At 43.1% G+C, this 510,259-nt stretch overlaps 14 protein-coding genes, 2 long non-coding RNA genes, 4 other non-coding genes and 1 pseudogene across 27 annotated transcripts; 8 read left to right on the plus strand and 13 right to left on the minus strand.

The window, feature by feature from the left end:
• Window positions 1–7,026: 7,026 nt before the first annotated feature.
• On the minus strand, window positions 7,027–58,303 carry NME5 (NME/NM23 family member 5). Its single transcript, XM_036848624.1, has 5 exons — window positions 58,175–58,303; window positions 51,058–51,263; window positions 50,281–50,381; window positions 30,829–30,947; window positions 7,027–7,181 (listed from the first exon to the last, which is right to left on the minus strand). Exons 1-5 carry the CDS (start codon window positions 58,301–58,303, stop codon window positions 7,098–7,100), a joined length of 639 nt encoding a protein of 212 aa, XP_036704519.1. The 3' UTR covers window positions 7,027–7,097.
• Window positions 58,304–59,239: 936 nt separating this feature from the next.
• LOC118892533 (bromodomain-containing protein 8-like) lies at window positions 59,240–66,759 on the minus strand. Its single transcript, XM_036847288.1, has 7 exons — window positions 66,481–66,759; window positions 65,360–65,629; window positions 64,581–64,738; window positions 61,718–61,807; window positions 61,551–61,619; window positions 60,139–60,316; window positions 59,240–59,569 (listed from the first exon to the last, which is right to left on the minus strand). The coding sequence occupies exons 1-7, from the start codon at window positions 66,757–66,759 to the stop codon at window positions 59,519–59,521; spliced, it is 1,095 nt and encodes a 364-aa protein (XP_036703183.1). The 3' UTR covers window positions 59,240–59,518.
• A 2,104-nt stretch (window positions 66,760–68,863) lies between these two features.
• Window positions 68,864–88,188, minus strand: LOC118892426 (bromodomain-containing protein 8). 3 transcript variants are annotated; one of them, XM_036847148.1, is made up of 22 exons: window positions 88,072–88,188; window positions 86,901–86,997; window positions 82,287–82,356; window positions 80,908–80,957; window positions 80,555–80,677; window positions 80,361–80,441; window positions 79,876–79,940; window positions 79,088–79,224; window positions 78,329–78,547; window positions 77,797–77,941; window positions 76,741–76,950; window positions 76,070–76,350; window positions 75,265–75,717; window positions 74,861–74,954; window positions 74,612–74,658; window positions 73,627–73,841; window positions 73,340–73,432; window positions 73,075–73,143; window positions 72,525–72,702; window positions 71,398–71,502; window positions 70,875–70,919; window positions 68,864–69,244 (listed from the first exon to the last, which is right to left on the minus strand). In XM_036847148.1, exons 1-22 carry the CDS (start codon window positions 88,088–88,090, stop codon window positions 69,185–69,187), a joined length of 2,856 nt encoding a protein of 951 aa, XP_036703043.1. In that variant the 5' UTR covers window positions 88,091–88,188; the 3' UTR covers window positions 68,864–69,184. The 3 variants fall into 3 exon arrangements, with proteins under 3 accessions (XP_036703043.1, XP_036703044.1, XP_036703045.1); XM_036847149.1 differs by lacking the exon at window positions 78,329–78,547 and having other exon boundaries at window positions 69,157–69,244; XM_036847150.1 differs by lacking the exons at window positions 70,875–70,919; window positions 76,741–76,950 and having other exon boundaries at window positions 69,157–69,244.
• Window positions 88,189–88,424: 236 nt separating this feature from the next.
• KIF20A (kinesin family member 20A) lies at window positions 88,425–96,902 on the plus strand. Its single transcript, XM_036848952.1, has 19 exons — window positions 88,425–88,642; window positions 89,105–89,290; window positions 90,418–90,507; window positions 90,609–90,728; window positions 91,307–91,445; window positions 91,868–92,055; window positions 92,142–92,271; window positions 92,453–92,647; window positions 92,758–92,869; window positions 92,975–93,043; window positions 93,263–93,406; window positions 93,548–93,713; window positions 93,822–93,986; window positions 94,116–94,255; window positions 94,398–94,500; window positions 94,819–95,017; window positions 95,264–95,355; window positions 95,580–95,717; window positions 96,344–96,902. The coding sequence occupies exons 2-19, from the start codon at window positions 89,126–89,128 to the stop codon at window positions 96,659–96,661; spliced, it is 2,673 nt and encodes an 890-aa protein (XP_036704847.1). The 5' UTR covers window positions 88,425–88,642; window positions 89,105–89,125; the 3' UTR covers window positions 96,662–96,902.
• A 620-nt stretch (window positions 96,903–97,522) lies between these two features.
• On the minus strand, window positions 97,523–119,423 carry CDC23 (cell division cycle 23). Its single transcript, XM_036848953.1, has 16 exons — window positions 119,226–119,423; window positions 119,068–119,140; window positions 116,129–116,266; window positions 115,132–115,174; window positions 114,455–114,560; window positions 114,228–114,360; window positions 112,164–112,341; window positions 111,981–112,078; window positions 111,758–111,839; window positions 101,345–101,498; window positions 101,105–101,224; window positions 100,709–100,784; window positions 100,316–100,377; window positions 99,536–99,614; window positions 99,339–99,458; window positions 97,523–98,540 (listed from the first exon to the last, which is right to left on the minus strand). The coding sequence occupies exons 1-16, from the start codon at window positions 119,384–119,386 to the stop codon at window positions 98,370–98,372; spliced, it is 1,794 nt and encodes a 597-aa protein (XP_036704848.1). The 5' UTR covers window positions 119,387–119,423; the 3' UTR covers window positions 97,523–98,369.
• Window positions 115,758–115,879, minus strand: LOC118893736. Its single transcript, XR_005019584.1, has one exon. It is a non-coding gene; the product is annotated as a small nucleolar RNA ACA64 (small nucleolar RNA).
• A 3,919-nt stretch (window positions 119,424–123,342) lies between the features above and the next one.
• On the minus strand, window positions 123,343–124,904 carry LOC118892534 (annotated as a pseudogene).
• Window positions 124,905–134,382: 9,478 nt separating this feature from the next.
• Window positions 134,383–134,454, minus strand: TRNAC-GCA. The gene has a single exon. It is a non-coding gene; the product is annotated as a tRNA-Cys (tRNA).
• Window positions 134,455–147,696: 13,242 nt separating this feature from the next.
• Window positions 147,697–164,352, minus strand: GFRA3 (GDNF family receptor alpha 3). 2 transcript variants are annotated; one of them, XM_036847665.1, is made up of 8 exons: window positions 164,193–164,352; window positions 157,910–158,197; window positions 153,087–153,179; window positions 151,467–151,779; window positions 149,541–149,644; window positions 149,239–149,373; window positions 148,741–148,829; window positions 147,697–148,526 (listed from the first exon to the last, which is right to left on the minus strand). In XM_036847665.1, the coding sequence occupies exons 1-8, from the start codon at window positions 164,266–164,268 to the stop codon at window positions 148,437–148,439; spliced, it is 1,188 nt and encodes a 395-aa protein (XP_036703560.1). In that variant the 5' UTR covers window positions 164,269–164,352; the 3' UTR covers window positions 147,697–148,436. The 2 variants fall into 2 exon arrangements, with proteins under 2 accessions (XP_036703560.1, XP_036703561.1); XM_036847666.1 differs by having other exon boundaries at window positions 147,717–148,526; window positions 148,741–148,795.
• Window positions 164,353–169,958: 5,606 nt separating this feature from the next.
• On the minus strand, window positions 169,959–192,767 carry CDC25C (cell division cycle 25C). Of its 2 annotated transcripts, none has more exons than XM_036847888.1 (15): window positions 192,560–192,767; window positions 191,941–192,150; window positions 191,144–191,238; window positions 190,388–190,433; window positions 188,183–188,216; window positions 187,978–188,067; window positions 186,942–187,010; window positions 184,243–184,401; window positions 175,414–175,566; window positions 174,358–174,459; window positions 173,281–173,343; window positions 171,912–172,010; window positions 171,242–171,375; window positions 170,743–170,854; window positions 169,959–170,542 (listed from the first exon to the last, which is right to left on the minus strand). In XM_036847888.1, the coding sequence occupies exons 2-15, from the start codon at window positions 192,135–192,137 to the stop codon at window positions 170,393–170,395; spliced, it is 1,503 nt and encodes a 500-aa protein (XP_036703783.1). In that variant the 5' UTR covers window positions 192,138–192,150; window positions 192,560–192,767; the 3' UTR covers window positions 169,959–170,392. The 2 variants fall into 2 exon arrangements, with proteins under 2 accessions (XP_036703783.1, XP_036703782.1); XM_036847887.1 differs by having other exon boundaries at window positions 191,941–192,153.
• A 345-nt stretch (window positions 192,768–193,112) lies between these two features.
• On the plus strand, window positions 193,113–196,983 carry LOC118892866 (oocyte-specific histone RNA stem-loop-binding protein 2-like). Of its 2 annotated transcripts, none has more exons than XM_036847891.1 (6): window positions 193,113–193,336; window positions 194,184–194,264; window positions 194,371–194,475; window positions 195,103–195,246; window positions 195,391–195,499; window positions 196,349–196,983. In XM_036847891.1, the coding sequence occupies exons 1-6, from the start codon at window positions 193,293–193,295 to the stop codon at window positions 196,478–196,480; spliced, it is 615 nt and encodes a 204-aa protein (XP_036703786.1). In that variant the 5' UTR covers window positions 193,113–193,292; the 3' UTR covers window positions 196,481–196,983. The 2 variants fall into 2 exon arrangements, with proteins under 2 accessions (XP_036703786.1, XP_036703785.1); XM_036847890.1 differs by having other exon boundaries at window positions 194,169–194,264; window positions 196,349–196,528.
• Window positions 196,984–197,588: 605 nt separating this feature from the next.
• On the plus strand, window positions 197,589–207,517 carry FAM53C (family with sequence similarity 53 member C). The gene is made up of 5 exons (XM_036847889.1): window positions 197,589–197,755; window positions 200,982–201,211; window positions 201,603–201,660; window positions 202,835–203,619; window positions 204,551–207,517. Exons 2-5 carry the CDS (start codon window positions 201,134–201,136, stop codon window positions 204,806–204,808), a joined length of 1,179 nt encoding a protein of 392 aa, XP_036703784.1. The 5' UTR covers window positions 197,589–197,755; window positions 200,982–201,133; the 3' UTR covers window positions 204,809–207,517.
• A 3,007-nt stretch (window positions 207,518–210,524) lies between these two features.
• KDM3B (lysine demethylase 3B) lies at window positions 210,525–271,602 on the plus strand. Of its 2 annotated transcripts, XM_036847151.1 has the most exons (24): window positions 210,525–210,762; window positions 223,743–223,910; window positions 226,696–226,809; window positions 229,279–229,384; window positions 230,957–231,081; window positions 233,865–233,939; window positions 236,627–237,226; window positions 240,787–242,023; window positions 242,918–243,119; window positions 246,973–247,187; window positions 247,964–248,116; window positions 255,695–255,802; window positions 256,984–257,111; window positions 258,193–258,472; window positions 259,217–259,473; window positions 262,655–262,921; window positions 263,733–263,904; window positions 264,302–264,392; window positions 264,535–264,665; window positions 265,626–265,745; window positions 266,753–266,892; window positions 267,171–267,347; window positions 268,192–268,326; window positions 270,173–271,602. In XM_036847151.1, the coding sequence occupies exons 1-24, from the start codon at window positions 210,571–210,573 to the stop codon at window positions 270,251–270,253; spliced, it is 5,274 nt and encodes a 1,757-aa protein (XP_036703046.1). In that variant the 5' UTR covers window positions 210,525–210,570; the 3' UTR covers window positions 270,254–271,602. The 2 variants fall into 2 exon arrangements, with proteins under 2 accessions (XP_036703046.1, XP_036703048.1); XM_036847153.1 differs by lacking the exon at window positions 236,627–237,226 and having other exon boundaries at window positions 210,526–210,762.
• Window positions 271,603–273,288: 1,686 nt separating this feature from the next.
• Window positions 273,289–279,539, plus strand: REEP2 (receptor accessory protein 2). 2 transcript variants are annotated; one of them, XM_036849244.1, is made up of 8 exons: window positions 273,289–273,457; window positions 275,410–275,482; window positions 275,771–275,847; window positions 277,033–277,153; window positions 277,375–277,488; window positions 277,844–277,991; window positions 278,089–278,219; window positions 278,305–279,539. In XM_036849244.1, the coding sequence occupies exons 1-8, from the start codon at window positions 273,426–273,428 to the stop codon at window positions 278,371–278,373; spliced, it is 765 nt and encodes a 254-aa protein (XP_036705139.1). In that variant the 5' UTR covers window positions 273,289–273,425; the 3' UTR covers window positions 278,374–279,539. The 2 variants fall into 2 exon arrangements, with proteins under 2 accessions (XP_036705139.1, XP_036705140.1); XM_036849245.1 differs by having other exon boundaries at window positions 273,426–273,457; window positions 277,850–277,991.
• A 12,108-nt stretch (window positions 279,540–291,647) lies between these two features.
• EGR1 (early growth response 1) lies at window positions 291,648–295,688 on the plus strand. Its single transcript, XM_036848020.1, is given in 3 exon segments — window positions 291,648–292,435; window positions 293,147–293,839; window positions 293,842–295,688. Coding segments are annotated over 3 exon segments (1,617 nt in total). The 5' UTR covers window positions 291,648–292,134; the 3' UTR covers window positions 294,465–295,688.
• Window positions 295,689–311,126: 15,438 nt separating this feature from the next.
• LOC118892870 lies at window positions 311,127–321,151 on the plus strand. Its single transcript, XR_005019356.1, has 4 exons — window positions 311,127–311,226; window positions 312,059–312,278; window positions 319,496–319,599; window positions 320,937–321,151. It is a non-coding gene; the product is annotated as an uncharacterized LOC118892870 (long non-coding RNA).
• Window positions 321,152–321,542: 391 nt separating this feature from the next.
• Window positions 321,543–349,783, minus strand: ETF1 (eukaryotic translation termination factor 1). Its single transcript, XM_036846106.1, has 11 exons — window positions 349,638–349,783; window positions 349,373–349,476; window positions 331,226–331,401; window positions 330,700–330,839; window positions 327,741–327,879; window positions 327,220–327,410; window positions 326,247–326,376; window positions 325,561–325,716; window positions 325,090–325,154; window positions 324,137–324,284; window positions 321,543–323,855 (listed from the first exon to the last, which is right to left on the minus strand). Exons 2-11 carry the CDS (start codon window positions 349,456–349,458, stop codon window positions 323,773–323,775), a joined length of 1,314 nt encoding a protein of 437 aa, XP_036702001.1. The 5' UTR covers window positions 349,459–349,476; window positions 349,638–349,783; the 3' UTR covers window positions 321,543–323,772.
• A 4,335-nt stretch (window positions 349,784–354,118) lies between these two features.
• LOC118891858 lies at window positions 354,119–433,202 on the plus strand. The gene is made up of 3 exons (XR_005019195.1): window positions 354,119–354,223; window positions 382,949–383,053; window positions 433,123–433,202. It is a non-coding gene; the product is annotated as an uncharacterized LOC118891858 (long non-coding RNA).
• HSPA9 (heat shock protein family A (Hsp70) member 9) lies at window positions 361,253–376,459 on the minus strand. Its single transcript, XM_036845651.1, has 17 exons — window positions 375,960–376,459; window positions 374,612–374,670; window positions 374,290–374,377; window positions 373,287–373,468; window positions 372,407–372,531; window positions 371,796–371,869; window positions 371,357–371,463; window positions 370,715–370,877; window positions 369,653–369,745; window positions 366,748–366,957; window positions 365,414–365,641; window positions 364,413–364,517; window positions 363,512–363,629; window positions 362,996–363,090; window positions 362,651–362,743; window positions 362,326–362,466; window positions 361,253–362,019 (listed from the first exon to the last, which is right to left on the minus strand). Exons 1-17 carry the CDS (start codon window positions 376,038–376,040, stop codon window positions 361,942–361,944), a joined length of 2,040 nt encoding a protein of 679 aa, XP_036701546.1. The 5' UTR covers window positions 376,041–376,459; the 3' UTR covers window positions 361,253–361,941.
• Window positions 364,858–364,928, minus strand: LOC118893711. Its single transcript, XR_005019560.1, has one exon. It is a non-coding gene; the product is annotated as a small nucleolar RNA SNORD63 (small nucleolar RNA).
• Window positions 366,286–366,356, minus strand: LOC118893710. The gene has a single exon (XR_005019559.1). It is a non-coding gene; the product is annotated as a small nucleolar RNA SNORD63 (small nucleolar RNA).
• Window positions 433,203–510,259: the final 77,057 nt, after the last annotated feature.

A 510,259-nucleotide genomic window follows, 5' to 3' on the forward strand; every position in this document is an offset into this window, starting at 1 on the left:
TTCAACTTGGGTTCCCCTGACCAACTTGAATAGGAAGAAAACATGTTGGCACACTCTTTTTAACTCTTTAACTCTGTGATGTGCTTCATAATCTCAAAATCTTTTTAAAAATCATATTGCAATATAACTGACATATCAAAATCTTTATAGCAGCTTATGGTCAAGAATACTAAACTCACTGATAAAGATAAAGGGAAACGATCAAGATGAGGACAGGAAAAAAGATGAGGAGACTTTTAAAATAATAGAGCTCTAAAAAGGAAGAAGAGTATTCTAAGAAGATACCAGGGCATGGAATCCAGTGAAAAGTTCAGCTCAGATGGCATAGGAGATCCCAGGGTCAGGCCTCAGACCTAGGTAACTACTGAAGAGCTGAGGACAGGTTGAGGGCACCCAGACCTACAGGAAGCTAGACAAAGTGTCTGGCTTCCTAAATACAAGAGTGTGTTCAGGTTGGACGTACAATATTAGCAACAGAAAGAGGAATATAACAATGTGATTTCACTAATGTGCCTAACAATATTACATTTTGACTTAATTTAGTATATTGTGTTTCTTACCACAAAGATTACAATGGTTTCAAATAATCCATTTTCTCAAACCATCCCTGAGAGGCATGAAGAAACTCATAATGGTTTGCTACTTAACGTGTTGAACTTGTATCTCTGAAAGGTGCAAACAAGTTAGACTAGAACTTGGGGGTCCTAGTAGATATTTTATTTTAATTGAACTTTGAAAGACTGAAGCTTTAAAATCTAAAAATTTTCATCTGGGATGTTTAGTCTGTAGCTAGTAATCAGATGGTTAGAAGTTTGGCATGACTAATTCTTCACAGTCCATTTGCTAAATGACACATTATAAAAGCAAGCACCACTGAAAAGGATGTGCTTGTTTCCAAAGCTTCAACCTCATTGTAGACTGACTGTTTTATGTGGGTCCGTGGCTAACCATTTTATGGTGCAAGAGGCTCTAACCACATATATATGTTAAAGACGCCTTGAAATGTTCTCACATTGGCAAGAACTAGGAACACTAGATAAAGACCAGAGAGGCTGTCATTCTGGCCCCAACATAAAGGCCACCCAGAAGGATCAGGATTTTATAATCCTGATTAAAATAAGATTTACTAACCCCTGAGATGCTTATTCTTAAAAAATAGCTTTACCCTCTCTATCCCAAAATTAGAAAACTTGGGCTGAAAAGTAACTAGATCTTAGTAGAACAGTTGAGAATGCTTACTAAGTAAGTTCAGTAGGGCTGCTTCAAAACTAAAAAGTTGAGCACTGAGAGATCCAAACAATGATGACAGAAAGTTTAAAGAAGGATCCAGAAACTGTAGTTTAGGTTGACACATCGTTGGTAGCTGTGTCTTTAAAGGACTTTGTCTATTTCATCTAATTTGTCAAATTTATAGGCATAAAGTTGTTCCTACTATTCCCTTATTGTCCTTTTACTACTTGTAAGGTCTGTAGTGATTTGACAATATTGGGCTAAGTAGAATTGTTTGAGAAAGAAAAAAAAGGGAGGGAAATTCGAGATTGCTTTATGTGAAGCCATAACTTTTCCAAGGAGCATTCTATCGCCATCTCAGCCAAGAAATGCAGATGAGGCAAGTGGGGGAAGAAAAGGATTTTTTTTTTTATGGTTCTAGTGATGGGCTGTTGGTTGGATTAGCTGCCCATTTGTCTGCAAGCTGCTTTCTCCTCCCATTCCGAGCTCCCTGCCATCACAGTGCAGCTGCTGGCCAGGAAGCCTGAGGAAGGGGCTCCCTCTGGAGCTGATGGCAGTGGCACTTTGGAAAGTGCTGGCAGGGGGTGGGCTATAAAAAACAATTTGGTCTGGGAACAAAAGGCATCAATCACAGCAGTGTCATCAACCCTTGATTTGGATGAGGGGAGAGAACTTTCTGGGTCATCCTGGAAGCAGGAAAGGAACAGACATCATATTTAGTCATCTCCCCTTTCCAATGGACTAAAGTATGTAGTTAATTTAATAGGAAAACTATGCTGGACTGCTCCACAAAGATTTTTTTCTTTAGTCATGTCCTTCAGTGAGGTGGGAGAAAGCTATCTCCCTTACAGTATTTATCTGAAATTGCCAAAAATCATTGGACTCCACCTTTAGAAGTGAACTTCTCTACTAAAGGCTCTCATAAGCCAGGGAGTTTCTGAGATTTAGTTAACTTCTGTAAAATAAATGAAAGGTGCAAAGTTAGTACAGTGAATGTTATTAGTAAGGGGACTGACAAAAATAAAGAACCCAAGATGAGCACCTAAAGTCAAAGAAGTAGCAAACAAAGAAGAATTGAGCCATCTCTGAATGAAAATTCAAAGCTTAATCTAAATAGTTCTTATATAGAGTTAACAACAAGAGAGAAGTGGCAGTATTTCTGAGATGGAAAAGTACTTCTCGAAAGTATCTGTGACACTTTCAAATCAAGCTAATCTGTGGCACCCTTAAGCCAGGGCAGATAAACTATTGCCCTGGGTTCTCCAAATGGGGGGAGGGGGAGCTTCTACATGCCATCCCAGATCTAAACTTCTAAAGAAGTAAAGAAAAATCTAATCTTCTTCTGTTTAGTCCCAAGTCATAAGAGAGCTGCATGCTTGCTTCCTTTTTTCTATGATCTCTTTGAGTCCTAGAAAAAGAAACTAAATGAAGTGGTATATCTTGATTAACCAGAATACCACACTATTATTCAGTGCAAGAGAAATGCATTAAATCACCACTACTTAACAATAACAAATGTGTACACAGGACTTTGATACCACCTGACAGGTTATGTCAGAAGGCAGTCTTCTCATTTTCTTATTCATTCTATGCTGTACTTTCCAGTTCTGGCCCATGAAATAATGACCTCAAATGTGTCCCAAGTTTAAAAATCCTATGGCTAACTACATTGTTTTCCATCTGCATGTATTTTTATCTATTTTTTCTCCAAAATGTATCTCAAGTTAGTCTGTTTTCTCTATTTTTTTCTTCCACTTAAAAAAAAAGACCAAAAACAAATGGCAGGTCTGGCGACTGAAGCTGACTTCCAGTACAGAATTTTTCTGCCATACACAATGCTGCCTCTTTTTTTGCACAAGAGGAGGCTCTTGTGGTGGAAATGACCTCCTGAAGCTGGAATCTCATTGTAAAAACTATTTGCTTTTTCCCATATGCTCTTGACCATTGCTCAAAATATAGCCATCCACTATTTATCTTTGTTTTTAAGATTTTAGTTTGTCTTCCCAACACAATGTTAAAGGTGTTTTGAAATACAGGGGGCACACCAGTCCCAGGAGGAATATGTCCAAAAATTCATATAAACACCATGACTGAGAACTTGTAAAACATCTTGGCTCTAGATAGCTTAAAGATAGTCTATTAATAAGGAAGTGTTGCTAACCCTTTTAATGTTGACAACCATTAAGACATTTGTCTTTTTAAACCCTTAAAAAAATGACAAAAGCAGTAATATGAACACTGTAGAAAAATTAAAATACAGCTAACCAAAAATAAGAAAAAAAAATCAGTGTATTCCCACCATCCAGAGATTATATAATAACATTTGAGTGGGCGCCCTTCTACATCTTATTCCACACATATACACACATATGTATTTCTTTATCAAAGTAAGATCTCACTGGGCTTCCCTGGTGGCACAGTGGTTAAGAATCCACCTGCCAATGCAGGGGACACAGGTTCAAGCCCTGGTCCAGGAAGATCCCACATGCCGCGGAGCAACTAAGCCTGTGCGCCACAACTACTGAGCCTGCACTCTAGAGCCCGTGAGCCACAACTACTGAGCCCATGAGCCACAACTGAAGACTGCGCACCTAGAGCCTGTGCTCCACAACAAGAGAAGCCATGGCAAGGAGAAGCCCGCGCACCGCAGCAAAGAGTAGCCCCCGCTCGCCACAACTAGAGAAAGCCCGCACACAGGAATGAAGACCCAGTGTAGCCAAAAATAAAATAAATAAAATAAATTTATTTTAAAAAAAGTAAGATTTCACTGTACATATTGCTTCGTAACATGTCTTTTCAGTTAACAATCTTTACCTTCCAAGACAACACATTTTCATTGTATCTAATACTCATTCTAGATTCAAATCTTCCCAGTTACCTCAAAAATGTCCTTTGCAGCTTGTCTGCATAAATGAGGGTTCAATCTAGAAACTAGTGTTGATTCTGATTATGTATCTCACATCTCTGTTAATCTAAAAGAGTCCCTTTTCTCATAACACCAATTTGTTGGAAGACCAAGGCAGCTGTCCTACAGAACATCCATCTTGTAAATTTTTGCTTCTTTATGGTATCGTTCAGATGGCCACATTATTTCCTACAACTGTAAGCAGGAAGGTGGGCCTAAAGGCTTGATAATTTTAAGGTACACATGTTTGGCTAAAACACATCATAGATGATTAGTATATATCATTTTTATATCAAATCAAGAGCTATATAGTATCTGAATGTTTCCCTATCAACAATGTGGAAAACTGATCACCAGCTTTTGATAATAACATACAGATCTTTTTTCCCCAACTTCATTTGTGAAGTTTTAAAGCACAGAAAAGTTGAAAGAATAGTACACTAGAGTGCCCACCACCTAGACTGAACAATTGTTAATATTTTGCTAACTTTGCTTTATCTTTACATGTATAAAAATATTTCTTGCTGAACCGTTTGAAAATAAGTTGCAAACATCAAAAAATTTACCCCTAAGAATTTCAGAATGCATCACCTAAACATGATATTCTCCTTTTATGGCCATATCATTTTGACCCTTTGAAATTTAGCAATTATTCCCTAATATCACCTAATATTTAGTCCATATCTAAATCTCCTTAATTGTCCCCCAAAGGTCTTCTGTAGATGTTTTTTTAGTCAAGAGCTACTCATTGCTTTTGGTTAAGGTGTTTCTTTGGTCTTCCCTATTTCTATTTTTTGTTTTATAATGACATTGCCTTTCTGAAGAGATGAGGCCAGTTTAATTATTTACTCTTAATAAAAGTCTTTTACAACTTGGATCTTTTTTTAAGTAAATTAAAATTTCTTTAATAACTGAGAATTTTTCATTTTTTGAAAACTAGAACTTCATCACAAAAACATAATTGAGAAATATTAACCTAAAGACTTTGGTAGAGGGACCAATCATTCCATTTTGTGAAGGATTAAGGGGTCTCACAGGACGCAGGACTTTCAGTGATACAACCAGAAATGAGTTGTCATGCTACTGTCTGGTCACCCTTGTAGGGCACTTATTAATGTTGAGGAAATAGTTATATATGACTGGTTAAAACTATAATTGAGTTCTAACCATTTTCATTTTACTAAATATAGGTAGTCGCCTTTTCTGAATGCTCACTTGATGCCACTTTGTTCTTACAAAAGACCTGCATTCGTATCTGTTTTCACTAACCAAAAGAAATCTGAAGAGGATTTTTGCTTTTATGGTAAAAGGCAAAAAGGGAAAACAGAACTATTTGTTTTGCAATGAGCCAATTCAGAGGCAGCGCGCACACCGAGCAACAAGAGTAGCACCACCAATGTCGTTCCTAGGGAACTACACTCAGCATCTCAGCATCAAGCCGTGATAGCTTTGAACTGTCAGTGAGCATCTGGGCTTTATCCCAATTTATTCTGTGCATCTGCTAGCAACTTGCGAACTAAGGTAACTGATTCTTCACATTACACCCTTTCAGCTTATGAAAGGTTTCATAGGAACACTCTACTATTGGATAGCGGAAAAAAACCCATAATTATTTATATACTTATACTTTTTAAACTCAGCTGTCCGAACTATGCATTAATTATGCATGTAGATATAGAATATAGGCTAGGGAAAATATAACGAAAATTCCACATCTTACTTCTCGAAATTAAAAAATAATAAGCAATATCTTACATCAGCCTTCTATTACTTAATGCTTACATCATTGTTAAAATCATATCCTAAATCGACAGCCATTGTAACACAATGAGCTCCACAGAGACAGCACCAGGGCAAGTGAGAGCCAGATGGGCACTGGATGACTGTGACTCACGGAGGAAAAATAACTAAATATGGGAAAGGATATCCTAAGAGACCAAGAAGCACCATCATATGCATTCTTTGGACAAACTTGCCAGAAGGAGCACAAGAAGTACCCAGTCACCTTCTCAGAGTTTTCCAAATGTCCTCAGAGAGATGGAGGACGATGTCTTGCACTGTAAAGCTGTGCAAAACTTGTTTTTAAACTGTATAGTGTCTTCTGTGTATAGTTAACATACTACCAAATGTGTCTTCAGCTACCCCTGTCCTGGTGGTATTTTCAATAGCTACTAACCTTGCCTAGTACATTATGGGGGTTGTAAATTGGCAGAGAAATTCAAAGTAGGTTCTTGTTGGTGCACAGCAAAAATCAGTTATATATAGAAATGGTATCTTATTATCTTCAGTTGTCTCTGATGCATCCTATATGAATTGTTGTTCTCTTAACTGAATACCACTTTGTAACTGTAAAAATAAAAAGTTGCAGTTGTTTTGTTGACATTCTAAATGCTTCTAATACAATTTTCTTATTAGAAAAAAAATCATACCCTAAACCAGTATTTTATTTTAGATAATGTTATCTGCTGCACGAAATAGTTATTCTTTTAAAATTTATTTTTAAGAAATAATTTAGGGGCTTCCCTGGTGGTCCAGTGGTTAAGAATCCGCCTGCCAATGCAGGGGACACGGGTTCAAACCCTAGTCCGGGAAGATCCCACATGCCGCGGAGCAACTAAGCCCGTGTGCCACAACAACTGAGCCCGCGCTCTAGAGCCCGCGAGCCACAACTACTGAGCCTGTGTGCCTAGAGCCCATGCTCCACAACAAGAGAAGCACCTCAATGAGAAGCCTGCGCACCGCAACGAAGAGTAGCCCCCGCTCCCCGCAACGAGAGAAAAGCCCACGTGCAGCAACGAAGATCCAATGCAGCCAAATATAAAATTAAAAAAAATTTTTTTTTAAAAAGAAATAATTTATTTCACATGTAGTTACTTAAACCCTTAGGAGTTACTTCTTTCTTAAGTAGAAGCATGCCTTTTACAGTGAGATAGCTCGTGATTTGTTCTTTGAGGGCTTTATTTTAATAAGGTTCTTCTGCAATTGGATGATGACAAAGTTTGGGTTTGTTGGGATTATTTTTCAGCAACCAATCAGCCAGCCAAATCTATGGAAAAAGGAAAAAAAAAACCCTTACGTTAATTAACGTTTACATATTTCTTCAATATATACTATTTCCATTTAAAACAGTTTCCAAAATCACTTTAAGAATAATAAGAAAATGACCATTAAAAATTGAAACAGGGGGCTTCCCTGGTGGCACAGTGGGTAAGAATCCACCTGCTAATGCAGGGGACACGGGTTTGAGCCCTCGTCCGGGAAGATCCCACATGCTGCGGAGCAACTACGCCTGTGCGCCACAACTACTGAGCCTGCGCTCTAGAGCCCATGAGCCACAACTACTGAGCCTGTGTGTGACACAACTACTGAAGCCCACGTGCCTAGAGCCTGTGCTCTGCAACAAGAGAAGCCACCGCAATGAGAAGCCCGCCCACCACAAGGAAGAGTAGACCCCACTCGCCACAACTAGAGAAAGCCCACGCACAACAACAAAGAGCCAACGCAGCCAAAAATAAATAAATAAATAAAATAAATTTAAAAAATAAAATTAAAACAATAAGTTTTACATTAGGCAATATTGTCAAGTATAGATCCAAATTGGAAAGGAAGGTAAAATTATGTCCATTCACAGATGACATGACCCTATTATATATAGGCAGATCTCCATCGGTTTATTGCACTTTGCAGATATTGCATTTTTTTTTGTACAAATTGAAGATTTTTGATCACTCTGCATTGAGCAAGATTATTGGCACCATTTTTCCAACAGTATTTGCTCACTTTGTGTCTCCATGTCATATTTTGCTAATTCTCACAATATTTCAAACATTTCCATTATTATTATATTTGTTATGGTGGTCTATGATCAGGAATCTCTAATGTTACTATTGCAAAATAATTATGACTCGCTGAAGGTTCAGATGATGGTTAGCATTTTTTAGCAATAAAGTATTGTTGCACACTTAATTGACTACAGAATAGTGTAACCATAACTTTTATACCCATTGGGAAACCAAAAAATTTGTATGACTTGCTTTACTGAAATACTTGCTTAATTGTGGTGGTCTGGAACCTAACCCACAACATCTCCATGGTATGCCTGTATTTAAAAATCCCAAAGAATCTAAGAAAACTACTAGTGCTAATAAATTAATATGGCAAAGTTGTAGGTTACAAGATCAATACACAAAAATCAGTTGTGTTTCCATATATCAGCAATGAATGATTCAAAAAGGAAATTAGGAAATCACTTTCATTTATAATGGATTTGAAAAAAATATCTAGGAATAAATTTAACCAACTTGTGTCCTGAAAATTATAAAACATTGCCAAAAGAAATTAAAAAACCTAAATAAATGGAAAGACATCCCATGTCCATGGATAGATTTAATAACGTTAAGATGCTAAGATGTCAATATTACTCAAAGTGATCTATAGATTCAACACAATCCCCATCAAATTTCCAAAAGTTGTTTTTGCAGAAAAGGAAAAGAGAATCCTCAAATTCATATGGAATTTCAAGGAGCTCCAAATAGCCAAAACAATCATGAAAATAAAAAATCAAGTTGGAGAATTTGTTCTTCCTAATTTCAAAATCTTCTGTAAAGCTACAGTAATCAAAACAGTGTGGCATATAGATATACATACAGATCAATGGAATAGAATTGAGAGCCAGAAATAAACCCATATATATATGGCCACATGATTTTTGACAATGGTACCAAGTCCATTCAGTGGAGAAGATATAGTTTCTTCAACAGACGGTACTAAGAAACTGGATTTCCACATGCAAAAGAATGAAGTTGGACCCCTATCTCACACCATACACAAAAATTAATTCAACGTTAATCAACAACCTAAATATAAGAGCTAAACCCATTAAAATCTTAGAGGAAAATATAGGAATAAATCTTCACGACCTTGAATTTGGCAGTGGATTTAGATATGACACCAAAAGCAAAGGAATAAAAGAAAAAAGAGATAAATTAGACTTTTGTCAAATATTCAAAAATTCCATGTGTCAAAGGACATCATTAAGAAAGTGAAAGGACAACCTATAGAAGGGGTGCATATATTTGCAAATCATATAAGGGTTTAAAATCTACAACATATAAGAACTCCTACAACTCAACAACAAAAAAACAATTAAAAATAGGAAAGAACATGAACGTGAAGAGACATTTCTCTGAAGAAAATATACAAATAGCCAGTAAACACATGAAAAGAGGGTCAACATTATTTGTCATTAGGGAAATGTAAACCAAAACCACAATGATAGGCCATTTCACGTCTAATAGGACAGTTACAATTATTTAAAAACAAAAAACAAAAAAACCAGAAAAGAACAAGCATTGGCCAGGACATGGAGAAACTGGAACACTCATACATTGCTAGTGGGAATGTAAAATGTTGCAGATGCTGTGAAAAACATTTTAGTGGTTACTCAAAAAGCCAAACTTAGAATTACCATATGACCCAGAAAATCCACTCTTAGGTATATACCCCAAAGAAATTAAAACAGGTACTCAAACAGATACTTATACACCAGTGTTCACTGTAACATTATGTACAATAGCTAGAAGGGAGAAACAACCCAAGTATCCATCAACAGATGAATGGATAAACAAAATATGATATATACATATATAATCAAATATTATTCAACTATAAAAGGGATGAAATTCTGATACATGCTACTACATGAATGAACTTTGAAAGCATTATGCCAAGTGACATAAGCCAGACACACACAAAAACAAATATTATATAATTCCACTTATATGAAATATCTAGAATAGGCAAATTTATGGAGACAGAAAATAGACTACAGGTTACTAAAGGCTGGGGGAAGGAAGTAATGGGGAGTTATTGCTTAATGGTTACAGAGTTTCTGTTTAGGGTGATGAAAAAATTTTGGAAATAGTGATGGTGACTCCACAACATTGTGATTATAATTAATGCCATTGAACTGTACACTTGAAAATGGTTGGGCTTCCCTGGTGGCGCAGTGGCTAAGAACCCACCTGCCAATGCAGGGACACGGGTTTGAGCCCTGGTCCAGGAAGATCCCACATGCCGCAGAGCAACAAAGCCCGTGTGCCACAACTACTGAGCCTGCACTCTAGGGCCTGTCAGCCACAACTACTGCGGCCCGCGTGCCTAGAGCCCGTGCTCCACAACAAGAGAAGCCACCACCATGAGAAGCCCGCGCACTGCAACAAAGAGCAGCCCCCGCTCAACGCAACTAAAGAAAGCCCACGTGCAGCAACAAAGACCCAATGCAGCCAAAAATAAATAAATAAATACATAAATAAACAAAGAAAGAAAATGCTTAAAATGGCAAAGTTTATCTTATTTACATTTATCACCAAAAAACTTGTGAAGTATATACAGAAGTACTGAAAATAACGTTAAAAGCAATTGTTTATTGTGGTACTGTTAGAACATACAGATCCATGTAACAGAATACGTGCCCATGTATAGAATTTAATGTGTGATAAATGAGGCTTCAAAAATCAATGTACAAGGACAACTGGTCAGAAAAAAATCAATTTAGATCTTCATCTTGTAATTTATACAAAAGTAAATTCCAGATGCATAGGAAAGTTAAATATAAAAAAACTAGAAGAATACAATAGTGAATATTTAGCAAAACTTTCAATGGGATAGAACTTCCTAAACTTAAATGGTAAAGTAAAACTCACAATAAGAAAAAAATCAAGGTTTGACTTATTAAATATTATTTAAAAGGCAAAATTAAAATTTAAACAAAAAGGGAAAAAATTTTGCAGCAAGTATGACAAAGGTTGATGTAACTAATATATAAAGAATTCTTACACCTATCCTTCTCAAACTCTTCCAAAAAACTGAAGAGGAAAAAATGCTTCCAATCTCATTCTATGAGGCCAGCATCACGCTGACACCAAAACCAGACAAAAACACCACCAAAAAAAGAAAATTACAGGTCAGTATCACTGATGAATGTAGTGGCAAAAATCCTCAATAAAACGTAGAAAGCTGAATTCAACAATACATTAAAAGAATCATACACCATGATTAAGTGGGATTTATTCCAGGGATGCAAGGATGGTTCAATACCTGCAAATCAATCAACATAATACACCACATTAACAGACTGAAGAATAAAAATCATACAAACATCTCAATAGATGAAGAAAAAGCTTTTGACAAAATTCAACATCCATTTACAATAAAAATTCTCAGCAAAGTGCGTATAGAGGGAACATACCTCAACATAATAAAGGCAATACATGACAAGCCCACAGCTAACATCATAACAGAATTCCTACTTTTGCCACTTTTATTCAGCATAGTATTAAAAGTCCTAGCCACAACAACCAGACAATAAAATAAAATAAAATAAAATAAAATAAAATAAAATAAGGTAATCCAAATAGGAAAGGAAGAAGTAAAACTGTCAGTGTTTGAAGATGACATGATACTCTACAGAGAAAATCCTAAAGATACCACCAAAAAAAAAAAATTAAAACTAATAAATGAACTCAGTGAATTTGCACAATACAAATTTAATACAGAAATCTGTTGTGTTCTATACACTACCAACAAAAAGAGAAATTAAGAAATCAATCACATTTACAACTGCATCAAAAAAAAAAACACCTAAGAATAGATCTAACTAAGGAGTAAAACACCTGTACTCAGAAAACTATAATACACTGATGAAAGAAACTGAAGACACAAATGGAAAGATATGTCATGCTCATGGATTAGAAGAATTATTATTGTTAAAATGACCATACTACCCAAGACAAAATTCAATGCAATCCCTATCAAAATACCCATGGCATTTTTCACAGAACTAGAACAAATAATTCCAAAACTTGTATGGAAACACAAAAGACCTCGAATACTCAAAACAATATTGAGAAAGAAGAACAAAGCTGGAGGTATCACATGCCCTGATTTCAAACTATACTACAAAGCTAGAATAATCAAAACAGTATGGTACTGGGGGCTTCCCTGGCAGTCCAGTGGTTAAGACTCCATGCTTCCACTGCCGGGGGCGCGGGTTTGATCCCACATGCCATGTGGCATGGTCAAAAAAGATAAAATAAAATAAAATAATAAAACGTATGGTATTGGCACAAAAACAGATACATAGATCAATGGAAAAAACAGAGAGCCCAGAAATGAACCCACACTTATATGGTCAATCAACCTATGCCAAAGGAGACAGGAAATACAATGGGGAAAAGACAGTCTCTTCAATAAATGGTTTTGGGAAAACTGAACAGCTACACGCAAAAGAATCAAACTGGACTACTCTCTCACACCATATACAAAAATAAACTAAAAATGGAATAAAGACTTAAACGCAGACAGGAAACCGTAAAATTCCTAGAAGAAAACACAGGCATTATGCACTTTGAAATCAGTCTTAGCAATATATTTTTTAAAAATTTTATTGAACTATAGTTGATTCACAATGTTGTATTATTAGCAATATATTTTTGAATATATCTCCTCAGTCAGGGGAAACAAAAGCAAAAAAACCCAAATGGGACGACATAAAACTAAAAAGCTTCTGCACAGCGAAGGAAACTATCAACAAACTGAAAAGGCAGCCTACTGAATGGGAGAAGGTATTTGCAAACAATATACCTGATAAGAGGTTAATATTCAACATATACAGACGACTCAAACAACTCAAAATCAAAAAAACAAAAACTGAATTTAAAAATGGGCAGAAAACCTGAATAGACATTTTTCCAAGGAAGACAAACAGATGGCCAACAGACACATGCAAAGATGCTCAACATCACTAATCATCAAGGAAATGCAAATCAAAACCACAAGGAGATATTACCTCACATCAATTAGAATGGCTATCATCAAAAGGAACACATAACAAATGTTGGCAAGGATGTGGAGAAAAGGGAACCCTGGTGCACTGTTGGTGGGAATGTAAATAATTGATACAGCCACTATAGAAAGCAATATGGAGGTTCCTCAAAAAATTAAAATCAGAACTACCATATGATCTAGAAATTCCGCTTCTGGGTATTTTTCTGAAGAAAACAAAAACACTAATTGGAAAAGATATATGCACCCCTATGTTCATTGCAGTATTATTTACAATAGTCAAGATAGGGAGGCAACCTAAGTCAACAGATGAACAGATTAAAAAGATGTGACAGAGGGCAGACAGCAGAAGCAAGAAGAACTACAATCCTTCAGCCTGTGGAACAAAAACCACATTCACAGAAATATACACAAGATGAAAAGGCAGAGGGCTATGTACCACATGAAGGAACAAGATAAAACCCCAAAAAAACAACTAAATGAAGTGGAGATAGGCAACCTTCCAGAAAAAGAATTCAGAATAATGATAGTGAAGATGATCCAGGACCTCAGAAAAAGAATGGAGGCAAATATCGAGAAGATGCAAGAAATGTTTAACAAAGACCTAGAAGAATTAAAGTACAAACAAACAGAGATGAACAATACAATAACTGAAATGAAAACTACACTAGAAGGAATCAATAGCAGAATAACTGAGGCAGAAGAACGGATAAGTGACCTGGAAGGCAGAATGGTGGAATTCACTGCTGTGGAACAGAAGAAAGAAGAAAGAATGAAAAGAAATGAAGACAGCCTAAAAGACCTCTGGGACAACATTAAACGCAACAACATTCGCATTATAGGGGTCACAGAAGGAGAAGAGAGAGAGAAAGGTCCCGAGAAAATATTTGAAGACATTATAGTCGAAAACTTTCCTAACACGGGAAATAGCCACCCAAGTCTAGGAACTGCAGAGAGTCCCATACAGGATAAACCCAAGGAGAAACACGCTGAGACACATAGTAATCAAATTGGCAAAAATTAAAGACAATGAAAAATTATTGAAAGCAGCAAGGGAAAAATGACAAATAACATACAAGGGAACTCCCATAAGGTTAACAGCTGATTTCTCAGCAGAAACCCTACAAGCCAGAAGGGAGTGGCATGATATACTTAAAGTGATGAAAGGAAAGAACCTACAACCAAGATTACTCTACCCAGCAAGGATCTCATTGAGATTTGATGGAGAAATCAAAAGCTTTACAGACAAGCAAAAGCTAAGAGAATTCAGCATCACCAAACCAGCTCTACAGCAAACGCTAAAGGAACTTCTCTAAGTGGGAAACACAAGAGAAGGAAAGGACCTACAAAAACAAACCCAAAACAATTAAGAAAATAGTAATAGGAACATACATATCGATAATTACCTTAAACGTGAATGGATTAAATGCTCCAACCAAAAGACACAGGCTTGCTGAATGGATACAAAAACAAGACCCATATATATGCTGTCTACAAGAGACCCACTTCAGACCTAGGGACACATACAGACTGAAAGTGAGGGGATGGAAAGAGATATTCCACGCAAATGGAAATCAAAAGAAAGCTGGAGTAGCAATACTCATATCAGATAAATAGACTTCAAAATAAAGAATGTTACAAGAGACAAGGAAGGACACTATATAATGATCAAGGGATCAATCCAAGAAGAAGATATAACAATTATAAATATATATGCACCCAACATAGGAGCACCTCAATACATAAGGCAATTGCTAACAGCTATAAAAGAGGAAATCGACAGTAACACAATAATAGTGGGGGACTTTAACGCCTCACTGACACCAATGGACAGATCATCCAAACAGAAAATTAATAAGGAAACACAAGCTTTAAATGACACAATAGACCAGATAGATTTAATTGATATTTATAGGACATTCCATCCAAAACAGCAGATTACAATTTCTTCTCAAGTGCACACGGAACATTCTCCAGGATAGATCACATCTTGGGTCACAAATCAAGCCTCAGCAAATTTAAGAAAACTGAAATCATATCAAGCATCTTTTCTGACCACAACGCTATCATAATTAGAAATCAATTACAGGAAAAAAACGTAAAAAACACAAACACATGGAGACTAAACAATACGTTACTAAATAACCAAGAGTTCACTGAAGAAATCAAAGAGGAAATCAAAAAATACCTAGAGACAAATGATAATGAAAACACGATGATCCAAAACCTATGGGATGCAGCAAAAGCAGTTCTAAGAGGGAAGTTTATAGCTATACAAGCCTACCTCAAGAAACAAGAAACATCAAACATCTCAAATAAACAATCTAACCTTACACCTAAAGGAACTAGAGAAAGCAGAATAAACAAAACCCAAAGTTAGCAGAAGGAAAGACATCATAAAGAAAGAGCAGAAATAAATGAAATAGAAACAAAGAAAACAATAGCAAAGATCAATAAAACTAAAAGCTGGTTCTTTGAGAAGATAAACAAAATTGATAAACCATTAGCCAGACTCATCAAGAAAAAGAGGGAGAGGACTCAAATCATTAAAATTAGAAATGAAAAAGGAGAAGTTACAACAGACACCACAGAAATACAAAGCATCCTAAGAGACTACTACAAGCAACTCTATGTCAATAAAATGGACAACCTGGAAGAAATGGACAAATTCTTAGAAAGGTATAACCTTCCAAGACTGAACCAGGAAGAAATAGAAAATATGAACAGACCAATCACAAGTAATGAAATTGAAACTGTGATTAAAAACCTTCCAACAAACAAAAGTCCAGGAACAGATGCCTTCATGGGTGAATTCTATCAAACATTTAGAGAAGAGCTAACACCCATCCTTCTCAAACTCTTCCAAAAAATTGCAGAGGAAGGAACACTCCCAAACTCATTCTATGAGGCCACCATCACCCTGATACCAAAACCAGACAAAGACACTACAAAAAAAGAAAATTACAGACCAATATCACTGATGAATATAGATGCAAAAATCCTCAACAAAATACCAGCAAATGGAATCCAACAACACGTTAAAAGGATCATAGACCATGATCAAGTGGGATTTATCTCAGGGATGCAAGGATTCTTCAATATACGCAAATCAATCAATGTGATACACCATATTAACAAACTGAAGAAGAAATACCATATGATCATCTCAATAGATGCAGAAAAAGCTTTTGACAAAATTCAACACCCATTTATGATAAAAACTCTCCAGAAAGTGGGCATAGAGGGAACCCACCTCAACATAATAAAGGCCATATATGACAAACCCACAGCAAACATCATTCCCAATGCTGAAAAAATGAAAGCATTTCCTCTAAGATCAGGAACCAGACAAAGATGTCCACTCTCACCACTATTATTCAACATAGCTTTGGAAGTCCTAGCCATGGCAATCAGAGAAGAAAAAGAAATAAAAGGAAAACAAATTGGAAAAGAAGAAGTAACACTGTCACTTTTTGCAGATGATGTGATACTACACATAGAGAATCCTAAAGATGCCACCAGAAAACTACTAGAGCTAATCAATGAATCTGGTAAAGTTGCAGGGTACAAAATTAATGCACAGAAATCTCTTGCATTCCTGTATACTAATGATGGAAAATCTGAAGGAGAAATTAAGGAAACACTCCCATTTACCATTGCAACAAAAAGAATAAAATACCTAGGAATAAACCTACCTAGGGAGACAAAAGACCTGTATGCAGAAAACTATAAGACACTGATGAAAGAAATTAAAGATGATACCAACAGATGGAGAGATATACCATGTTCTTGGATTGGAAGAATCAATATTGTGAAAATGACGATACTACCCAAAGCATTCTACAGATTCAATGCAATCCCTATCAAATTACCAATGGCATTTTTCACAGAACTATAACAAAAAATCTTAAAATTTGTATGGAGACACAAAAGACCCTGAATAGCCAAAGCGGTCTTGAGGGAAAAAAGCGGTGCTGGAGGAATCAGACTCCCTGACTTCAGACTATACTACAAAGCTACAGTAATCAAGACAATATGGTACTGGCACAAAAACAGAAACATAGATCAATGGAACAGGATAGAAAGCCCAGAGACAAACCCACGCACTTATGGTCAACTAATCTATGACAAAGGAGGCAAGGATATACAATGGAGAAAAGACAGTCTCTTCAATAAGTGGTGCTGGGAAAAGTGGACAGCTACATGTAAAAGAATGAAATTAGAACACTCCCTAACACCATACACAAAAATAAACTCAAAATGGATTAGAGACCTAAATGTAAGACCGGACACTATAAAACTCTTACAGGAAAACACAGGAAGAACACTCTTTGACATAAATCACAGCAAGACCTTTTTTGATCCACCTCCTAGAGTAATGGAAATAAAAACAAAAATAAACAAATGGGACCTAATGAAACTTCAAAGCTTTTGCACAGCAAAGGAAACCATAAACAAGACGAACAAGGAAAGGTTTTGCACAGCAAAGGAAACCATAAACAAGACGAAAGACAACCCTCAGAATGGGAGAAAATACTTGCAAACGAATCAATGGAAAATACTTGCAAATGAATCAATGGAATCAAATCAATCTCCAAAATATATAAACAGCTCATTCAGCTCAATATTAAAAAAAACAAACAACCCAATCCAAAAATGGGCAGAAGACGTAAATAGACATTTCTCCAAAGAAGACATACAGATGGCCAAGAGGCACATGAAAAGCTGCTCAACATCACTAATTATTAGAGAAATGCAAATCAAAACTACAATGAGGTATCACCTCACACCAGTTAGAATGGGCATCATCAGAAAATCTAGAAACAAGAAATGCTGGAGACGGTGTGGAGAAAAGGGAACCCTCTTGCACTGTTGGTGGGAATGTAAATTGATACAGCCACTATGGAGAACAGTATGGAGGTTCCTTAAAAAACTAAAAATAGAATTACCATATGACTCAGCAATCCCACTACTGGGCATATACCCAGAGAAAACCGTAATTCAAAAAGACACATGCACCCTGATGTTCACTGCAGCACTATTTACAATAGCCGGGTCATGGAAGCAACCTAAATGCCCATTCACAGATGAATGGATAAGGAAGACGTGGTACATACATACAATGGAATAATACTCAGCCATAAAAAGAACAAAATTGGGTCATTTGTTGAGACGTGGATGGATCTAGCAACTGTCATACAGAGTGAAGTAAGTCAGAAAGAGAAAAACAAATATCATATATTAACGCATATATGTGAAACCTAGAAAAATGGTACAGATGAACTGGTTTGCAGGGCAGAAACTGAGACACAGATGTAGAGAACAAACGTATGGATACCAAGGGGGGAAAGCGGCGGGTGGTGGTGGTGGGGGTGTGCTGAATTGGGCGATTGGGATTGACATGTATACACTTATGTGTATAAAACTGATGACTAATAAGAACCTGTCGTATAAAAAAATAAATAAAATTTAAAAATTTAAAAAAAATGATGTGATACATGTACACACACACACACACACACACGCACAGAAATGGAATATTAATCAACCGTAAAAAAAGAAAATTTGCCATTTGCAACAAGATGGATCAACCTAGAAAGTATTATACTAGTGAAATAAATCAGAGAAAGACAAATACCATATGATTTCACTTATGTGTGGAATCTAAAAACCAAAACAAATGAATAAACATAACAAAACAGAAACAGAGTCACAGATAGAGAGAACAAAGAGGTGATTGCCAGAGAGAAGGGGGGTTGGGGATAAGTGAAAGAGGAGAGGGATATTAAGAGATATAAACTTCCAGTTACAAAATAAATGTCACAGGGATGAAATGTACAGCACGGGGAATATAGTCAACAACATTTCAATAACTTTGTATGGTGACAGGTGGTAACTAGACTTAATCATAGTGATCATTCTGTAATGTACAGAAATATCAAATCACTATGTCATGCACCTGGAACTAACATAGTGCTGTAGATTAATTATAATTCAGTAATAAAAAAGGAATTCATACAAAACTCCAACAGATAAGTGGACAAAAGATAAACAGATAATTCACAAAGGAGGATATACAACTAAACAGAGGGGAAAATGTTTAACCTCACCATTGTGTGAGGTTAAAACAATTGAATGGAAGTTAAAACAATTGAATTACCATCTTTAATCTGTTTTTCCTCTTATCAAATCAGTCCCACTCCCACTCGTGTTTTTAACTTATATCTAATACTTATGTGGATGAGGTGAAATGGAAATTATACATTGGTGATCACACTGTAACTTGGGATGGCCCTTTAAGAAAGCAATGTGAGAGTATGTATTGTGACTGAAAATATTCACATTAGAAATAATAATGCAAAACAAAATTAAGAAAATTCTGAAAAAAAGAGTAATTGAAAGGTTTAGAACTATCTGATTTTGAAATATATTACAAACCTATAATACTTAAAACAGTGTGATACTTACAAATGAACAGATGAAATTAACAAACCAAAAAAAAAAAAGAAACCCACTAAATGCATGTAAGAACTTAGTATATATTAACAGTAGATTTTTAAATCGATGAAGAAAATACATACCGTTCAATAAATGGTTTTCATCAATTGAGTAACCAAGTGGAAATAAAATAAAACGTGGCTCTCTACCTCACTCCCTACAGCAAAAAAATATTCCAGATGATCAAAGACATATATGTGGGGGGAGAAAAAGGAAATATTAAAAAGTAGTAGAAGGCAGAATGAGAGAATGTTACTTATAATCTTAAAACAGAAAACCTTCTTCAAATATAACAGAAACCTGGAAGGCATAAAAGAGCTCAACAAATATAGTACAAAAAATTAAAATATATCATGGAAATAGTGATAAACTAAGAAAATCTACTAACGAACAAAATATGTTGGTTAAAATGTTTAATTTCTTAAACATAGAGAGTACCAATACAGTTAGAAAAAGACCTAGACAACCAAGCGCTGGCAAATGGACAAAGGCCTGGGGTAGGAAGTTCACAGAAAAGGAAATGCAAATGGCTTTAAGTAGCATATACTAAAAGATACTCAAACTCACTCATAACAAAAGAAATACAAATTAAGTTACAAGATAACCATTTTTCACCTGTGAGATTGGTAAAAAAAAAAAAACCCCACAAAACTTGAAAAAACATCAGGTACTCTCATTCACTTTTTTTAAATTAATTAATTATTTATTTTTGGCTGCATTGGGTCTTTGTTGCTGCGCGCGGTCTTCTCATTGTGGTGGCTTCTCTTGTTGTGGAGCCTAGGCTCTAGGCACGCGGGCTTCAGTAGTTGTAGCTCACAGGCTCTAGAGTGCAGGCTCATTAGTTGTGGCACCCGGGCCTAGTTGCTCCATGGCATGTGGGATCTTCCTGGACCAGGGCTCGAACCCATGTCCCCTGCATTGGCAGGCCAATTCTCAACCACTGTGCCACCAGGGAAGCCCTCTCATTCATTTTTTTTTTTAATTGGACTGTTAGTTGGTTAGTTAGTTAGTTAGTTAGTTAGTTATGGTTGCGTTGGGTCTTCATTGCTGTGCGCAGGCTTTCTCTAGTTGTGGTGAGCGGGAGCTACTCTTTGTTGCGGTGCGCAAGCTTCTCATTGCGGTGGCTTCTCTTGCTGTGAAGCATGGGCTCTAGGCGTGCAGGCTTCAGTAATTGTGGCACATGGGCTCAGTAGTTGTGGCTCATGGGCTGTAGAGTGCAGGCTCAGTAGTTGTGGCTCTCGGGCTTAGTTGCTCCACAGCATGTGGGATCTTCCTGGACCAGGACTCGAACCTGTGTCCCCTGCATTGGCAGGCGGATTGTTAACCACTGCGCCACCAGGGAAGTCCCCTCTCATTCATTTTTGATCAGAGTATAAAATGGTACAACCACTACAAAAGGTAATTTGGCAATATTTATCCAAATTAAAAATGCACATATCAAAAACATCAAAATAACACTTTTTGACTTAGTATTTTCATTTGTAGGAATTTATTCTACAAATAAATGGTATGCTGACGAATGAAGATATTCACTGTAGCAGTTTGTAATAACAAAAGAGTGGAAACAACCTGAACAACCATCCATATGTGACTAATTAATAAATTGTAGGGAATTCCCTGGCAGTCCAGTGGTTAGGACTCCGCCCTTCCACTGAAGGGGGCATGGGTTTGATCCCTGGTCAGGGAACTAAGATCCCACAAGCCACGTGGCCAAAAAGTAATTTAAAAATTTGTAGAAAATCCATAAAACAGAATGCCATAAGCTGTTCTTTTAAAATGGGGCAATTTTGTTTATGGTGCTATTTAATAATTTATAATACATATTAAGTATATAAGGTAAAAAGCGTCAAATAGTGTGTTTAGTAGCTAGCATTTGTATCTATACGTGTTTTTAAGTACATATAAATAATAAGTATTTTATTTTATGCTTATATATGTATAGAGTTTCTCTGAAAGGATATACTAGAAGCCGGTAACAATAATCAACTCCAAGAAACAACTGGGTAGCTGAGGAAGAGGAATGGAAACGAGAGTTACTTTTCACTATATATCCTTTTGGAACTTTTAAATTTTATACCATATTCTAACATTGCTTATTCAAAAAATTAAACAGCTTAAAAAATAAGTAAGTTCTTTAAGGGATAAAAAGTTTTTAAAAATTTCATGTTTTGAATTATAATTTGACTTTTTGATCTCTTTCCAAATGAAATAATCTCAATGTGTGAAAAGCGTTATACTCAGAGATGTTTATTGTTACAGTATTTATAATAGCAAACAACTCAAACAGCAAAAGAATGGTAAAGGTAACAAAAGAAACATCATGGGGCTTCCCTGGTGGCGCAGTGTTTGAGAGTCTGCCTGCCAATGCAGGGGACACGGGTTCGAACCCTGGTCTGGGAAGATCCCACATGCCACGGAGCAACTGGGCCCGTGAGCTATAACTACTGAGCCTGCGCATCTGGAGCCTGTGCTCTGCAACAAGAGAGGCCGCGACAGTGAGAGGCCCGCGTACCGCGATGAAGAGTGGCCCCCACTCACCACATCTAGAGAAAGCCCTCGCACAGAAACGAAGACCCAACACAGCAAAAAAAAAAAAAAAAAAAAAAAAAAAAAAAAAACCTCCTTACTTGCCCTGCTCAAAGCCATTAAGGGCTTCCCTGGTGGCGCAGTGGTTGAGAATCTGCCTGCCAATGCAGGGGACGCGGGTTCGAGCCCTGGTCTGGGAAGATCCCACATGCCGCGGAGCAACTGGGCCCGTGAGCCACAATTACTGAGCCTGCGCATCTGGAGCCTGTGCTCGGCAAGGAGGGAGGGGCCAGCGATAGTGAGAGGCCCACGCACCGCGATGAGGAGTGGCCCCCACTTGCCACAACTAGAGAAAGCCCTCGCACAGAAACGAAGACCCAACACAGCCATACATACATACATACATACATAAATAAAAAGAATGTAAGCAGACAAGAATAGCATTAAAAAAAAAAAAAAAAAAAGCCATTAAAAAAAAAGAAAGAAACATCATGTAACTATTAAAATAATCTCTATAAAATATATACTTAAATATAGCAATATTTATGGGATATGTGTTTATATGTAGTGATATAAAAAAAATAAAACCTGGGCAAAGAAAAACAAAAAAACAGGACTAGTTTTTTTGAAACTAAACAGGATTAGTTTCATTGGAGATACAGGCTTTAAAAACCAAACCAAAAAAAAAAAAAAAAAAAAACAACAAAAAGAACCAAACCAAAACAAAAACAGTAATAGCAGCAGCTAATGTTTGAGCACTTACGCACCAAGCACTTTAAGAATTTTACATGCACTAATACATTTAATCCTAACAATATCCCTACTAGGTAGGCAGGTGCCAATATACCTATATCTTATTGATGAGAATAAAGAGACTCAGAGAGAGGTTAGGTGTCTGGAGTCAGAGCTGAATCCAAGCAAGATGATTTGGGAGACCATGTTTAGGAAATGGAACCAGGAGTATCTTTTTCTTCTCTTCTTTACATTTTTCAGTAGTTTCAGGTTTCTTACTAAATGAAAATATACTATTTTCACAATGAAAAAAACATATTAAAGAAATAACCTGTCAATCTTTTTCTTTTTGGTAAAAGTGGTAATGTTAGTGGGAAAGATTAAATCTTTTGTCTTCCAAAGGGGATTCCCTTTGAGAATGCTAACAAAGCCTAGAGATATTATTTTGGTACGGCTGGTATTAAAATCACCTTCCTTGATTATCTCAGATGGGTGGGAGTATCTATAAAGAAGGACCCCGGCTGACACTTGGCCCTGGACAATCATCCTAGGTCCTCATACTCAACCGTTCTTCCCCCTGAATGAGCAATGTTGAGGCCTCTAGGTATGTGAATAAATATGTTTTCTATTAAAAACATTTGGATAGCATGAGAAACAAAAATGTTGAACACAATTCAAGTAAATAATTTTATCATTTGATTATATATATTATATACAAAAACAATGCTCATAACCAAGATGGCGGAGTAGAAGGACGTGCTCTCACTCCCTCTTGCGAGAGCACCAGAATCACCACTGGCTGCTGGACAATCATTGACAGGAAGACCCTGGACTTCACCAAGGAGGATACCCCGCGTCCAAGGACAGAGGAGAAACCACAGTGAGACGGTAGGAGGGGCGCAATCAGAGTAAAATCAAATCCCATAACTGCTGGGTGGGTGACTCACAGACTGGCGAACACTTTTACCACAGAATTCCACCCACTGGAGTGAAGGTTCTGAGCCCCACGTCAGGCTTCCCAACCTGGGGGTCCGGCAACGGGAGGAGGAATTCCTAGAGAATCAGACTTTGAAGCCTAGAGGGAATTGATTGCAGGACTTTGACAGGACTGGGGGAAACAGAGACCCCACTCTTGGAGGGCACACACAAAGTAATGTGTGCATCGGGACCCAGGGGAAGGAGCAGTGACCCTGGGGGAGACTGAACCGGACCTACCTGCTGGTGTTGGGGGGTCTCCTGCAGAGGCGAGTGGTGGCTCTGTTTCACTGTGGGGATAAGGACACTGGCAGCAGAGGCTCTGGGAAGTTCTCCTTGGCGTGAGCCCTCCCAGAGTCTGCCATTGACCCCACCAAAGAGCACCGGTAGGCTCCAGTGTTGGGTTGCCTCAGGCAAAACAACCAACAGGGAGGGAACCCAGCCCCACCCATCAACAGTCAAGTGGATAAGGTTTTACTGAGCTCTGACCGCCACAGCAACAGGGAGGGAACCCAGCCCCACCCATCAACAGTCAAGTGGATTAAGGTTTTACTGAGCTCTGACCGCCACAGCAACAGTCAGCTCTACCCACCACCAGAGCCTCCCATCAAGCCTCTTAGATAGCCTCAACCACCAGAGGGCAGACAACAGAAGCAAGAAAAACTACGATCCTGCAGCCTGTGGACCAAAAACCACAGTTACAGAAAGATAGAGAAGATGAAAAGGCAGAGGGCTATGCACCAGATGAAGGAACAAGAAAAAACCCCAGAAAAACAACTAAATGAAGTGGAGATAGGCAACCTTCCAGAAAAAGAATTCAGAATAATGATAGTGAAGATGATCCAGGACCTCGGAATAAGAATGGAGGCAAAGATTGAGAAGATGCAAGAAATGATTAACAAAGACCTAGAAGAATTAAAGAACAAACAAACAGAGATCACCAATACAATAACTGAAATGAAAACTACACTAGAAGGAATCAATAGCAGAATAACTGAGGCAGAAGAACGGATAAGTGACCTGGAAGACAGAATGGTGGAATTCACTGCTGCAGAACAGACTAAAGAAAAAAGAATGAAAAGAAATGAAGACAGCCTAAGAGACCTCTGGGACAACATTAAACGCAACAACATTCGCATTATAGGGGTCCCAGAAGGAGAAGAGAGAGAGAAAGGACCAGAGAAAATATTTGAAGAGATTATAGTCGAAAACTTCCCTAACATGGGAAAGGAAATAGCCACCCAAGTCCAGGAAGCGCAGAGAGTCCCATACAGAATAAACCCAAGGAGAAACACGCCGAGACACATAGTAATCAAAGTGGCAAAAATTAAAGACAAAGAAAAATTATTGAAAGCAGCAAGGGAAAAACGACAAATAACATACAAAGGAACTCCCATAAGGTTAACAGCTGATTTCTCAGCAGAAACTCTGCAAGCCAGAAGGGAGTGGCATGATATACTTAAAGTGATGAAAGGAAGAACCTACAACCAAGATTACTCTACCCGGCAAGGATCTCATTTAGATTTGATGGAGAAATCAAAAGCTTTGCAGACAAGCAAAAGCTAAGAGAATTCAGCACCACCAAACCAGCTCTACAACAAATGCTAAAGGAACTTCTCTAAGTGGGAAACACAAGAGAAGAAAAGGACCTACAAAGACAAACCCAAAACAATTAAGAAAATGGTCATAGGAACATACATATCGATAATTACCTTAAACGTGAATGGATTAAATGCCCCAACCAAAAGACATAGACTGGCTGAATGGATACAAAAACAAGACCCATATATATGCTGTCTACAAGAGACCCACTTTAGACCTAGGGACACATACAGACTGAAAGTGAGGGGATGGAAAAAGATATTCCATGCAAATGGAAATCAAAAGAAAGCTGGAGTAGCTATACTCATATCAGATAAAATAGACTTTAAAATAAAGAATGTTACAAGAGACAAGGAAGGACACTACATAATGATCCAGGGATCAATCCAAGAAGAAGATATAACAATTATAAATATATATGCACCCAACATAGGAGCACCTCAATACATAAGGCAACTGCTAACAGCTATAAAAGAGGAAATCGACAGTAACACAATAATAGTGGGGGGACTTTAACACCTCACTTACACCAATGGACAGATCATCCAAAATGAAAATAAATAAGGAAACAGAAGCTTTAAATGACACAATAGACCAGATAGATTTAATTGATATATATAGGACATTCCATCCAAAAACAGCAGATTACACGTTCTTCTCAAGTGCGCACGGAACATTCTCCAGGATAGATCACATCTTGGGTCACAAATCAAGCCTCAGTAAATTTAAGAAAATTGAAATCATATCAAGCATCTTTTCTGACCACAACGCTATGAGATTAGAAATGAATTACAGGGAAAAAAACGTAAAAAGGACAAACACATGGAGGCTAAACAATACGTTACTAAATAACCAAGAGATCACTGAAGAAATCAAAGAGGAAATCAAAAAATACCTAGAGACAAATGACAATGAAAACACGACGACCCAAAACCTATGGGATGCAGCAAAAGCGGTTCTAAGAGGGAAGTTTATAGCTATACAAGCCTACCTAAAGAAACAAGAAAAATCTCAAGTAAACAATCTAACCTTACACCTAAAGAAACTAGAGAAAGAAGAACAAACAAAACCCAAAGTTAGCAGAAGGAAAGAAATCATAAAGATCAGAGCAGAAATAAATGAAATAGAAACAAGAAAACAATAGCAAAGATCAATAAAACTAAAAGTTGGTTCTTTGAGAAGATAAACAAAATTGATAAGCCATAGCCAGACTCATCAAGAAAAAGAGGGAGAGGACTCAAATCAATAAAATCAGAAATGAAAAAGGAGAAGTTACAACAGACACCACAGAAATACAAAGCATCCTAAGAGACTACTACAAGCAACTTTATGCCAATAAAATGGACAACCTGGAAGAAATGGACAAATTCTTAGAAAGGTATAACCTTCCCAGACTGAATCAGGAAGAAACAGAAAATATGAACAGACCAATCACAAGTAATGAAATTGAAACTGTGATTAAAAATCTTCCAACAAACAAAAGTCCAGGACCAGATGGCTTCACAGGTGAATTCTATCAAACATTTAGAGAAGAGCTAACACCCCATCCTTCTCAAACTCTTCCAAAAAATTGCAGAGGAAGAACACTCCCAAACTCATTCTATGAGGCCACCATCACCCTGATACCAAAACCAGACAAAGACACTACAAAAAAGAAAATTACAGACCAATATCACTGATGAATATAGATGCAAAAATCCTCAACAAAATACTAGCAAACAGAATCCAGCAACACATTAAAAGGATCATACACCACGATCAAGTGGGATTTATCCCAGGGATGCAAGGATTCTTCAATATACGCAAATCAATCAATGTGATACACCATATTAACAAATGAAGAATAAAAACCATATGATCATCTCAATAGATGCAGAAAAAGCTTTTGACAAAATTCAACACCCATTTCTGATAAAAACTCTCCAGAAAGTGGGCATAGAGGGAACCTACCTCAACATAATAAAGGCCATATATGACAAACCCACAGCAAACATCATTCCCAATGGTGAAAAACTGAAAGCATTTCCTCTAAGATCAGGAACGAGACAAGGATGTCCACTCTCACCACTATTATTCAACATAGTTCTGGAAGTCCTAGCTACGGCAATCAGAGAAGAAAAAGAAATAAAAGGAATACAAATTGGAAAAGAAGAAGTAAAACTGTCACTGTTTGCGGATGACATGATACTATACATAGAGAATCCTAAAACTGCCACCAGAAAACTGTTAGAGCTGATTAATGAATATGGTAAAGTTGCAGGATACAAAATTAATGCACAGAAATCTCTTGCATTCCTATACACTAATGATGAAAAATCTGAAAGAGAAATTATGGAAACACTCCCATTTACCATTGCAACAAAAAGAATAAAATACCTAGGAATAAACCTACCTAGGGAGACGAAAGACCTGTATGCAGAAAACTATAAGACACTGATGAAAGAAATTAAAGATGATACCAACAGATGGAGAGATATACCATGTTCTTGGATTGGAAGAATCAACATTGTGAAAATGAGTATACTACCCAAAGCAATCTACAGATTCAATGCAATCCCTATCAAATTACCAATGGCATTTTTTACGGAGCTAGAACAAATCATCTTAAAATTTGTATGGAGACACAAAAGACCCCGAATAGCCAAAGCAGTCTTGAGGGAAAAAAATGGAGCTGAGAGGAATCAGACTCCCAGACTTCAGACTATACTACAAAGCTACAGTAATCAAGACAGTATGGTACTGGCACAAAAACAGAAACATAGATCAATGGAACAAGATAGAAAGCCCAGAGATTAACCCACGCACCTATGGTCAACTAATCTATGACAAAGGAGGCAAAGATATACAATGGAGAAAAGACAGTCTCTTCAATAAGTGGTGCTGGGAAAACTGGACAGCTACATGTAAAAGAATGAAATTAGAATACTCCCTAACACCATACACAAAAATAAACTCAAAATGGATTAGAGACCTAAATATAAGACTGGACACTATAAAACTCTTAGAGGAAAACATAGGAAGAACACTCTTTGACATAAATCACAGCAAGATCTTTTTTGATCCACCTCCTAGAGTAATGGAAATAAAAACAAAAATAAACAAATGGGACCTAATGAAACTTCAAAGCTTTTGCACAGCAAAGGAAACCATAAACAAGACGAAAAGACAACCCTCAGAATGGGAGAAAATATTTGCAAATGAATCAACGGACAAAGGATTAATCTCCAAAATATATAAACAGCTCATTCAGCTCAATATCAAAGAAACAAACACCCCAATCCAAAAATGGGCAGAAGACCTAAATAGACATTTCTCCAAAGAAGACATACAGATGGCCACGAAGCACATGAAAAGATGCTCAACATCACTAATTATTAGAGAAATGCAAATCAAAACTACAATGAGGTATCACCTCACTCCTGTTAGAATGGGCATCATCAGAAAATCTACAAACAACAAATGCTGGAGAGGGTGTGGAGAAAGGGAACCCTCTTGCACTGTTGGTGGGAATGTAAATTGATACAGCCACTATGGAGAACAATATGGAGGTTCCTTAAAAAACTAAAAATAGAATTACCATATGACCCAGCAATCCCACTACTGGGCATATACCCAGAGAAAACCGTAATTCAAAAAGACACATGCACCCGAATGTTCATTGCAGCACTATTTACAATAGCCAGGTCATGGAAGCAACCTAAATGCCCCATAAAACAGACGAATGGATAAAGAAGTTGTGGTACATATATACAATGGAATATTACTCAGCCATAAAAAGGAACGAAATTGAGTCATTTGTTGAGACATGGATGGATCTAGAGACTGTCATACAGAGTGAAGTAAGTCAGAAAGAGAAAAACAAATATCGTATATTAATGCATGTATGCGGAACCTAGAAAAATGGTACAGATGAGCCAGTTTGCAGGGCAGAAGTTGAGACACAAATGTAGAGAATGGTCATATGGACACCAAGGGGGGAAAACTGCGGTGAGGTGGGGATGGTGGTGTGCTGGATTGGGCAATTGGGATTGACATGTATACACTGATGTGTATGAAACTGATGCCTAATAAGAACCTGCAGTATAAAAAAACAAACAAAACAACTAATACTAAACTTTCATTGGGTTATTTGTATGGAAATATGTTAATATAAATGTTTCAGACATTACATGAAATTTCTAAAAATCTTATATTTGTATTTGTATGGAAATATGTATGGAAATATGTTAATATAAATGTTTCAGACATTACATGAAATTTCTAAAAATCTTATATTTGTATTTGTATGGAAATATGTATGGAAATATGTTAATATAAATGTTTCAGACATTACATGAAATTTCTAAAAATCTTATATGTTCTGGATAATGTTATAAGTAATAATCCTAGTTATTACTTTAAAATGTATATCTCAGAAATAACTAATTTTCTTGTCAACTGCATTATTATGAACTTTCATCAAATCTTTAACCGTGGTCATTTTTAAGTCTTTTGTCATTTACAGACAGTCCTGGGTGTACTCTGATGATTTTGCAAATATGTTCCTATAAAAGGGTTTCATCTTCAAGAAATTCATGGAAAAGACTCTGACAAGTACAGGTTTCTGGTAACTGACTGTACTGCTGAACTGAATGAATAAGCATTTTCAGAACTCTAATGAAAAACTGATGAACTCATAAAAGTGCTAACAAAAGATCAAGATGAAAAAAAAATTAATTACATGGGACTGAGTGAACTGATGAGGATGAGTATAATTTTTGTGACTTTCTGTCTGAATTAAAAAAAAAAAAAATCCCACAAGGACTCAGAGGCAAAGAATATACAAATCAATTTTCACTGCAAAGTAAAGGAGCTGTTACAGTGGAGGATTACTGGACTGAATGTCAATATTATGACATAGTATGAGTGTGTTTCATGTTTGGTAATTGCAATCATTGTTGCTTTTGTTGTGGTCATCCATGTACAATGCTTGGTGTCAGTCTATTTATGTCTTGTAAAAATAAAATACAGTGTGTGTGTGTGTGAATAAAAAAAAACAAAAAAACAAAAAACAATGCTCAGCAATGAAAGGATGCAATGATTGAAAACGTACTTAGGAAGAATTTTTTTTTAAGAGTTAAAACACAGCAAGAAAGTAAGTACAACTGACCCTTGAGCAACATAGGTTTGAACTGCGGGGGGTCCACTTACACGCAGATTTTTTTCAATAGTAAATACTACAGTACTACACAATCCATGACTGGCTGAACCCAGGATGCAGAATCACAGATACAGAGGAAATGAGGATACGAGGGTCTACTATAAGTTATGTGCCAGATTTTTGACTGCACAAAGGGTCAGTGCCCCTAACCCCCACTCTCAAGGGTCAACTATAATCAAAAGTTATACAAAATGAAGTATCTAAAATGTATATAAAAAGTTTTTTAAATGACTCTCAATATGTTTCAAAGAATATAATATTTTAACTATGAAAACTATAGACAATATTCTTTAGTATGAATAAAAAAATTTCTTACAAAAGGATCTGCTGGTTTTTGCTTACAAAGCTCTGTAAGTCCTTTAAGCAGAGTTGGCGTTACATACAAATTTAAATAGTCCTTAGCAGCTTGTCCAACTGGAATGGGCTCAACAATCACTGCAAATACAAATGATTAAAGATAATATAAATGAAGAAATATTATACAATCATTAAAAAGGACACCTTCAAATAAATTGTAATGGCATAAGAAATATTTAAGAGTTATTTTTTTTAAAAAGGAAACAGAACGATATACATAGTATAATAGTTTGTTCAAAAACACACAAGCACACACATACAGAAAATAATAAGACTCATAAGACTGGCAAAAAAAAACATCAAAATGTTGATAGTGCTCATAAGATTCTGATTATGTTTTCAACAATCTCCTTTTCTGCATTTACATTTCCATGTTTTTTACAGTAAATACATAATGGACAATGTTATGAAAAAGGAAAAATATGAAGAATGTGTATAATCTAGAGATTAATTCATCACAAACCTTAACTCCTGTTCAACATGGTAGGCACTTGCAAAGTGTTACAGATACAACAGTGAATAATACATGCTTCTTGCTCTCTTACCGACTACTGAATATACACATAAAACCTATTTCTATAATAGTATGAATTGAATATTCCTGCTCTTATTTTTCAGGTTTTAAAATAAATAAAGTAAGATTTAGGGAAATTTTAGTGTTTTCAGCTTTGTTTTGAACACTATGTAGGTGAACCAGACTTGCAGTACAACAAAAAATATATTTCCACCAGAAAGAAATGTGTAAGTCTTCATAGGTCGTTTGAGGTTGATATCCATCAATGTGGTTTTTATTTGGGTAATAAATTTATTTATTTATTTTGGCTGAGCTGGGTTTTCATTGCTGCCACACAGGCCTTTCCAGTTTGGCAAGTGGGACTACTCTTCGTTGAGGTGCACGGGCTTCTCACTGTGGTGGCCTCTCTTGTTGCAGGCCATGGGCTCTAGGCGTGCGGGCTTCAGTAGTTGTCGCTCGCAGGCTCTAGAGCGCAGGCTCAGTAGTTGTGGCTCACAGGCTTAGTTGCTCCATGGCATGTGGGATCTTCCCAGACCAGGGCTTGAACCCATGTCCCCTGCATTGGCAGGCAGATTCTTAACCACTGTGCCACAAAGGAAGTCCCAATGTGCTAATTTTGATAAAGATAAGAAAGCAAAGCTACTAGTCTCATGTGTTCAGATCTAAATCCTCATTGGCCCAAGGCAAAGCAAGGTGGGAGGATAATTTCTGTATGACTGTATGTATATGTGTATAGGCTCAGTCTCAGTGAGACAAAGACTAACAATGGGAGTCATTTGCCAGGATGCCATGAAGAGCTGGGAGAAGTCTCACAGGTATTGGGTAACAGGTTCCCTTCCTATTAGTCTCATGATAGTACCCTTTATTACACTGATTACTGTAATAATTTTGTTTTATTTTGATTATATAAATATTTGTCATCTGTCTCTTCTACTCTGTAAGACCATGTTAAGACCATGTTTATCATGTTCACTGGCCCCAGGTCCTTTTATAGTATTTTAAAAATGAAAATCTGAAAAAAAATAAAAATAAAAATAAATTAAATTAAAAAATAAAAATGAAAATCTGATTAAGTCACTTCCATCCTTAAAATGCTTCACTGATTCTTTCTTTTTCTCAGTTTTTTTTTTATACAGCAGGTTCTTATTAGGTATCCATTTTATACATAGTAGTGTATACATGTCAATCCCAATCGCCCAATTCATCACACCACCTCCCCCGCCACTTTCCCCCCTTGGTGTCCATACATTTGTTCTCTACATCTGTGTCTCAATTTCTGCCCTGCAAACCAGTTCATCTGTACCATTTTTCTAGGTTCCACATATATGCATTAATATATGATATTTGTTTTTCTCTTTCTAACTTACTTCACTCTGTATGACAGTTGCTAGATCCATCCACGTCTCAACAAATGACTCAAATTCGTTCCTTTTTATGGCTGAGTAATATTCCATTGTATATATGTACCACATCTTCCTTACCCATTCATCTGTGAATGGGCATTTAGGTTGCTTCCATGACCTAGCTATTGTAAATAGTGCTGCAGTGAACATTCGGGTGCATGTGTCTTTTTGAATTACGGTTTTCTCTGGGTATATGCCCAGTAGTGGGATTGCTGGGTCATATGGTAATTCTATTTTTAGTTTTTTAAGGAACCTCCATATTGTTCTCCATAGTGGCTGTATCAATTACATTCCCACCAACAGTGCAAGAGGGTTCCCTTTTCTCCACACCCTCTCCAGCATTTGTTGTTTGTAGATTTTCTGATGATGCCCATTCTAACAGGAGTGAGGTGATACCTCATTGTAGTTTTGATTTGCATTTCTCTAATAATTAGTGATGTTGAGCATCTTTTCATGTGCTTCGTGGCCATCTGTATGTATTATTAGAGAAATGTCTATTTAGGTCTTCTGCCCATTTTTGGATTGGGGTGTTTGTTTCTTTGATATTGAGCTGAATGAGCTGTTTATATATTTTGGAGATTAATCCTTTGTCCGTTGATTCATTTGCAAATATTTTCTCCCATTCTGAGGGTTGTCTTTTCGTCTTGTTTATGGTTTCCTTTGCTGTGCAAAAGCTTTGAAGTTTCATTAGGTCCCATTTGTTTATTTTTGTTTTTATTTCCATTACTCTAGGAGGTGGATCAAAAAAGATCTTGCTGTGATTTATGTCAAAGAGTGTTCTTCCTATGTTTTCCTCTAAGAGTTTTATAGTGTCCAGTCTTATATTTAGGTCTCTAATCCATTTTGAGTTTATTTTTGTGTATGGTGTTAGGGAGTATTCTAATTTCATTCTTTTACATGTAGCTGTCCAGTTTTCCCAGCACCACTTATTGAAGAGACTGTCTCTTCTCCATTGTATATCTTTGCCTCCTTTGTCATAGATTAGTTGACCATAGGTGCGTGGGTTAATCTCTGGGCTTTCTATCTTGTTCCATTGATCTATGTTTCTGTTTTTGTGCCAGTACCATACTGTCTTGATTACTGTAGCTTTGTAGTATAGTCTGAAGTCAGGGAGTCTGATTCCTCCAGCTCCATTTTTTTCCCTCAAGACTGCTTGGCTATTCGGGGTCTTTTGTGTCTCCATACAAATTTTAAGATGATTTGTTCTAGCTCCGTAAAAAATGCCATTGGTAATTTGATAGGGATTGCATTGAATCTGTAGATTGCTTTGGGTAGTATACTCATTTTCACAATGTTGATTCTTCCAATCCAAGAACATGGTATATCTCTCCATCTGTTGGTATCATCTTTAATTTCTTTCATCAGTGTCTTATAGTTTCTGCATACAGGTCTTTGGTCTCCCTAGGTAGGTTTATTCCTAGGTATTTATTCTTTTTGTTGCAATGGTAAATGGGAGTGCTTCCTTAATTTCTTTTTCAGATTTTTTAACATTAGTGTATAGGACTGCAAGAGATTTCTGTGCATTAATTTTGTATCCTACAACTTTACCTAATTCATTGATCAGCTCTAGTAGTTTTCTGGTGTCATCTCTAGGATTCTCTTTGTATAGTATCATGTCATCTGTTTTACTTCTTCTTTTCCAATTTGTATTTCTTTTATTTCTTTTTCTTCTCTGAGAGCTGTGGCTAGGACTTCCAAAACTATGTTGAATAATAGTGGTGACAGTGGACATCCTTGTCTTCTTCCTGATCTTAGAGGAAATGCTTTCAGGTTTCAGCATTGAGAATGATGTTTGCTGTGGGTTTGTCGTATATGGCCTTTATTATGTTGAGGTGGGTTCCCTCTATGCCCACTTTCTGGAGAGTTTTTATCATAAATGGGTGTTGAATTTTGTCAAAAGCTTTTTCTGCATCTATTGAGATGATCATATGGTTTTTATTCTTCAATTTGTTAATATGGTGTATCACATTGATTGATTTGCATATCTTGAAGAATCCTTGCATCCCTGAGACAAATCCCACTTGATCGTGGTGTATGATCCTTTTAATGTGTTGTTGGATTCTGTTTGCTAGTATTTTGTTGAGGATTTTTGCATCTATATTCATCAGTGATATTGGTCTGTAATTTTCTTTTTTTGTAGTATCTTTGTCTGGTTTTGGTATCAGAGTGATGGTGGCCTCATAGAATGAGTTTGGGAGTGTTCCTTCCTCTGCAATTTTTTGGAAGAGTTTGAGAGGGATGGGTGTTAGCTCTTCTCTAAATGTTTGATAGAATTCACCTGTGAAGCCATCTGGTCCTGGACTTTTGTTTGTTGGAAGATTTTTAATCACAGTTTCAACTTCATTACTTGTGATTGGTCTGTTCATATTTTCTATTTCTTCCTGGTTCAGTCTTGGAAGGTTATACCTTTCTAAGAATTTGTCCATTTCTTCCAGGTTGCCCATTTTATTGACATAGAGTTGCTTGTAGTAGTCTCTTAGGATGCTTTGTATTTCTGTGGTGTCTGTTGTAACTTCTCCTTTTTCATTTCTAATTTTAATGATTTGAGTCCTCTCCCTCTTTTTCTTGATGAGTCTGGCTAATGGTTTATCAATTTTGTTTATCTTCTCAAAGAACCAGCTTTTAGTTTTATTGATCTTTGCTATTGTTTTCTTTGTTTCTATTTCATTTATTTCTGCTCTTTCTTTTTTTTTTTTTTTTTTTTTATTCACACACACACACACTGTATTTTATTTTTACAAGACATAAATAGACTGACACCAAGCATTGTACATGGATGACCACAACAAAAGCAACAATGATTGCAATTACCAAACATGAAACACACTCATACTATGTCATAATATTGACATTCAGTCCAGTAATCCTCCACTGTAACAGCTCCTTTACTTTGCAGTGAAAATTGATTTGTATATTCTTTGCCTCTGAGTCCTTGTGGGATTTTTTTTTTTTTTAAATTCAGACAGAAAGTCACAAAAATTATACTCATCCTCCTCAGTTCACTCAGTCCCATGTAATTAATTTTTTTTTTTCATCTTGATCTTTTGTTAGCACTTTTATGAGTTCATCAGGTTTTCATTAGAGTTCTGAAAATGCTTATTCATTCAGTTCAGCAGTACAGTCAGTTACCAGAAACCTGTACTTGTCAGAGTCTTTTCCATGAATTTCTTGAAGATGAAACCCTTTTATAGGAACATATTTGCAAAATCATCAGAGTACACCCAGAACTGTCTGTAAATGACAAAAGACTTAAAAATGACCACGGTTAAAGATTTGATGAAAGTTCATAATAATGCAGTTGACAAGAAAATTAGTTATTTCTGAGATATACATTTTAAAGTAATAACTAGGATTATTACTTATAACATTATACCCGAACATATAAGATTTTTAGAAATTTCATGTAATGTCTGAAACATTTATATTAACATATTTCCATACATATTTCCATACAAATACAAATATAAGATTTTTAGAAATTTCATGTAATGTCTGAAACATTTATATTAACATATTTCCATACATATTTCCATACAAATACAAATATAAGATTTTTAGAAATTTCATGTAATGTCTGAAACATTTATATTAACATATTTCCATACAAATAACCCAATGAAAGTTTAGTATTAGTTGTTTTGTTTGTTTTTTATACTGCAGGTTCTTATTAGGCATCAGTTTTATACACATCAGTGTATACATGTCAATCCCAATTGCCCAATTCAGCACACCACCATCCCCACCTCACCGCAGCTTTCCCCCCTTGGTGTCCATATGACCATTCTCTACATTTGTGTCTCAACTTCTGCCCTGCAAACTGGCTCATCTGTACCATTTTTCTAGGTTCCGCATACATGCATTAATATACGATATTTGTTTTTCTCTTTCTGACTTACTTCACTCTGTATGACAGTCTCTAGATCCATCCATGTCTCAACAAATGACTCAATTTCGTTCCTTTTTATGGCTGAGTAATATTCCATTGTATATATGTACCACAACTTCTTTATCCATTCGTCTGTTGATGGGCATTTAGGTTGCTTCCATGACCTGGCTATTGTAAATAGTGCTGCAATGAACATTCGGGTGCATGTGTCTTTTTGAATTACGGTTTTCTCTGGGTATATGCCCAGTAGTGGGATTGCTGGGTCATATGGTAATTCTATTTTAGTTTTTTAAGGAACCTCCATATTGTTCTCCATAGTGGCTGTATCAATTTACATTCCCACCAACAGTGCAAGAGGGTTCCCTTTTCTCCACACCCTCTCCAGCATTTGTTGTTTGTAGATTTTCTGATGATGCCCATTCTAACAGGAGTGAGGTGATACCTCATTGTAGTTTTGATTTGCATTTCTCTAATAATTAGTGATGTTGAGCATCTTTTCATGTGCTTCGTGGCCATCTGTATGTCTTCTTTGGAGAAATGTCTATTTAGGTCTTCTGCCCATTTTTGGATTGGGGTGTTTGTTTCTTTGATATTGAGCTGAATGAGCTGTTTATATATTTTGGAGATTAATCCTTTGTCCGTTGATTCATTTGCAAATATTTTCTCCCATTCTGAGGGTTGTCTTTTCGTCTTGTTTATGGTTTCCTTTGCTGTGCAAAAGCTTTGAAGTTTCATTAGGTCCCATTTGTTTATTTTTGTTTTTATTTCCATTACTCTAGGAGGTGGATCAAAAAAGATCTTGCTGTGATTTATGTCAAAGAGTGTTCTTCCTATGTTTTCCTCTAAGAGTTTTATAGTGTCCAGTCTTATATTTAGGTCTCTAATCCATTTTGAGTTTATTTTTGTGTATGGTGTTAGGGAGTATTCTAATTTCATTCTTTTACATGTAGCTGTCCAGTTTTCCCAGCACCACTTATTGAAGAGACTGTCTCTTCTCCATTGTATATCTTTGCCTCCTTTGTCATAGATTAGTTGACCATAGGTGCGTGGGTTAATCTCTGGGCTTTCTATCTTGTTCCATTGATCTATGTTTCTGTTTTTGTGCCAGTACCATACTGTCTTGATTACTGTAGCTTTGTAGTATAGTCTGAAGTCAGGGAGTCTGATTCCTCCAGCTCCATTTTTTTCCCTCAAGACTGCTTTGGCTATTCGGGGTCTTTTGTGTCTCCATACAAATTTTAAGATGATTTGTTCTAGCTCCGTAAAAAATGCCATTGGTAATTTGATAGGGATTGCATTGAATCTGTAGATTGCTTTGGGTAGTATACTCATTTTCACAATGTTGATTCTTCCAATCCAAGAACATGGTATATCTCTCCATCTGTTGGTATCATCTTTAATTTCTTTCATCAGTGTCTTATAGTTTTCTGCATACAGGTCTTTCGTCTCCCTAGGTAGGTTTATTCCTAGGTATTTTATTCTTTTTGTTGCAATGGTAAATGGGAGTGCTTCCTTAATTTCTTTTTCAGATTTTTTAACATTAGTGTATAGGACTGCAAGAGATTTCTGTGCATTAATTTTGTATCCTACAACTTTACCTAATTCATTGATCAGCTCTAGTAGTTTTCTGGTGTCATCTCTAGGATTCTCTTTGTATAGTATCATGTCATCTGTTTTACTTCTTCTTTTCCAATTTGTATTTCTTTTATTTCTTTTTCTTCTCTGAGAGCTGTGGCTAGGACTTCCAAAACTATGTTGAATAATAGTGGTGACAGTGGACATCCTTGTCTTCTTCCTGATCTTAGAGGAAATGCTTTCAGGTTTTCAGCATTGAGAATGATGTTTGCTGTGGGTTTGTCGTATATGGCCTTTATTATGTTGAGGTGGGTTCCCTCTATGCCCACTTTCTGGAGAGTTTTTATCATAAATGGGTGTTGAATTTTGTCAAAAGCTTTTTCTGCATCTATTGAGATGATCATATGGTTTTTATTCTTCAATTTGTTAATATGGTGTATCACATTGATTGATTTGCATATCTTGAAGAATCCTTGCATCCCTGAGACAAATCCCACTTGATCGTGGTGTATGATCCTTTTAATGTGTTGTTGGATTCTGTTTGCTAGTATTTTGTTGAGGATTTTTGCATCTATATTCATCAGTGATATTGGTCTGTAATTTTCTTTTTTTGTAGTATCTTTGTCTGGTTTTGGTATCAGAGTGATGGTGGCCTCATAGAATGAGTTTGGGAGTGTTCCTTCCTCTGCAATTTTTTGGAAGAGTTTGAGAGGGATGGGTGTTAGCTCTTCTCTAAATGTTTGATAGAATTCACCTGTGAAGCCATCTGGTCCTGGACTTTTGTTTGTTGGAAGATTTTTAATCACAGTTTCAACTTCATTACTTGTGATTGGTCTGTTCATATTTTCTATTTCTTCCTGGTTCAGTCTTGGAAGGTTATACCTTTCTAAGAATTTGTCCATTTCTTCCAGGTTGCCCATTTTATTGACATAGAGTTGCTTGTAGTAGTCTCTTAGGATGCTTTGTATTTCTGTGGTGTCTGTTGTAACTTCTCCTTTTTCATTTCTAATTTTAATGATTTGAGTCCTCTCCCTCTTTTTCTTGATGAGTCTGGCTAATGGTTTATCAATTTTGTTTATCTTCTCAAAGAACCAGCTTTTAGTTTTATTGATCTTTGCTATTGTTTTCTTTGTTTCTATTTCATTTATTTCTGCTCTTTCTTTTTTTTTTTTTTTTTTTTTTTATTCACACACACACACACTGTATTTTATTTTTACAAGACATAAATAGACTGACACCAAGCATTGTACATGGATGACCACAACAAAAGCAACAATGATTGCAATTACCAAACATGAAACACACTCATACTATGTCATAATATTGACATTCAGTCCAGTAATCCTCCACTGTAACAGCTCCTTTACTTTGCAGTGAAAATTGATTTGTATATTCTTTGCCTCTGAGTCCTTGTGGGATTTTTTTTTTTTTAAATTCAGACAGAAAGTCACAAAAATTATACTCATCCTCCTCAGTTCACTCAGTCCCATGTAATTAATTTTTTTTTTTCATCTTGATCTTTTGTTAGCACTTTTATGAGTTCATCAGGTTTTCATTAGAGTTCTGAAAATGCTTATTCATTCAGTTCAGCAGTACAGTCAGTTACCAGAAACCTGTACTTGTCAGAGTCTTTTCCATGAATTTCTTGAAGATGAAACCCTTTTATAGGAACATATTTGCAAAATCATCAGAGTACACCCAGAACTGTCTGTAAATGACAAAAGACTTAAAAATGACCACGGTTAAAGATTTGATGAAAGTTCATAATAATGCAGTTGACAAGAAAATTAGTTATTTCTGAGATATACATTTTAAAGTAATAACTAGGATTATTACTTATAACATTATACCCGAACATATAAGATTTTTAGAAATTTCATGTAATGTCTGAAACATTTATATTAACATATTTCCATACATATTTCCATACAAATACAAATATAAGATTTTTAGAAATTTCATGTAATGTCTGAAACATTTATATTAACATATTTCCATACATATTTCCATACAAATACAAATATAAGATTTTTAGAAATTTCATGTAATGTCTGAAACATTTATATTAACATATTTCCATACAAATAACCCAATGAAAGTTTAGTATTAGTTGTTTTGTTTGTTTTTTTATACTGCAGGTTCTTATTAGGCATCAGTTTTATACACATCAGTGTATACATGTCAATCCCAATTGCCCAATTCAGCACACCACCATCCCCACCTCACCGCAGCTTTCCCCCCTTGGTGTCCATATGACCATTCTCTACATTTGTGTCTCAACTTCTGCCCTGCAAACTGGCTCATCTGTACCATTTTTCTAGGTTCCGCATACATGCATTAATATACGATATTTGTTTTTCTCTTTCTGACTTACTTCACTCTGTATGACAGTCTCTAGATCCATCCATGTCTCAACAAATGACTCAATTTCGTTCCTTTTTATGGCTGAGTAATATTCCATTGTATATATGTACCACAACTTCTTTATCCATTCGTCTGTTGATGGGCATTTAGGTTGCTTCCATGACCTGGCTATTGTAAATAGTGCTGCAATGAACATTCGGGTGCATGTGTCTTTTTGAATTACGGTTTTCTCTGGGTATATGCCCAGTAGTGGGATTGCTGGGTCATATGGTAATTCTATTTTTAGTTTTTTAAGGAACCTCCATATTGTTCTCCATAGTGGCTGTATCAATTTACATTCCCACCAACAGTGCAAGAGGGTTCCCTTTTCTCCACACCCTCTCCAGCATTTGTTGTTTGTAGATTTTCTGATGATGCCCATTCTAACAGGAGTGAGGTGATACCTCATTGTAGTTTTGATTTGCATTTCTCTAATAATTAGTGATGTTGAGCATCTTTTCATGTGCTTCGTGGCCATCTGTATGTCTTCTTTGGAGAAATGTCTATTTAGGTCTTCTGCCCATTTTTGGATTGGGGTGTTTGTTTCTTTGATATTGAGCTGAATGAGCTGTTTATATATTTTGGAGATTAATCCTTTGTCCGTTGATTCATTTGCAAATATTTTCTCCCATTCTGAGGGTTGTCTTTTCGTCTTGTTTATGGTTTCCTTTGCTGTGCAAAAGCTTTGAAGTTTCATTAGGTCCCATTTGTTTATTTTTGTTTTTATTTCCATTACTCTAGGAGGTGGATCAAAAAAGATCTTGCTGTGATTTATGTCAAAGAGTGTTCTTCCTATGTTTTCCTCTAAGAGTTTTATAGTGTCCAGTCTTATATTTAGGTCTCTAATCCATTTTGAGTTTATTTTTGTGTATGGTGTTAGGGAGTATTCTAATTTCATTCTTTTACATGTAGCTGTCCAGTTTTCCCAGCACCACTTATTGAAGAGACTGTCTCTTCTCCATTGTATATCTTTGCCTCCTTTGTCATAGATTAGTTGACCATAGGTGCGTGGGTTAATCTCTGGGCTTTCTATCTTGTTCCATTGATCTATGTTTCTGTTTTTGTGCCAGTACCATACTGTCTTGATTACTGTAGCTTTGTAGTATAGTCTGAAGTCAGGGAGTCTGATTCCTCCAGCTCCATTTTTTTCCCTCAAGACTGCTTTGGCTATTCGGGGTCTTTTGTGTCTCCATACAAATTTTAAGATGATTTGTTCTAGCTCCGTAAAAAATGCCATTGGTAATTTGATAGGGATTGCATTGAATCTGTAGATTGCTTTGGGTAGTATACTCATTTTCACAATGTTGATTCTTCCAATCCAAGAACATGGTATATCTCTCCATCTGTTGGTATCATCTTTAATTTCTTTCATCAGTGTCTTATAGTTTTCTGCATACAGGTCTTTCGTCTCCCTAGGTAGGTTTATTCCTAGGTATTTTATTCTTTTTGTTGCAATGGTAAATGGGAGTGTGTCCATAATTTCTCTTTCAGATTTTTCATCATTAGTGTATAGGAATGCAAGAGATTTCTGTGCATTAATTTTGTATCCTGCAACTTTACCATATTCATTAATTAGCTCTAGCAGTTTTCTGGTGGCAGTTTTAGGATTCTCTATGTATAGTATCATGTCATCCGCAAACAGTGACAGTTTTACTTCTTCTTTTCCAATTTGTATTCCTTTTATTTCTTTTTCTTCTCTGATTGCCGTGGCTAGGACCTCCAGAACTATGTTGAATAATAGTGGTGAGAGTGGACATCCTTGTCTCGTTCCTGATCTTAGAGGAAATGCTTTCAGTTTTTCACCATTGAGAATGATGTTTGCTGTGGGTTTGTCATATATGGCCTTTATTATGTTGAGGTGGGTTCCCTCTATGCCCACTTTCTGGAGAGTTTTTATCAGAAATGGGTGTTGAATTTTGTCAAAAGCTTTTTCTGCATCTATTGAGATGATCATATGGTTTTTATTCTTCAATTTGTTAATATGGTGTATCACATTGATTGATTTGCGTATATTGAAGAATCCTTGCATCCCTGGGATAAATCCCACTTGATCGTGGTGTATGATCCTTTTAATGTGTTGCTGGATTCTGTTTGCTAGTATTTTGTTGAGGATTTTTGCATCTATATTCATCAGTGATATTGGTCTGTAATTTTCTTTTTTTGTAGTGTCTTTGTCTGGCTTTGGTATCAGGGTGATGGTGGCCTCATAGAATGAGTTTGGGAGTGTTCCTTCCTCTGCAATTTTTTGGAAGAGTTTGAGAAGGATGGGTGTTAGCTCTTCTCTAAATGTTTGATAGAATTCACCTGTGAAGCCATCTGGTCCTGGACTTTCGTTTGTTGGAAGATTTTTAATCACAGTTTCAATTTCATTACTTGTGATTGGTCTGTTCATATTTTCTGTTTCTTCCTGATTCAGTCTGGAAAGGTTATACCTGTCTAAGAATTTGTCCATTTCTTCCAGGTTGTCCATTTTATTGGCATAAAGTTGCCTGTAGTAGTCTCTTAGGATGCTTTGTATTTCTGCGGTGTCTGTTGTAACTTCTCCTTTTTCATTTCTGATTTTATTGATTTGAGTCCTCTCCCTCTTTTTCTTGATGAGTCTGGCTAATGGCTTATCAGTTTTGTTTATCTTCTCAAAGAACCAACTTTTAGTTTTATTGATCTTTGCTATTGTTTTCTTTGTTTCTATTTCATTTATTTCTGCTCTTTCTTTATGATGTCTTTCCTTCTGCTAACTTTGGGTTTTGTTTATTCTGCTTTCTCTAGTTCCTTTAGGTGTAAGGTTAGATTGTTTATTTGAGATGTTTGATGTTTCTTGTTTCTTGAGGTAGGCTTGTATAGCTATAAACTTCCCTCTTAGAACTGCTTTTGCTGCATCCCATAGGTTTTGGATCATCGTGTTTTCATTATCATTTGTCTCTAGGTATTTTTTGATTTCCTCTTTGATTTCTTCAGTGAACTCTTGGTTATTTAGTAACGTATTGTTTAGTCTCCATGTGTTTGTGTTTTTTACGTTTTTTTCCTGTAATTGATTTCTAATTACGATAGCGTTGTGGTCAGAAAAGATGCTTGATATGATTTCAGTTTTCTTAAATTTGCTGAGGCTTGATTTGTGACCCAAGATGTGATCTATCCTGGAGAATGTTCCGTGTGCACTTGAGAAGAAATTGTAATCTGCTGTTTTGGATGGAATGTCCTATAAATATCAATTAAATCTATCTGGTCTATTGTGTCATTTAAAGCTTGTGTTTCCTTATTAATTTTCTGTTTGGATGATCTGTCCATTGGTGTCAGTGAGGCGTTAAAGTCCCCCACTATTATTGTGTTACTGTCGATTTCCTCTTTTATAGCTGTTAGCAATTGCCTTATGTATTGAGGTGCTCCTATGTTGGGTGCATATATATTTATAATTGTTATATCTTCTTCTTGGATTGATCCCTTGATCATTATATAGTGTCCTTCCTTGTCTCTTGTAACATTCTTTATTTTAAAGTCTATTTATCTGATATGAGTATTGCTACTCCAGCTTTCTTTTGATTTCCATTTGCGTGGAATATCTCTTTCCATCCCCTCACTTTCAGTCTGTATGTGTCCCTAGGTCTGAAGTGGGTCTCTTGTAGACAGCATATATATGGGTCTTGTTTTTGTATCCATTCAGCAAGCCTGTGTCTTTTGGTTGGAGCATTTAATCCATTCACGTTTAAGGTAATTATCGATATGTATGTTCCTATTACCATTTTCTTAATTGTTTTGGGTTTGTTTTTGTAGGTCCTTTCCTTCTCTTGTGTTTCCCACTTAGAGAAGTTCCTTTAGCGTTTGCTGTAGAGCTGGTTTGGTGATGCTGAATTCTCTTAGCTTTTGCTTGTCTGTAAAGCTTTTGATTTCTCCATCAAATCTCAATGAGATCCTTGCCGGGTAGAGTAATCTTGGTTGTAGGTTCTTTCCTTTCATCACTTTAAGTATATCATGCCACTCCCTTCTGGCTTGTAGGGTTTCTGCTGAGGAATCAGCTGTTAACCTTATGGGAGTTCCCTTGTATGTTATTTGTCGTTTTTCCCTTGCTGTTTTCAATAATTTTTCATTGTCTTTAATTTTTGCCAATTTGATTACTACATGTCTCGGCGTGTTTCTCCTTGGGTTTACCCTGTATGGGACTCTCTGTGGTTCCTAGACTTGGGTGGCTATTTCCCGTGTTAGGGAAGTTTTTGACTATAATGTCTTCAAATATTTTCTTGGGACCTTTCTCTCTCTCTTCTCCTTCTGTGACCCCTATAATGCGAATGTTGTTGCGTTTAATGTTGTCCCAGAGGTCTTTTAGGCTGTCTTCATTTCTTTTCATTCTTTCTTCTTTCTTCTGTTCCGCAGCAGTGAATTCCACCATTCTGCCTTCCAGGTCACTTATCCGTTCTTCTGCCTCAGTTATTCTGCTATTGATTCCTTCTAGTGAAGTTTTCATTTCAGTTATTGTATTGTTCATCTCTGTTTGTTTGTACTTTAATTCTTCTAGGTCTTTGTTAAACATTTCTTGCATCTTCTCGATATTTGCCTCCATTCTTTTTCTGAGGTCCTGGATCATCTTCACTATTATTATTCTGAATTCTTTTTCTGGAAGATTGCCTATCTCCACTTCATTTAGTTGCTTTTCTGGGGTGTTATCTTGTTTCTTCATCTGGTACATAGCCCTCTGCCTTTTCATCTTGTCTTTCTGTGAATGTGGTTTTTGTTCCACAGGCTGCAGGACTGTAGTTCTTCTTGCTTCTTGCCTCATTGATTCCTTACTGCACTTATATTCAAGACAGAATTCCATATATTGGCCCACAGACTACACTATGTGACCTCTATTTACCTCTTCAACCTCATCTTAGTGTGTCTTCCTCCACATCTTTCAGTTTATATATGTGCCATGTGCCATATTCTTTCCTACTCATCACTTGAGCACTTGCTGTTCTTCTGCTAGAATGTTCTTCCCTTTCTCTGGTTAACCACTATTTATCCCTTGGATCTCAACTAAAACGTCACTCCTCTGTCGGGCCTGTCTTGTTACCAGTCTCTCATGATACCCTCTAATTGCTGTATAGTACTTACCACACAAGAACTATGCAACTGTTAGATAATAACTATGCAATTATATAGGTAATTATTGTTTAATGGCTATCTTTTGAACACTAAACAATAAAGTCCATGGGAGCAGAAACCTCATCTATTTTTTTATAATTTTATTTTTTTAAGTTTTATTGAGGTATAATTCCCTTATCATGAAATTCTCCCACTGAAGTATACAACTGATTTAATAAACTTATAATTGTGTGATCCTCACTGCAATCCAGTTTTAGAAAACTTCCATCATCCCAAAAACGTTTCCTTGTATTCATTTGCAATTCCTCACTACCACTCCCACCCCCAGCCCTTGGCAACCACTAAGCTTCTTTCTGTTTCTAAAAACATCTTTTGTGGACATTTCCGATAAATGGATCATATAATATATGGTCTTTTGTGCCTGGATTCTTCTACTTTGCATAATGTTTTGAAGTTCATCCATGTTGTATCATGTATCAGGAGTCTGTTCCTTTTAATTGCTGAGTAGTATCCCATTGTATGGCTGTATGGCTATACTAAATGCTGTTTATCCATTGGTGAACAGTTGGATTGTTTCCAGTTTGGGGCTGTATTAAATAATGCTACCATGAATATTCACATATGTTTTTTAAGTAGAGTTATGTTTTCATTTCTCTTGTGTGGGTAGATGCTGCCAGGAGTGGAACTGCTAGTGGAGTTACATGTTACGTGGATGTTTTAACATTTTAAGAAATCACCAAACTGTTTTCCAAAGTGGCTGTACCGTTTTACAATAACGTATGGAGAATGCCAGTATCTCTATACCCTTGCCATTGATTATAGCCATTCTAGTGGGTATGCAGGTGGTATCTCATTGTTTCAATTTGCATTTCCCCAATGATTAATTATGTTGAGCACTTTTTCATGTGCTTATTAGCCATTCATCTTCTTTTGTGAAATGCCTATTCAATTCTTTTGCCCAGTTTTTAATTCAGTTGTTTGTCTTAGTATTGAATTGTAAAAGTTCTTTATATATTCTGGATACAAGTGCTTTACCGGATATATGATTTGCAAATACTTTCTCCCAGTCTGTCGTTATCTTTTCATACTTTTTTTTTCAAAATAAATTTATTTATTTTTGGCTGCGTTGGGTCTTCGTTGCCGCGCGCGGGCTTTCTTTAGTTGTGGCGAGCAGGGGGCTACTCTTCGCTGTGGTGCGCGGGCTTCTCATTGCAGTGGCTTCTCTTGTTGCGGAGCACGGGCTCTAGGCGTGTGGGCTTCAGTAGTTGCAGCATGTGGGCTCAGTACTTGTGGCTCACGGGCTATAGAGTGCAGGCTCAGTAGTTGTGGTGCACGGGGTTAGTTGCTCCATGGCACGTGGGATCTTCCTGGACCAGGGATAGAACCCATGTCCCCTGCATTGGCAGGTGGATTCTTAACCACTGTGCCACCAGGGAAGTCCCCTTTTCATACTCTTAATGATGGCTTTTGAAGAAGAAAAGCTTTGAATTTTGATGTAGTCCAATTTATCAATATTTTCCTTTATAGATCATACTTGTGATGTCATATGTAAGAGCTCTTTGTCCAACTCAAGGTAATGAAGATTTTCTATATTTTCTTCTAGATGTTTTTAGCTCTTATGTTTAGGTCAATGATCCATGTTGTGTTAAATTTTGTGTGTGGTGTGAACCAAGGGTCTAAGTTGTTTTGTCTGTTTTTGCATGTGGATATCCAGTTGTCTCTGCACCATTTGTTGAAGAGACCACCCTCTCCCCGTCAAATTGTCTAGGTACTTTTATCGAAAATCAATTGTACATAAATGTAGAATCTAATTCTAGATTCTCTATTCTGCTTCACTGATCTTTTTTTTTTTTTTTTTTAATGGCTGTGTTGGGTCTTCGTTTCTGTGCGAGGGCTTTCTCTAGTTGTGGCAAGTGGGGGCCACTCTTCATTGCGGTGCGCGGGCCTCTATCGCGGCCTCTCTTGTTGTGGGGCACCGGCTCCAGACGTGCAGGCTCATTAATTGTGGCTCACGGGCCCAGCTGCTCCGTGGCATGTGGGATCCTCCCAGACCAGGGCCCGAACCCATGTCCCCTGCATTAGCAGGCAGATTCTCAACCACTGCACCACCAGGGAAGCCCTGCTTCACTGATCTTTATGTCTACCCTTATGTCAGGACCATACTGCCTTAATTATTGTGGTTTCATAACAGAGTTTGAAATCAGGTTAGTGGAAGTCCTCCAACTTTGTTCTTTGTTTTCAGAATTGTTTTAGCTCTTCTAGATCCTTTGCAATTCCATATAAATTTTAGAATCAGCTTGTCAATTTCTACATAAAAGCATTCATAGACTTTGATAGGGATTGTATTAAATTTATCAATCAATTTGGAGAGAACTGCCATCTTGACAATATTGACTCTTCCAGTAACAAGGGATGGCTGTTTATTTAGATATTCTTGAATTTCTCTCAGCAACATTTTGTGCTTTTCAGTGCACAAGAATTTCACTTCTTTTGTTAAATTTATTATTAAATATCTTATTTTTGATGCTACTGTGAATAAAACTGTTTCCTTAACTTCATTTTTGGATTGTTTGTTTCTCTGTTTTTGCTGACCTTTTATTATTTGTCTCTGACCACTTACTATTTGGAAGTTGGAGGACTTCCACTAACCTGATTTCAAAACCTATTATGAAACCACAATAATTAAGACTGTATGGTACTGACATAAGGATAGACAATAAAGATCAACGAAGCAGAATTGAGAATCTAGAAGTAGATCCTTACATATATGGCCAACTGATTTTCGACAATAGGGCTGGATGAATTAATGGGAAACTAAAAAGTGTTTTCATGTTTCTTACATAGATAAACTTTCAATATACTTTTAAAAGCTTTTTCATGGCATAATTTATATACTGCATTGTATATTTATTTTTATAGACTTTTAAAATATAGTGTTCTTGAAAAGAGCAGAGACATCTTATTCATCTTTGTATTTCTGGCACGCAGTAGTTAACTCAATAAATTTGTTGAATGAATGGAATATAGCAAAGCTTTGAATCAGCCATCCCTATTAAAAGGAAAGGGAAGAGCACTAGCTTTTTCAAGGATTAGGTATATGTTTTAGAATATCTCTGTAACTTGCTTTAGTGACTCTTCATCATATAGGGTTTTGCATATAGTTCCTGACTGACTGCTAAGCAAGAGGGAGCTCATATCATAAACTCTGAGAACTTTCTCTCAAGAACTTCACATTCTCATAGCAAGAGATCTGCAAGGTAGTAGGTAATTAATCATTTATATTTATCCTACAACTGCTGCTTCTCAAATGTCTAACTGTATCTAGAGGATTAATTAATGGGTAAAAGCAAAGGCAATCTAAAATAACAGTTTAGGGATATAACCTTATGAGTAAGAAGTGCTTCCAAAAATATCTTCTACTTAAGATAAATCAGCTTTTAACTCTATTTTAGTTAAAAGCTAAGGAGGAAAAGTCTAATTCACTAGTAGGACTAAATCTAAAGATCTACCACATTAAAAAAACATCTCATGTTTAAGATGTGCTCCAAAATAATATGGAAGCAGGAAAAGTAGGAGCAGGGGTTATAGATGAAATAAGACTGAACTAAATCAACTATACTTCAATTAGAAAAAAAAAAAGACTGACCAAAATTGTTGAAGCTGGGTGATGGGTTCATTAGGGGTTTATTATACTATGCTATCTACTTTTGTGTAAATATTCCACAATAAACAGTTCCAATGAAAAAGATATCTTAATGGGATGGATAAGACAGAAATTTCTGTCACAGAAATAAAGTATGTAGTAGGCAAATCCTTTTGTGTACAGATATCTTTAAAACAGTTTTTGTTCAAAAATCCGAACTTTTAAATCTCCAAGACAATTTTCAGTTTTCTTTGAATAAATCTTCAGCAGAAAATACTGAGGAACAGGTCTAAATTACTTAGAGAAAAAAAAATGCCAAAAAAAATTCAAAATTGCCCAATGCTTTGACTTTTCTTTATAATAAAAATCACCAAAATTCCTTTCTGCTCTAAAAATATTATTGAAAATAAACTAAAAACCTCAGTGCTGCTCCTTATTATACCCACTTATACAAGGTTTATAACTTTCATAACAGGTTGGAAACAAAAAAAGGGCCTCAGAACTATTAATTTCATAAAACCACGAGTGTTTGTTAGACAAAGAGTAAACTGTTAGAGAAAATGGCAAATCAGTCATAATTTCCAAAGAAGATTCTTTTGTCAAGTGTAACAAATTTGACTGATGCATTTAGGGATAACTAAAAGGAATTACAACACAGAAGAAGAAAAACCCAAGAGAAAAGAAAGAAAAAAAAGTAAACTCTTCTCAAAAGATTCCCTAGAGGTCACAATTTAGTTCTGAGAAAAATGTTTTCTACTCTTGGCTTCAAGTTAAGTAACTACAACTTGAAAATATGACAGAATATACTGGAGAAAATCCCTGTTATCTTCCTTCCCAGCTATATCTCCAAAATAAAAGAGAAAGCAAACAATAAGTAGATACAATTGACTAATTACTCATCTGTAACTCACCTGCAGGAAACATGAATCGCATTTCTCTTTCTGCTGCAGCAAAATCATTACTTCCATGAAGTGCATTCCTTAGCTCATCTGTGCCATAAATTGCCCTTAGACTAAAAGCAAGTTAGAGATGATGACCATCCAATCTGACATACTTTCTTTACTTTTTACATATGCATTCTATTTAGGAATTTTACAGAAGCATCACCACTTCTCACATATGGAGGTTTTAATCTATTTTGAATTTAAGCATAAATCTATCTACATGAGGGTCAAGTATATTTAAATCTGCGGGAGGGATACACTGGAAAAATAAGAGTTATCTGGGTGAAAAAGAGGTGTTGTTTTGTGACAACTGAAAAAGAAATGCATTTTCAAAGTGCAAGAACTCAATGCCCTCTGGTTTCCAGACATTAATGATAATGCTGAAAATCTGAGTTTCTGGTCCTGTGTTACCAATATTCTATAAAATACCATACCAATTTTCCCATGAAAAATCCTACACCAGTGGCAGTTTAATTCAAGGATGAGAGAAAAATAAGGCTAGTGGTTATATTTATGGTTATAAATCAAAATTCTCTGAGACCTTTTGTGGTATTTGATATTAAAATACACATTTAAGTAGTTAAAACACAAAATGGACCTCCCCTACCCAGCCCTCCACCACCACCAAAAAAAATCAGGTTATTTAGGAAAACTTTCAAATTAAAGGAAATTCCTATTACAATGAAATCAGATTTTTTTTTTCATTTTCATAGTTGGATTCCATTTCTCCCCTAGGAAAGTTACCTGTCTGGGTGTGTCTCCTTAGCTACTAAGCTATTACTTGGTCCCATGAGTTCGTTCCAGTAAGAGATGGCTTTATGTCTAGCTAATATCATGGCAACAAGTGGTCCAGAACTCATGTAAGCTGTTAAATTGGGGAAAAACATTTTCCCATACTGTTCCACATAAAAGTTACTACAGTGCTCAGGGCTGAGATGCAGTTTTCTTCTCTAAAAGAGAAACAAAATCAACAAAAGCATTATTGACAGTTCAATAATACCTCATTAAGTCATTAATAACTTGAAATTAGTACCAATCTGACCACAAATTTGAGATTTATTTTTGTATTATGAACAAAGGTCAAGATAAGAAAGTTAAATGTAGGCTGTAAATAAGAATTATTTAACCTACTTAAGAAAAACTATTCCTGTTGGGCAGCCTCTTTCAACATATGGTATGTTAATGACAAATTCATCATACCTCCTTCTTAAAGTAAAAACACGCCAATCATCAATATTCTGTTAATACATACTTTGTATAAAGTAACAAAATTGGACTTTAGAATATTCCAAATTCATCTTTCCCTATTTGTGATATTTTCGTATTCATTGTGAAATTTTCCTACATATTTTAGGGAGCTAGTCTCATTATGGTATTTAGAAATAGTACGCAGTATAATGATGCAGTAAACAAGTTTTTCACTCGAACGTGAAAGTTGTATATTCTTTATTCTGGTTCTGCCATAAATATGTTGATTCACTATGATCTTAAGAATAGTTAGGGCTTCCCTGGTGGCGCAGTGGTTGAGAATCTGCCTGCCAATGCAGGGGACACGGGTTCGAGCCCTGGTCCAGGAAGATCCCACATGCTGCGGAGCAACTAAGCCCGTGAGCCACAATTACTGAGCCTGCGCGTCTGGAGCCTGTGCTCCGCAACAAGAGAGGCCGCGATAGTGAGAGGCCCGCGCACCGCGATGAAGAGTGGTCCCCACTTGCTGCAACTAGAGAAAGCCCTCGCACAGAAACGAAGACCTAACACAGCCATAAATAAATAAATTAATTAATTAAAAAAAAAAAAAAAAAGAATAGTTAGTTAGCATTAACTTTGTTAATTTGAAAGAATATGAAATGTTTGGGACAAATAAATGTTAATTTTGTTCACAAATGAGAAACTATATGAATGAATTATTAAATTTTAAAAACCATAGAAGCTGAGTCAGTCATTCTTCCAATTAGAAAGCATCACATTTTCCCTAAGAGCAACTATTTGAGTACATCTTATTTATTTATTTTTGGCTGCGTTGGGTCTTCATTGCTGCGCGTGGGCTTTTCTCTAGTTGTGGCAAGAGGGGGCTACTCTTCGTCGCCATGCACAGGCTTCTCACTGTGGTGGCTTCTCTTGTTGAGGAGCACAGGCTCTAGGCACATGGGCTTCAGGAGTTGTGGCATGTGGGCTCAGTAGTTGTGGCTCGCGGGCTATAGAGCGCAGGCTCAGTAGTTGTGGCGCACGGGCTTAGTTGCTCCATGGCATGTGGGATCTTCCCGGACCAGGGCTCGAACCCATGTCCCCTGCATCGGCAGGTGGATTCTTAACCACTGCGCCACCAGGGAGGTCCCTTGAGTACATTTTTTAAAAAATCACTCCATTACTACTGTTTACCAATCCATTAAAGGTAGATCATGAGGGAAAGGGCTCAAAATATAATAGAGGGATTCAAAGTAGACATCAAGGAAAACTTCTCACTGGAGTAAGGATGATGAGACATGGAGATAAATTACTAGGTGAAGGCTAAAAATCTCCAAGATTAAGGCAGATATCCATCTTTCTAAAATGGGTTAGAGGGCTTCCCTGGTGGCACAGTGGTTAAGAATCTGCCTGCCGATGCAGGAGACATGGGTTTGAGCCCTGGTCTGGGAAGATCCCACATGCCGCAGAGCAACTAAGCCCGTGTGCCACAACTACTGAGCCTGCGCTCTAGAGCCCAGGAGCCACAGCTACTGAGCCTGTACTCTAGAGTCCATGAGCCACAACTACTGAGCCTGTGTGCCACAACTACTGAAGCCCACACACCTAGAGCCCATGCTCCGCAACAAGAGAAGCCACCGCAATAAGAAGCCCGCGTACTGCAACAAAGAGTAGCCCCTGCTCGCTGCAACTAAAGAATAGCCCAAGCGCAGCAATGAAGACCCAATGCAGCCAAAAATAAATAAATAAATATACCTATTTAACTAAATAAGTAAATAAAATAAAATGGGTTAGATTTTCCTGAGAGTACAGTGTGAATTTTACCAAGTGACCTACCTCTTAAAGTCCCTTCCAAAACTATCATGTGTCTTCAAGTTTCAGAAACTTGATAAAATTGCTTGGTTTGTAGAGAGGGATCTAAACTGCCCAGAGCAAGAATCTTGTAGAGATGCTTACTAGGTAGGTCAGCAATGCTATAAACAGGCTCTACTGGACAAACATAACATTCTCACTAGTCAAGGATCAGTTACAGTACTGTAAAAAAAAAAAACGTGCTGACATCTATTCTCATATTAAAATTCATATAGTCAAGAAATAATAGAAATTTGAGAAGTTATAACAGTGCCTGATTTAGTATAATCCTTGATTCTATTATTTAAAATTAAGATATGCCAGTATTTGTGATTCTTATGCATATTGATTTGAGTGCTTTTTTTGCTGCATTGTTAAGCCCTTATGTGCCATATACCCCTTAACAAGCAAGGGAAGCTATATTCTGCAGGTATGCTAGCTAATGCAGCGTAATTTTAAAAATTAAGGGCTCATCTTAAACTAAAGTTGACACTGAATCAGTGATTCCATCAGTTGCTTTAAAATTAGATCAGATAAACCTTTTTTGGAATTTAGATTAATATTTTCACAAAGAGGGAATTCCCTGGCAGTCCAGTGGTTAGGAGTCTGTGCTTTCACTGCCAAGGGCATGGGTTCAATCCCTGGTAGGGGAACTAAGATCCCACAGACACGGCCAAAAAATAAATAAATAGAAATAAACAACAACAACAAAAAAATATATTTTCACAAAGAGGAGTCATTAGTTTTTAACACAGGAAAGACTGCCACCTACTGAAAGAATACATCATATTTTAGGAGGTTTTTCCTAGATGGAACAAGAAAGCCTCAAGTTCAGTGAACTCCCACCTATAATAGAGCCTATTTTTAAAGCATACAGTACAAAAGACAAATGATTCCACTGACATGAGACACCTGGAATAGCAAAGTCATAGAGACAGAAAGTCTCTCAGAAAGAATAGTGGTTACCAGGGGTAGGGAGAGGGCTAAACAGGGAGTTAGTGTTTAATGGGTACAGAGTTTCAGTTTGAGATGATGAAAAAGTTCTAGAGATGGATAGTGGTGATGGCTGCACAACACTGTGAAGGTACTTAATGCCCCTGAAATGTACTCTTAAAAATGGTTAAAAAGGTAAATTTTATGTTGTGTATATTTTATCACAATTAAAACAAAAAAGAAGCATACACTATAGCAAGGCGTTCTTTGGTTTGAAACTTCTTGCTGACTAGGGCAAGTGTTAAATATTAGCATTTACACTAAGTTTTTTTTTTTAACACTAAGTTTTAATTTATAGTTATCATTAACTCCTTAATTATTAAGTTTTTCACTAATTCTTTTCAAAATATGGACTTAAAAGACAAATTAGAAACTTTATATTACCTGTATACTTTGTTTTTTTTCTCAAATTAATGAGTAATATACTTACAGGGCTAAAAAATTCAAAGCAATATAAAAAGGCTTATATGAAAAATCTTATTCCCATCCCTGTCCTAACCCAGCCTGTTCTTCCTCACCCTCAATATGCAACCATTTTTTAATGGTCAAATACCGGCAAACATGAATATATATTACTTTTTCTCTTTCTATCATAGAAAGTAGCTACACATTGTTCTGCATCTTGCTTTTTTCCATAACAGGACACAGAGAGGTTTATAATTAGTTGCATAGTATTCAATTTGGTGGATCGCCAGGGTCAATTTAACCAATCTTCTAATGCTGGGTTGTTTTCAATCTTTTGCTTGTAAATAAATAATGCTGCAAAAAATAACCTAGATATAGGTCACTTCATATTAATACATGGGTTATAGGAGAGATTCCCAGAAGAGTACTGCTGGGTTTAAGGGTATATGCATCTGTAATACTGATAGATAATTGCCAGATCCCCTTCCATAGGGGTTATGTCATTTACTTTTATATTCTTGCCAGATGGTATCTCAGTGTCATTTTAATTTGCTTTTTTCCTGCTTAGAGATTGAGCATCTTTTCCTATGTTTCAGAAGCATTTGTTTTTCTTTTTCTGTGACCATCCACATGTACTGCCCATTTTCAACTGAATTTTTATCCTGTTCTAGGAGCTTTTTATATACTAGGGAGATTAGCCTTTGTGATATGAATTACAAATCTTCTTCCCCAGTTTGTCATTTGTGTTTTGACTTTGCTTATTACGTTTATTTGGCCATGTGCAAGTTTTTTATATTTATACTTTTATCAATCTTTTCCTTTACGGTACCTAGACTTTTTTTTAAATTATTTTTTTAAAATAAATTTATTTATTTATTTATTTTTGTCTGTGTTGGGTCTTCGTTGCTGCACACGGGCTTTCTCTAGTTGCGGCGAGCGGGGGCTACACTTTGTTGCAGTGCCTGGGTTTCTCATTGCGGTGGCTTCTCTTGTTGTGGGGCACAGGCTCTAAGCACACGGGCTTCAGTAGTTGTGGCACGTGGGCTCAGTAGTTGGGGCTCGCGGGCTCTAGAGCGCAGGCTCAATAGTTGTGTCGCACGGGTTTAGTGGCTCCACGGCACGTGGGATCTTCCCGGACCAGGGCTCAAACCCATGTCCGTTGCATTGGCAGGTGGATTCTTAACCACTGCGCCACCAGGGAAGCCCGAGTTTTCTCCTTTTATTATTTTTAAAAAGATTCAATAGGCAATATGACACTGTATATTTATTAGAGAATAAAAAACTGAAATTTCAAATAAGGATGGTAGAGAAAAAAGGAAGATTAAAAATATTCCATTCTAAAGATGCAGACATAGAGAATGGACTTGAGGACATGGGGAGGGGAAAGGGTAAGCTGGGACGAAGTGAGAGAGTGGCATGGACATATATACACTACCAAATGTAAAATAGATAGCTAGTGGGAAGCAGCCGCATAGCACAGGGAGATCAGCTCGGTGCTTTGTGACCACCTAGAGGGGTGGGATAGGGAGGATGGGAGGAAGATGCAAGAGGGAGGAGATATGGGGATATATGTATATGTATAGCTGAGTCACTTTTTTTTTTTTTTTTTAATTATTTATTTATTTATTTTAATTTATTTATGGCTGTGTTGGGTCTTCGTTTCTGCGCGAGGGCCTTCTCCAGTTGCGGCAAGTGGGGGCCACTCCTCATCACAGCGTGCGGGCCTCTCACTATGGCAGCCTCTCCCGTTGCGGAGCACAGGCTCCAGACGCGCAGGCTCAGTAATTGTGGCTCACGGGCCCAGCTGCTCCGCGGCATGTGGGATCTTCCCGGACCGGGGCTCGAACCCGTGTGCCCTGCATTGGCAGGCAGACTCTCAACCACTGCGCCACCAGGGAAGCCCTAGCTGAGTCACTTTGTTATAAAGCAGAAACTAACACACCATTGTAAAGCAATTATACTCCAATAAAGATGTTTAAAAAAATTCCATTCTATTTGATTTTTTTTAATTTGATAATGTTTAACAACACTCTATATTCATTTTCAAAACTACCAACTGCAGAACAAGTATAAGGCTTAAAACATTAAACGTTCGTAAATAACTGAAAAAAAGAAATAAAACCAACCGAAAAAAACACCCAACAGGGCTCCCCTGGTGGCGCAGTGGTTGAGAATCTGCCTGCTAATGCAGGGGACACGGGTTCGAGCCCTGGTCTGGGAAGATCCCACATGCCGCAGAGCAACTAGGCCCGTGAGCCACAACTACTGAGCCTGCGTGTCTGGAGCCTGTGCTCCGCAACGAGAGGCCATGATAGTGAGAGGCCCGTGCACCACGATGAAGAGTGGCCCCCACTTGCCACAACTAGAGAAAGCCCTCGCACAGAAACTAAGACCCAACACAGCCAAAAATAAAGAAATAAATTAATTAATTAAAAAAAAAAAACAAAACACCCAACAGTCAAGAGAAGACCAAGTAAATAGACCGTGGCTCATCTGTACAGAAGAGTATTACACAGAAGTTAGGAAGAATGAGATAGATTCAGATGTAATGATCTGGAATGCTATCTGAGGGACTTTGTAAAGGGGGTCAAGGGAAGGGGACTGTCCTACTTTATGGGGGAAAAATGTTCGTAAATGCATAAAAGAAATCCTGGAAGAACAGGAAAGTGTTAAGTGGTTGCCTCTCTCTGGAGTTTAGGACTTGAGCTGGGAGAGGAGAGATGGAAGAAAAAGAAATTTTACTTCTCATTTTATATCCTTTTGAAATGTGAAAAAACTTTTGTAATATTATCACATATAACTCTTATACTTACAAGAATAAACCTAAATTTCATGCTAAATACTAAGGATCTAAATGGGCTGACACATTTACATAAACATTTTTAAAAGGTAAAATCAAAGGTAATCTTGGACTTCCCTGGTGGCACAGTGGTTAAGAATCCGCCTGCCAAGGCAGGGGTCAAGGGTTCGAGCCCTGGTCGGGGAAGATCCCACATGCCGCAGAGCAACTGGGCCCGTGTGCCACAACTACTGAGCCTGTGCTCTAGAGCCTATAAGCCACAACTACTGAAGCTTGCGCACCCAGAGCCCGTGCTCTGCAGCAAGAGGAGCCACCGCAATGAGAAGCCCACGCACCGCGACGAAGAGTAGTCCCTGCTCACTGCAACTAGAGAAAGCCCGTGTGCAGCAACGAAGACCCAACGCAGCCAAAAATAAAAATAATAAATAATAAATTAATTAATTAAAAAAAAATAAGGTAATCTAAAATAACAGTTTAGGGATATAACCCTATGCCTAAGAAGAGTTTCCAAATATATCTTCTACTTAAGATAAGTGAATTTTAAATTCTATTTTAGTTAAAAGCTAAGGAGGAAAAGCCTAATTCACTAGAGAGAAAAAAAACATGATCATCCGGCCCAGAAGTTACCTGAACAATGGTGAATCCAGATCTGAGAATAATATCTTGTATCTCCTCCTCTTTGTCAACAATATCTGGTTTGATAATGCCCAGAGTCTTCTCTACATAGATCTGAGGGGGGGGCATTGATAGCTCCATTCTGGCTTTTCAGGGTACAATTTAAGAGATTCTTGACTGGTATCAACTGCAATAACAGGCATTCCCCCCACCCCAAATTTAATGTAATTGTGACTAAACAGCATTAACAGGTGCTTGATTTTATTAATTTATAAAGCTGGAAACTGTCATACCTTTTTCAACAAGCAGCGTCTCAATAATAAGATTTCTACTCTGCGTCTAAGTCCTGCCATGGGTTTTCCTAAGCACTTTCATAGAGGTGGAGAGACCAAGGAGCAAGCCGAAAGCCTAGGACCCCGGGGGCCCAGGAGGAGACTAGGTCTGCAACCCTCCGCGCCGCTCAGCGGCCCGCCCCACCCCCCACCCCCCCGGGAAGCTTAGCGTCAGGCCCGGTTGGAAAGCAGAATCCCTGACCCCCTGTGGGCTGCACCCCCAGATTCCTTCTGAATCTGACCCTCATCTGGACACTCACCTCAGCCCGGGCTCCTTGAGAGTCACCACATGTTGTTGCTAGGAGACCGGAAACCCAGCTTAGAGACGGTGGCTGCAGAGGCCCAATTCCAGCAGAGCGCTTCGCAGCCTTTGGCTAGCTCCTCAAAAAAGGGAACCAGCCACAGGCATTTTTATTCCCCTTGCAAATCTTAAAAGCAAAAGACGTTTTCTAACATTTTCCTCATAATTTATCTTACTTCATCCTCCTAGCCATTCGAAGGACACTTCAATTATCTCCACTTTATAAATGATGAGACAAATCATACACACTTTCCCTCGTCCTACCCCAGCCCCTTCCAGACAGTGTATGTAAGAAAACCCATGTCAAATACCTTCCTTATTTCACCAAATAATGCTATCCCCTCTATTCCCAGCTTCTGTAAACATTAAAAGGCAATCTTCGACTTGTGAAATAACATTTATTTAAAGAGCAGTAAAAGAGGTTTAATCTATTTACCTCTAAATTAAGCCTATGGAACAAAGACATGGGCAACATATATGGCATAACCCCAAATCTCAGCTTTCCGTGTTTTCTTTATATTATGTCCACGGGCACCTTTAATTCTTTGGTTGTAAGTTAAGGCATTATTCTTATTGGAAAATACAACAGAGAAGTGGTAAACAAGTACTGGGATCTTCTCTAGGTCGGAGTCTCAGTGAAAGATCCAAATTCCAGAAAAGTTCAGGGTAGCAGCTCCAAGTTAGCAAAACAGGTTTCCCATCTTCCATGGGGCTGGTTAGTTCTCATTCCAGACTATTTAAGTCTCTTCTTTCGTCTAACCAAATACTCAGCACCTACAGGGTCAAGGCAGACAGCAAGCTATGAATCTTTATGGAGGTTTGAAAGCAGTTTTATTTCTTTCTCCGCAGAGATTCGACTACACTTTTTTTCTTTAAAGTAAGAAGCTGCCCAGAAAAGAAACCCTCAAATGTCTTCTTCTGGCTACCATATCTTATCTCCTATAGATAGGACAATGTGAACATATATTAATACCAACAGGTACAGCAACCAAAAAATGGACAGTGACTCCAGCCTCTGGTTTGCATGTTTAGCCCTCTGACTTGAGGCTCTGGAAGCAGATGCACCCATTATTTATCTATCCCCAGGTCTCTTAAGAGCTCTTCACTGCTGCCTGCCTTCCTAGACTACTTTACTTCACTATCTATTAAAGCTGGTCCCACAGAGGCTCAGAGTTTTCCAAACCAGCAGGTACAATGTCAGTCCTTCAGGTCCTTGAATCACCTCTGAACATAAACTCTGGGAACACAGGGTCACTTCAACATCACCCTTATTCTCACAGACTTTCTAAAATCAGATTCCAGAAACTACATTCTTTTTTCCTGAAGCTCTCTACCTACAGTACCTGAATCTGCTCCAAGACTTCTCGTTGCATCTCCACAGCCATATGGTACACCTGATGATCAGAGTCATTGTACATCACAGCATTCTGGAACATCAGCATCAGGTCCCTCTGGAACTGAGCCACTGTGTGAATCCGTCCCTTAGACAGATTCCTTTTCAGGCTAGTTAAGTCCATGGGTCTACAGGTGGCCAAGAGAAACCAGAGGAAATCAAACCTTCATGTGGAACATGTGGTGACCTATCATGCTCTCCTGAAGAACTAACCAGCTCTTAATGAAAACAGTAGTAAAGATAACAATCCCCATCAGATAATAAAATAGCAACAGCAGCTAACATACAACTGCTTACAATAAGCCAAGTGCTATGCTAGGTACTTTCTATACGAACTCACTTGATCCTCTCAATAAACCTATATGGTAGGTACCATTATCACAATTGGCAATGAGGAAACTGAGATCAAAGAAGTTAGGTACTTGCCCAAAGTCACACAGCTTAGTTTCCAATTCAGAAACAGCCTGACTCCAGAGCCCACAGGCCCAGCCATTTCACTTTACAATTGGAAGTATCAAAGTTATAAAGAGCTCCAATGATCAGTTTGTCACAGGGTAGTTACTGACCGATTGTTTACAATGTGTAGTCATATACTAGGTATTTAATCAACTGTTTTTACTGTATAATCAAAAGCTCAGAGTTTTTTTTTCTTCTTTCATGGAGATGAAAAGAGAATCAAGTGAATATTAAGGTAAATATTATATAATGCGACACAGAGAGTGGGTATATAAGAGAAGGCACAGCAGCGTAGAAAGAGGACTGAACTGGGAGGTAAGACTCTGGGGTTTAGTTCTAGCTCTGCTATTCACTGTTGATCACAGACAAGTCATGACCACCTCTGAGTCTTAGTTTCCTCATCTACAGAATTAAGGAGTCTGTATCCAAAGGTTCTTTTCTGATCTTTTATATACTACTAACACACACTGGTTTATGACAGCATTTTAGATGAACTATGCTATAAAAATCCAAAATACTGCAATCAATCAGTGTTTATAACATCCATTTGGATTACCATCTTTGCCTTAGCATACCTATAACTGCCTGAATGAATACAGTGTTCCTTTTAAAGTTTTGCTCTGAAATAACAATGTCAAAAACTACCAAAGGCTAATGTAAGATTATAATAAATGGATCATATTACTTAAAAGTCAATACTAATAAAAAACTCTTCATCCTTTTGTTCCCTATATTCTCAAATGAGGACTGAGCTTACCGTAACTTTACAAACTTGTTCAGCTGTAAAATATATCTTGAGCTTAAGTAATGTAAATGAAATAAAGAAATAATCTAACAGATGTGAAATAAAGTATGAAAAGACAGAAATAAAAGCAACCAACCTTTCTTGACCCCTTTTCCACTGACCTTTTCACCACATCCTTGTATCCTGGGGCCTGCCTTTCTGACACAGGCTTCAGAAACGGACTGCTGAACCTGTTAAGGGACAAACCCAGAGAGGATGAAGAAACCCTGGAAAGTCACCCTAAATGAGAAGAGTGGCTGTGAATACCAAGAGTGGCTTGGAGTCCTACCTGTGACTGGCTATCATCTTCCAGACTGGCAGGAGAGTCTTCTTAAATAGCAAGTGATCCTGAACAGGGTCACTATGGCCTAGATCAGAACTACAGGATAAAGCAGAGCAGAAAAGAAACAGTAACTTCACAAATGGTATTCTGTTCCCCCTAGATGCTTGATAAGGTTTCCTCAACACATAGTGCTCCTAGTTAACATCTGAAGGAAATAATACCACAGGAATGAAAACATGCTTTCATAAAGGACCCCAGACTCTATAAATATTCTCTTACTGATCAGTATTATCAAATGAAGTGGTTACATTCTTGTAAAGTGTACTAAAAATAGGCAACTGCCTTTGCCTTTTGGAATCTTGCTAATTTGCCCTTTAGCACCTGTGACTCTAAAGAACTGGTCTATAAAAGTAGTCTTTGTTCACTGATGTCTCCCAAGTTCCTGGTACATACTAGGTGCTCAAATAAGTATTTGATAAATGAATCTGGTCCTGTTTTTTATGCAGAAATATGCCACATTAAGAAGTATCTCTCCCATACTTCCAGAGGAAAAAATACTTCGTTTCATATCCCAAGGAATTCTCTTACACTTCATCTGAATGCTATACAATTTAAATATTTTTCCTTTTCACTGTCCTCGTATAGTAATCTTTAAAATACCAAGAAAAATCCATTTCTCCTCATGGTCCTTCCTTCTCTGGGCTAAACTGCCTAATTTATTTAGCTTTTCTTTAGAGATGCAACTGCTCAATGTTTTATTTCATTTTATAATTTTCCCAGTTGGCAAGTTTTCTATTTACCCCAAAGTTAAACATGTTACACTTCACACTTTATTCACGGCATTATTCTCTCTAAATAGGCTCTCTTCACACCTAAGGTTTCACACCCTCGTTTTGCTTTATGTACCACATTGTGTGCATCCATTTGAGCACAACTCATACCGTATCATTCTCCAATTTGAACAGCTCCACATAACTATTCATTTTCATGATGCACTATCTCACCTGTATCTAAATTACACACCACAAAAATCAATTTTTCCTTAAGCCCAGAACCCTACAAGAACAAGGGACTTAAAGCCCAAAGCAAACCTCTTCCTTTGTCTCTGATCAGTCAGAATAAATAGGTCCTTGGTACTGATGCAATTTTGTTCATATAGCCACAAAACAGATATTTATTGTTTCCATTACGTGAAAGGTACTACAATAGGTTTTGTAACTTCATAATCAATCACCTTTGCAATATTTTAAGAAACAATCCCTTGCTTACCTTTATTTCCATCTATTTGGAAATGCATGCCAAGCAACTACAAGTAACAGTGTGGGAGTGGAAAGGATATGCAGACTTAGACTGGTACTCCAAAGGTTCCACTTTACTCCTGAGAGTCAGTACAGACTAAGGAAGAAGCCAGAAAAGAGGGGCCTAGGGAATGTCTATCTTTCAAAGTAGTTTTAAGGTTCCCTAATGATAGCACAAGAACTCAAATGCCTATCTCCCCTTAAGCTATCTAGCCAAGCAGACTCAATTACTAATATCTACTGCTTTCTAATAAAGATTTCATGTTTAAGCTAAATTCTAAGATAAGAGTGTGGTGTTTGCGTTTCAAGATGCTGAAATGTCATGAGATAAAACATCCCAGATTATTAGAGATTTCCCGTTTTGGGGATAGTCATCATATGCCATCTGCTCATACTCACAAACAGAGTTATAGAAAAGCAAAGGAAGCAATTCTTCAACAAGCTAGGTTTTTAGCTGTATTCTATTTGTGTAACAAAAATTTGAAATCTGCTATTTACAAAAATATATATGCATGGTTCAGTTGTATACCTTAAACAAAAGAAGGCTATTTACAAAAATATATATGCATGGTTCAGTTGTATACCTTAAACAAAAGAAGGCTAAAATAATTATTGGTTTGCCTTCCCACAGATAATGTGGGTGGATCTGGGATATAGCAAAGAAAAAAAAAACAGTTCACACTATCTTCTCTCAATACTTAGACACAAGACTAGGCCCAGAAGATGAACTATTTGTTACATAACAAAAATAACTTTGTTTTTCTGATTTAAAAAGAAATTCACTTTACTGAAAAAAATTAAGATTCTAAAATGTGCCCTCTGGCTCCATAGTTACTTATGTTAAAAACAATTATATAGGGGCTTCCCTGGTGGTGCAGTGGTTGAGAATCTGCCTGCCAATGCAGGGGACATGGGTTTGAGCCCTGGTCTGGGAAGATCTCACATGCCGCGGAGCAACTAGGCCCGTGAGCCACAACTACTGAGCCTGCGCGTCTGGAGCTTGTGCTCCGCAACAAGAGAGGCCGCGATAGTGAGAGGCCCACGCACCGTGATGAAGAGTGGCCCCCGCTTGCCGCAACTAGAGAAAGCCCTCGCACAGAAACGAAGACCCGACACAGCCAAAAATTAAAAATTAAAAAAAAAAAAAAAAAAAATTATATAAACAATTTCCCAAGATGTGTGAAAAAGGAACAAGGGTGATAATAACTTAAAAATAATTTTTAATTTCAAGTTAATAGGAGATGTTTTAGTATTTTTAAAAGTATAGTTTGTATAATATTAGACTTGAGTGACAATCTGACTCAGCAACATTTCCTGAATAAATACAGAGAGGATTACTTATGAAAGAGATTCTTAATGTTGATAAAAGTCTTGTTTTATAAGATGAAAGCATATAGACTTCTATTTATACAGTAAAATTATATTTAATTCTATTTCTAGTGTTTTCGAGCTCTAATTCTCTACTTTTCAATTTACAAAAGTAATCAATGTCCGCGGCAACAAATTCAAATAGGCGTAAACAGAAGTAAAAGTATTAATCCTAACAACATGGGATAAAAGTCTATACTTACAGCTTTGAGGAGGTAGCACGGCTGAAAAGGATATCCACCAGAGGAGTCTCCTGGATGCTGAAGCTTTCATCACACTCACCTGAAGAACGCTGGTCTTCCATCTCTGACACATACCCTTCACTCTGGTCCTCCTCTTTGGATTCTTGCTGAACCTCCCCCTGGGAATGCCAGGAATCAAAGGAATGTTTAGAAAGAGATTTACTACCTTCAAGGTAATTTTTCCTGCATGGGGTAAATGAAGGCTGACCTTAAGGTAAGAATAGGCCAGTTATATAAAGTTATAGAATAAGTTGGAGAAAGGTGACTTAACGAGACCTAAGACAAAGAATTCTTAGAGAACTCTGTATCCCAAGAAAAAATGAAAAAAGCAATATACTCTATTCTAGATAGATGCTGTTTTCTTTTAAAACTGTCATTATTACTTGTGGCCCTGGAGCTGACTAGTCTAGCTGGCCAGATAATATTAATGATAATGGTATTCTAAATTTTACTGATTGCTTACTATGAGCCAGGGACTATGCTAAGTGCTGCACGTGAATTATCTCATTTAAAACTCACAGTACACCTATAAGGTAGAGCACTATTATTCCATTTCAGCAAAGAAAACTGAGGTTCTAAAATGTTCACTAACCTGCCTAAGCCTACACAGCTGATGCTAAAACCAGGATTTAGACCCAGGTAACTGAACTCTCTGGAGTTAGCCTATGTGCTCTAACCACACTGCTCTGCCTCTTTGTGCAGAGGACTGATCAGACAGCTGGTTTAAGTTATTCACTTACCTCTTCACTCTCTGTGGGTTGTTCCTGAAGTGCCCAAATATCTGAGGGAGATGGAGCCACCTCTGGCCTTCCATTTTCTCCCAGTAATGACTTCTCAGCTACCAAGGGGTCTACCTTGGCTGAAAGCTCTTCAGGCTCTTTGCAGGGCTCCCCCTCTCCTTCAGTAGCTTCAATTCCCCTCGCCTCTTGTTGTCTGGTGCCAGATGAAGGGCAGCAGCCTTCACCCGATTCTTTGCTGCTAATGCACAATGGCTCCATTAAATAAGCTACCTGCAATCATAGTTTACTGTTACATGTATAAGAACACCAGTGGAAATCATCATCTACATATCAATAATGCCACATCATTACACTGCCACTGTGACTAAGTTTGAGATGGTAAGGGTTAATTGATTCATTCAGTCATTTTAAATTTATCAAATATCTTATATACACAGGTACTGGGCTAATTGGTAGGGACCTAACAGTAAACAAGATAGACATGATTCTTGCCTCAAGGAGCTTATGTTCTAATTTTTCATCTCAAGTGTCAACTCGAATCAACTGGTAACGACTGTCTAAAAAACTGCTGAAAACTTTGTCTGCCACAAACAATGCAGATAGAATTGGCAATATGTGAACAATTGGCAAGACCAGATTCTTGCTGGTCTTGACCTAGATTCTACTGAATGTGTAGAATTGCCACATAAATATAAACTCTGTCCAATTCTCTTTATTTCTGGTCCTCAGCCCTTCACTTGGGAAATATGAACACTGCAAAATATTGCCTGGAAGTCTTAACATTATAAGCTTCAAGGGGAGTTTGGGCAAGTATCACCTCCCATGACTGAAAGAATGAATTGCAAGGATACTCCTAAAGATAGGCCTATATACAGAAATCCCACTTCCTATGATCAGGCTCCTAACGACTGGGATCTTAGAACATTCAGTCAAAAAGTACATATTTGGCACATGTTTTGTATCAGTACCAAGTGCTGGAGACAGAAATGAACTCAGTTCCTGACAATGTGGACCTTATATTTTAGTAAACAATAATGAGAGTGGTAGATGTATGTATGGGTAAACATTCTCTTAGGAAGTTGAGATTCTTCCCACCTTTGGAAATAATGGCTCCCCATTACCTCAGAGAGAAAGTGGAGGAGGTTCTGGCAACTGACATGCTCCGCCTCTTCCTGAGATTCCTCACTGCCTCCGTCCCCCACAAGCAGCTCACGAGGTTCTCTCCCTGGGCTGCTTTCCTCTAGTTCCTCAGCCCCTGGCTCCTCAGTTTCCCTCCAGCTGCCCATATCAAGATCCAAACTGGAGTCCCATGAGCTGAAGAGTGACCTGCAATCGTTGCTCAACTCAGAGTCATTGGGATAGTCTTGTTCAGAATCCAACCAAACCCATTCATGCCCCATCTGTAAATACACAGAAAAAAAATGCATTAAATTCACTCAAATCAATATTCCTAAGGCATTTCCATCTCCCAATTTTGGTAGAAAGATAAGGGGTCAGAAATTTTTTTCGACTCAACATTAGGAAGAGTAAAAACTAGCTGAAGGGGGACATCAGGAGAAAAAGTGATCCGTCATTGGGAATAAAGAAAAAGCCCTATGTCAAATAGTGTAATAGAATTATCACCCAATAATTATTTGTTGTTAGATTTCCCCATACTCTAAAAGAGAAAAAACTGGAGCATTGCTAGCTGAAATGAATTCCTCTATCCCAAACCACCCTTAAACTCAACTGCAAGGCAACAATTTTGATGGACAAGGGATATTTTCCTCAGCATATAGACACTTTTACCCTATCAACCATTAAATCCTCAATGCATACTAAGATACCTGTGGCATCCTTCTGGTCATATCCAGCTCTCACTTCTCAGAAAGAGAACTGCAAATCAAGTTTTAAAAATATCTTTCCTTGCTTTCAGTACACTGCACTCCTGGTTTTCTTATCCCTTTGTCCTCTCCCTTTTACAGCTTTAATACATCCATCTTCTATGTTCTTGTTTGGGCCTCTGCTTCCTTAACACATCCTTAAAAAAATGCAGCTACTTTGAGGTTTCAACTTCGATCTTTATTAAGGTGGCTTCCAAATCTCTCAACCTCTACTTTTTATATGCATTCTGGTCTCATTTCTCCATGTACCCAAAAGTCAACTCCCTTTAGGTGCCCTACCATCTCCTTCAACACTTATAAAACTAAAACCACTTTTCTTTCTGAACATCTCCCAAAAATTTGCTCTCCCGAAATTCCTTATGCCTATCATCAACACTATTTTCTTAGTCCTGTTTTGACTCTTTCTTCTCTTATATTCAGTAAACAAGTCCACTTCCCAATTTTTTCCCAATAATTTTTCTCAATGCCCATCCTTTATATCTGAATAAATATGATAGCCTCCTGGTCAGTTTCTCTATTCTTCATCCAACCTGCTCTGAATAGAGTCTCCCTATTCAATGCTTTACAATAGCTACCACCTCAAATTTCTCAATGTCACTCAAAGCCCTCCATAAATCAAGCTCTATTTTGTCCCCTTAGCCTGGTACCTGTAATTCACTATTCCCTAGTATGATTTCTCATTACATTAGTCTCCTTATTTCCCCCACCTCAGATGCCTATACCTTAATTTAGCTTGCTAAGCTTATAAATCACGTTCTCTACCAACCCAAAATCTATGTCCTTTAATGGACCTCTTCCTCCACAAACTTCTCCAACTTTTAGGGCTCCGTTGCTTATATCACATGCATGTTTGCAGACTGCTTTGGGAATATACTGTAATTATATTTAATTTTCTAACTCCTGGATTGATTGAACTATCACTCACAAAGACGGTATCTTCTACTTCCTTAGGATCCTAGCAAGCTTTCTAGTTTTACTTAAGCCAAAAAGATCCATGACTTCCAATCACAAAGTTCTATATCTTTCTCAAGAAGGCTCAAAATACTAGACAATACCCTATTAATCTCCATCTCTTTTTAATAAAAAGCTCACTAGTTCACTTCACTGATTTAGTTTTTATTTAGTAACAGAAGTTGGAATAAACTCAGGTGATAAACTTGATAACTGAGTTTAGCCTTCCAATAGTAATGTTAAGAATTCTAAAATACACAAGAACCCTACACATAGAAATAGAAAGGAATAATAATATACTATTCAAGAAATACCATGTGCAAAGACAGTATAAGTAGAACAAATGCCAAGGATAAAGATGCTACCTATATCCATGCTTTAATCTTCTTTAAGCAATGCCATGAACAGAGAACTCTGAAAACCTTAAGTTTTACCAAACATTAAAGAAAGGCTGAATAAGGCAGTACTTACGGCACAATGCAGTACTTTTAAACATTATAAACTCAATCTTGGTTACTTACCTTCTCTGACCTGTAGTAGAACAGTTCATATTATAAGACCACTTTCCCCCCAACAATCTCATTCCCACAAATGACAGAAGTTTCCATATAGAAGAAATCACAAGTTTCACACACACATTCACACACTCAAAGAACACACCAAAGGCTAGTTTTCTTTTCTTTCAGAGTTTATTGTGTACACATACACTTCACAGGTTTTTTTTTTTTTTTTTTAAGTCTGTACACTTCACAAGACAGTACAAACTAGCTACAATCTGCTAGCAACACATCAGGACATTAACACATCCCATGATTTTTGCCCTAAAACAGGCAATTGTGCTACTCCAACTCTCTGAGAGAGATTTTTCCAGCTCATGTCATGTGGCCCAGACACCTCCTCTTCTGTAACTTCCACTTCTGGAACTTCCACAAGCCCAAGCTCTATCTTTACTTCTATTTCATGTTCAGCTCAGTGCAGATACTCTGAGGCTTCACTTTTTCATCTTCATATCTGCTTCAATGGCACAGCGGCGCCCCCTGGTTCCCCCATCCTAGATGACAGGCAGACAAAGAAACGGAGCATGAGTGAGTTAGCTATGAGGTAAGAGAAAAGGTGCAACAAGAATGCTGGGGATTTGGTTTTTTGGGGGAAGAGGGGGGAGAATCAGCAGAAAAATCCAGGAAATGAGGGGCATTTATCTGTCTTCCCACAGAGTGGGCTAAAAAGCACCTGGTAGTAGTGTGTGAGAGGAAATGTAGGACAGAGTACCTTGCTTCTGCCCACCATAGAGGTCACTGGAGTTCACCTGGGGTCCCACAGAATGACTATGAGTCATCCCACCCAGGCCCCAAATCATGTGCAAAGGAACAGGAAGAGTAAAAGATGGGTGGGAGAGTCAGAAAGGGCAGTGGATAGTGAGATTCTTGGCTAACATACCTGTCCAGCTGTTGATCCCTATAAGAAAGGCCTTTCCTGCAGACTGACCCTGGCACTAGTTCCCTAGCACCTCCTGAGTTGTTTTCCATGAGATCAGGACAATCAGAAGGCTTCTTTCCATCTGCTGCTCTCTCCCTGCAGCCCAGCTCCTTCCTCTTGTGCAATACTTTGCTGTCTTCAATAGATAAAAGATTCTATTAACCAGCCTTGCAACAACCAGCCAATTGCTTGGGGATCCAGAGTCACTGTTGCAGGCCAGTAGGAAAGAACGGAGATTACAGTGTTCTGTCTGTGGTACGGACTAAGGCCTGTAGGTAAGGTGAGCTAGTGAACAGTTTTGCTGGGCCAGGCCATTTTTACATTTCTAACATGCAAGGACTCTAAAATTCTTAGAGCTCATGAACACAAGTTGCCTTTGAGGCAACAGTAAGTATAAAAATACCACCCTTGTATTTGTATAACACTTCCTTTTTTTTTTCAAGCCATTTTATCCTCACACCATCCCTGTGAGGTACGCTGGACAGGCACCTCATTATATCACCTCCATCACACAGATGAGGAAAACAAAGCTCCAAGAGATAATCCAGAGTTTTAAGATCATGTGGTTTTCTAGGCTGATATCCTTCCATTACATCATGACTTAGAGCCCCATAATGAACAACAAAGAGTCAGAGTATTGTTCAAATCACAGAGGAAAAGAATAGAAGTCTTTAGGCTAGCTTTACTAAGCTTATCTCTAATTCCACCAGCCACTACTGTATGTAGTGGTCACTGTTACTGAGATCTTTATCTTAAATTTTACTGAATGTTTGTGTATCAGTCATCACTCTTGCAACTTAATATTAGGGGAAAAGAAAAAACCCATGTACTGAGTATCTGTAGGTATGAGGAACACTTTTTAAAAGCCAGCTAGCAGTTGCTGCTCTGAGCAATCTTCTGTTTGTAAGAAAAGAACTGTCAAAAGGTGCACTCAAGAAATGAGGAGCAGGTGCATCCTAGATCCTTACCAATAATCCCTCATTTCAGCTCAGTGAAGTCATAAATAGTCCCTACCCAGCCCACACACACACACATGCAGAAAGACAGGAGTGCAGAAGATAGAGTTTCTTATTCGATGACTTGAATAAACAGAAGTTTAAGACATTGCCACAGTCTGCATGTTCGATTTCCCTCTGCCACCCACCCCCAGCAAGAGCTGAGAATCTCTGTGGCAACACCACCCCTTGCAGCCATTCAATACTTACAAAGAGAGAGAGAAGGAAGGCAGGAGAGCCCATGGGGACACTGTCCTGTTAGAGGACAAACAAACACTGATCAGGTTCCACGGAAACTCTCAGCTGCAAGCACCCCAAACCTCAGGACAGAGACACAAGCACCACACACACAAAGACAAAAATTTTAAAACTCAAGAATAAGAGGAAAGAGATCCAAAAGCAATCTGGCCATTATGCCTCTGGAATAGGAACTGATGGTCCCCAAATGCTGCAAGCTAAGTCATTTCTCCCACCTTGTGAGCACTCTCCGAGAGGAGATAATAATTCATGCACTCAGCTCACAATTTCTCCCATGTGACTGGGTCTTCCAGTCACAGCAGGTTTCTTCAGTGTTTGGATGGGAGCAAACAACTACCATTTAAAAATCTTTATGTCTGTATACCATTGGAATGTAGAAGCCTAGAAGTACCAAGTAGTAACATAAGGTTCCTTGGATGCTTCAAACTTCTATCACTGGAACACTGGCACACAGGCTCTTCCTTGGTCTCCTCACCTTCTCTGAAGAATCCTGTTTGCGGGTAGAATCTCTTCCTCGAAGACTTTTAGCACTGATCCCAGACTCAGATGTCTGCATAATCAACTGTGTGGCCAGGAATTGCTGTAGGGAGAAGAAACAGAGTTGGCCCTAGAGACCTGATCCATCAAGGAAAAATGAAGACACCTCAGGCTTTGTAAATAGGAGTACAGTACTGTTCTGCAAACAGCATTCAAATACGTCTTGAATGATTAGGAGTTTTAGCACATTAGGTTTTAATTCTAGTTGTGCATGCTAAGGAATCAGAAAATGCCAAATAGCTCTAATTTTTTGTTGTTGTTATAATATAGCATCAAAATCCCTATGCTCTTACTCTATAGCACAGGGAATTATACTCAGTATCTTGTAATAGCCTATAATGGAAAAGAATCTGAAAAGAATATACATAAAAAATTGCGTTGGCCAAAAAGTTCATTTGGATTTTCTTCTGTAAAATGTTATCTGAAAAACCTGAACAAACTTTTTAGCCAGCCCAATAGATATAAAACTGAATCACTTTGCTGCCCACTTGAGACCAACACAACACTGTAAATTAACTATATTTCAATTTTTAAAAAAACCCTATAAAACAAATCTCTGTGCTCTAAGAATGAGAATGAGAGAGAATAAAACTAGATGAACCAAAGCAATTTAAGTAATCAGTAAGCAATTTAAGTAGTTTGGCAAACTCTGCAGAGATAGACAACATCCCTCCAAGTTCAATATCCCAAAGGGTGCCTGGTAATGTAACTACAGGATAGAAGTAGGTTCCCTGCAATGAAAAGGATCGTCTACCATGTATATAATTCACATCACTTAAAAATATACATTCATAAAAAATATATATATATATACATTCATCATTGTACAAAAATTTTATTAAAAAACTTCAGGAAACAAGATATTTTCCCAAGAAAGGCAGAATATTCTCTCACAACTCTTTTACCAAACCAACATGAGAAAACCAACATGAATCCAGCAAGAACAAAATTGTATCTTCCTGTGTCCCTGATGGCTATTCCAAGCAAAAACCACAACACCCCTTCCTAACATCAATACAAATCCTTCTCTTGAGTATTTTAAAATTCTCAGGATCCTCAAAGTACCTGGATCTGCTCCAAGACATCTCGCTGCATTTCTACTGCCATGTGATAGACATCGTGGTCTGAGCTATTATACATCACAGCATTCTGGAACATCAGCATAATGTCACGCTGAAATTCAGCTGTGCTGCGGATCAGTCCATTTTCAATGTTTTTCTTAATAGTTGACAAATCCATAGGCCTACAAAACAGAGCAGGGGGAAATGGGAGCATAGAGGGGAAAAGGACTCCACTGGATCTCCGAATATATTATTACCGTATGCATTTCCTTATACCTTTAGTCCCAGCTGCCAGGACTCAAACACCAAGCCCTAAAACAAGTACTTAACCCCAAAACCAAATTCAGCCTGTATAATAAGTACTGAGAAAGGTAATAAAGGGGGTTAATTCTTTTAGACTCAGTGATCCAGTCAGTGAAATAATTAGTTTAGCACTTGGTCATACCTACATCAAAAACACCTGCTTTAAACTTTCTGTCTAAAGCAAAAGTCCACCAAGACTGGACAACTTACAATTCAGGCCTAGTCAGCATGCTGAATGGATCATGGCTTACCTCTGTACAATGCTGTGGTAGCCAGGTGCTATGTCATCTGTAACAGGCTGCAGGAAGACATTGGCATACCTGTCCAAAAAGAATGTGGTGCAATTACTGACTTATCCTCCAAGAAGCACAGGTGAAGGAACTTGATCTAAGCGGCTGAAGGTTGTAAGAACCAATGCCATCAGTCCTGTATAAGCGTACTCAGACTTTTTTCTAATTACCAACAATGAGGAGGAGCAGGAGAAAATGTTCCTACTACTTGGTAAAGCCCACTCACCTATGATTAGCTGCAGCTCTCCATACAAGCATGATGGCTTTCTTCCAGATTTTCTGTGCCTGAATAGCTTCCTGATCCTCACTACAGACAGAGCTGAAATAAAAGAAATATGAGAGTCCCACTTGGCATAAGTCCAAAAAAAAAAAAAAAAGAGTCCTCATTATTTTTGTCAGATGTTTGTTCCAGGCCAAGAAACAGAAGATGAAAAAGTAAGACTAAAGAAAAGATCCTCTCCTACTTCTCACCTTCACTGCCTTGACCTCAAAGAAAGAATCGCAGATACTCACAACTGTGAAGAAGCAGGGCTGCTGGGGATGGAGTCTGCCAGTGTGTGGGACTGCAGCGTAGCATTGTGTATGCTAAAGCCATCGTCACTCTCACTCACAGGGGGCTCATTATCCATTTCTGACAAATAGCCTTCTCCTTGATCTTCTTCCTTAGGCTCCTCTAGGCTGGCCGCTTCACTGACTCCATCTTCCTCCTCATCCTCACCTGGGGCATCCTTAGACATAGTGTGCTCCAGTCAACAAATGGAAAGGAGAGCAAAGCTATCCAGCAAAGCATCATTAAACATGATCTGTCTTTTGGGTTAGATCAGTTCTAGAAAATAACCTCACACTGTTTCCTGACTGAGCCCTCTATCACTTATACTACCATCTACTTACAGATACTGACTGATCAAGTAACTTAGAACCTGGACAAAGAATAAGACCCAGGATCTTTTTAAAAGGAAGAAAAAAAAAGCTACTTACTTAAGACTAAGCTAAGAGGCGTTCCTTCTTTCCCCTTGCTCTTGAGAGGAACTCTGACCCTGGGTACAAAGTTATCAAAAATAGTTTTTATTGTGTGTCTCATCTGATGGAGCAAGCTCACATCGCATTAAGTCTGTTTGTTACTACTGCTTTAGTAATTCTAATAAGAAAACTTTGGATGACTTTCTCTGAATAGTATAATAATCTGATTTCTATATGCTCTCCCTGGCTCTGATATCCCTACTCACTCCAAATCTCTCTGGATGTATCAAAGCTTCTTTGTGCATTATATGCAAAGAAAGGTCTGTGTGATATTCACAAACTCTTTCAAATAGGAAGCACCTGTTGCCACAGTACTCCCACTATGCCTAACTGTCCACTGCAGCTTTTCCCCATGCAACTCCTTAACCAGTCTCATCTCAGAGAATAATGATGCGAGTTTACTGAAATTCATTAAAAAGGTAGTGCTATAGGGAAATCTAGTCACACAGCAAGAGGAATAAAGAAAAATCTGAAATACCTTTATCTGGCTTCCAAAAATAGTCCCTGATTCTTCTTTCAATGAGTCTGCAGAGGAGAGAAAGACTACCTGAAGATTTTTCCACCTTAGCCTTCCCCTTCCTATGGACAATAGTCCCCTGCAGCTCTCCTTTCCATGCTGACCTATTCTACCTCCTCTACTTGCCCACAACCCACAAAGCCCTCAGAAGCCAAAGCAAATGATTTAAAGTTAGTTATAGAGTACATATTTCCTGGCTTTATTATTTACCTGACATTTCAAACTTGTGCTGAGTCTCTGACTCTAAAGAATCTTCAATGGGATTTGAGCCATGTGATGGAGACAACATGCTTTCAGGGGATGCCTGAAGACCAAAAAGAACAAATACCTTAAGTCCTGGTAAATCACTACAGCTCATACATTATTCTTCAATGATAATGAGACTATACAAGAAATTCTAAGTCCTCCTACCCATGTAATATGATTCTAATGGTCACCTTAATAGAACAGGGTAAGTATATATAGCACTGATCATACCTATGGGCTTTGGACACATCAACATGTCAGAACTCAGGCATGCAACAGGAACACCAAAGGCCTAAAATGTCACTTCTTACCTAAGATATAACCCTCCACCCCCCGCCCCCATCCCCCAAGCCCCCGATCTTAAATACCTCTGTCTTCACTGTTGTAATTGGAGTTTCATCGCCTCTCCTACTGGAAGCATCTGCTTCAGTAATTTCTCCAGTTGCAGTACTTCTGGGTTCCTCATTTAAGTCCTGACTCCTGAGTTCTGGTGGCTCCATACTCATGGCTGGAACAACTCCAGATACTATTTCAGCCCCTGAAATGCCTTGCTCTGGTTCTGCAGGTTCCATTTTGATCTCAACACTGGGTTCCCTGATGTCCACCAGTTCATGGATTCCTTTGCTTTCTGTTTCTTCAAAGTCCAGCCTCTCCTGCTTGACTGTCATCTCTGGTGCAGGGAGAGGTACTGGCTTGTCCCGTTCCTGCTGGATAGGATGCTCCCAGGGGCCAGGCAGGGATTGGGGATCATCATTCTCTTCACAGAATGACAGTGCTGCTTCCACTGCTGCCACATCCAGCACTTCAGGATGATCATCTACCTGTCCCATAATACATACACTGTTGAAGTCACAAAAAGAAGCCCAAGCCCCTCAATTCATTAGCACCAAACGAGATGGCCTGAATCTGCAGCTTCTCTCTCCATCTTCTCCATGTAGCAGAAGCAAGCAATGGACAGGTACCTGTCTGGTGCAAACCAGTAACATAGGAAAGGCTGGGTAGATGACTAGTATGTCAGCATCAAAGGGCTCTGGGACTACAGAGATGGAGATGGGAAGAAGCAGGAGAGTTGTTTGTTTATGTAATTCTTACTACAAGAAGCAAGGAGAGGCTAAGGAGAGAAGCCTATGTAGGACCCATGAGACATTCTTTGGGGCTTTGCTGAATAGTTACCTTGTCCTCAATGATGGCAATGATGTCCCCAACAGTCTCAAAGTCCAGCTCTTCACCTGTGTAAGACACAGCAATATCCATCTTCTCAGCCAGATCTAAATCTTCCTTCCCATCAATGCTAGGAGCCTTTGATCCTCCAGGGGCCTCTGCTACCCCTGACCGGAAACACTCTTCTTTGATAGAATTGATGATCATGGAGATTTCACTGCTATCCATGGAGACAGTCACAGTATGTGGATCCCCCACAGCCTCCATGGGAACACAGGTGTCAGGCTGACTCACTGAGTAACAGGAAAAGAAAACCATCTCAGAAGCTTATTTGGTACCAACTGCCCACCTGGAGATCACACCAAAGCTGTGGACAGATGTCAAGCACCCATACACTTAAGCTCAGTAAAAGTTATCTTACATCAGTCTGTTTTCTTCTCCTCAGTTTTATCTAGAAAGGTGAAAACACATTCTCAAGCCCATTCATATATGTACACTTAGCCCTTTTGCCCCAACACATAAATGCCCACCCATTTCTTCTCACATCCTTGTTTTTGTAAGAATAAAGACGGCACATGTCCACAGAGAACAGAAGCTGATGCTCTTGGTCACCTTTCTCTAACTGAAGCTCAAAATGAAATTTTGGATCTAGTTGCTGCTCAGGGCGTGGGTCAAGGACGCACCTGGAGCTACACTCTCAGGAGTGGAGACAGCCGGAGCAGAGGATGGTGCTGGCAGCGCAGGCATCATGACAATGGTAGCCTGGGACACAGACTCTACAGGGGGTGGCACAATTTTAACTGGAGGTTCACTGGCAACAGTAGTGAAGGAAGCAAGAGGTGTGGTGAACTGTGTAGGACCAGCTTCTAAAAGCCGGGAAAGAGTGGGAGCACCTAACAGACAAAGAGGTACACAAACGAGGTAAGAAGAAAGCACATGAGCAAGAAGCAAACAATAGCCACTTTAAGACTCAACCAAGAAAATTTTTAGTCTCAAAGGATGAAAGTAACTCCTGTGTGAAATAAGCTCATTATCTATATCCTTATTTTTTCAAACCTTACTTAAGATCTTCTGCCAAGTTAGGAATGACTCAAAGCACTAGAATACACAACTCACATGAAAAATGAGTGGTAATTTTTTAAAAAAAGGTATGAATAAATCTGTCCCTTCTACTGAAGTTAAGCATGCTATAAACCACCCAAATTTAACACCACTCAAATACCAAAATCGAATGTTTGGCATTTTTTAAAACTCTTTTTTCTTTACATTTTCTACCTCATTTAATTCTCACTACATCCTTGTGAAGTATATATATTGCAATTAATAAAAGAGGAAACTGAGGCTCAAGAATTAAGTTACCTATCCAAGGTCACAAAACCAGTGTGTGGCAGGCCTGAGACTCTTTAAGTCTAGCGTTCTAGTTCCAAATCTTGTCTGCCTATGCTATAGTCTCAGGTATCCCTAGCACCCTTCTGTGATTTTTGCACCTTCACCATTAACTTCACTATTCCTCTCAATCAGTATCTATGCTGTGGTCATCCAGGACAATCAGTATTTTGAAGATGAAATGGATTTACAATTTTGAGCACCATGTGGTTTAACAGGTAAAGTAGCTCCAAGGTTGGGCTTTAAATCTAGGATTCACAGTTGCTTAATAACAAAGCCTAGAAACCAAGGGCAGTCAATGCCATGTTCAACATCTCTAAAATAAAGTCGACAACGGAAAAGTAGTGACTTACCTGAGGCAGCTGGGGAGGCTGCAACAGTGTTGGGTGTTTGCTGCATCTCCCCACCATGTATCATGGGAAGGACCCCGCCTACCTCCAGGAGGACACCTGCACTGTTCAGGTGGCCAGAAGCCACAGCCATTTCACTCTCATTGACCTACCAGGGAAGAATAGAGGTGAAGGCTACACTCAAGCTTTCCTTTATTACCACTTCCCAAAAAAGCTCCAGCAGTTGGCCAAACTTCATGAAACTAAAAGTTAATATCCAAAGAAAATGATTTCAGACCCAAGGGAAACTCTGATTTTCAAAACTTATTGACAAGAGTTCTCTGGAGAAGAGAACCAAAATAATTATGTTTCAGATACCTCAGGACCCAAGGATACTATCAACTATTTTGTTTTGTTTTGTTTTTAAATTAACATTTAACTAGGAGAGCTCTTCCTCTTTTGAACTTTTTTTCCATGTTATATTTTAGGTCCCAGGCACTCCCTTCCAAATTACTTAATCACCACAGCTCTCAAACACCCACAGAAGTCTCCATACCAGTCTGGGGCTAGTAGGCAGGAGGCTGCCCTTCTTCAAGAGCTCTGACAGCAGAGGGGAGGGGGGTGGAGTTGCTTTCTGTCCAAGCATCTTTTTCTGGGGTGAATCATCTGTTACTGGGGTCATGGGGGCTTCTAAGGGTGCAGAGCCTGGAGGAAGGGTGTCAGGAATTCCAGGAAACGAGGTGACTGGGGTACTCGGCAAAGTCCCAGGGGTTACCTAAGAGACAACAGAGAACCTTTATCTGACTTCTCAAACTCAGGAAGGTTCCCTACTAATCTGGATGGGTTAGTGTGTCTACCTATTACTTTATTAGTCCTGAGTGGAACTGCCCAGAAACCCTCTACCCGTCTTGCTCTCAACCACACCTTTCTTCCCCACAATTTTTTCTCTTCTACTCACTCAAACCCAAAGCGACTCAACCATTCCACCCAACTTGCCTTTTATAAACTCCTTACCCACTACTAATATTATATTTACATAGACTCACCCTATATTTCAGCAGGAATTTCGTAAGACCAGTACACTTACAAGTAATTCCTTAAGTTAGCCTTTTACTTATCTCTAAAAATGTCAAAAGCCTCAATGTTTTTAGGTCCATTCTTATCTTAGAGCACAGAACATGGTAAATTATGTCTTTAGCATTCAGACCAAGAGAGGAAATTGCCTCTAAGCCAAAAGTGGTTTCCTCATCACTCAGCTCTCTGCTGGCTTACTGCCCCTTTGCTGATCAATTCCTGTGGATGGAAATATACTCACCCCAGAGGTGGCCTCTTCCATAGTGGTTGCAGTCAAGTCAGCAAGTGGATAATCACCTCCTGGGGAGGCAGAATCTATAGGAGAGCGAACCATCACAGTAGGTAACCTCCGAGGGGGTGTTTTTACTGCTTGACGGGCTAGAACATACAAAAGAACAATCTGTCTTCAAGATTAAATAAATAAAGCTAGACTCTGCTATTATATAATAAAGGACAAATAGGGATGTTACATTACTAAGGCAGCATTAAGAATCTGGATTAGAAAGCTTTCTTTACAAGTTTTTAGCCTAATTTTTCCTATGAGCAATTCTCACCCTAAGCAAACTTGTGTACCCTAAAGGTCCTTGGAGTAGGAAAGTAGTTTAAACATCCCTCAATATCCTCTTCAACAACTTAAGATTCTGCTTTCAACAAGAGGGAAAGACCTCAAAGGCTCAAAGCATGTATTCCTAGAATTACAAATGCTTAAGTTCCTCCCCTTATCCAATGACTAAGTTATTCTCAATCTTTTTACAGGCTTTGACTTCTAAAACCTTGTTTATGTTCAATATGTTAATCAGGCTTTTGTGTCTTAAAAGAACACAAGGTCTAGTGAGATCTCAGCAGAGCTCACTTTCTAAGAGTTTCTTCCTGGACATAAAGAGACGTTTTTATTCTGGTAAAAGAGAAGATGACAGAGAAAAGCGTGCAATTGGAATTAGTAGATTCTGTGTTAACAGTCTTCAACTGTCATCGTCATGCAGCAGTGTATAGTCAAATTGTTAAACAGAGTCACTAGGTTCACCTTACCCTGATAAGCCGCATCCGTAGCCTTCCTCTTTACTTCAGCTTCCTCTTCCTCCAATTTCTTTTTCCTAAAGAGGAAAATAAGGGTTAGATCCTAGCCGGCTGTAGCTCCTTCACAGTGCCCTCACAAGGAAATTTTTTTGCCAGGCTAGCACTTTCTAGAGGAAAAATCTAAAAAATAAATCTTTATCAGCAAAATAGGGAGTTTTCAGTATACTGCCTAACTACCAGTTCTTTACCCAGGCAAACTAGAGCCACTTTTAAGTTAGAACTAAGTTATGTTTTCACACTGAAATATTCTATCACATTACCTTCTAGGACTCACTACCCCCTCCCAGCCACCAGGCCACTCTGCAGCTTTCCCTTTCCAGAATCTCTCAAGTCTAAAGGGATGGCAGATGTAGGAAATAAGCCAGATTACTTAAGAAGTAAAGAGGGTAAAAAGAGAAAAAGGAGTACAGATGGAAGAACAGTATAATATAACCCACATCGCAATGTCATTGCAAAGCTCATCCAGTCTGCTGTCCATGTGCCCAGCTTGAATTAGTTCTGCATCTCTTTTCAGCCGTCTGTAGGATGAGAGGTAGGTAGACTGGGTTTTTTAATCTATTTAAAAAATTCTGACTAGTATAAGCCAGCCCGATTTGTCTCTCCCAACCATTTTGCATTCTCTGATAAGTACCTATATTTTTCCTGGGTTTCCTTTATCACTTTCTTTAGTTCCTCAACTCGCTCAGCAGTCAGTTTCCGAACAATGACATCTTCAACAGTTTCCACCACTTCTCCCTTTTCACCCCGTTTCCGTCTATGCAAAAATTTAAAAAACAAAAACAAAAAAAAGACCAGACACACACTTGAATAAGAGAACATTTTTTCCTACTCCCACTTGCTTTCTTTGAGCCTTCTCCACCATCTAACCAGAGATAATTTCTAACTTTTATCACACCATGATATAAACAGATAAAAAAACCAGACTTCCACAGTAAATATTCTCTACTAAAGAGATCTGGCTCAAGTGCCTGGCTTTGTACTCACTTTGGGGTCTCAGTGGTCTCTAGGAGCTCTGAGTACTGGGAAGCACAATGCTATGGAAAAAAGTGAAAATATGATGAGCAAGTCTGAAAAGGAATGACCTTTCAAAGTTCAACATATTAGACTAAGGTTTACACAGGGGAGCTATATTTAAGGTAGGAGTAGCTTCTAGGAGGACAAATTACTTTGCAATCAAATTAGTTCAAAATAATCAATACCATAACACAGAAAAGGAAGTCTTCTGGCCTGGAGTTTGTCTATTTGAGGAAAGACAAGCTAAGAGCCAATATTTATATTTAATATCTACTGAGTAGTTACCGTATGCAAGGCACTGTGCTAAATGCTTTCTAGGTATTACCTCAACTAAATATTTTCAACAATCCTGAATCAACTTTTATCCCTAGTTTACAAATCAGAAAACTGAGGCTCATGGTTCAAAGTTTTCAAGTAGAGTCATATTAAGCCCAGATCCATCTAATGTACAAGACTGGCCTTTTAACTGTTATGCTACACTGACAAGAATAGTTTGTAATAGTGTGGGCATACATGGATGGATTGGCAAATATTGAGAAAAAGGAAAAGTATTTTCAAACTATTCTTCATGGTACAAAAGCCTTGTGATTAAAAGGGCAGGACCTGGTCACACTGGTCAGAATGGCCATCATTAAAAAGTCTACAAATAATAAATGTTGGAGAGGGTGTGGAAAAAAAAGAGAACCCTCTAACACTGTTGGTGGGAATGTAAATTGGTGCAGCCACTGTAGAAAACAGCACAGAGATTCCTCAAAAAACAAAAAATAAAACTACCATATGATCCAACAATCCCACTCCGGAGCATATACCCAGACAAAACTATAATTTGAAAAGATACATGCAATCCTATGTTCATAGCAGCACTATTTACAATAACCAAGCTAAGACATGGAAACAACCTAAATATCCATCGACAAGTGAATGGATAAAGATGATATTCACAGACATAGAGAACAGACTTGTGGTTACCAAGGGGAAGGGGGTGTGGGGGAGGAAAGGATGGGGAGTTTGGGATTAGCAGATGCAAATTATTGTATACAGGATGGATAAACAACAAGGTGCTTTTGTATAGCACAGGGAACAATATTCAATATCCTGTGATAAACCATAATGGAAAAGAATATGAAAAAGAATATATGTATGTATAACTGAATCACTTTGCTGGTCAGAAATTAACACAATATTGTAAGTCAACTATACTTCAATAAAATTTAAAAAAGAAATAAACATAAGAACAAATAAATAAGCAAGATACTTAAAGACCAAAAAAAAAAAAAGGCAGGACCTGGAAGGGAACCCACTTCACATCTCAAAAAGTGCTCTAAAAGAACGCTTACTTGGGAACTTACTTTTTGAGAGAACCAGTCTGGAGGGCGGCCAGGTTCTGCAAAGGGCTTGATTGCTCTGCTAACTGATACCCTACAAAATTAGAAAAGCCTTATCACATACCAAATTGAAAAAAAAAGAGAGAAGGTATACTGAGAGTTCAAGGTTTAGAGTACAAACTTTGGAGTAAAAAATTGTCACTGGGAAATATTCTGGAATATGTGACTATGGAAAATGACACAGCTACTGAAAAGTCATTTTAGAGGGAAAGCGTCATTGCTAAACAGTTTTCCTACATGATGTATTTCCTGAGTGAAGTGAAGCTACTAGGACCTAGTAAAGTATCATTTGTTCATTTGGGAAAATATTTTTATGTTGATCTTGGTTCTTTCAGAAAACATCTGTCATTTGGGAAGCAATCTGTAAAATATTCCAGCCCCCCAAAAGTTATCTTCTGATCTATTAATACAGCTCTTAGGAATATAAGAAAATAACAAAAGAAGCAAGCACCAGGAAGCACGCACCATGTAGACTTGACCAGACTGATGAACAGTTAGGTTTTTCCTAAATGCCTGCAAGAGGATGTTTAACTTATGGCACTTCACCTCTAGAAAATATTAAACAACCCATAAAAATAACTATGAAATATAATATATATGGTGATACGGAATGTATTTATAACATAATATTAACTGAAAAAAGGTGACACAATTTTCTGCTATGATGCACTCATATGACTTTTTAAAAAGTTACAGGTATAAAGACAAAGGAAGAAACAGGCAAAAATGAAAATAGACTGAAATGGCTTGATGCAAGAGTGTGAAGGGGCTTCAACTGTGTCTATTTCTTTAAAAAGATCTGAAGGAAACATGACAAAATATTAAGATTTCTTAAATCCAGGTACCAGATACATGGGCACTCTGTATTATTCTCCCTACTTTTCTATGTGGCTGAAGTATTTCACAATTTTAAAAACAAAGTTTTGAATTTTGTGTTGGGATAATGGTTTCAGAGTTCTTTTCTTTTATAAAAAATTTACTTTAACATTGTTATGTGGATAGCTATCAGTAAAAACTAAAGTTTGATCCATAATTTACACTTTTTTTATACCAAGAAAAGCCCCCAAATCAAAGATTTATATATTTTAAAAAATGTAACCATAAAAGTACTAGAAAAAATCAAAGGAGAATTATTTTATAACCTCAGACTAGGCAAGAACTTTCTAATTATGTCACAAAATCCGAGAAAATTATTAATAAACTACATTTTAAAACTCTTCATGTAAAAATATTACATTAAGCAAAGCCAAATAGCAAAGTGGTTTAAAAAAATGCTCCTCAAAATAGACAAATGGCTAATCTCCCTAATATATAAGGAGCCACCCCCACCCCCCCACCCCCAGTCAAAGAGAAAGACTAATAGTCAAATAGAAAAACAGGAAAAAGCAGTTTACAGAAAAGGAAATACAAGTGGCTCTTCAACACAAGAAGATATTTAACTTCACTCATCATAGGATAGACGCAAATGAAAGATATGAGAACTATTTCAAAGTTTGATCTTATACTGTCAAAGATCAAAAATACATAACACCACATTCTACGAACCAGGCCATAGAAAAACAGGTACTATGACATATTGCCAATGGGAGTATAAATTGAAACAAATCTCTGAGTAGGGCAATTTGAAATACTCACCAAATTTTATAAACGTATATATTCTTTGACTCAATAATTCTACTTTCAGTTTATCTTAGATACAATTCATACATAACCATGCAAGGCTATATTTATATTAGCAAATGTCCATCAACAGAGTTCTAGTTAAATAAATTATGGTACTGCATAAAACAATATCATGCAGCTGTTAAAAAAAAATGAGCTAGATCTTCATATAAAGATATACAAGGATCTATAAGATACAGTACTAAGTTAAAGAAAAAAAAAGCAGCAGTGACAAGGTAAAGAACACTGTGCATAGTAAATAACCAGTTGTGTTTAAAAAAGAGGGGGGAAAAGAAAATATTTATTTGTTCATGTATACAAATTTAATGGCAGAGAAACACACAAGAAACTACTAACCCTGGGAGATACGATACAGTGATGGGAGGAAAACACTGTGTACCATTTTTTTTTTAATTTTTATTTACTTCTTCATTTATTTTTGGCTGCTTTGGGTCTTCATTGCTGCGCGCGGGCTTTCTCTAGCTGCGGCGAGTGGGGGCTACTCTTTGTTGCACTGCGCAGGCTTCTCACTGCGGTGGCTTCTCTTGTTGCGGAGCACGGGCTCTAGGTGCACGGTCTTCGGTAGTTGTGGCACACGGTCTCAGTAGTTGTGGCTCGCGGGCTCTAGAGCGCAGGCTCAGTAGTTGTGGTGCACAGGCTTAGTTGCTCCGCGCCATGTGGGATCTTCCTGGACCAGGGCTCGAACCCATGTCCCCTGCATTGGCAGGCGGATTCTTAACCACTGAGCCACCAGGGAAGTCTCAACCATTTTGAATTTTGAACCTTATGACTTAAGTACCTCCTCAAAATATAAATACAATTTAAAATTTTAAAGTTTTACTTAAGTGTTCTTCTACTATTTTTTTAATAAAAAAATGTAAGAAAATATACAGATTAGATTCTATTTCAATTCAGTTTACTTGGTATTTTGTTTAAAAATGAGTTCAGTTTATATTTGAGTTATATTTAAGTTCAATCTGAGATTTACCAAATTAGTGTGCTTCGTTTTGTCACAGGATTTACCAGCTCGAGAACAGCTGCTACCTGGAAGATCCTGGTTTCATCTTTGAAAACTTCTTTGAAAAATACATAAAATTGTATAAGTGCTAAGTGTGACCAGCAATGCTGCTTTGGTAAACTCATCTGAATGGTTAAAGTAGTAGAGATATACCATACAAATGCAAATTTGTATATTAAGTAATCTGAACACTTAAGACAATTAAAAGGTGTCCTTAGATCCTGAGGGAAAAAAGAGGGGGTAAAAAAAGGACTAATGTTAAAAATGAAAGCTTATGTCCTGGTAGCAAAAAAGACTGGAAACCACACAGAGTCCTATTTTCTGGTACTTAAAAGAAATACTGAGTGCTAAGACAATTCAATAGGGAAAGAATAATCTTTTCAACAAATACTGAGTCCTGGGACAGTTGCATACCTACATGCAAAAGAGACTCCTGCTTTACAACCTACACAAAAATTAACTCAAAATGGATCAAAGACCTAAATGTGGAGAGTCGAAAGCTGTTAGAAGAAAATATAGACGTAAACAGTTTCTTAGCTATGACACCAAAAGCACAAGCAACAGAAGAAAAAATAAACTCGTATCAAAACTAAAAACTTTTGTGCTGTACACAATACCAACAGATATCAACAATACCAAAGAAAGGCAACACACAAAACAGGAGAAATATCTTCAAATCATCTATCTAACAAGGGATTTGTGTCCAGAATATATAAAGAATTCTTAAAACTCAATAATAAAATGAAAAATAATCCAAGGGATCTGAGCAGACATTTTTACAAAAAAGACATACAAATGGCCAATAAGAACATGAAAACATGCTCAACAACACTACTGGTCATCAGGGAAATGCAAATCAAAACCACAATGAGATACCATTTCATACTCACTAGTACAGCTATAACAAAAAAAGACAACAATAAATGTTGTCAAGCATGCAGAAAAATTGGGGCCCTCATTTATTGCTGGTGGGAATGTAAAACAGTGGGGCCACTTTCTAGTTTGGCAGTTCCTCAAAAAGTTAAATAGAGAATTACAATATGATCTAGCGATTCCACTCTTTCAAGACAACTAGAAACATGTCTGCACAAAATCTTGTACACAAATGTTCATAGCAGCATTAATTATAATAGTCAGAAAAATGGAAACAACCCAAATGTTCATCAACTGACAAATGGTAAACAAAATGTGGCATACCCACACAAGGGACTATTATTTAATCAAAACAAGGAATAAAGGGGACTTCTCTGGTGGTCCAGTGGCTAAGAATCTGCCTTCCAGTACAGGGGACAAGGGTTTGATCCCTGGTCAGGGAACTAAGATCCCATGTGCTGTGGGACAACTAAGCCCGCGCGCCACAACGAAAGATCCCGCATGCTGCAACTAAGACCTAATGCAGCCAAATAATATTAAAAAAAACAAAAACAAGGAATAAAGTACTGATACATACTCCAACATGAATGAACCTTGAAAGCACTATGCTAAGTGAAAGAAGCCAGTCACAGACAACCACAAACTATATGATTCCATCTACATGAAACGTCCAAAATAAGTTATCTATAGGGAGACAAAGTAGATGAGTGGTTGGTGGGGAAGGGGTAGGGGAGATGTTAGAGAGGTAAAGAAGAGATTGTAGAATAACTGCTAAGGGATAAGAGGCTTCTTTCAGGGGTATTTAAAATGTTCTAAAATTAGACTCTAGTGATGGTCTTACAATTCCAAATATACTAAATTCTGTGAATATACTGGGTTAATTTTATGGTATGTGAACTATATCTCAATAAAGCTGTTAAAAAACAAATGCTGCTTAAAGGTTAACTATTGGAATCCACCGGTATAAAAAAAAAATACCCGACAGTTTCTAATACCCAAGAAAGCAGACATCCTAGATACCTTACCAATTTTGATCTCCACTCCTCATAACGGAAGACGCTAAACACAGCTTCTCTCGGATGGACCATGGCTCTGTAGGGCCAGTACTCAGCAGCTTATGTTCTGAAAGGAGAGAAGACTTGGAGACAACCACTGAGACACTAATTCTAAGCCCCAAAGGGAGGACTAAAAGCCTAACACAAAACATCCCAACCTGTAAGGACAAAGTGAGCCACTATCACCGAATCTTGATTTTCACCTCTCTAGTAAACACCACCACTAGGGTGATGCCTATTCATTGCATGAGAACTGCACTGAGTATATGGCAAAACATTTTTTCTTCAAATGCCATGGTTACTCTATGTTTTTTTTTTTTTAAAGAGTCATTAATTTAGAGCAGTTCTCCCCAAAGACCCAGTTTTAAGAATGCTTTATTCCAGGTACTTCCCTGGCGGTCCAGTGGTTAAGACTCCGCACTTCCACTGCAGGAGACACGGGCTGGATCCCTGATAGGGGCAACCAAGACCCTGCGTGCCCCGCGGCGTAGCCAAACAAGAATGCTTTATTCCAATTTGGACGCAAGGGCTATTTCCCAGGATTCCGAGGGCTAACGCCCCCCCCGCCCCCGCACTGCCCCACCTCCTTCTTAGCATAAACTTGTTTACTTCTCTCAGGAACACCCACTCCCCTTTAGCTGTTGGGCCTAAAAGACCTTTTCAATCCGTGAAACAGGGGGAAATGGCTGAGATGCACGAAATGCAATTTTCCCCCAGTGGCAGAAAAAGCTCACAGTTAAGATACCCCATTTCTCTTTGAGTACGGGCCTCACAAACGTTCGTCAGAAAACGACTCTTTGAGACGCCGGCCATTCCATATAGCTGTTGTGTGGACAACATGTCTGTCCACACGCCCGAGCCTCTGAGGCACCTTTTTTCCTCTCACTCCGCGGAGCTCCCAAACATACAAGGACTCCCTGAGGTGCTTCTCTCAAAACTCCGCGGCCTTACTGAAACACAAGACTCTACGCTTCTAGGCCCCCAACCGTTGGCCTTCACAACGCCGGTCGAGCGCAGGTCTCTGACGGCCCTGGGCCCTCAGGCAAATCATTGCTCCTACTCTCTAAGAGTGTGAAAGAAATCTGTTGCCTGGCCTTGGCTCTACAAACACCTTCCACACAAGAGCAGCACAATTACTTACTGCCCGTTCCTGTCGCCATCTTGGCCCCGAAGTCTCCAACCCCCGAAGGAAGACCGTCTGGTAGGGCTAAAGCCCGCGGGATTCTGGGAAATCGAGTTCCGGTGTTTGTTCGCGGTGCGTCATGGGAAATGTAGTCCCCCACCCCACCCCGCCCCAACCCCAGGATGAACAAGCGCCCTAAACTAGGTCTCCTGTGAGAGGATGGCGACTGAAGCCTAAGGATTGCCTTTAGGCTTCTTAGAAAAGAAATGCCTAGGGTTCAAGAAAAACTGATAAACCGGATTTCCAGTGAGCCCAACTCCAAACTCCGACAGTTGGTAACCCGTCCTGCATTAGAGCAGAGAGGTCAAGCCGTAGCAGTTTCCCGGTCTCGCCCGCCCCCTTGCGCCGATTGGTAGGTGCAGATTTCGCTATCTGATTGGCCGAACGAAAGCAGCGCGTAATTTAAAACATTGTATCAGTAACAAAGGTGCCCCTCGTGGGCGGAGTTGTGCTCTCAGGCTAGGAAAGTCCAGGTTCGGCCGCGGAGTGAGAGTGAGCCGGTACCGTAGGAGAAGTGTGGCGTCTTCGGGTGAGTGTGCGGCTGTGCTCGAGCCCAGCTGGGGTACTTGCTTTTGCCCTGGCGGATTCGGCTTTCAGAAAGCGGAACTGCCGCCATCCCTTTTTTTCTTAATACCACTGTCCTCACTGTGGGCCTGGGGGGCGAGGTGGGAGCAGGAGCCTAGGGCTACTGACACCGCCTCCACGACACCGTTGAGCGAGGCACCCTACTTGGAGCGTGACCTTATGCTTTCGGAGCCGGATATCTGTTCATTCCTGTTCGCGGTCCGAAATGCTGCCTCAGATTGGATTAAATGATTAACTCTTTTTCTCATTCCTTTCCCCTTTGCTGGTAGTTTAAGGGGAAAAGGAGTAAGAATTCAGGCAGCGAGACTAGATTGTCCTGGGGCCAGGGAATTGTTTCTTACCCAGAATTTGCAGCCCCTTTTATCCCTTAAGGTTCTCCTCTCTACCCACTCTTGTCTCTTTTTAGACCTAAACTGCCCCTGCTGAAATGTCGCAAGGGATCCTTTCTCCACCAACCGGCTTGCTGTCGGATGAGGAGGTCGTAGTCTCCCCCATGTTTGAGTCCACAGCTGCAGATTTGGGATCTGTGGTACGCAAGGACCTGCTGTCGGACTGCTCTGTCATCTCCACCTCCCTGGAAGACAAGCAGCAGGTAAAGGAGTTGAAGAGTGGCTTGGGGACAGAAAGTGATATCCTCAGCCTACTAGTTGTCCATACAGAGTAGCATGAGGTAAAAAATCCAGCAATCCTAGGGTTTGAGAGATCAACTCAAAATTAAGCGCATGACAAGTAAAAAATGTACAGTTGTATGTCCATAAGAAAACTATTAATTGCATTGCATTAATGAAACATCCTCAAATGCATACTCTGTTAATCCTATGAGAGAAGGCAATTGTTGTGTCTCCTTCACCATGAGTCCCAGACATTTTAAATAATTTGCACAAGGTCATATTGCCATTAAGTAGGTGGACTGTACATTCAGGTTTTAATATCGACCACAGCTTCCATTTAAGGAGGTTTCTCAGCTGCAGCATTATTGATGTTTGGGGCCAGATAATTCTTTGTTATAGGGGGCCGTCCTGTGCGTTGTAAGACGTTAAGCAGCATTCCTGGCCTCTACCCACTAGATGTCAGTAGCTGCTTACCATTTGTGACAACCAGGAAACCTGTCCTGACATTACTAAATGTCCCTTGAAAGGGAAATGGCCATGGTTGAGAACAACTCTACTCAGAAGTCTCCCCTTTTGTAGAAGTTTCATGAGAGCAGGAGCCTTGTTAATGTTCTTCACTGTGGACTACCAGAGCTCTTAGAATTTCTGGGCCAGAGTAGACAGATCCCTAAATATCTGTTGAATGAACGTGGTGGGTGCTATTATTAACCCCACTCTACAGATGAGGAAACTGAGGTGAAAAGAATTTAAAGAACTTGTTCAAGATCTCATAGTTATTAAATGATGAAATTGGGACTCAAATTCAGGTATGTCTGCCTCCAACGTGCTTAACTACTGTCTTTTGCTATATCACACACTGATTTTCATACCAGTCAACTAGTTCTGACTCAGATAATCTGTGGTGAAGAGACAAGTGAAGGGTGATTAAGTACTGAAAAACTCCATGTGGGTTGGAATGATTATGGAACCAGAGTAATGGCACAGAGTCATTTGAGGTGGAATAGAGGTAGTGTTAGAATGATTCCCAGGAAATATGCTATATTTGCCCATCTGCTCAGAAGTAACTGTTGAGATTAATCTGTGATACTGGCCTGAACTTCTGCCACAGGTTCCATCTGAAGATAGTACAGAGAAGGTGAAAGTATACCTGAGGGTCAGACCCTTATTATCTTCAGAGTTAGAACGACAGGAGGATCAGGTAAGTTTCGAGGAGGGAGGATTCAAGGTGGAATGATACAATACAGTAGAGGTTCCCAGGAATGTTTGCTTCTGTGACAACTGTGTTTTCCCCCTTCTCAGGGTTGTGTCCGTATTGAGAATATAGAGACCCTTGCCCTACAGGCACCCAAGGACTCTTTTGCCCAGAAGAGCAATGAGCGAGGAATTGGACAGGCCACCCACAGATTCACCTTTTCCCAGGTATGGAGTTACTGACATGTGAACAAGGGACCAACACCTAGGGGCAACTTTATTCCCTCTTTAGAAGGAAAGCTTTTTACTTGACTGTGACTCCTTATATATGCATGTCTACAATCTGGGGGACCCTTGTTATGTGCTAGCCAGTGTGTCAAGTACTTTATGTGCATTAATTCCCAACAACTCTATTGTTATTATTATCATCATTGTCCCTAATTTCCTGGTAAGGATACTGTGGCTCGGTGAGTATAATGTTGCTGAAGCCATGTAGCTAGTCATTGGTGGAGTTAGGACTTGAGTCTAGATCCATCTATCTCTCAAGCCCATGCTTGTGACCATTATGTTGTTCCATTTTGTGTGCAGCATTGGACTTAGTGGATAGCGTTCCATAAGTATTTGTTGATTTGGATGAAAAATGGACTGGCAGAGAGTATTTAGGCAGCAGCTGGCAGCAATGCAGGAAGAAGTTGCTTGAGTAGTCTCCAGAGCCAACCACCCAGGAAGGGATGTATCTGCTGGCTCTGCACAGAGAAAAGTGGGAGACGAAGGATGGGCCTCTGAGAAATTGGGTGTGTCTCTAGATCTTTGGGCCAGAAGTGGGCCAGGAATCTTTCTTCAACCTGACCGTGAAGGAGATGGTCAAGGATGTACTTAAAGGACAGAACTGGCTCATCTATACATATGGAGTCACCAACTCAGGGAAAACCCACACAATTCAAGGTGAGTAATAGGCCTCACAGAACTGCTGACTGTCTTTGCCTTTTTTTTTTTTTTTTTTATAAATTTATTTATTTTATTTTATTTTTGGCTGTGCTGGGTCTTCGTTTCTGTGCGAGGGCTTTCTCTAGTTGTGGCAAGCGGGGGCCACTCCTCATCGCGGTGCGCGGGCCTCTCACTATCGTGGCCTCTCTTGTGGCGGAGCACAGGCTCCAGACGCGCAGGCTCAGTAACTGTGGCTCACGGGCCCAGTTGCTCCGCGGCATGTGGGATCTTCCCAGACCAGGGCTCGAACCCGTGTCCCCTGCATTGGCAGGCAGATTCTCAACCACTGCGCCACCAGGGAAGCCCCTGTCTTTGCCTTTTGATGCTCTGAGTTGGGGAACAGCACTTACTACAGCTGTCCACCTTTCACATGCCTCCAGGTACCATCAAGGATGGTGGGATCCTGCCCCGGTCCCTGGCTCTGATTTTCAATAGTCTCCAAGGCCAACTTTATCCAACACCTGATCTGAAGCCTGTGCTCTCCAATGAGGTAATGTGGCTAGACAGCAAGCAGATCCGGCAGGAGGAATTGAAGAAACTGGCCCTGCTAAATGGAGGCCTCCAAGAGGTAAAGTGTTGGTGCTCACAGAGGCAGGGATGGGGGACAAAATCTCCAGAAAGTTTTGTGCTTATCTTATCCCTGGACCCCTCCAGGAGGAGCTGTCCACCTCCTTGAAGAAGAATGTCTACATTGAAAGTCGGATGGGTACCAGCACCAGCTTTGACAGTGGCATTGCTGGGCTCTCCTCCACCAGTCAGTTTACCAGCAGTAGCCAGCTGGATGGTATGTACCGTGACTGGGCTCTGTGCCAAGTAAGAGTAGGAACCTATTCTCTACTCCCAAAACCTTCCAGGGGTACAGACCAGAGGTTGCAACCTGAGCTCCACCTTCTGAGGCCCCTGCAGGCCAAAGGGGAGATGGACTACTCTTGAGTTGATGCTCTGTACATTGGCTTCTTCCCCAGAAATGAGTCACCAATGGGCACAGCCAGACACTGCCCCAGTAAGTGTCCCTGCAGATATTCGCTTCTCCATCTGGATCTCCTTCTTTGAGATCTACAATGAACTGCTTTATGACCTGTTAGAACCACATAGCCAGCAGCGCAAGAGGCAGACACTGCGGCTGTGTGAGGATCAGAATGGCAATCCCTACGTGAAAGGTATGGGAAAGCAGGGAGGCTGGCATGAACCCTGGAGGGGACCTTGGGAGAGACTAGGAAGAGTTAGGTGCTCCCCTCTTATGTATGCCCTTCTTTCCTTGGCCTCTCAGATCTCAATTGGATTCATGTTCAGGATGCCGAGGAGGCCTGGAAACTCCTGAAAGTGGGTCGTAAAAACCAGAGCTTTGCCAGCACCCACCTGAACCAGAACTCCAGCCGCAGGTTAGTGGGTTATGAGTCAGCCTTTCACTGTGTTCCAGGAAACATTAGTCCTCCACCTGGTCATAGAAGATATGCAGTGACTTTTCTCTCTTTCTTAACTTCCAGTCATAGCATCTTCTCAGTCCGGATCCTGCACCTTCAGGGGGAAGGGGATATAATCCCCAAGATTAGCGAGTAAGTTTTTCCATTTAGAAATTTGGGTTCTTGGCCATAAATGGTAATTGGGGGAGGGGACGAGAGCGGTCCTCTGGGGAATTACTTCCGTTAGATGCATGCTCTCCTTCCTTGGGTACAGAGATTCTTCATGGGTCCTCCCCTCCCTAAAACTATAAAAAGGGCTAGAAAGCTCATAACATGTGGGGTCCTTATGTCAGATCCTGTCCATCATTCAAGGTTATCACTCTGTGATCTGGCTGGCTCGGAGCGCTGCAAAGATCAAAAGAGTGGTGAGCGCCTGAAGGAAGCAGGAAACATTAACACTTCTCTGCACACCTTGGGCCGCTGTATTACTGCCCTGCGTCAAAACCAGCAGAACCGGTAAGCTTTTCACTGCAAGCCAGGATGGCCTGGAGCTCTGCAGTTTGCTAAGAGACTTCCTGGTCATCACTGGGGCTAGTGCTAGGATACCCCCAAGGGCTGGAGTTCTGCTCACAGCTCTATTCTCTGATTCCCTGCCAGGTCAAAGCAGAACCTGGTTCCCTTCCGTGACAGCAAGTTGACTCGAGTGTTCCAAGGCTTCTTCACAGGCCGAGGCCGCTCCTGCATGATTGTCAATGTGAATCCCTGTGCATCTACCTATGATGAGACCCTTCATGTGGCCAAGTTCTCAGCCATTACTAGCCAGGTGAGAAGCTATAGGTGTGATGACTGCTCACTTTGGGCTGGTACCTGTACTTAAGGAAGCTACTAGGGACTAGTAATGGATTCAGTTAAGATTTTTCCCCCTCACTAGCTTGTGCATGCTCCACCTGTGCAACTGGGATTCCCATCGCTACATTCATTCATCAAGGAACACAGTCTGCGGGCATCTCCCAGCTTAGAGACTGGAGCTAAAACAGACCCAGGCCTTGATGATGATATTGAAAATGAAGTTGACATCTCCACATATGGCAAGGAGGTGAGAATGCAAGAAAGCTTTGGTGCAGCAGCTTGATGGCTATACATGTTCCATGCTACCTTCCAGGTGGGCCTGTGCCTTTTTAGGGCATAGGCTTCTAGTGACCTCTGACCTGTGTTTCCCTCCTAGGAGCTTCTACAGGTGGTGGGAGCCATGAAAGCACTGCTTTTGAAAGAACGGCAGGAAAAGTTGAGGCTGGAGATGCAGCTCCGTGATGAAATTTGCAATGAGATGGTGGAGCAGATGCAACAACGGGAACAGTGGTGCAGGTACCAGCTGAGTAACCCCTCTTGTTCTGTCACCTAGACCTGAGGGTGGGAAGCAGAAACTAGGATGGAGTAGTGCCTCAAGATCTGCTCTCCAAGCTCACTCCTCAGCATCTTCACTCACTTCTCTCTTCTCCTCTGACAGTGAACATTTGGACACCCAAAAGGAACTACTAGAGGAAATGTATGAAGAGAAACTAACGATCCTCAAGGAATCACTGACAAGTTTTTACCAAGAAGAACTTCAGGTGAGTTGCCCTGAACCAGTCCCAACTAGCTGCTCAGATTCCCATCGCTAGCTTGCCTGAGATAAACAGATTATATAAACTCTCATAGGGGTAGGAATATGTAATTCACCTTTCTATAGTCTCCTTAGTGCTTTGTACGTGTCAGTCTATGTTTGATTAATTGATTAAGAGTTTGATTGGCCAGGAAATGGTGTAAGTGCTAACAAACAGGATTTTGAGGCCCATGTACCAGGGAAATTTTTGTTCACTGTTCAGTCATCTATTCCTGTAGGATTCGTCTGACTCTGAATGGAATTGTGCTCTCTGCTTCCTTCTTAGGAGCGGGATGAGAAGATTGAAGAGCTAGAAGCTCTCTTGAAGGAAGCCAGACAGCAGCCAGTGGCCCATCAACAATCAGGGTCTGAACTGTCCCTACGGCGGTCACAAAGGTTGGCAGCTTCTGCCTCCACCCAGCAGCTCCAGGAGATTAAAGCTAAACTGGAACAATGCAAAGCAGAGCTAAACTCCACCACTGAAGGTGAGGAAGGAGACAGGGCAGGAAGCATAACGGTTTCAGGGAAGAGCTGTTCTTCAAACTTGGGCCTTCTGGTGCCAGCTCCAACATAATTTCCTCAACTCCAAGCTACATCCCCCTGACCTTTCATCCTAGGATGCACATGGCATCACTTGTTATGTTTGCTGCAAGCTACTGTTAATTCAGTTAAAGAGATAAGTCCAAGGCTAGAAAGCCTACACATGTAAGGTTATTGTTTCCTTCTCTCAGAGCTGCAGAAATATCAGAAAATGTTAGAACCACCACCCTCAGCCAAGCCCTTCATCGTTGATGTGGACAAGAAGTTAGAGGAGGGCCAGAAGGTAATTACCTTTCTCTGTTACCAAAGCTCTCACCTAAGGCAATTTCCAGCACTATATCCCTGGTTCATATGAGGACAAGATGTTTTCTCTGCAGTCCTAGAGAATGGCTACTTCATTCAAATGACTAGCCTTTCTAGTTTTACTTCTCTTCAAATGGTTCTCCGACTCCTCCAGATCACTGGTTGATCTTGGCCACAATTTGGTTCCTACTCCTCCTTTTTCAGAATATAAGGCTGATGCGGACAGAGCTTCAGAAACTTGGTGAGTCTCTCCAGTCAGCAGAAAGAGCCTGTTGCCATAGCACTGGAGCAGGAAAACTTCGCCAAGCCTTGGCCACATGTGATGACATCTTAATCAAACAGGTTAGGGAAGCCTATATACCACTTTCTCCCATCAGCCCACTTCAGAGTATACATGAGAAACAGAAAGGTAAAGATTTTTAGGCTAATCTTATAGTGAGGGGAGTTTCTCTTCCTTGCAAAATAACCATTCACCAAGTACAAGGCATTATGTTAAGTTATTTGTAGGCTTTTTCTGTTATAACAACCCTAGAGAGGTAGATACTATCATATTTCATTCAAGATGCTTAGATTATAAGAAACAATTAATTGTAAGACAAAACACTAACAATTAAGCTATGACACTGTCATCAGTAAATGCATCCTGATTCCAGATTCAAATGTAAAAAAAAAAAAAAACCATCCTAGGCTAATTTGATACCTAGGAACTGAGGCTCTTGGAGGTTAAGTAAAATTATTCAAGCTCATACCACCTGATGTGTTAGAAAAGGTCCTTCTATTCAGTGCTATTTGTTTGGGTCTTAAAGAAAATACCCTCCTATTCAGTTAAAAGCTCTGACCATAAAGAGTTAGTCTTTGTAAAAAGCAGTTTTAGTAACTAGTAGTGGATCGTGTGTATTACCTTGCCCTCCTGTTTCTCTAATAGATTAGACAGAAATGTTTTCTATAACTTTGTTGATCTTCCTTAGGATCAGACCCTGGCTGAGCTGCAGAATAACATGATGCTAGTAAAACTGGACCTTCGGAAGAAGGCAGCATGCATCGCGGAGCAGTATCATACTGTGCTGAAACTCCAAGGCCAGGCTTCTACCAAAAAGCGCCTCGGTGCCAACCAGGAAAACCAGCAACCAAACCAACAGCCCCCAGGGAAGAAACCATTTCTTCGTAACTTACTTCCCCGAACACCCACCTGCCAAAGCTCAACAGACTGCAGCCCTTATGCCCGGATCCTGCGCTCACGGTGCTCCCCTTTACTCAAATCTGGGCCTTTTGGCAAAAAATACTAAAGTTGTGAGAAGGAGAGAGCATTGCCCTGAGGTGGGTCAGCTGCTCAGCTTAAGAAATAGGTCTCTTTAAAGCTTTACTATATATATATATACCTGGAACTCTATCCAGAATGCAATATTCAGACACTAGTTTTTCTCCCTTTTGTAATATAATCACCTATGTAATCTTACACTTTTTTACTTATATGGTTTCTATGCACACAAAAGTTATATTAAAATAAAGATATTGTTCACATTTTAAATTTGAATTCTAAATTTAGCATAATCATTGAAGTAAATTATAAAAGGGGCAGAAAAATTGAAAATCAAATATCATTCGGGCCCCTGGGAACTTTGCACAGGAATGGCAGTGCAGAGCAGCAACTGGTGCACAGGTAACCCAAGAAAGCTTGGTAAGAAATTAATTCAAGGGACATTAGATATTTTAAACCTTCCTTAATATAAAATGAAGTGTCACCAATAAAGATGTTAAAAAAAACAAAAAACAAAAAACAGTTTAATTAACTAAATGATTAAAAGGTTAATAAAAAAGTTATTCATAAAAAAATAAAATAAAATAAAATGAAGTGTCATACATTAGGAGATGAATGGGTAACAAACTTGCTTTGGAACAAAAATAAAGGAAGGCTGGGCCCTGAGCTCAGAATAACCCATAGCATCTACTGTACAAATTCATTACAGCAGGCATTATAGTCATAGCATATTGCCTCCTACTGAATACACAAGCACAGGCCTGAAACTCTCCCAAAAGCATAGCAAGAATGATTACTTTTACCTTGTCTAATAGAAGAAGGCTAGAAAAAAAACATTCTTTTGGAGATGGGGGGGGATGTGGGGGGGGGAGAGACAATTATGGCAAAATATTTATTAAAACAGACCGACTCTAAGAGTTTATTCTTATCTGTACAGTCAGTCACAGAAGTTATCACACCCAAATGTCCATGAAACTCTCTGTAACCCTGCCTCCTTGCTCTGCTTTAGTAGGGGGTATAGCTAACTCTATAGACATCTTTTCCCCTTAGTAGGGGCCATCAGCAGTTCCACACTCAGTGAGAGTCCTTTTGCCCCTTCTTTTGTTCAACTCTAGTAAGTTACTTCCAATTTGAAAGCTTCTAGGAGACGCCTCAAAACCATGTTTTGGCAGAATGTCTCCCCAGTAAGAACAAAAGTATACCTTCACCCCATTTAAGCCTGATCTCTGATATCAGTATAGTCATGCTCAGCAAATCAAAGAATGATGAGTCATGTCTATCCAGTGCCCTGACCTTCCTAGGGTATCCAGTGCCCTACTATCAGCAGAGGGTAGAGTGGCAAGCTTTTCTCCCTTCTTTCTTCCTTGCCTCTCTAAAGAAATCTCCCACTCCCAGCAGCATTTAAACTTTGTCCCTGTAGCCTTGCCTGTGCTAAAGTGCTGTTAAAGGGATGTTTTTGGGGGGCAAAAAGGTCTGGGAAAAAGGCCAAGATCTATAGCCACTCTGAACAAAAGGGAGATAGAAGTGCTTCAAACTGGCAAAGACAGTATCTGTTCCTGCCAGGATTCTTCTGTCAGTCTACTCTGCAGGTGATTCTATAAACTGTCCCCAAGGACCTGTTTCCATGTGTACAAACAAAAACAACTAAGGTCCTTGGAAGAATAGACGTGGCTGTTCTTTACATGGAGGTAAGGCTTAATATGGGTCTGGCAATGTGCTGGCTTGAAAGTGGCCAACTATGGTGTGACTGAAGACAGGTTGAGTGGAGAAACTCTGCGTGTGGGAGTGTTGTTAGCAGACAGTGAAGCAGGGAGGAAAAAGGGAGCAGGCATCTCGGTGGAGGGAGTCTCGCCTTGGTTCCGAAGCTGTAGGATTTGCCGGAGCAAGGCCTTACCTTCTTCCCGGGTCTGAAACAAAGTCAGGCAAATGTGTCAAAATATGTCCAAGGCTTTTCTCAAAAAGTTTCTAAAATACTGACATACAAAGTTCCACAGAACAAGGTAGCCTTTCCACTCACCGTGTTTTCTTTTCTTTTTTAAATCTTTATTGGAGTATAATTGCTTCACAATACTGTGTTAGTTTCTATTGTATACCAAAGTGAGTCAGCCATATGCATACATATGTCCCCATATCCCCTCCCTCTTGAGCCACGGCAATCAAAGAAAAAGAAATAAAAGGAATACAAATTGGAAGAGAAGAAGTAAAACTGTCACTGTTTGCAGATGACATGATACTATACATAGAAAATCCTAAAGGTGCCTCCAGAAAACTACTAGAACTAATCAATTAATTTGGTAAGGTTGCAGGATACAAAATTAATGCACAGAAATCTCTGGCATTCCAATACACCAACAATGAAAAATCAGAAAGAGAAATTAAGGAAACAATCCCATTTGCCATCGCAACAAAAAGAATAAGATACCTAGGAATAAACCTGCCTAAGGAGGCGAAAGACTTGTACTCAGAAAACTATTAAACACTGATGAAAGAAATCAAAGATGACTTAAACAGATGGAGAAATAGACCATGTTCTTGGATTGGAAGAATCAATATTGTGAAAATGACTATACTACCCAAAGCAATCTACAGATTGGATGCAAACCACTTACCCTCTTAACCACCTTCCACTTTCCACCCCCAGATCATAGTAAAGTCATGTGCTCGAACCTAAAATCCAAACCTTTTACTAAAGAACTGATACTCACATCATTGAATGCACAGCACTTTTGGGCACAAGCTGAAGCTTCATCCCACAGCTTGCACTTAAAATAATACTGGGCCAGATAGCGGAAAGCAGTGCTCTCCTCCAAGTGTTCCACTATTTCCTAGATAAGGAAATCAGGAATGACTGAGGTGACAAGAATAAGATCAGCAACCCAATTCTCATGCTCATGACACATACCCCACACGAATAGATATCCTGGATATATTTGATGTAACATTGGGCTGCCTGTTCTGACTCAGTCAACTGTTCATGAAGCCTACAAAAGAAATTGGTCTTTAAGTATAAATCATATCTCAAAGCAAGCTAGTGATAAAAAGTAAAAGCACACAATTAAGATAAAAAAATGATAATACATAGACAAGTACAAATTTTGACATAAATGACACAGTGGGACCCAGAATAGTATTAGTGCCCAGAGGTGGTGGTTACTTCATCAAAGCTTAGAATCATTACTCTGCTACTGGTGATGGAGGGAAAGTTAGTAAACACTTAAGCTGGATAACATACCATTGCAAAAATTCCCTGGTAATACCCTGAGTGAGATTAAAAAAAGATACCAAGCAATTCAGATTTTTTGTAAGAATCCAGAAAAGAACTGGCAGGAATGAAATTGCATTTAAGAACCTCTTTCCTTATCATTTCTGAGTTATTCCTTATTTTCCTGGGCCTTATCAGGAGGAGATTAGTACCTAAAGTAGTTTTCCTAGACTGCTCTGACATAAAAATCTCATTTCTTTCAATTCATTCTTGAATTTTCCAAATAGGAAAACAATTCCTCTTCAAAGAGAAGTAGCATTCTCTTGAGTCAAGATGGCTAAATTTCCAGATCAGTAATCATACACTGTGCTACATCCCCTCATTCATGTAGATGATGGATGGGAAGCTCTAGAATGTGCAGGACCCACCTCACCAGAGAAGCCAACAGAAATATCACTAGCGTGTCACTCTTTCACTCACTTTGCCAGTTTCACCAGAGCCATCTTTTCCACATCTCCCACAGCATAAGCTCTCCAATAGCACTGTCAAAAAAATAAATAAACTGGTCACTTCAACCACTGACCCATGTGCCATGACTAATCACATAGAGACTCAGCTCCTGCAAGCCTCCCAGAATTTCAGACTTGGAGAATACAAAGCATTTTTACTAGATTTGATAGGTCCAGGCTACATACTAACATTCCCACTAATGATGTCAGCCCCACTTTGCCTTATACACCCTATGTGCCTATAAATATTCAGACTTCCCTATGTAGATAGATCCACATGAAGGAAAATTAAGCACAGATAGCTCAACCCCTCATCCAAACAGCAGATTTCCACACAAATTCTCCAGGACCCAATTTCAGATACCTTTTTGGCTTCCACTAGTTGATTGAGTTTCTCATAACATTCTCCTAAAGCGACCAGCATACGAGAATCATTGGGCCTGAGAGGGAAGAGAAATAGGAAATCCAAGCAAAAACTGAAGTCCTCCCTTGAGGAACCACCACCACTATTTCAAAGCTATGAAGGGAATGGGCTTTAATCCAATACTTCATGTAATTATATTATTTTGTGTTCACAATTATACTATTAACACATTAGTAGAATACACTACATAAAAATGACCAAACAACATATGGCATGTTTAAACTTAGGTCTCTAAGAGTCAAAACCATTCACTGTGATTCTTCAATAGCTATCAAAAGAGAAAGAAAAGTGTCAGCCCTTCCCACAACAAACACATCATCAAGTGGCCCGACTTACCGAAGCTGGTGGGCTCGTCTATAATAATAAAGGCAATAAAATGGCATCTTAAGGATTTCATAGGTCTGCCCAAGGCCATACCAGGCTCTGTAGTCCCGCTTATTGACCTCAATAGCATGCCTAAGAAATGGAAGAGAGACTGGTAAGAGAGCAGAATCAAAGTTAGCGACTTGCAGGCTCAGTAGAGACTCCTAAAATCACAACAATCTGCTCCATCTCCCCCTCCAACTAAATGCTCACCTATAAGCCTGAATAGCAGCAGATGTGTTCTTCATTTCCATGTACTCATGTCCCATCAGCGTCCAGGCACCAAGATACCGAGGATTCAATTTCAGTGCTCTCTGGAAATACAAGGCTGCTTTCTCATGCTGAGAACGCAAACTATAATAATTGCCTAATTGAAAAACAAACAAACAGAATATATAAATAACTAGAAAGGCAAAAATAAGTCACTAAAATAGGCAGCATTCCACAGAGTAGGCATGAACCATAACCCATTCCCCCAAAGTCCTTGCAGAAAAGCCAAATTCTACATATGGGCAATATCATCATTCCCTTGGAAAATATTTTTTATCTATCACAAATTTTGTTTTTTTTAAAAAAAAAGGTTTCCTAACACCACAAAGGTTTTCTTCATTTTATTTCCTCTCGATATAGCATTTATACACATATTTCCTTAATAAAGGGTAGGAAATTCCTAGAGTATGCTTTAGATTGGTGGTTTTCCAACTACCTTCCTAGGTTTCTAAGGAGGTACCTAAAGGATTAAAAAGGTAGCACTCTGAACTCCCCTCTTCCACAAGAATCAACGAAGTTCTATTATCATTGGTCTTAAAAAGAAAAGACGGGACTAAAGACACAGACCTACTAGAGAATGGACTTGAGGATATGGGGAGGGGGAAGGGTAAGCTGTGACAAAGTGAGAGAGTGGCATGGACATATATACACTACCAAACGTAAAATAGATAGCTAGTGGGAAGCAACCGCATAGCACAGGGAGATCAGCTCGGTGCTTTGTGACCACCTAGAGGGGTGGGATAGGGAGGGTGGGAGGGAGGGAGATGCAAGAGGGAAGAGATATGGGAACATATGTATATGTATAACTGATTCACTTTGTTATAAAGCAGAAACTAACACACCATTGTAAAGCAATTATACTCCAATAAAGATGTTAAAAAAAATAAAATAAAATAAAAAAAAGGGGGCTTCCCTGGTGGCACAGTGGTTGGGAGTCTGCCTGCCACGCAGGGGACATGGGTTCGAGCCCTGGTCCGGGAAGATCCCACATGCCACGGAGCAACTAGGCCCGTGCGCCACAACTACTGAAGCCCGCGCACCTAGAGCTCGTGTTGTGCAAAAAGAGAAGCCACTGCAATGAGAAGCCTGCGCACCGCAACAAAGAGTGGCCCCCGCTCGCCGCAACTAAAGAAAGCCCACGCACAGCAACGAAGACCCAATGGAGCCAAAAATAAATAAATAAATAAATAAATAAATAAATAAATAAATAATTTATATATATTAAAAAAAGATTATTAAAAAATAAAAGCATTCTTTATCCAATTAAGGAAAATCTAAAAAAAAAAGAATATATGAAAGATTTTAAGATTCTATAAAAAATTTTATTTGAAGAAAGGGAATAAAGGCCATCTTTCTTATACTAACTAGTAAATGGATAAACGAAATGTAGTATATATCCAGACAACGAAATACTTCTCAGCAGTAAAAAGAGAAGAACTACTGACATATGCTGCAACATGGACAAACCTCGAAAAAGAGTTCAGTGAAAAAAGCCAGGCAACAAGACTAAATATTCCAAGATTCCACTTATATGAAATTCCTAGAAAAGGCAAAACTATACAGATAGAAGGCAGATCTGCTGGGGATTGGGAGTAGGACTGACTGCAAATAGACCCAAGGGAACTTTTTGGGATGACGGAGTGTTCTAAACTGGATTATGATTATGGTTACACAACTGTATAAATTAGCAAAAACTCAGTGAACTGTAAACTTAAAATAAGTAAATTTTATGGTATGTAAATTATCCCTCAATAAAGCTATTTTTAATATATACCAATAAAATGGACAACCTAGAAGAAATGGACAAATTCCTAGAAATGTATAATCTCCCAAGATTAAATCAGGAATAAGTAGAAAATATGAACAGACCAATTACCAGTAATTAAATTGACTCAGTAATAAAACAACTCCCAACAAAAAAAGTCCAGAACCAGATGGCTTCACAGGTGAATTTTACCAAACATTTAGAAAAGAGCTAACACATGTCTTTTCCAAATTATTCCAAAAAATTGCAGAGGAAGAAATGTTTCCAAACTCATTCTACAAAGCCAGCATCACCCTGATACCAAAACCAAAGACACCACAAAAAAAGAAAATTACAGGCCAATATCACTAATGAACATAGATGAAAAAATCCTCAATAAAGTATTAGCAAACTGAATCCAACAATACATTAAAAGGATCATACATCATGATCAAGTGGGATTTATCCCAGGGATGCAAGGATGGTTCAATATCTGCAAATCAATCAATGTGATACACCACACTAACAAAATGAAGAATAAAAATTACATGATCATCTCGATACAGAAAAAGCTTTTGACAAAATTCAACATGCATTTATGATAAAAACTCTCCACAAAGTAGGTATAGAGGGAACATCAACATAATAAAGGCCATATATGATAAGCCCACAGCTAACATCATACTCAATGGTGAAAAGCTAAAAACTTTTCCTCTAAGATCAGGAAAAAAATCAAGGATGCCCACTTTTGCCACTTTTTTCAATGTAGTACTGGAAGTCTTAGCCACAGCAATCAGATAAGAAAAAGAAATAAAAGGAATCCAAATTAGAAAGGAAGAAGTAAAACTGCCACTGTTTACAGATGACATGATTCTATACACAGAAAATCCTAAAGATGTCACCAAAAAATTACTAGAGCTCACCAATGAATTCAGTAAAGTTGCACAATACAAAGTTAATACAGAAATCTGTTGCATTTCTACACACTAATGACAAACTATCAGAAAGAGAAATTAATGAAACAATCCCATTTACAATCACATCCAAAAAAATAAAATACCTAGGAGTAAATATAATTAAGGAGTTCAAAGACTTGTACTCAGAAAACTATAATACACTGATGAAAGAAACTGAAGACACAAACAGAAAGATATACCTTGTTTATGGATTTGAACAATTAATATTGTTAAAATGACCATACTACCCAAGACAATCTACAGATTCAATGCAATCCCTAACAAAATACCAACGGTGGGACTTCCCTGGTGGCCAGTGGTGAAGACTCTGTGCTCCCAATGCAGGGGGCCTGGATTTAATTCCTGGTCAGGGAACGAGATCCCACATGCCGCAACTAAAGATCCCACATGCCACAACTAAAGATCCCGCATGCCACAACAAAGATGCCACACGCGGCAATGAATATTCCGTGTGCTGCAACTAAGACCCAGAGCAGCCAAATAAATAAATAAATATTAAAAAAAAATACCAATGGCATTTTTCACAGAACCAAAACAAATAATCCCAAAATTTGTATGGAAACACAAAAGACCTTGAACAGCCAAAACAATCTTGAGAAAGAAGAACAAAACTGGAAGCATCACATTCCCTGACTTCAGACTATACTACTAAGCTACAGTGATCAAAACAGTATGGTACTGGTCCAGAAACTCACTCAGGCACTTATGGTCAATTAATCATGACCAAGGAGGCAAGAATATACAATGGGGAAAAGACAGTCTCCAATAAGTGATGCTGGGAAAACTGGACAGCTACAGGTAAAAGAATGAAATTAGAACATTTTCTCATACCATATAAAAAAATAAACTCAAAATGGATTAAAGATCTAAATGTAAGACCAGAAACCATTAAAACTCCTAGAAGAAAACAGAGGCAAAACACTCTTTGACAGGAATCATAGCAATATTTTTTTGGATCCATCACCTAAGGCAAAGAAAACAAAAGCAAAAATAAACAAATGGGACCTAATTAGACTTAAAAGCTTTTGCACAGCAAACAAAACCATCAACAAAACGAAAAGACAGGGACTTCCCTGGTGGCACAGTGGTTAAGAATCCGCCTGCCAATGCAGGGGACATGGGTTTGATCCTACATGCCGTGGAGCAACTAAACCCATGCACCACAACTACTGAGCCCGCGCTCTAGAGCCCACAGCCACAACTACTGAAGCCTGCATGGCTAGAGCCCGTACTCCGCAACAAGAGAAGCCACCACAATGAGAAGCCTGTGAACCGCAACGAAGAGTAGCCCCTGCTTGTCACAACTAGAGAAAGCCTGTGCACAGCAACAAAAACCCAATGCAGCCAAAAATAAATAAATTAATTAAAACAAAACAAAACAAAACAAAAAGACAACTTACTGAATGGGAAAAAATATTTGCAAATGATATCCAAAATACATAAACAGTTCATACAACTTAATATCAAAAAAACAAACAACCCAGCCAAGAAATGGTCAGAAGACCTGATAGACATTTTTCCAAAGACGTACAGATGGCCAATAGGCACATGAAAAGGTGCTCAATATCATTAATCATCAGAAAAGCAAATCATGGGGCTTCCCTGGTGGTGCAGGGGTTAAGAATCCGCCTGCTGATGCAGGGGACACAGGTTCGAGCCCTGGTCCAGGAAGATTCCGCATGCCATGGAGCAACTAAGCCCATGTGCCACAACTATTGACCCTGTGCTCTAGAGCCCATGAGCCACAACTACTGAAGCCCGCACGCCTAGAGCCCGTGCTCCGCAACAAGAGAAGCCACCGCAATGAGAAGCCCACACACCACAACGAAGAGTAGCCCCCACTCACTGCAACTAAAAGAAAGCCCACGTGCAGCAACAAGGACCCTACGCAGCCAAAAATAAATAAATAAATAATTTTTAAAAAAAAAAAAGAAAAGCAAATCAAAACCACAATGAGATATCACCTCACAACTGTCAGAATGGCTATCATCAAAGAGACCACAAATAACAAATGTTAGTGAAGATGTGGAGAGAAGGGAACATTTGTACACTGTTGGTAGGAATGTTAATTGGTGCAGCCACTAGGGAGAACAGTATGGAGAGTCCTCAAAAAACTGAAAATAGAACTACGATATGATCTAGCAATTCCACTTCTGGGTATATATCCAAAGAAAACAAAAACACAAATTTGAAAAGATACATGCACCCCAATGTTCACAGCAGTATTATTTACAATAGCCAAGATATGGAAGCAACCTAAGTGTCCATCAACAGAGGAATGGATAAAGAAGATGTGGTACACATACATAATGGACTACTACTCAGCCATTAAAAAGAATGAAATTTTGCCATTTGCAACAACATGGATGGATCTGGAAGGTATTATGCTTAGTGAAATGTCAGTTTGAGAAAGACAAACTATCTATTATCACTTATACATGGAATCTAAAAAATAAAACAAACGAATGAATATAACAAAACAGAAACAGACTCACAGATAAAGAGAACAAACTAGTGGTTACCTATGGGGAGAGGGAAGTGGGGAGGGCAAGATAGGCGTAGGGGATTAAGAGGTACAAACTACTATGTGTAAAATAAATAAGCTACAAGGAAATATTGTACAGCACAGGGAATATAGCCAATATTTTATAGAACTTTAAACAGAGTATAATCTATAAAAAACTTGAATCACTATGTTGCACACCTGAAACTAATATTGTAAATCAACTATACCTCAATTTTTAAAAAAAGAAGAGGGCTTCCCTGGTGGCACAGTGGTTAAGAATCCGCCTGCCAATGCAGGGGACAGGGGTTCAAGCCCTGGTCTGGGAAGATCCCACATGTCGTGGAGCAACTAAGCCCGTGCGCCACAACTACTGAGCCTGCGCGCCTAGAGCCCGTGCTCCGCAACGAGAAGCCTGCGCACCGCAACAGAGTAGCCCCCGCTCGCCACAACTAGAGAAAACCTGCACACAGCAGTGAAGACCCAATGCAGCCAAAAATTAAATAAATGAATAAATACATTTAAAAAAAATAAATAAAAAATTAAAAAAGAAGAAAAAACAATTCGAGATATACCAAGACTTTGAGGGATTTTTCATGAGATTGTTGAGTGAGAAAAGTAAAATACAGAGAAATGTGTGTAATATGATCCTATTTTTGTAAGCAAACAGCCCATTAAACCCTGCATATGTGTATGTGTACTTTTCATGTGGTATGGGACATGCTAACACAAGTATTTTAAAGGAGGAAAGGTGCAGTGAGGGAAAAAACCCCTGCACTTTAAAAAAATCTCCTTTATGTATAAATTGCATGTGCATAAACTAGATAAAAAGATGGATTTAAATGTATATATACTAATTTACAGAGATAATGATATACTGTCAAACGGAAAAAGCAAATTGCAGAGAAATTATACGATTCCACTTTGGTAAAAAACAAGTAATAAGATTTCTATATATGTGTTTGTCTTTGCTTTTAATTTGTCTAGATTCAGCTGTCAGTTTGATTCAGGAGAAATTATTTATAACAATTGTCTGTATCACTTAAGATCATTCAAGTTCACATTCACCTGGGAAAAAAGCAAGATGGAGGGCTTTATGTCCTATAAAAGGATACCTTTGCTTCTGCCACTGACTCGGACCCACAGACAGAGGAATAAACAAACTCTAGACAGATTGTCCAAAGGTTAACTTCTGTAATAGAATAGGAGAAGTGAAGTAGTGGTAGCAAGGGTATAAGCTTTAGCTGCTAAAGGAGTCAGGATGACAAAGGAGATGTTAAAGAAGTCAGAACAGGCAAGTTCTGGACAAAGATTAAGTAGATGAGATTTTCTGACCAGTTGGAACAGCTAAAATGTACTGAATGATTACAATGTGCTGGGCAACTTACATTGTTATAAGTGCTTTGTATATGTTAATTTACTTACTCCTCACAACGAATACATGGGAGAAGGTTCTACTGTTATTATCCCTTTATGGATGAGGAAAGTATAGCACATAGAAGTTAAATCCAATGTCACACAGCTAGTTAGTAGCAAAACCAAGATTTAAACTTGTGCAGTTTTGTTCCAGAGTCCAAATCTTAACCATGCTATACTGTAATATATACCTATATAAATACACATACATATATGTATTTGTGTGTGTGTGTGTAAAGCTGCCTCTCAGAGACTGGGACTCCAGAAAAGATGCAGAAGGAAGCATTCAATTCACATCAAGACGTAACTGCAGAAGCAAGGACTAAACAAGTAGGAGATTCTTGCCATCACTCTATTCTTAAGTTGTTTCATTCTCTTTCAGGTCCTCAGTTTCTTCTCTTCTCTCTCCACCCTTTCTCCTTTGTGAAAGCTGAAATATATTTTTTGTCATATCTAATGTTCCTTTTTCTTGATTTTTAAGATAGGTGGGCTGAATTCAACAAACATTTATTGACCGTATGTCAGGAACTTTGCTAAGCATTACAGATACACTGAAGAAAAAACAGTTCATTAAGAAGTTTACCAATCAAATGATTATTTAAAAAACCAGATGGGAATTCCCTGGCAGTCCAGTGGTTAGGACTCCGCACTCTCACTGCCGAGGGCCCGGGTTCAAACCCTGTTCCGGGAACTAAGATCCCGCAAGCCACGAGGCATGGCCAAAAAATAAATAAATACATAAAATAAAAAACCAGAAACTCCTAAAGCATTACTCTTCATATGTACGTATCCTTTGATTTTAACTGGCTTTAAGTTAGTAGGCTAAAAAAAGAACAGTTCATTATTTCCCCTACCTCTGTTTCCTTTCTTCAGGTGAAGGACAGTGTTATCAATCTGGTTACCCATTCACCAATTCCTGTATGTTCTACTTCCTAAATATCTTCTAAATCTAATCGCCTCTCTTCATTCCTCCTGCCGATACCTCAGCTTGGGCTCTCATCATCTCTAGACTGGATTATTGCAAAAGCCTCCTTGTTGGTCTTGCTCTTTTTCTAATCCTCCCAGCACACTGTCTCCAGTTATCATGTGACAATGAAAATCTAAAAACATTTATCATTCTCTGGTTTAAAATCCTTCAGAAGACTTCTCCTGCCTTAAGAATAAAATCCAAACTTCTGGTAAGGCACAAAAGGCTCTTCAAGATCTGGCCCCGTTCATACAGTCCCTCCTCCTACACCATGCTTACCAGGACACTAAACTATTTCAGGATCACTGTCTGTTTCACACTTCAATGCCTCTGCAATACCCTTCCCAAGTCAATCCATCTCCTCCTTTAGTGAACTCTTTCACTCCTGCCCATCCTTCAGGTATCACCTTCTCAAGAAGCCTTCCCTAATCAGACTGGATTAGCTACCTTTCCTATGTACTCTCTTAGCATCCTATGTTTACTTCAATCATAACCCTCAACCCACTATATTATAGTTGTTTCTCACTGGTCTTCCTCAGTAGGTAATGGGGTAGGTACTGCAACACAAACCACCGTATCTGGCACTCAGAAGATGTTCAAAAGATGTTTTCTGAATAAACTGGAGTTCCATCCTCACTTTAACGGACTTTATACTTCATTCACAATGCTCTGATATTGAAAAGATCATTTGTTCCTCTTACCTATGTTCCCATAGGATTTTTCTTTTTTTAATATTTATTTCCCATACTAGACTACAACTTCCTAAAGGGCTGGAAATATTTACTGAACGACTGAATTGAAATTCTATCAGTTTATTAACAACATCCTAACATATAAATGTATGTTCTCAATGCAGTGTCACCAAAGACCCAGGAACAGGGCCTTTCATCTCCAGGAAACTTAGGCTTTCAATCACAACTAACCAAGCTTACTTTTATCCAAGAGTGGCCATTCATCTATTTATGTCAACTGATTATCAGGCCACAGTAGTGTGGCCAAGTACACAGGGCCATGGTTCTCAACCAAGGATGATTCTGACCCCAAGAGGTTATTTGGCTTTATCTGCACAACTGGGGGAAGGAGGTTACTGACATCTAGTGGGTAGAGCTGGGTATACTTCTAACACTGTGCAATGTACAGGACAGACCCCCACAAAAGAAATTATCAGCCAAAAATGTCAACAGAGCCAAGAGTGAGACACCCTGATACAGAAAAAGATACACTCTCATCTCTTTTCATAGGATTGGAAATGCTTACAAACATTTTAGTAATATTAGTAAGTTTAAAATACACACGCTTTGGGACCTCCCTGGTGGTCCAGTGGTAAAGAATCTGCCTTCCAATGCAGGGGACGCGGGTTCAATCCCTGGTCAGGGAACTAAGATCCCACATGACATGGGGCAACTAAGCCACGCACCACAACTACTGAGCCTGTGTGCCGCAAACTAGAGTCCACGCGCTCTGGAGCCCGCGCGCCACAACTACAGAGCCCATGCACTCTGGAGCCCACGCACTCTGGAGCCCACGCACCACAACTAGAGAGAAGTCCGCGTGCCACAACAAAGAGCCCACGCCGCAACAGAAGATCCTGCATGCCTCAACAAAGACCCTGTGTGTCGCAACTAAGACCCGACACAGCCTAAAAATAAATAAATAAAATAATAATTTAAAAATACAGGGACTTCCCTGGTGGCGCAGTGGTTAAGAATCCGCCTGCCAACTCAGGGGACATGGGTTCGAGCCCTGGTCCAGGAAGATCCCACATCCGCGGAGCAACTAAGCCTGTGCGCCACAACTACTGAGCCTGCGCTCTAGAGCCCGCGTGCCACAACTATTGAAGCCCACGTGCCTAGAGCCCGTGCTCTGCAACAAGAGAAGCTACCACAATGAGAAGCCTGTGCACCACAACGAAGAGTAGCCCCCGCTCACCACAACTAGAGAAAGCCCGCGTGCAGCAACGAAGACCCAACGCAGCCAAAAATAAAATAGATAAAATAAATAAATATATATATTTTTAAAAAACACATATATATATAAAAAATACACACATTTTTGATCCAGCCTTTCACTGCAAGGAACTAATTATACAGAAACAGTTGCATAAACATGCAAAAATAAATATATACATACAAAGATGTTTCCTGAAGCAATTTTTATGTTAACAAACACTAGCCACAACTTATACAATAGAAAATGATTAAATAAAAATAATGGCACATCTATATAATAAAACACTAAATAGCCATCAAAAATAATATAATACAACTCTACATGTACTAGCATGAAAAGATGGAAAAGATATATTGTTAGGTTAAAAAAAAGGACATTACAAAGCAGGTGTATAATGATACAGTTTTTGCAAGCAAACCATACACATACACATACACCATTTTTAGTACTCACACACACATACACCATTTATAGTACTCACACAGAAAAATATTCTGGAGTCATATCCACCAATCTTGGGGGTGGGATTACAGTGATCCTTCACATTATATTGTATATAATTTTGTTACCTTTGACACTTATTTTTTTTGGCTGTGCTGTGAGGCATGCAGGAATGCAGGATCCCAGTTCCCCGACCAGGCATCGAACCCGTGCCCCCTGCAGTGGATGCGCGGAGTTCTAACCACTGGACCGCCAGGGAATTCCCTTTTTTTCTTTTGACACTTTTATATTATTGTTATTTTTACATTTGGATTACTTACAATAAAGATAAAAAAAGGAAAAAAGTGGTGACTCTTACCAATTACACAGCATGTTTCTACACGATATTTATCAATCTCACAGAGGTTGTGAGCCAGATAACTCAACTCAGATTTCATGCTCTGAAAGAAAAGAAAGACGATCTAAGCATGAAAAAGGAAGCCCTACATAATTTTTCTCGTAGCTAATGTTACTAGGTGACAATCCAACCCAGGAGATAAAAGCACAAAAGAGCTTAAGTCCAAGCAAAGGAAGGAGCTCACCCTGACATAAAGAAGGTTGGAGAATGTGTCCATATTTTCAATCCTGTAAGGGTCTTGTTTCCTTAGCTCATTAAAAATAGAGAGGGCTTTGTCGATATCTGCAGAAAGAAGACAGAGAGTTCAGAAAACAACACAGCACTACCTTCAGGGTTTGATGGTATTTCGTTGTCCTTATTCACTCACCTCTGATATTGTGATAGGCAACTGCAATTTGGGAAACAATATATGAGCTCTTAGAGAAGCCCACATCAATGAGATTCTGATACTTTTGCAGGGCCTCCTCTATCAACTGCAACTCTGTGTATATATGAGCCAGAAAAAACTCTTTCATCCAGGTGTCTGGCAAAGACAGGAACTTCAGCTGGCAGCAGGAGAGAGAGGAACACACTTAATATACTTTGACCTCTCTCCCAAATGAACATCAAGGAACTATCTTTATTGTCTAAAAGAATTTATCACCAAAATTTTATTAGAGTACCTAATAATGAACACAGGGCAGTTCAATTAAGTGAATAGGACTTACAAGCACAATAGGGAGGAATAGGGAGGAATGGTCTAGCTGGGGACAGCTTCAAAGAAACGATAGGATTTGAGGCGAGCCTTGGAGGATGGGTAGAAACTGAATAGAAAAAGGGAGAGGAAGAGAAAAAAGACAACATTCTAGGTAAGGACAACAAAAATAGAGGAAAAACAATCATGATGAGTGTGGAGGCACTCCACATAGAATGAGGCAACTAGCTCAGTTTGAGGGGAGGCTATGTGTTGGGAAGTAGTGGAAAAATAAGACTGAACTGATAGGGTGGGTCCTATGCTGCAACAGGAAATGGGACGCAACAGGAAACCACTGCAATTTTTGACAGGAGAATGACATGATGACATGGGTGCTTGAAGAATAAGTTTGGAAACAGTATGTCAGATGGCTTGGAATTGGGAGTATAAAAATGGGAAAGCTAGATAGAAAGTATTTATTACTTTTAAGTAATCCAAATTTGAGATGATAACCAAGACAGCAAAGGAAACCAAGAGAAAGAGATGCAGACAAGAAGGTAACCATGGCAATGTCTCGCGACTGACTAGATAAAGGGAAATAAGAGAAAGGGAAGAGACAAAATATGACTCTGAGGCATCAAGACTGGGTGCGTCCTGAGAAACAGAGCTACAACTGAGAGTCCATCAAGTTGGGAGGAAGAAAGAGAATTTGGTAGGCAAGATGAGAAATTTGGTTTTGCATATTCTGAGTTCAGAGATAAAACAAACTTTCAATGAGGGCTTCCCTGGTGGCGCAGTCGTTAAGAATCTGCCTGCCAATGCAGGGGACACGGGTTCGAGCCCTGGTCTGGGAAGATCCCACATGCCGCGGAGCAACTAAGCCCGTGAGCCACAATTACTGAGCCTGCGCGTCTGGAGCCTGTGCTCCGCAACGGGAGAGGCCGCGACAGTGAGAGGCCCGCGCACCACGATGAAGAGTGGCCCCCGCTCGCCGCAACTGGAGAAAGCCCTCGCACAGAAACGAAGACCCAACACAGCCAAAAAAAATAAACATAAATAAATAAATAAATTTTAAAAAAAAAAAACTTTCAATGAAAGTCTAGTAGGCAGTTAGAGATAGGTAAATACAAGTAAGCCAAGATTAAGATTTCAGACACAAATGTAGTAGCATGTATCACTATTGGGGAAAATCAACCAGCCCTTGGTCCTCTAGAGCCAACAAAAGGAAATGTGTTGTTGCTTCTATTAACTATTGAAGAACAGCAAAATAAACTTTGTAGACAATGTTCTCTAACAATGACTAATAAAACAATGCAGTTTATAAAGCAATTTCATATACATTATTTCCTTAATTAACAAATCTCTAAATCTCAACAGAGACCTATGACAGCTCAGAAGAAACATTAAAAATGTTTTTAATTCAATTCTTGATATCAGAGAAATTGTTCCTATAGCATCTTTGGAATTAGGAGAGAAACTATAATAACATTTAGTCTATAAAACAAGTTACAGTAAAACTTGAATATGAAAACATATTCTAAGTCAAATGAATGCAAATGCAACAGCAACTACCAAACAAGATCTAGACGTTAGTCTTTCAAATAAAGACCTAAATCCCAACAGTGAAAGAGACTAGAGAAGGAGCAAAGAGGTAGCTATAATGAAAGGTTTAGCAAAACTTTCTCCCCCTACCCCATTATTAAAGAATTACATAAGACTTGAAGCAGAAGATTTTTCACATAGCTCATCTCAATTTACCATCTCCTTGTCTGTAATCAAGTTACAGAGTTCTAGCCAGGCTCCCCAATGCAAAGGCAAAACATGAGTAGCCTCCACAAACACATCAATGGCCTCTTTCACCAAGTCCAGCTTTCGAAGCACCACACCATACCTAGGAAAGAAGGGAACGATCACAGAAGTTAATAACATCTCCCCTCTACTCAGAAGAATATCTCACATAAGTTCCAAATTACTATAACACTTACAGATAAAGGCCAAATCCATCAAGTTCCCGAGCCTGGTGTTTTTTGCTGAGCTCCACTCTCAATTCTCTAAGAGCCTCATTTTTCACTTGACCTTTCTCCAGGGGGCCTAGGAAAGAAACAAGAGTTTCTTATCTAAGGGTAGACTGATGTTTTTCATTTCATAGACCTAGATATTCCCTTTGGCATCAACCAAAGTTACACCTGGAACTTCCAGCAAACACTCACAAGCAGCCAATGACATCTTACACAGTCCATTTACTTTATTATAGAAACTGCAACCGATAACTGGTCTGCAGTCATATTTTGTTAGGCCCACACAGGTTTTTAAAAATCTGAATTAATTATCAATGTTTAAAAATCAGAAGCCTCTAAAAAGAAAAAAGAAAAAAAGAAGAAATAAAAATCAGAAGCCTCAACTAAAAATCTAAATTTCCAGGTTCAGGTTGCAGGGAACAGGGAAGGACCAGCGGAAGAAAGCCCCTGACAACACCAGGCCCACATTCCCACCGGGCAACCCTCAGAGGAAGCTGGCTGACAACCAGCCAGTTGTGCTCTCCAATTTGCAGACTCCTCCTCAGTCCACTTCCCACGTTTATATTACCTGCCTGGCTCCTACAGGCATTATAGAGTTTGCAGCCTCTGCTTTACTCCAAAAGGTAGGAGAAAGAAATTCATACCTAGGCTATCAACTGTTTCATCATCCTTCTTCTTTTCTCCAGACTGTAAGAGAAAATCAATAAATAGGTCTTTTTTCCGCTTATTCTGAAACCTGTAGCAGCCTGATTCGACCTAAAGGGTACAAGTCCAACCAAAATGACATCTACTATTGGTCAATAATTTTAAACAACTATTCAGGGGCTCCCACTGGCCAAATCTGGAATCATCTGAGTACCAAAATGATAAAGTGAAATAATGAATTATAAACAATTAAAAATACAGGCATTCTTGAGACCATACTGATACTAGAGAAATACATAAATAAGTGGAGAAGGGGAAGACAGGCTCTTGCTTAGAGTAGAATTTACTACTCAAGAGAGTGCTGGAGTAGAAAATCATCATTTTGCAACATTATAATAAAGAATACTTCAGGCAAAAATTAACAATGAATTTCTTGACTAATGGTTATTTAGGTTTTTAATTTTTTTGGCTATTACAAAAAACCCTTCAATGAACAGCCCTGTACATATATATATCCTTGTGCACATATTGAAGTATTTCTATTGGACAAGTTAAGTTTCTTAAAGAAGAATTGTTTGGGCATAGTATTTCAAATTGACATAATCTGCCTGGAGCAGCGGCCCACACATGTCGGGGCCTGGGTTTCATCTCCCCATACCAAGGAGTGGGTGGTGGGCTGAGGCCCCAGTGGTTCTGGGCGCCAAATCTCACCCACAGGCACGCCAACCAAACCAACGCCAAACTACTTTTACTCCTGAAACAGAGGGTCTACTGCCCCATACCTTTGTCAATAATGAATATTACCAATATTTTTATATTTTCTTTCATACCATTATTTTTTTACTTTACTTATGATGTCTTCTTTATTATTGCTAAGTATTTATAAAGTACATTCACCAAGTAGACTTTTGCTAAACTATTTGAAGATTAAACTTTTGCTACTGGGATTCTAAATATGGATGCTGCAGCAGAATGACATCTTAAAATGGCCCTCACCAGATATCTAGAATACATGTACAGGAAATAGGCTTTCTTGCTATTGCAGCCATGCAGGAAATGTGCTGCCCGATCATACTCTTTAACGTCAAAGTAGGCCTTGGCCAGGGTGTAAGCATCCATATCCTGGGCATCCTCCTAAAAAAGAGACAAGTTTATGTAAGTGGTTAGGAACAGGATAACAAAAGTTCAAATCCAAGAATATTCGTTAATTTCAAGATGTAAGACAAAACTATTTTCCTCCTCCCAAAAACCTAATACTTATTTATTAGTTTATGGAGTAAGGTCACAGAACATTTTTTCAAAATAAAAGCTTGGGGAAAAATATTAAAATTAAGAAAACTAAACCAATGCACTCAGAAACTTTTATTGTTTCTGCAAATGTTGTGGGAAATTGCATACGCTTTAGTGTTAGGGACTTGGATTTAAATTCTGACTCCTTGATTTCCTGGTTTCAAGACATTAGTAGGGAACTTACTTAGCTTCTCTGAGTATTCACTTCTTCATCTGTAAAATGGAGCCAGTAATACGGATTTGATATGAGGAAAAAGTGAAAAAGTCATGAAAAATGTCTAGCATTAATATCTGACATTCCTTTCCTTTGGCAGACTTTTAAATTTCCACATAAATGCAACATGCTGTGGAATTATTTATACTTTTTGTACTTCAAGAAAGTTTTGACATGTTAGTATTGTAAAAACCAAAAAAACACAGCTATAATTCTTTATGTAAAAAAAAAAAAAATGAAATAATGCACATTTGAGGTAAAAACATACAATCCCCCCAAATTCTAAGGATAAGTTGATTAAAACTTTAGTAATTTCATTCTCCTCATCCTTCATGTCCAAATATTACCAGCACAAAACTGGAACCAAAATTATGTTCAATATTTTCTTCATTGGATGAACATGTCCTAAATATGGCCATTCAGCTTAGGATTCTGGTGGCCCTTTTCACGTACACTCACCATTTACTTATTTCTTCTCCTGCCTCTCTCACCTGCATTGTATCTTTTGGATTAAGGAACATTCATTGTTTTTAAGTGCGTGTGTGTGTGTGTGTGTGTGATTGGTGGGGGTGGTAATCAAGAAATGGCATCTTCAGGAAAAATAAAATGGATTACGATAAAGATCTTTCAGACGACACAGACTATGTAAACATACATACTATAGATCATACATAAAATGTATTCCTATCTCATTTAATTCTCTCAATATCCCCACAAAGTAAATACTATTATCCACAGATGGGGAAACTGTGGCTCAGGAGGTTAATTAAGTTGCCAAAAGTCACTAGTATGGCTGAGATTTGAACCCAGAGCTATCTGGATCCAAAATCAGTTTTGTGCTGTTGTATTGGGTTGGCCAAAAAGTTCATTTGGTTTTTTCCATTAGATGGCTCTAGTAGTGCTTAGTCGTCTTTAACTTCATTTGAAACAATTTTGTTAGAGTGTAATGTGACAGCAGTCATATCAAGGTTAATTTTTTTAAAAACTTATCAAAACTGGTGAACTTTTGTGTAGCCATTTTAATATTGAAGATGGAAGGAAAAAAGCAACATTTTCCGCATATTATGCTTTATTATTTCAAGAAAGGTAAAAACGCAACTGAAACGCAAAGAAAGATTTGTGCAGTGTATGGAGACAGTGCTGTGACTGATCGAACGTGTCAAAAGTGGTTTGCGAAGTTTCGTGCAGGTTTCTCACTGGATGAGGCTGCATGGTTGGGTAGACCAGTTGAAGTTGACAGTGATCAAATTGAGACATTAATTGAGAACAAGCAACGTTATACCATGCAGGAGATAGCTGACATACTCAAAATATCCAAATCAAGAGTTGAAAATCATTTGCACCAGCTTGGTTATGTGAATTGCTTTGATGTTTGGGTTACATGTAAGTTAAGCGGAAAAAAAACCTTCTCGACCGTTTTTCCGCATGTGTTTTCTCTCTTAAACGCAATGAAAACGTTCCGTTTTTAAAACAATTGTGACGAGCGATGAAAAGCGGATAGATACTGTACAATAATGTGGAACGGAAGAGATCGTGAAGCAAGCGAAATGAACCACCATCAACCACACCAAAGGCCGGTTTTCATCCAAAGAAGGTGATGTTGTGTATATGGTGCGATTGGAAAGGCGTCCTCTATTATGAGCTCCTTCCGGAAAACCAAACAATTAATTCCAACGAGTACTGCTCCCAATTAGACCAACTGAAAGCAGCACTTGACGAAAAGCCTCCAGAATTAGTCAACAGAATACGCATAATCTCCCATCAGGATAATGCACGACTGCATGTTTCTTTGATGACCAGGCAAAAACTGTTACAGCTTGGCTGGGAAGTTCTGATTCAACTGCTGTATTCACCAGACATTGCACCTTTGGATTTCCATTTATTTAGGTCTTTACAAAATTCTCTTAATGGAAAAAATTCCAATTCCCTGGAAGACTGTAAAAGGCACCTGGAACAGTTCTTTGCTCAAAAAGATAAAAAGTTTTGGTAAAATGGAATTATGAAGTTGCCTGAAAAATGTGAGAAGGTAGTGGAACAGTGAATACGTTGTTCAATAAAGTTCTTGGTGAAAATGCAAAATGTGTGATTTGTATTTTTATTTAAAAACCGAAGGAACTTTTTGGCCAACCGAATAAAAACCTTTGACGCTTCTCCTCGTTATGAATACTGTCTAGGTTGAGCTAGAAAACCTAAAAGGCTGAAATCTTAAGCAAGGATTGTTTACTAATCTCTCCAGCTTAAGTAAGAGCACCACTAAGTCTTTCAAAGCTTAGCAAAAACATACAGATAAAATCGCTTAAAACACCCAGCTCTTTGAATGCTTGAATTTCCTCTACAAATATCCCTGCTAAGCAGTATGCTCCCTTCCGGTGACAGGGCACTCAGTATCTCTTCTGATGATGGGGAGCACTCACTGTGAAGACGTGCTTACCTCTGTAATAGGCGGCGGAGGCTGCAGCTCGGACAGAGGCAACGCCGGGAGGGAGAAGGCCAACTCCGCAGACCTGGAACACCCACACAAACTGAATCAGCTCAAGACCCCCAAGGCCGAGGATCCAAGCCCGGTCCCCTCGGACTCCGACATCTTACCATTTGCTACTGTGCAGTAGGCCCCGCTCCCGGGTAAGGCCCGCGATAAGTAGCAGCTGCTTCTTAATTTCCCGCAAATTTGAGAAATCGCCGCTCGATGACAGGGCGGAGACCACAGCAGCCGACACTGCCACCGGGACTACAGAGGAGCTGGCAGCCATTTTCCTGTCTTGGCCACCCCAGCCAATCACCAGCGAAAATACTGGCTGCCCCTCCGCTCCAAAAAAGTCTGTCTGTTATTGGCACGCTCTTGCTCCAGAAAAACCAATCAGAAATCTTCCTTCTCGGAACGTCAGTAAGAGGCGGGGAGGGAAGAGGCAATTACTTCTCCGATTGGCGAAGAACTAGTGGGGCGCGAAAGTTAGAACAAGAAAGAGGGGGGATAGCCACGACTTCTGGGCGGGGCAGAGAGGAATGAGTGATTGGGAAGGTGGCTTGGGAAGCTAGGGTTGGGAATAGGGGCAAGAGAGTGCAGAATGATGTGATTGGACGAAAGATAAGAGTGTAGTTCGTGGGCAGATTCTGTGCCGCTGGATGACATAGTGGTGTATGTGTCTAGCAAGGATGTCTGGTATCCTCTAGATTTTTTCTTAAAGAAGTAAGTTGTATGGCCACAGGTGGAGAATTCTTCCTCTTTACCCACCTTTTTCTTACCCCGGGGGAGGGGGGAGGGTAACTAACATTTATTGAGGGCTTACCTTGTGACAGGTTCTGTACTTTTACATACATAATCTGGTTTAACCATTAAAACAGCTCTATGATATTGTATCATCCCAGTTTTACAGATGAAGAAAACGAAAGGTCAGAGAGTTTGCATCACTCTTCCAAGGAGAGTGTTTAGATTATAACCCAGCTCTGACTCCAAAACTCAGAGTTCTTAAACACTACATGAACATTTTCAACCTTGTTTTGTTTTTAACCTTTTCATAGTAATATATGGTTTTACCAACTCCCTTGGGAATGTTTTGAACCCATTCTTTGGGTGTTATATAGAAGTGATTTTAAGTAAATCATGTTGTTTAGATTAACATGTATTATTAAAGATTGTATTCTAAAGTCAACTTTATCGCAACATACTATACAGTGCATGAAGGCAAAATTCTACTTTTTTCTTGTTTCATAAGTGTTGCACACTTTGTATTTGTTTTAAATTTAAGAAAAAATGATTTGTTAGCAAATACAAAAATTACAGTATATCATACATCTACTCATGTGTATCTATGTACATATATTTGTATATATATACTGAATATAAACTGAATAAATACTGACACATAGAATGAAATGTAACTGTTTATGGCATTATAGATAGATACTGCTTTTATGACTTGTTTAGAATTCTTATATTTGCCCTTTAAAATGTTATTGTTTATTTTTATAATTGTCTATAATTTTATAATGTTTTGTTTTTAAATAACAAGAAAATAGAGATGATTTCAATATGCTTTTGGCAAGCACTTATTTACAAACAATACATTTTTAGTGTAGCCAGTCTTTTGTCCCAATGAATGAAAAGATAAATTGGATATAATTGTCACACAATTTTTTTTTAATAAATAAATTTATTTATTTATTTATTTTTGGCTATATTGGGTCTTTGTTGCTGCACGCAGGATTTTCTCTAATTGCGTCGAGCCGGGGCTACTCTTCGTTGCAGTGCGCGGGCTTCTCATTGTGGTGGCTTCTCTTGTTGCAGAGCACAGGCTCTAGGTGCATGGGCTTCAGTAGTTGTGCGACATGGGCTCAGTAGTTGTGGCTCGCGGGCTCTAGAGCGCAGGCTCAGTAATTGTGGCGCTCGGGCTTAATTGCTCCACAGCATGTGAGATCTTCCCAGACCAGGGATTAAACCCGTGTCCCCTGCCTTGGCAGGCAGATTCTGAACCACTGAGCCACCAGGGAAGCTCATTGTGGGTAAATTTTTAAAGTATATATGACTTAAAATAAAACACTACAACAGTCAAATCCACCACGGAGGCTTCCAGTGTTCAGCTGAGTAATACAGCTGACCCTTGAACAACATGGGTTAGAACTGCACAGATCCACTTATATGCAGATTTTTTCAATAAATACATATACGTGGGCTTCCCTGGTCTGGGAAGATCCCTCATGCCGTGGAGCAACTAAGCCCGTGCGCCACAACTACTGAGCCTGCGCTCTAGAGCCCGTGAGCCACAACTACTGAGCCCATGTGCCACAACTACTGAAGCCCGTGCGCCTAGAGCCCGTGCTCCGCAACAAGAGAAGCCACCGCAGTGTGAAGCCCGCGCACCGCAACGAAAAGTAGCCCCTGCTCTCTGCAACTAGAGAAAGCCCGCGCGCAGCAATGAAGACCCAACGCAGCCAAAAAAAAAAGAAGTTATACTCAGATTTTTGACTGGGGGGCGGGGGCTGGCACTCCTAAATCCCATGTTGTTCAGATGTCCACTGTAAACTGTTTCATGTTCCTCTGATCACCAAGAACCACCTCACATTCATTCTTTCATTCACTCAAGACCCAAACTGTTTCCTTTTATCAGGAGAAAATATTTTAATAATTATCTTATTTGTTAAATGTTTAAAAAATGAAAGCCATAATCACCACCTTTAATGATGTGGACAGCCCCCCCCCAACACCTTTGTGAACTCCTGATCTCTACTTCCTTGCCTTTCCAGCACCACCAATCTCACCCCAGTTCAAAGGTGTTTTATTTCCAAGCTGACATCAGTCCTCCTTTTACATTTCTTCTCTCTCCAGGGGTACAATGGTGGTAATAATGAGTTTTTTACTTGGAGGCAGTTGAGTGGAGAGCTGTAGAATATGGGCCCTAAGCCATATTACCTAGGTTCAAGCCCTAACTCCACCATTACCAGTATTCCCAAGATCTTGAGAATAGCATTTATTCTATGTCCTTTAGGTCATTCAATGATAAAATGAGGATCATAACAATAACTCCTGCTATTCAGTTGGGGTAAGAACTGAATGAGATAATCCATGTAATATATTTAGAGCAATTGTTAACACAATGAGCACTGGATACATGTAAGATATTCTTGAACACTTACTGTCTGCTGGGATCTTTACATATCAGATCACTAATTTGCATGACAACCCTGCAAAGCAGGTATCATTATCCCTATTTTACAGGTATGATACATTTATATCAGATACAGTACATAAGTATGCTTATACATAACATACAGTATATAAGAACAGTTTAAAGAATAATACTAAGGGACTTCCCTGGCGGTCCAGTGGGTAAGACTCTGTGCTCCCAATGCAGAGACCCGAGTTCAATCCCTGGTCAGGGAACTAGATCCCACATGCATGCCACAACTGAGAGTTTGCATGCCCCAACTAAAAGATCCAGCATGCTGCAGTGAAGACCCAGTGCAGCCAAAAAAGAAAGGGAGGGAAGGAAGGAAGGAAGGAAGGAAGGAAGAAAGGAAGGAAGGAAGGAAGAAAGGGAGGGAGGGAGGGAGGAAATTAAAAGAGCACCCATGACCCACTACTTCGATTAAGAATAGAACATTACCAGGTCCTAAGCAACCTAAATGTCCATCGACAGAGGAATGGATAAAGAGGATGTGGTACATATATACAATGGAATAAATTAGTCATAAAAAAGAACAAAATAATGCCATTTGCAGCAACATGGATGGACCTAGAGATTGTCATACTGAGTGAAGTAAGTCAGACACAGAAAGACAAATATCATATGATATCGCTTATATGTGGAATCTAAAAAAAGGGTACAAAAATGAACTGACTTACAAAACAGAAGTAGAGTCACAAATGTAGAAAACAAACTTATGGTCACCAGGGGATATGGGGGGAAGGGATAAATTGGGAGATTGGGATTGACATGTACACACTACTATATATAAAACAGATAGCTACTAATAAGAACCTGCCGTATAGCACAGGGAACTCTACTCAATACTCTGTAATGGCCTATATAGGAAAAGAATCTAAAAAAGTGGATATATGTATATGTATAACTGATTCACTTTGCTGTACACCTAAAACTAACACAACATTGTAAATCAACTATATGCCAATAAAAAAATTTTTTAAAAGAACATTACCAGTTCTTTATTTTTATTTATTTATCAAAAAAATTTTTTTAAACCAGAACACTTAATGCATGACTAACCATTGAAACCCATAAGATGAACTGTATGCTGCAACAGCTGCCCTCTTGGGTTTAGGTGTTGCTCCTTTACAGAATCCATGCCTGAATCCACAGCATACAATTTTTAGGTGCCTCATTCACTGGTCAAGGTGATATTTTGTCTTTTAGCCTTGGCACTCCATTATACTTTCTCTTCCTCTTGGCCAGGTAGCCACATTTGCCACAGGTTGACTTCTGAAGGTGGGAGGCAGCACAATGTGTGCACCTTACTGTGACGCTTTCCCAGTGATGACATCCCCTTCCTCACCTCTTCTGTGGCCAAGACCAAAGAGATTACCAGTTCTTTAGAAGCCCCTCCAGTGACACTTTCTTTCCTCCTCCCCTCCTTTCCCTTTGCTCTTTCTCTTTTCCTTTCCTCCCTCTGTACATTCTTTCTTCCATTCTCCTCCTTTTAAAGAATTCCCTTTTTTTTTCCTTCCGCACTCCGCTATTTCACAGCTATGAAACCTAGAGCAACATACTTAATTCTTATGGACTTCAGTATCCTTATCTATAAAATGGGAATAATAAGAACAATACCTACCTTACAGGCTCGTGGTAAAATTTAATGAGATAGTGTTTGTGTGAGGGTTAAATGAGATAATCTACGTGAAACCTTAGCACAGACCTTGGCATATGGTTGGAAGTCAATAAACAGTTGTTTATATTTTTATTATTATTTTAAAATCATTTCTTCTCTGATGGAAGAATTCTGTGGTATAATGGAAATAGGCCTTTGGAGTCATAGAGACCTGGGTTCAAATTGTGGTTCCATTATATACCAGCAGTGGCTTAATGCAAGTCACTAAACCTCTCCATCTATAAAATGGGGGTGATGATACTAATGGCCAGTAATCGACCACACAGGGTTGTTGTGAGGATCAGAAGAAATGACACATAAAGTACCCAGTAATCAGTTAAAACCTTTCCCTTCCTCTCTCCTTTTCTTCCTCTTTCTTTGATAGAGTAAATTTTCTTCCCAACAGGGGTATTAAAAGCAGCTGTGTGCTTGTGCAGTTTCTCCTAAACTCTGGATTCAGTTTGGCAAGTGTTTAACAAGCACCCACTAGGTGGCTACAAACACCTTCCTGGCTGGTGTGCTGTTATGCCTAGAACACTAACCCCCTTTGAGAAAATGAAGTTCTAGGATCATCTCCATTCCTGGGTCTGGACCCCTGGGATAATTTTTTAAATAATTTCTAAAAAAGAAGAAAGAATAAGAAGTTGCTGAATACAACTCTAGGCCCTAACCCCAAGCTTGTCACACACGACAGCTTCAGTAACAACTTTATCCAGTCATGTGCTGTCCCAACTAACATTCTCCAGCTGCCCTAGGGGTCTGTAATACAGTGAAGGTTGACACACCTGAGGCCTTTCCCAGAAAAAACTCCATTGTCTTCTCCTGCTGTGATCCCAGCTCTGGCCAACAGATAGAGCCATTTCCTCCCTCCCTTCTCTTCAAACTGCCTAAGCAGAAAAGCTGTTGCTCAAAAGCTGTGTGGTCCCGGAATGGGAGAACTGTGGCCATCACCAGACACCAGAGCTAAAGAAGGGTGAGGGCTGACTACTACCAGGAAGAATCTATTACATCTAAACTGGTGAGGACAGAAAGAACAGTCAGTTCCCATCAGGGTTTCAGCCCTATGGATATCTGGGGCCGTTTAGATTTTTGTTGGGGCTGGGAGAGGGCTGTCCTGTGCATTTTAAGATGTTTAACATCCCTAGCTGCTAGCCTCTAGATGCCAGTAGCATTCCCCTCCCCAACCAAAAATGCCTGTGACAACCAAAAATGTCTCAGACATTGCCAAACGTCCCCTGTGGGGCAGAATCACTCCTAGTTGAGAACCACTGGTTTGCAGCCACTAATAGTGTTGGGGCAATGGTCTATATAGAATAGACTCCTGGGGACCTTCAAGGGATGTACTCTGAGGGCCACCTGCCCTGAAAGCCCAGTTTCCAATGCTTGGGAGTTGAGGGAAGGCCCTTAAAACAAGGAAACTAGCCCTCACCTGTTGAGTAAGAAAAGCTAAGAGGGTCACAAAGAGAAGGGAAGAGAGCAAATGTGGAGTTGAAACCCTCATGGTTAGGATTAGACCGTGAGGTGTGGTTTATTTTTTTGTTTTTAATTAATTAATTATTTATTTATTTATTTTTGGCTGCATTGGGTCTTCGTTGCTGCACGCGGGCTTTCTCTAGTTGCGGCGAGCAGGGGCTACTCTTCGTTGTGGTGCACAGGTTTCTCCTTGCGGTGGCTTCTCTTGGTGCGGAGCACGGGCTCTAAGCGTGCAGGCTTCAGTAGTTGTGGCACGTGGGCTCAGTAGTTGTGGCACACGGGCTTAGTTGCTCCATGGCATGTGGGATCTTCCCGGACCAGGGCTTGAACCCATGTCTCCTGCATAGGCAGGCGGATTGTTAATCTCTGCACCACCAGGGAAGTCCCTATTTTTTTTTAATATTTATTTTATTTATTTATTTGGCTGTGCCGGGTCTTAGTTGTGGCAGGCAAACTCCTAGCTGCAGCATGCATGTGGGATCCATTTCCCTGACCAGGGATCGAAACCGGGCCTCCTGCATTGGGAGCCTGGAGTCCCAACCACTGCGCCACCAGGGAAGTCCCCAGGTGTGGTTTATTTTAATCTCTAAAGATAAAGAAACTGAGGCTCAGCGATCAAGCAACTTGCCTAAGGTCAAACACCTAGGAAGTGATAGAACTAGATTTCAAACCCAGGACGATCTCCAAAGCCTTATGCTGCAACTCTGGGACTCCTGGAGCCTTATCTATTCATTCATTCATCCATCTGTTCATTTAACAACTACTTAGTTTCCACTATGTGCCAAGCTCTGGGAATAGAGTGATGAACAAGATAGTCAGTCCCTACATTCATGGACCCTGTTGTCTAGTGGGAGATAAAAATGACAAAGAAACAATCATACAAGGAATTAGTCAACAACAGTTATAAGAGCAGCGAAGGAAACACTTAGGTAACTAGACCTGTGCTAGACTATGGCCAAAGACTATGGCTGTAAGTCCTTCTATCCCTGGATACGTGCCCTTTTGCAAGGTGACTTTTCATCAAGAAGTGAGTCTATTTCTCTGCCGTTGAATTTGTGCTGGCCCTATGACTTTCTTTAACCTATTGGTAAAACAAATGCAGTAGAAGTGACATTATATGACTTCTGGGGACCTTCAAGGGATGTACTCTGAGGGCCACCTGCCCTGAAAGCCCAGTTTCCAATGCTTGAGAGTTGGAGGAAGGCATCAAGGGACCTTACAGCTTCTACTCTCACCCTCTTGCTGCCCTGAAGCCACCATGTAAGGAAGCCCCAGGTTAGCCTCCTAGCTGTCTCGGGCACTCTAGCTGTCCCAGCTGTTTCCACCATTTTGGCTGAGGCTCCTTACAATGAGCAAGGCTACCTAGGAACAGCTAGCAGCCAGTCAACCCAACAACTGACAGCAGCTGCAGAGGTCACCCAGGCAAGACTGAGCCCAGTCAAACTGCAGAATCAGGAGCAAATGGTTAAGGGCAGTTTGTTATCCAAAGACAGAAATCCAGTTGAAGGCCCTAACCTGGTCTGGGGGTGGGGAGTGGGTCAGGGGAGGCTTCCTTGAAGACATAGGTTCAAGCTGAGACCTGGAGAATAAGTGGGAGTCAGCCTGGTAGAGAATGGGGGAAGAGTATCCAGGCAGCAGAGACCACCATTTGAAGGCCTTGAGCTAAAAATGGAACTGTGCTTGTCTGAGGTCCTACGCAGGGAATGGCAGCACAAGATGGTCTAAAGAGAGAGGCAAGCCCAGCATTGCAGGCAATGACCAGTAAGTGAAGTGCTTTACTAACCACCCACCACCCATCTCCATCTCCATCCTGGACCGACTTTTTATCACATTCTGAATACATCCATGGGCTGTGTCAAGCATGTAAATTTCATCCACTGTGTATGTCAAAGAATTAAAAAGTTGAAAATACAGATGCACATTAACCTGCCTCCCAGAAGCTTGCAAAAGGTTGAGTCACAGTCTTCTGGGGATGAATGATATGAAGATGACAAGGCAGCCTGAGCACATGGTAAAAAATGTATTTTTAATAGCTGCGATGACCATCTAAGCTATTATGGCCCCATCTTCACTGATCTCAGCTCATACTTAAATGGAAATTTACTTGAAAAGCCCTTTCTTTGCATAATGGGAAGGCAGGCTTGTCCAATTCCATTTCCCCAAGGTAATAGCTCCAGGATGTAATGGGAGGCCTCGCTACTAGCCCTGCTCATCGGGGCTCAGAGCCTGGGTACCCCCCCTTCTCAGTGTTCTTTATCCCTATGACTCAGTAAGGTCCCCCTAAGGATGCCTCACCTCCAAGGTCAATGCTGAGAACTGTTAGGAGGAGAGAGAATTGACTGGGCTGATATCACTGTGTTGCTCATTCTCTTTGCGATGGGGAAGATGATACAGTGGGAGCTCCTTCTGTAGGGGCAAAGAGCTAAGCCTGATCACAGCAGGCTTCCCATCAGGCAGGCTTCCCTCAGGACAACCACAGGACCCCACACACAGGCTGTTCATTGGTTCCAACCAGCTGAGGGAGGAGGGCAGGAGGGGGGTGGCTCTGTCCTCATCCAACCTAGCAACTCCTGCTTTCTCTCCTATCCCAAGAGGGTCCCACTGTGAAGCACTACCGAAGAGGGGGTCATTCACATTTTTTTCACTACAAAAGTGAATATTTACTTAGGATAATAAAAGAAATCATACAAAATTACACATTAAAAAAAAATGACAGGGATTTCCTTGGCGATCCAGTGGTTTAAGACTCCACGCTGCCATTGCAGGGGGCGCTGGTTCGATCCCAGATTGGGGAACTAAGATCCAAATGCCACGTGGTGAGGTCAAAAAAAAAAAACCTGACAAATCCCATAAGCATTACAAAATCCGAGGGGGGAAAACATGTTTTTATCAATTAACTTCCTGACATACCTCCATAATACATTTTTTCCTACATTTTAGCCTGCAATTTTTTTTTTTTTTTAATTTGAACCCTTTCACTTTACCAACCCTGACTTACAAGAGCTTCCTTTTGTTTTTCTTGTTCTTGTTTTTTTTTGTTAAGGTATAAGATACATACAATAAAATGTGAAAAGTACCCATTTTCACATGTGAAAAGTAATTTGATCTTAAGTGTACAATTCAAGGTTTGTTTTTTTTTTACATATGCACACACTCATAAAACCACCACCCAGATCAAGGTAAAGAACATTTCTGACAGGTGTTTACTCTTAATCCAGTTCTATTACCAATACCTTTTTTTTTTTTAATTGACTGAGGTTCAGGTATTAGGCTATGAGCTTTATGAAACATGATATCATTTGATCCTCACAACAAAGTACCACTATCATCTCCATTTTACAGATGAAGAAACTGAGGCTTCAAGAATTTAAATGCCTTGCGAAAGGTCACCCACAGAAGCAGGTGCCAATGTGGCACTCAAACCCAGATCTGGCAGACTCCAAGGCTCATGTGCCTAACCACTGCTATAGCAGGGGTCATCTACTGGCATCATTTCAAAGTAACCTACTGCCTCCCCCATTTTTGTTTTATTTTACTTATGTTCCCCAGGAACCTCTGGGCTTCCCTTTAAAACTTGGATGGAATAATCTCCACTTTCAGCATACCTCCTCCTGTGAGCTCAATGCCTGGCTCCTGCCCCCTGAGGAAGACATCAGAGGACCCTCTACCAGCCCACTGTTTCTGGCGGCACAGTGGCCACTCCACTGAGCTTGCGGGCCCTCCCTGAGAAAACAGCTCCGTTCTCACACTTCCCCAGCGTCCATGAGTGTAGAAAGCACAGCTCAGACCCGAGAATGCTCTTTATCTGGAGTTGGAATGGAAAAGTCACTCAGTCTTTGGACAAGTCCTGCTTCAGCCACTTCCTAGTCAAGTAACCACGAGCAAGTTGTTTTATCTCATAGAATGAGAGTTTCCTCAACTGGAATAGGAGGGTACTAAGAGAAGCTCTCTCATAAAGTTGTTCTGAGAATGAGATGAGATCATGCCATGCAGACAGTCGTTACACAAAGATTGTTGCATTTCCAACAGGCACGGTGTCCGGTGTCCCTTCACACTTGCCAGATTACCTGCTGGGTCCAGGTCAGGAAAGGATCAATCACAATAAAATTACAGAGCGGTGGCAAATAAAAACAAGAAGTAAGGGAGAAGAAGGGAGCCAGGAAGATGAAAGATCTGGGCAGAGAGAGGGTGAAGTACAAGCTGGGAGTCCTGAGCTGGCACCTCAGACTCAGGAAGGAGCCCTTGCTGGGGCAGCCTGGCACTGAGCATTTAGGCCTTCCCTGTCTTTGGATAGCCTCCCAGACAGCTCACAGCTTGCACCTGCCTACTCCAAGGCCCACCTGGTTGTTGGAGGCTAATGAAATCCCCCTTTCTCCCTTCCTTCCTGCTTTGCCCTCCAAGCTGAGGCTGGTCCCAAGCTGACCCAAGTCCGGTAAACACATCTCCACGGTGTTGACCTCATGCTGAGGAGGCATCTGGCTCAGTCCCAGCTCTTTCTGCCAGGGGACACACAGAGACATGCATCCCATCCTCTAATACCTTCCCCCCGCACCCCCCCACAACACTCGCAACCTGGGCAAGAGAAATGCATCTTCTCTGCTGCTTCTCTAATTTGAGAAGGTAGACAAGAAGGCTAAAACCACTCCCACCTACACTGTCTGAAGAAGACTCATGAGTGCCCATTCGTTGAGCAGCACTAGGGGCCAGGGGACGGGGGTACGCACTTGCCCTAGTGCACTTGCCTTAGTAAGTGCTAACTGCTATGCCTAAGTTTCTCTAACCCGTACAACCCTGGGAGGGAAGTGTTATTTCCTCCTTTTTACCCATGAGGAAACAGGGTCTGAGAAGTTAATAGTGTGGCACAAGGTCAGTGGGTGGCCAAGCCAGAATCCAAACTCAGGTTTATCTCTAAAACTTAGTTGTTTTAACTCATACATTTCGATCTAAATTAACTTTTTGTAGTAAATGCTAATGTTCCCAGCTCAGAGTTGAAAAAACTAAGTCTCATAGAAATTTAGCAACTCGCCTGCAATCACACAATTATTCCTTTGCCCCATAACTCTGCAATTACATGATGATACCTTTGCCCCATTAACTCTCGTTTGCTAATCTCCTGCATCCCTGTTGACTGCCCTCGTCGAGCCTGTCATTTCTTGCCTTAGGTTGGAGATGACTGGGTGAGCATCCTTCCTCCCAGTCTGCAACTCAAGGTGCCTAGTGAGTGCCTAGCTGTTGGCTTCCATGCTTAGTCAGTCCTTGCTACTTGAAATTGATCCCAAATGGCTGCCAGAGCCTCTCCTCAGCCTCTGCCTCTGAGGGTCCCTTGGGCCTAAAGAAGTGTGATGACCTCAGATTGGGCCAAAGGCAATAACAAGGAGCTGCCGGCATCAAGCCTGGGGTAGCAGACAGAAGGCCCCAGAGCAAGTCTGATTTAATCCTGTAATGGAATGTGACTCAGATAAGGCTTTTATCAACCCTTCCTAGGCTGTGGGGGAAAAAGGACCATCCCAGAGTCATGGAGAGATGCTTTCCACTGTCCTAGGGCTGCCCAAGGGTCCCTGAAGGCCTGGCCCCACTGGAAGGACCAGGGGAAAGCAGAGGTATCAAGAGGCACTTGGAGGAATTTGTCTCAAATTTTCAGGACTGAGGGAACAGGAGGGAGAGGAGGAGACTTGGGAATTCAAATGTTCAGGCAGAGAGGATATTAAACCTTAACACTTAAAATAATAACAACCGCTATAATTTATTAGGCATTGTACTAGGCTTTTAAATGCTTATGAAGTAGGTACCATTATCATCCTTATTATAGAAGAGAAAATCAGACTCAGGAAGGTAAGTCACACAGTTGCTAAAATGGGAGAGCTGGGACTTCCACCTAAATCTGCCTGATTCCAATGCCCTCCGGCCTCACCATGACACAGATGGACGGTACACAATCACTCTTACTCACACACTTCTTCATCCCTGGAACATTTGTTTGTCAGCACCACATGCACTTCTCCTCTTCCTGGAAGAATTCCAGGAAGCTCTAAGTAACCACAAGCTGCAGCCTCCCCAACACCGTAAAGGGGAGAAATTACAGGATAAAGCTAGGTGAGCTGACCAATCAGGAGAAGAAAGGCTACACAGCCCCCACCTCTGAACCCCCAGGGGCAGCCATACCAAAGGCAAAGTGGTATCTGGCCTTCTGCCAACTGCTTTCTCTGTCCCTCGCCCCCTCCCCCAGCCCTAAGCTCCCTACGCTCACTTCTCATTTTTTTTCCTAGATCAACTTTACTTTCCAAGCCCCTACTCCACTCATCTTGTTCATTCAGGAACACTTCTAAGTACTCATTGTTAGCAATAGACTAGGGATTCACCTCCCTTGCCAGAGAGAAACACATACAATGCAATATTAATAGCAATAATAGCTAACACTTACTGAGCACTTACTATATGCCCGTCACTTTTGTTTCAATTTGAGCTTGAAAATGCAGGCAGGACAAGCAGTGGCTTTTATGTCAATTACAAGGAGACTAAGTCAGACAAGGGGATGGATCTAATGTTCCAGAAGCTTTCTCTGCATGGAGGCCCAGTACCCTCAGGAGACAGAGGAGCGTGGTAACAAAGATCATGGACTCTGGGCTCAGGCCACCTCGGGTCTGAGGTCAGCTCCATTACTGGCTAGCTATGGATTTGTAGACAAGCTAATTCTCTGAGTCTCAGTTTCTTCCTTGATAAAATGTAAATAATAGTACTTATCTCCTAAGGCTGTTGAGAGGATTAAAGAAATGATGTTTGTAAAGTGTTTAGCAAACTCCCTAACCCACAATAATCAATCAATTTTTAGCAATTATTATTATTTATTAAAATAGTGTTAGGATGAAATAGCTAAATTGCAAACTTTTTTAAAGCTCTTCAGACCTAAGCAGGATTTTTTTTTTTAATTGCATGGTTGTAGTTGATTGGACTTAAAACTACTGTGCTCCTTGGGACTAATAGGTCAAGGGCTTTCCACATCATTCTGCCTGCTGCTTGGAAGCATACTTGGCAGGAGCTGTTGTAACAGAAGTGGTTTGGGGCAAGCACCTATAGATCTAATTATCTGGGCTTAGGCAGAAATTAGCACTGGGAGAGCCGGAGGGGCAGCATTTTTGGATTTGTTTGCTTCATACATTAGTTTGCTAGAGCTGCGTAGCAAACTAATGTGGTAACAAAGTACCACAAAATGGGTGGCTTAACCAACAGAAATTCATTGTATCACAGTTCTGGAGGCTGGATGTCCAAAATCAAGGTTTCAGCAGAGTTGGTTCCCTCTGAGGGCTGTGAGAGAGAATCTGTTCCAGGCCTCTCCCCTAGCTGGTGGTTTGCTGGCCATCTTTGGTGTTCTTGGCTTATAGGATCACCACCTTGATCTCTGCCTTCATCTTCACACGACATTCTCCCTGTGTGCTTGTCTATGTCCAGTTTTTGTCTTTTTATAAGGACACTAGAGGTACTGGATTCGAAGCCCACCCTTCTCCAGTTTGACCTCATCTTTTATTTTTAATTGAGGTGTAGTTGATTTACAATGTTTCTGTAACAGCAAAGTGTACAGCAAAGTGATTCCATAAGTTATTACAAGATATTGAATATAGGTTCCTGTGCTTATCTATTTTATATTATATATAGTAGTGTAGATCTATTAATCCCAAATTCCTAATTTGTCCTTGCCCCCCCCTTTCCCCTTTGGTAACCATAAGTTTGTTTTCCGTGTCTGAGTCTATTTCTGTTTTGTAAATAAGTTCACTTGTATCAGTTTTTTAGATTACACATATAAGTGAGATCATATGATATTTGTCTTTCTCTGTCTGACTTACTTCACTTAGTATGATCATCTCTAGGTCCATCCACGTTGCTGCCAATACCATTATTTCATTCTTTTTTATGGCTGGGTAAAAATCCACTGTGTGTGTATATATATATATATATATATATATACACATATATATATATATACACACACACACACATATATATGTATATATATATGTATATGTATATATATATATATATATATATATATATATATATATAAAAAACACATCTTCTTTAGCCATTCATCTGTAGATGGACATTTAGTTTGCTTCCATGTCTTGGCTATTGTAGTCCTCATCTTAACCATATCTGAAATGGCCCTGTTTCCAACTAAGGTCACATTCTGAGGTACTGGAGGTTAGGATTTCAACATATAAATTTGGGGGGATGGTACAATTCAACCCATATCATGTTAGAATTTCTTGACTAAGCTCATGACTTTAAACTCTGGAAAAAAATTTAAGAATTTGTGGGTGTTCATGTTGACCTTCTAAGTCCATGAACCCCTCCTCTCCACCCTTCTCATCTACCTACTTTTCAATACTTCTACCCCAGAATTAGAATCCTCTTCAAAATCACCATTTTACTTTCCAAAGCTTTCAAACTCCTTTCCAGTCTGTGATGACCATACTGAGGGCTCAGTAATTATTCAAAAATTACTTATCGAATAGGCACTAAGCTCTATGAAAACCACAGCAATCAAGACCCAGTACCTACCCTCACAAAGCTACTGAGTAGATATCAGAGCATTTACTTTAATTTTAATTTTAGAGCATTTTCCTTTTTTAAAAAATAAATTTTATTTATTTATTTATTTATGGCTGCTTTGGGTCTTTGTTGCTGCGCGTGGGCTTTCTGTAGTTGCAGCGAGCGCAGGCTACTCTTCGTTGCGGTGCACAGGCTTCTCATTGCGGTGGCTTCTCTTGTTGTGGAGCACAGGCTCTAGGCACGTGGGCTTCAGTAGTTGTGGCACGTGGGCTCAGTAGTTGTGGCATGCGGGCTTAGTTGCTCCATGGCATGTGGGATCTTCCTGGACCAGGGCTCGAACCCATGTCCCCTGCAGTGGCAGGCAGATTCTTAACCACTGCACCACCAGGGAAGCCCAGAAAAGTAGACAAGGGGGCACCCGGATTTGAACTGGGGACTTCTTGATCTGCAGTCAAATGCTCTACCACTGAGCTATACCCCCTCTCATTTTCCTTTAAAATCTGGCTCCAGCACCAACTTTTGTCACATTTTCATAATCACTGTAGCTAATAAAACATTTATGGATTTTAATCTGTATGCCAGGCAGCAGGCAAAGAATTTGCATGCACTACTTCATTTAATACTTTGATCAATGATATGAAGTGGGTACATTATTATCCCCACTTTACTGATGGGGAGAATAGACATTTATAATTATATACTCTCAGATAGCTTTTCCCTGTTTATTTTTTTTTACAATTTTCTTTTTTTTTTTTTTTTGGCCACACCATGCGGCTTAGTTCCCCGACCAGGGATTGAACCCAGGCCCTCAGCAGTGAAAGTGTGAAGTCCTAACGACTGGACCCTGGACCGCCAGGGAATTGCCTTCCCTGCCCTGTTTCTTTAATTAGCTCACTGTAAGTCCTCTAACCCCACCCATCCTTAGGTCCTCAATATCCCTTTAGAAACTACATGATCATATAATACAATTTTTTTGAGAACTTCCAGGTGCTGTTGCAAATCAAACATTTTGAGCCTTTCCATATAATGACAAAATGTTCAAGAAAACATGAGGGAAAAAAGTTTCTCAACTAGTTTGTTGATACTCTGCTTCATAACTGGTCTTACTGATTTGTGCTTACTAGTTAACTGAGGTATGGGTGTGTTTTGAGTATATAAGCTCATTTGTAAGAAAACCATTCGAGTTTTTAAAGAAGTGTGTTTTACCTTATAAAGGGACAACATTGCCCTTATCCTAGAGTAGTCTCTTTGGGTTGCAAGGAAAAGAGAGGCACTCATGCTAGTGTAAGAAAAGGTGAGTACTAATGGTTGGGTGTGTAGACTGCATAGACTTCAAGGACAGGAAATTAGCATGGCTAGGCCTTATGGAACTGAAAAAATCATCAGGAACAAGTCCATTCCCATCATTTTCACATAGACTAAAGCTAAATGGCTTCTTCTTTGTACACCTCTCTGTACTTCTCCGTATCAGTTTCCTCAGCTCATCCATCAGCTGTACTAGTTCTGGAGTCTACATGACTCCCCTCAATTGACTGCTTCAGTTCCCAAGAGAGGAATCTGATTTGTCTAGCTTAGGTTAAGTGTTCACTCGTGGTCCAACCAACAAATGGCCAAGGGGACAGGATCATATGGCACAAACATGGCTGCCCAGGTCTAATTATTTGGCAAGAACTATGAGTGGGAACAGTTCCTAGAGAAGTGGACCATAGATGACAAACCACAGTATGAATACTAGAGAGTTCTGAAGACTATAATGACCTAGTTGACCAGACTCCCTATTTCCAAAATATTAGTTGGCAGATAAATTTGTGAACAATTCTATCATGGCTACCATTTCTTAAGCTCTCACCTTAGTATCTTATTTAATCTTCACAACCCTTCTAGATAGGCATTATCATTCCTGTCCTACAGATGAGAAATCTGAGGCTCAGAAAGATTAAGTGAGAAGTAGTCACATCACGGTGAGCTAGGATTGGAACCTGGGTCTATTTGACTCCAAATCCTGTGCTCTTAACTTCTAGGAGTAGGAGACTTATGCTATTACAGTAAAAAGCAGTTTTTTAGCTACTGTTCTAGCTTAAAACCATAACCTCAAATATATTTGTAAGGTCTACAAACTTCTTTAAATTGCATTTACATCAATGACTCATATGAGTCCCTAGCAACCTGTGCAGTAGTCAGGGCAAGTTCAAATGAAGGGCCTCGAATTCTTCTTATCACATTGTAGATTCACCTTGCCCATTGGACCAGTGAGTGAGAAGTAGTAATCAGACGGCTGACCTGGCAGCTACAATCCACAGAAGATGTGTACATCGAATGTTAGATCTGAGCAAATGCTTCTAAAGCAATTGGACCTCCCTCGAGACTTGGCTGGCAATGAATGAGAGTGTGAGGTGCTTTTGACACACGCATCCAGCATCTGATTTGAGCGAAAATGTCCAAGGGCACAGGTGGGACTCCCAGCCCCAGGCTCTAGACTGTGGTAGCTGAAGACCTAATCTGCTGTCTGCAACTGGACTGCATCAAGGGCAGTTTCTGGTCTCCTGGTTCTCCCGAGTCATTGGGAGTTGTGTGGGTTAAGAAGCTCCTCTCCCCAACTCCCACCCCCACCTTTAAACACCTTTCTCTAGCAAAGTTTGGCCTCTGTAGCCCCTTTGCCGGTAATAGGAGATGGTACTTTTCCCCAACCCCTCAAGTTCAGAAAGGAAAGCACAACAAGATTTCTTGTTCACTGAGAAAACTACCTCCTTTACATTTGGCTTCTTTTCCATTAAGATCGAAAGTTGCAAATCAATCAGGAGAAAACTGCCCTCGGGACTGTTGAGCAGACATTTTCACTCAAATCAGATGCTGCATGTGTGTGTGTCAAAAGCACCTCACACTCTCATTCATTGCCAGCCAAGTCTTGAGGGAAGTCCAATTGATTTAGAAGCATTCACTCAGATCTAACATTCACTGCACACATCTGTGGACTGTAGCTGCCAGGCCAGCCATCTGATTACTACTTCTCACTCACTGGTCCAATGGGCAAGGTGAATCTACAATGTGATAAGAAGAATTCGAAGGAATGAAAGACAGAGCAGCTGTCCTCCACACTCCAGGATCACCAAGCTGAGAAAACTGAAGGTACTAAAAATTAACCAGGTTTTGAAGCTATCATTGAACATCTACCACATACCAAAGGTTTGGCATACATTAGTTCATTTAATCATCAAAACAACTCTGGTAAGTAGATGTTATTAATATCTTCATTTACAGGTATAAACAATATTTTAGCTATGGAAAGCAGAATTTCTTTAACATAATAAATTATGAATAGGCTTTATGAGTGGATCATCATCTCTAAAACTAATTTCTCTCACAAAAGGGACCTGGGAAGAGCTCTCTGGGCAGGGTGGTTAAATGATTATCACTTTTACTGCTTTGCCCCACTATCATCTTCTGTAAAAAAAAACTTCAAGTGCACTTCTGTAGTCAGACAGATCTGGATTCCAATCACGGCTCTTAAGAGTCATCAGGAAAGGGCTTCCCTTGAGGGGCAGTGGTTGAGAATCTGCCTGCCAGTGCAGGGGACACGGGTTCGAGCCCTGGTCTGGGAAGATCCCACATGCCGCGGAGCAACTGGGCCCGTGAGCCACAATTACTGAGCCTGCGCGTCTGGAGCCTGTGCTCCGCAACAAGGGAGGCCGCGATAGTGAGAGGCCCGCGCACCGCGATGAAGAGTGGCCCCCACTTGCCGCAACTAGAGAAAGCCCTCGCACAGAAATGAAGACCCAACACAGCCATAAATAAATAAATAAATAAATAAATAAATAAATAAAATTTTTTAAAAAAAGAGTAATCAGGAAAATGAATTCACTCTTAGTATTTCAAACAGAGGGAATTTATTTATTTATTTATTTAAAAAAGAAAAAGAACTTTATTATTACCTGTTACATCTCCTATATTCCCCTCCTACTCCATCCAAACAGAGGGAATTTAATACAGAGAATTTAATACTGTGGCCACTCAGGTAATGGAAGAACCAAGAAGCCAAACAGGGGAAAGTGAGGTGACCCAGAGATTAGCAAGAGCAGGAAACCACTACCATCCCTGGTCTGGAGTCCAAAGTAAGGGAGATGGAGCCCAGAAGCTGCTAAGGCTGAGGGTCCCCTGTTTCCTCCTGTCCTCAGCCCCCTAATCTCAAGCCAGTGGCTCCCATTGGCCAAACCCAAACAAAATTCAGCGACAAGGAAGCCTGGGAAATGTTGCCTGCTGGGAGGTGGGTTTGGGGTAGAGGGGTCAGGGGAACCCATTTGCGACACGGAGTATCATAAGGGGAGCAATGGATCTGAGGGCAAACAGGCAAATGATGGGCCCAGTTCTTGCTAGTATCAAATTCCACCTTTATAAAACAATTTCTGTCTTACCGTGTTGTTGTGAGAATTAAAGGAGCAAATCTAAAAGAAGTGCACAGTCCCTGGCACATAGTTTGGAGGCAGCTCTAACTAATTTTCCCCAGACAGGAAAACAAGATTCAGACAGATGAGGTGATTTGCTTAAGGAAAGAGCTTGGGGTTTCTTTGGCGGAAACTGGTGTGATCTTGGGCCTGTCACTTCATTTATTTGAGCCTCAATTTCCTCACTGTACCAACTCACTGGGTTGCTGAGGAGATTCATTCTGTCTGCAAATATTGATATTTACTAAGCACCTACCATGTGCCAGGCTCTGTGAGTGCAGATAAACAAGGCAGACTCCCACAGTCCCTGTCCTCCTGCAGTTTACAGTCTGGTTGGGGAAAAGACATTGATAAGAAAGTTGTACAGACCACCATGAAATGACGCTATGATAAAGGCCAGGAAGAAGTCAGTACTGGAAGGGTGGGTTACATCGTGGCCTGGCCTAGTCTGGGAAGGTCAACTTGGCTTCCTTGTGACTAAAGTCAGTGGGAGGGGGCCTGGCGAGGAGCCAGCCACCGTGCCCCCAGCCTCCCCAGGGTCAGGCCACGAAACTCGCCTGAGAGGACATCCCGCATCCCACGCCCGGCATCCCCCCACCACTCGCAGGGGCTCCGGGCGGCGTAGGCCCTTCCCAGCAAGGCACCGCGTCCCTCGCGGGGCCGCCCAACCTAGGCGCATCAGCTCCCGCGCTCGGCGGCCCCGCGTCCCGGGCAGCCGCTGATAGTGCGCTAATGCGTATCGAATTTTTGTTGAATTCGGCCTGCGGCCCGCGCAGAGAGCGTGGCAGCAGCGCTGCCAGAGCCTCTTAATTCCCTTTGCTTCGATCCCGCCGTTAATGACATAACCTTCTCCTCTAATTAACTGACAACTGCATTAGGCGGCGCGCCTCTTCCGCACGCCGCCTGCGGCTTCCCCACCGCGGAGCCCGCGCCGGGGCAGAACCCGCGCCGGCTACCACTCGAACTAAACCGAGAGACCTGCTATGGGGGTGGGAGGTGGGGTGGATAGTGTTTCAGGATAGGACGCCCCTGCCGCCCTTATCACTCAAAAACGTGTGCTGTTGTTTATGTTGTTGTTTACTGTGTGCTAACATTGGGCCACGCACTTAACATGCTTTAGCTTACTGATTCGCTACCACGACCCAGGAAGCAGATAAATTGGGGTTCGCAGGTGAAGGAACATAGGCAATAACCAAGGATTGTAGCAAGCAAATGAGGGAGGCAGGACTCCCACCCCTCCTACCCAAGCTTTTGCCCTTAACTCCTAGGCTACCTACCCTCCAACATGTAATTTACACTACACTAAATAGGAAATATAGTAAATGCGAAGTGCTGAGCAGACTAGCTGACACATAACAAGCAATCAATCAATTTTAGTGGCAGGATAACTTATTGAAATGCTAATTTCTGTCTCTCCTCTTCTGCCTCCCCTCTCCTGGTTGGCCATTTCAATCAAGCGGTCCCCGCAGCCGAGGAAGCAGAGGCAGCTGCCTGTGGTCTCTCGCCAAACACAGGGGACCCAAACTTTGTACTCTGTATAATTTACAAAGGGTTTCTCCTCCCTCTCCCTCATTCAGGCACATGCATATTATATGCTGGAGCCAGAGCAGGACTTAACTTCAGTTTCATTTGTAAAACAGAAGTGTTACCTTTAGCTCTAAGATACATTTTCCAAGCCCTACTACCTGCAAGCATGATATACTAGGGGTTTTGTGGCAATGGTATTCATCTGGGCAGGACCTGTTCACATGCATTACAGATTACTGAAATGATCCGGCTGTCATTCACTGTTCTCTCTTCACCTTGGTTTCTGTGCCTTTATATTCACTTTGTTGTATTGTGTACTTTTTTTTTCTCTATAAATTTATTTATTTATTCATTTTTGGCTGTGTTGGGTCTTCGTTTTTGTGCAAGGGCCCTCTCCAGCTGCGGCGAGCGGGGGCCACTCTTCATCGCGGTGTGCGGGCCTCTCGCCGTCGCGGCCTCTCCCATTGCGGAGCACAGGCTCCAGGCGCGCAGGCTCAGTAGTTGTGGCGCACGGGCTTAGTTGCTCCGCGGCATGCGGGATCTCCCCAGACCAGGGCTCGAACCCGTGTCCCCTGCATTGGCAGGCAGATTCCCAACCACTGCGCCACCAGGGAAGCCCCTGTATTGTGTAGTTTTATAAGCCACCTGAAATCTCTTCTGGGCTGAAGGAGAATATGAAAAAAATACATTTAAAAATTAAACAGATGGGACTTCCCTGGTGGCGCAGTGGTTAAGAATCCGCCTGCCAATGCAGGGCACACGGGTTCAAACCCTGGTCCAGGAAGATCCCACATGCCACAGAGCAGCTAAGCCCGTGCGCCACAACTGCTGAGCCTGTGCTCTAGAGCCCATGCTCTGCAACAAGACAGGCCACTGCAATGAGAAGCCCGCACACTGCAACGAAGAGTAGCCCCCGCTCGCCACAAGTAGAGAAAGGCCAAGCGCAGCAAAGAAGACCCAATGCAGCCAAAAATAAATAAATAAAATAAATAAATTAAAAAAAAATTAAACAGATGAAATAGCAATGCAAGTGTCTGGCCAATATTCATTAAGTTGAATTGGCATTTGAAAGTGAGGAAACTGAGGCTGGGAAAGGTTCACAGAATTGTTCCAGCATGGCAACAAGAGAAACGTCTCTGTCCATGCTTCATCTAGCACCTCCTCTCTTTCCTTCTGCTTGCTGGGAGTCACCTTCCCACCTCAAGCTCCTGAGATCTCATACTGTCCACTTCCTGCAGGAGAAAACTGGATTTAACAAGTCCCTGACACCCAACACTGAAGTAAATATTAGATCAGTATATCCCCAGACAGCCATTTCTTCTCCCTCTCTGACAAACCTACCAGACACGGCTTTTTGGCAATAGGGCCCATGATTTTTTAGATCAAGAGACTGAAGCTTGGCAAGATAAAGCAATTTGCTTGAATTCATCCAGCTGATAAGTAGTTTTGCTGAGATGCAAAGGCTGAATCCACTTTCCATTGTGCTCTTTTCACTACAACATGCTTCCATTGAACAGCTAGAGAGCTGTGTTCCCTAAGACACTCTTGACATGTAATTCTTGAAGAATTAAGTGTATTTGATTTGGCCTAAGAGGGGGTTCATTTCTGGGCTCCTTCACCACATCTCCCTCTCTTCTCCTATGTGCGGGAGGGAAGTGGAGGGTACGCAACCAGCCTGAATTAGATGGTCTCTTTCAGAAGACACAAGGAGGCTTTGTGATGGAGGCTCTTAAAGGGCACAGGCAGACTCTGCCTGGGGCAAAGTTGGGGAATGAGGCAAGTCTCTTAAATGCCAGGCCCACCACCACTGAGAGGAAGCCATGAGATGTGGAGAAATGAGACTGCCTCTCTTCTGATATCCCACAATACGATACGCTCATCTCTCAGGCTTTCCTCCCTTCCTAAGAAACACTTCTATGCCCATTTCTATCTGTTGAGCTTCTCTTTGTCCCTTGAGGTTTCTACTCAAACACTGCCTCCTCCATGAAGCCCCCCACAGTGAATTAACTGCCTCTTCCTCAAGAGTCTCACAGACCCTAGATCACATGCACTTTCACAACAAGCACAAATCCTGCTTCAAAAACACTTGCCAGTGATTAGCTGTGTGACCTTGGGCAATAATTCATTTCTGGACATCTGTTTCTCCATCTGTAAAATGGGGATAATAGTGTATGCCCTCAGAGGACCGTGAGGAAGTTTAAATTGGATTACTTACGCATGTGAGACAAAGAAAAAATATTAACTATATATATTCATGGTGTAAATCTCTCCTCTGAGGATCATGTTGAGAGAAGAGATTCTGTGGAAATGGCTGCTTTGTGTATACAATACAGGGAGACAGATGGGGAAAGAGGATTTCAAGTTTTGCTGTGTACTTTTTTCAAAGGACTGTGCAATAGTTATTTTAAAATTTTTTTCAAATATTATGGATGCCAGATGATACCATGTGGAGACAAGCCCATGAGGCAACTCAGCTTTAAAAAGGATACACATGCAAAGCTCTCAGTGCAATGTTCAACACATATCAAGTACTCAAAAAATGATGTCTCTATTATTTGTTTGTCTATCTCCACCATAAAACTTGTCTTCATTTCCATGCCAACCTACTGCTGCCATACCCAGTCCACAGTAGGTGCAGCAGGAAGAAGTCTCCACGGGAACCCCAAAGCCAACCAAAGTCTGGGAAGACCGGACTCTTGGAACGAACGCCCTGACACTTCAGTTGACCACAGCAACTGGTAAATCAGCATGGGGGCGGGGAGGGAGGGAGTCGCTATTTGCTGGTATCCCTCTGTGGGGGATAGGCTATCCCTTCCTGCTTGTCACTGTTCCAGGCCAGACACAGACTCACTTCATCCTCTCACCCACACGCTGATCTCTGCACCCTGGGACGTCACCGAGGGGTCCAGAGGCCACGGAGCTCCCCATGGCCAGGGACGCCAAGCATGCCAAGCCAGAATTCTGCACACCAGTTTCCCAGGACTCCTGCCTGATCCACAGGGCCTGGCTTTCACAACAGTAGCTCTGCAGTTGGGTGTGTCCCCAGAGGAGAATCCTCCCCCTGGACAGTGGGGTAGGGAGTTGAGCGACAGGAAGACCTGACAACGCCTCCCCTCAAAGAACTCCAGTCACAACAGACTACTTGTCATCCTCCCAGCACTCCCTGCCCTTTCTAGTCTGCATTTGCCCACTCCGATTTTTGGGATGCCCTTCCCCCAATTTCTGCCTGATAAACCCTACTCATGCCAGGTCCAGTCCAAATACCTTCTCTTCTAGGAAGTCATGCCTGTAGCTTAAAAGATCTCTCTGACCCCACACTCCTCATCACAGCCTCTGTTGAAACTTAGGTAGTGGCATCTCACCCCAACACTGGACAGACGTGACGTAGATCAAAGATTGCGCCTGGGAGTCAGGGAGATTGAGGTTTGATTCCTAGATCAGCCACTTGTTAGCCCTGTAACCTTGGACAAGCTGCTTAGCTTTGTTATATCCCCTTGTAAAACAAGGAAAATAAAAGAGGATACTTCTGAAAAGTAAACGAGACAATGCTCTTTAAGCCATTAGCCTGGTGCTTGGCACACATTAAACTCTTAATAAATGTTAGTTATTATTATTGTCTCCTCCACTCCCACAACTCCCACAGTATGTCAGATAAGCCCTTGACCAGCTCAGCACCTGAGGGTGGAATTTTATTGGACCAAATCTCCCATGTGAATAGGCATCCTCCTGAGAGAAACAAAGATGCTGAAAAGAGACTGGAATTTCTGAGAACCCAAGATTCCATGAGAGGAAATGAGAGTGAGAGCCTATGACTATTGGTAAGATGGGATATAGAGGCAAAGATGGAGGGTTATCAGCCAAGGAAGTGGCAGTGCTTTTGTTGGGGAGAACAAACCTTTTCTTCTACCCTCTTAGGGTCAGTAACTGGAGGCCTGTTAATTAAGCTAACAAAAAACATATTAACAGGGGATAAGGCACAATTTTTATTAATATTTACCTGCATGGGAGTTTACAGAAAAGAAGTAAAACTCATATAGGACTTGGGGTTAGACTAGGGGCCTTATATACCCTTTTAACAAAGGATAGAGGGTTTGGGCCCCAAGGAACAATAAATTGTGCAGAAGTGACTAGGAAATATATGGGGGAAACTAATGGAAGATAAGGGCTATTTTAGTAAGGTCTGTCTATGCAAACTTATCTTGGTGTTGACTCCTCATCTTCATTTATGCCCTTTCAGGCACGTAAGGCAAGGGCACAGAACTCTTCCTGTTGGTTCTTAATTGCCTTCAGGTAAAAATAAACCTTATGCCAAAGTGGCATATTTTGGAGTGGCATATTCTGATCCCCTTCACTTTGCCTTACTCTTCAACTGTTGGGACCAGAAATCTAGCAAGCCCCACAGCAGCAAAGCCTCCTTCTGCAGCCATAAAGAACCTCCATCTAGCTCTCAGGATGGTTCTCAGACCCAAAGGAGCCACAACAGGGCCTATGTTCCTACATTCCTATCCCTGAGGGCATCCAAGAAGGAAGCTCAGAGAAGACACTCCTAGACTAGGAAGGAAGCCACAAAAGAAGCAAAGCTGGACCTTGGGTGATTAAGATCTACCTTAATTCCCTGCCAAGAGTCTATGCTCTTGGAGTCCTGCTGAGACACACTGCCTTCTCTGAGAACTGCCCTCCACTAACAGGCCTGGGGCCCTGTAATTACTTTAGTAGCATGTGGATCTATGTTTCTTTTACCCAGCTGATAAGCCTGGGATGGACCCTTAACCCAGGAAAGCCAATCTAGAACCTGTGCACAAACAATCAGATTTTCCATGAATTTGGAATTGGGATGGGAGGTCATTTAGTTGAAGATGCTGGCCCTGGAAGGTCATGCAAAGGAAGTAGGTCTACAGAGAGAATGAAGTAGATGGCCCAAGATGTCTAGGCCTTCAACAGACAGGGCTCAAGACTGGTTCCTGACTTTCCAGTCCTATTCCCGGCAAGGCCCAGCTGAACTTCCTGGGATTCAGTTGCATGACATTCCCTTTTTACTAAGTAATTCCAATGTTTCTGTTACTTGCAGCCAAAAGACCCTTGGCTAAGACACTGACTGTCTTTGATTCCATGCCTGGTCCAAGGTCCCTCAGAGCCTGAGCTACAGACCCAGAGCTCTGGTTTCCATCCTGGAGTTCAGAGCTTGAATAGCGAGTCTCCCAGACCAGCCCCACCCAGAATTCAGCCCACAATTGGAGGCAGAGCCAGCACCATCACCCACCACTGTTCCAGGGCAGGGAGCAGAATACACAGTATCCACAGATCCCCTCCCAGAAGTAATAATAGTAATAGCTGCCATTTATTGAGTGTTCATCCTGTATCAGGCACTATGTTAAGTGTTGTAATTATTTCCAATCTTCAAACAACCCTGATTGTTTTAAATATTTTTACTGTTATCTAACATAAATATACTTGGAGATCAAAATAAACATACATTCCTCATGCTTATAAGCTTTTATAGAAATAAGCCAAAAAAATTGCCAACCAAAACCATTTAAATTGATATAAACATTAGTTGATATTGCTAATTTGTTTTTTGACTGAAATTAAATTGCTGATGTTGTATTTATTAAAAACAAAAGCAAAACAAAAACTGCAACCTTTTAAGTACTCCTACTGGGATCCCTCTGGAGATGAGGAAATGGTGGCTCAGAGGGATAAAGAATATTTGCCAAGGTCAAACAGCTGAGTGTTCAAATCAACCAGGATAACTGAAAAGTCCCAAGTGCCTAAAGCTGAGGTCTAGCTGCCAAAGTCCTGGGCTGCCCCTTCACCAAAATGGTAGCTCATGAATGCGCAAGGCCAGACCTTGAAAAATACAGCCTGGAACAGAGCATTGCTAAGGTTTGTTGAATGAATACATGATTGAATGGGTGAATTTGAAGATAGTTGTTTAAAAGACAGTCTGCTCCACCCCGGCCATGCAGAGACCTGTAATTCAGCGCTCTCTGCTTATCACTGCTGCCAGCAGCCCTTCCCACCTCATTACCCAGAAACTAGTCTAATGGCATTAACCATCCCGGCCAGCCAGGATACCATTAAAAGCTTCAGTCCAGCCACTGTGTGCCCCCACCCCGAGTCTTGGCTCTGGGCCCTAGGCTGGGAGAGTGGTCTGGTTGTTTACCAGGAATTTGGACCTTCTTCAGAGAAAAGCACAGATGACCTATTAGTCTAATTCAAGCACTTAGCAAGGAATGACTGTACCATTCACCGCCCCCCAGCCCCAGGATAATGGAGCCAAAGCAAATGGAGAGGCCTTGACGGTTCAGAGATCTTCCTGGGAGGGGAGGAAGGGGAAGGTCCACCCAGTGCCACACTGAAGTTTGCAGGACAGCAGGTTGGCTGGGCACTTCCTGGGGCAGGGTGGGGTATGTGGATACAAGAATGTTTAGGGGGTGCTTTCCCTACTCCACCCACCACTCGGGCAGCTCTTTGGCACATCCTACCCCCAGTCACCTCCTCACTGCCTTAAAACTTGGCTCAGAGAAAAACAGGAAGATAACCAAATACCCATCAATACAGAACTGGTTAAATAAACTATGTATGTAGTAATATACCTTCATACAAGTCCATGTTATGCAGCTGATAAAAAGGACAATGTATTTTGAGCTCTACTCATGGACGTTGAAAAGTGTCTGTGACTTACACTTTGATAAGCAGTCTCTGACCTCACTTATATAAAATTATACATACTCATAGATTCTCATGTGCACAGATGTACAGGGAGTAGTTTGGAAGTTTGAGAATGGGATTTTAAAGATTTTAATTTTCTTCTTTATAACTATCTGTATTGTCCAAATTCTCTACAAAAACCATATGCTGTAACTGCTCACTTTTTTGAGTTCTATTTATCAGGCACAATGCTTTCACATGGATTATCTCATTCCTTGTGAGGTAGGTGCTCCACCTTTTCATGTTACAGATGTAGATAGTGAGCCCCAGAGAGGTTAAGCCCAAGGTCACGTAGCTAGTGAAGAATTAAATGAATTATGAATGTATTTGCACATAGTAGGGGCACAGTAGTACTTGGCACACAGTAGGGGCTCAGTAAATGAGGGTTATTATTACAATTATTGTACAGTACTCAGCACACTGCACTGTTCTTATTGACTGTCTTGTCAGTTCCCCTGCTCTGATGTGTAAAAGGCTTGAAAATAGGATCTGCAAATAGGATTACCTTGGAATCTCCCACATCCAGCACAGTGTCTTGGAGAGCCAGCACTCATCAGATGCTTTTGGAAAGAGTGAGTGAATGAATTAACAGACAAATTTCTACAGCCCTATAAATATATTTTCCCAACTACTTTGGATGGGTAGCTGTTTCCTTATCCCAACTGGATTGCACATGAGTTCAAGGACCAGTCTCTCCTTTCCTCCAGCCCCCATTATGGTATGCAGCAGACCGATAACACAAGCAGGTGTTCAAATGCTGCGGTTGACTATGGACCCTCCCCCCTCAGCTCTGTGGCAGATCCCAGGCAGCATCCCCAAAATGGCTGGAGCTGGAACAGGTACCCGGTCCACAGCCTCACATAAGTTATTTTTCTTCCAACTCCATGTCAAGTACACAGAGAGGCTGAGAGACTTGCCTGGGGGTCACATAGCATCTGGTGGCAGGGTTGCTGTGTCTCCTAGATCACCTGGCCTGTGCTCTTGTGTCTGTAACACCCCCAGTTCTATATAAATTCACAGTATGAGACAATGGGAAAAGAGAAAAGTTTTAAGTTAAAATGTTTAATCATGATCCAAGAGGCTAAGGGGACTTTGGGACAGTAGCAGGAAGAAAGCAAGGCCCATATGCTCCAGCTCCTGAGGCTCAAATGTTCTGTAGGATCCCCGGGCAGGCAGTAGGTTCCCATCCCCCATTCAGAGGAGGAGACAAGGGGCCAAGAGTCTTGCTCCAGCTTTCCTCACCATGAGGAATGTCTTTCTAGGTTGCTTCAGAACACCCAGCCCTGCCTACCTGGAGAATGCAAGAAAGCGTGACTGATTTGTTAGAGCCTGGGTGATCCCGGTGGGCAGAAGAAAGGAGTAAGGAGAGAGCCTGGTAGAGCTGGACACCACCAGAAGATATGGCTAAAGTCCTAAGGAGGGGCAGCCTGAGTCAGAAGTGAAGGGAATGACTCTGGCGGTCCAGTGGTTAGGACTCCGAGCTTTCACTGCCCAGGGCCCAGTTCAATCCCTGGTCGGGGAACTAAGATCCCAAAAGCCAAGCGGCATGGCCAAAAACAACAACAACAAAACAAAACAAAACAAAAAAAGAAGTGAAGGGAATGAGAACTAGGCTAGTCAGCTTCTACTGTGGCCTAATCTGGAGTCGACTGGAGGTGTTGGGTGGGGTCAGGGTTGCCATGCTGTGTACCGAACCTCCTTCCTGATGCTGTCCTTTCCTCACCCCTTGCAGGCTGCAGGTCAGCTGGGTGTGGTAGAGGGGAAGAGAGCCCCCAGGGAAGTCCAGCTACCAGAGGCTCAGGAGCAGAATCAAGGTAAGTGTAAAGGAGAAAAGAGAGGGCACCCAGGGCTGTGGCCTCAGAGCAGGGTTTTTGTTCTGTGGAAAAAATAAAATGGAGTCAGCTCCACCCTTTTCACCACCTTAGCCTCAGTCAAGGCCTGTCCTCCTCCCCTGAGGTGTCCGCTAGAGGTCTAAAGGATTCATGACCACAAGGAGTTCAACGCCCCCATCCAACCTCTTGCCTGCCTTGTCTGGGTTTCCCCCAGCTGGTCCAGTAAAGGTAGGAGGGGTGTAACAGAGGAGGCCCTACCTGGCGTTCCATCGGGGAAAAGGTAGAGGCTGTCCAGTCCTGGGAGAAGAGTTGCCTGTGAAAATGCATCTTAGCTGCAATGGCCTCCACTGAGGAGAGGAGAGAAGGAAGACTGAAAGCAGGCAGATGCTGGAGATCTCTCAGGCTCCCAAAGAAGGAAAGGGTATGTCTCAGGGACCCTGGGATATACAAGGGTGGGTGGGTGGCAGCTGGGAATGGGATATTATCTCATTCTGCTTGCTATTCCTTGAGCTGAAGAGTGTCCCTAGGGCCCAGGCAAGTGAAGAGGCAGCTTGGCTGGGGATGGGGGTGGGTCACTCAGAGAATGGGAGAAGGCAGAAAGGCCCAGGCTGGGGAGATGTAAGCCTGTGCTGAGGAGGGGGCTGCTCTGTCTGCAGGAGATGAATGGAACCAGTGGTCCACAGAGCTGACCCTTTCCCTCTCCCTGGGTCAAGCTGAGCCAGCCATGGGGGCTGGGAGCAGGTGGAGAGCACTCACTGAGGCAGGGGTTTCGGGAGAAGGACTCTTCCAGCCGCTCACACTCCTCCTGCAGATTGCCACTGCCTCGGCAGGTGCAGCTTAAGGCAACACTGGCATTGACATTGCTGACAAAGTTGGGAGTCATGGCAGTCCCTATGGGGTGAAAAGAGGATTGTCAGTGCCTAAGCCAACCCTACCTTCAGCTCCCATCCTCTCCCACCTGTCTCAGGACCACTCCATGGGGGTTCAGTCTCCAGAGCATTTTCACGCCCCCAGGCTGGCCAACCTGTAGGTTTCCTAAACATGCCCCCCAGCCTCACCAATCAGCCCCATGTATGCTCGCAGACATTTGGACTGCTCTGTTGCACAGGTCCCTAGGATGTCCATGGGATGGCAGTGGGTCTGAAAATCCGCCAGGCGCGATCTGGAAGAAGGGAAATTTTAAGAGTCCCTGTTGATGGTCTGGCCTGCAGCCTTCACCTTGCCACAGTGTCACCTTGCTGCCCCTTTAGTTGAGATGTCCATCTTCATGCCAAATCTGCCTCTGCCTTTTTCAGAGCCTGGCCCATGGCTTCCTCCTCAGCGAAGCCTGCTCCTGTCACAATTAAATGCACCATCACCCCAGCCTCCACAGCATATCACTTTGAATTTGGGCTCCACAATCCCTAATTATGAAATCTCAGGCAGTTTCTTTAGCCTCAATTTCCTTGACAGTAAATAGAGATGAAAATAACACTACCTTGCGGATTTTTGTGAGGATGAAGTAAGAGAATACATGTATAGCATTTAACACAGTGCCTGGTATACAGTGAGTGTTCAGTAAATGTTAGATATTATTATTTTTAACACTCATACTACAATAGGTAAAGCTGGTTATCTTCAGGGGATGGAATTATGAGTGTATTTTTGTGTGTATATTTGTGCACTTTTCCTTACATTTTGCCTTGTGTTAGATTGGTGGTTTACTTATCTGTCATCCCCACTCAGTTGCAAACTCCTTGAAGGAAGGGAGAGTATCTTAGTCATCTAGCCCATCACTTGTTATGTAACAGTAATAGTAATATTGGGTTGGCCAAAAAGTTCGTTCGGGTTTTTTACATTAAAAACCCAAAAGAACTTTTTGGCCAACCCTTAGCTCCCAGCATAATAACAGGCAGCATAACAGAGCCTTTAGGAGCACAGGCTCTAGGCCACACTTCCTATGAAGGAAATCCAAACCTCATTAACAAACCTGACTTACTACCTAGGTGAATTTGAGCAAGTTATTTAACCTTTCTCTGCTGTGGTTTCTTCATCTGTAAACTGAGGATGATAAAAAAATAGTAATAGGGCTTCCCCGGTGGCACAGTGGTTAAGAATCTGCCTGCCAATGCAGGTGACACAGGTTCGAGCCCTGGTCTGGGAAGATCCCACATGCCGCGGAGCAACTAAGCCCGTGTGCCACAACTACTGAGCCTGCACTCTAGAGCCCGCAAGCCACAGCTATTGAAGCCCACGTGCCACAACTACTGAAGCCTGTGCTTCGAGCCCATGCTCCACAACAAGAGAAGCCAGCACAATGAGAAGCCCGCACAATGCAACAAAGAGTAGCCCCCGCTCGCCGCAACTAGAGAAAGTCCACGTGCAGCAACAAAGACCCAATGCAGCCAAAAATAAATAAATAATTTTTTTAAAAAAAGTAATAATAGCAACTATCTTATAGGGTTCTTGTGAAGCTTAGATAAATTAATAGATGTTAAGTACTTAAAATAGTACTTAGCCCATAGTAAGTAAGTACTCAGTAAGTGTTAGTATTATGATTTTTGAGAGCTCCATGTAATATCTTACAGAAGAGGAAGTGGGACTCAGAGAGGTAAAGTAACTTGCCCAAGGTTACAGAGAAGTAAGTGGTAGAACCAGGTTGCAAAACAAGGTTGGTGTCTGATTTTGTTTACCTGGAGAGAAAAAAGACTGTTAAGAAATGCTCCCCGAATTATGGTAGATTACCTCCAGGTGATGGGTTTTGAGTGATATTTTAACACTGTTTTATATTTCCTGAAGTTTTTACACTCTTTCTATATAATTTTATTTTATTATATTTTATTTTTTTTAGAAAAGAGTTTCAGAAAGTATCCAGGGTAACTACATGGTAAGGTCGGTTCACGGTGCCTTGCGGCAGGGAGGGTGGTTCAGACCCAGCCCTGCCCAGGAAGGAGGCGCGGAAGGAGTGGTGTCCACCCCATCCGCCCGCACCCAGCACCCGGCACCTGCACAGCGGGTCGGACACGCATATGTGCCACAGCTCCAGGCAGCTGGGGGCCTCCGACGGCAGTGAGCAGCTGGGGGCGATGGTGTTGCGCCGGCGCTGCCCGCAACCCTGGTCGGTGGGCGCGCACGGACACAGCAGCAGGCCCTGAGCGTGGGGCTCCGACGCCTTCTCGAAGAAGGAGCGCAGCTGCCTTTGGCAAGTGTGGCGCTGGCAGCGGGACCCGGAGCACGCCTCCCCGTATGCCTTGCGCAGCCGGTCACACTTGTCATTAAGAGTGCACAGCATGGCGAACTTGAGGCAGAGGTCCGAGTCTGGGGGGAGAGGGGCACCAAGTCAGCGGTCCTCTCTGCAGACCTGCAGCCCAGCCTCCCCAGGAATCCCGGCAACCCTCTGATTTCACAAGGACGGTAGTGGGAAGGCACACCTATCAGGGAGGACTGCCCCGAATAAGGCCTTTCCCTCTACCCACAAACAGTATCTGGTATTCGTGAGCCTCTCCCATCCTGCTCCTCTGCTTGCCTAGGTTTAAAAAAAAAAAAAGCCATATACATCTAACCAAACCCTTTCCTCAGTCCTATGCAATGAGTGAGATCCCATGGTGGAAACTGTAACCAAGAGGCCCTACAACATTCTAAAGTACTTTCTGGGGAATTCCCTGGCAGTTCAGTGGTTAGGGCTCCCCACTTTCACTTCTGAAGCGTTCCATCCCTGGTGGGGGAACTAGGATCCTGCAATCCTCCTGGTGCAGAAAAGTACTTTCTGGATTGTCCACAGCAGATGCAACCAAATTCTATTTAGGATTTTGGTTCTGCAACTGTCTATTCTGCCCATCTTTCATTGATTGATGCATGCATAAAACCCCCCATACTCTGAGCCTTGGGAAATTATGGTGATATTTCTATTAACAGAATATTCCAGCAGTCAGAACAATGGAGTAACTGGAATAGGTTACTCCCAGATTCCCTGTAACCTAGAGTTTGTAATACATAAATCTCTATGCTTTTCTCTCAAAATTCTAATACAGTACTGACTGTACAATAAAGCTCACATCTTTCTCAAAAAGAGAGTGCATGTGTGTGTTCCTTTCCAATTAATACAACAGCCTCACTTTCCTGAAAGACATGCATCATGGTCCTTGCCAGACAGATGGCTCCGCACCCTGAGTCACCCCTGAGGAGTCACGCTCTCTCTCACCATTTTCCCTGCCCAACACCTCGCCCATCCCATTAGAATGGTTGAGAACAAGCAATTTCCTAGTCTTCAGGGACAAAAAGCTACTTTCCTGGCTGCCTCGAATTAGGGTAAATACTCCATTTCAGCACTTTTTTTTCTGGGACTGCTGCCACTCCCACCAAACCCTTTGTAGAGATCCACCTTTTGCAACCAGGGAGCTCTAATGGGCTCTCTTGGAATACCTCCCTAATAACTATTGCTCTGTGTTGACTTGTGAGACTAGATCATGCGGCATAGCTCAGACTCTCACCCTGAGAGTGCTTCTTTAGCTACCTGGCAGGCTAGAACTCTCCCCCTTCATTCTCCCAGCTTGTGTTCCCCACCAGCCACCCTTCCCTCAGGGTCCAGGCCCTCCCATATCCCAGCCCCAGCTTGCCTTCCACACCTGGTTTGAGCATGTTCAGTTTGCTGAGATTCATTTTCCAGGGTTTTCTGGTCACTGTGTCTTCATAGGGAGAGACATCCAGCTCATAGTCACCTAGAGACAAGATGGGGAGCACCAGAATCCTGAGGATGGGGCTGGGGGTGGGAGCAGGAGGGATTGAGGCTGCTGAAGAAAAAGAAAAGGCACAGTCTCTACCTAAATAGCTGCACGCTGGGCAGAGGAGAGAAAAAGAACAGGGCCATAAAGGTATAGGCTAGGCTTGACAAACAAACTGGGTTTAATGGTAAGAATAATAAAGCTACTGTTTGTTGAGCACACTGTGTAGTGGGCACTATGGTGCAAGTGGAAAAAAAAAAAATATATATATATACATACAATTTCACTTAGTCTTCATAGAAGTCTTTGGGTAGGTAAAGGGAAACTGAGGATAAGAGAGGTTAATGCACTTGCTCAAGTTCACATAAGCTAGTAAATGGAGCCGGGATTTGAAACCTGGATTACCTGACTTCACAGTCTCTGCTCCTAACTCCTACAAATATTGCCTGTAGGCACATAAGCAGGCAAGGGGACTCTGTCTTGTTTTCTCTTGCTATTGGAGAAGGGGCAGTGGTGGACTCTGTTCCAGGCCTGACCACTTGGCTATGGAGATGCATTGCATGCTGAGGTGATGCAAATGAGACTAGGTCTGGAACTGAACCTGACTGAGAAAAGCAGAGAAGGGAGAGAAATGATCTGAAAGGAAACACATCTCTTTCAAACACCCCATCGGGCTGTGGGCTCCTTAAGACCTTATAAAATCACTAGGTCTTATAAAATCACTGCATACACAACATTGTTAACCAACTATACTTCAATTAAAAAAACAAGATCACTGCATAGCTCATACGCATGGTAGGTGCTCAATAAATGTTGAAGACAGAGGTGAGCTTGCAGGGATGTCACCCAATAGGCCTTTGTGAATATGTCTTTAGGAGGGAAGGGATATAGATGATATCAAGCAAACAGGAAAGGATGGTTTGGATGCTTGTAAAGACCTGGGAGCTCCCAAGGGAAAAGAGGAGGAGACAAGAGGATTCAGGGAGAAGTCTCAGTGGAAGTTCTAAAAGAGAAGTGATTAGGATGAGGAGTGGAAATCAGGGAACAAGGAGAGTTTGTTTCCAATTGCTTGCTGTGGGAGGATTATACAACCTCACCTGTTGCCTTGTGACTTTTAGGTCCCCATGAGAGGACTGTACTTTCCCACGCCACTGTAAGGCTTGGCCATGTGACTTGCTTTGGCCTGTGGATTGTGAGCTAAAGAGGCAAAATCACCTCTAAGTTTCAAGAACTATCATGTGATCCTGCTTGGCTCTTTTCCATCTACCATCCTGGATCCTCAAATGAAGAAGACAGGTGGAGCAAAGACAAAACCAACTCATGGGACTTCCCTGGTGGCGCAGTGGTTAAGAATCTGCCTGCCAATGCAGGGGACACGGGTTCGATCCCTGGTCCAGGAAGATCCCACATGCCGTGGAGCAACTAAGCCCGTGCGCCACAACTACTGAGCCTGCGTTCTAGAGCCCGCGCTCTAGAGCCCGCGAGCCACAACTACTGAAGCCCACATGCCTAGAGCCCGTGCTGCGCAACAAGAGAAGCCAGCACAATGAGAAGCCCGCGCACCGCAACGAAGACCCAACACAGCCAAAAATAAATAAATAAATAAAAACAAAATTGTCCTCCAAAGCCAACTCACGGAAGCCCACAGCAGATGTGTAACATGAACAAAAGATATATTTTTGTTGGTAAAAGCCAGAGATTTGGGGTTGGTTGCATAATGTAGCAAATTCTTATTAAAAACATAATTGGTCATATAATGGAATCTAAAAATATAAAATGGTTCTGATGCACCTAGGGGCAGGACAGGAATAAAGACGCAGACATAGAGAGTGGACTTGAGGACACGGGGAGGAGGAAGGGTAATCTGTGATGCAGTGAGAGAGTAGCATTGACATATATACACTACCAAATGTAAAATAGCTAGCTAGTGGGAAGCAGCTGCATAGCACAGGGAGATCAGCTCAGTGCTTTGTGACCACCTAGAGGGTTGGGACAGGGAGGGTGGGAGGGAGACACAAGAGGGAGGGGATATGGGGATATATGTATACATATAGCTGATTCACTTTGTTATACAGCAGAAACTAACGTAACATTGTAAAGCAATTATACTCCAATAAAGATGTTAAAAAATGTAATTGGTATCTAGAAATGGAGTGCTGAAGTAACAAAAAAAGATCTAAAATAAATGGTATTGGCTTTGGGACTAGGTAGTGGGTGGTGAATAAGCTGTTACTGGGGGCTGGGAAGATGGCAGCCCTCATTATGCAGTGGCAAAGCATTTGGTAAAATCGTTGCCTGCAATAACTTGGAAGGAAGATGATGTACTGAGTGAGCTTGTGCTTTAAGGGGAAGAAGCTGAGAAGCTGAAGATTACTAATATGTCTTGATTGGTGATAGCCACACTTGGCATGGTACTACGAGAAAGATATAAGCTCAGAGAACTGACCAGTTTACACACAGAGAGGAAACAGAAAAGAAAGAATACAGAAATTCTAGGACCTGCAAAATTAAGAAATGCAACTCCTTCTCATATTCAAATGGTAAAAGGTAAAATTGAAAAATTCATTGAGTAATAAGGTCGATTACAACTCAGCCTTGGGGCAAAGACCAATTCAAGTTTGTGGCTATCATGCCCTTTGTGGAGATCTCTCTGTTAAGACAGTATCCAATAAATCCTGCCTGTTGGACAAATGTTCTCAGGGAAAAAAGACTAAGATAGTGGCTCTCCCACAGAAGCTTGATAAGGGCAAGGTACCTCTAATTAGGTCTCAAAAGAGATGTATGTCTTGAAAGGGATTATAGGAAAGGCTACTGGCACATGAGGTGACAGAAATCAGACATAAAACGCAATTATGTTTTGAGAGAGTTGTACTGCTAAGAGACACCAGCCTGGATTAAAAGAGACTCTATTTGAGACTTAAGATGCTCCAACATTCCTCAGGTAGGAAGCAAGTGGAGAATGCTACTCAGTCCCTAAGGAGGTCATAGTCTCCAATGCCCTTTCCAGATGTAGCCCAAGAAAATAATGGAAAACGAAGGACATCCCAGGGGGCTGGGAAACTCCTGGGCTTTTTGCTCCCCAATGAGCAAAAGCAGGGCCTTATTAAAGAGCAATCCCTACTCCCAGAGAAGACAGCCCTTGCAACAATTGTGTGGCAGGACTTCAGAACTGCTGTGAATCAACGTCTGCTGTGTGCTTCCCATTACTCCTCTTTCTGGGAGAGTTTGTTGCGCTTCTCCTGTCCCCATTCCATTACTATATATTGAGTATAGATGGGAAGCAGATGACTTTTTTTTTTTTAATTTATCTATTTATCTGTATTTTTGGCTGTGTTGGGTCTTCATTGCTGTGCGCAGGCTTTCTCTAGTTACAGCGAGCGGGGCTACCCTTCATTGAGGTGCACGGGCTTCTCATTGTCGTGGCTTCTCTTGTTGCAGAGCATGGACTCTAGGCGTGCGGGCTTCAGTAGTTGTGGCACGCGGGCTCTAGAGTGTAGGCTCAGTAGTTGTGGTGCAGGGGCTTAGTTGCTCTGCGGCATGTGGGATCTTCCCGGGCCAGGGCTCGAACCCCTGTCCCCTGCATTGGCAGGTGGATTCTTAACCATTGCGCCACCAGGGAAGCCCAGCAGATGACTTTTTAGTGCATAGGTTTCTAGATTAAGAGAAACCACATCCAGACCTGATATAGAAATTATCACAAGATCCTAGACTTGGAGCCTGATGTCCTGCTTAGATGGAATTCTTAGGCACCTTCCTTAGAAAGTGAGTAGGTATATTTTGCTTGTGAAAGGGAGGGAAATGAATGACCAACTGGTGGACTATGGTAGATTGCATTATTGTTTACAATTATTTTTGTCCTCCCTGTAAGACTATACATCCTCATTTATTGCCATGTGATTTTCAGTGTCCCCTGTGGGAGGAGTATACTTCCCCTTCCCACTGATGTCAGGTTTGACCACGTGATTTGCTTTGTCAATGGAATGTGAGCAGAAGTATTTTATGTAACATCTGAGCAGAAGCTTTTAAAGGCATCAAATGGTTCTGCCATTGCTCATTTCCCTCTGTCATGAGAAGGGAACATCCCAGGTAGAGGCTGTACTGGATCCCAGAATGAAGAGGACACATAACACAGCCAAGACAGAACATGAGCAAGAACTTAACCTTTGTTTTACGAGACCCTGTTGTGTTACTGCAGCGTAGTCTAGTAAAAGCTGACTGATACAGAAAGGGATCTCGAGAGTCAGAGGAAGCTCCTCTCTTTGGCTCTTCCAGTGCCTTCCGTCTTTCACCATCTCGTCTGGTTAATGAATATCCTCTCTGTTAAAGGCTGGACCAGGACACTGCCTCCCAGTCTCTCTGAACCTATGGATTATGTTGTATTTGCAGCCTGTTTATGAGTTAAGACCATTTCCCTCCATTTCCTCTCCATATCCGTCTGTTCCAGGAGCTCCCCATGTTGGGCCTTAGCCTGGTTCAGAGACCTTCCAAGAGGCAGCTACGTGTTTCCAGATTAAAAAAAAGGGGGAAGTAGTGAGAAGGGAGGGCAGTACTGTGGGGCCCAAAAGCATACTGCCAATTCCTCCTTCCATTTTTTACTGACGTCAAATGCAGAGCTTCATTATCATCCCTGTCAGAATCTACCATGTGGCCCATATCCAGCAGGATTAAAAAACAACTCCCAAGAGCCATCTTCCCTAGCTTAGCCCACTCTAGGATAGGGGCCTCACCAAGGCTACGGGCAGGGTGAACGGTCCAGTAGATGTCCAGGCAGGTAGCTTGGTTCTTCATGCGCCGATGGCATGTGCAGCTCATCAGAGAGCTATTCCTGAGCTGTTGTGCTGCCTCCATGCAGTCCTCAGGGACCGAAGGCTCCTCTGCAGGTGATGAGGTGCTTATACTAGAGGCACAGGAATTCAAGTAGTGGTAGGTAGCATTGCAAGTGGGATCGGCCTGGCACTTCCTCCTGGCCTGGATACAGCTGTTCATGAGCCGGCCTTCTGTGGGGAAGTGGTCCCCTATGGAGGGAGAGAGACCAAATGAGGCTCACATAAAGTCAGAGTAGCTGTCTGGGAGAACCTAGTCATAAGGTAGGGTGGGGGGATTCTGGATGAAATGTTTAGCAGGAAAGTCTTGGGGTGGCACAAAGGCCTTTAGTGGGGAGAAAGAAGTCCAGTAGGAGTAGAGGGTCTGCAGCTGTCACAATCTGGACAGAAGAGATCAGGCTCAAGAAGAGGTGGGGGTTTGATGAAGACAAGCTGCTCAGCCTCCTGGGAGGGGGAGGGGGACATTATTTGAAGCTGAGCCTGACGGCCCAGCCAGGCACTGGGAAGAGGGCCCTGAGCAGAGCTATGCCATGGACAGGGCTAGCATCATAACCAGAGAGTTGAGAATGTGCATGGGAGTGCTAAATGACAGTTAGCAACAACTCTGAGTCTTCCATTAAAAGTCACTTAAGGGGAATTCTCTGGCGGTCCAGTGGTTAGGACTCGGCACTTTCACTGCCGGGGCCCAGGTTTGATCCGTGGTCAGGGAATGAAGATCCTACAAGCCGCGCAGCGTGGCAAAAAAAAAAAAAAAAGTCACTTAAAAATACCTTACAGTGGGAACTGGTTGGGGTTGGGGTGGGGGCCTTTTATAGATTCTGTCACTCACTCAGGAATATCAAGGTTGGTTATAGTTCAGCTCTGGAGAAAGGCCCTGCACCCTAGGACTTAGGGTCCCTATCAAGTGGTAATAGCACACCATCATCCCCCAGTTTTTCAAGGCAGAACATCTAGGAGTCATTCTGAATTCTTCTCTTTCCTTCACATTCTATGTTCAATCCATTAAGTCCTGTCAACTCCACTACATATCTGGAATCTGTCCGCTTCTCTCCACATCTATCACCACCTCCTTAGCTCAAGCCACCATCAACTCTTGTCTGAACTAGTTGAGAGTCCTTATTGGTCTCAGTGATTCCACCTTCCAAATTCATTCTACCATACCATTCAGCCATCTTTTTTTGCTTTCCAGCTTTATGGAGATATAATTGACATACGACATTGTTTAAGCTTTAGGTATACAACATGGTGATTTATGCATATATATTGTAAAATGTTACCACAATAAGATTAGATGTGTTAACAATAAGATGTGTTAAGATTAATACATCCTTCACTTCACATAATTACCTTTCTTTTTGTTGTTGCATTCATCTTTTTTAAGAACTTTTTTAGGTTGGAAAACATTTTTATTGGGGTAAAATTCATGCCTGGCGATCATTCTGAAATGTATAGAAATAGTAAATCACTATGTTGTACACCAGGAACATAGTACTGTAGGTCAATTATACTTCAAAAACAAACTCATAGGAAAATAAATCAGATTTGCAGTTACCAGAGGCAGAGGGTGGGGAGGGAGAACTGGATGAAGGTAGTCAAAAGGTACAAACTTTACTTTAAAAAGAAAAAGAGAAAGAAAAAAATTCATGCAACATAAAATTAATTATCTTAAAGGGTACAGTTAAATGGCATTTAGTACATTCACCATGCTATACAACCATCACTTCTAATTCCGATTCATTTTCATCACCCTAATAGGAAGCCCATACCCATTAAACAGTCACTTTCCATTCTCCCTTTCCCCTAGTATCTGGCAACCACTAGCCTGCTTTCTGTCTCTACACATTTACCTATTCTAGTATTTCATGTAAATAGAACCATAAAATATATACTCTTTTGTATGTAGCTTCTTTCACCTAACATGCTGTTTTCAAGGCTCATCCACATTGTGGCATATACCAATATTTCATTCTTTCTTATGAATAATATTTAATTGTATGGATATACCATATTTTGTTTACCTAAACATTAGTTGATGTACATTTGGGTTGTTTCCACCTTTTGGTTATAGTGAACAGTGTTAAGTGAAGAATCATGTACAAGTATTTGCTTGAATACCTGTATTCATTTCTCTTGGGTGTATACGCAGGAGTGGAATTACTGGGTCATACGTAATTCTATGTTTAACTTTTTGATGAACCACCAAATTGTTTTCCACAGTGGCTGCCCCATTTTACATTCCTACTAGCAATGCATGAGGGTGGTTCCAATTGCTCTACTACTTGCCAACTCGTGTTTTCTGTTTTTTGCTCTGTTTTTATAGCCATCCTTGTGGGTGTGAGGTAGTATCTCACTGTGGTTTTCACTTGCATTTCTCTAATAACTAATGATATTGAGCATATTTTCATGTGTTTGTTAGCCATTTGTATATCATGTTTGGTAATAAGTTAATTAAAGTATAACGTACAGAAAAATACATAAATCAAAAGTATATAGTTTAATTTCAAATTATATACACCTGTGTAACCAGATCCCCAGGTAAAGAACCAGAACATACCAGCACCCCAGAAGCCATCTGCCAGTCACCATCTTCCCAACGAAGCAAATATAATACAATATCCTGATTTCTAACATTAGCAATTTGTTTTGCCTGTTTTTCAATCATACAACGTGTGCTTTTGGTGTTTTGGCTTCTTTTGCTCAATATTACGTTTCTGAAATTCACCCACACTGATAAGTATAGTTGTAAATAGCTTATTTTCACTGCTGTATAGCAATCCATTGTGTGAATATAACATAATTCTAATACTGACTAGCATTATATGGGATCATCTCTTAAAAACTGCAAATCAGATGATCTCATTTCTCTGCTTAAATCCCTCCAACAGCTTCCATTGAACTTAGGTTAAGATCTAGTTTACGTGCCTTGGTTTACAAAGCCTTGTAAAGACCTGGTCCCTGCCTACCTCTCTAATCTTACCTCCTAGCTCTCTCTTCCTCTCCCACTTCCCTCCATCTGCACTGGCCTTCTTTCTGTTTTGAATGCTCTTCCACCTGATCTTCACATGGCTGGGCCCTTCCGGTCATTCAGTGTCATCTCACAAAGGCCATCCCCAACCAACCAATGTAAAATAGCCCCCCAGCTACTCTAACACACTGTTGTTCCAATTCTCTGCATAGCACTTATCACCACTTGATATTTTTTTACTTCATTTTTTATTATCTCCCCGGCTAGACTTCCATGTCTATCTTGTCACTACTCTGTTGCCAGTGCCTAGAACAGGGCTTGTTCTTTGTAAGCTCCTACTAATATTTAAAAAATGACCACATAACAGAGACATTTTGTGAGCCACCCTGATAACTTCTCTGGGCCCCTTCTCTTTACTTATAATCAAAGAGTCCCAAAATTAGGAGGGGCCTCTGAGTTTAGGTAGTCCAACCTTCTCTTCCAATCACATAATAATCAATTAGATTACTTATTAAAATGCAGATTTCTGAGCCCTAGCACGAACTACCAAATCAGAACCTCTGGTGATAAAGCCTGGGAATCTGAATTTTAGTAAGTTTACTGGAGAGAATGATGTAACCTAAAGTTTGAGAATTGGTGCCATATCCAATGTGTAAAAAAAGACAGGATCAGTAGTACTGATTTTTCCTTTTGCTTCAGGTTCCAATATGCCTCAGCATGGCATTATTACTCTTTTAATTTAAAAATTTGGTATTTTGTTCATAATCGATTTTTGGTATTAATTTTGATTTTTAAAAAGGGGGTTGGATTAAACCAGAGTTTCTCAATGCACGGGATGGGGAAGAGAGAGGATGGGCCCCTTTTGGGGGTGTATCAGAATTTCCAAAGGGAATGTGTGGTTCAAAAAAGCATATTTACAGACCTACTAGAGAATGGACTTGAGGATACAGGGAGGGAGATGGGTAAGCTGGGACAAAGTGAGAGAGTGGCATGGACATATATACACTACCAAACGTAAAATAGATAGCTAGTGGGAAGCAGCCGCATAGCACAGGGAGATCAGCTCGGTGCTTTGTGACCACCTAGAGGGGTGGGATAGGGAGGGTGGGAGGGAGGGAGACACAAGAGGAAAGAGATATGGGGACATCTGTATATGTATAACTGATGCACTTTGTTATAAAACAGAAACTAACACACCATTGTAAAGCAATTATACTCCAATGAAGATGTTAAAAAAAATCACATAAAAAAATGCATATTTGACAATTTCATATGTGGAAGATGAACAAAAAAACTTTTTTTAATGCAACTAGTTTTTTTATTAAATTTTTTATTTTATATTGGAGTATAGTTGATTAACAATGTGTTAGTTTCAGGTGCACAGCAAAGTGATTCAGTTATACATATACATGTATCTATTCTTTTTCAAATTATTTTCCTATTTGGGCTGTTAAATAATATTGAGCAGAGTTCCCTGTGCTATACAGTAGCACTTGTTGGTTATCCATTTTAAATATAGCAGTGTGCACATGTCAATCCCAAACTCCCTAACTATTCCTCCCTCCAACCCTTCCCACCTGCTAACCATAAGTTCGTTCTCTAAGTCTATGAGTCTGTTTCTGTTCTGTAAGTTCATTTGTATCATTAAAAAAATTCTGAAATTTCAAAATTTATTTAAGGAAGACAGAGTTTTATCTTTATCAAAAAGGGACATGGATTTAAACAGTTTGAGAAATGCTGAATGTTTAAGATGTTACTTCTGGTAGGTACCCAGAAAGTGCTTGCTGAAAGAAGCGTAGCAGGTCCAAGTCTCATTGCTTTAACTGGACTAAACATTGAGTCGTAACAATTTTCAAAAGTAAACCTCTCTCATTTCTAAGCTGATAGTTCACCAAGTCTGAGTAGTAGTAGATTTAAGGGCATTGCAGCTCAACAAAAGAAGGTGGGGGTCATGTTAAGTTTCATCATTAACAGGTGGTAACTTGTTCACTAAATTGGTCATGAGGAAGGTATTTAAAGTTTACCCCTGATCCTGACATACAGCCATACTGTTAGGGTTAGTGAAATTTCCTGGGCAGTCCAATCAGATCGGTGATGTCTTGCTGCTCTGATTTACTAATGAAGTCAGTCTGGACAGACCAATACTTTCCTTCCTTCCTTCCATATCTGTCTCTCAGCCAAGATTGCACTTCTGCAGTCCTACTTTGTGGACTGAGGTCATGTGTAGGATATGTGGTCTCTGACTCACGATTCCCTCCAGGCAGGCTCTGGACAGGAGCCCCACAATGAGATTCCATGCACCCATCCCACTCCCAAAGGCCACATGCATGCTCCTTGGGGGAATGGCATAGTTCTAAAACCCGGCCTTGAACTATGTATTCCACAAAACACCTATTGTGGATTTATAACACGGCAAGGCACTGTGCTGGGCAGCTTGCACGGAAAGGCCATCTTGTCCACTAGTGAGTTTTCTGCTCCAATTAAAATAATAATAAAGTATATCCTGAAGAGGGGGTTTGTTGATGGTGAGCAATATTCTCACCAATATTCACACAACCAAATAATGATGTTGGCAAGTTCTGGGAAGCAGTTTTCAACCTTAATTTGTGACGTCAGTTGTGTTTGTTTGTTTTTTCCGTGCAAGTGCAGAGTGCTAACCACTGGACGGCCAGGGAGTTCCCAATGACAAGTCAGTCCTAACAAAAACTTCTCCAGCTTCACCTGTACCTAGTATCCACTTCCGCAGTCCTTATATGGGGTGGAAGAGGTGAAGCCCACGTGGAGCAAAAGGCAGTCCTACTTCTGACTCTCCCCGCCTCCTAGAGATGCTGTAGTGGTAGTGGCCTGGCTGCTGGCTGTTCTGTGACTGTATAGACGCACCTCAGAAGGGGGAAGAGTGGGAACCAGGAGCGAAGAGATGCTTGGGTGCCCTGGTCATGGCTGGCACTCAATCTACAAGTTCAGTCACTGGACTAGGCGTGGAACCCAGCCCCTTCCTGACACCCTGGGCTTCCTCCTCCAGTTCCCCCGGCTCGGACAGACGGACGCCCCTTACCAGGGAGCAGTGCGGGGCCTGAGACCTCCCTGGGCACTGGTGCCGGGACCCCACCTACACGGTCACCACCACCACTCACCACCACCCCAGCCCCCGCCCCCGCCCCCTCCCCCGCCCCCTCCCGCCCCAGCCGGAGTGGGCTCCGCGGACGCACAGACGACACTCACCCGCTCGGAGCAGCAGCGGCAGCAGCAGCAGCAGGAGCGCAGGCAGCAGCGGTCGTGGGCTCGGGGGGCGTGCCATTGGCGGGGTGCGCACGCCGACTGTCGGCGTCCCAGGGCGCTCTGCCTGCGCCAGACGCGGCGTGCCCTCTCCTCTCGCGCTGGAGCTCTGCGATCGGGGCTCCTCCGCCGGCGCCTCCCACCACCGCCTCCCGCCCCGCCCCGCCTCGCGCGCGCGGCGCCAACACGCTCCCACCCAGGGTCCCGGGCGCCGCCCTCCAACTTCGAAGTGGACGGACGCACCACGCCGACTCTCCTACTGGACCGGCAAGGCGGGGGTGAGGGCGAGCGAGGGCACGCGCCCCGGAGCGGCCGGTCTTTGGCTCTAAAGAGTGCTCCACCCCAGCCGGCCCACATGCTGTCAGCCGCCAACTTCGTTTAGAGGAGGACTTCTACCCAAGACAGTGTGGAAGCTGTCAATGGAAACTCGCCATCTCTGGGGTCCAGATATTTATTTAAAAAAAAAAAAAATCCTGTCTCACTTTCCGGAATCCCCTCTACCACCAAGGAACAACCAACCCAAATGAAATAACAAAACTTGAACAAACGCACAAGGGCACTTGCGTTTCAAGTATATTTTTTCTTTTAGAATTTGCACATCTATGATTTCATTTCGCCTCGTAAATATCTTCAAGGGTGAGATTCGGTTGTTGTTATTAACCCCAAGATTCTGCAAAGATGGGTCCCAGACAGGTGAAATGGCTTTGCTGGGAACAAACCTGAGGCCAGATCCCAGGACCTTTGCCAGACTAGACTCCTCCAAAATTCAGCCCTTTCAGTGTCATGAGGGAGGATGGAAGGATCAAACTTCCCTCAGACTAAATTGTAGAGATTTCCCTGGACAAAAGATCACTGAGAAAGGTGGCTAGAGAGACCATTTAGGAGCCTCATCATTTTCAGATGATGGTTAAGAGACCAAGCTACTCTACCAAGATTAAATACTTAGGAGAACCCAGGACTTCTACTCATAAAGATAAGGGTATTTATTAGACTAATTTATTGAGCTGATTCCCACCTGCTCCCAGGATAAAGACAGAGGCAGAATGACTTGGAAGAATGAGAACTAAATAGTACTTAGAGAAGATGGTAATGAAAGGAATTGGAGGGTTTCCTCCCCTAACCCTCCAGCCAAGCCCTCTCCTACTTCCACAGCCCACCTGGCAGAGGGCCAGGAGGGAGGGTACTGAGAAGTGCAATATAGACCTCTGAGATTTATTGGCTGCTGCTTCTGAATATGGCCATCCTGCTGTGGCCTCTGGGGGGCATTTGCCGATGTAATCAGCCCAGAAAGAGAGTCATTCCAGCCAGAGTGTAAATCACCCTTCACAAAGCTAGGAGAGAGACATGTGGTCCTAGATAAGGAAGGAGACTGATGTGGCCTCTTGTGCCCTTTTCTCCCTTCCCCTGCCCAGGGGGAGCTGATTCCTGAGCTGTAATGCACTTTAAATGGAGTTTATGCTTCATTTTAATCTATATCTGCCCTGCCAGTCTTACAGGAGAGCTGTGAAAGTGAACATCTGGCTCCTCAGCTTTTGTACAGGGCCTGTTTCCCCCTAGTTCCACCCTACCTCTGTGTACCTTTCCCAAGTCCTTCCCTCCAGTAAGATTAGAAAACCTGTGGCTGGGGAGCTGACAGCCCCCACTTTCCACTTCACTCTGGCAATAGTTTCAAAATGGGATTTACAAGGCAAAAGGTAACAATTTCAGGTGGTTGGGATGCTAGGAAAGGGTGCTATGAATCAACAAAGATGTGGGGTGTTCAAGGGGTGTCACTTCTGCTCGCTCTCTCCTTCAGCAACCAAGGCAAATCAAGTTTGGCGTAGGAGGGTAACTTTGGAAAAGGCATTTGCTCAGGGTACCTACTCAGTGGGTCTACTCAGTGCTCTCCCCACAAAATGGACCAGGAAGGCAGGAACAAGGTCAAGCCAATGGGCTGAAAGCAATACCCAATTCCACCTGTAAAAGGCCAGCTTCTTTTTGAGAGTAAATGAGATACTTGGAGCATACTCCGGTCTGGGCACTGCGGTGGAGAGCTTGACATCACTGGGCCCTTAATGAGGATTGGTAACCAAGGCTAGTGGAGGGTTGCGGAAGCCTCTGCAAATACATATGACTCCAAGACTAATATTGACAGATCCTCCAGCACACTGTCTCCCCACCAACCATGTCCTCTGTGACTTGCCAACACCTGCTAGATAAGCAGCATTGTCATTGGGAACCTTGTGGATAATGACAAATGAGCCAATCCTTTCCACAAAGATGTTACTCAGCCATCATTCAATTCAATAATGTCTTTTGAGATTGATTATGGGTTCAGCTTTGTGCCAGGTGCAGAAATGATTAAGAAACAAACTGCCCTGGGAGGGCCTTGCAAACCACTGACTGGGGCTCAAAGGTCCAAAGACTCTGTATCTAACTCCACTTTCATTTGTAATCTTGGTTTTCTGCCTTCTATCAAGCCCTCTCTCACTGTTGAGCTTTAATTCCTGTTGCTATCCTTAGCTAATCCAGGGTGTTAGCAGTTTAGTGAAAAACAGTTAAGAGAACAAGCTTTACAGACTACCTGGTTTCAAATGCCATTTCCAACACATGCTGGGTAATCTCGGGCATGTCACTTAATTTTTCTGTGCTTCAGTTTCTTCATCTGTAAAATGAATAGCAGCATTTACTTCATATAACCATTGTGAGGATTAAACAAGTATACACTTAGTAAAGGGTTTAGCTTAGTGCCTGGCACATAGTGAACACGGAATGATATCACCCCAGGAGGCAGGGAGGAGTTAATTGTTCTATGAACTCAGCCACCCCCTACCACCGGACCTACTGCTTTGGAGCTAAGGCTAGTTCTTCTTCCTTTTGCTGAATATACTAGTGGGCCAGAGTGCTTGTAGGGATGGGAACAAAAAGAATCATTTTCTACCTTGTCAGTTCCTTGAGGGCAGGAACTGTGCCATATTTGAATGCCTGTGGTACTTAGAATTGACATCCCTAGAGAGAAACTGGTGTTTCCCTAACATTTGCCTGAACTGAGTGGGGAAAGAAAATCGTCCACGCCTCCCACTTTATATGCCTGGTAAGGAAAGGGAAACGCTTCCCTCTCTGTAGCAGAGGTCAGCCAGGTCCTGGGGCTGAGAATCAAACAGGAAGCAGTATTCAGACCAAAAGGTTTCCATTCTTTATTACTTGACTTCATGATGAACGAATACCAGTCAGCGCAAGGACACCAGAGCAGAGCTAACCCCCTATATAGCCTCGTGTGGAGGTTCCTGGGCTGGGGTCTTAGTGTCTGCCCTTAGCCTCATTTCTCAAACCCCAGCAACCCTATGGCCCTGACTTCTCAAGAACCGACAATTGAGGCTCTTACACATGTAACACCTAATACAGTGCCAACTTAGAAAGACACATTGTTCATTGATGAGGATTTGATAACAGCAAAATCTATTAACAGTACAGACTCTGGAGCCATCTCGGCCTGGGTTCAAATCCCAATTCTGCCATTCATTAACTGTGGGATTTTAAACAAGTTAGTTGGGCTTCCCTGGTGGCTCAGTGGTTAAGAATCCGCCTGCCAATGCAGGGGACACAGGTTCGAGCCCAGGTCCAGGAAGATCCCACATGCCGCGGAGCAACTAAGCCCGTGCACCACAACTACTGAGCCTGTGCTCTAGAGCCCGCGTGCCACAACTACTGAAGCCTGCGTGCCCAGAGCCCATGCTCCATAACAAGAGAAGCCACCGCAATGAGAAGCCTGCGCACCGCAACGAAGAGTAGCCCCCCCCCCGCTGCAACTAGAGAAAGCCCGCGTGCAGCAACGAAAACCCAATGCAGCCAAAAATAAATAAATAAATAAATAAAATTTAAAAAAAAAAACAAGTTACTCAATCCCTCTGTTCCTCAATTTCTTTATTGGTAAAACATGCATAATAGTGAATACTTGCCTCAGGATTCTTGTGAAAATGAGTTTATATATATAAAATGAGTTCATGAAGTCTTGCATGCAGTAAACAACTGAAAAGTTGTTAGCTACTATTATTGTTCCTGAAAATAACATGAATTAAGTGATACGGTACCTATACAGTGGAAAGATATTACAAGAAACTATATGGGAAAATGTTGCCTTTTAGGCAAATATAATTTTCCACAAAGTAGATAGCTGATTAAGCCCTAGTTTTATGTGTTGCAGCTCAGAATTTCCTTTTAAGATTACTGAAATGTGAACATTTGTGCACCAGTCTCTTCCCAGGTAATGACTTGCTTCTACCTTTTTGGGGAGAATTATCAGGAAATGATCCACTAGGCTAGGCAGTGAGTCAGGGACCCCTCGTCACACTTGGAAGTGGAGGTGCTTCCAGCAGTTTCCTGCTCAGGCAACTAGAAGTTCCTGCTTGGTGGGGGGAAGTGTGTGGAGTGGGACAGGGAAGCAGCATCTTTCCCTCAGCTATCTCCACCTAATGTAGCAGCAGCTTTTCTCTCCTTTTTTTCCCCCCCGGCCCTTCTGAGCTCTGAGCTCAAGGGCTTAGGCAGAAGGTCAGAGAGGGAGCCTCCCTCTGGACAGACAGGCTCCAGCTAGGAGTGGAGGCTGCAGGCTGCAGTGGCTGGCTTAGAGAATACAGCAGTGCCCTCTGCTGTGAGGCAAGCACGCAGCATTCCGGGAGAATAGCACTTGCGAACCTTGCAAAAATCAATCCAGTCACTCTGGCACACTGTTGGGCTGCCCTATGGCTAATGCCCTCCTTCCCTCCCACTCAACTTTTAAAAAGTCTCCCTGCTCCAGAACCTGGGAAGATATCATTTTTGTCTCCATTCTATGTCAGTCTAGGCTTCAGAGCCCTTTGTCCTTTTCTAGTCCTGAGCTATCACTACTACTAGGTTAATGCCAGAGAAGACAATGTTCAATTAATTCCACTGCCACCCAGGCCAAGTAGGGCTGTACCTTACTACACAGACAAAAGCCTACTCACCTTAAAGAGCTCTAAGATAGGAAAGCCTGGGATAATACTGAAGAATGCAATTTAAAATATCTTTCTGAAGTCTAACTGATCTTGCTTGGTACTTTTCTTTTATTCCTATCTTCATATAGCACGGATCTCTACTTCCAACCATCCTAAATCCTAAACTTGTCTCTGTGAGACATGAAGTGGAGTGGAGAAAAAAACTTTGGAAAATGGGAAAAGTCAAAACTCCATTGAGGCTGTAGATAAGGAACCTTTTGAGCCCAACTCAGACCTATCCCTTAGCCTTAGAGAATGGCAATTATTTTGGTTTTCTGAGCCTTGATACCATTGAGTGTTGAGTCTGGGGCACACTTTTAGGCAACTCATACTATGGAATGGTCTAGGAAAGGAAAGCCTGGAACATTGCTAAAGAATGAAATTTAAAAGGTTTTCCTTAATTCCAGAGCTGTGGTTCTCAAGCCTTTCATGTATCAGAATCACCTGAAAAGGAGATTTTTAAAACCCAGATTTCTGGGCCCTAACCTCAGATGTTCTGATTTAGTAGGTCTGGAGTGGGCTGTGAAAATGTGCATTTCAGGCAGGTTCAGATGATGCTGATGGACCAGGGCCCAAACTTTGAGAACCATGGTCTGGAGAAAAGCACCTTGGCCTCAGCTATGAATAGAGATGGCTACATCTTTGTCCAAAGGAGTTTAATGTGGTGATTACTTCCTTATACACATCTTCTAGGAACAGACTGGGCTCACAATAGCATTTCTCATTCTTCAATGTTTATTTTCCCATTTTAAAAAAAAGGTGAGAGAGGGAAACGAAGAAGGAAAATATAGAGAAAGAAGATGGGCAACTCTCTCTTGCATAGCCAGAAGCCCACGGGGAAAAAGATGTGGCTGACCTCTGAGGAGACTCGAGCAGTTAGTAAGAGGAATGCAACAGCTCCCTGAAGCAACACAAATCTCTATGCAACCCAAGGCTCCAGCCTTACAGAGCCAGCTCCAGGACTTCCCACCATCCAGCAGCTCTACTGACACCTAACCAGTCCCCAGGCCTGGGATTTCAGTAGTTTGGCAGCCTGTTGGTTTGCTGACATCTCTTAACATCTTGGGTTTAGCTGAATAGAAGATGGCCTCTTTCTGCTTAGGGTTTCTACAGTGTCTTTTGGTGAGTCCTAGGCAGCCAGTGGGTGAGCTGGTATCATGGGCTCACATCCTTCACCAGTAAGGCAATCTGTTCCTGCAGCTGCCGCTCCCCTTCCCATGCTTTGCTCTGGTTTCGACACCTCAGCAGCTCAGCCTTATGGTCCTGGTGATGCATAGGGCAGTAGCTCTGTGGTTCGCACAGCTCCTGAAAGGCAGGGGACAGAGTAAGGGATCCTCTTGATGCCTGCAGTCTGCCTACTAGGTATAATAGAGATGCTGCAAGTAGTGGCTAAGAAGGAGCAGCAGTTTCTTCTCAGAGGGCTTTGCAGGACCTGGGAGCTGCATGCTAAAGTAGGCTTCCCCGAGTTTGGGCTCCCCGGTTGCCCCATGTGCCCCATCCTTTACCATATATTCTGGAAAGAAGTCTCTGTAGCCCCCTTTGAGGATATACAGCTCTGGGTAGTACAGTGCAGGATACTGGTTCACAGCCCTGTCCTCTTGTCTCAGAGAGCGGTACCTTTAGAGAAAATCCAGGGATGGGTGGGGTGGAAAGAAGCGAGTTCAGGATTCCATGGGCTATTCACTGGGGAAGGGGAGGAAGAATAGACTTTTGCTAACCCTCAAAAGGAGCTCCAGATCTGTTTTTGCAAAACAAGGTCCAAGTGGCACCACTCTTTCTCCTTTGCTCCATTGGTACCTAATTCCCAATCCTTTTTCCTTCACTGCTTCAAACCTTTGAATTGTAGAAACCCCTTTCCTCCACCTCCTTAACATTCTTCAAACTTCAGTGGAAAGCATTCATTGATTCAGTCTCTGTCTGAACTGATCTGGGAAGGTTCCCTGGCTGTAAGTCCCTACTCAAGATCCATTTCCATCACCCACCCTACCCTGTGTAGACACTCACATTCGGGGACCCCTCTCTGAGGAGAATTCACAGTGGAACACAATGATTATTCTTTTCTGAGTATCCAACGGGACAATGGGTTTCTTCAGAAAGAAGTTATATAGTTCTTCTTGACTGTACAAGTTTAAAGCTCCCTGTAAAAGAATTTTATTAAGTATTTCCTTAAGGATCTGTGAACAGGGCCAACACTTAGAAATAACTGGAATACCATCTTGAAATATTTGGTTCAGGAAGGCTAGACTATAAGTACTTTCAGAAAGGCAATCTACCTGTATCTACCCCCAGGGCCTGGCATGGAGCTTGGTATGTAGTAGGTGCTCAATAAATGTTTATAGAATGGAACTGCCTGAAGTGTAGGGATCATTGTGAGGAATGTCTGTAAGCATTAAGTGTTTGCAAAGTGTTTCTCAGTCCTTGGATGAATGTTTTTACTTCCAGGTAGGAGCTCCTGGCTCCTATAGAAAAAAGGGAGATTGGTCTAAGAGGGAAAGGGAAAGTAAATTGCTCAAAGTACACAGAATTAGAACAGGAATGAGGACTAACAGCCTTGATGTGCTCCAAATGTATAATATCTGCCCTGGTTCTAGAGTTCACAGGACCCTTTGTCCAGACTTCTCAATAAAGAGCTATCCCCAGCCCCTTCCCTGCTAAGTCCTCAATGTAAGCTTACCTGGATGTGTCCTCCCAGGTACTCATATGGATAGCGGCAATCGATGATATAAAATTTCTCTATCAGACCCTGGAACTTCCCCAAAAGCAAGGCAGCCACCTGCACAGAAACTATGATTGAATATCCTGCTTCTTCTGAGGGAGAGAAGAGCCAGTCACACAGTTCCTGATTTGCACAGCATTCCACTGTACACCCAGCCTCCAAAGTCCCCCTATGGTTGAAATATGGCAGTGATGCAGCCCCACCCCACATAAGAGGATAAAATAGGAAATGGCCTTTTTGGAGAACCAAAATAGCTGGTATTGCCAGGACATCAGGGAAAACCACACTCAGGCTACTTATTTGGAGGCAGGCATGGCTGCAGTCAGCCTCTGAGAAGATACCCAAGGACTTCTGTAAGGGCACAGGTAGCAGCTAGAGCTCCTGATTTTACAAGAAGAAATGAGAAATGATTCCCCACCCACCGCTGTAAAATTAGAAAGCAAGTTTCCCGAAAGGGATATGGAAGGAAAGGGGTGATATCCAGAAGAGGAAACTTAAGCTTCGTGTAGTTATATCAATTGGTTCAACCTTTCTGGAGGGGACTTTGTAAATACCTATAAAAATAAATGCAATTACACTTTCAACAATTTCTTTTCTAACGTCTTAAGTAAACAGCAAAGTACATAAAGATAGGGCACAATAATATTCATCTCACCATTGTTTCAGATTATCAAAATATTATGAATAACTTAAATACTCAATAAAAGGGGTTTAATTAAATAAATTAGACATTATCAGTATAACAGAATATTACATAGCCATTAAAAGGATAATATAGATATCTTTTTATTGCTATAGAAAGATGTTTACAATGTCTTACTAAGCTAATTGCAAAATTACATGTTTATTATGATCCTATTTTTGTAAAACTTATGCCAGAATAAAATGTGTAAGGCCATAAGGAAAGTATTACTAGTGCTTATTTCTGGTGGTGACGTTATGGGTAGAGTGACCAAATAATTACTGCACAAACTGGGACACTTTTGAGAGTGAAAGAGAACACTATTAATAATTACCCTACACTAATAGGCATAAACGGGATTGTAACATGTAAACCAGGATGTAAGTTCAGCCTAACTGGGTGATTTTTACTTTTTTCCTTTCCCCTTCCTCCTTCCTTCCTTTCTTTCATAACAATTATATATCATTTGTTTAATTAAAAACAAAGGTGCATATAAAAGAGAGTCCTTTAATACAGCTTCAGTTGAATAAAGAGCCTGTATGAGTGAACACAGAAATAAATACAAATGGAAGTGGGGATTTTAGGGACAGAACAGACCAGATGGTAGCTTATGTAACCAGTTACCATCTCCAGAAATCTGCTTACTGTTTCTGGGTTGACGTACTTCAGATCTTGGTGTCTCCCTGACACGGTCGGCAGCGCACATACCTAGAAATACCCAAGAGCTGAAATAACAGCAAGTTCTCTATACCCAAATTTGAGATCATGACCCATATATTGTCCTTTCCAAATGACATTTAAAACCTCAGATGCCTTCAGAAATCAATGGTCTCTATAACGTGTATATGCAGCAATTTCATTTCTAAGAACTGATCCTAAGGAAATAATTACGGATGTGTACAAAGTTTCAGATTTAGCTACAAATATGTCCACCTTGGTAAAGTCCATAAGGAAAAATTGTAGAAGTAAATATCCTACAAAAAAGGATTTATCAAGAAATTATGGGCAGCCAAAAAAGAAAGAAAGAAAGAAGTACTGTGCTGCTATTAAAAGTGATGAAATGATGAAGCAGAACTGTTTATTGACATGAAAAGATGTTCCTGATACATCAAATGAGAGGGAATAAAAACCTCAACAGATCACAAAACAAACATGGAAAAACAAAAAATGTATTTGTGTACATGCATGTGTGTTAGCGAAAATACACAGGAAAAAGTCTGCAGGAATATACACCAAGAAAATATTAAATAAAAGCAATAATACTCTGACAAGATTTAGGGTAGATTTCATTTTCCATCTTTTCTGTAGTGACCAAGTATTATTTACATAATTTTAAAATATATTAAAAGAAAAAAAAAAGTAGAAAGCCTCATACTCGGGACTTCCCTGGCAGTCCAGTGGTTAAGACTCCGTGCTTCCACTGCAGGGGGGACGGGTTCGACCCCTGGTTGGGAAACTAAGATCCTGCATGCTGCACGGTACAGCCCAAAAAAAAAAAAAAAGCCTCTTATTTTCCCCACTGCTCTGGATATTCCCAGAATGAATAAGGAATCCTTTCTCATGAAAGGCTTAGGGCCTAGATCTACCACTACAGGACTTTCAGGTTATCAATGAGTACTTGGTGAAGATGCATGATTAATTAAACCTAGTGTCCTCTGCAAGCAGAGAAGATTCAGATCCAAAATACAGGATGAAATATAGGATTGGTGTAACCAAACTCACCTTGGAGAAATCACCAATCAGAGGCCCCTGGTTAGAATCTTCCTCCAGCATCTGAGTCATATTAATGTCACAGAGGGAGGCCATTTTCTTTATACCTAAGCCCTGAAGACAACAAGATTCCCCCCACCCCCAGTCCTCATGTTAAAGGTTTAAAAACCATGGGATGGAAGGAGTGGAGGGAGACATTAAAAATATGCATACTCTTTGATCTAATAATTCCACTTGTTTTACTAAGAAAATAAAGATATGTACAAAGATTTGGCTGTAAGGATGTTTACAACAGAGAAAAATTACTAATAAATGATCAATAACAGGATCTTGACTAAACAAATCATATCCACACATTATAGATTACTATTAAGGAATAAACAGTATGTTGTAAATTTCATTGACATGAAAATATGACATGATATCATTAAGTAGGTTAGAAAACATGTTCTTTATAATGCCACTTTAATAAAAGAAAAAACATATTTGCATTAAAAAAATGTCTGAAAGACTATACATCAAGTATTAACAGTAATTATCTCTGGCCTGTGGGATTATGGGCATTTTGCAATGGCTTCTTTTTGCTTATCTGCATTTTCCATTTTTCTGTAACATCATACACTTTATTTTATTTTATAAAATAGCCAAATGTATTGAGATTTTTTTAAAGGAGGTATAGGGGATGAGGGCTAAGTTTTTCAGAATTTGCTTTCCACCAAACAAGTGTGCTCTAGGATGCTACTTCTCTCAGAATGCATATAAAACAACAATAAATGTCCTTACCAATCAAAGTTCCCTTGTACTCTCTCAGATCTTAAAAAAGAGGGTTGGGAAGACAATACAATGACATCATTTCCAAAATTATAATATAATATAACATATTTATTATTAAATATTTTATATATGGATGCAGATGTAGAAAAGAAAACAGGAAGATGGAAAGAAGAGATAAAAGTAAAAGTAATGAGGAAGAAGACCAAAAGATATACTAAAGCAATCCCCATACCAGAAAAGTGGAGAAGACGAGATAGAAGATTAAAGAGCCTGTCTTCTTAAAAAGTTTCTTACCTTCCTGAGCTCTTTGTGGCTAGAACAATACTTCTTTTTTACTTTATCTGGTATTGTGTTGTCCTTGAATTTTACCATCTGCTTCAGTCTTGGACTGTTCAAACTGTCTGGCAACGAAGAGGAGCGATACAGGCAGCTCCTGTTCACAGATGCCTGTTTGGAAATATGAAACCCCAAGGTTCTTACTCCTTAAAGTGTGTCTGCAGGCCAGCATTGTGAACATCTCCTGGGAGCTTGTTAGAAATGCAGAATCCCAGATGTTAGGCTTCGCCCCAGACCTGCTAAGTTAAAATTTGCACTCTAACAAGATGCCCAGGTGACTCCTAGGAACACTCAAGTTTGAGAAACAATGCCCCAGGTAAGCAACCTGTCTTCCCCTCCTCATTAACATCTTTCTCCTCAGACTGCATGATGTTCCATCTCTCCTAGATGTTTTAAATCCAGCCAAATTCTCAACCTGACCATCTTATATATAACAATTCTTGTAGAAGAAAGCAAATGCAAGCTTAGTTCCTCCAGTCATATGATAGTTTCTCTATGGGATCCTAAGACCCTGACAATCAAAAAACAATTTTTTTTTTCCAGCTGTGTTGGGTCTTCTTTCTGCACGCGAGCTTTCTCTAATTGTGGTGAGTGTGGGCTACTCTTCGTTGCAGTGTGCAGGCTTCTCATTGCAGTGGCTTCTCTTGTTGCAGAGCACAGGCTCTAGGCGCACGGGCTTCAGTAGTTGCCGCACATGGGTTCAGTACTTGTGGCACGTGGGCCCTGGAGCACACAGGCTTCAGTAGCTGTGGCATGCGAACTCAGTAGTTGCAGCGCACGGGCTTCAGTAGTTGTGGCACGAGGGCTCAGTAGTTGTGGCTCGTGTGCTTTAGAGCACAGGATCAGTAATTGTGGCGCACGGGCTTAATTGCTCTGCAGCATGTGGGATCTTCCTGGAACAGGGATCGAACCCATGTCCCTTCCATTGGCAGGCGGATTCTTAACCACTGTGCCACCAAGGAAGTCCAAGACCCTGATAATCAAGATTTAAGAACCCTGACAAAACTGAAGATGACAAGCCAAAAAAGTTAGCCTGGGTGAAAAAGTACTAAGAAGCAAGAGTATATAGTTGTCCCTTGGTATCTGTGAGAGACTGGTTCCAGGACTACTACAGATACCAAAATCTAGAGGCACTCAAGTCCCTTACTTAAAACTATGTAGTATCTGTATATAATCTACGAACATCCTCCTGTATACTGTATTTTATTTATTTATTTTTTGGCCACGCTGCGCGGCATGTGGGATCTTAGTTCCCTGACCAGGGATCAAAGCCATGCCCCCTGCAGTGGAAGTGTGGAGTCTTAACCACTGAACTGCCAGGGAAGTCCCTCCTGTATATTTTAAATCATCTCTAGATTATAATACAGCTAATACCTATACCTATACCTAATACCTATAATACCTAATACAATGTAAATGTTATGTAAATAGTTTCCTGTGTGGGCAAATTCAAGCTTACTTTTTGGAACTTTCTGGGGAAAAATTTTTTTTTTTTTTAATATTTTCAATCTGTGGAGTGAGAGAGAAAAAATGTCATTCAGCCTTCTAGGAGGGGATGAATGGGGAAGAAATATAGCAAAATAAGCAGCATGCAAGGGAAACGAAAACACTAGAATCTAATATCAGGATGACCATTATAGGATTGAAACTATGAAGCCCATCAGGAAAAAAATAGATTAAATACCATGAAGAACTAGTCTTGGGAGTTGCTGGCCCAGGAATAGACTAAATACAGGAGGATGGACTAATTGTCTCTTTGAAAGGCATGATAGGTGTGTTATATACCCAGAGGCAGGGGGATATATTAAAAGACCTCTGATGGCAAGTTTCAACTAATCCAAGATTCTTATCCTCTGTTTCCTTCTTTATACACTCACCTCACTAATTGCCATGGATTGATTTAGGAGGGTGCTAGACCTCCTAAATAAGAGATAAGAGAGCCAAAATTAGAACACACATTGATAGTAAATGGTTTCTAGGAGAAGAAAATATGAACATCAGTATTTTACTTTACAATAACTATATTTACACGACAGTGTTTGTTACACCCATGGTCCTAAGGAAAACTCCATTGTTCATGGTACCAGTTGAAGGTACAGTTCACATTTGATATACCAACATTCTATAACTACCTTTTCCCTTGGACCCCTGCCAGCCATCTCCCTATGTCTCCACAACCCTACTCCAAGCCACTGGTGACTGGACCATATTGCTGACTGAACACTCCTATTTAGTGGTCAAGAATATGTAAACATAACCTGGGCCAATCAGGTTCCCTCTCTGGGAGTCTAACTTGGAAAATATCAAAATAATTAGGCAGCAGCAGAAGCCAAAGCTTTATTAAAAGGAAGAAGCGGGCTTCCCTGGTGGCGCAGTGGTTGAGAATCTGCCTGCCAATGCAGGGGACACGGGTTCGAGCCCTGGTCTGGGAAGATCCCACATGCCGCGGAGCAACTGGGCCCATGAGCCACAACTACTGAGCCTGAGCGTCTGGAGCCTGTGCTCCACAACAAGAGAGGCCGCGATAGTGAGAGGCCCGCGCACCGCGATGAAGAGTGGCCCCCACTCGCCGCAACTGGAGAAAGCCCTCACACAGAAACGAAGACCCAACACAGCCAAAAATAAAAATAATAAATAAATAATAAATAAAAAATTTTAGAAAATAGAAAAATAAAAAAATAAAGGAAGAAGCCAAGAGATATAGTCAAGGCCATGATGCCAATGATGAATGGATGGATGAACCAAAGGTACGGTGGTAGAGGAAATGTGGTGAAGAACTGAGGAGCAGGCTACCCAGCCTCCATGACAGACTTCCCTTCATGTAACTTCAGTTTTGCCCTGAGAAGAATGCAGGAGGAAGCCAGATCAGAATTTCAAATTTGCTGGCCTTAGTGCAATCTTTGTTTCTTTTAACCAAAAGAGCCTCTCTAGAACACACTGTAATTGTTAAGCTAAGGGTTCATTTTAAAGAGTTCGAATTAATTATCTACTAAGTGAAATGTATCCATTTATTAGCATTACATCTAAGAAATCTTTGCCTAACACAAGGTCACAAACATTTTTCTCCTATGTTTTTTCCTTCAGTTGTTTTACAGTTTTAGGTTTTATATTTAGGCCCATGATCCATTTTGTGCTAATTTCTATATATGGTGTGAAGTATAGATTGAAGTTTTTGTTTTTGTTTTTGTTTTTCAGATGGATTTTCAATTGCTCCAGCACAACTTGTTGAAAAGACTATGCCTTCTCCATTTAATTGCTTTTGTGTCTTGGTTTATTATCAATTGACCATATATGCATGGGTCTATTTCTCGAATCTCTATTCTGTTGCACTGAAGCTTTACGTTTTTGGTAGCTATTATGATGGTGATAACGAAGGTGATAAACATCTCTTTGGGTTTCATATTGTCCAAGGACAAGAAGCCAGAAATAAACGAAAGCAAAAAACTACTTTAACAAACAGAAACAGCCACTACTGTTTTGACAGATACTTTCCAATACATTTATATAAAAACAAATGGCAACTTATTGCAAGGAGTATAAGTGCTAGGTCATAGAGGAATGATGATGATGATACTTTAGATTTGTCTAGCCAGTTAGAAGTTTCCCAGTTACCAGAAGCTGGTGAGGGGAGATCCCAGGACCAGCTGTCTTAGATCTACCAACTAATGGCTTTCATTGTTTAAGGAATCAATGAACACTTTCCAAATCTGGGAGTTTTAGAGCATTGCAAAGGCCAGAAAGAAGAAAAGTTCAATTCTACTTGCAAATTTTATAAAAAGGTCAAATTGGATAATTATTACTTTGTAAACTGAGGAGGCATCATCATTTCCTCATGGCTTGCATGCTCTTCAGCACACATAGTCTTGGCTTCTGTCTGTACCACTCTACTGCTCTTGTCAAGGCTATCAACAATCTTCTTGTTGTCACATCAGACAGTCACTTCTTTAGCCATGTATCATCCTGAAGCTCACAGTGCCTTCCACTGACTTGGCTAATCCCTTATTTAGCTTCAATGGCACAGCCTAGTTTCTTAGTTTAGTTCTAGTATAGACAACTGTTTACTAAAAGAACTGTGATGCTTCTACCTCTCTGTTGCTCCTTCTCAGTCTTCTTTGTCAAGCTTCCTCACCTACCAAACCTCTAACAGATGTTGGATTCAGGGCAAGGACCTGGCCCTTTTTTAATCTCCTCACTCTTGCCATAGGTGATTTTTTTCTACCCATGAATTTAAACTTTCCCTCTATGCTGATGACTCTCAAATTTTTCTCTCAAGACTTCTGCTCTTACTTCCAGACTTCCACATTCACATACCTGTTTGACAATTTTTAAGTACGTACCAGATGACACAGCAGTGAATCAGAGAGTAGAAGAGACAAACAAATAAATATACTCTGTACTTTCATGTTGTGAAAAGTGCTGTAAGCAAAAAATAAAGAAGGATAAAAGATAGGAAAAATATTGGGGTTAGAAGTTTGTCGGGAAAGGCCTTTCTGTTAAGGTGACATATGTGGAGATAAGAGACCGAAATGAGGGAGAAAATCATGTTTGCCCAGGGGAAGAGTGTTTCAGGCTGAAGGAACAACAAATGCCCTGGTGAGAATAGCAAGGCCAGTGATGGCCGCATTTAGTATGGTTCCATTTTTAGAAAGCTCAAAAACTGAAGCAATACTATAAACCAACTAGATCTAACAGACATCTATAGAATACTGTACCCAACAAGAGTAGAATATACATTCTTCTCTAATACACATGGAACATTCTCCAGGATAGACTACATACTAGGACATAAAAAAAAGCCTCAATAAATTTTAAAGGATTGAAGTGATACAAAGTATGTTCTCTGATCACAATCGAATAGTTAGAAATTTATAATAGAAAAAAATCTGGAAAACTCACAAATATGTAGAAATTAACACACTCCTAAATAACCAGTGGGTCAAAAAAGATCACAAAGGAAATCAGAAAATACTTTGAGATGAATGAGAATGAAGATATAACATACAAAAACTTAGGTAAAAATGCAGCTAAACCAGTGCTTAGAAGAAATTTATAGCTGTAAATATCTATAATAAAAAAGAAGGAAGAATTCAAGTCAATGACCTAACCTCCACTAAAGAAGAAAGTAAATCCAAAGCAAGCAGAAGGAAGGAAATAAGACAGATTAGAGCAAAACTCAGTGAAGTAGAGAACAGAAAAACAATAGAGAAAAACAACACAACCAAAAGTTGGTTCTTTGAAAAAATCAACAAAATTGATAAACCTTTAGTTAGACTGACCAAGAAAAAAAGAGAAAATACTCAAATTACTAAAATCACAAATGAAAGAGAAGACATTACAACCAATCATATAGAGTTTTAAAAACATCATAATGGGGACTTCCCTGGTGGTCCAGTAGGTAAGACGCTGTGCTCCCAATGCAGGGCGCGCAGGTTTGATCCCTGGTTGGGGAACTAGATCCTGCACGCATGCCGCAACTAAGAGCCTGCATGCCGCAACTAAAAGATCCCACATGCCTCAACTAAGACCTGGTTCAGCCAAAATAAATAAATTAATTAATTAATTTTAGAAAATCATAATGGTATACTATGAACAATTATATTCTAATGAATGAGAAAACTTAGGTTAAATGGGAAAATTCCTAAAAAGACAAAAACTATTGTCAAGAAAAAAACCAGAAAATCTGACTAGACCTGCAAAAAATAAAGAGATTAAATTAGTAATTTTAAAACTTCTCACAGGGACTTCCCTGGAGGTCCAGTAGTTAAGACTCCATGTTTCCACTGCAGGCAGCATGGGTTCAATCCCTGGTTAGGGAACTAAGATCTCACATGCCACGCGGCGCAGCCAAAAAATAAAATAAAATAATTAAAAACAACAACAATGACAAAAAAAAACTTCTCACAAAGAAAAGCTCAGGGACTTCCCTGGTGGCCCAGTGGTTAAGAATCCTCCTGCCAAATTGAAGGAGAAAAACCATATGATCATCTCAACAGATGCAGAGAAAGCTTTTGACAAAATTCAACACCCATTTATGATAAAAACTCTCCAGAAAGTAGGCATAGAGGGAAACTTCCTCAACATAATAAAGGCCATATATGACAAACCCACAGCCAACATTGTCCTCAATGGTGAAAAACTGAAACCATTTCCACTAAGATCAGGAACAAGACAAGGTTGCCCACTCTCATCACTATTATTCAACATAGTTTTGGAAGTTTTAGCCACAGCAATCAGAGAAGAAAAAGAAATAAAAAGAATCCAAATCGGAAAAGAAGAAGTAAAGCTGTCACTGTTTGCAGATGACATGATACTATACATAGAGGATCCTAAAGATGCTACCAGAAAACTACTAGAGCTAATCAATGAACTTGGTAAAGTAGCAGGATACAAAATTAATGCACAGAAATCTCTTGCATTCCTATACACTAATGATGAAAAATCTGAAAGTGAAATTAAGAAAACACTCTCATTTACCACTGCAACAAAAAGAATAAAATATCTAGGAATAAACCTACCTAAGGAGACAAAAGACCTGTAGGCAGAAAATTATAAGACACTGATGAAAGAAATTAAAGATGATACAAATAGATGGAGAGATATACCATGTTCTTGGATTGGAAGAATCAACATTGTGAAAATGACTATACTACCCAAAGCAATCCACAGATTCAATGCAATCCCTATCAAAGCACCAGTGGCATTTTTCACAGAACTAGAACAAAAAATTTCACAATTTGTATGGAAACACAAAAGACCCCGAATAGCTAAAGCAATCTTGAGAAAGAAAAACGGAGCTGGAGGAATCAGGCTCCCTGACTTCATACTATACTACAAAACTACAGTAATCAAGACAGTATGGTACTGGCACAATAACAGAAATATAGATCAATGGAACAGGATAGAAAGCCCAGAGATAAACCCACACACATATGGTCACCTTATCTTTGATAAAGGAGGCAAGAATATAGAGTGGAGAAAAGACAGTCTCTTCAATAAGTGGTGCTGGGAAAACTGGACAGCTACATGTAAAAGAATGAAATTAGAACACTCCCTAACACCATACACAAAAATAAACTCAAAATGGATTAAAGACCTAAATGTAAGGCCAGACACTATCAAACTCTTAGAGGAAAACATAGGCAGAACACTCTATGACATAAATCACAGAAAGATCCTTTTTGACCCACCTCCTAGAGAAATGGAAATAAAAACAAAAATAAACAAATGGGACCTAATGAAACTTAAAAGCTTTTGTACAGCAAAGAAAACCATTAACAAGACGAAAAGACAACCCTCAGAATGGGAGAAAATATTTGCAAATGAAGCAACAGACAAAGGATTAATCTCCAAAATTTACAAGCAGCTCATGCAGCTCAATATCAAAAAAACAAAAACCCAATCCAAAAATGGGCAGAAGACCTAAATAGACATTTCTCCAAAGAAGATATACAGATTGCCAACAAACACATGAAAGAATGCTCAACATCATTAATCATTAGAGAAATGCAAATCAAAACTACAATGAGATATCATCTCACACCGGTCAGAATGGCCATCATCAAAAAATCTACAAACAATAAATGCTGGAGAGGGTGTGGAGAAAAGGGAACCCTCCTGCACTGTTGGTGGGAATGTAAATTGATACAGCCACTATGGAGAACAGTATGGAGGTTCCTTAAAAAACTAAAAATAGAACTACCATACGACCCAGTAATCCCACTGCTGGGCATATACCCTGAGAAAACCATAATTCAAAAAGAGTCATGTACCAACATGTTCATTGCAGCTCTATTTACAATAGCCAGGACATGGAAGCAACCTAAGTGTCCATCAACAGACGAATGGATAAAGAAGATGTGGCACATATATATACAATGGAATATTACTCAGCCATAAAAAGAAACGAAATTGAGTTATTTGTAGTGAGGTGGATGGATCTAGAGTCTGTCATACAGAGTGAAGTAAGTCAGAAAGAGAAAAACAAATACCGTATGCTAACACATATATATGGAATCTAAAAAAAAAAAAAAAAGAAGGTCATGAAGAACCTAGGGGCAAGACAGGAATAAAGACACAGACCTACTAGAGAATGGACTTGAGGATACGGGGAGGGGCAAGGGTAAGCTGTGACAAAGTGAGAGAGTGGCATGGACATATATACACTACCAAATGTAAAATAGATAGCTAGTGGGAAGCAGCAGCATAGCACAGGGAGATCAGCTCGGTGCTTTGTGACCCCCTAGAGGGGTGGGATAGGGAGGGTGGGAGGGAGGGAGACACAAGAGGGAAGAGATATGGGGACACATGTATATGTATAACTGATTCACTTTGTTATAAAGCAGAAACTAACACACCACTGTAAAGCAATTATACCCCAATAAAGATGTTAAAAAAAAAAAAAAAAAAAGAATCCTCCTGCCAATGCAGGGGACACGGGTTTGAGCTCTGGTCCGTAAGATCCTACATGTCACGGAGCAACTAAGCCCGTGCGCCACAACTACCGAGCCTGCACTCTCGAGCCTGCGAGCCACAACTACTGAGCCTGCGTGCCACAGCTACTGAAGCCCACGCACCTAGAGCCCATGCTCTGCAACAAGAGAAGCCACCCAATGAGAAGCCCAAGCACACAACGAAGAGTAGCCCCCGCTCGCCACAACTAGAGAAAGCTCGCGCACAGGAACGAAGACCCAACGCAGCCACAAACAAACAAACAAACAAATTAATTAATTAATTAAAAAGAATGAAGGAATTTGAAAAATGCAAAAACACCATCAGAGACTACTTTACCTTGGCCTCTTCTTGATCTTCCAGAGAAAACTCCATCAACTCATCTGAAATCTCCTCTGTCTGGTTTTCTCCTAGCTCTGGATTTTTATCTAATTTTGAAACTGTAGTAATGGGACTGTCCAGATGTTTCATTTCACTTTCCACCAAGTTTCCATTGTCCTATGAATTATATTGACAATATTAAAAACTATCCAGGACCCTTACCTTACATCATATACAGATATTAACTCAAAATGAATCAAAGACCTAAATGTAAGAGCTAAAACTATAAAACTCTTAGAAGAAAATAGGAGGAAAGCTTTACAGCCTTGGATTTGGCAATGATTTCTTGGATATTACACAAACCACAAGCAACAAAAGAAAAAAATTATATAAAAAACTGGACTTCATCAAAATTAAAAACTTTTGTGCATTGAAGAATACTACCAAAAAAGTGAAAAGGCAACCCATAGGATAAAATATTTGCAAATCACATGAATACTATCAAAAAAGTGAATAGGATAAAATATTTGCAAATCACATATAAGGGATTAATATTCAGAATATATAAAGAACTCCTACAACTCAACAACAATAGCAACAATAACAACAATAGCAACAATAACAACAGAAGCAAACAGGACTTGAATAGACATTTCTCCACAGATATACAAATGACCATTCAGCACATGAAAAGATACACAACATAACTAGTCATTAGGGAAATGCAAATCAAAACCACAATGAGATACTACTTTGCACCCATTAGGATAGCTACTATTAAACAAACAAACAAACAAAAAACCCCAGAAAATAACAAGTGTTGGCAAGGATATGGAGAAATTGGAACCCTTGTACATTGCTGTGGGAAATGTCAAATGGTGCAGCCGCTATGGATAACGGTATGGTGGTTCCCCAAAAAAATCAAACATAGAATTACCATATATGAGCAGTAATTCCATTTCTTGGTATATACCCCAAAGAATGAAAGCAGGGGTTTGAAGATATTTTTATACGAATGTTCACAGCAGCATTATTCACAATAGCCAAAAGGTGTAAACAACTCAAATGTCCATCAACAGATTAATGAATAAACAAAATGCAGTATATTCATACGATGGAATATTATCCAGCCATAAAAAGGAATGAAATTCTGATGCATGCTACAATATGGATGAACCTTGAAGACATTATGCTAAGTGAGATAAGCCAGAAACAAAAGGACAAATATTATATGATTCTACTTACATGAAGTACCTAGAGTAGTCAAATTCACAAAGACAGAAAAGAGACTAGAGGTTACCAGAGGGAGAAAAGCGCAGTTATTATTTAATGGGTAGACAGCTTCTGTTTTGAAGGATGAAAAAATTCTGAAATGGATAGTGCTGATAGTTGCACAACATTGTGAACATACTTAATGCCACTGGGCTGTACACAAAAATATGGTTTAGATGGTAAATGTTATGTATATTTTACTACATTAAAAAAAAAATCACACACACGTATACAGAAGACTATCTAGTAATTTACCATGCTCCAAGTCTTCCCCTACTCCAAGAAATCAAAAATCTGAAACATGATCAACTTTATCTACTTAGCATGGGATATGTTAAAATGGCTTTCCCAAAGGGTTGAGATTAGAATCCAAATCTCTGGAGTATCTTAAGTCCATAGTCTATTAAAAACAAGTGATGCTGTACACCTGAAACTAACACAACCTTGTAAATCAACTGTACTTCAATTTAAAAAAAAAAGAAAAAAATCACAACAAGTGAGTGCCTGGGTAACTTAAGACTCCAGTAGCAAAATGGACAAAGGACACAATCATTCACTAGAGAAAATATACATGGCTAACAGTCACATGAAATCATTACTAATTATTTTTAACATAAATAAAACATTTTACCCATCTAATTAGCAATTTTTTTAAGTGATAACAAATTATCCAAATGAGCCATGGATTGCTCCTGAAAATGTAAATTCTTAGAACTTTTTTTGGAAAGAAATTTGGCAATATGTATCAAAAATCTTAAAAATATTTAAACCTTTTAATCCAGTAATTATGTGTCTTGGTACTAATCCTAAATAAAAAAATTTTTAACATAGGCAAAAATTTGTGCTCAAGAACTTACATGATAGCATTATTTGTAAAAGCAAAATGTGGATACTCCTAAGTGTCCAACAATCAGGAAGTATTGTACCTAGGTGTTAGAATAAAAGCATCCCTTAAAAAGTAATGTTTACTAAGAGTTTTAATATTAACTTAAAATAACAGGATATGAAGTTATATATATGATATGACCTCAACTTTGTAAAACTGTACACATGGTTAAAAGATTGAAAGAAATTAGGTAAAATGTTAATAGTGGTTTTTCTCTATGAGGTAGCTATTTTCTTTTTTATATTTTACTATATTTTTATACCATTTTCACAAGGGGCACATAGTACTTTTAAAATCAGGGAAGGGGGGGGCGGAAACACTTAAAGAATAAAGGGGAAATTTTTTAAAAGGCCTAAGAATTTTTTCTTCTCCTTAAACTTAAATGAATAAAAAGATCAGAGGAACATCTCCTCCCTTTCCCTCCTCAAAGGTTGCTTCTCCAACCCCTTTTCTCACCCAAGTCAGCTTTGAAAAATTCAAAGGGGCATAAATCCAGATCTATCATCCTCTACCCCACAATACCTCGGTAGACTCTTGAGGAAGATGTCCAGTGACTCACCAGTAGAAAAAGAGGAGACCTCAGGTTCCTGGGTACCCACCACTCCAAGGGCTCTGAAGTGCTGTTTTCCTGCATAAGAAAAACTACATTGGCTGGAGGAAGAGAAGTGTCAGCAGACCCTGCCAAAAACATTTCATCTGATGAAGCCATGAATAATCCTTACGAAACACAGTATATGTAACCAAGGTTGACCACGTACCGTGAAAATACAAATTATGGTTTGGATTTGTTATGGTGTGTAGATCTGCTCTGGAGGGTACTAATTTTATGATCACAAGCCAAAGGAAGGGAGGAAAAAGGGAGCCTGGCAGGGGAAGGAATGATGAGATTTTTAAAAAGTGATTATAAAGGGAGATTAGAAGGACTGTAATCCAAGAAAAAGCTGATTAGAACAGCCAAAAACATGGGCATAACTTAGGCAATGTGAGCAAAGACAAACAGCAGCTATCTTTTATAGATACTGACCTGGGGGAAAGGATGGGAGGCGGGGAAAAGAAAAATGATGGCTAGAAAATGGGATTAGTTGAAGGGATTAGTTAGAGAATTATCTTAGCGATTAGGTAGCTTTGCAGAGGCCAGTTTCAACTTGGAACTGAAGGATGGTCTGAGACTCAGACAAAAAAGGACAATGACTTCCTCAGAATAGGGGCTAAGAAGCTGGGCTAAGGGGGAAATAAGAAGAAATTAAGAAACCTAGACTTATATATGAAGCCATGCAAAGAATATGTGAACAAGTTACGTAAGTTATCCCTATCTGTTTAAAAAAAAAAAAAAGTCCTAAATTCCTTACACTGCAATCAACTGAACGTGAGTAATAATGATGACCTGCTGTGGAAGACTTGGAGCTAGGATCAAACTTTAAAGGGTAAAAACAAAACAAACCATAAAGAATTTTTTTTCCATAGTGATGCAATTTGCTTGTCTAGCATACTGAGGTACAAACAGCTCTAGGTCTCATAATGATACTGATGAGTTAGTTGCTCCACTCAAAGGAAGAAAACTGCTAATGGATCTAGGTTTCCATTAAAACACTCACATTCTCTTTATTTGCGGATGAGCTACATATTGCATCTTTCTTCCTGTGGCCATGGTCCAAAGCATTCGGAGTGCTACAAAGCAGCTGTGCCTACAAGAGATTGTTTTTTGAGAACATTCAGCATCCTTAAGCCACAGGTGAGCTGGAAGCCCTCTGCTTCCCACCTGACAAACAAACTCAGACCCAAGAAAGAGGAGTTACTCACTGGGCTGCATTTTACAAGGTGTTGGTGATAATTCCTGTAGATAAAAAAAACTGCCAGTCAGTTAAACCCCAAATAGGATTTGGTTATTCTTCAGTGGCTTGGGACACCCCACTTTTCCTTTCTTCCATCCTAGGAGACCTGTACTTAGTTGATATGTCTCTTCCAATAACAATATGTAGGGTGTTCTCTGTGGTAAATATCAAGACATTGAGTGACATCCTGGGGATAAGGACCTCATTTCACTGGCATAACCATATATATAGATATGCATCAAAGATGATGAGTTTGTCCTACATCTTATGCAGACATAATTTACAATTTACTAATTTTTCAGCATTGACTATTGGGAGTTAATATTTATTTTTTTTATGAATTTCTATCCTCCTTTTCCAGATTTTATCTAGTTTACCTGGGTTAGGACATATAAACAATTCGGGTTAGGACATATAAACAATTCAAAGAAAATACAGGCAATATAAAGTAAAATTTTCACATGTATTGATTAAAAATACTCATGGAGGGCTTCCCTGGTGGCGCAGTGGTTGAGAATCCGCCTGCCAACGCAGGGGACACGGGTTCGACCCCTGGTCTGGGAAGATCCCACATGCCGCGGAGCGGCTGGGCCCGTGAGCCACAATTGCTGAGCCTGCGCGTCTGGAGCCTGTGCTCCGCAACAAGAGAGGCCGCGATAGCGAGAGGCCCGCGCACCGCGATGAAGAGTGGCCCCCGCTTGCCACAACTGGAGAAAGCCCTCGCACAGAAACGAAGACCCAACACAGCCATAAATAAAATAAATTAAAAAAAAAAAAAAAAGATGACTAGCAGGACATCAGAGCCATTTAAAAAAAAAAAAAAAAAAAACTCATGGAAAGCCTTCCCTAGTGCATGAAAGTGGCACCTAATTCATCTAAACATCGAAGAATAATACTATAAAAAGATTAAAACAGTCAAATGGAAAATTTATGATAAATTTAATAAGTTGAATTAAAATTACTTTTCAGTCCTGAGTACTCTCTGATTGAACATTTAAAGATCTCCAACACGGGACTTCCCTGGTGGCTCAGTGGTTAAGAATCCACCTGCCAATTCAGGGGACACGGGTTCGATCCCTGGTCTGGGAAGATCCCACATGCCACGGAACAACAAAGCCTGTGCGCCACAACTACTGAGCCCGCGTGCCACAGCTACCGAAGCCCATGCGCCTAGAGCCCGTGCTCCACAACAAGAGAAGCCACCGCAATGAGAAGCCCGTGCACCACAACAAAGAGTAGCCCCCACTCGCCGCAACTAGAGAAAGCCCGCGTGCAGCAACAAAGACCCAACGCAGCCAAAAGTTAATTAATTAATTAATAGATTAATTTTAAAAATCTCCAACAAAGAATCTTCAACAGTAATAATAATAAACATTATAAAATGTATGGTATGCATTAGGTACACATTTTCATTTAATCCTCACAGCAGCCATTTATGTAAAGTGCTATTATTATCTCCATTATTATTATTTCTTTATTACAAATAAGAAACTGAGGTCCCTTGAAATTAAGAAACTTGTCAGAGTCAGCTGGTGAAGTAGTAGTAAGCCACTGGAATCCAGACACTCTGATTCCAGAGCCTGCACTCTGCACTTTCAACCACTAAGATATATATACTACGTCTAAATGCAGTATACCATTCTCCTCCATTCTAAAGACAATACTGGGGCTTCCCTGGTGGCGCAGTGGTTGAGAATCTGCCTGCCAATGCAGGGGACATGGGTTCGAGCCCTGGTCTGGGAAGATCCCACATGCCGAGGAGCAACTGGGCCCGTGAGCCACAACTACTGAGCCTGCGCGTCTGGAGCCTGTGCTCCACAACAGGAGAGGCCGCGATAGTGAGAGGCCCGCGCACCGCAATGAAGAGTGACCCCCGCTCGCCGCAACTAGAGAAAGCCCTCGCACAGAAACGAAGACCCAACACAGCTAAAATAAATAAATAAATAAAGACAATACTGATTGTATGTGATGGTTAAAATGAATAGCCTTCATTTTCACAACACAATTTAGATCTTGGAAACTTAAAAACATTTCAAGGGAAGAATCTAGGCCTCCAAGCCCACTTACATCTAAAGTGAAACATTCTCTACTCTACAGAGTCTGCATAGGATAAAATCCCCAGGCCAGTGCTGAAAAGGCTTTAGCAGGGGGTTCATTTCACAAAAGAACTTACATCCCAGCTAACTGTATTTCCTCAGGTCCTGTAGAATCCAAGTGACCTGCAATCAGATGTGAAGAGTTATTCTTGTCCATGCATTTTGTCTTTCCTTCTCATTTTCTTCATTACCAGTGAGCCATATTAATTTCAAAAGCTGGCCTTGTGAACACAAAGGCTCTTGATAGGTACCAGTTTCATGGTACAAGGTACCATGGTATAAGGTACAAGTTCATGGAAACTTAAGAATTTACATGTGTCACTGAAAGAAAAAATTCTGAGAAGCAGTGCATTATGCTAACCTACAGAGATTTTTTCCATGAGTAGAAAGGAAAGCTTATCACTCAGGAAATGTGAAATCAGAACAAATACTAAAATGGTTGACTAGTAAAACACATTCCTTTGGGGTACACACCCTATAAAAACACATAAGAATTAGCTGACAAAGTATTTCTTTATGTTGGTTTCTTTGCCTCTGCTGAGATTAGACTAGGGCATAAAACTTTTCATCTTTAACTACCACTTTCATTCCCACAATCAGTCAACAAAATATTCCTTCTTGTCTAACTTTCTCAATGCAAAGTGACTCCTATTGGGGTCAATTCTCTTCCCATTGGCTGAATCATTCTCCTCAAAAATCCTCTAGGTACTCAAAGAATTCCATCTTCAAGGCTCTCTATTTACTTTTACCACCTTCCATCTCTATCCTACTACTCTGTCCTCACCCCTAACAGTTATTCCTTCCCTTGAGGCTTTTACCTCCCTTTTCCCTACCAGTTTCATCAAGGTCTGAAGAAGTGGTAAACTGAGTGGCAGACATCTCCCCGCTGCTAAGATTCGAAAGATTAAGGCAACGTTTTGGGGTTTCTCTGTTGAGACATAATAATACATCAAGATTCCCATTAGGTTGTAATATCCTTAAAAGGCAAAGATCACATTATCCTCTTCATTTGAAACACCCCTCAATGACTATCACATAATCTGAGCAGTGTCCAAATAAAGCTAATTGTTTTTTGGAAATATTTCAGATTAGGCTGAGAAAAATCTCCCACCTTTTCTCTACTCTAATAATCTGCACCTCATTTTCTCCTCACTAACATATTGAGGCAAGGTAATTTTTAAAAATTGGCTGAGGTGGGTCTTGACCACACATCTTTTGCCCTGAGCAACATAACAACACAGATTTGATTTCTCCCTGGAGTCTCCAGTACTACTCTGATTCTCCAACTTTGTTGGCTAGCTGACACATCAGGGCATGGCATGTCCAGAATTTGAAGTACAGTAACATTAACGTTAACAGTAGTACTAATAAAGTGGAAACTCATATAATGCAATAAAGTTTTCAAAGACTTTTCCCAGACATCACATCATTTGATTCTCACAAGATCCTAGTAAGATAGTAAGATATTATGTCACAGAAAAGAAGCCTGAGACTCAAAACGGTCACATGGCTAGTCAAGGGCAGAGCTAAGACTTAAACCCTGATCTCTGAGCCAGGATAATTTTTAAAAACCCAAAAACTGTTTAGAAGAGCAAAGGAGATAAGGTGTGAAAAGAAAAAGTGGATTTACCCGGACAAGATGCTTAGGTTTGCAGAATCACCAAAAAGTTTCTTCTCCACTGGAGTTCTAGGGAGATCTGAACTGATGGAAAAGGAAGTCTCTCTCTCCAGGAGCAGGTTTAATATCTTCCTCTGATTGGACCTAAAACTAGGTCCTGAGCCAGGGCTTCCCTCCTCTCTTGTAGATGAAAAGAATTCTGCAGACATGGTCTCCGAGTTCCTACTAAGAAAAAAACCTAGCTAAGAGAGGGAGAACGTCATCTACACAGGTACATCACAGATGGTCTAGCTGTCAGAACCTCCTCCACCCTTTCCAGCAGCGACCAAGCGGATCAGTATTGAAGGAGGGGGCATTCCTAAACGGTGAACCACATCTTGGCTTGAAGGTTAAATAGCACTTGCCCGAAGCGGCTTGGCCTTTCCAGCGGAACCTGAACTTACCGAAAGGCAACCTCAGGACCTTAAAAGATGGAATGAAAAGAGGACCTGGACTTGTTAGGGGCCACACAGCTCGTGACTCCTTACAGGAAGGAACTCAGGTCTCCTAACTCGCGATAATGCCTGTTTTGTCCCCCTAACCTCTGTTTGCGAGGCCCGTGATTCCAAGGAGGACACAGCTCTGGGCTTACCTCAGGTTTGAGTCTGAAACTTGCCTTCAGGAGGAAGAGAAGTAGGCGGGGAATCACACACAAGCGAAGACTCTAGCAGAATTCAAGGAAATCTGGTGAAAGGAGGCGATTTAACCAGACGACAGCTATGCCTCTCGACCAGATAGGCCGGAGTCTGGCTTCTCCGCTTCTCTCAGCGGACTGTCGAAGTTACAGCCTCAGAGCAAGATCAACAGCCATAGGCCTTGACCATTCAAACCTTCCGCCCTCCCAATAACCTATCCCGCTCTCCTCTAAGCTGCGCCAGCCAATCCCCGCGCACCCGCCTAGACCATCCCCCGCCCCCCATTCATCGGCCAATCGCTTGCCTCGTACATCACCCGGGGGCGTGAACTGTTCCGGAAGGAGCGAGATTTGCTCCGCCCCGCAGCCCAGCGGGCTGCCGATTGGCCCACCAGGTTTCTGCAAGGCCCGAGTTAAGCCCCGCCCCACAGGGAGTTTGGCGCCTCATTGGCTCTCCCTCTGGCCTATCACCACACCCTTTGTGAGCTCTCCTTTCCTTCAGCCCCTCCAACCCCGAGACATTTAAACTGCACCTTGCTAGCGTCCACCACTCCCTAGGATAATACCTGGTGAAATTAATTTAGGTGGGAGGGTGCTTTAAACGTTTTTTGTTTTTGTTTTTTTCCCTTGCTTCTTTCTCGTATCGTTACGTGGACCTTTCCCTCTTAGTTTTGCTAGCCTTCCCCTGTAGATGGAACATTTGCCGCCCGTGTGGCAGATGTTGCGGCGAGACAGGTGCGTGTATTTATGATGAGTAGCACTGGCCCCTTCCAAGAGCTTTCCTGAGTCGGTGTTCCTTTTAAGCGCGCAGCATCTGAGACGCTAGGTTATATGCGGTAAAGGAAATTCCTTTTCAAGGAAAGTAGGAGAGTTGAATCATCTCTTGGCGTAATCCTTATCACAGTCCAAAGGATCCCAAACTTTGTTTGTTTATGGAAATTTGAACATTGACTAGGTGATACTAAGAATTTATTCTTAATGTTGGGGATTTGCTTTTAAATAATCCTGTGGGAGTGGTAGTGAGTATAGGTGAAACAAGATTGGCCGTGAGTATTGGGTGATGGGTAGCTAGGGGGGTACATGATATCAGTGCTCTCAAAGTTTTATCTGCATACTAATCACCTGCGGATCTTGTTAAAATACATATTCTGATTCAGTAGATCTGGGTAAGAACCCAAGATTCTGAACGTCTAACAAGCTCCCAGCTGATGCTAATGCAGCTGGTACTGGGACCATACTTTGAGTTGCAGGGGATTATGCTATTCGCTTTATATATTTGAAATTTTCCATTAAAATGTTTAAAATAACCTTGGAAGCTCTTTAAAATACATGTTCCCAAAGTGATAATTCAGTAGGTCTAGAGTAGGGCCCAGGAATTATCAAGGCCCCCAGGTGCTACCCAGGCAGATGGCTTGCAGACCACACTTTGAGAAATGAATAAGAAATGCAGCCTTTATCTTTGAGAGACAGTAAGTGAGAAATACAACCTTTATCTGGTGTCAGGATCTTGGTAGTGGTAGCGGCTGAGAGTAGCTGGGTTTTATCCTAATACCCTTTTCATCTGTAGAATCTGCTTCCCCAGAAAGGAGGTACGTGAAGAGTCTTTATCCTCTAGGATAGAGATGGTGAGTGTGGGAGTCAGTACAGAGCCCTGCCATGCCAGGTGAGTTTGACAATCAGGCTGGGGATTAAGGGAATGTGGGAAGAGTTGGTTTCCGCTTTGATGACCATCATCACACTTCATGGGACCACTGTCTACTTCCTCACAGGTGGGAGGTAGAGACAGATGCAATTGTCCTACAGCGGCGGCAAAAGCAGATAGATTATGGCAAGCGCACACCTGGTTACCAGTGCTTTCTGCAGCAGGTCCCCAAGTGAGTGCAGTTGTGGGTAGTCACAACAAGAGTGTCAACCACGTGGCTTTTGTTCACTGTCAGATGATGGAAAGATACTAGAATCTGAATGCTCCCACAAAGTTGTAGCATTACTAAAATAAATTATCCTGCAGTCTAGCCCCCCAGATAAGTTTCCAAGTGTTTTTTCAAATGGAACAAGTTATACATGGGCCATAAGACTTTTTAAAGCTCTATCCATGTTTGCTAATGAAATTTTTTTTTCTTCCATCCATTTTCACCTCATGCCTCCATCTGACTTGGCTAATTACAACATACTTGCCTAATTACATGTAAGCTTACACGCATACATACAAATTAATGTATGAAAAGGTAGAATGTATTTTAAAGACATGTCAAATATTTTCTTTTATATCTATCTTGACTTCTGAGGGAGTTGGAATATCTAATTTACCCTTCCCAGAAGAAAGAATATTAGGGAATTGGGAAGTTTGATGTTTAATCTAATTTAAAGATTTTCTTTGGATTGCGGGCATTGATCTTACTTCATTATCAGAGAATCCCTAATGAGTCTCCTAATTCATCATGATAAGCAGTGAGCTGTGCCCCTTCACCTTGACCTCGGTCTGACATGTATGTTGTTGCCAGGGCACAGCGACAGCCAGGACTTCACCCTCAAACACCAAACAAGAACAGGAGGTACAGCCGTCGCTCCTGGGATGCCCAGATCAGGCAGTGGAGAAGAGCCCTACATTCCTGGGACCCCCCCAGCCAGCCTCTGCAGGCTGAGGGGTGTGTGCACTACTATTCCTTGTTCCTTCCCTGAGTGGTGGCCTAAGCCCTACCTCTCCCCACTTTGCAGAGGTTTAGCTTTCACTGGCTGAAAGGGAGAGTCTGAATGAGCCGCACGTTCCTCTGACTCTGCTGCCTTCCTAGGTGGGGAATGGACAATCTCTTAGAGCCAATGGATTCCTCCCCTTTGGATGACTGGCTCCAGACCCTGGAACCCTCAGAGAATCTGGATGGAGAACAGAAGGGAGCCCAGGTAGTATCCTCTGCTAAAACCCACTGGAGCAGGGTCAGAGATGGGATTTGGCCCAGGAGGTCACCATTATGATGGGGTTCAAGGTAGTAGCCCAAGAACAAAAGAAGGAAAATGGGACAGAAGGAAAAAATTGCAGGACGTGAGTAAAAAACCTTGAACCAAAAGTGGCATAAGGAAATCTAGTTATAGTTAGTAATGCGGGACAGGTTGGGCTGCACTGGGGGCGCTGTTTTATATGTGATGAAATGGGTGTCATCTTCCTTTGAAAGGAGACATGAAACCTGAGTTGCAGGGTTTGGTTGTTTTAAGTGTCTCAGTTTCTTTCAGTGTTTTCCAAATGCGCCAATGCTAACTTAACTTCTTATTCTCAATCACTTAACTTTAGTAAGCATGGTATTTTGTTATTAAATAAAAAAGGGGATCACCAAGTGGTGAAGACCAAGGGCTTTAGAGCCTCAGACTGCTTTTTTTTTTAACTTTTTATTTTATATTGGAGTATAGTTGGTTAACAATGCTGTGAGTCAGATTGCTTTTTAATACTGCTTTTGTCCACCACACGGGCAGTCACTTAACCTCTCCTGCTGTTTAACCCATCAAATAAGGAGATTTTGTCTCATTTGATGATTGTAAACAAAAATGAGAATACATATTTAAAGTATGCAGCACGGTGCCTGGCACATAAGTGCTCCATAGCAGCAATTATTGGAAACCATGTCTCCTACACTTCATGGCCCCTGTCCCTTCTTTTGCCAAGGGGAAATGTGCAGGGCAAACAAATGTGCAGTGTATCTCCCATCCCCCGCCATTTTCTTGATACTACCTCACTTTCCCTCTACTCTTCTTTTCCAGTTTGCAAGTTTGGTGGCTCCTGCCTCCTCCCTTCCCTGGCTCTGTGAGGAAGATCCCCACCACTGGCTCTACCTTCTAGCTGATCACAATTACTTAACTGTCCCAGACTTGAGTGGGACACAAAATATTTAGGGAAAACATGTCTTTCAGGGGACTCGTTGCTGAATGTAATAGTGAAGATTACTTGCACTACTTCTACTTAACAATCGATTAAAAAAGATCTAAAACTCTGTCCTACAGAGAGATAACACGAAGGCATTGTTTAAAACCTCTCCTTTTCCCATATTTTACCCTCTCTCTAAACCTTCTTTGCTGGCTGAGACTCAAATTTACATAAGACCCAGAAACCACCTAGCTATTCCAAAACCTCTTCACCTGCTAACTGCTACATTCAGTCTCTTCAAAAAGGACTTAAACTTTGGCTGAGGTGGGAGGTGGTGGTAGTGATGGAGATTTAATAAAAGGTGGTTTCCTCTTCCTGAAGAGGAAGTATAGCGCCATCAACATCTTTTCCCCAGCTGCTTGTTTCCTCCCTCCCTTTCTGTCTTAAGGAAAGTGGTCCAGCTGTAACCACCGAACTCCCCCCTCCCCCACGCAAGCAACTGAACCGCCTATGATGTCATAATCACAATCCCATTACCTCATCCTGCTGGGGTGGGGGGGCGTAGAGGGAGGAGAAGGAGTGAACCGCCCTGGGCCCTCGTCAAATTTACGGTGTTTTGGGTGACGGCTAATTACAGAACCAAGTGGGAACGGCCCCGCAACCTTTGTAAATCCTGGGTTTATAACGTTCGAGCCCATCCGGCAGCTGGAAGAGGGGCTCCCGGGACTCAGAGCAGGCCCTAATCGGCGCTTGGACTACACTTCCCAGAAACCTTCACGCCGCGGACGGGTCCTCTGCTGGGGGAAGGGGGATTCCTTCAGAGTGGCGGCCTTAGAGGATAAGAGAGCAGGTGAGAGGAACCCTGGCTAATTCTGTTACGCGCCGGAACCGAGTTGGGGGCTGTACAGGGGCCGATGTAGTAACAGAGGGCAGGGGCGATGGCTTTGTTTACCTTCGACGGACACGGCCTCCCCCGGGGGTTTTGAGATTTGCCTCCAACTGGGCCAGTCCACCTTCTGCAATATTTTGCAGGGGGTGACTCGCTAGGGAGGAAACCACCCTCATCGCTAAATCAAAGAGCCGGGCGTCTTCCCGACTGCGCTCTCCAAGAAAGACTTTGCGAGAGAAACGACGCGGGTCTCGAGCCTCCGCGGACGGTTCAGGGGCGTTCTGCGAACCGGAGCGATCTCTCCACTCTCCTCAGTGGCCCGTTGGTTCGGGCCGGCGCCTTTTAAGGGCACCGTGGGGCGAACCGAGCGCTCAGAGCTGCTCCGGCCGCGGCCCTGGGAGCTGGAGGAGCCGCGGTAGGTGGCGGAGGGCAGGTGGCGCTGGGGCCTCGGGGCGGGCACCTAGACCGTCCCTCCCTCCTTCCCTCTTTCCCCTCCCCCAGCCCGTCCACCCTTGAGGCACGGCCTCGCTGGCCGCCTCCGCGGGGAGAGCACGGGACCTGGTGGGGGAGGGGGTGGCGGAGCGCTAAGTCCCAGACCCTCTCCATACCCTGCGTCCTGAGTTCGCTTCCCGCGGCCAGATGATGGAAGCTGATTGAGAAGAGACGAGCGACAGTCCCCCCCAAGCGTGCCCCGGCGCCCCCCGCCCCCCAGGGGCCAGCGGACGCCCCATGCCCCACCCCGCGGGGACAGGCAGGGCAACCAAGGGAGAGGTTGAAGATTGGAGGGGGGGGGAGAGCTAGCCTTTTGCTTCTTCATTGGGGTGGGGGGAGGGGTGCTCCCCACTTGTCACCCCTATCCCCTCAGTGCCATATGGAGGAAGAGGAGTTAGGTCCCCACATACCTGTTCATGTACCTCCATGCCTCCCTCATGTTTTCCTTCAGTCTCCCCCAGAGCTGTGGGACTGGGACCTGGGGGGAAGGTCCCCAGGGGTTTGTGACTCTCCTCTCCCTTGGCCTGACTTGATCCTAGGTTATCGAGGTTTCAGCACAACCTCAGCATCCCTGAAACCGTAATGTCAGGGGTTACTGCCACCCAGTGGGGTGGGGGTCCAGCCTTTATTTGCGGGGGGGTGGTGCTGATGGTGGAGAGAAAGCCTGGATTGAGAGTTGGGCCTGGTGGGGTTTGGGGGAGGGCCTAGCGGCCTGCTGCTCTGTGTAGGGCTGAGCCCCCGTGCCAGTTGTTAAGCTGAGAAGTTTTAACTTGCTTAGTGAACGTTGGGCTCTCTGCCCCTCAGATACACAAAATGGAAGGGGAAGGAAGGCAGCAAGAGAGGGCTTCTTATACTTTTTCCTCTGCCTGCTTGAGAAAGAGGAGGCCCCTCGCGGAGCTGGTTTGCCTTCTTTTGTGTCCTGGTTTGATTCCTTATGGCTTCCGTTCTGTTCCCCCTCTCAGCCTGGCCTGTTTTAGGAAACTCAGACTGAGAGTATCAGTTGCGTGGTGGTAGCTGCATTGTTCCAATTACCGCCGTGTGTGGCCACATCCCAACAATTAAAATGCAGAAAAACACAAAATCACTCTCTTCACTTGATCCCAGAGAGGGCTGGAAGTTTGCTGTTTGGCCAGATGCCTCATGAAAAGCTTGAAAGAGTTTGCTTCACTCCCTGCTCCTCATGGCTGGTCAGCCTGAGGCCTGGGGTCTCTGAGGGTAAAAGCCTGCAGTTAAGTTCCCTCTCTGGTTGATCTTTGAGGGCAGAGTTAAGAAACCAAGAGCAGAAGTGATATAAGCTTTAGCTTCTACAAGAACAGGGGAAGCAGCTGAAGGGAGCACTCGGGAAGCTGGAACTTTGTTCAAGGTGGTAATGATGATTATGCATGAAAATGTTATTTAACTATAGTGATGATTGACTTCTACAGCGTTTTTCCCTAAACTCCAAGTACGCCGAGGTGTATTTCTTTGCTTTTCCTTGTGGTCTGCCTCCCTCTGAGGTGGGAATTGGGTAGAGAGGATTCCCTCTTTTTTTTTTTTTTTTTTTTTTGCCAAGGTAGAAAGTTATCTGCCCTTAAGGTCAAGCCTTTTGGGCTTCTCTTGGTATGCAGGTGAGGGAGGTTGATATCCAGCCAAATAGATCAACGCAATTGCCTTCTTCATCCTAATATTATCACTTGTGGCATTCTGAGGCTTTGTAGAGCAACAAATGGGAGGGGTGAGAAATGGCAGTGTTTGTGAACTCCTGATTTGTACAGGTCATGTGGTATACTTTTTACATTTTGATATTTGTGTTATATTGTCCCAGTGACATATATTTTTTTTAATAAATTTATTTATTTATTATTTATTTTTGGCTGTGTTGGGTCTTTGTTGCTGCGCACGGGCTTTTCTCTAGTTGCGGCGAGTGAGGGCTACTCTTCGTTGCGGTGCGCAGGCTTCTCATTGCGGTGGCTTCTCTTGTTGCGGAGCCCTGGCTCTAGGTGCGCGGGCTTCAGTAGTTGTGGCTCATGGGCTCTAGAGCGCAGGCTCAGTAGTTGTGGTGCACGGGCTTAGTTGCTCCGCGGCATGTGGGATCTTCCCGGACCAGGGCTCGAACCCGTGTCCCCTGCAGGTAGATTCTTAACCACTGCACCACCAGGGAAGCCCCCAGTGACATATTAAGATTATTCTGCCCATTTTTCGTAAGCCTAAACTGAGGCAAAGAAAAGTTTGATGATTTGCCAAGACCATCATACCAAATCGGATCCAGATTTGATTTCTTGATAGTTTGTTCTCTCTGCTAGCAAGTGCTACTTCCACTGTCTGGTGTGCTGTCTGCCTGCTGGTCATTTCTGGGAATAGGCAGAACAGTATGGAAATGTTAGGTTAACTTCCCCTCCTCCCTTGAGCGAGGCCTCTCAGGCAGTTTTGTGGGCTTGAAGCCTGTCCTCTGATAGAATTAGTTTGCTTCTACTGTAATTGACCATGAGAAAGAGTCTTGATTAATTGTATTCATGGTCTTTGAGTCAAATCAGGCTAAAAACTTAGTCAAATGAAGTCAGAGTTGTTGTTGTTAAACTCTATAGAGTTGAAATGTAAATGGAATTACCCCGGTAGCATTTCCTTATCCTCTTATAAGAGAATATGTACAGTATCTGTTGGAGAACAATAATATAATATCAGCTATTCAGGCTAAAGGAGAACATAATACCTTGTTTATTCTGATTGGTTTGAAGCAGAAAGTCATTCCTACAACCACTGTACCGCTCTGTTCCCTATTACTCTTTCTGTAGTTTAGGAAAAGGGTACCTCTCTTTGCTTATGACTGGAAGATAAAGAAAATATTGGACTAATCAGGATGGAAATAACAATTTGGGCATCTGGTGCTAGTATTCTGGGTAGGCAGAGCAGAGCATGAACCAGGTTAGGAGTGGCAAATAGGTTTCAACTTGCTTGCCAACTCCATTTCATTTTACTGGTTATCCGGAGTGCCAGGTTGAGAATGTTTCTGAGGCTATGTTTAGGCTTAGCAGGAAAGAGCTGTGATCAATTAATGATGTCTGCCAGAGGCCTGACATAGGGATGCTGTGGTATGTGTGCCATGCATTTTCCATCTCTGGACTAGGTACATCTCTAATATCACTTGGGGCTGGTCCCTCTGTAATTGGCAGACTCAGCAGGCATGACTGGAGAGGGAAGTCCCCATGGTGCTAGAATGGTGCTGCAGTGGCAGAAGACGGCTCACGAGTGAGGTCTGGAAGAACAACAGGGAAGACATCCATCATTTGCTCCAAAGTGTGCAAGTCAAATTCCGGGGAGAATCATGATAACCCTGATCACTGAGCAGCTACAGAAGCAGACTCTGGATGAGCTGAAATGCACTCGCTTCAGCATCAGTCTGGTAAAAGACCAGTCTTCCTGCTTCTCTACGACCCCCTCCCCCTTTTTTCGGAGGCTGTTTGTTGTTACTACTTCACCCTTGTCCTGTGCTGTGTGAATCATGGTACTTGTACTGGAAGAGCCCACTAAAGGCTCAAAACCCAGCCCAAAAGGAAGGGGGCAGGGATTTTTTTCACTGTTAGAAAAGGGACACCAAAATTTGGGTGGAAAAGGGTTTGAGATACTGGAAGATGTGGATTATTTTACTTACTAACTTTGGGAGGACAAGAAGAAGAGAACACTTAGGAGTTCCTAACATCCCTATAGCCCATGAATTGCAGGGGTGAACTGAAGAGGGCTTCCTGGAACTCTGTCCTGATCCTGAATCATGATGGATATTCTCTGTCTCTTAGCCTTTGCCTGATCATGTAGACATCTCCAACTGTGGGAATCCTTTCCAGCTTGTGTCTGGTAAGACATGATGTGTATATTTGTGTGTATGCCCATGCCTCTATCCACGCATTTCTTTCATTGGTTTTCAGTAACCAGGACTAGCTAGCCTGCCTCCACAATTTTCTTGCCAGGATCACCTTCTGAGATTGGCGCTTGTCTCCATTTTACTGCACCAGCATGGAAGTTACCTGTTTAGTTTGCTCTTATTCTAGTCTTGTAGGAACTTTTATAGTCTAATTTTTTGTATAGGCAATACATTCACATTTCCAAAATTTTTAAACAGCAAAAACGTTATACTGAAAAAAGTCCCCCTTCCTCTCCTCTCTCCTATGCACCCAGCTCCCATCACCTTCCTAAAAGTAACTATTGTTATTAGTTTCTTGTCTATCCAACCATAGTTTCTTTATACAGATAGAAGCAAATATAAATGTAAATTTTTTATTCCCACGCTTTTAACACAAAAGGTTGCATTCTGTATATTTGGCAGTTTTTGTTTTTTTTTAAACTAACCATAATATGGCTAGAAGATCTTTCCCTATAAGTATGTTCCTTGTGGGTGCCCAGACCCAAAGGAACACGAGCAGTCTTAGGGTTTTTCCCAAGCATGGGTTCCATTGTCAAAGGCCTTCCCCACCCTACTTGCCCTCCCTAGAAATACAAATGATATCTTACCTGCTTGATCACCTACCTCCTGTCTTGGTGCTTTGACACATAGGAAAGGGAAAGGCTAAGGACAGAGAGCATATGCCTACTTTTCACAACTCCGGGCTGGGGGGTGCGGGAGCAAAGTAGAGCTCGGTGGAGTAGAGTGAGGGATGAGCATGGCACACACACGTCTGCTTCTTTTGACTCGTTCCACCTTTGAGGGGGAGCAGCAGGCAGTACGTGAGACTATATTTTAAGTTTCAGGTGGTTCCTCGTGCTGGAGGCAATATAGTATGCTGGTTAAAAGGCAGCTTTAGCATCAGACAAATCTGGTTTTGAACCCTGCTTTGGTCATTTGATTCCTACATGACTTTTGGCAAGTTACTGGACTTCTCTCATCTGTGAAATGGGGGTAGTAATAGTACCTAACTCATGAAGTTTTCAGGAAACCTCACATAAAGTGCTCATCACATTGTATGGCACATAGTAAGCTCTTAAAAATATATTAGCTATCATTAATATTATTTTTATTATGAATGCCTTCCAGAAGGTGCTTCCTGGAGGGGCCTGCCCCACTGTTCCTGTGCTGAGTTCCAGGACAGCCTCAATCTCAGCTACCACCCCTCAGGCTTGAGCCTGCACCTCAGACCACCCAGCCCAGGAAATTCCCCACAGGAGCAGCCCCTCTCCCAAGTCCTAAGCCCTGAGCCCCCAGACCCAGAAAAGCTTCCTGTGCCCCCTGCCCCTCCATCTAAGAGGCACTGCCGCTCACTGTCAGTGCCCGTGGACCTGTCTCGCTGGCAGCCGGTGTGGCGGCCCGCCCCCTCCAAGCTGTGGACTCCCATCAAGCACCGGGGCAGTGGTGGAGGGGGTGGGCCGCAGGTGCCTCACCAGAGCCCCCCGAAGCGGGTCTCCAGCCTCAGGTTCCTCCAAGCTCCCAGTGCCTCTTCTCAATGTGCCCCACCCCACAGACCCTACAGCCCCCCTTTCTTCAGCCTGGCCCTGGCCCAAGATTCTTCTCGTCCCTCTGCCACCTCCCCCCAAAGTGGCTCCTGGGAGAGTGATGCTGAGTCCTTGTCACCTTGCCCGCCCCAGCGTCGCTTCTCCCTGTCACCCAGCCTGGGCCCACAGGCAAGCCGCTTCTTGCCCTCTGCCCGGAGCTCCCCCGCATCCTCCCCAGAGCTGCCCTGGCGACCTCGAGGCCTGCGCAATCTTCCCCGAAGCCGCTCACAGCCTTGTGATCTTGATGCCCGCAAAGCTGGGGTCAAGCGGCGCCACGAGGAGGACCCTCGGCGGCTGCGGCCTTCCTTGGACTTTGACAAGATGAATCAGGTGGGACCAGTAGGACTAGGGAAGTTTGGATGGGAGTAGGGGGACTGTTCCATTTTCACCTGTGAGTTGTCCTCTAGCTCCAGGCCCTCCTGGCAGGGCCTCCCTTGGAGCTCCTTTCTGTCTGAGCTTCTGCTAAGAGTGATCTACCATCCCAATCTGCCCAGGATTATTCTGGTTTTACCATTGAAAGTCCCATGTCCTGTGAAATTTCTCAGTCCTGGGGGTTCCAGAGAAACTTGGGGTGAGACCCATGTTAAACCTTCCAACAGAGATCCCAGATTGTTCTGCTAGAGGCACTTTCCCTCCTCTCTGAGAATGCATGAGCCACAAAAGCCCCATCATCAGTGCCCCACCCCTCCTCATGCAAGGCTGGTTTTGTCACTTGCCCTTTACTGCTTCATGTGGGTCTGTAAGGGCTTAAGCAAAACAGGCTGCTGCATCATTCATCTGCTCAGCAAATGTTTTTTGACTTCCCAGTGTGAGTGCAGTTATAGGCAGTTGCCCACTTTTTTCATATTCTTCCTTCCAGACCACTGGGTCATAAAACTTTCTGAGGACTTATTCACTTATTCATAGAGTCATTCATTCAACCAGTCAGCAAACATTGTTGGATACCTACTATGTACCAGGCTCTGACTAGACACTGGCAATACAGGAGTGAGACAAGCAGACAGTATTCCTGTCCACATGAAGTTTATAAACATGCTTCTAATCTTGAATCTGATAGAAACTATGGGCACTTTCCTCAAAGAAATATGCACATACACTAAATTTTCAAAATTTTATCAGGGGGTTCACGATCTCACCCTAACAGATAGGACTCCTGCCTTCAAGGATAACTAAGAGGGGTACTTTGAAATCCAACTTGGGCCAGGGTTCTCTGGGAAATTAGCATCTTTCTTTGCCTTAATTTTGTTTGTTTGTTTGACAGAAACCATACTCAGGAGGTCTCTGTCTCCAAGAAACAGCCCGGGAAGGCAGCAGTATCTCTCCACCATGGTTCATGGCCTGTAGCCCCTCACACCTCTCTGCTTCCTGCAGCCCCATTGGGGATTCCTCCCACGTGCTGAGTGAAAGCGAAGAGGAGGAGGAGGGGTCCGTGCGGTGGGGCCGGCAGGCGCTGAGCAAGCGGACATTGTGCCAGCAGGACTTTGGGGACCTGGACTTGAATCTGATTGAGGAGAACTAAAACTGAGAGGCTACTTCCTGGGGCCACACAGACTGACTCTCTTACGGCTACTAACAAGTGTCGAGGTCCCAAGGCCGGGGGCCCAGCCTGGGAATGGGGGTGAGTGGAGGGCTCCGACTCAGGGCAGCCGGAAATCTTCTCACTCCAGGAAGCTCGACCATGCCGAGAGACTGGCCGGGACAAGATAAACGGAGCTGGTGGCGGGAGGGACAGCCCCAGAGCAGGCCCTTACCATGGCGGCCCTGAGTGTGAGTATCCCTGCCACCGAGAAAGCAATGGGCAGGGAAGGAAGGGGTCTCCTGACCCCAGCTCGGGGAATTTCACTAGCCCCTTTGCTTCAAAGGGCACTTGTGTCTTAGAATTTGGCCAGGGTGGGGGGGTTCATTCAGTCTCCTCCGAGAAATTGTGTGAGAGTGTGTGCGTGCATGAGAGTGCTCGAGGAAAGGTGTGTTTGGGTAGCCTTAGGGAAGGAAGGCAGTTGCTCCTTAACAGCAGAGCACCATGGATCTTGGGTTTTTACGGGACAGCAGGCTTGTTCAAGGAGTCAAGGTTCTAAGGAGCTCTGGAACCAGGCTCGTAATCCATTAGCACCAATGGCTCTGCAGAGGTTTCTGTTTTGGGGTACAGCAGGGTCTTTTAAGTGCTATGACCTCAGCTAATGGTCTTTCCCTCAGGCCCACAGCTCCCCTAGATAGATCTAGTATTGGCTGGAGAGGGCTCTTCACGCTGATTCTGAGCTGGCCTTTTTTCTCATCAGATTGCTTAGTCTGTATACAACCTGCCTCTCTCACTCTCTAAGTAGATGCAGGCATATGTGGGCAACTGAGGCAGGGCTGAAGGGCTCCATCTCTTTCTTTCCCTCCCTACTGATGGGACCTTTTCCCCCTTACTCTCTGCCCTTCGAGGGTCAAGAACAAGGAAGGAAGGCCCTATATCGAGGCTGACCTGCAGCAGAAGTAGTGTTCAGTCCCCAGCAAGCACCCCAGCACTAACTTTAGAGAAACCTGTTGTTATAAGATCCAGGCCCAGCCTCTTTTCTGACCTGCTTGAGAAAGAGGAAGGGGATGTCAGCATATACTAGTTTGCTTGTCTTCCACTCCTGCTAGGAAATGTATATTTGTCTCTAATTGGCCCTTAGAGACCTCAGGGAGGTTGAGGCTCACCGAGGGATTGGCTGAGGATGTGTAAAGCAAAGACTGTGAGAAGCAGCTGGGAGTTTGTTGTTGGATTGAATTTCTTTTTTTGTTTCACACCCACAACTTGAGCCTGGGCAATGGGTCTCAGTGGCCACAGTGGTGGGTTTAAGGACTGCAGAAGCCCTGTAGGGCTGGCTCCAGTGGAGATGCCTACTGAAGCTGCTGCTACAATAGCTTGTGAGGCTTTGTCCAGCTTTGCTTAGACCCTGCAGGACCAAATTGGACCTGCCCTTCCTGTTTATTGGAAGAAGGGCATTTTTCCCAGGTTTTGAAGGAACCAGTTGCTCATGTTAGGGAAGAAGACCAAAGTCTGTGTGTTTTCTTCCTCATGGAATTGAACCTGTCATCTTCTGGGTCTGCCACATGTTGGATAGGAGCATCAATGAGGCCCTAACCTCCTCGCCTCCACTCCAGAGGAGGTGGCTGTTTCTTTTTCAGCCTCCAGCCCTCAGAGGTTCTACCCTTCCAGGGCTCCTTCACTTCTCCTGCTAGTTACCACATGTTACCAGTGAGCTACTAGGTCTGTAGGGGCTTGAGAGAGAGGCTTTCTGGAGAATCCAAGGAAACCATGAGCCCAGGAGTTGCCCATCCTTGGTTTCATCCCTCCCCTGGCTCTTCCTCTTTAGGCCATAATTTCCCTGGTGCCAGCTTCTTTTCCTCCTGGGGCATCCTCATCCCTGGGCTCTCTGCTACAGATGGGCTGTGCCAGCTTACAATAGGCCACTGGTAATGCAAGTGGGGTCTCTGCAGGCCCAAAGCTGAAGAAGTGAGGGCAATAGTTCTGCCTCCACCCTGAGTTCCCCAAAGCTCTAGGGCACCATCCTTAGGGGAGAAGGTCTGTAGATGCCATATTTGAATTCCATTATTTTAAGATCTGGAAAGTTAAACTAGCTGGAGCTATCATCTTGCTTCCCAATCTAAGTACCTGTGGCCCTGCGACAAGCCTTTTCGAGAAGTGGTTTATTCTGCTTTACACAGTAGATCTGTTCCAACAGTTCTGTGTAAACCAAGTGCTGTTTTCCAATGCATTTGGACTGCTGACCATTTAAAAGCAGCCTGTGATTGCTTCTTTTGTAAAGCAAGCGACCTCCCTCTACTTTAGCTGTTTTGACTCTTTGGATTTTCACATATTGGGCTTACCCAGAGTGGAGCACACCTTTGCTGGGCTGTGGTTGACCCTGGGTAGACATCTGCATCTGTGTTGTGTGTGTGGTGTGGCTGACCAGTAGGTGGAGTATTCCTTGCGTGTGTGAGTGAAGCCACTCCCAGGCTGGTGCTCTCCTCCTGTGCCCGGTGACTGCCCAGTGGCAGCTCCAGCTGCCCTTCACTCCCACCTGCTGCCAAAGTCCCTGTGCTAATGGGATTACAAATACAAAAAGTGGAAAAAAATTTTTTCGTAAACTTTGTTTTATATTTTAAAAAAATCCATAAGTCTGTGTACGTTAAACATGAGGTCCTGCCTCTGTGGCTGTGTTTGAAAAATAAAGTTTTATTAGCATAATCCATTTTCCCAGCACCCTGTGTACTACCGTGTCTTCTTCCTCTCTTCACAAAGAAAGGCAAGGAGGAAGCGGGGAGAAGGCCGCCTAACTGTTCCAGCCCCTTCTTCTATGACATGGCTGGCCTTTGCCCCTCGAGGGCAAGTATTGGTCGCTGGGCCCTTTGCGGCCACAGTAGTTACATCCTATGCCCAGCTTCTGTTAAGGCCTTGGTTCTTTCTGGCAGTCTGATTTGATCTCTTGTTTCCCTGGTACTTATACCCATCTCCTCTTCCCTCCTGTCACTCACTTCCAGCAGGGTGAAGTCAAGTATTAATACATTCTTGCTCCCTGAGAAATGCTTGATGGTGCAGTTAGAAACTTGTCTAGATTGGTTTGTAGGCTTTGGGAAGTGGGGAGAAGGCACGATAGGAGCCTTGACCAGGAATGTCTTTTCAGAGTTTTCACATGTTCTGTCCTGGAGAGATGGAGATAAAGTCATCAGAATTCAGATTCCAAAGACCTAGGCAATTTCTCCATCCTGAAAATACTGATTTTGGAAAATTATCCTAGCAGCAGAGCTTCTCTTTTGCTCTAGAAGGTGGTATTTTCCCTAGTGCTTCAATGTGGAATGTTCATTTGCTGAAAGAAGCTGTATGGCTCTCTCTCTCTCTCTTTAGACATTTCTATTCCACCCTTTCTTCTCCCTACGTTAGCATTCTTCCAATGTGTGTGGGTGAAATATAGTTGCTTAGAGAGCCAGGCAGGAGCCTCTTGTCCCTAAGGCATAGCCTTTCTTTACCAGTTGTGGTGCTGACTTGCCAGGCAGCAAGAAGAGTCAAGTTGCTTAGCCTCCAACCCAGTTTCCTGCTTCAAATTGGTGGCACTCATCAATGAATACCAATGAAGTGTGCAAGAGGACAGGATTGGCTTGATTACCTGGAGCAGGAACTTTGAGGGGATGAAAAAAGCACTCTAAAAAGAGTGGGAGTTGTCACCTGCCCTGGAAACAAAGGAAGAAGGGCTTTGAGGGGGTAGGGCAACAGCATGTGGTTAAAGAATCTCAGAATTATAGGTTCGTTCTTTCTTCAGGACTGCTGTTTTGTTTCGCCTACTGTTAGAGCAGGAGTAAAGCCTGAACATCTAAAATTACTTCCCTCTCCATTTTTTCCTTTCTGTTCAGTTTTTTTGTTGGGTTTTTCTACTGTTTATTTTCTGTGAAGGCAAGTGTGATTTTATTTTCCATTCCTGAAGTATAGGAAAGAATATAAACTTCATGAGGGCAAAGGTTTTGTTTTATTCAGTGTTGTGTCCCAACACTTTGAAAAGTTACTGGCATATGAAAAGTATCTGCCATATTTGTTGAATTAATTTTTTTACCTTTGCCTTCCCATCCCTGGGCTTAGGCACATTTCTGTGTCAGTGCTGTGAGAAGCCAGCTTTGGACAGTGAGACAGTAATTAGAGCTCCATATGGGAGAAAATCCCAGCAGTGAATTTTAATGGAAAAGCTGCAAGGCAGCTAGATCATGTATGGATTCACCCCTGTTTCCCTCCTACCAACTACAATTTTTGGGCCGTGTGCTTTAAGAGGTGTCTCTTGGCGCAGAAAAACATTGAGTCAGTCCTCAGGTTGGCTATGGGGAATGGAAGTTATAATGAATAGAGAAAAAAAGTCCAAGGAAATGTTTCCTTGGTGCTCCACAGGGTTAGTTCTAGAGTGACTTCCCTGGATGTTGTACTTTGACTGAAGTCAATAATTGGTACCTCCCTATTGCCCCCAACTTTTGCTAGAAGACAAGTAGGTCAAGGGTAAAGAAGGCTATGGACAAATTTCTGGGTAGGCACATAAGTCTTGAAAGAACTCTACTGCTCTTAACTGTCTGTAGGTCAGATCACTGAAAAAAATGGGGACTTTTACGGTAGTGATCATGCATTAATACTGGACTTTTTTCTGGTTTATATCTGTTTCCACATATACTCTGCATCCATAAGGCCATGGAACTTGTGCTAGTCTCTAAATGACCAACATTAATGACTTAGGTTTCTCATTGCCCAGTGTGAATAAAAATCTAGGCAAAAAGATCTCTGTATCTCCCCTTCTCTACAGCCCCTTTTCTAACAGGAGTATCAATCTTCCATGCCTGTGAATTCAGATAGGAGTGGTGAGGTTTTCTTTGTCCCCAGCCCCACTACTTCCATGGTAAGATGTATATACTTCTGGTCTCTTTCCAATTCCCCTGAAAGTTGAATTGAGAAACACCTGGACTTAATAACGTTGGCTGATTTGGAAGGGGAAGAAGCTCCATGGGGTTATGTCAAAATACTGAGATGTTGGAAGCATGCTGGCCTTCAGCCAATGTAAAGGGTGGCATTATTACATACAATGGGTGTGTAACAAATTGGTCAATTGGAATGGAACCTATGAAGTATTGGTAATATAGAATGGGATGGTACCATGTTATGGACCAGTGAGAAGAAAGATAATTGTGTCCCATGGACCAATGGGAAGAACGTTTCCTAAAAGATAATGACAGGAGGGGTAATGCCTATTTTCAGGTTCGGAAATCAATGGGGTATTGGGGCACTAACTTTTTAGCTCAAAATATCAACTCTCTAGGTAATTTGCCCCTCAGGCCCCCAGCCCAGTAAAAGTCTTTGGTGTCCGAGGAGGGTAAGCCAAAGCCTTCTCAGATAAAGGGGCCCCCTGAAGGAAATATGGCACCAGGATGGTGCCACGGGGGACTGAAGGACCCGCCCACTTCCCCACCCCGGCCGAAACTGCAATTCCCCTCCCTGCCGCAGGGGGCACTGCAGGCCCCGGGGAGGTTGGGGCGGAGCGCTGCGAGGGGCCCGGAGCTGCCGTCCCGCTCCGGAGCGCGGGGGGCGCTGTGCGGGGCCCGGGTTGCGGCTCCGCTCCCGGCCACGGGGGGCGCTGCGCGGCGCCGGTGGTTGGTGGTGGCTGTTGGGGGGGGGGGGAGCCGCGGCCGCGGGTGGTGCGGAGGGAGGCCTTGCGGGCGGATCGGGAGCTCGGCGGCGGAGGTGGTGGGAGGCGGCGGGCGGGAGCGCGGGTCTGGCCGGCCCTGGCGATGGCGGACGCGGCGGCCTCCCCGGTGGGCAAGCGGCTGCTGCTTCTGTTCGCGGACACCGCGGCCTCGTCCTCGGCCTCGGTCCCCGCGGCGGCGGCGGCGGGCGGAGATCCGGGGCCTGCGCTGCGCACTCGGGCCTGGCGGGCCGGCACGGTGCGGGCCATGAGCGGGGCGGTGCCCCAGGACTTAGCGGTGAGTGGCGGCCGAGGCGGGCACTCGAGGCCGGGGTTGCACGGCCTGCGGGCGGCCTCCCCGGGGGCCTTTGTGAGGGGGCGGTGGGATGGGGGTGACCCAGTTCCGCGCCCCCAGACTTCCTCAGCGCCCCCCCGCCGGCATCTCAGCACCCCGAGCTCTGGCCAGCATGGCTTCCGCGTCGGGGTTCGCGCCCCGGTTTACCCCGGGGGGCGGCCGGGGCACTAGGAGCTACTGCCTCCGCCCGGCAGGCCCCGCCTCCTGAGCGACCCCTTTCTCAGTGTTATCCGCCCCCCCTCCCCCCCCCCCGCCAAACACGCCTTCGGAGCAGGCTCTCGCACCCTGGGCTCCCGGGCCCCTCAGAGTTCGGCCGGTGCTGCCGTTGCTTCCTTGAAGACGCGGACCTATAGTCCCCAGCCTCTCCCGGGAGACCTGCGCCCTGTTCCCTTCTTCCTGGAGCCCCGAGTGGGGCGGGAATGTGGGCACTTGTAGGAAACAGAGAGGCTGCAGTTGGAGCTGCTCGGGGCTGTTTTAGCTGGCAGTTACTTCCTCCTTGTCTGAGCCGGGCTCGGCCTGGCGGTCTCCAGAAAGGCCAGCTCTCAGGATTCTCTTCAGGCTCCTCTCTCTGCGCTTTTGGGTGACAGGAGCTGCCGTTGTAGCTGTTTTTGATAAGTTTGAGATCTGTCTTGGCAGCCGAATGGGGCTGTTGGGTGGTGCTTTTTTGCTCGTAGCTGGGCTACTCCCCCAAACCTTGGGAGAGGTTTTGTTTTGAAACTTTGTGTTGGGGCTCGGCCGCTTTTGAATACTTGTCTTGGTGTATTTTGTGATTAAAGTTGTTCAGTAATAGAACTTAAGTAGCATTCGGGATCATGATGTGTTATTTTTGTTAAGGTGGCGGCAAAATACTGCCTTTGAGCTTTGGCAAACCTCTTTAGTTCCTCATTCTGATAACGGCCCTAGCTTCTCTGTTGAGATAAGGCTGTGAAAAATAGGGGGATTCTTTTGGATTGTTATAGATGTTCAGGCAGAAGGAAAATTTTCTTGATGAACTTGCTTCTGCAGATATTTTATTCGCTGTAAACGGGAACTCGTAAGATTTGATATTAATATTGCAGGTTTCTGATACTCGTTTTTCTACCTATTGATCAATGGTGTTAGGCTTTTTTTTTTTTTCTTCCTGATACGCAAGCTTTATGGGTTGTTTTGCTTGTGGCTGGCTTAGGCTTCTGCTACTTGAGTTCGTTCACTTTGATCTTTCTCCATGCTCTATAAGAAAAAGGCTGCTTGGACATTTATTAGGCTTCAGTGGGGCGAATTTGTAGAGATAACAGGAATATAGTGGGGTGAGGACGATGATTAAGAAGGAGGATTTGGATTTAAATTCCTTTACGCTTTCTTTAGAAGATTGCTTTTTAGGCTTGGACAGGAGAGAGGTGTCCCTCTCAGATCCAGTAATTTACCCCCTTAAATGCAAAACTTAAGATCCACCATTATATGCATATTTTGACCAAAGGCTTAGTCTGTCCTAGCGTTTCAGTCAAAGTTTTATGTTCCAGTTGTTTCCTCCATCAGATGAATTGCTAATGAGCTCTGCACCTGAAATGGCTACCCATTCACTTTGTTGTTTGCTGGGCTCCCTAAGGGCAGAGGTTTTTGAAGCTCACTGAGATGCTGGACACCTACTAAGCTAAATACTGAGTAGTTCTACCACTGCCCTTGGAATTGGTTTCTCAAACCAAGTAAAAAGTTGCAGTGATTCTTGAAAATTAAAGCAAAGTGTATATTACAACTGTGTTGAGGTCTTGCATAGAGCTTTATGCATATAAAAACAAAGGCAGTTTTGGTTTTAAGAATACTCTTACACTTGTCTTGTGTGTATAATCAAGGGACATCGGTAAGAAAACAGCCACAACAAAACTCAGAGCGTTTAAAATTTTTTACCATCTTGCAAAATTGCTCAAGAATTGCTGTTGTGATGATGAGGTTCTGTTAATGACAATAATTAATAAAGGATCAGAACTGGCCGTTTGTTTTCCTTTTTCATTAAAAAGATTTCCTTTGGACCCTAGGCATGTGGGCCTTTCCAGTTTGCACCACACACCCGTAGTAAACACAACTGTCTTCCAATCAAAAGTGTTCTTCCTGTACTCAAGGGTGGAGTTTGCAAGCAGCTGGCCTGTGATTGGGCAGATTTTCATTCAGTTATGTTTAAGATGTTTTCAGGCATGCTTAGTTTTGAGTAATGCATGGCAGGGCGCCCCCTGTTAAGGAAGAGTAATTGAGGGTTGAATGAATGAGTTTTTGAAGTGATTGAAAACACTTTGCAATTTTAAGCTCCATTAATATCCTCTTTCTAAATACTTTTTGATCCAGAAATCTTTCAAAATGTAGTCCTGATCCATTAATGAACACTTTTTTTTTTTTTTGGAAAACAGTTCCAAAGCCATAAGTCAGGATCTTGTTGATCAAGAGTTTTGTTGAAAAGGATTTGTTAGGTGGGCATCTTCCTCACCAAAGCTATGCTGACAAATAACTACTGAGATTTTTAGATTAAGTAGATAAACAGCTTTTTTCCCCCTCATGGAATAGTAGCTTTATTTGTATTTCAAAATAGGCCTGTTATGTGGGAAAAAAAAAAAAAGTCTAGTTGCAAAATTAGTTTAATGGATTTTTATGCCTTTACCTCTAACTTCTTTTCTAACTCTGTGTCCTCCTTGTGTTTCTGGTTCATTATTGGTCCATGTAAGTGGCAGAGACCTTGGGACCTTCACATATATACGTATGGTAAATAAACACACAAACCAAAAATAGTGGATTTTTCTTTTTTTGTTATAAAAGCAAAACTTGCATTTTGCAGAATGTCAAACAGCCAAGCATAAACACGGGAAAGCCAACAATCTCCATCCTTTACCAGCTTCCACTTATCAAAGAAGCCTTGTGCGCCTTTCTCAATACTGGTACAAAAAATATGAAAACATTTATTTCTATACAAAAGGTTGTTTTTTTTTTTTTTTCAGCAAATGGTATCATACTGCACAATATCTGTAGCCTGCTTTTCTTTTTTCCATTTAACATTAGACCATGGGCATCAGTACCTGTAGCTCTTACTCATCCTTTTAGATAACTACATTATATTCCATAGAATGGACGTACCCTTTATGATGGGCATTCAAGGTATTTTAAAATTTGGGGCGCTTACAAACAATGCTGCAGTTAATATACTTGTACATATATCTTTGTGTAATCATGGTTTTACTTCTGTAGTTTAGCTATCCAGGATTGTTGGGTTAAGGAGTACATGTATATATTTTTATTTATTAGTTAATGCCAGGTTATTTTCCTATGAGATTTTAGCTTTTCATACTCCCACCAGCATTCAGGCAATGCTTGTTTCCCTTCATCCTTGCCATCATTGGTGTCATTGGTCTTTGTTGTTTTTGGCAATCTGATGGGTGAAAAATAGTATCTAGCATTTCATGACTACTGATCTTTTTCTATGTTTATTGGCCTCTTACATTTTTTATGAGTTATTTATGCCAACCTTTTGCGTATTTGAAAAAATGTAAGTTTTCTTATTCTGTACAAGAAGTTTTCTTATTCTGTACAAGTTCTGTGCATATTTGGCACATTAACCCCTTTACCTGTCAAGTGTGTATTTTCTCTCATTTGTCTTTTAACTATTTCTGGGTTGCTTTGCTGCACAGAAAAATAAAATGTTTGTGTCATCAGATCTCTTAGACCTTTCTAAATGGCTTCTAAGAAGGGTTTAATTGCTTGGGAAGAGGACCTCCCCCTGCCACCTTGAGCCTATATAAATATTTTTCAGCTTTTCTTTCTAATGTTTCATTTATTTTTACCTTTAGATCTTTGGTCCATCTGGAATATTTTTGTAAGTGGCACGTGTCATGGACAATCTAACTTTTCCTACGGGGTAGTAACCAATTGGGGCAGCACCAATTTTATTAAATAAACCATCCTTTTCTTTCTGTATGATAGAATTAAATGATGCTTTTAGTAGCACTGATTTGTTTTGAATGTGTATCTTACCTATCTCAGCTGTCCAGAACTTGCAACAGGAGTAAAAGCATATCTGCCTTAATTTTTTTAATCCCTTAATCTTTTATCTTCATCTGGGGGAAAGGTGGTCTCTAAAATACTCCTTTTCTTTGATTTGAGATAATGTAATAATTGTGGCAGCGTCTGGGCTAGTACCGTGTTTCTTCTGTCTGGGAGTCTTCCAAGAGGAGTGGAAGTCTACCCGCCTTTTTTTTTTTTTTTTTTAACCTCCTCCTCCAATGTTCCCTCTTTGTTTCAGATTAGGTGGACTTTAAAATACCTCTCTACTTTGTTTCTATATAATGTAATAATTATAGTCAGGTTTCCAGTGTACAGTCCAATATAATTTATTCTCAACCTGTGTTCAAACACAGAATTTAAGCCCTAATTGAAACAGGAAATTATGGCTTTTAATGATTATCCTTAAGTGTCCTTTTCTTGCTTATAATTCCAAAATTAAATAAAAATCTGAATAATATTATAGTATCATATGCTGTTTATTAAAGTCAATAGAATATGTTTTGTGGATCAGTGTGCGGATTAGAGAACTTTAAATAAAAATGAGATTGTACAAAAGAATATATAACGTTTAAGTGTGAGGCCCTCTACTCACACTTTTCACCTGCACTCTGCTTCTCGTTGCGATGGCATCTCTTGTTGGGGAGCACAGGCTCTAGGCGCGAGGGCTTCAGTAGTTGCGGCACACGGGCTCAGTAGTTGTGGCTCGCGGGCTCTAGAGCGCTGGCTCAGTAGTTGTGGCACACGGGCTTAGTTGCTCCTGTAAGTAACATGGTGTTTTCTGTTAGTGATTTTCTCAACAACAGCTGGAATGGGTTCCTGTAGGCTTTGCTTCCACAAGGCCTGGGGGACACAACACCTGTTGCTGCTTCTCAGTTTTCCGCTGCCTTTGACAGGTTGGTGGTTTTTAAGCCCTCCTCACCCCACTATCCCTACTGCCAAAGTTATCTTTTACCCTTGTTCTGTAGTTGGGTAAAACCTGCCTGATTGTTTAGTAGTGACTCATACAGCTATCTCTCTCAGTTTTACAAAGGCAGGAGTTCTGGGGGTTTTTTGTGTGACTTCACAGGTAATCAGGCTCTAGGGGACTGATTCCCACTAACCAAACTCTGGAGACTGATTTGTAAATCCACATGTAAGGTTATTAATCTACAGTGGGAGATAAACCTATCCAGAGATCTGCACAGAACCCCCTCCTGGTCTCCTCAAGAGACCAAATTACAGATAAGACAGATCCTTGTCATGCACAGAATCAGACAAGGAAAGTAGGATGTTGCCAAAAGAATATTTACAGCAAGCAGTCCTGATTCGGTGATCCTCTGCTTTCCTAGTACTTTCTGGCTTCCATTGTTTTATTCCCCCTTTACCCTTTGCTTTTGATTTTGTCATCCATTGAAATCCTATAAAGAGAAAAGAAAGCCTGTCCATTCTAGGTTATTTCACCTCTATAAAGCCTTTCTAAATCCCCAGAGTGTTTTTTGCTTTGCTCCTTTATCACTTTGTGGATACCTCTTTTGGAATATTTATCACAGTTTTTCTTGATATAGATACATAACAAGGTATATAGCTTATCTCCCCTACTAGATTCTAAGTTCATCAAGAACAGGGAACACATGCATTTTTTACTATTATTTTACAATCCTTCTCTGACCACCTTATCTTAAGAAATAGCATATTTAGAAGCCAGTATTAGGTTAACTTTCACTTCTGATTTATTATGGATTTTCTACTCTGTGGCCCCCTGTTATAAGGTATTTATACTTGATCTTTAAGATTTTTTCTTTTATATATTTTTACTGATATTGACTCACTACTAATTTTTTTCTTTACATGTTTGGATTTATATTTGGGACCCCCATCCAAAGTACATTGTCCATTGGTTTTTGTGATTTACATCTGAGTTGCTGGATTAGAAGCATTAGATGTTTTGTTTTTCTGATTCTCAAGTAATACGCGCCTAGTATACAAAATGTAGAAATTATTTTAATAAAAATATAAGTAAAAAAAAATAGCCCCTATAGTGTCATAACCCATTAAAAAACTGCTATGTTTTGATACATATTCTAATCTTTTTGTAGAATTGCTAAAAGTTGAATTCATACTGTATTTTCAGTTTTGCTTTGTTTTTTTTTAACTTTGGGTTTGTTTGTTTGTTTATTTATTTATTTATTTATTTATGGCTGTGTTGGGTCTTCGTTTCTGTGCGAGGTCTTTCTCTAGTTGGGGCAAGTGGGGGCCACTCTTCATCGCGATGCGCGGGCCTCTCATTATCGCAGCCTCTCTTGTTGCGGAGCACAGGCTCCAGACGCGCAAGCTCAGTAATTGTGGCACACGGGCTTAGTTGCTCCGCGGCATGTGGGATCCTCCCAGACCAGGGCTCGAACCCGTGTCCCCCTCATTGGCAGGCAGATTCTCAACCACTGCGCCACCAGGGAAGCCCTGTATTTTCAGTTTTGAGTTTTGCTTTTCACTTATGTGACAATTATTTTCCTGTATTACCAAAAACTTTTGTATTATAGGTGATTTTAATTTTCTTTGTGCTTTTCTGTATTTTCCACAGATAACATGTGCTTCAGGTGCTTTCGTACCTGAAAGGGAAGCAATAAATTCTCTCTAAGAAAATCTTGTAATTTATTTAACCTGGATAATTTATTTAACTGTTCTTCTTTCATTGGATATTGAAATTGTTTCAGATTTTAGGCTTTATTAATAATTCATTGATGACCATTTTTGTGAATAAAGCCCTTTCTATTTTCAGGGTCATTTCCTAGGATTATTGCCAGGAGTGGTATTATGGACACACAGAATATACACATATTTAAGATTCTTGATATATGACATTTTTTTTTTTTCTTTTAAGTCATACCAGTTTATATTCTGACCAGTAGTATGAGTTTGCGTACGGAATGCATGTTTATCAGGAGCCCAAGATCTGCTAGGCATTTTACGTTATTTCGTTTAATCCTGCCGTAATTCTTTGAGGTACTTACTGTCCGTATTAATAGGCAAAGGAAGTAAGGCTCAAAGAGGCTAAAGTGGGCTTCCCTGGTGGCGCAGTGGTTGAGAATCCGCCTGCCAATGCAGAGGACACGGGTTCGAGCCCTGGTTTGGGAAGATCCCACATGCCGCGGAGCAACTGGGCCCGTGAGCCACAATTACTGAGCCTGCGCGACTGGAGCCTGTGCTCTGCAACAAGAGAGGCCGCGATAGTGAGAGGCCTGCGCACCGCGATGAAGAGTGGCCCCCACTTGCCGCAACTACAGAAAGCCCTCGCACAGAAACGAAGACCCAACACAGCCAAAAATAAAAATAAATAAATAAATAAATAAAATATGGTTTAAAAAAAAAAAAAGTATACATTTAAAAAAAAAAAAAAAAAAAAAAGAGGCTAAAGTAACCTGCTCCCAGTTACACAGATAAGGGATGTTGGGATGCAAATCCAGATCTTTGTGATTCCTCTACCCCTAAGAGCATATATATCTATATGCTTGAGTTTTTATTCAGGTTATTCCTGTGGTACTCAAGTACTTAACATTTTATTTATTGAGGTTGTTAGAAAGTAGGGGAGGGCTTCCCTGGTGGCGCAGTGGTTGAGAGTCTGCCTGCAAATGCAGGGGACGCGGGTTCGAGCCCTGGTCTGGGAGGATCCCGCATGCCAAGGAGCAGCTGGGCCCGTGAGCCACAACTACTGAGCCTGCGCGTCTGGAGCTTGTGCTCCGCAACAAGAGAGGCCGCGATGGTGAGAGGCCCGCGCGCCGCGATGAAGAGTGGCCCCCGCTTGCCGCAACTGGAGAAGGCCCTTGCACAGAAACGAGGACCCAACACAGCCAAAAATAAATAAATAAATAAATAAATAATAAAAATAAAGGAATTCCTTTAAAAAAAAAAGTCTTTAAAAAAAAAAAAAAAGTAGGGGAAAAAATGGGAGTAATTGTTAGAAATCTCTCTCTTGATCAAAGGAACCATAGAGAGAAAATTATTTTTTGCTTGAAAACAGCAGTGTTCTAGACATGCATCATTCCCCACTGTGGCTGTCAAGATATCCCAGTTTTGTAATATCATTTGTAACAGAGTTCATATTTTGTTTGGAATGTAGTTAGAAAAACTGGAAAAGAAAATTTGGGAATCTTGGAAGTTAGTCTTCCATTTTCCTTACCCTCTCACAATCATCACCATATCCTGTTATTTTTATCTCTAATTTCTCAAATATGTTTTTCATTTACACAGTCTTATTGGTTTAGGCCTTTTACATCTTTTAACTGGGTTTTTATCACTTTATAATTGGTCTCCCTGCCTCCAGTTTCTTGCCTCTATGAGTTCCCTTCCAACCTGATCCCAAAGTTAATTCTTTCCTTTAAAAAAAAAAAAAAGTTATTATATAAATAATATGTTTAAAAACAAAAAAGAAGGAACATTTACTGATAAGGCTAAAATACTATTACCTCTCCTATCCTAATCCTTCTCTAGAACACTCAATCTGCTCTTAGTTTCTCTGCCTTTGCACCTGCTGGAAAGTCTTTCTCTCCCTTCTCTGCCAGAAGAATATAGTTTGTCCTTTGAGATACAGCTTGTATACTACTACCTCTTCTGTGAAACCTTTCTAGTTTACCATGGCAGACGCCTTCTCTAGCATGTTCAGTCTTTATTATTGCCCTTATTACATAACTCTGTAATAATTTCTGTACCTTTCTGTTGGCTCATCTAGGGTTTGATTCCCTCCTGCCGAGTGCTTCCTTATTCACCTTGATACTCTTAGCCCTGGCAAGTGCTGTACATGCGCGCACACACCTATATTTTTGAGGCATTCTGTCTATTTTTGTTGAGTGAGTGAATAAATGAATAATTTTATTAATTGTAGTAAGAATGGCCTTAGGGAGAACCAGAATCCAAACTGATTATTACATGATTACGTGATAAACATGAAGGTCTATATTACTCAGATTACTATCATTTGATTTTTTTCAAACTTAGGTTAACTTATTTGATTTTTTAAAAAATTTTATTTCGTTTTAATGTCACTCAAATGAATGTACATCACATATAGACCATGAAAGAGATTTTGAAATGAAAGCAGGAGTTTTACCACTAACTCTTCTTAACTAAGGAAATATTTTACACATCTAGTCCTTGGGTTCTAGCTGTACAATGTATAGTACTATTTGCTGCTTTTACTCTAATAGTAGAAATTTTTTAAAGACTTAAAAAAAATCAACTCAAAGTGTTTTAGTTCTGTTCTGTCCAGATTATCAACCTGCCTTGGCCGTCTCTAACTCAGTCCAACAACCACCATTGATTTTTGTTAGTTTATATCCCTTCTTTCTGTCCTGTGACCTGGCCACTACCATTTTAAGAGTTCATGTTCTGTATGCTTTGACCTGAAATGATTCTTCACCTTATATGTTCTAACTCCTTCCATCTCTAGCTAGGAAGTGAAGCACGGTGCTAGGGCCAGAAACAAGCCTTAATGCTGGTAGAACATGTTTACATATATCCACATTCCATATTGCTCTCAAAACATATTCGTATTATTAGCTTAGAGCTGTTGCTTGATCCTAGAACATATAGCACTGTGGTTGTCAAGTTCAACACTTTATTCCTTTGCCCAGGCAGGTTAGGAAATAATTGCCCTTAAATTAGGTGAAATATTACTTTCAAATATTTCAGCTTTTCCATGGTGTTTTCAGATGTGTGATGATAGGATTCCTGAATATTAACTTTTTAAATGTTCAAGTTCTTATCTATGAAGAATTAAAATCGTTACAGCTTTAGTACAGTGATTTCTTTTAGTGTGTTCCTATATTTGTGTGTTGGTATGACTTAGAATTTTGTGACTCGTATGTTGATTTTTAAAGTGGTTGGCGGATTAGAACTATAGCATGGCACCTAGCTGTCAGGCACCATGGAGCCTCATCCTCCGGTTTTCTAAGTGATGCCCAGTAGAGTACTGTGTCTCTCAGGGTCAGACTCCGCCTGGGGCTTCAACAGTCTCTGCTCCTTTTCATGGCTTGCAAGGTCTTGTCTGTCCTTCAGCCATTGCCTCCTCCAGACATCAGTTATGGCACCACTGAACAGTAATGGGACCACTGTTCTCCTAGTCTCGGGTTCAAAATCCAGGTCATTTTTGAATTTTCCCTTACCCTTATATCCAGCCAGTCATCATGCTTGATGATAGGACTCATCGATTCTCACGAGCACTAGTAACTTCCTTCCTAGTCTCACTGCTCCCACTCTAGATCATGTAAGAACACCCCCTGTTCCCCATCCCACCCCCAACTCTAAACCATCTACATCCACTGAGTAGCTGAGTTGTCCTAAAACCAACTGTTTTGTTCAATTTTGACCTCGATCAGAAACCTTTTAATGGCAATTGCACATATACACACCCACACACACATAAACACGTCTCCCATTGGCAGCTGGATGAACCCAAATTTTATCCCCAGTATTCGGGGTCTTCCACATCGACTCTTAGTCTTTTTAGTCTCATTTCCCACTCCTTCCCCAGTGTGGTATAGCTCCTGGCCATCCTAGAATTTGACTGGGACTTTTTTTTTTTTTTAACCTCAGCCTGTATCAGTCCCTTTGCACACCTGAAGTGATCTCTCCTGCCTCTGAACACCCCCTATACTTTATTTTATTTCTGTTTATCTTATGGCATGTTATTGCCCAAGTAGTGCTTTGCAGTTGACCAAAGTGCTTTTGAATCCATTACTTTATTTAATCTTCACAACCAGTCTGAGGGTAAGTAAGACAGGTGTGTCTTATCACAAGGGAGGAAACCAAGACTTGAGGAGGGGAGAGTGATTTGCTCAAGTTTTGTGATTAGTAGAGGGTGGGGCTAAGACTGAAATCCAAGCCTCCCGGAACATAATCCCCAAGCTCTGTCCATTACTACCTTTCCTGGTGCCTGAGTCTGCACTTAAATGTAAGTTTGAATACATCTTTTTCCAGTTATCAGCAAGTTACTTAAAGTTGTTTTTGATTCCCCTAGAACATATGTGAATATATGAGTGAGCCCATTCATGTGTTAAATGTATTGCAGTTTAATGTTCTTTCCTGTTCACATGTTAAAGGTATTGCAGTAAAATCATGCTTCCCCTTTCTGAGCCTTATTTTCCCATCATTTTTTTTTTAAGTAGAAGTGAAGGTTACTTGGTATATTATAAATAATAAAATATTGGTATAATATAAATAATAAAACTGGAGCTTTGTATAATGAATTTAATTTCTGGAATAGCTTTTCCAGCAGTGCACTTCAATTCACAAGTATTTATTACCTGTGAAGAGATTAAGCCTAATGCTAGGCTACTGAGTGGTTCCACACTTTTCAAGTATAAGTACCGTAAATTTTCATATAGTTGTAACTCTAATTTTTAGCTTGACTGGATGGGAACTAATATACTGACAAAAGTTGTTGTGACTTCAGTAACAATTTTAATGGATTTGAACTTTATTCATTATATGATCTACATATATTTGAAAAATAATGGTGACACATGTACCAGACCTCTAGTATTTAGTCTACAGGAAATGCTTAGTACCCTTAGTACTTAAGATATTCCTGGTAACTCTGTGATTCCTAGTTGAGAATGACTGCTGTGGGGATTCTGATGTTGTCCTACATCACTCATTGCTGCCTTAGGAAGTGTCATGTGAGAAATTTCTTGTAGAGCCAAGTAGTTGGAAAAGTGTTGCTTCCCTGAGAAACTGGTTTGTGTTTTACTTTTTGCCAGTGATGAATATGCCACTGACCTCTCCATTTTCAGATTGGCCTTTAGGAAGCTCAGAGCCAAGTCAGTCAATCAATCAATCAATCATTCATCATATGTCACTCAGTCATACAGCTGTATAGATCCTTATTGCCTGCTTAAGTTTTCCCTCTTTTTACACTTTGATAGTGACTTCCTGTTGTAGTTTGCTTAGCCCTGTTTTTTTAATTTATATTTTATCATCTTATTGTATATGTTTCCCAAAAGCCAACTAAAATCCTTTGAAAATGAAGAGGGATATAAATACTCTAGCCTTTATTTTGTAACCAGCTATATTTTAGGCACTAGACATATCTGTTCTAAATATTGATACCTATATGCATATGTCTTGCTTTTATTGCTGTGTAGAACATGCTCAGATGTCAGAATTTATATGGAAAAGTTAAACCTAAGCATACTATTTATTAGAAGAATGTAGTTTCATTTAATATGAATTGCTTTCAGAAACTCTTTACAGATTCTACTTAAGTATATCTGAAAAGGTGGAGTATCTTTTCTGGGAGGAAGCAAAGCATTGTTGTGACAACGGTGTGCCTCTGCTAGCAGATATGAGATCACTCCTGGCAGTCAGTGGTACTTTAAAAATCCACACTTGGGACTGGGAGGTTTTTTTTTTTTTAATTGTTTATCCTTTTGAATTTTGTACTGTGTGTATATAACCTATTCAAAATTAATTTTAAAAGTTCACAGTCATTTTCAGTAGAAGTATAAAAAATTTCTCTTCCTACCTATTAGACTGTGAGCTCCTTGAGACCAGGAGGTGTGCTAGATTCCCCTCTGTATTCCTGAACCTAGCATAGTGCCTTATACATAGTAAGCCCCCAGCTAGTGTGCTTAGATGTGAATTGGAAACTAAGAGTTGTAAATCTCAGTAGGATCACGGCTAGAAATTACTAACTGTAGATAACTCACGACCCCTTAAATCTGTACGCTCTTTTCAGAGTGAGGATGAGACCAACTTCCTGGCTCTGAAGTAAGATTGGTTTTTACTGAAATCCATTAAAAGAACTTAAAAACAAGTTAGTAGAATTTTACCTAGTCAGTTTTTCAAAACAGGGGGTTTGTGTTTGTTTTTATATTATAGTGTGGGATTTTTCCAAATGTGACCTCAAGATGGCTTTTTATCTCTTTTTCCAGATCTTTGTAGAATTTGATGGCTGTAGCTGGAAGCAACACTCCTGGGTTAAAGTTCATGCTGAAGAAGTTATTGTACTTTTGCTGGAAGGGTCTCTAGTATGGGCACCCCGGAAGGACCCAGTCCTTGTCCAGGGCACTCGAGTCTCAATTGCACAATGGCCGGCCCTGGTGAGTGACTTTTATTGGCTAGGAACATATTTGGGCTTTATTCCTATTCTATATGGTATTTACCCAATAGCTGAACTCTTTAGAATTCCCAAAACTCCCAGTGCTTTGTCCTTAACACACTTTGATTCTGAAGTTACCAAAGTAAAAATTGGGAGAGATCTTTTCTCCTGTGTCTTCCCATACTTTTTATATTAGATAATATTTGATACTTTGTTTCTAAATAATTTTTTACCTTTCTTTTCTCATAGTTATGTTATGAAACAATGTTTGTAATCCTTAAAGTCTTTTTCTTCCATAGAACGTATTTTATTTTTTTCCAGCTTTTTTGAGATAGAATTGACATATATAACATTGTGTAAGTTTGTGTATAATGTGATGATTTTTTATATATAGTGAAATGATTGTCACAATAAAGTTAATTAACACATCCATTGTCTCACATAGGTTTTTGTGTATGTGGTAAGAACTTTTTTTTTTAACTTTGCAGAACACTTTAATAATCTCAATAAGGTATAATAATCTCACTGTTGTATAGAGTACTTTCCTACATATTATCTAATTTGCTTCTCACAACACATATGTGGTAAGAACTTTTAAGATTTCCTCTCTTAGCAACTTCCAAGTATATAGTACAGCATTATTAACTATAGTCACCATGCTATACATTAGCTCCCCACAGCTTACTCATCTTATTATTGCAGTTTATATCCTTTGACTACCTTCACCCATTTCCCTCACTTCCTCCACCCCTGGCAACCACCAGTATATTCTCTGTGTCTGATTTCAGTTGTTTTGGATTCCACATGTAATTGAAATCAGACCATATTTGTCTTTCTCTGACTTATTTCACTTAGCATAATGCCCTGGAGATTCAGCTGTTGTTGTAAATAGCAGGATTTCCTCCTTTTTTGTGGCTCAATAATATTTCATTGTGTATAATATTCGTGTGTGTGTGTGTGTGTACACCACATTTTCTTTATCCATTCATCCATCACCGGACACTTAGGTTGTTTCCATGTCGTCGCTATTGTAAATGCTGCTGCAGTGAACATGGGGTTGCACATATCTCTTCAAGATATGATTTTATTTCCTTTGGATAAATACCCAGAAGTGGGGTTGTTGAATCATATGGTAGTTCTATTTTCAATTTTGGGGGGAACCTCCATATTGTTTTCCATAGTGGCTGCACCAATTTACATTCCCACTGATGGTGCACAAGAGTTCCCCCTTTCTACATCCTTGCCAGCACTTGTCATCTTTGTCTTTGATGATAGCCATTCTAATAGGTGTGAGGTGATTACTCATCGTGGTTTTGACTTGCATTTCCCTGATGATTAGTGCAGTTGAGCCCCTTTTCATGTACCTGTTGGCCATTCATCTATCTTTGGAAGAATGTCTATTCAGGTGATTTGCCCATTTTTAAATCAGATTATTTGTGGGGGGGGGGTTGTTTTGTTTTTAGCATTTTAAATTAACACCCATTTATTAGTTGGGTAAGTTAGAAGTACAGACACTTTGTGTCCTACTTCTTAGCTCAGAATCTTACAAGGCAAAAATTGCTGTTTGCAATGCTATGTTCTCATCTATAGTAGGTGGTCCTCTTCTAACCTCCCATGTTTATGGCAGAATTCAGTTCCAGTCTCCTTGCTGGCTGTCAGCTGGGGATATTTGTGGGGGGTTTTTGCTCTTGAGTTGTATGAGTTTTTTTAATATATTTTGAATATTAACCTTTTATCAAATATATGGTTTGCAAATATTTTCTCCCATTCCCTATGTTGCATTTTCGTTTTGTTGATCATTTCTTTTGCCTTGTAGAAACTTTTAAGTTTGATGTAGTCCCACTTGTTTATTTTTGCTTTTGTTGGTTATGTTTAAAGTTTCTTTGTTTGTTTGGCCATGTAGCACGGCTTGTGGGATCTTAGTTCCCCGACCAGGGATTGAACCTAGGCCCACAGCAGTGAAAGTATGGAGTCTTAACCACTGGACCGCCAGGGAATTCCCTAAAGTTTTTTTTTTTTTTTTTTTAATTATTAAGTTTTGTTTTCTGAAGTCAGACAAAATAGTGCTATAAAATTTAATTCTGAGAGTATCCATTTGTTTCTATCTGTTCTTTTAGCAAAGTGTAGGCATAAATAGTTAGATTTTTTTTAAAAATCTAGTTCTCCTGTTATTAACCAAATTAAATAATATTCAAAACAAAACTTTTTAACCTATTGATTATACATATCATCACTTACTGAACTGTCTTTTTTCATTTGTTTTTAAGACCACTTTCCAGTTGAACTTTTAGAAGAAGCTCAAATGTATCTGGGTCCCTGGGTGACTTTAGTAGGCAGTTTATTTACGAAACAGTAATGTGAATTTGCCCATGCATATTTATACCACTGATCATTTTAGAAATCTCATGAAGGTTTCAGGAGTTCCAGAGATGATAATGGTGTGACTCTTCATTCTGGGAACTTACTGTAATTTAGCCCTCTTGGAGCCTGACAAGATTAGTCAGATCGCTAGAGAGAATGAGGAATTTCCCGTTCTTCTTGTCCTTTTTAGCTGTAAATAAGAGTATTGAACTGACTTTATGCTCTGGTTTGCTTCATATGATTATTTGAGGGGCAGATGCTAGGTTGGGAATGTCTCTGAGGACTTATGCTTTAGCTTATCTATATTTACTGGGGTGAAAGATATATTAATAATGGATATTTTCTCTGCAGTTAGATATTCAGTTGAATTGTTATTTATTTTCTTTTCCAAGTTCTAATCCATTTCTTGTCATTGTACTTCACAGACTTTCACTCCCCTAGTAGATAAACTCGGTTTGGGTTCTGTGGTTCCAGTTGAATACCTTCTGGATCGAGAGCTTCGTTTCCTGTCAGATGCTAATGGGTTGCATTTGTTCCAGGTACTTAACACTTGGTCTAGTCCTAAACTTATTTCTCTCCTTGCTAATTTCTCTGTTGATTATAAGTAGGGTGCTTCCCCCCCTTTTTTATTTCAGATAATATTTTTAAAATCATTATAAAATTACAGAGAATGGTGGGAATCTTAGATTAAAATTTTAATATTATTCCTCAACAGTCTCGACCAAGGTTTCTCAGCCTCAACGATATTGACATTTTTGGTCTGTATTCTTTTTCATAGGGGGCTATCCTGTGTATTGTTTGATGTCTAACAGCATCCCTGGCCTCTACCTACTAGATGCCAGCACTGAGTTGTGATAAGCAGAAATGTTTCCCAACACTGCCAGTTGTTCCAGAGGGGGCAAAATCAGCCCAGATGAGAACAATGGAGTAAAACAATTCCATGGATGCCACAGTTGATGGTGTATGCTTTCAAAGAGATGGAATAATAGAAAAAGCAACATTTTAGGGAGGATAAAACATCAGTTTAATCTTGGAAAGGCTGAGTTGAGGGGCCCACAGAACACCCCATAATTGTCTCAGAGGTCAGATGTATTGGTCTGGCTATCATCAGCCTGCACAGGTGGCAGTATAAGTCAATTAATTATATTGTCCCCTTTTCTTTTAACATTGAATCAAGTTCTTCCTCCCAGTAATTCCATGTACGTTTTAAAGTTTCTTTGCTCCCTTGAAAAGTGTATTTGGTAGCTGAGGCTTCTTTCCTCCGCTACACACCCCCACCCCACCCTAAAACCATTTAAGACTTAGGACTGCAATTCTAAGGGTTTCCTCAGAAGAGGTGGCTTCCCAGAGGTGGCTGCTTCTATAACTTGAGTCTAAGAGGTCCTATACTTACGTCCGTGGCAGGGAAGCTGGGAATTTGGGCTGGTTCCAAGCAACATTAAATACTGAAGAGCTTAGGTATATTTTTAGTTACAAAAAAAGGGATAAGTTAGTAGTTTAAACAAACTAGTGTCTGAGTTAGAGTTTCAGAATTTATGGAGGGTAATATTTATTTCTCACTTGTAAGGGTTACTGTCTGAAGGTTAAAAATTAGGAGACTTCCAAGAGTTTTGCTGTCTTATTGAGGCAGCCAAGAGCAGTATTTCCTGAACTGTGTTCTGTGTAATATTAATGATTTTTTTGTTGTTGATATGTCTTCCTCCCTCATTAGGCCTCACTCCCTCTCATCAGTCTTGCTTTATTCATCTCGTAATCCTAGTGCTTATATGAATAGGCACTCAGTGAATGTTGGATAAGTATCAAAATAAACAAAAAGATTTACATGGAATAAAATGTTTTGTGGTCAAATAAGTTTGAGAAACGCTGACCTAAACATGTTTTTTTCCTACATGTCTTCTCAGAGCCTTTAATATACTGTCGTATGTAGAAAGATATAGTGTACAGTTGACCCTTGAACAACACGGATTTGAACTACGCGGGTCCACTTATATGTGGATTTTTTTCAGTAAATACAGTACCTATAAATTAATACGAATTTTTTTCACATTATCTTTTCATTTTTGATATCTAGTGTTACTAATAGTTATAACATCTAGTGTTTTGTATTATATAAGGCAATCTTGATGTAGTGTACTGACAGATGATTCATCTTGTAAACAGACATCATAAACTTAGGGTATCAATAAATACATGACTTCCCTGGTGGCGCAGTGGTTAAGAATCCACCTGCCAATTCAGGGGACGCGGGTTCGATCCCTGATCCGGGAAGATCACACATGCCGCAGAGCGTCTAAGCCCATGTGCCGCAAGTACTGAGCCTGCGCTCTAGAGCCTGCGAGCCACAACTACTGAAGCCCGCGCGCCTTGAGCCGGTGCTCTGCAACAAGAGAAGCCACTGCAATGAGAAACCCACACACAGCAACGAAGATTAGCCCCCGCTTGCCACAACTAGCGAAAGCCCGCGTGCAGCAACAAAGACCCAACACAACCATAAATAAATAAATAAATAAATAAATTTATTAAAAAAGAAAAGAAAACACAAAGGCAAACCACAAACTGGTAGAACCAATAAACGTCGGGAAAATATTTTTTTAAAAAAAAAGTTATATGCAGATTTTTGACTGCATGGGGTGGGGAAGCAGTTGGTGTCCCTAACCCCTCCACCTTGTTCAATGGGGGTATAATATTTCCTAAACCTAAATGATCCTAGCATCCTTAACTTTTTTTTTTGGGACCACGCCACTTGGCTTGTGGGATTTTTGTTCCCTAACTGGGGATCAAACCTGGGCCCTTGGCAGTGAGAGCTTGGAGTCCTAACCACTGGACCACCAGGGAATTCCCCTAGCATCTTTAACTTTTGTAGAGCATCTTGTGAGACTAGGATTCTATGGAACATTCTCTGGCAAATGCTGATGTAGAGCTCCTCAGGGGTATAATTTTTCTCTTCTGGTTAGATATTATTGGTACTTATTTCAATATTCAGTTTTTTCTTCTTTTATCTTTATCAGATGGGAACAGATAGCCAAAACCAGATTCTTTTGGAACATGCTGCTCTGAGAGAAACAGTTAATGCTTTGATCAGTGACCAAAAGCTGCAAGAGATATTTAGCCGAGGTAAGAACAGGTGGTCCTCTGTCCCTGAATTCTGAATCAGGTGTATGGTCAGTGTTGAAAGTGATAGAATGGGGGGGACACCATGCAACTCTCAACATTTGTGCTTGTCTTCTTTTTGTGGGTAGTGTCAAGAGTAACTCCAGTTAGCTGGATCTCTAGAATAGATTGGAAAAATAGGATCTCACTCAGACCACTATGTCCTTTTTGTATTACATTTCGTAATATGCAATTTTGTCTTTCTTTTTTTCATTTCTTAAATATTTATTAAGTACTAACCTTGTACTAGACACAGTGTTAAGGTACTGAGGATATAACCATGAACTAGAAAGTCTCTGCCCTTGTTGAGCATACTGTCTATAAGGTATGCTCTAAAGACTGTTAACAACAACAAATAACAACTTCGAATGTAAGGTATGTTCATAAAGGAAGGTGTCCATAGACTCATTCACATTAACAGCATGTAAATTTTTAAGAATGAAAACAAAAAAGAATTACTAGCTTTTATTAGCTTTTTCAGTTCACATACAGATTTTGCCCAGGATTCTACACAAAAGGTAGACTGTTGCCTCATTTATCCTTCCCTTCATGTTGTACATCTACTCTATGTCCTTTCTGACCCTTGTGATAATCATGCTTTTCAATGAAATAGGATCCTTTGTTCTCTTTTGTCAAACTAAATCTAAATAGGTAAAGGTAAGAAAACTTGCCTCTTTGGGAAAGGAAAGTATCAGGGTAAAATGATGTTTAATAATCAAGGAAAGGTATGGAAGAGGAAAGAATGTGAGGAAAAATAGCAGAGAGAAAAAAATCAAGTGGACAGAATGAGAGGTAGAGATGTTTATGAGTATGTATAGAAAAATAAAGCTTAATTGTAGCTCTGAAAGATAAAATAAGCAGTCATGTAGCTATATAGTCTCAAATGTATAAGATATGTAGGAGAGAGAAACTGTCCTTCTTGGAGGGCCAGCTGAAATTGCAGGGTAACACTACCTGCTGATAAAGTAATATCTTTGCAACTCTGTGTTCCTAGGAAGACAGGTGCTATATTTGTTCAGACTATTATTAGTGCAGAGGCTGGAGACCTCATAAATTGAACTCTCCACCTACTGTAATGAAAGTCAGATAGCAAAGTGTAAATGGTTATATATCATTCCTATGGTAACATAACAAAATAGTACGTTCAACTTACTGGCCTCCCACTTCTTTAATGTATATGTCAGATAGATCTGAATAGATTTTCACATTACCTATAGTTTTTGATTTGTAAGTTTCCTTTCTCTTCCCTGTATTACTTTCTAGAATTGGAAGATTGAGATAAGGTAGAATCAGAGGCCTGGGACATTCTAAGAAATCTCCAAATAAACAGAATTTACAAAAGTCTCTGGGAAAGACTATGTTTTGTTTTTAAATTGCTGTGTATGGTAAATCTGAAATTGCTCATGTATTCAACTCCATACAAGAGGATTAAAAGTGCCAAGTACTTACACTATGTAATTTTCTTTCTGTTTTTAGAAACAATCATGAAATACAGCTTAGCCAAAAATATTCAATACTGACTGATCTCTCCTTTAGGTCCCTACAGTGTTCAAGGTCACAGGGTCAAAGTATACCAGCCAGAGGGAGAAGAAAGTTGGCTCTGTGGTGTTGTAAGCCATCAAGACTCCATCACCCGTCTTATGGAGGTATCTGTAACTGAGGTGAGGCTCTGTGTTATTTTGTCCGAGGTCCATCCATCCCCTTACCCAGGGTGGTGTAGGAAAAGGGAGCACTTCATTACATGTAAGAAGACTTAGGTTCCATCTCTGGCTTTGTCATTTTTTTTTTAATTTATTTTTGGCTGCGTTGGGTCTTCATTGCTGCGCACGGGCTTTCTCTAGTTGCAGTGAGCGGGGGCTACTCTTCGTTGCAGTATGTGAACTTCTCATTGCCGTGGCTTCTCTCATTGCGGGGCACGGGCTCTAGGCGTGCAGGCTTCAGTAGTTGTGGCACTCAGGCTCAGTAGTTGTGGCTCGCGGGCTCTAGAGCACAGACTCAGTAGTTGTGGCGCACGGGCTTACTGGCTCCGTGGCACGTGGGATCTTCCCGGACCAGGGATCGAACGCGTGTCCCCTGCATTGGCAGGTGGATTCTTAACCACTGCGCCACCAGGGAAGTCCCCTTGGTTTTATCACTTATTGATTCTATCACCTTGAGAAAGGCTGTTCAACTTTCTTAACCGCAGTGTTCTCATTTGTAAATTAGAGTTAATTAGGTAACCACACCCTGACCTCACAGCATATGTTTTGGGAACTAAGATAATGTATTTGAAAGTGCTTTGAAACCTATGAAAGGGTATACAAATGTGAAGTGGTATTATCATTATTTTATCATATTCAGAAAGTTTAGTATTTAAAAATCTAATCAGTTAGCATTTGCTTCTATAATACTTATGCCACTCCCCCTTAGATGCTGAAAAAATGAATTGTTTCTAAAGCAATAAATAGAAAAAAACATAGCATCTAGAGCTACCTGGAGAATTGTCTATCAAAACAACAAGAATATTTGGGGACTTCCCTGATGGTGCAGTGGTTAAGACTGCTTCCACTGCAGGGGGTGCAGGTTTGATCCCTGGTTGGGGAACTGAGATCCCACATGCTGTACAGTGCAGCCAAAAACAAAAACAACAGCAGAGTATTTTGAGGCAAACACGTATGTATTTATGATATCTTTGAATTGGTTTCAGACTTGCCCTTGGCAGTCACATGTAATGTAAACAAATGATTTTAGTTATTTCTTTATTGAATTTTATTTATTAAATTATTCAATCCTCATTTACAAATTTCAAATGATACACATATATATAAAATAGATATTGAAAGCCATCCCTTCCCCTAGGCAAATATTACTCCCCACAATGGTAATCACCATTAACAGTTTGGTGTATATTCCATATGCTTCCAAATATCTTCTCTGTGTGTGTGTGTATGATATTTATATATTGTCTATTTAGGAGATAACTATATAAATCATACTTTATTAACAAATGGGATCATATGATACATATCGTTCTTTTTTTTGTTGTTATTTATTTATTTGTTTGTTTTTGTTTTAGGCTGTGTTGGGTCTTCGTTGCTGCGCGCAGGCTTTCTCTAGTTGCAGCAAGAGGGGGCTACTCTTTGTTGCGGTGCACAGGCTTCTCACTGCGGTGGCTTCTCTTGCTGGGGAGCACAGGCTCTAGGCGCGCGGGCTTCAGTAGTTGTGGCACACGGGCTCAGTAGTTGTAGCTCACGGGCTCTAGAGCACAGGCTCAGTAGTTGTGGTGCACAGGCTTTGTTGCTCCACGGCATGTGGGAGCTTCCCGGACCAGGGCTCGAACCCTTGTCCCCTGCATTGGCAGGCGGATTCTTAACCACTGCACCACCAGGGAAGCCCCATATAGTTCTTTGATTTACCTTTTTTACTTAATTTTAAATTGTCAACATCTTTGTGTGTAAATATATATAGAAATCTATCAATACTTCGTCCTTTTAAAATAGATGCATACTGGGCTTCCCTGGTGGCGCAGTGGTTGAGAATCTGCCTGCCAATGCAGGGGACACGGGTTCGAGCCCTGGTCTGGGAAGATCCCACATGCCGCGGAGCAACTGGGCCCGTGAGCCACAACTACTGAGCCTGCGCGTCTGGAGCCTGTGCTCCGCAACAAGAGAGGCCGCGATAGTGAGAGGCCCGCACACCGCGATGAAGAGTGGCCCCCGCTTGCCGCAACTGGAGAAAGCCCTTGCACAGAAATGAAGACCCAACACAGCCATAAATAAATAAATAAATAAATAAATAAATAAATAAATAAATAAATAAATAGATGCATACTATTCACTGAATGGATGTATCATAACTAATTTAATTTAAAATTGATGGACGTTTAAATCATTTGTATTATTTTCACTAATACGAATAATGCTGCATTGAATATCCTTGGGCATATATCATTGTACACTGTTTCACATTATTTATTGGAATAAATTCCTAAGTGTGTAATTGCTAGGTCAAAGAATATGCACGTTAAATCTGACAATGTCTGTCAAATTGGCCCCTCCCAAAACCTGTTGTTTTTTAATAGTAGAGTGGTGCTTTTAATGATTACTGGTTCTGAAGGTTTTTTGTTTTTTTAATTACAGAATAGGAAGGTTTTAGAGATGCAGAATTTGAAATTAATATCCCTAAAAGGGACACTTGGGCATTGAATGCAATTTTTTCATTCATTCGTTTAACAAATATTTGAGTGATTACCATATTCTAGACCTTGTTTCAGATGTTGTTATTCTGGCAGTGAATGAAATAGTAGAGATCCCTGTTCATGGAGCTTTCATTCTAGCAGGGGAGTAGAAACAAATAGAGATAATTACATAGATTAGAAAAATACATAATTATGTCTTTGGTGGACAAGGCATTAAATCTTTTTCTTCCTTTTTTCATATTTTCTTCTATCCCGCTCCTACTATAGAGTGGTGAGATCAAGTCCGTAGATCCCAGACTGATCCATGTGATGCTGGTGGATAATTCAACGCCTCAGAGCGAGGTACAGTAATGAACTGAGTCTCGGAGCAGACTCATGAGCTTGCGTTATCTTGTTACATAGACTTCCTTATGTGTGTGTTATCCATGGCTGCCCTTTGGGTTTCATCTCTGACCACTGTACATTTCTTGCTCTCTCCACGGTCTTGTCCAGTTGAGGGAGGATAATCTCAAGAAAGAGACCTAGTCTGAGCAAACCCTTTTCATCATGGCTATGTTGCCTAGCTGTTTTAAAATCCATGGCCTATTTTTTTCTTACATTTTTTCAGGACAGCTATATTTGAAAGATACAGTAGACAAAGCTGTAATAAGCAGTAGAAATATTCATGACCTACCCAGTAATAAGAAATGGAGGAGAAGCTACATCCTCTTTTTCTTTCCATTAGGTGGTAGTGAGCTCCAAGGAAATCTGAAATTCCATATCCCAAGAAGAGTCAAATCAAACTGGTGCGTAGTTCAGTGCTCAGCACACAGTGGATTACTCCATAATTACTGTGAATCAGGCCAACTCTTGGTTCATTCAGAATTATCATAACCCATAAAAAGATACATTATATATCAGTGCCTGAACCAATCAAGGAATCCTGTATGAATTTCCTTCAGTAGGACGTTGACTTGGACAGCCATCTGTCCATATATTCCTCATAGTCTTTTAGCACCTGCATAGTATTGCTCTCTTGGCTACTCCTGCTGAGTATACAGTTCTTCCTCATCTTCTTTATCCAGTCATTTTTGGCTTGATAAAACAAGATTAGGGTAGGAAAAGAAGAATCAGGGTCAAATTTAATAGTTCTTTACTACATATTATATTATTACGAATAGGATAAGTCTCTTGACTGTGTTTACGTGGCTGAAAAACACTTGTTATTTTGATGCTATGTTGGGTCCCTATTTTATTTCCTTCCTATTTCATTCATTCTTTAAGCCCTATTATATGTCAGGTACTGTTTAGCTGCCCAGATATAGCTAGAGAGTACTGGTCTCAGTGTCCTAGTCTTTCTACTCACATGTGAGTAACTCACCGTAAGTAGGGCGTACATGTAAATTGTTGATCAGGGAGATTGCTCTGAGCCAGGCTCTGTAAGTTGGCCGGATGAGTTAAAGGTGAGATCTGTGGTTTTCAGCAACAGATGTTGATTCTTCCCTTTTCAGCTTTGCCATGATGTGGCTATCTTCTTAGCTAGCAAAGTACAATTATTGACAGTTCTGCCAAGTTTTACAGTAACCCTTCTTAGAGATCCATGGTTACCTCATCTCCTTGAAAGAGTGAGCGAGAAAGAAAGGAGAGATTTCACTGATTGTACTTCCATACTTCACAGTACTGAAAACTGGGTGATGATAGAGGTTGAAGAAAGGGTAAAAAGGTTTTAAAAGGATCAAATGAAAGCAATTCTTAACAAACAGAAACAGTTCTTGAACGAAAGATTTAGAAACTTAGATTAATATTACCAAAAGCATGGGAGAAACAAATAAATCTTGAGCTTTGTTTAAGGTTTGTAGAAGGAAATTAAGGGAGAAAAGACAGAAATGAAGGCAGCAAAAAAAAAGAAGAAAAAAAAACTGAAACTGGCAAGAAGAAATGTAAAATTTGAAAAAATTTCAGTTATAACAGCTATAATAATGATTACAACAAAGATATATCTGCACAAAGAATCTATAAGTATTCAAGGGCAGTAAGAATAGAGTAATCAACTTGGTAAATAATAATGGCCAAATAACTATGTCATTAGCTTACTGCCACCCCAATGTGTTATCTGAATAAAACTATCTGAAAGTTAGCTAAATGAAGCTAAAATGAAAACCTGCTTCATGATGGGATACCAATCTAAGACTGTTCCGGATGTAAGTTGCTTGAGATAATGTTAGCTGTGTCCCAAGCCCCTGTCCTCTTATCCTTCTCAGGGAAAGAGTTTTTATTCAGAGATAGGAATTGCCCCCTTTTAATTCTGTGTCTTTTAAGGTTGTCTGACCTCTCAAATAAGGCACAAATAAGATTTCATGTGATAGGCTAAAATTACTGGAAGAGCTAAGAGATTTGGTTGTTTGGTTATGGTAGCCTGCCTTTTTAGCTTTCCCCTGTCTAATGCTTTGAAATAAGCTCTGGAGATTGTTTGTGTCTTTATAGTGTCCATAAGAGCAATTCAAACTTGTTTCTGTTGGGCTCACTTTTGCTCTGGTCACAGACTCATAAATGTTGGTTTTCCTATTGTTAAGTTGTCACCAGTTTTTAGTGACTTCTGGATAGAAGAGATTTTATTTTTCAATACTTGAAACGCCAGTTTCTGTCAAACAAGGAGATAAATATAAAATAAAGCAGATTTTTTTTTTCATCAAGAGGCAAATAAGTTCCCAGCCTAGCTCTAGCAGTCTATTTTGTAAAAGAAATTCCACAAATTTTTAAAATCCTAAAAAAAGTCCAGTTGAGGAAGTAGTGCATTTTATTTAAGGGAAGGTTTGCCAAGTGAGTTAACTTCTTAGTAATCATTATCTTGAATATGTGTGCATAAATTGAATCACAGGAAGACTGGAGCTTTTTAACAAAAGGGGATGTCTTAGAGCTGGCATTGGAATTTGGCAATCTGTACCTGCTTTGATTGTCTGCTTCTAGAGATGGGAAAGAGCTAATGGTTTATGGTTTTCACAGGATGGAAGGTCCCTTGTAATAAATCTTTTTTGAATTTTGTTTTGTAGGGGGGTACGTTAAAAGCAGTAAAATCTTCCAAAGGAAAGAAGAAGAGAGAGAGCATAGAGGGGAAAGATGGCCGGAGGAGGAAAAGTGCTTCGGACTCTGGGTGTGACCCTGCATCAAAGAAATTAAAAGGAGACAGGGGTGAAGTAGACAGTAATGGGAGCGATGGAGGTGAGGCAAGCCGAGGGCCCTGGAAAGGAGGGAATGCCAGTGGAGAGCCAGGGCTGGATCAGAGAGCCAAGCAGCCACCGACTACATTTGTCCCCCAGATTAACCGCAACATTCGCTTTGCCACTTACACCAAAGAAAACGGCAGGACTCTGGTGGTGCAGGATGAGCCCATAGGTGGGGACACACCTGTACCTTTCACTCCATATTCTACAGCCACAGGTCAGACACCTTTGGCCCCAGAGGTGGGTGGAGCCGAAAATAAAGAGGCAGGAAAAACACTGGAACAAGTTGGCCAGGGTATGGTGGCTTCAGCAGCTGTGGTCACTACCGCCAGCTCCACCCCAACCACGGTGAGGATCTCAGACACTGGCCTTGCAGCAGGGACTGGGCCGGAAAAACAGAAAGGCAGCTGGTCGCAGGCCCCAGGAGAGGTGAGTTGTTTCAGGGGCAGATTTGCAAGATTTGGGTTCACTCTTTCACCTTACTTTGTTCTTAACACATTTAAAAAGCATCTCAAATGCCACAGGGAAGGAGTATTTCTGAGATGTGCTTAAATTGTATTCTGTGGATAGTCCTTTACTGCTCGTTGGGCAAATGCATATATCTTTAAAAACTTTATCAGCTCTTAAAAGTCATCTGAACAATTGGGCTAATCAAAAACTGATTATACAACCCAATTTAATGAGTTGTTAAAATAGATCTAATGGGGAATCTTTTTAATTCAGTTATCTATTTAGTTCATGTAGTGGTTGAGCCTCAACCAGGCCTATGAGAGGCAAGGTTAATGAATTATAGTGTTGGCAACAGTGAACACTGTAATTAAGGCTATGTGAAAGCTACTATTACCAACCCCTGTTTTCAGTTCATCATTTTATATATTTTCCTTTGAGGCTGGGCTGCTTTCTTTGATTTGATATGACCATGGAAGGTTGGTTTTTTCTTTCCCCTAAGTTAATCTTTTAAGTCTTACCTGGAAATTTTGATGGAGTTATTTCATCATTTCATATATTTTCCTTTGAGGCTGGGCTGCTTTCTATGATTTGATATGACCATAGAAGGTTGGGGGTTTTTTTTCCCCTAAATTAATCTTGTAAGCCTTACCTGGAAATTTTGACGGAATTAATCACAGTAGTATCCAGTTTACTATGTTCTTTATCTTACATGCATGTATTGTTGCTGAAAAGGAACTTTTGTTAAATACAAGTTAACATCAAGTTGGCTCCCCAGTCAAATTTGAAAGTGTCAAAATCAGTTCTTATAGTCTTTTGGTTCTTATTTTGGTCACCAAAGTATGATTTATGATGCTAGTCATATTTTTTTCAAACTGGCTGTTAATTCAAGCTGGAATATGAAATACAAATAAAATACTAAATGATTTTTTTAAATTATGTATAGGAAACTACTGTGTGCTAAGTACTGTATATTATAAACAAAGAAGTGAAATCCTGTTTGACGGAGCTCACATCCTAAAATGGAATCATTTTATAACAGTGTATAACAGTGCCATATAAAACATGGTATATACATTTCATCTTACTTCTTCCCCTCCCTAGCAAATGCAGTTTGTTAATCTCTAGTGTGCAGGGTTGGGGAGGAAGGTGAAGTGCCCAGGCAGAAGAGAAGGCCTGTAAATGCAAATTTCGCACTCTTCATGGTTTGTTCTCTGTTAGTTTACCAGCATTCCCAAGAGAACTAGGTGGGGATCTTATGTGGATTTCCAGTATGTGTAAGTCATCATATTGCCCAAATTGATTAAAATCAAATCCATGTCAAAGGCAGAGTAGATGTAAATGGGGATTACAAAATAGAACAAATACTACACTCTGCAAGAAGAGATCCACTGAATGCTGTTGTTCTTGGAGTAGCAAAGCTGAATAAATGAAATGTGGATCAAAGGGCATTTTCCAAACAGGTGTGAGAAATTTCTGTGACTGTATCTGTAACTTTGCTAATGTGTTAGCCTAGGTATTCTCTTGGAATATGATTTAAAAGTACAGAAATGGATGTTTCCATCATGAAATAGGGACACAGACCCCCAGGAAACTTCTTGCCCTAAAAAGTGTGTTGAAATCAGTTTGTCATCACTTTCTTATAAGAAGAGGATTTGAAATTTAATCATTTGAAGGAAATGAAAGACCATCCAAATTATTTTTCATTCATGTGTGTATTTATTTTTAAAGAGTAACTTTAGTAGTGAAACCTGAGATCCTTATGCTTATTCCTTGCAGTCATGCAGGTGTCAAGGCTCCTGGCGAAATTCTGGCAGTGAAACAACAGCGTAGCATCAGTGCTGTATCTGTCTATTCTCTTCTTTTTATTTGGAAGAGTTTAAGTCTGGTTGCTGGTTAGTGGGAAGGAAAAGAAGAATGAACTAAGTTTTTGACTGTTAAATGCACTGAAGCAGTCTCTGTAGCAGATGTCAGCTGGAGGCAAGCTGCAGGTGGTCTGCCTGGTTCTCATGCCTCTTTGCCACCCCAAAGAAAGTCCTAATGTAGACTCCTCTTGCGTATTTAAAGGAAACCTTAAATAAATTGAAATCCCCCCCCCCTTTTTTATAAATTTATTTATTTATTTATTTATTGGCTGCGTTGGGTTTTTGTTGCTGCGCGCGGGCTTTCTCTAGTTGTGGCTAGCAGGGGCTACTCTTTGTTGTGGAGCACGGGCTCTAGGCACGCAGGCTCAGTAGTTGTGGCGCATGGGCTTAGTTGCTCTGCGGCATGTGGGATCTTCCTGGACCAGGGCTCGAACCCGTGTCCCCTGCATTGGCAGGCGGATTCTTAACCACTGTGCCACCAGGGAAGCCCCCCCCTTTTTTTAACAACGCCCTTTTATTTATCTGGCATAAATTTTTTTAAATTATGGTAAAGTAACACATAACATAAAATTTACCACTCACACCATTTGAAGTATACAGTACTGTGGCATTATACGTTCACAGTGTTATGCAACCATCACCACTCTCTAGTTAAAGGAATTTTCTTCTCCCCAAAAAGAAACTGCATATCCATTAAGCAGTCATGGAATAATTTTTATTTCCAAGTATTACATAAGTGCTTGTACCTACCTATGGATATTTCTCTGTATTACGCACATATATGGGTGTGTAATATACCATATGAAAGTGATTATAACCCTTCTTTATGTATACATCCTTCTTTATTCAAATGCAGAAGTTAGCATTTTTAAGGTATTAAAAAAAGTGTTTTTTCATTCTCCAATTTGTTATGCTGAATGCTTTTATTTGGTGGGTGTATCAGTGTCTACAGTTTTCCACTGTGGAGACTTGTTAGATCCTAATGATAACAGAAGGGTTCAGTAACTGGTATGCCTTCTATAATTTAGCACCTTTAGGTCTAACTTTAATTGAAACAGATAATTCAACTTTTAGGTTGACTTGCACCCATAAATAAATGGCCAAATTCCAAAAGGGTCCATCTTGGTGAGTTTCGGACTAATAAAGAAAATACTTTTCCTTAATGTACAGTGGGCTTGTCATAGGGCTGAAGTCGCTTTTGTAAGATGGGCAATTTGCAATGGCTTAAATAAACCGAAACTTTAACCATAGCCCCTAAGGTCTTTGAGATAGATTAATATTACAGGGTCACTAGTAATATTTCACTATATTTCAGAGTAAAAGCTGATGTCCATTGGGGAGCCCTTTTCTTCAGTTCCTGGCGGAGTCTTCATTTCAAAATAGATACTTAGAAGCCTACACAGCCTCCAAGTGCTTTGACAACCAGTTGGCTAACAACCAAGGGAATGGCAGGATATCATTCATCCTGCCATCTCTAGCTTACCTTGCTAAAGATCCCCTCTGTGCTGTCTGTGGCAGTTTTCTTCCCTGGTGAAATATAGGTATAAGAACAGTTTTCCTGGAATTGTAGGAGAGAAAAGTTGATTGACCCACAGGAAATGTTGGCCTAGGTCCAAGAAGATATCGTAAGGTTGTCAAGAGACATCACTAACTCAGGCTATCTTCTCTTCTTTTCAGAATTCAAGAAATTCTGTTCTGGCCTCTTCTGGATTTGGAGCATCTCTCCCGAGTTCATCACAAGCTTTGACTTTTGGAAGTGGAAGGAGCCAGTCCAATGGGGTTCTAGCCACAGAGAACAAACCTTTGGGCTTCTCTTTTGGCTGTAGCTCTGCACCAGAGTCTCAGAAAGACTCTGATCTCTCCAAAAACTTGTTTTTTCAATGCATGTCCCAAACTTTACCCACCAGTAACTACTTCACTACCGTTTCAGAGAGTTTGGCTGATGATTCCTCCAGTCGAGACTCATTCAAACAAAGCCTTGAGAGCCTATGTAAAGGAAGATCCTCTCTTGGAGCAGACTCTAAATCAGGCTCTAAGGCTGGAAGCTCTGTGGATCGGAAAGTGCCTGCAGAGTCCATGCCCACCCTCACGCCAGCCTTCCCACGGAGCCTCCTAAATGCCCGCACCCCAGACAGTCATGAAAATCTATTTTTACAACCCCCTAAACTGTCCCGAGAAGAGCCTCCTAACCCTTTCTTGGCATTTGTGGAGAAAGTTGAACATAGCCCTTTCAGCAGCTTTGCATCTCAGGCATCAGGTAGCTCTTCCTCTGCTACCACTGTCACCTCCAAGGCAGCACCCAGCTGGCCCGAGTCTCACTCCTCTACAGATTCAGCATCTTTAGCAAAGAAGAAAACCCTCTTCATCACAACTGACTCCTCCAAACTGGTGTCTGGTGTTCTGGGCTCAGCTCTTACCACTGGGGGGCCAAGCCTCTCTGCCATGGGGAATGGCCGGTCCAGTTCACCCACCAGCAGCCTCACCCAGCCCATTGAGATGCCTACTCTCTCCTCTAGCCCCACAGAGGAGAGACCAACTGTGGGGCCTGGGCAGCAGGACAATCCTCTCCTTAAAACCTTTAGTAACGTCTTTGGCAGGCACTCAGGCAGCTTTCTGTCCTCCCCAGCAGATTTTTCACAGGAGAACAAAGCTCCTTTTGAAGCTGTGAAAAGGTTCTCACTGGATGAGCGAAGCTTGGCTTGCAGACAAGACTCAGACTCCAGTACCAATAGCGACCTGTCAGACTTGAGCGACTCTGAGGAGCAGCTGCAAGCCAAGACTGGCCTGAAGGGGATTCCGGAGCACCTGATGGGGAAGCTGGGCCCCAATGGGGAGCGCAGTGCTGAGTTGTTGCTGGGAAAAGGCAAAGGGAAGCAGGCCCCCAAGGGCCGGCCTCGGACTGCCCCCTTGAAAGGTGATCCTGCTGGGGTTATACGTAGGCTTGGCTCTGGCACTAGCTTTAAATGCTTGTTGTGCTCTTGGGCAGCAGAGGCCCTCTCTTTGATGGAAAGTTCTATAATCTCATAGAATTACATAGTCAAAAGGGCGCAGTAGGGGCCCCTCATCAGACCTTCTGGTTCAGGGCAGGATTGATCTATACCAGTACTGTAAGAGGGGTATCTGTCCTGTGTAATGATAATCCCAAAAAGTCTTGATAGTCTGTTATTTTCGGTCAGGAACTCTTTTCTTGTGTATTTCTCCTGCCTTTGGCTCTTCCTCTTTTATTTACTTAGGCGAGTTACTCAGTACTAGTCTTCATTCTCACATCGCAGCCTTTAGTAGAGTTGATGAAGCAAAGAGAGCCAGTCCTCAGTTTGCTCCTCTCTGTCACATATATATGGTTTTAACACCTCTTCCAAAAACTGTTAACTCCTGTGGAGTGAGGTTATGGTCCAAAATTGTATAAGGGCAAGTGTCTAAGAGAAAGTCTGATGGTAAAAGTCGCCATTCTCCTTAGGATTTGGTATCCCATGGGAGCCCCAAGAGTTCTTGATTAGTAGAACAGTCATATCCTGAGGGGCTAGTGGCAAGAGGCTTCTGCCGTCTTGAGTTTTCCTCACCCATGCTCAGAGTTGTTTTGTTGTCATGGGGTACTTCCCAGAAATTCTCCATGGTCTTTAGCTCCTAGTTGAAGCCTTTGTTCCCTGTGCTCCTTTTCTGTCAAGGATGGACCTGATGGGCTCATGCCCATTCAGTGCAAGGAGGAGTGACTCAGGTCAGGACAAGTGACTGTCCCCAGGAGGATTATGTTATTGAGTCTCATTTAAACCTTTCATGACCAACCATTTCTCCCCCTCCCTTGCCACAGTTGGCCAGTCAGTGCTGAAAGATGTGAGCAAAGTGAAGAAGCTGAAGCAGTCCGGAGAGCCCTTCCTGCAGGATGGGTCGTGCATCAATGTAGCCCCTCATCTGCACAAGTGTCGTGAGTGCCGCCTGGAGCGGTATCGGAAGTTTAAGGAACAAGAGCAAGATGATTCCACTGTGGCTTGCCGCTTCTTTCACTTCCGGAGGTACCCAGACTCCTCTCTTCATCTCCTTCCCAGTTTCGTTAGGGACACTTAACTTCCACTCTTTCTCTGAATCGGTAAACATATCTCACCATCTTTTTATTGTTTTCCTAAATTACATTGCTCTCAGAGTCTGTGCTAAGGTTCTGCCATCCCATTAGTGGCCACTTAGTTGTTTGGATTGTGAAATGATATGTGACTTTGTCCTTAGAGAATTGAAATTGAACAATCTCACCTGCTGCCCCCTGAGCTGTGTTGAGTTATTCCTAACTTGGGTTCCATTTGAAACCAGTGGTGTGAGCAGAAGGATGCCATTTTGTGTCGTAGATCTGCCTGACCACTTACTCCTCTTTAGTGCTAGAGTAACTTGAGTCCGCTAGGGAGAAGGGGAAGTAAGATGAGGAGATAATGTGAAATAGAGATAACTGTTGAAAATCCTAGGAATATCCCTTGCTTTTACCAAACAACAGCTATTTAGTCACTTTTCTTCTGCTTGATAAACTTAGAAGAGGAATTTCTTCTAAGCAATCATTCAGGTGTCCTTAGTTTTTTAAATAAAGAAATCCAGGTGGTTTATCCATGTGGCATGGATTCACTTATTCAGCAAATATTTATTGAGCACTTAATGTGTGCCAGCCATTGTTGTGGGCATTGAGGATTAAACAGTACATGAAACCATCAAATTCCTGCCCTCAGGAGGCTTGTTGGGGACGCAGAGAGTAAATAAGAAAAAAAAGGTTAAAGGTTAAATATATAGTATGTCAGTCTGTAATAACTGTGAGGAAGAAAAAAGAGGGAAAGAGGATTGAAGTGTGGGGAGGCTAGAGAGGCTACAGTTTATTTTTATTTATTTATTTATTTTTATATCTTTATTGGAGGAGGCTACAGTTAAATAGGATGGCTTGATGGAGGAATTCCCCGGTCGTCCAGTGGTTAGGACTCCATGCTTCCACTGCAGGGAGCACAGGTTTGATCCCTGGTTGGGGAACTAAGATCACATGCCACGTGGCAAGGCCAAAAAAAAAAAAAAAGGATGACTTGAGAAAGTGAGTTTTGACTAAAGACCTGAAGGAGGGGAGGGGACTGAGCCACGCATTCTTCTGGGAGACAAGTATTTGAGATAGAGGGCACAGCAACAGCAACTGTCTTGAGGCTGGAATATTTCTAGTGTGTTCATGGAGCTAGGGTGGGTAAAAGAGAGTAAGCAAGGGGGGGAAAAGAGTGAAGTCAAAGAGTTAATGATAGGTCCAGATTCTAAAGGGCTACTCTTAAGGGCCCTGGCTTTTATGCTGAAGAAGCAGTTGTTGGAGATTTTGAGCTGATGAGTAACACTGATGAATGTTTTAAAGGATCACTGTGACTACCTTCTTGAGAGTAGATTATATTGAGGCAAAAGCAGGGAGAAATTAGGAGAATATTGGAATTATCCAGGTGAGAAATGATGGTGGCTTAGTGTAGGGAGGTATTAATAGAGGTGATGAGAAGTGGTTAAATTAAGGATATATTTTGAAGGTAGAGCCACATGCTTTTCTGATGGATTGCATGTGGGATATGAAAGAAAGGAGTCAAAGATGATTTTACGGCTTCTGGCCTGAAAACTGGAAGAATGGAATTGCCATTTACTGGTAAGGTGATTTCTCAGGGAAAAGTGGGTTTGAGGAGGAAAATGGGGAGTTTTAATTAGTTAATTTATTTATTAATTTATTTTTTATTTTTATTTATTTATTTTGGGTTGTGTTCGGTATTTGTTGTGGTGTGCGGGCTTCTCATTGTGGTGGCTTCTCTTGTTGTGGAGCACGGGCTCTAGGTGCACGGGCTTCAGTAGTTGCAGCACGTGGGCTTCAGTAGTTGTGGTGCGTGGGCTCAGTAGTTGTGGCTCACAGGCTTTGTTGCTCCACAGCATGTGGGGTCTGCCCGGACCAGGGATCAAACCCATGTCCCCTGCATTGGCAGGAGGATTCTTAACCACTGCGCCACCAAGGAAGTGCGGGAGTTTTAATTTAGATATGTTAAATTAGAGATGCCTATTAGATTTCCAAGTAGAGATGTTGAAAGGGCAGCTGGGGAATTCCCTGGTGGTCCCATGGTTAGGACTCTGCCTTCTCATTACCAAGGACCCAGGTTCAATCCCTGGTCAAGAAATTAAGATCCCACAAGCTGCGTGGTGCGCCCAAAAAAAAAAAAAAAAAGAAAGGAAAGAAAGAGCAGCTGGATATACAACTCCAGAGTTGAGGGAAGAAGTCCAAGCTGGAGATAAAAATGTGGATGTCACTGGGTATTTAAAGCTGTGAGTCTAACTGAGATCACTTAAGGAGTCAAAGTCTAGGCAGAGAAGAGAAGTAATCCAAGGACTGAGTTCTGAAGCTCTCCAGCATTTAGAGATGGGAAAGATGAGGAGGAACTACTAAAGGAGGCTGAGAAAGAACAGCCAGTGAGGTATCCTGGAAGACAACTGAAGAAAGTGTTTCTGGTAAGGAATTATGAACTCCGGCAAATGTTGGTGATTGGGAGGGGTCAGTTAAGGACTGAAAATGACCATTGGATATAACAAGGGGGAATGACCTTGTCAAAAACAGTTTTGGGACTTCCCTGGCGGTCCAGTGGTTAAGACTCCACACTTCCACTGCAGGGGGCACGGGTTCGATCCCTGATCAGGGAACTAAGATCCCACATGCTGCGTGGCATGGCACAAAAAAAACAAAACCAATTTTGGTAGATTGGTGGGAGAAAGCCTGAATGACGTGGATTAAGAGAAAATAAAAGGAAAAGGAACTGGTGACTGTCAGTATAGACAACTCTTTTAAGAAACTGCTCTTACAAACTGATAAATGGAGGAGGTGGGTGTGGGATCAAGGGGATTTTTGAGATAGCACGTTCAAATACTGACAAGAGTGATTCAGTAGAGAGGAAAATAGATGATGTAGAAGAGAGAATTAGTGGAGGGATGCCTATGCAAGAGGATAGGATGTAGAACATAGGTGGAGAGGTTGGGTTGGTCTTCACTGGTACCTAGTTCATCCATAGTAGCAGAAGATGAAATGGAGTACATGGGGCCAGTGACAGGAATGTGTGGTAGTGTGGTGGTGGAAGCTTGTGGGAATTCTCTTCTGGCTCCTTGCGGAATTTTTTCAGTGAAATACTTAACAAGGTCCTTGTGGGGAAAGTAATACCGGACGTTTGAAAAGAAAGGAGAAGATATTAAACAGGCATCTAGGAGAGGGAGCACACCAGGAAACTGTATTGTGGCTGCCAGGCAATATTAAGGGTTCACGTGAGTAGACATGAATTTCAAGTGTGACAGTGAGGCTTCCCTAGTGGCGCAGCAGTTGAGAATCTGCCTGCCAATGCAGGGGATACGGGTTTGATCCCTGGTCCGGGAAGATCCCACATGCCGCAGAGCAACTAAGCCTGTGTGCCACAACTACTGAGCCTTTGCTCTAGAGCCCGTGAGCCACAACTACTCAGCCCGTGTGCCACAACTACTGAAGCCCACGCGCCTAGAGCCCATGCTCTACAACGAGAGAAGCCATCGCAATGAGAAGCCATCGCAATGAGAAGCCCACGCACTGCAACAAAGAGTAGCCCCTGCTCACCGCAACTAGAGAAAGCCCACATGCAGCAACAAAGACCCAACACACTGGGGACAGCTTTTTAAAGAACCCAGACCTACTAGGTGTTAACAAGCCTTCCTATTAGTGCATACTCTGTTGGTCTAACACAGTGAAATTTCTTAACTCAGTCTGATTCCTGTTATGTCTCATTTAATTTCTTTTAGATCCTAGGATTTTAAGTGTGTGTTGGTTTGCATGGTTGCTGCTATTTACTATGTATTTGACTGTGTACATTCCTGTCTCAGGTTGATCTTCACTCGAAAGGGGGTACTCCGAGTGGAGGGGTTTCTGAGTCCCCAGCAAAGTGACCCTGATGCCATGAACCTGTGGATTCCCTCTTCCTCCCTAGCAGAAGGAATAGACCTAGAAACCTCAAAATACATTCTTGCCAACGTTGGAGACCAGTTCTGCCAGCTTGTGATGTCTGAGAAGGAGGCCATGATGATGGTGGAGCCACACCGTAAGGCACCCTCTTACTTGTCTTCCAGTCAGTTCTAGGTGGAAACTCATTTTCTTTTGCTTAAAGGGAGGTGTGGAAGGAGTGGCAGGTGGCATTTTCTATGGATGAAGTAAGACCAATAAAACTTCTCTTTGTAGTAAACTAAATAGCTGAAGTCATACCTGTATCCAGTAGTCCTCATTCTTTTAGTCTTTGGCAGTTAACAAACTAAAAATTCCTTCCCTGTTTGTCTTTCATTGTTGTAGCACAGTTGCCATAATTTACATTTTGATCCCTGTTTGGGTTTGATTCACGCTGAATATTTTCAGTTTGCTTTGAACTAATTTGTGTTAGTATGTAATACTTGATGGTTTGTGAATAGATGAAGTGCTACTGGTTGTTGTGTTTCATACCTAGAACCCACATTATTCAGACATTTATGATATTTCCATGTCTATGAGATACTATACCCTATTTCTAGACCAAGGAATATTGTACTATGAAATTATGCCCTACACTTTAAGAGAAGAATCCTCTTGTTTCAAAATTCCCGAAATTGAAAATTTTATAGTATCTTAAATGACAACATGTGGCATTCATTCTCATTGACACTTGTTCAGAAATATTAGAAATTCCATGTATTTTGTTTCTCTTACAATTATAGAAATACAGACTTCATGAACCTTTGAGTTTAATTGCTAGACAAAACACTTGAGTAGAAATCAGTGGGTCTGGGATCTTTTGCTGTTGCTCAGGATGGTCAGTGCCAACAGTATTCCTCTTCCTTTTTCCACCAGAGAAAGTGGCATGGAAGCGAGCAGTGCGTGGTGTACGGGAGATGTGTGATGTATGTGAAACAACTCTCTTCAACATCCACTGGGTTTGTCGCAAATGCGGATTTGGGGTCTGCCTTGACTGTTACAGGCTCAGGAAAAGCCGACCACGCAGTGGTGAGCAAATATTGTCCTGTGTAGTTCTAAAGGTAAACTGTCAGTGGAGGTGTGGACTTGGAAATTGAAGCAGAAATGGGTTTGCGCCTCCTCTTTAGCTGTTTAGCTTCATTTATGTTTTGTCACATTGTGAGGTCTTAAAATTGCCAATACTCCAGCCTAACTGGAAAGGTTAAAACAAGCCAAGAAGAGTAAATCTTCATCTTCCCTGGTTGTTTTTTTTTAAATAACATCTTTTTTTGAGATATAATTCATATGCTGTAAAATTCACCCTTTTAAAATGTACAGTTCAAAGGTTTTTAGTATATTCTCAAGGTTATATGTCATCACCATAGTATAGTATATTCTCAAGGTTATATAGTAATTTCGTTTTCATTGTTCCAAAAAGAAACTTCACAGCCATTAGCAGTCACTCCCCATTCCTCCCCCTCCTTAGGCCTTGGTAACCACTAATCTACTTACTGTCTATATAGATTTGCCTATTCTGTACATGTCATATAAATGGAATCATACAATATTTGGCCTTCTGTGACTGGCCTCTTTAACTTAGCATACTGTTTCAAAGTTTCATCCATGTTATAGCACCTAATTCATTCCTTTGTATTGCCAGGTAATATTCCACTGTATGATATACTACATTTTCTCCATCCATTCATAAGTCAATGGACATTTAGGTTGTTTCTACTTTGGGCTGTTATGAATAATGCCACTAGGAACATTTGTGTACAAGTTTTTGTGTGAACATATGTTTTCATTTTTTTTGAGGATATACCTAGTAGTGGGACTGATGGGGCATATGGCAGTTCTATTTTTAACCCTTTCAGAAACTGCCAAACTGTATTCCAAAGTAGCTGCACCATTTTATAATTCCACCAGCAATGTACGAGGATTCCAGTTTTTCTACATCCTTGTCAACACTTGTTATTAAATGTCTTTAATTGTAGCCATCATAGTGGCTATGAAGTAGTATATCATTGTGTGTGTGTGTGTGTGTGTGTGTTTTAATAAATTTATTTATTTATTTATTTATTTATTTATGGCTGCATTGGGTCTTCATTGCTGCACACGGGCTTTCTCTAGTTGCGGCGAGTGGGGGCTACTCTTTGTTGTGGTGCGCGGGCTTCTCATTGTGGTGGCTTCTCTTGTTGCGGAGCATGGGCTCTAGGCGCGCAGGCTTCAGTAGTTGTGGAGCGCGGGCTTCAGTAGTTGTGTCTCGTGGGCTCTGGAGCACAGGCTCAGTAGTTGCAGCGCACGGGCTTAGTTGCTCCATGGCATGTGGAATCTTCCCAGACCAGAGCTCGAACCCGTGTCCCCTGCATTGGCAGGCGATTCTTAACCACTGCACCACCAGGGAGGTCCCTCACTGTGTGGTTTTGACTTGCATTTCCCAGATGACTACTTATGTTGAGCATCTTTTCATATGCTTATTGGCCCTATGTTTATCTTCTTTGGAAAAATGTCTATTCAAATCCTTTGCTTCACTTTGTTTTTGCTTTACCTTATTGCCCACCAAGAATCCTCCTTGGCCCTTGACTTCCTCATTCTTCCCTCTTCTAAGATACAGTGTAACCATTGTAACAGTGGTTTTAGAGCTTAGGCTACTGGGATCTGAATCCTACTTGCACACATTATTATACCAACTATGGTATCTTGGGCTAGCTACTTAACCCCTCAAAACCTCAGTTTCCTTGTCTATAAAACAAAGATAATATGAGTATGTCCCTCACAGCATTGTTTTGAGGATTAAATGAGATGACGTATGTAAAGTGGTTAACACAGGGCCTGACATCCACTAGGTTCTACATGTTAATGGAGCTAAGATCTTCCATTTTTGCCCATGAAAGATTAACTTCTGCACAAATTGCCCTCCTGCCATAAACAACAAGAAAACCAGACAAAATATATGAAACCACAATTTCAGATATTAGACAACAGGCAGTTTGAGTCTGTGTTCCCTAAGAAAAGGGAAGAAATAAGGTGAATCTTACAGTTGCCCCAGTTTACTGCTTGGAGGCAGTTTCCATCCTGTACCACAGGGAAAGGTAACTAATATAGAGTTTAGCAGTCTCATGAGTTGAGACAGAGATCAGAATCTGTGAAGAATAAGGTAGTGTACTACAGCTACAGGTTACAGCTACACAGAGAGAACACCAGAGATCTGTGGAGAAATCGTCTAAATTTTTTTTGTCTTATAGTGATCTGCACATGCATAAGATGAAACTTTTCTCAAGGCAGTCAACTGAGTAGTATACAGAACTGACACTTTGTATTCCCACCAGCCAGAGTGGAGAGACACTGGATAGAGTTCAAAAGAGTCACACCCTTAGTAGTAAGACTAATGTTGTCCCAGAATACAGGCTGCTCTGGACCTGCCATAATGAAGTGTAAAGCAAGCCTTGGAAGGATCAAATTCATCTACAAGTTACTTAGTTATATGCCACACTAAAACCAAACATTCTTTAAAGGATTACAACAAAATCCAGTACTCTGAACATAAAACTCACAAAGCTCTGCATTCAGTGAAGAATGATCAGGTATACAGAAAAGCAGAATAATATGACCAATAATCTGGAAAAAAGAAAAAAAAAACTATCTGTAGAACAAATCCAGAAATGACAGTAGTGATGGAATTATTGTACAAGGACCTAAAACAGCTATTATAAAACTTTTAAATATGCTTGGACATAAAGGAAAACACAATGAGAAAAACAGAAGACATGTAACAGACCCAAATGAAACTTCTTGAGATGAAAAATATCTCCCCCCAAAAATTACACTAGGTGGCAGATTAGATACTCCAGAAGAAACAGTGAGCTTGAAGACAGCAATAGAAACTATAAAAGCTAAGCACAGAGAGAAGAAAGAAATTTATAAGTTGAAGAGTGGATTGTTGAACTACAGGATATATTGGGCAGTCTCCAAAACTTATAAATGGAGTTCCAGAAAGAGAAAGAGCAGGAGGGCAGAGACAGAAAAAATATTTGAACAAATAAAGCCAAAAATTTTCCAAATTTGATGAAAAAGCTATAACACCACAAATCCAACAATAACCCTCAAACAGAAAATACGTTAAGAAAACCACACCGGGGCTTCCCTGGTGGCGCAGTGGTTAAGAATCACCTGGTAATGCAGGGGACACGGGTTTGAGCCCTGGTCCAGGAAGATCCCACATGCCGCGGAGCAACTAAGCCCGTGCGCCACAACTACTGAGCCTGTGCTCTAGAGCCCACGAGCCACAACTACTGAGCCCGCGTGCCACAACTACTGAAGCCTGCGTGCCTAGAGCCCGTGCTCCACAGCAAGAGAAGCCACCACAATGAGAAGCCACCACAATGAGAAGCCCACGCACTGCAATGAAGAGTAGCCCCCATTCACCGCAACTAGAGAAAGCCCCGCGCAGCAACAAGGACCCAACTCAGCCAAAAATAAATAGATAGACAGATAGATAGATAGATAGATAAATTTATTCATAAAAAAAAAGAAAAGAAAACCACACCAGGGGCTTCCCTGGTGGCGCAGTGGTTAAGAATCCGCCGCCAATGCAGGGAACATGGGTTTGAGCCCTGGTCCGGGAAGATCCCACATGCCGTGGAGCAACTATGCCCATGCGCCACAGCTTTCAAGCCTGTGCTCTAGAGCCCGCGAGCTACAACTACTGAGCCCATGCACCACAACTACTGAAGCCCATGCATCTAGAGCCCGTGCTCTGCAACAAGCAAAGCCACCACAATGAGAAGCCTGCACACCGCAATGAAGAGTAGCCCCCGCTCGCCACAACTAGAGAAAGCCTGTGCACGGTAACAAAGACCCAATGCAGGCAAAAATAAATAAAAATAATAAATAAATTAAAAGAAAACCACACCAAAGCACATCATAATCACTTACCGAAAAACAGTGATAAAGAGAAAAGCTGAAAAGCACCAGATGAAAAAAGGCACATTATGTAATAAAGATAAGAATGATAGCTAACTTGTCAGAAACCTGTACACCAGAGACAATGGAACAGTATTTTAAGGTGCTGAAAACAAACCTATTAACCTAGAATTCATACCAGTGAAAATATCTTTCAAGAGTGAAATAGTTTTTCAGACGTGGAAAAGTGATAGAATTCATCACCAGCAGATCCATGCTACAAAGTTAAAGGTAGTTACTCAGGCAGAAGAAAATGATACAATGTGGAAATTTGGATTTACACAAAGGAGTGAAGAATATCCTACGTGGTAAATATGCAGGTACATATAAAAGACTTTTTTTCTTAATCTTTTAAAAAGATAATTGTTTAAAGCAAAAGTAGTAACAGTGTATTGTGGGGTTTATAATTTAAGTAAAACTAAAATATGTAATAACAGCACAAAGGAAAGGAGGGGAAAATGGAAGTATTGTTTTGTAAGGGTCTTAACACTGTGAAGTGTTACAGCATTTGAAGATAGACTGTGATAAGTTAAAGATACTGCAAACTCTAAAACAAACCAAAAAAATTAAGAGATATAGCCACTAAGCCAAAAATGGAAACAAAATCATATTATAAAAAGTAATTAATTCAAAAGGAGGAAAAATGAAACCAAAAAATGGTACAAATAAACAGATATACAGTATATCTTGTATTCAGATTTCTTGGAGTGGATAGCACAATTACCAAAAAAAAAAGCCTAAGAAGGTTTTTTGGGGGCATGATAAAGAAAAGTTGAAACACTGAACTAGGTATAGATAGGGACATCTTATATAATGTGAAAGACTGTATTTTTCCCCCTAGGATCAGGTACAAAGCAAGGATGTCCACTCTTCACAACTTCTATTCAACATTGAACTGGAGTTACTAGTCAGCATGAAGAAATAAAAGACAAGGAAAAGCATAATAATAATAATAATAAAAGGCACATAGCTTGGAAAGAAATAAAATGGTTTTTATTCTCAGATGACATGATCATCTATATAGAAAATCCCAAGAAATCTACAGTAAAGCTACCAGAACTAATAAATGAGTTTAGCAAGACTGCAGGATACAAAGTCAACATAACAAAATTCAGTTCTATTTCTGTATGATGTCAGTGAACAATTAGGGATAGATTTAGCAAATGTGTAAAAGACACATGTACTGAAGACTACAACATATTGCTAAGAGAAATTAAATGCTAAATAAATGGACAGATGTACTGTATTCACGGATAGAAGATTGAATATTAAGATGTCAGTTCTTCCAAATTGATCTGTAATTAAGTGCAATTCCAATCAAAATCCCAATAGGCCTTTTTGTAGAAATTGACGAGTTGTTTCTAAAATTTATATGAAATACAAAGGACCTAGAATAACCAAAATTTTGAAAAAGAAGAATGAAGTGGGAGGATTTATACTACTTCATTTTAAGACTTTGTATAAAGCTACAGTAATCAAGACACTATGGTTAGTACAACAGAACAGAGTCTAGAAGTAAACCCACTCATATACATTCAACTGATTAGCTGCAAAGGTGCCAAGGTAATTGAATGGGAAAAGATAGTCCTTTCACAAATGGTACTGAAATAACTGTATATACATATTCAAATAATCAAATGAACTATTTTTATTCACATTATATACAAAAAACTAACTCTAGTAAATCATAGACCTAAACATAAAAGTTAAAACTCTAAAACCTCTAGGAAAAAAATAGAAGACCTTTGTGTCCTTGGGTTACATAAATATTTCTTAGGTAAGACACAAAAAACAAAAGAAAAATTAATATCATCAAATTTGAAAACTGTCTTCAAAAGACATTAAGTAAATGAAAAGGCAAGCCACATAGTGGGAGAAAAGATTCACTGATCACATATTTGCTAAAGAACTTGCATTTATAATAAAGACCTCTTAAAACTCAATAACAAGACAAAAAAACCAGTTGTTTTTTTTTAATTTTTTTTTTTAATATAAATTTATTTATTTATTTTTGGCTGCTTTGTGTCTTCATTGCTGCGCATGGGCTTTCTTTTTAGTTGCAGTGAGTGGGGGCTACTGTTCTTTGCAGTGCACATGCTTCTCTTTGCGGTGGCTTCTCTTTGTTGCAGAGCACGGGTTCTAGGCATGCGGCCTTCAGTAGTTGTGGCAGGCAGGCTCAGTAGTTGTGGCTCGCGGGCACTAGGGCGCAGGCTCAGTAGTTGTAGCTCGCGGGCGCTAGGGCGCAGGCTCAGTAGTTGTGGCACTTGAGCTTAGTTGCTCCACGGCATGTGGGATCTTTCTGGACCAGGGATCAAACCCCTGTCCCCTGCATTGGCAGGCAGATTCTTAACCACTGCCACCAGGGAAGTCCCTACTTTTTAAATTTATTTATTTTTGGCTGCGTTGGGTCTTTGTTACTGCTCTCAGGCTTTCTCTAGCTGCGGAGAGCGGGGGCTACTCTTCGTTGCGGTGCGCGGGCTTCTCATGCGGTGGCTTCTCTTGCTGCGGAGCACAGGCTCTAGGTACGCGGGCTTCAGTAGCTGTGGCACGTGGGCTCAGTAGTTGTGGTGCATGGGCTTAATTGCTCTGCAGCATGTGGGATCTTCCCGGACCAGGGCTCAAACTCATGTCCCCCGCATTGGCAGGCGGATTCTTAACCACTGCGCCACCAGGGAAGGCGCCACCAGGGAAGTCCCCACCAAAACCCAGTTTTTAAATGGGCAAAATATTTGAACAGATATCAAAGAAGATAGATCAATGGAAAATAATCACATGGGAAAAAACTATCATTACTTACTAGGGAAATGCAAATTAAAACCATAATGAGAAACCACCAACCCCACTAGGATGGCTAAAATTTTAAAAACTGAGAGTACAAAAGTGCTGTCAAGGATATGGAGCAACTAAAACTTATTAAACATTGCTGATAGTAATGCAATTTGGTACCATCACTTTGGAAAACAGTATAGCCATTTCTTTATAAATTTAGACATAAACTAGCATTCCACTTCTAGGTATTTCCAAGAGAAATGAAAATATGTCCACACAAAGGCTTGTACTTGAATGTTTGTAGCACTTTATTCATAATAGCCAATAATGGGAAACAATCCAACTATTTACCAGCTGGTAAGTGGGTAAACACAATAAGGTACATCCATACTATGGAACAGCACTCAGACATAAAAAGATATGAATTACTGATAAATCCAACAATATGGATGAATCTCAAAATCACTGCTAAATGAAAGAAGCCCAACACAAATGACAAATGACATGCCATATGTTTCCAGTGATATGAAATTCTAGAAGAAGCAAAACTTTAGTGTTAGAAAGTTGGTCGTTGGTGGCCAGGGGTTGAGGAAAGGGTATTGACTGTAAAGGGCTGAAGGGAACTTCAGGAAGGGATAGAAAAGTTCTAAATCCTGAATGTAGTACTGTTTCTACAACTATATACATTTGTCTAAATTCATTGAAGTGTACACTTTAAATTGTTGAATTAATTTTATGTAAATTGCACCTCAGTGTAGCAGTATTTTTAAAAGTTAGCTGTTATCTTCTTTGACCCATGAAAAAATTGGCCTATAAAGTCTGAAACTCTGACTTACTGATAGAGATACATCTTGTGACCCTCATAAAATAAGTAAAGTCATTTCATTTCTGTTTCAGAGACAGAAGAGATAGGTGATGAAGAGGTTTTCTCCTGGTTGAAGTGTGCAAAGGGACAGTCCCATGAACCAGAGAATCTCATGCCCACACAGATCATCCCTGGCACAGGTAAAGGAATTCCTTTTTTAGATTTGGTGGGGGAAAAAAGATGTTTTTAATTGAGCTATAATTTACACACCATAATATTTGGTAAAATGGTTTATCTCAGCTTGACTCTTTTTAAGCCTCACTAGATTTCCCTGAGAATTTGAATCTTCAGAAATGTTAGATTGTATGCAGCCACTGCACCCACTTTGCCTCACCTTTCTGGGTGGAGGGGTTGGTTGCTTTTCAGATGTCATTTTACATTCCTATGGTCGGCAGGACCAGAATAGAAAAAGTCAGTCCGGGAATTCCCTGGTGGTCCAGTGGTTAGGACGCTGTGCTCTCACTGCCGAGGGCCCGGGTTCAGTCCCTGGTCGGGGAACTAAGATCTCACAAGCCGTGTGGCCCAGCAAAAAAAAAAAAGAAAGAAAGAAAAAGCCAGTCCCCTGGCTTCCAGAAAGACCTTTGGTTCTAGGTTTATAAAAATCCAGCTGAAGCTAATCAAAGCTCTTGAATCCATGAAGAAGGCAGCTTAACAGTAGGAATGAATGGTCATGTGGCAGCTTACTTCATTGATTCCTCCAGATAGTCTGTTTCCAGCTTCCACACTTCCATTAACATACACACACTGAAGTTGGTGAATCCTCTGCCTATATTCTTCTCCACTTTGGGGAGCCACCCCCTGGATCTTTATAACCCAGTGCATCAGAGCAGAAGACCTCCCTGAGTGCAGTGGTCAGATGCCTGCTCCCTGCTGATCTAAGCATTGGTTAAATGTTTGTGTAAAGTTTACATTGGTCTATTTTTTTTTTAGGTATAACTTACAGTAAATCTCAAGTATACAATTCAAAATGTTTACATACGCTTGAACAATAGGGAATCTACCCCTAGAGTTTCTGCTGAAGGACACCTTGTTAACGTTTACTAGAGGAGGGAGGGAGTGTAGCTTAGTGGTTAAGCGTGCACAGAACTTTAGTGCTACATAGACCTGGGTTAAAGTCTCGGTACTTTCATTTACCAACTTTATGTACTTAAGCAAATAACCTAACTTCTCTGAGTCTCAGTTTCATCATCAAAAATTGAGGGTACAAGCTGCTACCTCACTGAAATGTGGTAAAGCTTGAGAGAGATAATGTAAATAAGGTCTTTAGCACAATACCTGACACATACAATTATTCTAAGGTTAATTGTTATTTTTTTTCCAGCTCTTTACAATATTGGAGACATGGTACATGCTGCCCGGGGCAAGTGGGGAATTAAAGCAAACTGCCCTTGTATTAGCCGGCAGAACAAATCTGTGTTGAGACCTGCTGTCACTAATGGGATGTCACAGGTAAAGTGGTGTGTATAGGTACAACTGAGAGAAACTCAAGTTCTTTGTACCAGGAAGTGCCTCATTTTCACCTCTGTTGTCCCAGGCTACTGTCAGATTCCTGGGGAACTAGGGGATGGGGAGGCCTGTCTAAAGAGAGCCCCAGAAGTTACTCCAGGGATTTAAATTCCCCCTGACTGGTATGAGTTTCTCTTCATGAGTTTCTAAAACCAATTCAGGCTTGTTTGATAAATAGCACAAAGAGATTCTTTGCATCTTGTCAAGATTTGTACCTCAGGTTCCTTGCGTAGGTGAAGAGTACAGAAAAGATCACTAGGAATACATTCCTATCGTGTGCATGGTCACTGCCTTGTCATGTTAGGTACTGAGAAATATGAATATTAGCCTGCTGATCTGGGATCATTCTACCCTGAAAGCAGTCCTAAGCCTTCACAGAGAGGCAGTGATTTTCTCATTGCTCTGTCAGAGGTGGAGGTCATTCTGGTGTGATGGTGACTATTTTGAATAAGAGGCTATTTAAAAAAAAAGAAAAAAAACGCACACATACCTCTTACATTCGGAGGGCTTTCCAGGAATGCTACACATGATCAATAAGAGGTACAGGGATTAATGCTGAGAGATCTCAAAATATCTTTTCAGTAGAGTTGACATATTAGAGCAAATCATCTGGAAAATTCAATAATAGAATAATAACCATTTTATTGAGCATTTATGTGTGCCAGACACTATGCTGAGCTCTTTGCATATATCAGTACTATCTCATTTAATCCTCGGAACAGCTCTATGCGGTCAAGTTCTAATCACCAATTTGCCAGTGCAGAATTTGAGCCTCGGGCATGCCAAACAAAAACGCTGTTTTATTTTCAAGTCTTGTTCACTGCTCTTTCCACAGAACCTAGCATAGTTTCTGTCACATTGTAGGACTCAACAAACATATGTTAAATTAATGAATGAGTGAAATAGCAGTTTATGGGACAGTTGCTTTCCCAGACCTGTTTAGTGTCAGCTGTCGTTACTATTTGCATTGTATTTTTTCTACACAAGGACAACACTTTAACCATGTTGGCGTTCTGTGCTATAGCTTCCTAGCATAAACCCTAGTGCCTCTTCTGGAAATGAAACCACCTTCTCAGGTGGAGGAGGAACTGCGTCGGTAACACAACCAGAGACTGACCATGTTGCCAAAGCCGACAGTACTGACATCAGATCTGACGAGCCTCTGAAAGCAGACAGTTCGGCGTCAAATAGCAATAGTGAGCTAAAAGCCATCAGGCCCCCTTGCCCTGACACAGGCCCACCTTCCTCTGCCCTGCACTGGTTGGCGGATTTAGCAACTCAGAAGGCTAAGGAAGAAACAAAAGGTGAGATTAACACAAGCCTCTGCCCTGCCTGTGGGTGGAACACTTGAGTTATTCTGGGATTCTTCAGACTCACACATTACCATCCACATTTTTGAAACATGCCACTTGCTTTCTCTGGCTGATCATGTAAAATGAGGGAATCTCTTTCCACTTCTTTCTAGAAGTGGAGCTTTTTAAAAAAGGCACATGCCTGGGTTCTACCCCAAACCTCTTTAGTCAGAATCGATATAAGATTTTTAACAAGCTTCCCAAATGGCCCTGATAGCCAGTATTACTAGCCAGGAGGGCTAGACTTGTTTTTCAGTGGGCACAAGAATCACCTGGGGAATCGTTAAAAATGCAGATTCCTGTGCCCCACCAGAACTATTAAGTGAAAATCTCTTGGAGTAAGACCAAGAATCTCCATTTTTAACAAGCACTCCAGGTAATTCTAATACAAGTATTCTGGAGACCCACTTGAAGAAACACTGTCTTAGAAAGTGAGGGAGACGAAAGATGGATGGGAACAAAAGGAAGTTTGAAATCCAGGTCTGGAAAAGAAAGGAAGAAGTAGGAGAGCTTCTCCTTGGCCATGAGACCTGCCATAGTCATAGCTCATCAGGCTTGGCCCAGACAAACCGTACGTAGTTTGGGGGGCAAGGGAGGGGAAAGTCTTTCCTCTTTCCCACTTGGCTGATTTTTAGGAGTCAGTTGCCTGCTGGGTATTCCTTGTGCCTAATGCTATTCCTGGTTATGTTCTTACAGAAGCAGGGTCCCTGAGGTCGGTGCTCAGTAAAGAGTCTCATTCACCCTTTGGGCTGGACTCATTCAACTCCACTGCAAAGGTCTCTCCGTTGACTCCAAAGCTTTTTAACAGTCTGTTACTGGGTCCCACTGCCTCCAACAACAAAACTGAAGGCTCTAGCCTTCGAGACCTCCTCCACTCCGGGCCCGGAAAGCTTCCTCAAACCCCCTTGGACACAGGCATACCCTTCCCCCCGGTCTTCTCTACATCCTCAGCAGTAAGTGTCCTCTCTACAACTCTAGCCTTTGCTGCTTTTCCATGAAAGAACCATCAGAGATCTGATAACTGGGTTAGAGGGTATATGACTGACTTGTGTCCTTCACATTATCAGGCCAGCTGACAAGATCTTTCTTTATATTAAGTTTTGGGAATGTTTGAGATCCTTTTAAGTAGTAAACCTTTTGTGCCATGTTAGGAAGTCAGTAGAAATTGAGACTGAAGTTTTTCAATCATCAGCAGAAATCACTTTATTTTCTTGACAATAACAGACATTAAATTTTTTTTAAACGTAGGCAGTACATTCATATTGTACCCTCTTGGGTATCTAATAGACGCTTCAAACCTAACACCTCTAAAACCACACTCCTGTTCTTCTGCCTGTGAGCCTGCATTTCCTTTATTTTTTGCTTCTCTTGGTCAGTGGCTTCCAATTGCTTGGCCAAAAATCTTGGAGTCTTTTGGGACTCCCCTCTCACATTTCGTATCTAATCTGTTAGCATAACCTTTCAGTTTGATTATCAGAATGTATTCAGAGTGCACCCATTTCTCATCAGCTCCACTGCTTCCTCTCTAGTCTGAGTCAACATCCTCTCTTGCCTGAATTTTTGTAGTAAACTCCTTACAGGTCCTCTGTATTTCTTCCCTTTCTACACAGAGCAGCTAGAGTGGTCCTTTTAAGATATGTCACATCTTATCACCTCTGCCTAAAATCTTTCAAGGGCTTCCAATTTCATAATAAAAGCAGAGTCCTTTCAGTGGACTATAATGTTCCAGCCCTCTCTTCCCCTCACTTCCCTGACTTCACCTACCACTCTCCCTCTTGTTCACTCTGCTCTGGCCACACCCACCTTCTTGCTGTTTCTTGAACATGGGCAGGCATGCTCTCTCTTCAGAGCCTTTGCACTTGTCTTTTTCTCCACCGAGAACTCTCTTTTCCATGTCACAACATGGCCTGCTTCTTAATCAACTTCCTCTCCTCCCTCCTGAAATGTCACATCTTCAGTAAGCCTTCTTCTTAGATCACCCTTTTTAAAAGTCCATTCTACTCCCATCCTCCACTCATATCTGTTACCTCTGCACTTTTTTTTTTAATTAATTAATTAATTTATTTTTGGCTGCGTTGGGTCTTCGTTGCTGCGCGCGGGCTTTCTCTAGTTGCAGCGAGTGGGGGCTACTCCTCCTTGCGGTGCGCAGGCTTCTCATTGCAGTGGCTTCTCTTGTTGCAGAGCACGGGCTCTAGGCACGTGGGCTTCAGTAGTTGTGGCACCTGGGCTCAGTAGTTGTGGCTCACGGGTTCTAGAGCGCAGGCTCAGTAGTTATGGCACACGGGCTTAGTTGCTCCGTGGCATGTGGGATCTTCCCATACCAGGGCTCAAACCCGTGTCCCCTGCATTGGCAGGCAGATTCTTAACTGGTGAGCCACCAAGGAAGCCCTGCACTTACTTTTTCCATAGCACTTATTACCATCTGACTTGCTGTGTTTTATTTATTTTCTGCTTCACCTCCACTTAAAGGCATTTTTGTCTGTTTTTTTGTTTTTTTTTGGCTTTTTTGTGCTGCACAGCTTTCAGGATCTTAGTTCCCCAACCAGGGATCAAACCCAGGTCCCCAGCAGTGGAAGCAGAGTCCTAACCACTAGACTGCCTGGGAATTCCCCATTTTTGTCTGTTTTATTCACTACTATATCCTTAGTGGCACAATGTTTGATACATAAGTATTTAGTAAGCATTTACTGAACTAATAAATTCAAAACGTACAAAATTTAAATTTTAAAAATACAGTGAGGGCTTCCCTGGTGGCGCAGTGGTTAAGAATCTGCCTGCCACTGCAGGGGACACGGGTTCGAGCCCTGGTCTGGGAAGATCCCACATGCCACGGAGCAACTAAGCCCGTGAGCCACAACTACTGAGCTTGCGCCTCTGGAGCCTGTGCTCCGCAACGAGAGGCTGTGATAGTGAGAGGCCCGCGCACCGCGATGAAGAGTAGCCCCCGCTTGCCACAACTAGAGAAAGCCCTCGCACAGAAACGAAAACCCAACACAGCCAAAAAATAAATAAATAAAGTGAAATTCTTTTTTAAAAAAAGTAAAAAAAAAAAAAAAAAATACAGTGAAAAGTCTCCTTCCCACTGTTGCCTCCCTTTTTGTAGGTGACCATTGTTTCATGATTGTCCTTTCAGTGATAATAAAATATGTATATAGTTCCCCCCCCCTTTTTACACAGATGTTTTTATACATTGCTTTTGTATTTTCAGTTTATATATTTCAGAGATCATTTCAAACAAGTATACAAATATGTTTCTCATTCTATTTTATGACTAATGACTGAAATTTGATGAACTGTGGGTGGTTGAGCCTTGTACAATGTGAGTTATTTGTTTCTCTTTTGGATAAATGACCAAAAAAATTACTTTGAGCTCTGTCTTATTTGTACTGCTCCAACTCCCAGTTCTCCTTTTTCTTTTTAAATTTTCCCAGGATGTTATATGATTACATATACTCTGTAGAGATCATGATTAGTGATACTTCAGACATTGTGTTATCAAGTTTACAAAAGCCCTCCCCTTCCTTCACTTCTGTGACCTTTCATCTCTGGGCCTGAGCTTTCCCGCCAGCTGAAACAAATGAGAGATTCTTGGTAGGGGACGGATTGGGGAGTAGAAGACTGCTTTCAGAATATACAGTTCTCTTGGGTACTCTGGTACAACTGTTTATTGGGGTACACTCCCTGGTAAAAAAAAATCACTGCCTGGATAAGTCACCTCAGTTACTTAATTGAAGTATATCCCTTGGGCATGCTGGCCAAAAAAAATGTGTAACCCTCAAAATAAATGATCTTTCTCACTCAGTTACAGCATTTTGTGATCCCTGCAGTCTACGTGCATATGCTTAAAACGGGGCTGAATGCCGAAGATATTTCTTAGGTCTCAAATCTCCTGCAGTAGAGGGGGCCTTTCTGTACTTTTTTTTCATAAATATAAAGCAAAATATGAAGGCTAGGGAAATGTAAGATAGTGACTTAATAGGCTCCCCCCTCCGACTACAAAAGACTTTACAATAACTTTTATGAAATTTAATCAGGTAGATCAGAACTCCGTGTGAATATAACTGTGAGATGGTTTTTGAATACTCTACTGGTGGTGCCTCAGTCATACTAACCTGATGGGTTTGTGTCTGGCAGGGAGTGAAGAACAAGGCCAGCCTACCCAACTTCCTTGACCACATCATTGCCTCAGTGGTAGAAAATAAGAAAACCTCAGATGCTGCAAAGCGGGCCTGTAACTTGACTGATACCCAAAAGGAAGTGAAGGAGATGGTGATGGGGTTAAATGTGCTGGACCCCCATACCTCTCACTCCTGGCTCTGTGATGGAAGACTTCTGTGTCTCCATGACCCCAGCAACAAAAACAATTGGAAGATCTTCCGGGAGTGTTGGAAACAAGGCCAGGTAAGCAAGAATAAGCAGATCCCAGGGTCGGCTGTCTGCCTGCCCACTATAGCTACCAGGATAGTTTCAATTCTCTCTGGGAGACACTTTGCCAAGGAGATTTAGACATATACTAAGTTTGTTGTAGACAGCCTTGCTACTTCAAGTTTTCTTGGATTTTTAAAAGTCAGAAGATTCCTAAAAATACATTGTGGATCTTTTTATTTCTCAGCTGTGTAGCTCTGTGTTCTTAAAAGGGCAGTTGAAATTCCTGTGAGGTTGTGATCTGGCATTAATGACACCTTTAGAGGAAAATCCGTAAGTGTGATATGGGGTGAGGCAAAAATGGGTGGAAGTGGGTGGTACTCTTCTAGGTAAATGTTTCAAGACCATACAAGTCTGTGTGATAGTGTGATAACACTTCCTGATTTTTATACATTAGCAGGTGTGAGGAAGGGGGAGGTTGTAGAATTGTCTGGATAGTTTTTTATTCGAGATGTGAGGACGTATTCTCAGAGTTTGCATTTGTCAGCTTTTCACCCTCTCACCTCAAAATAGTGGTAGATACCAGGGCAGCAGAAGTGATTTTTGTGGAATGTGCCCCCACCCCCCACCCCACCCCCCGCAGTGAGAATCAAGTGTAATAACAGAGTAGAAGTGTTTTCATTTTCTGTAGCTGACATTGTTGAAATCCATAGATTCTGAAACTGGGAGGGAATAATAAATCATTGTGGAGAAGAGGTTGTCCCCAGGAAACCCTCCTATTCTGTCCCTTAGCCCTGAGCTAAGTATTTCCTAAGTGGCTCTGATTGAGATACTTTTGTTTCCACAGCCAGTGCTGGTATCAGGGGTACATAAAAAACTCAAGTCTGAACTCTGGAAGCCAGAAGCCTTTAGCCAGGAATTTGGAGACCAGGATGTGGACTTGGTGAACTGCAGGAACTGTGCTATAATTTCCGATGTGAAAGTTCGGGATTTCTGGGATGGCTTCGAGATCATATGCAGTAAGTAGCTTTGATATCTGGTTCAGTAAAAGCAGACTGCAAAGTAAGCATCTATATGCCCAGCCCTACCGCTGAAATAACAAATTACATCCTCTTAACAGGAGGAACATTCTATCCAGGTGCCAACCAGGTAGCTCTCATGGCAATCACATGGCTCCCAGAGCATACCTGGACTTAAGCACATGATCACATGGGATGTGTGGAGCACTTTCACTTTGAGATGGAAAAATTTATCATGTACTAAAGCAGTGGCTGAGGAAAACAAAGCCCACCTTATCCATTATGGCGGTTTACAAGTCTGAAAATAAGAGTTTAGTCTTCTAAACCTTTTAGTCACTGGAGAATCAGGCAGCAGCCAACCCAGCAGATATTTGTAGGAGTGCTTTCTGTCTTCCAGAGCGATTAAGGTCAGAAGATGGGCAGCCAATGGTGCTCAAACTCAAGGACTGGCCTCCTGGGGAAGATTTTCGGGACATGATGCCAACAAGGTTAGTGAACTACAGTGAGTCGTCTTGAGAGACTTGTGCTTTGCTGAAGCTGTCACAAAGTAATCACAGAAAAGTGAACTCCACCTCTTTTCCTTTTTCCCGTATAACAAGCTAAGTCATCTTTCATGCTTTTTTTTTATAGGTTTGAAGATCTGATGGAGAACCTTCCTCTGCCAGAATATACCAAACGAGATGGCAGACTCAATCTAGCCTCTAGGCTACCCAGCTACTTTGTAAGGCCCGATTTGGGCCCCAAGATGTACAATGCCTACGGTATGAGGGAGAGGCCATAATTGACCTTTTTGGACACTACTGTTTCCATTTCACCTATAGAGGGAGATTTGTAGTCAGGATCATGTGTAGAGATGATAGAGGGCAAAGTGACAGGCGCTGAAGAAGTTGACAGTATCCAGGATGGTTTAGAATATGTTTGCTTTTGTCATTGATTTGCATAATAGCCCTTTGGGCCCAGTACTGTATATGTATGTATGTGTGTATATATATATACACACACACACAGTAGTTAGAAAGTTTCCTCTTAAAGGTTCCATCCAAGGGACTTCCCTGGCAGTCCAGTGGTTAAGACACTGTGTTTCCACTGCAGGGGGTGAGGGTTCTAACCCTGGTCAGGGAACTAAGATCCCGCATGCCGCACGGCACGACCAAAGATCCTTAGCTTTTAAGAGACTTCATAAGATAAGAGTGAACACGTCTGAGTACCATGCTACCCAACCAGCTCTTTGTGAAGTCACAGTAATGTCCTAAATCACTGTGAAAGCCAAGCTTCATTTGAGTGTCCATAATGCCCATATCTGTTTTGCTTTTGAAGGAGAGATCATTTAGGAGGGTGGAATTGGATCAATGGCCAAAGCTAATGATAGTGTCAGCTGAGCTCGAAATCAGTTTTAAAACACTAGAAAAGAGACAAGGAGAATTATTTATTGATAAATAGATATACGTCATTCTCTCAGTGTTCCACATTTAAGAACATCTTCGAGTATGTTTTCACTTGTAGGGTCTATATGGATTCTTCAGAATATTGCCCTTTCAGGAATTCCCTAGCGGTCCAGTGGTTAGGACTCCATGCTTTCACTGCCAAGGGCGCAGGTTCAATCCCTGTCCCTGGTCAGGGAACTAAGATCCTGCAAGCCTTGCGGCACGGCCAAAAAAGAAAAAAAACAACAACAACAGAATATTGCCCTTTCACCTTGCATATCTTCCTTTTACCTTCAGGCTTGATAACAGCAGAGGACAGAAGAGTTGGCACAACAAATCTTCACTTAGATGTGTCTGATGCAGTTAATGTGATGGTGTATGTTGGGATCCCCATCGGGGAGGGTGCTCATGATGAAGGTACGATTTCTAGAACCCAGTGCTTCAGCAGGGTGAGGTTTAGCCTCAGGAGTAAAATGGTGTGTCTTTCTCCTCAGTCAGGGCCAGTGGGTTTTTCTTAACTCTCTGCCAGGCATGATGCATAGTAGGTGCCCAGACAAAGGGGTGATTGCAGCAGAGAAGACTGGTACTTGTGTATCTTTGACCAGAGTTATTCCCTCTCTGGGAATGCTGCCCTTTAACACTGAGTATGTAGCATCACAAAGAGGAATAAAGAAGAAAGGGCAAACTGGCCTACTTGGTCCATCACCCAGTTCAGCTGTGGGGTAATAATAGGTGATAAAGCCAGGTCATTTGCACAGAGATGAAGCATAAAAGTGATATTTTGCTGCATTGCACTCTCCGCTATCTCGGTGTAGAATTAATGTGTGTTAATTATGGAAGTTTTAGAAAACAAAATTTTAAAGAAGAAAACTCAAAATCTCAAAGTTCAGGGATAATCAGTATCATTACTTTGGTATATTTCCTGCCACACATTTGCTTTTGATGCTACGCATCTGCACATATTTCCATTAGGCTGTCATTTAAAGGGTCATAACAGACAAGGATTAGAAGCCAAGCCTCTTAACTTGCCAGAGAAGCTTTACTCTTCATGGCCTTAAATCCACAGAATCCTAGAGTTTGAAGAGGTCTTGAGAAAGTATACAGTCCACCTACTTACAGCAGGAAATAACCTGCAATTTGAACATAAAATATGGCTACACAGTTTGAGCAGGAAATATGTTTTAAAGGAACACTATATCTCCAAAAAATGCTGAGTCTCTGTTAAGTATGGAAGATTAGGGTCGCTCTTCCCATGTGTAGGAAGCTTAGACCAATGTGAGTTTTGATTCTTTGATTCTACCTTATATCACTCCAGAGAGATAGAGAATACTAGAGACTAAACTTGTTTGAATTGGACATTTTGCTTCACTCAGAGGTAGTGAAATGGCTGGTTACATTGAAAAGTGTCACTTTGCTCTTTTCAGAGGTGCTCAAGACAATTGATGAGGGAGATGCTGATGAGGTGACAAAGCAAAGGATTCATGATGGAAAGGAGAAACCCGGTGCTTTGTGGCACATCTATGCAGCCAAGGATGCGGAGAAGATCCGGGAGCTGCTCCGAAAGGTATGTCCCTGGGTGGGCTCCCAGCTCAAAGACGAAGGGTCTGGGGATGCTGAGACAGCCTGCCTAGGGTTTCTCATGTGGAGTCCCTTGGCATTAAAAACCTGTGCCCTCTGTCAAAATGCCCCATAGGGCTGTCCACACTTAGAAGATATTGAATAAAGTAGAAACTTCGGCCCATCAGTGATGTTACTGCAGCAAGTTGGATTTATCCTGTTAATAATCTTTATGTATTTATTGATTTTTCCATCTTTGGGTTTTGATCATGGTTTCATGATCAGGTTGGAGAAGAGCAAGGCCAAGAGAATCCCCCTGATCATGATCCAATTCATGACCAAAGTTGGTACTTGGACCAGACCCTACGTAAGCGACTCTATGAGGAATATGGTGTGCAAGGCTGGGCCATTGTTCAGTTCCTGGGAGATGCCGTCTTCATACCTGCTGGAGCCCCACACCAGGTATGTTCCAACTTGGGGGTAGGGCTGGCTCCACAATTCCCATAGTTTCCTTATATGTGTTTCTTGCTAATCTGGCAATAGATATAAATGGCTGGGTTAGACTGATTGCTCTTCAAGTGCAACTTATTTTTTGATTTTTAATTTTCTTCCATGTAATTTTATTTATTTTTAAAATTTATTTATTTATTTATTTATTGGCTGCGTTGGGTTTTTGTTGCTGCGCGCGGGCTTTCTCTAGTTGTGGTGAGCGGGGGCTACTCTTCATTGTGGTGCACGAGCTTCTCATTGCGGTGCTTCTCTTGTTGCGGAGCACGGGCTCTAGGCACGCAGGCTTCAGTAGTTGTGGCATGCGGGCTCAGAAGTTATGGCTCACGGGCCCAGTTGTTCCGCGGCATGTGGGATCCTCCCGGACCAGGGCTCGAATCCGCGTCCCCTGCATTGGCAGATGGATTCTTAACCACTGCGCCACCAGGGAAGTCCCCCTTCCATGTAATTTTAAATGCTCATTTAAAGATTTTTAAATAAGGGAGACTATTAAAGAAAAGGTGAGTCTCTGTTCAGCTACCTATGCCATATCCCTTTTCAGTCCCCTTGTCCTGCCTTCTCCAGAAAGTAGCCTACTGTTAACAGTTTGGTGTATATTTTTCCGGATCCTTTTCTGTGCAAATACTAACATTTTCATCTATAAATGTATACTTATAGTCTTTCTGCATTTGTTGTCTTTATGAAAATGGAATATCATAAGTATTTCTAAAGTGTTTTTTTAAACGATATGATGGACAGTTTCCACCTGTTGCTGACTCTCTAGTGCCTGATGTTTGCCTCTGTACTTTTCCTCTCCCAGGTGCACAATCTATACAGTTGCATAAAAGTAGCAGAAGACTTTGTATCTCCAGAACATGTAAAGCACTGTTTCCGCCTGACTCAGGAATTCAGGCATCTCTCGAACACTCATACAAACCATGAGGATAAACTGCAGGTAAAGAACTCCTCCACCCCAACCCTGTCTTCTCATCTCCTACTAGGCTACATACACAGGAGGCACATTCTGCTTTCTGAGGGTATTACCTGGGCAGTATAACTGCAGAGAGATGATTAAGGGACCCATGTCTGGGGTATGGAGTCCTCCCTCCAGGAAGTATTTAATCAGTCCTCTTCAGGTTTGCTTTTAGAGAATATGAATCTTTTAACCTAATCACTTCCAGTGTGACAATCTTCTGTTTCTCTGCCTCTGGAAGATACAGTGTATCCGTGTTAGTAACTGACTAGACTGACTTCCTCAGTCAGGTGGGAAAAGCACTGTGGCAATGTGTTCTAAACCTCTTTCCCCGAAGCTGCTTCTCACAGCAAACTTTTGTGAAAACTCAATTCCTTAGAGCCCTGCTAGGGACTGTAATCCATGTTCCTAAGAGTTGTTTCCCACTTGTAGATCTAAGCTGGACAATCAGATTAGGTTTTCCTCTGCTCAGAAATGGATTGGAACTTTAAGGGCAGAATTTCATTGTTAATATACTTGGATGCTTTAATAACATAAAAAAAAAAAAAAAAAGAATAAGGAACCAAGATTTCCCAGGCAGAACTTCAGCATCTGAACAGGCGTTCTTACAGCCTCTCACATGTGACCTGTTTTCCTCCATCGTGCCTGTGACTCAGGTGTGTTTTCTTTGGTCAGTGACCCATGAGGTTGGAGATTTTTCTTGGTTGCTGGTAGATTTAATCACCTTTATCCCTGACCTTGATCTGTTTTGCTGTTCCTTTTTCAAAATTATGGAATATTTCAACCATAAAGTTCTTATACAAAGTACCATCACATTGATAAATAGATAACATTGATATTATAGATATATAATGCAAGTATTCAGGCATACATATTTCAGACCCCACCTCCATTAGGTCTCTACTTGTTACATGTCACCTCCCAATCCTCTGTCACTGCTTTATTTTTTTCTGTAGTATTTTTCACCATCTAACATACTATGTATTTTATGTTTGTTTCTATCCCTACTAGGACATAAGCTGTTTAAGCTCCATGAAGGCAGGGATTTTACTGTTTTATTCACTGCTTTTCCCTAGCACATAGTAGGTACTCAGTAAATATTTATTGAATTAATACAAAAAATGTAATAGAGAACAGCAAAGGGGGCTTGTGTGCCCATAACTCAGCTTAAGAAATAAAGCATCATATACGTACCACATATACAATATATACATATACAACAACTACATTATTGAAGCCTCCATGTACTCTTTCCCATTCCACCTCCTCAGAAATAATCACAGTGTTGGTTTAAAACCGTCTTTATCCTGTTCACTTTATTTTAATAACTTTTACTTCACATATGTGTTCCTTTTTGACAAATTAGAAAATATGTATAAGCACAAAAGGGAAAAATACCCAATAAATCCTACCTGTCCACTATTGTTTTAGTGCATTCTTATTAGCTACAGGACCTCAGGTAAGATTCTTAACCATGGAACCTCAGTTCTCATCTGTAAAATGGGGATAATAATAGAATCTACCTCATAGTATTATGGTAAGGATTAAATGAAAGTCCACATAAAGAGCTTAACAGTAGTTCCCAGCATACAGAGGATGGTGATTACATAGCCTTTCAAATGATGAAATCATTCTTTTTTGAATATAGACTATATATCTTGTGTGACTTGTAAATCGTCTTTTGGGATTGACTTAGGAAGCACGCAGTCCTGGTTGAGGGCTTTCCTCACTAATCAGAAGGCTTTTAGTCGGTGTAGGACATACATTTTCATTTGCAGAACACAGTCTGTGGCTGCCATAAACTGACTGTGCTGATTGGTCTCTCCAGGTGAAGAACATCATTTATCACGCAGTGAAAGATGCTGTTGGCACCCTCAAGGCTCATGAATCCAAGCTGGCAAGGTCTTAGGCGTGGTGAAATTCCAAACTCGCCTGTGAAGCAGGTCTTTCACTCACAACACATACAGGGAACAGCAGGGTTCTCTGCTGGAGCAGAGGTCCTTCACTTGGAGCCAGTGTGGTCAGTATTACAAACTCTCCAGCCACTCTTTTCTTTGCTGCCTCAACACTGAAGGTTGACACAGGAAAGTCGCACTGTTCACACACACAGTTTCAGACTCCAAGCCAAGGGTGCCACATCCCCATCCTGTGGCCTTTTGGGACTCTGAATTGCCTGAATATCGCTGGGCTTTCCTGCACATTCTCATGATTTGAGATTCGTGGAAACCAGGAATGTGGGCACACCTTTCTTTTCTTTTTCTCTTGTGCCTAGTTAAGTGGGAATGTGTTTGGAGGTAGGGGGAATCGCATAACTGGTACAAGTGGGGGCTAATTGCTTAAACACCCCTGGTGGAAGCCTGACGGTGTCTCTGCACATGACCTCTGACACACCCCATCCCGGGAGCCGGGTGAAGCCTTTCCCCACCATCTCTCCCGTAAACAGTGGAGTCTTGAAGGACCCAGGGGGAATCCACTGCTTTTCCCAAGGGGCTCCAGGATTAGGAAATGTGTGTATTTAGTGAAAAATAGGTTTGTAGTGAAATAGTTACTATTTCATGAAAGTAGATATTTTTAGAACTTTTGAAATACCACAGTTGTTTTCCTGGATTATGAGGAAAGGCACATTACATTTAGTCTTCCTTTCGATAAAACTCTTTGAAGAAATAAGATTTTTAGAAATCAACTGCCCATTATAGCACAAAAATCAGCCAAAGCAGAATTTTAAAGAATTGGCTTTGTAGGATTCTTTTAGTTTCTCCCCATCCCATCTCAGTCCTATCTTGAGGGAACAGCCATTCTTGAGAAAGAACTTTGTCATGTCTGTGCTGTTGGTGTGTTCCACGCATACACACACTGGTGACTCCAGGACCCATTTCCATCTATTACCAGCGTTCCCTTGGGACTCCTCTTATAGTTCCAAATGCGAAGGAAAGTTTGCTTTCCTACATGAGGCTTTTTGTTTTGGGGGTTTTTTTGTCCGGAAATATTTTCAGCAAAACTTTCCAACTCAGTGGAGTTTTATTAAGAATTTATTTGAAAATGATGGAATTCATTGGCCCATAGGTACATTGGAAAATGTATCTATCTTCCCGGCTGTACTGTAGTGCCCTGCAGGCTTGTTTATATGTTCACAGTTACATTTTTTTTTTTTAATAAAAGTCATTTACTGTAGAATACTTTTAATTTCACTTTCTGTATTTTAATTTTGTTGAAGGGCTGATTGGGATTTCCATGTTCTTATTAAAAATCTAACAAATCTGTTTGTAGTGGACTAAATTCTTCCTGTGCCAGCCGTTCTAAAAAGCAGGGCCAGGTTGAGGATGGGGTTGGAAGTGGAGGATGGTTCATTTTCATATCATCATTACGTTGTTGCATCCGATTATTACTCTTTGCTTCCTGAATGTGTCCAATTGGGAGAGGGAAGTGCTAGGTCATTGTGGTTTGAGGGCTTGGGGATGAAGGGAAGGTGCTACATGAGTTAGAGGGTAGTAGCAAAGATGGGCTTTCCATAGTTTATGCTCTATGGGAAAGCTGGGTTCCTACCTTCCTGAACAGTCTGGGGGGAAAAGGCCATGGGAAGTGGCCTAAGCAAGGTTTTGGGCAATCAGTGACAAAAGTTCATCAAAACAAGAGGCCTGGCTGTCCACGTATGAAATTAAAGTGGCTTGAAGGGTGAGGACAGACTACGTTCCAATTAGAAAAGGCCTTTTGTAGAGGAAGTTGTAAAGAATAGCAAGAGGGGTCATCAGAAGCTGCTTCTCTGGATCCTGTTGGAAAAACATTTTCCAAAGTGTTTCAGCCTGGAAATACAATTATCCGGGTGGAAATAGACCATTGTGTGGTTCAAGGATACTGAGCTTGAATAGGACTATAAATGAAATACAGAGTTCTGAGCATGTCCTTTCAGCCTGGATGGGCACGGGTTGATGCTATGGTCATCAGAGGATTACACCTCTACATAAAGAATGCAGAAGCTTTGAAATGGGACAGGAAAGGAAAGCAGTGGGGGAAGGGGGGTTGCAGAGGTTGCTGGAGCTTTGTTGCTTTGGTGAAAATCAGGAGGCAGGCTAGCCTACATTCTGGATATAAATGTCTTCAGAAATAGGGCATCCACTGCCGCCAGTGCTTGCTGATGGGGATGGAATTGGAGCCCCTGGATTCATCTCCTACCTGGACCCCAGGCCTCTCTACCAGCCTCTGTTGACCAGGAGGCACTCCCCTGCCCCAGGGTATCCACCTTGAGAGCACAGGGCTCAGTTCCCTTACAAAACTGAAAAAGCAGATCAGACTGGGAACAGGGTTAGGTCCTTTTCCAACTGGAGTGATTGGTGATGGTGGGGTGGACAGATGCCCCTCTACCTTTGACTTCAGGACTTCCTGGGTGGGTGTCTTGACGGCCTGTGATGGGGGAGGAGGGTTTGATAGCAGTTGGGAGAAGTAGCCCATTTAGTAGACTTCCTGAGTTCCTATCTTAGCAGCATGACTTTGTGGTTCTGTGACCCTTGGCAAGTTATTGAACCTCCCTAAAGCTTCCCATTTTCTTATCTTCAAAATGAGAATAACTATAACCTCTGCCTTATAGGATGGTCACTGAAATAATGCATGTGGAGCTCTTAGCACAGGGCCTGGCACACAGTAAGCACTCAATAAGTCATAGCTATTATTCCTCGTGGGATGTTCTTTCAGACTGTTGTGGGCAGGGCAGGAGGAGGGCTAGGATGTCAGGATGGAACCATGAAGGCCTCTGAAGACCTCAACCCAGGGCTTGGAACCCAAGAAAAGTGAACAAGCGATTAGAAGAAGGCAGGTCAAAGGCGCATGCCCGGCGACAGCAGGTGCAGGGGGCGCGCCGCCGCCGCCGCCGCAGCCTCCCCTTTAAGAGCCGCCGCCGCCCACGGCCCGCCGCTGCGGCAAGGACCTCCCCTTTAACGGCGGCGGCTCGGCGCTCCGCTGCCCCCGCGGCGGCTGCTGCTGCGGGTGCTGCTGCTAGTGCGGCTCCTGCTGCCGCCGCCGCTTGACCTCCAGCAGCTCCATCCTCGGCCCGGGCCGGGTTCCCGCCCTGCGCCCCGCCCGGCCCCGCCATGGTGTCCTGGATCATCTCTCGCCTGGTGGTGTGAGTGCGGCGGCGGCGGCGGGGCGCGGCCGGTTGGGAGGGGGATGGGGGCTAGGGATGGGAGGTGAGGGGTATTGAAGCCCGGGATGGACCACTCCGTGGCTTCATACAGCAGAGTCACCTAAAGGCACATCGTCCCTATTTGGGGTCCCCAGAGACGTGGAGGTGTGGGACCTGGAGGAGGGGGAACTGTTAGAGGAGCATGGCAGGCCTGACTTCCCACCCCTTTAATTTTTAATTTCCCTGTTTCTTCGCCCTCCCTCACCCCAGGGGCTGGGCAGCACGGCTTGATTTATCAGGGGAGGCGGCTTGTCCCCTCCCCCACGTCGCAGATCTGACTGGAGGAGCTCCTCAAACCTGGGCCCTCATCTCCCTTGGGGAGAGGGCTAATGGAAGAGCCCGGGGAGCAAGGCAGGGCCTCCTCATTCCATAGCTTAGGGCTGTGGCAGCCTTGGCCTCCCCAAAGGGGCGGGTTTCTCCTGCCTCTTCCACTGACTGTCAGGAGACTGGGGGGTGAGGGCACATGCTCTGAAGACCCCCCAGGGAGGACGGGCTATGGGAAGCAGAGATGCTTGGAGGACAAAGTGTGGGAGGTAACTGGGAGAGGATGTGTGTGGCCAGCCTGGGATTGTGAAAGCCGTGGAGGGGAGGGTGTTAGGTGGCCTTCATTTCAGGCTGCCAGCTACGTCCCTCCCACCTCCCCCAGGCTGCAGGAGGGTACCCTCTCCCACAACCGGGGACTTTGTCCTTGAGGATCCTGCCCCCCACCCCATCTCCAAAGGCCATTTCTCAGAAATGTCCTGCCTCAGTGAGGCAAGTCCATGGGGGAACAGGCAGTACCACACATTGTCAAGGGGCTGGGCCTGGCAGGGGCTCCACATGGGCCTCAGCCAACCCTTGCCGCAGCTCAGGTCCCTGACCCTAAGCCTCTACCCAGGGGGACTGACACCCCAGAATCCCCTCCCTGCTGTCATGTGCTTGTGTTCTGGCTTTCTCTAGACCCACCAGAGTCTCCCTCCTGCCTCTCCCCCATCCCACCCCAGAGGGAATCCAGGGGCCTCAGACCTCCCTGTGACCTTCCGAGTGTCTGCTGCTCTCTTGTGTGAATGAGCTCCCTGAGCGGCATCGGTCCTCTCCTTCCCTCACCTGTGTCCTGTATGTGATCTCTGATGGGATCAGCACCGGACTCCACTCTAGCCAGGACCTCCAGCCCAGCACACTACCCTGAGCCTATTCCCAAAAGTGTTTACATGGGGGAATAAACCTCTCTGCCCCTCTCAGGGCCTCCTGCCCCTGTGCCCTCTGCTCCCCAGGCCCCCAGGGCTACAGTGGTACCTCTGACTGCCAGGTAGAGTGCCCTGTTAGGTGGCCCTACCCAGCTTGGCTCTGCGACAGGGAGGTAGAGGGTAAGGGCAGATGGGTATGAATGGGAGTGGTGTCAAGAAGGAAGACAACCCTGTGGCAGTGACCAGACCCCCACCCCTGATATGCTTATGCACAAACAAGGATCAGGGCTGAAGAGGCCACATCAGACCCTCTGGCCTCTGGGTCTTTCTGTGCCTCAGGGGCTGGAGAAAAACTGAACAATAAAGGGTTACAGGGGAATTCCCTGGCGTCCAGTGGTTAGGGCTCGGTGCCCTCACTGCCGAGGGCCCAGGTTTGATCTCTGGTCGGGGAACTAAGATCCCACACGCTGTGCGGCACAGCCAAAAAAAAAAGGGGGGGGTGTTATGAGGCATCACCCTAGCTGGCTGGGGCTTCCATGCTTGTGTATCACCTCAGGCTTGCCTGCTTTGACCTAAACCCCTGACCTGAGTTCATCTGTCCAGCTGATGTGGCACTCTGGAGTTCTGTCCATTCTCCCCTTACCTACCCAAGGACTGAAGCAGAGCTGGGAGGGAGAGGCTACTGCTCTTGGCCGAGGGGCCCAGTAACCATGCCTGCCTCCCTAGGCTCATCTTTGGCACCCTGTACCCAGCCTATTCTTCCTACAAGGCCGTGAAGACAAAAAACGTGAAGGAATATGTGAGTGTATGACCCTTTATCTCACACCCAACCCATGTGGCAGAGATCAGGGAGGACACTGGGTCACATGACAGGTGGGGGTGACTTTGTACTAATGCTGTCAGCACTAATGAGACCTGGTTCAGGGGAGGTTCCTGTGTGTTCCTTTCCTCCAGGCCTGGTGTGATACGCAGGCAAAGTTGAGGTCCTGAGTGTCCCCCACAGCACCTCCAGCATGGTTGGCAGGCAAAGGTGGGGTCCTGGGTGTTTCCCCAAGGCCCCAGCCAACACCACCCTCTGTACCTTCAGGTGAAATGGATGATGTACTGGATCGTCTTTGCCTTCTTCACCACTGCCGAGACACTCACAGATATCGTGCTCTCCTGGTGAGATCTAGCATCCCCTCCCTGCATCTCAGGGGCCAGGGCCTCTGACTTTTTCTACACAGCCAGTCAAACAGAAGACTGAGACCCAGGGTGGAATCCCCCAACAGTTCCACGGGGTCCTGGGTGTCCCCTCCCCCCAATCCCCATTCCGGCCTGGCTTGATCAGCAGAATGAGAACAGACATAACCCTCACATTTCTTTCTGGTGGTAGCCAAATCACCACAATAGAATTCAGGAAACCTGCTTCTGCCAGACTTGCCGTGACCTTGACAGGTCACAGTTTCCTAGGCCTCGGTTTCCCTATTTGTAAAATAGGCGTATGAGTCAGTCTTATAAACATTGGATGCTTGTATTTCAAAGGCTTTTTCTAGGCACTACTAGACTATGTATATGTCCTTTGAGGACACGGAATGCCCTAATCATCTGTATATTCACAGCAGGCGCTCAAAAATGTTTACTGAATGAGCAAATGCCTCTTGGAAGAGAGGACTAACATAGCACGGTACACTGGAAGTCAAAAGAAAAGAGTTTTACAGAGAGGTAGAGGACAAAACATCCTTGCATTTGTAGATTTCAAGGGCCTATGGCCTTTGAGAAAAACAGTTTTAGAAGAGAAAGTTGAATGGGGTCAAATTAGGAAAGAGTAATGGGTTAAAAATTGAGAACAGTGAGTGTAGGTGCCTCTTGACACAAGCAAAGGAGGGAGCTTTGATGAGGAGGGAGGAGACCTGAAGGAGTGTGTGGCCTGGGAAAGAGCCTTGGGGAATGGAGAACGATCCTTAAAAGCAGGGGCCATGCCATGGCATCAAGGGGTGGATCCAGAGCACAGCTGGAGAAGCCCGGCTTCTTCATGGGAAGAAGGGCAGGAAGAGAATGGGGTGAGGACCCAAGAGTGCACCTGGAAGTTTAGGGATCTCGCCGTGGTGTTGACCCCAGGACAGAGGAATGGGTAGTCTTCTGTCAGAAGAGGGTGAGGAGAGCCACCGCTGCGGGGAATTCCTGCGGGATCACCTCTCACCTTCCCACTTGGAGTCTCAGTTGAGCCTCCCCTTGACCAGTCTCCTGAGCCACATGGGGACCTCAGTGCACTAAGGGGTGGGGGGCCAGCCAGGGTCATGCAGAGGGTCGGCGCATCTCCTGACTCCCTGCCCCAGGCTCCGCCGCTTGCCTCTCTCCACCCAACAGGTTTCCATTCTACTTTGAGCTCAAGATTGCCTTTGTGATATGGCTGCTGTCCCCTTATACCAAAGGCTCCAGCGTGCTCTACCGCAAGTTCGTGCACCCAACACTGTCCAACAAGGAGAAGGTCTGTTGGGACGAGGGAAGCTCTCTTCCCACCTGCCCCAGGTCAAGGCAGCCCAGTGCCTGTAACCACGTGCATTCGTGGCTCTCCCTATGGGTGATCTGGCAGGGCCCTGGCCTCCTGGGGCAAGCAGTGCCTTTGTCCAGGTGTGAACAAGGGCAGGGCAGGGCCTGGCCAGCAGGGCCCACCCCTCACCTCTTCCTGCTTCCCCTCCGACCCCTCAGGAGATCGACGAGTACATCACACAGGCCCGAGACAAGAGCTATGAGACCATGATGAGGGTGGGCAAGAGGGGTCTGAACCTGGCCGCTAATGCCGCGGTCACGGCTGCTGCCAAGGTGAGATGGGGGCAGACCCAGCTCCCAGGGCCCCACTTTGCTCATCTCGTCCCCCTGGCCAAGCCCCTTTGCATCCACCAGGTCCTCAGGTCTGTGAAGGTTTGGGGTCTTGTGCAGCTTAGGGTTCCAGTCCTGCCTCTAACACCCTCCAGCTAAGGAACTTCCACTCAACGGGCCAGTTTCCTCATCTGTCCAAAGGGAAAGCGTGGCCCCAGCCTGTCAGTGCTGCCATAGGACGGGGTGAGGACACTGCGGGGAGAGCACTGAGCCCAGTGGCTGCCCAGTGCCCCACGGTGACCTCTATCTCCACCCCGCCCCTTCCTCCGGCTCTCCCGGTGCGTGGTGGTGACCCTAGGGCCAGGGGGTGCTGTCAGAGAAGCTCCGAAGCTTCAGCATGCAGGACCTGACCCTGATCCGGGACGAGGATGCGCTGCCCCTGCAGGGACCCGACGGCCGCCTCAGACCCAGCCCTGGCAGCCTCCTGGACACCATTGAGGACTTAGGTACAGGCCAGGCCCAGGGCTGGGCGTGGGGCACAAGGGCAAGGAGGCCAGGTGGGAGAAAGGCCAGACCGCTGTTCTCCTTTCCTCCCCGAACCAGGAGATGACCCTGCCATGAGTTTAAGGTCAGGCACGAACCAGGCAGATCCCCGGACAGAGATCTCTGAGGATGACACGGGAGACAAGGCCCCTAAGAGGGCCAAATCCATCAAGAAAGTGCCCAAAGCTGAGGTGAGAGCTGGGCCAGAGCTTGGGGAAATGGCGAGGGGTTGTGACTCCAGGCTGAGCCCTCTGTCTTCCTGTCTCCTTCCCACAGCCACTGGCTTCCAAGACGCTGAAGACCCGGCCCAAGAAGAAGATCTCCGCGGGGGGTGACTCCGCTTGAGGCCCCGGCACGCACTCCCTGCCCCAGGCTGCAGAGCCCCAGCTCCACACTGTGCCAGCAGCCCTCATTCTCAGGCCCTAGGGCCTCTCAGATGGCTGGTTCTGGTGCCTGCCCAGTGGCCCCTCCCCCGGAAGGGCTTGGAAAAGAGGAGGGAGGCCCTGCTGTGGGGGCTGAGGGTAGAGGCTGGACCAGGAGCTGAGGACTGAGCCACTCGAGGAGGTGTGGGCTCCTCAGAGCCTTAACGCTCTTCTCCCCGCTCCAGCCCTGCCCCCGCCCACCCAGTGCCTTGCTGAAGACCATGGCCATCCCCTTGTCTGAAGTCCTAACATGGTCCCACTGCTCTCCCTGACTCGGGGTCGGGGTCGGGGGCCAGTCACAGCCCAGAATGACCAGAGACAGGCCTGAAGGCCCTGGGAGAGAGGGAGGGAGTGGGGAAGGCCTCGGAGAACCTGGGCAGGGGCTCTGGGCCTGAAGCTGTGAATGGAGGACACGGGCTTAGTGTGCACTTAAATGACCAGGAGGGCCAGGCCAGAGCTGCAGCTGAGGGCCTTGGGTAGGGCTGTGTGCTACATGCGCCCACTGAAAAGAGCTGGGGCTCCAGGGGTGTGCGTGTGAGAGTGTACGTGTGTGTGCATCTTTCTGGGTCTAGAGCTGGGGGGTTTTGAGTAAAGGACTTTCCCTCTAGCAGTAACCTCCCCCCACCCTCAGCCCTCCCTCCTACTCTCTGAGCCTCAGAGGACCCCAGCCCATGAGAGAGTAGGGCTCCGAGGGGCCTCTCACCTCCTCCTCTGCCCTTGATCCTCTCCCCTTTGCCTCCTCCCATTCCTGCCCTGCCCTTGGACTGGGCTCCACCCCTCAGAGCCCTCAGTAGAGGCCCTTGCTGGGCTGGTTCCTTTCCTCCTCACCTGGGGGCCCATCTTCCTTCCCCCCTAGGGTCCTCGTCTTATGCCAAGCAGACTAGGCCCCATGTAAGCAGACCCCTGTCAGAGCCCAGCCTTTGCCCCACACTTTGCCCCAGCTTCTGCCGTGGCTTCAGTCAGGGCTAGGAGGAATGTATGAAGAAGAAAAAGATATTAGGAGCCAGGGGGCTCCCAAATCCATGGAAAGAGGGTGCTCAATGGACCTTTCGCACTGGATGAGCCAATAAACCAAATTCTGGCACCTCATTTATTTTGGCCTCTGTGCTTTGTTCTTGTTCTACCAGTCCACAGATGGGAAGGACTGCAAGTGAGAAGCAGGGCTCAGCTGTGGGATGGAGGGGGGAAGAGGCCAGACTGTGAACCCCAGGAGTTCTGATCTCCAAGGTAAGAGACAGGCTTGAGGTGGTTCAGTCTGGGAAGATGGTTTTGAGGTTCAAGATAGAGCCAGGGGACTGGGAGGGGCCAGGACTTATGAAGAGCGAGGGACAACCCTCGCAGGTTGTCCTGTCCCTGAGCATCTTACCCTGAGACCCCTGCGCGTTCTGGTACCTCACAGAAAATGCCAGGTGTAAGCTCTAGGGACAGAGATCGTGATGAGGCCCCCAGGGAAGAGAGAATGGGGTATGGGGGCTCCTGGTCAGAGCCAGGAGATTGGATGCCCATAGTGCCTAGAAACGGTGAGCCAGACACTGAAAGGAGGAGATAGGTGGGATGAGGGGTGAGGTGGAGATGAGGAACCAGCCCCATGGTTCATGTCTGACCCTGGGGACAGACAAGGAGGACAGGGAACCAAGGGCTGGGGCCAACGAGACATGCCCATGTGGCCTGAGGAGGGAGGGGTCGAGCCCTGAGCTGCTGGGCTGGGGTGGAGGAGAGAAGGAGGAGGGGTCTGTAGCGCATGGGGTCTGAGTTCTGGGGAGGTAGACCCAAGGTCTCCAGGGGTGGAGGGGCACAGCTGGTGGGGATGAGATCCTGAGGTATTAGCCAGGAGAAGGGAAAGGATGACAGAGGATCAGAGGCAGCGTTGGAAGAGACAAAGGAAAAGAGTAGAGAGGAAGGGAAGGAGGAGGGAGGGTGAAGGAAGCAAGAGAAATAGCGGCTCAGCCTTGCGGAAGGAAAACAGAGGAAGCAGAGCCAGGGATGGGGTAGGGAGTGTGAGTGGGGACCTAGCTCCAGGCCCTGGACCCCAAGGTTGGCAAAATGTCCCTACATCAGGCTTTCCTCTCCCTTCCCTGGCATCACAAGGGCATGTCCTTCTGCCACACTTGAGCCAGCTGGCCAAGAACCTCCTGAACTGAGGTGGCAGTGGAGGTGGGGTGTGAGATGCCCTTTTCATCTTTCCTGGATTCTTCCAGTCTATAGACCTTTGAATGGCATTCCTTTCACCATTGACCTCTGGGCAATTTGGCCCCTTTCTCTATCAGAAAGGAGAGGAAGTGTCAGGGTAGAATTCAGGGGAGAGACACCCTTGTTCTAGAAAGATCTCCAGAGAGTAAGATGCTGCAGTCTCCTGCTAGCAGCTACCATATGGCCAGGAAAGCAGGTTAGGCCTTCTCTAACCTTAATCCCATTTGCTGCATATCACACACACACACACACACACACATTCACACACACTCACACTCAGATAACACACTTCCATCCACAGTGACCAGTGGCTAAGGAGGTCACTGCCAGATTCCACATTGCCAGGCTCTCCGTGTACATCTGGGTTTCTCTGTGTCAACAGAAACATGCTCAGATTTCCAAGTTCATTGGTCCGTTGCCATGGAAACATTCAACCTCCTAGAACTAGGCACAGGGCCTGACCCCTGTGGTGCAGAGTAGGAGAGGAGAGATGGAGGGTGACAAACAGAATGGGGGGGAGGAGGCTGGGGAGACACATCTGGGTCTATGTGACCCCTTGCTGTCTCATCCCCTGGGACCACCTACCCTCTCTCCCCTCTGCCTCAATAGATCTCTCTAGGCCAGGGGAGTGGGGAAGAGAAGTCATAACAGGTGTATGGCTAGAGCTATGTGGAGAGTGCTTGATCATTGCCTGGATTCCCATTGGGCATTAAGAGAGATTAGCTTTGGAGTGGGGGCTGAGGTCTAGCCCTGTGACCCATGCCCAGACCATCTTGGGGACACTGGGCAGCCCTCCAGGCCTGAGGTCCCTGGCTAAAATGGCCTCAGGCCTGAAGCTGCTTCAGCTGGCTCCCCCTCCCTCTCTTGTGTGTGCCCCACTCCCAGAGAACCTGCTTAAAATGGGATTTCCAGGCTGTGATGTCAGAGGAAAGGTAGCCGCTGCTCCAGCCTATGCCAGCTCTTCCTTGATCAGTAGAGCTGAGCCCAGCCTTGCTCAGCCTGGAGAAAAGGGGGTTAGGTAGAGGAAGAAGGGGCTCTGGGGGCTCTGGTCCCCATACATGTGGCATTCTGGATAATAGGGAGAGACTGTTTCCAGACCAAAAGGTACTGCTGGCTTCCCCACTGCCTTAAATATCAGCCAGTACGTGATCCTCTCCCTCACAAATTCCCCCCAGTTTTTCCCTCTCTGAGCTGGGTCAGGCCTGCATGGAGGAGGAGGGCACCTTAAGTCTTAGAGCCATTTGGGTTCTGCCTGAGAGCTTGTCGCATATCTAGGCTGCAGGCAGTGATGGGTGGGAGGGATGCCTGCAAGGAGGAAAAGAGCCCACTAGATGGCGCAGCTCGCTCCCAATGTGGGATTCTCTGGCCCTTGCCGGGGACAGTCTTACCTTCAGCAGTCAGTCTGCTGAGTAGGATGCTTTATACCCCACTCCCTGGAGTTGGAGGTTCATGAAAAAAGCATCCTTGTGGGTGGATAGGACAGCTGTGGATTCTCAATCACTTCCTAACCCCAGTTTGTGTGCACAGGAGATGGTCAGACCCAGTGGGCAGGTACTCCCTTTGGGCGAGGATCGGGCACCTCCTGGGAGCAGGGAAATTGCCAAGCTGACCCTGGGAGGGCCCTACAGCCCAAGGAACCCAACCTGGGCTCTGAAATGGCATCTAGAGAGGCTGCTGGAGCTTATTTCAGGGTTAGGTCTGGAGAGGGACCCAAGAGGTGGCAAGGGGTAGGGAATTTGGGAGGGACGGGTTGGGCGGGAGAGGAACGCTAACCTAGCTTCAGGATTCCCTGGATATGATCTCCTTGATGGCCACAGTGGCAGTCTCAGGCCTACCCCCAGGTGTCCCTATCCCCTGCCCCTTCCCTTATTTTCATCTCGGGTACTGTAGGGCTGAAAAAGGAGACAAAGACCCTAATCTCCAAAACCCTGGAATCCCAAAGTACATTCCAGCAGCCAGGGCCGAGACTCCTCAATGACCTACCTTTGCTGACCTCTTTCCCAAACTGACCCCACCAGCCCTGAATACCTAATGTATTACCCTCTCCTTTTGTCCCAGCCAGATGAGTGATCAATAAATAATGCTGCTTGAAAACATTAATGGCAAGTTTTACACCAGCATCCCTTAGCTGTGCCTGTCATTGGGGAACTCACTAGAGAGCTGACAGAGAAATGCATGGCCCCCCAGAGAGCTCTCTCCTTTTCCTGTCAAGAGAAGGTCTTTCTTTGCCAAGATTTCGACCTGTTCCTATGTCAGCCAGATCATGATTCATTGCCATTTGGTTAGAAGAGGACGGGTCCCCCAGAGACCAACTCAGCCAGCCTCCCAGGAAAGGATGGAGTAAGTTAAACCAAGCAGAGACCCTTCTTGATTCCTTTGTCTCCTCTGATGCAATTGAGATCCCATTTCCTCTCTTCTATGTCCATCTTGGACCTGCCAGGTCCAGCTTTCTGAGTGGCGACTTAGAAGGAGATCTGAGGCTTCCCTCCTCCCCCTGCCTCACCTATTAGAGCCTGAGCAGAAGGGACTCACATGCTCCCAGACTTCTCTGGCCCAGTCATTCTCATCTGGCTCTGTTCTCCCCTGGAAAGAAGAGGACGAGGAGGAGATGGGAGCTCTTGGCCCTCTTGAGCCCACCTGGTGGCTCCCGGGGCCAGCGTCCTCCTTTGGGGAAGCCAGGCCCACTCAAATCTTTGAACACGCAGTGCCTTCTGCCAAGCACTCTTGGTCTCCTGCTTCACTTGGTCAGCTCCTGCATGTGCTTCAATTCTCAGCTTAGATGTGACACCCGCACCCAGTCCAGGCCCTGTGGCCTTCTGTTCTCGTCCCTGACAGCATACATCACCCTGTTTGGTCATTGCCTGTTTCCCCACTGGACTGAAAGCCAGGGCATAGGTGATGGGTCTACCTGGTCCACCAGCATCTAGGACAGGGCCTGGCACATTATAAGAACTCAGCACATTTTTCTGGAATGTTCGAATGATATCCATGCAGCATTCTTCTGCTCCTGGAAAAACACCAACCTTCCAACCTCAGCATCTCTCTGCTGAGCTGTTTGCCTGCACCTGAGGATGGGTGTCTGCGTTAAACAGTGGCTGCCCAGATCACCTACCCTCGCCTGGACTCCCCCCCTGCATGTGCTCATGCTCACTTGCTCTGCTTTTCTCTCCGTCACACACACAGATGGGAGTCAGCTTTCCAGCCACATTCAGTTCTCACTTTAATTCAAAAGCTAAATTGGGAAGAAGAGCAGCTTCACACTCCCGATTTAGCCTGGGAGAGAAAAAGGGAGACAGCCTGGATGTTGCCAGGGAAAGGAGAAAGTCTGGGTCTGGGGTGGGTAGTGGTGGCAAAAGTACCCAGAGCCCAAGAGAAGACCGTGAGACCCCTGCCACCCAGCTCCTAAAAATAAACCATCCAGAGCTATGACCCCAGAGTGACCCCTGTAAAGCCTCTTTCTAATACCAGTGCAGCCATTCTGGGCATTACCCCAGTCTAGCGGTGGGATTAGAGGAGGTAGAAGAGACTTGAGTTATGGAAACTATCCAAAGAGGGAGATGCTGCTGCTTTGGTCACTGGTAGTAGGAAACCAGAAAATCCTTCTTAAATCTAACTTTAACCCCTCTGGTAACTGCTGAGATGAGATGAATGATGAATAGAAACAGAATCCATAAACAGATACTTGCTCACTAATAATCATTATTCACAATAGTCAAAAGGTAGAAACAACCCCAATGTCCATCAACAGATGAGAGGATAAACAAAACAAAATGTGGTACATACATACGATGGAATATTATTCAGCCTTGGAAAGAAATGAAAATTCCGATGCATGCTACAATATGGATGAACCTTGAAAACATTATGCTAAGCCAGGCATAAAAGGACAAATATCATGGGCAAATATCTTCACTTACATGAGGTACCTAGAATAGGCAATTTAGAGAGACAAAAACTATAACAGAGGTTACCAGGGGCCAGAAGGGAGGGAACAGGATGGGGAATTACTGTTTCATGGGTACAGAGTTTCTGTTTGGGATGATAAAAAAAAGTTCTGCATATAGATACTGGTGATGGTTGCACAACATTTCAAATGTACTTAATGCCACTGAATAGGACACTTAAAATGGTTAAAGTGGTAAATTTTATGTTATGTATTTTACTACTGCAATATATCTTTGAAAAAAACGAGTCCAATGTCAGCCTAAAGACATCGTCATCCTGCCATGATGGCTCTCTCTGTGGCTTGACAGAGGGAAACTGGGTCCTTTCAGTTCCAAAGATCCCCTCCCTTTGCTGATAGGAACAGAAGTGCAGCCTCTGCCCAAGTGAAGCTCTTCTCCCTGGTTCTGGGTGCCAGCTTCCTCTTCAGTCACTCATTTTGACTTTGCCCTAAAACAGCGTTCCCCATAATATGGGTAGACCAGATAGGGTGATGATTAGAGAAGAAAAAGAGAGGACTCTTCCATCCAGCCTCTCTAACTATCTTATTGCCTCCGTACCATGGGAAATGGATGCACTTGGGCTGAGATGCCTGATCAGTAAATTTGGATGTCAGTTTTTCTTGGCTCTCTGCCTCTGACTGGGAGGCCCCTGAGAGAGTCTCTGTGATAAGCTCGTGCTGATTGCACCCAGACCTCACCCTCCTCTCCTGGATGATTGCATGGTTTCCTGGCTGGTCTCACCACCATTCCTCCCTCACCCAGCCTCCTGGAATTATTTTAAAATGGTGAGTCGGCTCTCTGACTGACTGGGAACCACGTCAGTGGGTGGGAGCTGGATTAGGGGCTCCCACAGTCACTGTGCTTCCCCCATGATAGCACATATCACACTGTTAAAATTGCTTGTTTACTTGTCTGTCTCCCTTACTGGGCTATGACCTGCAAAAAAGGGAGAACCCTCCTTACTTCTCCTTATATCTTTAATGCCTAGAGTGGAGCAGATGTGTGATAAGTAATCGTTGAATGAATGAATTGAAATGATGTGTTCATGTGTCTACCTCCCCTATTCGATTTGACTCAAGAACCCCGGTAAGATGAAAGCTTTGTCTGATTCATTCTGGGGACCCAGAAAACAGTTCTTGGGATAAGCTGGGATTCAGCTAGAGGGTTCTAGACTGTCTGGATTGGAATCCTGGCTCTACCACTGCCGGGCTCTCTGACCTTGAGCAAGTCGCCTGCCCTCTCTGAACCTGTTTCCTCTTCAGTGAAATGGGGATGAGAATGGAACCTACTTCATAGGCATTGTGAGGACAAATGCCTGTCAAGTGTTAGCACGGAGCTGTCACATCGTAAATGTGTCTTGGGGGTGGGTGGGGATAGAGAAATGCATCTAGAGATTAAGGAAAATCAGAGGAAATGAGCACCACCACTGATTGCAGCATCCTGGTGTTTAGAGGGAGGGGACGGTGAGGCAAGTACCAGAGTGGGGTAACCCCAGGGGCTACTTGTCCCCCTTCCTGCCCTCCCCCCAGGTCTGCAGAGTCCAGCTTCACCCACCACGAAGCTGAGCAGCCCTGGCGCTGGGTGGTGGTGAGGGGCCAGAAATAACTGCCGTTGCTATTCCTGCCTTTCTGGGCTTGGATGGGAACGCTGCCTTTCTAATCTAAAGGCTGCTCTAGACTTCCTGCACATCAGTGGGCTCTATGTAACACTCCCCCTCCCTCTGCCTGCCCAACGAGCTCCAGAGATTTCTGCAGCCAGCTTTGCTGCACACTCAGCTGGGGGTGGGGGGAGCAAGGAAGCCACCGCAGGATGGATTGTCCTCTAAGCCCAGGATTTTGCTGGCCCTGAGCCTGGGAGAGGGGCCACTCAGCACAGGGCTGATGTCCAGGGACAGCAGCCTCTTTCTGCATCTGCAGGATACTCTGGGGCAGAGAGGACCAGGAGAGCAGGCCTAAACGATAAAGGTCGTCTATCTTGACCCACTCCCTCTTCCCTTAATGGCCCCTCTGTGCCACCTCCGTGACTTCCACTTCAGGCCTTACCTAACTTTGTCCAGCACATGACCCCTCAGGCAGACTCTGAGGACAGCAGCCCAGACCCCAACTCTCGCAGGCAGACCCCCACCTGGGCCAATCCTCCATGGGCTCTTCCCTGCAGCCCTGGATGCCATCTGGAGGGTGCATGCCAAGCACCTCTTCAGAGCCCAGTGGACCCCCCTCTTCCTCAGGCCTCAGCATCACTCTGCATGGGCCTGTCTCAGAACTTGCCCTTCTCCACCTATCCTAGGGCTCAGGGTCTCCTCTGGCACCTGGTTTCCTGTCTGTAATTGGAGGAGATGAGATGGTTTCACACCACAACACTCTGGGATGATTATCTCTCATTTCCCCCCTTCCTCCATGTCTCCACTTCTCCCCACCCTCTCAGTGCACCCTCTGTCCCACCCCATACCTGGCCCCTTCAGGTTTCTTCTCTCTGCACCCAAAGACCCTCCCTGGGGTGGGAGCAGAGCTACCCCCAGGCCCATTGAAGGCCAGGCCCTCCACATTTCCAGCGGAGCCGATCAGCCATCGGAAAGTGTGACAGGCAGACAGAGCCAAAGCAACAGTCACTTCCTGAGCCCTGGGATGGCCACAGTGGTGGCAAACCACGATCTGAGCAGCACATGTGAGTGCTGACGTAGCCTGGGGCTGGGGAGGAGGAAGCGGCAATGGAAAAAGGGGCTTATTTTCCTCCGAGAGCTGCAGCCTGCTCAGCCCTGGGTCAGGCATGATGGTTCCCACTGGCTTTCTCCTGCAGCCTCAGCTGCCCTGGACAAGCTCAGTTCTGCTCTCACCTCTGCCTCCTCCTCTTCTCTGGTTTGCAAGGAAGGTCTGAGCACAGATAGCAGCTCAGACCTGAAGACCCTCTGAGGGCCTCTCACGTTTTCCAGGATTTTTCGCATCAGTCATCCAGCAGGCAAGGTCTGAGAGTCCCAGACTCATCCCTGAGCCCCCCTGAGGCCCCCGCTGACAACCCGGGCCAGGGTGCTCAGGGCCTTCCTTCTCCCAACCTGGTTTCCTTTAGGCCCCAGACTTTTGTCCCATCTGGGTTGTTGGTCACAAGTTGTGGTGCTCACAACCCTCCTTGGTGGGGCCAATTCTTTTCACCATGTCTCCTCCCTCTCTGTCCCCCCCAGTCACAGCAAACAAAAGTGTGCCATTGGCCAAAAGACAGACCAGAGGAGAATGGGATAACACAGATGTTCCCAGCCCCACTGCTGAGAAGGCAGACCAGCAGTATAACCCTGTCCAGGAGGAGGGCTTTCCGCTGGGCTTCTTTTCTCACTCATGCCCCTTCATAGCGAGCCGAAGGTGGGCAGTGTGTAGGGGCTCTGAGCCAGCTGGTTGTCACTGTTTCTGGGTGGAAGCTGCCTTCCAGGGGCATATACCGTGGAGTCAAGACAGAGTTGAAAAGGCCACCTCCTCCTTAGCACTGCGTCTGATACACGCAATGGCCAATAACCTCTTTTTAAGAGAATGAATGTTTTATTCAACTGTATCTCCTCCTACTTCCCAAAGGAACCCTTTCTACTCCAGCGCATTTTTTCTAGACAGACACACATGGACTCTCCTGGCCAACCCACCCCAACCCCCGGCCTGAAATTGCCTCTCATTTCCTCACCACAAAGTTTGTCCCTCATCATGTTCTTTCTCCTCCAAAATATCATCCTTGTCCTTTTCCCAGCCCCCTATCCTCTATGTTCTGTAGTGTAACTGACTTTTGGTGGCTAACAGGGCTGCTGCCTATTCTTAATTCTCTTGTAACGTGGAATCCAGGCTCCCTTCTACCCAACTGTAAGCTTCTCAGTGGCAGGGGCCTATGCCTTAGGCCTTATTCCCGGGCCTTGCCCACAGAAAGTCCTCAAAAAAGTTTTTTGTTGTTGTGGATAATGGGTGTATTAATCAGAACCTGCTGGGTTGTAACAGAAACTGAAATAAGTTTTATTAAATAAAAAAGGAATACACTGACCTGTGTAACTAAAAGGCCCAGGCTCTATCCAGAGACTTACTCTCTATGTGTGAATCTATTTTCTAATTTCCTCTGCACTGGCTTCATTCTCAGGTAAGCTCTCCAGTCCTGATGGCAAGATGGCTTCCAGGCTTACATTCCATTGGCTTATTACCACCTGGGTAAGAGAATTCCCCTTGTTCAAGAGTTCCAGAAAAAGTCCAAGAAGAGATTCTCATTAGCCTGGTTTGGGTCATGTGCCCATCCTGACTCAGTGGCTATGCCTAGGGAGATGGAATGCTCCTGGACTGCTGGATGGAAGCATCCTAGATGGATGGCCAGGCAAGGGTGACATACCCTCTCCTAGAACTAGGATGGGGTTCTCTTCCCTCAACCACATGGATTGGGGTGGTTCTCCAGAGGAAATAGCTGGCAGGGAGCACTTAGGAAAAGAGGGGTTGGACATGCAAAGCAGAAGATGTAGATTGTTAGGATTTCGAGTGCCCAGCTTCAGTGAGGACCTGAAGATACCGTAGGTCAGCTTACACTTAGAATCATAGGGGAACCGGTTTTGCCCTGGCTGGGGGAGGAAGATGTGCTCTTGGAGTCTGGGCAGCTCCTGAGAGACAGAAGAAGGATCCTTGGACAAAGTGCCTGCTTAGTTCTGGCCCTCAGGAGCTCAGGAAGATTGTGATTCAGTTAGCCTAGGGTAAAACCTTTCTTTTTCAGAGCTCTACAGTGATTCTGCTGCACAGTCAAGGTTGAAATAATTCTGCTCTAGGAAATAATGTTCTACTGCAGCAAGGAGGATTCAGATTAGCTCTTCAGGACAATGTCCCCTGTGTTAGAATTGGAATGTTTCTCCTTCTCTGTACAACTTTTCAGAAAAGGGTCACTGGGGTTTGCTTGGAGGCTGAGGATGGGTGGGTGAGCTGTGGGTGACCCTGTGGGGGTCATAAATAACAATAGCCACTGTTTACTGAATGCCAACAGCAAGGCAGGCACTGTGCTTTAGGACTTCACAGACGGCAGTCCATGCAAGCTTCAGTCTGCACAACAATCCTTCCATGTGGGCATCATTAACATTAGCTCTATTTTACAGCTGAAGAAAGATACAAAAATCCTGGCCAAGGTATCCCACCAGGAAGTAGCAAAATGGGCATTCAGACACAAGACATCTGACCCTGACTGGCCTGGCCTTTCTGCCCAGAAGGAGGCCTCAGAGAGGTGCCTCACTCTTGCTCCTAATGGACAGCTCGGTAGGCGGTGGGAGTGGACACCCACCAGGCCCTAGCATTTGGGATGGGGAGTTCAGACCTAGAGCACAGAGACGAGGGAGCCCTGGTTCACTGCCGGATTCCTTAAGCCGATTTTTATAAGAAAGTGTGTGTGTGTGTGTGTGTGTGTGTGTGTAAGAAAGTGTGTGTGTGTGTGTGTGTGTGTGTGTGTGTGTAGGATTCAGAGGGATGAAGCCCAAGATAGCTACGCCCCCTCCCCCAATTTAAACCCTCCGACACCTACTTCCTGAGGCTGTTTAGGTTCAAGCAGACCCTAACCCGCCCCCTTCCCTCCCAGTGTCGTCAGCAAGCTCCTTCCACACACACACTTTCTGCTTTCTTTTTAAATTCAGAAAAACACCACCTCCCCTGGATTCAGAGCTAGAGCAGAAGCCTTCCCCTACCGGAATCCCAGTTCTCTTTGGGTTGCGCACTTGATTGTGGGAGGAGGGGCGGGGACGGGACGGGGAGGGCTTCCTCGTTTGCGTCCCGCTCCCGGAAGACCTGCGGGAACCATTCCAGTCTACTCCCCTCTCCTCCTACCCTCGCCCTTGGCCTGGCTCGAGGAGGGGAGTGTTATCCCGCCCGGGATTTGGGCGCCTCGGCTGTGGCGGCTCCCCAGGGACTGCAGGGGGAGCCCAGGATGCGGCGCCTGCTCAGTTCGCGCTCACTGCGTCTAAGGCTCCCCCAGCCTGGCGCAGCGCCCAGCACAGAAGCCGGGAGGGGGAGCAAGACGGCGGCGGAAGAGCCCACTCGGCCAGGGGCCGGGGGAACCGAGCTGGAGGGGCCTCCAGAGGGCAGCACCAACCCGCTAAGCAGGTCCTCTCTTCGAGCCAGCCTGGGGTCCCCAGAGAGTCCACAGGGAAGCCTCCTTTTCAGATTCTCACACTTCCCCCCCCCCCACCTCCACCTGTTCTGGATAAAGGTGGGACAGTCTCCCACCAACACAGGGACCACCAGCTCCTGGTGGGAACAGAACTCAGGTCTCTCCAGAGGCAATCAGCTTACCTCGTCCAACCACCCAAACGTGGGCTCTTCCCCAGAGGGACCAGAGAACAGCCTTTTGGTTCGGGTGGCGCAGAGGGATCCCCAGGCTCCAACAGCCCCACCCCATTGGCACATGAGGGAGAAGCAGATGGCCCACCGTACCGCACAGGAAGGAACCCAGGAACCATTTGGCTGTTATTTCCTAGCCTCAGTTTCCCCCGTGACACTTGGAAAGGCACCATGCCATTGGTCGAGGCCTGGGGTCAGGGCCCCGCCTCTCCTGGGCGGCCTCTGCCCTGGCCAGCCCAGCAGCTCCTCCCCTTCGCTCCCGCCCGGCTCCCACGGTCCCAGAGGTGGGCGGGCGAGCCCTGGATCACGGTGGCAGAGCCCAGGTCCTAGTCGCCCTCGCCCCCGCCCAGGGCCCGGGCTTTCCCAGCCCAGTCCCCGCCGGGAGCCGCGAAGCGCATAGAGCTACGCGCCTGGAACCCTCCCTGCCTGGGCGTCCCCGGCTCTTGCGCGCGCGTAGGGCTCCCAGCTCGGAACCAGGGAGGAGGGAGGGAGCCAGGGAACAGCAAGCAGCGACCCGGAAACGCCATATAAGGAGCAGGAAGGATCCCCCGCCGGAACAACCCTTATATGGGCAGCGCCTTATTTGGAGCGCCCAGATATGGTCCGGCTGTTTCCGGCTCCGGGAGGAGGGAAGAAGGTGGAGGGAAGGGGCGGGGGCAACGCCGGGAACTACGGAGCAGCTTCGGTCCGGGAGTCCTCAGCTGTGGCTTGAGCGCTAAGCTTCCTCGAGGCCTGGGCACCCAGGGTGTGGGAGCCGGCGTCAGGCCCAGGGTGCGGGATGGCAGTGCCTATGGCTCTTGGAGAGGGGGCTTCACGTCACTCCGGGTCCTCCCGGCTCATCTTGCCATATTAGGGCTTCCTGCTTCCCATTTATGGCCATGTACGTCACGAAGGAGGTGGGTCCATGTCGTTCCAGACCCTTCAAATAGAGGCGGATCCGGGGAGTCGCGAGAGATCCCAGCGCGCAGAACTCGGGGAGCCGCCGCCGCCAGCTGCCGCCGCGCCAGCTTCCGCCGCAGGACCGGCCCCTACCCCAGCCTCGGCAGCTGCGGCCGCGTCTACACCGGCCGGCGGCGAGGGCGAGCCGGCAGACCCCACCTGCGCTCTCCACAGTGTGCCCCGCGCCCCCGCATGTGACCTGGCCAGGCCCCCGAGAGGTGTCCCTCGCAGCTCCTGCCCCGGGCTGCGCCCACCCGCCCCAACACCAGCTCTCCAGCCCGCCAGTCCGGGATGGCGGCAGCCAAGGCCGAGATGCAGCTGATGTCCCCGCTGCAGATCTCCGACCCTTTTGGCTCCTTTCCTCATTCGCCCACCATGGACAACTACCCTAAGCTGGAAGAGATGATGCTGCTGAGCAATGGGGCTCCCCAGTTTCTCGGTGCCTCCGGGGCCCCGGAGGGCAGCGGCGGTAACAGCAGCAGCAGCGGGGGCGGTGGAGGTGGAGGGGGCGGCAGCAACAGCAACAGCAGCGGCGGCGCCTTCAACCCTCAGGGGGAGGCGGGCGAGCAGCCCTACGAGCACCTGACCGCAGGTAAGCTGTGGCCTACGCCGAGAGCTAGCCCCTTCGCCACCATCCTGGCGTCTGGTCCTTCCCCACGGGCTTTGCAGCGCCCCCTTCATCGCGGCAGTGCTCCTGGACTTCAGGGATGCAAGTGGGGTTTCCCTTCTATTCCTCTCATCCCCAAGGTCCTGTATTAGAGGAATGCCTGGGGACATCCCCCCACCCCCTCCTCGTCCTTAATTGTGCGCAGGGGAGCCAGCTTTTGTTTTGGATGGAGAGCTGTGGGGCTGCGGGGGTGGGGGGAGGGGGGGATGGGGAGAGGGCTTGTTTTGACGAGCAGGGCTGCGCCCCCTCCGCCTCCAGAAAGGCTAGCCTGCCGCCTGTCCCCAGGGAGGGACTGTGATCCTTGGCCAGGGATGCCCTGGCAGCCCAGGGTAGGGGTCGCGCACTAGCGGTGGCCGAGGGGGTGCTGGCGGGAATCCCTCGCCCGCGCAGACGCTGCTGCGGAACGCTGGGAGCTGCAGTGGAGGGGGATTCTCCGTATTTGCGTCAGCTGTTGTTGAAATGGGTTCTGCCTCTGGAGCGGGTCCAGGAACATTGCAATCTGCTGCTATCAATTATTAACCAGCTCAAGAGTCAATGGTAGCTGGCCCGACCTCTCGCCTGGCAGCGTGGGTCCTCCTCGCCCTCCAGTGATTGCTCTCCAGTAACCAGGTCTCCTCCCTCTCTCTTTCCTGCCAGAGTCTTTTCCTGACATCACTCTGAATAACGAGAAGGTTCTAGTGGAGACGAGTTACCCCAGCCAAACCACCCGGCTGCCCCCCATCACCTACACTGGCCGCTTCTCTCTGGAACCTGCACCCAACAGTGGCAACACCTTATGGCCTGAGCCCCTCTTCAGCCTGGTCAGCGGCCTCGTTAGCATGACCAACCCCCCAGCCACCTCATCCTCAGCATCATCTCCAGCGGCCTCCTCCTCTGCCTCCCAGAGCCCACCCCTGAGCTGCGCAGTGCAGTCCAACGACAGCAGCCCTATTTACTCAGCGGCACCCACCTTCCCCACACCTAACACCGACATCTTCCCTGAGCCACAAGGTCAGGCCTTTCCAGGCTCAGCAGGCACCGCGCTTCAGTACCCACCTCCTGCCTACCCTGCTGCCAAGGGTGGCTTCCAGGTCCCCATGATCCCTGACTATCTGTTTCCACAACAGCAGGGGGACCTGGGCTTGGGCACCCCAGACCAGAAACCCTTCCAGGGCCTGGAGAGCCGTACCCAGCAGCCTTCGCTCACTCCACTCTCTACCATCAAGGCCTTTGCCACACAGTCGGGCTCCCAGGACCTGAAGGCCCTCAACACTACCTACCAGTCCCAGCTCATCAAACCCAGCCGCATGCGCAAGTACCCCAATCGACCAGCAAGACTTCCCCCCCATGAACCCCCTACGCCTGCCCCGTGGAGTCCTGTGACCGCCGCTTCTCTCGCTCAGATGAGCTCACCCGCCACATTCGCATCCACACCGGCCAGAAGCCCTTCCAGTGCCGCATCTGCATGCGCAACTTCAGCCGCAGCGACCACCTCACCACCCACATCCGCACCCACACAGGCGAGAAGCCATTCGCCTGTGACATCTGTGGGAGAAAGTTTGCCAGGAGTGATGAACGCAAGAGGCATACCAAAATCCACTTGCGGCAGAAGGACAAAAAAGCAGACAAAAGTGTGGCCTCTGCCGCTACCTCCTCTCTCCCTTCCTACCCATCCCCAGTGGCTACCTCCTACCCATCCCCAGTCACTACCTCTTACCCATCCCCAGCCACCACCTCATACCCATCACCCGTGCCCACCTCCTACTCCTCTCCCGGCTCCTCGACCTACCCATCGCCTGTGCACAGTGGTTTCCCGTCACCCTCCGTGGCCACCACATACTCCTCCGTTCCTCCTGCTTTCCCCACCCAAGTCAGCAGCTTCCCTTCCTCAGCTGTCACCAACTCCTTCAGCGCCTCCACAGGGCTTTCGGACATGACGACCACGTTTTCTCCCAGGACAATTGAAATTTGCTAAAAGGAAAGGAAAAAGGGAGAAAATGAAACACAAGAGACTTAAAGGACGAGAGGAGGAGATGGCCGTAGGAGGGGGCTCCTCTTAGGTCAGATGGAGGTTCTCAGAGCCAAATCCTCCTTCTCTACTTGACCCCAGGGTCGCTGTGGAAGGTCTGTTGGCCAACAATTTTTTCTGTCCACTTCCCTTTCCTCCCCAGGACCTACTCCCTTTGACTTCAGCTGCCTGAAACAGCCATGTGCAAGGTCTTCACTTCTATCCAAAGAACTTGATTTGCATGGATTTTGGATATATCATTTCAGTATCATCTCCATCGTATGCCTGACCCCTTGCTCCCTTCAATGCTAGAAAATCAAGTTGGCAAAATGGGGCTTGGGCCCCTCAGAGTCCAGCCCTGCACTCTTGTACAGTGTCTGTGCCATGGATTTTGTTTTTCTTGGGGTACTCTTGATGTGAAATAATTTGCATACTCTATTGTATTATTTGGAATTAGATCCTCACTTTGGGAAAAAAAAAAAAAAAGAAAAGCCAAGCAAACCAATGGTGATCCTTTGTTTTGTGATGATGCTGTGACAATTAAGTTTGAAGCTTTTTTTGAAACAGCAATTCTCGGTATTAATCGGAGCATGTGTCAGAGTGTTGTTCTGTTAACCTTTTTGTAAATATTGCCCGACTGTACTCTCACATGTGGCAAAATATGGCTTGGTTTTTCTCCTTTTTTTGAAAGGTTTGGGGTTTTTTTTGTCCTTTTGGTTTAAAAAGTTTCACGTCTTGGTGCCTTTTGTGTGATGCGCCTTGCTGACGGCTTGACATGTGCAATTGTGAGGGATGTGCTCACCTCTAGCCTTAAGGGGGGCAAGGAGTGGTGATTTGGGGGAGGCTTTGGGAGCAAAATAAGGAAAAGGGCTGAGCTTGAGCTTCAGTTCTCCAGAATGTAAGAAAACAAAATCTAAAAATCTGAACTCTCAAAAGTCTATTTTTTTAACTGAAAATGTAAATTTATATATATATTCAGGAGTTGGAATGTTGTAGTTACCTACTGAGTAGGCGGCAATTTTTGTATGTTATGAACATGCAGTTCATTATTTTGTGGTTTTATTTTACTTTGTACTTGTGTTTGCTTAAACAAAGTGACTGTTTGGCTTATAAACACGTTGAATGCGCTTTACTGCCCATGGGATATGTGGTGTATATCCTTCAGAAAAATTAAAAGGAAAATAAAATAGCTGTGGTTGGGTGTGTTTCCTGGGCTAGGGGGAGGCCTCTGTAGTAGCCGTCTCTATCGAGGGGTTTGAGGGGCTTTTCCAGAGACAAGGATATTCCAACCAGAGACGTGCCTACTGTGTGTCGCTGGAGTGAATTCGTTGAGAATTGGGTTTGGGTCTCCTCTTCTTGATACTGGGCCCATTCCTCAGTCTGGTGGGCTTCAGGCTTATCTTGGTTAGTGAAAGCTAAAAAAGGCCAGAGGTAGAGGTGGAACATGTGTGGCCAGAGGCAGCACCATTCTAGCCCCAAATGTGTGACCAGCCCGGCCCCCATCTCCACCCAGGATTGGGAAATTCCGTGTTCTTGGGAATCCCTGCCCTATACACCTGGGGGAGATAAGGGATGGGCAGAGGGCTTTGGGAAACAGTAACAAAGCTGGGGCTGCCTCAGCCTCTCCCTCCCATCCTCCATGTCCCCAGAAGCCTGAGGGTATCGAAGAAGATTAGAAGACGCAAGGACCAGTTATCAAGCCAAGAATCCTTCCAGGAAAAAAATCTCATTACTTGCCAGCTAGAGCTGTGATCCTTGGCAGCTTCCTGTGACACAGGGCAGAGTGGGCAGGAGGCTGGCCTGTTGTCTATTGTTCCACCTAGACTAAGTCTGTCCCCACTATGTAGGAGGCCTGAAGTGCTAGGTTCCTCTGGCCCCAGCCCCCTGAGGGTCCATATTCATAGCCAGAGCAATTCTCATGCGCTCGTGAGGATCTGTCTATTCTGTGAGAGGCCTTGAGTTGGCCACGACAACAATGCACATTGTCAGTTGGGGAGATAGAGATGAAGCCAAAAATTATAACATGGTGCTAGGTCATATAACATGGGCAAGCATGAAGCTCTCTGGGAGTACCGCGAAGGACACTCAACCCACCCAGGGGCTTAGGAAAGGTGAAAAAGTTGAGTTTGGCAGGGTAAGTGGAAGTCAGCCTGATTGGCTTGTTTTGTGTGTGAGACAGGGAGGATGGATGGATGGATTACTGAATGGAAGCACTACCTCCAACCCTGATATGAGTCTTCTGTGAATTGGTCAGACACCACCTTCCATTGGTCAGATGGGTGCAATAGATTTGGTGTCCTGGAATTCCCAAGCCTTGGCTCCCTTCCCAACTTCTGACCCCAAAATCAAGGACAATGAAGTATCCCCTCTATCCAGTATGGATAACAGGCCCTGAATGAAATCGAAGTCTAACCTACCTCCGCACCTTCTCCTCCCTCTAAGGGTCTCCCTGGTTACCAACCCACACCTCTCCCCCTCTCCCGGAGCCAGGGGAATTCCAGCAATCCCCTGGCATCAACCCAATTCTTTCTCTTCCATTCTACCCCTCAAGCACCAGCAGTGTTGACCTCTGCCCTTTCCCATGACACCAGACTCCTCAGCCTGGAACACGGGGAACCAAGCCACCTTCTCTAGCAACGGGCACATCCGGGCACATCCGGGCACATCCCTGTAGCCTCCTGGCAAAATCGCCACGTCCTGATGGGACAATATTTGCATTGGCACACCTCTTCCCGCCCCACCTCCCCTCCCCATCTTACTCTAGGCCCAGGAAAACAAGTCTATGCCTGTTACACATTCTTAAGAATTTATCATCACAGGCTCCCAAGGAAAAAAAAACATGGCAAGAATAAAATATGAAAGAAGGAGCAAAGAGACTCACTCTGTTCCTTTAAAGCAAAGGGTCTCCTACATTGTTACAGTGTATCAGAATCAGATTCCCAGGCCCCATTCCCAGAGCATCTGATTCCTGAGGTCTGGAACGGGGTCCTGGAACTGGCCTTGATAACTAACATGCCAGGTGATTCTGATGCAGATGGCTTATTGAGAAATTCTGCCAAGCCTGCCAGCTAATTATTATTAGTCCTGTCACCAGGGTTTCTTTAGGTTCTGACAGTTGAAATTTAAGTTTCTTTGCATGGTTTAAATAGGCCAAGACTCAATAATTGCCCAATTTTACAGTCCTATAGTATAAAGAAAAAGGAAAGTGTTCATTTCAACTCCTGTTCCTGTGAGGGAAATCTAAAACCAAGGGCACAAGGCAGTGCTGTTAAAAACTCGCATCATCATAAAGGCTGAGGTTTGGGAAGGGACCCAGATAGTGTTGAACAATTGATTGCTACCTAGGGACATTGTCTAGGGCTTCAGGGATGTGGAGAGGGACAGAGAGGAATGGGGTGGAAGAGGAGAGAGGGCAGGGGAACTCGGCCAGCGAAGGACAGGTTTCAATTCTGAAGCAAAAGAAAACCAGGTCCTAAGGACTCTTGACCCTTACCTCTTAGTATCTGAAAGGTACTCTTTTCTCTTAAATTTCAGGAATGTTCAGCCTCATTCATTTTGAAAGATTCTAAGCACTCAGAAAGGCAGAGCTTAGCTTCTATTGTCAGGCTGGGTTTGAGGTGTGCTTCCTTCTACCTGCCCCCACTTACAGCTCCCACATCTCAGGAAGAAATGGAGTCAGGAACGGGTGCAATGGAGTCAGAGGGGTTCTCTCCAATGTTCCCCTCTCTCCTCTGCTGTTTTCCCTGGTGCAGCCACACTTAATGCAGTTTGAGGGGGGGAAGACTGGGCAGAGTGAGATCCCAGTCGTCCTAAGGGGAATGAGACCAAGTCTAAAAGAAGCAGGTATTGAGCAAATAAGATTTCAACATTCTACCCATACGCCTTTGGGTGCTAATAAGATTTTGCACCCAAATAGCAAATCTAGCCCTCCACTTCAGTGATTTTTCATCCCATCTCCCTTTTCCCATTACTAGAACCTAGGAGAACCTTTTGAGGCAAAGCTTACTCGATATGTTCTCTTAGGTCAAGTTGGTGGCTCAGCTTCTCAGATCCAAGTAAAACTATCTCATCTCCTTTTTCAGGAAGCCCTCTCATAAGTCCATTCTCCTCAGTATTTAGGTTGTTTATTATTATTATTACTGCTATTATTACAACTTTATTGAGGTACACTTGATGTACATATAAAAGTACAAAAAACTGATGTAAATACAATTGAGGTACATGTAAAGTGTACAATTTGATGAGTCTTGACACGTGTACACAGGTGAAACCATCGCCACAATTAAGATAATGAACATATCCATCACCTTCAAAACTTTCCTCATACCCCTTGGACATCTTTCCTTCTTATACCTCTGTCCCCAGGCAACCACTGATCTGTTTTCTGTCACTATATAAATCAGTTTGCATTTTCTGGAGTTTCATACAAGTTGAATAATTCTGTATGTACTCGTCTTGGTCTGGGTTCTCTCACTTAGCATTGTTATTTTGAGATTCATCCATGTTGTTGCGTGTATAAATAGTTCACTCCTTTTTATTGCTGAGCAGTATTCCACTGCACAGCTATAGCACAATTTGCTCACCTTCTCACCTGTGCATGGACATTGGGGTTGGTTCCCTTTGGGGGCTATTAGAAATAAAGCTGCTTTGAGCATTTGAGTACAAGTCTTTGTGTGGATGTGGGCCCATTCACTCCAGAGCCCCCCCATTCTGGCTCCTTCTTCCCACCACGTCCCCATTTACTCCCCTCTCTCTTACTCAAAGCAATAATCACCCCCTTTCCCCCCCCGCCACTCACAGAGTCAGGGCCCAGACTCCCAAAAACTTTTTGCTTCATTTAATCTTTCTGCATGGAAACGGAGCCAGCCCCTTCATCATCTTTATTGCTCTATTTCAAACTCCCTCCCGTTTGTTTATATCTTCTTGGTAATATGTCTGGGGCTAAACAAGGTATGCTTGTTTATATGTCATTATTTATTCAGTTTGGCAAATGTCCTTAAGTCCTCAGCTTCTAAGGAGAAAAGGTGCCTGGTGGATGGTGGGCCACACACTGATGAGGTGCTCGTACCTCAGAAGGAGGAAGGGGCTAAGATCAGATGGTGTGGGAAATTGTCCCGGGAGACTAGTCCTGAGAGGTTATCTGTACAGGTTGCATTTTGTTACTATCTCCTAGGGGATCTTACCTGGATGGATTTTCTAGAACATGGGCCCCACTCACTCACTAGTTATCACAAACCCTATCCTACCACATTCCCACCCCTCAGTTCTGAGATAGTCTTGCAACTACATCTTTTCTCTCTCCTCTTTGGGCCAAGGGAGCCTGGGACTGTGCAGCAGCCTGAGGGTGAAAAGGCAGTGGGGCCCAGAGGGTGGGTTCCCAACTCTGATAAACTGGCACTTGCTGCCTGCCTGGGTACATGTTGGGGTTGGTGTGGGGAGAGGGTGACTTGATTTATTTTAGAAAATTATCCTTAACAGTTACCCTTTTCAAACAGACAATAACAAGTGTTGGTGATGTGAAAAAACTGGAACCCTCATACATTGCTGGTAGGCATGTAAAAAGGTTCCACTTTGGAAAACAGTTTAGCCATTTCTTATAAAGTTAAACATACACTTACCATATGACCCAGCAATTCCACTCCTGGCTATCTACCCAAGAGAAATGAAAATATGTTTACACAAAGATATGGATGTGAGTATTCATAGCAGCATTATTCATAAGAGCCAAAAAGTGTAAACAAGTCAAAATGTCTATTCAACTGGTGAATGGATAAATAAGATGTGGTAGATCCAAACAACGAAATACCACTCTGCAATTATTAAGGGACAAAATACGGATGTGTGCTACAACATGGATAAACCTTAAAGACATTATAATAAAAAAAGTTAGGTGCATATTGTATGGTTGCATTTATATGAAATGTCCAGAAAAGGCACATCTATAGAGACAGAGAGCAGATTAGTAGTTGCCAGGGGCTCGGGGTAAGAGTAGATCTTGAGGGACTTCCCTGGCTGTCCAGTGGTTAAGACTCTGTGCTTCCACTGCAGGGGATGCAGGTTCGATCCCTGGTGGGGGAACTAAGTTCCCGCATGCGGAGGGGCACGGCCAAAAGTAAATTAAAAAGAAAAAAAAAAGAGTAGATCTTGACTGCAAATCAGCTTGTTATTTTGGGGATGATGGAAATGTTCTAAAAATGAACTGTGATGTTTGAACAACTCTGTAAATTTACTAAAAGTCACTGAATTGTATTCTTAAATTTGTATGGATGAATTTTATGGTATGTAAATAAAGCTATTTTTAAACCCTTTATACCTCACTACAGCTAGATTTTTTAAATCTTTTCCTTCCCTGTCTTCGAGTGCCCATTCCCCAGGTAGACTTCCCAGTGCTCATTCCGTCCTACAGACCTGTCCTCCCTCCCTGGGGGTGACCCTCTTGAGCCTGGGCTCTGACCAGCCTCTCTGCTGGGAGAACACAGCCCTCTAAGATCATGATGCTGATTTGCAAACTAGAGTCCAAAGAGCAGGCCTGGGGATAGTGGGGTGGGAGTCCCTCCTAAGACTCTCACTTGGGACTCATTTTGAGGGAGGGGGTTTAATAAATCTGGGGAGGCAAATGCGTGGAAACGAATCTCTCCTGAAGTGTGTTCTCCCAGCCCTGTGACCCAGGTAAATCATGCTGCCCACCTGGGCCTGAGTGCCTCCTCAGTTCCCAGACAAACCCAGAAGTCGCCATTTCCACAGAACCATAAGTGGGTGCCCGCCTCAGAGAAAATTATCTCAGCCTCCTCAGAAGCTCATTTCTGCTCACAACCAACTTCTCATCCTAGAATCTTTCCAGATCCAAAGACCAAACTCCAGAGAAGCAAACTGGGCCTCATTTATTGAACAAATTAATGAAGCACCTACTGGGGTTAAGTTGGTCCAGGGCATATGGAGGGGATCTGGGAGAACAAAAAACAAAACCATCCCAGCCCGCCAAACACCTTTGAATCTCTTTAGAACCAACTTTGAATTCCTTCAAACTGGCTTGTCAGAGACAGTGAATCTCCAGCTGCCTTATCAAAACCAGTTTTCAGTCACCTCAACACCAATCATCCATCTTAAACTATCTTCTCAGAACCACCTATTTAACACTCTAAGGTCCACCCGACCTGGCCCATTTGTAAGTCTTCTCAGATCAGTCATGAGGCCAAGCAGTACTTTGGGGAGTATTCTCAGTATCCTATGAATGATGCAAATGCAAATTTGATTGCCCCAAGTCTCTGTAAAAGAGAAACTCTGGAGTGGTGACTGCTTCCGATCCCATTCCAGCGGCCTCAGAACCAAGTTTGTCCCCTCAAATTTGTGATGACTCCCCTGAATTGTCTCCTCAGCGTCATCTTTCATTCTCTTCAGAGCCAGACTTCATTCTTGGCTACTGAAACTGCCAAGGTCCTTAGAATTTTCTTCTCAGAATCTTGGTTCTATCCAGAAATACTTTTTTTCAATCTCCTCAGACCCAACTGTCAGGCTTCAAAAAGCAAGACTTTAAAAGTTATTCATCCATGGGCCTCAGGTTTCCCATCTGTTTAATGGGGAAAACTTCTTTTTCTTTAAAAAAAGAACATGATTTTTTTTCTGATTACAAAATATATATTCATTGTGAGAAATATAGAAGCACCTTACCTTTTTCACACATGGTAGATTGAGGGATAGCCCTTGGATGCACGAAAGTCTCACACACTGATGGGGGGAGAATAAACTGGTATAAGCCTTCCTGAGGGCAATTCAACAACATGCACCAAAAGCCTTATAAAAGTTCATGCCGGGGCTTCCCTGGTGGTGCAGTGGTTAAGAATCCGCCTGCCAATGCAGGGGACACGGGTTCGAGCCCTGATCCAGGATGATCCCACATGCCGCGGAGAAACTAAGCCAGTGTGCCACAACTACTGAGCCCACGCGCCTAGAGCCTGTGCTCTGCAACAACGGAAGCCACCGCAATGAGAAGCCCGCGCACCGCAAGGAAGAGTAGCCCCCACTCTCTGCAACTAGAGAAAGCCCGCACAGAGCAACGAAGACCCAATGCAGCCAAAAATACTAACTAACTAACTAACTAAATTTCTTTAAAAAAAGTTCATGCCCTCTGACCTAGCAGTTCTTCCAGGATTGCTGTTAATTACAGTGTATTATTCGTAATGGAGAAAAACTGGCAACAACATAAATGTCCTATGGGTGATGGCTGAAGTAAATTGTTATATGATGGACTACTAGGCAGTCATTATAAATCATGTTCTAAAATAACTATTGACCTGAAAAAATACCCACAATATACTAAGTGGTAAATATATAAAACTCTATATGACATGATTCCAGTTATATAAAATGCACACATGCACACATGCATACATCAAATGTTAATGTTATTTCTGGTGGGATTATGGGAAATTTTAATTTCATTTTGTGTACTTTTCTGTATTTTCCAAGTAAGCAGGTTTTTAAAAAATCATCAGAAGAAAGTATTTATGAAAGAAAAAGAAAAAATAAGACTAGGTAAGTAAATAATTATTTTCTAGAATCTGGTATGATGTAGTCATCTTTATGAAGGTCCTCTGATGGAGTATTTTCTCCCCCTGCACAGATCTGCTCCTTCAGTTGTAAGGTGTTAAGAGCGCTGAAAACAAAAGAAGGGGAAGATTTTGTAGTGACTCAGGGCTCTAGGTTCTTTGCTGAGAGGACACAGGTTGGCTGTTTAATATTCCCTGTAGGTGGATTGTCCATTGGGGCTGGCAGGATAGAAGCATCAGGGAGCTGCTGCTGGCTTCTACATTTGGGGGCTGTAGGTTTTTTAAAAGTCAGAAAGCAGTGTTGTTTTATTAGCTTTCCACCCTATTTCTCAAGAACTCTTGAGCTCTTGCCCCCGTCACCAAATTATCTCTCTGTCCCCATTTCCAATACACAATTCATGCATACTACCAGGCTCCAAGTTTTTCTCTTAAACTTCTTTCTTTTGCTTATAACTGGGTGGTGTTAACGAGGTGGTCTTGTTGTTTATTCTTGGATCAGACTGTTTGCTTTGTTGTACCCCAGTTTAGCAGGCATATCTTGGGAGAGAGCCCAAGTCTGGGTAAATTTCTTGGGGCCACACGGAGCACCGGGCCATCCAAAGTCTGTGCTGCTCCTCAGTTACTCAGTCAGTCTGTTATCCAAAACACATTCACCAAATGCCTGACAGAAAGCAGGCCCTGAGCATGCAGAGATAAACAAGATAGAGTCTGGGCCATCACAGAATTGGGTGGGGGGAGATTTAGAAATAAATAATTGCCTCACAGTGTGATAGAGGTGTGTATGGAGCAGGGAGTGACTAATCCTAGGAAGGAGGAGGCGAACAGGGTGTAGGAGGAAGATGGGGTGTTCACAGGAGAGGGATTTGCAGGCAGAGGCAATAACAAGTACAAAGGCAAGAAAGTCAAGGTGTTCAGGAACCTGTGAATTAATGGTGGTGTGGCCTGAAAGCAAGGAAAGGGTGGGGGGCAAGAAACGGGGCTGGAAAAGCAGGTTGGGGCCAGAAGGCCAACAACTTAGTTTGACTGTGTTTCTGGGTGTTCGAAAGGCTGCACTGCTTCCTGCCTCCTTGGGAGGGTCCTGGTCACCCCGCTCCATTTCCAGTTTAGTTATTGCAATAATAACAATAACGATAAGAATAATTTGGTCACTTCAGATTTTATACATGCTCTTTAATTTCAGCTTTCAATAAAGCATGAGTGACCTCAAACTCAATTATTTGATCTTAGCCCATTTTCCTTTAAATAATATATAACTTTTAAATATGCCCCAATTTCATGGATAAATCAAGCTTCATTTTTATGTGTGTGTTTAAATTTTCAAACATTCACAAAAGTAGGGGGGAGTAATGTAGTGAACCTCTCTGTATCTAACCATCAGTTCAACACCTGTCAACTCACAGCTGGTCTTGTCTCGTCTACACTACCTTCCTCACTCCCTTCCTCACTCCCTGCCACCACACACTGGATTGTTTTGAAGCAAATTCCAGACATTACCTAATTTCATCTGAAAATACTTCAGTATATATCTTTATGAGTATTTTTTAAGTTCCTTTGTTTGAATCAAGACCTAAAAAAGACCACATTTTTCATTTGTTGATACGTCTTTTAAGTTTCTTTTCATTCATATTAGTTTCCCTTGCTATTTATTTATTGAAGAAACCAAGTTACTTGTCCTGAAGAATTCCCCACTTTTAGATTTGACAGATTGCACTTTTTTCCCCTCATAATGTTATTTACTATGTCCTTCTATCCCATGAATTTCCTATAAATTTGTTTTTTTTTAATATTTATTTTTATTATCATTTATTTTTGGCTGCACTGGGTCTTCATTGCTGCACGTGGGCTTTCTCTAGTTGCGGTGAGTGGGGGCTACTGTTCGTTGTGGTGCGTGGGCTTCTCATTGCGGTGGCTTCTCTTGCTGCGGAGCACAGGCTCTAGGCGTGTGGGCTTCAGTAGTTGCGGCACGCAGGCTCTGTAGTTGTGGCTCATGGGCTCTAGAGCGCAGGCTCAGTAGTTGCGGTGCACGGGCTTAGTTGCTCCGCAGCATGTGGGATCTTCCCGGACCAGGGCTCGAACCCGTGTCCCCTGCATTGGCAGGCGAATTCTTAACCACTGTGCCACCAGGGAAGCCCCCAAACTCGTTTTTATACCTAGAGGTTTGATCAAATTCAGGTTCACTTTTTAGGTCATGCTATGTACTTGCTTCTGCAATATATCAAGAGACACATAATTTTTGGTTCTCTCTCTCTCTTTTTAATTTTCTAGATATTACTTTTTAATTGAAAAATAATTCATATAACATAAAAATTACAGTGTACAATTCAGTGGTTTTTAATATGGTCACACTGTTGTACAACTATTGCCACTACCTAATTCCAGAACATTACCATCAACCCCTAAAGAAATCCTGTACCTGTTGGCAGTCACTCCCCATTCCACCCACCCGCCAGCACCTGGCAACCACCAATCTACTTTCTGTCTCTATGGATTTGCCTATTCTGGACATTTCATGTAGATAAAACAATAAAATACGTGGCCTTTGGTATCTCCGTTCACTTAGCATAATATTTTTTTAGCATAATTTTTTTGGGGGGTGTTATTTATTTATTTATTTATTTATTTATTTATTTATTTATTTATGGCTGTGTTGGGTTTTCGTTTCTGTGCGAGGGCTTTCTCTAGTTGTGGCAAGTGGGGGCCACTCTTCATCGTGGTGCACGGACCTCTCATTATCGTGGCCTCTCTTGTTGCGGAGTACAGGCTCCAGATGCGCAGGCTCAGTAATTGTGGCTCACGGGCCTAGTTGCTCCGCGGCATGTGGGATCTTCCCAGACCAGGGCTCGAACCCGTGTCCCCTGCATTGGCAGGCAGATTCTCAACCACTGCACCACCAGGGAAGCCCCAAGCATAATGTTTTTGAGGTTTACCCATGTTGTAACATGTATCAGTACTTCATCCCCCTTTTTTTGGCTGAATAATATTCCATTATATGGATATACCACATTTTAGAAATCCACTTATCAGTTAATGGACATTTGGGTTGCTTCCATTTTGACTATTACAAATAATGCTGCTGCTATGGACACTATATACAGGTTTCTATGTGAACATATGTTTTCTGTTTTCTTGGGTGTCTCTCTTTTTGTGATGTTAAAATTAATTGGTGAGTTCAAGTATTATTGATATTATAAAGTTCCCTTCCATCCTTCACCATCCAATGGTTTTAGGAATCCCTGGATTACTGATGATCCTTGTCTAATCTATTATCTCATTAGAGGTTACTAATGGTGATTTTGTATTCTATCATTCCATTTGCATTTGTTAGCCAGAATTTGTCGATGATAAACTTAGGCTTAATCATAGTTGTTTTTTAAAAAAAAAAAGAAGGCAGGATAAATACTTGACTATTTTCTTTCACTTATCGGATAATGTTTCTACATGGTCAAAGCTCTACAAGGTTTGCAATAAAGAATTGCAAATAAGGAATTACGATCCTGGAGCCAGAAAATACAGAGTTATTCCAATCTCTACTTGGGGAATTACGGGGAGTCCACTTAATGCCCCACAGCAATACTTCATAAAAGTCCCCCTACTTTTCCCTTCTAACTTTACTTCTCCCTCTCCTTCCTTGTTCTTTATTAAATAGATCAGTTTAGCCTCTCTGCCCAAGTCCTTCCTTTTCCCAGCCTCTCAGACTCTACATCTCTCTCTAACTGCTCCCTCCCCCCAGTTCTGATTCTGCATCACAAAATGTCCAGGAACTGGGCTGGCAAAGACTGAACCCTCTAAACTGGAAAGTGGGAAAGTGGGATTGGATTCTGAGCTGGAAACCTTTTGGTGGACGGGTAAGTTAGGAGAGAAAAAAGGGAGGAACACTCACACTAATAAACCTCATTTCCATAACATGTATTTTCTGCAATGAACGTGCATCACACATGGTGTGATAAAAATTAAATACATAAAATGTTTTTAAAATAAAAGAGATGGTAGGGAAGGAAATGAGCACTATTCTTTTTCACTTTCCAGTTGCCCTTCCTTTCCAAATACACTGCCGGCTGCATCCTTGACTTGCTGTTCCAGGGAAAGTGAAGTGGAACCTTGCCTCTGACTCAGGATTCCAAGTGTTTCCCACCTCCACAGCAGTGGGGGTGGGAGTGATGGAGTCTGCTCATGTAACAGTGCAGAGAAGCCTCTGAGAAAGGCCACTGGGAGCCTGCGCAGCTGGAGAGACTGCTGCTTTCAGGTCTCACTGGTTCAAATTGTTGGGCTCACCATCCTTTCCTGCAAGAAGCACCTTCCTGGGTCTTAAGGAGACCTCCTGAGGGCTGTTCAATTTATACATCTTTGTATCTCTTAGGGAAATCTCAAGGCATGCGGAGGGTGGTAATGTCTTCTCTAGGTTTCATCCCACCTCGGGAGTCTGGATGGGAGCCAGAGCCCCAAGACACAGGGCCCCGTGTTACCCAGGCCCATCCGTCCAGGCCCTAGAAAGACGCTGGTGGCAAGTCTGAACTAAACCCAGTGAATGCTCCTGGCTGAGTTTTCACCTGTGTGGCAAAACGCAGGGAAGTGCAGGTGTGGGCAGATATTTGTGGTCTCAGGCTATGTGAGCAGGAGTCCCGGAAGGTGTGGAGAAGCCTTGGTGGCAGCAAGACAGTGTTGAGCACATGAGTTCTGGAGTCACACATCCAAATTCTAATCCCTCACTCTGCCACTTACATTACTTAGTGATCACAGGCAAGTTCCCTACTTCTCTGAGCCTCAGTTTTCACCTGGAGAAAATGGGCATAATGGTTCCGTCTCACTGGTTTGTGGTGAGGATTAAATGAGACCATATCTGCTGAGTGCTTGGCCCACTCCCATTGGGAGCTATTGTCATTGAGGAGCCTCATAAACCTCAATTTCTTTTTCTCTAAAACAGGGATAACAGTAGGATCTATTAAATGAGATAATAAATGAAGCGGGGTTGACCCGCTATTAACTATTAGTAATATTAACGCATTCCCTGTTTTGCTTGAGGTGACAATCTGATAGTTCCCCCTCCTACTGCTTCCTCCCTCACCCTGCCCCAGTTGCCAGGACATGACTATTCTGGTCTTTTTGGACAAAAGGACAGAAGTCCCACGGAAAGAAGAATGACACCCAGAGAAGAGCACAAGAGGAGATCAGGGGCCTCTCTCCCTCCTCAGACTGCCTCTCCTTCCCTCCTGCTGCACTCAAACCTCGGGCTTTCCTACTAGCCTCTCTCCCTAGCAAACCTCTTGCCCAAGGGTTCATTTTAGAGACTTCTATTATCTCCAGAGGATGAGTATTAATCTTCCCCACCTACAAGATGAGTGGCAGCTCGAAGCCAAGTGCTTCCCGGCCAGAGAAAGAAATGGAAGTTTCCTTTTTTGCTCCGTGTCTCTCCTCCCCTCCCTTCTGCGAGGGAGCTGTATGTGCTCACTCTGGAGGGACGAAGCCGGGGCTGGCGTTAATGCAATTTTGTCTAGATGAGGCTGGCAGCTGGGAACCACTTTCCCTCGGCTTGCCCTCTGCTGGGGAAACTCCATGACGGAGACAAGGCAGCTGGCAGGGGGAAGACACAGGTTTGAGGATGAGGACATGGCTGCTGCTGCTGCTGTGCCACGCAGGGCCACGCAGGACCCCGTGGCCACAGAGACTGATGCTGATGCCCATTTCGTTCCTGAGGACCTCCTAGAAAGGCAATGCCTTGGGACCTGGGGGCAAGGATTTCGTTATCAGTAGCACAGTCACAAATACAAAGGAACACAGGACTTTTGTGTGGGATCGGGAGTCTGAAGACCTAGGTTCCAGTCTCAGTGCCACCACTCCACGGCCACGTAGTTTTGGTTACGTTGCTTAAGATCTCCGCCCAAATTTTAGTTTCCCCGTTTGTAAAATGTGTTCTAATACCTCCCTCAAAGGACTGTGGGAAGAATTAGTTTAAATAATATATGGGGAAACTGGAACACGGGAGATGGTTAATAAATATTCATTTATTCCACAGAGGGACTGAGGAGAGAGGAAATCACTGGATTCTGGAGGCTTTTTAGCTTATCAGCTTATTCTACAGGTTTAAGCACCGGCCATCATGCCATTTGTTGGGTGCCTGATTTTAGTGAAGATGTGTGTTTATCATTCACCATGAGATCCTGAGTGGCTCCCTAAATATTCTGGGCCTCAGAGCTGGTTTCTCTGGGTGGCCAAGAATCAACATGTAGGACAGAAGGAATCTGTTCCTCAGAGATCCAATCAGCATCTCCCTTAAGCCCTTTGCTGCCCTCCATAAACCAGTCCTTCTTTTGTGCCACCAGCACCACGTCCCCATTCTGGAAGAGGCCAGAATGACACAGCTACATGTCACCCTGTGATCTACACGGGGTGGGGGGAAGGAGCTATGTCCCTGCTAGAACTGAAAAACATCCTTGAGGGCTGCAACTTTTACAGGGAAGGTTACCATGCCAACGACAGGATGAAAGGAAACAAGGCCGTGGGTGACACATCTATTGTGTGTGTCCACAAACTTGCCTGGAACCTCTTAGGGGCTGCTAACTGCAGGATGGGTCTGCCACCGAGAGGCAAGAAGGTTCAGGTTAGATTTAAGCGGAACTCCAGTACAGGCAGAACAGATGAGCGCAGGGCAGGGCCAAAGGGAGGATTGGGGAATGTTTCTCTGAGATTGATACCCATCTCTTGTTGAAATGTGTGGGTGTGGTACTGACAGCAGGTGTGGGAGGGGATGATGTCCTAGATACCAGTTTCTGGCTGTGATGGGAACTTCAACTTCCTCCAGGTTATTTTTGCCCTTGCCAGCCTGTCCAGGAGGTCAGCTAGGCTCTGGGGTAGGTAGAGAAGAACAGCAGGCAAGGAGAGCAGGTCATTGGGGTGGTGGCTGAACTGAGAAAGGGGAGCATTAGAGGCACAGATACGCCTCTGGAAGAAGCACCAAATATTGGCAACAAGTTCCCATAGATGCCTAAGAAGGGACAGTCTCCTCCAAGAGGGCAGGACTTCCAGGAAGAATGGCCAAGCTTACCTAGCCCTTCTTATCTCCTTCTCCCCATCCCCCATTTGGGAAAGTGCACAGAGAACTGAGGAACTGACATGAATTAAGCACCTACTTCGAGTCAAGCACTTCTCTTTCTCTCCCTCTCTCTCTCTCTCACACACACACACTCACAGACGCTCCATTTCGTTTCATTTGATTACCACAACAACCCTGCAAATCAAGAATTATTATCCCCATTTTACCGATGAGGTAATTGAGATTTAGAGAAGGTAAGTAGCTTTCCCAGCATCAGTCAGCTGGAAGGGGAGAAGCTGGGATTGGAACCCCGTCTGTCTGAATCCCACAGCTTGGAAGGGAAAACTCTAGACCCTAAGGTAGCCCCATTTTCTTCTGGAAAGATATCTTCTGGAGGCGTCAGCTCCACATAGCCCCCAGGCACCGAAGTGGCTAGGGAGAGGCTAAAAGGACACAACAGGGGACTGGGAATCCCCGCCCCCATCCCCGCCACACACAATTGTTAGGGTGAATGCGCTGCCCCTGCGGGCCGTGCCGCTCCCGGACGTGCTTAACAGGCATCCTTCTCATTTTTATCCTCACCCCTCGGAGGAGAGGAATCTGAGGCTCAGAGACTAAAGCGTTTTGCCCAAGGTCACAGAGCAAGTGCCTGGAACCGGGAATCAGTCTCGGCTCGGTCAGGCGTCAAAGGCGGCCTGGACCCCGCCTCCCGCCCCCACTTCCCGTAGCTCCGGCACCAAGGGAGCTGTGCCGGGCGCTGTGCGTACCTCCCGGGCCAGGAGGGGTTGGGTGGGGGATAGTGGGCCTGGCGCGGGGTGGGGGTGGGGTGGGGCGGCGCGGCGCGGCTCCGCCTTGCGGCGGCGGAAGCAGCCTCCATCCCGTGCGCGCTCCTCGCCCCGGGCGCGCTCCTCGCCCCCGGCCCGCCCCTCGCCATATATGGCGCTTCCTCCTGGGACCTTGCCAGACGCTTCCTCCCTGCCTGAGGCCCATACAAGGCCCTTCCTTCCCGGCGTGTCTGGCAGGCGGCCCGCGGGCGGCTGTGGGCGGGAGCTCGGCCCTCCGGGTCCGCCCGCGCCCGGGAGCCGGCGGCCAGGGGACCCGCTGCCAAGGAGGGGGCGGCGGCGGGGCCGGGAACGTGCGGCCAGGCCTAGCTGAGGTAAACGCGGGACAGGCGGACTTGGGCGTCCCGAGAGGGTCTGAGGTTCCCACTCTCCCCACCGGTTTTATATTTTGTCCCGCTTTTCCCCTTAATTCTCTAAGAGCAGCTGACTTTGCTGGAGTTCCTCCCGCGGCTCCCGGCCCGGGGCCTAAAGCCTAAGCTTGCTGTGAGGGCCTGTCCCCGTTCGCCGCGCGCCTCCGCTAGCATTTTGCTAGTCGGTCTTCGGTATTTCTCTCGCCCTGCCTTCCTCCCTGCTTGGTGTTTCTCGCTCCTCCCTGCCTTTACTCAAGCTGTCCCTTCTGCCTGGAATGCCCTTCCCACACCATTCTGGTAGAACTGCTACTCACCCCTTACTTGTTTCAGGCCTCTGGCCATCTGGAAGTCCTTCCCACCCCACGGGCCTGGGATGCACCTAACACATCGGTTATTTATTGAGACTGCGATTCGATCTTAACTTCTCTTCGCATTCCTGGTGCCTGGCTCAGTATGTGAGAGTTGTTATTATATCTGAGCGAGGGGAAAGAGGGAAAGGACCCTGTTGTCAGGGTAGCCGCAGTGCCTTTTCACCTTGGACAGGAGTCCCCGACTTTAGGTCCAGCCGCTAACATCTTCACCTGCTACGCTCCCTGTGGTCTGGAGCTTCATGAGCCCCAGAACCCAACATGAATAGTTTGTGTGGAAAGTTGGAAGGTTGGGGTGGGGGAGACAGAGACGGGGCAGGTGTACACCTGCAGTGCCACTGTGGTCTGGAGTGGTGCCCACTGGGTGCCTCCACCACCCAGAATGGCTTCACGTACTCAGCCTGACAGCTCTGGTTTATCCACTGCAGGAGCCAGCAGGCCCCCACAGGCCCTGGTACAGTGCCTCCAGGGACTTAAACCTGCCTCAGCTACGTGATTACCCTGATCTATCTGCTGGGAGATGAGCAAAGCTCGGAGAGGGACCAGATCTCAGCAGAGACCAAACCAGCAGCAGTTCCTGAACACCCACCCCCCAGTGCTTCCAGAAGTGCAACATGGACCAACCTGTGAGCATTTGCTCCTCCTCAGGTGAGGCAGGGAGATAAAAGCTCAGAGCTTGGGAGTAACAAGTCAAATAATATGCCAGGGAGGGGGCTTTTGGCACTAAGAAGCCTCTGGACTTGATCCAGAATAAAATCACTCACAGACTTCCAGTCTCTGGTGGTAAGCACACGCACACACTGCGAATAAGGCCAAAATAGAAGGAGTTTTGTCTGTCTCCCTGGCCTCAGGGAGTGCCTGTGAATTGGGTGCATGGAGAGGAGATGATCTCTAAGGCCCATGACTGAAGGTTTAGGGGTTAGATTTTGGAAAAAAAAAACTGGGTCTGGGCCTGGGCTGCACACCCAGAGACTAGGACGCCTCTGGACTTGTTCCTACCTAAGGCTGCAGGCCCCCAGCGGCCTCTTCTTTCCAGTTACCATCTGGGATTGTGGGTAATGTAGTCCAGTGGCCAGCTTCTCTGGGGTGGTGGTTCTTGCCCTTCCCTCATCTAGTCTCCTTACACCTGCCAGCTACCACCCCCTTCTGCTCTAGGCTGAGGGCAACACAGGGTGAGAAGGCGGTACTTACTCGTTGCAGGGCTGGGAGATTCCCAGCTGGAAACCAGCAAGCTATTTATAGCTGAACCTAGCAGAGGAGGAAGGCCTGAGAGAAGCTGGGGAGCTCCGGCAGCCTCCTCTCCAGCTACAGAATTTGCAGGAACCCCAGACCTCTGCTGGGCAGGCCTTGTGTTCACTTCTGGGTGAGAGGGCTTTGAGCCTGGGAAAATCCTATGGAGCAGTAGCGGTCCTGGGCTGCTCCCTGTCTTGAGAGACACAGATACTCCAGTGGCCCTGGGGCCCAGCTTTTAGGCCTCTGTATGGTGGGGATATTTGGAACCTGAGTATAGATAAGCTGAGACTTTTTGCAAAAAAAGCGACTGTGACACCCAGTATGACAGTTGCCTAGGATTTCTTTGCATTTTTCTTCTCGCTGTTTTCCTGTGCTTGCCTCTTCAACCAAATTAAATTCTCTTTAAGGACAGGAACCAAACCTTCTCTTGCCAATGGCACCAACCCTGTCTTTATGCTATAATGAGTGATCTTGCCCAAAGAAAAGTCAACCCTCCCTATCAAGACTAGGGGTGTGACTTTTGTTCCCCCACCCACCTAATCCTCTGCCAGTACCCTGTGCTTTTCCCATCGAAGCACTGAATCTTTGCTTGACTGGGTCCCCCACTAGATTAGGCATTCTGTGTTGACATGGATGACGTCTGTCTTGTTGACTGTCATATCCCTGTTACTTGCACAATAAACAATTGTTGAATGAATGACTATGAACCTATGATAGCTAATTCCTTAGATGGAGTATTTGATACATGCTTCATTGTCACAGCGTTTTACAAATTGGGAAACAGTTTCGGCCATTTAAATGTCTTTCACCAGGACTTTCCTGGTGGCGCAGTGGTTAAGAATCCACCTGCCAATGCAGGGGACACGGGTTTGATCCCTGGTCTGGGAATATGCTACATGCCGTGGAGCAACTAAGCTCATGCGCCACAACTACTGAGCCTGCATGCCCTAGAGCCCACGCACCACAACTGCTGAGCTCATGTGCTGCAACTACTGAAGCCCGTGCGCTCTAGGGCCCGCGTGCCGCAACTACTGAGCCCACATGCTGCAACTACTGAAGCCTGCGCAGTAGTTGTGGCACACAGGCTTAGTTGCTCTGCAACAAGAGAGCCCGTGCTCCGCAACAACAGAAGCCACTGCAATGAGAAGCCTGTGCACCACAATGAAGAGTAGCCCCCGCTCGCTGCAACTAAAGAAAGCCCGCACAGCAATGAAGACCCAGCGCAGCCAAAAATTAAAAAAAAAAATCAAAAAAATCAAAAAAATTCAAAAAAAATTTTTTTTAATTGGAAAGAAATCTTTCACCAAGATCTTGATTAGTGGTAGAGCTGTTAGGAACTGGTGTCTGACTTCAGAGTAGCACTTAGCCGTGGCATGAGGCTGCCTGCATGCTGGCACCCAGTAGGTACCTCTGGCTCCCGAGTAGCGAAATGGGTGAGGTGGGTTAGATGAGATAGGCAGACATGGTCAAACTGGCCTGGCCCCATGATGTAGCTGGTGCAGCCAGCCAGGAGAGCTGCCAGGGAATCCTCCTAAGAAGCTTAATGAGAAAGACCTGCTCTGATCTGCCAGAGGGGAAGTCCTGACGCAGTGGCTGTGGGGCTATAGAGAGGGCAGACAGACTCTGAGATCTGAGCAGCAGTGTTTGGGGGCTCCTTAGCTGTTACCAGGGACCTCCTGACTCTGAGTTCGGTAGATTTTTTTCAGTCTTCATCTTCCTTGAGTAATTCTCAGCAGCATTTGACTTGTAGGTGATCATCTCTTCTTGAAGGCCTCTCTTTCATTGCTTACACATTTTGACATACAAGGCTCTATTTGGATATTAAGTGTTCCAGTACTTCAGGACTCAGCCTCATGCTCTCTTCTCTAACTGTACTGTGTCCAGAAGGATCTCTTTGAAAAACAAATCTGAATTTGTCACTCTTCTGCTTAAAACACCTCAGCGGCTTCTATTCTTCAGAATAAAATTTCAAGTTCTCAGCAAAGCCTTTGAGTCTCAACCCAGTCTGCCCATGCTGGCCTCTTCTAGCTTCATCTTCCACCACATTCCCCTTTCATTCTCTGAGCTTCATCCACACTGCTCTCCACCTGCCTCCTCAGCTGTACTCTCTGCCACCCCCTACATGTTCTCACTGCCTGGGATGCTCTTCCTCCTCTTTGCCTAGCTAACATCTCCTGTGCTCAGTTAAAAGCACCAGTGTCTTCAGAAAAGCCGACAGCCAGGTCAAAATGCCCTGTGACAGACACTTACCTGTGGCCCTCCCTCAGGTGTTAATTGCAATTGGGGTTTCATATTCACTGGAATAATGCATTGGAAGCTCAATGGCTCTTTTGCTCATGACTGCATTGTAGGGTTTAGCACAATGCTTGGCTGTAGTAGGCTGTAGTTATTTTATGTAACAAATGAAATAAAAGCTTAGTTTATTTAACAAAACACGCTATTTAAACCTTGAAGAAACTGAAAGAAGTTAAGTATGGTTATGCAGCTAGTATATGGCAGAGTGGGACCTAGATATGGCTTCAGTGTCTGTGTTGTTAACCCCCTGCACTATGTTATCCCTCCACCTGTTAAGTACTTTCTGAAAGTAAAGAGAAATGGAAGAAGGGAGAAAGTATGTGAGAGAGACAAAGGGACTCCCCTTCTCTCCACTCTAGAAATAGAGTGGGAGATTAAGAATAAAAGATGATGTTTCACCAGAAAAGACATATGAATGGCTGAGGAGCACATGAAAAGATGTTCAACAACATTAGTCATCAGGAAAATGAAAATCAAAATCAGAATGACACCAGTGAACAGTCTAAAAAGGAAATTAAGAAAATTCCATTTACAGTAGCATCCAAAATAATAAAATACCTAGGAATAAATTTAACCAAGGAAGTAAAAGATTTATACATAGAATACTACAAAACAAAAGAAATTAGAGACTTAAATAAATGGAAAGACGTCTTGTGTTTATGGATTAGAAGACTTAATATCTTTAAGATGGCAGTACTACCGAAAGCAATTTGCAGATTCAGTGTGATCTCTATCAAAGTTCCAATGGCTTTTTTTTGCAGAAATGGAAAAGTTGATCCTCATATTCATATAGAATTGCAAGGATCCCTCCCAGTACCTTAGTGTGTTCACCAAACTGGAAGCTCTCTGAGCTCCATAATTTAGGGATTTTTATGGAAGCACCATCATGTAGGCATTGTTGATTAAATCATTGGCCATTGGTGATTCGATCTCAAGCCCCTCTCCCCTCTCTTGGGGTGGGGCTGAACCTTCCAACCCTGTAATCCTGGTTTTTTTGGCAAGCAGCCCCCCTCTTGAAACTATCTGGGCATCTCACTAGCATACAAAAGACACTCATCACTCTAGAGATTCCAGGGATTTTAGAGAAGCTGTGTACCAAGAACAGGGCACAAAGACCAAATATATATTTCTTACTGTATCATACTACTCAACAATAAAAAGCAACAAACATGCAACAACATGGATGGATGTAAAAAATCCATCTAAATGAAGGAAGCTAAGTGAAAGAAACCTGATGTAAAAGACTACATATTGCACTATTCTAGTAACATGAAATTTCTAGGAAAGGCAAAACTGTAGAGACAGAAAGCAGATCATTGGTTGCCTAGGGTTGGGAGTGAGCAAGGATTGACTAAAGGGGCACAAAAGACCTTTTTGAGAGATGGACACTGGGTTGTGTAATGTTTGCACAACTACGAATTTATTTCAAAAAAATCACCAAGCTATACTTAAAGTGGGTTGATTTTATAGTTTGTAAATTATACCTCAATAAAGCTGTTAATAAACAATCAAGAACAAAAGTGATAGCAGGGTGAAAAAAGTGTCCTAAAATCTGAATGGTTTCCTGGCCTTTGGGTCAAGTCAGGACCAGCGCATCTGCCTTTCCAAACTCGCCTTTCACCTCTCCAGGCTGACCCTGGCTCACCAGGCAGCTTGGCCACCCCCAGATGAAGTAGGGGTGCCTTCCCCTCATCCTCTAATACTCCTCAATTTTATTGTCATTCTTGCTGTCTCCCCTGCTGGAGTGTAAGTGCTGAAGGGCAGGGAAAGTGACTGTTTTTCACCACTGTATCCTAGCATCTTGCACAGGGCCCAGTACACAGGAAATGTCTCTAAATGCTTGCTGAATGAAGGAATGAGACCAGAGTTAACCCAAGCACGATGTAAGGAATAGAGGTGGCAATGAGCTATGTCTGTGGAAACAGAGTCTGGAGGAGACTGAGTTTCTGAGGGCCTTTGCTCAGCTCCCCAGGGAGGAGCAGAGCCCCTTCCTTGCCATCTCTCTCTAGAATCCAAGTTAGACAGGGGTGTGAGGGAGGGCCTCTAGCCCTGAGCACAGGAATGCAACTCCTCTTCCTCAGGTGACATCCTGTCCTATTACAAATAGAGTCCCCCTTTGCAGGCCCTCCAGTGGGAATTGTGATGTGAGGTGATTGGTCCATCCCACTCCTCAGCCTAGCCTGGGAATGTATTGGGTTGGCCAAAAAGTTCATTTGGTTTTAAGCAAAAATAAAAGACACATTTTTCATTTTCACCAAGAACTGTATTGAACCATGTATTCCCTAACCAAACGAACTTTTTGGCCAACCCAGTACTTAGGTCTGGACAGCCATATAGCTTGGGGCAGGCATTCCAGCATCAAGCCCTGATTTCTCCTCGTTCTCAAGCCTGGCTCCCACCTCCCTTCCCCCATGTAGCAGAATATTCCTGCATCTTGCCTTTACCTCAGAAGATCCTTGCCATTCCTGTTTGCAGGGCCTCTCTCTGAAGTTTCCACCCTCTTTTCCTGATCTCCAGCCTTCCTTGAAAATGGGTTTGCCCCCTAGGTTTCCTTTGGGTTAGGATGAAGAACGAAGCAGAAGAGGCTGAGCCCAGGCAGGGTATCTCACCCAAGTGGAAGAGCCGGAAGTCTGACTGTAAGGGAAACCTAGATGGGGCTAATATGGAACCCTGGGGGCTGGAGAAGCAAGTTAATCTACACACTCAAGCCAACCCTGACTCACAGGGAAGTGACTTCAAAACAACTTTCATAACTCCACCTGGATGTTGGCCACCTTTCCCTTCCCAGCTCTGTCTTTGGCTTCAGGCCACTCCCTTACTCTCTCTGATCCTCCCTTTTCTCATCTCTAACAAGGGGGAGAAGGGGCTTAGATGAAGAATAACAAGATCCTCCATGTGTTAAAGAGTACTGAATTTGGAGTTGTAATATCAGCTGCTCATGTTGGCTCTTGTCATCTGCTGCGTGAACATGACAGGTCGTTGTGCTGCTCTGTGGGCTTCAGCTTTCCTATTCCTAATTAGGGGATTGGAATAGTAAGGTCCAGGGCCCTTGTAAGTGCTAAAATTATGATTCCTTAAGAAGTGAAAGTATGGGGCAACAGAAGGGTGTGGCTGTAGATAAACAAGTAGAGTCTGATGACACTTGTCCTTTCTGTGAATGGGTTTTAGGCTTTCAGATACAGCTTTCCCTTCTTCCCATCACCCCCTTGGTTGCTCAGTGAGCCAGGGGTCAAGGGTCCCCCAAGAAGCCCTGTTCTTCATACTGTCTCATCTCACCTAGCACTGGTCCAACCCCAAAGCTGATTTAATCTCTGAGGAGTGTGACGGACAGCACTCCTCTCCTGGCACTGCCTCTGCTCGCTTCCTTCCAGTCTGGGCCCAATTCCCAGGCTCAGCCCCCTTGCCCCTCTGGCTGACTCAGTAGGGGTTTCTCCTCAACTGCGCACCCTGCAGCAGAATGAACTCTTCTAGATGCTGATGTCTGAGTCAAACCCAAATTCTGAGTAAAAACCAAACTTGAATGAAAAATCAAACTAAAGTGTTTCAGATACCTTGTGAATCAGTTAGAACCTAAACACTCATTATATCACACTGTTCTATGATGGGCGTTCATGATGACCCTAAAATGTTAAATGATGCTTTTATGTTTTTCTTCCATATTTCTGAAATTTCAAAAATTCCCTTAGTGAATGTCTCATTTTAAACCCCCTGATACTTCAGTGTATATTTCCTAAGAAAAAGGGTATTCTCGTACGTAACCACGTATAGTTATCAAGTTCAGGAGATTTAACATTGATACAATACTTTTATCCATAGTCCACATTCCAATTTCATTAATTGCCCTACTGACAACGTGTTTTTAAGAGTAGGGGCAGATGCCCTAGTCGCTGAGAAATTCCGTTATGTGTGTACATTCTTCTTTGAAGATGCTGGATAAATTACAGGGATCCTCTAGAGTCCAAGGGAGCTCCTTTTATCCATTCTCAACTGTGGCTGTGGGCTAAGCTGGGCTGATCAGTCAAAAGGTGTGTGTCCTGGGGGAAGGACATAACTTCTAGATGGATGCCTTCCAGTTGCTTTCCAAGTTGTTGGTTGTCTCTGAAGGCACAGAGGTTGGTGAGGTGAGTCGACTTGTCTTCTTAGCAGTACCAGCACCTGTTCTCTTCTTGAGCGAGGAACGACCTGTATTTGCATTGACTTTGGAACCACATGGGCAGATATACAGCAGTATGTAGCACATTGTTTTTCTAAGGATTAAATGAGATGATGCATGTGACATGGCACCTTGCCTGGTGCATGGTAACTGTCCAACAAATGTTATTGTCGTTATTTTTCAGATGGGTAGCTTGAAGCCCAGATTGAGACTCCTGTTTCTCCTCTCTGTTCACTCATCCCTACTTCCTTTGGTAGTTTCCCTTCTCCATATAGCCAAATTTTAAAGGTAAGCAAGCTGTCCCAGTCACCTCTTAATGCTTGTCAGAAATCTCCCCACCAGAAGCAACTTTCTTCCACAACCAGTATCCTTAACTCTAGCACCACCTCGTGGTTGCCATTGCAAACTCACCCAGGTTATTTCCTGAGGACCAAGGTTAGGATCATCTCCCATCTGAGTGAGCCCTTGCTAAGTGGCAGGCATTGTACTATGTGTATTTCACGTGACTTACTGCATTTAATCCTTACCACAGTCCTTATGGAGTAGGCATTGTTACAGGTAGGGAAATTGCTGCTCAGAGACATGGGCAAAGCCTTACTGGCAGGATCTCTTTTCCAGTCAGATGTCAGATCTCCTGCTCACCATTATATCCTGATAGCTTTACAGCTGGAAAGACTTAGATTCAAAGTCATCCTTACACTGATAGGGAAACTAAGGGGTAGGAAGGGACTTACCTGAAATCAGAAGTCCAACTAATGGCAGAGACAGAACCAGAGATGTTTGTCCAAAGAGCTGGCTCTTTGTCCTGGGCTCTTAACTGAACCCCAGGATGAGCTTGTCAAGCAATTTCAGACTCTACCTGAAGCAGAGTTCCCAGACACGTTTGAAGCTTATTGTCAGAGAACCTTGGAGATAAATGGTTTTCACATATACTTCTAGTGCCAGTTATTCAGCCATACCCTTAATAACTTTGGCACCCATTGCTTCCACACTTCTTGGCTGGTCAGTTCCTATGTCCCTGGGAGGCACAGTCCCACCAGGGTGGGACTTGGCAGGTAGGAGTCCCAGCAGGCGCTCACTCAAATTGGCAACAAGGGAGAAGCTGGCATGAAGCTTAAATTCCACCTTGGCATTCAGCCCTGAATACACTGTGCCTGTCTGGGAGCCCATGGCATGAGAACTGGATGGAGCCAGAGAACAAAAGATGGCAAGTGCTGCAGGCCCAGACAGGCAAGCACAACAGCCCACATAATCGGCACTACTGTGCTGCCTTCTAACTTCTGACTTCAAACAGCAGCTAGGAATGCATCAGGAGAAAAAACTGTACCTCCACCATGCATGGGCATGTCTGCCCCTTCCCATAGGGTGATAGGGTTTCATCAAGGCTATCATCTAAATCAGATGAGAAACTGGGCAAAAGTATGCTGAAAAAGCAAAGTGACACAATAGGTTCCCTTACTGGTCAATTTTGTTAAAAAACATTGACTTCTCAAATTTGGAGAAATTAAATCACGTACCACCTTGATACTTCAACTAGGCTTCCTAAGCTACCAAATAGGAGCTCTAAGTGCCTCCATTTTTGGGAAAAGCAAATGAAACAAAAATCCTCTTCTGTTTTGATACAGCCTAGAAGCCCTACTCCACTGAGCCAGCCTCTGACTTGCTCTTGAATGAGGTTATTGCTCTCCTACCCGGTGCCAGGTATGCAAGATCAAGGTGGGGAGGCTTAGTTTCTGCTCTTCCATCTGGACCATTCTATTGACTCAAACGCAAGCAGATATAGAAAGAGAATCAACTTGGGAATTAGGCCTGCAATAAAATTTGGCTTCACCACTAAAGAGCTGCTACTTAACCTCTTTTGGCCTGTTTTATTATAAAATGGGAAGCACCATCTACCTCCATGGAATGTTGAGGTAACATGGCATAACACCTTTTCTTAAAAAAGGGCAGGTTTCCCTTTGGCATGCATGTAGAATAGAGTAAGATACAAATTAGTTTGGCCCTAGCAACTGGAACCTCTTTCCTCTGGTGTTAACACTGGGATCATGACCTCAGATACCCTTTGCATATAACCTTCTATAGGCAAATGTAGCCAAAGACAACTAAATCTAAGGCTGAAAAGTTAGTAACTATGATGAAACTGACATGTGCCTTAGAGAGCTCACTCACTGTTCTCCACGGTTCAGACCTTTCTTAGGAACAGTCCTAAAGAATCTCAAGCACACAAAGTATATTCTTAAATATGGTTTAATACTCTTCTCCATTTCTGTACATCACAACACCAAGATTTTGCTGCTTAGGATCTCTCCGTAGAGGCTATAGAGAATGCAAAGGCTACGGTTTTCACCCCCTCTTATTTATGTGTTTGTATGTGTAAGTGTAATACATATCAGTATATATTGATACACACATCAATATATAATGCAATATATATCACCAAAGAGAACACATTGATTAAAGAAATACAAAAATTTGGCATCATTTCCAAACTTAAATAGTAAAAATAAAAACTACAAAAGGAGCTGCATACCCTAAATGTATCATGTGAAACAACAAGCATATTCAAAAATGTAAATTTACATCCAATTTCTCTGGTCTTGTCATATCACATTAGACCCATTTACAATGGCAAAACCCTAAGGTACTGCTATGAAGAGAGCATGTTTGCTCGCTCTTGGGTGTTCTGCAAACAAACAGCAGAGCCCAAAGCAAAAGCCTGCTCCGGTGAAGCCTCCCGCGTTGGTGAATACCAAAGAATTGACTCTTCTCACTGGGGGTTGAGACATCAGGTTATACATAGACAGTCATTTGGACCTCAGAGTACAGTGTGAGAACCAGAAGCTTTACATTTAAGACATACTCCCTTCATTCAAGTGAAACAGGATTATTGGAACGATAGGCAGGTCTGTAACCTGGGAACAAGGAGCTGGTTCAGACCAATAAAGCTACGAGTGACTGAGTCAAGTCAGTGAAGAACAGCAGTCAGGCACTAAAGTGTTAAAAGTACCCAATTTGAAAACCAAATGCACCCCACTACCCTAGCAGTGTGGGGTGATACCAATTGACTTTTAAAACCTTTGGTCCTTCAAAGTCCATTTGGTATACTTTTTTCCATTGCTACCGCTGGGCACGTCCTACACACTTTGTTCACTGTCACCACCTCAGGCACGCCATGACCTTGCATGTCAGCTGGGGTCAAGTCCGATTTACAGCCCAGCTGTGAAGCATAAGCTTCAGGTTTTCAGGCCCACTTTTGGATCCAACGTGGTTAAGTCCTTGGTGCCAGAAGCTGTGTCCCATCCCTTCCCACCCATGCCCTTCCCACCCTCCTCCCATAATTTATCCTATGAGAGGTGCTTGTAAGTCCCGTATTTGAAACAGATGCTCCAACCCCACCAGGACGTCAGGGGTTTACAATTACATGCACAGTCATACATGTCTTGTCTGTCGTTCCTGTGAAAACCTTGCAGTTCATTTTTAAAAAATCAAAACATTCACATAATCTCATGCCACCCAACACAAGGAAAACATGACCACCTCCCTTTTGCCAAGGACAGACCCAAGCAAAATAAAATATTCTTTAAATTTCTTTGCTTCCACTTAAATTGCATGTTTTATTTCTCCCAATCCCAGCAATAGCACAGAAGCCCCATCATATCCATCCCAAGCTGGTTTCTAGTATGCAAGATTATGCAAACCCTTGTCAAAGCAATTGATGCTAAGGGCTCCCAAACCCCGGGCACAAATGCGCCTGCAAAACAGATGGAAGGAAACAGAGCACTGGCCCAAATGCTTCATGTGTCAGTTTATCTTTGCAATACAATCTGCATCCTTGAAACTGACAGTCTGGAGGGGAGGGGTAGTATGAGGGAGTGAAGTTGAAACTGCCTCCTATTAGCTCACCCTTTCAACATTAAACAGAGACCAAGAGAGAAATGGTTCCAACATTTCACCACATGTATTTCTTCTTATGCAGTCTAAGCTGAGAATGCCATGTAAATGGGTCACTGCGAAATGCAGCAATTTAATTTTTCTCCAATCAAAACAAGAAACAAACCAGTATGATCTCATTTCTATTAACTTTTGAAGGTTTACAGCAGTTAAAGTATTTTGCTTCTATGTATGAAGGTTAAAAAAATCATTTTTTTTTTTTCATAAAATACAAGAGCAACCAATTTCACCATCAAGTAAAAGTAAAAACTGGGATTCTTTTTTAAATTAGTCCAAAGTGGCATTTAGGAACTTAGTTGTAGGCTGCTGCGCTGACACCATGACAAACCAAAGTGTAGGGTTGGGTCTGGTTTTTGTTTCGCTTTTCTTTTCAATATCCAATGCTCATGGACTAAGTTCTGGAAATGTTCCAATTGTAAGGCAGGGATCTGTTTGGATTCCACCACGGGTATGCTCCTTGGGTTGGATGCTGGAGGGTGAGGCACGTTTTGCCGGACCCATGTCGACTACCTAGTAGTCATCAAGGTCAAAAAATTCATCATCTCCTCCTTGGTATTCCATTCCCTGGAAATCTACTCGGTACCGCAAGATACCTGGGGAAACAAACAGAGTCAATAGCTGTGGTTCACAGAACGGGGGGGTGGGGAGCACGTTCCCTCTATTAAGGGAAGCCCAATCCCCTTGCAGAATTATAGAAAGCAAAGAGATGATAAAAAGTGGTCCCAACCAAGGAACCTGCAGCCATGTGCTGCCTCAATCCCCTGCCTCAGCGGATGATGAGCACACCTCACCTGAAGTTAACGTTATTTTGGGATAGCCAGGAAAAGGCTGTGGCCTGAGACCCTGGCTATTAGTTTTCTGATTTGCTACTCACCTCCAATTCCACCAAATCCTTTCACAAACTGGGATCCTTCTTGTGACTTATCTGTGACAATTTCCAATGTAGCTCCAAATTTTTTATAGTTGTTAGCAAACCACTCCAGCAGGGGCATGCTCTCAATCAGCTCATGTTCTTGTCCTGTCTGCAGGGGCAGCCACGAGATACAGAAACAATGGGATTAGGATATATCAAGACAGGAACGCTTGCTCCCTTGCCTGCCAACATTCTCCTTGTCCCTGTCATTATATCTATGTGTGTGAAACTGTAAGCAAATTACGGTTTCTGGTGATATAATTGCAACAGCATGGAAATTCTGATTACTTGAAACAACATTCCTCCCCAGGCTCTAGCCTCAATAATGAAATGTTAACACACACTTAGCAGTTTTTCAACTTATGGTTCCTCCTGTTGTCTAGAAGTCAGGCTGTTATAAAGTGTCTCTAGGCAGCACTCATTCAACAGCCGAGACACGCCAGAACTGCTTTTTTGAGCAGCCTTGTAAAAACCAAAGTCCTTCAACTCAGAACTTGAAGAAGCTACCAATTAAAAGGGACCTGTGCTGACCAGGTTAACACTTGAAGCTGTGGTGATGCAGTTAGGCCAAACCTGTAGAAGCTGCTGTAGTAGAAGAGCTGGTAAAGTAAATGAAGAAAGCAGCACAGATTTCACAGTGCAGGAGAGGAACTATTTAATTAATCTTCCTCTCAAACATTTTTCAAGTATGAGAATGTTTTCTTTTAAAATAAGGAACCACAGTAACCATGACCTGGCCTCCTTCTTTGGAATCAGATCAGTATGTGGCATACAGGAGCTGACCACCTCCCGGTACTCCCCACTGCCAGCAAGTATGAGGTTTGGTTTTCCAAGGCTGATGCTACTCTGTGCTGCCAGGGCTCTAACATATGGATTTATGTTTCCTTGTATGGATCACCAAACCAATCACATACCTCTTTGTCTGTAAAATGAGATTTATCCTTCTCTTGTTCTGGAGTTAGATAGAGAATTTTCTCCTCTGCAGCATGGGGGAAAAAAGAATGTGTTAACTTGCTTCTCATATACTACCAGGTTTAAGTTCCATGAGATGAATCAGGTTAGATGAAAGAGCTCCTGAACTCATTCTAGCAACCTTTTCATAAGAATATTAGTCAGCATGCAATGAATGAATGTCTACCAGGTACACTGCTCCTATCATAAGGAAACACCAAAGATATTTAAGATATAGCCCTTGTCCTCAAAAAATTTAACAATCTTAGGTAGACATTTATCAGTTCAATTGGATACAGACTGAAAGACTGGGGAACACGGTATAGATCTGCCTTTTGATTGCTCCTGAAATCAGCCACCTTTCCCAAATCTCCCCCTCAGGCTTCTTGAATACACAGGTCAGTAATAGTCATCTTATTTTCTAATTCTCATACCTTCTGTGCCTTGGCAATGAAGAACATATCTCATTATATCCAGATTTTCATAGACTATTAGAATCTCTACAGCTCCCATTTCTAAAGCCTTTAGTGTATCTTCAACTCCAAAACAGTACTTGCCCGTGTCCTGGCTGATTTCATCAAAGTATCGCCCTGTGGTTAGGGACAGGTCATTAAGAACATATATTAAGGTTTCTTTTGTAGATACAGAGCTTCTTACTCAAAATCAGGGAGAGAAAAAAGTCAACTTAAAAATAAGTAAGTGCCAAACGTCAGTGAAAAATCACACTGCTAGTTGAGGCTCCAGAAAATGACTCTGAAGAGGTAACAGTTGGGCCAAATACACAATCATTTGGAAATGTGTGTCAAATTAGAAACAAAGCCAAACAATGGCCCCATTAATCTTTAATTTGAGCTCTCTATTCATCACTCTATTACAAAGGATAATTAATATGGGAAATCTAACTGAAGTTTGGTTCCTATTGCCAAAGGGTAAAAACAGTAGAAAAACAAACACATTTATTAGACTTAACAACTAAAGAGAGATTAATGATTCCACTGAGGACTTAAATTAAAATGCTAAATCTTCCTTTTACCTTTTCAGTGTTTTGTTTCGTACATATATACATACACATATACATACAAAAACATTTCACAGTAAGTAAGTTGCATTTCACTGATACCTATTAACTTCTTCTCTTGAATGAACTTCACGTTGGAGAGGACTTCAGTAGATAACTCAATAGCTTGGTTGAATCCATTTTCACCACCATAAGATATATCAACTAATTTTAAAACTTTTGATTGCAACCTCTGACACAATTAAAAAAAATTTAAAAAGCACATCATTAGTACTTCAAAACACCCTTACCAAGACCCATTACCTTTTAATGGCATGCAAAACTAGCAACATGATCAGTGAAGCCTCAAGAGGAGAGGAAAGAGCCCAATTTACTCTTGAATAGGTCTCACTGAAGAACACTGCCAGGATAAACTTCCTTAGCCAACGATATCACACATTCTGTCAGACCTATAAAAGCCTAACTCATTAAACACAAACAAAACAAAGTATCTTGTGAAGGAAAGGAGGAACTATTGGTTCCTGCTATATAAGGTGGTAAGAGTATATAAGACAGCTTCTTTAGTGAGCCTTCTACTGTAATGCTACTACCCCACACCAGAAGAACACCTTGGGAATGTGTTATGGCCAGCCCAAGTCATAACCCAATAGAGCTTTCTGGATTAAACACTTTAGGCTTAATCAGCTCTGTCATATTGCTGAGAGGTTCAATGCTTTACTTACCTCCAGGAATAAGTTAGAAAAAGACAGGAAAAACCAGTCCTAGTTTCTTTGAAATCAAACTCCATTTTAAAGCCAATTATGGCAACCCACTAAAATCAGGGGCCAACATAGGGTCCAGAAAGATACCATCCAAAAAATGGCTGATTTCAAAAGAAAAAAAGTCCAGAAAGACATGGGGGAATATCTCCTAATATTCCTAATAATACACATGGAATTTTGTCCACTCAGAGCTAGGTTTTTAACACAGAATTTTTCACTGTAAAAGTAAAAAAGATGTGCATGTCCCGGCACTCAAAGAACTCAACTACTCCCACCTAGAAACTTACATAAAGGAGCATCTACTTCTCACTTACCTGATCAAACATATCAGATTGACTTAGTTCAGTTTTAAAGTCAGCTGATCCAGCTAAAACAAGACCAGCAACATTCACTTTGTCCCCAGAAATAAACAGCTGCACAGCAGTCTCAGCTACTTTCCGAACATAGTTATGTCGCTTTTCCATTCTTAAACGGGCAAAACGCAAGGCTGATTGACCTCCTCTACCTTTGACAAAGAAAAGTGGTGAGAGAAAAAGTCAATTATTAAGAAGTACAAGATGCCTTGCTAATTAAAAAGTAACTATATAATCATGCTATTCCCCAAGGAAAGGAGAAAGAGGAAAATCACTATTCCCTTAACTTAAATGTTTGGTATAAGCTATTACTGGCTTTCACAGAGTGACCACTAATTCTCTAGTCAAAAGAGCCACAAGCACCAATGAGTCACTGCATGATGCTTCTCCCATCATCTGGATTTACTTTCCCCTATTTATACAATTTGCTTCTTTAATGTTAGACACAAAGCAAAGGTGCTCATGTTCTCTTCCTAGATTACCATGTTTCTTTGGGAGATCCACGGTGAATTTGTGCAGAACTTCTCTTGTATTTCCTTGGAGTGTGCCAAAAAGTGCACCACTACCATCTATTACAATGAAGCCAAACTTGCTATCATCTGAAAGTAGTGCTGTAAGAGCCTGAAAAGCAAACACAGGTACCACACAATAAACCTCAAAGCTTTGCTAAAGTCAAGACAAAAATCCAAAAGGACATATACAAGCCCTCTCCACTCACTTAGAATGGTATGAGTACTACAGAAAAACCATTTCATGGAGTAATTTATAGACTTCAGCTATAAATATGTAACTCATATGGACAAATCTGAACCAGATGCAGGAGAAAACCAACAATATCAACGTGAAGCCTTTTTACAAAGCTGACCTAGGCACAGGAATGCAAAACTAATACAGAGTTACAGGGCTCAAATTCTTCCTAGGTCCTTGATTTTAGACTGATGATGGTCTAGGGAAAATAACGTTCAAATTCAAAGTCTAACCTCCAAAAGCTGACTTTCTGTTACCATTAATAACCCCAGCATTAATAGGCGGTATTCACTATGGCAAATAAGAGTATCTTGTAAATCAACTCTAGAGTAGTACTCACTGAGTACAAAACCCAGAAACAGTGTATAAAAAGATCTAATTTTTAAATGTTTTATTTAACTATGTCTTGAGTATCATTAATGATATCAGGATCTAAAACTCAATTGTATATTGAAGGTACTACAGGTAATAATTCTGAATTTTTATGGGGGAAAATCCTCCTTCTGGGTTAGCATTATATCATTGTATTTCTGCCTCCTGAAAGAGAAAATATTTAAATAGTCCTGGGACCCATATAGATGGGCAAGACTTTCCATGATGGAGTTTAAATTCTATAGACTTGGTGGATGACTAATTACTAGGTGGCAGCCTCTTTAGCACTAAGAAATTATTACCTATACCATTTAACTGAGGAAGAAAATAGCTCCTTCAGGAATTGACTGGAAAGCAGATTAATCACTAAGAATCACCCTTTAACCAAAGCACGCCTGATAATTAGCATTAAGACATGAATATTGGGCTTCTCTGGTGGCGCAGTGGTTAAGAATCTGCCTGCCAATGCAGGGGACACGGATTCGAGCCCTGGTCTGGGAAGATCCCACATGCCACGGAGCAACTAAGCCCATATGGCACAACTACTGAAGCCTGCGAGCCACAAATACTGAGCCCATGTGCCACAACTACTGAGCCCACGTGCCACAACTACTGAAGCCTGTGCACATAGAGCCCGTGCTCCACAACAAGAGAAGCCACTGCAATGAGAAGCTCGCACACCGCAATGCAGAGTAGCCCCTGCTCGCTGCAACTAGAGAAAGCCCGTGCATAGCACTGAAGACCCAACGCAGCCAAAAATAAATAAATAAAATAAATTTATAAAACAAAGCAAAACAAAAAAAATAAAACAACGTGTTGGCGGATATTAAAAAAAAGACATGAATATTGCCCACGTTAAAAATTTTGCCTTATCCCAATAACCTCTGATACGCAGCTTGATTAATTTAGGTTTTTAACAAGCCTGCTCATCAGGGAATAGATTTATCCCTTATAAGAATGTATAAATATCCCGATTAAACACGACACAAGTTGTATTGTTCAGTATGCCACATTCGTATGTAGTTATTGACATAACACGTTAAAGCCAAAATAAATAAAGCTAGCACGATAAAATGGTGTCTTGGAAGAGGAGTTAAGGTTTAGAAAAACCAATGAAGCTAACTTAATAAGTAAGCTAAAACTAGGTAACATGAGTACCAGGTACTATTTAAATCAACAAGATTTAAAATCTGCTTTCATCAAACCAGACAACAGTTAAGTGGGAGAGGGTGGCAAAGAGCTTCTCCAATGAAGCTTTTGCCAGAAGGAGGCTGTGATAGCCAAGAGAAAATCAGTCTCCACCATCTATGCAACCGGTCAAGATCTGACTGGAACTGAACTTCCTGTCAAGTTAGCAAAATCATCCATTGTAAACTATGTTGACAAATGTCAGTTCTAATTCCACTGTAGAGGTTTTCCCCTAGGTCGATGAAAGGCAAGAGACTGAACTAGGAGCCAGCTGTGAATTCCTGATTGTTCTACTGTTGACTGATTTAGGTCACTCTAATGAGGTTTCCTTTCCACCCTTAATGTTCATCATATTATGGCAGCTCTTGTCACTCAAAAGTTTTATGGGGGGGGGGGAGCTCTTATGGACCTGCTAATAAAGATTTTACAGTTTGTGAGCTGAAAACTAAGAGAGCGAGAAATGTAGGCAAGTATCATGGATACATAGGGAGACATGGAGATCAGGTAACCAATTATTTCTTTGCTTCTAATTAGTTCTTCAAACCCAGCTTAGCACTTTCCTCAAATATGCTGAATGATCATATCATTCAGTGCCATAATAATGTAAAAAAAAAAACAAAGCCAGCCTTGTAAAATGGCACAATTAGAACAGCCTGGCAATTCCTGAAACGGTTTAACAGTTACCATATAACCCAGAAATTCCACTCCTAGGTATATACCTGCCCCCAATGAAAACATATGGACATACAAAAACTTGTACATGTATGTTCAAAGCAGTATTATTCATAACAAACAGTGGAAACAACATATTCATCAAATGATGTTAAATAAGTAAAATGTGGCAAATATTATTTGGTAATAAAAAGGAATGAAGCACAATACATTCCACAACATGGATGAACCTTGAAAACGTGCTAACTGAAAGAAGCTAGGCACAAAAGGCCACCCATTCTATCATTCCATTTATATTGAAATGCCCAGCACAAGCAAATCCACAGAGATAGAAAATAGATTAGGGGTAGCCTAGAGCTGAGAGATCTTGGGGTATGGGGGAAGGGAGGGAGGACTGGGAATGACTGCTAATGGGTATGGGGTTTCTTTCGGGGTAATGAAAATATTCGATGAACTTCTTACCTCTGTATGGAATTTGTTGTCACACAAATACAATGAAGTATTAATTGGTTTGAAAGGTTCAAAGTCAATGTTGACTTTCTTTTCTTTTCCTTCTTCTGTTACAATTGTACCACAGTAAACAACCAGGCCATTTGGAGGTACTGCAAAGAACACAAACAATTTCTCTACTTATATCCACACCTAATTGTCCTCAATTAATAGAAAATGTTCCCACAGCCTGTTGTTCCTGCCCCTTTAAATCATAATTTAAATAAAGTGGAAATATCTGTAAATCTCTCAGGCAGATTTCTCTCCCTAATTTTGAAACTTGAGATGTGTTAAAAAGGAGGATTTATTATTTTAAGTACAGTGAATACTACTTAACTTTCAAAAAATAACTTAGGGGGGGAAAAAAAGACCAAAGGGACAATGCTTATGGCTGGGTGAAGAAAACACTAGTGACCGAAAGCATCATGGCAGGATCAAAGTGGAAAATACAACCAAGACAAACAAAGTAGAGGAGGTAAATGATCAAGCTCCAGATTACCTTTGTTATAAAGTTTGAGTCTTTGTTGTACAGATGTAATGGCTCCCAGGACTGAAAGGCGGTTTACTCTTGACTTAATGTTAGATGCAGTTCCAAACTCATCTGCTAACATTTTTGCCACTCGTGAAATCTGGTCTTTGGGAGGAATGATCAATGATATCATGCTTGTGCCATTGCTGTCAAAGAAAGCATAGCATTAGAGGTTTAAGTACCACATAAGTAAAGAGTTATCATTAGTAAAGGGAGTTAAAAGTGAGACGCCCCTAAAATAGTAGAAATAAATCACTCTCAAGGTGACCACGAAGGTAGGGGCTACACCACTGTAATCAAAGTGTACCCAGAGCTAGGAATTGTGTTCAGAATACGGTAGGTGCTCCAAAAACAAACATATATAGAACAATGGAACAGAACTGAGAGCCCAGAAATAAACCCACACACCTACAGTCAATCTTTGACAAAGAGGCAAGAATATACAATGGAGAAAAGACAGTCTCTTCAGCAAGTTGTGCTGGGAAGGCTGGGCGGCCGCCTGTAAATCAATGAAGTTAGAACACCCCCTCACACCATACACAAAAATAAACTCAAGACGCTGAAAGACTTAAATACAAGACATGACACCATAGAGCTCCTAGAAAAGAACATAGGCAAAACATTTTCAGACATAAATCATACCAGTGTTTTCTTAGGTCAGTCTCCCAAGGCAATAGAAATAAAAGCAAAAATAAACAAATGGGACCTAATCAAACTTGTAAACTTTTGCACAGCAAAGAAACCATAAACAAAACAAAAAGACAACCTACTAAATGCAAGAAAATATTTGCAAATGATGAGACTGACAAGGGCTTAATTTCCAAAGTATACAAACAGCTCATACAACTCAATAACAAAAAACAAACAACCCAATCAAAAATAGGCAGAAGACCTAAATAGACATTTCATGAAAAGATGCTCAACATTGCTAATTATCAGAGAAATGCACATCAAAACTACAATGAGGTATCGCCTCACAACAGTCAGAATGGCTATCATCAAAAAGTTTACAAATAACAAATGATAGGGTGTAGAGAAAAGGGAACCCTCCCTACACTGCTGGTGAGAATGTAAAATGGTGCAGCTACTATGGAAAACAGTATGGAGGTTCCTTAAAAAACTAAAAATATAACTACCATATGATCCAGCAATCCCACTCCTGGGCATATATATCCAGAGAAAACTCGAAAATTTGAAATGATACATGCACCCCAATGTTCACAGCAGCACTATCTACAATAACCAAGACATGGAAGCAACCTAAATGTCCATCGACAGATGAATGGATAAGGATGTGGTAAACACATACACACACACACACACGAATACTACTCAGCCATAAAAAAGAATGAAATAATGCTATCTGCAGCAAAATGGATGGACCTAGAGACTATCATACTAAGTGAAATCAGACAGAGACAAATACCATATGATATCACTTACATGTGGAATCTAAAAATATGACACAAATGAACTTCCTTACAAAACAGAAACAGACTCACAGATGTAGAAAACAAACTTATGGTTACCAAAGGAGAAAATGGGTGGGGGAGGGATAAATCAGGAGTTTGGGATTCGCAGATAGTATACCTATAAACTAGTATATATAAAATAAACACCAAGATCCCACTGTATAGCACAGGCAACTATATTCAATATCCTGTAATAAACCATAATGGAAAAGAATATGAAAAGGAATACGTATGTATAACTGAATCACTCTGCTGTACAGCAGTCTGATTTACAATCAACTATACTTCAATTAAAAAAAAAATATGGTAGGTGCTCAATTATCTGAATGAATATTAGTTATATAATATGTAAAGAAGGCACTTTAAGGGGTTCTTGGGAAACACCTCATTCCCTGAGGAATGAAGAGAGAAGCTTTGATAAGGGTGTGACAACAGGCTTGAGTTTGACCTTGAGTCTATGGCAGAGGCTTGGAATCTGGTGGTTCTTCAGAGGATGATGCCATCATAGGATGGTGCAAAAAGTCTTTCCAAAGTCTAGATGAAATACCAATTTAATATCCTGGTCCCCCCCTTTAAAATTCCTGGTGGTCCAGTGGTAAAGAATCCGCCTTCCAATGCAGGGGACGTGGGTTCGATCCCTGATCCCTGGAACTAAGACCCACATGCCGCGGGGCAACTAAGCTGCGCACCAAAACTACTGAGCTCGGGCGCCTCAACGAGAGAGCTGGTGTGCCGCAAAACTACAGAGCCCACGCGCCACAACTAGAGAAAGAAAAAAAAACCCACACGCCACAACGAGAGAGAAGCCCGACGTGCCACAAGGAAGAGCCCACACCGCAAAGATCCCGCATGCCGCAACTAAGACCCGACGCAGCCAAAAAAATAAATAAATAAAATAAATATTAAAAATAAATAAATAAAATAAGTATTAAAAATAAATAAATAAAATTCCAGGCTCACCACGAAAATTTATAATCACTAATTTAGCACCCTAAGTATCCTTACAATGGGAAACGAGAGCCTTGGATTCACACAATGTCACACCCACACACACACACCTCTCTCTAAATAAATTTTACATATTAATCACTTTTGAGTTTGATTAAAAAGAGCAATGCACTGAAAGTCTGATCAACTCTGGGTACTCAAGCAAATTCAAGTTTCTACAACTAAAAACCAGGACTAAACCCTGACCTATGGAGGACACCCCCAAGGCCTTGTCACATGGGAGGTCCCTTATGAGCAGCCACCAGCCTCACTCTTACCTTAATACTGATGCCAGCAACATATCTTTTGTACCTAGACATTCTCGAGATACTTACTAGCACCACCAGTTAAGAAATACCTCATTTCAATATTCCTAGTTCTCCTTGAAGCAAACATAAAACTACATTATCAGGCTTCCCTGGTGGCGCAGTGGTTAAAAATCCACCTGCCAATGCAGGGGACACGGGTTGAGCCCTTGTCTGGGAAGATCCCTCATGCCACGGAGCAACTAAGCCCGTGTGCCACAACTACTGAGCCCACGCGCCTAGAGCCCGTGCTCCACAACGAGAAGCCACCGCGATGAGAAGCCGGCACACCGCAAAGAAGAGGAGCGCCCGCTTGCCACAACTACAGAAAGCCCACGCGCAGCAACGAAGACCCAATGCAGCCAAAAATAAAAAATAAATCAATTAAAAGAAATCCTATGATAAACCATAATGAAAAGAGTATAAAAAAAGAATGTATACATGTATAACTGATCACTTTGCTGTAAAGCAGAAATTAACACTGTAAATCAACTATACTTCAATAAAAATAAAGTAAATAAATAAATTGAGTCAATTTATATTTTGAAGGCAAAAGCTGATCTGATGAGTCAAAGCATGTTAAGAAATGTGATTATCATTTTACAGACTGTTTCTACATGATACTTAATGAGTCTGTAGGAAAGTTACTTCCTGAGATTCTTATAGATCATGCCCCTAAAGGCTATGACAAGTTTAATCATTACAAGTATTAGTGTCATAATGAAATGGGTGGGGGCTTTCTTTAGATAAATTGGGAAGACTGCCAGAAACACCTAAACTTTCCCCCAATCACCAAGAGTATGTAATCTCACATATCCAGTGTCTGGTGGACGTTGGCAAGAAAAAGAAATTAGAAAGATGGGTACAGTGTCAAGTCAAATGGGCTTATGTGCCAAGTGGCATAAGAAAGAAGGGAAGAGACAGTGAGGGGAACAACATCAAAAAGTAGAGAAAACCCCTCATATTAGCTTTGTAACTATAGGTGTTTAAAATCTGGAAGTGTCTGGAAACTATCTTTCTAGAGTAAAATTAACTTCACAAATGTGCACCTTGGTACCAGCATTGGAAAGGGACCTCACTTACACAAGACCCTGCCCTTTGAAAGTTTTCTCCTAGTGGTGAATTCCACAAGTCCCTTAGTCAGACAAGTTTTCTTTAGAAGGAGACAAGCTGGCTATCAAGCTCTTCCACTATCAAAATAGTTGCTCTCAGACTGTCAGCTAATGTCTGTCTCCAAAAGCACCACTGTTTCTGTTGGGGTATCTACTCCAAATCTAGAAGGCTGGTTCACAACCTTTGTGATACTTCCCCCAACAAACTGCAAGTCGATTAATGACAGTACATGGTAAAGTATGGTGTGTGCTCTGCTGCCACCCCTTGGATAGGGGAGCAAATATTCTAGCCAAGCCAGAGAATCAAACAAATTTATGATAAGCAGCTTTAGTTGTTACCACAAACACAAGCAAAATGATCACTAAAAAAAGCTGCTTCCAAGATACACTTCATATAAGATAAAGCATATCCACACACCACACCTGATCTATAGTTATTTCTTCATCTATATAAATGTATATCTAGTTCCATTATTTAAATCACCTAAAATTTCAAATACAGTACTGACAAACCAGAGTGATTCGGAACAATCCCTTGCTCATGCACACACACATTTACACTAAGTCAGATGTATCGCTCTCATACAATTCTACCTGTGGCCATGTTCCAGTTTCTGAATTAGATAGAAAAAGAATTCTCAAATGAAACAAACTGGTATCTTCTATTACAAAAAAAGAAAAATGATCTTTACAGTCAGTGAGGAGTATGCTCTGGGTCCTATTTTTCAGCTATCAAATGTAACAAACTGCTTTACTTCCAATATTTATCTTGCTAAGTTCCTGAAGAGGAATTTCCAAAAAACTTTTTGATAATTCCTTCTGGAGTTCTGCCAAATCTTATAGGCCAAAGAGGAGAAAAGGAGTTTGCTTTATCTAGGAGGGGCTGGAAAAACTGGGCAAGTAAATTTAACTTCAAACTTGTTCTAGATTGTAGGTGCCACCTGTATAATATGAAAATACCCAAGATAGGGAAAAAAGAAGACAGGTTAAGTTGCAATATGGGCTTCACTGGCTTGTATTTGTTTTCAGATGAACAATTCTCAAAAGAGCATATTTGTCTACCCCGGGGCTTTTGGAATCTTTAGGGACCAAGGGAGTTAGTTACTTCTCAAAAGAAGGGCTCAGTTTTAAAAAGCTCATGTGCTCTGATTTACAGAATAGTTTCCTAGGAGATGGAACTAGCAAAGAGGCAGTTAAGTAGGAAACGTAATGAGAAGGGGCTCCAAGGATAGCAGGGGTGAAGGCTCATAGAGCTCAGGAAGCTAATGCGCACCAAGCCCCAAAGGAAAGCCCCAAAGGATGTAAAGTTTGAGGCTAAAAAGGATGTTGGGATAAATTAACTGAGTGAACCCAAAATGCCTAAAGGAAATCCCTAAAGCAAGATAATCAGGTGGAGGACAAAGCAATGACCTTAAGATAAGCAGCTATTTACTTTCCACTGCAGATAGGTTAAGAAGATAAGCATCCATTAAGCAACTTCACTGTATAGCAACAGAGTTGGGCAACCTTGCACTCACATCCATTTAACATCCTAGAGAGGACAAAGTGGTAGAGATACCTAAGAACATAATCTTGTTATAGGATTCCACTTAAAAAAAATGGTTTGGAAGTATAGCTTGCCAAAAATTATGTTTGGTAGATTTCTACCAAGTTGCTAAATCTGAAACACTACTTGAAAGTTAGTCTTGGCTTCTTACTCATTTTGAATTTTGACTAATATTTTTAAAAATTACCTTTCACTAGTTTCCCCTTGTGCCTCTCCCTACCCAGTCTTAAGGGGGAAACCTTAAGTTTTTGAATTCATCTGACACCTGACTGGGGATGAGGAAACAAGGATTATTTAAATGGATGGCTTTTACTTCAGAAATTTAAAGGCCACATTATAATCTCTGATGTTTTGTATGTTGGGTTTGATACAGCAAATTAAAGTTTTTCTAGGAATTCCCTGGCAGTCCAGTGGCTAGGACTCTGCATTTCCACTGCAGGGGGCATGGGTTCGATCCCTGGTCAGGGAACTAAGATCCCGCATGCTGCACCGCGTGGCCAAAAATAAATAAATAAAAAAAATTGTTTTTAATTAAAAAAAAAAGGAGGCTTCTGGTTTTAAAAAATAAATTAAAAAAAAAAAAAGTTTTTCCAGGAAAGCTTCCAAACAAAATAAACAGTCCTTCCTGCCCACACCCCCACAAGCCAATCAAAGTTGCTAGACCAGTTTGTGTAAACACCAAAATAAAACCAAGGAAGCTGAGTATTTCATTTAAGAGTAGAGCAAACAGTCCTAAGGGGAGAATGAGAAATGAAGCTCTCACTAAGGAGCTGCTGGCAGTGTATGCAAACTACGCCTTTAATTTTAATAGTTTTCATCCACTCCTCTGCTTTGTCACCATGTCCCTTTCCCAAAGTCAAAAGGCTCTCGTTCAAGAGCCAGTGAATTATGAGGTATACAGCAATGATTCACATGCAGGTTGTAAAAACTGAGCAAAATAAGACACAACATACAATGTGCCATGTAAGGCCTCTAGGGGCCTCTGTTCTCAGATCCCTTCTTGTTTCTCATCATTTTAGGGGCACTTTCCCTTTTCAAAGGAGAATTCAGCAGTGCTTCCACCCAGAGGACTAACTTCTGAGAAATAAAACAGCTGGGAGACAGAAGGAAGTAGCTGTTAAGTAGACTAAATAAGGACAGTAAATAATACTAGACAAAACTCAGAAGGGAAGGGAATTTAAAGAAATAGCTGACAGCCTTCTGTTCCCTCATTCTCAAAGGTGACCGTTGAAAGGAAAGTTTCTCTCCCTAGAGTAGTACCACCAGTCACTTACCTAATCCAAGGTTTCATGGCCCCTAAACACTATGGACAGGGAAACATAAGGTTCAGATTGTCAGGACTGAAAGGTCTCTAAAGAAGAAAACACAAGGTAAGCAGAGCAAAGCCTGGGCTGTGGGGTATATGTTTATGTAACTTTGCGGCTCTCAGGGTTCCAGCCTTAGGATTCAAGAAGCCTGCTGATGCAGATGGTCATAAGAGTGACAAACAAAAAGAAAAATCTAGGTACTCTTTGACCTGTAAAGATCTCACCAGTGCTCATCACTAACAATGCTCAAGAACACTTTAAAAAGGTAGGTAGGAAGAAAATGTGGTAGCCACAAGCTTGTCCACTGGCCAATTTGCATGAGAGTCCCAGAACCCTTGGAGAGCTTTCTAAAAAAAACAAAACAAAAATGCTCAGGTACAAAAGGATCTCCCCTTCCTCTATATTCTGACTCAATAGCTCTTGAACAGGGAGAGTGAGGGTGACAGTGATTATGGGTTAAGAGAGTCTCAGTTCTCAAATGGATTGATTTAAACAGAATCAGGTAGATTTTAATGCATAACTAGGGTTAAGAATCACCGTGTCTGGGTTGCTTTCTATGCCTTTAAGCAGGACCTCTTAGCCAGCTGAAGTGGAGATTCCATGACCTCACCCCTACCTAAAGAGAAACTCAGAGCCTAATTGCTGCAAGTAAGCTGCTGTCATTTACCCTAGCAGTAACACAACTCCAGTGAATTGTGATGGCTCAGATGTGCCCAACTTTTTCCAGCCAGAACCCTCTCATCAAATCCCTGTCATCCATCTTATCACCCCTACATAACAGAACTACTTTCAGGTTAGGGCCAGGAGCATTTTAGAGACTGCCTACTATACTCTCTAGTTGGGACTTAAAGAGTATATGCCCCCCAAGAAGCTTTCATCTCAATGTTTGTCTGGGATATGCCTAGGATATGGATGGCCAAGGTTTCCCCTATCGCCTTTCAAGCTCACAAACCTCAACTTAAATCTCAGACACAGCATTTCTGAGATTCACTAAGCTAGCTATATTATATGGATCACCAGCTGAAAATCAATCAGTTCCTCTCCAATTACTACTCCTTTTGTCATTTTATTCACCATGGTTTTATATGAGTTTAATATGGGAACATAATAGGAGGGTGGTTATGAGCAAAGGTTTCCGAATCAGACAGATCTGGGTTCTTGTCCTGTCCTATCGGCACAACCTAGGGCAAATTACACATAAATCCATTTGGGACTCAGTTTCTCCTTACTTCACAAGGTCATGAGGATTCTGTAAGAGAATATATGTCAAGTGCCTAGCATGGAAGCAGACAGATTGCTAAATGGTAACTAGATGGAACTTGATAGCTTCTTGTGCCCTACCCCCCCTGCCCTTAATAGTAAAAGCCAGAATTAAGGGCACAGCACAGCTGGGCGGGGCGGGGCGGGGCGGGGCGCAACACTGTTAGGTGGTGTTGCAGTCTTCTTTGAATCTGAGTAAGTCCAAAGAGGGAGATAATAGTTGACTTTGTGGTAGGTGGTAATCACCTTTATTGGGTTACAGAACCTGCCAAATCTTCCAACAGAACAAAAGAACCAAACCAAAACACAGTTCAAAACAATATGGTCAGAACACTAGAAGCTGTTTTGTAATTTATCACAAGGGAGAAATACAGAAATTCATTTCCCTCTAAAACTTTAAATAGCTTAAGTGGCTTCATCTTACAGCTGTGGCATGGGTTAAATATTCTGATATAATTCAGAGACAGTCACTTCTATCTGGTTATCAGTCACTTCAAAGATCTGACCTGTTTTCTCTTCCACCAAGCAACAGTGAAACAACACTTACTTATTGAAAGCAGAACTCATTTCAGGACATAGTGGATGCTCAAACATTTGAGAATGAATAAATGGTTAATTGCTAACATAAAAAATAGGGTCTTCTCTACATAGTCTCTTCTAAGTGGACACCAGAGATTTATTTTAAGCTACTAAATAAAATACCAATTAAAAGTTTGACAATCTTTGGAGAGGAACTAACATGTGCCTAGAAATGACTAGTTGTCCCTGCTTTAGCTTCACTAAAATGCTCACACCATCCCATCAGTCTTTTACCACAACAAAACTAACACTTTCAGAATGCCTTCTTTTGCCACCTTTAATTGGTTCATCCTCACCTTGATGCCTGTCCCCCATATTACCTATGATGCAGGTAGGAGGTGGATGGGGCTGCTTTTTATAAAGAGCTTGTAGAATACCAAACTAAGGGAGGATTCTGTTACTGTTCAAAGAGGCTAGACAAAGTTACTAGAAATTGGTTTTGTGCAACTGACCTCAGGGTTAGATGCCATTACCAGATGGGACAAGTACCAATATCTGAACATGCTGAGACATTAAAGCAGTCTCTATCCTAGAGGATACAATAACTCAAGATGTCCCAATATTTTACAGAAAGTAAAGTTTACAGAAGGTTCATTTTATCCTCAAAGCACTAGGATTGCTGTCCTCCAAAACAAAAATGTATATATCTAGTAGAGTATTTTTTCTACAATTACAGGAATTTACTTTGTCATAAAAAGAAAACTAAAAACAAACACATCGACCTAGTGGAATATTCCACCAGGGAGCAGCAGAAGCTGGAAAATTTCTCTCGCATTCTCACATCAGTGCAAAGCCAGGAGATATCAATCACAACCAACATGAGGGACTTACTAACAACCAGTGTTCTACACAGGACTGTATAAATGAGAAAGTCCACTTCTTATCTTTCTTGGCCACTATGCAAGTACTTTTCAAATAAAAGAAAAGCCACAGCCTTCCTGTTAATCTTCTTTCTAATACACAAATGAGCTTCTGGGGAAGGATTTAAAACTTAAGTTTTTTCCCTCACCAATGATCCTCATTAAAAACAAACATGTTAAAAACAAAAACAAACATGTTCAGTACCCAAATTCTTCCTAGGGTAGATTTGCAAACAGCGTGCCTCTTCCCTTTTATCTTTACTCCTCAGTCTCCACAGATCTGCTCCCTCTAGTAAACTGCAGATCTCCTTGGACAAGAATCCTCCTTTCAGAAGAGAATAGATGTTTCTATTCAGCAAGAGAAATACTAATCAAAGAGCAAGGCAGTGTGGTACAATAGTTAGGATCAGAGGCTCTGGAATCAGGAAAGTGGGAACAGAATCTACTAGCACTGCCCCGTACTAGACTGTGATACTAGGCAAGCTACTTAATCTCTCTGTACTTCAAATTTCTTCATCCATGAAATAGCAGTAATAGCTTTTCTCACAGAGCTGTTGTGAGGAGCCAAAATGTATGCTATTCAACCCATCTTCAGAAAACTAGTTTCATTATTTGATTAACCCTGTCTTTCCCGAGGAGCCTTCTTGCTTAAGTAGAGTCATAAAGGCCAGAAGATGCCAGAGAATGGGATAGCCAAATAGGAAGAAAACTTTTTTTCTTCTTCAGTAAAAAGCTAAAAATATCCAGAGGTATTAAGGAATTAATGTTTGGGGATCAGTACATTTTCACTACCTGCAAACTAAAGTTTATTTAGGCTGAAAGGCAAACTGGTGTTGGGACTGTCAAACTCTGTCAAGCCAACTTTACCAACAAGGCACATATATGCAAATACTCTGCACTATTTCAATACCCCGACAGCTCACCAACCATCGACCAACACAAAGCTTTTGAATCTAATTTTAGGCTAACTGGCTTTTAATCAAGAATGAATTTCAGTGACCATTTCAAAGTCTCAGATCAGTTACAGCTCCACTACATCAGTGTATCAAAGATACCGTATCAGCCAAATAATACCAATGCCCACAGTAACATTCTTTGAAACACTTGCCTTGCCTAGGAAATCTGCTCAAGTAGTTAAACAATCTGTCCGTTTTTGACAATGCCCAATGCCTCATTCAAGACCCAAATCATTTGCTTACACTACATCTCCTTCAACATGTACCATGTTATTCTGGGGCCAGAAATGGTTCATATTATCACTCCAAGGTTGTGTGTCAGACCATTCTCACGGTATTACAAACTGCTCCCCTAAATGTATAAATGTCCAACCTACAGCGGATGTTTGATGAAGCTTGTAAGCTGACTGGTTAATAGTAAAAAATACATTTGTAGGCTTTGTTTTTCATATACTTAGATGTGAGTTCGGGGGAAAATCTAATTTACAAGGCCACAGACATGGCAAGAAAAAGACAATCTTTTGTTTTGACTAGGATCATTCTTCTAAAGGAGACCTTAAAGGATAAAACAAAAATGTGAAAACAGAAGAGTACAGGACCAGTACCCCCCAAGTTATCTGCATGACAAGAAGTTGTTGTCAGGCGCCTGAAAATGTCAAGTCCTCTGAACTAGGTAGAAAAGATGGTGATGAGTAAAGACAAAGTATACACTGGATGAAAGCTACATGTCTAAAAATTGGTGTTAAAAAAGACATAAAACAACTTGGAGGTTAAAAAAAAGGACAAAGCGAACATGTAAATACTTATAAGACACCTATTACGTACAAATTAAGGAGATAAAAGAGAGATGGCTGGATTAAAGCACAGAAAGCTTGATCAATCTATCAAGGTAAAAGAATCAAGTGTTTTTATCTTTGTAGCCAAAAGAATAATAATGAAATTATGGCTTTTAATCAAACTCAGTTATGTTTAGAAGTGAGAAAAAGAATAATCATTGTTTATCTCGATTCACTTAGATTCAAAGAAAAAGATACCTGTTCAGAAAAAGAAAAAAAAAGAGGAAATTTTCATTCCTGATAGGCAGTAAGCTAGGGTTCGAAGTATGTCCAGTGGCATAAGAGAAAGCTGTTATCAGAGGGAACTTCATCATGCTCTCTGAGGACAGCTGCCCCAAAGAGAAATCTCATAATTTCCAACTTGCTGGAAAGAGGAACCTTGAATCCCCTCTAAATCCTTTCTTCCCCTCACTAAAAGAGCGGGCTGCTGAAGAATTAAGAGACACCTATCGAATGTATTCTAGAAGGTTCTATTCTGAGATCCCTGGAGAACAGGCTGGACTCAGAAAAAATTTCTGCTGCCCAAGTTCTCAGAGGGACAGTTCCAGCAGTAGGTCTAGGGAAAAGAGGCAAATTTCTCCTTCTGACTCTTTAAATAGGATCTAAAACCATTTAGCACTGCTACAAAACCCACATTTTAAGTTTTCTCACAACCAAACATGTTCTGAAAGGTTTGCCACACTGAGCACACCCTCAACCCCAAGCTCAAAGAAAAAGGGCCCTCTGCTAAAGGGGTCCAACTGGTGTGTGTGTGGTTGGGGGGAGGGGGGAGAAGGGGGGGGGCCCTGGAGACCTACATTGCATTCTGCCTTAAACGGTATTCTAATTAGGTACTCCTGCTTACCTAGGAAGGTGTCCAGAGCAAGCCTTCCTTTCCTGGAAGGATAAGTGTATCTGCCATTACAATGAGAAGTCTGTCAAGAGTTGAAATTCAAAGAAAGTAATTGTTCATTAGGTTCACAGTGCACAGAAGACCATGCCAGAATACAGCGGCTGTTAGGACTAGATCTGAGTTAAGCAGGCCTATGACACTTGGAATGGACTGAGGAACACCACCACACCCTACTCTTATCTCCTCCTCTTCCTTTACTACCTCTTTCTTGCTCTCTTCTCATGGCTCAGACCTGTTGGTGGCATCTGTATTTTGACCCCTTAGTGAGAAGCCACCAAGACCTCTGTAGTTATTTGTTCTACACTCATCTCTTCTCAGGAAATTAAAAATATTCTAATTCTTGACTTTTCTCTAGTGGGGTCTTTTACCTGTCTGTTAACAATCAGAGACAGGAGGGGCAGGGGAAGCCAGAACACAGGATGAAAAAAGCCTTTTAAGAGCCTGAATATTCTGGTATCAGTATGAAAAACTACGAAGTACCACTCTAGTTACAGCCAGCTCTTTAAGGATATGGAGAACAAAAGTAAAAATAAAAGTACCTGAAATTCATCGCTTTGAGAACGTTCCAAGTGTCATTTAGGTGAGTGTTCTACTAATCAACAATTTTCACTTGGGAAAGGTACCCAAACACATTTTAGATACTTTAATTTATTCGAATCATATAAACAATCTGTCTGTATTATTTGTCTTTAAGATTTAAAAAACCTATTCAACGATCTCATAAAATTACTAACTTCTAATTCAATATAATGTGAGGAATTTTGTGGAGATTTTGGTCTTTGTCCCCGGCTTTTAGCAAAGCTCTTAAATCCCTTAGAATTTCCTGAGATGGGAGTTTATGTTATTCATACGGAGTGCCAATGAAGTGACTTAGGTTGGGGCCCCTAGGCAGACTTAGGATGGAGCTGGCCACCAGAAAGACCAAGTTTTTTGAGGGCTGAACTTTCTGCTCTATCCACAGACCTATGGGAAGGGGAAGCTGCAGAGTAAGCTCTATAAAAAAACCTCTTGAACAAGATTTAATGAACTTCTGGGTTGGTAAACCCAGGTGGCATACCCCAGTTTCACAAGGACAGAAGCTTCTGCACTCGGACCCTTCCAGACCTTGCCCCATGTACCACTTCATCTGGCGGTTCGTCTATACCCTTTATATATTCTTTGTAATAAACCGGTTAACATACATAGTTTCTCTGAGATCTTTGGGCCATTCTAACAAATTACTGGACCCAAGGAGGGAGTCATAGGAACCCCCAAATTATAGCCTGTCTGAGAAGTAGGGTAGGGTATGACTTGCTTTGGCATCACAAGTGTGGGCAGTCTTGTGGGACTGAGCCTGTTACCTAGTGGAATCCGACACTTACTCTGGGTAGTGTCAGAATCAAATTCAACTGTAGGAATGCTCAGTTGGTGTCCAGTGAGAATTGGAGAACTGCTTGGCGTGGGGGAAAAAAACCACACATCTAGTATCAGAACTACTCAGAGTAGAGGAAAAAGAGTCCCCCCACCAGTTATATTTGGGGGCAGGAAAGACAGTCGTGTAAAGCCAGGTAATTTATTTCCTTCAAAGTCAAGATATCTACAAGTTGTTTTTAACAAAAGCTTGAAAAATGCCCAAAGACCACAGAAGACTCAAATGAAGCTTAGAAACTGCACTGATCTTCAAACATGGGTTATCTGACTGGGCCCTCATTATATATGAAATATATAAGACTCCCTGCCGAAGGTAAGTGAAAAAATATTCTAATACCCACAGACACAATTTAGCCCAAGTTAACCTTGTCTGTTCCCTGGTTACATTCACCACTGTCCTTGGTAACAACAGGCTCTGGTTATGATTTTATTACCTGAAAACTATAAAGCTTCCAACACAATTTCTGCGGCTACCTCAGAAAACATTAGGAAAAAACAACCTAAATTTCCCATCTACCTTTCTCCTACATATCTTCACCTGGTTTAGTTCCTTATTCAAAATACCCACAACCATGGTTTCCATCCACATGGTCCTAGTTCCAGTTGACTTATGTACACATTTATCCTTATTAAGCCAACTACAGAGAATACGCCACGAGCAATAGTAAACCGGGAAGAGCTATCATTAACTTTAAGTGGGACTTATATATAGGAAAAGAATTAGCTGGTTATTTTACTAGCATACACAGAAACCAACATTCTACCAGGCTTATATGAAGCTAAATACATATGTTCCACCCAACTTAAATTCAAGTTATATGTGTAACACTCTTTTTAACTCAGAAAATTAAGTATGACAAAAAGACTACAAAAAGACTCCTAGCAAGTTCCCCATTTTAGTCATTTTGGCTCCTGTAAGTGGTCTTCCATAGCATAAAATAGTCTGTTATAGCTCAGATTACAATTTGAGTAAGTGTTGTCTTGCATTTTTTTTTTTAAACATAAAATATATCCATTGGGCAGTATAGCACATTGGTTCAAATCCTGGGCATTGCTACATTCCAGAAAGTAAGATATTTAACCTTGCAGCCTTAGTTTGCCTTTCCCACCAAATGGTGGCAACACTTCTTGTGAGGGTTAAATAAAATAATGTATTGCTTAACACAGTGTCTATAACATGCTAAGTGCGCAATAAATTATTGTGCTTAGAAACTTCACCCTGTTCAGATGTACTTAATCAGTGAGACCATTTTACAGGTGGTTCCCCTTTAAAAAAGCTACATTACATTGGGGTCATATATCAAGATAATCATATATTGACTATCTCAATTTTAAAATTACTCTTATCCCAGCATACCTTAAGAGCCAGGGTTAAAAACAAACCAATCTGTGATTCTCATGCCCAGAATTGCTGGGGGGTGGGGGGGTGGGGGTGTCAGGGCGGGGGAGGGGGGGGAGTGGAGAAGAAATCTTCATTTCCAAAGCCATTCTACTAATCTGCCAGTAAGTGCTAATAACCATGCTTGAACACAACCTGTTTTCTCCTGAAACCCACAACTTGCCCCTTAAACACCAGCACAGATAGATTCATTGTGCCATCCAGTTTGTGCTTAAAGGCCATCACGCTTCTCCTATTAGTATTTTACCATTAGGTAAAGAAGGAAAGACATTTCTCACTGTTCACTATGATAATCTAATGAGTCTGACTAACACAACTCAACCATGATAATACAATCTTGCTGTTCTCAAAAAGAAATTGGTATATACCAAGAACCATTTGAGTCTAACAGAAGAAACTTGTGACTCCCTTACTGATACCCAGAGATGGCCAAGATTTTACATTTTCATGGGATCAAGATGTAACCAAATCCTGAATAAAAGCAAAGTAGGCAAAGCAGGACATGATTATGAACCACACTGTTTAGAGGACAGCTTAATCTTGTATAAAAACTACTACTTTGAAAAAAAGTTCTGCAGAGAACCTCATTTTTAGCATGCTTTAAACTTTACTGGACTTTGCTAATCAAAGGACTAAAGTCTTTAAAAGCTTTAAAGAGGAGCTTAAAAGTTTCAAGTGGCTAGGTAACATGGGTAGGAACAAATTTAAGAATGAGCTTCCTTCATCAAGCTGTAAAAGGAATGCTATTATTAAGCACTGTTATCTTCAATGTCACTTCACTTGGACAAGAAGCAAATTAGTCTGAATTCATATTTTAGACTTCCTCAGAATATGTAATGTATTCAAATTCTAATGTGTGAACCTGCTTTCGAGTTAAAGTAACAAGAGGGACTTCCCTGGTGGTGCAGTGGTTAAGACTCCACGCTCCCAATGCAGGGGGCCGGGGTTCAATCCCTGGTCAGGGAACTAGATCCCACATGCATGCCACAACTAAGGAGCCCACGTGCCGCAACTAAGACTGAGCACAACCAAATAAATATTAAAAAAAAAAAAAAAAGTTAAACTAATAAGAGAACAAACCCAAGGGGTACATCCAGCTTTAAACAACAGTAACAACAGCAAACTGTAAAAGCCATACTCAAGTGAAGGATTCAAGTAACGTAACAGCAGGTGCTAGTGAAACAAAAGAACCCGGCTAATTCCTGGGAGTGCATCATAATGGGTCATGACCTATATTGCTCCTCCTGTACAGTATTCTCACACTTGGGGAATAATTATTCATTCTACCATGTAGCAGAGAATCATCTGTGTTCAAGTTCTGGTTAAGATTATTATCTAGGTCTGAATGTCGTATTAAATTCAAAGAAAGACAAACCTACGGAATGAAAAATAAGCTGCTACCTTCAATTCATATCAGAGAAAGTGAGCAAAAGCCCCAGTAACTGAAGAGGACTAAACTTTCAGAAGTTTCACCCCAAACAGAACTGTCACTAATTACTAGGAACAAAACACAATGGCAGAGACTTCCCTGGTGGCGCAGTGGTTAAGAATCCGCCTGCCACTGCAGGGGACACGGGTTTGAGCCGTGGTCCGGGAAGATCCCACATGCCACGGAGCAACTAAGCCTGTGCGCCACAGCTACTGAGCCTGCGCTCTAGAGCCCGCGAGTCACAACTACAGAGCCTGCGTGCTGCAACTACTGAAGTCCGCGCGCCTAGAGCCCGTGCTCCGCAACAAGAGAAGCCACCGCAATGAGAAGCCCGCGCACTGCGATGAAGAGTAGCCCCCGCTCGCCGCAAGTAGAGAAAAGCCCGTGTGCAGCAATGAAGACCCGATGCAGCCAAAGATAAATAAATAAAAAAAATAATAAATTTATAAACAAAACAACACAATGGCAAAACTGTTAGCCCTGGGCCTTCAATGGAACTAAGCATACTTTATTTCATAAAGCAGTAACAACTATGAATTTGATGAATCCTATCATTGCAAATCTACCAAGCAAAGACAAACCTGGGCTGGAAACCAGAATGTCCAATTCCTGTACTGAAAACAACTTTTAACATGGCCCAGGACAAGCCACTCTGCTATTCTAAGAATGCTGAAGACGTACAAATATGTCATGTTCCAAACACTTTTTTCCCCCCACTTCCTGTAAGTAAAAAGTTTCTATGACTGGGAAAAGAACAAAATAAAGTAATATAGTGAGAGAACAGATATACCTCTGACACACCTTCCCCCAAAGAACAACTTTTTTTTTAATTAAAAAAGAGCATATAAAGTCAGTTTTAACCTAGTGTACCCTTCCCCAAACGGACACACCTAATAGTTTCTTACCCAAATTTACAAAAAAACCCTCAAAGCCCGCTTAATCCAGTTCTGAATTTCAACAAGCATTAATACTAATACATGAGCACCTCTACCCCAAGAGTTCCAGAGAGAGGCCAAAAGAGACCCTGTTGGTACAGTTCACATGAACGGCCCCATAACTGGAATTTCTCCTGTATATACAGATACACACCTGTCAACCAAAGCCTCCCCCACTCCCCGACCCCGCACACATTTTCAGTTTATAGGGGGGTCCTGTAACAGCTAAAACCAAGAAGCTACGGAGTAATTAAAGGACTTGGAGGAAGTCATATTGGGAGAGTTGTAAGACCCAGAGAAATCAGAGGAAGTCAGAAAAAGGTTGTCCCTGACAACCCCTCCTTCCCACCCCATCCAAACTTCACCCACTCGGGTCTCAGAAGCCCGGGAGGGGGAGGCCATTTTAATGAGGCTTGGCTGAGAAAAGTGAAGGAAGGAGAAGAGAGGAAATCAGGGAAGGCGTTCGGAAAGCAAGGCCGGGCCCTTTTCCCCAGCAGCACCCGAGTTGGGTGGCAGCACCTGGAGCTCAAAACGGGAGGTTCTGGATTCAAGCGCCTGAGAGGGGTACAAAAGTTGCAGTGGCCTACCACGAGGGGGTCGAGTGGCCCGGGCCCCGGGAGCGGGACCCCTTAGCCCTAACAGGGGAAAGGGCCCCTTCTCGAACCAACCGCGCAGACCCTCGCCCCTAGGACTGGGGCTACTACCCAGAGGTCCAGAAGGCGGGAGTTGGCTAGTGCCCGGTTCTCCTCATCCGGCCATGCGGCGCGGGGGCGGCCATCCTGAGGGGTCCGGAAACCAAGAGGGCATGGGGGGGCCCAGACGCGGCGCTCACCCGCGGGCCGCCTCCAAGCTCTTAATGAGCTTTTTGATCTTCCATATCTCCACGTTCCTGTCGGCAGCACTGGGGTCGTCCGCCATCTTCTCGCCTCCTCCTCCCTAGAGCGGCCCGGCGGGGCCCGGAGACACCAAGACCACAGAGTTAGCGCCGCCGCTGGGGCAGAGCGGCCCCCTTCCTCGCCACCCCCGAGAGTCCCTCCTCTTCCCGCCTTGCGCGGCCCGCCGCGGTGGTCGCTGGCCTTTCCCTCCCCATGGCTTACCTAAGGGCCCAGTCCTGGGCGGCAGCGGCTGCTCCTCCCCGGCGGCGGCTCCGCGGCGGCGGCTCTGACGTAGGACACCGGCTCCCTCTTTCCAGGCAGCTGCATGTGTTGCAATCCGCTCACATGGGGCCTGTGACATCACTTCCTCCGCCAGGGGCTGAGTGGAAGTCGGCAGGCGGAAGGGAGGGGGCCGGTGAGGAAGAGAGGAAGCTCTGCGCGCGCCGCGACTTTCCATTGGCTCTCTGGGCCGTGGCCTAGAATGAGCTCGCCGATTGGCCGCAGCTGGGGCCGCGCTGCCCTGTGAGGTAGAAGCCGGGGGCGGGGGAAGTACCTCCTTCCTTCCGGTCCGGAGAGCCGAGAGCAGGAAGCGGGCGGAAGCAGGTGGCTCTCGCGAGGATTTACTCGGAGCCCCGCCTGGCTCAAACGGGGGTGTTTCTTAAAGGGCGAGGCGCGTGGGTCGTCGTGTTTTCTGTCCCACCTTCTTGAATAGAATGGACATCTGAGGGTCTGCGACACTCCTTTACGCTCGAGCCGGGACGCGCGGTTTAAATTGCGTCTGAGAAATCTCAAAGAAGCGCCTCGCACTTTGCTGCTTCATAGCTAACGAAGCGCTCGGGCCTGAGTGCGTCACGGCTGCGCGGACTAGTGTTCAGACGCTCGGCCAGGGTGTCCGGATTAGGAAACTTCTCCTGGGTAGTCCGGCACCCCGACACCCGCAGGGGCAAAAGAGGCACGTTCCTTCCCGCCCCAGGGCTGAGGGGTTCTCTTTGGACCTGGAACTTTATGGGGTGGGGTGTGGAGAAAGCAGGGGCTGTCTGAGGTTGGAGACCTGAGGTATCTGATGCCATGAATGGTTTGGTCTGAGCTGTTGAGAGTGGAGGTGGGGAGAGTGTTGAAGCAACGTGGGCAGCTGTCTTTTTGAGTTAGGAGTTGTAGTTGGCTACTTTATGTCTCCACCTTAGCTGGAGTCATTCAAATATTTGGGCCTAAACTGTGTGCCAGGCCCGGTTTTCATGAGGAGACCCGAACAAATCACAGTGCCTACCTTCGTGGAGCTCTTAGTTTAGTTGGATTTATAGCCGTTTGTGATTTTATACGTTTGTGTAAGAAAATAATTGCACAAATACATAAGTACTTCAAAATGGTGTGAGAGTGCAATGAATGAGGAGTGAGTGAAAACTCTAGAATGAGACCCAAAGGGTGAACAGGAGTTTGTCAGGAGGGAGCATAGCACATTTGAGGAACTGCAAAAGCTGGTGTGCTGGAGCAGGGTCAGTAATTTGAGAGATAATTGTAGCTTACATTAGGGTGATGACAGTGCAGATAGAAGTGAATGATATTTGAAGGTTAGAATGGATAGGACTGGATGATGGGTTGGATGAGGAGGAAGAGCAAGAATGACGACGGCCAGAGTACTGAAATGGTTTCCTTTACTGAGATGGGCAAAATGAGGAGCAGGTTGAGGGGGATTATTGAAAGTTTCATCTTGTGCTTATTAAATTTGAGATTGCTTATGAGACATGCCAGTGGTGCTCTCAGGCGGTTGCATTTGTGTGAGCTTTGAATCCTTTTTGCATGTTACCTCAACTTTGTCCACACCTTGGAAATGGGGCTTTTACCCCCATTTCATACATTGGGAAGCTCAGGCAAAGAAAGGTAAAAGGGAGTTGCTCAGGGTGAGGACATGGAGGGCAAGTCTTCTTTCCCCCAGCAAATGAATTCCCAGAGTGGAATCTCTTCTTTAGGTTCCATTTTGTAATTTTCAGCATATGTTAACTCATAATATTTATTGTACTTCTACTGTGTGCCATTCACTGTGCTTAGTAATGGGCCTTCTTAAATAGTCATAAACACTGCTTACTGACTGGTTGTCTACCATGTCCTTTGATTTTCCCTACTTCACTCCCTTTGCCCCAATTCCTACTTTTTATGCTAGGTTGCCTTGATTTTCTTTTCCTGCTCATTTTTATGTTTATAGTGTTGCTTCAGGTCCATGTGTGATGGCTTTACAGGCTTTCTAGACTAGCTCACAGGCTTTTCTTTGTGATTCATGCTGAAGTAAGCATGGTGACATCCCAGATAGAATTGCTGTTTGTTAACCTTTGAATCCTTGAAATTCGGTGATTACCAAGATATGCAACTTGTTTTTTTTTTTAATTTTTATTGGAGTATAGTTGACTTACAATGTTGTGTTTCTGCTGACAGCAAAGTGAATCAGTTGTACATATATCTACTCTTTTGTAGATTCTATTCCCTTATAGGTCATTACAGAGTATTGAGTAGAGTTCCCTGTGCTATACAGTAGGTTCTTATTAGTTATCTATTTTATATATAGTAGTGTGTATATGTCATTCCCAGTCTCCCAATTTATCCCTTTCCTCCCCTTTCCCCCTTGGTAACCATAAGTTTGTTTTCTACACCTGTAACTCTATTTCTATTTTGTAAATAGGTTCATTTGTACCATTTTTTTTAGATTCTACATATAAGTGATATAATATTTGTCTTTCTGTGTCTGACTTACTTCACTAAGTATGACAATCTCTAGGTCCATTCATGTGTCTGCAAATGGCATTATTTTGTTCTTTTTTTATGGCTGAGTAATATTCCTGCAATTTCTTTCTTAGAATATTCTAAATCCAGGCAGTTTAACTGTAGCCCTAAAAGCTTACTTGCCTAGTTGCTGCAAATTCACCATCTCTGCACTTAGAGTTGGAAATCAGTGTGTTAGAGACAAAAGCTGGCATGGATCTCTAGTAGAAGAGATTTGGGAGGAATAGAACAGGGATGCTATTTCCTTTGGCAAGGAGGAGGCCATGAGCATTCAGTGTTCAGGAGGAACCTACTGTAATATAACGGTGATAAAGATTTTTTTCAAAATGCAGAATATATAACCTCTCTAGGCACAGGTTGTCCTCTGAAAAATGAAGGATTTGTTCTTGATGACCTCAGAACTTTTCCCCCAGCTCTAACATTAGGTAATAATTTTAAATATGGGGTATAGGTGACATTCCTAGTAAATAGGTGGGGATTCAGGGGAAAGGAGAGGGATGGATTGTTTTGATGTTGAAAACACCTATAGCAGCTTGAGAACAAAGTGCTGTTAGGTACAGAATGAAATAATTGGTTGCTAATGTGGAGGCCAGTTTAGGAGTATCCAAGTTGGAGAAGGCGGGAAGGGATGGTTGTGGAAAGGTTTGCTAAGGCAAACCCATAGCTCTTCTGGAAGTCAATGGGGTTGTTAAAAGAATTCTGGAGCTAGGAAGTCTTAGTGTTGAGGCTTCACTCTCCTCCTTACCTTGAACAAGTCACTTCTTAAATCTTGCAGAATCTCAGTTTTCTTGTCTGTAAAATGGGGATCCCATCTATTTTGTTGGGACTATTGTTGGATTGAATAATTTGTGTGAAGTTCCTAGTACCATCTACAGCAAGCATGTGTCACCAGTGAATTTTAGTTCTCTTTTTAGTTTTTCCTAATTTGTTCTGTCCTCTTCTGCTGTTTTCTATACTCTTTCTATTGAGGATCTGTGACACTACTCACTTCATCATTCTCTAGCAGAAAATAAGTTTGAGAAACTAAAGGAAGAACAGATCCAAAGTACAATTCTTAGGGATTTTTTCCTTCTGGTGGAAAGAGGGGACCAGTAAAATAGGTCTGTGGGATATTATCTGCTGCTTCTATGGCTGGTGTGTTAATGATTGTTAGAAATTTAGAACTTTTCAGAGTTGGAGTTTAAAATATTGGGTATTTATAACCCTAACTATATTAGTAGAATGGATGACGTTTTCCTAGGTATCTTAGTAACTGCGTGTGTTTTCCCTAACCCCGTCCATCCATCAAAGAGTTACATATAGTATGTTGTTCAAAAAGAAAAAAAAAATGTTTCTGTGCCTAGAAAAATAAAAAAGTTTGAAAAATCTCTGGATTAGACTATCTCTAAAGTGCTTACAGGTTCATGAAGTAGAGGTCAATAATGTGTAGTCTGCCCTCAATTCTTGGCTGTACTTAAGCATAGTGAATTTAAGGACTGCAGTTCTGTAGATTCCATCTTTAAATAAATAAAAAAATCTTACAGTAAGTAAAAGTCTATGAAGAAGACCTATATGGTACAATATAAAACTCAAAGGATTGAAGATTTGTGTAAATTGACATAAGGCACAGTTGCTTAATTGTGGAGTGCAGATGTGTGTGAAAGTGACTTGAAATGGGCCAGTGTAAGGTATCATTTCCTCCCCTGTGGACACCTAGTGGTGAAATGTAACCTTTCAGTGGGAAGGGGGACTACAACTAAGGAATGACAGCAGTTTCCTCTCTAGATAACCAAACATCTTTACACTAATTTGTAGCCTTGTTAAATTAAGCAGATATGGACCATTAAATGCTTTACCTTATAATGATTTCCAACTTTAAGAAAATGCACATAGAGAACTTTTTTTCTCATTCTTTCAGCTCTAGAAAAAATTTTTTTTCTTTTTTTAGAATCCTTGTTCTAGGGAGCACTCACTAGCTGGAGTAGGTCTTCCCATAACACGAAAGAATAATTAGCAGAGTGAGATTGAGCCATGCCATTGGACCACCTGGGGAGGAGGTAAGTGCTTAATGTTTCCAGTGCTGCCTGTCTTGACTCAGTAGAGATCCTTGTAGAATAGCTAGACAGATGCTAATCTTTTAGTTCAATTCCGTAAATACTTACCGCGTACTAGTTTTCTGTCTAGCAGAGTGCTGGGGTAAGTGCTGAACATTCTTCTTAGAGGTAGTGCAGTCCTTAAATTTATGGTCTTTTTTTAGGGGAGAAAAGATATAGGAATGTTAAACAGATAGATAACTGTATAAAAGAAGTAGCTGTTTATAGGACTGAGGCAGAAATGAACAAATTGAGCCTGAAACACTTTGCTATATCAGTAAGAAAGGAAAGGAACAAGACTACTGGGGGTCTTTTTTTTTTAAGTACTTTTAATACCCCGATAGACTTTTTGTTTTTTTATTGAGGTATAATTGACGTATAACATCATATTAGTTTCAGCTATACAACATGATTCGATATTTGTATATATTGTGAAGTGATCACAAGAAGTCTAGTTAAAATCTATCACCATATATAGTTAAATAATTTTTTTTCTTGTGGTGAGAACTTTTAAGATTTACTCTCTTAGCAACTTGCAAATATGCAATATAGTATAATTAACTACGGTCACCATATTATACATTACATCCCCAAGACTGATTTATTTTATAACTGGAAGTCTGTATCTTTTTGATCCTCTTCACCCATTTCACTCAGCCCCTGTCACTCCCACCCCGTCACTCCCACCCCACCCCCAACCCCACCTCTGGCAGCCACCTATCTGTTCTCTGTATACATGAGCTTGTTTTTTTCAAGACTCCATATATAAATGAGATCATACGGTATTTGTCTTTCTCTGTCTGACTTATTTCACTTAGCATAATGCCCTCAAATTCCATCCATGTCATCACAAACAGCAGGAATTCATTTTTTTTAATGGCTGAATAGTATTCCATTGTATATATACAGCACATCTTCTTTATCCATTCATTCATCAGTGGACTCTTAGGTTGTTTCCATATCTTGGCTACTGTAAATAATGCTGCAGTGAACATGGAGGTGCATACATCTTTTCAAATTTCTGTTTTTGTTTTCTTTGGATAAATACCCAGAAGTAGAATTTCTGGATCCTATGGTAGTTCTATTTTTAATTTTTTGTGGAACCTTCATACTCTTTTCCATAGTAGCTGCACCAGTTTACATTTCCAGTCATAGTACACAAGTGTTCCCTTTTCTCCACATCTATGCCAACACTTGTTATTTCTTGTCTTTTTGATAATAGCCATTCTACAGGTGTGAGGTGATACCTCACTGGGGTTTTGATTTACATTTCCCTGATGATTAGTGATGCTTAGCACCTTTTCATGTACCGTTTGGCCATCTGTGTGTCTTTGGAAAAATGTCTATTCATGTCTTCTGCCCATTTTTTGATTATTTTTTTGCTATTGGGTTGTATGAGTTCTTTATATATTTTGGGAACTAACTCCTTACCAGATATATGGTTTGCAGATATTTTCTCCCATTCAGTAGGTTGCCTTTTCATTTTGTTAATGGTTTCCTTTGCTGTGCAGAAGCTTTTTAGTTTGGTGTACCCCCCCCTTGTTTATTTTTGCTGTTATTGTTTTTGATTTTGGTGTCAAATCCCAAAAATCCAATACTGATGTCAAGGAGCTTACTGTCTATGTTATCTTATATAAGTGTTATGGTTTCAGGTCTTAACGTTCGTGTCTTTAATCCATTTTGAGTTAATTTTTGTGTATGGTGTAAGATAATGGTCCATTTTCATTCATTTGCATGTGGTTGTCCAGTTTTCCCAACACCATTTATGGAAGATACTGTCCTTTACTAATGCGGTCTTGTCAAAACTAAGCCAGTAGGAAAAGCCTGCCAAGGCCAAAGTTAGAAGAATTTGAGCATTAATAAGAATAATTGCAGTGAATTGAAGCACATTAAATAAGTTAAAATCCGTGAGTTCACAAAGACACCCAAGAAATCTCACTGGTCTCACCTTTGATTAATACTACAGGTCTAACTCATCCTAAAATCCAGTACATAAAGAAGCCTTTCCCATATGAACTCTACCTCAGGGTAACTAGTTACTTGTTATGAGGGGAAGTTTCTCACTAGAGAGGTATTCCATATAAAAAAATGAAGAAAAGATAGAATAGTATACCTTTAATGAAATTAGAGATCTAGGTAATGATCATCAGTGGCTGCTAACATCACAAAAGAGCCAACCAGAATTATATACCCGCTGATGAACTAATCTTGTCAAAAAGCTTAACTTGAGTCAGACCAAGTGGGGATGGAAGAGAATGTTAAATGACATCATAAGAATGCAATCAGTGAAATGTAGAATGTAGGAGATTACAGGACTACAGGACAGGTGGCACAGTTTCTTCAACAAATAAATTGCAAAGCAGAGGAAAAAGAGGCAAGGAAACCTATAGTTTAAAAGAGACTTAAGGGACATAACCAATATAGGGTATGGCCTTTATTGGCTCCTGACTCTTTAACAGTTGAAAAAGTTATGAGACTTCCCTGGCAGTCCAGTGGTTAAGACTCCACGCTCCCAGTGCAGGGGGCCTGGGTTCAACCCCTCGTCAGGGAACTAAGATCCTGCATGCCACGTGGCGTGGCCAAAAAAAAAAAAAGTTTTTGAAAATATTGGGATAATTTGAACATTCAAGTTTTTGCCATTAAGGAGTTGTTAATTTTTTTCGATGTGATCATATTGTTATATTTTATAGAATAACCTTTTTAGAGTTACAATGTTAGAGTAAAATTATGATTTCTGGAATTTGCTTCAGAATAATCCAAAGGAAGATGGGAGAAAATATTAAAAGCTATAATAAGTTCCTGAATTGAACATTAAAAAATTGAAAAATAAGAGTGTAAGAATTTGAGTGAAACAGCCAGTGTGGGCTGAATGGGGAAGGCTTCATAGAAGAGGGTAGACCAAGGATACCTAAGATATGGAAAGGCAAGACTGAGGAGATGGCTAAAGGCAAGGGGGACGTGGACCAAGGCGTATGGCTTGAATTTAAGCAGTTAGACTAGTAAGGTAGATTGGTTTCCCATTTAGGAAATCTGTGGTTCTTAACCTTTTGGTCACAGATTCCTTCAAGAAATCAGTAAAAGCAATGGACCGTTTCCCCAGAAAAATTAATATTTGCAGTCTTGCATTTTATAATCAGTGGTTTATGGACCCCCTGAAGTCACTCACGGGGACTCCCCACTTCCCAACCATTGCCCCAAATCTCTACCCTCTGGGTCAGGGGCTCCAAGAACCTGTTTAAGAGCTTACGGTTTAGGTGGAACATTTCCTGTTTCCTGGGATCTCACTCAGCTTAATTATTAAAGGTTGGTTCAGCTGCAGTATTCTCTTTAGTGTGAAGATAGATTTCCATTTCCTGACTTACCGCAGCAGAAATGGGATTGATGGTACATTGTAATTAGGTTTAACAATATGAAATTGGTGATATTCAACTGTTTTTGACCTACTAAAATGGCTGTTTCAATGGTTCTTTCTGTAAATGCTACATTACCTCCTTCACAGGTTGAATAATGTAGGTTGCCTTATAGCTCCTCTATTTAGGGCTTTCACTCATTTCATTGTTCTTCTGATACCAGAGGAAGGAAAGGTAGAGACATAGCCTTAACAAAGCAGCCTTAGGACTGGAGAATGGAGTCACAGTGGTATCTGAAATAGTGAAGGGTCTTTGCTTGAAGCAGTTTATTTTCAAATTTTGAGTTGTCTCTTTACTCCCTATCTTCTCATGTACCATTTGTAAGGACTTGCTTTTCTCTTTACTGCTCCTTCTTGCTATAGAATCCCTAGTATAAATGTTATACTTAAAATTAAGCCATCCCCACAGATTACTTATTAAAGGTTATCTTAAGAATGAAGTGTGGAGCAAAGCACAGAATTGATATCTTGTTTTCCCTGGTAATTGATGCATTGATTAAGACACAAGACTTACGTAGTATCCCTACCAATAATGTGTACATGACGCTGAGCACAAGGAAATCAGCAAGTGAATCTGAACAAAGGGCTCTTCTGTAAAACAAATGGCCTGTACCCTTCAAAACTATCAACATCATGAAAAGACAAAAAGGCAAAGGAACTATTCTTAGGAAAAGGAACTAGAACTAAATGCCATGTGCAATCTTTGATTTGACCTTAGATGAAAAAGTTGAGACAATCAGGGAAATTTTTATATGGACTATATATATGGTAGTAGTATATCAGTGCTAAATTTCCTGTATATATATAATATTTGCGGGGAGAACGTTAAGAGTGCTGAAACATTTAGGCTGAAGTGTCATGATGTTCAGAAAACATTAATAGAGTGAACACACACAAGTGTGAGAGTGCAAATGTGGCAAAATGCTAATTGAATCTAGGTGAATGGTGTTTTATGTGTGTTCATTATACCGTTCTCTTAATTTTCTAAGAATAGGTTTGAAATAAAAAGTTGAGTAAAAACTCCACTTGGGTAAATTTTTTCAAGAGAGTCAGCAACAGAATTGGACTTTTATACCTAGGAAGTATAAAAGAGGGTTGCGCATTTATTCTGGTCATTGGTATTCCCCCTTTGCTGGCCCAGGAATACCTCAGGCCACATTTTTAGTCCTCTAAACATTACTATTAATTTCTCCTTGAATTCTTTTCCTAATTAAGACTTATCTTTTACCAGTTAAGTTCTAATTTCTGGGTTTAGTTTGTTGCCCCTAGAACTCTTGACAGATGAGAGTATAATCTATACATAAAAATTAAGGCCTTTCTCTCTCAAATGGAGAAACCAAACCACCCAAGAGTTTTGGACAGTGGGAGAGACTGATTTGACAAAAGATTTGAGTGCTTAAGTGCTAAGCATTGTTCTAATGTTGGAAAATAGCAATGAACAAGTTTCTGGCCTCTTGAAACTTAAAATGGTGGGTCTTAGTCCGTTCAGGCTGCCATAACAAAATAACACAGGCTGGGTAGCTTATGAACAAAATTTATATTGCAGTTCTGAAGGCTGGGAAGTCTGAGATCGGGGTGCCAGCATGGTCAGGTGAGGGCCCTCTTCCAGGTCATAAACTTAAACGTGTCCTCATATGGTGGAAGGGGATCAGGGATTTCTAGAGCCCTTTTTATTGATCTACCACCTCCCAAAGGCCCCACCTCCTAATACCATCACCGTAGGAGTTAGGATTTCAACATAGGGATTTGGGGGACCTAAAAATTCAGACCATAGCAATGGGGGGAAAGACAAATTAGGTGGTAATAACTGCTGTGGAAAAAGAGTAGGGTAAGGATAGGAAATGACAGGGACTTGAAGGCAGCATGTTTTATGACATTTCAAAACCTTATGACTAAATTAAAAAAAAAAAAAAAAACCTTATGACTTATGAAAAAAGTGAGGGATGAGTCAGGTAGAAATCTGTGGGAAGACTGTCCAAGCAGGGTCAAAGTGCAGTAGGAGAGTAGGGGAAAAGAAAGGTATTGAGGGGTCAGATCACGTGTTGTACTGTTGTGTAGCAAGGGTGGAGTTTTAAGTGGGGAAGACAACTGGAATAATCCCAGGAAGTTTTCCTTTTGGAACCTATCAAGCACTTGTCACCACAAAAGGAAGACTATCTGAATTTAAATTTTTGTTCAAGGCTACTTGTGCTGATTATTAGTTTTATTAGTAGGTAACCGAAATACTACTATATTAACCACTCATGGCACAGCTTGAGACAGTTATCTGTGGGTACCTGCCCAAGCAGCTCTTCTCCCCACCTAATAAAACCCATTTTGTTCAGGGCATGCTTGGCTCCTCTCACTGATCTCAAAGATGAATCTTGAATAATATAAACCAGTTCTGAATTGGGGTGCTTTGGAAATGCTGGAGAGGCTTAGTTATCACAATGATTGGTAAACACTAGACGCATTTAGTGAGCAAGGGCCAACCAGAGATGCTAATTATCTTCCCCAGCATGCCACAAAACAATCCTTCATAAAGAATTACTGGACATCCCACAAGGTTCCCACCAAGTGGTCATGTGGCTGAAAATTTGAAGCTATTATTTCTCATATGAAACCTCAAGCTTTTAAAAGGGTGTTAATAAACAATTTTCCAGAAACGTAATTATCACGTAAACAATCTCAATTTTTTTAAAAAATTTATTTATTTTATTTATTTTTGGCTGCGTTGGGTCTTCCTTGCTGCGTGCGTGCTTTCTCCAGTTGCGGTGAGCGGGGGCTACTCTTCGTTGCGGTGCATGGGCTTCTCATTGCGGTGGCTTCTCCTGTTGCGGAGCACGGGCTCTAGGCGCGCGCGCTTCAGTAGTTGGGGCACGAGGACTCAGTAGTTGTGGCTTTTGGGCTCTAGAGCACAGGCTCAGTAGTTGTGGCGTACGGGCTTCATTGCTCCGTGGCATGTGGGAACTTCCCGGACCAGGGCTTGAACCCTTGTCCCGTGCATTGGCAGGCGGATTCTTAACCACTGCGCCACCAGGGAAGCCCTTAATTTTTAAGAAATAAACTTAAATAATTCTTAAAACTTGTGAGTTCTAAGATGCAGTCACCTTCCTGGTTCTGAAGTTGTTAGCATGTGATATTTAGAACTACATAGAGAAATTAGGACAAGGCAAGTCACTGAGGATGAAAAAGCAAAACTATAGAAAGAATCTGGGTTCCTGTTATTATTGAGCCACTGAAGTCACCTTAGGACTTAATACTAGACGTGTTTCATTACTGTAAGCCAATTCTGGTTGGACTTATTTAGAGCAGAAAGCAGCCTGGAAATAGAGGCCTGATTTTCATGTTAGAGAGCTAAAGACTATTTCAACATTCCAAACCTCAGATGGGGCTAGGGAGGGGAAAAAAAAAAAAGCCTCCTCTGAACCAGACTTGTCTTTGGTGATAATGCTTATTATTATATCGGCCTTCCCAAGTTTTCAATTTGTTAGAAATTCAAATGCCAGTGTTAGAAAATCCTGTATCGAGGTCAGGGAGTTGGGAAATGTGATTTATGTCATATTTCTGAAGCTAAATCTCAGAGCCTCACCCCTCACAGAGAAGAGATCAAAATGCTTTTCCTATTTATTTTTTTAAAAATCCAGAATGGATCAAAAAGAACAGTCATCAGGGATACAGGTGCCAGACACAGGCCAAAGGGTAGCTAGGAAAGTATGCCTTCAGAAAGTTTGGGAGACTTGTGTTTTAGAAGCTGGACCTCACATAAATAGCTAGCTTAGTTTTCCATTGATTTAGCTTCCCCTGCCCTACCTCCCAACATGGCACAGCTGGCTTGCCTTGCAAGGCCTCAGTTGAAGAAATCCATATACACACAGGCTGGTACAGCAGTACTTAGGTAACTAGAAGGATCTCATCCCCCTATGGTCTCATTCCAGATACTGTCTTCAGTGTGTGAGATGGTTTCACCCCTTTGAAAATACAGCCACTTCAGCACAAAACAACGTTAAATCTTTAGAATGATCAATAAATCATCTTTCCCCCCATTTTACATGCAACTGAAAAAGAATGACAGGCTAGGGACAGAATACTGTGAACTTTGTACTGTTGGGAACTATCACTTGTTAAATGATCATTAGCTAATGGTCACTAAATTTACATATTCAGGAAATTATATATAGAGTACTGCAAAAACACAGTAGAAGACTGAAGTTTTGCCCATTTCAGCTCAGGAAATCCCGTCACTCCCAAGCATCATAATATGTTGTCCTTTCGACTCCAAAGTTTACTGCTGTTACTGTTTCTCTTCCTTCTGATCTTCCTTTTGCTCCCCAGTGCCAGAACTTCCAGAGCCTTCCCGCTCAGATGCCATCTATAAGAAAACATGAGAGTCACTTGTTTAATGTTAAGGGTGACAGTTTGCTCTCTGATGAACTAAAAACGAAAAAGCCATATCCTGACTGTTCCACTCTCCCAGTTTTAGTGATTTCTTCCCTTTGACCTCACCCTCCCTCCCTCCCTCCCACCCAAAGTAGTCAAGAAGGCAGGAAGAAGGATATTTCCAATTCCAATACTCCCAGTTCCATAAATGGCTATGTAGGAGCCATCAGTGACAGTAATCAAGAGCAGTTACATTAAGTTAGGAGCAAAATAGTCATTGAGTAAAACAGCCTTGTACCTTTTTGTATGCCATTTCGAAGAGCTTCAGTGATGCTTGCTGAAGGGAAGATGCTGCCTGTCTTATGTTTTGTCCTGTTTCACTGTCTTTTCGAGCGAGGAGCTCCCTCATTTTGGAAATCTCTTCTTTTAGCTTGTGGCACTTAAAAACAAAACAAAACCAGACCCTCACTTTTTCTGGTTCTTATCCCGTAACACACAGCAGAATGTTTAGAAACATTTTTTAAAAACTAAATTCCTATCAAGACCCATACAGAAAAATGACCTTCACTGACATTGGTGATGATGCCTCCCAACTTCTTGAGCTATTTTAAAAGAGGGTTTACCTCATCAGCAGGCAATTGGTCCTTGAATTCTTCCATCTTGGTTTCTGTGTCATGAATGATTCCTTCAGCCATATTAACTGCTTCAACTCGTTCCTAAGAGAAATTAAAAATGTAATATGAATGAAGACTTCCCAATCAACTAGTTGGCTGAATGTCCTCACTAAGAAGACAACATGAAAACCGCGACATACAGTTAACAGAGTATAAACAGTTAAGAGGGAGATATCACTGTGGTCTGAGATGTCTGTAAGGTTTTAGCTGGATTCTGTAACATGAAAATTTTGATATGGGGAGTCTGAGAATAAGAAAGGCATTTCACATAGAAGTTATGAGCAAAGTAATCACCTTCTTTCGCCGGTCTTCCTCAGCATACTTCTCTGCGTTTTTAACCATATTTTCAATATCATCTTTGCTTAACCCACCGGAAGACTGGATCACAACTATAGTGAAAAGAAGGCACCTCGTTATTTCCCAGGAAAATTATATGCTTCTTCCTCTACTGTATTAAGAAAAAGAATCCTCCTCTTCAGAGTAGCTTGATGTGCATTATGAAGAAGGGGAATATCCTACTGTCCTACAATAAGCAGAGGGAAACCAAGGGTCTAAAATATACAGAGAACAACTAACTGTCCTACCTACCAAAACTTCAGCAATCCAGAGGCTCAGTGCTTGCCTTTTTTGGGGACATAAACACCATACCTGTTAATGTGACACTGATAACTGAGGAGAAAGAGGGCAAAGAGGACTCATCATCCTCCCCTGAGGCTAGGGGAAAAGATAATGCCCAATCTAGAGGGTCTAGTTCCCAACAGAGAAAAGTCCCTCACCTCACTCTTACAGTCTTAATAATTGAGTACTTACTCTGCTGCTCGCGTCCTGTACCCTTATCTTTGGCAGAAACATGTACAATCCCATTGGCATCAATGTCAAATGTAACTTCAATCTGAGGGACTCCACGAGGGGCTGGGGGAATCCCAATCTAGAATAAATAAACACCAGAGTAAGCTCCTCTCACAAAGGGGTCCAGTGCTCTATTTCCAAAACCTATACGGTCTTCTGGGGAAGAAATTACTTGGTTTCTGGGAGGAACAAGTGAAACTTTCACTTAAATGTACAAAAACATGAGTTTGTCGGTGAGGGTGGTAATTTCATTGCTGCTTGAAATAAATAGGACTCATACTAGTGAAGGTTGGCTATAGCAAGTAACCACAATGGCTTTATGTACCTAAGGACACACAATGTGTGAAGAGTAAACTTTTCCATCATTCATCCCAACAAGCAATAAGCGATGCTGACTAGAAGCCAGAAACAAGGGACTTCCCTGGCGGTCCAGTGGTTAAGACTCTGTGCTTCCACTGCAGAGGGCACAGGTTCAATCCCTGGTCAGGGAACTAAGTAAGATCCCACATGCCACAGAGCACAGCCAAAAAAAAAAGACGACGATGACGAAGTAGCAGCCAGTAACAATATCAAATGTCTTTCAAAGTAGTAAAATAGTAATCAGGAATTTCTTCTAATAAGCACTGTTTATTAACATTTCCCTGGCTCTTACAAGCTTCTTTATTTAGTTCCTAAGGCACAAGAAGCAGGGCTTTCAGGTAAAAACTGAAGCCATGGTTATCCAGTTGCAGAATTCATTTGAATACTATGCTAAGATAACACAGACTGCGTCTGTCAGCAGTTTATGGTAATATTAGGGGTTAGAATAGTGTAACTTCACCATAAAAAAATGAGCATAACATTCATGATTCCCAATACCTACCAAAGTAAACTGTCCAAGAAGTTTGTTGTCTCCAGCCATCTCTCTCTCACCCTGACACACTTTAATCTCCACTTGAGTCTGTCCATCAGCAGCTGTAGAAAACACCTAGGGAGAAAAAGGAAACTTGCTGGGTTGGCAGCCTGATTTTTTCCCTCCAGCCTACTCCCCCTTACAAAGTGCAACAAACCAAAGAAAGAAATTCACATCCCAACATTGGAAGAATCCTAATGTACACTATGTTCAAAACAAAGGCTTATGTCTTTATAGAGAACAGGAGTAGGATTAGCACAGCAAAAGGGCATACAATAGCTATTGTTTTCAGCTAAGCAAATGCATTGTACAAAGATGCAGCATTAGCACAGAAGGCCTCAAGAGAAGGAGCTATAAAAAGCGAGATGTTGAAACATGCTCATCCAGAGAAATGGGTCAGAGAGGACATTTATTTTATGCTCATAGTATTAGGAAATCACCACACACTTTTCTTCAGAATGATGTGTTGGCAATACATCACTGCAAACATAGCAATAGCCATAGTTCTTTCAGAAAAACACCAAAACTGAGAAAGGAAATAATTCTTAATCTAAGACCAAGCCATTGTCCAAATAACCCTGGCTTGATATCTCAGAACCCCTATCATTCTCCAGGGAGACAAGCACACTCCCCTGGTCTCGGCCACGCCATTCTTTTTACTGCCTTTGAGAACAGAAGAGTATAGGAATTTAGTCTCAAATGATGAGGCTCCTTCTGGCAATTATTATCCTGAGAAGGAGAGACTATTGATGACTTCCCTAAAATCATCACCACTGGCTGACAGGTAAAGAGAACTTTTCCAGGAACAAAAGAGAACAAAGGACAATATTCTTACCACCCCTCAACATTCAACTAGTATGGACTGCAAAACAAAAAGGAAAGTTTTCTAGGAAAAGCTCACAGAAGTGGCTACAATCACACCCTTACAGAACCTAGTATCTCTGTGACAAATAGGGTGGGGTGGCTTTTACCTGGCTCTTCTTGGTTGGAATAGTGGTGTTCCTGTTAATAAGCTTGGTGAAGACACCTCCCAGAGTCTCAATACCCAGAGACAGGGGAGTGACATCCAAGAGTAGCACATCTGTGACATCACCAGCCAACACACCTCCCTGAATGGCAGCTCCAATGGCCACAGCCTCATCAGGATTGACAGCTTTACTTGGGGCTCGGCCAAAGAGATCCTGCACAGTCTGCTGAACCTGAGCACCAAGAAAAAAGAACCTTGTCACTCACTACTCAGGGCAATTGCCTGAGAAGGGGAGAACAGCACATGTGTCCTGAGACCCCACCAGGTCTCAGGACAGGGTGCTTCAGATCCAAGAACATTTACCCAAATTATTTTGTAGTTGAGTTCTTGTTAATGAATTAAGTATATTGTTTGGTTACCCATACACTTTACTCTTGAGTATCTCATTCATAGCCCTTTTAAATTTGGGAACAATTTGCCTAAATTTTGTTTCCTGGTTTCCCAAGCAACACATCCAATTAGAAATACAAGGTACAAGGCAAGGGGACTTAATTTGTATAGTCCAAGTCCTCTTCTACGTATCAACTAAAAATCAGCTTAACAGAAGCAGTAGTAATTCAATACTGGTGCAAGTATGAGGCATGTTTTCCCCTCCTGCTTATTTTACTAATGCTAGGAAAAAGTTCTATTTGAATAACATCTGGGATAATTTATTAACATAAAGATATCTGCCTGGTTCAAAGTCTCTCCTTTTCACTTCAGATTTATTGTAGGCATCATTTTCCTAAGCACAAGTACTCCAAAGGAAAAATTATGAAAATCAAGACCCAAGATAGTTCTATTCAAGATATAAAGAATTACACCATCAACAGGTTCTGTGCTCAGTTATTAGTTTTCCACACACCTGTCTTTTCAGAATGATGTGTTGATAAAATGCATCATTGCACAAATCTCTGTTGAAGAGATGCCTTTAGAAACCCCAAACACTATACTGCAAAACACATGTCCAAAATTGCCCATAGAAGCTAGTTAGTACCAAGATGTTAAGCTGTCTCTGACCGCAAACTTTGTTTCATTCCTAAAAATTCTATAAAACTGAAGTTCAGGATCCTCCTTGCTGCTACCCCAAAGACATTCTCCCCTTTCCTAATCCTTTTTTTAAAATACCCTTTAAGAACTCTTTAGCAAGGGCACAAATTCATCCTCCTTTCAGGTCAGCATGGTAGAAAGGCCACATATTCATGTCCTTACACAACATAAGCCATATGTCATGTCCTAAGAAATAATTATGTGTTGGCCCTCTCTGCTCTCTATGTCAAGAATTCCATGGGTCCTTACCTTGGGCATCCTAGTCATGCCACCAACCAGAATCACTTCTCCTATGTCACTTTTGCTGACTTCTGCATCTTGCATGGCTTTCTGGCATGGAGCTATGGTCCTTCTGATTAGATCAGTAACAATCCCCTCAAACTGAGCCCGGGTCAGCTTCATATTCAAATGCTTGGGTCCAGAAGCATCCATTGTAAGGTATGGCAAATTGATGTCAGTCTGCAAAGGAAGCAGGGAGACCAGTAGTGAAGTCTCTCTATTACTTCAATTAAAGACTATACCCTAGGAAAGGAAGACTGTGAAAGTCACAGGGAGGGTCAGACACTTTAAATGAACGGCCACCAAAGACAGTGACTCTTTAAGATTCAACCTCTTATCTTCCCAGAAGTAAACACTATAAATCTGTTATTAACAGTGAAGAAAGGAATAGAGAAGCAGGAAAAATCCCCATTCAGGAGGTGAAGAACAGTCTGTCCTGCCATTAAAAATATATTAAGAATCACACTACTGTGTTCTTTTACCAAGTTTTAAAAGATTTCCTTGCACATTAAGAAAAATGTGAAAGGTATGCTCTGAACCAAATAATCTGCCACCAAACCAGGGCTTTCCAAGTTTCAGGAAGATGGTTAAGAAAGCTACAACAAAAATGCTAAAGAGAACTACAAGGACTGACTACTGCTATCACATCCCCAGGGAGTAGCTAACACTGCTACAGTCACACCATGTAACATACAGTACTTAATAAACCTAAAATCCTGATAAGGCATGGATTAAGAATATTTAGACTAACAAAACTCACTACTAAAAATGCAGAAACAGGTGTCTCGGGGTGAACCCCCAGGAACAGAGTTTGTGTATGCTGCCCCTCCAACTTCACAAAGCAAGGCCAACAGGGAATAAAGACTGAAGGGAGCAAATCCTTAACCAGCTTTCTTCAGGTAGAGTACCCTGGACAGATAAATGCTTTATAGGGAGAATCAACACATCTTTTGTAAAAACAGTGATATTGGATATAGTTTCAAGAACACCAATAACAATTTTCTCTTTCTTTGCAAAATGTTAACAAACCGAATCAGTAAATAAAATTATCTATAGTAATGCAATCCAACAGAACTTTCTGTGGCAATGGGAATGTTCTCTATCTGTGCTTTTCAATCCAGCAGCCACTAGTCACATGTGGCTGAATACTTGAAATACAGCTAGTGGAACTGAGAAATGGAATTCTTAAAAATTGTATTTAATTTTAAATAGCCACATGTAGTTACTGTATTAGTGCAGTTCTATATGCTATATATTAATGACCAGGTGAAAAACTCCAGGGTTCTCCACCCTTGAAAGCCAGTTCCACCATGAAGTTCTGTCCCTCTTCTCTCTCAATTCCAACCATGTATCTCTCACTACCACACTCTGGTCCAAGTCCTTCCTCTCTCACCACCTGGTGTGCTGCAATAGCCTCCCAACATTTTCCCACACCCACTCAGGCTGCCACAAAGAGCACTCCACCTCAGAGTGCTTTCCCCAAATCTGACCATGTTACCGGCCCACCTTAAAATTTTTCAGTAGTTGTCATTATCTCAGGAAAGATACCAAGTCCCCAATCTATAAAGCCTCTAGCCTTATCTTCTATGTTCCTCCTGCCAGTCTAGTCTGTACTTCAGCCACACTGACCCTTACTCAGGTCTTTACCCGAGAACCTCATACTTACCTGACCCTTTCTCTCTTCCTGATTAACTCACCTTTCAGAAGCTCTCCTAATTATGTCAAACACCTGTCAGGTTCCTTTATTATAAATCTAACTTTGCTTTTTAAAAAAACAAAATTAATACATACATTTAGAGTAACACTTACTATTTATTACATATTGTCCTAAGCATGTTACATGTATTAATTTACTAATCCTCACAACTCTAAGGGGGAATGGAGCACCATTTATCCTCATTTTATAGACAAGAAAACAGAAATGTTAAGTAATTCATTCAAAGTCACACAGCTAATAAGTAATGAAATAAGGACTTCATCTCCACCAGTCTGCCTGCAGAGTAACTCTTAACCTCTACATTACTTCTGACATTTATTAATATAATGTTCTCATTAGTGTCCACCTCCCCAAACCACATTATAAACTCAAGGGTAATAAGTGCTTCTATAAATTTAACCTATAGACTTACAATCACATATGCACAAACATTAATGTACAAGGATGGTCAATACACCTTGCTATAATAGCAAAATGGTGGAAAACAATCCAAATACCTATCAACAGGACAGAGCCACAGTAAAACTAACCAACGTCCTGTTTCATAAAGTGACAACCCCTGGGAAGAATTATAAGCTATCCTCTGGTAATGCCACATATTTCGGCCCCAACCATCGTGCTGCAAATTCTGACAGCAGGACGAGGGAATACCATCAACTTCATGGATGACCCTGTACAGCTCTGTCACTCCTTATAGCTGCTATTAAAAAGAAAAAAAAAAAAAAAAGAAAAAAGAAAATCCAGATGTGACTGAAGGTCACCCACTTTACCAACACAATGACAGATGCTATAAATACCTCTTCCCTTCCCAGAGTGCTAAAGTTGCTCCAGTTCTGAAAGATGAAGCCTCCCTTTGCCTTAACCACTAAGAACAGAATAACAGCATGTTAGGTCCGTGACAGGGATATAGCAAGATGGCAGGAGATCTAATTCCAGGTTCTCATGTGGCAGCAGGAAAGCAGATCATAACCTGATTTAGGTGCTTCAGCTCACCCATAAAAAACATAATGCTCCTTTGCTAATGGAAAGGCTTTTTATCACCAACCAGAAAACTGTTAAAAAAAATCTGACCGACATTATGCCAATTAGAATATGCTATTCGAGTAAACTCAGGCTGAAAGGATCCATCAAGACTGGCGGAATTTGTCCACGTCTCACCTGCACAGATGAAGAGAGTTCACACTTGGCCTTCTCAGCGGCTTCCCGAACCCTTTGAAGCGCCATGTTGTCTTTGGTCAAATCAACCCCTGTCTACAAAGTGAAGACACACAATATATTAGTGTTAAGAAAATGAATACTACTTAAATTGCAGAGGTAAGGTGTAACAAAACAAAATAGAGCCATACCTTTATAAACAAGCAGAAATTACTTATTGCCCTTAAAAATCTATAGGAAAAAAGAAGACCTACTTTGAAAAAGAAATATGTGTCTGGAGTTAGAGGATGAACTGTTCTCAGTTCTTTCCAGCTGTAGGATTCTAGCTCAAAAAAGGAGTTCCCATAATTCATTTTCCAATACAGGTATCCCCCCACTTTTCCAAAGTTTGCTTTACACCACTTCCCTTTTATAAAAGATCTATATTAGTACCTGTTTTTGCTAATCAAATGAAATCTAAAAAGGATTTTCACTTTTACAAAAAAGGCAAAAAGGGCAAATAATGTTCAGCGTTTGCTTTGCAGCGAGCCATTAGAGGCAGTGTGCACCCCAAGCTCCTTCCCCAGTAACTACATTTATCTGAGCACCAAACCACCACCATAGCTTTGAACTGTCTGTGAGCATACAACCATTTATGTTGTGCATCCGTTAGCAAAATGTGTAGCTTCACGACATTTCAACTTATCAAAAGTTTCGCAGGCTCAATTTTCAGATAGTGGGGGAAACCTATACAGTCATCCCTTGGTATCTGTGAGGAATTGGTTCCAGCAACCCCTGTCAAATGTGGATACCCCACATCCAAAGATATTCAAGTCCCTTATATAAAATGCCACAGTACTATTGTACACCAGGTGCTATAGCCTTTTAATTGTTATTTGTTCCCAATTTGAAGCTACGATAACCAGAATAGTTCAGAGCACCCATGGAACTGAAATGCAATTTCAGTGGCCTATTCAACACTCTCTTAAGGGAAAAAAAATCGTAAAAAAAAAAAACAAATAGCAGTACGAACAAAGAAATTCTCAGTATTCCAATGTGTACATATTAACCACACTGGTAACTAACCTCTCTTTTGAACTCCTTCACAATGTGACGCAGCAAGGCCTGGTCAAAGTCTTCACCACCTAAAAAAGTGTCTCCATTGGTGGATTTCACCTCAAATACTCCTTTCTGAATTTCCAGTATGGAAATATCAAAAGTTCCACCACCTAAATCATATACGGCAATGCTAGAAAGAAAAAAGGCCATCAGGAACAAAACTCATCACAGCGTATGGATTTCAGTAACCAAACCAACATAAACTTGGCTATTTCCCCCCCAGGTATAATTATGAAAGTTGATGACTGCATAAGTGACATATATCTTAACAGGTAGCCCTAACAGCAACATGTAAAACACACATACAGTTAAAATGAAATGTTAAAAAACAAAAACCACTCTTTTGGATGAATACTTGCCAACAGGCATACCAAGGGGAAAAAATGACCACAGCCAGTACTTGAAAAAGAAAAAGTAATCAAGGGACAATCTTGAAATGAATGAAAAACACAGACCATAAAAGCCTTGGGAAAAGGTCAAGGCAGTACATTTCCAGTCTAAGTATAAGGCTCAATCACTATGAAATCAAGATGATGATTTAGGATAAGTTTCAAGGTTCCATGAACTTAAGTCTCACAAATCTAGGTGGAATTTACTGCACAAACTTACATTTTGTCTTCTGATTTGTCTAGACCATAGGCCAGAGCAGCCGCTGTGGGTTCATTAATTACCCGAAGCACATTTAGTCCAGATATCTGGCCAGCATCCTTAGTGGCCTATAAAAAAAGAAAAAAGCATTTTCCACCGTGTCCCAGGTACCATTAATTTCCTGAATAAAAATGCTAATTGGGGGGCTTCCCTGGTGGCAGCAGTGGTTAAGAATCCTCTTACCAATGCAGGGGACATGGGTTCGAACCCTGGTCCAGGAAGATCCCACATGCCGCAGAGCAACTAAGCCCGTGCTCCACAAGAGAAGCCACCGCAATGAAGAGTAGCCCCAACTCGCTGCAACTAGAGGAAGCCCATGTGCAGCAACCAAGACCCAATGCAGCCAAAAATAAATAATAAATAAATAAATAAATGTATTAAAAATGATAATTAAACTCACCTGTCTCTGAGAGTCATTGAAATAAGCTGGGACGGTGATCACAGCATTTTTTGCTGTATGCCCCAAGTAATTTTCTGGAAAAGCAATCAATGAAAATCATTCATGAGACCCTATCAGATGAAACAGGCTACAATTACTAACGTAGCCTAACAACCTGTGTCACTCTCTTGAGGTCACAAACAGCACCCAATAGTTTTTTAGCATATGACCTAACATGAAGAGACCTTGTAGGAAAACACTCCAATTTTAAAAACCCAAGATCTCACCTTTAACATGTTAGTGAAGGCTCACCAGCAACAATGACCTACTTTTAGATTTAGAAGAGCCACTAGTTTCTTAAATGGGAAGTTTTACCTAACAGACACAAAAGCTTAATGTGTAGTCTTTTGATTTCCCTTCTGGAAAAAAGAAACAAGCAAGCCACCATTAGGAAAACTTGGAAGAGAAATTCAATTTGTAGGGAAAGAGTAATAAAGTTTTGCCATTCCTAGGTATTCTGTATAAAAGCCACTGCAGACTCATCCAGAGGACACTGAGGTATGGAAGCCAGTGATCTCAGAGGAATCATGCAGTTCTCTGAATTTTCCCAGATATGAACTAAGCTTTCTCACCTGCAGTCTCTTTCATCTTCATCAACACAAATGCTCCAATCTGACTTGGGGAATAGAGTTTTCCATGAGCTTCAACCCAGGCATCACCATTAGAGGCACGGACAATTTTAAAAGGAACATTTTTACTGAAAGACACAAAAATTATACTTGAGAAAACATGCCAGCACAACCTACCATGAGGTTACCATACACCATGAAAGCCCATCTTCCACCCCAAGAGATCCATGGCCAACACATGAGAACTTCAGGAATTTGTTTAATGAAAACCTTCAGAAAGCAATCATTAACATGTAAAAACATCCTGATGAAACCTGAACATTCTTCTCACCAAAAATTTATGCAGCTGCTTTGGAAAGCGGTAACAGAGATACCATATGACCTACCAATTCCATTACTAGATGTCTACCCAAGAGAAATGAAAACATATGTCCACACAAAAACCTATACACAAATGTTTATGGTAGCATTATTCGTAATAGCCAAAAAGTGGAAACAACCCAAATGCCCATTAACAAACAGATAAACAAAATGCAGTATGTATGCATACAATGGGATATTATTTAGCCATAAAAAGGAATGAAATACCGATCCATGCCACAACAAGGATGAACCTTGAAAACATATCCGATCAGTATCAAGATGGCGCCTATGCCATTATTCTACCTTATGTGTTTAACGCCAATTTATGTGGTCCAGGAGTGACTAGCCAAATCTTCAATATATCATGTCACACATAGCAAAGACCTAATCTGTGAAGGCAGAATTGAATTTTTTGAAGGAGATACCCTTTTGGCAGGAGCAGGGCCTGTCCCCAGGGATCCTGCTGGTAAGATTCATCCGTATAGCCTTTGCATATAAATACATTTTTGCTATTACTCACATGTCTTTTTGAACTTCTGAGTCATCATATCGCCGGCCAATGAGACGCTTGGTAGCATAGAATGTGTTGTTCGGGTTGGTGACAGCCTGTCGCTTGGCCGGCATGCCAACAAGTCGCTCACCATCTGCTGTAAAGGCTACAACTGAAGGGGTGGTTCTGGCACCTTCAGCATTCTCTAGCACCTAAAACTCCCAAAGTAGGACAGAGAATGAGGTTCCAGTCACCACTAGTGTCTTTGTACCAATCATTTAAGACACAGAACAAACACTAAAAAACAGTACTAATGGGCATACTTTTCTGCTCTGTGAATGCTGATATAGTAAGCAACTACTATTGCAGATTCAAACAACCTACAACTAAGAACATCCAAAAAACAGGAACAAATATAAATCACATCTTTCGTACTCAATGTTTGCACAACGTAATCTTTCCTTCCATACGGAGAGTTAAATCTACTTCTGATTTTTTGGTGATGCCTACAAGTTTCAGGCATTAAAAAAAACTGCCAACAAGGAATTCAAAAATCCAGGTGCTCCAAGTATTCTTGAGGAGAACCAGGTGGGAATAAAGATTTCACAAACAAAGGAGGAACAGCCTCTACTTCCTCTAGAAGGAAGAACATGCCTTACTTAGGATGCAGCCCATGCATTATTTGGAGCTCCACTTGCTTCTAGACTGTTCCTGCACCTTTAGCCTTTGTTTAACTGACTTACAAAAAAGCAGAACTTTAATTACAGAAGTAATCAACAGTACAAGTCATTCCAATGGGTCCTAACGGTAACTTAGTAGTCTTACATCTATACTAGAACACACTTAAATCCTGGGAAGTCAAATCCATTCATTTATTACCAGCATACAATTAAGCACAAAGATTCACCTCACAAGAGTCTTAAGAATTATAAAAGCAGCTTTGAAAATGTCCCTTATCTAAGCCAAAGGACACAGAATTCTGAATTGTGTACTGGTTACCACTACATGATCCAGAGCTTCCAATCATGCTCACCTTTGCTTGTTTACCTTCCATAACTGCCACACAGGAGTTGGTAGTACCCAAATCAATACCAACAACTGCTCCCTTGATTGCTTCTGATCTGTAAGACATTTAAAACAATGCTATGATTAGTTATCTTAACAGTGATCTCCAAAATGGTTGTAGGAAAACATAAGAAAACAATATTTGCTACTGTGGCAAAATGCATACTCTATAAATAAACTTAGCTGTGTCTTTTTTTCTGAGTGAAGTAATTAATCACAAATTTAGAGACCATTGCTCCGGAGCTTAATATTTATTATCTAAATGCTAAAGGAAATGAAATTATACTTACGCATAGTCCCGCCTTGAAACAATTCTAAAAGCTTCATGACTAAAGCCATTCCAGCCATCCTTAAAAAAAAAAAAAAAAAAAAGATCAGCCATGAACTACATATGAAAACTTGCGCTTGTTTTAATTATTCTTCTGAAGAATACATGAAAGGTTGAGACTTTCAATTCTGTTCACTGAGTGGTTACCATGTATAAAATATACTGAAATAAAATATTTCATGTTTAAGAGACGTTATGGTACTGAAACAAACAAGCCTAATAAAGTACAAATATTCCCAATGAAATCAGAGAAATAAATAGATATAAAATTATCTTGAATTGCATTACCAAAGGGTCTCTCAATCTTGGCACTATTGATTGTGAACAAAATCTTTGTTGGGAGCTGGGCCGTTCTATGCACTGCAGAATGTTTAGTAGCAACTTGGGCCTTTACAACTAGAACCCAGTAGTAGCATGGCTACCCAGGTTGTGACAACCAAAATTATTTCTAGACTCTGCCAAATATCCCGTGGAGAAGTAAAAATATGTTAAAATACTACTCAATTTCATCATCAGGAGCAGTGTCTACCTAAGACCCACATATGTTACGTGTTGCAGGTAGAGATTTAACTTAATCAGAAACATTTTCTCTGACCTTTCCAAACTACTGCTTTAAGAGAACTAGAATTAGTAATTTTGTGAAGTCAGTTTATGAGGAAAAAAAGTCAGGAGTGGCTTCCCATCAGTGTCAAAGACCTTTGTTACAATCTCACCTCAGGCTACTTCCAAGTCTTCTTTTACCCAACCTGAGTGCAAAGAAACACAATTCTTGTTTCCCCAAAGGGTATGTTTTTACTTTTACACGATAATGAACAACCACTCCATGGCCTTTTCCTGATTTGCTTATTTTTTCTGAAATAACGGAGGACAAAATTTTGGGGAGCTAACTAGTCAAATATTCGTAAGCAAGAAAATCAGAGCTTGATTTTTAATTTACTGCTCAGATGCTCTTTCTTCCTTCGTTGTATCATAGCAACGGAGTCCTCGCACACTCTGCATTTCACAGCGAACAATCGTCCTTCTACTCAAGACCAAAACTGTCTAATCGTCTCAAAAGGACTAATCAGGACCACTGCCCGCTACCTGATGAGATAAAACTCTAGGCTCCCAAGGAGTGTGACTCAGCAGGGCCTGAGACAGGAACGCAAAACCCTGTATAAGGCCTTGAACCGGCAGCACTGAATACTGAACGTCCGTTATTTTCCGTCTCTCCCCGTCTCTCCCCGAGGATTCTGACCCCGAAGGCCGTGGCCTGCCGCGCTGAGTCCCAAGGCCGTGAGCCCCTCGGGGAAGGCCCGGCAGTCCCTTACCTGGTGGCGAGCTGCTGTGGGGCCCCGGGAGGCTGCGGCGCCGACAAGACGGGCTACTGCGGCTCGGCTGGCGTTTATCATGGCTGCTAAATGGTGGAAATACGAGGCAGCAAACACGCGCTCGGACCGCCGAGAACTGCGCGGCGCGGTAGTGCTAGCACTTCTGGAAACCTCCAACTACGTGAGGTGGGGGGCGGGGTTTGATCGCTGCGGCCTGGAAGCCCGCTCTTCCGCTGAGGCGCCGCCCGCGCTGCCTGATAAGAAAATACCTGAACGCTGTTTCCGGAGTCAGGGCCTATGGCTAATACGCTTCGTGGCATGATGGCAGGGAAAAGCGTGTCCTCCCGTGCCGGCTGCGGCAGGCTGGGCTCTGTGAGAGACCACAAGGCTAAAAGCGGTATAAGGCAGAACCGTGGACAACCCCGGTCCTCGGAGGCAGAAAAGACTCAAGGTCACACGGGATAAATTGCGAACAGTCCTTGCGTCAGTTGCCTGAGAGGCGGGGCCTGTTGCGCCTGCGCAACTGGCATCCTACTGAGGCCCTGCAGCGCATGTGCGCAGGGAGTGGCGGAAACCGGGGAGGAGTCTAACTAGAGCTGTCATAGGACGCTCCAGCTCACGTGAGTTTGGTCCCAGCGTTGCCCTGGGAGAGCCCCGGGCGGATACACGCTCTGCGCGAGTTGACGTTTCCTCCTCGCGGAGAGCGCCATTTTGTCCTGCGCCTTTGTTCAGTGTGAACCTGGGGTTCAAAATCTTTGTTGCTCAACCTCGTCATTTTTTCGTCTTCTGATCGCTTGTTGCTATTGCGGTAACTTGAAATACACCTACATATGCAGACTTTCGACAAATTCTTTCAGACTTTTACCACAGGGACCTTGGGTTTTGAGCTACTAAAGCAGCCCTTCATTCAGACAGCATTCGGTTGCCTTAGGCTAATTATCTTGCAGACCCTCCCGAGAAAAAATACCTGAGCTCAGGATCTTACCTGCCCAGGTTTGCTGGGCCTCACTGAGGCTCTGAAGCAGAGCAGGACCCTGTGGGCCCACCTGGGCACAAAAGCCTTTCTGTGTCCCCCATTTATTTTTTGTAGGAAATAGGCTTCATTCAGCCTCTTTGACCGTCCCTTAGTTCCAAAAGGCAGATTCAAGCAGTTGCTACTCTGGGAAGGGAAACAAGGGAGGCACAGTCAAGAAGCAATAGCGCAACCCTGGCTCAGGGTCCTGGTTCGCAGTCAAGGACTATACATAATAATATCTGTGAGTTCTGTGGAAACTATCCCCTGCCCAGATGGAGGAGGGTAACTTCAGGCTGAGGGCAAGATTCCTGGAGTGCCGCCCTGTTACCTCACCACGAACTAGTCAGAAGAAAGTCACACGCCCTGCAGCTCTCACCCCAAATTTTGCATATAAAATCTTCCCCCAAAACCATCAGGGAGTTCGGGGATTTTTTTAGAGCATGAGCCACCCATTCTCCCTGTTTGGCCCTGCAATAAACCTTTCTCTGCTCGAAACTCTGATGGTTTGGTTTGTTTGGCCTCAGTGTAAGTCAAGCACATGAACTTGTGTTCAGTGACAGCTCCTCAGGCCCATCTCAAAACCTTGTTGCTTGGGACAGACGGTGTGGGTTCTGTAACAAGATGCCACTGACCTCTTTGCTGTGACCACTTTCAGATTTGTAAGAAAAACGATTGATTCAACAAATATGTCCTGGAATGCCTTGATTTTAGAAATGAAGCAATTTGTCCTTAAAGTCTCAAAGTCCAATTTCAAGAGAAAGATGCTCCACTGTTAAGTGACCACCACTGTGTGAGGAAGTATGAAGGAAATTTTGGGGGAAGTTTGGGAGGGAAAGAAGATAGCTGAGTTCACATTGTGAGGGGGGAGGGAAGTGGGAGTAAGAAAATAAAAAGTTAAACAGAATATTGGTTATAGAATATACAGATCCTAAAAAAAAAAGTACCCTCACACTCTTATTTGTTAGTTATCATTATATTATCTTTACTTGTCTACTTCATACTTTCATTTCTCTTGTTTTCTTAATTCCCTCAGAGGTAGACTTTCCTGAGGTCATCCAAGTTACAGTCTAATGACCCCTATTTTAAAGAGATTTGTATGCTAAAACAATACACTGATGCTAAAGAACATGGGGGGGAGGGATAAATTGGGAGATTGGGATTGAGATATACACACTACTATATATAAAATAGATAACTAATAAGGACCTACTGTATAGCACAGGGAACTCTACTCAATACTCTGTAATGACCTATATGGGAAAAGAACCTAAAAAAGAGTGGATATATGTATATGTATAACTGATTCACTTTGCTGTACACCAGAAACTAAACACAACATTGTAAATCAACTATACTCCAATAAAAATTATTTTTAAAAAAAGAACATAGAAACATAGAGAGGAGTGACAAATAAATAATATTAAACATGGAAGCAAAATAGAAATTGAAAACTTCACATCCCTACCTTGCATATGATAAGGAGGGAGGAGGGCAAGTGGAGTAATTGGAATAACTGCATTCTCACTTCCCTCTTTTCTCTACTGGTTCTCCTAAGAATTTGCTTTTTTTCATTCTTGTTGCATATACTTAAACACTGCACAGTGTTAATCGAAAGAATCCTGGAATCAAATGGTGTTAGCTAAAGGGTGTCAGAGATGATGATTCTGGGGGTACACATATCACTGAGGTTCCTGGTGCTTTCCCCAAGAGCCTGGCAAATACTCAACATGACCACAAGGGGGATGTTGTAGCTCTAGATACTATTCAAAGCAGGAGCCTGAGAATGGGGCTGCACGTGTTGTATTTGCCAGTGTGAAGGACAGGTTTTGGGGTTGCTTTGCAAATTAATATAGCCTACAGCCTGATGGCTTGAAGAAATAAGCATGAGTCTAAAAAGAGCTGGCTGCAAAGGAATAAGAGTGGACGGTTAGATCCACGGCCGGGTGATGCAATTATTCATCATACAACACAGCACTGTATTTCATTTCTCTGTTGTCATTTCAGTGTCATACTGGAAAGTGAAAGGAGCTGGTACATAATTTGCATGTGGGTAAATGTTTACCAGACAGAACAGGTGGCTGTCGAATACCTGTGCATACTATATTTTAAATTATATTCTAACTGGCATGATTTTTATTTTAGCGTATTTGGAGAGAGGAAACCAGTTTCAATGTTTAAGTATTTAACTCCCAGTCATTAATAGGAAATGTCATTAGATAGTAATCACTAATAGTTGTCAAGTGTTTACTTAAGTGCCCCACTGTCCTAAATGCTTTCTAACATTATTTAATGGAATGATCAAAACAATGGTTTCAAGGGAATAATACTATTAGTATTCCCATTTTGCAGATGTGGAAACTGAGGCTTAAAGTGGTCAAGTATGTTATATAGGTCACATGGCAATTGAATGGTAAAGCCAGATTTGAAGCCAGACTGTCTGACTCCAGAACCTATACTGCTAACCACTAGGCTCTGCTGCCTCATAACAAAACTGGGTCTGATCTTTTATCTCCACATATACAGAAGATGAGTTTTGTAACACTGGCCTAATCCATTATTAACAGCAGCTATTTTAGGCAATTGAATTAAAGTTATAAAAGAATTTTTATGTAGTTTAGGTTCCAAGACATCTATAAAGAAAGTTCAATCTGTAATAGAACACATAAGATCAAGCTTTTATTTTTAAAGCAGTCTCTTTAAACTGGTGACTCAGATGACGTTTTATTCAGTTTTCCCAAAGATGAATATCATGCTGTGGCACTTTCCATCTTCATGAAATAAAATGTGGCATACTGCAGGGATTTGTCATTTTTATTCTCCTTGGAATTTTTTATGTACCTGCGGCAGATTTCAGGAGACAGTTCCCACTTTTCCGTTTGGGCATTAGCTACTCTATATTGGAGTACATTACACAGTGTCACTTCACTCAAGTCTGATTCAACAGAGCTTGCCCCAGTGAAGTGTAGGAAGTATTATGTCAGGTGATGTCTCTGTACCCAGGGTTGGTGACAATTAGCAGGTTTCATTTTATATGGAATGCCTGGTAACCCACCAACCTGCCTTCCTTCTGATAGGAGAAAAGAGAAATAGAGGATGACCCTGAAAGAAAACTAAGGTAGCCGTAAATCAAAATAAGATGTCCCTTTGTTTAGGTTGGACATTTACATTCCAGTGATAATGCAGTCTCATTGCACAGGGTAAAAATCAGTCAGTTAACCTCACTCGGATTTTCATTCAGGTTTGGAAAACAGTTGGCTATTGGATAGGTCCAAGGATCTGTGTGTGAGGTCCCTATTTGGGGAGGGCGTAGGACTGACAAAAGCAGAGATTTGCTCTTTATGAAGACCCATTTAATAATTCTTAAGGATGCAGGAGCCTTTTCTGAATGCTTTCATTTAAAGGGCCAGAATTTTAATTTATTCTTGATCAGAATGTTATAGCGAAAGCAACCCTGAACTAGGACTTGAGCCTGAACTTGGGTTCCAGAAACACAGAAAGGTCTTTAGATATCACTTAAAATCTAACCTTTTATTTAATAGATGAGGAACTGAGAGAATCAGTGAATTGCCCAAGGTCACACAGGCAGTGTTAGCTTCTGTTCTACAGCCTCCAGTTTTACTTGGTATGCTTTTTAGAAATCACCCACATGATTTCAGACTAAATGGTCAATCAGTACAGTTTTTCAAATGCTTACAGACAACTCTGGCTCATATACCCGCTTCCTCCTGTCTCAACCTTACTCTTTAAGGTACACAATTAGTGAAATTATATCAGCTATCTTTTCAGATCTCCTGGATTACATCCTCTCTCTATGTGAGGGGCTTTAGGTTTCTAAGGTTCCCCACCTCGGCTCCCCAGCTGTCAGGAGAGGAGGTACCCAGGCTTCCTTAGGTGATGAGGATTTAATTGTAGGCTAGTTGGAAGAAGTACAGGCATTGTCTCAATACCCATAGAACCAGAGTTCTGGCAGAACAAGTTAGGTGGCTCCTCCTCCTTGGTCAGGCCCCAGCAGGACCTGGCTGTAGTGGCTTGTTATCAGGCTTCTGACGTTCCCCTCTGCACTGACTCTGCCCTTTCCATAGCTCAGCTTCTTTTTGTCTGCTTCTCTAATTCTTCTATTGCAATAGTTCCTACATTTCAGTGGCATCAGAATTACTGGGAAGCTCTTTAAGCATACCAACCCAAGAGATTTAGGTCCTGTAGGTCTGAGGTGGGTCAAGTAATGTGCATGTTTAACAAGTTCCACAGGAGATTCTGATAGGGGTGGGGATTAAGGACCACACCTTGCTTAGAAACACCCCAAGTATCATGGTGTCTTCTGGTCACCACATTTTTTCATTACACATCCTATTAGAAAAATATTTGAGGGACTTCCCTGGAAGTCCAGTAGTTAAGACTCCACACTTCCACTGCAGGGGCTCGGGTTCAATCCCTGGTAAAGGAACTAAGATCCCGCATGCTGTATGGTGTGGCCAAAAAATTTAAAAAAAAAAAAATTGAGCACACACCTCCATTATGTGTATATTTATGTATTTAGAAGCTATATATGCAGTACTATTATTAAACATATATAAAAATGGAAAAAATAAATATAAATACATTTGAATACTTTCTTCCTGTACTCTAATGTATCCCCAGGGCTGCTTGCACTACCCTTGCTACCTTTCTGTGTGGCTTGAAGTACACCATTGTTATGGAGTGACTTTATTGGGCAGAGTAAAGGCACAGAAAAGTAGCATATTGTTTCAGGGGTCACTGGGTCAGCTCATAGGCCTTTGGTTTAGGTGCCAATTCTTTGTTTTATTGAACTAGCGGTTGGGGTAGGGGTGGGAGTGGTGACTGTGTGTGTGGCATGATGTAAAGAAAGCTGGTTCACCTAGAAGGAGCCCTGTGACCCCCTTCTTCAGGGGGAAGGGAGAATCTGTGAGCATGATAGCTGCCGTGGGTCTCGTGAACACTTGTCTTTCACCGTAGACTAATGAACTGTTTCTAAGCCTGTCAAAGTGTAAACGTGACTCCACGGAGGCTGTGGATGAGGCTACCCTGCGAGTGCCCTCTGCAGCTTTCCATGACTTCCCAGAAGGAAGTCTGGTTTATTCTGGGCTGTTGTGCCAGGATGTGTGTGTTTGTGTGTGTGTGTATGGTGCTTGCCCACTTCTCTATCATTCCATTTATAGCACAGCTCCCTGGCCTAAGCTGGGGAGGTTGCTCTCAGGATTAAAGAGGCTTCACTTTTCCTGATGCATAATTTGTAGTTCTTTGATATTGCTCTCTCTCCCTAGGGCACTATTTTGTGAGTGGAGCATCATTTCCGTGAGTTAGAGCAACCACATTGGGACAAGCAGACCGAAGGCATTATCAGAGCCCAGAGTCAGAACTGGACAAATCCCAGGCACATTTCAGAAATCAAGTGACTTATAATAAGTCATTTAAGTTGGAAGTGGGTTCCCTACAATCTTTTTTTCCAAATAATTTTCCTACCCTTACTTGGAGACTTTTTGTGTCTTCAGCTTTCTTATGTTACCTTAGGTATTTGAGTGCTGGTGTTCTATACTCTCAAAGGCCATGGAGAGTGGGCCACTGTTTTGAGCTCTGCAGAGGAGAGAGGGACGGGTGCTTCTTGGATTCAGGGCCGTTAGCAGCCGTGCATATGTGTCTATTTCCTGATTGATAGGGATATTTGAAAATAAATTATTTAGAATTTCATTGTTTTTCACTTAGCTTTATATTATTGAAAATCTCTAGGCTGGAAACACCATTTTTTCTGTCACTTTGCGTTTTTCCAGTCAGCATGTGTGCTTGCCATTTTTGTGTTCTGCTTTTTAATGCTTAGAGTTATCTTTTCTAAAAATATATACTTGTCAACCTGGTCTCATATACTTGTCATTTTTAATGGCGGTCTATATAATCTTATTCTTTCTTGAGATTCATAAGTTTATTCCACTTAATCCTCTTTGCTTCTACTATTTTGCAGGTTATGTGGAGAGATTTGCTGCATTTCTAAAGAATCTCAGAAAACAAGCTTCATTTCAGAACCTAAACCAGCATTTGCTTTTCTTCACTTTGAGGGAGCACACAGGTATTGAATTCTCTGCCACTGGGCACACCAGGGTATTGAATTCTCTTCTCTGAAGTCCATGTCTGTGGGTCTGACTGGGCCACTTGATCAGCAAGAGGTCTCAGACACCAAACTGGAGAATAAATTAAACTGACAGAGTACTTGATATTTCCAAAGAGTCACTTAGGTTCTGTCTATTACTGCAGTGTTCAAAACGTAGACATAGTTCATTGCTGTGATTAAAGTGACTTTCACCATTAGCCTCTTTGTTCCTGTAAGATATAGCGCTAGGCTATAGCTGGTTCATCATTTGGGGGTGTAATGGTTAGCTAAAGCTATTTTTCTCCAAAGGGCCAGTTATAACTTTAGTTTTTCTCCAAAACTTCAGCTTTAGCGGGAAAGAGCCATAAATTTTGTGACATAGCTGCCTCCTTATCTGTCTTGGGAGTTATAGACTGCACATATAAGACAATTCATGTACCTCTGCATAATGAGGTAAGCTTTAAAAATCATCAATCTTCACTTAACATGCAGGTGGTGTTGGGTGCCAGCTTTAGAAAAACTGATGTAGTTGCCAAGTTCATGAGTGTCATAAATCATTCATGCTAAAGTTAGCCCAGAATCATGCTGTCCTCTGAGGCAGACCAATTTCAAGGTGGTTGTTAAACACAAAAATGTGAGTCGGGATGATTGTTTTTCAAAATCAAATGCACTTTTTATTTGAAGAGGAAAACCAAATTATCTTTCTTTTTTAAGTTGAAGTCAGTTTTCTAAGACCCTCCCTTCACCCTCAAAGAATCTATCAATAATACCTTTTCTTCCCTGATCCCTGAATTCTATTAGAAATACATCACAAAATATATAACTTGTACATTTGCAATCCAGACCATTAATGTGCTGAAAATGAGATTCAGATGTCTCAATAAATCTTGAGGCACATTATTAGGGGAAAACTCTATTAAAGTTTTTTGGGGTATTTTCTTCTTGTGCCATTATTTTACATGAAGTTGAAACCGCACAACTAAGATGGGACTCGAACCCAGCCAAAACCCAGATTGGGAGTTGAACCAACGGACTGGGACTCGAACCCACTGTCTTTTAATTAAGATTGCACAGCTGGTCTTAGGACTTAATGAAGCTCAGGTTCGTTTTGTCTCAGCATAGAAGGAATTCAGCGAGAGGCAAAGTGATAGGTAAGAAATGGATTTATTTAGAGAGATATAGATTTCATAGACAGAATGCGGTCCACCTCAAAAGGCAAGAGCAGCCCTGGGAGAAACACAGTCCACAGACAGAGAGAAGATGAGAGGCGCGGAAATATGGGTTGGTTAGTTTTTATGGGCTGGATAATTTCATAGGCTAATGGGTGGGAGGATTATTCCAACTATTTTGGAGAAGAGGCAGAGATTTCCAGGAATTGGGCCACTGCACACTTTTTGGCCTCTTATGGTTGGCATCAGAACTGTCATGGCACCTGTGAGTGTGTCATTTAGCTTGCTGATATATTACAATGAGTGTATAATGAGGCCCAAGGTCTACTGGAAGTCGAATCTTCGCCATCTTGGACCTAACCGGTTCTAACCAGTGTTTGTCGTATCCTCAATGTGTACGTCTTTCTTTTAAAGATTGTGCTCTGCCCCCTTCCCTCCTGTTTCAGAGTTACAATGGATAGTAGGCAGGCGTAGCCCTCTTCCACCCTGCCCGAGTCTTCAGGGCTAAAGAGAGGGAAGTAGTAGGGCCTACAGAGAAGTGACCCCTGGGACAGAAAGCTTGAAGCTGAGCAGTGTGATGTGCCCCTCTAAGTCATCAGGCTTTATCCAGGTTCCTGGAAGATGGGTTTTAGACTGAAGTGTTTTATCTGAAAGTTGCTCATTTGATAGATGAAGAAGACTATGAGGTTGGATATTATTGAGGAAGGAAAACATGCTAGTATTTTCAGTGAGAAGTCTTCAAAGAGAAAAACAGAGAGAAAAATGAAGTTTTGCCTGAGGCTATTAGGTTCTCAGTGGGTAGTTAAGTGTCTGTATCCCTTTGTGTAGTCTCCAGCACAGGGCCATACGCCAGCTGACATGTGACTTCTCTTTGGTGTATCTCAGAAGTTCTTTTGAGGTCAATGTGTTGATCATATGGGTAGCCTTGGTTAAAGATTGTAGGGGCCAATTCCAGGCAGAACATCTTTTTCACTGAGCGTAATCTCCCACTCCCCCACTGCAAACTCACTATTTCTTTATGCCTCCATGCCTTGTATATACTTTTCCCACTATTTGACATGCTCTTCTATTTCTTATCTAAATGTCGAGCTCCTACTTATCCAGTAAAACCCTCTTAAATCTCACCTTCTCTCTAAAGCCTTCTCTGGCTTCCTGAGATGGAGCTTGTCACTTGATCCTCTGTGCTTCTAGAACATTTATTCACAGTCTTGTTATGACACACACATGGGAGTTAATCAGCATATTCATCCCTCCCACTAGACTGTGAGCATTTAGCATCTAAGGACAAGAACAGAGTTTTATTAATGTAGGTATTGCTAGTACCCACCATATCTGACACCAAGTGGAAACTCAATGAAAAATCTCACCCTTTTTTTAAAAATTACCCTCTCCACCGGAGCACTAACATAAAGCCTTGGGAGAGAACAAAGCTTTTTAAAGTTATATTTCATCATAATTTGTGAATGCTAAGACTAACTCACAAAGTGTTTACTTGAGTCCCCTATAAAGATGCCTAAGGGTAGAGAGCGACAGAGGCAGGGAGAAATTTCCTGCGTTCTCACTGTGTCCTGGGATTTTCTGTAGATTCTGGGCAGAGTAAGTTCTGTTCCTTCTTCCTGCATAATATCTCTAGGACTTGTATGCCTTTGTCTTCTCGTTGCAGTCATTCTGATCTAGGTGACATCTTTCCACACTTGAACTGTAGAAATTATAGCAGGTATGACTCTCAGTTTATAAATTCAGGTGTAAGGGAAGTATCACATTTATTTATAAGCTTAAATAAAGGTAAACTCCAGTTGTATGCTCCTATCCCATCTGACTGGTGGGAAATTTAACCTCATTTATATTTCATCTTCAGACCTGAATTGTGCTTCCAGTATCTTATATTTTGCCATGAGATTGGAAGGGGCTTTGAGTTGCTGGTTATTGCTGAGACACCTGCTGTCCCATTATTTGCACCATCCCTTCAGGTCCAGGGCCTGAGTGTCTGATCTTCCTCCTTGACTCACAGAAACCTTCTGTGAGGCTGTGAATCCTGCAGCCTAGAGTCCTGTCTCCTAGTTGTAACATGGGGCCAGTCTTCTCTAGGGTTGTGTTCCCTCCTCAGGTGCTGCCAAGGAGCAAGGCCTGGGTCCCCCTGTGGTAGGTCCTACAAACCCATCTTCATCTACAACCCAGGGGAATCTCTTTCTAGTCTGCCTGGAGCACTTCCCTGCATTATGCTGCTCTGAGGCTAGTTTATCTTGCTCTTTTATAGTAATCTTAATGGTCTTTTAAATCCCAAACCCCTATCACTACAACCAAAACTTTTATTTCCTTTATCTTAAATTTCCATGGAAGGTTAAGGGAAATATCTGTCATCCAGTTCTTTCAGCAAAAAAAGAAAAGAAAAATTTTAAATCGTGTCATATGCTGATCTCCTAACTGGCTTCCTTGCCACTTTTTCCCCTCTCTTCTCCATTCAAATTATTTTGTACGTTCCAATCAGAATAGTTGTTCTAAAACTCTTGCCCAGAAACCCTCAGGGACTTCTCATTGTCTCTAGAATAAAATCAAAGCTCCAAGCTCCTTAGTCTACCATTAGGGCTTTTCATGATTTTCTTCACCTTTGAAATGCGACTTCCCATTGCTCCTTTGTCAGAGACCCCTGGCCTAACCCTGTTCCTCTAACCCCACACTGTCCCACCTCCTCACCACACCCGACTGATGTGACACCCAGAACAAGTGCCAGCTTCTTCAGAAAGCTTGGTGGTTAGCCCACTCCACAGTGATCTAGTCCTCCATAAACCTAGTCCTCTTCCGTACATCCATTTGGTACCTGAGGCTATGGTTTATCATCTGGTGCCTGTTTCTGCCTTTCTCATCTAGATTTGTGAGCCTCTCAAGTACCGAGACCTCTACTTTCTTGTATCCTGAGTCACCACAGGGCTCTTCATAGTATGGGGTGCTCACTAAATGCTGATTAATGAATATCATGACATGGACACATGGATCCTACCTAAGCACACCCAGCCCTGCCATATAGTGAGAAGCAGGAAAATGAAGGGGAAAAGGGGCCAGGTTTCATTACCGCCATAAAAATAATGAGTGTTTCATTGTTGTCTACCATCAAGGAATAGCCTCCTTGCTTGCCTCCAGCACCAGAAGAAGCATTTGCCCTAACAATGACAAACAAATTCCACTATCAGAGTAAGTGGTCCAGAGCTCCTCTGGGTGGTGGGCACTCTGGCTTTGCCATCCTTTGGCTTTTCCACAGGCTGCCCTTCACAATAGGTTTCTCTGTCATGAATGCAAACTAGCCAATCACTCTTGAACAAACCAACCTCCCTGACACCTGCTCAAAGTAATTCTTCTCTCACCAAGCTATGGTTAATAAACACAAATGATCGCCATTCACTTCTCCTTGGCCAATCCTGTGAGGGCGTCTTCACACAAATAGGCAGGTTGACCAGAGAGGCAGCTCCAGCTCATACTGTGGGGAAATGGAGAGTTTCCTGCCTCAGCCCTTGGGGCTTCAAGAGTACTGCACATGCTGCTTATACCAGCTTCCTGTGGACAACCCCCTCGCCCCATGCCAAGTCCTTTCTGGCCTTCATGCATGTTGATCTAGTGATAGGGAACAGGCAGGGGGGATTCCAGCATCATCCCAGTGGTTTGACTGGATAACCTTAAAATTCCTTCCAGTACTTCAAATCTTTGATCCTATAATTTTCACTTGCATTGCTTTTAATCAACACTTAAAATCTCCAGCTTTCTGCTGATCCCTTCAACCTCCTCACCTCGGCCCCTTTTCCACTTGATTGATTCATTCTAGCCATTCAGGCCTTCTCTCAGTTCCTTCATTGTGTTGCTTCTGCCTTCCGACATGTCCTTTCTGCTCCCTAGGTCCCTCTTCTCACCATCAGCCATTTGTCTAACCCTACTTAGCCTTCAGGTCCCCCCATTTTTTTTTTTTAAATTTATTTATTTTTGGCTGAGTTGGGTCTTTGTTGCTGCACGTGGGCTTTCTCCAGTTGTGGCAAGCAGGGGCTACACTTCGTTGTGGTGCGTGGGCTTCTCATTGTGGTGGCTTCTCTTGTTGTGGAGCACGGGCTCTAGGCGCGCGGGCTTCAGTAGTTGTGGCACGTGGGCTTAGTAGTTGTGGCTCGTGGGCTTAGTAGTTGTGGCTCGTGGGCTTAGTTGTTCCGCGGCATGTGGGATCTTCCCAGACCAGGGCTCGAACCCGTGTCCCCTGCATTGGCAGGTGGATTCTTAACCACTGTGCCACCAGGGAAGTCCTGGGTCCCCCCATATTTTAATGTCACTTCTGTAGGCAAGCTTCTTTAACCCCCAAACTAGATTAGATTCCTAATGCCCAGACCGGTCCTGCATATTATCTTCAACAGCGTTTTGTGCACTTGTATTCATTAAACTGCCTTTTAGTAAAAATTTGTTTGGTGTTTATCTTCTCCAGTATTTTGAAAGCTCCATGTGCACGGGGACTGTGTCTGGTCTGTTCACATTTTTATTGCCAGAACGTAGCCCAATGCCTGACACCTAGTAGCCATTCAGTAAACGTTCATCAACTGGCCAGCTCTGCTTCCCACTTCAATCATGCATTTCCCCTGCTGTTCATTGACGTATTGGTTTACTGCTGCTCTTCTGCTACTTATGCGTTTATATTTATCTGTTTAATGTTAGCTGTCTTAAGTTGTACTTTCCTGGAGGGCAGAGAATCCATGTATATAATTTTCTTTGTATAGTGCTTTGTACGTGGGTGTATGTGGCAGTAAGTGTTACCATGGAAGGGACTCTGAAACTGTCGTGGTGACTTATGACTCCCCGTGTTACCCCTGGGAATGCCCAAGGTGCAAGAGGCAGGATATGGGGCAGGAATGTAACAGCACAGGAGGTTTTAGGACACTGTTAAAAGTAGCTTCGCTCAAAACTAGTAATACTGCAGGGTAACAGGAGGAAAGAATAGAGGATGCTTTGGGAAATTAAGAAAAACAGGGAGAAGTGGCAGAGCTTAAATCCATAGGCCTCATTTTCCACAAGGACATTAGAGTGCTATTAAGCCAAGGAGAACCATTAGCTCTGACAACAGCTCCTCTTGTTATGACCCCTTTGGTGGTATTTTTATTACTTTTTAAAATAAAGGTTGAGGATTAACTTTTACAGTTGTTACTAGAACAATGATAAGCAGGACTCATGGGGTGTAATCATAAAAAAAAGAACTTTGTTTTTGGCTCCCACTGTTCCTTTAAACTTGCTCAGTAGTGATGGTCCTAACTCCATTCCTGGACAAATGCTTTTCTTGCAGGCATTAGGAAGCCCTCTAGTCGCTTTATGTAATAAAATGTGATCTCAGTTAGGTACTTAATATGTTCAGCCCAAGTATTGTCACTGTTTCCAAAGTTTTTCAGCTTTAAGCTATTTGTCCTCCTTCATCCTGGGTTTGCTATGAGTGAAAAGAGGGGTGTGGTCCTTCTTTCTTTTCTGAAGTTTCTGACCCTTCCAGGATTAGAGCAAGGAAGTATGGGAGAGCAGGAAGTATTGTACTTGTCTCATGTTGTTGAAGCTGGCTTTGTGTTCTCCAGGAATGGCCAATGTTTAAATTTAGCTTTCTCCTGGGGCACTTTTGTGGGTTCTTCAGAGATCTGTACTCCCCTCCATATACGCACGCACACACTTGACCTGGGCAAGTACACTTTCCTCTGTCAGTTGCTTTCTTCCTCTATAGCCCCTGATAAATCAACACTCCATTTCCAGTTTCTCTGTGAGAAACCATTTTTTTGCTCACACAAGCTCTGAGACTAAGGGCGATCCCAACATTGTTAAGCAGCTGCTAGCCCATACAATGGCCCCTACATTTCTTGGGCTGGAATCAGAAATTAGTCCATTCTGCCCCTCTAACTGCACGAGACACATATCAAGCTCTCTGAGGGTTCCCCTTGAAGCTCTTCTCAGTAGGCTTGTGGTGAAATGCAGGCACCATTCTTTCTTTGGAGGGGGAACCCACAGCATACCAACGCTTCTCACCAAATAAATTTTTTTCCAAAAAATTTCTCTTAATTTCCAACAACTTCTTAATATGGGTGAAGATTTTAGCATTTCATCACTGTTTTTCAACAGTTTTCTATGAAAACTTGCATCTTTGCTGACACCTCACTTTTGTATCACATGGATATGACATAGTGGAGCCTCTGTTGAAACTTCCAAATAGCACTGTGTACTTACTGTCATTGAACAGGGATTTCAGGAACTAAGTAATTCATTTCTGTGTAAGGGCAGATAATATCATTTTCTCCTCTCTTCTGTTGAGGAAACTTAATTATCCTTATCTATAAAATGGACCCCCATCCTTTCCTTGCCTCGCGAAGGGTAGGTAAATAAGAAATTGTGAGCATAGAGATGACTCTGGATGGACAGGCCCTGGGGAAATAATCTGCAAAGGAAGAATTTTTTACAAAAAAGGCAAGTAGAGATGAAGAGCTTGATGGAAAGAAGAAAAGAAAAGGCCCAATATCATCAGTGTTTTTCTAAACCCCATCCTAACCCCTCCTACCTCCACTTTGGTTTGGAGCTGTCTTCTTGTTATATTCAGGTCCCTATTATAGCCCCAAAACAATGGTTGCCCAGAGCAGAGACAGGTCCTGTTAGATCAATAATCCTTGGCTCTATGTTTTCCAGCTCTATCTGTGTCTGTGTCTGTAGGTTTAAGGTGGGAGGGGTAAATGTCATCACTTTTGACAAAATGTCTGAATATCTTTTCTCTATCATGACAAAAAGATATTTTGGTCTCCTGGTTCAGCACCAGAGCCTGCCTTACAAGGAGTTGAAAGGCTGCAACCCAGGGTTGCTGTCAAACCAGCAGATGGAGTAGCAGTCCTTCTCTGTGTACCTCTGGGCCCACCTGGGCAGGTGTGCTGGGTGATGCTAGGCCCAGCTCTGCGGGCAAAAGGGACAGGGAAATGAATACAAATGATTGTACCCCATTGTCATAGCTGTTGTTCAGTCTGCAGAGGAGTTTGGTAAAATATGATCCTGGGAAAGTTGCTTTCATGTGCCTCTCTGGAATCACTGCAGAAGCAATTGTAAGGAGGAGTGCTTGTATGCCTGAGATAGCTGTAGGGCATAAGAGAAGGAAAGCTACAGAGTTGACAGAATCAAGGCCTGGGCAGTGGGAGAATATGACACAATCCCCTCACCCCTCAAAAACCTTGGTGAGGACACAGGAATACAACCAGTGGTTCTTGATGGAAAAGGGCAGGCTTAAGAGGAAAGTTTGGACAATGAAGCTGAATTACCATCTGCCTAACTCCTTCTTCTCTGTCTGAATTGCAGGCACTGGAGTCCCTCTTACTAAAGTCTGTACATTGCCTAAGAAATTTGCTCTGGGGCCAGTAGTAGAATTTAAGCTTCCCTGAGATTGCTTCTTCCTATTTTCTAAGAATCTACCACACAGCTAAATATTTGACAGCTCTTAATAAATTATGGAGGCATTAATGGCACTTTCATTGAGAACTTTCTTCTGCCCCTTTCAGGCCTACAGGACCCCGTCTGTGAAAGGGAGAGTCCTCCTACCTCCTCCCCTGTGAATGGAAAAAGGCTTCAGAATGGAAGATGGGCAGGCAGTGGATAGATTTCTACTTTCTGAGGGCAGGGCCTGTGTCTCTCCTCCCTGACTTCCCCTATCTAAATAACCCAAATCCAGAAGTAGGAGTCGATTGGGGGACTCAGGATAGCCTCCATAACCCACGGCCTAACCACTGCAGACAGCCCAGGAAGCCAGAGGGAAGGCGTCCTCCTGACTTGTCCTTTGCTCAATCCTGAACTGAGGGGAGTTGAAGGTGCTTGCGTTATTAGCTGCAGAGCAGGTGGCACAGTGTGCTCTTCATTGAAAATCGAGAGGTGTCTGGCAAGTCTCTTGGCCACAGGCCTCCCTGGAGCCCAGAGCTCTTTGAAGAGAAGAAATAGTTCTAGGAAAAAGGAAGCTGCTGCTCTTGATGAAAAAGTTGAGAGGGAAGAAAATGAGACTAACAAGGGCTGAAGAGAACTGTCTGAGGCTGAAGAGAATGTTAATGGCTCTGCTTTGGAGCTTCAAAGCTTGAGCTGGATAGGATTGCACACAGACGCCTCTGCTGTCACCTACAGAATACTTACCAAGGGCTGAGGCTTGCAAATAATCACAGCCTGACTTTCCCAGGGCAAGAAGCAGTGCCTGCTGAGATGGAGAAAAGAGAAACTGTTGGGAGATCCCAGGCCCAGCTCAGCTAGTTGGGGTCTAACTGGTCTTTTCTGCATCAGACAACAAATGGGATTCCAGAAGAATTTAGGTGCAAGGGAAATGGCTCTCATTGAACAAATCTGGCTAACAGTTGTCTCGTAAACAGGGAAACTGTTTATGAAATGATAGCTGCTATGGATTGAATTTTGTCCCCCTAAAATGCGTATGTTAAAGCCCTAACCCCCAATGTTATGGTATTTGGAGAAGGGTCTTCGGGAGGTACTTAGGTTTAGATGAAGTTATAAGGGTGGGACTCTAATGATGGAATTAGTGTTCTTATAAGAGGAGACATCAGAGGGCTTGCCACCTACCCTACCTCACTCTCCCATTCCCCCACACCATGTGGGCACACAGCAAGAAAGAGGCCATCTATAAGGCAGGAAGAAAGCCCATGTAAGAACTCAACCACACTGGTGCCCTGGCCTCAGACTTCCAGCCTCCAGAGCTGTGGGAAATAAATTTAAGCCACTTACTCTATGGTATTTTCTTAAGGCAGCCAGAGCTGACTAATACAGTAGCTCTAATAGATGCTGTTGGTACCCTGCCAAAGTTCCCTTACCACATCAGTGTATCCATTTCCCTAGCTGCTGTATTGAGTTCCAGTGGCTCACAGATGCCCCCTTCTCCAGAAAATTGCTCTTGGTGGATGGGAGACACCTTCTGTACCACCTATAGCTTTCAGACAAGGAGGTACAAAGGCCTTGAGGAAGGATCATTTCTTTACCCCAAAGAAGGATCAATTTTTTGGTGCCATTCATGCTCCTGAGTTGTCCCGTGGGATCAGCGTGAGGCCAAATACAAAGCTGTGACCACATCCATCTTTCTTACCATTTCCTGCTTCCTTCATTCTCTTTCTCCTGAGGGCAGACCTCAACAAATCACATGACCTGAATCCTGTCTCAGGCTATGCTTCTGGGGAACCCAACTTAAGGCAGCACTTCTCCCAAGTGGTAGAGTACTGAGCAACCTAAATGACTCTATAGTGCTTTGTGAGTATAGTGATGGTGATTAATGCCCAATGATAATGAATATTGGGAACAACAGCCCTTATTTCTGTGTCCAAAAACTGTAGAGGAATAAAGGTCCACAGAGAAAGAAGATGAGGATGTGTTCTACTAGCAATAGATGGCTTCTTCAGCAGGCATCTGGTGGACAGCTGTGCTTTTCTTGCCAGCAAGGGTTTAAATAGCCTTGTTAGCACAGAGCCACAGACTGAGGTTCCACATGGGCTTAACCAATTATGGAAGCATCTTGACTTCAAGAACCCTTGAGCCATGACTAGACAGCAGAGTCAACTGGGCAGGTCTGTGCATTGATTGAGAGCCAGCCAGGCTCTACACTGCCCTGAGCAGGGTCCAGAGTTCTCTGAAAGGAGAAGCCCAGCACCTGCCCAGGGAACTCTCTGCTTCGATGGGGTAATTTAGATACTTGGGAACTGTCCCCTCTCTGCTATGTTTTGCTCAGTCTATTGGCTTTTTCATGATGCTTTTTTGTTCTTGGGAGATTCTTTTTCATTCTTTTTTTGTAATAGTTCCCTTTGTTTTCCTTCCCTCTTCCTTTTCTACCTCCTGCTTTCCTCTCTGAGTGCAGGCTTCATCATCAGAGCCTCTGAGATTTGGGACTGGCTCCATCTTAGGAGAATGAGGGTGGATTCTTACATTATCCCAAGAAAGCCTCCACCAGACAATTTCTTCCTGCTTCTGGTTACCTCTTAGAGCTTAACTTCCTTATCTCTAACAGTGAGGATAGGAAGGGATGGAGTAGGTGAAGGGGCAGAGAACTCTCTCCTGACATGCCACTGGGTCATGGCATCCCACTGACCCACCTTGGCCCATCTATTTTGATAGTGGTCCTAGGAAATATGTGTGAGAGAGCACAGTAAATGCTTGTCCAGATGCTCTCAAAGATTTAGGGACATGCCTCAAATATCCCTAACCTCTTTAACAAGTACTTAGTTGCCTCACAGGAGAATGAGAGTGGCTCCTGATTCTTCTTCTCAAGAGATCTTGTGTTTAGATCTAGAGATGAAAGGGGAAATTTTGGACAACTCCTACTCATTTCCATAACTTTTCTCCCAACAAATTTTGTGGGAGGGAATAAAATGGAGGTAGCATGAGGACCTTATATCAGACAACTGAAAGGCAGGTATCTGCTTTCTTCTCAAACATCTCCAATGAAGAGTAGACTTGCTTCAGGAAGACTAAATCCATGAGTTCAAATGCTGCATGAAGGTGTAGATTATTTCCATCACTTGCTTTTGTTTGCTGCTATATTGCTTCATTCTTAGATAGGCTCTCCACACATGGCAGCCAGATGGCCACCAGCAGCTCCAAACCAGTGCTACCCTTAGAACTCACCATTCCAGAGGGAAAGAGCATGTACCTTTCCCATAACTCCTACAAAAGTGCAGAGAAGACTGTAACTGGTGTGGTCTTAAGTCATATGACCTTCTCTGAACTAGTTGCTGTGTGCAGAGGTGTGGAATAATCTGATGAGCTAGTCCTGTATCCTGTTCTTACCCCTGAGGTTGGGGGGAGGATCTTACCCCTCCAGTCTTAGAAAAACTAGGGGATGGGAGAGACTTCCTTAAGGAACTGATGCTTGGGGAGGAACGTGTGTCCTTTACAGCACGCACTGTCTATTCTTCTCTTTGACTATGGAGTATATCTAGCTCGTTCAAATGAAATTGCTTATGAAAGACAAATTATGGGTGAAGTAGTCAGTTGTGAATAGTGCTTTCTAGACTCAGGTGTGAAGAAGGCAAACTCAGCTGAAGAAAGGATCAAATCAGTCCAGCTGGTTTGAGAAGCTTCTGGTCATAATGTCCAGGGAACCAGCTGGATAGGGGTGTCGGAGAACCACGAGGAGGAGTCAGTCTTGCCATGAACTCAAGGGCTATACCAGGAGGAGCAGGCTGGCAGATAGTAGCACTCAGTTAATATTTGTGGAATGGCTTCTCTGAGAATCACAGGTCAAAGATAAAGCTGGGGGACTTCCCTGGTGGCGCAGTGGTTAAGAATCCGCCTGCCAATGCAGGGGACACGGGTTTGAGCCTTGGTCCAGGAAGATCCCATATGCCGCAGAGCAACTAAGCCCGTGTGCCACAACTACTGAGACTGCACTCTAGAGCCCATGAGCCACAACTACTGAGCCTACATGCTACAACAACTGAAGCCCGCACGCCTGGAGCCCATGCTCCACAACAAGAGAAGCCACCACAATGAGAAGCCTGCTCACTGCAACAAAGATTAGCCACCACTCGGGACTTCCCTGCTGGTCCAGTGGCTAAGACTCCGCGCTCCCAGTGCAGGGGGCCTGGGTTCAATCCCTGGTCAGGGAACTAGACCCCACATGTCACAACTAAGAGTTAGCATGCCACAACGAAGATCCCGCATGCTGCAACTAAGACCCAGCTCAGCCAAATAAATAAATAAATATTAAAAAAAAAAAAAAAAAAGATTAGCCACCACTCACCACAACTAGAGAAAGCCCGCGCACAGCAACAAAGACCCAACACAGCCAAAAATAAATAAATAAATTAATTAATTAAAAAAAAAAAACAGTCTGTCTAGAAGATAAAGCTGGGGGAAGCAGGAAGAACCAAGAACTGAAGGCAGAGTCCCACGCTAAGACAGAGTTCCATTTGATCAAGCCGTATTCCCACAATTTGCCAGACTGTACACAGCTGATACTCTAGGATTTTCCCATACTGTAATTAAAGTTATTGTTTTGGGAGTTCCCTGGCAGTCCAGTGGTTAGGACTCCATGCTTCCACTGCAGGAGGCATGGGTTCAATCCCTGGTCAGGGAACTAAGATCCCGTAAGTTGCATGGCTTGGCCAAAAAAAAAAAAAGTTATTGTTTTGTTGTCTTTATTCTAAATAGCTGGTAAAGTATATGACTTTCTAGTAACTCATGGTGGAGGTCAGGGTAGGTACCAGATAACAATGACAGGTGGATACTGGTCTCCTGTTTCTTCAGAAACAGGCTATGGTCTTCTTGAGAGTGGCTTTTAGACTTTGTGACATTGTAATAGATTGTCACAATTATAGATAAATGCCAGAGAAAGATTCCACAATTGAGGCTTTTTTTTTAAAGATTTTTTTATGTGGACGATTTTTTTTTTTTTAATAAATTTATTTATTTTTGGCTGTGTTGGGTCTTCATTGCTGCTCATAGGCTTTCTCTAGTTGCAGAGTGTGGGGGCTGCTCTTCGTTGCAGTGTGCGGGCTTCTCATTGCAGTGGCTTCTCTTGTTGTGGAGCACGGGCTCTAGGCGCGCGGGCTTCAGTAGTTGTGGCACGCGGGCTCTAGAGTGCAGGCTCAGTAGTTGTGACGCATGGGCTTAGTTGATCTGTGGCATGTGGGATCTTCCCGGACCAGGGATTGAACCCGTGTCCCCTGCATTGGCAGGCGGACTCTTAACCACTGCGCCACCAGGGAAGTCCCCGTATGTGGACCATTTTTAAAGTCTTTATTGAATTTGTTACAGTATTGCTTCTGTTTTATGTTTTGGTTATTTTGCCACGAGGCGTGTGTTATTTTAGCTCCCCCACCAGGGATCGAACCCGCACCCCGTGCATCGGAAGGCAAAGTCTTAACACTGGACCGCCAGGAAAGTCCCCCACAATTGAGGCTTTCTAAGCGACATTTCCTTGGACATGGTTGGGCTTTGGGAGATGTGTGCTGATTTATCCTTTCTTCTATCCTCCCTCCCATGTCTCCATGCACTACTTCTGTGGCTGGTGGACAGGCAGGCATCAGTGTGTGCTCTAGGGAAGCATGTGGGCTCTCAGACAGGGAGTTGGCACTCAGCGACCTGGCTGAGGCACAATGTGGAAATGAAAAGATAAAAACCTGAGATATGTGATGGGGACTGTAGTTTGGAATAAATGGGTTCAGGCCCTCTGCCCAGTCAGCCTAGCACTCTGGCAGCTGCTGCATTTAATGGACAACTCCATTAACATCTTCTTGGGTAGAAGGAAGGAGAGTGAAGGAGAAAAAGGGAGAGTGGGGGAGGGAGAGAGAGATAGGGAGGAAGGGAAAGGTTGGGGGGAGATGAGAGAGAGGTGAGTGTGTGTGTGTGTGTGTGTGTGTGTGTGTGTGTTTGTGTGTGTGTGTGTATGTGTTGGGAGAAACTAAAAAAACTTGGAGCTTTCCTCCATGTCCCTGGGGGGGAACTTTGTGTGGTTCCCTTAGTCTGTGTGCTGTCTCAGGCTTTGACAGCTGAGGTGGAGCTGGGAAGGGTAGCAATCTGGATAGGGTAGAATGAGGGCTGAAACAACCTGCCTTCTCATCCCCACAGGATAAGGGGAATGAGAAAGAATACATCCTTTCCCCCTTGTAATGAAGAAATTGTAGGTCCTAGAATTCAGAAGATAAAACATGGGGGATTTGGGGGTGCCCTCTGATTCTGTGATGAGAAGAGGGGAAAGAAGAGGTGAAGTGAGCCCAGGATTCAGAAGCTGGTTCATGAGTGAGAAGAAACTGGTTCCCACTGCAGGAGGAGAGGAGGGACAAGTCTAAAGAGGAAAACCAAGGCAACAGATACCCATCATCTGCCTGAGCGTGCTTAAGTTCAGGCCGCCTCTGGAGGCTAGAGAAGGATGAGATGCCTCATACCATGGTTAATGAATGAGACTCAAAACCTATGGAAAAAAAAAAACCAAAAAACCTATGAGATAATCATGGTGCCCGAGACTTTCTGAGTCCCCAGCATACCATGGGACCATGAAGGATAATAACAAGAAACCACGTTTCCACTGAGGGATTTTCAGTCTTAGTATCTTCCCACTCTAGCCTTTTAGCTGCTGTCAGACCACATCAGGGCAGAATATTGAAGCCAACTATATCACAGCTGCTGGGGATCTCCCCAGAGGAGAGTGTATGACAAGAGTGGGAAGAGCAGCTCTGATCCAAGACTTTGCTCCTGGCATCCCTGAATGCCCTTGCCAGCTCACTTCCTCTCAAAAGTCACTTCCAGAGGCAAGCTAGGTATTTGGGGTGCTGCCTACCCACAAATCCACAGAACTCAGAGACAAGTCCTCAGTCAGATCAAGACTGTGATTCTCGAGTGTATGGGCCTGACCCCTGAGTCCTGGGTCGAGGTGGAGGCCAGATTGGAGGGTATAGTGAATAGGTCCCTGGCTTAGAGGTCAAAATTGCCAGGTTCTGGTCCTGATTCTACCCTATGTAGCTGTATGACCTTGAGCTATTACTTGAGTTCTTCAGACTTTAGTTTTTCGTCTGTAAAATGGGGATAATAATACCTTCCTCAGAGAGCTATTATCAAAATCAGATAATATACAGAAAGCACTTTATGGGCTTCCCTGGTGGCGCAGTGGTTAACAATCCACCTGCTAATGCAGGGGACACGGGTTCAAGCCCTGGTCTGGGAAGATCCCACATGCCGCAGAGCAACTAAGCCTGTGTGCCCCAACTACTGAGCCTGCATTCTAGAGCCCGAGAGCCACAACTACTGAGCCCGCATGCCACATCTACCGAAGCCTGCGTGGCTAGAGCCCGTGCTCCTCAACAAGAGAAGCCACTGCAATGAGAAGCCTGCGCACCGCAACGAAGAGTAGCCCCCGCTCGCCACAACTAGAGAAATCCCACGCACAGCAACGAAGACCCAACGCAGCCATAACTAACTAACTAACTAAATAAATAAATTTATTTATTAAAAAAAAAAAGCAATTGGTAAAATGCTGTATTGGTGGAAAGGAATTATTTCCCCATTCCATCATTCTGTTTTCCAAATCCAAAGGCCTCTCCTTGGAATGTGTGAAAGCTATTGGGTTCAAGGTAAGCATCTGGAAAGGTGTGTGTGTGGTGAGGGCAAGGAGATATAAAAGGAGGGTAAAAGATGCAGTGAAGTGGTGTTGCCTGTAGTCATAGAGGATTTGACATGAGCTTCTTACTCATACAGTAAGAGTCTATAAATACTTATTGAGTTGATCCCGGTGGCATAATAAGAAATACATATTTGATCATTGTCTCCAGTTTCTGACAAAGAGCTCCCCAAACCCTTGTAATTTCCTGAGTGATGGGGGTGATAGCAGCATCTTTTGTTTCTGACACAGAGCTCCTAAATCCCTTGGAATTTCCAGGGTAATAGGATCCTTTTTTGTTCTAATGAAGTGACTCTTGGTGGGACCCTGGATAGCTTCAGGATAGGGGCTGGTCACCAGAAAGACTAATCTTGATTAGAAGCCTGGAACTTTCATCCCACTCCCCCTACCCACTGAGGAGAGAAGAGGGGCTGGAGATTGAATAAATAATCTATCATGCCTACGTGATAAAACCTCCATAAAAGCCCCTAAATGACAAAGTTCCAAGAGCTTTCAGTTTTGTGAATGCATTCACGTGCCAGGAGGGTGGTGCCCCCCAAGTCCATGGGGACAGAATCTCCTGCATTTGGGACCCTTCCGGCTCTCATCCTACATACCTCTTTATCTGGCTGTTTATATGTATCCTTTATAATATCCTTTATAATAAACCAGTAACTGCAAGTAAGGTGCTTTCCTTAGTTCTATGAGCTCTTCTAGCAAATTATTGCACCTGAGGAGAGTCATGGGAACCCCCAATTTATATCTAGTTGGTCAGAAGTAGAGGAGGCCAAGGGCTTGCAACTGGCATCCGAAATGGGAAGCAGTCTTGTGGGACTGAGCCCTTAACCTGTGAGACCCGATGCTAATTTCCAGTAGTTAGTGTCAGAATTGAATTGAGTTGTAGGACACGCTGCCGGTGTCCAGAGAGTTGGAGAATTGGTGTTGGTGTAAGGAAAGCCTCCCACACATTTTGCAGGTGTTCTGAAAGTAGAAACAGGTTTTAGCAGTGGTACTGCAGCCAGGAAACCACTGGCTTCAAATACCTGGGGGCCTGACAGCTCTCTGATAAAGCAAAGGCAAATGGAGACACCAGAAAATGGGAATTTTGGCACGGAGAGTGAGGGGCAGACTCTTTACAAAATTGCTTTTGCTGTGATTCTTATGCCTCCCCCTGGCCCCTCTGTCCTTGATCTTTTCAGCTTTCACTCTAGCATTAATCATTTAGCCCTGTGTCCCATTCCTAATTCTCCAAAGAGAATCTGACCCCTTGCCTTTTTGTACCAGGCCTTGCCTGGTTGCCTCAGTTCAGAGCTATGGTTGGAGGGCTTGGGCTCTCATCGTAGAATACTTGGCTGCATAAGAAAAAGAGGAGCTCATATTTATTGAGGGATTACTATGTACTAGGCACAGTGTTAAGTGCTCTTCAGGGCTTATCTCACTAATATAATCCTCCAAACAACCCCACTGAAGTCAGTTCTAATATTTTCCTCATTGTGTAGATAAGGAAACTGAGAGGCTAGATAACTGTTAAGTGGTAGAGCTAGGATCTGAATCCAGGCAGACTGGCTTCAGGGCCAGAGCTTATAAGCAGCTTCTATACTGCTTATGAGGTAGGGCTGTGGGTGAAGTTACATTTCTCTCAGCAAGGGCGGTGGGCATGCAGGCAGTGTGCTCTACATGTGTAGTCCAGACGCATCCTACAGGAGGCATGGCAAACAAGTTTGATTCCGGAGTCTTCCAGCTGTTTTGTGAGTGTTCCTTTAAGAGCTGCGAATGGGTATGGCGTGAAAAAGGCTCCAATGCCATTTAAGTTTGATAAACACTGGGGGTATGTGTGTGTGTAATATGGCCCCCTTGAGATATTAGGGTAAAGAAATGGCTTTGCCCTTTGTTGAGTCTGGAGTTTCCCAAAGTTATCCGAGCAGATAACTCATTTATTTTTCTTTGCAAGATGACTACTAATATACAGTGGACCACTGTTCTAGGACTACTAGGTTGGGAAATATTCTCCTAGACTTACCTTCCACCCCACCAGCACTGAGCCCCCTCGAAGTAACAGCTTCACGGAGGATGGCAGCTACGGTTTCTCCAGAGAGCAGAGTGCTCCGGTGGCCAGTCAGCTCAGATGGCAACTGCAGGATGCTAATTAACCAGGGTCAGGCAGAGGCTGATATTTCCTAGGCTGCATGAAGAAACCATCCAACAGGGGCTTCCCTGGTGGTGCAGTGGTTGAGAATCCGCCTGCCAATGCAGGGGACACGGATTCGAGCCCTGGTCTGGGAGGATCCCACATGCCACGGAGCAACTGGGCCCGTGAGCCACAACTACTGAGCCTGCGTGTCTGGAGCCTGTGCTCCGCAACACGAGAGGCTGCGATAGTGAGAGGCCTGCGCACCGCGATGAAGAGTGGCCCCCGCTCGCCGCAACTAGAGAAAGCCCTTGCACAGAAACGAAGACCCAACACAGCCATAAATAAATAAATAAATTTATGAAAAAAAAAAAAAAAAAAGAAACCATCCAACAGAGTTGGGTGGTTTATTTCTTGCTTTCATTTCCCCTTGTCACTGCTCTTGTCTAGACCCTTTACATGTCAAGCCTGGACTGTCAAAACAGCCTCCTGACTAGTCTCCCTGCCAGCTGGCTCTCCCCTCCAGTCCATCCTGCACACCTGGCCAGATCTGTCTTCTTAAAATGCTGCCGCGAGCTTGCCACTCTCCTGTCCCAAATGTATTAATTCAGCTTTCAAGACTGTCCTGGATGGCCCTGGCCTACCTTCCCTGCTCCCTCCTCATACCTTACATTCTAGATAAAGCTGAATCATTCCGTGGCCCTTTGTGCTCTGTGCATGCTGCTTCCTCCAGCCAGTGCTTAAACAGCTGCCTCCCACTTCCCTGTTTTCTCTTGTCAGAATCTTGTGTTCTCATTCATTCCCTTATCCATTTAACAAGAATTTATTTTGTGCCTTCTGTTTGCCAGGTCCTGTGCTAGAGAAGACACAGTCCTTAACCTCAAGGAGATAAAAAAACAGATAAAAACATTCGGGGTGGTGTGTAATATGATGGAGTGATGCTCAGGGTTTCATGGGCAAGGGCACCTATCCCTGCCTGAGGCGCAGGAAGCAAGTCAGGGCTTCCTGGAGAAAACGATGTTGATGCTTAAAGGGTGAAAAAGTATTAGTCATTTGAGGGCATGTGGTATGGGGAAACTGGCCAAGGATGTGTTGGGTACCCAGATCTCAGCTGCAGGGCAAACCAGACAGGTTCTCCCTAACCTTCTTGTCCTCACGGAGAATCTAGGCTGATCCTGTTGACCTGGGGAAGACAGGTGAGGGGAAAGCACTTGTACTCATCACAGGAGTGGGGTCTGGGGCTGGGAGGAGGAAAGGAGGACACTAACTTACATGCTGCCTGCATCCTATGGTTCAGTGACCTCCCCCAGCTCCCAAGTCTCTTCTAAGAGATGCACTCCACTGGAGCAGCTTGGTTGCCAGGGGCAACCCTGGAAGGCAGCCTCATTACAAAGGCAGTCACTGAAGCCCCTTGCCCCAGGGCCTCATAAGCCTGGCTCTGATAGACAACAGGTAGGTGGCTCATCTCAGCCAGACCCCTCTGTGAGGTTACAGGACAGGGCTAATATACTCAGGTAGGTCTGAGTGAAGGGTGTGGAAGATAGCCTTTCCAGCCACTCAGCAGGATCCTGAGAAAAAGGACTTGCAAAACAGTAGATTGCCTTTTAATCCACACAGATACTTAAGATGAGTAACATAACCTGTTTTTCTGAGACATGGCCTGATTTACTTCAGGCCTCAGGCTTAGTAACAACACTGACAACCTGCAGGTTTGATGTATGTGTGTGTATGTCTGCAATGCTAATGAGATTGTACAAATGGTGATTTTCTCTTGCTCACAGTTTTCCTACTCTGTTGAGGTTGTCCACCAGTAAGTTTCTCCTTTTCCTGAGCTAGGACTTGGATGTGGGAATATGGAGCCTATCTAGGGGAGAAGGCAGAATGTGTAGGCTTTTCTGAAGAGAGAGAGAAAAAGCGAGCGAGCTCCTGGTGCAACTGACATGTAATTCGTAATTCGGTTTACTAAGGCTCCCTGTGTCTTTCTCTGGTTCCTGCTGTTCTGCTTGCTTGAATTGCCTGCTGTTCTCCCCACAGAGGGAAGCCTACGCTATGTAGATTCAAAGCACCTGGGTTTCAGTTTCTGCTCTGTGACTTAGACAATGTACGTAATCATCCTGAGCCTCAGTTTCTTCACGTGTAAAACGGAAACAGTAACAGCGGCCCTATCCAATCACAGTGTTAATGTAATATCAAATGAAATAGTTTATGAGAAAGTGTTTTGTAAACTGTAAGTAGCAATAATAGGAATAATAAGAAGCAGCTGCTGCTGCCAATTATTGGTTGGTTACTGTACCAATTGCTGTCCTCTTCATTCACATTATCTCCCTTTAATCAAAAAATCATTATTTTTATTCAGATCCTCCCTGTCCTTTAAGACTCAGCTTATAATTCACCTTCTCATGAGAGCTTCTTTGACAGCTCTTGCTCACGTTGGTTCCTAGCTTCTCTGAATTAGTTTATACCCTCTAGGTTAACCCACCAGTATTTCTCAAGTTCAAGTTGTCTTTCCCCTGCTGGATTATAAACTCCTTCAGGGTAGGGACTAGGTGCTCTAATTCACTTGCCTTCTCCAAGATACAGAACACATAGTAGGTACCCTAGAAAACTTGAGATTGAAAATTACTGGCCACAAAGCTATTGCGTAAATTGAAAATTCCCTACATTTTACAAAGCAAAGTCCTGGGTGGAGAGTTAGTTATTACTCTCTGACTTTGCTACCAGGAAAGGACCCATCTACTCAGTTCAGGTTGGTAATTATCATCTTTACAAAGCCTTTACCAAGCTCCTAGACTGAGAATTCCGATTGTAAGATCTGCCTCTAGAAATGCTAATCATTACCCTCCTCTCCCCTTCCATACCCTTGTACTGCTCCATACCTTCCTCCATGCTCATACAAATATATACAACATATACATACAGATGGAGTCTATTATTAAAAGACAGAGTGGCCCCTCTTTAAGACGCAAGAGGATAGCAAAGAAGACTAGAGTTGGATATCAAGAATGACTTCCTTCTTATCCCAGTATGGAGACTAGGGAGCACAGGATCTGTGGACACTATAGAGCCTTTAAGAGGAGACTCTTCCGGCTTCCTTACCTCAAATAACTGCCCAGTGTGCCCCAAACACATGAGCCTCCTTTCATCTTAGGACCTACCATGTCTGGTGCAGCTTTAGGGTTTTTGTACTACCTGTTCCCACAGCCTGGAAGCTGCTGCTCAGAGACCTTTGCCTGGCTGGCACCTTCGTACCATTCGAGTCTTAGCCTAAATTACAAGTCTTTCCTGATCTCCCAGTTTAAAATAACTTCCTTGGGGGGAAAATATAGACTACACACAAGTATTTGCTTTTTAAAAATTATTTATTTATTTATTTATTTTTGGCTGCATTGGGTCTTCGTTGCTGCACTCAGGCTTTCTCTAGTTGCGGCGAGCTGGGGCTACTCTTCGTTGCGGTTGTGGGCTTCTCATGGCGGTGGCTTCCTCTTGTTGCAGAACATGGGCTCTCGGCGCACAGGCTCAGTAGTTGTGGCACGTGGGCTCAGTAGTTGTGACTCGTGGGCTTAGTTGCTCTGCAGCATGTGGGATCTTCCCGGACCAGGGCTCGAACCTGTGTCCCCTGCATTGGCAAGCGGATTCTTAACCACTGCGCCACCATGGAAGCCCTGTATTTGCTTTTTATGTGAATAAATTTCTCTGGAAGGATGCATAAAAAATTAACATTTGTTGCTTATATGGAGGAAAACTGGATAGCTGGGAAACAGAGCTGGGAGACTTCTCTGCATATCCTTTTTATTTTTTCTTTTAAATTTAGACACATTGACTATATTATCTATCCAAAAAATATTTAAAAATACAAATAAAAGGAAAAAATAAAGTAGCTCCTTGCTGAGTGTTCTTTATTTACTTTATAAATTTTCTTTACAAAACTGGCAGTGGACCATAGTTGGCCAATCCAATCCCTGTGCCATTATACCATCTTTTTAAAAAAATATTTATTTATTTATTTATTTCGTTGCAGCTTGTGGGCTCCTTAATTGTGGCATGTGAACTCTTGCTTGTGGTTTGCATGTGGGATCTAGTTCCCTGGCCAGGGATCGAATCCCCGGGCCCCCAGCATTGGGAGCACAGAGTCTTAACAACTGCACCACCAGGGAAGTCCCTATATCATCTTATTTGATATTCATCCTGGCACTGACTATTGGTTTAGTCGTTTCTTATCCACCTTCTCCCACTAGAATGCAAGCTCCAGGAAAGCAGGGTTCTTTTCTGTCTTATTATCACTATATTCCTCCACCTGTAACAGTTTCTGGCTCATAGTAGGTACTCAATAAACACTTGTTGAATGACTGAGTATTTGAATGAATTATGTTTCTCTGGACTGAAGGGAAGAGCAGCCCTATTTTGGAAGGAGATAAAATGAGATAAACTTTTGGTGGCAGCCCCTCCAGGGGGAATAATCTCTACTTTGGTCATCCTCAAGAAAGCCCAGGGCTTCCCTGGTGGCACAGTTGTTAAGAATCCACCTGCCAATGCAGGGGATGCGGGTTCAAGCCCTGGTCCGGGAAGATCCCACATGCCACGGAGCAACTAAGCCCGTGCACCACAACTACTGAGCCTGCGCTCTAGAGCCTGTGAGCCACAACTACTGAGCCCACACACCTAGAGCCCGTGCTCCACAACAAGAGAAGCCACCGCAATGAGGAGCCCGCGCACCGCAACTAGAGGAAGCCTACATGCAGCAACGAAGACCCAGTGTAGCCAAAAATAAATAAATAAAATAAATTTTAAAAAAAGACAGCCCAACCTGTAGTTCTTGCCTCAAGGAGTAGCTACTCATGCAGGCTTCCTGAATGCAGATGCAAAACTGAGTACCTCTCCTCCTAGGACACGTTCCAGAAGGTAGAGAAACCAATCGATTCACTACTTTTCAGTTTAGGGAGAAAGAAAAATAACGCGCGCACACACACACACACACCTGGGGAAGCTGCTCAGGTGGCAGTTTGAGCTTTGCAAACAGTCGCCCCTGAGGGAGTGAGGGAACAGACTCTAATGCCAGAATGACAAGGGTAACAGGCAGGACCTGGGGAGGAGGAGGAGCTGGGGGAAGGGGAAGGAGGGAGTTTGGCACATTACAACATAGTGGCACATTGCCCTGAACAAACAGCCTGCATCACTATGGGCTGATTAATTTTTAAATGTTTCTGAATCAACACATTCTCTGCATGTCCGGGGCTGGGCATTTTGCAGCCATGCAGCACACTGGCCAAGAAAGTGTGGGGTCCTGAAGGAGAAACAACTCTAGATGAATCACCCGTGCTACTGGGCACAGCCTACTCAGGGCGGGACCCTGCTCCAAGGGATCTGGGCTCATCCCACAATGCTGGAGCTCAGGCAGAGGTCAGGAGACCCAGGTTGCACTACTTTTTTTCTCCCTTGGAAGAAGGTCAACATGTAGGTTCTTCCTCTTCTACCTCCCCAACACTATCTTTACTACCAGACAGTCTCACACTCACTCAGAGGCAGATGGGAGTGTTCCCAGTGGAACCCTTGAGAAGCAGTGGAAAGGGCAAAGGTTTCGGAGTTACCCAGACATGGGGTGAAGGCTGGTTCTTTCTCTTGCTAACCAAGTAATTTTGATCAAATTGTGTAAAATCTCTGAACCTCAAGCTTTCTTAACTTTCTCTTCAATAACACTCCGTGGAGTTATTTAAATTAATGTGCATAAAGTACAAAGAATAATGTAGATGTCTAATAAAGAGAAGGATTTAGGGAGGCGAAAAGGCAGTGTACTTGCCTAGCAGTGGCTTGGAAGGCGAAGAATTGAGTCATCTTAGACTGGCCACTTTCAGCTGAGCTCATAAAGCCTCATCTCACACAGTAGAGGATGTCCTTTTGACTTTCCTGTTCAGGGTCTAGCCTGGCAATTTGGGGTCCTCTATATTTCAGCCTAGTGTTCAGATGTGTCAGCTGGCTTTCATTGGCTGGTTCTCCTGGAGCTTTGAGAGAACTTTGAGAGGTCATTGAATCCTTTCTCCCTCTTTCATGTCTCTACATGGGCCTCTCCCTCAGACAAGCCTGGGACATCAGCTGAGGCTGAGGGGAATGAGGAGGCCACAGCCTGTGGCCTATAGCCCACACTTCCTCTGCCCCCTAATCAGGACTTTGGTCTGTGTTTTCCAGGGTGTGCTGCTGGAGCCCATGGGTGTTCTGAGTGGAGACTACTAAGGAGAGGGTTGAGCAGTCTGCTGGCCCTACCACTGGTGGTCCCTGTGTTTGAAGTGCTGAGTAATAACGGAGCCTATGCACAAATATGCCCAGCATCCAGCAGCATTCTCTAGCCCATCAGAAGGGAGAGGGATCAAAGTAGGGGGACCTGGGGCATAGATTGCTTTGGGCAGATCTGTGCCAATGTGACATGGAATTTCCTGCCTGAGTGTTACTGAATGCATGGTTGTGCCCACCAAGTTCCAGTCCTGCATATGTGTGTGTGTGTGTGTGTGTGTGCGTGTGTGTGTATGCGTGAGTTTGGGAGGTGGTGCACAGCACTGTGTGTGTACAGATGCTATGGGTATGTGTGAGGTTCAGCACTAGGGGGGCCTCTAGGATTTGTCTGTAGCTTAATCTTGACCCACCCTGCTCCTGGAGGGGGAGCTGTAACTCTGCCCTCAGGCTACCTAGCTGCACTCTCCTCCCCCCAACCCATCAGCCTCTCATTCTGTCACAACAAGGAGCTTTGGCAGAAAGGGAGGGAGCGTGGGTGCTGCAGAGAGAAAAACACCCCAAAGTTTCAGTAAAATGGCAAGAGAGATGCCAGCACACAGGGAACAGGAGCCTTCTGTTTCTCACAGCCTGCACTGCTGGGCCGGGGAACTTATACCATGATTTCCTTTCCTTCCTTCCTCCTTCTTTCCCTTTCCTCCCCACGAGATATTTAGGAAAGGGAAACCTGCAGTAAGGGAGAAAAGGAACAAAGATGCTTGTCTGAGGGACCAACATCTTTTGTAACCACCAGAATAGGCAGTTCTGGGCCTGACTTGCTTTGGGCAAAGTGGAATGTGTGTGTGTGTAAGAGAGTTTGTGAGTGTGTGTGAATGTATGAGTGTGTGTGTGGTGTGTGTGTGTGTTTGGGGGGGACAATAAAGATAAAGGGCAGATAGAACAGAAAGAAGCAAACACAGTGTTGGTTAGATATCTGCCTTGGACAACCCACACATGAATAATTGAAAATTGACTGTATTTGTGTAATAGGTTGGCCATTACCCAATATTTTGCAACATTAGCATAAAGATGTATAAAAGGAAAAATCTCAAGATCGACATTTTTCCTCCTGCTTTTGTAATTAGAGCATTTCATTTGAGCAATGGCCCCTTTTCTATAGGCTAAAAACCTCTTTTACTCAAAGCTCAGAAGTACAGTACTGTGATCATTTCACCTAAATAAGGACTGGAGTTCAGCTTAGTACTATTTGCTTACAAAATATTTGAATTTGTAAACAAGATCCCAAGGGGAATGTTATCCCACTCAAGAAAACAAGTTACTTCTCACCTCTTTGAAATATCTATTTGCATTCCAACAATATAGTACTTATAAATCACTGCTCTAGCAATTCATTAGAGCAATTCCTAGAGGCAATGCTTAAAAAAAAAAGGCTGTATTTCTTTATTTAAAAGCCTATAATGAGTGAACAGTTTATGTGACTTACTGATGTCCATTCATATATGATCATAATAACTTCTAATGTTTACTGGGTGCTCTTCATGTACCAAGCACTGCATTAAATGCTTTACATCCATATTCTCATTTGGTCATTCCAACCAGGGAGGTACTGTTACTTTACAACTAAGACATAAAGAAGTTAAGTAGCTTAACCAAGTTCATGCATGTAGTAAGTATCAGGGCAGACTTAAATTTGGGTTTTTATTCCAAAGCCCCATCCCTTACCCCACATGCTCTATTGCATCTCTTTATATTTACTGCCCAAGGATGGCAAACCATGCCAGCAAGAGGAATGACTATGCAGGTGCCTACAGAAGGGCTTGTCCCCACAGAATTCTTGGCTCCTGGTCCAGACACAGTCTGCAAGGCCAGTGCCTTGGTATTTGGTGTCAGCCCAGCTCGGAGATGATAATTCCTGTTGTTGGGGTGGGAGAGCTGGAATATGGTCCATGTATTCCACTGAGATTTTTCAATTCTCTCTGGGACAGCAGGTTTTTGTAGGGTTATCTCTGATAGATGTACAGCCTGGGACATTGGCATGAGGAAATCAGTGAATGCAAAGCATATCATAAAGTATGTATTTAGCACTGTGATCATCAACCCATCTGAGGATGAGCTCAGAAGGTTATAGGAAAAGTGTAGGACTCTGAGGAAGGGCAGTGACCCTGAACTCTATCTGGAAGGGGTGAGGGAAAAGAGGCCAAGGGGGAAAAGGAAGGTGATGAGAAGAGTTGGAGGGGAAGGTGTGAGGGGTATGTGTGACTGGAAGGAAGCATGGAACCTGATGAATAATGGAGAACAGCTTTATTACTTTCACTTTTTGAAATAAGAACTGGCTTATGAAGGTGGGGAGGGAGCAGCCTGGGAATAAATGAAATGAGAAAGGAAATTGAAAACATCATTTCTGGCCTGCTGATGAGCAGATGTCAGCATGTCCTTAGCCTCTTGCTGTATTGCATGCTTTTCTAGAGATAAATGGTGGTGCTCAAACAGGTCCCAGTGGGGCTCTAGAATATTCTGATTATGAGAAAAGAGGGCTGGAAATTGGGGACTAGTCATCTAGTCTCTGAAGGACTTTTTTTACATGAGCTGTTTCACTATTAGCATTGGATTTAACTGTGAAACTGAAGGGAGGTCAAATAAGAATTTATAAAAGAGTAGGTTATAAGTTGCTGGGGTCTCTACCAAGATGACTCTAGGGATCAATTTTTGGAATATCTAGAAGGCAAAGAGTTGGAAACACCTGCACGAAGCCATTGAGAAGCCTAGCAGAGCATAGAATACTTGGAGCAAGCCTGCCTCTGGCCTCCCCTCACAAGAAGCTAGACCAGAGGGCAGGGGAGAGAGGCAGTTCAGAAGGGAATAGAGAGAGAGGCTGGCTCTGGGAAAGCAGCCACTGTGCTGAAATTCATGAGAAGTTCTCTGTGAGGACTCATTCCCTGCAAGGGGAGACAGGCAGTGTATACTTCAGACTGGGCATCTTCATCCAGAATTTTTTTTAAAATAAATTTATTTATTTTATTTATTTATTTTTGGTTGCATTGGATCTTCATTGCTGCGCGCGGGCTTTCTCTAGTTGTGGCGAGTGGGAGCTACTCTTCGTTGCGGTGTGTGGGCTTCTCATTGTGGTGGCTTCTCTTGTTGCAGAGCACGGGCTCTAGGCGCGCGGGCTTCAGTAGTTGTAGCACGCGGGCTCAGTAGTTGTGACTTGCGGGCTCTAGAGCGCAGGCTCAATAGTTGTAGCACACGGGCTTAGTTGCTCCATGGCATGTGGGATCTTCCCAGAGCAGGGCTCGAACCCGTGCCCCCATTGGCAGGCGGATTCTTAACCACTGCGCCACCAGGGAAACCCCAGAATTCTTCATTTGACTCTTCTCTGCATCCAGCCAAAGGGAGTTATTTACTAAAAGTTGGGAGAAGTGGGCAAATATCACAACTTGAGGGGTTAACCAAGGTCTGTGGCCTCTTTTGGGGTGTACAGGCCTGGCACAGGGAGCAGTTTTGCCCCTGGGGTAGATTTTGCTGATTCAAGGTCTACACAGTCTGAAATCCTGCCTCTGACAGACACGATGGAGAACCTGGGATGGAAGAGAGATTAAGGAGTGTTATGAATGCCAGAATCCCAGTCCCAGGATTCTGATGAACCAGACACTTGGATTCTCCTGTTGAAAGCCTTGTCCATAAACAGTACTGGAATCAATAAGTACTTCTTGAGCACTTTTGGGGGTTATATGAGGGATACATGAAAAAAGTATGGGGGGCTTCCCTGGTGGCACAGTGGTTGAGAATCTGCCTGCCAATGCAGGGGACACGGGTTCGAGCCCTGGTCCAGGAAGATCCCACATGCCGTGGAGCAACTAAGCCCGGGCACCACAACTACTGAGCCTGCACATCTGGAGCCTGTGCTCCACAACAAGAGAGGCTGCGACAGTGAGAGGCCCGCGCACCGCGATGAAGAGTGGCCCACGCTCGCCGCAACTGGAGAAAGCCCTCGCGCAGAAACGAAGACCCAACACAGCCAAAAAAAAAAAAAAAGTATGAGAGGGACTTCCCTGGTGGTGCAGTGGTTAAGAATCCGCCTGCCAATGCAGGGGACATGGGTTCGAGCCCTGGTCCGGGAAGATCCCACATGCTGCGGAGCATCTAAGCCCGTGCACCACAACCGCTGAGCCTGTGCTCTAGAGCTTGTGAGCCACAACTACTGAGCCCATGTGCTGCAACTACTGAAGCCTGTGCGCCTAGAGGCCGTGCTCCACAATAAGAGAAGCCACCGCAATGAGAAGCCCATGCACCGCAACAAAGAGCAGCCCCCACTTGCCGAAACTAGAGAAAGCCCGCGTGCAGCAACAGAGACCCAACACAGCCAAAAAAAAAGAAAAAAGCAAAAAAAAAACCACATCACAGTCTTAAAAAAAACAAAAGTATGAGACTGCCCCTCCTCTCAAGGAAATTAACGTGTCTTGTGATGAGATTGGCGCCTTCTCCTTCAGCCATTTCCTTCATTGTTTTCACCTATGTGATCCTTTACCTCTATACTTCCCCTCCTCTTTTCTTTTCCTCTGTTTTCTGGCCCTTTCTTGTTCCCTTCGGTCATTTTTCTCTCTGAATATCTTTGCTTTCCCTCTCCCACTTGATCTTTCCTTGTCTCTTGGTCTTCCCAACTTCCCTCCTGCCCTGGGATAAGCTGACTGCACTGTTGGCTCCAGATTGCTGTAGGCCTCCAGCGGAGGTTAAAATTCTGTGGTCCTGGGCTTCCCTGGTGGCGCAGTGGTTGAGAATCTGCCTGCTAATGCAGGGGACACGGGTTCGAGCCCTGGTCTGGGAAGATCCCACATGCCACGGAGCGGCTGGGCCCGTGAGCCACAACTACTGAGCCTGCGCGTCTGGAGCCTGTGCCCCGCAACGGGAGAGGCCGCGATAGTGAAAGGCCCGCGCACCGCGATGAAGAGCGGTCCCCGCACCGCGACGAAGAGTGGCCCCCACTTGCCGCAACTAGAGAAAGCCCTCGCACGAACCGAAGACCCAGCACAGCCAAAAATAAATAAATAAATGAAAATAAAAGTAGCTATAAAATTTAAAAAAAAAAAAAAAAAAAAAAAAAAAATTCTGTGGTCCTGCAAGTGTGTGTAGACTTGGACAGGCACAGGTATCCCTGATTTCCCAGAGTTTAGAAACTGCTTGAATGAACTAACCTAATCTGTCAAAGGCAGGTGGAGCCTGTGTCAGAGGAGTCTTAACCATGTCCAAGTAATATTAAAGACATGAGTCAAGAAGCACATCCTGCTCTCGCTTTTCAAGTCTAATGGCCCAAAGACAGGGAACAAGCTGATATGGAATGATGTGGGGACGACTCATTAAAATTATAATAATAATTAAGAACAACCAGATAAAGACCGTAGAAAAGGACAGTTTCATGGGTGAGACATTCTGTTTTCCCACATTTTGTACTTGGTGAGTGTGTGCGAGTGATCAACACACCCAGACTCTACTTACTCTTCAGCTACGACTTCAGTTTCAACAAAACCTAAATTTGAATCCCTCAACCCGGACTCTTTTCCTTTACTGAGCACCAAGGACCCTGTTGGTGTTCTTGGCATTAGTAACTTCAAGGTAGAGTTGAATGGGTTTGTGTAAGTGACTTTGTGTGGAAAATGACACCTGAATTTTCCTTGCTCAGCCTCAGCAGTGCCTCGGGCACTAAAGGTAAAGAAGTACGCACTGGAGTTTTAATCAGGTGTCTCAAATGGCTTTTCATACCCTATGGGAGAAGGAACCTGAATTTGTTCCCCTAATCCACAGTTGCCACACTAACTCTGGACTGCCCAGCAAGAAAGGGAGGTTAGCTGGTTGGTTAATTGGGTTTTTTTCCCCCCATTCACTCATTTACTCACAAACAGTGCCAGACACTGGAAATGTGAGAATGGAAAAAATTACGGTCCCTGTCTTTCAAGAGGCACAGTCTTGTGGGGGAGACAGGCATAGAAATAACCACAGTCCAAGTTGGTAATTGCTATTGTACAGGTAACATGTGATCTCAGAGGAGGGAACAACTAACATGAAAGAGGGAGGAAAAGAGGCACTTAAGCTGCTCTTCTTAAAGGATGAGTTGAGAGTTGGCCAATCTGAATGGAGGGAAAAAGCAGATTCCAGACATCGAACAGGAATTACAAGGACACAAAGGACTGTGGTGAATACAGAGAATGGTGAATTTATATGAGTAGAGGTAAGGAATATGCTGCAAGAGTGTCTGAAAAGAGGACTAGAAAGGGAAGTTGGAGACCAGTTGTGAAGGGACTGGTGTACTCTGCTAAGAAGTTTGGACTTTAACACATAGGCAGTGGGGCACTACTAAATGCTGTTAAACAAGGGAGTAGGGTAAGCAGCTCTTTTCTTTATAAAGAGGTCACAGAGTGGAGTCGGGGTAGAGACAGTTTGTTCCAGGGTCCCACGTACATTAGGGCTTGACATCTATTTCCTATCATCGTTCCCAGTTGGGGAATTCTTTCCTTCCTCCATTTTCTCCTCTTTTATTCCACAAAAATGTGGTGAGCACTTGTCATAAAGCAGGCTCTGAGTTAGGTTCTGGGAAAATACAAATGAGTAAAAACCACTCTCTGCTCAGAGAAGCTTATAGTCTGGTTTAGTTATTCCCAAACTCCATACTAGAGTATTCACTGGTCCATTTCACTACCATGGTGAAATGAGAAAAAAAAAGAGGACAATGCAATTAGTCTTTAAATAAAGCTAAATATATTCAGTATAAAACCTCTCCTCTTTAATGTGAGGTTACATTCGTATGTTCACACTTTCCTGAAAAGGTGATGGTTTTTTTCTTTTAAGTTTACTTATTTGGCAAAATGAAAAGTCAGCCATATCTCAAAAATTGTGTGTGTGAGGGAAATCTACTGGTGAAGGTTAACTTCCTCATTCCAGCAGTGAGACTAAGAAAAGGCCTTTTTCATCCAAAGGAGTGGACCTATGCAGGGAACAAGGATTTACCAGTAATGACTGAGACAAAAGCAGGCTCTCATGCTACTTCCCACCCTCCCTAGACTCAGAAATAAGGGAAGGGGAGAGTCCCTGGTCCTAAAAGAGTCATAAATAAACCCTAAGAGGGTTCATAAATCTCCTCTCTAGAGAGCAGCTGCTTCTCCTGACAGCATTGAGGGGATAGCTGATGTTCCAGGAGCTCATAGGCCCAGGACATCTGGGTTCATCTCCTCTAGTGGGGGGAAGGACAACAACTCTACAGAGAGATCCAGCAAGTGTAACAGGAAAAGCTGGTGAAACAGAAACAGTCTGCTCCAGATTGAGAAGCCTCTGGCTCTGTCTTTATAGCTACTTTATTTATTTATTTATTTATTTTTGGCTGTGTTGGGTCTTCGGTTCGTGCGAGGGCTTTCTCCAGTTACGGCAAGTGGGGGCCACTCTTCATCGCGGTGCGGGGGCCGCTCTTCATCGCGGTGCGCGGGCCTCCCACCATCGCGGCCCCTCCCGCCGCGGGGCACAGGCTCCAGACGCGCAGGCTCAGCAGTTGTGGCTCACGGGCCCAGCCGCTCCGTGGCATGTGGGATCTTCCCAGACCAGGGCCCGAACCCGTGTCCCCCGCATTAGCAGGCAGACTCTCAACCACTGCGCCACCAGGGAAGCCCTGGCTCTGTCTTTTATGGGGTAATGGAATGTGGTCACCAGCTTTTATCAAAATTAACCAGGCATTCAGGTTTTCCATGGCCCAGGCACAAATAACCCACCCACCAATCCCTTTAATCATATCACTTAGCCAGTCTCGCTCCTGCGATCAGCAAAGCATTAGCACCTAAACTCAAACTACTACACTATAACAAGACTGCATCATCCTGTTTATAGCTTAGGGCTTATGGGTTTGAACTAATTTAGGAATCTGTTTGGGGACCAAACAGAGAAAGTCTTGTTGTGAGTTTGCAGTTTGCTTAGTGAGTAGGATGCAATGCATGCGTGAAATCCAGAGGTTGGGGAGCCATTGGTCTTGTAGGAGAGTCAGACATATAAGCAATTATTTCAGTACAATGTAATAATTGCATGTACAAAGGCACAAAGAACCGTGGTATAGGAGGAGAATGATGAGTTTAGTATGAGTAGAGGAAAGGTATATTTGGTGGGAGTTTCTGAAAAGGGGACTAGAAAGGAAGGGTGGAGTCAGATAGTGAGGGGCCAGACCAGGATGGATTCTTAGGAAGCAGAGCTGAGGCGAGAGCTGCTGACCAAGGGACTAGGGAGGTGGGGGGAGGCTTTCCCAAGGAGCAGGCCCTTGGGATGGGTCTCTTGCCTAGCCCTCTCTTTAAGGCTCTCTTCTCTTCTTCCTTTTCTCCTGCCCCACATTTCCTGTGATGCCAGGCCCAGAACATCCTCGCAGCCTGCTGCTCTAATTACTTCATTCCATTTTAATTCTGCTGAGTTAGGAGCCTCTGAACTCAAGAGGAAATTCACACAAAATACCCGACAAATTGAATGTGCTGGCATTTCAGAAATACGTCTGACCCTATCTGCCCCTTTATGTTCCCTTCCTCTAGCACTGCCTCGACCAGCAGCAGATTGAAAAATCAAGGGTAGGATGTGCTGATGAGAAGAGGTGGTGGAACTGATGGAGTAAGATTTTGGGTTTAACTAACTTATTTGAGCCATTACCTTTTAGGGGAAGAGAGAAGGACAGGGTGAGGTCTTTCTGATAGGTGGCTTTCCCTAGACCCTTTTGGAAACTTATGGGGTCCATCTCTGCAGCTCCAAAGCATTATGGGTATATGTGAGTTGTAATGTTTCCTCTTCCCTAGAGATATTTGCAAATTAGGAGAGATACCTTATTCCAAGCTGTTTATTGATGGAGATGGATAGAATGACCTCTTAAAATGAGGGGATTTCAGTTTATAAATCAGCAGTTCTCAAATTTTTTGCTGTCAGGATTCCTTTACAGTCTTAAAAATTATTGAGGGGACTTCCCTGGTGGTCTGGTGGTTAAGATTCTGCGATTCCAGTGCAGGGGGCACGGGTTTGATCCCTGGTCAGGGAAGCAAGATCGCACATGCCAAGTGCCATGGCCAAAAAAAAAAAAAAAAAAGAAGGAATGTGATTTCCAGGTAAGACATCTAATCTAAGATACGCTTACTGTTTTGAATTTACACTTACTTAAATAAAACTCACCTTTAGAAAAAAAATTATTGAGGGCCTCCCAGAGCTTTTGTTTGTGGGTTATACTATCAGTATTTACTGTACTAAAAATTAAAATTGAGAAATTAAAAGAATATTTATTAATCCATTTAAAAATAACAATAAAGCATTACATGTTTAACATAAATATTTTGGTGACAGAAAAGCTATATTTTACAAAACAAAAAAATTAGTGATAAGATTGGCATGTTTTATATTTTTGCAAATCTCTTTAATATTCAGCTTAATATTAGAAGATACCTGGATTCTCACTTCTGCTTCTGCATCCAATCAATGTCAATATGTTGTTTTGGTTGAAGTATATGATGAAATTCTGGCCTCAGAGAGTTGGAAAAGGAAGAAGTATTTTAGCTTTCAAATAATTGTGGTTATTTTTCTTTGATACTACACCAAAACTTGATACATGGTAATTTCTTTTTTTTTTTAATTTTTTTAAATTTATTTTTTATACAGCAGGTTCTTATTAGTTATCTATTTTATACATATTAGTGTATATATGTCAATTCCAATCTCCCAGTTCATCCCGACACATGGTAATTTCTTAAAGATCAGTTGCAATGTGGAATCTGAAAGCATATCAATCAATTCCTACTCTATTACATTAAAATCCATTGGTTTACCTTGCACTTTAAATAAATTTAGTAACATCATGCATTGGTCACTTGGAAAATACAGATCCTCTGAGTTATACAGATCTTCCAAATGTTGATACATTTCATTTACAGTATTTTAAAAATCACATTCATTGTATCACCATCAATCTCATCAGAGATATCTTTAAGCATTGGGAAGCCATCAAGTTCTTGGTGGCAGATATAAGTGTTCCAAATTCTAATTTTCGCTTGAAATCTTGAATTTTATCATGGGCAACAAATGCTGTCAGTTGTTTTCCTTGAAGTGACAGGCTAAGTTTGTTCATTTTTGGGAAACTGTCTGCCAAACACTCAAATCTGAATAATCTTAGTTTGTCTTCCAGTCATTCTAACAAGTAAAAATGATGTTCCATGAAAAAGGAGGGTAATTCAGCTTGAAACTCAAAAAATTGCCAAAGTGCTTTTCCTAGAGACAACCATTATACTTGAGATACAGCAGAAGTGCTTTATGTGTGCTTCCTATTTCCCCAGACAGAATATTAAAAAGATGTGCTCGAGGGTTGAGATTTAGTAAAAATTAATAGGGTTTACAGTTTTATCAAGGACAGTCCTAAGTTAAAGTGAAAAATTTTTTTACTGCAGTGAAGAATACAAGAACTACTTGTACAGTTTAGTGCCATTGCAAGGTGCAAGCTATATTACCCACTATTGCTTTTGCACCATCAGTGCAAATGTCAATACAGTGAAAAAGGAGAATAATGTCTTAACTGTGTTATGAAAATAGTTTTGACCTTATGGACCTTTAGGGTCTTGGGGACCTCCCAGTGGGCCATGGATCATACTTGGAAAACCACTGCCCTAAACCCTGTGGCCACGTTCCTCAGGGTTTGACTCTAAGTCCTCTTTTCTTCTCACTCTCTGCTCTCTCCTTAGGCAAACTCATCTACTGCCTTTGAACTGCTTTTGAACAAAGGACCCACACACTTATTATCCCTAGCTCTGACCCCTGCCTGGAGCTGGAGACTCATGTATCTAGCTGTCAACCTTGGCGGTTGGATGTCTCAAAGGCTCCTGAAGCAACCTAACACTTTGCTTGTGGTCTTCTCCCTGGTTTTCTTCCATCAGGTTATACAAGCTGGAATCCTTGTTTTCACCACATTTGCCCCCCTCCATATCCAATCAATCACCAAGTCCTGTTAATTTTACCTCCTAAATATCTTTTTAGTCCATAACTTCTCTCTATCACCACCACCACTACCGAAGTTAGAGGCACCCTTATCTCTTGCTGGAATTACCACAACAGTCTCCCTTCAATCCATTATCCTCATGGTAGCTGAGTGATCTTTTCAAAACACATATTTGATCCTGCCAAAACTCTGCTTAAACCCTTTAATGACCTCCATTGCTCTCAGGATGAAGGTAAAAATCTTTAACATGGTCTGACTCCCCAATCAGGGGAGGTTAGGTTCTTTGGTATATGCTCTCCTTAAACATGATCCTTTCCTTCACAGTGTTCATCATGGTTTGTACTTATATATTCATGAGTGGAATTATTTGGTTAGACTGTAAATTCCCTCCTTGATGAGACTGTAAGTTCCAAGAAAACAGATATTTTATAAATATTTACTGAGTTAGTGATCAAATGAGGCCTAGGACAATTCCTTTGAGCATAGATTAACCACTGAAAAATGTCGTCTGCTCAGGTCCCTGGGTTGGGGAAAGACCTATTTTTATTTTTACTGTCTCTCATAGCATTTATTTCAAAGAAAAATGCTGCCTTGTGCGAGGCTTTCCATCAAAGCATCCTCCTAAGCGTGGGGACACATCAATCTTCCTTTTGACATAGAAGCCCTCTTTGCTCCCTATCACTCATGCTGCCAATGGCTCTTGGAAAGAGTTAGCTAGCAATTCTGGCCCTTCAGGAATGTAAAGGAGGACACATCTCTCTCTCCCACTAGGTGCTTGGCTAGGAGGCTCATTTCAGCAGAAGAGAATAAAGTATGTCAAGTGGAGGTGCCAAGAGGGAAACAAAAAGAGGATGAGTCATAATGTTTGTCCTCAGGGAGACTTCAATCTGCTGTAGAAAACAGAACCCCATCTTGGGTTTTTTTGTTTTCTTTATTTTTGTTTTTTTTAGCTGAGGTCGATATAGAACTGGAAGTGGTCCTTCCTACAGGAGGGAAGGGAAACAGTGTTTATTAAGCACCTGCTGTGTTGTTAAGCAACGACCAGGCACTTTGACTGTTGTTCTCTCATTTAGTCTTTACAACAACCCTATGAAGTAGGAATTATTTTCCTGCTTGTTTAGATGAGAAAACAACTGAGGCCCAGAGAGGTAGTGTAAGCAACACAGTCAGAATGGTATATTAGGTCTGTTTATCCACCCACTCCACATTCCCCTTGTGACTCTGTACTGGTCAAAACTTGGCTGCAGGCAATGTCATATACCACATGACACCCCTCACCCCAATGTCTTAAACTACCACTTACCCACTTCCATCCCCCTCCGCCCTTAGGTGATTGAACCAGAGGGAGGTTCTGACCCAAGGTCAGTCAGTTCATGGGCTAGGCAGTCACCTCTAATTTATGGTCCAGTGGAAAAAAGATAAGTTGAGCCAATCTGATTCCCTCTATTAGAAACCTCAACCTAAAGCAAAGAGTTCCCCAGCAGCAACCAGAGCCTGCAAGAGAAGCAAACTTGCCCGGTGCAGCTGAATCACATTAACAGTGAGTAGAGCCTGACAAGGAAGAGCCATGACCTCCAGTTGCTGAGGAGCCTTGAATCTAGACTCCTCCCCAGCTCCAGTGCCTGCCCCTGGAGGCCCTATGTGGCTCCTCATGATCTGACAGTAACCTTATATGCTTGAGCTAACTTGAGGGGGGTGTCCTCTTTTCCCATAAGAGCTGGACTCACAGGGTTATACAGTGACAGAGTCAGAATCTGAACCCAAGCTCATCTGACTGCATAGCCTGTACTCGTCTCATTTTTCCACACTGCAGAGGGGGAGTCCCTGAGCAGTTCAAGGGCCCAACACCATGGGAATGAACATAGTCAACTTTGGAGAGAGGTACCAAGTTAAAAAAGGAAGTGTGAGGGACTTCCCTGGCGGTCCGGTGGTTATGATTCTGCCCTTCCACTGCTGGGGGTGCAGGTTCGATCCCTGGTGGGGGAACTAAGAGTCCGCATGCCGTGCAGTGCGGCCAAAAAAAAGGATGTGTGAGGAACACTTTCCTGCTGGGTGCTGTGAGGTGGTCAAAAGACTGATTAATAGCGGCTGGCCTTGCTTTGGGATTCCTTCCTGAGAAGTACGCACCATGCTAGCTAGAGGCCCTTGCACTGCCAGTTACAGTTTGGTGTGCAACATCATGTGTGAAGTGACTAGTCATCAGTGACATCACTCAGTGATGCCGCTCCCATAAAGGCCCTAGACTTTGGGCAGGTCAGAGTGAGGAACTACAGAGAGCACAGGCTTTGGAACTGGGCAGATTGGGATTCAAATCCTCTTCCTGCCTGTCTGTCCTTGGGAAGGGCAGCACTACTTTCCCAGTCTGTTCTTGTATCCTCATTGGCAGAAATGGAGAAAAGTCCTACCTCGCAATAAGGATTATGAGATAAACATGCAAGACCCTACACTGGGGGAGTTAGTGTTTGATAGGTACAGTGTTTGAGTTGGGTAAGATGAAAATGCTCTGGAGAGGGATGGTAGTGATGGTTGCACAACAATGTGAATGTACTTAATGCCACAGAACTGTACATTTAAAAATGGTTAAAATGGGGGCTTCCCTGGTGGCGCAGTGGTTGAGAGTCTGCCTGCCAGTGCAGGGGACACGGGTTCGAGCCCCGGTCTGGGAACGATCCCACATGCCGCGGAGAGGCTGGGCCCGTGAGCCACAACTACTGAGCCTGTGCGTCTGGAGCCTGTGCTCCGCAACAAGAGAGGCCGCGACAGTGAGAGGCCCACGCACCGCGATGAAGAGTGGCCCCCGCTCGCCGCAACTGGAGAAAGCCCTCGCACAGAGGCGAAGACCCAACACAGCCAAAATAAATAAATAAACAAATAGCGTTCCCTTTAAAAAAAAAAAAATGGTTAAAATGGTAAATTTTATGTCATGTACACTTTACATTAAAAAAAAAAAGGCTTTAAATTGGTCTCCCATTAGCAAGTGCTTTGTAGATGCTGGTTTCCATTTTCATCCCCTGTGGCAGAAGCCAAGGTCCAGTAACTCCTGGTGCCCTTAACCCAAGGCAACCCTCTGGCCTCTCCTCCAAGACCATGAGGCATGGGGCCCACCACAGCCCCTGCCCTAGAGAGCTGGAGGCCCATCAGGGCAATGAAGTAAAGTCCCCAGACTTGGGAAGTCAGGACACAGCTATGCACTTTCTAGGGCAAGAGGCCAAGACTTGAAGCTGCTGAGGCAGAGGAGGACTGGGTTTGAGACTTGACCAGGCCCAGCCTCAAGATGCTAGGCTACCGGGCAGTGTCCAGTGCTCTGACTGCTGAGGCTCTCTGCCCTGGAGAGGAGCACCAGAGAGAGTGGGTGGTTGATCTGCATCTCTGTTGGAAATTCCAGAGCTTTCTGGGAGGGCTCCTTTCTCTGTAGCCATCAGTTTTCTGATCACACCACTTGCGATGCTCATTGTGTGCTGTGTGGAGCTGGGCTGGTGCCCCCACCCCTTCCTCACAGTAACCTCCCTGCCTCCCCCAAAGTTGCACGTGTGTTAATATGATAATGCTGTGATAATGACCAGGAGATGACTTCAGGTAACTGATTAGGCCTTCTGGAATGGCATCTGAGGCACCTCTTTAATTTTCCCTGGTGAGGAGGCAGCCAGGGCCCAGGGCTGGAGCACAGGCGCTGGCGGGGAAATTGCATCCGGGAAAGCACTGAGGGGGAAAATTGGAAGTATCAGAATTTCCCAGGTTGCTGTTCCACAGGGGCCAAACATCGTTAGCAGCAGCACTAATTATGATCCAGGAGTGTCAGGCCTGGCTGCCTAGCCTGCCCAGGCAGTCCTTGAAAGCGGCCTTGGGAGCCAGCAGGGCAGAGGTATAGCTGCAGGGAGGCCTGGGAAGCTGGGAGAGGAGAGACTGCAGGGTCATTCAGACATGTGGGGAAGGGGAGCTGGTTAAGTTTCAGTGGCTGGGTGCCCTCCTGTCCTTCAGAATGCTTGGGACTGTGATAGGAAGGGTGGAAGTCAGATTGCTGGAATGATTTCTACCTGATGGGAATTGAGAGTTGTCTCCAATTCCTCTCTTTTCATTCTCTCTTGTCCTCAATGCTCCCCTGAAAATTCTCTTGTCAATGTCACTGGTGGCTTCTCATTTCAGCGGGATCTCTTAGTCCTCCTCTTACTCATCCTAGCAGCAACATCTGACACGGATGGTTGCTCGTTTCTTCTTCTTCTTTTTTTTTTTAAAGATTTATTTATTTACTTATTTTGGCTGCATTGGGTCTTTTTATTTATTTATTTATTTGTTTGTTTATTTATTTATTTATGGCTGTGTTGGGTCTTCGTTGCTGCACGGGCTTTCTCTAGTTGTGTTGAGCGGGGGCTACTCTTTGTTGTGGTGCGTGGGCTACTCAACGCAGTGGCTTCTCTTGTTGCAGAGCACAGGCTCTAGGTGTGCGGGCTTCAGTAGTTGTGGCTCGCGGGCTTTAGAGCACAGGCTCAGTAGTTGTGGTGCGTGGCCTTAGTTGCTCCACAGCATGTGAAATCTTCCCAGACCAGGGCTCGAACCCATGTCCCCTGCATTGGCGGCGGATTCTTAACCACTGAGCCACCAGGGAAGCCCCTGCGTTGGGTCTTTGTTGCTGCACATGGGCTTTCTCTAGTTGTGGCGAGCCGGGGCTACTCTGTTGCTGTGCGCGGGCTTCTCATTGTGGTGGCTTCTTTTGTTGCAGAGCACAGGCTCTAGGTGTGCGGGCTTCAGTAGTTGCAGCACACAGGCTCAGTAGTTGTGGCTCGCGGGCTCTAGACTGCAGGCTCAGTAGTTGTGGTGCAAGGGCTTAGTTGCTCTGTGGCATGTGGATCTTCCCGGACCAGGGATCAAACCTGTGTTCCCTGCATTGGCAGGTGGATTCTTAACCACTGCTCCACCAAGGAAGTCCCGCTCGTTTCTTCTTAAAACATCCTCTTCCTTTGGCTTCCCAGACACTCCTCTCTCATTTCTCCTCCACCTCCTCAGTTTCCTGTGCTGGCTCCTCATTTCCCCCATCTCTGATGCCCTAGGACTGTCATCACACCTTTGTTGTTTCTCCACTCTCCCTAGGTAATCCCATCTATCTTAGGACATTAAAGTCAGCTACGTGTTAATGACTCCCAAATGGATATCTTCAGCCCCTACATCTCCGCTGAACGGTAGACTCATATCCAGCTGCTGCTCGACATCTCCCTGTGAGTGTTGCTCATAGCCCACTCAGACTCACTGTCCCCCAGTCTTCTCCACGGCAATAAATGCAACTCTACCAGATACCAAACTTTGGTGTCATTCCTGGATCCTCTCTCTCTTTCACGCCTCCTTATCTAATTCCTCAGAAAATGTTGTCAGTTCTACCCTTTAGGTTATCTCTAGAATCTGGTCACTTATCTCCAGTTACACCATTCCCACCCTCATCAGAGCCACCATCATTACTTGCCTAGGCAGTTGCAGTCACCTCTGAATTGGTTACAATTTAGAATAGGCTGCTACATCAGAGTCTCCAAAATATAGTGTTTTGTACAAGATAGATTACTTCTTTCTCAAGTATGAACCTGTGCATAAGTGGTCTGGGCTTGATACAGTCACTCCATAATGTCAGGGATCTTAGCTTCTCGTGGCTTGCTGCTCTGTCATCTTCAACATATAACTTCCATTTTGTGGCCTAAGATAGCTGCTCCAGCTGCCACTTTCATGTCCATGAGATTCCAGTCCATGGATAGGGGAAAAGGAAGAAGTGGATGGCAGGCCCCTTCCTATAAGAACATGACCTGAAAGTTGCAGATATCCCTCTGCTCACATCCCATCTGTCAGCATTTTGTCACATGGCCACACTTAGCTGCAAGGGGGCTTGGGAAATGTAGTCCTTTTTCTGAGCAGCATTGTGCCAAGCTAAAATGTGGAAGGAGAGACTGAATTTTGGGGGAAAATAAGTGGGCTCTGCCATAGCTCCTAAGTGGTTTTCCTGCTTCTGCTCTACTCCCTACAGGTTGTTCTCAACACAGAAGCCAGAGTAGTCTTGTAAAATCAGAACATGTCACTCCTCTGTGCAGAACTTTCTAATCACTTCTCTCTCAACTAGGAATGAATTCTAAAATCCTTACCATAGTCTACAAGGTCCTATGTAATTTGAGCACCATTCTCTCTCTGATCTTATCTCCTACGATCTCCCCATTGTTTACTTCACTCCAGGAATGCTGGACTCCTTGCAAAATGCCCCCACTGCAGGGCTTTTGCATTGCTATTCCCTCTGCCTGGGACGCTGTCCCCTCAGATAGCTGCAAGTCTAGCTCCTTCACTTCCTTCAGGTATCTGCTCAAATGCTACCTCCTCAGAATAGCTTTTCTTAACCCCTATTCCCACCATCCCTAGCCTCCTTACCTACTTTGGTTTTTTTCCAAGACAATTAACACCACCTGAAATATATGTTTCTCCCCACTAGGCCATAAGATCTATGGTCCACATATAGCAGGTGTGCTATAAATTCTTGTTGAATGATTGAATGAATGGATGAAGATGGCAGTGCCTGGGATCAAAGGTGGCAGGATGGGGCTTCTTTCCTAATCCTTTCAGGGAGGACCCATTTCTTGATCTCTGTGGTGGTTCCATTTTGGAAACAGAGACTAATTAGTTTCTTGCTTCTGGGCACTCCCTTCAGTTCAGTTTATCAAATATTCATTAGGCAGCTAGTGCGTTAGGTATTTACTATGGTGGATATAAAAGGAGAATAAGTACTATAGATTAGTACTGGCCCTCAGGAAACTTACAGGTTGGTTAAGAGCTTAAATTTTGTCCTTTTTTTTTTTTTTTTTTGCAAGTCTGGCCATTCAGGTGCAGTATAAAAGATCAGGAAAAGAGTGATTCCTCTCTTTCTTTATGGCAGCACTGTGAACTGGTGTGGCCTAGGTAGGGGGAGAGGGGTGGGTAGGAAGAAAGGCTGCCTTAGTATAGATTATAGTTTTAGGTTATGATGGGCTTCTGTCTCTTACTCTTTATGGAGTAGGGCCTTACTCACTGCTGGTCTGCTTAAGAAATAGTTTGAAATAGTTCTGATGAGGGGAAAAGACATAAGACACAGCAGGTAGCCAAAGGGCTAGGGAGATGGAGTGGAGGGATGGGAGTTTTAGGGGGGCCCAGCTGAAGGGAAAGGTAGCTCAGAAAAGCTGAGCAGGAGATAAATTACCATTATCCTTTCCTGCTCTGGGCAAAATGCAAAAGGTCAGGGTTGGTTATTTTCCCCAGACTCCTCTGTGCAGGGCCACTTAGACACTGTTCTGACATTTATAGTCCAAGAAGATCAGAGGACTCCTCTGAGGCCTAGCTTTGGATTTCCACATTGGGAAAGTTCCTTTTTTTTTTTTCCCCTTTGGATGAGGCTGCTTGTTGCATCCCCCCCTAATTCTCCCTTCTCTTGACATTTCCCTTCCATCTGAGAGGTAGAGCCAAGAGCAGTGGCTCTTAAACTTAAACAAGCATTGGAACTACCTGGAGGGCTTGTTAAAATAAGATTGCAGGTTGTCACAGCCAGAATTTACTAATTCAGTAGGTCTGGGGTAGGGCCTGAGAATTTACGTTCATAGCAAGTTCCCAGCTGCTGGTCCCAAACACACTGGGAAAACCGCTGGCTTAGAGCAACTAATTTGGGTCTAAAGGTGTCCTATCCCTGACCTTCCACTCCAGTCCTTTCCCCTAATTCCCCAGCTACCAGGAAGTGGGCCTTGAGTTATCACAAGATTAAATTAGATGTCAAGGATTTCCTGATTATCAGGGTTATTGGCCAAGGCAGTCCCAGTCCCAGGAATCACCCTCCCTGTGAATCCTTGACAATCTCCTCTACTCCCATATGTCTGGGTGCATGCAGATCTGGTTCCCCCCCACCCCCACCCCCTGCCATGCATGGAGGTCGGGGGAGGCCCTCCTCAGGCAGGGAATCCCTGGATCTGAGAGTTGCAGAAACTGTTGCAGGTGGAGGATTGGAGAACAATAGATGCAGAGTAAGCAGAGGGAACCCCCTCCCCCCCTAGATTTCTGTTTCTTTGAGATTAAAATATTTGTTTCTTCCTGGGCTTTGCTCATGCCCATGACTGGGAAACCATTTATGCTTAATGTCCCCAACCCATTAGCAGCCCAGCATGGGGCTCGGCTAATCAGGCTCCTTAATGGCTGCGCTGTGAAGAGTAAGGTCGTGAGTGTCTGCACCAGCTTCCCAGCCTCAGCTAGAGAGAATCATCTAGACAAAGATCAGGGCCTAGATAGGCTCAGAGGTGTCCTGAGAATGATTCACGCCAGTGTAGCAGGCCCATCCAGTTCATGGTAACCTGTCTTCCTACCTCCATTTTGGTAGAGATGCCAGATTAGGCCCCTTGGTCACCTTGGCTGAAATAAGAAGACACCTGCCCCCCCCCCCCCGCCCCCACTCCAGCCTTCTCTCTCCTGCATTAGAATACAGTGAGCTTCTCTGGAAGCATATTCCTGTACCAGTGACCCTCATCCAAAATTTGTTGAGCACCTCTGTGCATGAAAGTCTCTCTCCTGCATCACCTGCTTCCCCCTTCAAAATCCAAAAGCCTATTTGTTCTGTCACCAGATAGGTGATGAGGGCCTTTGGCCTGGAATCTGGGGAATCCCTGAGGACCATTTAACTCTAAAAGACCCTGCAGTTCTGTGCTGGCTACTATTTCTGCAGCTGCTCTTTTTTTTTTCTTTTTTAAATATTTATTTATTTATTTGGCTGTGCCGGGTCTGAGTTGTAGCACGTGGGATCTTCTTTGCGGCATGAGGGATCTTTAGTTGTGGCATGTGATCTCTTAGTTGCAGCATGTGGGATCCAGTTCCCTGACCAGGGATCGAACCTGGGCCCCCTGCATTGGGAGCGTGGGGTCTTAGCCACTGGACCACCAGGGAAGTCCCTCTGCCGCTGCTCTTAAAGAATTTGTGTTCTGTGGCTTTGATCTACAGAGCGTATATTTGTAGTGCCCTCATTTAAGGGTAACCAGATAATCACAGAGAGGAGGCCATGCCTTGAAGCCCATCTCAAAGTATTTGTCTCTTGCTCTCTTGACATCTCATGATGCATTTGATCCGACTAGATAACTCAAACTACTGGCAGTTCCATAAGGCCCTGAGACGGAAAGATATTCTCTCCCCCACCCCAACTACCCCCTTCAATGAAATACTTGAGAGAAGAGATGAGTTTCTACTATTAAGAGGCATGGAGGGAGCCAGCAAGTGCCAGTGACTGGTTCCTGCTTGCCCTCCCCTCATTTCTGGGAACTCCAGGGCCTGGGAGAGGTTGAGCACCTCTAAGGGGGACCCCAACACTGAGCCTCAACAGCCATCAGAATCACAGGGCTGGATAATGCTGACTTTTCTCCCTCCAGGCAGGGAGAGCCCATATGGGCACCTGTATTTTAAGCCACCAATAAGCAGGCTGGTTGGCCAAGAGCTTGCAGGCCTCCTCTTTCCCGCTTTTTCAGCCTCAGGTCTAAGCCATGGGGAACCCTCTCCAATCTGCTGGAACAGACCATCACAAGCTGCTCCTGTTGTGGTCTGGGCTGCCAGCTCCCCAGCCTGCTGCTGCTGGAAGAAGGCTGCAATGTCAGTAATCAGTCCACAACATCCCTCCACATGCCAGCCCTTTGTGGGGGAGGGGAGCCCATTTGGAAAGAATCACATCTGAAGCAGGCAGTTTGGAGAGGCTTGGGGAGAATGGAGGAAGGGAGAAACGCTCAGGTCGCCAATTGGGCAAAGCCATGTTTTAGCCAGGCCACGTTGTGTCCATACTTATCCCGTAGCCCAGCTTTCCCACATGGCCTGTTCAGGTCCATCTGCCCAGTTCTCATACCCTCTACTGCTCCTGGGCCCTGGAGAAATGTCAGCATTTCCCTTCTTTGTCCCTTCTGCCTCCTGGGCCCCACCTGGCCCATCCCCAAGATGTACAAACATCCAGCTGGAGACTGGCTTGGAGGCAGGCAGTGTAAGCAGGGCAGGGGCTAGAACTGTAGTTTTGAGCTGATGATACTGTGTTCCAGAGCCAAGGGTAGGTGGACATACTTAGCAACTGAAATGTTACCTGTTTCCTGGCCTCCTACCCTACCAGGACATGATCTTCCTGAAGCAGACTTTATTTTATTTTATTTTATTTGGCCGCACTGCGTGGCACGTGAGATCTTAGTTCCCCAACCAGGGATCGAACCTGCACCCCCTGCAGTGGAAGCACAGAGTCTTAACCGCTGGACCGCCAGGGAAGTCCCCTGAAGCAGACTCTAGAGGTAGAAGACCAGTGCTTGATTCAGATCTGTCCCTTTTCTAGCTGGTAGCTTTGGGCACGTCAACTCCTATGAGTCTTTACTTCCTCAACTGTAAAATGAGGGCATTAAGTAGGGTAATTTGAGAAGGAATGAGTAAACTGGGAACTGCAGTACAGATCTTAGTTATCATTCTCATGCCCTGCCCTTTTGGGTGCCCCTGGATGCTGATCACACAGGGGACGCTCTCTTGTCTGCCTGAGGGGTCAGGATGCTCTGAGGAGCGGCCCCACCCTGTCCGGGAGCAGCCAGAGCCCTGAAACCTCCAGGAAGGGGTGCTTAAACCCATATCTGTGTTGTTTTTCCAAGGACCCAAGGGAGTGGGCTGGCTTGAAGATAACTGAGGTCACAGGAGGCGCTGTGGGGTGCCGTGGTGGGGGTGGGTCTCATTTCCTTCACTTTGCCCCAGAAGTCCCCAGAGTATGTGTGTGCAGAGTTTTTCTCCTGCCTGGCCCTGGCCAGGTTTGGAGGAGGAATCCCCACTGAAGATTGATGTCACAGACTTGCCTTCCCCTCCCCCAGCCTCACCTTTGGTGATTTAAAGAAATTATTTGGACACAGTAGTTAACGGAAGTAGGTTGCTAGTGTGTGGGCGAATTCATCACTGTCTCCCTGCATTCCAAGAGCAGATCTGTCTTTCAGGGTGAGATATCCCTGTGTGACTTTCTAAGGTCTGAGAAATACAGGCTACCTTTGGAAGGCAGAGTTGGGGGCAGGCTGGACAGGGATTTGGGGAAGGTGGGGTGACTGCAAAGTGGTTGTAAGGGTTGGCTGGGAGGTCTTTCCCTTTTGTTTCTTTAATTATGGGAGAAGGGAGGCAGAGGGCACTGCTGTGTAGGCACTGCTGGGAATGTTGCTGCCCCAGACCCACCCCCACCCCCAGCTGGGAAGTAGGCATATCCTCTGCAGTCCACTCCTCAGGGTGAGGAGGGCTGTTTTCGCAGCTGTCAGGTGGCAGTGATGAAAGAGGTAGAGGGGAGGGGAGGTAAAGGGAGGTTGTCTGATGGGGTCATGCTCTGGAGGGAAGAGGACTGGCTCTCCTCCCTTCCATCCCCCCATTCGACCAGCTCAGCACTTCCTGGAGGTAGCACTCAGACAGGGAGCTGTTTTGAAAGCACAGAGGCCTAGTGCTAGAAGGCTTGGAGGCTGGGAGGGGGGCTGTGAAAAGGGGAAGATAATTATGCAGGTAGGGCAGAAGTCTCTGACCAGGAAAGGACTGCTGCCCTGCTACAGCCCCACAGCCAGCCAGGCCTTCCCCACAATCTAAGCACACATGTGTGTACGTGTGGATGCACACTCACGCCTACATTTAGTGGGAGCGCAGAGATGCCGCTATGAAATGCTTACAGGGAGAATGACTAGAGACAGTGCTGAGGCTCGTTCCCTACCTCTCTAGCCAGTCAGATGGCTTCTCAGATATTTACTTGGGTCTTAGCTGGTCATCTCTCTACCCCTTATTTTACTCCTTTCTCTTCTCTAGGTTTCTCGGTGTTCTGTCTCTTTTCCCCCCTCCCTCACTGTCTCTGATCTTGAAAATGGGAAGTGTTGGAAGAAGACCCTCCCTTCTAGCTGCCACTATTTAGGATGCAGCAAGATGGATTTAAATCAGGTTAAAGAAAGAACTAGGAGTGGGGAGTAGTGGGTGGTCAGGACAGAAGGCAGCCACTAGGGGTGGAGGTGGGGGGCTGTGGAACCCTATAGACTCATAGAATGGTGGAGCTAAAGAGACCTGAAGAATCTTCTAGTCTCTCCTGAGCTTACAGATGTGGAGCTGAAGGTGCTTTTGGAAACAGCTATTATTATCTGTATTATCAATGGTAAATTTGGTCATGTCTCCCTGGCACCTAAGGGAGTTGCTGGGGAGAAGCGGGGTCTCTCCTGTGCTCCCCGAGGTTGGCAGATCTTCCACCACTCACTCACTGAGGTGATTCACTGAATGTGGCACAACCTCTTCTCTCCGAGGCTCAGAGGAGGCGGCTGATTTTGCTATGTGATATGTGACTTTCCTCCTAAAGCCAGGGACATCTACAGACTGGACAGCCCTCCTCTGAGCTCTGGGCATGTGCCCAGAGGCCAGGCTACAGGGCCCCAGTGTGTTGTCCTTCTCCCAGGTCGACTGCTCTCTGGACGTTCCCCTCCTCAGTGACCCCTGGGGAAATCCAGCTCTGATTCACGCTCTGGCAGTGAGTAAAGGGGGCAGCATAAAGCGTGGCCCCTTCTGTTGGAGCAACTAGAATTGGCTTTCACTCCTTCCTTCCTCCACTCCCGACTGGCTTCAGACAAGCCAGACAGCAGGGGGCACTCCTGGGTCATCCTAGGAGAGGATTCTGTGGGGCCACCTTCAGCCTGGACTCTGAGAACATTAGAAATTTTGTCTGTCCACCTGTCATTCTGAGGGTGAGCAGGGGAGACCCTTTGAGAGTTGGAAGCAATCTTTTTCTAGCAGGCAGAGACAGAGACTTGAGAGAAAAATCGCTTTTCTTAACTGTGCCTGAGACTCCTTGGGCTGAAAGAAACCTGACTTCTGCCTCTGGGAGATCAGTTAGTAGGGTAGGTCTCTATCTGGGAGCCACGGCCAAGACCAGGTGGGCCCAGTTTGGAGACAGTGTAACTCCTGGCCCCTTGCTATTCCCTAACAGCTAACGCTGGTTTAGCTGTCTTTGGGGAGCTAAATTTTCTTCAGAATGCCTTCCAGATTAATCTGTGTTGCTAATACCCATGCCCTGCCCACTAGGTTCTTCATCATGGCAGGGGGTAGGGAGAGGCTTTTTCTCTTTTTCCCAGACCTAACACAGTCCTCTGTGACTATTCCTGGACCTGTCTGGGAGTCTGATGGGGATGGGGTGCAGCAGGGAGTGCTGAGCAGGTCGGTGGGTTGTGGCTCATTCCTGACCTGTAGCTGACCCAGCTGGGGCTTTCTGGGCAGCAGCTGCCCTGAGGGAAAGCCCCTAAGAGAAGACTTCCCAAGGCCCCCCACTCCTGCTTTCTCTCCAGTTGTCTCCCTCAGACTTCCTCATCCCCTACCCAGTCATCCCAAAGCCACCAACCCTCAGGAATCCCTCCTCTCCAGTAACAGAGCCTGTGTGAGTATTGACTTATGGGCACAGGGATGGTAAAACGCCTGTATCAGGAGTTCTCTCTGTCCAAAGAATCGGGAGGAGGCCAGTGTATAGTGACTGGTGCGCAGGACGGGATCTCTGAGCTGGAGACAAAGGTATTGTTGCTAGCAGAGCTGAGGGCACAGGTTCAAATCTGTGAACTTATTCTGGTGGAGTACATGTTCGAGTCATCCTCAGAACTGATCTCTCACTTCAGAACCCAAAATTATTGGTTGTCCCTAGAGTCTGGCTCTGCAGAAACCACCTCATCCCACAGGGCCTCAGGTTTGCTGTAAACATTAAGGCAGCAGTCCTCCAAGCTATGGAGGAGAGAAGGGTTAGCGGAATGGAAAGAAACCCAGGGTTGGAGGCCTTGGCTCCAATGTCTTGAGCATCCTGACAGCCCTAGCCCCACCTGCCCCCCACTGAGGTATCAACTCTCAAGCTCTCTAGGGCAGTAGAGGTTAGGGACTGGGCCTTCTCCAGCTGAAAATCTGCAGAGGTGAATTCCATAGCTGACCTGTAGCCTTTTCCCTGTGTCTCCCAGCTCCTTTAACCAAGACATTTTTCTGAGGTTTCACCTAAGTTCTTCCAGCTGCAGTTGTAGCCTAGGTTTTAGCTTGTGGCATACCCTGGAGACCCTGGGACACCCTCCCATGTAGTTCGTGTGCGATTGGACCAGTGAGGTACAGATGTGTGGAAAGGGCTGAGTATGAGGAAGACTGCATCACAAACCAGCCTATTCATGGATCTCAAAGGTCAGAAGTGTGACTAGGCCCTGGAGGAGTGTTGGTGTTTCCAGAGAGGAAGATGGTGAGGGATTGGGAGCAGTCTGCAGTTGCTTGCCATATCTGAGATCTCCTTATGGAAATGAGGCCTCAGATGGACCAAAAAAAGACAGGAACGAGAGGCACTGTAGCTCCACCCATGTGGTCTCTCATCCATTCTCTTGTGTCCCCTCCTCCAGCTTGGCACCTGACCCTCTGTGTAGGGACAAAACATTTTTCCATTCTAAATGACCATTTACCCCTTTCCTCCAGGATACTGATCTAGCTGGACATCAACCTAAGGCTCCTGAGACGGAAGTGAGGGAGTACAGAAGTCAAAGGCTTATTTTTGGTCCAGAAGTGAGTTAGAAGTTCACCACAATTCCAGAAGCCTCATTTTCACAGCCAATACTATTTAGGGAACTAGGAGTTTCAGCCAGCTCAGGGATAGCTTCCAGGTACATAATCTGAAGGCCCGGGGTCGGGGGAAGGGGAAAGGAGATGTAGAAATCCTAATAAGAACAGCTTCAATTCATTAGGCATTTTCTATGGGGAAGATATTGTTCTAAGCATTTCACATGCTTTATCTTGTTTAATCTTCAACCCACTGAATCATGATTCCTATTTTACAGATGAGTATATGAAGGCACACATTTATAATAAAAATTAAAATACTAATAATAAGGATAAAATTTTAACAGCTAAAATTTTTTTAAAAACTGACCCAGTACCAGTCCTTGCACAAGCACATTATATGTATGATATTATTAAGTCCTGGGAATTTATCATGTTATCCCCATTTTCAGCCAAGGAAACTGAGACTGAGAGAGAAATGACTTGCCCAAGGTCACAGAGTCTTAGAAAGTGACCAAGCCAAGAGTCAACCCACGTCTGTCTGATTCCAAAGCAGCCCATGCTCATGATCCCTTAACAGCACTGCCTCTCTCATGCAGAGAGCAGGTGGTTATGAAAGAGAGTCCCGCTGGATTTTTTTTTTAATTTTAATTTTTAATTTATTATTTATTTATTATTTTTATTTTTGGCTGTGTTGGGTCTTCGTTTCTGTGTGAGGGCTTTCTCCAGTTGCGGCGAGTGGGGGCCACTCTTCAACGCGGTGCGTGGGCCTCTCACTATCGCGGCCTCTCTTGTTGCGGAGCAGAGGCTCCAGACGCGCAGGCTCAGTAGTTGTGGCTCACGGGCTTAGTTGCTCCGCGGCATGTGGGATCTTCCCAGACCAGGGCTCGAACCCGTGTCCCCTGCATTGGCAGGCAGACTCTCAACCACTGCGCCACCAGGGAAGCCCCCGCTGGATTTTAAAAGCAGAGACTGGGGCCAGGAGCCGCAACATCTGCCATTTTGGGAAGCTGTGGAGGAGCCGCCGCCACTCCCCGCCCCAACAGTGAGGGAAGCTTTGATCCTGTCTTCTCACCCACCTGGGACTGGGCTGTGTAAACCCACAAACTGCAGGAAAACAAGTCCTGGAACAGACTGGACAGGGAGGCAGGGGATGCTTCTCTGGCCTGAAGCCTCTGCCTCTTTGCTCACTCTGAGATGTGTGTTCCCACCCTGGCAACCTGTCGTGGGGCTGCTGTCAGTCTCTGCTCTCTCTCTCTCTCTTCATCATCACTGTGAATCTTGCTGGGCTGTTGTTGCCTTGGTAACTTGATGGGAAGCTCTTGAGGTTTTCTGGAACCAGAGAGGGCTATGGAGGGAAGAACCAGGCTCCGTTAGGCTGCTGGTCACAAAAGGAAGAAACCATTCCAGTGCTCGTGGCCCCTGCCAGCCAGTCAGCCGGTTTTTCTTTGGGTCTGACCTCAGCCTCTTCTGTTGCATCTGCAGGAGCTTAACAGCCTTTAGGGCTGGGGCTGGGGCTGAGAGGAGGGAGCTGTCAGGTACTGCTCTGCCCTTGGAGTTGGCCCACACAGTCGCCAGTGCTGCCTGGACTCCTGCTTGCTCCTGTGCCCTGGCCCTGAAGTCTTAATTGGTTTTATGAAGTTCAATGCCTATTTTTTATGAGACAGATAATTACGGTGAGGGGAGGTCAGGCCCTCCTCTGCTAGGCTTGGCGAGGCATCCAGAATTGCTGACTCACCAATCATCACCAGGCAGATTGATGGGAGCAGGGTGGGCAGGGGCAGACCTGGGGGGAACAGGGGATACTCACTGCAGGAGGAGGCGCTGAGTCTCCAGGCTTGCAGTCCCTGTGATGGGATCAGGGAGGAGAATGCACACCACCTGCCTCTTGAAGGAGCCCACACATCTGAGGTGGGCACCTGTGGATGCTGTCCTTCCCGGTTGTTGGTGGGTGGGAGGTGTGGCTCTTCTTCCAGGGATTCCTGGCAGCTCTGTCAGGGCTCCTGGGAGGATTTCTACATGGGGCTGTCTCTGGCTGTGCCAAGAAACCCTCAATCTCGACACAGTTACTACCTGAGGAGCTGTTTCTTCCTCCTTCTCTCTTTCCAGTCTTCTTCCTTTTCCTCTCCCGCAGTCTCAGTCTGAAATATGGCCTATGTCTTTCTTAGGTCAGTCTCTATAACAGGTCTCTGTTTCTCTCTTGGTCTTTCCCCTAGTTCTAGTCCATGATAATTTCTTTCTCTCTCTCTCTCCCCCCCCCCCACCCCAATCTCTCATTCTTTCTCTCCTCCCCAGGTGGGAATTGACTTGTTGCCCATTGGAGGACAGTTGCACTCTGTGATTCACTGCTGGCACAGGCAGGGTATGAGGATAGTGGGGAGTAGGTGGGGGGCAGTGGAACAAGAAATTCTGCTAATGCTAGGATGGCTCCCCTCCAACACTCACGGCCAGGTGGGGCAGAGGTTTATGTGCGTCTCTTCAGGCTAGGAGCTACTGTCCAGGTTTGTGACTCCCAGGTAGGCTGAGAGGTCGGCCCTGTCCCTAGACCAGGAACAGGACCCCCTAGCTCTCTGGGAAGGACCTTTGACAACCTGCTCTGGCTCTAGTTACTGTCTGTGTGTCCTCATGTCCTCCTCCAAAGGGAGAGAAGGTGATTGACCCATTCATGGCAGACACATAATTGCACTTTTAGATTGAGCCAGTTGCTAGATATGGCTGGCAGTGGTACACAATGACCTCAGGAAGACCCTTACCTACTCAACATATTGTTAAACTCCCTCCTCCCTTTGCTTTCTGGCTCAGTCGCCAACTCCCCAGAAGTCGCTTCTTCTTTAAAGTGAGTCCAATCTTGCAGAAAAAGAAGAAAGGAAGAATAGGACTGGAGTTGCCCAGGTCAGGTGGGCCGGAGTCCCTGACTGCAGAGGCCAGGCCCTCTTCCGTCTCATCCTCCTCCATTTAATTAGCTAATGTCTGCAAAGGCCTGGGCAGCAGAAAAGCCCTGTACAAATGTTGAGCACAATTTTATTTCCAAGACTCGCCAAGAATATATTTGCAGACTTGAGGGAAAGGTCACTGGGCCTTCCTGGGACAGAAGGAGGACTCCCTGCAGGGCCCAGAGAGAGGACACTCCTGGGAAGCCAGGATTGGGCAAGGAGAGGCCACAGTGGAGGCCAGGGCCCCTGCCTCTTTGGTGCTCCAGCTGAGCATCTTGGCACCATGCCTGCTTCACACTGCTCCCTGCCCCTCCTGACTCCCAGGGTCCTAAAGGCTCAGCCCTCTCTGCAGAGACCACCATCAGAGACTTTCCTCCAGGAGATTATGCTAATATTCACACCAACTAGTATTTATTGAACACTTACTATGTTCCGGGCTTTGCTAAGGGGGCTGGAGCTCTTCAGCTTGGGGAAAAGTGGCTGCCTCTTGGTACAGTGGGGTGGGGAGCTTTCGAGTGAAGCAAGCCCCTGTGTGCTGTAACCAGGTCTGTTTGAAGTCTCTCTGAAACCTTTAGGAGGGGGGTATCACTTATCTTCTCTGACCAATGAGAGAAGTTCCTGTTCTGTAATCCAGGTCCCTCTAGTGTGGATGTTCTGCAAGCTTCTGGACTCTCCTGTCCTTTCCCCAATGACAAGTCACCTGGTCCTAAATCCATTATGAAATGGATTGGCCCTACCATCATTGAGGCCAATTAGCCTTGATAGGCTGTGTGTCCAAGGAGCAGCTTTCCAGTTTTTGCTCCAAGGCCTGATTTTGTGTCCCTGCCTCTCTCAGAATTCTATGTTATCCCATACCTAGGAGCAGTCCCCTCATTCCGTCTCTGGGCAGGACTTGGTTTTGGGTGAGGGCCAGAGGGCAGAGGTTGGGAGAATAGAATAGCCAGCCTTACCCCTCACAGCTCACAACCGTGGTCAAGGTGAGCACTTTGGGAGGGCAAGAGAGACAGCAAAGCAGGGATTGGAGGCTCCCAGAAAAGGCAGGCAGGCCAGGCCAGGAATATTGATAACGTATTTCCAAAATCCTCTGGGCTTCCTTTGTCCATCCACTTACCCTCTAAAATCTGAACAGAGCTAGAATGGGCTGAGAGACAAGGTCCTTGAGCCCCCAAGTCCCACCAGCCTCCATTCTGTTCCCAGTTGTTCTCTGGCTTCTTTCCAGAGCCTGGGAGCTTCCATGTGTCATCAGTTCATTGTCATTCTGATAAAAGTCATTAGTCCTTGAAAAAGCATGACTCCTCAGCTGAGGCCAGGCCCCCACAACCTGAGAAGGAGCACGAATGGATGGAGACGTAGGGGGAGGGTGCAGACACAAACACAGGCGCACAGGCACACAGTGGCGCCTGTTCCCAGGGGTGTGTGTAAATGGGCACAAACCCTCCAGCGGACACAGTTCACATACCTTTACACACAGGCACAGGAATGTTTCACGTACCCAGGTGTAGAGCTGTACCAGAGAGCCCCCAGCGCCATATCACCATAGCCACACTCGGTTGCTTACAGCCCCTGAGATTCAGTCAACACCTAGATCCGCTGTGCAGCATACAGCAGCCTCAGCCTCCCGCAAACCCAGCAGGCAATCTCCCTAGGCTGGGGTGGGGGAGGAGAGTGGAATGTGGAAGCCGAGGTTAGAGATCTGCCAGTTCCATTAGCCTCAAGAAGCATGTCTGGAATCTAAAAGCGCAGGGACAAGGGCGCTGCGGAGCAATTCCTGACAGCGGGTTTATATTTCCCACCCCCTCCCCCACCAGGAAGCTCCGTGTGGTCAATAAAGCCATTTACGGATTAGAGCAGCTCCCTCAATAAAAGCTGCTTATTCAAAAGGTGCTTTCAGTTAATTTGCATTTACTTCATGGATATTATAATGTGTGGAAGAGCTGCCTCCTCAGTCTCCCTTCCTGTTCCCATTTTGAGTCCCTGGCCCACACCCCCCCTCTTCCTTCCACGCTCCTGTCCTCTGCCCCAAGCAGTGGGCACAGGTATCAGTTCGGGATGGGCCATGATTTGCAACAACCCAGGGACCTTGAGGGGGAGTAGGAGGTGGTGAACACTGGCCACTGACCCATGGTAGGGGGGCAGCTCCAAGGACAGCCAGAAAGGGCCAGAGCTAAGAGAGTTTTCCCAAAAGAGAGGGAGGAGGGTCGAGGCCCTGGGGGAGCCTCTGCTGGTTCCCCCAGGTTGGGTACAAGCCTGATCTCCTAGGGAAGGGGGAATCTGTTTGCTGTTTGAAAATGGGGATGCGATGGGTATTGGTAGAGTCAGCTTCAATTTCCAGGACTTCCTCTGGCAGCCACCTCCCATGCATTCAGTTCATTCAGAGAATATTTAATTAATACCTACTGTGTGCTAGGCTTTATGCTAAGCATCTGGAATAGAGTGGTGAACAATACAGTATGGCCCCTGCCCTTACAGAGATTCCAGTATCATGGGGGAAACCCACAAAAAAAAAAAAAACAAAAAAACAAAACAGGAAACCAGCTGAGGAATACAGAATTACAAATTACATAATATATAATAAGTACTATAAAGTGAACAAACAGGGTGCTGACATAGAAAGGGGGACCTAGTTCAGATGAAGTAATCAGCGAAGGATGGTGACATAGGAAGAGACCTAGAAGAGGAGGAGCCAGAGGAAGAATATTTCAGGTTTCAGGAACTGCTGGTGCAAAGGCCCTGTGGCAGGAGTGTTGGAGAAATGGAAAGCAGTGTGGCTAGAGTGAGGCAATTAAAGGAGGAGTGGTACCCGATGAGGTTGGTATGGTTAAGATGGGCAAGGTCAGGTCTTGTGAGCCATGGGAAGGAATTTGATGTTATCCTAAAGGAAGAAGGAGGCTCACAAAGAGGTTTAATCAGGGAAGCAAGAGGCATGATCTCACCTCCATTCAGCAGGAAGATGTGTTAGGAGGGTACTAGTGGATGCAGGTAGAGGGGTGAGGAGGCCATTGCAGTCATCCTTGCAAAGAGAAGCATGAAGGTGAAAAGGAAAGCATCTACCTTTTTTTAAAAGTAGGAGAATCAAAGTCTTCAAGGAATCAAGAAGTCCTCTCTTTTTTAAAAATTTTATTTATTTATTTATTTTTGGCTGAGTTGGATCTTTGTTGCTGGGCGCTGTGCGGAGAGCGGGGGCTGCTCTTCATTGTGGTGTGCGGGCTTCTCATTGCAGTGGCTTCTCTTGTTGCGGAGCATGGGCTCTAGGCGCATGGGCTTCAGTAGTTGTGGCACGCGGGCTCAGTAGTTGTGGCACACGGGCTCTAGAGTGCAGGCTCAGTAGTTGTGGCACATGGGCTTAGTTGCTCCGCAACATGTGGGATCTTCCTGGACCAGGGCTCGAACCCGTGTCCCCTGCATTGGCAGGCAGATTGTTAACCACTGCGCCACCAGGGAAGCCCAAGAAGTCCTCTCTTGATTTGTCCTTTTATCACCCTCAAGGTACACCATGGGGTTTCCCATCCCAGCTCAGGGCAGAGCCATGGCTTGTGCCTCCTCATCCCTACATCAGTACATAAGGAGGGTGCTATCTTCTGGAGACTCTCCAGGGAAGGCCCCCACCTGCTTCCTTCTGGCACATCCTGCAGGACTGGGAGGAGAGTGCCTTTCTGCGAGGAGGGGTTAGTTTCATTGCCTTCTTGCCCAAGTGATCCGGAGCATGCACACTGGGCAGCGTCCAGCTCAGACCTGGCCAACTCAGGTAGACACAGAGCCACCCACCCGCACTCCCCAAGCCAGGGTCCCAGAGACCCTAGAGCCAATTCCAGCTCCCCCGCTGCCCCTCCTACCATCAATCAGGGGAAAGGAAGGATGTCAGAATCAGGACTAGGGGAAGGGGGGCCACTCAGAGCCTGAACCACCCCCCAGGGATGCGGGAATATGAGGCGAGGATCCTGAGCTTGAACATTTACTGGTAGCACTCAGGATTGAAAACTGATTTATAGTCTGAACACAGGCAGAAGGGAGCAGGAGGAAGGTGGGGAGCTTTGTGTACAGTGCAGCCTTGTTGGGCAGCGGTAATTATATATTACATTGAACTGTCCTTGCAGCACAGTGAAGGGCAGTGGGAATGAGACTCTAAATCACGCTTTCCTGATGCTCCCCATAGCTCACCTCCCTGTGATGTGGCCCTAGAGCCCAGGGCTGACACTTCTGTGCGCGCGCACACACATACACACAGCACGTGGGGGGGAACCAACCTGACTGGGGACCCAGAGAGCAGGAAGATAGAATGTTATCACCTCTGGCAGCTTCCAGGGGCTGCTCATCCTGCAGGCCTCATTGTTTATTGCCACTACACATCCCCCATTCTCTATCCCTCTTCTTCCACCAGTGCCTGAATGTAGGCTGTATCATTGGAAGACATCCCTGTTCACCCTTCATTTGTTCACTCCTGCAGCATCTTTCTTCTCCACATCACAGTCACTAGCTTCATTTAGGACCTCATCACTTCTCTCCTGGATTTTTGTAACCATTTCCTAACTCACCCTCACCCCTAATCCACCATCCTTTATTTTTTGCCATGGTGATCTTCCTAAACACACCTCTGACCATAATCTTGATCTCATTTATCAGGGAATTATAGGAGTGGGGAGAAATGGTCAAAGATTTGGGGGTCTTGAGGGCCCAGGAGGGAGGACGCCTCCTCAGGCTTATCTCAGGTTGGTGATTGTTGGCTCACTGTCCGCCCTGAGCAATCAGCACAGGAGGAACCCTGGTACTCATCCTTCCGTCCCTGGCAAGACCCTGAACCTTAGACCAATCACCTTGTGCCTCCCTCTGGGCCCCTGGCCACAAGTGGCTGGCACTTCCTAGTTCATTAGGGAGGTTGTCATGCTTAGTAGAGATGAAAAAGGGCTCTGGGGTCAGAAAGATCTGGATTTAGATTGTGGCCCATGAACACGCACAAGTTGTTTTGGTAGTGAACTGATTAAGATCAAGAACTCTGCAGCCAGACTCCCTGAGTTTGCATCTTTGCTCTGCTACTCTTTAGTCTAGCTAGGGCAAATTCCTTAACCTCTCTGTGCAGTTTCTCCATTTCTAAAAATAAGGGTAATAATGGTACCTACTTCATAGAGTTGTCGTGCAGATTAAAAGAACACAATAATAATACATGTAATCATCCCTGCTGTTACAACAAGGTTGTGAGTGTGAGCTGTTATTATTTTAATATCACCTCTCTTAGCCTCAGTTTCCTTGTCTATAACAAATCTCCATAATATATCTCCTCCCTACCTCAAGGTTGTTGTGAAGATCAAATGACGCGTTCCCTTTAGAAACTCTCAAAGGCTTTACAAATGTAAGATATAATTATTATTCAATATCAGGTACTTGCTCCCTGAAGTTCAGAGTTTGGGCAGGAGGGCCACATTCCCTTTAACAACAAAGCAGTTACCTTCATCCTCCTCCAACACCAGCCTCAAGGCAGGAAACTGTGGAGTCCTGGAGCCAGGAGCAGCCTTGGAGCTCACCTGGGTCTTCGACCCAGAGGAAGGGGCTTATAAGGCCATGTAGACAGACGGGCATCTCTGAGAGACAGATGATCTCAAAGGAGGCTGCTAATTAAATAGAGAGTTTATTCTCTTCACTGCAGACATCGACCCAGGTTTTGTGGGTCCCAAAGATCATACAATTTGGGGAAGTTCTCTTTAAGAAAAAGAATACAAAATTATAGACATAAAAATTAAAGGCAGCCTTTGGAAGGGGCCTGTGGAAATGTGTAGCCCCAAAGCTTAAGCTTCATTAGCTTTATGGAAAATCCACCTCTGCCACCATGTCAAATGGGCAATGAACAAATACTTGTGAGTTTGTTGCTTATGGCCAAAACAAACCATTTCCACCACAGGCCAGAGTCTCCAGAGGACTGCAGTGGGCTCATCCTCCACCCAGACTCTGGAAGTTACCCCATTTCTTGGGCTGTGGGTTCTCCACTGCCTTCACCCCAGGCTAATTGTTTTTTTTTCCAAGACCCGCTAGCTATTTATTTTTGCTTTCAATGTATTTGCATGTGATTTACATAGCATTAATATTCCCATTCATATTTGGAACCCTTCCTCTGCCCCAGCTTAAGCTGGATTCCTGGGACTTAGTTAACAAGGGAGATCCAACTCTCTCTCCTCCCAGGATGCAGAGGGAAAGATATAGTCAATTTGGGGGTGGGTAGGAGAGGGGGATATTATGAAATTTGTCTTGGAGTCAGTTTCTAAAGTCTCTGGCTCTACTCAAATTGTCCTCTTCCACATACCCCCATCCCCTGCCAACAACATCCCTGCCCAATTTCCCCATGATTATGAATTTGGAAATGAACATATTTAAGGACACACACCTATTCAAATGCTGGGCTTACTTTGGCTCAAGTGTGCGGCCCCTGAAGTTAAGAGGCACAAGGCATCAAGATGCCAGTAGATGAGCACACAGGAGGTCTTCCTCAGATCACTCCCAGGGAGAATCGCCCCCTAGAGTCCCCTAGCATTGTTTGATGCCCAGTTTATTCCCCTCACTGATGGAAACAGATGGCAGGTGGGAGTATATTTGAGTGTGTGTTGTGTGTGGTGTGCGTGTGTGCGTGCACACGCTCTTTCAGGTAAGCTGTACACACATGTCAAAAGTGTGCACACATGTGTGAGACAGTGAATGCCCATGTGCACATTAGTACATCTAATAAGACAGGCAGATGAATTGGAGGTGAGGATGTGGGAAGGAAGGTCTCAGTCTAAGAAAACCACATTGTAGTTCTAAATGACACCAAAGGTGAGGTCTGCTTCCCCAGCCTTGCCCTGTAATGAGGAGGCAAAAAGAAGCTAGAAAGGGAAGAAAACGTCTCAGGGCAGGAATGAGGTGCAGCTGGCAGTGTCACCATCAGCTCCAGCAATGACATCACCCTCCTAGATCCCTCCTCTGAGGTGGTGAGTCACCCAGAGCCCAATCAATACTGCATTCCATTTGTCTATGCCTTCCTTACGCTCTCATGAGCCAATTCATGCTTTCCTCTTCCACACAGCCCAGCGCCAGCCCCCCCACCCACGTGCCCCTGAGGAGTCTGAGGCTCTATCCTGGGGCTTAGCTCTCCCATGCCTCTATCAGAGAACGCGGGAATTCCTGCTTCTGGGTGAGGCAATCGGAGAGAAGAGAGGGAACAAGAGAAACAAAAAGAGAGACACTGCTGCATGTTTAGGGGGTCTAGGAACAGAAGTTGAAAACTTGCAAAGCCAGCTTGTGGATAAGGAGAGGAGAAAGAGGAAGAGGCAGAGAGAAGAGAATGGAAAGGAGAGAGTCAAAAGAGAAAGAAGAAACAAAGTCCCGGGATTGGGGAAGAGAGATGGGGTGAGGTGATGCTGACTTCTGTGGACTCTCCCTTCTCAGGATCTTAGGATTGCTACCCCATTTTCCTGGATCTTGAATCATATTAGGGTCTCCGGAGCTAGTGATGTAGGGCGAAGCCCAGTGCTCTAAACTCCCTCCCCGGGAGAGGAGCCCCAATTTTTACCCTGCAAGGTCTCACCTTGGTCCCACTCTCCTTGTCAGAAATGGGGTTGGGTGGGGCTAGAAACAGGGCAGTGAGGGAGTGAGAGGCATAAAGAGAAGGCAGTGCCCACTGGGGCAGCTCTGGTTTCTCTCTTGGGACCTCAGTTTTTTTTCAAGGCCTTGGCACCTGCCCAACCATTGTTCCAGCTGGCCAGGCCCTTGTGCTCAGTGGCAGCCTGAGCATCATCCCTCACCACCGATGGGAATCAGAACAGGAGCCCCTTTATCTGACGTTGAGAGGAACTTGACTGCCCAGTCTCTGTGACTCTAATTTCCCAAGGTGCTGTTTTTTCCTGGTGTAAAGTTAGCTGCCGCAAGGAAAGAGAATAGGCTTTTTGGGTCTATGTCTGGGTCAACAAGACAGCACTGCAGAGGTGAGGCTGGGCTTTCACAAGATCACACAGAACTTCTGGTGGAGACCCTTTGTCTGGAGATTTCCTCCCCCCCTAACTCACTGTGGCCGAGTGTCCTGCAAACGAGAAAGTCTGTCTCCAATCCCCACTTCCTAAATCTCCATCATAATACTGATACTGATACTAATACTTAATAATAGCAACCATTTACTGACTGCCTAATATATGCTGGAGGCCTTGGTAAGTGTCTTATGTACATTATTTCATTCAATCCTGCAACAATATGGAATAATCACCATTGTGGAAAGTGAAGGAGGAAACAGGTTTCCAGAGGTTGTCTAAGATTTCACAGCTTGAGGTAGAACTGAAATTTGATCCCAGATCTGTCTGATTTTTTCTGCCTCAACAATCCAAAGGTTTTTTTGTTAGTTTGTTTTGTTTTTTTAAATTTATTTATTTATTTTTGGCTGAGTTGGGTCTTCGTTGCTGTGCGCAGGCTTTCTCTAGTTGTGGTGAGCGGGGGCTACTCTTTGTTATGGTGCACCGGCTTCTCACTGCGGTGGCTTCTCTTGTTGCAGAGCGCAGGCTCTAGGGTGTGTGGGCTTCAGTAGCTGTGGCACACGGGCTCAGTAGTGGCTCGCAGGTTCTAGAGTGCAGGCTCAACAGTTGTGGCGCACGGGCTTAGTTGCTCCGCGGCATGTGGGATCTTCCTGGACCAGGGCTTGAACCTGTGTTGCCTGCATTGGCAGGTGGATTCTTAACCACTGTGCCATCAGGGAAGCCCAATCCAAAGGTTTTGAGTTGCTATTCAAAGACTTCATCTCCAGAAAGTTCTCATTCCCTCCTGCCTCCCTCAGCTCTCCCTCCTGCACCAGCCCCAGGAAGCCCCTGGTTGCCCAGACTGTCCCTCTTGCTGGCTCAGGTTAGGTTTGGAGTTCCCTCTGTGGTCCTGGGGTTGAGGTGGTGATGAAGAGAGCAGTCTGCCCTAAGCTCCCACTCCCCAGGGAGGAAGAGAGGCAGGTGAGAGTGGCTGTCATTTCACACCAGGAGCAAAAACATGAGGTTGTTGAAGAGGTTTAGGGTCACATGGTACCTGGGGCTCTTGGTTCCCTGGAGTTCCACAGAAGGGAATAGAAGACTGTGGAAACTACCAGGTCCTTGAGGGAGCTGCGAATGGGGCAAAGGAGGAACAAGAAACTTCTTTTCCCACCAGAGCATGTGCCCCTAGAAGGCTGGTGCTGCCATTTGCCGACGGGGCAGTCACAACTTCTAAGGCTGCTTGAGATGTAGCCCAGCCTGCATTCCTAGACCCTGTGTTCCCCAGTGAAAGGAACCTCTTCCAGACCTTGGAAGACCCCAGACACCTCCCAACATGCTCAGTAAAAACAGTGTGCTGCTAGGGCTTTGAGGCAATCATGGAGCCACCTCCCACCAGACTTTCTCCAGGCCCCTCTCAGAGGGAATGTTCTGGGGCTCTAATGGGAGACGCATGTGGATCAAATATCCCTCTGAGAGTCTGTGGGCAAATCATTGAGAGATCTGCAGAGAGAACAGAGCAAGGCAAAGACAGCTGGGTGTTCTCACATAGGAAGGAGCAGTCACCACCCAAGGACAGAGATGGAGCAAAGCAGCAGAGAACAACTGTCCTTTTCCCTGGAGTCTGGGCACACGCGCTGCAAGGTGGCTCTAGGCATAATTTAGGGCAAACTCTTTTTTAAATATAAGGAAGTTGAAGGTCAGGGAGGAGCCAGGAACTGCCCTAGGTCACGTGGCTCCTGAGTGGGTCTCCCCTTCAGTGTTCTGGGGGCAATGAGAGGAGGCAGCGCTGCCCCAGCTGTCTTTTCAGAAACAAGGGGACCTGAAGGTAAAGGGTCACAACTTCAACTACCCCCACCCTGTTGCCCCCTTCCCAAGGATTTCAGAGGCTTGTCTTTCAAATGCCCTGGACCCTGAGTTCCCTCATTAATAAAAACAAGGACAAGAACACCTGCTTTCCTTGCAGGGCTGTTGTGAGAATCAGCTGGAAAGAATGCATGGGGAAGAGCTTTACAAGCCAGGGTGTTATTAAGTTTGTGATTAGGCCAGGTCAGTGAGGGCTACAGGAAAAATGAGAGGATTAATGCCAATGCTGTGGGAAGGAGGGAGGCTAAAGTCTGCCCTGTCCTCTTCTCTCTGCCACCTGCCCTGAGAGAAAACAGTCGGTGTTTCCAAATTGACTTAAATAAGAAATGTGCGGGGGCAACAGCCATCCCTCACTCAGCCTTCACTTGCCCAAGGCAGAGAGATTTTAATTTTCCAGCCGTAATGAGAAAAAGAAACTCAGAATTAAAGAATATTCCAGTGAAGCAGTCAAAATAGCTGCCCAGACTCTGAATCAAGGGGAGAAATGTAAATTAAAAATTCCCTCTCCCTCCCTAGCACCAACTGGACTTGAAGAAGCAGGTCTGGGCTAGGACACAGCTGGGCAAAGTCCCCACGACCTTGGCCCTGAGGTCAGATGGGCAGGCAGGCCCCGCCCCCACCCCAGGGTACTGACAGGACAACAGGAACAGAGACCTTCCACCCACTCACTTCTGGACACATGCACTGCAGGGTGGCTCTAGGCGTAATCAGGGCAACCTCTCTTTTAAATATAAGGAAGTTGAAGGTCAGGGAGTAGATAGGAGCTGCCCTAGGTCGCATGGCTCCTGACTGGCTCTCTCCTACAGTGTTTTGGGGGCAATGAGAAGAGGCAGTCCTCTCCCCACCAAAGGAAGATTCACCTCCATCAAGGTTGAATACGACCCTGTTGAGTGAGATCAGGCCTTGAATGTTGAGTTCAGAGGTGGCAGAGAGTGGGTGGTATGCGGGGGTGACTCCCTAGTTCCCACATTCTAGTCTTCTGAGGCACAGAGGTGCTGCAGCCTGCTTTTATTTCCTCTTCTTGCAAATGCTAGCTCAGTCATGTACCACACACCTCTCTCTGTCCCCTACAACTCAGGCCAGTGGTCCTGGACATGGGAAGGGGCTGCCTAGGAAGGAGGGAGTACCTGAGTCCTCCGCTCGCCTTCTTCTGAGCTTCAGTTTGTTCCCAAAGGGGACACCCTTTCAAACACAGTTGGAAGTTGGGTTGGTGGGAATGGCACAGGCCCCAGAAAAGGTGTGCAAACCTTAAGGCCAAGACACAGCCCTCTCCCTGGCCCTTTTCTGGCCTCATCTGTCCTTGACCTTCTCCTTTCTTCCTCTCCTTTTCTCATCTACTTATCCAAGAAACATTAACTGGGGAAGCTACTTTATGCCAAGATCTGTGCAGGGATCGGGGGCTGCATAACTAAACCAGACCCAGGCCCTGTTGTCAGGTGGACTGAGGATTGTGATATAGTGTAGAGCATGCCCAGCAGTCAAGTATGGAGTTGTTCAAAAACCCTGGAGTCAGGCTGACCTGGTTCAAAAACTGCCTCCATCCCTCACTCCTGACAGTGTGGCCTCAGGCAAATTGTCTAACCTCGATAAGTTTCACTTTACTCACCTGTGAAATGGGGATGACAACACTTATCTTATAGGATTGTTGCGAAGATTAAGTGAGATGATCCTGCTAAATTGCTTGGAACAGTGCCTGGCACATGGTAAACACTCACTAAAGGTTAGTATTAGTTTAAGTATGCTAATGATAATGCTGATATTTATTACCCTTTATTGGGTGCTCACTCTGAGCCAGCCAGGGTGCTATGGGTACAGCAATGACTCAACTGTGGCTCTGTCCTTAAGGAGTCCACAATCTATTAGGGGTGACAGATGTGTAAACAGACCACTGAAAAAGTGTGATCACTGCCATCATCACTCCAAGAACTGTCATTTTCTGAGCCCTGACCATGCACCAGGCACAATTCTAAGTTCTGAGAATACAGTATCTCTGATTCCCCCCTAACCCTGCAAAGGCTACATTACCCTCATTTTATAGAGGTTCCATAATAATTAGTTACTTGCTCAAGATCAGTCTGTTGGCGGAGTGAACTATTGAGTCAAAAGAGAGTGATGGGCTCTGCCTGAAAAGGGATCAGGGAAGGCTTCAGAGAAAAGGTGATCTTTGATCAGGATTTTGAAGAATGAGTAGGAGTTTTCCAGGAGCCAAGATGGGGAAGGAATGAAATGGCATAGCACTTCTGTGGGCCTCCTGGAGGACTGGAGCCGCAAGCAGCATCAGGACCCCCAGGCCTGGAAGTCCTTGTGTTTCACATCGGGAAATGCTCAACAGGGCCCTGGTTCCCTGCACCCACCCTGACAGCTATTCCGTATGTCACTCAAGATCATATCATAACCTAGATGAAGCGTGATTATTTTAGAGAAAAAATAGTCAACAAGCCTATAACTCCAGAGGATTTCAGCTGAGGCACAGAGCTGAAATAATTTCATGGAAGTGGAGCCCCTCCCCCGATTGTTCATTGACCTAGCCATGGGCCCGGCAAGTCAGGGGTGTGGGATGGGATCCCCGGGGAGGCTGGGAGGCACTGACTAGGTTGGAGTCGGGGAGATAGTCTCAATGACCTTGAGAGGACCCCACCAGATTTGGGGCAGATAAATGAAACCTCTTCCTTCGTTACGGTCATTTCCCCTCCACTCTCTCTCTGCCAGTTCACTCCCCTCATACCCAGCAACAGCCGCAGAGGAGGCAGCCATCTTGGTACAATCACAGATCTGGTGGACTGAGCCAGGATGTGACATTAGGATCCATTGGCTGGTTCCGCACCCAGGAAAATCTGGACTCATCATCATTAACATTCTGTTTCCCTACTCAGAGCAAGGAGAAGCAGGCATCTTGAGCTAAGGACAGCAGCAAGGGGGAGGCTCTTACAGCAAAGCAGTCTTCAGAGCTCAGACCAAGTCTCAGGGCCACCACCCTCAGCAGCACAGCGAGGGGCTTCCAAGGCACTGTGGGAGTTGGGGCAGACCTTGGGGGAAATTGTCTGACCACAAGGTGTTGAGGCTTTGGTGCATGTGACAGGATTGCAGGTGTTCTCCAGACTCCAGCTTGAATTACGAATTACGTGGCCTTGGAGGAAGGGGGAGGATAGACAAGGTACAGCCCTGAGGCCGACCTACCCTCCACCCTCACCTTGAAGCAGCCCACAGGCCTAATTCATTCCTTACATTAAGAAGCGTCCCTGGGAGGGAATGGTCCCCACAAGAAGCAGGAAGCACGTGCACATTCCAATAAAACACTCAAAGAGGCAATTATTTCTGGGCTGCCTATCCCAGCCCAGAGTACTAGCAGCCAGATTTCCAGAGCTGCTCTCATTGCCTCTGGCTGTTGGCAAAATTAAACTTCTTGAGAAATGAGAATGAGCTGGCCCCCAGCTTAAGGGGGTTGGAATCATTTGCCTGCCTGGGGCCTTCATTGTGAGGCTGGGGGAAGCAGGAGGTAGGTGTGGGGACAGAGGGAGATTATGGAGGAAGCAGAGTAGCATCGTAGGCCCCCACCAGGCAGCACACACCTGTACCACATACACATTGAAATGTGCACGGAGCATGTACCAAGTCTGCATATCCCCCACTGGGATGTGAGCTCGGTGAGGGCAGGGGCCTTGGCACTCTTGATCACCTCTGCATCCCCTGTGCCTGGGACAGTGTCTGGCACATAGGAGATGCTCAGTACACAGACAGTGATTCCTGAATGAATGTGCATACGTAGACACCAGACCACAGTCTTGTGATAAACACTGTGGGAATCCTTCCCAGTCTTTCAACCAACACAGGTCACATGTGGGTACCTTGAGGAGCACATAAATGCCCTGCCTTTTCACCCTTTCCATGGGAGGATGCTGCAATATACTTAGTAAATTCCCCAAAAGTGAGAAATGGCCTCCTCAGCACACAAAGGGCAGACAGTGTCCTGGTTAGGCAGCCTACAAAGAGGAGGTCCTCTCTGGGGCCTCAGACCACCATGGTTCACCCTTCCACCCGTGTCAGGAGCATTTGCCTGCCCAGAGCAACCTCCACCCCCCTCTTCTGACATGCATAGCTCATCCCTCATATCTTCAGCCTCCCCCATCAGCCTCACATTGTGTCTCTCTTACTCTATTGGGACACCTCTTGTGCCCCACTTCAAATTCTCTCAGCCTCACCTTTTATTCCAGCCATTTCTGTGACAAACAGCTTCACCCTGACTTCAACCAGTTCATGGGTGTAACCTGACAGCACCTTCCCCTCAGGCCCCTGACCTTTCCCTCTGGCTTTCTGCCCTAGGGCTTCTTTGTTGCCAGGGAACTGTTTGGCTTTCCTGAAAGCCAAGGGCAGGGTAGATAATACCATGGAGGCAACTCTTGACAAGGAGGGTGAGAAGCACTGGATAAATGTTTCCCTCTTACTTGCCCCAGGTTATGTTTCTGAGACCCTTCCATAAGTCTTTTCAGAATGCTCCCCGATTGCTTGAAGCTGTGACCAACTCAATACATACAATTCTCATATGGGCTCTCCTTGGTCTCCCTCCTCTGATCCTCATCCCTGCTCCCTGGATTACAGCCTTCGGGTTGGCTTTCAGGGGAACTCAGACTAAACCATTTCCCCTTTCCCTTTGCCCTCTCTGCCCCAGCTACACTGGTTTTCTTTCAGCTCTTCAAATCTTTCCCATCTTAGGATTGTCAAACAAGTTTTCTCCGCTACCTGGAGTGCTTTTCTCTCTGCTAGGAAAGTCCCTTGGCTGAGACCTGAATGACTGGAAGGAGGCAGTCATGGAAAGGAAGATCTTTTTTAAAAATTTTATTTATTTTTTTATCAAATTTTTAAAAATGAAAGTATAGTGGATTTACAATGTTGTGTTAATTTCTGCTGTACAGCAAAGTGATTGTCATACATATATATATATATATTCTTTTTCATTATGGTTTACATAGGTTATTGAATATAGTTCTCTGTGCTATACAGTAGGACCTTGCTTATCCATTCTATACATAATAGCTTACATCTGCTAACCCCAACCTCCCACTCCATCCCTCCCCCAACCTCCTCCCTCTTGGCAACCACCAGTCTGTCCTCTATGTCCATGATTCTGTTTCTGTTTCATAGATAGGTTCATTTGTGTCATATTTTAGATTCCACAAATAAGTGATATCATATAGTATTTGTCTTTCACTTTCTGACTTACTGCATTTAGTATGATAATCTCTAGTTGCATCCATGTTGCTGCAAACGGCATTATTTTGTTCTCTTTTATGGCTGAGTAGTATTCCATTGTATATATGTACCACATCTTCTTTATCCATTCATCTGTTGATGGACACTTAGGTTGTTTCCACATCATGGCTATTGTGAATAGTGCTGCTATGAACAGAGGGGTGCATGTATCTTTTTGAATTATAGTTTTGTCTGGATATATGCCCAGGAGTGGGATTGCTGGATCATATGGTAATTCTATTTTTAGTTTTCTGAGGACCCTCCATACTGTTTTCCACAGTGGCTGCACCAACTTACATTCCCGCCAACAGTGTAGGAAGGTTTCCTTTTCTCCACACATCCTCTCCAGGATTTGTTATTTGTAGACTTTTTGATGCTGGACATTCTGACTGGTGTGAAGTGGTACCTCATTGTACTTTTGATTTGCATTTCTCTAATAATTAGCGACGTTAAGCATCTTTTCATGTGCCTATTTGGCCATCTGTATGTCTTCTTTGGAGAAATGTCTAGTTAGGTCAAATGCCCATTTTTTGATTGAGTTGTTTGGTTTTTTTGTTGTTGAGTTGTATGAGCTGTTTGTATATTTTGGAAATTAAGCCCTTGCTGGTCGCATCGTTTACAAATATTTTCTCCCATTCTGTAGCTTTTTTCATTTTGTTTATGTTTTCCTTTGCTGTGCTTGTAAGTTTGATTAGGTCCCATTTGTTTATTTTTGTTTTTATTGGAAAGGAAGATCTGGGAGAAGAATGTTCCAGGCAGAAGGAACAGCCAATGCAAGAACTCTGAGGCAGGAATGTACTTGGAATGCTCAGGGTACAGCATGAGGGCCTTTGTGGCTGGAGAGAGTGAGACAGGGAAGAGGGGCATAAAATGCAGTTGGAGAGGAGGATAGAGACCAGACCAAGTGCAGCCTTGTGGACCACAGTAGGGTGTTTGCATTTTATTTTTATTTATTTTTAATTAATTAATTTATTTTTGACTGCATTAGGTCTTTGTTGCTGCACGGGGGCTGTCCCTAGTTGTGGCGAGCGGGGCTACTCTTTGTTGCGGTGCGTGGGCTTCTCTCGTTGTGGCGCACGAGCTCTATGCACGCGGGCTTCATAGTTGTGGCTCACGGGCTCTAGAGCGCAGGCTCAGTAGTTGTGGCACACGGGCTTAGTTGCTCCGTGGCATGTGGGATCTTCCCGGACCAGGGCTCGAACCTGTGTCCCCTGCATTGGCAAGTGGATTCTTAACCAGTGCGCCACCAGGGAAGTCTGGGAGTTTGCATTTTAAATGCATCAGGAAGCAAGCTCCATGAGGGCAGGGATTATGTTTATCTGGTTCACTGCTGGCCCCCAGTGTGAAGTAGGCACTCAATAAATGTTTGTGAAATAAATGAATAAACATCCCTGTCTGTATCCATGTTCCAACAACCCCTCACCCCTCACAAGGTGACAGAGTAGTCCTCTTTCCTAAGATGACAGCTCCCAGGAAGGAGAGGTCAGGCTGGTTTTGTTTTATCCTGAGAATCCTCTAGAATCTGCTTGTTCTGTGCACTGACTCTCCTACCCTCTCTTTTTTCTCCCACAGTCAATTCTTATGTCTTTGCTCACTTCTCTGCTCATGTTGGGCTCCGCTCCTGACACCATTAGTCACCTCCCTCGGTTCTCAGCTTCCCTAATGAGCAGCTGTCTTGTCTTCAGTCTGAGACAGGCCTCCCCCTGCCTGCTGCTTCCTGGGGAAACCAAGGTCTGGGGTGGGAGTGTAAGGCTCAGAGAAGGGTCCCAATCTTCCTCCGTGCTCCCCACGTGCTGTGAAGGGCATGGGGGGACAGAAAAAAGGATTATCTCTAGGCAAAGGAGGAGGCAAGTGGAAAACAGCTGATGTTTAAGGGTAGATTATAAAGGCGGGACCCGGTTTCCCTGCTGGAAAGAGTCCATGGAAGGGTCAAGGAACAGGATGAGATAGTGGCAGGAGGATCTGAGTCAGGCCTGAAGAGGAGAGAACCCATTCTTGTGGGCAACTGAGGCCAAAGGACCTCTGCTTGCTTGACGGCCTTTCCTGGGCTGGCCAGTCTCTGCCTTGTTACTGATCTCCATGTGTGGAGGCAGGGAGGTGACAGAATAATCTCTTAAGGGTCCTGCCAAATATCAGAGAACACTTGATTGAGATTCCTTGATTTTTGTGGGTTGGTCTGGGGCAGCCCCAGGCAGGGATGTCCATCAAGGGGCCAAGGTGACTGGAGGTTTCCACGCTGCTGTGCCACAGTGAGAGGCTGTACTTAGCAGGGACCCTACAGAAAAGAGATGGCACACTCAGAGAGTAAGTTGAAGAGGGGCAATGAAGGGAATATTTCCTGGGTGGGGTTATAGTAAACAACATAGGACCTAGAGGCACCCAAGGCCTAACCACAGAAGAAAGTTGTTACCAATTCTAGTCTGGAAGGGGAAGGGGTAAAGGAGGGAGTGGTGTTGCCAGAGCCTGGTGAGAGCTGTATGTGGGAAAGCCCTTGCCCCAGGAGCAGTTGCCTTCTGTAAAGGACACAGCTGCTGCCAACACCAAAGCCCAGCAGTGGGGCTGAGGGTGGAGAATAAATACCCCTACCTCTCTCTCCTCCCATTGGCTTGTCTCCTGTCAGTGCCTCCCATCGGCCAAACCCAACAAGGAGCTGAGAGCAAGGAGACAGGGTGATACTATCCATAGAGGCCAGCTTCCTGGGCCACTGAGCAGAGCAGAGAAGAATGGAGAGTGAATCGAGACCCTTCTTATCTCTTCATCCTGATGTCACCCACCTGTAAGCCTACCTCGTCCCTACCTAGTTCCTGAAAAGCTTATAAGTCCCTGTGCCACCTATGCTCAGAACTCATTCCGTCTCTCAGGCTGAGGTGGACCAGGTTGGGGCCAGGCTCAGGGGAGGCTCCAACCATGTGGGTTAGATTTCAGTTGCCCTGAGACTGCCTCCTCCCTGGCTATTCAACATCAGGATTCTCAGATGGCCTCATTCTCCTTGCATCAGGCTTTAGGAACAGGGAGGCTGGGTAATCATACTTTCCTATCAAACCCTTGCCTCCATTTGACTCTCTTTCAACTAGATGAAGTAGGAAGTTTCTCCCTGCCTTCCCCTGCGTGGGTACTGACCACTGCCCTTTATCCTCCAAAATTCCATTTTGATTTGGGGAAGCTGGGAGAGCACCCTGACCCTCTTAGCATCTCAGAGACTGAGAAAGGGCCTGCTCCTGCTTGGCTTATCCTGGAAATGACAAGTCCCTCTCTCCTCCCCCTTAGAACTATTAAATTATTAAATTCCATGGGTTCATTTCTCAATACTGACCTGGGTTATCACCTTGAACCTTAATTAGTCCCTTCTTCCCACTAGCTCATTTCTCACCCTGGTCACTCTGAAGGCCCCTAAGAGAGGAACTTGAGGTGGACTCTAAGCTCTGAAGCCTAGGGGTCCAGTCATAAATATACACTGCATTATTCAGGGTTCTTCAGAGAAACAGAACCAATAGGAGCTATAGATACAGGTATAGATGTAGATATAAAATGGGAAGTGAGACTTATTATAGGGAATTGGCTCACACAGTTATGGAGGCTGAAAAGTCCCATGATCTGCCATCTGTAAACCGGAGACCCAGGGAAGTCTGTGGTCTACTTTGAATGTCTGAGAGCTTGAGAGCTGATGGTGTAGATTTTTGTCTGGTTCTGAAGGCCTGAGAACTAGGAGTGCTGAGGAGAGGAGAAGACTGATGTCCAAGCTCATGCAGTCAGGCAGAGAGAGGATTCAACCTTCCTCCACCTTTTTGTTCTATTTGGGCCTTTAGCAGGCTGGTTAATTTTATGTGTCATCTTGACTGGGATATAGGATGCCCAGATTTCTGGTTAAGCATTATTACCTGCCCACACTGGGGAGGGCATTCTGCTCACTCAGTCTTCCAATTCAAGTGCTAATCTCCTCCGGAAACACCCTCACAGACATACCCGGGAATAATGTTTAACCAAATATCTGGACTCCTGTGTCCCAGTCAAGTTGACGCAAAATATTAACCATTACATGTACCTACCAGTTTAGGTAACTGCGCCATCCTTCCTCTCTCCACAACCTCCAAGACCAACTGGGCCCTAGGTTTTCCCAGTGCACACGTCTTGTAGTAGAAAACTACTGTTTTGGCCTATCCAGTATCCATTTCCCCTGGCACCAGCTTTGGGGATTTGACTTGGGGCACTGCTATAGCAGTTATAATCTTGTGTACTGTTTAATGAAGATTCCCTCCTTCGCTTGGACAAGGAGTTGGCATATGACCCTAGCTAGGCCAATCAGATGGTTTTTCTCCCTTCAGTCTTTTTTTTTTTTGAGCCGCGCCACGCGGCATGTGGGATCTTAGGTCCCCGACCAGGGATTGAACCCACGCCCCCTGCATTGGAAGCATGGAGTCTTAACCACTGGACCTCTAGAGAAGTCCCCCTCCCTTCAGTCTTGAGTGGAAAGACATGAAAATGGAATTCATTTATCGCCAAGACAGCAACATGAAGAGATTATTACTTAGTCCCATCTCCCTTGATTTCAGTGTTCTGGTTCTTCATCTTCCTGGGATAGCCTCTTCAGTATTTTCTTTGATTATATAAGCCACCCCCATTTCTTTCTAATATCATCATTGTTTGCTTAAGTTACCTAGAGTTTTCCTGTTGCTTGCAACCAGACATTTTCACCAATACAAATTCCTCTTTCTCAGAGGAGCTATGGGCTCTGCCCCTCTAGTGGGCTCATATTTGCAATCTCTGGCTTGAATTCAGATCTCATTTAGTCCTGGAATGAGAGGGAAGAGAGCTCCTGCTGCTAATGGATGCTTGTGACACCTCATCTCAGGAACAGGTTCTTTGTTGCCTGACTCATCAGGACCCACTCCCAACCTGACTTGCATGTCTACACACTCAGGTCACAGCCTGAAATAGCCAAGCTTATTTCCCATGACTCGCTGTCACAAGTCCTACAGCCAGGTCAGCCTGGTCTCCTTGTTATTGTCCACTCATTCCTGTGCTGTGTCTTTGCTCGTGATGTTCTTGGACATCTGACAAGCTGGTGGCCCTCTGCTGACTGCCTGAACCCCTCTCAGACCTTCAAACCGTGGGCCACATCCTACCTCTTCCTTCCCTAAGCCTCCTGTGCACTATCAAGCCCACAGCAGCTTCCAAACCAAGCACCTCTGTGGGCTCTCTTTGATGTGGAACAGAGAAAATGATTTGTTTGGTTGAGCTTTGTTTCCTTTGTAGACTTAAATCTTTGAGGACTTGAGTTGAGGCTCAAGTACTTTCACCTTATGGGCCTCAGCGTTGGACATGAGGCTGAGCACACAGTGGGTGCTGATGTTTATTTCTCCATCCCTAGTTTGGAAATTTTCTTGGTCCTATAACACATATTCTTTATTCATTCATTTACCCAACATTTATCAAGCACCTACTAAGTGTGGGTTCTGTGCTAAGCTCTGGAGGTACACAGTAAATAAAACATAGACAAGGAAATCACAGTCTAGAACTGAAGATTTATTGAGAATTAGATGTAGCAGAATGACCCATTGGGAAAATAACCCTGTTTAGTTTTTCTCAGCTGCAGGCTCACCTCAAAGGAATGAAAAGCATTTCACCCATTCTGGGAGGAGAGCCAAACTTTGTGTCTTTGAGGTTTGGACTTTTTTGACCCCCATGAAGATTTGTGTGTTTCTGGGTAGAAAGGAGAAGCTGCAAGAATCAGGCTACATGGAAGACAACTTCCATAAAGCCTTTCCTAACAGAGCTTAGGACTGGAGGCTTAATGCTTCCCACATTGAAGAGGGCTGGTCCCAATTCAGGAGGGTTGGATGGAATGAAGGGGATGAAGGTATTGGTTCCGTCAGAGCAGAAACTTGAGCTCATGTGAATGCAAGTCCTCTGAGATAGGAGGACCTAGGAGGAAGAATATTTAGGTAAACAAATACATGATAACAGTAACAGCTGGCATTTATTGCACACTTAATGTATGCCAGGCACTGTGTTAAGCACTTTATATGCATTCACTTATTTCTCACAAGACCTCTATGAAGTAAGCAATATTATGGTTTCCATTTTACAGATGAGGTAAAGAAAGATTAAATGAATTGCTCAAGGTTATGGATCTGAGAATCAAACCCAGGCAGTCACTGAGGGCCATGAATGCCTATGAGGTCTGAGCACAAAGGGCCACAGTTTGGGGAGCCTTGGCAAGGTTGCTGTGGCTGAACTTGTCACAGAGGGCATGGAGCTGCCTGAGAACTCTCACTTTCAGATGTACTTCACAGCCCAGGCAGGGGGTACAGCAACTGGCATGATCTGAGGACCTGGTAGTCTTGGTAAGAAGGGGCTTATATCAGTCAACTATGACCACAGTAATGCTGTATAACAACCACCAAATTTCAGCGCACACAACAGTAAGCATTTATTTAACTTGTGTTTGGAGATCAGCTGTGGGTTGGTTTTGGCTAGGGTGGTTTGGCTCTGCTCCATTTGTCTCTCATCCTCCTTCCAGGACCAGCAGGCTAGTCAGGGAATGTTCATCTCATGGAGACAAAGAAATACAAGAGTAACAGCCCCAATGCATAGCCCATTTTAAGCCTCTGCTTGTGTCAAGTCTCATAAAATGCCACTGGTCAAAACAAGTCATATGAATCATATGGCCAAGCCCAGAGTCAAGCGATGGAGAAATACACTCCACCCACAGGACGAATCTGCAAAGTTACCTGGCAAAGAATGTGGATTTATAATCCTATTACCTAGGAGGAAGCAAAGAGATGTTATCTAGTGTTCCACAGAATTTAAACTGAATTTAATTTGAATTTAGAGAGAGAATGAAATCTTAACAATGTATCATGGAACAGTTCATGCCTATTACAGAGGTAAAAATCTATCTTCAGAGACTACAATGTTTGCTATGTGAATATTTAAATTTTTAGTTTTTATTTTAGTGAAAATTTTAAAAATACCTTTTAACAAGAACATACTCTGGATGGTCTAGATGACTATGATAGCTGCCTTACAATTTTCAAAGCCCCAGTGATCACCTAGAGTGCCAATATTTAACTTTATATGCAGGCTTCTCAAACTAGAGTCTGTATTCTTAGGAAGACGTGTTTTCAAGGTAGGAAAACATTAGTGAGAGTGGTACACAGCAGACAATGTATAGAAGAGGCCCAGATACAGTGCAGTGGGCATCAAAGGGTGCTGGAGGCAGGGGCAGCTATGGGGCTTAGGACAGGGCTTATGGTGCCTTGCAGGACAGCAGTGGTAGCATTTGAATAGATCTTGAAAGATGGTGGGGTGGTGTCCTGGGAATAATCCTCAGGTTCCTTCTCTGTGTGGGCATAACTAGATTCTTGTTTCTAGGGCTTCCCCGTAAAGAAAGAGCTTTACATTCCATCTCTGTAAATCTAGAATCTCTTTCACATTTTTGCATCAGGGCTTTGTCTTCACGTTCACATATATATGCTGTTAGTTATAGCATTTGAAGAGTAGGCTGGGGAGTTTAATGGCTAAACTTCCTGGCTTTGGAGCCAGGCCAACCAGGGTTCAAATCTTGGCTTTGACATTTACTAGCTCTGGCCTTTAAGCAAGTTGCTTGAACTCTTGGAATTCCAGTTTCCTTATCTGAAGAAGGGAATACTAATTCTTCCATGGGGTATTTAAAGAATTAGAATTTGCCGGTGAAGTGTACGTTTTCTTTATGGGAAGATTTTTAACTTCTGATTCAATTTCTTTAATGGTTATAGGATTTTTCAGATTTCCTATTTCAAGTGGAGTTGGTATTAGTAAGTTATATATTTTGAGAAATTTGTCTGTTTCACATATATCCTCAGTTTTTAAATAATTAATTAATTAATTTTTGGCTGCGCTGGGTCTTCGTTGCTGTGCGCAGGCTTTCTCTAGTTGTGGAGAGCGGGGGCTACTCTTCGTTGCCATGTGAGGGCTTCTCATTGTGGTGGCTTCTCTTGTTGCAGAGCACGGGCTCTAGACGCGCGGGCTTCAGTAGTTGTGGCACGCGGGCTCAGTAGTTGTGGCTCGCAGGCTCTAGAGCGCAGGCTCAGTAGTTGTGGCACACGGGCTTAGTTGCTCTGCGGCATGTGGGATCTTCCTGGACCAGGGCTTGAACCTGTGTCCCCTGCATTAGCAGGCAGATTCTTAACCACTGTGCCACCAGGAAAGTCCCTATCTTCAGTTTTATTGGTACAAAATTATTCATAATATCCTTTCATTTTCTTTTTAATGCCTGAAGCATCCATAGCAATATCCCTCTTTTCATTCCTGACATTGTTTATTTTTGTCTTCTTTCAACTTTTCCTTGATCAGTATCATCAGAGATTTTCAGTTTTCACAGAATTGGCTTTTGGCTTGGCTTATACTCTCTGCTGCATATTTGGTTTCTATTTCTTCAATTTCTATTCCTCATCTTGTTACTTCCTTCTTTTGACATTCTTTGAGTTTATTTTGCTCTGTTTTTTATAACTTATTAAGAAAGATCCTTAGCTCATTAATTTTCAATCTTTTTTCTTTTCTAAGATGCACTTTTAAGGCTCTATATTTCCTTTTGGAGGCTTAAATAAAAAAGACATATGTAAGTGCCTGGTCCTAAATAGGCACTCATTAAATATCTTATCGTCACTATCATCATCATTATCCAGTCTCAGATGAGATGCCCTAGCATAGTTTCCAACTCTCTTGCTGTCTAATATGACCTGTGTCCCCTGAGTTTTACCAGTGGACTCTCTGAGGACTTCTGAGGAATTGTTTTGGGCCACATCACCTCCTTTTGGGGGTTTTTGGGAGGCTTCCTCTGAAGATTAAGGCAGCGCACAGACACGGGCATGTGCCTTTGACCCCATCTTCCTCAGGAGCTCAGACCTTATTTTCCTAGAATGGCTGACAATGTCCCAGGCCCATGGGAAGTGTGAGTTCTAACCTGCAGGCCTGTGGCAGATTATATTTTCAAAAAATGGCCACAGTAATATTTCCCATCCCATAAGCTCTTCTAGAACTTGTCATTCCCCCATCAAGAGGTAGAATATAGTTCCCCTCCCCTTGAGTCCGGGGTTTATATTCCTTACAGATTATAGACCAATAGGTTGCAGCAGAAGTGGTGCTGAAAAATTTCTGAGGCTTGGTCATAAAGGAAATGCAGCTTCCACCTTATTAGCTGAAAAACTCATGATTCAGAGCCCAAAGTCACCATATAGGAAGTCTGACTAGCCTGCAGGCACCATGTTGTAAGGAAGCCATACCACCTAGAGAGGTCATATACAGGTACTCTGGCCTCCAGTTAAGGCACCAGACATGACGGAATGACCATTTGGTGATTCCAGACCCCAGCTGTTGAGGGACCTACATCCTTCTAATCATACCAGCTGAGGCTCCAGACATTGTGGAACAGAGACAATCTATCCCCCACTGTAGCCATCCAAATTCTTGATCTACAGGCTCATGAGCATAAAAAAATGATTGTTTTTAGCTCTTAGGCTTTCAAGTATTTTGCTACACAGCAGTAGATAACTGGAACAATACTTATTATCCTTTCTGGTAGCCAACTCCTCCATCAGACTCCTTATACTCTGTATTTCCCACTGAGGCCCAAGTAGAGACTGCAGAAGCAGAGCACAGCAAAGGTCTTTTGTGTGAGCCCTGTAGGAGCAAACTGGAAATGGAGATTCTCTGATCCCATCAATCTGTCTAGACTGAGCTCTCCTAAGACCGTTGGTTCCCAACCTTCCCAAGTACTAAAAAAGACCTTTATCTCATCTAAAAGGCTGAGTGTCTCCCAAGTGATATGGTTGTACTTTCAGTATAGCTTCATACATAGCTAACATTCATTGAGACCTTACTAAGTGCCAGGCACTGTGCGAAGTATTTTATATACATTATATCCCTGAATCCTCATAACAAACCCAAGACTATTGTCATTCCCATTTTACAGATGTGAAGTGAGGTGATCAAATTGCCCATGCAGCCTGTTCTGCATATCAGATGCAGAGCTCATGAAGGAGGGCCTATGGAATAATATCCATACCCTTACCCTGGTGTGATGGTGAGTGTCGTTGTCTAGCTCCACATTTGCCCTCGATGCTGTCCCCCAAGACCTAGGAGCCTGCAACCCACATTTCCTATACTCCTTTGACAGCTGGCTTCCTGTTATGTTCTTCCAGTTGAAATCACTGGCTGGTGACTAGAAGGCAGGAGTAAGGGAGAAGCCATGTTCTTTTCCGCATCTTGATGGCACCTCTAGCAATGGCCACATTGCTTGCTCTTGTGTTCCTTCTCAGGCAGTTGTGGCACATGGGCTTAGTTGCTGTGCGGCATGTGGGATCTTCCCAGGCCAGGGCTCGAACCCGTGTCCCCTGCATCGGCAGGCAGATTCTCAACCACTGCGCCACCATGGAAGCCCCTGTGTTGGGTCTTTGTTGCTGCACATGGGCTTTCTCTAGTTGTGGCGAGCGGGGACTACTCTGTTGCTGTGCGCGGGCTTCTCATTGTGGTGGCTTCTTTTGTTGCAGAGCACAGGCTCTAGGCGTGCGGGCTTCAGTAGTTGCAGCACACAGGCTCAGTAGTTGTGGCTCGCGGGCTCTAGACTGCAGGCTCAGTAGTTGTGGTGCAAGGGCTTAGTTGCTCTGTGGCATGTGGATCTTCCCAGACCAGGGATCGAACCTGTGTGCCCTGCACTGGCAGGCAGATTCTTAACCAGTGCACCACCAGGGAAGTCCCCTAGAGTGATTTCTGATTTCTCCTGATTGCCTACTGACTAACACACTTATCTTTACAAAACTTCGTGTAACCTGACCTTTATTTAACTCTCCAACATCAACTCCAATCATTCTCCCTCTTGCTCACTATGCTTCCGTCACACTTGTCTCCTTTCTGTTCCTCAAATAATTGCAGTCTTTTCCTGCCTTGGGACCTTTGCTCCTGTTGTCCTCAATGCTTAGAATGCTTTCTGCCAGCAAGTTGCAAAGCAGGTTCCTTCCCATGCCTCTGGTCTCAGCAGATACGTCAGCTTTGCAGAGCAGCCTTCCCCAGCTAGAAGTCTAGAGTAAACCTACCCCATACCCAAGCACTCTTATCACCTCGCCCTTTTATTGTCTTCACAGCACTTATTACTAACTAACCTTATCTTACTGATCTATTCCTTAACTTGTTTATTGTCTGCTTCCCTCTCTAAAATGAAATCCTGAAAGAGCAGAGAGCTTGTCTCTTTTGTTTATTACTGTATCCAGTGCTTGGCACAGAGTTGGTGCTTAATACATATTTTTTAGTGAATGAATGATGGAATGAGTGGTATGCAAGCCTCTCCTTAGGCCTGAAATGTGCTCTGGCACCTACTGAGATGTTTGACATTGGAGGCTACCCAAGGGAGAGATCTCCCTGCCTCTCTTGAGGCAGGACCACCAAGGTTTGTACCTAGTAATAGGGCCCTGAGCTCCACTTATGTCTCCAGGCAGGCCCCTCCTGGGCTGTGGGAGGCCTCCCTGTGGCTCTGCCTCTGTCTAATGGCATGTTCTAGTCAGTCTGTTTCTTTCCATGCTTCTAGCAGGCTTCAGGGCATTAATGATTAAAAGTGCAAACTTGTCCAGGGCCAGTATCAGTTAGACCACACGCCCACCATGTGGGCAGCTCATTAATTCTAATAAGCCAGGACCCACTCTCACAAAGCTTTTCCATCTGTGTACTGCATTTGATAACTACAAAGAAAACAAACAAGATTGTTATAAAATTAATTTTACTGAGCATCACGTTCTTATCACACAATAAGAAGCAGAAAGTTTCGTTATATGACATTTAACCCAAATCATTGCTGTAATAATAAGCTGAATCCAAAAACAATGAAATTCATACTGTAATGCATGCAATTATAAAGAGCCATTATACTTTTCTTTTATGACATTATGAACAAAATAAATTATGGGATCTTATTCTAAACAAAACAAAACAAAACAAAAACCCATTTTACTGCTGCAATAGAAAAGAGAAGCCAGGAGGATGAAGCCTGAGGCTTTCTTTGCCAGGTTGGGTGCTCCACCAGGTCATCTCTTCCATCTTACTGCTTCTGGAGAGACCTCTTTTTAATGTCTCCCAGTTTGGGAGTATCCTCTGGATAGCAGGCTGGCTGACACAGGCAGAGGAAGCCAACAGAAAACCCATAGAAATGTTTATAAGAACATTAGGAATCCAGTTTCTAACAAAACTTTGAAAGAGATTGTTGAGGGCTTCCCTGGTGGCGCAGTGGTTGAGAATCTGCCTGCTAATGCAGGGGACACGGGTTCGAGCCCTGGTCTCAGAAGATCCCACATGCCGCGGAGCAACTAGGCCCGTGAGCCACAACTACCGAGCCTGCGCGTCTGGAGCCTGTGCTCCGCATCAAGAGAGGCCGCGATAGTGAGAGGCCTGCGCACCGCGATGAAGAGTGGCCCCTGCTTGCCGCAACTAGAGAAAGCCCTCGCACAGAAACGAAGACCCAACACAGCCAAAAATAAATAAATAAATTAATAAATTAATTAATTAAAAAAAAAAAAAGAAAGAGATTGTTGAGAGAGGGAGAAGCTGACTCTGGGCTAGGACCTGGACTAGCCAACAAGGGCAGAAGAGTCTAGTCAAAGGCCCATCTACTCTGGACTCATTTACCAGCAACTGCAGGCACTCTCCTGGTCCAGGAACCCTTGGCTGGGCAGTTGGATGGGGTGGGGATGAGACCCTCTGTATGCTTTTGGAGGCCAGCAGACATACTCATTTTGCTATCTTTCCATTATTTCCTCCCAATTTCTCTGCTTTAGGCTAACTAAACCATTCACTATTCCCTGTCTAAGTATCTTACTTTCTATCTTCTATAGCTTTCTCATGCTGTTCTTCCTCCACTGGAATGCCCTGCCTTCTTCTATACCCACCTAGATCCTCTGGTATTGTTCAAAACCCAGCCCAAAAGCCATTTCCTTCAAGAATTCTTCTCTGGTCTCCCCAGCTGGAGAGTATTGCTCTTCATTTTGAGTTCCTAATGCCCTGGATCATAGGGCTCTGATCATTTTCTATTGTATAATGAGTATTCATGTACTTCTATCCCTTTATGATGATTATATTATTTTTCCCAATTATTCACTTCTCCTCTCTGTAAAAGTAATATAAATTGCCAGATATTGGCATGTGACTTTCAGTACCTCCCTGTAGAGTGAGGATATTTCCTTACCCCATTGTCATAGGTTTGGTCATGAGACTTGCTTTGGCCAATCAATTGAGAATAGAAGTGATCAGAGCCATCACAGTATCCTCTGCCCTCTGCCACAAGAATGACATGTACTAGACTCTTGAAGCAGAGCCAAAGCTAACCTGAAGCTGATGAGCAAGAAATAAACCTTTGCTGTTATAAACCACAAAGTTTGGGGGGTTGTTTGTTATCACATCATAACCTGGAAAAAGCTGACTAATACATCTTTACTAAAGTACAAGCATATTTATGGGGAGGATCATATCTGATTCATGATTTGTTTCTTCTCTTTCATAAACCTAGCACAAAGCCTTTTTTAGAGGCTCAGTAACTGTTCACTGAGTGAACAAGTTAAAAAATCTATCATTTACTAAGTGCTACTCTAATAATCCCTCACCTTGTGTAGTGCTATGCAACCCACAATGCAGTTTCACAGACACTGTCTCACTGGACCTCAAGACAACCCTGTGAGAGCAGTAAGGGAGAGTGGACATCTGTTGCTTTCTGTCTGTCTAACATCTCTGATTTCTTTGCGGAATCACCCCTCTCCCACTGCATGTGGTTCTGGTGGGGCTGCCAGTCATAACACCAGCCCCACTAGTCACAGGGCTAAGTATGTGACCCAGGTCTGCTTGATTACAGTATCTCATCCTCTGGGCACAGTGACTGGACCAGAGATAAGCATAAGACCTAAATAGGGCCAACGGAGGTATAGACCCAGAAGAAAGATGTCTAGAAAGAGTCCCAACTCTGAATGGGAACTCTAAAGAGGCCACTTAACTGTTCTGTAATCCTCCTATACTCCTCTAATATATTCACTTTCTCACTCTTTAAAACTTCTGCTTTATAACTTCTCCTGTCTTTGAACATTTTTCACTCTCTTCACCACTCACTTTCAGCTGATGACCTCACCTCATGACTCATGGAGAAAATAGAAGCAATTAGAGAAGTGCTCCCTCATTTTCCTAGCAGCAATTCTACTTACCTACCTGTATGTGTCCTCACATGATCTACCTTCCCTCTTCATACAGTGGCTTGAGTGTCCCTGCTTCCATCAACGGCCAACTGCTATACAAGAACATTTTCAGTATCACATATTCTCTAATGTATTCCAGATTTAAAACATAAATAAACAACCCTCCCATTACCCCATGTTCTCCTGTATCACCACCCAATTTTTCTACTGTGCTTCATGGCAAAACCTCTGGAAAGAGTTGTATATAGTTCCTATCTCCACTTTCTCCCTCACATTCTCTCCTCAGCCCCTCCAGGTGGGCTTCCATCCCCACCATTCCACTGAAATTAAAATGTTAGGGTTATCAATGGTCAGCATGCTGCCAGGTCTGAGAGCTACTTCTCAACGTGGTTGACTTCACTTCCAACTTGAAACATGATCTCCCACATATGTACACTACTATATACAAAATAGATAACTAATGAGAACCTACAGGGAACTCTACTCAGTGCTCTGTGGTGACCTATATGGGAAGGAAATCTAAAAAAGATTGGATATATGCATATGTATAACTGATTCACTTTGCTGCACAGCAGAAATTAGCAACCTTGTAAAGCAACTATACTCCAATAAAAATTAATTAAAAATAAAAAATAAAATAAATAAAAAATGAAAAAAACCCCACTAAGGTTAAAAAAATAAAGAAAGAAAGAAGCATGATATCCCCTTCACTTCTAGGACACCATACTCTCCTGGTTTTCTACCTCACTGACGTCTTCTCAGTCTCCTATGCTGGCTCATTCTCTTCCACAAACCACTAAGTATTAGACAGTCCCAGCGCTCAGCCTAACACCTCTTCTGTTCTCTATCTACATCTAGTCCCATGGCTGTTTTTTTATGACTGGCAAACTAGTATCTCCAAAATAGACTTCACCTTTGAATTTCAGCCTACTATACCTATCAGCCTGCTTGATGTCTGCTATGGATTGAATTGTGTCTCCCAGAAAGATATGTTGAGGGACTTCCCTGGTGGTCCAGTGGTTAAGACTCTGCTCCCAATGCAGGGGGCCTGGGTTTGATCCCTGATCAGGGAACTAGATCCCGCATGCATGCTACAACAAAGATCCCACGTGCTGCAACTAAGCCCTGGCACAGCCAAATAAATAAATAAATAAATAAATAAATAAATAAATAAATAAATAAATAAATATTTTTTAAAAAAATAAAATAAGAACATAAGTTAGATTAACTGCCTCTGTTGTTTAAAACCCTCCAAAGTCTTCCCACAATCCTTTTAATGCAATAAAAATTCCATATCTTGACCTACAAGATCCTTCATGCTCTGGCCCCTGCCTCCTTCTTTGTTGTCATTTCTTAAGTTCTCTTCCTGCTCACTGCTCTCCACTCACACTGGCTTCCTTCTGTTCCTTGCACAAACTTATTCCTGACTTTGGGCTTTTATACCAGCTATAACACTACTTCTACCTGGAGCTGCCCTATCCACAGATCTGTCCATAATCCACCTTTCCTGACCTCCCAATAAAGAGTGGGCCCAGACTCTACCACACCACCAGGTTTGATTTTCTTCATGGGAGAGCACGTCCTTTCATGCCAAGTCCCTGGTTCCAGTCCCTTGGTCCCGGATTTCCTTCGATCCTTTGATTAGAATCCTCCTCAAGTCTGGGAGTCAAAGCACTCAATTTTTACTTAAGAATTTGAGGGAGGTTTCTGACACTTCCAGTAGAAAGAGTCCTGCCTAATCAAAGGCTAATAAGCCCTGTCTCTACAAAGGACCACACCCCAAGGAAGACTGATCAAAAGTCCATGCTCTTCCAGTGCAAGAAGCCTGCTGGCTTTCGATTAGCATCCTCAAACTTTCCGTCCTGTGATGAGAAAAGGTCATATCCAGCTTCCACCAAGGGTAGAGGGAGGCAGAGGTCACAGTTTATCTCTCAAATGCCATCACGCCACCAACCAGCTATCATAGTTTCCCTGACTCTGGCCTCCTCACAGACTGAGGGGGAAGCAGAGCAAGACAGAAGAATTCAAGGAGAGAGGGACTTCAGGGAGATGTCTGTGTGATCTGTAGTTTGCCATCATCCCCCCAAAATTGAAAGGAGGTCTGTAACTCTGCGTGTCCTCTGGTGATGCCAGGCACTGTGCTAGGACTTTAATAATAATAAAGCAGCAATTGCTGCCATTTGGGGAGTGTAATCTGGACCAGGCACAGGGCTAGGCACTCTAGAACCATTATAGCATCTAGTTCTCACAACAGTTCTCTGAGGTAGGTATTATCATCCCCACCTAACAGATGAAGAAACAGACTCAGTGAGCAGAAGGAACTTGCCAGATGGTTTCTACTGCAAAGCTGTGGTCTTCCTTCTGTGTGGCATTGCCTCTTTGCTAAACCTTCTGGCACCTGATTCCCAGCATGAGACGAACCTGTGACTAAATGTAGGTACTGGGACCTGCAACCCTCGATTCCAGCCAATGAGTCACCAGAGTGGGGATCTGCCAGCTCAGGAACTTAACCCTCAAGGAAGCTGCCCCCAGCCCTTCTACAGCTGTGCTTCAAAGAGAGATACCAAGGCCTGAGTCACTTCCCTGGAAACTCCCTTTCGGAGAGACTGTCCTTGAAATAAGATAATGCAAAAATCTGAGCTGGACTGCCCAGGGGGCCAGTTCCCACCAGCCTCCACTGATGAGTTGCCTCTGCCTGTTCAGGGCGCCGCAGCAAGGGTGAGCTTAAAGCAACATTCCAGCAGGAGCTTCTTCAGATATGGAGAGGCCAAGCAAATAGAAGCTGCTGCGGTGGGACAAATAGCATGCATAGAAGGTTCCTGGGGATGGAGGTCTGGGAAAGGGATGGAGTGAGCATCTCTCATCAAGAGAATGATTCCTAAGGCCTCCTCCTTGCCGGAATTGCAACCTGAGATTCTGTCAGTCAGGGATGAGGCTATGTTAGTGAAACGTCTATAGCCTGAGCCCCTGTAGGAGACAGTGAGGCCATTGGTGTGAGCATCTGCCATGGCAGAGACTCAGCAGAGATTTGGTGGGCAAGAGTCAGGAGTCTCAGTTTAGACGTTGACACAGGCCTGAGGGTCCTCGGAGTGTCATACATGGCATGTTGTGATGGAAGCCTTTAGGGATGTGGATTCCAACCTCCTTGTTGCACAGATGGAGAATCCAAGGCCAGGTAGGGGAAGTTACCTGCTCAAGGTCCCCAGCCATGAGTGAAAGAGCTGGCACCTCTCATACTTCCGTACCTTCAGGTGAGAACCCCCCCCATCTCATCCCTACTCTAACAATAGAAAATAAAACATTGAAAATTCAAAAAGAGAACATTGAAACCAGGACGGGAGCCATGTTTAACCTGGCTGCTTTGGGAGGGCCCATGTGTCTAAGCCCATGTCATGCCCCCTGAGTATCCCTGGAAAGCCAAGTTGACATCCTGCATTGTGTGGATGGGATTCACGCTTGTGCCAATCACGCACCAGCCCACCTCCAAACGCAGAATGGTGTTTGCGTTTGGGCCCGGCATCTTCGCCTGTGATTTTCCTCTGATGATATCTTGTTTTGCCAACTAAATTAAGACTATGACAGAGAACAGAGACTACCTCTAGCAGTTTAGTTCAATTAAGATTTCACATCAACAAATTAAAATGCATCCTCACCGTCTGCAAAGTAAATCTGCCTGCATTTAGGAGGAGGCTCTGACATTTGCTGTTCAGACACCTAGCCGTTATGAGCCGAGTATCAATGAGGACCCACCCTTTCTGGGACTGGCTCTGGAGGTTCAGGGCCAGGGTTTGTCTCCAGGGACTTACAGCTTCTGGGCCAGGGCTTCCCAAGCATGAGTGTGAGGACCAGGCTGAGCCTTTGATGAAGTTTTCACTGGTCCTCTGTAAAATCACAAAAATGAGAAGTAGGAAGTCATGTTTTCCATAAAACTAAGTCAATTCAAACTAGAGGACTGTTAACAAACAGTTTTAAATTTGTCAGCCACTCTTCAAGGGACTGAGGATTCACCAATGAACAAAACAGACAAAAATCCCTGTTCTCTAGGAGCTTTTATTCTATGCGGAAGAGACAGACAATAAATAAGACAAATGAGTGAAATATGCAATAAGTTAGAGAGTGATAAGAGCTGTAGAGAAAAATAAAGCCGAGAAAGAGGATAGGAAGTGTGGAGGGCAGAGGGATTTGTGATTTTTAAATAGGGCAGCTTGGAAGGCCTCCATGAGAAGGTGACAACTGAGTCAAGACCTGAAAAGGTGAAGGACTGAGCCATGAGGATATGGGAAGTGCGGGGTAGGGGGGGCACTCGGGCAGAGGAGTGCCGAATGCAAAGGCTGATACGTGGTTGTAGGTGGTGTGCGGCTGGAACAGAGTGAGCAGGAGGAAGAAGAGGAGGAGAGGAGGTCAGAAGAGAGGGATCATAGACCATAATAGGGACTTCAGATCATCCTCTGAGAGAACAGGAAGTAAGAACAGGGATGGAGCAGAGAAGAGACAAGCTCTCCCTTAGATTTTAGTAGGATGGTTGTGGCTGCTGTGTGGAGCATAGGCAGAAAGAGGGCAAGGTTGGGAGCAGGGAGACAAGAGACTCATTGTGGTTACTAAATGAGATATGGTGCTGGCCAGAGTGATGGCTGAAGAGCAGGTGATGTGGGAAATTGGCTCAAAAAATTTAAAATCAGTAATATCTTAAAAAGTTCAGCATGTAAGGTCAGCACCTCCTTGACATCTTTGACAAAAGGCAATTCCATTGGTGGTCCTGGGACAGGGACCTCAAATCCTTAATGGCAGCACAGGGACCACCCACAGTGTGGTGCTCCAAGAAATGGACCTTTTCCTCTGTAAAATGAGATGAATAATCTTTTCTTTCTAGAGAAGGCAAGTAAAGCTATTTCCTCCATTGAAAATTAGAGAACTGAGAGAGTGCAAGCCCCATGAGGGCAGGTGCTATGTCCACATCCTGTTTTCAGATGTTCCCCAGCAGCTACTTCTAGATCCAGGACATGCGTACTCCAAAAATAGTTGTTGAAAAAATGAATGCATGAGTACCCTTCCCCCATACTTTAGATACGGATTTAAACAGTGTTTTAATAACAAACTTTGAAATTGTATATATATATATGTGTGTGTGTGTGTGTGTGTGTGTATATACATATATATATATATACTTTTTTTTTTTTTTTTTAAACCAGAGGGCTGTTTGTGTCTGGTGATGGTGGTGACTTTGTTTTCTGTTGGTTTGTTTGTTTTCTGTGAAGATAAAAAATTATGGATTATTATATAGATTAGGTTCTTGCTGCTGGAGGATTTGGGTAACTTCAGAGTTATTTCTCATTCTCTCTTTTCCCCTTATTTTCTTCATTTCCTTTCTCCTTCCTCTGTAATCTTAGTTGGCCATCATGTAAAACTGGACAGAGGTTTATGCTTCCTATTTCTACTCTTTAAAGTAGATATGTGAAATGTTTTTTATTTTTATCTTTTAGAAAACCCAACAACTAAATTAAATTCTTTTTTACTTGTGTAACTCTCAGTTGATTTTTCTCTCACTGTATGTCAGCATCCCCACTTTCTGCGTCTAAGGAGTTGATACTACTTCCTGATGCGAAGGAAAACACACCCAATATGGGACTCTGGACTTCACCACTTCAAACTTCTCTGCTATTTAACTTGCATGGTAATTTGCATAGATCTACATATGTTATGCAATCAGCCTGCTCTCCTTTTACATTTAAGCCTAAAATAATTTTGCTTTTATGATGTTCTTCTCTGCTGCCTTCTTTATTTCTTACTGGTCCTGCGATTTAGATTTTTGTAAAAGGAATTGATGAAAGGCCAAAGGTATAGACACATGACCCAAACAGCTATTGGGGAGAGGGAGACGGGGAAGCAGCATGGTGAGATTGTCTTTGGGATTCATTTATTCATTCAGCAAATGTTTATTGAGCACCTACTATGTGTTAGGCTCTGTGCAGGTGCTAGGAATACAGTGGTGAGGAAGCCAGGCACAGTTCTTACTCACATAGAGCTTATACTCTCCTGAGGAAAATAGACAATAAACAAGTAAACACATAAATACAAGCATGATTTCTGATACTAATAAGTGCTAAAATGAAAATATAGTTATTGGAAAACTGGTTTAGATTGGGTAGTTCATAGAAAGTCTCTCTGGAAAAGTGAAATTTGAGCTGAGACCTGAATGATTGGAAGGAGACAACCAGGTGAACATCTGGTGGAAAAGTGTCCCAGACAGCGGGAACAGCCCTGAAATGAGAAGGAGCTTGAAAGGTTTGAGGAACAGAAAGGAAGTGTAGCATTTTGAATGCTTTCGGTGGAAAGAAGAAGTTGCCTCAATTCAAAGTAGTGCAAAAAAAAAAAAAAGGAAAGGAATTGTACTACCTCATATAAAGAAGCCTGAGGGCAGAGGCGGTAGGGTTGTAAGGCTGGTCAACATCATCCAGGGCCAGACTATTCCCTTCTTTCTGCACAGTCACCCTTTTGTGCTGAGGTCCTTCTGGATGCCAAGATGGCTGCCAAAGCTCCAACTTCATACAACTCCCTTGTAGTGGTACAATGTCCAGGAAGAGAGGAAGGGGGCAAACCCTTCCCTTTTCAAAACAAGGAAACCCTTCCCTGGACACTGTGCAGATTTCCCTTCATATCTCAGAACATAACAAAAATTTCATCACATATGCATTCCTAAACTGGTCGTTAGAAAGGAGAATGAATGACTCAGATTGGTGTAGAGTTGGGCAGAGGAGCAGTCTAGCTTCTACTGAACTTCATGGAAGAACCAGTGCTACCAATTTCTGACAAAAACCAGGCTTCTGAGAGTAAAATTAGGCTTCTGTGAGCAAGGAAGAAGTGGGGAATGGCTGACTGTAATTTGGTGCTCGAGAATATTGCCGCAGCGGACTTCCCTGGTGGCCCAGGGGTTGGGAATCCGCCTGCCAATGCAGGGGACACGGGTTTGAGCCCTAGTCCGGGAAGATCCCACATGCCGCAGAGCAGCTAAGCCCGTGTGCCACAACTACTGAGCCTGTGCTCTAGAGCCCACGAGCCACAACTACTGAGCCTGTGTGCCACAACTACTGAAGCCTACGCACCTAGAGCCTGTGCTCTGCAACAAGAGAAGCCACCGCAATGAGAAGCCCGTGTACCACAACGAAGACCCAACACAGCCAAAAACAAGTAAATAAAATAAATTAAAAAAAAAAAACAAAAAAAAGAATATTGCCGCAGGAGGACAGTGTGGCTGGAGTACTGGTACAAGAGAAGGTTATGGAGATGGAATGAGGGAATGCAGAGCTTGTTTTAGGTTCTTCAAATGTAATCTTTCAGATCCATGTAAGTCCCTAAGGCCTTACCCCATTTTGCACTAGTTACTGTCTCCAGTGCTGTCCCTCTTCCTGTCACTCCCCCAAGGAGCCACCTCACCTCTGGGTGTGGAGTTCTAGAAAGGCTGCCCAACTCAAGTATTAGACACTGAGTCTAACACTAGCTGATGACACTGGGTAAGTCCCTTCCCTTCCTTAAGCCTTAGTTTCATTATCTACAGCAATGACACAATAACATTTGTCCAACTAGCTCTTCAGGAAAGTTGTAAGGATCAAATCAAAGAGTTTCTGCATGTCCTTTGAATACTATAAAGTGCCATAGTTATTATTATTGCTGTTACTGTCATTTATCTTCAGTGAGAGACAAAGGTTTTTTTTAAAAATTTATTTTATTGAAATGTAGTTGATTTACAATGTTGTGTAAATTTCTACTGTACAGCAAAGTGATTCAGTTATACATATATAAACATTCTTTTTCATATTCTTTTCCATTATGGTTTATCACAGGATATTGAATATAGTTCCCTGTGCCATAGAGTAGGACCTTGTTGTTTATCCATTCTATGTATAATAGTTTGCCATCTGCTAACCCCAAACTCCCAATCCATCCCTCCCCCATCACCCTTCCCCTTGGCAACCACAAGTCTGTTCTCTAGAGACAAAGCAGTTTTAAATTTTGAGTAGTCACCTCCTCCAGCTCCTTGGGAAGGGACAGCTGTCATTTTGGAAAGTACTCTGAGGGGGTAAGGAGGGTGGCCTTGGGCTCCCTTTTGCCCTTCATTCCCCCAGACCTTTCCTCAATGTCCCCCATTCCCCCCTCCCCCGACAGTCTTCTGTGCTTCGCCTCAGAGACGTCCTTAGAAACAAGCTGGGCTGATGTTCAATAAAATGTGAGCTAAAGCTGGCTGAGTTATTATCCTTTTTTCTTGATAAAAAGAGTGGATGTATTTTCATTACTGGCAGAGTGCTTTTAGCTGGTGCGGACAATTAAGCCCTGGAAATGCAGCAATCCATTTCACACTGAGAGAAGATTTGAGGGATGACTCACCAAACACCCAGGCCCTGGAGGAGCCAAAAACATGGCCACTGTACCCAATAATAAAAACCATAGCATTTTTGTGGTAATAAGGTAAAGCAGCCCCTAGATGACTCCAAGTAATTTGCCCCACAGTGGAATGCTGCTGCTGCTGCTGCTGGCATGAGAGCTGTGAGCCTGACACTTCTCCACATACCTCAAGACCCTTCTTAGCCATCCTCTTCCTTATTCTTATCATCTCTTGGGAAGGCAGACTGGGAGGAGCTCCATGTTATGGGTAGCAGCTTCTGCCAAATGTTACCTTTTAGGTTCAGACACTCTTCTTGGTTTTGCTTCATAATCTTTTGATCACCTCCCTCACGCCTCAAGCCAGACTCTATGTCCAAAGAATCAGATCTCTGAGACCAACAGAGTTGTCCATTCCAAAGCTACAAGATCAGTGGAAAAACCCTCCTCTATGAGATCAGTGACAACCCTCCTCTCCCCTCTCTCCTTCCCTCCCGTCTTTTTTTTCTCTTTTTCAAAGATGAATTAGCAGTTCTAATTTCCAGCCCCCGGAGGCAAAGGTGAGATGACCACTCCCCACCTTCCCTGCCCCACCAACCCAAGCTGAGAGGAAGAGTCTTAAGCTGCAGATTCTTGGAAGCAAGAAATTTGCTGGTATTGTGGCTTATTTGGCTACACATCTACCTCCCGCCTTAAGAACAACGAGGAGCAGGGACAGTGTTGCCACCTCCTTCACCTCTGCATCTCCTGCAGCCCGCACAGTGCCTGGAATAGTCAGCTCTTAGATGTTTGGTGAATGAATGAATGAACAAACAAAGCCACCTCTGTGTTGGTTTATTTCTCATGGCTTTGTCTTTTTGTTCTGTTCAACACACAGCTGCCCCATCATAACTTAGAAAGTGGAAATTACTTCAGAGATGTAGGGACTGAGTATCAGCGGAGTGAAAGCGATCTGGTACATTATTACAATTTTTTCTTAAATCACTTAAGCTCTAGTTTCCCTCCTGTTTACTGTTAGAAGCGATCCCAAATCAGTCGTGAACTTTCGTCTGCCTTGAGGGAGTAAGAGGAGAGGGCTGGGGTGGTTGTCCAAGCTTATTATCCTCTCCATTACTCAGGCGTGTTCCCCTGAGCTTTCGCATGATTTTTTTAATGCTGTTATTTGTATTAGGCGAGTCTCCAGCTCAGCCAGGCCAAAAAGGGAGGTGGGGGAACCAGGGAGGAGCTGATGGAAAAATAAATATCCTGTAGGTTCATGATGATCTGACCATGGCTTTAATATGAATCATATTTGCTTTAACCTGCTTTCCCACAGTCAGCATTTCTGCTAGAAATAATTTATAATTATCAAACTCCAGTTAAGCTAGAAGATTCCTTGCAAAGGACTTTGATATGATTAGGGAAAGGCTTGGAAATGTAATTTGCATGGTCCTTGTCCTCTCTGCCAATGACATTCCTGGAGAAGGCATCTTGTCCTTCCTGGCAGAAGAAATTCCAAGGGCAGATAGGAGCTGGGGACCAGACTTCAGGGTCACTGGGGCTGCTGCTCCAAGGCTGGCCCAGGAAGAAGATGCTTTCCTGGAATAATGAGCCTGAAAGATTTCCCATCTCAGCATTTCAAGAACTGAGAGTCAGTGAGTGGCCCAGAGTGGGACAGTGCCAAGTGCATGCTGACCAACAGCTGTGCCCATCACTTCAGTGTGAAGGCCCTTTGGTAACTGCCCAACACCCAGCATGGGTCATCCCAAGAGAGTCCTGGTCTTGCTCCTGGCTGAGAACTAGTGACAATCCCCCCTACCTCTTCCCTCATCTTAACCCTTCAACTCTGCAGCAGCTGAGCCAGAGAAGGACAAAAGTTAAGCAAAGGTACGCTGAAAAATACAAATATTATTGAAAGAAATTAAAGAAAACCTAAATAAATGAAAATATATCCCATGTTTGTTACCAAACCAGATTCATTTGCCTGACACACAGCAAGCAAAACGCTGAGACACTGAGGTCTGCAGCAGAGAAAGGGTTTATTTACAAGGCAGACAAGCGAGAGATATGAGGACAAGTCTCAAATCCACCTTCCTGAAGGTGAGGGGCTTGGGATATTTATGGGATAAAGAAGCAGGGTGGTCTGAGATGTGGGGAAAGATAATTGGAGGCAAGAAAAAGGTAAAGTAATTGGTGTTCTGCGTAGGCATATCTGAGTTACAGGCTCCTTCATGGGATACATGTTCAGAAAATGGCTGCATTAGCATGAGGGTGGAGTTTTTGGCTCGCTGATATCCAATGTTGTCCTTCAGACACTCAAGCAGACCTAGTTGAATGGTTGGTGGTCTTGACTGGTTTGAACTGGGCAAGGCTAGCTTCATGTTTCTGAAAAACAGTTTAAACAACAGTTGCTATAGCAGAATGTACATCAGAGGTGTTATCTGTAGAGGGGTGGTTAAAGGAGTCTTGTGATATGTTGTCTAAGCTATGTGAAGCTTAGAGGGTATGCAATTTGCAAAAACAATTAAAGCAAGTTTAGTTAGTAAAGGCAGGTTACAGGATATTATTTATTAAGCAAGTTGTAGTTTAAGGGATCTAACTGATGACTGCCCTCAGTTTCATGTTCATGGAAGACTCAATATTGTTAAGGTGGCATTACTCCCTAAATTAATTTACACATTCAATTCAATTCCTATTAAAATCCCAGCTGCCTTACAACAAGAAAAAAGCTAAACAAACTGAAAAGCAACAACTTTTCTTAGATTCATCAGAAACTGAGGTCACAGGACAAATGACCACCCTAAAAACTAGAGAGATAGGTGAATGCGGAGAATGCAGACCACTGTACCTAAAGAAGAAGCTGCTGGAGCCAGGAACCAATAGCACTGAAGTACTGAAACATGCTACAGTATAGATGAACCTTGAAAATATTATGCTAAGTGAAAGAAGCCAGTCACGAAAAACCATACATTATATGATTCCCTTGATATGAGTATCCAGAATAGGCAAATCCACAGAGACAGAAAGTAAATTTGTGGTGGCCAGGTTGGGGTGAGTGGGAAATGAGGAGTGACTGCTAATGGACACAGGGTTTCTTTCTGGGATGATGAAAATATTCAGATTGTGGTGATGGTTGCACAACTTTGTGAATATATTAAAAACCACTGAGTTGTATGTTTTAAAATAGTGAGTATTAAGCTCTGTGAATCATATCTCAATTAAAAAATAAAAGTTAACCAACGATGATTTGGGATGAGAAATCCAAATTTCCCTTTAGATTCGGTCTGCAGACCGTTTTTGGGAACCAGATCCTCTGTAGATCATTTTCCTACTGACTGACCAACCCAGCCTTTGACCATTCCAAGAGGAATTCTGGGATATGGAAGGAAAGAGAGTGAAGAAGGGACTTGAAGGAAGGGGGCTAGGGCTGGGAAATGCTTGAAATGAGACTCCAGAGCCTTGTGATTGTAGCTACTGTTCTGCAGGAGGCTACCTCCTTCATTAAGTCTCCCTGGTTTCTTCTTTCCCTAAAGCATTTCATCCAAAATACATCATTTTGACCCAAAGATCTCTCACTGGATCCTTGTTAGCTTGTAGGCTCTCTGTTTATTCCACAGTAAGCTATTTTACTTGTCCCAGATATGTGGCCCCTCCACAATGACACCACAACCTCTTCCAGGGCAGGACCCCTGTCTTGGTCTCACAGATCCTTAATGTAGGAAAGAACTTTGGGCATCACTTGGCCCTCCCTTCCTAATTTAAATGTAATCCAACTATCAGCTTCTTGGGTTTATCCAAGTCTCCCAGCCTCCTGGGGTCATGTTTCCCCTCATGTTCAGCTAGGAGGAATCACCTTATGCTGCTCCCCACCCTCAACTACAATAGGAAACCTCATGTCCTGAACTCTTTGTCTTTGGGAATTCTTGTGCGGTGTTTGAGAGAATGGCTTTGGAGCCTGGGTTCACATCCTATCTCTGCCACTTATTGGTGGTATGAGCTTGGAAAAGTTATTTAACTTCTCTGTGCCTCAGTTTCCTTGTATATAAAATGGGAATAGTCAAAGCTCCTCCTTCATAGCATTAAATGAGTTACCAGTAATATATGAATACACAGTACGTAGAACTGTATCTACCACTCCATAAGGGCTATAAAAATATTTGCTCTTGGGGCTTCCCTGATGGCACAGTGGCTAAGAATCTGCCTGCCAATGCAGAGGACACGGGTTCGAGCCCCGGTCCGGGAAGATCCCTCATGCCGCGGAGCAACTAAGCCCGTGTGCCACAACTACTGAGGTTGCACTCTAGAGCCTGCGTGCCACAACTACTGAACCTTGCGTGCCTAGAGTCTGTGCTCCATAACAAGAGAAGCCACCGCAATGAGAAGCCCGCACACCACAACGAAGAGTAGCCCTCGCTCGCTGCAACTAGAGAAAAGCCAGCGTGCAGCAACAAAGACCCAACGCAGCCAAAAGTAAATAAATAAAATAAAACAAAAAAAATTTGCTCTTATTACCTGTTTCAGCTGAATTCTTGACCTACTGTGCCCCTCATCCCTTTCTCCTCTCATGCTGCCAAAACTCTTCACTCTCCAAAGCATCCCTAATTCAAAGCGATGTGTGGCAGACTTTTTTGCTAAAAGCTTGAGGGAAACATGCCATACAGCTCAGCCAACAACTTAAAATTGTATCTTGAGCATCGTTGTTCTTCAAAGTCCCCTGATCATTCTTGCCACCAGGCATCTCTCAGTTACCATCCAACTTTTCTTCTCTAACGCCAGCTTGCTGCTTTGCTCTGTACACCCAGTTTCCATCAACACTTTCTCACATCTCCTCTCGCCTTTCCCCAGCCTCTCATCCTGGAAACTCAAAATTCACGGTGGAATTCTGTTCTCGTTAAGCCTCACAGTAGCCATCTAAGCCGTGCATGAGGGGAGCAGGGGAGCATGGGGAGAGGCAGGGAGAATAGCTTTTGCATCCAGAGAGGCCTTGAAACTGGTTTCCTATTAAAGAGACCTCTCACTACCAGGACTCAAGGAGGCCCAGCAGGGGCCAGGGACACCCCCAAGGTTCCCTGGATGGAGAGAAGTTACCATCTTCCCAAGGAATGCATTGCACACCCAGCAAAAGCTACATAAAGCACCCACTGCACAAAGGACTAGCCAGAGAGCAGCAGAGTAAAACTAGCTTCTTTGTGCCATTTGCCTTACATAATTTGTTACTAGGCCCAGATGATCAGGGAGTTATTGTTTTTGAGGGAGGGTTGGAGGTGATATTTTAGCCCATTAAAGCCTCCGCTTCCCCAGGCCTGATTTTCCTCTAGCACCGCGTTGAACTTTTTCTCTAGCTGCCAAGGAAGGCAGGATTTCAGGCTAAGGTAATTTATGTTAATTTTTTTCCCTTTCTGGTCCATTAACTTTTGTGATGTTAATATATCTTACAGGATCTCCTCACCGCACGAGTTGCTGCATCTGCTGGGTGCTGCAGGGCCTGCTCAGGGGGCTGCCTGCTGGCATGACCTCCCGGGCCCCGTGTGTACTCTTTCTCCACTGCCTGGGGATGTTGGTAGGGGGTGGGTTGGCTTCCGCCTGCTCAGATGAAAGTTAATGATTCCCTGAAGTGGGATTCCCGGAAGCTCTGGGAGAGAAATGTTGCCAACAAAGACCTTCCCTGGGCAGTTTCTTTGGAGTTCCTTCTGGCCACGCCCATTCCAAGGCCAATTTGAAAGGAGGCTAGGGTGGAATAAACTGAGCAATGCACATTTCCTTACATTACAGTGTGCTGTCTTGCAGGGAGGGGGAGCTTCGGGGATTAGAAAAGGAATAAAAATCTCTTCGTGCCCTTCAGGTGCTTTCTGTATAGTTGGGGGTGGGTTGGGGTGGGAGGGTAGATGTAACCTAATAGGGTCAGTTCTGTTAGAAGGTGATGTTGAGGAGGGGGAAATGTCCCCCTCTACTTCTCTGGAGTTCTTGTGGCTGGATAAATATGACATAAAACAGACTAACAGGAGAAAAAGAAAAAATTTTTAATTCATGCGCATGGAGGTCTTATAGAAATGGGAACTAAGAAGTGGCCAAAGCAGGCAGCTTTTATACTTTTTAGACAAGGAAACAATAAATTTGTGAGGAATTGACAGGACAAAGAAACTTAGGTTTGGGGCGCCCAATTAGTGAAGAATCTAAACAGCGTTTTAAAGAAGTAACATGGTTTATATACACTTCTAGGCCTGAATTCCCTATCTTGGGCGATAAAGGGTGTCCTTTTACTTCCAGATGCAGGGAGAGCATCTGTCACGTGAGAGACTGATTTCCTGCTTTCAGGAGACAGAAAGGAGAGTCACAGTGTCCCTCTTGTGTTGGCCATTTTTTAAGTAACTTTAATTCAAAATAAGCAATATGCCACTGAGGCACATTTTGGAATGGCCTAACCTGGGCCCCAACAGTGACATATATGCTCCTAAATATCACCGAGCTTTGCAAAATCCCTCAGGGCTTATAAGAAAACATGGGATTTCACAACAGTGAAAACTTCACCAGTGACACATTTAAAAAAGACAGAAACCTGATAAAAATGGTAGCATAGCTTTACAAATGTTAAATGGTTAAGCAAAACATAAATACTATAGTAAATATAGTACTCTGATTTGGAAAAAACCTGCAGTTTGCTTGTGGAAGTGGGTGTCGGCAAAGTCACAGCTCATGAGTTATTGTGAAGTGGAGGAAGGAGGGTTATCTGAAATTTTGTTTGTTTGTTTGAATAAATTTATTTATTTATTTATTTACTTATTTATTTTTGGCTGCGTTGGGTCTTTGTTGCTGCGCATGGGCTTTTCTCTAGTTGCTGAGACCGGGGGCTACTCTTCGTTGCGGTGCGCAGGCTTCTCATTGCAGTGGCTTCTCTTTTTGCAGAGCACGGGCTCTAGGCGCGTGGGCTTCAGCAGTTGTGGCTCGCGGGCTCTAGAGCACAGGCTCAGTAGTGGTGGCACACGGGCTTAGTTGCTCTGCCGCATGTGGGATCTTCCCAGACCAGGGCTTGAACCCACATCTCCTGCATTGGCAGGCGGATTCTTAACCACTGCGCCACCAGGGAAGCCCGGGTTATCTGAAATTTGATGGAAAGTTGTAACACCAGATGTGGATGGGTATGGATCATAACACATGTGTGGTGTTTGTGTGTGTTGTGTTTTGTGTATTTCTACATGGGTTGATTCAGGTGGATGTATTTTTCTGCACTCACCTAGTGTTTCTTGTGGATGAAGTTGTACAGAAGCAAATGTGAAATTTTCATTTTTGTCCAAATTGTTTCCTAATATATCAATCAGTTTGGAACAAATTGATGTTTTCAAAACAAGCCTTATAGAAACATAAGACTCTCTATACAGACACCAAATTCCATAATATCGGTTTGTAACCAGATAATTTATTAAGAAACTAATTCATTTGTTTTCTCTACTTTTTTTTCCTCTTCTCCATTCCAAGAAGGTGGCCAAGTTCTTTGTAATTCTTTGCCTCTGTGACATTTGCAGAACAGAAAACATGCAGTCATTCAATCAATAAATAAACATTCATGAGTCTCTCCTATGCACCAGGCAGGGTTCTACACACAAGGGGATAGAGCAGTGAACAACCCACACAGTCTTTGTTTTCATGGAGTAAGGGTTCTAGTGGGAGAGGCAGACAAAAAACAAATAAATATATAATAGAGTGTCAGGAAGTGAGAAGTGCTGTAAAGAAATATAGAGCAGAATAAGTGGCTAGGGAGTGACTAGGGGTGGAGGGAGAGGACATGACTCCTTTAAAATCGATGAAATAGTGGTGGGAAAGGGGAGATTTGAGCAGAGATCTAAATGAAGTGAGGGAGTGGGCCATATGATTATTTAAGGGAAAAGTGTTCAAGACAGAGGGAACAGCAAGTGCAAAGGCTCTGAGGAAGAATCATGCTTGGTACATTCGAGGGATATCAAAGAGGCTGAGGGCCGGAAGGATTGAGAGATGGAGAGAGCAATAGGAAACTAGATGAGAGGCATAGCAGGAACCTGGTCACATAATGTCCGTAGGTCATGGTCAGGTCTATGGATTTTTTTTTTTTTGGTAAGTGTGATAGGAAGTCATTGGAGTGTTTTGAGCAGATGAGAGACATCTGACTGAATTGTTAAAAGACCACTCTAGATCAGTGCTGTCCAAAAGAACTTCAATGATGAAAATGTTCTGTCTACTCTGCCCAGTGTGGTAGCCATTGGCCATATGTGGCTATTGAGCATTTGAAATGTGGTAAGTATGATTGAGGAAGTAAAATTTTAATTTATTTAATTTGAATTAATTTGAATTTATATTTGAATAGCCACATGTGTCTAGTGGCTAGTATATTAGTGCAGTTCTAGATGTTGAGCATAAAATAGACTAAAAGGGAGTGAGAATTGAAGCAGGAGGACTGATAGGAGTGCAATAGTCCAAATAAGAGGTGATGGTCACTTGGACTGAGGTGGTAGCATTGGAGGTGATAAAGAAGTGGTTATATTTTTATTCTGGATATATTTTGAAGGTAAAGGCAACAGGCTGATGGGTTAAATATTATAGAGTATAAGAGAAAGAAAGGAATTGAAAATGATTCTTAAGTTTTTGGCTTGCAACTGAATGAACAATGGTTTCATTTCCTGCCATGGGAAATAATTGGGAATGAACAGAAGGTTTCCATTTTGTGTCGTTTTGTTTTTTCCCCCAAACCTAAGCTCACTGATGAGGTTGTTCCAGGGTCCTAGAGTGCGTGGAAGAGAGGAAGGTGCCCTGGAATGCAGCCAGGTTGGGAAGAAATCTAAAGTCAGGAATATTTCAAATTGTGTAAACCTAAACCCTACTCCTTGCAGAACCTCTGAGCGAGTGCACTAGAGAAGCCAGCCCCCAAGGAACACTCTGTCCCAAGTCTGGGCCCAAAGCAGCAGAGCTTCCTGATCCGAAGGGACCAGTGGGCTGGGATGATGGATGTGTCAGTGGTGGCCTGGATGGCTGACATGTGGAAGAATCTCCCTGACCCTGCCTGAGACACTGAGCTTCACGAAGGTGGGCAAAATGGCTGGATATCAGTGTTCTGCCAGTCTCAAGAGATGGGTATTTGGAGTCATCTTTACATGCATTTAAAGTAGAGAAAGAAGTGTAGGTGCATGAGAAGCATTGTGGATGGGCTGAGGCATTGTGGATGGCTGTGAGGGAGATTGGGGGTATTAGGAGGTGGAGTTAGGAATGGTGGGTGCTTCTACCCCATAGACTCTAGATTCTAAGTCCAACAGTCAACTTTCAGTGCCTTCTGTAAACTTCTCAAGGGGTGTAAAAGATCCTTTCATTCAAGTCATTCTATAAACATGTTAGGAATAACCTTTAATCTTTCCATATTACATTTTGAGGAGGGTGGGAGTCACACGCTGGGATATCTGTGCCAAGGCAAGGATATACCTCTCACACGCAGTAGGTAAAATAAAGAATGCAGAGTAAACAAATCTGGGTTTGAATCCCAGGTCCCTCCCACACTAGCTGTGTGATTTGGGGCAATTAACCTCAGTTAATTAATTACTTTTTTCTGAGCCTCAGTTTACTCATTCATAAAACAGGACCACCCAGGTCTGAAATGAGGAATAAATAATGTATGTACAATATCTTGCATGGCACCTGACAAATAGTAAGAGTTCAGTAAATGCTAATTTCCCCTTCCTATAGAATTGCCCGGAGTTGCTCATTGTAGCTTCAGCCCCAGAACCTTCTTGTGGTGTGCTGCCCAGCGTCTCCTGTTTGACCTGGGTTCTCCATGGCTTGCTCAGATCACATCACAGCTTTTTCTCCCCTGCATTAATGCTAAGCACTTCTTATTTAAAAAAAAAATTCTCTGTTTGCCTCATACCTTGTGATCTGAAAAAGCAGCTGTAAATAGAAGGTGTGCTCCCTATGATGCAGCACTATTGGCATTTTGCTCTTTAAAGGTTAATGGCCGGGGCTCTACCTTTGGAAAACTCAGCCTACAGCACTCACCAGAAATTGCTATGAAGGAAAGTGAGCTTGAGAGGATGTGGGGAGGGTGTTGAGGAAGGTCTGTGGAGTGGGTTGGTGAACCTGTACAGGGAGAATGGTACATTCTAGGAAAAAAAGATAGGCCATGGGAGCCCCCAGTCATGAGAGGTAGCAGGACTATGGCTTCCATCTGGCCCCCTTTCTGGACCAGACTGAGGTCTTATTGCCTATCCTTTGCTAGAGAATTCCTGAGAGGACTTGCAGTGATAATTCGGTGCTCAATCATGCTTCAATTGCAATTTATTTAAAGTCGACAATAGGGTTCCTGCCTTTTACAACCAGATTCCTAATACTTGAATCTCTGAGGCTGGATTTTTTTTATCTTGATAAAAAAGCTATATTTCACACTTATTACAACACCTGGCACCTGACACCCTCCAGAGACTTTATAAAACTAATGAAATGAAACCCTCAGCACCATTGTAAACAGGAAAGAGAGTTGAAAAACTAGATTCCATACCCCCTCACCGTAGCAGACAAAGGACGAAACCTGCCTCACCTCCACCTTACCGGTAGATCCAGATTTTTTTAGGCCAGTCTTCAAAGAGCTTTTGATTGGTCCTCAAAGAGGTCCTAGCTCACAACATCTCCTGGAGGTCAGGATATACCTGAAAAATGGGTCAGTCAGGCGCCAGCATACAGCTCTGACCTGTATGCAGATGAGTCCTCCAGACCGAGGAACCCCGCTCCAGCTTTTCATGCTCAGCATCAGACAATAACCAGTCAGAGAAGCTGGATTCATCTTTGCCAAATGTCCCCAGGGGTTGAAGTATGTGGGCATGTCTGCCCTGAGATGGAAAGGTAAATGCAGGATTTGGGGTGTGGTTCAATTAAGGAAAAGTACAATCATATGATTCTCCCTGACCCTACAACCCAGCTGTCCTGATATCTCATCCCTGATTGGGTCCCTACTGGAAAAACAGTGGGGCTTATAGTCAGAGACCTGAGTTCAAATCATCCTTCTGCCACTTAACTAGACTTAAAACTTAATTTCTCCAAGTCTCAGTTTTCACATCTGTACAGCAGGAATAATAATACCATCATGGTTATCTATTACGGTGTAACAAACAACCCCAAACTTAGTGGCATTAAAAAACAACCAATCTGTCATGCTCACAGATTCTGTAAGTTAGTAATTTGGACAAGGCACAGTGGAGATGGGTTGTTTCTGCTTCATGATGTCTGGGGCTTCAGCTGGGATGATTTGAAACTGGGCTCAGTTGGGACTGTTGACCATGGCCTCTCCACATGGCTTGGGCTTCCTCATAGCATGGTGGCCTCTGGGACTTCTTACATGATGATTCCATGTTCCAAGAATGAGTGTCCCAGCCAACAAGGCAGGAAATTCATGGCCTTTTATGATCTAGCCATGGGATTCACATAGCATCATTTGTACCATACTGCACAGTCATAGAAGTCACCAGCCTGCCCAGATTCAAGGGGAGAGAACATAGAATAGATATCACCTCTTGCTGAGAGGAGGATTAAGAATTTGAAGTCTTGCTTTCAAACTGCCATCAGTTCCTCCCTCACTCGGTTCCTGTGAGGAATGAAATAACAATCTTGTGCATAGTAGGGGCTCAATAAATAGTATTCTGTATTCTCTTTATCTCCTTTAGGCCTTTCAGAACAATTTGCACTCACTCCAGAGGAGAAGAACACAACCAAAATTGCCAAAATAACCAAAACTGCTTCTCTTTTTTTCTGGTTTATGTCCATCTCTGGAATATCACAAAACCTAGAGAAATGGTCCCTCAATGCTGACTCTTAGGGTGGTGACCTGGGGCAGGTAGGTGATTTAATGTCCCTTGGGAATTTTCAGAGCTACTTCTCAGGATAGAAAATTAAACCAAAAAAACCCAAAAAACAACCAAAAGGAGATGGACTTCCCTAGTGGTGCAGTGGTTAAGAATCCGCCTGCCAATGCAGGGGACGTGGGTTCGAGCCCTTGTCCAGGAAGATACCACGTGCCGCGGAGCAACTAAGCCCGTGTGCCACAACTACTGACCCCGCGCGCCTAGAGCCCATGCTCTGCAACAAGAGAAGCCACCACAATGAGAAGCCCGCGTACTGCAACGAAGAGTAGCCCCCTCTCGCAGCAACTAGAGGAAAGCCCGTGTGCAGCAACAAAGACCCAACGCAGCCAAAAATAAAAAAGTAAAAAAATAAATTTAGGGGGGGGAAAAAAGAACAATTATAAAACCAAAAGGGGAAAACCAAGTTCAGAGCTTGACTCCTCTGCTGATAGGAAATCCAGCCCTGCAATTCAATTCTAAGCATGTCCAAATTCTGCACTATAGCTTTAAGATAAGTCTGTATTTGACTGTGTATTTCCTCCATGCTCTGTGAGGATATCACCCTGGGAGTGTTTGCATATCTCTGACTGAAAGACCTGTCCAATGAGGCAGAGGGACTGAATCAGAGGAGGGCAAGGAAACTGCCAGGTTTGGAGTCCACTCAGAGAACACAAATTCCAGATTCAAAATCCAACTCCAACGTTTTGAGGTCCAAGTTTTGTTTACTCTTGGCAAGCTCACTTCTTTTGTTCACAGAAAGAGTAGAAGTTTTAAGGTGCTCAAAGAGAGACCTCTCTCACACCAAAAGCCCATTCATAAGGCCATGGGGATGAAGTGAGTATAAATGAATCAGGAACTTATGGCTTCTTTTTTCCCTTGAATTGTATATAAGGGAACATAAATTAAGAGAAAAAAACTGGTAAGGGAAAGAAAAGTGTGTAGGGTTTTAGCCAACTTTGAAGCTTTGAAAGCACCTTGGGAATCATGTTGGGATGCCTTCCACCAGGCCCACCAAGAGATGCTGGTGAGCAGGTGGACAATGAGAACCATATGGGACAAGCAGAAAGGCCCTGGATATCAAGGGGAAGGTGGTATATTAAGGCAGTATATTATTCTATTGCTGTGTAACAAATTACCCCTCAAATGTAGCAGCTTTTTTTTTTTTAATTTTTATTTATTTATTTATGGCCATGTTGGGTCTTCGTTTCTGTGCGAGGGCTTTCTCTAGTTGCGGCAAGTGAGGGCCACTCTTCATCACGGTGCGCGGGCCTCTCATTACCGCGGCCTCTCTTGTTGCGGAGCACAGGCTCCAGACGCGCAGGCTCAGTAATTGTGGCTCACGGGCCTAGTTGCTCCGCGGCATGTAGGATCTTCCCAGACCAGGGCTCGAACCCGTGTCCCCTGCATTGGCAGGCAGGTTCTCAACCACTGTGCCACCAGGGAAGCCCTGTAGCAGCTTTAAACATTTATTATCTCCCATAGTTTCTGAGGGATGGAAATCAGGGAACAGCTTAGCAAGGTGGTTCTGGCTCAGGGTCTCTCAGGAGGTTTCATCGCCTAGGACTGGAGTCACCTGAAGGCTTGACTGAGGCTGGAGGATCTATTTCTAAGATGTCACTGATATGGCTGTTTTCTGGAAGTCTCATTTTCTCCACAGAGATGCTTATGATATGGCAGCGGAATCTCAAAGCAAATGATGTGAGAGAGAGGAAAAAAATGAGCCCAAGATAAAAGCTGCAGTGTCTTTTATAACCTAATCTCATTAGTGATATACAATTACTTCTGCCATATTCTTTTTTTTTTTTTTGCTGCATTGGGTCTTCATTGCTGCGCACAGGGATACTCTTCATTGCGATTTGCAGGTTTCTCATTGCAGTGGCTTCTCTTGTTGCAGAGCATGGGCTCTAGGCATGTGGGCTTCAGTAGTTGCGGTGCATGGGCTCAGTAGTTGTGGCTCATGGGCTCAGTAGTTGTGGTGCAAGGGGCTTAGTTGCTCTGCAGCATGTGGGATCTTCCTGGACCATGGCTCGAACCCGTGTCCCTTGCATTGGCAGGTGGATTCTTAACCACTGCACCACCAGGGAAGTCCCTGCCATATTCTGTTGGTCACATAGACTGACTCTGGCACAGTGTGGGAAGAGCCACACCAGGTGTGAATACCAGAAGACAGGAATAATTGGAGGCTGGATACAGATGGGAGAGGCACAGAGACAAGGAAGGCAGTTGGATCTGGGCTCCTTCCAGAATGCTTTTTTTTAAAAAAAATACATCTTTATTGGAGTATAATTGCTTCACAATGCTGTGGTAGTTTCTATTGTGCAACAAAGTGAATCAGCCATATGCATACATATATCCCCAAATCCCCTCCCTCTTGAGCCTCCCTCCCCCGCTCCATATCCCACCCCCCTAGGTTGTCGCAAAGCACCGAGCTGATCTCCCTGTGCTATCCCACTAGCTATCTATTTTAATTTGGTAGTGTATATGTGTCAATGCTACTCTCACTTCACCCCAGCTTCCCCCTGCCCGGCTCCATGTCCTCAAGTCCATTCTCCATGTCTGTGTCTTTATTCCTGCCCTGCCACTAGGTTCATCAGTACCAATTTTTTTAGATTCCATATATATGCATTAGCATACGGTATTTGTTTTTCTCTTCCTGACTTATTACTTCACTCTGTGTGACAGTCTCTAGGTCCATCCACCTCACTACAAATAACTCAATTTCATTTCTTTTTATGGCTGAGTAATATTCCATTGTATATATGTGCCACATCTTCTTTATCCATTCATCTGTCGATGGACATTTAGGTTGATTCCATGTCCTGGCTATTGTAAATAGTGCTGCAGTGAACATTGTGGTGCATGTCTCTTTTTGAATTATGGTTTTCTCAGGGTATATGCCCAGTAGTGGGATTGCTGGGTCGTATGGTAGTTCTATTTTTAGTTTTTTTTTTTTTTTTTTTTTTTAGCTACTTTATTTATTTATTTATTTATTTTTGGCTGTGTTGGGTCTTCGGTTCGTGCGAGGGCTTTCTGTAGTTAACGGCAAGTGGGGGCCACTCTTCATCGCGGTGCGGGGACCGCTCTTCATCGCGGTGCGCGGGCCTTTCACTATCGCGGCCCCTCCCGTTGCGGGGCACAGGCTCCAGACGCGCAGGCTCAGTAGTTGTGGCTCACGGGCCCAGCTGCTCCGTGGCATGTGGGATCTTCCCAGACCAGGGCTCGAACCCGTGTCCCCTGCATTAGCAGGCAGATTCTCAACCACTGCGCCACCAGGGAAGCCCTATTTTTAGTTTTTGAAGGAACCTCCATACTGTTCTCCATAGTGGTTGTATCAATTTACATTCCCACGAACAGTGCAGGAGGGTTCCCTTTTCACCACACCCTCTCCAGCATTAACTGTTTCTAGATGTTTTACTAATGGCCATTCTGACCAGTGTGAGGTGATACCTCATTGTAGTTTTGATTTGCATTTCTCTAATAATTAGTGATTTTCAGCATCTTTTCATGTGCCTATTGGCCATCTGTATGTCTTCCTTGGTGAAATGTCTGTTTAGGTTTTCCACCCATTTTTTAATTGGGTTGTTTGTTTTTTTGATATAGAGCTCCATGAGCTATTTGTGTATTTTGGAGATTAATCCTTTGTCCGTTGCTTCATTTGCAAATATTTTCTCTGATTCTGAGTGTTGTCTTTTCATCTTGTTTATGGTTTCCTTTGCTGTGCAAAAGCTTTTAAGTTTCATTAGGTCCCATTTGTTTATTTTTGTTTTTATTTTCATTACTCTAGGAGGTGGGTCAAAAAACATCTTGTTGTGGTTTACGTCAAAGAGTGTTTTTTCTATGTTTTCCTCTAAGAGCTTTATAGTGTCTGGTCTTACATTTAGGTCTTTAGTCCATTTGGAGTTTATTTTTGTGTATGGTGTTAGGTAGTGTTCTAATTTCATTCTTCTACATGTAGCTGTCCAGTTTTCTTAGCACCACTTATTGAAGAGGCTGTCTTTTCTCCCTTGTATGTTCTTGCCTCCTTTGTCATAAATTAGGTGACCATATGTGTGTGGGTTTATCTCTGGGCTTTCTATCCTGTACCATTGATCTATATTTCTGTTTTTGTGCCAGTACCATACTGTCTTGAGTACTGTAGCTTTGTAGTGTAGTTTGAAGTCAGGGAGCCTGATTCCTCTAGCTCCGTTTTTCTTTTTCAAGATTGCTTTGGCTATTCAGGGTCTTTTGTGTTTCCATACAAATTGTAAAATTTTTTGTTCTAGTTCTGTGAAAAATGCCATTGGTAGTTTGATAGGGGCTGCATTGAATCTGTAGATTGCTTTGGGTATTATAGTCATTTTCACAATATTGATTCTTCCAGTTCAAGAACATGGTATATTTCTCTATCTGTTTATGTTATCTTTGATTTCTTTCATCAGTGTTTTATAGTTTTCTGAGTACAGGTCTTTCGCCTCCTTAGGTAGGTTTATTCCGAGATATTTTATTCTTTTTATCGTGATGGTAAATGGGATTATGTCCTTAATTTCTCTTTCTGATTTTTTGTTGTTAGTGTACAGGAATGCCAGAGATTTCTGTGCATTAATTCTGTATCCTGAAACCTTACTAAATTCATTGATTAGTTCTAGTAGTTTTCTGGTGGCATCTTTAGGATTTTCTATGTAGAGTAGAAAATCATGTCATGTCATCTGCAAACAGTGACAGTTTTACTTCTTCTTTTCCAATTTCTATTCCTTTTATTTCTTTTTCTTCTCTGATTTCCGTGGCTAGGACTTCCAAAACTATGTTGAATAATAGTGGTGAGAATGGACATCCTAGTCTTGCTCCTGGTCTTAGTGGAAATGCTTTCAGTTTTTCACCATTGAGTATGATGTTTGCTGTGGGTTTGTCATATATGGCCTTTATTATGTTGAGATAGCTTCCCTCTATGGCCGTTTCCTGGAGAGTTTTTATCATAAATGGTGTTGAATGTTGTCAAAAGCTTTTTCTGCCTCTATTGATATGATCATATGGTTTTTATTCCTTAATTTGTTAATATGGTGTATCACATTGATTGATTTGAGTATATTGAAGAATCCTTGCATTCCTGGGATAATCACACTTGATCATGGTGTATGATCCTTTTAATGTGTTGTTGGATTCTGTTTGCTAGTATTTTGTTCAGGATTTTTGCATCTATGTTCATCAGTGATCCTGGTCTGTAATTTTCTTTTTTTGTGATATCTTTGTCTGGTTTTGATATCAGGGTGATGGTGGCTTCATAGAACGAATTGGGGAGTGTTCCTCCCTCTGCAATTTTTTGGAAGAGTCTGAGAAAGGTTGGAGTTAGCGCATCTCTAAATGTTTGATAGAATTCACCTGTGAAGGCATCTGGTCCTGGACTTTTGTTTGTTGGAAGATTTTTGATCACAGTTTCAATTTCATTCCTTGTGATTGGTCTGTTCATATATTCTGTTTCTTCCTGGTTCAGTCTTGGGAGGTTATACCTTTCTAAGAATTTGTCCATTTCTTCCAGGTTGTCCATTTTATTGGCATAGAGTTGCTTGTAGTAGTCTCTTAGGATGCTTTGTATTTCTGTGGTGTCTGTTGTAACTTCTCCTTTTTCATTTCTAATTTTATTGATTTGAGTCCTCTCCCTCTTTTTCTTGATGAGTCTGGCTAATGGCTTATCAATTTTGTTTATCTTCTCAAAGGACCAACTTTTAGTTTTATTGACCTATGCTATTGTTTTCTTCATTTCTATTTCGTTTATTTCTGCTCTGATCTTTATGATTTCTTTCCTTCTACTGACTTTGGGTTTTCTTTGTTCTTCTTTCTCTAGTTGCTTTAGGTGTAGGGTTAGATTGTTTATTTGAGATCTTTCTTGTTTCTTGAGGTAAGATTGAATTGCTATAAACTTCCCTCTTAGAACTGCTTTTGCTGTGTCCCATAGGTTTTGGGTCATCATGTTTTCATTGTCATTTGTTTCTATGTATATTTTTATTTCTTTTTTGATTTCTTCAGTGACCTCTTGGTTATTTAGTAGCACACTGTTTAGCCTCCATGTATTTGTGTTTTTTAGTTTTTTTCCTGTAATTGATTTCCAATCTCATAGCGTTGTGGTCAGAAAAGATGCTTGATATGATTGCAATTTTCTTAAATTTTCTGAGGCTTGATTTGTGACCCAAGTTGTGATCTATCCTGGAGGATGTTCCATGTGCACTTGAGAAGAAAGTGAATGCTTTTTGGATCAAAGAAGGGCAATCTTCCTATGATATCCACTCCATCTTTTTCTTCTGCACCCCAAATGGGCTGTAAACTCTATGAGGACCGAGACTGTGTAACTGTGTCTGTCTTATTCACTGCTCTTCCCTGGTGCCTGGCCCATGCTTGTTACATAGTAAAGCCCTTGATGTTTGTTGAATAATGAGATGCATAGGAAAAGACAGAAGTAGGTTAGGTAAAGAATGGTAAATTGGATTAAAGCATTGAATTCCAGGCTCAGGAATTTTGTATCCTGGGTGATGTGAAGCCACTGGGAGGGCACCCTTAGACCTAGTTTATGAGCAGTCTCTTATGGCTTCTGCTGCCTGGAATACTCTCTCTTCAGGATTCCTGCTCCTCAGTCAAGGGGCGTAACTGATAACAGAACAAAGTCTTGAAAGAAGCAAGAGGGGTGTGTGTGTGCATGTGTGTGTCTGTGTGTCAGTATGCACACGTGCATGGGCACATATGTGCATGCATACAGAAACTCAGGTGGAAGGAAAATATTAAAGCCCAAAGCAAAGGAAAAAACATGGGTGGAGATTCAAAGACATTTTGAGGTGGATAAGAGGGATCTTTTAAGTCCACAGGGACAAAAGAAAGGAGGGAGAGTGAGGAAGCTCCCAAATAAACTATGTGCACCTGAATCCCTCTTTCAGCGTTTGTTTTGTGGGAACCCAAAACAGGATGTCTCACAAAATTCAAGCATAGATATTTAGGTCTTGCTTGGAGGAGATGCAAGACAAGGGCTGCTTTTCCAAAGCCCAGAGTCAGGGTGAAGTGTCTACAAGATGCTTTTCCCTCTTATGGTATAGCTCTGGTAGTTATTATGCTAACAATAATATCTCTTTTCTCCAACAATGTCTCTTTCTCCATCTTTTCGAAACCTGCCTTCCAACTCCCTAGTTTGGTGTATGCCACAGTCCCTGTTCTGTCACATATGCCACTGAGCTCATCATGTCTGAAAGAGCTTCATAAACTGTACTGTTACGCAAATGGAACAAGTGAGGAAGAGGGGGAGAAGGAGAAGGAGGGGGAAGGAGAAGACAAACAGAGGAAGGAAGATGGAAGGTCTATAACGTAGAACAAGTAATGCAGAGTCAGGCACAAAAGGCAACGGCAGGGTGATGGGAGGCATGTTACAGAAAGTAGCCAGAAGTTGGGCACTGAACTTTTGTAGGAAGCCAGTGTTGAAACAGCCTGTGAATAGCAGACACACGCCTTCGCTTGAAGCTGGTTCTTCAACTCTCCTTGACTTCATTTTAAGTAACCCTTCCACCAGGCGGGCATGTGGCAGACTGGAGCTGCAGTGAAGATGCTGGGTTGCTCACAGCTGTGCTGTGTGATGCTGTGCGGCATTTCTTCAGTTTCCTCTTTTGCTTTTGTATCTGCTGGCAACTAGCAGGGGTGGCTCAGAGGACCTGCAGGGCTGAGGAATATGCTCTTCTGGGGTGTGGCCCTCAGAACCCTCCCTGGAGCTGACTGCAGATCCCTAGACACACAGTATTGGCTTTCTTCAAGGCTAATATTCTGGGGGTGGAACAGAGGCAAGAGTGGGGCTAGGGCAGTGGGGCGGGCCAGGGTGGGGGGGAATTTAGGTCAAATGTCAAGAAGGCCAACCTAGCCCTCTGGGTTTTCTGGGGAGAGAATGCAAGGACTGCAAAACTGACAAAGAATGCAAGGTGGCTGGGGATGAAAGCTCCCTTTGCCCTTTCCCCAAGAGGAGACTTTGTGCTTCACGCCTTCCTGGAATTCTGCTGGCAGGGGCCTGGACCCAAGTAAAAAGGCTGGGTTTGTTGTTTCTCGAGGTTGAGAGGCAGAGAATCATCAAGACACAGAGGAAACAACCCTGGGGAGGGAGAGGTAAAGGGCTTAAGCCACGGAATGACACCGTTTTGGGGTGGGGAAAGAGTCTTTGTTGTGTTCATTCATTCATGCATGCTTCCATTCATACATTCATCTACTTGCAGGCATTTATTACCAGAGGTGCTGAGCTCAGACGCGGCCCAGATACACAAAACTTCCTGACTTACGTGTCACGTTGCTACCCTTAAGGATAGCTCTCCTGCTGTGGTGAAACCAATCTTTTCTGTTCTCTGAGGAGCAAATTATAATAGTTCAGGCACAGGGGGTAGATGTGAATTCCAGACTGCTGCCTGTAGAGAGGACGAGCTTTCAGAGGGAGGAGGCCTGGCAGGATCAGTGTGCCTCACTTTCCCGCCTGTCCCTCACATTCCCCTGAACCCCAAGAGAGGGCACACTCATGCCTGTTGAAGCCTGTCCCTTTTACTTGGGCAATCTGCCTTCTTGCTTCCTCATTCTTCACTCCAGCACCACTTTAGTCCACGGAATGGGACGGACTTGCAGAATATATTCTTCCTTCCTTCCATGCTTTCTCTTTCTTTTCCTTCTTCTAGTATTTACTGAACATCTACCAAGCGCCAGGCACTCTACTAGGTGGCTTCCTTAAAGCTGTTGAAGTGAAATGGTGCTTTCCGAACAAGAAGTATTCTGTTGTCATTCCTCTTTCTTTGGCCACGTGGAGCTAGGCAGAGATGTTTTTTCTCCCTCTCTCTTTTCTCTGCCTCAGCCGGTTCTCTGAAGTGACAAAAGCTGGCCTTTGGCTCCCTCCTTGAGGACAGCCCATTGCAGCCCTCCCTTCCTTTCCCCACTTTCTCTGGCACCTACAGACCAGATGAGACTGGGGCACCGTGAGTCCTGCCGTCTATGCCTGTGTCCATTCCATTAGCACTTTGGTCACTTTAGGGCCTCTGGGAGCCAGGATGCTTTCATAACCCCCAGAGAAGACCAAAGCCACCCCAGCCTTCTGGATGCCAAAAGTTCCCTCCTATGTGGCTTCTGCATCAATAACCTACCCCTGATTTTGTGTGTGTGTGTGTGTGTGTGTGTGTGGTGGTTTTTTTGGTTTGTTTCTGCCTCAGGCACATTTTCTCTGTAATTTTTGGAACCCAAATATAAGGGAAATCTCATTTGCTCCGTTCTGACTCATTTACAATTAAATACACTTGTTCCCATCTGTGTCTGTATACATCTGCATACATTTGCTATAGCATTGCCCTTAATTTTGGAAAATGATGCGGCTGGTGTTATTTTTACCCTGACTGACAAATTGTCTGAGACCAGTGGGTGTTCACCCACCCAGTGACAGCCCCCACCCAGTCCTGTCCCTGAGGGAGGTGGTGACATTTCTCGCATGGGAAAGACATCAGACCCCTGGTCAGTACTGGTCTTTGTGGTTGCCTGTTTAGGGGGTCCAGCTGCCAGGACTGGGTGTGTTCCTGTCCATCTCAGTGCCAAGGCCTCACTGACCACAGAGATGGGCCTTGACTCCCTAGGCTACCTGCTGGCAGCTGCTTTGCTAAGCATCAAATTGGGAGGTGGAGTCGGGGGGGCTTGCTGACACTCAAGGAAGGTGACACTGAGGAAGCACTGCCAGGTCACCTCAGCCCATCCCCTCCCAGCCCAAGAGAACTGAAGAGCTGTCTTTACTGTTCAGAGGGATATGGTGGCATGTGTGGGCGCCTGCCTCACCTACGTACCTAAAAATACCACACCATGGTTGTCTACCACTTTTTTCTTCAAAAACCCAAGTTATATTCACATTTAATGAGATGATGGTGCCTGTCAGTACACTTCAAGACCTTTTTATATTATCTCATTGAATAATTTTATTTATACCCATATGCTAAAATAGAACTTGGCCAACAATAATATAGGATGCAGAAGATAAGACATCAACTGCTGCCTATCAAAAAAAAGTTTATATCAAAACAATTCTTGAAACAATATTCACGTTCTGCTGATCTTTAACCTCTCTTGGAAATTCTGTGATGGGTAGTGTTGCTACTGCTGTTGATAAATAATTCAGATCTTCTCAGAGAAAGGCTAGGCTTTCGTATTTTTCCTGCATTACTTCCAAGACCCTGGACTCCATACTTCATGTTGATGCCAGAATTGCCCAGAGTGTCATTCTGTAGCCTGAGACCTCTTTAGGCTGAGAAACAATGATCCATGGGCACCAGTTACAACCAAGGATACTCTTTGTACTCTTTGTACTTGGCTTTGTCTTGGGCCTAAAGACTCCACAGAGGTGGAGTAGCTGCCATCCCTGGCCTTGGAGAGCTTAATGATTGGCCAATATTTCCAATCTAAGGTTGGGGATCAGTTAGCTACTCTCCTCCAGTGGGTTCCTGGGTCTCTGCCATCTCCACTGAGAACCTCTGCCCAAGATTCCTTGACTGGTTAAGGCCTTATCCCTTGCTCAGTCTGCGTGGCTGCTAAGCACACACACACACACACACACACACACACACAGAGTCAGTTGTGGGCAGAGTCAGCTGCTCCTTAAGCAACCAAATCTACTATACATAACCCCCTTTGCCTAGGTTCTAGACCTACAATGCCTCTTAAAATTTCCTCTCTTTTGGCGCTTAACTCCTTGCCATCCCTCAGGTCTTGACTGAGACACCACCTTCTCCAAGAAACCAGGTTGGGCTGGGTGTCCCTGCTCTGTGTCTATATAGCAGTATATTGTAATTGCCTGGAGATGTGTCTTTGGTTTCACTAGACTGTATGCTTTCTGCAGACGAAAGCTGTGTCTGTCTTACATCCCTTGTGCCTAGAGCAAGGCCTGATATTTTGTAGCTGTTCAATAAATATGTATTAAATGAGTGAGTGAATGAGTGAATAAATGAATGCATTCCTAAACTGAGTCATTTTATAAAATCCAAGCTCCATGGTCATTTCACTCAATTCATCCTGTGGAAGAAACCAGTTTTCTTAAAAATAAACTGATATTGCATATGTTGAGATAAACATTTAGAGAGATCTACCCCAAAATGAAACAGTTAATGACAGTAATAGTTGAAAACAATATGGGATAGTACAATAATAGGTGAATTGAATTTTCTTTTTACTTGTGTGTGTTTTCTAACTTTTCTACAATGAGATATATATACCAAAAGAAGTTACCATGCCCAATTATGCTATATAACTGTCCTAAATTCCTTTTATAAATTTGCTTTAAATGCATCTTCCCCTTCCCAAGAAATAATGATAATGATAAATAATGTTTATTAAGAAGCTGTTGTGTCAGTATGGTCCTCTGAGAAATAGACACCAAGATGAGATCAGGCATGCAAGAGATTAATGGGGGAGCATCAGTGAAGGATAAAGGGAGAGGGAGCTGGGGAAGATGGTGAGAGTCTTTTGACTACAATGCAGATTTGACAATCTGGAAAAGGAGATGAGCAATGAGGGAGCATTGGGTAGGAAGAGCTTCAGACTGAAGTGCAGTTCTGAAAAAGTCTCAGCCAGGCTCGCTGAGAGTCCTGAGCAAATGTTGGCCATCAGATCAAAGAATAAACAAAATGTCATATATACAAAACATGGAATATTATTCAATCTTCTTTTTTTTTAAATTTATTTTTGGCTGCATTTGGTCTTCGTTGCTGCTTTCTCTAGTCGCAGTGAGTAGGGGCTACTCTTCGTTGTGGTGCACGGCCTTCTCATTGTGGTTGCTTCTCTTGTTGTGGAGCATGGGCTCTAGGTGCGCAAGCTTCAGTAGTTGCAGCACGTGGGCTCAGTAGTTGTGGCATGTGGGCTCAGTAGTTGCAGCGTGCGGGCTCTAGGGCACCCAGGGTTCAGTAGTTGTGGCACATGGGCTCAGCTGCTCCGCGCCATGTGGGATCTTCCCGGACCAGGGATTGAACCCATGTCCCCTGCATTGGCAGGCAGATTCTTAAACACTGCACCACCGGGGAAGTCCGTTATTCAATCTTAAAGGAAAGGAATTCTGACACATGATAACATGCGTGAACCCTGAAGGCATTATGCTAAGCAAAATAAGCTAGTCACAAAAGGACAAACAGTGTAGGATTCCACTTATATGAGGTACCTAGAGTAGTCAAATTCATACAGATAAAAAGTAGAATGGTGGTTGCCAGGAGCTTCAGTTGGGAGGCACGGGAGTGGGGAGTTAATGTTTAATCAGTATGGAATTTCAGTCTGGGAAGATGAAAAAGTTCTGAAGATGAATGGTGGTAATGGTTGCACAATAATGTGAATGAACTTAGTGCCACTGAACTGTATACTTAAAAATGGTTAAAATGATGAACTTTATGTTATGTATATTTTACCACACACACAAAAAAGTTGTCCATCAGAGCAGTCCCATGTTGGGCAGGAAAGGTCCAAATCTAGTACCCCTGCTAGGTTCAGTCTCATAGGCTGAGAGAGGCCCAGAGGGTGCATGGCCTTGGTGTGGATGCTGTGATAGATCTTGAGGTCAGTCAACTCTACTCACTACAGCAGTTTTCTCAAAGGGAAATCTGAGCAGCACATCACCATGGCCACCATAGTCACCATAGCTGTGTAATGCCTCTGGACTTTGACTGCCTGGGTTCAACACCCAGCTCTGGCATTTTCTGGCTCTGTGACTGTGGGGAAATTATTCAACTTCCCTATGTGTGCCTTAGTTTATTTATCTATAAAAAAGGGGTAATGATGTTAGTTCCTACCTTATAGGGTATTACATAAATGAGCTAATATAGGTAAAGTGCTTAGAACATTGCCAGTCGTAAAGTATGCTGTTTGTAAGAATTTGCTAATATCATCATGAAGCATTTACTGTGATATAGGCTCTGTGATAATGAGCTTATTTGATTACTTCAAAAGAGCCTCCCAACAACTTAAGAGGTATAATCTCTCCATTTAGAGATGGGGAAACTGAGGCTTGGTGAGGCTACACAGCCAATTAGAAGTGAAGCCCTGAGGAGGTCACTGGTGGCCCAGCTCAAGAGTCCAGACAATTACTAGGTAATGCTGTATCCTGATCAGCCCTTTGCCTGTGACACTGGCTCTTGCTCCATTCCAAGATAAGGGTTCCATCTTGGCCCTTGTCCTCAAGTATAGCATCTTCATCATCATCAGTATCAAAATTGCCATCATCTTCATCAGCAGCAGCATCAGCATCATCCAAAAGGCCTTTATTAAAAGCATCTAATTACACATTCTTCTGCTGTTCTGTATTTTAGACAATAATTATACAGACTTCTAGGAGCTTAGCAACTAATGCTTTGATGAGCATGTTAAGGGCTCCCAAATAGCAGGATAAAGGCACAGCTATAGAGTAACTTACTCTTGGTGATGTCTCCTTGGGCAGGCTGTGAACTTCTTTGAGCCTTTTTGATAGGATAAAATGTACTTTCCTTCCCCCCAGACCGTAGTGAGATAAGGTTTGAGGACATGCTTGGAGGAGTGGGAGGCTCTGTGCAAACTTAACTAGCACTTCTCCCGGGCCTCTTTGATTGATCCTGCCAGAGTTGATAGTGAGAATGCTCCTGTACTTCTCACCTGTGAATTCACTGCTCTTGCCCACTTGGGAGTACATGGATGATGAGAAGTAAGATCTTTGTGGCCACACCCTCTGCCTTTTGCTCTTAGTTATCAGAATTTAATATGGTGTTATTTTCCTGGTTTGGCCCATGGGAAGGGGCTGCCTCTCTGCTTTAGGTCTAGATTTACGACAACCCCTCCTACTACTGCCATAAAAATGACCAATTCCTAATCCATATTTCTCTGAACCACATTTTTCTATCTAGCCAGTCAACACACATTAGTGAAGTACCTATTGTGTGCTGGTTATTGTGTTGTGTACTAGGGGTAAGGAGGTGAATGGATGCCTTCCTTGAGCAGCTCACTGATATGGGCTAGTGGAGTAGATGACAGGTAAATGTGTCATTGCAATACAGTGAGATAAACCTTGACAGATGTGTGTACCAGGCTTGAATATCTGGGAGGATTTCAGAATCTGGAAGAAAAGAGAGAATTACTGTGGGTGTAGGAAGGTGGGTGGTGAGGAGAAGAGGAAAGTTGTTCCAAGCTGAAGGAATTAGAGCTTTTGATTAGTGAAGCAGGTCTAAAGACATTCATAAACCCCCATCCTTCCAAAGCTCAGGGAACGAATACAGGAATTGAGTGGGATGAGGTTGGAAAGATAGACCAGCACCATTCATCCATTCAGCACCTACTATGTGCCAGACATTGTTCTAGGTACTGGGAATAAAATAGTGAACAAGACAGACAAGGTCCAAGATGTCAGGCTACATCCTAGAGGGAGAAGACCAATAATAAGTAAGTAGACAAACAAATGAATAATTTTGGATGGTGACATGTGCTATGAAGAAAATACAATGGGATGATGGGATAGAGAGTGACTATCCAGCTACCTTAGAGTGGGTGATCAGGGAGGCTGAATTGAGGCAGTGACATTTGAGTTGAGACCTGAACAATAAGAAGGCACTGCCATAGGGAGATTTGGGAGAAGAACCCACCTGGCAGGGGGACAGCTTGTAGAAAGGAGCAGATCCCCAAAGGCCCTGTAAGCAGGCTAAATTGTTTAGGTTTTGTCCTGTAACAATGGTAAGCCACCTGAGGCAGGCAGCACCTGCCTAGGCCACATTTTGGAAATCTCACCCTAGTCTCCTGGGCCTCAGCCTCAGTGAAGACACAGGACACCTTCTCCCTACCCCCTAAACCTGAATACCCTTTGATGGGCAGGGCAGTCAGAAGACATTGCTCACCACCAGGTAAAAAGGGCTTTGGTCCAGAGAGCCAGATGTTTGGCTGAAAGCTCAAGGTGAGAGCAAAATGCTGAGGGCAAATGATAGCAGTCAGGGGGTCACAACCTCACCTTAAGCAAATTAATGAAAGGAATAAGGCATTGCGATCTAAGGGGACCTTGCTCTGTGCACTGCATTACGGTCCAGGAGGCAGAGGAAACTGGTGTGCCCAGTATTGGAGGCACCGATGTGTTGTTGCTCAGCACAACAGGCGGATGTCTTCCGAATTCATGACTCCTGCTGGTCCTGGGCTGGGCTGTGGAGGGTGGGAAAAGCAGTAATGGGGTAGCCAATTTCATTTGCTAAACTGGACCTCGCTCAGCCCAGAAAACCCCAAGAAGGGTTTCACTGAGGGCATAATGCCCACTTTCAGTAGGAACTGCTGCTCTAGATAAAGTGCGGCATGTTGTGTGGGGCTCAGCCCAGTCTCCTTTCTGTGTCCAGAGACGTTTCTAATACTCCATCTGGCATGGTCATTCCCCTGCTTAAAATCCTTTACCAGTCAAAAGAATTTATTAGCATGGCATGATTCTAACCTGCTCGCTTCTCTATTCTCTCTGACCTTGCTGTGCCCAGTCATTTAAAAAAAAATTTATTTATTTATGTATTTTTGGCTGTGTCGGGTCTTTGTTGCAGCACTTGGACCTCTCTCTAGTTGTGGCACATGGGCTCCAGAGCGCATGGGCTCTGTAGTTGCGGCACGCGGGCTTAGTTGCCCTGTGGCATGTGGGATCTTAATTCCCCGACCAGAGATCGAACCCGCGTCCCCTGCATTGGAAGGTGGATTCTTAACCACTGGACCACCAGGGAGGTCCCCCAGCCCAGTCATATCGAACATCTTGCTTTCCCTCAGAATCCATTATATTCTGTTGCCTCTGTGCCTTTGCACAGGCTGTTCCCTTGCTCTTGAATGCCTTCCCTTCACCTCCAACAACGCTTCACCGGGCTAACTCCTACTTATCTTTCAGGACTCAGTTTAGATGTCAGAAAGTCTTTCCTGCCCTGCAGAGCTGGGGTTAGAGTTCAGTGGGCCTTTTTTTTTTCTTCCCAGTTTTATTGAGACATAATTGACAATCTTCCTTTCCTTTTTTACCTACCTAACTCTTTACTTGCAGCTCATCCTTCTGGCCTCCTGAGTCCTCCCAGACTGATCCAAGCTTCCCTCTTATACATTCTCACATTATTTTTCTTTCATAGTTCGTATCACAACGGGTAATGACATGTCCGTGAGAGTGTTTAATTAATGTCTGCCTCCTCTGCTAATCTGTAAACACCATGGGGGTATGTATGTTGTCTGTTTAGTTCATCACTGTATTCCAAGAGCTTGGCACGTAAATACTTACTAAATGAATGAATGAATGGTACCCTTAACAAATGGAGATTACTCCCAGCACAGGACTTAGCTCATTATAAGAGCCTATGTACTTCTCTGTCCCTCCAGCTATCCTGTAAACTCCTTGAGGGGAGGAATGATGTTTGGCTCACCATGATTTCCCAGTGCTTGGCATACTGTCTGGCAATTAGCCACTCAAAAAGTATTTTTGAATAGGTGAATAAATTAATGTATGATGACAAGCATTCACTCACGTTCTCTCATCCTTCATTCATTTTTTTTTTTTTTTTTGGGCCGCACCACACAGCATGGCACGCAGGATCTTAGTTCCCCCACCAGAGTCCTAATCACTGGACTGCCAGGGAAGTCCCGCACTTCATTCTTTTTGTTTTGTTTTGGTTTTTCTTCATAATGTTACTTTTTTTTTATTATTAATTTTTATTGGAGTATAGTTGCTTTACAATGTTGTGTTAGTTTCTGCTGTACTACAAAGTGAATCAGTTATACGTATACGTATATCCAATCCTTTTTTAAAATAAAATTTATTTATTTAGGCTGCGTTGGGTCTTCGTTGCTGTGCGTGGGCTTTCTCTAGTTGCGGCGAGCAGGGGCTACTCTTCGTCGTGGTGCAAGGGCTTCTCTTTGTTGTGGAGCATGGGCTCTAGGCGCGCGGGCTTCAGTAGTTGTGGCTCACGGGCTATAGAGTGCAGGCTCAGTAATTGTGGCACATGGGCTTAGTTGCACCATGGCATGTGGGATCTTCCCGGACCAGGGCTCCAACCCGTGTCCCCTGCACTGGCAGGCAAATTCTTAACCACTGTGTCACCAGGGAAGCCCTATCCACTCTTTTTTTTTAGATTTCCTTCCCATTTAGGTCACCACAGATTAATTAGTAGGGTTCCCTGTGCTAAACAGTAGGTTCTCATTAGTTATCTATTTTATACATAGTAGTGTATATATGTCAATCCCAATCTCCCAGCTCGTCCCACCCTCCCCTTCCCCCCTTGGTAACCATAGCTTGTTCTCTACATCTGTGACTCTATTTCTGCTTTGCCATTAAGTTAATCTGTACCATTTTTCTAGATTCCACATATAAGCGATATTACATGATATTTGTTTTTCTCTTTCTGACTTCATTCTGTATGACAATTGCTAGGTCCATCCATGTCTCTGCAAATGGCACTATTTCATGCCTTTTTATGGCTGAGTAATATTCCATTGTATATATGTACCACATCTTCCTTATCCATTCCTCTGTTGATGGACATTTTGGTTGCTTCCATGTCCTGGCTATTGTAAATAGCGCTGCAGTGAACATCGTGGTGCATGCATCCTTCTGAATTATGGTTTTCTCCATATATATGCCTAGGAGTGGGATTGCTGGGTCATATGGTAGCTTTATTTTTAGTTTTTTAAGGAACCTCCACACTGTTCTCCTTAGTGGCTGTACCAATATACATTCCCACCAACAGTGTAGGAGGGTTCCCTTTTCTCCACACCTTCTCCAGCATTTACTGTTTGTAGATTTTTTGATGGTGGCCATTCTGACCCATGTGAGGTGATACCTCACTGTAGTTTTGATTTGCATTTCTCTAATAATTAGTGATGCTGAGCATCTTTTCATGTGTTTGTTGTCCATCTCTATGTCTTCTTTGGAGAAATGTCTACTTGGGCCTTCTGCCCATTTTTTCATTGGATTATTTGGTTTTTGTGATATTGAGCTGCATGAGCTGTTGGTATATTTTGGAGATTAATCCCTTGTCAGTTGCTTCGTTTGCAAATATTTTCTCCATTCTGAGGGTTGTCTTTTTGTTTTGCTTATGGTTTCCTTTGCTGTGCAACCACACTTCATTCTTAATATAGAAGTCAAGTGACCTTTTAAAAATGCAAATCAGATCACGGTCACTTCATTTCTTAATATTACTAGGGGTTTTGCATTGCTCTTAAAGGACAACCCAAAGTCCTTACCATCACCTACAAGGTCCTACATGATTTGGCCCCTGCCTACTCCTCTGACCTTAGTTAGTACTATCTTTTCCTCATTTACTACCCCTCACACACTTGTCTTTCTTGTGTTCCTTGAATATGCCAGGCTTATTCCCACCCTTAGGCCTTTACACTTGCTATTTCCTCCTGTGGGATATTGTGCCCATCACAGGGCTCATTTTGGTCATTCAGGTCTCAGCTCAAAGCTCACCTTTTCAGTGAGGCCTCTCCTGACCTTTCTATCCAAATAAGCATGCCTCCTCCCGGTCACTCTTAGCACTTACCCCTACCTGAAATCACATTGTTCATTTAACTGTTACCTACTTATTGTCTTTCTCCCTCTCTAGAATGTAAATTTCATGAGGGCTGCCCACTACGGTATCTCCAGGGTCTAGTACAATGCATGTCACATAGTAGGTGCTCCAAAATATTTGTTGATTGAGCAAAAAAATGGATGAATGAATGAATATGGTAATAGCCTTCTGTGATGGAGGGGCAGGACCTGCCAAACTTACAGGCAGGTAGAAGAGTGAGTTACTGTGACTAAAGAAATAAAGAAGCTGGACTAGTAAGAACTGATGGAGGAAGACAGACAGGATGGAATGTAGGTTTGCCAGACTCCACTGTGAACTCATAGAGTCTGGGAATCCCAGGGCCTACTAGACTGCCTGACTCTAGTCAACTCAGAATCAAATTCACTCTGGGCAAACCAGAGACAAAGGCTGCCCCGGCTTCCACTTTAAGTTTTCCTGTATTCAGAATGCCCATATGGGGATACACGGGGGCATGTAAAGATTCTTGGCAGATGTATCTCTCTGCTCTGTTCAAACAGGTTTTCTTTTTCTCAAAGTTTCTTGGAATTTAGAAAAATTGTTAAGCAACGAAAGCAATGAATGGAGACAAATGACTCATTCACTATTACATCTGAAATCTAAAGTGTATTAATTTAATTGAGCTTACCTTACAATGCAACAATTCTTTTTTTTTTTTTTTATAAATTTATTTATTTATTTATTTTTGGCTGTGTTGGGTCTTCATTTCTGTGTGAGGGCTTTCTCCAGTTGCGGCGAGCGGGGGCCTCTCTTCATCGCGGTGCGCGGGCCTCTCACTGTCGTGGCCTCTCCCGTTGCGGAGCACAAGCTCCAGACGCGCAAGCTCAGTAGTTGTGGCTCACGGGCTTAGTTGCTCCGCGGCATGTGGGATCTTCCCAGACCAGGGCTCGAACCGTGTCCTCTGCATTGGCAGGCAGATTCTTAACAACTGCGCCACCAGGGAAGCCCAACAATTCTTATTTTGATAGCACTTTTCATACTTTTATAAAAATCTAAAAATGCCAGACATAAAAAGAATTTTTAGAATGGTGAATACAAAGAACCTGGTTTCCATAATAAAGCCTACTGATACTTTAAAGAGAAAAATAAAGCACAAACCACCCTCTTCTATCTCCCTCCCTTTTTTTCTTTCTTTTTTAAAAAAAATATTTATTTAGGCTGCGTTGGGTCTCTGTTGCTGAGCGCGGGCTTTCCCTAGTTGCAGTGAGCGGGGACTACCCTTTGTTGCGGTGTGCGGGCTTCTCATTGCGGTGGCTTCTCTTGTTGCAGAGCACGGGCTCTAGGTGCGTGGGCTTCAGTAGTTGTGGCATGTGGGCTCAGTAACTGTGGCTCACAGGCTCTAGAGCACAGGCTCAGTAGTTGTGGTGCACGGGGCCTAGTTGCTCCGTGGCATATGGGATCCTCCTGGACCAGGGCTCGAACCCATGTTCCCTGCATTGGCAGGCAGATTCTTAACCACTGCGCCACTAGGGAAGTCCCTCCCTCCCTTTTTAAGGGACTTCTTTTTAGATATGATTGTGCTTGGTTGTCACAGTCTTTAACTTTTTTCTTTTCAGGTTCTCTTTCTCCATTGTTATCAACAAAAATACGAGCATGAAAGGGGGGGAGTGTTTTTGTGTACTCATCTTTGATCATATCAGAGAGGAAAGAATCGTGAACACCCACTGCTGACTGATTTTAAAAACTAAATCTTGATTTCAGTTTCTGCAGGGAAGATGAATAACATGAATAAAGAGAACCTTACACAGGTTTCTTAGGTGTCAAGGGCCTAAGTTTGGTTCTTTTATTTAAAACTTAACTTACCAAATAAAGCCAACAGCATCCTATATTAGAAGAGGCCTGGAAGGGATACAAGTGAGCCCCTGTCCTGGTACCCCCCACCCCCCAAAAAAGCTCCCAACTAGCCTCACTTATCACACTGTTAGAAGCTGTGTGAAAAGACAAAATGTAACAGTATAACAACCAGGGATTTAAATTACCTCCATCATAAGCCGTAAAATGAAAACTATTCTGACTGTGGCTTGTCAACAAAGAATTTTTAAAAGCCATTGACATGGGACTTCCCTGGTGGCGCAGTGGTTAAGAATCCACTTGCCAATGCAGGAGACACGGGTTCAAGCCCTAGGTCCGGGAAGATCCCACATGGCGTGGAGCAACTAAGCCCGTGAGCCACAACTACTGAGCCTGTGCTCTAGAGGCCGCAGGCCACAACTACTGAGCCTGTGCTCCTTAGCCCATGCTCTGCAACGTACAACAAAGAGTAGCCCCCACTCGCCACAACCAGAGAAGGCCCGCACGCAGCAACGAAGACCCAATGCAGCCAAGATAAATAAATAAATAAATAAATAAATATATCAAAAAAAAAAGTTAAAAAGAAAAAAAAGCCATTGACATTTCAGAGGCTAAGTGGGGCAAGGTTAAGAGCCTGGTTCTGGATTCTGGTAGATCTGGGTCCCAGCACTGCCGTATTCCCAGGGTGACCCAAGCTTCTGTTTCTCATTTATAGAATGAGGAATACAATAGTAACTTCCTTAGGATTATGGAGAGGTTTGGATGATATGTGAAGCTCTTACCACGGAAATTGGCATGTACTACAGACTTAGTAAATACAAGCTATTATTATTTTCGGTCACTGAGTATTATCGTGTGAACAAATGAACTAATGAATGAGTTTTAAGTATACTTGACTTCACTTTGTTTTCTGTCCAGCCTTAGACAAGCTATCAGTGATTCTCAACTCTGGCTGCACAGTAGAATCACCCAGGGAGATTTTTTAAAATGCTTAGTCCCTGCCTAAGAACAACTGAATCTGAGCCCCCGGGGTGGTGCCTGGGTATCATATTTTTAAAAAGCTCTTCAGGTGATTCTAAGGTGCAGACAGAGTTGTGAATTACTGTGCTACACAGAAATGAGGAAAATACCCTGGTGTTAGTTAAGCTGACAGACAAAACTGCCAGGATGGCAGGGCTTTACTGCTTTCCCCCAGCCATCTGAAAGGGAACGGAAAGGCAAACCAGTGCCACTAGGCATCCAATTGCCTTTGACTGTGATGTGGTCCCACACTTAGGGTTTTATTTATTTATTTTTGGCTGCATTGGGTCTTCGTTGCTGTGCACGGGCTTTCTCTAGTCGTGGCGAGTGGGGGCTACTCTTTGTTGCGGTGCGTGGGCTGCTCTTCCTTGCTCTAGGCACGCAGGCTCAGTAGTTGTGGCTCATGGGCTCTAGAGCGCAGGCTCAGTAGTTGTGGTGCACGGGCTTAGTTGCTCCGCGGCATGTGGGATCTTCCCCAACCCGTGTCCCCTGCATTGGCAGGCGGATTCTTAACTCACTGCACCACCAGGGAAGCCCGCCACACCTAGGTTTTACCTTTAGTTTTTTCTGACTCCTGTCCCAATCTGATCCCCTTTGTTGGCTTTCCCAAGCTAATCCAAGAGTCCCTTTGGTCTCTTCTATGGGTCTTATTGGGGGAGGGTGGCTCATCATTTCATGGCAACAAGAGGTAAAGGTTTTCCGAACTTTCATTTCAAAGCTGCCAACTCTGTTCTCATCTTCATTATTTTCGGATCTTTACTCATTTTGGTTCTTCCTTCCTCAAATGAGATAATATACAGGAACGTGCTTTGTAAACTGTAAAGCTATTTACCAGCACATGAAGATAAATAATAATGAAGTCCTCATAATGTAGAGAATCTCTAAAATGATCTCTGATGGTTCATCTTTATGGACATTTTGACATTATTTTATGTTACTTTTCAGAATACTCCGGGAAGTCTTGCTGATTGAATTTTTGGGCTGTTTTTTCCTTAACATTCTTGATGCACCTTAATCCTCATGATTATGTACACTATGTTCAGCAACCTGAAGTTGAAACCTGAAGTTTCAATCCAAATATCATCAATTGACATTAGTGACCAAGTCCTTGGCTTCAGTGACACTTGGATTTCCTCCTATATCTATGGCCACTCATTCTTTCTCCAAATATTTTTAAGTGCTTTTTTTTTTTTTTTTTTTTTTTTTGGCCGAGCCATGCATCATTTGGGATCTTAGTTCCCCGACCACGGATCGAACCTGTACCCCCTGCGTTGGGAGCATGGAGTCTTAACCACTGGACCATCAGGGAAGTCCCTTAAAGTGCATTTTATCTTCCAGGCACTGTGCTAAATTTTTTTTTTCTTTATATTTGGCTGTGTTGGGTTTTCGTTGCTGCACGCGGGCTTTCTCTAGTTGCGGCGAGTAGGGGCTACTCTTGGTTGCGGTGCGTGGGCTTCTCATTGCAATGGCTTCTCTTGTTGCGGAGCACGGGCTCTAGGCACATGGGCTTCAGTAGTTGTGGCACGCAGGCTCAGTAGTTGTGGCTCGTGGGCTCTAGAACGCAGGCTCAGTAGTTGTGGCGCACGGGCTTAGTTGCTCCGCAGCATGTGGGATCTTCCTGGGCTAGGGCTCAAACCCATGTCTCCTGCTTTGGCAGGCAGATTCTTAACCACTGTGCCACCAGGGAAGTTCAGCACTGTGCTACATTATCGGAGCAGAGAAGTAAAAAAGTCAGACACAATTCCTGTCCTCATGGAGTATATAGTCTAATAGAGGAGACAGAAAATAAACCATTAGACAAGACAATTCTAGAGAGGCATGAGTGCTATAAAGAAGAGAAATGCAGTAACGTGGGTGGAGAGTGACTGGGGTGTGGGAGATGTGGTCAGGAAGGGTCTCTCTGACCAGGTGATGATGAAACACCAAATGTGTTAGGTGGTGACAAGTGCTAAGAAGTACAGCAGGGTAAAGAAATAAAATGGATAGGGGCGGGAAGGGAAGTGGGTGCTAGTGTTATTTTACAAAGGGTAATTAGGGAAAGACTCTTGGATAAGGTGATATTTGAGCAGAGATCTGAACGAAGCCATGGAGTGAGCTAAGGAGTATGGGGAAGAAGACCATTCCAAGTAGAGGAAACTGGAAACGCAAAGGCTCTGAGGAAGGAAAGTGCTTCCTTGTGTTATGGGAATGTCTAGGACTCCAGTGTGAGTTGGAATGTAAGGATGGAGGGGAAAAGCCAAAGATGGGTCTGAGGTTGCTGGGCAAGACTACCACTCTTTTATTTAGAGTAAGATGGGAAGAACTGGAGGGTTTTGAACAGATGATAGGTTTTAAATGGCTCAGATGCTATGAGAAAAGAGCTTTAAAACGAATATGTATTCATTGTTAAAACATAAATGGGATATTATATGCGTTGCTTTACAATCTGCTTTTTTCCAAAGTGAATTTTATTTATTTTTTAATTTTTTTAAAGTCTTTATTGAATTTGTTACAATATTGCTTCTGTTTTAGTTTTTTGGCCCCGAGACATGTGGGATATTAGCTCCCCAACCAGGGATCGAACCCGCACCCCCTGAATTGGAAGGCGAAGTCTTAACCACTGGACTGCCAGGGAAGTCCCCCAAAGTGAATTTAAAAAAACCCAAAATAGTATCATCTTTATCTCTTTATGTCTGAAATCCTTTGTGGTGCCCATTCCCTCACAGTCAAGTCTGAAGCCTTACAAAGCCTTCTCCAGTCTGGCCTCTCCCTACTTTACAGCTCTCAAATCACGGGACTTCTTTTCCTGTAGTGGGACTTGGGGCTTTCAAACTTGCTTGTCCCCTTGTCTAGAAATACTCTTTCCTTCCCTCCCTATCCACCTTGTCAATGGCTTTTCTATAGATTCCATGTATTCTTTCTTTCATTCATTTAACAAATATTTATTGAGGGATCTATATCCCTCAGGTCCTCTTCTAGAAATATATTCTAGGTACCAAGGACATAGCACTGAAAAAAACAGACAAAAATTCTAGCCCTCATGGGGCTTAAATTCTAGTGAGAGGAAGACAGGAGAAAACAATAATTTAAAAAACATATATGTAGATATATACTGTATGACTTTATATGTCAGATGGCGATCCACCCTAAGGAGAAAAATAAAGCAAAGAAGGAGGGATGGGATGCTGAGGGAAGGGAATGCAATTTTAGATAGGGTGGCCAAGAGGAAGCCTCACCAAGCAAGTGACAGCTGAGCAAAAGACCTGGGGGAGGTGAGGGAGTGAGTCAGGCAGCTATTTGGAGGAGAACATTCCAGGCAGAAAGCAAAGG

This window comes from Balaenoptera musculus, chromosome 3, assembly GCF_009873245.2.
Source record: "Balaenoptera musculus isolate JJ_BM4_2016_0621 chromosome 3, mBalMus1.pri.v3, whole genome shotgun sequence".
Lineage (NCBI taxonomy): Eukaryota > Metazoa > Chordata > Mammalia > Artiodactyla > Balaenopteridae > Balaenoptera > Balaenoptera musculus.

What these genes read in the sequence shown, in the direction of transcription:
- NME5 (XM_036848624.1), bottom strand. Translation starts at nt 58,303, where the DNA reads ATGGAGCTATCAATGCCCCCCCCTCAGATCTATGTAGAGAAGACTCTG. An exon ending in AAGGAGACACACCCAGACAG is followed by an intron (nt 50,382 to 51,057) that starts GTAACTTTCCTA and finishes ACTTGCTTTTAG; the next exon opens with TCTAAGGGCAATTTATGGCA. An exon ending in AAAAACCAGCAGATCCTTTT is followed by an intron (nt 7,182 to 30,828) that starts GTAAGAAATTTT and finishes CTTTTTCCATAG; the next exon opens with ATTTGGCTGGCTGATTGGTT.
- LOC118892533 (XM_036847288.1), bottom strand. Translation starts at nt 66,759, where the DNA reads ATGGGGCATGAATGGGTTTGGTTGGATTCTGAACAAGACTATCCCAAT. An exon ending in AAGATGATAGCCAGTCACAG is followed by an intron (nt 61,620 to 61,717) that starts GTAGGACTCCAA and finishes GTCCCTTAACAG; the next exon opens with GTTCAGCAGTCCGTTTCTGA. An exon ending in AAGTCTTGGAGCAGATTCAG is followed by an intron (nt 59,570 to 60,138) that starts GTACTGTAGGTA and finishes TTGACCCTGTAG; the next exon opens with GTGCTGAGTATTTGGTTAGA.
- LOC118892426 (XM_036847148.1), bottom strand. An exon ending in GCACAAGTTTGAAATGTCAG is followed by an intron (nt 74,659 to 74,860) that starts GTAAATAATAAA and finishes TCTCCTCTGCAG; the next exon opens with ACTCATTGAAAGAAGAATCA. An exon ending in ATGTCTTGGAGCAGATCCAG is followed by an intron (nt 71,503 to 72,524) that starts GTACTTTGAGGA and finishes TTCTCCCTACAG; the next exon opens with CAATTCCTGGCCACACAGTT.
- KIF20A (XM_036848952.1), top strand. Translation starts at nt 89,126, where the DNA reads ATGTCGCAAGGGATCCTTTCTCCACCAACCGGCTTGCTGTCGGATGAG. An exon ending in ATAATCCCCAAGATTAGCGA is followed by an intron (nt 93,044 to 93,262) that starts GTAAGTTTTTCC and finishes CCATCATTCAAG; the next exon opens with GTTATCACTCTGTGATCTGG. An exon ending in AGTTAGAGGAGGGCCAGAAG is followed by an intron (nt 95,356 to 95,579) that starts GTAATTACCTTT and finishes CTCCTTTTTCAG; the next exon opens with AATATAAGGCTGATGCGGAC.
- CDC23 (XM_036848953.1), bottom strand. Translation starts at nt 119,386, where the DNA reads ATGGCTGCCAGCTCCTCTGTAGTCCCGGTGGCAGTGTCGGCTGCTGTG. An exon ending in CCAACCTTCTTTATGTCAGG is followed by an intron (nt 111,840 to 111,980) that starts GTGAGCTCCTTC and finishes CTTTTCTTTCAG; the next exon opens with AGCATGAAATCTGAGTTGAG. An exon ending in AGTGCTGTGCATTCAATGAT is followed by an intron (nt 98,541 to 99,338) that starts GTGAGTATCAGT and finishes ACTTTGTTTCAG; the next exon opens with ACCCGGGAAGAAGGTAAGGC.
- GFRA3 (XM_036847665.1), bottom strand. Translation starts at nt 164,268, where the DNA reads ATGGCACGCCCCCCGAGCCCACGACCGCTGCTGCCTGCGCTCCTGCTG. An exon ending in GCCGCTGCTGCTCCGAGCGG is followed by an intron (nt 158,198 to 164,192) that starts GTGAGTGTCGTC and finishes CTCCCTCCATAG; the next exon opens with GGGACCACTTCCCCACAGAA. An exon ending in TCACCCTGCCCGTAGCCTTG is followed by an intron (nt 153,180 to 157,909) that starts GTGAGGCCCCTA and finishes TCTTGTCTCTAG; the next exon opens with GTGACTATGAGCTGGATGTC.
- CDC25C (XM_036847888.1), bottom strand. Translation starts at nt 192,137, where the DNA reads ATGTCTGCAGAATTCTTTTCATCTACAAGAGAGGAGGGAAGCCCTGGC. An exon ending in GCCACAAAGAGCTCAGGAAG is followed by an intron (nt 174,460 to 175,413) that starts GTAAGAAACTTT and finishes TGTTGTCTTCAG; the next exon opens with GGCTTAGGTATAAAGAAAAT. An exon ending in AGTACGTCAACCCAGAAACA is followed by an intron (nt 172,011 to 173,280) that starts GTAAGCAGATTT and finishes GTTTCTGTGCAG; the next exon opens with GTGGCTGCCTTGCTTTTGGG.
- LOC118892866 (XM_036847890.1), top strand. Translation starts at nt 193,293, where the DNA reads ATGGAACATTTGCCGCCCGTGTGGCAGATGTTGCGGCGAGACAG. An exon ending in CAGATGTTGCGGCGAGACAG is followed by an intron (nt 193,337 to 194,168) that starts GTGCGTGTATTT and finishes TTTCATCTGTAG; the next exon opens with AATCTGCTTCCCCAGAAAGG. An exon ending in ACAGAGCCCTGCCATGCCAG is followed by an intron (nt 194,265 to 194,370) that starts GTGAGTTTGACA and finishes ACTTCCTCACAG; the next exon opens with GTGGGAGGTAGAGACAGATG.
- FAM53C (XM_036847889.1), top strand. Translation starts at nt 201,134, where the DNA reads ATGATAACCCTGATCACTGAGCAGCTACAGAAGCAGACTCTGGATGAG. An exon ending in CTCGCTTCAGCATCAGTCTG is followed by an intron (nt 201,212 to 201,602) that starts GTAAAAGACCAG and finishes TCTGTCTCTTAG; the next exon opens with CCTTTGCCTGATCATGTAGA. An exon ending in ACTTTGACAAGATGAATCAG is followed by an intron (nt 203,620 to 204,550) that starts GTGGGACCAGTA and finishes TTTGTTTGACAG; the next exon opens with AAACCATACTCAGGAGGTCT.
- KDM3B (XM_036847151.1), top strand. Translation starts at nt 210,571, where the DNA reads ATGGCGGACGCGGCGGCCTCCCCGGTGGGCAAGCGGCTGCTGCTTCTG. An exon ending in TTGCACAATGGCCGGCCCTG is followed by an intron (nt 223,911 to 226,695) that starts GTGAGTGACTTT and finishes TGTACTTCACAG; the next exon opens with ACTTTCACTCCCCTAGTAGA. An exon ending in TCGGACTGCCCCCTTGAAAG is followed by an intron (nt 242,024 to 242,917) that starts GTGATCCTGCTG and finishes CCCTTGCCACAG; the next exon opens with TTGGCCAGTCAGTGCTGAAA.
- REEP2 (XM_036849244.1), top strand. Translation starts at nt 273,426, where the DNA reads ATGGTGTCCTGGATCATCTCTCGCCTGGTGGT. An exon ending in ACAGATATCGTGCTCTCCTG is followed by an intron (nt 275,848 to 277,032) that starts GTGAGATCTAGC and finishes TCCACCCAACAG; the next exon opens with GTTTCCATTCTACTTTGAGC. An exon ending in AGAAAGTGCCCAAAGCTGAG is followed by an intron (nt 278,220 to 278,304) that starts GTGAGAGCTGGG and finishes TCCTTCCCACAG; the next exon opens with CCACTGGCTTCCAAGACGCT.
- ETF1 (XM_036846106.1), bottom strand. Translation starts at nt 349,458, where the DNA reads ATGGCGGACGACCCCAGTGCTGCCGACAGGAACGTGGAGATATGGAAG. An exon ending in GGATCTCCCAAAGAAACATG is followed by an intron (nt 327,411 to 327,740) that starts GTAATCTAGGAA and finishes TCTTTGTCAAAG; the next exon opens with GTAGAGGAGGTCAATCAGCC. An exon ending in AGGATTTGGTGGAATTGGAG is followed by an intron (nt 323,856 to 324,136) that starts GTGAGTAGCAAA and finishes TTGTTTCCCCAG; the next exon opens with GTATCTTGCGGTACCGAGTA.
- HSPA9 (XM_036845651.1), bottom strand. Translation starts at nt 376,040, where the DNA reads ATGATAAACGCCAGCCGAGCCGCAGTAGCCCGTCTTGTCGGCGCCGCA. An exon ending in ACCAATTGCCTGCTGATGAG is followed by an intron (nt 362,467 to 362,650) that starts GTAAACCCTCTT and finishes TTTGTTTTTAAG; the next exon opens with TGCCACAAGCTAAAAGAAGA. An exon ending in TCGAAATGGCATACAAAAAG is followed by an intron (nt 362,020 to 362,325) that starts GTACAAGGCTGT and finishes GTTTTCTTATAG; the next exon opens with ATGGCATCTGAGCGGGAAGG.